The 576,716-nt window shown below is 33.8% G+C and overlaps 24 protein-coding genes and 6 long non-coding RNA genes across 54 annotated transcripts; 19 read left to right on the top strand and 11 right to left on the bottom strand.

The window, feature by feature from the left end:
* The first annotated feature begins 7,637 nt into the window (after positions 1-7,637).
* On the top strand, positions 7,638-11,162 carry LOC125054939 (proline-rich protein 4-like). The gene is made up of 3 exons (XM_047657090.1): positions 7,638-7,733; positions 8,836-9,081; positions 10,534-11,162. Exons 1-3 carry the CDS (start codon positions 7,722-7,724, stop codon positions 10,714-10,716), a joined length of 441 nt encoding a protein of 146 aa, XP_047513046.1. The 5' UTR covers positions 7,638-7,721; the 3' UTR covers positions 10,717-11,162.
* A 15,479-nt stretch (positions 11,163-26,641) lies between these two features.
* Positions 26,642-30,639, top strand: LOC125054796 (phosphatidylglycerophosphatase and protein-tyrosine phosphatase 1). Its single transcript, XM_047656900.1, has 6 exons — positions 26,642-26,754; positions 26,836-26,982; positions 27,578-27,658; positions 28,247-28,350; positions 28,761-28,893; positions 29,797-30,639. Exons 1-6 carry the CDS (start codon positions 26,752-26,754, stop codon positions 29,917-29,919), a joined length of 591 nt encoding a protein of 196 aa, XP_047512856.1. The 5' UTR covers positions 26,642-26,751; the 3' UTR covers positions 29,920-30,639.
* A 585-nt stretch (positions 30,640-31,224) lies between these two features.
* LOC125054403 (succinate dehydrogenase [ubiquinone] cytochrome b small subunit, mitochondrial) lies at positions 31,225-34,418 on the bottom strand. 2 transcript variants are annotated; one of them, XM_047656274.1, is made up of 4 exons: positions 34,237-34,410; positions 33,857-34,005; positions 33,465-33,649; positions 31,225-31,740 (listed from the first exon to the last, which is right to left on the bottom strand). In XM_047656274.1, exons 1-4 carry the CDS (start codon positions 34,265-34,267, stop codon positions 31,545-31,547), a joined length of 561 nt encoding a protein of 186 aa, XP_047512230.1. In that variant the 5' UTR covers positions 34,268-34,410; the 3' UTR covers positions 31,225-31,544. The 2 variants fall into 2 exon arrangements, with proteins under 2 accessions (XP_047512230.1, XP_047512229.1); XM_047656273.1 differs by lacking the exon at positions 31,225-31,740 and adding an exon at positions 32,373-32,634 and having other exon boundaries at positions 34,237-34,418.
* Positions 34,419-34,633: 215 nt separating this feature from the next.
* On the top strand, positions 34,634-36,786 carry LOC125054402 (26S proteasome regulatory subunit 6A-B). The gene is made up of 5 exons (XM_047656272.1): positions 34,634-35,302; positions 35,373-35,568; positions 35,811-36,007; positions 36,224-36,354; positions 36,538-36,786. The coding sequence occupies exons 1-5, from the start codon at positions 34,748-34,750 to the stop codon at positions 36,743-36,745; spliced, it is 1,287 nt and encodes a 428-aa protein (XP_047512228.1). The 5' UTR covers positions 34,634-34,747; the 3' UTR covers positions 36,746-36,786.
* Positions 36,787-37,269: 483 nt separating this feature from the next.
* On the top strand, positions 37,270-66,756 carry LOC125054554 (tubulin polyglutamylase TTLL5). Of its 6 annotated transcripts, none has more exons than XM_047656520.1 (17): positions 37,270-37,532; positions 37,843-37,943; positions 50,610-51,190; positions 51,824-51,957; positions 52,373-52,590; positions 53,268-53,481; positions 55,002-55,258; positions 56,267-56,466; positions 57,112-57,184; positions 58,136-58,280; positions 59,202-59,400; positions 59,854-60,007; positions 60,662-60,808; positions 62,150-62,306; positions 64,774-64,940; positions 65,447-65,632; positions 66,226-66,756. In XM_047656520.1, the coding sequence occupies exons 2-17, from the start codon at positions 37,849-37,851 to the stop codon at positions 66,386-66,388; spliced, it is 3,090 nt and encodes a 1,029-aa protein (XP_047512476.1). In that variant the 5' UTR covers positions 37,270-37,532; positions 37,843-37,848; the 3' UTR covers positions 66,389-66,756. The 6 variants fall into 6 exon arrangements, with proteins under 6 accessions (XP_047512476.1, XP_047512478.1, XP_047512479.1 ...); XM_047656522.1 differs by having other exon boundaries at positions 64,789-64,940; XM_047656523.1 differs by having other exon boundaries at positions 62,150-62,300; positions 64,789-64,940.
* Positions 66,757-70,338: 3,582 nt separating this feature from the next.
* LOC125054399 (RNA-binding protein 4.1) lies at positions 70,339-73,748 on the top strand. Of its 3 annotated transcripts, none has more exons than XM_047656265.1 (4): positions 70,339-70,520; positions 70,601-71,400; positions 71,540-71,608; positions 72,571-73,078. In XM_047656265.1, exons 1-4 carry the CDS (start codon positions 70,512-70,514, stop codon positions 72,644-72,646), a joined length of 954 nt encoding a protein of 317 aa, XP_047512221.1. In that variant the 5' UTR covers positions 70,339-70,511; the 3' UTR covers positions 72,647-73,078. The 3 variants fall into 3 exon arrangements, with proteins under 3 accessions (XP_047512221.1, XP_047512224.1, XP_047512222.1); XM_047656268.1 differs by lacking the exon at positions 72,571-73,078 and adding an exon at positions 73,636-73,748 and having other exon boundaries at positions 70,340-70,520; XM_047656266.1 differs by having other exon boundaries at positions 70,340-70,520; positions 72,487-72,622.
* Positions 73,749-75,022: 1,274 nt separating this feature from the next.
* On the bottom strand, positions 75,023-112,404 carry LOC125054343 (transcription termination factor 2). Of its 3 annotated transcripts, none has more exons than XM_047656163.1 (19): positions 112,109-112,404; positions 111,689-111,742; positions 111,548-111,613; positions 110,482-111,188; positions 103,785-104,090; positions 102,641-102,817; positions 102,181-102,307; positions 101,690-101,803; positions 101,359-101,559; positions 99,950-100,054; positions 99,093-99,292; positions 97,888-98,097; positions 97,297-97,488; positions 96,690-96,831; positions 88,795-88,988; positions 87,643-87,814; positions 85,235-85,398; positions 83,776-83,933; positions 75,023-76,027 (listed from the first exon to the last, which is right to left on the bottom strand). In XM_047656163.1, exons 1-19 carry the CDS (start codon positions 112,266-112,268, stop codon positions 75,856-75,858), a joined length of 3,621 nt encoding a protein of 1,206 aa, XP_047512119.1. In that variant the 5' UTR covers positions 112,269-112,404; the 3' UTR covers positions 75,023-75,855. The 3 variants fall into 3 exon arrangements, with proteins under 3 accessions (XP_047512119.1, XP_047512118.1, XP_047512117.1); XM_047656162.1 differs by having other exon boundaries at positions 87,643-87,817; positions 111,689-111,739; positions 112,109-112,403; XM_047656161.1 differs by having other exon boundaries at positions 87,643-87,817; positions 112,109-112,403.
* Positions 112,405-112,517: 113 nt separating this feature from the next.
* LOC125054344 (protein CLP1 homolog) lies at positions 112,518-116,298 on the top strand. The gene is made up of 9 exons (XM_047656164.1): positions 112,518-112,789; positions 112,868-113,029; positions 113,261-113,480; positions 113,617-113,787; positions 113,977-114,065; positions 114,352-114,453; positions 114,767-114,898; positions 115,186-115,367; positions 116,163-116,298. The coding sequence occupies exons 1-9, from the start codon at positions 112,694-112,696 to the stop codon at positions 116,272-116,274; spliced, it is 1,266 nt and encodes a 421-aa protein (XP_047512120.1). The 5' UTR covers positions 112,518-112,693; the 3' UTR covers positions 116,275-116,298.
* A 968-nt stretch (positions 116,299-117,266) lies between these two features.
* Positions 117,267-126,974, bottom strand: LOC125054371 (alanine--tRNA ligase, mitochondrial). Its single transcript, XM_047656222.1, has 14 exons — positions 126,611-126,974; positions 126,261-126,434; positions 125,923-126,068; positions 125,601-125,756; positions 124,051-124,195; positions 123,726-123,859; positions 123,282-123,585; positions 121,935-122,731; positions 121,135-121,284; positions 120,580-120,706; positions 119,997-120,205; positions 119,107-119,473; positions 118,152-118,280; positions 117,267-117,656 (listed from the first exon to the last, which is right to left on the bottom strand). The coding sequence occupies exons 1-14, from the start codon at positions 126,812-126,814 to the stop codon at positions 117,531-117,533; spliced, it is 3,168 nt and encodes a 1,055-aa protein (XP_047512178.1). The 5' UTR covers positions 126,815-126,974; the 3' UTR covers positions 117,267-117,530.
* On the top strand, positions 124,809-125,294 carry LOC125054372. Its single transcript, XR_007117704.1, has 2 exons — positions 124,809-124,914; positions 125,090-125,294. It is a non-coding gene; the product is annotated as an uncharacterized LOC125054372 (long non-coding RNA).
* A 714-nt stretch (positions 126,975-127,688) lies between the features above and the next one.
* LOC125054373 (protein sel-1 homolog 1) lies at positions 127,689-140,038 on the top strand. 2 transcript variants are annotated; one of them, XM_047656223.1, is made up of 14 exons: positions 127,689-128,174; positions 128,275-128,411; positions 128,550-128,640; positions 129,440-129,663; positions 129,939-130,134; positions 131,708-131,859; positions 132,453-132,578; positions 132,926-133,048; positions 134,268-134,373; positions 135,064-135,212; positions 136,201-136,366; positions 137,319-137,484; positions 138,175-138,379; positions 139,129-140,038. In XM_047656223.1, exons 1-14 carry the CDS (start codon positions 127,931-127,933, stop codon positions 139,270-139,272), a joined length of 2,229 nt encoding a protein of 742 aa, XP_047512179.1. In that variant the 5' UTR covers positions 127,689-127,930; the 3' UTR covers positions 139,273-140,038. The 2 variants fall into 2 exon arrangements, with proteins under 2 accessions (XP_047512179.1, XP_047512180.1); XM_047656224.1 differs by having other exon boundaries at positions 127,690-128,174; positions 139,141-140,038.
* Positions 140,039-140,562: 524 nt separating this feature from the next.
* LOC125054486 (molybdopterin synthase catalytic subunit) lies at positions 140,563-145,202 on the bottom strand. The gene is made up of 6 exons (XM_047656411.1): positions 145,067-145,202; positions 144,808-144,923; positions 144,163-144,338; positions 143,028-143,249; positions 141,208-141,431; positions 140,563-140,743 (listed from the first exon to the last, which is right to left on the bottom strand). Exons 1-6 carry the CDS (start codon positions 145,193-145,195, stop codon positions 140,633-140,635), a joined length of 978 nt encoding a protein of 325 aa, XP_047512367.1. The 5' UTR covers positions 145,196-145,202; the 3' UTR covers positions 140,563-140,632.
* LOC125054487 (molybdopterin synthase sulfur carrier subunit) lies at positions 145,198-146,706 on the bottom strand. Of its 4 annotated transcripts, none has more exons than XM_047656412.1 (3): positions 146,511-146,575; positions 145,905-145,972; positions 145,198-145,472 (listed from the first exon to the last, which is right to left on the bottom strand). In XM_047656412.1, the coding sequence occupies exon 3, from the start codon at positions 145,462-145,464 to the stop codon at positions 145,198-145,200; it is 267 nt and encodes an 88-aa protein (XP_047512368.1). In that variant the 5' UTR covers positions 145,465-145,472; positions 145,905-145,972; positions 146,511-146,575. The 4 variants fall into 4 exon arrangements, with proteins under 4 accessions (XP_047512368.1, XP_047512369.1, XP_047512371.1 ...); XM_047656413.1 differs by having other exon boundaries at positions 145,905-145,961; positions 146,511-146,548; XM_047656415.1 differs by lacking the exons at positions 145,905-145,972; positions 146,511-146,575 and adding an exon at positions 146,669-146,706.
* Positions 146,707-147,435: 729 nt separating this feature from the next.
* On the top strand, positions 147,436-153,897 carry LOC125054378. Its single transcript, XM_047656233.1, has one exon. It carries the CDS (start codon positions 147,758-147,760, stop codon positions 153,023-153,025), a length of 5,268 nt encoding a protein of 1,755 aa, XP_047512189.1. The 5' UTR covers positions 147,436-147,757; the 3' UTR covers positions 153,026-153,897.
* An 840-nt stretch (positions 153,898-154,737) lies between these two features.
* Positions 154,738-166,385, top strand: LOC125054866 (intraflagellar transport protein 46 homolog). The gene is made up of 7 exons (XM_047657000.1): positions 154,738-155,245; positions 155,917-156,022; positions 157,185-157,356; positions 160,472-160,638; positions 164,462-164,565; positions 165,160-165,272; positions 166,008-166,385. Exons 1-7 carry the CDS (start codon positions 155,012-155,014, stop codon positions 166,267-166,269), a joined length of 1,158 nt encoding a protein of 385 aa, XP_047512956.1. The 5' UTR covers positions 154,738-155,011; the 3' UTR covers positions 166,270-166,385.
* Positions 166,386-169,102: 2,717 nt separating this feature from the next.
* On the bottom strand, positions 169,103-203,273 carry LOC125054742 (cell growth regulator with RING finger domain protein 1-like). The gene is made up of 7 exons (XM_047656786.1): positions 202,851-203,273; positions 194,929-195,071; positions 189,550-189,685; positions 173,549-173,693; positions 171,738-171,845; positions 170,796-170,940; positions 169,103-169,388 (listed from the first exon to the last, which is right to left on the bottom strand). Exons 1-7 carry the CDS (start codon positions 202,946-202,948, stop codon positions 169,252-169,254), a joined length of 912 nt encoding a protein of 303 aa, XP_047512742.1. The 5' UTR covers positions 202,949-203,273; the 3' UTR covers positions 169,103-169,251.
* Positions 203,274-204,254: 981 nt separating this feature from the next.
* LOC125054341 (cyclin-dependent kinase-like 4) lies at positions 204,255-227,160 on the top strand. 9 transcript variants are annotated; one of them, XM_047656154.1, is made up of 11 exons: positions 204,261-204,538; positions 208,562-208,751; positions 210,958-211,077; positions 216,392-216,557; positions 217,423-217,494; positions 223,258-223,371; positions 224,506-224,648; positions 225,350-225,445; positions 226,152-226,283; positions 226,572-226,688; positions 227,005-227,160. In XM_047656154.1, exons 1-10 carry the CDS (start codon positions 204,471-204,473, stop codon positions 226,662-226,664), a joined length of 1,194 nt encoding a protein of 397 aa, XP_047512110.1. In that variant the 5' UTR covers positions 204,261-204,470; the 3' UTR covers positions 226,665-226,688; positions 227,005-227,160. The 9 variants fall into 9 exon arrangements, with proteins under 9 accessions (XP_047512115.1, XP_047512107.1, XP_047512109.1 ...); XM_047656151.1 differs by lacking the exon at positions 226,572-226,688 and having other exon boundaries at positions 204,260-204,538; XM_047656153.1 differs by lacking the exon at positions 226,572-226,688 and having other exon boundaries at positions 204,260-204,538; positions 223,264-223,371.
* A 1,101-nt stretch (positions 227,161-228,261) lies between these two features.
* Positions 228,262-239,879, top strand: LOC125054342 (3'-5' ssDNA/RNA exonuclease TatD). The gene is made up of 6 exons (XM_047656160.1): positions 228,262-228,377; positions 228,448-228,627; positions 229,654-229,752; positions 230,451-230,614; positions 236,349-236,695; positions 238,237-239,879. The coding sequence occupies exons 2-6, from the start codon at positions 228,486-228,488 to the stop codon at positions 238,397-238,399; spliced, it is 915 nt and encodes a 304-aa protein (XP_047512116.1). The 5' UTR covers positions 228,262-228,377; positions 228,448-228,485; the 3' UTR covers positions 238,400-239,879.
* On the bottom strand, positions 239,875-249,736 carry LOC125054340 (polyribonucleotide nucleotidyltransferase 1, mitochondrial). Its single transcript, XM_047656150.1, has 14 exons — positions 249,417-249,736; positions 248,874-249,079; positions 248,184-248,394; positions 247,573-247,739; positions 246,719-246,875; positions 246,016-246,229; positions 245,148-245,275; positions 244,361-244,551; positions 243,466-243,623; positions 242,740-242,927; positions 242,090-242,213; positions 241,500-241,640; positions 240,960-241,052; positions 239,875-240,224 (listed from the first exon to the last, which is right to left on the bottom strand). Exons 1-14 carry the CDS (start codon positions 249,536-249,538, stop codon positions 240,072-240,074), a joined length of 2,253 nt encoding a protein of 750 aa, XP_047512106.1. The 5' UTR covers positions 249,539-249,736; the 3' UTR covers positions 239,875-240,071.
* Positions 249,737-250,059: 323 nt separating this feature from the next.
* Positions 250,060-250,873, top strand: LOC125054473 (ribonuclease P protein subunit rpr2). Its single transcript, XM_047656398.1, has 3 exons — positions 250,060-250,216; positions 250,293-250,384; positions 250,633-250,873. Exons 1-3 carry the CDS (start codon positions 250,163-250,165, stop codon positions 250,850-250,852), a joined length of 366 nt encoding a protein of 121 aa, XP_047512354.1. The 5' UTR covers positions 250,060-250,162; the 3' UTR covers positions 250,853-250,873.
* A 1,256-nt stretch (positions 250,874-252,129) lies between these two features.
* LOC125054722 lies at positions 252,130-253,569 on the top strand. The gene is made up of 2 exons (XM_047656752.1): positions 252,130-252,681; positions 252,806-253,569. Exons 1-2 carry the CDS (start codon positions 252,213-252,215, stop codon positions 253,543-253,545), a joined length of 1,209 nt encoding a protein of 402 aa, XP_047512708.1. The 5' UTR covers positions 252,130-252,212; the 3' UTR covers positions 253,546-253,569.
* A 33,700-nt stretch (positions 253,570-287,269) lies between these two features.
* On the top strand, positions 287,270-364,822 carry LOC125054850 (sodium/calcium exchanger 3). 2 transcript variants are annotated; one of them, XM_047656978.1, is made up of 8 exons: positions 287,270-288,988; positions 343,890-343,981; positions 356,081-356,229; positions 358,104-358,203; positions 358,799-358,891; positions 360,212-360,370; positions 362,331-362,502; positions 363,963-364,822. In XM_047656978.1, the coding sequence occupies exons 1-8, from the start codon at positions 287,334-287,336 to the stop codon at positions 364,165-364,167; spliced, it is 2,625 nt and encodes an 874-aa protein (XP_047512934.1). In that variant the 5' UTR covers positions 287,270-287,333; the 3' UTR covers positions 364,168-364,822. The 2 variants fall into 2 exon arrangements, with proteins under 2 accessions (XP_047512934.1, XP_047512935.1); XM_047656979.1 differs by having other exon boundaries at positions 356,114-356,229.
* Positions 364,823-372,225: 7,403 nt separating this feature from the next.
* LOC125054867 lies at positions 372,226-373,149 on the top strand. Its single transcript, XR_007117784.1, has 2 exons — positions 372,226-372,654; positions 372,741-373,149. It is a non-coding gene; the product is annotated as an uncharacterized LOC125054867 (long non-coding RNA).
* A 6,178-nt stretch (positions 373,150-379,327) lies between these two features.
* Positions 379,328-379,959, top strand: LOC125054535. The gene is made up of 3 exons (XR_007117723.1): positions 379,328-379,369; positions 379,473-379,725; positions 379,916-379,959. It is a non-coding gene; the product is annotated as an uncharacterized LOC125054535 (long non-coding RNA).
* Positions 379,960-380,754: 795 nt separating this feature from the next.
* On the bottom strand, positions 380,755-382,118 carry LOC125054518. The gene is made up of 2 exons (XR_007117720.1): positions 381,889-382,118; positions 380,755-380,784 (listed from the first exon to the last, which is right to left on the bottom strand). It is a non-coding gene; the product is annotated as an uncharacterized LOC125054518 (long non-coding RNA).
* Positions 382,119-382,450: 332 nt separating this feature from the next.
* On the top strand, positions 382,451-384,052 carry LOC125054482. Of its 2 annotated transcripts, none has more exons than XR_007117714.1 (3): positions 382,451-382,587; positions 382,739-382,921; positions 384,023-384,052. It is a non-coding gene; the product is annotated as an uncharacterized LOC125054482 (long non-coding RNA). The 2 variants fall into 2 exon arrangements; XR_007117715.1 differs by having other exon boundaries at positions 382,739-382,912.
* A 21,390-nt stretch (positions 384,053-405,442) lies between these two features.
* LOC125054503 lies at positions 405,443-407,663 on the top strand. The gene is made up of 2 exons (XR_007117718.1): positions 405,443-405,788; positions 407,420-407,663. It is a non-coding gene; the product is annotated as an uncharacterized LOC125054503 (long non-coding RNA).
* Positions 407,664-417,320: 9,657 nt separating this feature from the next.
* On the bottom strand, positions 417,321-450,830 carry LOC125054706 (eIF-2-alpha kinase GCN2). Its single transcript, XM_047656734.1, has 28 exons — positions 450,573-450,830; positions 450,014-450,174; positions 449,766-449,901; positions 449,233-449,349; positions 448,729-448,862; positions 447,808-447,947; positions 446,263-446,761; positions 444,355-444,474; positions 443,499-443,622; positions 442,859-442,981; positions 441,375-441,635; positions 441,124-441,236; positions 439,284-439,510; positions 438,309-438,446; positions 435,188-435,234; positions 433,972-434,204; positions 432,570-432,834; positions 431,790-431,941; positions 431,046-431,185; positions 429,733-429,912; positions 428,621-428,838; positions 427,215-427,348; positions 425,875-426,043; positions 425,249-425,454; positions 423,881-423,972; positions 423,510-423,628; positions 418,382-418,560; positions 417,321-417,510 (listed from the first exon to the last, which is right to left on the bottom strand). The coding sequence occupies exons 1-28, from the start codon at positions 450,624-450,626 to the stop codon at positions 417,363-417,365; spliced, it is 4,629 nt and encodes a 1,542-aa protein (XP_047512690.1). The 5' UTR covers positions 450,627-450,830; the 3' UTR covers positions 417,321-417,362.
* Positions 450,831-468,816: 17,986 nt separating this feature from the next.
* Positions 468,817-472,510, bottom strand: LOC125054888 (esterase E4-like). The gene is made up of 3 exons (XM_047657032.1): positions 472,327-472,510; positions 470,301-471,577; positions 468,817-470,092 (listed from the first exon to the last, which is right to left on the bottom strand). Exons 1-3 carry the CDS (start codon positions 472,492-472,494, stop codon positions 469,009-469,011), a joined length of 2,529 nt encoding a protein of 842 aa, XP_047512988.1. The 5' UTR covers positions 472,495-472,510; the 3' UTR covers positions 468,817-469,008.
* A 12,452-nt stretch (positions 472,511-484,962) lies between these two features.
* Positions 484,963-493,105, bottom strand: LOC125054935 (dynein regulatory complex protein 11). The gene is made up of 11 exons (XM_047657086.1): positions 492,664-493,105; positions 491,815-492,038; positions 490,962-491,175; positions 490,340-490,565; positions 490,012-490,210; positions 489,298-489,511; positions 488,872-489,175; positions 487,640-487,915; positions 486,558-486,782; positions 485,678-485,805; positions 484,963-485,223 (listed from the first exon to the last, which is right to left on the bottom strand). Exons 1-11 carry the CDS (start codon positions 492,973-492,975, stop codon positions 485,104-485,106), a joined length of 2,442 nt encoding a protein of 813 aa, XP_047513042.1. The 5' UTR covers positions 492,976-493,105; the 3' UTR covers positions 484,963-485,103.
* Between the last annotated feature and the right edge of the window lie 83,611 nt (positions 493,106-576,716).

Consider the following 576,716-nt stretch of genomic DNA (forward strand, 5'->3'; position numbering starts at 1 on the left):
CAAACGGGCAGGAGGCTCATCTGAATCTATCTCACCTCTCAATGCCAAAGGGCTCGCGAGGTTTCGTGAGGGGAGCAACTATGGATATCCAGACTTAGCTCGTTTATCAGAATGCTCTGGACATCGGTGAGCTTTAACCTAAACGGTACAAATGGAATGATGAGATGCCTGGGGTATCTAGAGGGTACACGAAAGTCAAATTTTGATAAATGATAGGGGCAATCAACCTCATAAACTAACTTTGTAATTAAATAAATGTTTTTATTAATTAAAATAGTTATAAACAGAGATTTTCAGACCTCCGACGGCAACCGAAATTATACTCCAAATTGTTGTTACATTTTCGTGCCTATGTTTTTATTTTTTTATTACATATAAAAATAATATCTGTAAAACTATTGTAAATATTTTTCCTTGGAATATTCTGGCCCGAGAGACTCACCATCAGCTATCTGAGCTATGCAATGAGGTGCCAGGTCTATAAAACGCCGAAAGTGGAAATGGGTGGGCCATATGTCCTCGACTGGAATCCTCAAGGTAAAAGGAAACGCTGACCAAAACAGACCTGGCAACGAATCATTGCAGAGGTGAAGGAAGCTGGAATGACGTAGACGATCAGGCTGCTTTTCTACGCTGGATGCCCGCTTCTGCACCTGGGGGACTTAGGATTTAAAGTCATATATTTTTTAGGTCTCGTATTTGTGATCTGTGTCATGTATATTGTTAAATAAATAACAGAAGACTAAAGGGCTAGAGTTACGTTAAATTCTATGTTAATTCATATAACTTTGACACTACCACGAATTATTAGTTAATCCACATACTCTGTTTATAGGTACAAACATTTAATAAAATTTAATTACGTTATATTGAATGTTTTTTACATAACAATGGTTTGAGGAAACACAAAATAAATAAGCATTGTATTAACTCACACACGTCACACATACACCATCACAGTTCACACACAGCGAAATTAGGTACCACTTAGTTAAATGTATTGAGTAATTTTTCTTGTTTATTCCCTTAAGTAAATGTTTGTATCTTTTTGTGAATATGTATTCCATCTTTGGCTAAATTTTCGTTTGTTTTTGAAGTGAAACTTCTTTATCGGGGTTGGAAAAAAATTTTGTGTAACATTTTTTCGTTACGCGTCACATTTTTCGGTTACGCGTCACATGTTTCGGTTACGCGTCACATTTGACCGTTACGCGCGTCTTTTTCTAGTCCCTACCAGGGTTGATTCAAAGAGATTCTAAACCATTAATAACTAAAATGTATAATAACGATAACAACGATACTAAAAATTCTATTACAATTTATGAAATTCTGTAATAATCTTAGTGGTAATAAGGTAAAATGAAATAATTGTATTATTTGTATTCATGTCTATGATAATAAAAGCCTTTTGTTAAACTTTATCTAATTTAACTTTATTTAACCAATTTCTGTAAAGTTGCATATAGATAATTTTTCGAAAAATAAGGTCATAAAGAAGTTTCACTTCTAACGTGTGTACACTAGTACACGCACATTTTTTATATATAGTTTTTGTTAGCTGTAGGATTACGAAATAAATAGATAAACTCGTACCTATATGAAAACTTATGGCATGACACAAACTAAGTAGAAGCTATGATTTTGGTTTGTTTAACCCTTTATAAGACTAGGTATTATCTTTTAATTAAATATCATAGCCCTTAAACCTAATTATATAAAGAAACTAGCTGTTCCCTGCCACGCTTCACTGTGGCACATTGTGATAGAATGATTGAGAAATGAGAAACAAAACAAAGAAAACATTTCATATAAATTTAATTTTGCAATACTTGTGGAAAAAATTAAAAAACAAAAAATAGATAAAAACAATCCTTTTCAAAAAATTTCAGCTCGATCGTCGCAGAACTTTTTGAGTTTTTGAAGCGTACACAAACCAACATAATATTTTTATATATATGGATGTAAGTTTATCTACATTTAACACAAGGCCGTGGTAAAGTCTGTGTTGTGGCCACTTCTGTGTCTGTGTCTGACTATAGCCTATGTAAAACAATTAATATTTTGCTGGGAAAAGGAAGTTTTACCTCATATGTAATATACATAACATTTAACCGCATTTTGAAGATTACATACATTTATATATACATATATACATAATTTGACATGGATTGTCATTGAAACAATTAATAGGTTTAAACATACGAGACCACAGGCTTAAGAACTCTCAGCCCAAACTACTAAGTATAATACGATGAAATAATAAAAAAAACTAATTAATTCATCACGTATTCAATGAAATGCATGTATAACTAATTTTAACACGTCTCATTTATTCACACTAGACATCCACAAATTATACTGTCAAACAATTAACACCAAAGAGAATTAATTAATTAAAACAAAAACAAACTATTGTCTGTGACCATTGTGACTGGCTATTAATAAAAAAACAAAATGTCGGCCCACGGTAGCAGATGGCGGTAATTTGCATTTAAACTGCCCTTTGGATTTCTGTTATCCGTATTGATAAAAAAGTTGATAAATAAGTTGAAACCTATATTAATTTACAATTCTGAGACGTACAGAAATAAGTCGTGTATATTATCCCAAGTTTATTTTTATTAAATAGTTCCAAATTTTATTAAATAAAAGATCGGTAAGTAATTTTTAAAATTACAGAGACAATTAAGATTAAAAATTAATATCATAATTTTCATCAGCTTCTTCTTATTAGAATAGTAGGTACTATTTTAATTATACCTGTCGGTATAATACTATTATTATATTTATATTTATTATTGGAATAATACTATTTATAGTAATATATATATATATATATACAGGATATTGAATCGTACTATTCAAAATTAACTGTAATTATGAGGTAGGTATATTGTAATTAACGCAATTTCTTTGTACTTCTTCTTTCGACTAAATGAACATGACTTTGAACATTCAAAAAATATCATATTCTAATTATAATTGTTATTTAACTTGCCCAAATACTTCTTTTACAAAAATTCAGAAGGAATACATATCTATAATAATCGAACTTCGTTAATTAGTTTACTCCGTATCTGTCAATCTATATATTGATTAACGTAATCTTTAAATGTAACTTTATTTTTCATGTATTTTTCCTGCCCAAGATTTTAATACTTTTTAATCCAGATGTTAGTACTAAATACTCATGCAACACAAACCAAAAAAGAAAATATTTCTTGTTAAAAACTTCAATATTCAAATTCGCTTTCAACGCAAAAAGCCCAGCTTGCTTTTAAAACGCCTGACATGAAATCAACGCAAATTCGTTGCCAATTGCCATTTTTTAAACTAGAAGCCCCCGATAATTCGTTTTTCCTTTATAAAAACTAGTTTTTTTCTCTGTAAAAACTCAGAATTCAAGGAATAATTTTTTTTTTAAATACTCGTATTGGTTCAGCCGTCTTCTAGCAATATATTTTTTTTATTAATTTTTATTTATATAGAGTACGTATACTCTACGAAACTATTCTAAATTATTTTATTACTTACCTTATTTTAAACTTAAAAGTCTTAAGTAACAATTAAATATGTTGTCCTTATCACTCTTGTGACACATTGAAAATAATAAACGTGACAAAATATTTAAATTAAGATGACATTTCTAGATTTTTCTTAGTTTATTCTGCTCACATTAAATACAGTATTTTTAGAATTAAGTAAAAAATTACTTAAAATTAAACTCCATCGCTTAGCTTAGTATCTTAAGCAATTACCTCACGTCCTCGTTTTGAATTGTAAGGAATTAAAAAATACGTTATCTATATACTAATTTTGTAGTCTGTGCCCTTTGGGGTTACGGGTCTTGTTTTTTGTTGGCATATCTAATAATTTGTCGAACACAATTCTATAAAAAAGGATTCTAAAACATTAACGGTTCAATAGCGGTGTTAGCCCACAGAAAATCCTAAAGGTTTTGTATTTTCTTATTCACATTGTACACTTATGAAAGTCTAAACGATGCTTCTAAATATACATTAACTGACAGTTCAGTTCAGTGACAGTCCGTCACCATTTTATATCACCAAGTTTTTTACAAAATGTTTGTACGCACCTGCAACCATTACATCATGCTCCTCATCACATGTAATAATAATAATAAATTATTTCAGATGCTTTTACATTTAAACACATTAATATGTTGACGACTCATTGGTCTAGTGGTTAGTACCCCTGACTGCGAATCCCCGGCTGAGACGAACATCGATGTGATGAGCATTTGGTGTTGTGCTTAGGTCTTGGGTGTTTAAATATGTATTTATATGTCTATCTATCTATAATATGTATGTATATCCGTTGCCTAGTACCCATAACACAAGCTTCACCAGCTTAGCATGGGACTCGGTCAATTGGTGTGAATTGTCTTTAAAAAAAAAAATCTCATTCTTATTAGGTATCTGTACGCCCTTCTTTGGCAAAGTCTTCCTCTAAATCCCGCCATTCCTGTCTACACTGTGCCACTCTCTGCCGTGTAGCATATGCCTCATGTAGACATAATTATTGTGATTATATAATAAATAAGAAAACTTTACGTTTCAACTCAAGGCGCGGAGTAATAGAACCTTTACTGTTGTAATTTGGTGAATTAAAGTCCGACAAGTAGCACCCGTTCACGAGCACCACGCATGGACAGCTATCGGACCCATGTCATATTGTAGGTAGACAACCTGACGGCATCGGGTACCCATGGACATCGTGAGGAAACTTGCATAGACCCAAAAATCTATGTATGTCTGTTACAGAATTCTCAGATTGTATGAGAAGTGCGACTGGCTGTTTGTATCGCTTTCTTATAAAGGTTCCTTTTTAGGTCTGGGCCTCAGATTTCTGTATCTGTTTCACTATAATTTGTCAATCTAATGGGCAAGGTCAATCAATCAGCCTCCTGTGCCTGACACACGCCGTCGACTTTTTGGGTCTAAGACATGTCGGTTTCCTCACGATGTTTTCATTCACCGTTCGAGCTAATGTTAAATACGTACACAGAAAGAAAGTCCATTGGTGCACAGCCGGGGATCGAACCTACGACCTGCGAGTCGCACGCTGAAAGCACTAGGCCAACACTGCTCTAGATTCAACTTTCTAGCGCCTAATTTCAACTGCGCAAAACGCTTAGCAATTTCAGCATAAATGTAATGACGAACTTCCAGAATTAAACTTTGACTATGTGGAACATCTACTAGATTACATATCTCTGCCTTTTAATAATTTAAGAAATTTATTAAAGAATAGCTGTGTAAAAAGGCTTACTATAAAGTTAACTATCTAAATAGTTATCCATATAATACTAGCTGGCCTGGCGAACATCGTACCGCCTAACAGTCGTGTCTTTATTTTTTTTTAAATACTTATTCTGCTATTCGGGACACCGGTCTAGCTAGTAAGATAAAAAAAAGAAAGTTGATAAGACATCAAATACATTACTTATGTCAAAAAATAAAAATTTACCTTCCCGGAACCCCTCCACTAACACTTGAACTTTATGATATGGTATTAAAATTTAAATTGACTTTTAAGTATTATTACGAATATTTTGTATGGGAATATAGAAAAGTGTTGTTTTTAGGCTTTTTCACACAATTTTTTTTAATTATTCTCTCCGTAAGAACCATCCTCGTACTTCAAGGAATATTATAAAAAAAGAATTGGCTAAATTGGTCCAGGCGTTGTTGAGTTATGCGCTTACCAACACATTTTGCGATTCATTTTTATATTATAGATTATATTGATAAAAGAGAATGGGACTAGTGCTAGACTACTTCTAATTAACTTGCGATATTTGTTTGAAAATAAGTGTTGTTGCCAAAGTCATTTTGTATGATGATTTGCTATTTTAAAGTACCGAGAGTTTTTTACGCCGGCTTTTTCTCTCGGCTTAAAACCTCTGTCTTCTTTGCCGATGAGTATTTTTAATTTAAGGACGTGGAATAAGTGGTACCTGTATCTTACATTCCACAATAAACATATTTTATTTTTATAATTCCATAGAATAAGTAAAATAAAATGTATCATAAATTATTTTTTTAATTTTTTTAAATAGTTGTAATGATTTTTTCTTCTGCGGGTATTTGCAATCTGAGGCTATGAGCGAATCTATTCTGTGGTGCTGTCAAGTGGAGTAGCTTCCCATTGAAAGCATCTCCTGCCTAAGCTACTGCGGGTCTTCTAGTTCTAAGAAATAATTTTAATTAACTATCGATAATGCTACACAAACTGGGAAGTCACAGGCTACTGAAATACATCAGGAGTCTGGGATATACGTGTTTGTTCTGTAACCGTTAATAGCAATAAATAATATACATTATTGAAGTTATACTTCTTTAGGCGCGTTATGAAAAATTGATGAGAGTGAAATTTTACGACGCGCGCACCGTGACACAAAATTAACAGAATGAAGTTGCCCACGGAAGATGCTGCGGCATTGGACATCATTTATAAACAACATACGAATAATAATAGAATTTATGTTACACTTAAAGTAAGAGAATAATAATAAATATTTATTTATTTAATTTTTCAAATGTAAACTGAACTTTATTGACTATAATGACTCCTTTTCCAGTCTTTGATTATTTAATTGTAATTAATTATTTGCATGCAATCAAAAACTATTTTTAATAATGCCAAAGAAGTATAACTTCTTACGCGCGTACATAAGTATATGCACCTTTTTATTATTAATTGTGTCAGTAGCTTTGATGCACCACTAAAAATACGAGTGAAGCTGGGACGCACCACCAACTAGTCATAGAGCTGGATCAATCACTTCCGGTTTAACGTATAACTTCCGCATCCGCGTAATAGATGCATTTTTCATTACTACTTAATACTTTAAAAAGAAATTTGTAAACCTAGGTAAATTATTAGATTTGTATTAATAAATAAATTTTGAAATTAATTAAAGAAAAAACATTGATATAAAATAATTAACTTAGTCAAAGATTTTGTCAAGAATTTGTTTTCAATATAATAATGTCTACAGAGTGATTTAACCGACAACAAAAAAAGTAGGTCATCGGTATGACCTACATGGAGTTCAATAAAATTTGTATTTTACATAGAATAAATGAATGTTTGTGTTATTATTAAGTTATAATTAATTTATATTATTGACAGGTATCTGAAGGCAGTGATTTTTTTTTAAATTACTTATTACCTATATAAATAAAGCAGTCACCCGCCGTTTGTACGCTTAGACCTTTTATTCTTGGACTATATATAGGTAAGAGTTTTCTTTGAAAACTTCAAGAAACCACTTTCTTATATTAAGATTATATCAATTAAATAAACGAGTATTTTACCTTCACCATGTACAGTTAATAAAACATACAATCTTGTGAAGTCTAAAAGAGCTAAGATTTGAAAGTTCAGTCTATTAAAAACACACATAACCAAAAAAAACGAAGTCCCTATTATTGTGGCTGTACCATACATACAATACGTTAACCGCAATAATTAATACAACATACACTGCGTACCAAATACGCTAATTATATGCCACTGACAAACGAAACAAGTAATGTATGACTATATTTATTAAGTATCGCTTAGTGCTACCGCAGTAGCCGATAGTGAGAGTACCCTATCACTAGAAAGGAATACATTTCACCAACTATAAATGTTCGCGGGGAGAGTAAACAGCATCAGTCATTACTGTGAATTCAACCAAGTGCATCAACATGATCGCTTACGTAAGTGGAGTAACTTTTTATCTGTGTTATGTCACTTCCGAATTCCGACATACTTATGACATAATTAGAACGCTTTTAGTCATAAAGAACCATTAAAAAAACGTCTTAATTAATATTATGTAGTTTTAAATTGTGTAATAAATAAATCACAGTATCATTTTATATAAAACCTTTTCTGTTTCACAAAAGAGGTAATGAAACGAAAAAGTTTTAATGACATCATAAAATGACACGTGTCAAAATTAAAAAGTCAAAACACGGCCTATTCCGTAATAACGAATTCTAATTTGGAATTCATGACTAATGAGGTGGAATAAATTATAAAAATATAATGTTGCCAATAAAAATTCTACGACTGATTTACATTTTTAATTAGAGTTTTAAATGTGCTCTATGATATTAACGTAACAAAGATTTTTATGCATAGTAAATTGATTCCAATGTTCCCGATTTTTAAAACATAGAGTCCCAGGGACAGATATTTCTGCCTTTTTACTGATAAATTTTCTAAATTACATATTTACAGATTTACGTAAAATTCACGAGAAATCGATAATTATTATAAAAATCTTGTCTTGCCGTGTGGCTGGGTTCGATTCTAGGTAACATATTAATTGAATTGCTTAGGATGTTAGGCGGATCACCTACATGCCAACGCGATAAAAGAGTACCCAGAGTTTGCAATTTGATGTAATTTAATCTACAATTAAAATTCTGTAATATGAGTGAAAGGATTCCTGTTAATCATCACTTCCGTACTGAGTAATCGTGATGTAATCTCAGGCATTTCCTCTTATTTATCTTAATGCTTCTTGTCGGAAAGTTTGAAATATTTGTTCGGGAAGTGTGTTTTATGAATGTCCGAAGCTTATCATGACATCCTTGTTAAGACTGTTTACTTTTCGAGAAATGTTTGCTTACGTACAGGAACCACGAATCAGGAACCAGATTCTTGGCGCCAAAAAGCTTCATGAACGCCAGGTGTACCAAGCGAATCCCTATACAGAATGAATTTATCAAAAATCGTAAAAGAAATCAATTCGAATGTATCATCTAGTTGCTTTTCTGGTTAATCCCTCATCATGACAATCATTTATTACAGAAAATAACAGCCATTTTCCTACTGGCGTCGGTCGCTGCAGCTCGACCCTCAGAAGGCTGGGAACCTGAAGGCCACTCGCACACAGAACACACGAAACCCTACCACGTAACTGTTGTTAAGAAGATAGGAGTACCTATTCCTCATCCAGTGGCAATATCAGTTCCCCAGTATGTGAAGATCCCGATACCGCAACCCTACCCTGTTCACGTGACTGTTGAACAACCGATTCATGTACCGGTTTACAAGGTTAGTTAGCATACAAGACGAGAGACACCATCAAGAGGAAGTCATTATTAAATTATAGAATCTTGTGTGTCAAGTACTAGGCCACTCTGATGTCTAGAGCCTGGTAACCCGACAAAAAGATCAATAAATAGCATATCAAAGTCTTATCAAAATACATACATTTATTCTTTGGTGAAGTCTATTTGACTCTTCGTACTGTTACGCGGAAATATTTCGGGATCTTTTAAAAAAAGTTAAAATTAATTAAATTAATATCGGTATGTTAACTTAGATTATAATTCACAAAGAAAATATAACAAAATAAGAGCACGTCTGCTCGGATAAGAGTTAGGAGATCGACTGCCTTGAAGGGAATGAAGGTTGTTGATGCATGGGAAGAAATGATAACGAGGATATAGCACAAAATGTGTCAGCAATATAAGATGCATTGAGGAGTTGTAACAGTACGTATTTTCATTTACAAACCTATGCTACGTTTTGTGATGACAATAAAAATCTTTCTCATTATTTAAAAGTGAAACTTATCCACAATACGACATCCGATTATATCACTCCATTGTTCATTTTTTGTCGGATCCAGCGCCAATTATTGTGACAACGTGCATTGTTGGCATTGCGCACAATATCAAAATCGCAGACCTATTTACGCTTAACTTTTCCATTTCGATTTGCACTATTATCACGATATAACCTCCCCAAGTCTCCTAAATTTTAAATTTAAATGTTATTTATAATAAGACCATATGGTTATTATTGTGCTAGTAACAATTTTGTCCTAAATATTGTATTAGTAGGTTAGCTTAGACTATATTAAATCATAAAATTAAAAAGGGCACATTCAATCCATTACAATAACCCATGTAAGAGCAATCCAGCATACGAAGAGCGATTCGTCCAGTCACTTTCCGTGCGGCTTGATCCTTTGGCGTTGCATAGAGTTGTGGAGTCTCTCTGCATCTTCTACCGCATTTACCATGGAGAGTGTTCAGAGGAGTTGTTCAGTCTATCTGCAGCTAAGTTTCGTCATCGGACGTCAAGGCAGAGTAGTATTTCTGAACCAATTCGATTTAGGGTCCTTCAAGAAAAGAACGTACTTATTCTTGAAAGGCCGGCAACGCACTTGCAAGCCTTCTGGCAATGTGAGTGTCCATGTATCACTTAACATCAGATGAGCCTCCTGCCCGTTTGTCTCCTATTACATAAAAAAAGCTTCCCCGCTATTACAGTCAGCATACTGTTTGGGTTATCCCCACACGTGGCCACCTGAGATACAAGAGAAGAGAACAGTCCACACCTGCACAACCGACCATTGTTGCTAGCTTAGAGCTCAAAGTTGTCTCAGTTCACATTTTACCTAGTAATTAGTTGACTGCAAGAGTTATACCCTCAAATAGATCACAATTGTTTAATTATCTCGTGTCACTTTAAATAAAGCGTGAAAATATTTTTCAGGTTGTCCCTCAGATAGTGGAAAAACCAGTTCCATACACCGTGGAGAAACCAGTCCCCTATGAAGTGGAGAAACCCTACCCCGTGGAAGTGGAGAAGAAGGTTGAGGTACCCATCCCAAAACCTTACCCAGTCCACGTGCCTGTGTACAAACATATCTACCATCATAAGGGAGGAAAGCATTAACTCTTCTGTGAACAGCCGGTTATCAGAGTCAATTAAACTATAATGATAAAGTAATAATTATATATCTGTGAGGAAATAGCTTTTATTATGTTCCGATTCAAACAATGGTCAAATTAGACTATCAACGACTCTGATTTGTTGAAACTCCTACTAAAACTTTCATATTATCCAATACAGGAATTTTCAGAGCTTTTTTATTGTTTGAGGAAATATTGTTATCCAATTTCCTTAAAAAAACTTAGATTACGGAGTCCAAAGCAGTATTAGGTTGGTCCAGACCGGTTAGTACCGGATAAACCGGTTTTTACCGGATTTGTAAATAAAGCGGTATCTCGCCTGTATACAAATGTGATATTTATTTTGTGTGTCGATCTGTTTGTTGTTGTTTTTTTATTGTTGATTATTGTGTAATTAAGTTTTTATATTAAACGTTTGTTATAAATTAATATTTTTTATTTATTTAAACCATCCTTCCTAAGGAGTTATGCACTTATTTAGATGGATTTTACCTTTATCTTCGGGAATTCAAGTATTTTGTTCACTTAAAGGTTCTATTTGGATGGTTTCCATAAAAAAACCTTGTGGCAGCCGTCAGAGCAGAACCATCCGAAACAATAATTATTACAATTCACAAATACAAACGCAAACTCCATTTTAAAATTCAATTATAGCGAATATAAACAAAAGGCGAGAAGAGCTTAAAGAAATTTGTGAAAAAGACTGGGAGAAAAACGCTCAACGTTGAGAGAGATGGAGGCCTATACTCTGTAAGCTCCTTGAAAAAAAATGTATGTATGTAATGTAAAAAAAATGTATAAAGTGTATGTATGTTTGTAAAGAGCAGTGTTGGCCTAGTGTCTTCAGCGTACGACTCTCATCCCAGGGGTCGTAAGTTCGATCCCTGGCTATGCACCAATGGACTTTCTTTCTATGTGCGAATTATAACATTCGCTCGAACTTTGAAGGAAAACATCGTGAGGAAACCGGTTTGCCTTAGACTCAAAATGTTGACGGCGTGCGTCAGGCACATGAGGCTGATCACATACTTGCCTATTAGATTGACAAATGATCAAGAAACAGATACAGAGATCTGAGGCACAGACCTAGAAAGCTATACGAACAGCCAGTCGCACTTCTCATTCAATCTAAGAATTCTGTAACAGACATACATAGATTTTTGAGTCTATGCAAGTTTCCTCACAATGTCCATGGATCCCCCATGCCGTCCGGTTGTCTACCTACAATATGGGATGGGGCTATGGCTGTCCATGCGTGGTACTCGTGAAAGAGTGCTACTTGTGGTCACTGGTCGTACTTGATGTATAGTTATATATAAAAAAAATTCTGAGATCTAAGGCCAGACCTAAAAAAGGTTGTAGAGCCACACATTATTTTTATCTTTGTTAAGATGGATGAATGATTCAAGGAATAAATTAAGAGTAATTATTATTTTAGTTAAACAGAGTAAAGAAAAGTGTTCATGTCCGTGTTAGACCTAAAAGTACACCTATCTCCGCACTTTCTCTTGCGGTTAACGACTTCGTATCTTGTGACCTAGCTTGCCTCGATGCGCTTGCGCAACTGCTATTAATTTCATGTCGTTTTGTTTTATTCTTAGAGAGCATGTCATTTTTTAGATATATAAAGTGGAGCGATGTGTGTTACGTACGATACGTGTCTTTGACCACTTTCTTTTCTCTTTGCGTGCTATAAGCTAATCGCTTTGAACGGGCAAAAGGGGCAGAAGGCTCACCTGACACTCAATGCCAGAGAGCTCGCAAGTGCGTTGCCGGCCTTTTAAGAATTGTTACGCTCTTTTCTTGATGGACCGAAAAAGAATTGGTTCGGAAATACGTCAGTGGGCAGCTGGTTCCACATAGTGGTGGTGCGCGGCAAAAACTGCGTCAAAAAACGCTCAGTTGTGAAAAAGATACAGTTAGACATATAACAATTATTTTGTAGTTTCCGATTCAGTATAAAACAATTAATTATAAAAATTATAAATAAAGCCTCATAATCTCGCTTATAAATACTCAAAAATTCGTGTCGAAGACTATCTTCTAATAAAAATACTGAGATAATTCGGCCAACCACACAGTACGTATCAAACTTTTATTTTATTTAGCGGCAACACCGTATATTGTTATGGCAATACCACCTGTCAACCCCCCGCGGAGACGGGGACGCTTTGTGCCTCGGATTAATGTTCCACTTTACCAAAGTTCACGCGAGGTTATTTTTTTAATGATTATGAATCATGCAAAGGGTTATAGAATATCTAGACTTAATTAGCTTTGAGATATTATATTTCCTTATTGTGTGTATACATATCTACCTACTTATACCAAATATAATATGGAATATTAAAAGATGCATTGATCATTATAATATATTTAATATATATAAAAGAGGAATAACAAAGCCATCATATCTATAAATGATACCCGAGTTTTTATACTGTTAAGCAGTTTTTGTTACATTAAATATATCTATTTGTTGGTAATTTGTGTTCACTGGTTCCACTGAATTTCTCATATTAGTATATTGCTTCTTATATATATTTGATAAAACCATTTTTAAATTACTATAACAAAAAACAATAACTTACCTTAAAATATAATAACTAAAATATATTATTAAAAGGAGTCCCTTTAGGCAAGGTTCTGAAGATACTGGCAGCGTTCCCCCTTTGAATAGCTAGACTAAATCTTTGTCCGAGGTAGCTGCCAGCTCTTCGGTCTCCTGTGATATCGACTAACCTTTTTACTATTTCCATTATTATTTGTGTTATACACATGACTGAGTAACGTAAATAGTTTGTATTAGACCGAGGAATTTTAAATAGTTGGGTTTGCCTTGTTTTCTATGAAGAAGGGGTGTGGAATAGTAAAAGCGACAATAAGTCTGGGCAGTCAATTAAAATAGCAAATAGCGTGTAAAAACATCCGGTCGTTCTGTGTACGTTATATTACTTATATTTGTTTTATAAATTTTCGACTCCTGCAAAAACTGTCAAAAACTATATACCTAATATAAATAACAGGAACAATTTAATTTTATTGACTACCTCACTAGTAATGTAATTAAACTGAAAACAACTAAGTATTTATTTCGTCCAGAACGGTGTTGTGTTCTATGCCATGTATGCGATGCGGTCTATGTTCTATGTAATGATCAAAGAAGCGACACTTCAAAGAGATTTAAACCAAAATTGAAGATTACATCATACAGAATACAAGATGAAACCCAAGATTAAATAACTTAAAACCACAAACAACTGTAAAATGAAGATACACAAGCAAACCACAGACAATCAACTAAACATATTTCAGATGAAATAAACATATTAAATTAGGAAAGCGCGAAATCTGGATAATTTCGCGCGCAAAAACAAACATGGCTGCCGCTAAATGTATTGAAATATCAAAATAACTTGTGTTATTACATCATTTAAATTATAATGCCCTACATTATTTGATTATTATTACAGGATTAAGTATGACCTAAGCTTCTCGAAGTCTTCTGAATATAAACTGACGGCTTTGTATTTATAGCAACGTATGTATATTATGTAATAAGGGTATGCTTTAGATTTAGAAGCCATACTGTAACTTTGAAAAGATATTGAACGAAATATTACGCCCAAAGGCAGGATTTTTCGAACAAATATTTTACAAGCCGCGTAAATCAGATTTTGAAATAGTAGGTATATACTCTTTGGACAATTTTGAAATTGGAATTAAGACATGAAAGTCAAATTTGTCACCGGTATAAAAAACATTGCATGTCAATCGCGATTGAAATTCGCGGCTAATTACAAAGTGGGCGTCGTAATTTGTGCACGAGTCGAACCCGTGACAGATGGGGGCACGACCGTACCAAATTAGATCGATACTTATTGACCATTGGATACATTTTATAATTAAGGGCAGGCTATATCAAAAACATATCATATTTTCTCTTTCCACATGTTTATTTATTTGCTCAACAGTATTCCTACAGCTACTTACTAAACAATATCCAAACAATTTCATTGTACACAAAAGCCAAAAACGGAATACACATTCAAACATAAACAAAGCACAGTTTTACCTATTTATACAACAAATAAATTCTAAATTGTAAGTTCTAAGATTCATTGATTATTATGATATATATTTAATATAAAGAAAGAATAATAAAGCCGTTATTAATTTGTTATCGTAATTAGAATTAGTAATTTAAATAAAGAATCTATAAATCAATTGTTATTAAAATCGTTAGTAGCACGTCGTAGAATTTAAAAGTATGTCTCCTTGAACAAATTATGCTTTTGTATTTTTTTTTTTACTAGTATTCTTGAAAGCTTGCCCATAAAGTCCATATATCCAGTGTCAAATCCAGGCTTTAGGTATCACTAATACGGGTAAAGGACGAGTACCTCGTGGTGATGCTGCTAGAAGCTACACGCTGAAATATTTAACCCCAAGATTTGTTAATTAGCTGGTGGATTTGGCATTCTGGTAAACAATAAACTACAAGCTCCCCCCGTAAAATGACCGCTTCACGACTGATTTGAGCGCGACCGCCGTTGCGAAAACCGCTGTGAGAGTTCGAAAAGTAAGTTACAGAAACGCAAGGCTGTACTACTTACGACGCGACTTCTGTGGCTCACTGCTTTTTATGTATTTTATTATTTTTTGATTACTACATTATGTAATATTACGATCTAACCTAACTTAACTAATAAGTAGTTTAAAACTACTAAAAATTATATTTAATTTAAGAAAGTGTCCAATAACACTACTTACAGATCTTATAAATGGAAGACACTCTGTCCTTGTGTACTATTTTTTTCACTTACCACTGTTTAGCACTTTACTAACGAGCACTAACACTAGTTCAAATTTGTCCTTTTCAGTCTTCTTACTACGCTCATGGTGTCAAGGAGTTGAATAGCCTCAACATTCACGTGATATGAAATAAATATAAAGTACTTCAGCCCATCAAGAGGCTGAAATCCTGGAGTGAATAGAATGTAAAATTTTATCTAAACAGGAGATAGTTAATACATTTTGAATTAGAGGTTAGATTAATCAAAATTAACGCAGAAGCGTATTATTGGCCTTTATTGTACATCCAGTATCATATAAAATTCTCGTGTCAAAGTGCTCGTTCCCATACTCCTCCGAAACGGCTTGACCGATTCTTATGAATTTTTTTATGCATATTCAGTAAGTCTGAGAATCGGCTACTATATCTTTCAAACCCCTAAGAGATAAGGAGTGTCCACCCCAAACCATTTTTTAAGTAAATTTTTTTGATTTTATTTTTTTACGATTCAACATACAACCCTTAATTTTCATCTACCCTCTACGATCAACCCTTATTTTTTATTTGTTAGTTAAGAACTTATAAGTTGAATTCTGAGGTTTATATAGAGAATAATTCACAGAAAAACCTTTCATTCCAGAAAACCGAACAGTCTCTGGGGTAGCATAGCAAAATGTTCCATGTTGGTATGTATTGAACAGGTAGGCTAAGTAAAATCACATAAAGGAGAAACGAAGTTCGCGCGGGCAGCTAATAACATATATAAACATATTTTGTTTTAGTTACATAACCTAACTTAATCTAATCAGATAAGCCGGTTTTGGTGATCTGCGTATGACACATAGACCTCTTCTAGCACCTTCCGTTCTTTTGCGATGCCTCACTGTTACACCCACCATGCTTCTTTCCATTCCTCTTTGGCATGTTCATATCATTACACATTTAACATTCTCAACTTAAGACTGGCAGCCGTATGTGACACGTGTTAAGATACATAAGTTGAACACCTTTTCCTTAGCTAACATTTGAAAGCAGGACCGTACTACATAGTATTAGGCGGGTAAGTTTAATTTAACTATTGATCTGTTCGCCTCAAGTGTGGTATTGGCAAGGAGAGGTTTGACATCTGAGTTCCTCTGTGGAATAAATAGTGTGTCATAAGTTTTTTAAGTGTATAAGTTATACTACCCTAAGTGTTGTTTAACTTATTTCAGTTAGTTCCTTTCTTTGATAGATATAGATAGTTGGATTAAAATTATTGTATTGTTACCAATCCATTTAATTATTAAGTACTTAATTATAAAGATTTGTTTAATGGCGTACAAAGAACTTTATATTTAGTAAGTTAGTTAGAAGCTGTAAATCTGTCGCAACAAATAAAATAAATAGGGAAATACAAATCTGGTTTGAACGCTGTAAACTTTTTTTCATAAATACTCATGCAAACACAATATTCAGGTATAGAAGTTCAATTTACATTGGTAGAGACTCTTGAACCGTGGGGTTCAAGTGCACAGTCGCTTATTAAAGATTTAAGTTTGCGCCTGGTAGATGGTACCGGTAACCCCAGAGCTGGTATCAACGAATAAGTATCGCAATACAGCGAGGAAATTCTGCCAGCGTTCAAAGGTACACTGCCACAGGGACCAAACTTTTTAAATTTATCTTAATTTTCTATGTGGGTTAAGAAAATTGTACATACTGTGTCTTGTTTTCAAATATATATTTACATTTGATAACCGCGTATCTCAAAAACTATTTTAACATTGGTACGAACTAGTACTTCGGACCTGATCGACACAGATTAAAAAACGAATTCCTTTTTTGTTATCTATGCTTCAAAACAAACAGCGGTTGACATTCCAACCTCCTTCGAATATTTCCAGGCATTCGATAACAGATCTCGCTTCTAATCGAACGTACCGATCGAACTTCTAGAACAAATTCAAATTTCCATATAAAATTAATTATAAACCTTATTATATTGTAGTACGAGTTAAAATTACGAAATGAACAGTAAATATTATTGGTTCTAATCGAATGTAGCGATCGAACGAATACAAAACAAATTTAAATTTTCACCCTGCGACACATTTTAAAGCTATTTTGAACCTTATGCCATTGTGATAAGGTTTAATTATCAGATTTGTGTGAAACAATCTTTGTAAACAAAAGACACTCGGCATTCCACTGTCGAATCGAGATGACTCAATTTGAACGCATTTATAACTCAAAATAATTATTTTTACATTATGTTTTAGCTGTGAGGTAATTGACACGTGATTTGTTGAATAAAATCTGAGAATAAATTATCTGCGAAGCTATAAATAATAAAATTACCTAGCTATCAATCATAATAATAATTTAATCAATTACAATTTACAAGTAATAACTTTAATTCTTCAGAAAAATCAGTACATTGATGTGTTAGTCAAAACATTTAATTTTTTTATGTTACATGAGGCATCCTGTAACAACTGTGATACCGCCCATGGACACTCGCACTGCCAGAAGGCTCGCAAGCGCGTTGCCGGCCTTTTAAGAAATTGTACGCTCTTTTCTTGAAGGACCCTAAGTCGAATTGGTTCGGAAATAGTGTAGCGGCAGAAATTGCCTTAAGAAACGCTCAGTTGTGGAACGACAGACGTCAAGGTAATACGGATGGTATTTTCTATTCTTTTGAAGTACAAGAAATAATGTAGTACCGGTAAATATGGATTACGCAAGAACTAATTTGGGAATAATTTATCTGGCGGCTTCAGTCAGTCAGGTCAGGGAAGTCAGTGGAAACTGTTGGAGGATACTGAGATGGCTGTAACTCAATATCAACGGGCTAATCAACATCATCAATTTTTTTTTTATGTAACCGGAGGCAAACGGGCAGGAAACTCACCTGATGTTAAGTGATAGCCCATGGACACTCAGATTGCCAGGAGGCTCGCAAGTGCGTTGCCGGCCTTTTAAGAAATGGTTCGCATTTTCGAGTCCACCAAGTCGAAATGTGGAAGGTCGTAAATTCCAAAAACAAGTTATTTTTCAAAATGTTCTTTGTTTTACGGGCCTCTGTTGAAGCTCAAAATCAGCTTGACGGAATGCTTATTTTCTCTTTACCAAGGAAATTTTCTAATCCAGAATTATTATATTTACAGACTCTTAACTCAAACAACAATTAAAAAATATTATTTGGTTAATTCTGATTTATAAGACCTTTCTATCGTTAGACGTATTTCCGAACTAATTTGAATTAAAGGCCGGCAACGCACTTGCGAGCCATCTGGCAATGTGAGATGAGCCTTGTGCCCGTTTGCCTCCTGTTACGTAAAACAAGAAAAAATAACCCTTGGTTAACCGGGCGACGCCGTTTTCGGATAACTTATATTATTATTAACAGTACGTCAACCTCTACTACATACTAGAAATTCTAAAAAATAACTATTGTAAGACTGCACTCTCGAAAAAACCAATTAATATGTCTTTTTGAGTGAAAACTTTAAAAATGTTGTCTCGAATCAATCAACAAAATCATTAATATTCTGTTGACATCCCCATAAACTTGTGCTATTTTAAACGCGCGCATCACTGGCATTAGTCAACCTGTCAAACCCGGAACTCTCAATGTCAATTCGGCTTCTTGTCTTAGACTTTTTATAGCCTATCGGTGCTAACTTTTCCGCGAATGATTTGTGTTTATCCCGTAGCGTCCGTGGATATTTGACTCATAATTTTTGGTCTTCTGTCCTTCTAGTCTATTAAATGACGCCAAAAATAGAAACCTCACTCAGTCCACTTATAGTTCAATTACACCAATTTTATAGTAAAGCACCTTATTCCTGATGTAACACGATGTAATGAAACAAATTTCGTGCAATTTATCACTTGGATCTAGTATAGGGTTCACAAATTTTATGCGAACAGATGATAAGTTTCAAAAAACCTATAAATGGTTTTATTAAATATAGTAAAATACCAATTAATGTTCTTCCGTTTATTTATTTAGTTCAGTAGGTACCTAGTTAAATAGGTAATAAACTATTAATTTTGATATTTATAGTTGAAAAACAAGGAGCTATCATTTGCAGTGCAGTGTTGGCTTCAGTGGGCGACTTTCATCTCTGAGGTCGTAGGTTCGATGCTGTGCATTCGCTCGAACGGTGAAGGAAAATATCGTGAGGAAACCGGCTTGCCTTAGACCTAAAACGTCAATGACGTGTGTCAGGCTACATGATGCTACCACCGACCACATGCCTATCAGATGGACAAATTATCATGAAACAGACACAGAAATCTGAGGCCCAGACCTAAAAAGGTTGTAGCGCCACTGTTTTTTTTTATCATTTACTGAGTGTAATAAGTTTTACAAGTAGTTCCTTCTAACTTAAATCGAATATAAGCCCTCTGGCATCGAACCCAAAACCCAAAACTCCATGCCATGCCATGTATTAAAGCGATGGCGACAGAAACTGGATTTCAATAAATCTATTTTAGTTCACGTCTCCAAAAACCAGATGCCCCACTGTCGATTCATCACTAAAGTTAAAAAATAGAAATCTCTCAGACAACAATAGCGACGTCTTGCATTTTATAACGTCTAAAGAATGAGAGTCTTCGGCGATTGTAATTGACATGCTAATTCTGATTGGTGACGTGATCTTGAAGGATTGCTTTATTATAGTATATATAATATATATGGAAACTAGCTGCCCCCGCGAACTTCGTTTCTCCTTAATGCCTAGCCTACCTTTTTAGTACATACCAACATGGAACATTTTGCTACCCCAGAGACTGTTCGTTTTTCCGGAATGAAAACTTTTTAGGTGTTTCTGTGATTTTTCTCTAAATAAAGCTCAAAGTTCAAGTTATAAGTTTTTTGTGGTGGACACTGCTTATCACTTAGGTATTTGAAAGATAGACAGTAGCCGATTCTCAGACTTACTGAATATGCATAAAAAATTTCATAAGAATCGGTCGAGCTGTTTCGAGGAGTATGGGAACGAAAATTGTTACACGAGAATTTTATATATTAGATTATTTCTCAGAGCTGGTGCTTTTATTAAACTAATTTTAAATTATGACATCAAAAACAAACATTCAAATTATAATTGGCAATGCATCACAGACAATTTAAAAAAATATATAAAAATTGGCGGATTAACGCTGCCCGCAGGTGCGCAAGGTGCTTACGAAATGTAAATTGTCATTCGGTAGTTCGAGATAACATTTACAGATAATAATTACAATGTGCAAGACATTATTATTTTTGCATAAGCTATGCTACTGATAGACGCCATTTTTTTTGTAGCTTTTATTCAAAGCTATCGTCTTTAATTTAAAGTTTTAAAGTAAAGTTTATGCATATATATCATTTATTTATTTATAAATCCTAAAACAACATGTACCTATGGTTAAAATATACAAGAAAATATGACATCACAAATTTTGTGTATGTGCACATCAATTATATTAGAACATAAAAATTTCAAACTAGAATTAAGTTCGGTGGAGGTTGTTGTATGGATATGTTCAGATATATATTAAATGAAACACTTTGTTTGAAGCTGCGTAACAACTGGCTTTTATTGTTTAAAACACGAGATTATAACTAAGATAACATGTGGCAGTGAGAGAGGCAGTGGCGTTGAGACACTGGACTGCGTTTGTAATCAAGTGGTAAGAGTTGAGAGAGAGAGAGAGCCTATTCACTGGACCATCAAAAGAAGCAGATTAGCGAGTAGGTACGTATAGAAGTCAGAAGACTTTTAGTTTTAGTAACTCGTAGGATTCCAAAAAAAGACGAAAATGTTGCAGAATGAGTATTAAGTATATTATATATAATTAAACTAATTTACCTACTCAAAGAAATACCTACAAAATGTTACCTCACCTTTTTTTCTATTTAACTTATCACAAGAGAATACAAATATGTTGGTAAGTTATTTTACGTAAATCAACATTGCTGTTTATTTATTTAACTTCTTGTAGTGCCTCTCCATTACTGGAGGTTGGCCCTCAGTCTTTTGGAGCCTGTCATGTACTGTGCCAGATGCAGCAACTCTTCCGCAGATATACTATTTAAAATATAGCCCAAACGGATGACGATATACGAAGAACATTATGTACTTACCAAGACAATTTACTAATAATTTATTGGTTAATTGATTTACCACATTATTAAGTGAAACCGCCGCCCATGGATACTCCGATTGGCTGAAGGCTCGCAAGTGCGTCCCCGGCCTTTTTGGTATTAGTACGCTCTTTTCTGGAAGGAAGCTAAAGCGCAGAATTGAGAGAATACGGAGGGCAGCTTTCCACCACCGGGTGCTGGGCATCCCGTTGGAGGACGCCCGGAGGCGAGCGCGTGTGGTACACCCCTGGGGTAGTTTCTGTTTCTTCTGCACCTTCAAAGTAGGTGCAGTTACGACTCGTGGATATAAAAAGAAGGCGTTGGTCTTAATTGGACTTTGGGCTTCAAAATAACTACATCATTGATATTGCATTATCACTATTTGATCTAAAAAAATCTAAATGTCAGATAGTAGAAAAAACGTAAATGTTATATGTCAAATTGTCGGCCATATTTGTTCGCGTAGGGTGCGCAGCCGTAATTTGTCAACATAGGGCGTTCCGCGTTTGTAATTGGTGGTTAAGGGGTGATAAAAAACGCTCTTTCATAACTTATTGCACACGCCCCGTATTAACTGATAATCTAGCCACGTTTAGCACCTTGCCAAGTTAAAGGTATTTTAACTTAGATTAGCTATAACTTAAACTGTTTAATTTGCGATGACTTGGACTAACTCTAAGAGATTGTCATAGCATAGGTCGGCATAGGTAGGGGCCGTTCAAGTATTACGTAAGCAGATTTACTGCAATTTATCCTCTCCCCCCTTCCCCCTTTCCTCTTGTCAGAACAAGTAACCAAAGCTCTCAAAAATAATAGTACATAAACGTATTAATTTTTGAAGGAATCCTCAAAAATACTTTCGCCTTGCCTTCGTTTTCAAGGATAGACAATGTGTGGGTAAAGAAAGTAAAAAATACAGTTGACACCAAATAAGAAAATCAAAAGATAACCAAAAAAAAATCTAAGTACTACGCATATTTTGCAAGTTGGTACTAGCGTTATCGATTATTCGATATCCTAGGAAAAATAAAATAGCAACAGATGCATAACAGATGATATTTGGGTTACAAGACTTGTAAACTTTGAGGTGTCTTCCTGTCGAACGATTAATTCTTTTGCTTGATTTTGAACCTAAATATAGACCATAGAGTTCCATAAAGATGTTTTATATACATTTACGAGAATAAAGTTAACTAGCACAAGCCCGTTTCGATGCCATAAACAAAATTCACGAAGCTATAAGAGTTAAAAAATTAAACTGTTTTAAATTAGGCTGGTACTTGATATCTTACGACGACATCTAAGCCAAGGGATCAGCAGTAAATTACATGAAAACTGGAGCGTTGCATCGCATTGTATGCAGATCAACCTTACAAAGCGTCTCCGCCACGATTTGCATCAACTTTCGGACTCGGAAAGCAAATAAGCTCCACCTAATTATACACGTAACGAATCAAGTATATAGTGCATAGATTTCTTCAATAACAATCGCAATGCGATCTTTTTGGAAACAGATGTCATAATTCAAATATTATCTGTGCAATAATTTTGAAAATAGAACACAATGGCGAATCGGAAGCGGGCATTGTTCAAACCACAATGGCGCGTCTCATTACTCAACAGCTCGTTAACGTCCCGACCGCCGCAAAACACTATCTTTATCAGCCCCTCACGTCAAATATCTACAGATCTCGAACTATATCTTGGGACACAATGTGAAAATAAAAAGCCGCAACAGAAAGTTCCCCAGAAGCCAGATGCGTATCGGTGCGCCAAAACGTAAAATTCGACGGTGATATGACGTTTGCGCGTTCCTTTTTCGAAATGCTCGCGAATTGTCAACTGTGGCATAGACAAAGGACACATTTGAATACGTTCTAAATTTGAATATAAAGGTCGGCTATCGCGTGTCGCCGCCATACATCAAGCACGAAGGCTTTAAGTCTTTCGAGCGCTTTTCGGACACAAATAAGCGTCTGAAGTTCGACGGAGCGCATAATTCGATTTATACCTGATTTCAAGTTTAGTCATTCAAAAGATCTAGTATCCGTAGCATTATGATGTGTTTTTATAGCGGTTAAGCGTGCCATTCACGACCCTGAGGTCCTTAGATAATGGTTCATTTATTATTTTGTGTTGTAACAATTCAATGAACGATAAATAAGATAAGAAATTATACCTATGTAATAATTTGGTTTAAATAAAACGGAATTACATACATATATACAAATAATAAAAGTACTAAATTATTTGTAATATTTTTTCTATTCCATGGAACCTTTTTTTATTAAAACGTTTTAAATTATATATATATTTGCTATGTAAGTTGTAAAAGTGGATGAAATACAAAGAACTGCGCAATCAGATATGTCATAATATAATTCAATACAATTATTTGACATATTATGTATCAGTACCTATGTCAAAACTTGTAACCTAAGATCTCTTCTGTGTTATAAAAGCATTGTGCGGTGTTCCTTAATAGGCCACAAACAAGCATTAAGCTATAAGTGGTAAAAATTTTAACCTTTTCAACATTATACGCATATATACCAAATTATATCCGGGTTCAAAGAACGAAAATTCATACGAAGTTTTAAGTCAGACGTAAAATAAATGTAATTTAATAAATAGGTCGCTAGCCCGTCGCACGCACCTTTTTCGCACGGAATTAAATATAACCTATTTAACTCATGGAGTTTATTCTTTACTAACATTCAGAAATAGACAAAATAGTATGTCAGACAAGGTGGTAAAGTCTATAATAAGCTATAAGCCTGGCCTTGGCAAATAACAATAACTCTATTGGGAATTATTTATTTATTTTAATTGAATAATTTATATATTTATAAATTTTAAGTAACTTTTGTTTTCTGTTTCATATATCTTGTTTATCATGTTAGCTGTAAGATTACTAATAAATGAATGACATAAACTGCAGAGTTAGTATAGACAGTAGAGGTTGAATATTAGTTACGTAAAACGGAATACTTAGTTGCTTTAAATTTATTCTTATAATTCTAAGATTCATTAAAATCGTATTGTCACCGTCAGTCGAGTATTAAGTTAGAGCAGCAGGAGTAATTTAAGATATTTATAGCGTGTAAATGTCGATATCAAAGCGGTCTCACCCACGACACAGTCCGATTCGGCTATATTTCACCTCTCCACAATTACAACCATTAAACAGGCAATCTTTGACTTTTTTATTTTCAGGCAAACTTATTAGGATTCTGTGGCGTTAATGATGACAGATGAGAGCGGCTTAATATAAAACCTCTTTTGAGAAATCGTTTCGAAAATTATTATTGGAAAACTTTTAATTAAGTAATGGTGAGTTTCATTGTATACCGTAAATATACATTTTAAGTGTTTGCCTAAATACAGAAATACTGAATTTGGTTTGTTTTAGGTAAAATAATATAGATAAATATCTAAATAGATCCTTCTTATATAATATACATGCAATATAGTTTGTTTTGAATTTATTTTATTAAGTAAGCAAAGTATTCATTTATATAAACCAGAAGTATCCGTAACTAAAAAGCCACCGTGCCATTGTAACATGATTTTAACTAATTATGTTTATCTATTAGCAAGATAGAAGTCATAGACAAATGAACGAAGATCGAATCAAACAAAATTTGAATAGAACGGAAACAGTTTTTACCGCGCTTTAATTTAATTTTGGAACGGACCCCGTCGGGTTACAAATGGCGTCGATACATCATGGCGATGATATCTCTTTCAACTTACGCCCGACATGGGCAGCGAATTAATTGTATACTTAGAAATAAAAGAAACGAGTTATTAGCTATTCATTTTGAATCAGACTTAAATAATTTTTGAAAATACGTTTATTCTTTTTCATTTAATAGCTTACTTATCTACTACTAGCATCCTGTCCCTGCTTTGCACGGGTGGACTTAAAAAAAATGTAAATATGTTAACTAATGTATATGAATGTTTAATACAGACAAGACTTACCACGAATTATTTGACTTCTTGATCCCATGACTTCCTTATGTGAAAAATGAAAATCCATTATATAACATATCATATTAGGTAGCATATTTAGCGCTAAATGTAAGATTCAGAAACAGGGCTTAAGTACATAGAGCTTAAGACTTAAATCCTTTTTCTTTCTTACCTCAAGTCGCGTCTCTGAATATCACCGTCTGTCAAATATCAACACAAGTGCCTTATTTAGTTCTTATTCAAGCAACTTGGTTTAAGTAAATAATCTTCTGAAAATATTGAATGAAGAGAGATAGACGTAAAATGACAAGGTAGAAAGCTCACATTCGTCTACACTCTACAGCGCTATATGTGCCCCAGTAATACGTTTTCTTTACAAGTATTTAATTAGGTAGGTAATCAAGTAAGCAGTAAATTTTTCCAATACCAGACCCAGACTTTAGCAACTTTAAACATAACGTAGATGATGTCACATTTTCTACTATATTTACTTCAAGTGTATAAAACATGATTATTAAATTCCACGATAAATAGATTTCTAAAACACAAACTGTGTAAAAATGGAGACGGTCGAAGGTTATTAAACAATGTACAAAATGCACCATACTGTGGTCGGCTGTTTCTACTCAAATTTTATTAGAGATATACTATTTAGTGAAGTAAATATTTCATTAAACCACTTGGGTCAGATAAAAGCGTAGCATTTTCTTTTCTCTTCAAAACAGTTTAACGCCTTAAATATATTTGATGTTAAGTGTACAGGCAAATAAAATTGCCTTGTAAAATGATCAGGCACTAAATTTTACTAAAATATGGCATATCGGTTTGGATAATAAAATAAATATTTTTTAATTTATCTTGTAATATGAAGACTTGAAATAAAATAAATATGTATACTCATATTAAAATAAAATAAATATGTATACTCATATTAAAATAAAATATTCTGTAACTATCAATTGTCAAATTTGATATTTCTAATGACATGACAACGACAATGGACGATGTCATAAATGTCATAACATTCCCGAGAGACGAGAATGGCATGTTGTATTTGTTATTAAATCAAAGTAGTGTCTTGAATAAATAATTACCGATCCCCACCACGGAATCCAGCTTTCACCATGGTACTGATGGTTTACTTTACTTATAAACGGTATGTTTTCTGCGCGAGGCTTACGTGTCTAACATAACTGTATTATTCACAGGGTACGGCGATGTTCGCGCGTGTTACGTTCTATCCCTCGTTACTTTATAATGTTTTAATGGAAAAGGTGACTAGTAGACGATGGTACGATAGAATGGATGATCATGTTATCCTTGGAGCCCTTCCTTTCCAGGGAATGACAAAGCAGGTACTACTATTTAGATGAAAAAGTGTTCCTTCTGTGTAAAGAATTGTATCATCTTCTCTTCGTTAAGTAGCTGTAGGTCAAGTTTATAATAAAGTCAATATGATTCTATTGTGTTGATTTAAATTTGATTCTCACGGAAATCTGAAGAAATTTGCCGGTCCCTTTAAAATACTTGATCAATTGAATAAAATCAATGTTAATTGGTCCCCTTATTATTTTGAAGTTGAAGTATCTTGCTCGCAACTCAACTTGCTCAATAATTTGAAGGGTTTAGCATGCACAGACCTGTAGTTTTTCATTTCAATTGTATACATGAATGAGATATGGGTAAGTTCGCATCCCAGTCTTCTTTTAAACCTTATTAAATTATTCAGAGGTGACTGTATAAAAAAATAAAAGTAAGGTAAAGCTTTCTTAATATATCTATTTATATTTCCTTTAGAAGTTTCGATTAATTATGTAGTAACATTACATATTTTTTATTGATAAATATCTCTATAATGCAATGCAATATAATGAAAAAAAATATTTTAATTAAATTCTGAGTTAATAACCCGAATGTCTTCAAGTATTTACAAAAGTTTATTAATTCCAGTTAATTGAAGAGGAAAACATCAAAGGTGTTGTTTCAATGAATGAGACATATGAATTGAAGATTTTTTCAAATGATGCTGGGGTATGCAATATTTTGTATTTTTATATGTAGCTCAATAAAGACATTGATAAGCATAACAGCCTAACTAACAAAACTCTAGAACTAAAATATTCAATACTGAATGTCTGTGTAACAAGGAGAATAGCCAAACAAAAAAATAGATAACATTTATTTAAATTGGTTATTGAAATATTTCATTGTGATTTATTATATTGTTATGTAAATTTATGATTTGAACGAGATTATTTTAACACGGGCACAAAGTTCCTCTAGCGTATTTTGATGTTGAAAATGGAAAATTCCATTGCATTAATTTAAGAATATATTTTCTATCTGATGTGTAATATCTAGTTGTATTTGAAGATGTAAGATCTTGATTTTGCTTAGAACAGGCAACCTCAGTCATATTAGAAGAAGCATCTTCAGGACAAGGGTGATAATCATAAAATAATATTTAAGCAATGCCGTATGCTTGCTAGACTTAAGCCTCTCCGGAAGTTAAATTAATAGTAATTTGGATATTGCAGAACTTACAATTTCACGTATTAAATATTCCAATGATTAGTGATGGCAATAAATGAGAAATATTATTTATATTTTCATTTTCAGAGATGGCGTGAACATGGTGTACAATTTCTCCAATTAGCCACAACAGATATCTTTGAAGCACCAGATCAGGATAAATTATATGAAGGAGTCAGATTTATTAATAGGTTTGTTAATATCTAATGTTGTTCATATATAGATGCTAAGTTACCAGTTCACAAATCTTTAGTTGCCTCAACTTTTATAAAACATGACCTAGTTTGATAATAAACTAACAAAGGCACAAAAGTAATTTTTTGTTAGATTGTACAATTTATGGTAATAAAAAATTACTGCTTTATTTACTTTTAATAATGACAAGATTAAATGATAAAGACAATTTTATTTTTGCTATTTTATTATATTTCTACCTGTACTTGAGAATTGAGGTGCAATATTTTTTTTATTTCCATTGTGTATTTTTTTTTTTTTACTTTTAATGATTTTCATGATATGATTCTTCTATAATTAAGGTATAAAAGTTTAAAAGGCTTTTACTACTTTTAAGTTGGATTATTTAAGGCATATTATTTTTCAGATTTCTTCCAAGTAGTAATAAGCTGTCTGGATTACCCCTAGATGACAAACAAACAAACAGCGGTACTGTATATGTACATTGTAAAGCAGGAAGAACTCGAAGTGCTACGCTAGTTGGCTGTTATCTTATGATGGTAAGATTTTATCCTAACAAATATTATATTTTAAACATGTATTACACAGGGCGAAGTTGAGATTCAGTTGGCAATTAAAAGTTTATGAGGAATAATATTCAATAAATTACGTTTATGAATATTTATTTAATAAAAGATCAATTTATATAAAATAAGAATTAATTAAAGTGATTGTGTTTTTTTTATTTTTTATTGTGTAAAGCAACATTGATCAATAAATTAAAAAAATCTCTATTTATACTAAGTATTGTTCGGAAACAATAGACAATAAGAATTTATTAAACTCTTCGTGATAGCAATTGGCGTGTTATTGTCTATTAATTTTTTTATTTCGTACAATAGCTACAATGATTGTTGATTGGTGAGATGTGAGATGTGAGATTGAGCCAATTAATTAAAGTTCTCCTCGCACGCGTTCTCCTCGAACTGGAAGTTACTATAAATTTAAGTCATTTCATTATTTTTGACGTTCATAATGGGCTATTTGACAGTGCGATAAATATCATTGATCAAAATACTGATTTTATACGTCAGTCACGTGACACAAGACGGTCACAGATTAGTCGGATCGGCTTCGCCCGTCGTTCGATTTGTTTTTTTTTATTTTTTTAAATTAATTAATATTAGGTTAGTGACTACTAATAAATAATCTGAAAGGATTTATTTTTCAATCTTGTCAAATAGCCCATTGTACAATGTACAATTGGTGTTTGATTCATAATAAATACTTTGACATAATCAAATCACGCTGGGCAAGTAAGGGGCACGAAATTAGTGAGTGGCTTATGTCAATTATCTTAGGTTTCACATTAGTTAAGTGTTAATTACGTCAAAATTGAACTCGCTACCTCTAGATTAACACTGATTACTAAAAATAAGAAGCTATATATAATATTTTTACAGAAAAATGGTTGGACCCCAAACGAGGCAGTTGAATATATGCGGTCCCGAAGACCCCACATACTTCTTCATACGAAGCAGTGGCAAGCTCTAGATATATTCCATCAGAGACATATTAAATCGTGATAAATTTTATTGTTGATAGTCAAATAGAACATTTAATAATACAAAAAAGACAAAATAAGTATAAAGAAATACGACTTTTTTTAACAAATAGGTCAGCCCCGCTACTATATAACTTCAATGCGACTATATTATTAAAAATTTCACTAACAAATAACCCTAATGACGTCATCTACCGACGATATTCCTTGAATGCTTGTCAAACTGAAATGTACGAAGATTATTCATTGAAGTTATGTGGTAAGCTTGCTGGTGGTTTTAAATAGAAAGTAATATAATTATTGTATGCAATATTAATTTATTTATATCGTAATTGTTTATTGGTTCAAATAGTTCCGTCACTTTGTCTTATGTAAATATATATTTTATTTAGTATTAAATAATTTGCCATTTATTTTATTGGTGGCGGTCTATAAAAAGGACTAGGATTTTAAATGCAAAACAATGATAATATATAAATAATATAATAACAGCTTTTTTTTCTAAGTCCTGTAATGTTAATGGGCCAAGTACCAACTAGAAAGTTAATTCGTTATAATGGCTATCGACTGCGTGATGTCGAATACTAGAACTGATTTTATAGCACAATCTTATTAATGATATTTTATGAGATATCGTTAAAACTGATATTGGTCATTCAATAAATATTCAAACCCTCATAAAATGCACAGAATTATTACCATTATAGATTATTTTAAACAATAAAGAAATATACTTTCAAAATTGGTTTCATTTTTCAATTTTTGAAATGACGGCAAAGCACTCGCGAGTCCATAGGCAGAGGTATCACTTAAAAAGTTCTATAAAAAAGATATGAGTTTTCAGATGTGATAAATAGTGATAGTCTGATTTGGTGCAGTTTTGGACGCTAACAAATAATAAAAATATGTTTTTGAAGTGAAAGTTATCGAAGAAATAAATAAAAATATTAAATTTTCGACATTTATATTTTAATGACAATCAATTCCTAACATACCTTCCTTTTTCCCTTTCTCTAAAAGTCTCGGAAATTTAAAGTTTTAGATTTGTATAAATATGAACAAAAGTTAAAAATTAGTTTGCCAAAGTTTCACTTCTGACATGTGTAGTTTCTACGCACGCACTTTTTTTTCTTCTGTAGACTAACTTAACCTTGGTTTATTGTATAGTTTAAAGCAATAATAATATAACAAAGGATATACATATAAATTTATAAACTTCCGGTGACATATATATATATATATATGTATGTCTAAAAAAAGCTAAAGCTTAACATGTTTCCATTCAGATAATCATGTTTATTTTTTTAATGTGGTAATAAAAAACAAATTATTAATAATACATTTTATTTCTACTAAAATAAATTAAAACAAGTCTCGATACAATACAAGTCAACTGTAAAATTTGTTTAGTCTGCATAAAAAACCAAAATAAAATATTCAAATGATAAAAATATTTTTAAAATTTTATTAAGTACAGACCAAATACCAATTATGTCACTAATTTGCAACCAAAATGGTGTTTAATACATTTCAACATAATTAAAAATCGTAGCGAACTTGCTGGATATTTGTACTAATGCAATTGGTATTTCAAAGCACATCGCTGTGGTTTTCTTGCATGAGAGGACCATTTAAGTTGCTACAATTTTACGCATTTTGTTTAGATTTCACACCCCATAGTTGTCGAATGGCGTTGGATAGTCCCACATCGTTGGATATGAGGTAAAACAAACCTCCCAATGTTGCTATAGAAATAAGGTAGACAAGTGCAATGGCAATTTTGGGAATAATAGGGCCGAAGATGGACGCACGGACATAATCTACTGCTATTGCTTCCAAGCCCCTGAAAAATAAAGATTAAAGTGAAATTCAGTAATATGTGGAGCTGATAACTCTGTATGAGGTTATAAAAGAGTTGGAATCTTTTTTTTTGAAACTATTTGGATTTTTGTTTCCCCGGAAATCAAACTGCCTATATATTTAATTACCAATTGCAGGCCAAAAGCTATACATGGTACAACTATAATTCAGTTTATTATGTTGTTTAATGATAAGTACAAATACTTATAAAATAATATTGGCTGTTAGGAAAGAATCTTATTCTATAATATAAATATAAAATATTCAATCATGATTCAATTATGAAACAACTGGAATTATTTATTGGTATAATATAAAAATATATTATTCCTACATTATTCAATACAAAAACAATATACAAACAATCAATAGTTAATTAGTAATTGCTATTAATCTACATTAATTATCAGAAATTATTATTAATTTTGCAATAAATATGTTTTGTTTTACTATACATATAGCTTTTGTAAGAGCTATCTATTTCTATTAAATTATACCTATTAATCAAAATACTAATAAAGAGATTTACTTTTTTTACAGCCCTTTATAGTAATAACAGTCATGTTATTTTTTTAATATCAATTAAATCAAATAACTAATCCTCAAAACAAAAAAATAACTAAATGAGACTAAGACAGCGACAATTTAAATTACAGTTATAATGCAGAAATTTTACTAGTGTTGGTCCTTAGGTTTTCTCATGTTACGCCAAATTCTCCAGAAACCTCTGCAGAGGCCAATGTCATTGAAGATCAAGAAAAATAAGCCACCCAACATCAATACTGTTAAAAAGTATACAACACCCATTGCAATTTTTGGTATGGTAACCCCGACAAGAAGTACTCTCACATACTCCACTACTATTGCTTCAAGGCCCCTGCATTCAGAAAAATGTCTTAGGATGGTCTTGAGCAGTGTTTCCCAACGTGGGGCCTAGGTCCACGGGGCAATTTGATTGTTATTATTGTTGTTTAAGGCAGGCTATCCAAAACTTACTTAAAATTATTTGGAGTTTGAATTTCAGTCTTTCATTATATATATGTTTTGAATAATTACTTACTGTGTCCTATAAACCTATCATTTAACAAGAGAGTGAGTAAAAGTTTAAGTGAACAATGCAATTTTTTATATTAAAAATTATGTCTGATACATATGGGGGGGAATAAGAATAGAAAGGCTAAGATGGGTCATGGCACAAAAAAGGTTGGGAAACACTAGTCTAGAGACTATAGAAGATAACACTACTATTATGTTTATAAAATGAGATAACATAAAACAAAGTAAGATTAGTACGAATGTAGTCTCAAAATTGAAGAGTTGTCAATAAAGCAAACAGTCTGCCAGAGACAGTTTAAAACATTTTACATTTGTTTATAAAAGTAATATTTTGACTGAACTAAAAACAATATCTCAGAAAGTATCAAATTGAAAGATTAAAGAAGGCAAATTACAATGTTTTTTAATGATGTATGCTGTTTCACAACATTATAACAAAAAAAATATGCAGACACATTTCTGTACTGGTTTCAACCCTCAAATTTTATGCAGTGATAAGCTCTGTGCCTACAAAACCAAAAAAATTGTTTCTCAAGAAACAAAAATATAAGTTTAATGTGTGCCTTAGTAAGGCACAGATAGTAAACGAGCATGTATGTTGGTACACATTGCTAATATCTATTTAAAATAAAATAAGTGAACTGAACTTACCAAAAACTATGAGCTGTTATTAAAATTGCCAAAACAGAGTCAAATATTCTATTTGGAATCATGAGGCATATTGGGATCAACGGGACTAGTGCAGCTGATGTAAGCTTCTCAATTACCCACAGTTTGGAGTGGTCATGAGCTTTTTCTTCATGTAGTAAAGCTGGCGATGTACGGAATGACCTTACCTGAAGAAACAACAGTAACTATATTGTTATAAATAGAATATGATGTATTTACAATCATGTCCAGTTTAAAAATTTTAAACTGTTTGAAAAACATGTTTTGAAAAATTATTATTATGTTTTGAAAAAAAGATACATGCTATGAATACTTTCTTTGTGAAGATTGTAGACAGACGACAACATTCTAGAAATAAATTTATATGTACTTACTGCATTTAAAATAGGTGTTGTATCAGACTTGAGAAAAGAAGTTTGCAAAGGCATGATACTTGAAAGCATCCTTTGTGCCTCAACTGGTTTAGTTGCTTGTTGAGTTGCTAGCCTCATTATTTGTTGGGAGAACACTCGACTTGTGCAGGCTGGAATACAATTTGATAAATAAAGATAGATTAACTATAACTCCTTTCTACAAAAATCTATGTGGCTAATAAAGTTGTTATTAAATTAGACACAATTAAACTTCTGCCATATAAAATCGACACTATGCTACAAAATTTGCATTTTACATTAATATTTAGTTGCAGGTTTTTCGATTAGATTGTTGTGTTGCTTGATATTATGTAATAAAATAACATTAAAATATGTCTAACCTGGTGCACGTAAGAACATCGAAAAGGCCATTATTATATAATTGACCTAATTTAAAAATTAAATTAAATTGTGCTTAATTAAGGTTTTATCGCAAAACCATAGAAATACTTTTCGAAAAAATTATTTTTGCTTTTAGAAGTAATAGCTGTCAAAAGCTTGAACCTATTTTCTATTTCTATCTTATGCCATTGTTAAACACAGATAATCAATGCATATAAGAATTAGGAAATCTGTAAAAAAAAAAGATATCTTAAATAACGTATTCAATTTGTATTTAGATTTTATAATTTAGTTTTATTTAAACTAGTTTGTTATTAAGACAATATTGCATATGGTAATTGGTAAATATGAATTACGAAATGATATTTGGGATCTGTCAAACCTTAAATCATAAATGCTGAAAGTGGCAGCACCAGCGATGACAATTCATTTTGTGATTCTCCAAAACTGTGCTTGATTACCAAATATATTAAACAAAATTGAAACAATTTCGAAAGACCGTTAATAAAAATGGCAACAACTTTAGAAGATAAATCAATCTGGGAGGATGGTGAAGAAGCGCTTAGTGAAGAAGTGCTGCGAATGCCAACAGATGAAATCGTCAGCCGTACCCGATTGTTAGACAATGAAATTAAGATCATGAAAAGCGAAGTAATGAGAATATCTCATGAATTACAATCACAAAATGATAAAATTAAAGAAAATACAGAAAAAATAAAAGTTAATAAAACACTGCCATACCTTGTATCAAATGTTATTGAGCTGTTAGATGTGGATCCACAAGAAGAGGAAGAAGATGGTGCAGTAGTGGACTTGGACTCTCAAAGAACGGGTAAATGCGCAGTAATCAAGACCTCTACCCGTCAAACATACTTTTTACCTGTAATAGGTCTAGTTGATGCAGACAAACTTAAGCCAGGAGACTTGGTAGGTGTCAACAAAGACTCTTATTTGATCTTGGAGACTTTGCCGGCAGAATATGATGCAAGAGTGAAGGCTATGGAGGTAGATGAAAGACCAACAGAACAGTATTCAGATATTGGTGGATTAGATAAACAAATTCAGGTATTGTTTTTATTGTCTATGTATTTTGAACTCATATTCACACTCTAATTTAATGATGAAATATTTTCAGGAACTTATTGAAGCTGTAGTTCTCCCAATGACACATAAAGAGAAATTTGTTAACCTGGGAATTCACCCACCAAAGGGAGTACTGCTGTATGGACCTCCCGGAACAGGGAAGACACTTCTGGCAAGAGCTTGCGCTGCTCAGACTAAGTCCACATTCTTAAAATTGGCTGGGCCTCAACTAGTGCAGATGTTTATTGGTAAATATGTTTTTGACCAATGATTTAAAATGAAAAAAAAGGAATAAATATTCTTTGAATTTGTATGGTAAATTCAGCATTACTTTTGTTTTATAATATTAGCTACCTGATTGCTATCTTAAGGTTAGTAATAAGTGAATTATATGGGTGTTTTTATTTGATAAAATAAGACCTATTTATAGGGACAGTCATTGTGTAAGCATAACCCTTTACTCTTGATTGACTAAGTTTTACAATTTAAGGTGATGGAGCTAAATTGGTGCGAGATGCATTTGCTCTAGCTAAAGAAAAGGCTCCAGCTATTATCTTCATTGATGAATTAGATGCTATTGGTACCAAGAGATTTGATTCAGAAAAGGCTGGTGATCGTGAAGTCCAAAGAACTATGTTGGAGTTGCTTAACCAGCTTGACGGTTTTAGCTCAACAGCAGATATTAAGGTATTAAATATGATTGATACTACAAATAAGAGGAACTGAATAATCTTATCTTAACTTTTGCAGTTTAAATAAAAATAAAGTAAAGTTTTTAGTACATATATATCATGGTTAAAAACTACTGAAATAGTGAGTTTGAAATTAAAAAAAAAAAAAATTTTAAATTTTGAGTTGAAGGTAGATCTTAAAAATAATACCTAATTATGACTTAACTTTCAGGTTATTGCGGCAACAAACAGAGTGGACATATTGGATCCCGCATTGCTGAGATCTGGTCGTCTTGACAGAAAGATTGAGTTCCCACACCCTAATGAGGAAGCCAGGGCGAGGATCATGCAAATCCATTCACGGTTTGACTATTTTTTAGTTTTATTTAGTTTTTGTCAAAAAAAATTCTATTAGGTATAATAGCAACTAGAGAGAAGTTAGGTTCTCTCTAGTAGTTCTCTGGAATTCTGAACTTAGAATCCGAAAAAATTATCTAGTGTGTAAAATGTATTTCAGATATTTTAAAATATATTTGCAATTTTCAGTAAAATGAATGTATCTCCTGATGTTAACTTTGAAGAATTGTCCCGGTCTACTGATGACTTCAATGGCGCTCAGTGCAAGGCTGTTTGTGTTGAAGCTGGTATGATTGCACTGCGTCGGTCTGCCACCTCTGTTACTCACGAGGACTTCATGGACGCCATATTGGAAGTGCAGGCCAAGAAAAAAGCCAATCTCAGCTATTATGCTTAGTCTACCTATCCTATGTACTAAATAAAATGTATTGGAAATTATTAGCAGTTGTTATTCTTCAAGCTTAACTTACTTGCTTGCGACGTGTAGAATATAAGTCATATATTTTGTCAGTGCATTTGCGTTTTAACGAAGATATAATAGATTTTAGTAATAATTGCATTACTTCCTACTTCCGAACTTCCGGACTCCGAAATCCGAATACCTACAGAAATTTACCTACAACAATTCTGTATGTTTATGAACTATACTCTGAAGTCTGAGGTTTATTCAAACTCAAAATATCTTTATTCAAGTGGGTAACCAAGTACACTTTTGAATTGTCAAGTTAAATTAATTGTAAATTTACATTTACTACCAGTTCGCAAGTCAAGGGCGTAGAGCGGGTAAGAAGAACTGGCACGAAAGTAGAAACATTCCGCCACTCTTTTTAATCGCTAAGTATTGTCATACAAATTGTTTGAACTGGAGCAAATCAATCCCAAGGATTAGGATCATTTAAGTATTCCTCAAATTTATAAAACGCTTTATTGATTAATTGCCGTTTAACGAGGGCTTTGAATTTATTTAGTGATAATTCAACCTGTGGAAAAAAAAATATGGCAGCACTGGTTGGAACTTGGAACGTCAATTGTCATTTTACTATAAAAAAATTTAAATTATGGAGCTATAAAAATTCTATGTGAATATTTTTAAGTAAAACTTATATTATTAATACAAAAAGAAATGTGAAATTAACAGTAAAAGTTTCCTGCACATCGTGGGCCGTTTAATTTACGTAGCAAGCGTAAGTCTATCCAATTTAATAGCTTAAGTAGTATCAGAGTTTATTATTGTTTAAAAACAGATGGTAAGTGTACCGCATGAAAGTTATTGATTTTTTTCAAGTACATATTTCAAATAACTGCATTACTGATATATACTGCAGCATAGTGAACAAAATAATAAATTGTAATAAGCAGGTATTTTGTAATAACAATAATTATTTAAAAGTACCTCTAATTTCCGTCTGCAGTATTAAATTATTACGACTTATACTTAAATCATATTATATCCTTTTATAATATTTATGTAATTATTTATTTATCTCCTTAAAGTCCACCATGGATCCAGAAGACGAAATCAAGCTACAAAAAAAGGTACCCGATGATTTACCTAAAATACATACAAAATGCAACAGCAACCGTCCACACACCAGGTTAATTATAAGAGAAATAATTTATGTATTTATTTTTCATACGCTTGAGTTCCAAAGTTATCATAGAAATATTTTATTTCGATTACTCTAAAGAAGAGCATGGGTGGACTAAAATTCCTTAATACTTTAAATAATTTAAAGGAGTTTTGCCAGCCAGATAGAATACAAAAGGAATTACAAGGTCTGACTGGGACTGAAACTAAACAACACCAATTCATATTGCATCGAATGGCACATGCTTTTCACACTATCAAAGCACTCAATCAGACCTTAAAAGAATAATGACTTCTGAATTTGGCATTTTATATTTTATTACTGCAATTCATGTGTTATGTTGATATTGTATCAAACAAACTATTTAATGTTTTGCTCCGTAGACACTACCAAGAATTGAGGCTTGCATTTCAAATAAATTATATGATAGATCGTAGAAGATACTGATAATTAACTAATAGGAACAAACTTTGGAATTCAACTACATATCATAAATACCCACTATATTTCATTAGCTTGTCAACATATACATAAATACACTTAAAATAATTCACATACATAACTGATAATGCAACTTAGAATATTCATTATTGTTTTAGGTTTTTGAATAATGAAACCGAAATCACTTAACATTTAAAGTAATAATGTTTTTAAAATTACCTAATATTTTATTTTGACAACTCAAGTCTCTAGGCTGAATTTTCTAGTGGTAATTAAGGCGAAAGATGAATAACCCAAAGCCTCAGTGTGCCATTGCCGAAGAAACCCATTGTTACGGTTTGGTAGGCACATCAGATCTAATAACTTGAATCAGTAAAACTCAATGCGGGATTTCAAACAAAAAGCAAATGCTGTTAAAAGCTATGGTGATTAGCTAAGTGTCGGGCAATATTAGCGGGTAGCCAGCTGTTTCGTACTTCGCACTTCGCAGTTTGTAACACAGTCATTATGAGTGTTCACTCGTGCGCGGTCGTGCGTATCGTGGCATACACAAATCGTGATATTATTCGCAAGTGACTTAATAATGGGAAAATTGTTGTGAGTAATTTTTAAATATTTTACGTATATATTTGTCATTATTGATCCTATAAATGTCCGATGCGTAATTTACGTCGTAAACAAATTAACTTTTTGATGGTTATTTTTGCGTTTATACAGAAAATCTAAACAAGTAAAATAATATCAAACATTGTTTTCGTGTTAAACATACGCTATTCATATTATTAAAATACTGTGATTATAACAATTGTTCCTAATTCATTTTTAGAATACTTATATATTCTTGTCAGACGAAACCCCTCAACGGGGTAGACACAGACAGATAAAAATATCTACGAATATAATTGATTAATGATATAAAGTCATTTGGGGCCGAAAAAAATTGATTAAAGCACGGCTGGGACTTCGAATGTGCGACCTCAGACTTGGAAAAGTTACGCGTAACCAATAGGCTACCTCTGTGATTTATCCTAATTAGTAATTTTTTTGTGGTGAGATAATCATTTTACAAATTATAAATTAAAGTACAATTGCATAGCTAAAAAACATACATGTCAATTGTAAGTCACCTTCGGTTTTTTGTAGACGGCTAACAAGTTAAATTACAATATATAGGAAGGAACCCAACGAAGTTAAAGGTGTAGGTTATTTTACCTTTATTTAAATTGTCTGAAATACAATAATTATTGTCTAAAGGGTTGCAAAAACCCTTGCCAATACGAAAATACCAAATGCTTTTCGAGATATCCCTTGTAATCTACTTATGGTCCAAATATACTTCTGAAAAAAATCTTCAACACTTGTATCCAAATATCTGCACGCGATTATCAACTGAAGTTACAATGATACGCGAAGCGATAAGGTATATATTAGCTTAATGTGATTACAAATTAATAATTGATTTACTTTTATAAAGCGTTATTTTCTCTGCATTACTTGTATAATAAATATTTATTTGTATAACACATGAGTGGGCACTTAAAGTGAAGATGAAACTCAATTCACATTCATAAATATATAATATATATCGTGTTACGTATTCTAGGATAATAATATGTGATACAATAGTATTATATTGATATAAAGTTTATATTATATACGGAACGTTTCGAATGGGCTGCGAGAGAAACGCAGAGTAATAAAATCGAAAAGTTTAAGGAATTTAAATATATTTATTTCGTGTATATGTTTCCCTAGTACATTTCCCCTGTATATATTGTGTATCAGTAAATTAGGATATTATAGAGTACTAGCTGACCGGCAAACGTTTGTTTTGCCATGTATATTATTTCTAGGAAACATTTTTTTAGTTCAATAACTACCTATCTACAATAATAAAAAATAGGAGTTGATCGTAGACGGGTGAAAATTAGGGGTTGTATGTATTTTTGTATGGTGTATCATAAAAAATGAGCAGTGTTGGCCTAGTGGCTTCAAAGTGCGACTCTCATACCTGAGGTTGTAGGTTCGATCCCCGGCTGTGCACCAATAGACTTTCTTTCTATGTGCGCATTTAACATTTGCTCGAACGGTGAAGGAAAACATCGTGAGGAAACATGTCTTAGACCCAAAAAGTCGACGGCGTGAGTCAGGCACTGGAGGCTGATCACCTACTTGCCTATTAGATTTAAAAATGATCATGAAATAGTTTCAGAAATCTGAGGCCAAGACCTAAAGAGATTGTAGCGCCACTGATATATTTATTTATTTTGTATCATAAAAAATAAAAATTATTCTAAAAAATAAAAATAAAAATTATCACTTAGGGGTTTGAAAGATAGATAGTAGCAGATTCTCAGACTTACTGAGTATACTTAAAAAAATTCATAAGAATCGGTCGTTTCAGAGGAGTATGGGAACGAACATTGTGACACGAGAATTTTATATATGTATTAGATGAATATTTTATTTTTTATTTTATTTAGTTATTAAGTTTACGACATCATACATAGTACTAAATCTACTGATTATTTTACAAAATCTTCCATCTAAAATGACAATTAAAGGTAATACAGGTACTTTATAACAGGACAAAGGTCCTTTAAAACGCGAAACTCCACTTTTGCTTCACATTGCATATAGCACGTCACGCCCTTGCATGACGTGCTATCACAAATTGAGGGTTCACAATCCCCTTGTAATATCGATGAGTTGACACACGTTGTCCGGGAAACACCGTCTTTCTCATGTAATAATAAAAGTTCATGTTCTTTCATAATCAAAGTATTATACTGCTGTTTGGTATACGTTTCTCGAATTATAGGTATATAGTATACAGTTGTGAACGGAGTACATATAAGCACTTAACTGTGGTTTTGTTTTTGCGTACGTAACACCTAAAGATGATCATGATTTCTAATAGAGAGAATTGCATGAAAATCCATTTCGAAAATGCAGTTTTGGAGTTTATCGCGAACATATGGAAGGGCAGCAATATATTGTAGTGATGGAGGTATTTCACTCGATAACAAATATACATTGACATAACACTTATTACTAACACACACACAAATATACAAAAGAACAATATTAAAAAAATGAAAGATAATAGTATTTTTTTAAGAACAAGGTACGTTTTAAGTGCGTGTGTTGTGGTTTTAATTGGCCCTGGCTCAGCATTATGCTGAGGAGCAGACTGTTTCACACCGCTAGTCATTCTGCCAGAGACCACAGTAGCTAATTTGCGCCTCAGTCGCAACAAAAGAAAAATAATTTAATAATAATAATACTTTGTAAAAAAATAATATTAGTAAAAGTTACCTTTCGACATTTAAAATAAAAGTTGTCAACCAATATTTTGTCACATAAACATTGAAACTCTATCACGATTTTTAAATTAAAATTTAAAATCTTGGGCAATTTAAAGCGATATTTAAATTCAAGTTTTACAGCTATCCGCCGTCTTAAATTGTACTTTCACCTTATGGTCTGATTTACAGTAAAATTGGATTTTAAGTGCGTAAAGTTGCGATGTTAAGATCGTAATGTACCCGGAACTATACGATATAATCAATCTACATTATTGGGCAATTTAATGGGTACACAATTCTACTTAATATATATTAGTTTTTTTTTATGTAATAGGAGACAAATGGGTAGGCTCATCTGATGTTAAATGATACCCGCTGCCCATGGATACTCACGCAAGTGCGTTGCTGGCCTTTTAAGAATCGGTACACTCTTTTCTTGAAGGACCCTAAGTGGAATTGGTTCTGAAATACTTCAGTTGGCAGCTGTTTCCACATAGTGGTGGCATACATTACTAGAACACTTTACAAAAAAACATTAATAAAGGTCAATCTATGTGATATTATTTTAATTGTATATTTAGATTTGTATTTATTTATCGGAAATTTGATAATGCTTAAATACGGTTCAGAAATGTTTGTGATGTAGGCTTGTAATTGAAGTCGATTTAATTTTGTTAAATCACCTTTTATAATATATACAAGCGATTCTTGCAAAATTTTATTAGCGCGCACTTTAGCTCACATCGACTATATTATTTGAGTTTGCGATATAATTTAGCCGAGGTGGCGACGGTATTGGTAACTAATAAATTAATTCCGCATAAAGTACGTATTATATTAATTTAAAACTTAATCTTGCAACATAGAATGAAGAAAACATAAATATTTCTCCAAGAACTGGTCTATTTACACAAAATAATAATTTAAAAGATCAAAAACTTACATATAAACTAAAAAAAATAAACATGTTTATTATGGTACATAAGATACAGGTATCACTTATTCCACGTCATTAAATTTGAATTTGTAGGCATCTCTACTCATCGGCAAGACAGAGGGTGTAGGCCGAGAGAAAAGGCCGGAGTAACTCTCGGTACTCTTTTAAAATAGCAAATCATCAAACAACACTTATTTTAAAACAAATATCGCAAATTAATTAGAAGTAGCCTGTCTAGCACTAGTCCCAGGCCCTTTTATCAACTAGATAATCGTTAACTTTATAGTAAGCCTTTTTACACAGCTTTTCTTTAATACATTTCTTAAATTTATTAACAGGCAGAGATAAAAGAGCCTCTGGGATTTTATTAAAGAAGAGTATCCCTTTTCCCAAAAAAGAATTACTAACTTTAGATAGTCTAGTAGTATTAAAATACATAAGCTTACTCGTTAGCTAGATTATAGGGCTATTAATATAAACTATCGTTTGAGTAAAGTACTTTTACAAAGTTATTCGAAGTTAATTTATCATTCCAAGTAGTTATAGTTAAAAGTTTCTAAGTGTAAGTTCTCGTGTCGTGACTGCGGTGAGTAATACACGAAAATATAGATAGCCACGCGCCAAAATCGGGTTGATGATTCGACGAAAGATGCCTGTACACTTACGTAATAATAATTTTGATAGTAAAAGTTTATATAGTAGCTGCCCCCGCGAACTTTGTTTCTCTTTAATGCCTAGCCTACCTTTTTATTTCATGCCAACATGGAAATTTTGCTGTTCTACCCCAGAGACTGTTCGGTTTTCCGGAATGAATACTTTTTAGGTTTTTCTGTGATTTTTCTCTATATAAACCTCGGTGTTCAAGTTCTTAACTAACAATTAAAAAATAGGGGTTGATCGTAGAGGGTAGATGTAAATTAAAGGTTGTATGTATTTTTGTATGCTGTATCATAAAAAAAATATAACAAAAAATTTTGTCTAAAAAATAAAAAAATTTTTTTTGGAGTGGACACTGGACACCCCTTATCTCTTTGGGGTTTGAAAGATAGATAGTAGCCGATTCTCAGACGTACTGAATATGCATAAAAAAATCATAAGAATCGGTCGAGCCGTTTCGGAGGAGTAGGTATAGCAACGAACAATGTGACACGAGAATTTTATATATTAGATTTTTATTTTTATATATTTATATATATGTCAACAATCCATTTATTAAAAATAATCGCACAGACATTAATATGTATTTTGTTTATAAATTTAACAAATAATTTCAACTAGGTCCAGTGGATTTTAAAATCAAAAAATCAGTAGCGCAACCTTTTCTGTATCTGCTTATGATCATTTGTCAATCTAATAGGCAAGTATCAGCCTGCCACGTCGACTTTTTGGGTCTAAGACAAGCCGGTTTCCTTACGATATTTTCTTTTAACATGAGGGCGAATGTTAAATGAGCATAGAAAGAAAATCCATTGGGACACAGCCGGGGACGAGAGTCGCTCACTGAAGCGAAGCCAACGCTGTTTTTTAATTTAACAAAAACTGGTACCGACTAATATTTTTAACTACATAAGTACAGCACAGTGTACAATCATTCTTACCCATACAATTCTAGGAACTATCGCCGAATGAATGTATGCTCACGACATCCTCTCACTCGACCAAATTTAGATTTACGGTTGTCGAATACGTAATCGAAATTGCTTAAAACAATAATAATACTTATGGAGTAATTCTTCCGGTGTAGTATGTTTTGTAGTGAACACTCCTTAGGTAGCCATTCTGCTCTTGGCTATGCAACAAAATTCATACATGTAGTTTGAGAGTTAGTACCACAAAGCTAGGACCAGATAAGCAGTGCGTGCTCCTATTTCACCATGCCTCCTGCTGATAGAGGACAAATCTTTGTTTTTAATTTATTTTATTATTATTAATTACTTAAGATGTCATGTGGAACATGGTGTAATGGTTGCAGCTCCTTACAAACGTTGTGTAAAACAAAAAACTTAAAAAGAGGGGCGGAGAGTTTATTGCCAGTTCTTCTCTTCCGTTCAACGCCCTTGATATGAGAACTGGCAGTAAAATTAGAAGCATTTCATATATATTTTTTTTGACGTTCATAAGTGTACATTGTACACCTATATGAATAAATGATTTTGAATTTTGATACATTTACACTCAAGTACTGTGCCTTTTAATCCAAAACTATTGCTGTCCTGCCAGCAAAGCAAATTTAGATTATCACGCAAGCAGGGACGTGGGAATTGACGGCTCATTGGTCTAGTGGTTAGTACCCCTGACTGCGAATCCATGGGTCCCGGGTTCGATCCCCGGCTGAGACAAACATCGATGTGATGAGCATTTGGTGTTGTGCTTAGGTCTTGGGTGTTTAAATATGTATTTATATGTGTTTCTATCCATAATATGTATGTATATCCGTTGACTAGTACCCATAACACAAGCTTCACTAGCTTAGCATGGGACTAGGTCAATCGGTGTGAATTGTCCAATCAAAAAAAAAAAAATATAAAAAATATAAAAAAAATCCTCAGAGAGCATAAAGCTGATTGGGCATGGTAATTCAGCGATAACTCGACGCGTGCTAAATGCAGTGTGTATTTAGATTTATTTTGAACCGACCAGACGTTTCCTTTATCATGGTAACCCATTTCTATTTAAGACTTACTCGCCTCCGTTCAGATTACGCATTGGTTTGTACAGTGCGAATGGATTCCGAAATATGTGAATCACAAGCACGTTTGCCCCATGTGATTATTCTATATTTAGCATAATTTATGCCCTTAAATTGTAAATGTATATATACAGGGTGATCAAAAAGTCGTGGATGAAACGCAACTAGGGGATAGATGAGGTCATCAGCTGCAAAAATTGTTCTACGGGAGGTCCCTAAACTCAAAGGTATTACTCATGGCCATGTGTTATACCTTTTCAGAATCCCTATTTAATTTGCCAAAACTTGTTATACAGGGTCACTTTTCGGTAGAGTATTTTTTTTTTCACAGTGGGGTCCGAAGTAAACAAAAAGTTATGATTTGAGAAATTTTTATATCGTATAACTTAATATTATCTTCAATACACTCAGAGACTGATTAAGAGTTCTGACCGCCCTAGGCTATTTTATCAGGATGCGCCCCCGCCGGGTGACAGGTGTATTATGGCCGGTCTAAAAAGTAGTACTTATATTAGTTTTGACTTTGTTTACTATGTACTTGTGTGAAAATTTTAGCATGGTTCATACTATCTATAAAAATTTACAGATCTGCAAGCAAAACAAATGCTGTCCTATCATTTGCACGACTTGTAAACATTTTTAGCTGACCGTACATAAAGGCCTCACAAATTATACGACCAAAATCATGACAGGCTTCCAAGTTGGAAACCAAATCAATGTCGTATTTGGCCACATTACTCCTATTGGCTTAGTTTCTATGGACATCTTAGTTGTTGTGGCTATTAACCATAGACGTCTAGGTTGGTGGTCATCTAGTGTGTGATGTTGCTTCGACTTTAAGTTATTTTTAAAATATTTACACTTCTGTTGTTGTCTTTAAAAAAGACGAGAGGTATCAAATAAGTGAAACATTTTGTCAACTGTTAAAAAAATTAAGTACTAAATTATTATTTGCTTATACAAAAGGCATTTTTCTCGCTTTCGCGTTATCAAAATTTTCCACAATTTTTCCAAATTTAATAGCTTGTAAAAAGTCACTTTTCCGACGGCGGAGTGTGGAGCGCAAGTAACTTTTTACTCTTTTAAGTGCTGAAAAAGACCTTTCGCCGCTGCAGTTGGTCACTCATTGTCAAAAAAATCTTAATATTTATCCACATCGGGAGCATATCTGAAATATTACGGTACGGAATAAGTTTAAGGAATATAGTCAATATATTCTTGAAGCCTTGTTGTATGTCCAAAAAAAATATAAACGATTTTAAAACAAATGGTGGCTTTCACCAGTATAATACGCGAAATAGAACTAATTTGAGTGTACGACCAACCAGGCTCCAAAAGATAAACCACTCCTTATATGGACATTGTATTCGTTTTTACAACAAACTCCCAAGCGAAATTAGAGTATTATCACTAAATAAATTCAAAGCCCTCGTTAAACGGAAACTAATCAACAAAGCTTTTTATAAATTTGAGGACTACTTAAATGATCCTAATCCTTGGGATTGAATTGCTCCAGTTCAAACAATTTGTATGACAATACCTGGCGATTAAAAAGAGTGGCGGAAAGTTTCTTGCCAGTTCTTCTTACCCGCTCTACGCCCTTGACTTGCGAACTGGTAGTAAATGTAAATTTACGATTAATTTAACTTGACGATTCAAAAGTGTACTTGGTTACCCACTTGAATAAAGATATTTTGAGTTTGAGTTTATTAAAACTTTTTATTAACTGCAACAGACCCTTTGGGGTTCTGGCAGAAGTATAGGCCTTGGTGTCAGATTTTAAAAACTGTGCCAAATGGACGCATTCTTCTGCAAATGTTTCTCCTAAATCATTTAGTTAGTTGTTTAAAGTCCTTTGCTTTACTTCTAATAAATCCTCTGTTGTCTACTTCATACAGTTACCATAAGAAACCAAACGTTGTGTATACTTTATTATGATTTTTGTATGTGGTCACTTCGCATCTCTTGATTGCCTCTGATTCAAAATTTTTAAACTCTTATCGTCACGCAACGTATTAAGATAAGCAATGTCTCATAAAGTGTAACAACGTCTGATAAATCATCAGAACTTGCTTGTAGCTGTGTACTAACGATTTGAAACTTTACGAGCACAGAGTTCCAAAGGCACAACATATTTTGATCTCTTTACTTTGATTTTTTTTCGAGTTTATGACAAATTTTTAGTACCATCGATACAAAAATTTGCCATCTGCTTGTAGATCCAGTTCACAGTTTATTTAGTGTTTTGTCTCGGTCTAGTTGAAATATGCAGGAGATGATGCTAGCGAAGACACGATTTCAGTGCGCCCGCGCCCCCCTAGATCGTCGCGCCCTAGGCTGCAGCCTAATTAGCCTAAGGGTTAATCAGGCCCTGATTATACACTCAATAAACAACTACAAATAGTATGTCTAACGCAAGGACTCATCAGTACCAATCTAGTGGATATTATGAAAAAGATACAGGATGTAGATATTTTCGAATTTTAATAAGAATTAGTAAAGAAAGTTAATTTTCTTATAAAAACGTAAAATAAATTATAACTCTGCAGGGGTTGAGCTCAGAGACCTCCCGTAGAATTTTTTTTGCAGCTGATGCAGCTATCCCCTATTTGCGTTTAATCCACGACTTTTTGGCCACCGTGTATATACAGTCAAAATCTGTTATAACGATATAATATCGAAGGGACTGCTCATATTTGGTCGTAAAAAGCGATAGTCGTAACTGCCAATGACGTCTTTATTAAGAACCTAATACAATAGAATTCAGCCGGGACATTCGCTAGTTAGTCCATTGAAATGTTACTGAACATTTGTTAGAGGACGCAATTTTATTTATGGTACATGTAGGGGGGGGGGGGTGTCAATACAAGCTTAAACCCAAGTTTGAGTTCATATGCCTTTCGTAAAATGTTTTACAAATAGTAAATTTGGCCGTTGTGAATGTCTCAGTTTTTCTTTGGTAACAAATTTTTCCAAATCCACGTTTTGAACCGGAATAAACCCCGAAGAGTTTATTTTTATTTATCCCATGCAGTGTTTCTTCTTATAGCGTCACAGTTAAATATAACCATTGAAGCTGGTAATAATCTATAATGTCATAGTCTCATTCATTCAGTCATTCAGTCATTTAAATCATTTATCATTGTCATTTGAAACTTATAAAAAAAAATCTTTTAACTTTTTTTTTGTACGGGGCAAACGGGCAGGAGGCTCACCTGATGTTAAATGAAACCGCCGCCCATGGATACATACCGCTAGAGGGCTCGTCTTGCCGGCTTTTAAGATTTTTTATTTTTATAGAACGGGGGGCAAACGGGCAGGAGGCTCACCTGATGTTAAGTGATACCACCGCCCATGGACATTCTCAATGCCAGAGGGCTCGCGAGTGCGTTGCCGGCCTTTTAAGAAGTGGTACGCCCTTTTCTTGAAGGACCCTTAGTCGAATTGGTTCGGAAATACTTCAGTGGGCTAGCAACCTAATTCAGTTTATTAACTTATACTTATATGGGTCCTGGACCTCTGATTGCAACTGTTTCTGTTATTATAATTTTCTTTAAAAATAAGTGTTTCATCAGCCTTCTGTTTTTGTCTTTTTGGTCTAAGACATGCCGCTTTCTTTACGATATTTACTGTCAATCTACAAGTAAGTGTTAATTTTCATAGAAAAGTCTATTCAGCAGGTATTTTCGCAGAGTCGGGTCACCTATAAACACAGCTAAACATAATAAAAAAGGTTCACTTAACTTTAGGTGAGCTTCCTGCCCATTTGCCTCCTGTTCTATAAAAAAATTTGAAGTTTCTTTTTATATTTTTCTCCACATTTTGGCCACTTTGAATTCATTCAACGGAGTGCGGTCATACAGAATGTGTCATTGTAACTGCATGTGGTGACCATGGCCATATATAAACACAATTGATCTGTTGTACATATATGGATTATTCCGACATGCTTCGGTGCCTTAGATTCTCAGTTAATGGGAACAAAAGCTTTAAAAACTTGTCTATGACATCGAATAGTCTGGAAGGATATTCGTGTGTCGTAATCCGAATTTCGGGATTCTTAATAAGAAAAATATGTCTCCAATGAACAGCTGGTGTCGCTTTAAAACGACTTCGGCTAGCGAGTGGATTACTGCAATCTATTTCGGTAAAAATTGGATATTATAGAATTGTCTTTCTACTGGCCGGGCTGTTTTTAATAGAACAGGAGCAATGGGCCGGAGGCTAACCTGATGGTAAGAGATACGGCCGCCAGTAAACACTGCCGGTAAACGATATATACGACCAATGAACCAAACTAAAAAAACTTGCAAGCCAGGCAGTGTGAGTAGCACTTAACAACAGTCTTTTGCCCGTTGACCCTGTTCTATAAAAAATAATAAAACTAAATATTACACGTAATTATTAGTAAAATCCTAGATTTTTAAGTCAATGGGTATGGACCAATGTTGAAGTAGACATGGGGAGAAATTGACTAAGTCAAAAATCATTCTGGAATTCAGAAAAACTGCTTTTCATCAACGTTTATAATTTACCAAAAACATTTAAAGATCTTCCTACTAGTGTTTTTAAATAACGACTTAATGTACTACTTTTGGAAATGTATTATTCTATTAATAATTATTTGCGTAAAACAGTATAATTAATATTAATGTGATAACGTAATAATATATTTTAATAATGTGATGATGTAGTGATAAAATAATATAAGAATTGACTATAATGATATGACTCATAATGTGATTGTAGAATTCTACCTTTTAAGGTAAATTTGCACGCCATTATATTTGGCAGAATATGCGAACTTTAGATTGTACCACCATAACATAAATTATTAGAATTATGATTACGGCATACACGTGTAACTTGAATATTTGATGTAACAGCTGGTGGCACGGTTTCAATATATTTCCTTCGACAAATGTCGATCAATGCGGTCAAGGTAGCGGACAGATACATAAACACGCTGCAATTGCTTTTAATCACAGCTAATTGACCAATTTCAATTCTTAATCCTTTTCACGTACCATTACTCTTTAAACAATACAATAGTGGCTTTTACCGAGCTTTTTACCTTCTCTTTCACCATCATTTTATTTCAGTCAGGGATTTTATGGTTAGCCAATGCTGACACTATTGCTGTAACATTTGTTTATACAAATACTGCGCAAAAACAAACCAAGTCATGCATGGGACTGTTATGAACCATTAGCGCTTCAAACAACCAACATTTTACTTACAGTAATTGTAATATCAATAATTTTACAATATCTAATCAAATATATCAATAATTCCAGTCCACATGTATCACCAGAAATCTCAAGTCCGTCTACTTCAAAAGAAAATCCAGACATGAGAAACAATGACGACGATTCATCTAATGGCAAAGATACAGAAAAAGAAGGATCCCTATCCGACTGGGTGTCGGGCGGTCCCGTGGGATCCAAAGCGGCCGTACTGGTCTTCCGATCATGTGTCCTCGCCTCCAGAACACCCTCCATGGAATCCACAACAAAAACAGTCGGAAACAATACAGGCACAACGATACTCCTCAACAAAGCGAAGAATATGGCGAAAAGACTCGTAGCCGAGCCGCATTCATTCAGCGTCCGACCAAAAACAATAATGCACGATGTGATGGAGACATTTGGTAATACCACAAAGTATACGGGTCAGGCGTATGTGGTCAAACATATTAGTGAAGCGGAAATGCCAATAACAGAGTCTATAGAGGAGCAAGGGCATGAAGCAGTCGAACATAAGAGAGATATAGATGATGTACTTAATGATCTCAGTAAGATAACTCTAAAAAAACATTTAAATATAGAAAATACGACAGCTAATATTAAACCGCCAGAACCTCCGCCAGTAACAAAAGGTGAGTTTAATTCTTGACTTAATTTCCTATAACCCTTAGATAGAACAGAGGGCGAACAGAGGTATTGAGTAAGATGGTTGATATTAGAAAAACATCGATATTGACATCGATGTCATAATCGAAAGCCCAACATCGATGTTCGATGTTTATTGAAAACCGAACATCGATGTTGGATAACAGTTCATTACTAATTGACAAAGAAATAAAATACAGTGAAATGGTTCAAAATTTATTAAACAGGACAAATTATTACATTTTTTATCAACTGACTGAAGAAAAAGTAATTTTGATAAATAGGAACCTTTTAATATATTTCTTTGTTGATAATGAGTAGAGAGTGAGAAAGAAAGAGCAAGTGAGACTACGAAGAATGATCGAAGGGACGACCGGTGCGCACTGAATGAAGACGCGTGCAGAATTTTAATAACTTGATTTGTGGATGCGTTCATAGAAGACATAATTTGTTTCGTAAGTTGAGTGAGCCGTGAGTTACGAGTCACATCGATGTTACGGTATTTTTCGTATAGCAACATCGATTATCATGAAGCATCCCTAATTGAGCCTCGTATTTCATCTTGCTCAAAGTCTTTCCGAGACTATTTGCCTCAACTGCAACTGTTTAAATAATTTCAGATGCCAAAGATGAAAAGAAGGGAAAGAAAAACAAAGGCAAAGGAAAAAAGAAAAATATACAAAGGACTGTATCACCGAGTATTGATAGTGACGACTCGGAACAAATGCTAGTCAAAGAAGTAGATAGTATTAAGGTATGTTAGTCGTAATTTTTTTAAATTAATATAATTTTTTTACAAAAAAAAAATCGGAGTAAATACAAAGACTTGTGTATAAAATGCGCCCACAAATGTTTAAGGTGTGTATGTATTATCTTATAAGCTTCATTTATTTATTTCGTAATCCTACACCTATTATAAATTATATATAAAAAAAAATATAGCCAAAGATGAAATATGTATATAATATATATACAAAAAGGTTCAAACATTTACGAAGGAAAAAAATCAATAAAAATGATGAAATACGTAACACCTATGCATACAAAATCTCATAAGAATCGGTCGAGCCGATTCGGAGGAGTATGGGAACGAACCTTGTGACACGAGAATTTTATATATATAGAGAAGTAAAATGATAAACTCTAATATTATCATAATCCCATTTCAGGTATTAGAAAGTAGTCATATGCCGGCCAGAATTCTTAAGATCACCTACAAATTAGTTAATACTGAGACCAAACTGCTGCACCGGTTACTCCAAGCTCATGGTCTTCAAGAAGCCTGTCCTGACGCCAAAGAGTTTAACCTGCTTTGGGCAGGACTGCATCCTAAACCTGATGTGCTGAGGTCACTATCTGCGTATCAGAGGGTCAATCATTTTCCTAGGTAAGATTTAATTTGTTTTTAGTTAATAAACGTTAAAGTAGACCCTAAATCTTATAGATTATTATGGTTCATGAATAGCCTAAAAAAATATTTTTGAAATTTGAAAGAAGAAATGAAGTAATAACGTTTATTTAATTAAAGCACACACACACACACATATATAATATAAAAGAAAAACAAACACAATCACTTAAATTAAAAATGGGCCTTACTTAAAGTGATTTTCGATGGACCCATACTATCTTGGAGTGACAAAGTTGCAAAAAATTGTGGAGTTAACAAATGAAATAAAAATAAAATGATTTAAAAACAGAATTTATTTGTATGAATATATTAAAGGAGAAAATGAACAATATAGATTTTTAAATTTGTTTGATGGATATATGAAAATTAATTCATTAAACTTATATTAAATAATGGTTGCCTAACACCCCAATTATCTTTTAATAAAAGTACTTTTTGTCTCTTTCTATCAAATTGTGTTTATGCTGTGACGAAAAGAGACAGCTTAGCAAAAGATTATTAGGAAAAGTTAAATTAATATAGATATATACGAATGACAACATGGGTATAATTGTCTGAAAAAATTGAATGTTATTTATTTTCTATAATTGTTTTTATTTTTATAAGATGTCTACCCACAAAAATCCGATACTAATGTATGTATTTACCCTTAGGTCGTACGAACTAACACGCAAAGACAAATTGTTCAAAAACATAGAGAAAATGCAATACTTCCGAGGCCTAAAACACTTTGATTTCATCCCCACAACATTCCTGATGCCGGCCGAGTATAAAGAACTGTGTACCACGCATTATAGGACCAAGGGTCCGTGGATTGTCAAACCTGCAGCCTCTAGTAGAGGGAGAGGAATTTATATAGTTAATACGGTAAGATCTTTGAACTTTAATTTAATACATTTTAATATACGTGCGTGTTGTTCCCACGAGAATGTAAGTGCGTGCTCCTATTTCACCATGCCTCCTGCTGATAGGGGACAAGTCTTTGTTTTTAATTTATTTTGTTATTATTAATTAAGATGTCGTGTGGAACATGGTGAATGTTTGCAGCTCCTTACAAACGTTGTGTAAAACAAAAAACTTGGCGATTAAAGGGTGGCGGAGAGTTTATTGCCAGTTCTTCTGTTCCGTTCTACGTATCCTTTGAGATAGACAGATTTGAGAACTGGCAGTAAATGTAAAATTAGAAGCATTGAATGTATATTTCTTTTTTGAAGTTCATAAGTGTACATTGTGTTACCTACATGAATAAATGGTTTTTGACTTTTATATTTTAATCTGCCTTAATTTTAAAAAAGTTTTAGAAATTAGATTTAAGGTAAAATTCACTAGACTTACCGCATGTCAAAATTTGTATTACATATATAATATTTTGCACAGCGTCGAGAGTTATCACTATCAAAAAATATTGAATTTGACAAACAAAAGTCATACTTAGCGCTAATCCACTACACTAAATCTTACCCATATACCTATTGGAATACTACTACTGTACCCGCTAAGCATTGGAACATCACATCTTCTTTTGTATGTCTTGTCAAAAAAAGAGTAGATATATTTCTAGCCATTATTGTCATTGGAGTCTATACTTGGGTCATCGGGGTGCTTCAAATAATAGATTTTATTTTTACCGTATATATCCAGTCGCGTACAACAATAGAATATAAGGGAAATAAAATTGAAGAGAGTGCCTACGTCTGGCTATACTCTCGGGGCGTAACTCCGAGGGTTTAGGAACTCCACGCTAATAAAACTTAGAAAGCCTGAGTGAGCAAAATGTATTGACATAGACATAACATTTATTACAAACGAAAACACACACACATAAACACACAAAATAAAAATACTTAAAGAAAAAATGTTACACTAAATTTTTTTCCAACCCCGATAAAGAAGTTTCACTTCAAAAATAAAATAAGACATATCAAAAACAATAAAAATAAAAATTAAAAATTCCCTTTTGCCATTCGATTCGCTTCTAGTGTGCAATGTGTGTGTACTGTGGTTGTAATTGGCCCTGGCTCAGCATTATGCTGAGGAGCAGAAAGTTCCACAGCGCTGGTCATTCTGCCAGAGACCACAGCAGCTAGATTGCGCCTCAGTAACAAAGAAAAAAAAAATAATACTAAGTAGAAAATAATAATAGTATAGCCTTGGCTCGTACAGATTCTGTGTGGAAAGAACCTTCAGGCCGATTAAAGTCGCTGCAGTTTAAATTTTTTGTTATGTAATTATAGTTACAATCTTGATACTTATAAAGGTTAAATTTTTACAAATGAAATGGCGCGTAACAAATAACAGTTATATTTGTTGGCATTTCCCCATTCCCTTTCTGCACAGACTGTAAAAACGCTAACATTCGGGTTGTAATATAATTTTTCCATCTTTAGCCAGAACAAATACCAAAAGGCGAGAACGTGGTAGTAGCAAAGTACGTGGACAAACCGCTTCTGATTGGTGGACACAAATGTGACCTACGTCTGTATGTGTGCGTAACGTCCATAGACCCATTGTTAATATATCTGTATGAAGAGGGCTTGGTGCGATTCGCTACTGTGAAATACGATAAGACGAATAAGAATCTGTGGAATCCATGCATGCATTTGTGCAATTATAGTATCAATAAATATCATACGGATTATATCAAGTAAGTCTGTTTTAGTTTAATATCTTTATATATAATTCTACTGTACGTGTGTATGTTACTGAACTCCTCTAACAGCTGGATTTGTATGCGTTTAGGTGGCGCCCTGGATGGTTTAGATTGACAAATCAGCCCGCCAGATGGCGCTGCAATATATATATATATTAGATAGATTTAGATTTACAGTGTAAACTCTTTATAGCGTGTTTAGTTGTAACGAAACACTCTCGATAACGTAAAATATGTAACATGTAAAATATTTTGTTGGTATAACACAAAACATAAACAATAATTCATTCTTTATAACGAAATAGCAATTCTTTATTACGAAGAAATATTTTCATATTTAGACATCAACAACATACTTAAGTGTAATTGTTTTTATAATCAGATTACAAAAGTAACCCTTTGAGGTACCGAAATTTCTAAGAAAGACATCTGAGGTCATAAACAGCTATCTCGCCTCTGTTATTTTTAATTGCATTAACACGTGTTCCATTATACTTAGATTATTTGCCTGTAGGAAATTTTGGTCTCAGTTACTAAACGCACCACTGTCACCTATCTATTATATACAGGGTGGTCAAAAACTATAAATAGTATGTCTAACGCAAGAACTCATCAGTACCAATCTAGTGGATATTATGAAAAAGATACAGGATGTAGATATTTTCTAAATTTAATAAGAATTAGTAAAAAAAAGTATTTTTTCTTATAAAACGAAAAATAAATTATAACTCTGCAGGGGTTGAGCTTAGAGACCTCCCTTAGAACAATTTTTTGCAGCTGATGACCTCATCTATCCCCTATTTGCGTTTGATCCACGACTTTTTGGCCAACCTATATATATATATATATATATATATATATAAACTATTATAATTGGTTAAATTGGTGTGTTGTCTCTTCTATCCCTATAGCGAAAACTCTCTATAACGAACAAAAATGTTCGGTCCCTTGAAATTCGTTATAAAGAGATTGCACTGTATATATAAAACAATGTTATTTCAGATGTGACGATCCAAATGCAGGTAACATTGGCCACAAATGGACGCTTTCTGCCCTTTTGCGCCATTTACGTAAGCAAGGACGTAACACAGCTGCGTTAATGGCCGCTATAGAAGATCTGGTCGTCAAATCCATTCTGTCTTCAGCCCAGACCATTACTGCCGCCGCTAGAGTTTTTGTGCCTAATCTTTTTAATTGTTTTGGTAAGTCACTCATGTATGTTATCTGGGGCCCGTGGCAAATTCTTTTGATGGGGCCCTATCAGTAAAAATCGTCCCTACTCAGTTTAATTTTAATTAACTTCAAGATTTTCAGCGTACTCAATTACACGTTTATATGTCCCACTAATGGCCATAGGCCTCCTCTCTTGGGCGAGAGGGAATGGTCTGTTGCCCCACGCTAGCCCAATGCGTATTGGAGACTTCACATTCATCCATAGAGCGTAATATCTCTCGGGCAGGGGCCCTCTTGGGTCGGGGGCCCGTGGCATTTTGCCAGCCCTGCCACCCTATTGTTACTAATCTAGTTGTTAAAGTTGGTTAGATTTCCAGATGGGGCCGGAAAGTTAGTGAAAACTAAGAAAAATATGCTACGAGTTTAATAATGATTTTCCACTTATTTAAAAATAGCGATTGATATTTTTTCCTTAGACTAGAAGAGACTTAATTTAAATTTCCCATAAAAATTGTTAAGTACTTCGACAACTGATATTCTACCTCTTTGTGGAACCAGTTGCCAGAGTTATTTGCGATTGAGGGAAAAGAAAAGAGCGTACCATTTCTGTCAAATGTTGGCGATAGATCCAGAATTGTGAAAAAATGTTATTATTAATTAATAATTTATTTCAGAACTATTTGGCTACGATATTTTAATAGATGACATGCTTAAACCATGGCTGTTAGAAATTAATTTATCACCGAGGTAAGATTTGTTTTTCCTTTTGAATCTACGAAAGTAAATAGAATAGAATTATGCATATTAAAAAATCAATATTTAATATAGAATATACACTTTGTTGAAATTATACTTCTTTTGGCGCGTTAGGGAAAAATGATGAGAGTAAATTATTACGATGCGCGCACACCGTCACAAAAAACCGACACCCTGAAGATAGCTATAGTCAACTTTTTTCTACAAACGTAGAATAAAATTTTTGAAAAGATTTTTATCTTGTTACGCCAAAGAAGTATAACTTTTATCGCGTGTACATAAGTACACACACCTTTTTTTTTTTGTTAAACGATCCAATGTTGCCTAATTATCATAATCATGACCGCACGAGCTGAAATAATTCCAGGTTTCATCTTAAATCACTGGAAATCTTCCACAGTTCGCCATACTAGATACTTTTGCAAACCTTGCGTGTGTGGAATCGGCTCCAAGTCTCCCTAAGAGACTACCTCCAAGTATTAAAAAAAAAAGGTGCGTGTACTTATGTACGCGCGTAAGAAGTTATACTTCTTTGGCATTATTAAAAATAGATTTTGATTGCATGCAAATAATTAATTACAATTAAATAATCAAAGACTGGAAAATAAGTCATTATAGTCAATAAAGTTCAGTTTACATTTGAAAAATTAAATAAATATTTAATATTATTCTCTTACATTAAGTGTAACATAAATTCTATTATTATTCGAATGTTGGTTTTAAATTATGTCCAATGCCGTAGCATCTTCCGTGGGCAACTTCATTCTGTTAATTTTATGTCACGGTGCGCGCATCGTAAAATTTCACTCTCATCAGTTTTTCATGACGCGCCTAAAGAAGTATAACTTCAAAAACGTACTTCCTCCTCAAAAATCTTTCAACGAGTATAGAAACCATGACTTCGTATACGCCATGCATTACAGTCCATTAATGTTTTTTCAGCTTGGCCTGCGAAAGTCCCTTGGATGCCAGAGTGAAATCTGCCCTATTGGCAGATACACTGACTCTAGTAGGATTACCAGCAGTGCCTATGAGCAGGCATGAGCAATCGCCGCAGAACAACTCCCTCAAGATGAGGATCGGAGCGGTGTGTAGCTTTTATATAATACCGATATTTAAATGTGATATATTTATTTTACTATGAAAAATGTCTGTAATCCGTTGTTAGTATGATGAATTTATTGCCAAAATTCATAAATGTTTGAAGCATTCAATTATTTCATAGCTTCTTCAAGACGTCACTATTAAAATATAATATTTTCTCATTACATGTAGTATCTTATTTGCGAATAGTGAGGGTTTTTTTAATAATTTTTGTTTAAATAAATATGTAATGGTAGATTATAATAGCTTTTGAAATTCACCCACAAATTCAGAGAAATAGTATTAAAAAATCTATTCAAACATACAATCGTATTTTAAAAATATTTTAAAGTATGATATATTTGCGATATTTTGAATATTTATTTTCGTTAAAAAAACGTAGTAGAAATTATTTTTATAATAAAGGGTGGCACTTACGGAAATCCATTAAAGCCTGGTCACCCATTTTTGTTTCAGTAAGATCTCTTTTTATTAAACGTCTTACTTCTTATAGTAAACATTTTGCAGCGTGAAAAGTTATTTTCGAGGATCCTAGGCTTTTTTTTATATAGAACAGGGGGCAAACGTGCTGAAGGCTCACCGAATGTTAAGTGTTACGTTACAATGCTAATGGGCTCGCGAGCGCGTTGCCGGCCTATAAATTTAAATTCAATAAAGTGTGATATGATATGTACGATACAAATTATATTAGAATTGACCAAATCATATGACTAATAATGTAAAATACCTTTAAAGACAAATTTGCGCGCCATTGTGTGTGGCAGAATATGCGAACTTACGATTGTACCTTACACATTTTTGTACAATATTCTTGCAATAAATAAATTATTATTATTATAAAACATTTATCGTAATATTATAGTCAATTGCCATATACCAGGAATGTAAGGTCGTTTATTTACAGTGCCGCCGTGTCCACTCAGCAGAAAACGTGTTCGTACGTGGAAAACCTCAAACCCAGGCGGAGAAAGGAATTGCTAACCTCTTAACGGGCGAAGAATTGCGCATAGTACGAGCTGTTCGAGCCCAATACGCCCGGCGTGGGGGATTCGTCAGAATATTCCCTAGTCAGAACTCTTGGCAGAAGTATTCGCAGTATTTGGGTAAGGTTTTATTTGTGGTTTAAATAACCCACCACAATTTTTCAATGTGAAGCAATGATTCCTAAAATTACATTCACATTTCTCAGTACTCATCTCTCTTTTCTTCATAGTGACAAAGAAAGAGAGGAAATGGTTCTTTAATTTTTATGTTTAGAAAAACAAAATTTTTATACTATGTATATATCAATTATAAGATTTCTTTTTATCCATTATTTTAAACAAACAAAGGTACACTCAAAATACTATATCTCACAATCTATTGATACAATAGTTTTCAAATTTATATTTCTTCTTTTGCAGGTTAGGTCAAACTTAAAATCATATTTTATACTATTAGCGCCATCTATGTGTCAGTCTTCGAACTTTTTAGCCATATTATAAAACATAGTCTAAAGATTGTATCGTGTTCGTTGCTATGGTTACCATTTTTGATAAATACATTGGTCGTTCCAGATCCTGTAACCGGTATCCCGATTTGTTCTACGTCCCTAAATAATAACATCCCCTATACAGTGGTTCACAATTACAACTTGTTGGTACATTCCCACGTGTTACCGCATTTCCAGCACGCGCAAGCTGCGACTAGCCTTACGGACACACCGCAGAGGTAGATATTTTTACAATTATATGTTGTCTATGGTTTTTATTGGTCTCGTACAAAAGTTACCGAAATGTATAATTTTACTTTATAAATCCATACTCTATGGTTGAGATTAAAAAATGAGACTGTCAAAACTCAGTGTGTCGCACTTGTCCACCTCGTAGAACTACTCGGAGAATTGTAAGAATATATTTTACTATTGTTATGTGTTGAATAGAAAATAATTCGTTTAATTTAATGATCAATAGAACATTGAACATTAAACCTTATGTATATGTCACCATAAAATTGTAATCACCGTTAGATTGTAATCTATCTCGCGAGATTGTAAACTGTCGAAAGATTGTGAACCTTAACGAACTGCTTACAATTTAACGTATTATTATTGGGTAGATTGTATGATTATCACTTCAATAGATTACAATCTACCGAATAATAATGATGCTGAGGTTCACAATCGAGATAGATTACAATCTAACGGTGATTACAATATTACGTTAACATATACATAATTCGTGCATGCAAATTTAAGCTGTAAGTACAAACATAGGTTCATAATTATACTACACTGCTGTAATACGATTTTGCAATGGAATAAAATTGTTATAACCTAATTTTTTTATAGTAAAACCTTTGTAAACCAAAACTAATATTTTTTAGATTAAAACGTTACGAGGCTGTATGCATCGCGGGTGCGGCGCCGGCAGTTCAAATAAACTCCCCTGGTGAGGCAACCGCGCCTCCAAGGGACGCCAAAAGAGCCAAAGAACTCATCAAGACCCAACTCACTGACGGGATGAAGTTGACGTGAGTATTTTTCATAGTTTTATAAAATAAATACAGTGCACTACTTTTTTTTAATTCAATTAAAAGTGTCATACAGTTCGCACGTCTATTTATTCAGATCAAGAACTTTAAACAATTCTTAACTATAACTCCTTAACATATGATTTTTCCGGCAACGCAATCGTGAGGCCTCTAGCATTGAAAGTGTCCAGGCAGCGGTATCACATAATTAGATATGCATCCTGCCTTGCTATAAAAAAATGATCCTTCGAGCCGGATAACGCTATTATCCTATAGTTGGCGAACAGTGAGAACAATAGACGCTTGCATAAGCGATAAGGAATTGTTGGAAGGATTAGGGTTTAAGCTATAAAACCTAAATAAAGTACACTATATATATGTCACAGCCAGCTAGCTTAATTAGCCGTTCAATCAACAGCCTAGCCTCTTAACTAAACAGTTTAACAAGCGGCCTGAAAGATATTGCCGTAGCGCTCGTAACATTTAATAAACTGACAGGCCATTCGTTCGATAGAGTGATCATGTGACAGAAATAATAACAAGAAACGTTAGAAGTTATACTTTGGCGTAACAAGATAAGAATCTTTTCAAAAATGTTTAGTCTACGTTTGTAGAAAAAATGACACTAACAATAGAAAAAACTAAAATGTTGACTATAGCTAACTTGTCGGTTTTTTGTGACGGTGCGCGCGCATCGTTAAAATTTACTCTCATCATTTTTCCCTAACGCGCCAAAAGAAGTATAAGAGCTGATTTACACAGGGTCAGTAACTGACTACAAATTCGAGGCAAGTCAGTGCTGACCCGAAAAAAACCCTGTGTAAACTGATTTGAAGTCAGTACAGTGGCTTGAAGTCAGCGCTGACTTGAATATTCGGACACGAATATTTTAAAGTCAGTTGCCCCCCCCCCCGCCACCCGCGCACCCCCGCGCCAGCCAAATAAACCCCGAGGTTTCAAGAACTGGACGGCTTTATAAAAAATGCTATTGTAAATAAATAAATAAATTTTTCAACAAATAATTAAATCGTCGTTTCAGTTGTTTTCGCGAATTCATTTTTCCCACTGACTTCACAAACGTGTGCTCATCGTGAGAAACGCACCACTACTACTTACTTGTAAACAGTTAAAGTCAGTCGCGGCGCCGACATTGGCGCTGCGACTGACTTGTCTACTTACCCTGTGTAAATCAGCCATAACTTCAAAAACTGACCTGACGTGTGTCAGGCACAGAAGGTCAGCCATCTACTGTTTAGGTCTAAAGCGGTTTATCACGATATTTTCTACTACGTTGATTGAACACTATGTTCTTCATATTTCACGTGATATTGTATGTTTCAGTATGGGCGAAGGCCGCCGCGCTTTCGGCCTATACCTGACCCACGTGCTCAAGCGCATATCGTCTCCGAGCAACGAAATGGCGGTGCAACACGCAGCCCTGGTGCTCCGATTCCTCAGAAGAGCTTCGGCCTCTCTGCGAATGCCTTATAATGTAAAGGTGACGATATATACGCATGCCGCTTTACTAACCACGCCCTGGTTCTAAATGTGACACCCCGAAGCAGGACTAAACTATGACTATGTCATACAATTTTGAAGAACGTACATCAGCCTTAAGCTTAGGTTTCCTAGAAAAGCGGCGCCGTTAACTAACGGCCGTCATTTTACGGTTGTTAATAACAGCCGTCTTTACTTTTTAACATACGATTTCGATCGTCCAAGTCACGCTACACGCGAAAAACGTTTATCACCGCAATGACGGCCGCTATTTGACGTTACGGTGACACTCAACGTTCTCTAGGAAACCTACTCTGATGTTATTTATAGACAATGTATGGGTAAGTGTCACGAGTGTGACAATTGTCATTTCTCAATTTATGTCTCAATACCAATCGTTTTTTCTACGAATAATTAAGAAGAAAAATCCTATTATTATTATACTATTATTTATTTATTTAAAGAAAAAAATATGTGCTCCTTCAAAAATTTTGGTTTCGAGAGGAATGTAATTTTAATTTAACTAAATTAACTTTTAAATTTAAATTAAAAAGTAACAAATTACGATTGGTATTCTTCATATAGAACCCGGGAGATATACGCTGCTTGACTTTACTATTGTTCCTCTATTCAGAAATTGACCTAATTGCAGCGTTTGAAATAGTCATCTCTCTTTTCATCACGTGTAAACAATACTTGACAGACAGAGACGAAAAATTACTTGAAGTCTGCAATTAGATTGATTTCGTTTTTAAGAATAAATACGAATGCTTTTCTAACCTAGTGCACTGCAAATCTATAATAATTTATATTTTATTAATATGGTAGATCAGTTCTTAGAAATTTTACATATTTTTTAGTATTTAATTTGGTTGCACAAAAACATGCATGATTTTAATTTTACTCTGATTTTTAATTTTAATTCCAAAGAAATCTGACAGCTATCATTTTTTATATGTCAGAAATGATAAACCTTTTGGCCGGGCACATTTTTCAATTTCAATACGAGTCTGAACATCTGAGTCTATACATACATTTTATTTGTTAGTGAATGTATCCATTTTATTAAGTGCGGTAGTCCACATTAAAAGTGGTTTTACGGCGAGTGATAATTACGTCCTTTTCATCACAAACAGTAAAAAACGCACAAGTAAAGATAAGTTTTTTTAAAGGTTTACTAAACCTGGAATTAGTAGGCAGTGATACCAGCTAAAGAATAAATTAAAGTTAATACGATATATTGTTATTGTGATATTGAAATATTTGTTATTTTTGTATTAGGTCACTTAAGTAAGTTAATATTAAAAATACGTAGCATTTTTTTTACTGCCCTCAAATATTTCGGTGGAGAACTAGTAGCAACACTTATGGAATGTCAGAATTGTACGGAATGAAAAATCAGAGTATAGAAATTTTACATATTTTTATAGTGTTAGGTTTCACGAAAAATGCATGATTTTAATTTGATATTGGTTTAAAACTTTTTTCTAGCTTAGATTTTGTATTATTAGTTCCCAGTAGCGGTAGAACCGTTATCTTACCTCCTCATTAATATCCGTTTACACGAATGTTTTTCTTTTTAGATAAGTGAGTTCCTAGTATTTCTCCTTGTGGTAGACAGATACTTTCATCAGACAGAGATTTCATTGTTCATTTTTATCTCAATGACAAATTGGTGATCAGTATTGATTGAATCATAATTTTGTCGCGTTTGCTGTTGACCTTAAGGGCATTTACAGTTCAGCTCGGGCTATAATTATTATTTAATAAAATTCACAAATGTACGTATAAGGAACGTATTATGCAAGCGCGTTTTATTTAACATATCGCGCCATCTATTGTTTAAGAAAATGAACTAAATAATAATTATGAAGATATTTTTTTGGTTGAATACACCTCAGGCAGTGGCGGTTTTAGTAGGTAGTAGAACTGATATGTATGGCTTGATAGAGGGAAGAGGGAAATAAATTTTCTGCAATACTATACTTAATATTTTTTTGACGACTCATTGGTCTAGTGGTTAGTAGCCCTGACTGCGAATCCATGGGTCCCGGGTTCGATCCCCGGCTGAGACGAACATCGATGTGATGAGCATTTGGTGTTGTGCTTAGGTCTTGGGTGTTTAAATATGTATTTATATGTCTATCTATCTATAATATGTATGTATATCCGTTGCCAAGTACCCATAACACAAGCTTCACCAGCGTAGCATGGGACTAGGTCAATTGGTGTGAATTGTCTTTTAATAAAAAAAAATAATAATAAAAATATTTTGCCACCAATTGGTTGCAGACTTCTGCGAAAGTAGCGAAAAAAATTATTTTCCCAAATTTGCCGCCTCAAAAATCTTCCAGCTTTAGACAGCTACTTAGCCTGTTGGCAAATTCGCCACTGATCTCAGGATACGTATCCCACATATAGTATTAAGTAAGATAGTTTAATAAATAGTAATCCATGACGATGGTCAGGGTCCCCCTGCGAAGATGTGCGACAAGGACAGATGTGCGATCATCGCGAAGCAGCTCAACGATTTCCTGTACATGTACTATCGGGAGACGGATTTATATACAGACAGCAACGACAGAGATGGATGCGTGTCGAATATACACTTCGCACACTTCTTGTATGCCGCTAGGTATGATTCTCAAATAGTTCATGGTTATTCAATGTGCCATACATAAATTTACCAATTTTTTTTAAATTCCATAACACCTTTTCTGTGCCTCACATAAGCCGTGTATATGTCGCATCCAACTAGCTTAATTAGCCGTTCAATTAACAGCCTAGCCTAGAACATCTTTCAGGCCACTAGTTAAACGGCGCCGTTTAGTTGAGTTATGCATGGCAATTTCCTCTCGATGTCTTCCTTCACTGTACTAGTGAGTGTTAGTGTCATAGAAAAGTACATCGGTGGGGGCTGGGGTTCGAACCTACGACCTCAGGGATGAGAGACACACTCTCCACTCTCCATTTATAGATACGATAAAAAAAAGTATCGCGTGAATACTTAAATACTCTTTTTTAGTAATTGGTAAACAAACACTACTAAATTTTTAACAACATCACGCCCACAAAATTAACAAGTTTTAAAAAATTCCGATTTTTCATACAGTTTTTCTAAGTTTTCTGTATTTTTTCTAGTGAGGCCGATTTAGAGGACGTATTACTTTTGGTCCTTCGATCGGATAATTGGGTGGCGACGTTCTTGGGTGATACTAGAAGTGCATTGTGCGTTGACGCGCCACCCGCGAGATTGGCGCATACAAGCAAACATACATTGTTGAAGCATTTGGCTGCGGTCGCGCCTATCAATTGTAGAAAATACAGGTATTGTTATGTTATTTATTTCTTTGGAAAATCTTAGGAAAACTTTTAACTTGTTCAAACCCGGAACAGGTTAATTATTTAAAGTTTAAAGTTATTAAACTAACACTGAGAAATCAATCCGTAAAACTTTCTGTTGCTACCTTTTCTGATATTTTGATACTGATTCATTACTCTATATTTTATAATATAACAATATTATAAACAATTAACTGTACTTTTGACATTTTATAAAGTTGAAATATATTGTTTTGTAACCGTATAATTTAATGCATGTATAAAGAAAAAAAAGAAATCAACAAAACTAACAATTATCATACACCGAATAAATAAAATAAATATGTTTTTTATCGAATATAAGATACAGGTATCACTTATTGCACCTCATTAAAAATCTTAATCCCTACTCATCGGCAAAGAAGACAGAGAAACAGTAAAAAACTCTCGGTACTCTTTTAAAATAGCAAATCATCAAACAGCACCGAGGCATAAAAAACTTATAAAATCAAATTCATAAGTTGTTTCAACGCCATCTAGCGACAGTATCACACAATCAAACTTTTGACACAAAATCAATAAAATAAATTACTTCTCAGACCTACCATGGACTCGATGAGTCGTTCGGAGTCGTCCAGCGTCGCTCAAGAGTCGGACTCGTCCCCCCCTCCGCCCCCATACACCACTTCGGACATCGTACTTAAAGAGTCGCTCAAGGAAGAGAAGCCGCTCAAAGTGGCACTTAAGTACGCGAGATCATAGCAATATTATTTAATACAATATTTAATAAGACCGAAGTTTCAGTAGATTTTTTTTTATTTAAATTGAACGAAATAAAATGTTTAACTAGTTACCAAATACCAAAAAGTACTTACTAATACATCGAAATAGATACTGCACTAATGTTACCATAGATTAAAAATACGGAATAGATAAATGAGGGTATTCCAATTTATTATATTTTCGTTTTAAATTAACTCCAATAATTTCACATCGTTTACTTGCGTCACGCTTGCGGTGCCTACAAATTTATCTATTCCTAGAACATATTTGTAGTTAGTTCAATGTGAGGGTACACCGATTACAACTAGGTTTAGGTAATAATAAAATATATTTTTCCATTAATGCGCTTTTTGTAAAAAAAATATAGAAAACTAGTAGAAAATTGCACTATGCTTCGAAAATCATATTTTTACACTAAAATCTAGGTTAAGAAATTTATCTTTCCTTTGTTAAGTAATTTCTGTCAACAATAGACAATTCGATTATAGAAGAAATAGATCTAAATCACCGCGAATGATTTCGACAACATTACGAACCTACTGTAATTACAGTAGAGGTTTTATTATGTTTCGTAAAAAAAACCAGTAAATTCGCCTTTCGAGATTTTCATGATTTGACTTAAAAATACTCAAAAATATTGACCTCTTAGGTTGACATTTAGAACTTCAAATTACCGACCTACTGTAATTACAGTAGTATTGTTATTGTCATGTTTCGTAAAACATCGGTAAATTCTCCTTCCGAGAATTTGATTACTAGACTAATATTAATAAAACCAAACAATAGTTAAATGTTCGATTCATTCAAATTTGTTGAAAAAAACTCACTAATAGATTTATATATAAATAAAAAGAAAACCCTATTTCGTTCGTTTATCCTTTTCCACATATATTATATCATTGACAGTAATTGCATTAAAACTGTAGAACAGTAAAATTGAAATACGTTTACTAAAAATCTACTGATTTATTTAACTTGAGAATATTGCTTTGGAAATTTTAGATATATCGTATTACCTACGCAACCAGCTTTTACGCTTTTAAAGTTGCCATTAATTAGTACAATTTAATATTAAATTAAGTACCTGGCAAATAGGTGCTATATAACAAGAACCATTCGTATTGTCTACGAGTGGTTTTTTCAGCCGGGCGTTAGCTGTGGAAGTTGATAAATTGTCGTTTAGTAGACTGAGCTAAGTGTTTTGCTCTTATGAACACGTTTTACATGATAGAGTGAGATGGCTATGTGTTCCAGATCATATGTTAGAGTGAGATGGCTATGTGTTCCAACTTTTACGTCAAAGGGTAAACCAGTTTGACATATTATACTTTATTACATTATATAATTTAAATTAAACCCCAAATGTCAAGACCAAAACAATAGTTAAATGTTCGATTCATTCAAATTTGTTGAAAAAAAATTCGTCGTAATTATTATTAGTAAAGATGCTAGTCGTGTTCGCGTTTGGATAAATATCAAATATTATTTATTAAATTTCATATTTTATTGCATAAATCTAATTGTATGAAACTTACATACTGCGGAATAAAGTTTTTGTTGCCATGATTACTAACAGGCGAAACCAGAGTCATGGGAGGTCATTAACCCAACGCCCCTCCCCGCGCCCCAACTGAATCCAAGACGTATAAAACAGATGATTAATAAAATCATTCTATTATTATCCATAACGATAGTAACCATGGCAACAAATATCGTACTTTAAGTTAAAGTAACACAAATAAGTAACAACATTTCAAATATATTGCTTTTATATAGAATAAACAGAATTCAAATTCGATTCTAAAATTTGTAATCTTTGTCAGCCATAGATTAAACTGTCATAAATTTTAATTTACACAGACTTATAAAAACTAAGCTGCAGTACTCTTTCGTCTCTTTCTCTCAAATTGTGTTGACGATATGATGAAAAGAGACATTAGTACTTCGGTGCAATTATTGATGTATTATTGAATAAGATTTTTTATTGTTTGACACAATGTATTTTGAAGTTAAAATTAATTTTATAAGAATTTTTAGTTTCCTGTCACTTAAATATTTATTAAATCAGTTTAATTACACGGCCTTAAGTGCATTTATCTCTTTCTGTCAAATTGTATTTACGGTGTAATGAAAAGGGACAGATGAGTTAAAACGGTGTAATGAGACTGAGTTTTACGTGCTTCTACGAATATGGTTAGATTCAAAATCTTTTATTGCTTTGCTTCAAAACCATTTGTGATTAATATCAGTTAATAAATGTAATAATTTTAATCTCTGCAATACGTTATTAAAAGTTTTAAGTGATATTTTGGTTTTATTTTTAATTATTCTTATTCATCATAAAATATTTAATGACAATTTTTATTGATTTAATTATGACATAATGTCTTAAAATGCCTAAACAACTATTGGTGCGCTTTTTAGGTCTGGGCCTCAGATTTCTGTTTCTGTTTCATGATCATTTGTCAATCTAATAGGCAAGTAGGTGATCAGCCTCCTGTACTTTTCACACGCCGTCGATTTTTCAAGCAAGCCGGTTTCACTTAATGTTAAATGCGCACATAGAAAGTCCATTGGTGCACAGCCGGGGATCGAACCTACGACCTCAGGGATGAGAGTCGCACGCTGAAGCCAACATTAAGTGTTATCATCAATTGAAGCTTCCAAGCATGTGTGCTAACGTGTTTTAATATTTGTCCACAAAAATAGGAAAAAAAAATCTACATTATTATTCTGTAAGCGGACACAATAATTGCCTGAAAATTGTCAGTTAATTTTACCCATTTTTAAGAACCTTTTCCGACAATACGCAAAATGAAGTCTATTATTAAAACACAAAGAAGAATTTATTGCGTTTATTATTATTATATCTAATATCCGGGCTATGCCTATTGTTGTTTTTTCCGAGAACCTTGACGGAGATCGGTAATCTGTGTAACGAAAGTCACTTCGAGGCTCGATTAAGCGGTGTTGCCAGTCGACGCATCATTGTTAACCTTTTGACGTGATAACGTCTTTAAAATCGTTTTAGTCGGGTGACATGTTCAGAAACTTGTGTCACACCAAAACCTCACGAGCGCGATCGCAGGTATAACGAGAGAGAGACGGACCGATCTCCCGTCTCATCTCGAGCGCTGCCAGTCATTCCGTGAATGTATGAAGAAAAATGTATATCATAGTCGAATAAGTAAACTTGTCATTTTACACCCGAAATTTATCATCAAAAGTGTGAATAAAACGATAGATGTAATTTAAAATTTGAAAAAATTGTTATCTTCATTAATTCCTTACTTCCCAAAAACTTATATCACCAATAAGACGTTATCACGTAAACATCTCGATCGTAAACCTACTTTACAAACAACCAATATTTTTTTTTTAACAAAAGGACTTGAAGTGGGATGATTTTACTGTGCAGTATAGTAGAAGGGTTAGAGATTAGAGGAATCCAGGAAGAAAAATAAAGAAATAATCTATAACAACGCAAAAAATATTTCGTAAAAGAGATATTCTGTATTTTTTCTAGTGAGGCCGATTTAGAGGATACATTACTTTGTAATGTAATGACGTAAAAGTTTGACTTTAATTTATTTTCGACAGAGATAGTTTCTATTCTCGGAATGTTGTTTCTATGCTCCTATCGAACTCATATAGAAGTAATTTAATTTGTTTAAAAATAATGTCTAAATATCCTAGAACGTAAATAATTAACCTCTTACGTAGGAATAATAACTCTAACAACGCTGGTCGAAAGTCAAAACTCCAAGAAGCTTTAATAATCATTATTTTATGGTAAAAATTCCGCTTGTCTATCTCAAGGTTATTGATAGCCAATAGAATCACCTAATCGAGCGTCATTGACCATAGTGAAATAAAACAACCAATAGCTACACGAAATAGCGTGACAACTGACATTTGTCTTGTGACGTTTGTATCTTTCAGCCGGCTTTCGTTTTGTCGGGCGCCGGCAATTCGCAAATCGGACCACGCGCCCGCCATTTTGTAATACAAGCGTTTGTGGATAGGTGTTGGACGTGCTCTTGCTTTGTGTGAACTTAAGAAATTATTAAACTAATAGATCGTAACGCAACAAATCATCAAAATGGTAGCGGTAAGTAGATTTTAATAAATTACTGCATGAGTCGTTACGTAAACAGTGTTCTAAATTCTAATCGAATGCGTATATTTTAGCAAACCAAAGTGTTTGTGGGGAGCTTGCCCCAAGGCTCAAAACCGGAGGACTTGAGGAAGCTTTTCGAAAGGTTTGGAGCCGTGACCGAATGCGACATAATGAACAGATGCGGATTTGTTCACATGCAAACCGAAGACCAAGCGTCAGCAGCCATTCGCGCCTTACACAATACCACTTTCAATGGTGGCGTCATCGCCGTGGAGCGAGGAAGGATCAAGGAGCGTGGCCAGCGAGGCGGCGGGGGCGGCGGCCGAGGTGGAATGCGAGGGGGCATGAGGGACCGACGCGGAGGAGGGCCCATGCGCGGAGGACCTCCGAGGGATGCGCCTTACCCTATGAGGGACTCGCGGCCGATGGGGCCCATGCGCGGCGGAGACATGAGAGGCCCGCCCATGGGTGGCATGGGTATGAGAAACGGCATGGGTGGCGGAGCGCCCTACGACCGGGGAATGGATCGGGCACCGATGCCCGGCTACGATGACAGATACAATGGCTACGGTGAAGACAGACGCGGTTTCGCACTGATGGACGGCCGCGGAGCGAGAGACCAGTATGGAGCGCCTCCTCCCATGTACCCGGACGACAGGCGAGGCTACGGAGCCGTGGATGAAATGGCGCCGATGTATCCCGATGATAGACGTGCGCCGCCCATGTACCCCGACGAAAGAGACATGATGGACAGGCGGGGAGGTATGCGAGGTGGACCCATGCCCATGGCTGCAGGATATGATAGAGCACCACCAAGGCCCGCACCAATGGGCAACGGAGATATGTATAGTCGAAGAACTCCTCCACCAATGTAAGTTCTAATACATTTTTACTTGTTTATCATCACAGTCAATATGCTTTATACTGCATAAAGAATATTTCTAGTACATGATATTTACTTTATTTGTTTATCTAACCATAAATAACTATTATGAATTTGTCATTTCCAGGCGTGGTGGGGGGGCAGCCGGAGGATATGACCGGGATCCTTATGCTCAACAATATGCGCCCATGGGCCGGTAAGCATTTTACTTTATTCATCTACTATGGCCTCTAGTGTGTAGCCAACAGCTTATTGTTTTGTTAAATAATTTGGTTCAACACAATTATAATATAATTCTTTTTACCTTTTAATGGAATATTATACAACTTTTACTTATGGGTTGACATTTCATTATTAACATTACTGATACCCTTTCATAGACTACAGTTAATGGTTATGGGTAAATATCGTTGGTTAAATGGATTGTTGATAAAGGGTCTTGTTTTTAAATGTTTTACGTTTATTGCTGAGATTACCAGAATTTTGATGTTTTTCAAGGAATTGACTTGAGTGCTTCTAAATTGAAATACACATACATAAATTTACATTTAAATTTCATTTTTTTTTAACAATAACTGTTGGTTACCGCTGGTTGCGTTGTAGTTTTGTTTTCAACACTTAGCACAGCTCATTACACACTTTTGAATATAAATACTTTCCATTTTCTTTAATAATATAAGTTCTTTAAAAGAATCATCTTTTCTATGCTTTTAGAATATTTTTATTTGATAATGATGATTAATTATTTACACTAAAGCTAGATTAAAATGATGGAATAGTATTTATAGTGTGATATAGAATCATAAGGTTGGTCACCTCATACCGTAATAAAATCAAATATAAACTATTTATATTCTTAATTTGCTATAAAAATCTTACGTGAGCGAGGGTTCAAAAGTAACTTCATTACTTTCGCTCATGAACTAGTAACAAAAGCCTACTCAATCGAATACGAGCCGTGGAACTAGTATGTCTGGCCGCGCCACAATTGGCCAAATGTGCTTCGTAACGTCGCCCCGGCGTCCGGGGTGAGGTCCGAGGCTAGCCGGGCGCTGACACTAGTTTCGTTTGCAGCTACGCACAAACGCAACGTTATCCGTAAGAGTAGGCGATGCGGTGCGGCGCGCGCGTTAAAGCTAAGCGGCTGTTTGTGTTTAGCGCGTGTGCGGGCGGCGGCGGCGCAGGCGCAGGGCGCGGGCCGCGCACCAACAAAAACTGTATAGCGCTCGTCTAGCGCCTTCAGCGACACTAGCGCCGCTTCCTTCCACGAGTCGCACTCACTCGCAATCGCTCCACGGCACCCTCGGATTCCGTACCGAATCATGTAAATCTCGATCATCGACGAGCCAGTAGATGGCGCTACTACGCTGCTGCAAGTCGTATTACCAAGTAACTACATAGAACGATAACGGACTTTTGTAACGCCCTAACATATGTATTTCAATTCTTGTATATTAGACTGCGCCACTCCCATATTTTGTGAACAGACTGACAGAATAAGTGAATTACGCCATCTAGTGATTTTTATTATTATTTGTGGTATTAAATCTATTTAAATCGGCAATCAAATCTGTACGTGACGCGAGACGCCTCGCGCTCTGAGCGATAATCTTGAATTGTATAAGGTATTAAGATATAAGATTTAGATTAAACAATTTGTTTTAAATATTGTTTGAGTTTACGATGCCACCTACACCCACCTCACCCGAACGATCCCTCCCATCCTCGATTCCGGAGTGATATAATACAATTGAGTTGCAGGACGACGTTTCGCTTTACCGAGATGGGGACTTAGGTTAAGCCTAGTTAGGTTCATCGTTGTCGTTAACGTTGCGAGCTTTCTATGGAAAGTGCGAGAATTTCAGACGTATACGGCGTAACGGGCGGCTGAGGCATAGCCGATGCTATGACCTTCGAGTTACGGCAAACGTTTGCGGCGGCAGAAGACGTCAGTATCAATCGTAAGTACGGGAGCCGTTTGCGTATACCAATGGACTTTGCGATTTCTGAGCACGCGTGGATCACACGTTTGCGCACATACAACCCGTTTGTCTACACAAGTAGTTCAGATTTTAATAATTGATTCTCAAAATGGAGCATAACGAAATTAAACGTACCTGAGCTTTGTATAGCCAGTGGCAATCGACGCATATTAACGACAGTAATAACGGCGCACGCTCATACTTTTTTAAAATTTATGTACTAACGATTCATATTTTGCAGGTATGACACGCCGGGATGAAGAATGTAGCTTGAGTGTTCAATTTAATACTTGAATTGTATCTATGGTTTACTATGCAGCTACGTGTTGGGAGAAATAAACGATATACGAAACATATATTTATTTTATTATATCACAAACTACATAAACAATACAATTTCCTTTAAACAAGCTCAGCTTGTGCTGCGTAAAATTAGGATCTTATATACAAAATAGTATTAACCAATAAAATAAAGCAATAAACTTCCATAGTATTTACATATAAAACAGCACTTTACGACGAAAGTATTCAGAACTATGTGTCACCTCAACGAGTCGAGATATAGAGAGGCGTTGTATATTGACCTAATTAATTTATTTACTTCGTAATTTATTGAGGTTTTTATGAAGTCTGCTACGTTGTCATTGGCTACAGAGCCACAGTCGTTCGGGTCGCAATGGAATATATCCAAAATTTTCACGGTCATTTTCCCCGGATCGTTGTGATGGACAGCTTTTGGCGAGATCCGTTTTGCTTTTCTGAACAACTTGTCGGCAGCTATTGTCAAATTGCTTGAAATTATGTCGTTACCCCGTCTCACTTCGTTACGTGCCATTCGACCGAATAAATAACCTGAAAGAGATATATATTAACGAGACATTTTACATTATGTACCTAAATAAGTTTTATTTAGTCTCATTATTAAACGACAATATCCAGCTTTGTAGCTTTTTCTCTAATGAATCATTTAGCGTAAATCGAAATGTCGTCCGACTACTTATTTTACAAACTAATATTTTGGTATAGGAGTTATTTTAGAAAATAATTTAATATAGATATAAAACTTGTTAAAAAGTTTACATGCACTTGGGCAAGATACACAATGCCTACTCCAACAATAACTGTCTACGCTACATACCAATATTTTTCCCCTAAAGTCTAGCCAAACACATACCTGCGCAAATACACAGGATCCCAATAAGACACATTAGAGTTGCACAAAGTCTTCTAGTGACATGTGGATCCGAGCCCGTACACGATTTCGAAGTCATTTTACAAAATTCCACAAAATATTCGGCCGTGCAACGCTATTTGGTCTCGCGCACTGACTATTTTTAGTTCGGTGATGTTTTGTCTGTATGGATCAGGAATCTTTGCTTTAGATGACAAATTTTCGGCGTTTTTTACTAATTCGTGGACTTACTAATAGTATCCTATTCTTCTAGGTCTATGTTTTCTAAATTATGAATATCAGGGTATATTATAAAATGCAAAATTTACGAATCAACTCAATAATTTTAAATAAAATATAGATTTTTCATATTTTTCTTATGGTCATTGAAACATTTTTAAATGTTTAATAATAGTTATTTGTCGTAATTCAAGACAGTCTGAGTAAAACTACAATATCATTTACAATCATTTATTAACTTTTCTATAAATTATATACACCGTTTTGGTCATAGGGCATCTTAAAATTAGATTATTTATATACTGTTAGATCTATTATATATACTAAATATTAAGACAAATCCAAATAAGCTAGGTAATTTCAAATTCTTTACATAAATGAAACAAAAGGGTGATAAAACGACCCTGTTAATACGTAGGCTAAAATTAATAGTTCTCGATTATCCTAGAACTAAGAGGTGAGACATTTTTAGATCAAATTCCTTACCAAAAGAGATAAACTTATATTAGAAAATCAAAATGCAAAATTATTTCCTGGATTTCAGAAGCATTTTTCAGGTCAAGTAATAAATAGAATAGTGACACAGGTGTATTATTATTGTGTTAAATACGCGGTAATTTATGCGATACGTGTTTTGTGTAATTATTTTGGCGTTCAGATTCCTCTTGTTTGAGTACAAACTCTTGGTGACAGTACTCCACAATTAACCACTATACATTAAGAAAATAACAAAACAAATAATCATAATTAAAAGCTAATAATATTTACAAAAAATAAGATCATTTATTTAACATATTATCACAAATTTCTGGTGACTATTTGACAGTTCGCAGTTATCTGTGGAACTGGGAAGACTCAAAAATAATGTATTCTGTGAAATGCCCGCATTTTTACATATCTTAATTCATGATCTTTAATCTGGTTTCATTATGAATTGGAATAACTGGCATTACACCAACATCCTCTCATCTTAGCTCCGTATTCTAGCATCATCGTCAGTCATTCCACAATTTTTAACAGCGCTTAAGACTAGACCTGATGAACTGCGAACTATTCCGAATCTTCACGATGTTTCGGATTCATATTAAACAGTTCTTTGAGGTCCTCGATCGTCAGTTTAGAGGCATTGTGACGAGCTCCAGTCAATACATTTTCCGCTAACTTGAGTTTGGCCTCCTGCAGTTTGCGGATTGACTGTTCAACTGTCTCTACACACATAAATCTGAAACCAAAATTTTTAACAATGTATTTTATCCTAACTAACATTATTAAGAAGACGTTTGTAAGGGTAAGCTCAGAATGTACTGAACCAATTACAATAATACTTTTACTATTAGAATGCTACTTTATCCCAGAGTAACGTGGAGTGTTTTTTCCAGTAAAATCATGCCGTGCAAAACACGCTGCTAGTTAAGAAAAATATAACGGGTTTTACAGATAAAACTAAAAAAGTAACACTAGTAAAAAAGTTCTTTCATGTTACAAAAAAAGCTTTGCCACGGATGATAGAATTTTATCAAAAAATCTTAATTCTTAAACGCAGACACCAACATAAATAGAACACTAATTTGTTCAAGTTCAAAGTTGCCACACCTGATTTTCAGAGTAGGTACTAATGGATTCGGATGATCCAATTACACATTAAAAGCCGCTCCCGCAGCAATTCAAAATCAGATTAGGGTAAATAAACGCCTACACCGGAAAGGTGTAATCTTTTACTACGTACTTCGCTCACTCCAGTGAGCATCCGTCTTACCCTTCAAGCGATTGACCACCCCGCGGCGGCCCAAGCCGACGTCCGAGTCTCTAGGAGCCGCCCTTGCGCTAGTCGCGTGAAAATGCCTATTCCAGCCGAGCTATGCTCGCTGAAACATCCCGAGCTGAGTTGGAAAAGCCCTTAAGGCCAACAACGAGATTCCATTAAATTAAAATAGATTTACAGATCGAAGTCTTAAACGACTCATGTTGCATATGCGACGTCAATATACCGGATATACAGTGGCGTAGCTAGGTGACCAAGGGCCCTGGGGCAAATTAAAAAATGGGGGCCCACTGCTATGTAAACTTATTAGGTTTAATCAAATAAAAATATGAAATATACAAATACCTTAAAAATGCTAAGCTACTTAAGGTCTTTTTTGTGTGCAGGGCAGGTTATAAATTTTTTAAACAGTAACAACATGAATAACAATTACATAGGCTGCACTAAAAGTATGGAATGGAATAATACCACTGTTCCTGTCATATTTAAATATTTTTAATTGAAATCTCCTTTTTTTTTAATCGAATACCATTTATTTTTTTTAAAAAAGATTCTCGCTATTTTCACAAAGTTTTGTCAAACTTGTTTAGTCGTTGAGAAAATGGAATTGACTCGAGAAAATTCAAGAGCGATGATTTATTATGACTTTCGAAGTGGTTTATCACAAAAACAGTGTGTTGACCGGATGATTTCTGCATTTGGTGATGAAGCCCCATCCAAAACCACAATTTATCGCTGGTTTGCTGAATTTCAACGTGGACGTGTCACGCTCAGTGATGATCCCCGTCAAGGTCGACCAAAAACTGCAGTCACCCAAGAAAACGTTGATGCTGTGCGTAAGCTGATTGAGGAAGATCGACATGTGACATACCGCGAAATTCAGGAAACTTTAGACATTGGCATGAGTCAAATACAAATAATCTTGCATGAACAATTAGGTGTAAAAAAGTTGTTTTCCTGATGGATACCGCATTCGCTCTGTGAAGAGCAAAAAGTGGCTCGCGTTACTTATTGTGTCAGAACTCTCGAAAGATTCTACGCAGGATCTTCAAATGCTGTATACAACATCGTATAAGGTGACGAATCCTGGATACACGCTTACGAACCCGAAACAAAAAACCAGTCACGAGTTTGGGTGTTCAAAAATGAGTTAAAGCCAACGAAAATTGTTCGTTCGGGGAGTGTTGCAAAAAAAAATGGTGGCCACGTTTGTTTCCAAAACCGGCCATGTTGCGACTATTCCTCTCGAGGGACAAAGAACGGTTAATGCAGAATGGTATGCTAGCATTTGTTTGCCACAGGTCGTTTCTGAACTCCGTAAAGAGAACTGCAACCGCTGCATCATCCTCCATCACGACAATGCGAGTTCTCACACCGCGCACAGAACAAAAGAGTTTTTAGAGCAAGAAAACATAGAATTATTAGACCATCCGCCGTACAGCCCCGACCTAAGCCCTAATGATTTCTAAACTTTCCCTAAAATAAAGAATAAATTGCGTGGTCAGAGATTTTCAGTCTAGGTCAATTTTTTCCTAGCTTAAGTTTTCGCAAAAGTATCAATGACTTCGTTTAAATCCAGGCTTGATGCGGATTTGTTTTCAATTGCTATTTAATTCGCGTTATACAATGAGCTGTAGCCGAAATCTTTAGATTAGACACTATTTATTGACTTTAACGGACATCAATATGAGTGGTAAAATCAAATAAAATTGAACCACAATATTGACCAGTACAAAAAAGTTTATTGACATTAGGTTACTTACTCCTGATACAGCATGATTTTTTAACATTTTTTAACCGAACGAGATTTCTGGTGAGGATTCGAGGGCCCCCTGAGCTTGAGGGCCCCGGGGCACTGCCCCGCCTAGCCCCTTGGTAGCTACGCCACTGCGGATATATGTAAGAAAACACATTCCATGAAAATCCGGCCAAATCAGAGTCAATTAATAAGTTTGGTTCAGCACAAATCTTGGAACGATAAAAAATCGCGCAAGTATTATTTTCCTTTTTATTTATGAAAAAATTACTTTTCAGATCATAAACCGTTTAATTTACTAAAAATGAAATCTCGTGAAACGTGAAAACGTGACAAAACTTAATTAAGTATCTGTGGTTTATAGAACGTTTACTACTAGCGGTAAGACAACAACATACACTTTTCATTTTTAACCACCAAATTTTCTCTAAAGATTCAAAACTATATATTCACTTACAATCTGTCCTATACTGAAACGGACAATAGGTATTCTTATTGTGCAACAGTAGTTTAAGTATAACATTCTGAATATTATGTAGAAATTATTACTTCAAGTACAGTTAACATGTCCAAAAGGAAGAGACTAACAGCTAACTGGGAACACAGGGAATTCTAGTGTGGGCTAGGGCACATTATCTTTTAAGAAAACATCCTTTTTTATTATGAGTAATAAAGTTTTTTCTTTCTTTTCTTCTTTAAAAATAAAGATAAATCTCCATAATGTCATTTAATTTGATGCACAGGTTTAGTTTGCTATTTTTTAATTAATATACTGTATTTACTATGTATTTTTTATGCGTATAGCTTTTTGTAGTAACTATAGTTGATTATACGTTACGAATTTTTAAATCTAGTTTTATTAAATAATTTTTCGATGCGTAGGGAATCCTAAGAAAACATGAATGGATAATTATAAAAACACAACTCATTAGAGCTTTATGACGCACATGTAGGCGAGGCGTGTGCGATGAATGACTGACAAAATATTATTGTTTAGAAAAATTGGCACATGCCATGATGAGAATATTCTGCATGTTAAATAGACAGGAATGCGAGATTTGGTAATGTATTACAGTAAAAAAATTGTATGTAAAAGAGAAAAGCTAAATTAATAAACTTAGAAATTGACAATTTTTTTCGTCTACTACTTGAAATTAAACACTATATTTATAAATTTTTAAACAATAGATTAACACTATTTGAACAATAATAATTATAAGATGTCTATCGATGGTACGAGCGACGAAGAAGTCTCTCAGTTGGCCTTTAGAGCTCAGCACTGCGATTCTGTAACTCACTTTTTGAACTCACATAGCGGTTTTCGCATCGGCGGTCGCTCTCAAATCAGTCGTGAAGCAGTCATTTTATGATTTGGCATTCTGATAAACAATAAACTACAAGCTCACACATTTTCAGAATGCCAAATCAGATTTGAGAGCGACCGCCGATGCGAAAACCGCTGTGTGAGTTCGAAAAGTGAGTTATAGAATCGCAGGGCAGGTTCGGGCTGTTTAGGCGAGCGTAGCTCAGCCGGAATTGGCTTGTTCACTAGCTCAAGGGCTACTGCCGCGAGAATCTGAGCAGGACGGAAGCTCTCTGGCGTGAGCGAAGTGCAAAGCACAGGTCCAGTCTTTCCCCGGTGAAGGCGCTTTTTATCCTAATCTGATTTTGACATTCTTTGTCGCGCTAGTGGCTTTTTATTAGTGATAAGCTATCGTGATTGGATCAGACGTGTCGAGGCCTCCTACGGGCTTTTTTCTCGGGTACTTAAACGAGAGCCCGACAGCGCGCGCCCTGCTTTTATAGCTGAAAACCAGTTATTACTCCTATCATTACTTGAGAGTTTTCAGCTTACATCTTGTATATAAATAAAACAATTCTTCGCCAGTAACACTATTACTGCAACTGTTTTAATATCTTAAATAAACTATCATAGTTCAGCAAATCGCAAATTCGAAAATAATAGCACAATTCCGAAAATATAATTTCAAGAAATTCATGAATGATAATGACTAATTTTTCCGTAAAACATATTGAGAATTTGCCAAAACTATACATTACGATATTCCGGAGAAACTAATTTATGATTTTTAGAGGTTGTTAACAGATGTCAAACTATTGAAAATAATGACACGATCATAATTTACTTGTGTCTCGAACCCCAGACGGGGGCGGACACATTCCTGTATGTTGAATATTTTGTACGAATTTACATTTAAAAATCATAAAAGTTATACTAGCATAATACGGCTCTTCCAGGCAAATACAGTAAAGAAAAATAATGAAACAAATTTTGATGAATATCAATCAATATAGTTAATTCCAATTATTAATATAAAAAAATCTAGTTCCGCACGCAAATACCTCAGTTTCGGATACATCAGATTTCATACCATATATCGACCAATATTCAAGCCTTGACTTGTTTAAGCTATCGGAATTCATAGCGCCGCAAACTTGCATCATTCATATCCCACATACATACCCTCACACAACACACTCGAATTAGGTATTACTTTAGATGTATTTAATATATTTTAATTGATTTTTTTCCTAAGTTTCTTAAATATTTGAAACTGTTTACATACATATGTATTCCATCTTTGGAGAGATCAGAGTCGAGACTACGTTGTAAGTATAGCTAAGTCAAAAGCGAGTGGGGGAAGTATGACGTACACTTCCTCCGACTAAGTTACGCATCCCCTGGATCGAAATCGGAGCGTACTGTTACGACTCCCCAATGCATCCTATATTGCTGACATACCCTAAGCCCTATCCTCGTCATCATTTCTTCCCATGCTCAAACAACCTCTCATTTTCCCATCCAGTCAGTCGATCTCCTAGCTCCTGTCCGAACAGACGTGCTAATTTTTAATACTATTTCCTTTGTATTTCTAAATCAATATATTTGTAATTGAATTCATTAAATCTTTTTTTTTTAAAAAGATCTTATTATAGTTCTGTGTAACAGTACGGTGCGAATAGAGCGACGTAATTTACGAAATGCCCATGGGGTGCGTCAACTGCATTATAGAGGATAGTGACGAGATTATTGTAATTAGCCGTATTTTATCAAAAGAGAAAGAGAGACACATGAGGAAACGAAAGATATGGGTTCATAATATAAACTCAAAAAGATTTCGGAGAATTTCATACATTATATTCTGATTTATTAGAAGATGTAAATAGATTTTTTGGGTACATTCATATGACTCTAAGAAAGTTTTTTGAACTTTACTATATTCACTTCTTACATCGGGAATAAGTATTTATGTATATGTCGCTAACACGTCAGAACTTGAAACGTTCGGAATCTGAATGACGCATTCACTGCGGATGACGTCATCGACTCAGGCGCAGAACTGCCGATACAGTGCATGCTGTACCATAGAAATCAATACAATGCAACAAATCCTTCCTCTTCGTACGCTCGTATTCTGTGCCAGTCTGTGGTCAGACGGAGGATGGCCCAAATGGCTAAAGTCAAGAATCTGTAGGACGTCAACGTTGCAAGCTCAGTAGGTGTCGCTACAAACGAATTGTGATATTCAGAGTCCTATTTAGCGGAGATCTTTTAAAGTGTACCGTCTTGGAAAAGTGGCGGCATTACTCATAAAACTACTAACTTCTATTGTTTTTGGTTTGACTCTGTGTTGCCACATGAAAATTTAATAAACATTGAAAAACATACTTAACAAGAACCACCAGAGAGTTTACAAAGTCAGAAGAAAATAATTTTAAGTTTAAATACACTCGGCGTCAAAAAAATCGCACCTTTCCTAAAATTCGTGTCAAGCAATTATAACTCCGAAGATCCTTCCTGTACCCTATCATTATTAGTATCATTTGAAAGCTAATGAAATCCCTTATCTGAAAGCTGTAGGAAATTGGCCACCACCCCCATAAAAAAAGAAAATTCTGGGAAAATGTGAAACAATGTGTATTCTGATCAAAATTACAAAGAAAAGGAACAATACAAAAATTAAAAATAAACAATGACAATCCTTAAAAATAAGTCTTAAAACCTAGTGTTACCTCCTCTAGCCCTCCGACCAGCTTCCAAGCGGTCAGTCATGGACCTGATGAGCGTCACGACTTGTTCCTGGGGAATGTTTTCCCACTCCTCGATGACGGCATCTCGAAGCTCATCGAGAGTGGCAGGAGCTGGATTACGGGCCCGAACTCGCCGTTTCAGCTCGTCCCAGAGGTGCTCGATAGGATTGAGGTTGGGGCTTCTTGCTGGCCAGTCCATAACCTTGATGCCAACTCGACGTAGGTAGTCCTTGACAATCAAGGCTGTGTGGCGCCGGGCGTAGTCGTGCATGAACTCGAAGTTGGCGCCGACAAAACCTACACATGGGACCACGTGCTCCTCCAAAATCTCGGTGATATACCGGTGGGCAGTCGGAGACCCCTGGCCGCGACCATCTCCAGCTCTGGAGACGCACACGAGGTCTGTCTTGCCGTCGATAGAAATGCCGCCCTAGAACATGCAGGATCCTCCTCCATACCCGACGGTTTCCTCGGTGCAGGCTGGTGTGAAACGCTCCCCTGCTCGCCTGTAGACTCTCTTACGCATGTTGTTGGTGTACAGGCACACTCGGGTTTCGTCGGAGAAAAGGACATTCCTCCACTGGTCGAATGTCCACGGCATGTGCGTTTCGAAAAATCGCTTCCTTTTCGTCCGGTGGATGGCAGTCAATTGGGGGCCTGTAGCAGCTCTGCGGGGCAGCAAATTCTTCTCTCACAGCCTTCTTCTGATAGTGGAGACGCTGTCAGCTGTCCTTCGAGAAGCTCAAAGCCGCTGCTGCAGCTCCACAGCGTTGGAGCAGCGGTTCCGCAAAGACGTCGACACAATGGAGCGATCACCTCTGACGGTAGTGCAGCGAGGTCTCCCGGATGCATGTCTCCTGATGTAACCTCCAGTCTCTTGGAACCGTTGGTATACCCGTTGCACTCGAAATCGGCTGATTTTCAGTTGCCGAGCAACTTCAACCTGCCGTAGTCCGATTTGCAGTAGGGCCACCACTTGAGCTGCTTCATTGCCATGGTATCCATTTTCACTGGGTTTTTTCTTGTCGAAGCTCTTCAGGTGTGACCTCTGTGACGTCTGGATAGCGAATAACCCATAATTGACTTTTACCCCCTCATTTTATACGCGTCCAGGGTGGTACAATTAGTGAGCCTCCAAACGCGTACATGGCCACTTTTTAATCAAAGTGCTGGCGATTTGTGGTTTTTGATTTTCCGTAAACAAATGATTATTTTTTTGAAAGCTTATTAATTGAGCTTTTAAATGATACTAATAATGATAAGGTACAGGAAAGATCTTAGAAGTTATAATCGCTTGACCCGAATTTTAAGAAAGGTGCGATTTTTTTGACGCCGAGAGTATAATCAGTAGATTTTTTATAATACAGTGATAGAAGAGAAGTTAGCTGTGTTATTTTACCTGTATATATGGACGTCCTTCTTCTGTCCCACTCGGTATATCCTATCCTGGGCTTGTTCCTCGAGTTGTGGGTTCCAATGTGGGTCCAGCAATAGCAAATGGTTGGCACCACAAAGATTCAATCCGACGCCGCCCGCGCATAGAGAAAGCAGCATTACCTAGACGATAATAAGAATGAGCGGTACTCAAGAGTCTATTATTGCCAATGACATTGATAATTAGTAATTAGGAGCAATATTTATATATCAATAACTCTGACGGATACCTTACACTCGGTTTCAATATCTTATATATGACTTGTAATTGCTACGAGAAAAATATATCAAACACTTTCTATAATACAATCTGCGACTCGTAACGAAACGACTCGTATTTGTATATAGAGACATGGCTTTAAGAAGTAGCTTTTAAATGAAGACTTTTGTTATTAATGATAAATGCTTCAATTGAGAGTCATCGTAATAGAATATTTTTTCTTAGGGAATAATAAAAATACTTTCATAATTATACAGTAATTTTTAGTTTTGTATGGTTATGTTAATTTTATTCAGAAATTATGTTTAAAAAGCTGTGTTTTTATGACCATGAGCTGAAAAACTAAATAAAAACTTAAACCTCATTAAAAGCGTCATACACGGTACGGTAAGTAGAAAGATTGTTGTGAAAAATATCATTTTCATTAATGTTAGCAATTAATTTGTAAGAGCGAGAGATTCACAGGAGAATTACAAGTAGCAGATAAGCGAGCCCTAAGTACGTAACGTCTAAATCGAGAGCAAACAACGTGTATGGCGAGAGAACGTTGAAGTTTTTGCTACCGCGGCTTATAAAATATGTCTACCCAGTCAGTTATTAGACGGCCTATAGTTAAGCAACATAAAAAAGTGCGTGCGTACAAAGTACACATGTCAGAAGTGAAACTTCTATGGCAAACTAATTTTTAAGTCTTCTTCATATTTATACAAATCTAAAACTTTAGATTTCCGAGACTTAGAGGGAGGGAAAAAGGAATTTATTTTTTTTAAAACTCGTGGCATTTTAATTAACAATTCGTCATTTGAGATTTCAATAAATTATTTTGCATAAAATATAAAATACTTAATATTCCATAAATTCTCTGTACGAAATTTTTCACTCTCTCTCAATCGGTCTCAATCGCTCTCTCCCTTTTCTTCGACAAAAACGCTGCATGTCTTAGTGACGTTTTTTAAAAAATTTACCCTCATACCCCTAAAGAAGTTTCACTTCAAAAAGTAACTTAAAAACTACTTTTATATGCATTTGTCGCGCTCGTAACAAGACTGTTATGGTTAATACAAACCACAATGGTTTTCAAATGCAACTTATTATCATGATTTAGATTATATTATTCTGCAAAATAAATAAGAACTAACACAAAAAATATTGTTATTTTCTTATATACATTACATACTTACAAAAAAGTATAAACTCAACTCACCCGCACGTTGCTTTGGGGATCATTAAGAGCGTCAATCAGTGGTGGTCTCTTCGGGACTGAAACCTTCCCACTCAGGGTCACGTTCTGAACTTTCATAGCTTTGAGTTCTTGCTCGACCAGACTAAGCACGGACGTCCATTGCGACACCACCACTGCCTTTTCACCTAAAATTATTGGTTTCACGTATTACGTAAGCACTATGGGGGGGGGGGGTCTTTGATTTTATTATTTGGTGATTACGTCAACACTAATTATTCACTTTTTTACACATATTAGCCACACATTCTTGAAAACGAAATGCACTTTCGAGGATTCCTACAAAAATTAGTAAGTTTATGTATGTACTATAATTTTTTGAGAGCTTTGCTTACTTTTGCTGACAAGAGGAGGGGGGAGGGGGGGAATAAATTGCAGTAAATCTGCTTACGGCCCCTTACTAGCTATTGCTAAATTAAATTTTTCGTTGGTTGTCCGAAGGTGGTGGTGTTTAAATACCATGAGCACGTAAAGCTTTAGGACCACACACGAAATACCTCTTGAAAATTCTCGTGTCGCTGTGTTTGTGTTTAAACTCCTCCGAAACGGCTCGACCGATTCTCATGAAATTTTGTGTGCATGTAGGTATGTCTGAGAATCGGACAACATCTATTTTTCATCCCCCTAAATATATATTTTTTCTATTTTTATTTTTTTATGATACAGCATTAAAAATACATACAACTCCTAACTTTCACGCCTCTACGATCAACCCGTATTTTTTTTATTATAAATGACATATGTACATGGCAAAACGACGTTTGCCCGGTCAGCTAGTAAAATATACAATTTATTAAAATACAAACATGAATTTAGAAGAACAAGTATTGCGTTTGACGTATTGAGATGGATTGACTTGGGACACAAGGGAATTCAACAGGATTTGGAATAACAAATCCTGTTATGCTGATGTAAGCACGTAATAGCCGGCAAATATCCCTTACAGTGTGTTAGAAGTTTGATTGTGATTCGTCAAACGGACCTAAAACCCCATGTCACGTGTCAACGTATTGATCTAGTTGACCAATCACAATCTAGCCCAGAGTTCCCCAAACTTTTGTGTCGTAGACCCCTTGCTATGTTTTTTCCGTGTTGGGTAGACCCCCTACTTACTGATATTGATTTCCTGTAAATTTCAAAATGTATTGCGACCACAAAGCGAATACCAACATCCTACAACTTACACAATTTTATAAAACATATATAATATTTTTTTACTTCATAGGTACTTTTATAAATAATGTATATGTTTTGATATTATAAGATAGTATGATGTAAGTAAATAGGTACTATCAGTGTATGTGTTGAGATCCACTATCGTGGACCTTTTCATTTCATGGACCCCCAAATTTTTAATCGCTGACGTAGACCCCTTGCAGGTTGTCATAGACCCCTAGGGGTCGATATAGACCACTTTGGGAATCACTGATCTAGCCGAACGTACAATCGTTACGTCTTTCATTTTACGCATCCCCCTGATCCCCTAGTGAATAGTGAATGCAGTTGTGTACTAAATATGTCCTACAAGTATCAGGTTAGCCTAGGATAAAACAGAAACGCACGTACTCCACTGTGACCTTAGCACAGAATTGGGCAACGCAGAAGTTGTGCTCACGTGCAGACGCTTATGACGGAGGCACGGATTAAGGAAAACTGTTACCGCGCCTACCGTCCATAGTAACCAGATGGGGCTGTTGGGTTTTAGTGGGTAGTATCCATTGCACCATACGGACTGACTCCCACACTCCCTGCGTCACTTTTAAATCGGTGCCCCGGCGCGGGGTCAATAAATTGACTTCCCAACAATAAAAAAAATAAAAAAAGTTTTTTTTAACACTTATTTATTACATTGTTTGTAAATAACGATCAGAGAATAACGGCTTTCATTTATTATTTATACATAGTTACCTATAAACTTTATTATGACTGGCCATGTAACCTCAATAAAGTCGATTATCTTACATGGCCGAGATTTTGATCTATTGACCCGTTAGTACCGTTAGGTCAAACCCAATATCAGAACGAGAAATCAAATTGACTTTTTAAAAAACCTAAAATTTTTATATTAACTTGCGAGCCGTCTCACTTAAACAGTAATTTTAAAAATAGTCTCTATTTCGGCACTATTGCGGAATTAAGTTTTTTTTGTAATACATATATTGTACTAATTCTACTAACGTGGCTTTTAATATAATATTATTAAGAATCACTTATATCACAGAATTTTAATAAACCAACATAATTAAATACTGCATGCGACTTTGAGATCGTGCGTTCAAATCACGGGTTTCCATTAATAGACTTTACACTGTATATTATACACTCAATATACAACACAGACAAGTGTTAGGCACAGAAGAATACAATCATACCTGGTTTGCTCAAGACGTTTTTCTGAAGGCACTCCATAACTGCCTTTATCTTAGAGGACTGCCGGTCCAATTTGAACACGGGATTGTTGGATGACATCACTGAACGAATAGCCTCGGCCACAGTCGTACTCTCCTTCGTCTCTTCTTCGTGATCGGAGTCATCTTTGTCTAACTTCTGTGAAAGTGTTATTCGGTCAAACTAAATTTCTCGTCTTATTAAAAGTTTAAAGCATTTTTACTTTGTTTTATCTTTGTATTCCCTGAATCAAAAATGCGTGTAGGTACTTATGTACGCGCGTAAGAAGTTATACTTCTTTGGCATTATTAACAATAGTTTTTGATTGCATGCAAATAATTAATTACAATTAAATAATCAAAGACTGGAAAAGGAGTCATTATAGTCAATAAAGTTCAGTTTAAATTTAAAAAATTAAATAAATATTTATTATTATTCTCTTACATTAAGTGTGATATAAATTCTATTATTATTCGAATGTTGTTTTTAAATTATGTCCAATGCCGTAGCATCTTCCGTGGGCAACTTCATTCTGTTAATTTTGTGTCACGGTGCGCGCGCATCGTAAAATTTCACTCTCATCAATTTTTCATAACGCGCCTAAAGAAGTATAACTTCAAAAATTATGTACTAAAGTTTTGGATAAAGTAGTCTCCTGTGTCTTTCTGTCATATTGTGTATATAAAGCTGTGATGGCAAGAAACTATGTAATATTATGTTACATAAGAATTTATCTGTAACTACAATCCGAATCCTATTATTAATCGAATAAATACACTAATATTACACTTTATGTAATACAATGTAATAAAACGGTAACCAAAGCAACAATATCTGTATTATTTCAAAATGTTTCATGATCATTTGTCAATCTAATAGGCAAGTAGGTGATCAGCCTCCTGTGCCTGACACGCCGTCGACTTTTTCGTAGGGCTAAGGCAAGCCGGTCTCCTCACGATGTTTTCCTTCACCGTTTGAGCGAATGTTAAATGCGCACATACAAGTCCATTGATGCACAGCCGGGGATCGAACCTACGACCTCAGGGATGAGAGTCGCACGCTGGAGCAACTAGGCTTATTACAAGTAACATTTATACAAGAAAATTACATTTAATCAGATATTAAGCCAGACTCACATTGCGGCCCGTCTTGGAGTCTTCAAGACTCAACTTATTAAGCTCAGCCAACAGATCCTGTCCTCCAAGGTCCTCCTGAAGGTTTTCTATGTCATTGCTATCCAGCATTACCGCTATCAGTCCACAATGGCAGCAGACTTGCCTCAACCGCAGAAGGAGTACCAGGATCTCGTGGGATTTGACAGGAGCCGCACCTGTACGGCCAAATAAATTTCAAACTAAATTTCTCCTTATAAGATGTTAGTTTGTAATAAAAGTTTATTAAAAAATAACGTGTGTAAAATACTTATGTACACGAGTAAGAAGTTATATTTCTTTGGCGTAACAAGATAAAAATCTTTTCAAAAATTATATTCGTTTGTAGAAAAAAAGGCACTAACAATAGAAAAAACAAAAATGTTGACTATAGCTAACTTCAGGGTGTCGGTTTTTTGTGACGGTGTGCGTATGCGTAAATTTACTCTCATCATTTCCCTAACGCGCCAAAAGAAGTATAACTTCACAAAATATTAAGTGGTTAAGCGTCCGATATTCATGTATCCGGTGATGCGTTTAAACTTCTAGATTGGCGTAGAGTTTTCTGTGTTCGCAATTAATTAACTAGTTAACTGTCACAGATTTAAACATCGACGACGTAATAGTCCAGTCAAAATAGGCATTTGACTTAGCCAAAATTCGCATAGAGCTGAAAATTTGCAGAGACGTTAAATACATCATTATAAATGAAATGTCAAAAATCCCCTTCGATCCTACTTCTGCAAAAAAATTTATTTAAGGTCAAAAGTATAAAATTAAGGTTTTTTCCATTTTTCTCGAAAACAGTTAGTATGATCGTGAAAATAGATCAGACAAAAGTTGTAGATCATACAATTCTCTACAAAAATGGTTCAGTCATTTTTTCTCTTACGACTCACCATTCATGAGATATAGAGCGGTTTTAATCATTAGAAAATTCATATTCTACATAATATGCACACATTTCCGCACCACCTATGAGGTAATGTACTTGGCGCATTTTTAAGTAAAGATGTTGTTGTATTATTTTTATAATCAAAATCCTGCACAACTATTTTGCTATATCCTACCACACTATCTGTATATAGGCTCTTCTGCTATAACTGAACTTTTTGGAGTAATAATTTTAATGATCCCCATGATGTGAAGCGTATTATGACCGTCTAAGATATGTACATTTATATCAGCATTGTCTGCAACATACTGAATAAATGTGCCAGTTTTTGGTGGCAAAATATGCGGTAGACGATGCAGAACTGCTGCTGCCTCATACATTATAGTATCATTATATGATGCACACAATCCGAAAGACGAAAAAATCTGTATAAGACGTTTTAATCCAAATCGTCGATGAAAAAAAAACTGATAAACCCAATTGCAATCTTGATTTGAAAGACCTAGGCCGAACAGCAGTCATTATACAGTGGCTGATAGTTGTACATATTAATTTCAAATGATCTACTTAAAATCGTCGATTTTTTAAAATTACTTGCTCCAAAAAATAAGTCAAGGACTCCGGAATATCGCTGTTAATATTTTCAAACATTTGACTCGGCGGAGGATAATTATCATTATCAATCACTACAGATTGAATATCCTCTCGAATAATTGCTGCAGCAGCTTTCAATATTCTGAATCGTTCTTCGTTTGTATTTTGTTTTTTATTTTCATACCAAGCTTTATTAAGAATATCGTGCTGATTATCAATAAAACAGATAATTGTTAAGCTTCCTTTCTTCTCAGTTATAATAATTTTATCACCATACTTTAACTTTAATCTTCTTTTAATTGTTTTATTATCTATAGTTGGATTTTTGCCGATATCTTTCAATTCTTCTAATGAAAATTGGCAATCATCATTATTTTCAATGTACTGAAATATTTCCTCCATCGCCAAGTTTACTGAATCATCTTCGGGACGACCGACTTTATATCCCGTGGTAGGTCTCAGAAAGATATTATATCAGTTATTGTGGTACTTAGCTTCAGCAGCAACTAAGTCAAATTCATACCCAATGCGGGCAATAACAGCTTTTGCTACGTCATCAGAACGAGTCCGAGCTACCTTTAAAATGGAATCTTTAAATTCAAGTGTAGATACGTTATAAATTTTACGACGAACATTCTGCGCTTTCTTCTTTTCAGCTTCATCATTTGCTTCATCGCCGCAAAATAAACAACATTTTTTAAATTTGAAATCTGGCTCACTTACTCGTGCTCTAGTATGAGGTGGACTTATCGTGGATGTACTACCTTCTTCTGTCTCGCGCTGTCTTTTAGCTGCAACAATACTACTCTTTCGAGTAAACATTTTACGACACTGCACGTGGACTGTCACAGATTGCTTGTCTTTTAAGTATTCAAAAAAAATATCATTTCTTTCAACACTTGCATCAATCAAAGTCTTCATTCCACGATCAACAATAACGACTTCTGACATTTTGTTTAAATTATTTAACAGCACAAATTAAAATTGAAAATATCACCAATAAGCAGGTCTGCTAACTGCACAGGATTTTTCAAAACTAACAGTATATACTGAGTCATTTCATTTACTTCCTTCAAAAATAGGCAGGTATGCGGCCCTCCACACTCAAACAATGACGTAGCTAGCAGATGTTACTTAAGGTTACCGACGAAGGGAATTAGGGACTGACAGTATAGTCTTATATTTTAAAATCCTCATTTAATTTATACAAGTTTTATTGTGTAAGTAACACAAACGAATAGTTTCTTATTTTCATTTATATTGAACGTCCGGTGACGTATACAGACTGCATTTTAGTGCATATTATGTAAAATATGAATTTTTTAATGATTAAAACCGCGATATCTCATGAATGGTGAGTCGTAAGAGAAAAAGTGACTGAACCATTTTTGTAGAAAATTGTATGATCTACAACTTTTGTTTGATCTATTTTCACGATAATACTAACTGTTTTCGAGAAAAATGGAAAAACCCTTAATTTTATGCTTTTCACCTTGAATAAAAATTTTTGCAGAAGTAGGATCGAAGGGGATTTTTGACATTTCATTTATAATGATGTATTTAACGTCTCTGCCAATTTTCAGCTCTATGCGAATTTTGGCTAAGTTATGACTTATTTTTGTCTATTTTGATTGGACTAAAGATATAAAATAATCTTGTTAACAGTCAACTTGTCCGAATAGACTACTTAAAAATTAAAATGGAGATGGACAGGTCACATGTTGAGATGTGACTCACAAACTTAATAAACGGCGTACACGAGTAACTCTGTGGTATCCAAGAAATGGGATAAGAAGACAGGGGGTTCTAATAACACGAGGGCGAGAAGACATCAGAGTGACCTTAGGGCCATACTGGATCAGAGCTGCCAATGATAAAACCCATCGGAGAGAGCTGGGCAGAAGCAAAAAAAAAAAGCAGCAGCAAAAGGCAGACCAAATCGCGAGACATTTTATAAACGGATTTGCTAAAAAGTTTGAGATAGCTCAAACTTAACTTGAAATTCGAAAATAACGGCTTTTATTAATAATAAATAAATCGTTTATTTGCAAAGAAAGTCATATAAAATAGTCAAGCAAATGTCATATTAATAATCATAATGTCATAATAAGACCAGTTAAGTGATCTAAAACTGTTGTGAAAACTTATGGTCTAAATATTCTCCCTTTAAAGGCACCTTCCCCTTGAAAGCATTACACGGCAGTGATCTATAGCTTCTGGGAAGGTGATTAAATAGTTTGATAGTCATGGCGTAACAATTTTTAGTAAGTATAGTGTTTGAAATCCCAACATATACATGACGGCGCCTGTACCGCCGTACGCGCCTATAGCAAACAACACCTGCATCGAGCACGTCACAGCCGGTTCTTCAAGTCTCCCCACTCTCCCCACTACTGAGTCTATCGTTATAAATGGCGGAGCGAGCCTTACGCAGGCAGTCTCGGCTCTGGCGTGGCTTGGTGCACTAGTTGTATCTTGCGAGCTTATCCCTGACTCAAATTACTCTGTGTAAATTAGGAGTGATTAAAATAGAATTGTTATTTGAAAATTAAGTGGCATTTTATTTATTAAAATGTCATACCCAAATCCTACATCAGAAGTGGGATATAACCACACGACCCACATGGCGGTGACAGCAACTAAAAATGGCAGCGATTGTTGGAAGCTCAGAACCTGAATTTCATGACGTTATTGGAAACAATGAAAACCCCTCAACTTAACGAAGCGATGCATTTACTCGATTTTAATCCGCACATGAATTACCACACCGAGCATGTGCATGGAGGAGTGAAAAATTGCAGGGTGCTTCTCTTGTTATTGCCCTGAGCAAGGCTCTGAAAGGTCAAGCATCGGAGTGGCTTTCACAAGTGGCTTTTCCTGGAATGACGTGGACCAAATTTAAGGCGTTTTTTATCTGATGGTACGACTATCAGAATACCGCCGCCCCATTTCTATTAAATTTAAATAAACACCAAACCTAAAAATGGCGAATCTGGCATCGTACGCGGCCACAATGTTGACATCAATAATGGCAAGATGAAAAAATATGACTACCGAGGAAATAGCCGGGTCGAGTGTTCTGGCACATCTTTCACAATGTGAACGCGTGTTCAACTTTTGGCGTTTACAACTGAAATTGTGTCACGGGGCAATATGATAAAGGAGCTGCAGGCGATGTCGTTTTTGAAAGAGAAAACCTAACGCTGCTGAAGAACCTGACACGAAACAATTTAAGAGCTCCACGGCTGGCACTTCAACTGCCATTCAGTGCTTCAACTGTGGCAAGATGGGACACAAGTCTATGCAATGCTAGTTGAAACGCATTCCTAGTACATCAGGGGATGTGCGACATCCAGCAACCTCATCCATCCATACCATGCCCATGCTTCAACTGCAGAGATGTTGGACACTATGCGAAGAATTGTCCAAAGCTGAGCAACGCGGCTTCGAGCGCCGGCCACGCTGGTGCACCTGCTGTGAGGGTGGATCTGTGCGAAGTTGCAGCACCCCTAGGAAGGTTGAGTCACTCGGGTGAGCAGTTTTCATTCTGTTACGATTAGGGTTCAGAATAAAAGAAACGATTTCTTGGAAATTTAGAGGCAGGCGGTCACACAAGACCATGACTTTGACTGGTATAGGATAACCTAGAGTAAATAGTACTGTGCAGATTCTCGTGTTGACTCGACCAAGGTTAGGGTGTCTTAGATGGTGATTGCTATCTTATTAAAGCTCTAGACTCTAAACGGACGTTCAAGTACGCTCATGATCATTTGCGAGAAATGTCTGAAGGTCAAGTTGTGATAGATGATTGTGATGTAACGAAGTAGATGTTGAGGCTGTTGGGCCTAGTGGTAGTCAACACAATGCTTAATTGTGCTCGATGGAGGCACCGGTGTAATGCTTGATGGAGGCATTCTTGTGGGGATGCTCGATTGGTTAGATCGCCGTTCTGATTACAGCCACGTGAACTTGATTGAAGAGCTACGAGTATGTCCTGAAGGTTACAATTATTTAAGGATGCCTCCAGAGCTATATGAAGAATTACAATAAACTCTACCAGACTGACGCTCGTTTCGCGCCACTCGCAGTCACGTGCATACGTTCGAGTCAAGATTGATGGCTCGCTTCGAGTAGGTTCGAAGGAAATTACTTTCATTTAAGTCTATCGAGCCGGCTCGGTGCGAGCCTTCGAGCTGTGAGCTGTGAGCTGCTTTTGCGGTCCACACGTTGATTTTTACTCGACTTCGAGTAAAACTATCGAGTGGTACCGTGTATAAGTACTGACGTTTAGTGATTGATGATTTGTGTGATTAACATTTCTAATGATTCGTTTTATTTGGTCAGAATGACCGAGTCTGAGAATTGATGACCTGTGGATTTTCTTTTCGGGAGCACACGAGGACGTGTGAGGCGGCAGGGTGGCCGTGTCGGCGAGGTTACGTTTAAGCAATCATAGATGTCGTTATTAGCTGTTAAAAAGCGTCAAATGCTGTCTCTTTAAGAGATGGCGTTTGAGTCAGGTCTGCGTGCGGTTCAAGAGTGGGTGGAGAGGTGGTGGCCGACCACCGCAAACTGTCTCTTTTCTCTACTGGCATGGAAGACATTTTTAAGAAAATTGCAGATAGTTTAAATTCTCAACCTGTGGATTCGTCAATACCTATCAAGTTGGTGCCATTTGACCTGGATGTTACCGATTCAGACAAACCAATTGGTGCACTTTAAATGACATAATTATTGAGAAGAAAAATTTAGAAGGCGTTGATTTGATTATTGCTCTTATTCACTGTCTTAAAGGTCGCGCCGCGACATGCCTCACAATTATACAGCCTAATCAAATGACCTGGCAGAGTATTCGGGAAATATTAATTTCGAACTTTGCAAAACCAATGATAATGCAAGAAACTCCAGCTGAAGCAGGTATGCGTCTATGGCAGCTAATAGGAAAAAAAAAATTCCGAACACAAATTTGCCCGAAAATGTTGCAACTTGATTTGCAATATCTGTTTTATCTCAATGCAACAACAAAAATACGTCGCGAACTGAGTTCAGCTATTATAAACAGCAAACATCAACTGTTTCGGATTTTACGAAGCTTTACACTTAAAATAACACATGAAGGTTCTTCTATGACTGAAGTAGAACGGAAAAAGTTCCGTCCTTTTAGAGGCGCTTGTTATGTTTGTGGAAAACTTGGACATCGGGGCAGTGAATGCAGACAGCGCTGTGATAAAAATGGTTCTGTTTTAGTTAAATTGGAATTTAAAAAAAAAAAAAAACCAAAAAGCTACTGCTACATCTGCCAAGACTCCAACCATATTGCCAGTCCAGCATTGTTGAAGGGCTTAAGGCCGGTCCAATAATGTTGCAGGGCACATGTTAAAAAAAAAAAGGAGGTTGCTAGTCCAACATTGTTGAAGGGCTTAAGGCCGGTCCAATAATGTTGCAGGGCACATGTTAAAAAAAAAAAGGAGGTTGCTAGTCCAACATTGTTGAAGGGCTTAAGGCCGGTCCAATAATGTTGCAGGGTACATGTTAAAAAAAAAAGAGAAGTGTTTCCAGTCCAACATTATTGAAGGGCTAATGCCAGTCCAATAATGTTGCAGGGCACATGTTAAAAAAAAAGAGAAGGGTTTCCAGTCCAACATTATTGAAGGGCTAATGCCAGTCCAATAATGTTGCAGGGCACATGTTAAAAAAAAAGAGAAGGGTTTCCAGTCCAACATTATTGAAGGGCTAATGCCAGTCCAATAATGTTGCAGGGCACATGTTAAAAAAAAAATTCTGATTGTTTTATTTTTGCAGGGCTTTGAGCTAGACCAAAATTATGCAATGGCTATGGCTACAGGGAATGTAAATTCCGGACTAGCAGAAATTACGGATTGTTTTATTTTTGCAGGGCTTTGAGCCAGACCAAAATTATGCGCCTTAGTTTATGTAACTGATGTAACAGAGATATGGGGTGAGGCACGTGCGAGGACGCACGCATGTCAGTATGGCCGTGACGGCGCCTGTACCGCCGTACGCGCCTATAGCAAACAACACCTGCATCGAGCACGTCACAGCCGGTTCTTCAAGTCTCCCCACTCTCCCCACTACTGAGTCTATCGTTATAAATGGCGGAGCGAGCCTTACGCAGGCAGTCTCGGCTCTGGCGTGGCTTGGTGCACTAGTTGTATCTTGCGAGCTTATCCCTGACTCAAATTACTCAAATTACTCTGTGTAAATTAGGATTGATTAAAATAGAATTGTTATTTGAAAATTAAGTGGCATTTTATTTATTAAAATGTCCTACCCAAATCCTACATACAAATATTCTATCATACAAAAGAAACAACAAAATAACAAACATATAATGAGCAATACAAAAAAAAAATTATAAGAAGTTCCATACCTTGCAAAGCCACCATTTTCTTATGCATCTTATGGTAAGCCGAGTCCTTTTGGGAAGGAACATAACCTCCTCTAACATCCTCTTGCTTTTCTGCACGCTGGTGGAGGTATTGGGCAAAGAGCGTCTTTGAGAAGACCAACACCTGGAAATATAAAATATGTTAACGCTTTTACCCAATCTAGTACATATTAAAATTTGCAGTTTTAGAAAAAGTAAGAAAATACCGATCCATACCCATTCACTATCACTTACTTTTGCAGTTTCTAGTTTCAGTTGACAGAATCAACAAACGTTTGAATACTTTATCGTGAATTTGTGGGGCTGTTGGCTGTTACGGGGATGTCCCCCGAAATATGCGGAAAAATGCACCGACCGAAAACAAGCGACGGGGAATTCCCCGTTCCGATCTCAGGGATTCCAACAAAGGATTTTTTTTAAATTTTAGATATTTTGTTTAATTCAAAATATCGCATTTTGTTTTCAGTGGGGACTGGAGGCCCTTTGTACCCACGAGGCTCTGAGCTGCAGCCCAAAAAGCCCTTAAGTAGATCCACCCCTGGAATCGATTAAACGGATTATAAAAGTAACATTGACTAATTCTGAGTACCTTCTGATAGACGTTCATCTCGTCCTTAGTGAGAGTGACCTCAACGGAGTGTGCTTCTCGCTTTGGCAGACACTTGAGCTGCCCCTTCTCTTGGAGTTGCACCTTCGTGCGCCGGAGCATCACGCCGCGCATTATTGTGGTTAGGCGCTCTTGTCCGCCCATACTTTTGTTGTCGATCCACTTCTTCCACATCTGCGAAATGTTCAGATGTTTAGAGCAACTCCATTCAAACTAACATTTTTCATGAGAATTTATTAACTGACGTCATCCCAACTTCTTTCTCCGTCTCTTTTTATCACAGCGTAAACACTATTGCACAGAAAAAGACGATAATACTATTGTTAAAGGAGTGCAATAAGACTGATGTTATGAATAAAGAGAATTTAACACCCTCCAAATAGATAGAAAGTGTTACTTGAATAACTTTGTTAAAAAGACCAATCTATCTATACACTCCTTTTTCGAAGATCTCCACTTGCTATGATTCTGACCTACCTTTCTCGCGTCATTCTCTTTCCTGACATACAAAATGGATGCGTCGTTTTATCGTGATGAGACAGAGAAGAGACTGGCAGGGTGTTCTATACTCACATGCAATTCATCAAAGGGCGAACAACGCAGGAACTTGATAAGTGCGAATAGATCCAAGTCCTTGTTATGCAAAGGTGTTCCTGTCAACGCCCAACGACGTTTGCCCTTCAGCGCGGACACCGCAACTGATGTTAGCGACTTGTAATTGCGGACTGCGTGTGCTTCGTCCAAGATCAGCCGGCGCCATAGTATGCGCGTGAGTACGCCATTCTAACAAGTTTTAATAATATACGAATAAGAATTACAAAGATTAAAAAGATATACGGATGAAAAAAAACAATTCAAAAAGTATTTTGACAGTGTGAATGTTATAAAAAGTAATCCGTAGCTACATTAAAAAGCGATTTGATTAAATTAAACTTTAAAATCCATAATTAAAAATGTTGATTGTAAGTCACGTGACTTAAAATGGACACAGATTAGTTGACGATGATCGTACCATGCCAGTAAATAATGTCTGCCTAATCCAAAGTTGGAATAAATATTGTTTTTCAAATTTTATAAATCAATCAGTTGTTATGGTGTTTTTTGTTATTTTATATTTTATTTCTAGACGAGATGTTTTCAAATTCATATTAAATGTTTATTTTACTAAGACGATACCTTACACTTAACTATTTTCAATACGTTTTGAAAAATGTTAAAGTTAGTTTAATATGTATGGATTAGGTTTGTTTTCAAAAACCATAACCTATTTTTGACTTAAGAACACCCCAAGAGTATTTTTTTTACAGATTTTGTTGATGAAATAGATGTTTTCTATGGATAATTTTATCTGGTACCAAAAACGACCTATTATATTGAGTAAAAACTAATTAAAACAAATAATAATAAATATTATGTCTTTATCTCTCTTATGGCACTTTTCAATAAAATAAAAGAAACGATTTTTTTTTAATTATTCAAGGATTTGAATACATTTTAAAACAAAAGTCTCTTAGCCGGGACTATCTATCTATATATATCACCCAACGGATTTTAGTTTACCAATAGATGGACAGATTCCAGAGAATTAAGGCTTGTGGTAATAATTTCTTATGGTTTTATGTAAATTGATTAAAATATTACGATTAATTTTTAGCGGTGGTAGAAAATCTTAAAACACGAAATTCACTCAGTGTGAAATTCACCTAAGGGTGGATGTTAGTTAGATATAAAACGTATTTTATATGATATTTGAATATATGTTTAATTAATATGCTTACCTTCTCACTTTCCCGTTGCAATATATTATATGTGGTCAAAACGAGATCGTATTGGGCAAGTCTTGGGGCCTGTGTCGCTCGTTTAGCACCGTGATGCATACAGACCGACAAAGCATTACTGGTGCAGTGCTTTTGGACTTCGCCAGCCCACTGCTGCATCAATGATGCAGGGCATACGACCAATGTGCCACCGTGGACCACTGAAAAGAATATTATATCCTGATATATATATATATATATATATATATTGCGGTGCAGAGAAGTAATATTGTTGTATGTTGCTTTCTGGTGAAGAATTACGAAATTCGAAATCTAGGATTGTTTATTTCCTCGGGAATCGAACTCCAGTCTATTCAACTAATTTATTTTTATGTAACAGAGGGCAAACTGGCAGGAGGCTCATCTGATGTTAAGTGATAGCCCATAGACACAGTGTGACTCTTAGCGATTTAAAAGAGTGGCGGAGAGTTTCTTGCCAGTTCTTCTTGCCTGCTCTACGCCCTTGCGAACTGGTAGTAAATGTAAATTTAAAATCAATTTAACATCTTTTCTGTTGACGTTCATAAGTGTACTTGTTCACCTATATGAATAAAGTTAGTTTGAGTGCCAGAGGGCTCGCAAGTGCGTTACCGGCCTTTAGGAATTGGTACGCTCTTATCTTGTAGGACCCTAAGTGGAATTGATTCAGAAATACTTCAGTGTTGGTACCACATAGTGGTGATACGCGGCAAAAACTGCCTTAAGAAACGCTCAGTTGTGGAACGACGGACGTCGAAGGTGATAAGGGTGGAATTTCGTATTCTGCCTCGACGTCCGGTGATGAAAATATAACTGTGTTAGGAAAACGGAAGACTTACACCTGGAGCGCCCTTCTTCATCATCATCGTTGTCTATGTTCGTCTCCTTGTCGGTGGCCATTAGGGATATCATCGAGATAGTTTTACCCAAACCCATGTCATCGGCTGAATGGGAACAGAAATCAATTATACGTGTGCTATGACATGAGAGAATATATATATAACGTCGCTGTAGAATGATAACCTCGTATGACCAGAGAATCAAACATTACAGGAAACGATTTTTTTTTTTAAATTTCGTCAATGTTCGTTGAAATATTATTGTGTTTTTTTGTCCATAGTTTTGGATGGTTAGAAGACTTATTTATTAATAACGTAAATAAGTCTTGACTTCATGATTATATAGTTAAATGACAATGGTTTTTGGACATACGAGGTTATATTTCTACAGTGACGATAATGTCCTGAAAAATCTCGAGTGATGCGTAAGAATGAGGGTTAGATAAATTACTAAAAGATGTCATGTGGAACATGGTTCAATGATTGCAGCTCCTTACAAACATTTTGTAAAATAAAAAAACTTGGCGATTAAAAAGAGTGGCGGAGAGTTAATTTCTACGCCCTTGATTTGTGAACTGGCAGTAGGTATATGTAAAATTAGAAGTATTTAATATGTATTTCTTTATAAAACTTCATAAAACTTAGGTACTTCTTCGTCACTCGCACCAGTCATAGAGGTTACTTATAGTTAATCCTATTGTACGAATAATAGTTATCTTTTGTTTTAAAACTAAACTAACTTTATTTGTTAATAGCTAGCTATATATTTATTTACTAATAAGCTTGTTAACGAAGTATTTAAATGTGTCTGTGTGGAAAGGGAACCTTTAAGATTTTTCACGTTACATTTTTTCATATACGTTATATACGTAAATATAAGTTTCAAGATACTGTCGAACTTTAATAACGTAATAGTGTCATCATCATGTTAAACGCAATTTAGCACTGCAGTGACATGAAATCCCAGGAAATTCTTTCACTGTTTAGTGCTCGTGTCATTTGATGTAATATGAACTCTCACGATAGGATATAAAGCGAGAATGATAATAACTTAATTAATAATAATTAGTTCAATAACTCCAAATTTTACGTATTAAAACATTTTTTCAGTGTAGATTTATCTAATTTTTACCAAAAAGCCCTTGAAAATGTATAGTTATTTACATCGTTTTATCTTTTAGATACACACACTACTGCAAATATTCACAGCTCAGACTAAGAATTATATAAATGCCAGGCTTGTATATAGATTTCTAAAATAGATTTCTATAAAGTTCCACAGATTCGAAAATAAACGCTAATTCAATGAATACACCACACAATAAGTGTAATAATAAATAAATATGCTGAACAAAGTATTTATCGAAAATACATTGATGCAATGGTGAAGAGAATGGTGTCCAACTCACCTAATATCCCCCCACAAGGCCGCTGCTTCTCTCTCCACAAGAGCCAGGCCAGAGCATGCAGCTGATGCGGCATCAGCTCAGTTGCCACCAAGCGGGGTTGTGGGGCATGTTTGTCTTCCGAAGGGCAAGAGGCCAGCGACTCGTATAAGTCTCGAAGACTCTCCAAAATCGAGGTACGTTCGGCCATGTGAGTTGACATAGCTAAAATTTATTTATTTATATCATAATCATACAGCTAACATAAATTATATATAATTATATAGCCAAAGATGGAATACATAAAATTCTCATTCACAATGTCCTGATAAAGTAAGTTTTTGTATCCACTTACCCTGCTTTCCAAACATCCTCGGCTGTACTGCATTACCAGCATTCTGCAAGTCATCCCATGTCAGAACTTTCTCTTCTTTCGGCTCTTGCTTCGTACCACTTACCGATGGCTCTTCTGCAACAATGATGAGGGGTAGGTGCTTACATTTTGTAAAAAACGCTGGCCATTAAAGAGTGACGGAGCCTTTATTGCCAGTTCTTCTAGTGCGTTTTACGATGCGATTGGAGAACTGGTATTATTATTTTTTTTAATCGATAACTCTTATAATAGTTTGAACACCATAACGAAGCAAGGGGTATCTGCCCCTAATTCGTTGATCTTTTGTAAGTAGTTTATCGGTCAGTTTTTAACTTGAAATAATGATTGTGTCGTTAGAAATCGAACTCAGAAAAACCTTCGCGCCATCTGTTAACCACTAAACCACGTAGGCTGTCATATACAAAACAAACACAAAATAGACTACAACGCAAAATTACGCTTATTACGATTACCTTCGACAACCATTCTAGCAACTTTTTCCCCCTGGCGACGAACTTCGTCCTCCAGTATAGAGAGCCGTTCAATTAGTTTGCTTCCGCCATCCGGCAATGTCTCCAAGTCCATAGTCTCTAGAAGGTACTGAAATTTAAAAAAAAAATATAATAAAAATATACTAAGATGTTAGTAAAGATGTTATTTTGTTTTAAGTCTGAACACATTTCTGTGTATTCCCCTTTTTCCTTGTTTCTGTTATTGGTAACCAGAAACATAATTGTTTCTGTCTAAAAGACTGTTTATTCTAAATAATCAATGTTTTATTCCTTAAAAATTATTTATTAATCCATTTCTAAATTACCCTAATGTTTTTTCCTACATATATAATAACAAATGCTCAACATAGTTTAGAAAAAAATAAGTGCCAGAGCCTTTATAAAAAGTACTGGATTAAAAATTTCCAGTCTTTCAGTTCACCTTAACATTTTGCAAATCTTCCCGGAGCCCGTTGAGTTTGCTCGTCTCGTTCTCTTTGACATGGCGCTTCACATACACAACTTGATTGGGATAACTCGATGGCATAATATATTGCTTCATATCTTGCTGTACATGAGTCCCCTCTTTGGGCGCTTTAGGCGATTTCTTGGGTTGAACCTGTAACATTAATTTGATACATATATTTATACATATATGTGTGCTCTAGGCGAATGTGAATTGCCAAAATTCATCAGAACTAGTTTTTTTTACAAAACCTTGCAAACAATATATACTGAAAAAGCTTAACATATAGTTGAAATCTAAGAAAAGCTATAATTTGCCTTTTATCGTAGAAATACCATTTAACATAAAAAATTATAACATTTAATTACATAATATAGTGGTTTAGAATAACTATTCATTTCGTTACGAGTTAATAAAAGTTGTGAAATGTTATCGGCATTTTGACAGTGAGGTTTGTTTAATATTACTTTACATTGAGCATTTTTACTAAAACACTAATTAATTTAACCTTGTATACAAGTTATCCAAAAAAAAGTGCAAATACATACTAACCGTTTTCAGCATTTTGACGACGTCTCTGTTGTATATTTAGATGATTTTTAATTTAACTATTAACACGTCATAAAACCGGTTAACTTATTATTAATTAATACTAATACACTTTAAAGAAATAAAAATACAAATAAATTAAATGCAAAGGACCAGCTCGCTTCCGTTGTAAAATAGACACCGCGCCATTACTACGACACAAAGTTTTAAAGTACCCTCGTTTTATATGTTTGAATTAAATATCAGAAATAAATTTATTTGACGTAGTATGTAATCAATCATGATACAGAAAAATAAAATGATATTGATGTTTGTGTGCAAAGCAAATAAATAAAAAAAATCTAATAAATCTAGAAAAAAAACTTTTAAGAGAAGATATATTTAATCATTATCATTATTCTAACAAGATATTCCTACTTTAAAAAAATATGTTATAGATAAATTATTTATTTATATTATGAGAAATTGAAAATTCACCCAAAAACTATTCTTAAACTACCATAAAAATATTCTTATAGCTAATATGTTTGATCGGTGATGAGTTATAAGATTTTATAAACGGTGTACTTACATCATCATCGTCATCACTGCTCAAAGCTATCACCTCAGGCTTTGTATCTATAATTGTCACTTCATCATCTATTACATTTTCTCTGAAATTTCCTTTTAATTTCCCTTGGATCCTGCTCTTTAAATCATCAGGATCCTCTAAATGTGTCAAATCCACTACTTCATTACTTTTTGGTGATTTGTCATGCATAGGACTCGAGAATGGTGAACAAGAAATCCTTGAGTCATTCCTTGGTTTGGACATTTGGCTGACATTAATACTGGAATCTGGTAATTCGTTACTTGCAGATGAATGGGAGTGTGTTGACTAAAAAAAACATTTTATAGTACATATTTTAATATAAAATCTATTAGATGGTGGAACATAATCTTATCTTCTTCTATCTATATATATAAAAAGAAAATGGTGTTCGTTTGAGGCTCTTTCACGCTTAAACCACTGATCGTATCGACATGAAACTACCACAATTTTTCCTAGATGGTTTATGGCTATTTATTTCCAACGTTCCTTCATTTTTTTATTTCTGTTTTACTTTTATGAAAATGTATCCATACGGACTTCATTGCGGAAACATTCGGGGAGGCTTCCTAGAACCTCTAAACGTCAACATCTGTTAAAAACTCGATTTTCGAAATATTTCAATTTTCTTAGCGGGAAGTTAAAAAGAAGAATAATAAAAATATGAAAAAAAATAAAATAATGAAACATAAAATTTATTTTAATTCGTCCAGCAAAACGCGCGAAACGGCTAGTCTCTATATATAAAATTTTCGTGTCGCAATGTTTGTTCCCATACTACTCCGAAACGGCTAGACCGATTCTTATGATTTTTTTAATGCATATTTTTGATTGAGGATCGGGTACTTTTTGTTATTATTTTATTATTATTATTTGTTATTATTTTTTTATGATACGGCATACAAAAATACAGACAACCCTTAATTTTCAACCCCTATTTTTTATTGAAGTAGATAGTTATTTTTATTGATATAAAAAAATGTTGTTCTAGAAATAATATACATGGCAAAACAATGTTTGCCAGGTGAGCTAGTTTGATTATAAAATTTTGTTCACTGTCAATAATTGATGAGTCAAGTTCAACCCAAGAAATATATGTATTTTACAGGTGTGTTTGTGTGTATTGTGATTTACAGGCAATTAAAGCTAATAATTTATGTGTCAGCTTAAATACAAATAAATATGAATGTTGGTCGGCTCGCGTTAGCTTTGGTTGACGCACGTGTTAGTGAGATTTCCGTGTTTTTCTCGGAGTTTCTGTGATTTTCCTAAGCTGAAATAGTTGTTATTGTGCTATTTAGATAAAACTAACCCTATTGGTGCTGGTAAAGTATAAAATTTAAATTAATATAGTTGCTGCAGTTTTAGTAATATGGATCTAGATCCTGACCCCGAGCCTCCTGACCCGGGAACCTCTTCTACGTCTCGCAAACGACAAGGAGAGGAGAGAAATGAACCATCCTTTAAAAAAACTATTACGGATCCCGCTCAGGCGAACCCGTCTATACAACACCTTTATGTCCACCCCTCCTTCTCCGATGGACCTAGGTCTTACTCTAATGAAGATAAAGGTCCGTTCATTGTCCAAGTCTCCCGTGAAGTAGAAGACCCATCTTCCGGAGCCTCTTTACGTGCTATAACATTCGGCCAGTTTATGCATAAGCACAAAATTAATTCTATCATACACGATGGTGTAAAAAATATAGGCCGTAATAAAATCACCGTTGAGTTCTCTTCTGCTGAAGCTGCCAACAACTTTCTGGTCAACCCGGTTCTTAGTATGTGCAAGTTTAAAGCTATTATCCCCACTTACAACATTACCAGAATGGGGTTGGTCAGAGGTGTACCGGTGGACTGGTCAATGGACGAACTCGTGATTTCATTAGAGCTTCCTCCTGGATGTGGTGAAGTATTAAAATCAAGGCGACTGAACCGAAAAACAGTCACTGAGGGTGTCACCACCTGGGTGCCTACCCAATCTGTCGTCCTTACCTTCAGGGGGCAAATGCTCCCTGCCAAGGTTTACTCCTACCACACTTCCCTCCCTGTCGAAACCTACCAACTCCCAACCATACAGTGCCTGAACTGCTGCCGTTTTGGACATATCAAATCGATTTGCCGATCTAAGCCAAGATGTTACAGGTGTGCTCAGCCCCATACAGGTGATACGTGTGAAGTCACTTTAGAAAAATCCACATGTTTACATTGCTCAGGCAAACATTTTGCTTCTGACAAGGGCTGTCCAGAATTTACTCGACAGCAATCCATAAAAATGGTGATGTCCCAGGACAACATCTCATACGTTGAAGCAGCAATTAAGTTTCCTCCTGTCCGACGTTCATATGCTGAGATGACAAAAGAAATGTTTACCCCTCCTGCCTATTCTCTAAAATCTACTCAAAAAGCCCAAACTCCTACCAATGCCTCCTATCGCCAAACAATTTATCGCTCCCCTCGTCCCCAAGCTCCTCTAGCAAAGGGGTACGATAGAACAGCTCATCAGACTATTATTGGTGAGTGCTCCTCATCCCTCCCAAATGGTTGTGCTCTCAACAATAATGTTGACACCCTTCCCTCTCAGGGAAAAATGTTAGAATTTATTTCTGAATTTCTTCTAAGTATTGTCGCTCCATGTAGCGAAATCCCCCTACCGCCCAACGTTGCCAAAAACCTATCCCAACTTTTTAAATTACTACAAAACGGACCCAATAACCCTAATTCAATGGAATAGTAAAAGCTTACGTTCAAAAAAACATGAATTAATTTCCCTCATAAACCTCCATAAACCCACGATTGTTGCCATCTCGGAGACATGGCTGAGACCTGGTTCCCGATTTCGGGTGCCTGGCTTTTCCTGTCTGCGGGATGACAGGAATGATGGGTATGCGGGCAGTGCTGTCTTTGTACGGCATTCCCTCCCATTCTCCCAAATTCCTCTCCCTACCCACAGCGATCAGATTAATGCTGTTGCTGTTCGTACCTTAGACATTTCTTTTGTATCTTTGTATATTCCTCACCCTTCTCCTTCTCTTCTTCCTGAGATACAATCAATTTTATCATCCCTTCCCAGCCCTATCATAGCCATGGGTGACTTTAACACCCATCACACTATGTGGGGGTGCCATGCTAGTGATAGGTTTGCTCCACTGCTGATTGACTTACTCGACGATGTCAATCTCTGCATCCTCAATGATGGCTCTCCAACTCGCAGGGTATACCCTAATCAGAATCCCAAATCTGCAGTGGATCTCACCCTCTGTTCCCCTAACCTAGCCTCGCAACTAACTTGGAACGCCCTTGAGTTCACCTATGGCAGTGATCATTTTCCTGTAATTATTTCATTAAATAACAAATCCTTACCCCCCTCTTACCACAACCCCCTTTTAAAATATAAACTCAAAAAAGCAAACTGGAAAGATTATGCCCAATCCGTTGATTGCATGGTAGACACTCTGCCTGATTTGGAATGCGAAGAAAATGTCTTGTCGTGCTATGATCTTTTTTTAAATTCTCTCATATCTTCGGCCGATTCCCAGATCCCCAAAAAGCACTCTCCTAAAAATCAGCTGCTTTCCTCTCCCTGGTGGGATGATGAATGCAGCGATTTGTTTGGTAAGAGAATGGCTGCAGAGAAATCCTACTCAGCCAGTATGTCACAGGAGAACTTTATTAATTACCAGAAGCTTGATGCTAAAATTAAAAGGTTGGTATCCAGGAAGAAAAGATGTAGTTGGATACAATTTTGCGAATCCCTTAGCCCTCGTTCTCCATCCTCTATTGTGTGGTCTAATGTGAGGAGATTCCGTCGTTCCCTGAACCATGTTAATCCTTCTTCAAATAACCCTTCTGACTGGCTTAACAACTTTGCGGATAAACTGGCTCCACCTTTCGCTCCCTATGTGGACTCATTTCTAAGTTCTACGCCAGCTCCGGCTAACAATGAAATGGATGCTCCCTTTTCTTTCTCTGAGCTTCAAATCGCTCTTAATGGTCTCAAAGATTCAACTCCAGGGGAAGATGGCGTTCCATATTCCTTCCTGACTAGACTAAATGACAAAGCTAAACTTTACTATCTAAAAATAATCAACAAAATTTTTGAAACTGGTATTATACCGACATCTTGGACATCTCAAATAGTCATTCCCATTCTCAAACCTGGAAAAAACCCTTCAGATTCAAATTCTTATCGTCCCATAGCTTTGTCATCTACTTTAGCTAAAGTAACGGAACACCTTCTTAAAAACCGACTGGAATGGTTAATGGAAAGTAGAAATATTCTCCCCTCATCCCAATTTGGGTTCCGGAAGGGTATGAGTACCACAGACAGCCTCAGTATACTGACAACAGACATTCGCCTAGCCTTTACAAAAGGAGAGTACCTTGTGGGTGTGTTTCTTGATATTGCTTCTGCATATGACAGTGTCCTACTTCCAACGCTCAGGCAGAAACTGCTTAAGCTGAGTGTTTCTTCGAGGATGGTACATCTCATATGTAATCTGCTATTTACCAGATCTATTTTGATAAAGCATCAGAATACCTCTCTTCCCCCCAGACTAGTCTGGAAAGGTCTCCCTCAAGGCTCAGTTCTCAGCCCTTTGCTCTATAGCATTTATACCCATGACCTCGAACTGTCTGTTACCAGTTTTTGCAATATTTTACAATATGCTGATGATATTGTCCTCTATCACAGCTCAAGCAGTATAGGGGAAGTATCCTGTCGTATCAATTCTGCTTTGTATTATCTAGGCCAGTGGTTGTCTGACCACGGCTTGTCCCTGTCAGTGGGCAAATCTCAGGCAGTGGTGTTTACAAGGAAGAGATACATTCCCACTCTACTCATTTCATTTGAAAATCAAGCAATCAACCTGACAGATAAAGCAAAATTTTTAGGTATTTATTTAGACAACCGGCTGAACGGAATTGCCCATTCTGAACACATTATCAAAAAATGCGAAAAAGGTATTAACGTACTAAGAGCAGTAGCGGGAGTTTGGTGGGGCGCTCACCCCTATTCTTTAAAGTTATTGTATAATGCCTTAGTACGTAGTCATATGGATTACTGTATGTTTGTTCTGGATCCCTTTAACAAATCAGCTGCTGAGAAACTAAACAAAATTCAATATAGGTGCCTTAGAATCATTCTAGGTGCAATGAAATCCTCCCCCACTAATGCTTTGCAGGTTGAGTGTGTTGATCCTCCTCTACACATCCGCCGGCAGTATTTATGTGACCGCTTTGTTAGCAAGATGTTACAGCTATCATCCCACCCTCTTTGGCATCGATTATCCCAACTATCACATTCTCCTTGTACCCGCAACTCCTCTTCCTATCTGCTAGATAGTTATCTAAAGTTCACCAGCCTCCCTAACCCCCTGATATCTTTTCCAATAAATCCCCTGTATTCTACTTCTTATAAAGCCCTGGTATACAAACCTCCCATCATCACAGACCTTGGTCTGATCAAAGGAGCCCCAGATACCAACATCAAATTACAAAGCTATATTAATCAAAATTGGCCAAATCATCTTCTTATTTACACTGACGCATCAAAGCTGTCTCCAGACGGCTGTGTTGGTGCTGCCTGTTGGGTTCCTCGGTATAGAATTATCCTGAAATTTAAATGTCCTCCCGAATCTTCAGTGTTCACAGGAGAGGCTACTGCTCTATTGGAGGCAATCCTGTTTGCACACTCCCATAACATACAACAGACAGCTATTTTGACAGACTCTTTTAGTTGTTTAATGTCCATTAAAGAAAACCCATTTCGCAGCAAATCACGTTTTCCCATTATTCTAAAAATCAGGGAGACTCTGCTCTCTTGTAATCAAAAAGGATTGTCTATCATACTAGTTTGGATTCCTAGCCACTCAGGTATCCCTGGAAACGAGACTGCTGATTCATGTGCCAAATCAGCTGTTGAGTCAGGTTCTCTAGATCATTTTGAAAATTCAGCACAGGATCTTTGTACTCTTGCAAAGACATATCTGGACAGAACCTGGAAGACATTTTGGAATGACTCCAAATCGGTTAAGGGTAAGTTTTATGCTTCCATCCAACCAAACATACCAAGACAACCCTGGTTTTGTCATTATCGGAATGCAAATCGCTGGATTACATCCACAATCTCACGTCTTCGTCTTGGTCATGCTTGCACCCCTGTTCATCTAGCCAAGCTCCGGATAAGGGATCACTCTATCTGTGAGTGTGGCTTGGATGAAGGCACTGTATCTCACATTCTATTTAATTGTCCCAAACTAACCTATCCTCTCTATGACGTTCTTCCCCGTAAAGTCCCCCGTCCTTTAAGTGTTAAATGTTTGTTAATGTTTGTGTTTAGTCCATATTGTAGATTTTTATGTAAATATATAGAAAGCAATAAAATTAAAGTGTAATATATATATAAAAATTATTATAAAGAGGAAACAGTATTTAATAATGGTATTATTACTCACTCATATTTGTGTTGTCTGTGCAGTCTTAAAACTAACAATCGAATTGCAACTATTTTGTTTTTGTTTAGGTGCATATTCAAAATTAACTTAATTATTATTTTCACCGATCAATCTCCATCGTGCCTTCTCCATCTACACGACACTGGCGAAGTACCTTGTGCCCAGTTGGCACATATAAAAGCCATTAAAAAAAAAAAAAAATAAAAAAATAAATATGAATAACTTACATTGCCAGACTCAATATAATCAGAATCATCACTTTCATTGTCCTTTGGTACAAAACCTATTATACTCATTCTCGTCGCCCGCGACATAAATAGTTCGTCGTCATTATGGTCATCATCATTATCATTAGTTTTATCACCCTCACTATAATTATTTTTGTTTATCTCAGAGGTTTCGATTTCATATTCTTCAGTATCTGAATCATTGTTATGTGTTATGTTGTTAGTCGGATTTCTATCATTACTTAAAGACACTTCTTTATCTGCAGTGTTAATGCTTTTATAATCTCTAATATTTTGTGTATCCTCATATACAATACTGGCTTCATATGACTTTTCATCATAATCGTCTTTTACAGTACTTAAAGTACTCTGTCTATTTGCATTATAAGGTGCATTTTCCTTATCACTTTTATCATCATCATCAGTTTGGTCAAGTTTAGACTGATCATCATCATCACATTCCACATCACTTTGAATGCTATCATAACTCATATTCATTTTATGAAGTACCTTTCCAATAATTTTTGCTGGTGTATGTTTCAAGCAGGCAATTTTTTTACTTTTATTATGTTCAATAATAATTGAGTTATCAGTGTCTGAATCTAGTTGCAATATTCTTTTTTTCTTTTTATGCCCAATGAATGATTGATCAGACGATCTTGATGATCTAACAGATGCCTTTGAGACATCTACATCTGGTAATGATTCTATATGTAAAAGATAATGTATAATTATTATGTAAGAAAGAAAAATCTTTATTATACACATACAGCCTCCACACTAGGATTCCCCTAGAGTAGTCCCCTAGTGGGAGGCTGTTGTAGGCAGCCAGTCTCTTCCTTTTGACATGTTAACTGTACTTTACTTTATAATTTCTAAATAACACAAATTTATAATTAAACTATTTTTCTATGTGAATCACAATAATTTATAACTACACTTATTTTAGTAAAATATTTTTATAGGTACATATATAAAACTACATACAACTAATATTAAAAGAGGAAATGACAAAGCTTGATTAAACTTGATAAAAGATCATCTTAAAATTGAAAAAATTACTCACCGTCATCAGAAGAGCTTAGAATAAGTTTCTTTGGAGTTACAAATGCATTTAATTTCAGTGGCGCATCTAAAATTTTATTAATTATTGATTTCATGTAGAACAATAATCATATTTATTATCTTAAGTAATATTAATACTTACCTTCATCACTACTATTAACAATACTTTTATCTCTTTGTTCATCATCGGATTCTTCTAAAACAAAAGTTAAGTTATACAATAATAATTGGGTTTTTAATAAGTGTTAGCTTAAGTTAGTTGAGATTTATATATAGTTACTGCACCACAAATACATATTACAAATTAATGGTTTTGTTTTAATATCTTCAATGATCACATAAGAAACAAAAGTAATTAACAGAGCCATAACAGTGTGATAAAATTGATTCTTTGAAATAAGTAATATTAAGTATTCTATTGTTTTTTTAATTACCTATCTAACTAAATGCATAATTTTGTATAATCGTGTTAAAAATAAAATGTTTTTAAACAACAAATGCATACATAGCTAATTTCAGAGAGATGAATATTTACAAAGAATAATAACTATAATAAACCTACCAGACGTTTCGTCTGATTCAGGAATAAAGATTGTGTGGTTCTTTTTTGCTGGAGTCTTTTTAGGCGCATAGGATTCATCTAATAAGCTATTTTCAATTTCACCATCTGATACTTCAGCAACACCGGTTTTATCACGATATTCAAAGAATGAGTTTTCCATATTCCTGGAGCAAACACTAAATAGATGTTTATAGAAAAACTATAGTATGTTGTTATTATTACTAATGAGATAAAAAGAAAAGTTTTAACCAAATTAAAATCTCAACGATATCAATTCAAAAATTCAAAACAAACAGAAGAATTGCTTCACAGATTATTAGAAACTGCCAAGTTTGACTTAAATGTCAATTTGGTATTAAATCAAATAATGAAAGATGAAGGCGAAATGCAACAGCTGGAGCGTTCAAATTAAAATTGACGTTGTAACTTGAAAACCAAAACATTTCAATTTAGAGACTTCGAAGTTCGAATTCATTTATTGCATAGGAAATCCACACTGTTTAAATTGTTCAATTTTTTTAGTTAGTGTACAAGCTACAAGAAAATATCTTCAACTTACTAACTTTCAATAATCAATTTCGCTTTATGATGACAGAAGTTCAGTTACAAGAGTTCAAACTTGAACCAGATTCTGAACTTCGCTTTGAAGTAGAATCGAAAAACGAGAAAGTCGTTTTAGAGGTTCGTTAATATTTACAAGTGTAACATTATGGTTTAGAGTTTATACTAATCACTGGCGCACTACTGCCCCGGTTTTAGGTTAAGAGCGGGTATGCAGAGCTATTTGGGACAGAACTTGTTAAAAACAAGCCATATGAGTTTCATACTGGAGCTAAAGTAGCTGTTTTTACGTGGCATGGTTGTACGGTGGAGCTCCGGGGTCGGACCGAAGTCAGTTATATTGCTAAGGAAACACCAATGGTAAGAAAACTTATGCTTGGAATTGTTTATTATTTTGAAGTATTTTAAACAGGACAGTGTTAAAGAATTATGAACCGCAATTATGGTTAGTAATAATATCCCTAAGTAATAAGACCCTAGGAAGTAGGAAACAACTTCCCAATTAAAACTATACAATTTCACTGATTTGTATACAAATAACTAGGATAGAAATACTGATGGTGATGGTACATCCACTTTGGTCCTCCACAGGTTGTTTACTTAAATGTTCATGCTGCATTAGAGCAGCAGCGTGTAGCTGCAGAACAAGAAAGCACAAGGGGTCCAGTTACAATGGTAGTTGGTCCTGGGGATGTTGGTAAATCTACCTTAACAAGGATATTGCTTAATTACGCTGTAAGGATGGCACGGAGACCAATATATGTTGATCTTGATGTTGGTCAGGGTCAAATTAGTGTGCCAGGAACTATTGGTAATAACATACAACACACTCAATAGTTATTTATTAATTATTTTGCTTTATTTTTTCACTCACTAGCTGTGCCCTGTGGTTTCTCAATCATATATTTATTACTCTTCACATATATAAGTATGTCTTGTCATTCTAGGGGCCTTACTGGTTGAAAGGCCAGCATCTATTGAAGAAGGTTTTAGCCAACAGGCACCTCTAGTATATCACTTTGGTCATAAAAGTCCAGATGAGAATTTAGAGTTGTATAACACTATTGTCTCTCGGCTTGCTGAAGTTATAGCTGAAAGGTGTGAACATAATAAAAAAGGTTAGTAATACCTATGTTTAAGGTATATCAAAGACTGGTGTGATTGCTTTGAAAAAAATTGTCATAAAGCAACTACAGGATTAACTAAAACAGATGCACAAATATGACAGCAACTATGTCCAATTGGGTATTCTAGAAACTATAGATTATACTCAAAAAATACATGAACTTATCTTTTTTTTTTATTAGCATCAACTTCAGGAGTAATAATAAACACATGTGGCTGGGTGAAGGGTGCTGGCTACAAAGTACTGACTCATGCTGCCCAAGCATTTGAGGTAATATTACTCTATGTTAACCAGCTTACTCGAAGAATAAATTTATCATAATATTTCTTACAGTTGTGACTTATTTGTTTATAAATTAAATTTTTTATATTTTTCTGTGGCCTTAGTATAGTTTTATTGTCATAAAATGTTACATTGATTCAAAGTTATATTACAAATAAAATAATTTATGTACTAGGCATATTCTTTCAGACATTTCAATTTATAGAATCTTTCTTTAATTTAAAATAAGTAAAGAGCAAGAAAATTGTATGTAATTGTATTTTTTATTTTCCAGGTGGATGTAATACTAGTATTAGATAATGAAAGATTATACAATGAATTAAAGCGGGATATGCCGAAGTTTGTCAAAGTTGTGTATTTACCAAAGAGCGGTGGGGTAAGTTTTCTTTTTCAAATACACAACAAGATTAATACAAAATACCATCTGTATCACTTTGACGTCTGTCGTTCCACTACTGAGCGTTTCTTAAGGCACATTTTGCCGCAAACCAGCAATATGTGGAACAAGCTGCCCACTGAAGTATTCCACATACGGAACCAATTCGACTTAAGGCCATTCAAGAAAAGAGCTTACCAATTTTTAAAAGGCCGGCAACGCACTTGCGAGCCTTCTAGCAATGTTATTATCTATGAGCGGCGGTATCACTTAACATCACATTCTTCCAATCTTATTTATAACTTAATTTCAGGTAGTGGAAAGATCAACATCTCAACGCGCGGAAATAAGGGATAGTCGAATTCGGGAGTATTTCTATGGGAAACGAACCCCGTACTATCCACATTCATTTGACGTAAAGTTTTCAGATCTTAAAATTTACAAGGTGAATATCGGCTCACATAAATATCGCAGAAGTATATTTGTGTTTTTATTTGACTTATAATTTTAAAACCGCAACTACGGTGGTAAATATAAAAAAAAATCCGACGGTGTCCTAAAAGACATAACGCGTTTTAATCCAGTGAAAGCGTATTATACCTGGGCATAAAATGTAGCATATTATAACTGTTAAATTGTAAGATTGTATTAAAATAATTTTATATTGTAAATTGCCTTAAAAAATTCACAATTTGAATAAAAAAATATTCATAATAATTACCTTAACTATAGGTTGGAGCGCCGTCTCTTCCCGACTCATGCATGCCATTAGGAATGCGCGCAGAAGAAGCCCTAACTAAGTTAGTGCCTGTTTGGGCTTCACCTGCGCTTGCGCATCGCTTACTCGCAGTGTCTTTCTCACCAGCAGCCGATGAACTGGCATTGCATTCGAACCTCGCGGGATTTGTGTGTGTGTAAGTAATTTTAATATATTGTCTATGGTTTATTAATAATATCAGCAAGCCGTAAGTATACCACATCGTATATATTAGGATAAATTTTTTTGTCCCATTGGCACTTCAAACCTTCAATAATGAATGTGGTTCAAGTACCATAACAATTCATACAGTTTTGGTTAGACTGCTACTCTTCTTGCATAGAATGGAAAACCATTAGTAGGCATGAAATGTAATTACCTACCTAATGGGTGGCAATAGAATATGAGGGTCTGTAAGATATATTTAAGAAAAATCGTGTAAAAACTCCTATTTGCGTTTATATTTACCCGGTTCTTAGAGTAGCAGCGCCCCTGGAGTGAGTCAAATCGTACATACCCATGTCTCTTTTGATGAGAGCAAATAACCTTCATTAACAACAAAAAGTGGGAAAACTAAGTATCTTAGATGTAGTGTTTTTCTTATACTCAGTTTCTAAAATGTCTGTCATTTTTCTGATTTGATATTACCCAACCAAACATTAAAAAATAATGTTGGGCTTTACTTATCGTTTAAACTTTAAACCATTGAAACATTCAAATACAATTGTCTAGTTGTACGAACTCAAAAAAGCGTCTAATACAGATAACCAACATGTTCCCCAAATTTACACTTTATTAGTATGAACTAATGATCTTTGTTTATCTAAATTATGGTAGACGCACAGAACCAGCTGTAAATTTCAATTATTATCTAAACCACTTATAAATGAATTGGTTTAGAGTTCTGTGAGTTCATTAGCCAATTAATATAAAAGACAAATTTACTCCACAGTACTGCAGTGGATTCGGAGAGACAAACAATGACAATTCTGTCACCACAGCCGAGACCACTTCCCAATACGATACTATTACTTTCGGAACTACAATATATGGATAATCATTAATAACTAATTGTATTTTATAAATGTAAATATAATTAAGTTAAATAAAACAATTTCTATAAAATAAAGTATTTTATTTCATAGTCTGACTAGAAAATAACAATTTTTAATTTCGTAAGCGTCATATTTAATATCTAAAATTAAAATGAATACAGAAATGGTTTTAATCTCAAAAAAATTAAATTAACAATTCACACAAAAACAAATTGGATTTTTTTTTGTAATTCTGAGAAAACATGCTTTGCAGGAAGTCAAATAAAGACATGATAAATCTTTTACTCAACATAAAGAGGTAGATATCTTCATAGGAAAGGACTTCTTAATATGATAAATGAATTTCATTTTTATAACATTAAGGAATTTCATTGGACATTGGACGAACAGGAATATTGTGGTGCTTTATAATTCTATTTAATTGGTGTATTACAATAGTCAACCATTTTAAACCAAAATGAGGAAATATTTAAATTCTAGTTTATTTTTAATTAAGATAGTTTAAATTTTTATTCTACTAGTAATATAATACAGCACCATACATTAATTATATTATAATTTTTTGTAAAATTCTTGCAATACCATTTGTCAAAAAGTTAAAGTTTTTATCCCGTTTTAAACGACCTAATTACTTTTTACTCGTTAAATAATTGTGAATATTATAAAAAGTCCAAAGTCAACAAAGATACATTATATAACAAATATTCCGTCAATACGTAACCATAATAATGGAAATATGATATATACTTTGGATAAAATTCAGACTTAGCACAAAGTATGACTCCCGTATGTCAAAATCCAATAAGATTAAGTCATACTTAAGCTAAGTATCGACTTGGAATTTTACCCTTAGATCTAATAACCTGTATAACATTAACCTGGGATATCGTTACACACTGTACATTGTGCGATAAAAATATTGTGAAAAAAAACCACTCTCAATGGAATTAAACAATTGTGTTTAAATTTATACATTAAACCAGAATTAATAAGAAAATTAATAATTAATAGAAAAATATTAAAAGGTAAAAGGAAGAATAATGAGATCATTGACCTCTCGGAAGTGACCTTAGAGAGGTCAATGATCTCTGAACATATGCTCTTGTGTATGTTCGTAATAAAACAACTGATAAATTTTTTTTTCATATCTACTTATACACAAAAAAAAACTACTTTTTTTCAGTAGCTATCTTTAGTAATCTCGCTGTAAACATATACAGGTCAAATTTATAAGCTCTTGTTTTGATGTTTGCTAATATTAAGTCTTAACTGTGTTGCCTATCCTCTGTGGGCCCATCTCCAACAACTTTTTCCGTAACGTGTGATTGAGCAAACTTAATTGCCACTCGCATCGCATCTTGCACCATTTGCTCGCAGGTTATAAGGCTCACCTGAAACAGTTCAGTAAGAAGACAATTTTAATACCGGATAAACTAGTTCGTCGATATTATTATTTTTTTTTTTTTTAGTTTTCCTTGTCCATTAAAACTAACGTTTTTCTAACAAGTATAACGCCAGAAAATGCACTTCATTTCTTGAATTCTTATTTAAACATGCTGATAAAAAAATGAAAAAAAATGCTCTTGGCGAACGCGTTTATCAAATTTTTATTAATTTTAAAATGCAGCGTACGGTTAAATTATGGATTTTCTGAGTTCTTATTTTATTATATATAATATATAAATAAACTATAGGTTATACAACTAAGCACCAAAAAACCACTAAGGGATGAGCACAGAACACATTGTATTCCTTAATTCTTAGAAAAATATTACATTAAAAAAAATTTAATACCAACCATAAATAATGTTACCTTAATATATCTTTAGCAATAAGTTAGAAATGAATCATAAAAAGTTTATTTTCAATAATTTAATATTACTCACTTTGGTAGCGTTCATTTGTGCGTGTGTCAGCGGAGAGGTACCGTCCCGATTGGGCAATTTTTCTGCTTGGAATATCGGCAGAATACAATTCAACCACTTTTCAGCTGTAAATCGTTCGCTCACCAATTCCTGTTGATTAAAATGGCGGTTAGATATTACAAAAAGTAATAATAATTAATAATAGTTATATCCTACGGTATTCTACTGTGGGGTGCTGCTGCAGAGGTTCAATCCATATTTGTGCTGCAGAAGCGGGAAGTATTTGTTGTGTTTCCCCAAGGGAGTCGGTACGGAATAAGTTTAAGGAATTAAATATTATGACACTATCTGGTCAATATATTCTTGCAGCTTTGTATGTACAAAAAAAAATAGTAAAATAAATGGTGACTTTCAGTATAATACTCGAAACAGAACAAATCTAAGCGTACGACTAACCAGGCTCCAGAAGAAAAACACTCCTTATATAGAAATTGTATTCGTTTTTACAACAAACTCCCAAGCGAAATTAGAGAATTATCACTGAATAAATTCAGAACTTTCGTTAAACGTAAATTAATCAATAAAGTTTTTTTATAAATTTGACGAATATTTAAATGATCCTAATCCTTGGGATTGATTTGCTCCAGTTCAAACAATTTGTACTTAGCGATTTAAAAGAGTGGCGGAGAGTTTTAGAATTTACGCCCTTGACTTGCGAACTGGTAGTAAATCTTAATTAAGAATAAATTTAACATTAATCATTAACAACAGCATAATATCTACTAGTGCCTTCACACACTTCACTTTTTTTAAATCGATATTTATAGTCGGTTATTATATTACAGATTTTCGATCCTTGAGACAAAGTTTTTGGTGGCAAATTATTTTAACACCCTATTACTTTTTCATTATAAAGCAAGTGTTAACTAAGACAAATAAAGTGATATAACAAAAGGTAATGTACACAAGACCTTACCTGTGGTACTCGAGCCACAGCGACAATAACGCCACCCGCGCATCCCATTAAAATAGCTGGAAGTTCGCCTTTAGCAACATCATTCTGTGTCACATTGTCTATGGATTGTTTCACTATATTTATTGAATCTATCGTTTTCTCAATGTTCATGTTGTCTATGGATTTGTCGATGTTCGGATGTAAATGTCTGCTACCTATTTCAAATGAATCTGTGGTTGTCTGTGGGCAAGTGCGTGTATTGGCTAAAGCTAATGCGGCGGCTGGGGGTTGCATAAGGTAAGAACAACGCAAGAAATGTACAACAAAGCGACGGCCCTCGCGGATCGCTTCGTGACACGCTTCGTATATTTCCGTTTCTGCTATTGATCTGTGGAGGCAAATATTCTTGGGTTATTTCGTTGTTAGCACAAGATTACAGCTTGTTTACCATGACCGTATATGTTAGGGTACCAACTGATCAGCAACTGCCGTTTCAATGTATTAGGGAACATTCAAGTATTACGTAACGAATCTTGGGAGGGGGGGTGTCTATTTGTAAAACGTTAGGATGCGGGGCGGGGATTGAATTACGCGTTATTGTTAATATTATTTTCGACTTTCCAGTAGTTTACACCACATAATGGTAACTTTTAGGTATTTAAAGAGTCACTGGGTGGTCACGAAACGTTTTACTATTGGGTACAGAAAAACGTTACGGAGCGTGTCAATAATATCCAAAAATTGCGTGACGTAATACTTGAACGCTCCCTTAAATAAACTAATCTTTTTTATCTAAAAAGTCAGCAATTAAATGATTTTATATTACATTTATACAGCATCGCAAGATAATAAATATTTTGAAAGCTTTACACATTCAGATAAGATAAAAGAGTTATAAAAACAAATCTTACCGTAAAGCAACGTCATTCCGATTAGCAGCTTTCTTGAGGAGACTGTCAAGTAACTTTTGACAGGCCAAGTGTTCCCCACAAGGAACACCAGGTCCACACAGAGTAGCCAACTGCTGACGAATGTTTTCCACTTCATTTTGGATTCTTTCAGGATCTGCGAGATCTGTAACTTGCGATAGCTTTTCAGCACGGCAGAAAAGCTCACGTGCCTGAAAAAATAACGACGCGTCAAGCTCAATAACCCTTTTGATTACGTACGATTACGATCTATGAGAGAGAGTCGGGCATAGTAGCTCATAGTGGGGTTATTAATTTAGTGTGATTAGAATGTACTTGGAAAAAATGATAAACGAATCGTATCAATTACATGTAATCCAAAACATCTTTTGGACTTGACCAATCACACATCTGCTTTTCAAGTTAAATCTAACCCTTCTTGGCTATTGAGATCCGATTTGCGATAGCGCGATCAACTATGATAATTGTAATTTATTTTATTAGACCAAGATTTATAACGAATATAAATAACAGATAACTACCGCTAGAAATTTGTAAATTTTTGGTCCTTCGAGACGGAACTAACCTCGATAGCGAAATCACCAGTCAGCGCATATAATGTAGGGTTTTGACTATTAGCTGCTTTGACGGAAGTTATGCAGAAATCACCAATGACCTTCGTTGACGGAACGTGGGTACCGCAACATAGTTCCCTAGAAGAAAGTTAATGAAGGAGATGTCAACAATCATTCAGTTAAAGATGCTAGCAATTATTTAAAATAATCTGACCTCAAGTGCACATTACAATTGAAGTCTACTTTTACAACTATTTATTAAATATTAAATAACATACAGTTTAATTCTTCTGTATTTAATATTCTATTTGAATAGGTTTATTGTAACAAAACTCAGATCTATTCTATGAATAGTATTAACTTCTTTTACTACGCATAATATACTTAAAGCATTTTTATATATTCATACATATTGATATCAAACAAATATCACCATTTCGGCAATGATTTTAACATTAATATCTTTAAAGCATTTAAACTGGCTTTAATAATTGCCTACATGAGTCAATTGTGGATGATAATTAAGGTTTTTGTATCACAATTCATAAATTTTACAAAACACATACCTTGAGACCAAAGGAGGTGAATAAGTAACCACACGAAGTCCCGTCTCAGGATAGGTCTCACCAGGAACAGTCATTATGTCATCTTCAGATGATAATTGAGTACTATCTATTACATTTGTTTCCACACTTGAATTGCATTTTATGGATTCCCTTTAAATAAAGAACACAAGCTCAAAGCTATGTTGACTCAAATGGTTGAAAATTAGTTTATTTTGTTGATGAAAATAAATGTACAGTATTAAATTGTCTTTAGTTTACACGAGCAGTACACATTAAAATAATACTTTAATGTCTTTAAGGGTTCTTATCTCAAACCAGAATCAAACCGGCAATAATAATTTTTAATAGTCTGAATTGTCAGCTTAAACTTTTAACGGATGAAAAGCAAAAATAACACTATTAGCGTCACGAAGTTTTTGTTTAAGAAATGGGAGAGAGCGATTGAGACCGATTGAGAGAGAGTGAGAAGGGCGAATTAAACCTTATAGAGAATTTATGAAATATTAGTATTTTATCGAAATCTTAATTTACAATTAAAATACCACGTGTTTTTATTATCGAAGAAATAAATTTAAAAAAAATAAAATTTATAATTTGTATTAATATTAAACACTTTTAATATTTTAATGACAATTAACTTTATTAAATTCCTAACATATCATCCTTTTTCCCTTCCTCTAAGTCTCGGAAATCTAAAGTTTCAGATTTGTAAATATGAACTAGAGTTAAAAATTAGTTTGCCAAAGAAGTTTCACTTCTGACATGTGTACTTTGTACGCACGTACTTTTTTGATACATACCTTATCAACTCCTGAGCAGCCAATATCACCTTCTGTGACAATTTCTCTCCATACACCACCAAACTCAAACTAAGTCCTACATCACTAACACTTGAACCAATTTGACAAACAATACTATTCGGCAACACTTTACGTATACCTGCATTCAATAAATGCACACCACTATGGTTCCTCATTAAATTTAGTCTCCTTTCATTGTCTATGATCACTGTCACATCACTATAATTATTAACATAACGACTGTCACTATGAAGTTTGAAAAACCCTTTATGTATCACAAAGTTGCGGATTTTAAAAACACTATCTACGATTAGTTTCACATGTTCACTGAACTTTATAATACCAGTGTCTGCCTTTTGACCACCAGCTTCCGTATAGAAATTTGTGCTTTCAGTTACTATGTAATACGGTCTATTTTCGCACGGATCTAAAAAGTCTACCCATTCGGCGTTCTCATTCAATATGGCTAAGACTTTTGTTTTCAAAGGCGGGAATGTCAGTTTGTTGTCTATTGTGTATTTGTATTTTGGACTGTCATCGGTACCATTCACTCCATTTTTGACTATGGTTTGTAACGCTTGATCAAAAAGCGCGCCTTTTGTGGGCGTTTGTTCTTTAAACGATGTCTTATGTCTAGCTTTATGCTGTGAAAGTAGTTTCCAGAAGCCTTTCTTGTCGATCTCCAAATTGTTGAGTGTGGCAATTCGTTCTATGATATCTTCTTGGAAACCGTGCGTGTCGTATAATTTGAATACCAGCTCTCCAGGTATTGTGTTGGAGTTGTGTGTTTTCATGCTCTGTAATATATTATATAATTACTAGATGACCCGGCAAACGTCGATTGCCATGTATATTATTTCTAGGAAACATTTTTTTAGTTCAATAAAAATAACTATCTACTATAATTAAAAGTAGGGGTTGATCGTAGAGGGGTGAATCTTAAGAGTTGTATGTATTTTTGTATGATGTATCATAAAAAATAAACATTTTTGTATAATAAATAAAAAAAAATTTTTGGTCTGGATACCCCTTATCACTTAGGGGTTTGAAAGATAGATAGTAGCCGATTCTCAGACTTACTGAATATGCATAAAAAAATTCATAAGAATCGGTCGAGCCGTTTCGGATGAGTATTTTGTATTTTTGTATTCGGATTTCTTACTGTAACTATTCTTTTGATAATATCAGGATGTTTTTCTTTATAACTACCCACCCAATATGCGTAGAGTAATAATATATATTTAAATACTACCAATTCTTCAAATAATCCAAAAGTTATTTAACTCTTAAATGGCTTAAGTAACTGTTAATTCTTAATGAACGGCAAGTAACCTATAAAATAAATACCTGTTTTAACTCTTTATATCCAAGAGCAAAACCCGCCAACTCCACATCATTAAACGCCTCAACCTCTGGGTACTGTTTCAATAAATCCTTCCATTTCTTCCTCAAATTTGAACGTAGTTTACTATAGCTGTCTCTCTCGTGCTCTAAGATAAGCATGGCGTCCCTTTCTCGCTTTACGAGCTCGGGGTACGTGTCACCCAAACTTTCTGCCACGTATTTGTATAGCGTATTAAGTAAATTCGGGTTATGGAAGACGTCCGAGCAAATTTTATATGACTTTTTCATTATTTGTTTAAGGTTTACACTGAAATAAATATAATATATGATTAATATTAAATATATTTTTATAAATTGTTCATTTGTTAGTACTTCTTGTTTGCTTTCATATACACCTCCTTTTTTTAAATTTAAATGTAAAAATCTATTCAATAAATAAATTCTTACCTTGTAGATGGGAACACGCCATCAGCTAAACAGATACTAATCATTCTTGCATGGTCTGCTAAACGTCTGTAATACTGGTCCAACGTTGCATCCTTACTATAACTTCCAGAATATGGAGATACGTCCTTGCTGTTCTGAAAACGACCATATAATTTGTGTTTACGTAAGTATATATGTGGGTAGTTCAGCCTGATTGCTACCCGCGTTGCAATATGTCTAAGTAATTAGAGAATTAAAATCATTGCAATTGATAAGTTTAGTGAATACTATTTTTTTTCTAAATAGTTTTTAAGTAAGCTCCTGTGTTTTTAAAAGATTAAAATACCTTTTCAATAGCCGTAATAATAGGTCTAAATAAATCTGTATCATAGTTTGATGGTACACCCTGTAGCAGTGCACACATCCTCTCCAATCCCATTCCTGTATCAACATGATGTCGCCGAAGACTAGTTACTTTGCCATCTGTCTCTCTGAAAAAGGGATTTATTATTATGATAATAAATAAAAAAAGGGTGCGTGTACTTATGTACTCGCGTAAGAAGTTATACACCTTTGGCATTATTAAAAATAGTATTTGATTGCATGCATATAATTAAGTACAATTAAATAATCAAAGACTGGAAAAAGAGACATTATAGTCAATAAAGTTCAGTTTACATTTGAAAAATTAAATAAATAAATATTATACATTAAGTGTAACATGAATTCTATTATTATTCGAATGTTGTTTTTAAATTATATCCAATGCCGTAGCATCTTCCGTGGGCAACTTCATTCTGTTAATTTTGTGTCACGGTGCGCGCGCATCGTAAAATTTCACTCTCATCAATTTTTCATAACGCGCCTAAAGAAGTATAACTTCAAAAATGAACATTAATTGATAATAATTATTATAGTACTACTCTACATTTGAAAAAACTTTTATTATATGTTTTAATATATTTTGTTATCAATGAACAATTCTAACACACATCTTTATTAGCATATTGTTACTTTGTTATAGTAAAATTTAAAAAACCTATTTCACATTTTTGTTAGAATACCTATGAATTCCAAACATTAGTATGATACAATGTTATGTATGTAAAATAAATATGGCATAATATTTACTGCTTTCTATTACAAACAATGCCAGTTAATAAACACTTGTATTATATTTTTATAACAATACTATTTATTTCAATAACTGGTAAGTCATAATATATATTTTTCTTCTTAATTGACAAAATACTTTACATTGTTTATCTTATATTTAGGCTTAATTATTTAAGACTTTGAGCTTGAAATTATCTCGATAAGCAATATTAATACCAAATTCACTTAATTTCAATATTTCATCTAAATGATTATTTTTAATATTGCAGAATGTTCTAAATATCACCACGAAAGGGCTGAAGCAGAATTGATACGACCCAATGAAGGGAAGATAAGTAATTGGTTTTGTGAACAACTATGTTATAATTATGGTTGGAATGAGGGACAATGCCTAGATCCCAAGTGGTGTTTATGCTATGACTAAGGAAGAATAATTTATATAACTTTTTTGCCATTAAAAGACTTCAAGCTTTGCAATTGAATTTAATCTTAAGTGTATGATGTGATTTTTTTATTTAATTTTAGTTAGTGGAAAAGTCATTAATTCCTAAATTACTTTAGAATTAATATTAGAAGTCATCCTTCTTCATTCAGTGGTCAATTAACATATCATATTACTTAGGTTTAATGCTCTGTGAAGTAATAATTACTTCAGATTCATAGGCACAGAAAGTTGATCTGAACAGAAAACATTCAAACCTCACTTTACAAACACTCTTTGAATCATTGCAGGAGCTTTGGTCAGTATAAGCATGCCAACAAATCTATTCATTAACTTACCTATTACACTGAATAAATACAATATTCCATATCTCAGTAAGACTTCCATCAGGATGTATGTAATGAATCTCTGTACATGGTCCACATGGACCACTCACACCCATCTCCCAGAAATTGTCCTTTGCACCACAGTCTTTGATATGACTTGCCTTGACCCTGAAGTGTAAAAGCACTTTAAAAGACTAGTGACAAGGTACATAAACAAATTCATCACTATGACTGTACTACTCTCAGAACTTTACAAAGCTTAAATTAAACAAAAACAAATATTAAAAAGTAGAGACAAATAATGAATAACATTCATTAATATTTTTGTACTTACCCAATTTCTTTCCATATATCTCTGCATTCCCTATCCTCTGTGAGTCCAATAACAACATCACCGCCAAAGTATGTGACAAGCAGGTTCTCAGGTTTTAATCTATATGGTCCCAGTAACAAATCCCAGGCCATTTTACAGGCGTCTTTCTATAAGGAGTAAAGCTTCATTTAACATTAAATCTATATCAACTAAAAGTATCTAATGGTAATTGCACTATATGTTTTATTGTATTAAAGTAACAGATTTGATAGTTTGGTATTTATTACTCTTTCCTAAATGACTAAAAAACAAACATTTAATTATTCTGCATACTAAGCAAATAAAAAAATTATTTGTACCTTATAATAATCACCAAATGACCAATTGCCAAGCATCTCAAAAAAAGTATGGTGAGTGCCATCCAGTCCAACTAAGTCCAAATCATTGTGTTTTCCACCAATTCTCACACATTTTTGTGAATTTACTGCTCGAGAACAAGGTGGCTCAACCATGCCCAGAAATACTCCTTTAAACTGAAATGTTGTAAATATTCATTAAAGTTTACCTGATTCCCTATTCTAAAGGATGGGAAATTATTGGGAAAATATGACAAAATTTTTAACTGTAAATGTGAACAAATTACAACTTACTATAAAACGTTGCAGACTTTTGTATATGATATTTTAAAAATAATAGTTTTTGTGAGTACCTGATTCATGCCAGCATTTACAAACGGTACCGTAGGATCACAAAGTGGTATAACCGAACTTGATTTAACATGTTTATGTCCGTGATTTTCAATAAAATAATCTATAAATGTTTTCCTTAAGGAAGCACTAGACGATTTTGTTCGTAAAAAATAAGGCTTTCGCGAAATATCACTTCGAAATCGTCTGACCGGTGTCCGCAGCATTCTTGCTTAATACAATGAAATTCTATGTAGAGCTAGTGAAAAATTGTTATTTGAAGTTTAATTTATATTAAGACTTTTTCGTAATGAAAATTCTATTCGGGAAATGTATTATGTACGGAAATGTTTTTCAATTTTTGCAACGTTTGGCAAAATTTAAGGCTCGCGAGCGCGACCTGACGACACAGACTAGGACTATAATTTTTAGATTTTATTCTAAGTTGTCAAAGTCACATACCGGGACTTTCTCTAGAAATGATTGATGAATGATTTTTAATTATATTTAACGAAAGTTATAAACCATATAGTCCAGGAAAATTAGAGGTTTCACCTCGGAATGAAAAATAGTCGGCTATAAACCTGCATTATGGTATTCTAAAACTTGTCCCAAAACTGACTTTAATCGTAGGATGTTTGCGACTACAGATATTCCAAGGTTGAAGGTCAAAAAATCTATTTTTACACATTTATTGCAAATATCTCGTAAATTTATGATATATATGGTATAGGATTAAATTCTCTATAACTTTTGTGTCGTTATTTTTTAAATATCTTGAACCAATTCGAGATAGAAGGCAGAGCGCGCGCAGTGTTGAACTATTTACAGTATCATTCGTGATTTGAAGTCAATCTGTCTGTTCCCAAAGTTGAAGTTGAAGTTCCCAAATATGTACCTGCATTGCCGCACTTGTTCCAACGTCTTTCCAGCTACAAATGGATTAGGCCTTAAGCGTCGTTTCGAGAAATGAGCATCACCGCATTAATAGTCAAACGGTCTATTTCACTAGTTTCATGAACTATTCTCTAATAGAATATTCTCCTATTACAGATTACTTTAACATAGTTTTATGGAATGATTTGTTTTTGACATTGACGTTGATTAGAATAAAATACACAAAAATTATAAATACGAAGTCGGTCTTTGCTACAATAAATTTTAATAAAAATTGTATTTCAGAATAATGTAATTCTTATACGAGTTAACACACGTGTATAATAACAAGTGGCTATAAATGACTCTTAATTGCTTACCTCGATTTATTGCTATAGTATATTCATTTTATCACTTTAGTGTTGTGTTTTGATAAGGACACGTCAACCCATTAAAATTTTAGAAATATGGAAATTTTAAGATTGTTTTTTTTATTCTTTTGCATAATAATAGCTAGTGCAGAGTTAGTGGGTCCTGAGGCCGGTAAAAAAGTGAAAAATGACGAAGAAACTACAGAACCACCGGACACTGACGAACCTGAGGACTATAGTGAAATAACTTCAGCTATGAGAAAAGAGATCAAAATGCTTCAAGAATACGCTGATGCTATGAGAAAATCCAAAGAATTACTGAAAGACGAAGATCCGAAAGGTAATTCATGGTATTTAGCTTTAACTCTTAAGATGAGAGAAATAAGATTCTAATAAGATTTACTATGGCATTCATTTTGTGGTTATCTATATTTTTTTAGAACCAAATGAAAAGGATAACATGGAGCAAATGGAATATACATTTAAGCTGATTAAGAACAGTCTTCTGCGACAGACTGAACCAAGCTGGGTGGAAGCAGCCAAAGGAATGATTGACTCCTTAGACACTGAAGTTGGGGTACTTATATTTCTTTAATAAAATGTTGGAAATAATACCAATGTTATTATAAGACTTAATAACTGTATTAATAATGATAGATTAATATATTTAAATCATTATTCTAATTACATTTAAAATATTTGTATATATTTGCAGAGACCAGAAGAAAATCCTCAGGATTATCTTGATAGCCTACCCCCACTACCAAAAGAAGAAGAAGTTGAACTTTCACCTGAAATGCAAGAAGGTAAATTGTTTGCCTAAAGAAAATCTCTTTAGGTATTATTATTGATACTGAGTGACTTTAACTGATGACATGTCTATCCTAAGAGACATTGATGGCTGTCTTCAATTTATAAGAGACACTATGGGTATGTTCCGATATACACTGCGACCACTGTACAGAGTACCGTCAATTTAGTATACTGTGAAACCGTTTCTCTATAGCCAGCTATACTGGTTACAATTTAAAACGAAACGCAGTCCAGTATACTAGTCAGCTTCGTTTTTCGACACAGTTTTCAAATGAGTGCATCAAAGTTTTTCAATTCAACAAGAAAAACTATTATTGAAGTATTATCGCATTAAAAAAATCTATATTAAAATTAACTGTCAATTGAATTAATACTACAAAAAAAGTAAGTTAGAATTTTAAATGTTTGTTATTAAACTGTAAGTTATATCAGCCGTTAGGCATTCAAGTGGTTTTGATTGATCACGTGATCTAAGCACTGCGAGTACCTTACCTCGAAAACGCCAGTGCTCGCAGTAGAAGTATAGCGGGGATTTGTGACGTCATATATTTCCCTAGGACGCTGCGGCTGTATACTGGCAGTCCATAGCGGAACGAATTTTTGAACAGTGGGAGCACTATACAGTACTCGCAGTGTATATCGGAACATACCCTATGTTATTCTAAAGAACATTCAAGTTTTTTGTGGGACACTTTTAATATATAATAGTCTTAATAGAGAAAAGTAGAAAATGAATAATTATTAATTTCCTTAATATTTTAATATTCGTTTAATTTAAAATAAATATTACAGCAAAAGAGCTTTTCGACACAGCAGTGAAAAAGATAGATAAAAGATCACCAGATCTACGTGGGGCTATCTTGCAAGTGAAACAAGCGGCTGACAGAGGATATGCACCTGCCAAAATAAAGTTGGCCTGGTCATACATTTTTGGTGAAGGCATGGAACTTGACGTTGAGAAGGCAAAGAATATATTCTCAGAACTTGCTGAAGAGGGCAATGCCGATGCACATGCTGTAAGTTTTTATCCAAACTATTAAAAAAAAAAAAACTGCCAACGTATTTTTGTTAATCATGCTTTATCATTTTCACCAATAATGGATTTTTTGTTGTGAGATTTCATGGTAGTTTTTAAAAATTATAAGAATTTTAAAAAAGTATACAAGAAATTTTATTTATTATTTATTATTATTTATTTATTTATTAACAGCTCAATGGCCAAACTTAGACTAATAACAATAAATTATTTATATTGTGATTGTAAGCATTAATGTCATACAAATATATATAGGGTCTTGGGTTCCTACATGCAACTGGTGTGGGAGTACCAGTGTCTCAAGCGAAGGCCTTAGTCCACTATACTATAGGCGCTATAGGAGAAAGTGATTATGCACAGATGGCCCTTGCATACAGACATTGGGTAGGCGTAACAGTGCCAAGTTCTTGTCCAAAAGCTATGGAGCTATATATGAAAGTTGCAAGTAAAGGTGTGTTAAATTAATTATCTCATACTCTTACCATTAGTCTCAAATCACTATTGAATGGTTATTCTTCTTCAATTAATAATAGTTGGTGAAACATTAGCATTATTCTTTAACAAATTTAATCTTTAGTACATTTTTCCATTTTACATCAATTATTTTATGAATGAAATTGTAATAGCCTACAAACAGATTAATAAAATCTGTAAAAGATTTAACTTTAAAGTTAAAGATAACTTCTCCGTTTTGTATATAGATATCGAGCAGCATGCCAGATTATGTGTTCTATGTGCACAACAAATACTTGTACACACACACACACATTACAACAAAAACATTTATTCATATAGGTAACACAATGTACTTATGAACATTAAAAAAGAAATTACCCTACTATATATTAGACCTATAAATCAACAATATATATTAAGCACATAAACAGAACAATACACATCAATAATAGATATATTTCTCTCGGGGAATCCTTTTATTTAAAGAAAATTTTATATTAATCTTTTGTATTGTATTTTAATAATTTTACTGTTTGTCGTAAATTTTGTTTCTACATATTTAGAAACAAAAGTAAACTATAAAATATCAATTTTTTTTCCTTTATGGCTCTGGCGCAGTTTGTGCATTAGCCAGCGTCAAGTATAAGATTTTTATAATTCGTTAGAAATTCGACTGTGACCTCCCTGTACGGTTTAAGCACTCGCCCGGTACCGCACAACCCTCCCAAAGGCCGAGAACATATTTAAATTATATATGCCACTTAATAAGACCGCTAGGCTATGAGGCCCCTAATTTGTTGTTTGTTTAATGTTTTATTTCAGTTTTCTTTTTTAATCCATAAGTACATTTATGTTTTCAGTTTCATATATTTTGTTTATCAATCAATGTAATCTATTTTGGTTTTGTGTATTGTAAGCCCTCGTTAAACGTAAATTAATCAGTAAAGCTTTTTATAAATTTGACGAATATTTAAATAGTCCTAATCCTTGGGATTGATTTGCTAAAGTTCAAACAATTTGTATGGCTCAAAACTTAGCAATTAAAAAGAGAGGCGGAAAGTTTCTTGCCAGTTCTTGTTGCCCGCTGTACGCCCTTGACTTGCGAACTGGTAGTAAATGTAAATTTACAATTAATTTAACTTCTTTTTTGACCTTCATAAGGGTACTTGTTTACCTATATGAATTTATATTATTTTGAGTTTGTGTTTTCTTTATAAGGATATTATCAGCTGTAAGAACACTTATAAAAAAAATATAGATAAGGGTTTTTTTTGGATTTTACTGGGTTGTAGTACCAATGGAATTTAATTCTTATAAATTCAATAGATTATATATCTTTATATATATAATTCTTCTGTGAGTGTGTATGTCACTGAACTTCTCTCAAACGACTGGACCGATTTTGATGAAATTTTTTGTGTGTGTTCAAGGGGATCTGGGAATGGTTTAGATTCACAAATCAGCCCGGCAGGTGGCGCTGCAGTCGGTACTTTCATACTTTAATATATGCAGGACAACGTCTGTGGGGTCCACTAGTATATTATATAATAGAAAATTATGTCTAATAGTGGCCAGCCAAGTGACATTTAGCGGTGGTCCCGCGATTCAAAGAACCCGTTTGATTGACGAAGCTGAGGGAACTGGACCAACTGCTGCCCTTGATACAGATCTTATTGAATACTACCAGTTGTTGGCTGAGAAAGGAGATGTTCAAGCCCAGGTAAGTGTATCATTTAAATGTTTCTTTTTGGAAACCAAGTGACTAAAAATATCCCTTTAAGATGCCTCAATATTTGTCATGGCATGCTTTTAAACTAAAAAATATTTTCTATAACGTTAGGAATCTTCGAGTAATTGAAGAAGAATGATTTTATGGCACTTCATTCTTTTTTGCAGAATTAAAATTCAAAATCATTTATTCAGTTAGGTAACACAATGTACTTATGAAGTTAATAAAGAAATACATATGAAATGCTTCTAATTTTATATTTAAATAATTAAATATTAGTATTTTATATTTTATGCAAAATAATTTATTCAAATCTTAAATAATGAACTGTAAATTAAAATGCCACGTGTTTTTACTATTGACGAAATAAGTTTAATATTTGTAATTAAAATGTTTATTATTTGTATTAATTTTCGACACTTTTAATATTTTAATGACAAATAAATTCCTAACATATCTTCCTTTTTCCCTCCCTCTAAGTCTCCGAAATCTAAATTTTTAGATTTGTTTCACTTCTGACATGTACTTTGTATGCAAGAACTTTTTTTACGAATATAAATCATCAAATTGTAATCTTTTGTCAGGTCGGTCTAGGTCAATTACATTTCCAAGGCGGTCGCGGTGTGACCCTGGACATACAAAAAGCTTTACACTATTTCAAACAAGCCGCTAAAACTGGGAACGCTATGGCCAATGCGTATCTTGGAAAGGTATTCTATTTATTATTTTTTTTATATAACAGGGCAAACGGAAACCTGTTGTTAAATGATGCCGCCGCCTATAGACACTCTGATTGCCAGAGTGCTCGCAAGTGCGTTGCCGACCCTTTATTAATTGGTGCACTCTTTTCTTGAAGTACTTTCAGAATAGCTCAGTTGGTATCCGTCATTGTGATGGTGCAAAAATTGCCTTAAAAAACGTTCAGTTGTGGATTGTGGTACCCGTTAACTAACATATTTCTGTGTCTGTTTTATTCTTTATAGGTAGAGGATCAGCCTACTGTGTCTGTTTTATTAAAGAATTTTTATTATATTATTCAGTGTTCAAAATATTTCAGATTTATTTAGAAGGAGGCGACGGAATTAAGCCAAACAACGAAACGGCGCTGCATTATTTCAGAAAAGCAGCTGAATTGAACAATCCAATTGGTCAGAGTGGTCTGGGATTGATGTATTTACAGGTATATATTCTATTAATAAGTTTCTAAAACTTCCTTTTCTTTAGTACAGGCTTAGTCAACTAAGTTTATAATATGTACAACTAATTTAAATGCAATTAAAATAACTGTAAAATAATTGTAAGGTTGAGGCCTGTGTATGGCTCTGGAATATCAAAACGTATTAAATTCGATATAACAATATCCTTTACTTCCAAAACCTATAAGAACATCGATGTTTCATTTATAGACCCTGCATTTAAGGTTCACAGTCGTCTTAAATGTGGCTTCAGAATGTCAAAACGTATTAAATTTGACATAACAATAGCCTTTATTTCCAAAACCTAATTATGCATATTGAAGTTTCATTTATGAATTCATGAATCCTAAAAAAATATTTTTAACAGTAGGTAAAATACAATGTAACTGTACGAGCCAAGGCTGTACATTTTGCTCACTCAGGGTTTCTTAGTTTTATAAGCGTGGAGTTCCTAAATCGTGGGAGTTACGCCCCGAGAGTATAGCCAGGTGAAGGCACTCTCTCTACATTGCATTCATTCGTTACATAGCAATTAACCGTTCATTATTTCGCTTATATTCTGATATCGTACGCGAGGGGTTAATATAGAGTAAAACTAAAATCCTCTACTATTTAAAGCACCACGATGACCCAGGTTGTCAGCCTCCGCCATCCGGAGTGATACACAAATGGCGAATCAAATTCAAAATTTATTTATAAAATGCTTCTAAATTTACATAAACTGGAAAACTTTTTGCCATAATTCGCGCTCAGTCTTTGACCCTACGTATAAATTAATCTATAATATAGATGACACAGTCAAAATCTGTTATAACGACATCGAAGCGACTACTCAGATAGCACCTTGATTTCGAAACCGTTATTAAACCAAAGAACTAAATTTTACAGGAAAAAGGGCAATTATATTTTTTTCAATTATGATTCTATTATTTAAAGTTTGTTTAAAAACAATGTTATATTGAAAATCTAATTCTAGCTATTGTAAGGACTATTTTATAGGTATTTTATTGTTTGGTCGTAAAAACCGATAGTCGTAACAGCCGATGATGTTGTTATTAAGTACCTAATACGATAGTCGTAATAGAGAATCGTAATAGAATTCAGACCGGGACATTTGATTTTGGTCAATATAACCGGTATGTTGTTCTAAACTATGTCGTCGTAAACGGTTTTGACTGTTTTTATATTATGAATATTTTTCAGGGTCGCGGCGTGCCAAAAGACGCCAATATAGCGTACAAATACTTCACAATGTCCGCGAATCAGGGATGGATGGAAGGACAGTTGCACCTTGGTTTCCTGTATTTAAGTAAGTTGAAGGTTTCTATTTCAGAGAATGATAATTAAAAAATTGTTATAAGTTAGGTAAGAAATTGATACATTCTGGATCAGTGAATTGTGAGTCTGAAATATGTACGTCTTATCTTATACAAATTACATTACAATACATAAACAAAAGGGTTCACCAATTTCGGTCTTTATCCCTTTCCAAGCGGCTTGATCCCTTAGCGTTGCGTAGAGATGTGGCGCCTCTCTGCATCTTCTACCGCATTTACCATGGAGTGTTCATAGGAGTTTGTTCGGATTAATGCAGCTGAGTTTCATCATCGGACGTCGAGGCAGAATACAAAATTACCGTAAAAAAACAAAACAAACCGTATTACCTCGACGTCCGTCGTTCCACAACTGAGCTTTTATAAGGCGGCACTGTGGAACCAGCTGTCCACTGAAGTATTTTCGAACCAATTTGACTTAGGGACCTTCAAGAAAAGAGCGTACCAATTATTAAAAGGCGTTGCCGCACTCGCGAGCCCTCTGGAATTGAGTGTCCATGGGCGGCGGTACCACGTAACATCAGATAAAAGATAGAGAAAATGTAGACCAAAAATAGCAGCATGTTGTTGCCATGGTTACCATTTTTAAAAGAAACATCGTAAATTTTTTATGGAGATTGAGAGATTTTATTATTGCAATTTGTACAATTTATATTTATTTTTAGGTGGAACAGGTGTCCGTCGTGACTTCAAACAGGCGAACAAATACTTCTCTCTTGCGTCGCAGTCGGGTCATGTGCTGGCCTTGTACCATTTGGCACAATTGCATGCGCAAGGGTTGGGTGTGATGCGTTCCTGTACTACCGCTACAGAGGTGAGAAGGATAGATGTATTTAAAGAATGTATGAGCGAATATATTCACAGATCTTGTCTTTGTCTTGAAGCTGTCAAAAGACAATTTGATAGAGACTAAATTCGCAATTTGTCTCTGAATTTATAAAAGACGCATATAAATTTAAATAAATGGCTCATTCGCTTGACCGTTTTGTTAGAGTGTTTATAACTAATTTTCACTTTGAGATCGTGTAAGTTTCTAGACAATAAAAGTAGGGAAAGGCCGTTCGGTCTGGCCGAAAGGTGAATAATATAATAAGGGTCCGCAACGCGCTTGTTAACTTTTGCAGTAATGACTCTTTCTTTCTAAAAACCTTATATAGTATGTTTGAATAAAACCAATCTCTGACCACGATAGCTCTCGAATTATGGAATCAATAGTTTATAGTAGTTTTTTTTTATGTTTTGCCATCCAACGGCCGCATTCTATACTCAATCCCAATCCAAATCCAATTTTTAACTACTAGAGATTGATATTTGAATCCATTTCTCATAAAACACTTTTCAATAATCGATCGATGGATCGACAGATCGAATTTGGATTGGAAATAATTTTTCATTATAGATCGACTATAGAATATAATATATTAGCAGTCTTAGTTTCGGGTAGGTACAAATATTTATTTATTTTTAATCTAGGGGTATATTAATGTATTTTCTAGGTTAATATTCAGAAACGATATTTAAACTGACTGACTGGCTAAATCTAACTCCTGTACGTCACAAAACTTTTTGACATGTGCCCACAGTGGCGTAACTATACCATCTAGGCCTCCATAGGCCTCCTCTCTTAGGCGATCTGTAATCCCCACGCTACCCCAATGCGTTTTGGATACTTCACATTCATCCATAGAACATAATATTTCTTGGGCCCTCTTGGGTATTTTGTCACTCTATTGTTACGCCACTGCATATGGGACTTATAGTTCGCGCTGAGTCTCTGAATTACAATGTATGATAATTTTCAGTTATTTAAAAACGTATGCGAACGTGGTCCGTGGTCGTCCCGATTAATGTTAGGACACGCGGCTTGGCGAGCGAGGGACACGGATTCAGCGTTGTTGCAGTACTTGGCTCTTGCTGAACGTGGTTTTGAGATCGCCCAGAGTAATGCTGCTTATTTGTTGGATGATGGTAAGAGGTTTTGGGAAACCAGTGTTTCCATTTTAAATTATGTGTTTCATTCGCACCGTTAGTTTTGTAAGAATCAAAGTTGCTTAGTATTTGAAAAACGTATTGCTTTTATACTGCAATTTTTAATTCCGTAGAATTCTGACAGCTTATGATTTTTTGACATGTCAGAGATTGCAAACCTCCATGTATCCATTTTATGAAGTGCGTTGCTCCACATTATAAGTGGTTTAACGGCTAGTGATAATTACGTCCCTTTTCATCGCAAACAGTAAAGAACGCACAAGTTAAGATAACATTTTATTTTATTAAAAAGGTTTACTAAACCTGGAATTAGTAGGCAGTGATGCCAGCTAAAGAATAAAATAAAGTTATTAAAGTTATTTCGATTATTGATTATTGTTCGTGATACTGAAATATTTGTTATTTTTGTATCAGGTCACTTTAGTAAGTAAAGATTTAGATTTACTCTTTGTAGGTAAAACATAAAAATACGTATCATTTTATTATTTATTGCCCTCAAATGGGTCAAATTCGTCCCTTTTTCGGCGGGGAACTTTATTAGTAGCAACATTTATAAAACGTCAGAATTCTACTGAATGAAAAATCGGACTATATACTATTTAATTTCAATTTATCGTCTTCAAATCGTCATTTTTTTTGAGATCGAGGAAAGAGTCGTAAAACCTCAAGGCAAGAAGCCCGATCTCACTGCCTATAGAAGAGTGTTTTTATAAATTATTAATAAATAAATGACGTCGGCCCCATATCACAATCTATGCAATTGTGATAACAATAGTGTTCTGTGGTTTTGTCACGTGACTTAACATGTGTTTGACATGTGTCACTGATAATATAATACTGATGATAATCATAATAAATTTCCCATTTTTTTTAAATGCTGCGTTTTTTACTGAATTTAAATATAGTTTTAAACATTTTCTATAATTTCCAGGTGAAGTCCAACTATTCCCAGAAGAAGAAAGATGGCGTCGGGCTTTACAGCTTTGGTCCCGTGGAGCATCCCAAGGCTGTGCCTCCGCACGTGTCAAGCTGGGAGATTACCACTATTATGGGCTGGGAACCAACGTGGACTTAGAGGCAGCTGCTTATCATTACAGGTATCATCTTGTGGGATCATATTTTCACAATTTATTTCCCCTTGTTGTTTTTGCGATATCACTCCTCAAACTCAGGATTTTATTATGAATTTTCTATACCGGATATTTCCAGTTTCTCTTGTTAACAATAAATAACAACAATTTACTTCCAGTTTTTAAAGATAGTCAACGTAAAAATATACTAATCAAAGCTCTGATTAAGTGTTATCGCTGAAAGCCTTTATCCCCAGTTTGATTAACACGTCAGAAGTATTTAGCTAATTATTAGTGAATGAATTTTAATTAAACAATAATATTGACATAAATAATAGAGAAACTACTTATTTGTCAGATTGAAGTGAAATTTAAATAGAAAATAATTAATGAAATTTCGAAACAAAATATGTGTTAAACGTAATCTGTTTTCATTATTGATAGTGTTTTGCAATCTCATAATTGCATATCAAATCATTTATTTTATTTATAAGAAGAATTTGCGTAAAACAATCTGTTCAAACACCTTTAAAGCGTGTACTTAAAGATAAAGAAAGACTAAGTTTAACGATAAAATTTTGTAATTGATAATTCAACTGCCTAAATTAATATAGTAAGCAATAATTTTAGTAGAAGATCAACAATGATACTGTTTTAATACAACTCATGAGATAAAAAAGTGATTTCGGCTCGAAGGACCAAATTCCCTCATTGCAGGATAGCTTCAGAACAGCTCCACAACCCTCAAGCGACCTTCAACCTAGGCTACATGCACGAGCGAGGCTTAGGCTTAGCTCGCGACATCCACCTGGCCAAGAGGTGCTACGACCTGGCGGCTGATGCTGCTCCGGAGGCAAGACTGCCGGCTGCCTTGGCACTGGCTCGGCTTACAGCTGTTACGACGCTGTCCTCGTTGATGGATGTGAGTATATATTTATTTATTTAAAAAACTAATATGATCTATTTAAGAAAATAATGATCCTTTAAGGTCTTTGACTTCTATATCAGTTTCGTGATCATTTCTTTTCTTAAAGGCAAGTAGGTGATCAATCTTATGTGCCAGACAGAACAATGCTATTAATTCAATTTGAGAGGTTAAATTAAATTTGTGTCCCAATTTCGATGAAAGTATCATATATATTGTTATTAACTTATTGATATAATTTGCTTGAACATTTGAAAAAAAAGCAATTTTAAAATAGACAAATTAATTTAAACAAAAAATTGCGCTGTTTATTTTCACTTTTGGCTGGCAATAAACTGCAAGTTTTGGGTTCGATTACCGGTAAACAATTATGTCAAAAGGGTTAAAGTCTTAAAATGTTTTTTTCCCAAGCTCCATTAGTGTGTTAGGGAGCGTTCAAGTATTACGTAACGCAATTTTTGGAGATTATTAACCCCCCCCTCCCCCATGTAACTCGCCGTAACGTTTTTCAGTACCCAAGTACAGTACTGTACCCTAGTATAGTAAAATGTTTCGTGTCCACCTAGTGACTCTTCAGTTACTATTATGTGGTGTAAGTCGAAAATAATATTACAATAACGTGTAATTCAATCACCGCCCCGCATCGTAACGTTTTACAAAATGACCCCCCCCCTCCCAATATTCGTTACGTAATACTTGAACGCTCCCTTACTTGAACAGTTCAATTTAAATATATGATAATTTAGTCCATATTGCAGAGTCCGCTAGCGATGATATTCCTCTCTGGTGAATCTACTCTTCTTTCGAATTGGGACGTCTACCTCATTGCGATATTAGCGGCTGCCCTTGGCTTAGTGCTTTACCTCAGGAGACCGCAACCGACTAACTGATTACGACCCGTTGTTATTGGAACGTACATTCTTGTCACTAAGTGACTGGTAATAGTAAAATCATATTTGTTTTCTTTTTAAAAAAGAGTTTTTCATTGTGATAAAGTTAACTAGAAACATTTAAATAAATTCAATTTTAAATGAAATAGAGATATCCCTTTATAAAACTAAATTAGCCAATTTCTGTTTAAAAAACCGTCTCTTTCTTCCCGTAAACAAGAGAGACAGAAAGAGTTCAATGCATACTTGTAATAAGACTGAATTTAGTTTTATAAATGGTACTGAAAATAAGATGTCATTTTAATTAAATAAATATCACAATTGAGTTAAATATCTCCTGGTTCAAGTTATTCATAGACAAAACAAAAACTCATATAGAGTGAGTCTATGGATGCTCCGATAAAAGAACCAAATGAAACTTGTTAAAATTTAATGTCATTTGACAGTCCTAGGAAGTGATTGTGAACTGAGATTCGTTCGGAATATCTTTTTAGAAGGGTACCCGCACTAAAATGGAGGGTAGTTTCAAATGTGTGAATCTACATGTAATAAAACTGTTAAATATAAGAAAGTGCTGTGAAATCATATTAATTCATGAAACCATTATGCTTGTTTCCTTTTCATTAACAATAATTGTATTTTCATGTTTTGTTGAGTGAGCACTAACTTATATATATATTTCTAAATTATTGATACTTAAACTAAAGTACTGTTGTCTCTTTCCGTCAAATTGTATTTAAGCTGTACTGAAAGGAGACAGAATACTTTTGTTTTGTCTCTTTATCAGCAAAGTTCAAAATGCATATTTTTTTCAAATGTATCTATAATTGTTCAGTCAAATAGTAGGACACGGAAATGTGTCATTAAAGTTTGTCAGACAGCGGTGTTTTGTGTGAATTGTAAAAATGATTGTAAATAAAATTATTTATTAAGAGACGGGTTTTATTCTATATTTTCCTATTAAATATTATTGGTACATCTATCTAGATCTGGAAGAAACTGCATTTAGTCGTAAGACCGGCCATCAATATACTTTTCTTAATTTTTTTTTTAAATTTTTATATACGCATTTTGAGGCGTTAGAGAGGGGGTCATAAAACCCCTGCTGTCGGCCTGTATATATACGTAATATAATCAACAAATTAAGCATGGTTGACGTTATGTTGAATTAAACGTAGCTATATTAAAATTATTATATTTTAATCTGATCCAATAATAGGAGTTAAATTATTGAACACAAATTCATTATTTATACTGTGTATGAATAAAGGGAAATGTACACAGAGGAATAAAATCAAGGAGAGTTTAATATTGAAGGAATAAAAATAATTTGCGTTAAAGATGACCAAGATTGTATGAACTACATAAGATTCTGTTGTAGTTCCAATAATTCAATCTTTTTATCAATGTCTTCTGCGCTAACCACGTACTCGGGCATTTGTTCTTGCTTTATAGTTGACTTATTGTTTTTCTGAAAACATGATTAATAATAGAAATTAATATGTCTTATTGAACCCTTAAATTCTGGATATGTTGGGTTAGTTAATTTACGTCGATAAAACTGACAATAAAATAATTTAAAAATATCCTTTTAAAATAAGAATATCGAATATAATGGCTAACAATAGAGATAGAGAGCTTGTAGTAATAGCACTATTGGCCTCATGGCATCAGCGTGTCTCTCATCGCTGAGGTCATAGGTTCAAACCCCGGTTATGCACCAATGGACTTTTTATCTACCCGCAAATATCACTCGTACGGTAAAGGAAAACAGAGAGGAAACCCCAAGAAGTCGACAGGGTGTGTCAGGCACAGAAGGCCGATCGCCTACTTGCCTCTTAAAACAACAAATTATCATGAAACAGATATCTAAGACCAGAGAAACTGAATCTGAAACGTCAACAATCTAATGTCAAGTTATTTTTTTTATCTTACCCAAAACTGTGCGTATTCCGGTGAAATGGATTGAAGATATGCGATTTTATCTTCCATTTCCTTGAGTCGTTTATAAATATCAGGTGATACGGGTGTCGTGTTCAGATACGATTCGATAGCTGTGACCCGCTCAGCTATCGAATGGGGCAAAGTCGAGTCTACTTTTTGGACCGTTTGGGGCTCGGTCACCGTTTGTGGTCCCCATTCATTTTCGACACGACAAACTGAAATTTTATTTGCGAAAGCAAAATACATTTTTTGACCGCTTTAAAAATCAAACATTATAAGTCTTAAGTAATTAGCTCTTTCTTTAATGTTCCATAAAGACTACTTTAAATTGCTATATTTGCATTTTCGTGCTTCTAATGTTTTATTTTTAGTGGTGTTAGTCAAACTTTTATAAAAAAATCTTATCAGTGTAACAATTTCAGGACTTTTCTATAATTATTATAACTTGTATATATTATTTTACATATCTTTCCTTATTGATAGATAAATTATGCTAACTATTTCTCGCATAACTCGAAAATCCCTATATTCACCTGTTCCTAAACAAATCAGTCTATTTGCACTCTTTTAACACGTTCACTGCGTAACAGGCCGATATCAGCCTGCCGCGGTATTTCCGCTGGTGCGGACGAAGAAATCTATGTCCCTCTCGCTGGTGCGTAACGATTATCTCAGGTGTTTGTAAAAATTCGACAGGGACAAATATATATTTCATCTTGCGGTCAAAATTGTAGGTTTTCCCCATCAAAACATAACGGCAGGCTTTTATCGACCTACCACGCACTGACGCTTTGCATCCGCTGAGTGCGGCAGTGGGCCTATTTCAGCCCGCCCACCCAACAGGCAGCTGGCGACCCGATACCGCACAGAGCGCGCGCCCGACCTGTTAGTGTTGTGCTATCTAACTGATCTAACATAGCGTTCGATATTATCAACGATGGCAAGCAATACAAGAAAAATACAAATTTAGGAAAATAGAGTAATTCGCCTTGCAGTTATTGACAGTGATAGTGACAGCAGTGAAGAAATATTTTCCACTAAGAAAAATAAAAAGTATTTCTGTTTCCAAGACAGGCATACATAAGTAAATAAATAATTTTTTAAGTTCCTTTAGTAGTAAATGTAAATGTACGATTAATTTAACTTGACGATTCAAAAGTGTACTTGGTTACCCACTTGAATAAAGATATTTTGAGTTTGAGTTTGAGTTAAGTTTACGATAATTCTGTTTTATTTTCGATATTTCTCTGTCCCATCACTACTAAAAATATATTCTAGTGCGGTTCAGGTCGATATCGGCCTGTCGCTTTTCCTGCTTTATTTCTCATTTCCTGTTTGCCAGATCCCGGGGCGAATCAAACCTAAGGAAGTTGGGTTCAAGGTCATTCTAACAATATAAAAAAAAAATGTATACATTATGTTTCCACAAAGTTATAGCAATTTAATCTATCCTAGTGCTGTTGGGTCTAGAAAGACCTGCCACGCACCGGCGGAAATATCATTGGGGGCGCATTTTGGCCCGCCGCCGCACCTGATGAAACATTATTATTTTACTTGCCGCAGTGAACGTGTTAACAATATACCATGTCTTTCCTGTCAAATTTTGTACACGCTGTGATCGTGATGAAAAGAGACAGATGAGACCTTTAGTGAAATTTGACCAAGGTACAGTAACAGATACATATTTAGAACTCTTTTACGATTTGAATTAAATCAGTATTAATCCTTGATGTGACTTAGTTAATTTACCATACATTAATTTAGATAAATATATTTAATTTTGGACGTGCATTTGGCTTTAGGATACTCACCCTTCAAATGCCCTTTAGAATCGTTGCGTTTCACAAACTGCGTTCTCACTCTCGCACACGTCTCCATATCTTCCGTCTCATTCTCGCGTCGCGGAATAAAATCCTGGATATTACTCAAATTCACTTGCGCCCTCTTTCGTTCAATAAAATGGTGAATCCGCTTTTGAATCTCCTCGTTAGACACATTTATTTGAACTAAATTTTTATCAGCCATCCGTTTACCTGAAACGGAGATAAATAAAAAACCTTTTAAAACGTATATATTTATTGAAACTTAAAACAACCCATTACCAAAATAACAACATGTTATCAACAGTTATTGTGCTTTTAGATCTTATTATTGTAAGCTTTGCTCATCTATAGTTTGGATAAACATTGCCGCAAAATTAGTGCACAACATTTAATGAATGACGTGAGACATAATTATAAGTTTACGTCACAATAATCTATGCACATTTATTTCCAATGCTCATCCATCGTTTATTTTTTTTGTTTTCATAACTTTGACATTTTATTAAATATATATTCTCTATAAGTAATATATAAAAATAAACTTATAAAATAAATTAACATCTTACACATGTAATAAATTATTGTAAACAGTATAATTGATTGAGGTAAAAAATGGATAGCAAAACTATATTATATAACACCATTCATGCAACCAAGGATCATATTATAGAGGACACTTTGTGTCTGCATTTTTAATAGTAAAAAAGTACTTTTACAACAAGTTGTAAATTTTCTTATGGATTCAAAAAAAATAACTTTTAAGTATCAATAATTCATAAATTTATATCAAAAAAAAGTAATGCTTTAAAAACTTAACAAGCCAACCTCATAGTAAGCAATTTTGTATACTTAAATTGTAAAAAAAAAATGATATGCATATTGATTGAAAATACAAAAAATCATTCTACCATATTCCAAAATGATATCAAACTTCTTTAACAGTATTTCTGTTTTGTAATTATCAATCGGTAGTTATGCAGCCTGTAAGGCACCATAGTAATAGTAATAAAATTTTGATTAGCCACCAGTTTAAACGGGTAACAGTGTTATCTATTGATTTTAAGAAATTCTGGAATATGGGCCTTGTCAAACTACACTTTCTGAGCTTGTTTGGACCACGCACATTCAATGTTCTCTTTCCATACAGGCTCGCTGTCAGCATACACCTCTTTTTTCCAAATTGGGACGCTAGCTTTAAGTGTATCTATGCAATAGCTCACAGCCTCTAAGGAATCTCGCCTGTGTGGGCTGCTAACTGCTATCACCACAGAGGCTTCACAGCATGGTACAGCACCAAGCCTAAAATAGAATGTCTTGTAATACCTCTCTTAAAGATACCTATCTATACATATAAAGCATCTTTGTAGAATATATACCCTGTTACGTCTGAACCAATTACAAATATCCGTACATTTCAAGTCTTTCCTCATTAAAATAATCCTTGATAATGTTTTCTTGGTAATGCACAGCTGTGTAAATAGCAATTTGTGTGTTTCATCGTTTGTATCAAATTATTTAATTTGCATATATAACAAGTATACAGCAAGGTCACATAGATAAAGATAACACACATAAATAACTTTATTATTAAGCAATGATGATGTAATTTTCATCATAATTATTGATAATTACAATCACAATTATAAATCAGACATTTTTTTACTAAGTAGGTGGGGTCCCTAATTAATAAAGCTTTAATCTAATAATATTAAAGAAACAAACAATTTTAAATACCCTTATTAATTGAATTTATAAATTATGTATTTACCTGTGATAAATTGCTATCCCATGTACAGCTGGCCACTTGCTCCTAGCTTCATCACAGATACTTTTCATTGCCTTTAAGGCCATTGGTTCATAAGCTTCGTATTCAAGGCGTAGCACCTGGAAATTCATTTGAATTGAGGTCAAAATTTTAATAATGTTTCTAATAATATTGTACTATGTTATAGTTCCATAAATCATTACTACATTGCCTCAGTGTGGGGTTATCAAGGGCCAGTATTAAAACTTAGGAACATACTAACCTTTTTTCCTTCAAAGTTATCTCTGGTTGTTCCAACAAATAAAGAAACAGCGCCACAACTATCATTCACAACTAATTCACTAATATCATCTATACTCAATTTGTCAGCAGTTAGTTTTAAATGATCCATGTTTAGCCTCCACTTAATGGTGGTATTACAGCAATATTATCAAATTCTCGTATAACTAACTCTCGGTTATCAGAACAAACTTCCTCATTCTTTGCTAATAGTATATGATCCTTAATTGTTTCTAAATTATAATTCTTCGCAATAATATTAAGCAGTTGCTGGTATGTTATTTTTTCAGGTATTGTGATTCTTGCTTCTCGAGTACCAGCTAGTTCTTTAGACTTAGCAAAGAACAAAATTTTTACTGTCACTCCATGCTCAATTTCCATAGTTCATCCTATAAAATATGATAGACTTAATTTAAATGAACATTTATTAATATATGTATAAACTAATAAATAAATACTTCAACATACAATACATACAGCTTTCTGTCTCAATGTAAACTAGAAAAAAATTAAATACATCTAAGACAACTTTCATAAGTGTCCAATATTACTTATTAAAGCGATATTAAGTTATTATGATTGATGTATATTAATACAAAAATATCAGTCAACCGTAAAAATAGCTACTTATGCATAACTTTCTAATAGACCAATTAGTAGACCGTAATACATGGCACATAACTTGCATTAAGTAATTTATAACATGGTTTGAAAGGGCAATTAAGTAGTTGAGGAAAACTTATGATTAACTAAAGTTAGTATCAACAATTCGTATGGGACTACGTGGTTTCTTAATTTTTAAAAATTAAATATTACGTTACCTTAAGAAATACGAATATAATATAATTCAATAATTATGATGAACTCAATAGTAGCAACTAGCATTCAACTAAGGGTATGTTCCGATATACACTGCGACCACTGTACAGAGTACCGTCAATTTAGTATACTGTGAAACCGTTTCTCTATAGCCAGCTATACTGGTTACAATTTATAACGGAACGCAGTCCAGTATACTAGTCAGCTTCGTTTTTCGACACAGTTTTCAAATGAGTGCATCAAAGTTTTTCAATTCAACAAGAAAAACTATTATTGGAGTATTATCGCATTAAAAAAATCTATATTAATATTAACTCTCAATTGAATGAATACTACAAAGAAAGTAACTTAGAATTTTAAATGTTTGTTATTAAACTGTAAGTTATGTCAGCCGTTAGACATTCAAGTGGTTTTGATTGATCACGTGATCAAAGCACTGCGAGTACCTTACCTCGAAAACGCCAGTGCTCGCAGTAGAAGTATAGCGGGGATTTGTGACGTCATATATTTCCTAGGACGCTGCGGCTGTATACTGCAGTCCATAGCGGAACAAATTTTTGAACAGTGGGAGCACTATACAGTACTCGCAGTGTATATCGGAACATACCCTAAATGTGAATTGTGAAGGTCGAAGTATGAACTATGAAGTGAAGTTTATAAAAATACTAGAGATTTTTTTTTTTGGAGTTTATGGCCTGGTAAAAATACTAGAGATGTCAACCATATACATAGATATAATATGATTCTGTGATTACAATTTACTTACGTCTTACGGGCTGCAGTTGCACTTCTAACTTCACTACAGGGCTGCCACTTGCCAGATGAAAAAATCGCATGATTGTACACCAACTACAAAACATCGTATACCAAGGATATTTTGAAATGAAAAGGGTCATCATTTAAGTAAGAGATCTAGGCATACGTTGGTTGTTAATACCCCGAAAATAATTCTTGCCTGTGGAGTATATTCGTTTCATTACGAAATGTTGCGTACAGAAATATCGTACATTTTCTGTACGATCTTGGTCTAGCGATCGTAAATGACTAAAAATGACAAAAAATCTGGTACATCTGGCAGCCCTGCTTCACTACAAAATTGATTGTGCCTATGGACTTTGTATCCGGCTAATAAATAAATTTAAAAAAAAAACAAAATTGATTGAAAATTAACATTTTTCTCGAAAAGTCATTAAAAAGCACACTTCACATTTTTTTTTGTATTTACCACAGACTATCTTTATAATAATACTTTTTAGTTTTCTACTTATTTATATTTTGTTAACATTACTATGCTGACCATTTATTTAGAGCAGCAGCAGAGTCCAAGTAATTTTGGGGTCTAAAGATAATTAATGTTAAATAGTTAAAAATGTTAATAAATATTATTAAAAAATATATATTAACATCTTAGATTTACATAAGTTAATAATAAAATAGAAATAGATCCAGCCCTTAGCTTAATAATGTAATCTGTTATAAACATTCGTAATATCTGTGAGATCAGAGATAGGTATTGACATTGACAACGATTAATCACCGATTGCCCGTTGCTGTTTGAAAAATATAAAACGGCGTTTATAATTTGTTGTTATCCTCCTTTGAGTGAGATCGTAACGGCTACGCGTTTTGGCAAAATTCCCTCGAGCGCTTATGTTATATAAAATGATCATCGAGTGACTTCGTGTATAAAAGAGCTAAAAATAGATTATTCAGAGTGAATTGCGTGTTCGTGTATTTTTGTTTTCATTTTTGACAAACTTCGTACATGTCTTCGTTTTAACAAGATATAACTTAATGTGACTGTAAAAAGTGCATAGACTATTTAATTAAAAAAGATAAATTGAGTTAATGAACAATGGCTCACGTAGAGCCTATGGACTTGGACGGTATTGAAAGTGACTTTGATAACAAGGAGAATACATTCCATATTAATAATGCTTTGCCAAGGGCGCCGTGTTTTGAAAAGGTGCATGAGAGTTTGGACGTCTCAGAGGTGAAACATATATGCTCTATTACTCAAGGAACTTCATCAATGTCAAAAAGTTTTACTGCTAACATTGATGATAAGAATATTTCGGTTGTTGAAGACCATCACATTGTAAATAGTAACTCCAACCTTACACGATCATTGAATTCTACATTAGCCAATTGCAATGGTTTATTAAAATCACCAAAGTCTTTGCCATTACAATCAATAACAACAAGTCAGTGTATAGACTTAAATATAAACACCATTGACAAAGGGTCATTTGATGCTAAAAATAACATAAATCTGAATATTGATGGAGCCGATATGGAAAGCTTATCATTACCAAGTACATCTTCATCTTTGGGTCATACCCCAGAAGCCACAACTCCAACAAAAGAGATTCCAAAAGATGGCGGCTCACCTATCATGAGAGGGTTAAAGAGTGTCCTCAGCATGTTTAGATCATCACAAAGCCCAATTCCACCTGTACAAGATAGGGATGATGAAAAAAAAGACTCTCTGGAAGCTGTTTTGAATTTACAAACTGTTGATTCCAACCCTCAAACTGGAACTGTCTTAGCTTCAACACCTATGAAAAATTCAAAAAGAAATTCTACTTTGAAAGAAAGTGTTACATTTAATGATGATTTAGATAGAGAATTACAGTGGAAAGAAGATTCTGCTGTATTTTTCAAAGAAGAAAAAGTGCCTTTACATATTTTATTTCCTACTCATATAAGTTCTAATGTTAAGCCTGCTATTAGTAATATAGTTCAAGATGATAGGAATATTTCTCTTGAGTACATGGATATTTCTTTAAATGAGACTATAACAGCTAATAACATTGAAGAAATTGAAAAAAGGCGTGTCAGTACTGTTATAAATAATTATGAATCTGATTCAGAGTTTAAGGATTGTGAAACTACATTAAACAGTTCTGAAGGAGATCATAATAGTGGAAATGTACCACTTGCTGCTAAACTCTTAAATAAAGATCCTAACATTGATATGTCAGGTCTGGAATTTGAAAATATGGAGGTTGTCTCTAGCGTTACCAAATCAAAAGTACAGGAAGAATCTGATATTACACTTAACAGTGCAGTTGTTATCAAAATGGATATTAGTGAAGTTGCTGATTCAAATAAAGAAGACACCATTAGCCTTGACTCGAAACTCAATTCTTATGCCATTAAAGAAACTATTAACATGGATGACATAGTAGGAAAAAGGCTGCAAAGTACTGAATTGGAGAATATTGCCATAAAACTAAATGAATCTGTTGATAATAGTTTAGATACTGAAATGATAGAGAATGTAAATTATACAATAAATAATCAACCAATTGTAGAAAGTGTAGGTCTAAATATTGATTTTGATAATAAACCTCTGAAATTGAATAAAACTTTAGACCTTGGCTCTCCAGACACGAAGGATATATTAGAAAGTGAAACCTCACACAAATTTTGTACACAACCTCACAGTATTCAGGAAACTCTAGAACCAAAACAGCCACAAACAAGTATTGAAATGGAGGAAGAAATATCAAATAGAACAGTTGATATTGTAACTCACACACTCGCACACACTGAGGACCTTTTATCTTCTGAAACAATACAGATGGAAGAGGAAGTTGGTAAAATAGATAATAAAGATTTAAATGAAACCCTATCATATAATGATGATATTTTAGACAGAAATACTAAAATTAACATTGGCTCTGATGTTAGTAACAGTCATGCAATAACTACTGGAATAGAGGCAAATAATGATAATAATCAAGTATACATTACAGAGGCTTCTGTAGATAAAGAAACTTGTACTGAGTTTAAAAATGAATTTCCTAGCAATAGAAAAGATGAAACCAAATATTCCGAAAATTTTGATTTCAATACTGAAATTGATGATATCAGTAAAAAAATTATTAATAAATCTGACCTCCCAGATGTGGTACAATCAAATGAAAACCCCGAATTTTTGTTTAAGGGAGATGAAATTTATAAACATGATATTGAAATGGTTAACAAAAGTGATGTTGATTGTAGTGACCAAAGTGAATTGGAAGATAAAATTAGTATTCAGGTTAGCACAGCTGCTATTGAGTCAGGTATGTTGCATGATAATTGTACAATATTTCAAGAACAAATTATTGAAGATTTACATACTGATAGTGATGAAAAGGATAATATTATTAACAAAAATGACCTTAAAAACATAGACATTCTTCAGTTAATTCAGGCTACTGACAGCACTGAAATTTGTAATAATACGTATGACAGCCAAAATATAGAGAAAGATGTAAGCAAAGACAATATAATAGAACCTTTAATTGTATCTGTCGAAAATAATAAATCCCTGACCAATATTAAAAATAGTGATTTAAAATATCAAGCTCACAACTCTTTCCAAAAACATCCTGTTTCTATATCAGAGCCATTCTATGAGACTAAAAATATAATTTCTGAATATAATATTTTTAATGATGAAAGAGTTTGTCTGCAACCTGATATACTAAATGAAAACCAAATATTGGCTTTTGAAGGCTCTTCAAAGATAGTTAGTAGCACTCACATTATGAATGATGATACACCCCAAGAAGATTTTGTTGATAATTCTAGTCATACGCAAGTTGAACAGGCTGTTTTATCAAAAAAGGAATATGAATCTTCTGCACATATTGAAAAATGTGATACGCAAGTCGAAAATAAAACTTTTAACAGTACTGTAAATTTAGCTAACGATGAAAACACAATGCTCAATAAACTAAGCTTACTAAATTTAACAGTTACAGGAGATAATAACCTCACAGAAGAAAATTTGATAACGGATTTGAAAAATGACTTTAATGTAGAAATAAATGCTATGAAAGCTTTAGATTCCAATTCAACTATTACAAATGAATGTGAAATAATAAATAAAGAAGTCTTTGAAATAAATTGTATAGAAACACAAGAACCTCTTTTCAAAACTCAGAAATTAGATCAAGATGATTTAGAAGTAGAAAATATTAACAACAGCCAAAGTACATGTACTGTAGTTCTCGACAATCCTTTTGAAACAAAATCTAAACTACTCACCGAATCACCACCTACAACTCCTAAAATGGAATCAAAGGGGTACAATTTCAATTTTGACGAAATTAATGACCCGTTCGCCACCAAAACTAAGATGAGATCTTCACCTCCACAAACGAATTCAGCTACCGATACTTTTACGCCAATTGAAACCATGAATAAACCAAATAGTAGACAAAAGTTATTGCAGAACAAGAGAAAATCGCAACCCTTACCAAAAAAGCTAAATGTAGTCTGTGAAAAGATAACGAACTCCACTTTAAATGAAGCAGTCTCATGTGTAAAAGAAAATAATAACATGAAATTAAATGAAACCAAACCAATTGAAACTCTTCAAAGTAGAGACAAAATTGAAATTCAAAATGATGCAAACGGAAACAATATTGACGGTGTAATTGCACAAGATTCAGAAACAGATAATATTGTTATTAATGATCATAAAAGGCGTGATTTGAACGTTTCTTACGATGTTAGTGAAAGAAACGTATTTAATTTACCTGAAATCGACGATAGAAATTTTAACCCGTTCACTACTAGAACTAAAGTATGTTTAACACCACCATTAGTCAATGATACCTTTAACGCAGATAACATCGAGCTCTTAGAGTCAAATAAAAATAATGCTACGGTGATTGTTAATAACGATGATACTAAAGAAACTCTGGAAGATAGAAATTATATTGAACAATCTAGTCATGAAGACGAGACCTTAAAAGAAGCAAACACGGAAGATGAAGATACTATTGAAGGACCATTCTTAGAAGAAGACAATTTAAGCGAGATCGAAAAAGGTGACAATCTTCTTAGTGACGAAAAGCATGATTATAATATGGCATTTGATGACCTTCCTAAACAACAAACTGATGATGCTGAAAATGAAATGTTTATTGATGCTGAAGCGTTTGAATTTTTATTAAATCAAAATCAGGACAATATAGTAGCTGACAGTGGTAAAGAGAGTTTATTCCTCAAGTTTGATCCTTTATTTGCAAAAAGAGTATCAAGTGATGGAATATTAGCAGCTTTAAGCAATTTTCAAAAGAAACAAAGCACGCCTAAAAAGGAAAAACAACCGGAAGAAAGTTATTTATACGCCGAAACCACTAATGCATTTCCATCATGTAGTAAAAATGTTCCCACTTTTGATCATATTGATGAATCAATTGTTAATAATATATGTAAACCTACTATGGTAGTGAATCCAGCTGTTGCATCCCCTAGAAAAAATGCAACTCCCCCTAAAAGAAATAGGCAATCTTTAACATTCACGTCTCCTGCTATGGCAGTTATAGATAAGCTTCTTTCCCTTAGTGGAAATACTAGTACATCATTATGCCACGATACGAGTATACCTCAAGATGCAGAACAGCAGCACACCGATGTAGCCCTCACGCAGTTAAGAGAGATGTTAGCTGAGAAAGAAATGCACGTACAGGTGTTAAGAAATGATCGTAAAGAACTAACTAACAGGCTCGGCGCGTTGGAATCTCAAGTGAAAACTTTAGAATACGAAAGTGAAGACAGGCTAAGAAAAATAAAAGATTTAAGCAATGAACTGTCAGAAAAAAATAAACAAAACAAAAATATGGCGACTGTTGTTGAAAAATATGAAAGGACAATTGCAACTTTAGTTGCTGAACTCGAACAGTCTAAGAAGCAGCATGCTGAAGAACGAATGCAACTTATTAAAGACCGTAACGAACAAACTGCACATTTGTCAACTTTGGAAGTATCATTTAACGACTTGCACAGCAAATATGAAAAGAGTAAACAAATTATCTTTAGTTTAAAAGCGAATGAAGACTGTTTGAAAAAATCACTTCAAGAGTTTGAAGATAATCAAGTGAAGATTCAGAACAACTATGAGCTGTTGAAACAACACGCAACCGGAAAGCTAAACCATGCAAATCAAGAACTTGAAAAGTTGAAAAAAGGTCACGAAGCCGAGGTTTTGAAGCTACAGGCAATGATGAAAAGGAAGGAATTACACATATCATCCCTCGAGGAAACGCTTGCGCAGAAAACTAAAGCGAACAAAGAGTTGACCGCTATTTGCGACGAGCTAATAAATAAAGTCGGTTGAACTATAATTAGACACAGTCTAAACAGCTATAACTCTTTGTGATCTAGAATTCATGGCTTGTGTACTTATCATATGATAAGTTGCATTAAGAATGATGTCGCGTAATTGATGAACTGGCTCATGAGACAAACTATGCGCGAACTTTTGTAGTGTTTTATGAAATATGACGATCTAAAATTAGGACTATTATATACGGCGACTAACTGATTTGATCCGAATCTGAATGCCACACAAAACAAGTGTCGCCGAAGTTCATAAGATTATGGTAATGTGTTTTATTTCAAATCTTGTTTTTAAACGACAAGTAGTTATGCTGGCCATAATTAAGTGTGTCTAATTTTTATTTACTTTATTTAACGTTAAAAAAATAATAATTTTTGTTTGTTAAATTAAAATTAGTATATTTGACCTCTGTAGATTAATTTTTGTAAAAGTATTGTTCTATAAATTCCTATTTTTCCGTGAATGTTATGCTATAATTGAAATTTCTCAGGTAGAAGTATTTAAGATTTTTTTTAATGTGCGATTATGGACTGTAGTTACTTTATTATAGAGAAATTCTATTAACTACTTCCCTATTTCTTATGTTAAATTCTAAGCGTTATATAAATTAACATTAATTGGATAATAAATATAACTCGATGCCAAGTCGGTATGTAAAGGCTGATAAATATTTTTTTGGTCTTTTAAAAATAAATATTTTTGTACGTTTTTAAAATACTAATAATTTTGTATGTGCTAATAATGTAAAGTTCCAAAATTAATTCGCCTATACTAAAATATTGTACACGGGTTGTTAGAAGCGAACTATTTTTGTAAAATATTTTGGTTTAATTAGATATTTTAGATATTAAAGTCATTGACCTCGGTAACGGTTCGTTTTATTTTTACCCATCTCGTAAAAGTAGGAAACGCTCGTTTGTTTATGACTAACAATTTTGAAATGCTATCGAACAAAGAAAGCATTCTATAGCATATTTAGACATTTGTCTAAAAAAGTTTAATGCAATAAAAAATAAATCATTTTAGGTCAGGGCCTCAGGTGTCTGAATCTGTTTCATGATCATTTGTCTTATAGGTAAGTAGGTGATCAGCCTCCTGTGCCTGACGTACGCCGTCGACTTTTTGTGTCTTGTTTTCCTTCACCGTTCGAGCGAATGTTAAATGCGCATATAGAAAGAAAGTCCATTGGTGCACAGCAGGGAATCGAACCTACAACTTTAGGGACGACGTCGAACGTGCACGCTGAAGCCGCTATACCAACACTGCACAATGCTGTACATACATATTATATAGAAATAATTTAGTTGTGCTATTAAGTGCTAACTGCAATCACAGGCTCATGCTTAAGATTTAGTTCACTGGAGTATTTTTCTTAACCTACTTTTCTTTTACACGCATCATTAATTAATAATTATATGTATTAATTACATTCACCGCGGTCCTAGACAGTTATTCAAGCATGAATTGTTCATATGACCAAGAAATTTTTGCAATAAGAAAGTATAAAGATTGATGAGTTGCATATATTTTTAAGTTTCGTGTCACTAGATATTTTCACACACTTTCTAAAACACTCAAAAATAATCAATTAACTCTTAGCCATCTTTCCTGTGTTACAATGACTTGTAGCTTTGAATTTAAATAAAATAAATAAGTACAAGAAATATTTATAAAAACTTATCAATTAAATATTCTTAACTTGATAACAATCTCTCAAATAAAATTTTCGTAATTTCTTGACCAACTTTATTAACAATTGTAAGCGTTAAATCTTTTCACGACTTAAATTATTAGATTTTTGAATGAGATATTTTTTAACTTTGAGTAAGCATAACACATGTGAATTATGGTTCCATTATTCCCATTAATCACATATGAACCAGCAAATTTGGTACCAACGTGTACCAGACAATTATTAGTACCGGGAGCCATTCATACTTCCGCTACCTCCAAAGTAACCCGCTCTTGTGCCAACCGGTTGCCATGGAAACCAGTAACAAACACTGCCAGACATTGTCATTAACAGAAGTTCGTTCCGATGATTTTCCAATGTATGACGAGACTGTAGAAGTGGATGCCAAGGAAATTGATAGCCCTTCTGAAGACGAGATGTCCAAGTTCAACCCTCCAGTCCGGCATACGGCGAGACATGACTTTGATTCTGACTCCGCCAGTGACGACACGCCGGAGAAGTTTGACTCATCAGAGGAGGATCAGGTATGTAGTGTATTTTGGCAATGATTTCTTTATTGCTAAAAAGCATTACGCTGTTCAATCGACTTTGTAAGAAAGGATTTAATATTTTCAACATTCATGGTCTATATTATGCTTAAGTAACATATATTATTTAGACTGAGTTTCATTATCGGACGTAAAGGCAAAATACAAAATACCATCCGTATTACCTTGACGTCCGTTGTTCCACAACTAAGCGTTTTCTAAAGCAGTTTTTGACGCGCACCACCACTATGTGGAACCAGCTGCCCACTGAAGTATTTCCGAACCAATTCGACTTGGAGTCCTTCAAGAAAAGAGCGTACCAATTCTTGAGGCAACGCACTTGCGATCCTTCTGGCAATGTGAGTGTCCATGGGCGGCGGTATCACTTAACATCAGATGAGCCTCCTGCCCGTATGCCTTCTTTTATAAAAAAAAGATTACAGTAGGCCAACTAGTGTTCAATATTACTTAATTTGTGTAATTCCAATGAACCATATTCACTATAAGCAAGAATCTCATAATTAACTATGTATTACAATGTCTTCATTATTTAAGATTATTTTGATACAGACTTCGCTAGTTTCGACTTGAATTTTATTCTAAACGCGTTTCAAATCGTTCCAAAACAAGTGTTCCTGTTTATTTTAAGATCAATGATAATGTTTCAGTCGCCGGATCGACAGTCGAAGCATTCGGATAAGGATAACAATACAAAAGCTAAAAATAACGACCTCTCCCGGCAGTCCAGTCGTCGGCACGATTCTTCTAATTCCGGTAAGCAGGAACATTATATGGAGCATTGGAAAGTATCGCTTAAAACAACGTTCTTAAGTAACAATCTTGTTAATTTTATTAGTATCTCCTAAATATGTTCAAGTTGTAGCCTGCTTAGTCACGAAGGGTAAAAGTTCGAGACTTCGCGCTGAATTAAACGCATACGTAAGAAACTTAGGTATTTAATTTGGATACGGGAGTCATAATTTTTGCTAAGTTTCGAGTTAAATCTTACCCAAAGTGCCACAAGTCGACAGAGACAAAAACAGTAAGACAGTCCGCAAATTAACACTGTCTACATAAAGCTTAATTTTTTTTGGAAAATAGGAAACAATATAAAATAAAATAATTGCCGGATCATGTCACGTCTGTAGAGGCTGTTGACCAATCACAATCAAGCGAAACGCGCCGTTTGTCTTTTGTTTTACATTGTTACGCTGATTTACTTTTTTTTTATAAATTTGTTACTGTGACAATTTAACATTTCGATCTAGCCTAACTTAAGACTACTACACTACTACTAAAAATTTTATTTAACATAAGAAAGTTTCCAATAACACAAATTACCAGCAAATACTTAATGTAACATAATGCTTTAACAAATAACAATAATAAAAAAAAAACTATCCTAAAGTTATACCTTTGTTATTCCTTTTATATTAAAATTATAATTATCAATACATCTTACAATTTATTATAATATGTATATGTATGTATATTGTATATTTATAAATATTTTTTGTATAAATAGGTAATAATAATATTTTTTTTTTACTGTGTTTTATGTTTATTTTTGTATGTGTATTCCGTTTCTGGCTTTTGTGTACAACGTAATTGTTTAGATATTGTATAATAAGTAGCTATAGGAATACTGATCAACAAACACTTCTAACAGTCTCTTTTAAAGGGAAGATGCTTGTGTTTGTGTACTATTTTTGATCCACTTACCACGTGCACTCACACTAATTCACTAATTCCAATTGAATGGTTTACCTAAAGGATTTTTTCTTATTAATAATATTTCAGTTTGAAGTTTAAAATCAGCTGAATTTTTTTTTATAGATCAAATGAAACTTGGTATTCGGAGAAATAGTTGTGTTCTTTCAGATTTAGTTGGTACAAAACCTTTTTAATAAAGCCTCAGTCGTATTTTAAATTTCAGAATCGGATAGTGCGGATTTAGAGGCAGTGTTAAATCGGCCCGACCCAGTGCTGCCAACTAGCGGCAAAAAACGAGGAGTCGTTATACCAGCTGAAGGGGCCTATGATCCCAAACAGTTTGCTGATCTGAAAGTGCCAGCTGAAATGGAGAACATCTTTCAATATATCATGAAGTAAGTACAGTTTTATTGTATTAGAACGCATTTTGCTACGCACACTTTTACTTGGGTTGAGTTTAGGTAGCAGTCACATATAAACGCTATTTGACGGTATGAAATATAAAGAGTTATTAGTTACTAGAAATCTGTATAAATATGGCTTTAATTTTTTAATTTTTTATATTTCTTTTTATTGGACAATTCACACCAATTGACCTAGTCCCATGCTAAGCTGGTGAAGCTTGTGTTATGGGTACTAGGCAACGGATATAGATACATATTATAGATAGATAGACATATAAATACATATTTAAACACCCAAGACCTAAGCACAACACCAAATGCTCATCGTATCGATTTTTGTCTCAGTCGGGGATCGAACCCGGGACCCATGGATTCGCAGTCAGGGGTACTAACCACTAGACCAATGAGACCTATGGGTTATAGAGTAAAATAACTAGTTGATAATTAAAAATATTGATTTAAAACGTCTGTCACGTGACACAAAATGGTCACAGATTAGTTGAATCGACGATGACGTATCATGCTAGTAAACAATATCCTGTCTAAGCCTAATACTATTCTTGAGTATTATTTTGTCGGAGACCATTATTGATCGAAATATATGTGTTTGTGTAATTTAAGAATCATAGTTAAAGCCGGGGCCTCCACAAAAGTGGGACCTACAATAGACATCGGAAAAGAAATGTTTTAAATTCCGACTAGTAAACACTTTTATTTTGATATATTTTTATGTTTGATAAATACTTAAAGAATCTATTTTGTTTCACAATTATTGATTGATTGAAAAATTCGACTGAAAAATTGTTCATTTTATTTTGAAAATAATTTGGGGCCAGGGGGCCTCCACTCATTTGTTGCCCCGGGGCCACTAGATCTCTAAATCCGGCCCTGAAGGTACTAAAAAAACTAAACGTTTGTTTAGGTGTTCAGGTGTTCAAAAGCATGAACGTCGTAGGTGCCATCGTGCTTAGAGAGTTTGGAAATTAAGAATCTTATATTAAAAATTTTAAAGAATTAAAAATTATGATTTGTGTCACTAATAAAAAGTAATCAGAAATGATTTTTTAAATCGTGTCAAATAACAAATTTTTAGGCCTATTATAGGCAATTGGTCTAATTGATTGATTTTAGTGTGAGACATTTACCACTAACAAAATTATGATCAAAAAGATTCACTTATTATTTAGCTAATGATCTACGTGAACTTCTGGTTCCAAAAAAAAATCGAGAAAAGGCTACATAACTTAACGTTACAAGCAAATTAACTGTGAAACCGGGAGGCACAGCTAGTATATATGTGTATATATATATATATGTATGTATGTGATACGGTCTTATGTTAATAACTCTTTTAGAGGGCACATCGTTGTTTTTAATTTATTTTATTACTATTCATTACTTAAGATGTCACGAACATGGTCATTGCAGCTCCTTACAAACATTGTGTAAAACAAAAAACTTGGCGATTAAAAAGAGAGGCGGAGAGTTTATTGCCAGTTCTTCTCTTCCGTTCTACGCCCTTGATTTGAGAACTGGCAGGAAATGTAAAATTAGAAGTATTTAATTCAATTTCTTTTTTGACGTTCATAATTAGTGTACCTACATTGTGTTACCTATATGAATAAATGATTTTGACTTTTAACAAGACCAGTTGAAAAAAGATTTTATGTTATACTTGTAAACGCATTTTGAAGTTTATTCTTCATAAAGATTAAATCCTCAAGTATTCATCCGACTCGAGTATTCATGACGAATCACAAGTGTAGGTACATTGTGTTACCTACGTGAATAAATGATTTTTGAATTTTGAATTTTTTTTGAATTTTGACTCTTTTTATCACAACGTAAATACAATTTGACAGAAAGAGATAAAAGAGTACTTTAGCAAAAGACTGCAATTACACTGGAAATAAGGCCAGCCGTACACGGACTGCTTCAAGCAGTTATGACCGACTGCTTGAAGCCGCGACCGCGCGGTGAACTATAGCCATTCATTCGCTGCCGTACACACGACTGCTCGAGCAGTCGCGACCGCTTCAAGCCGTCAACTACATGATGAAATTCCATCGTGCTGTCGACCGCTCGCGAGCAGTGGCGAGGCATACACTGACTGCTCGAGCCGTCGGCGGCTCTAGAGCAGTCGACAGCTCTACGACCTCCCCCTCCCTTCTCTTCTGGCCTCGCGGCGTCTAGTGTCTCTCTGTCTGAATCCATGACTAGACTGCGGTAGAAATTCAACTGCTCGAGCGGTTGGTAGAGACTGCTCGAGCAGTCAACAACCGACTGCTCAAGCAGTCAACGCCGACCGCTCGAGCGGTCCGTGTACGTCGGTCAGCCGCTAACTGCTCGAGCAGTCCGTGTACGCCCGCTCTAAGGTACCTATATATATATATATATATAACAAATGAAAACTAAACCTCGATCTTGTAATATTTGGTAAGATAATACGATTGTCTTCACAATGTGGTCATTGTGGGTTTAGTCACATGATATACAATGAAAGTACACATTGAAGTGAAAGTGAGATGTAACTTTATCTTTATTTGGGAAACAGTTTTTATTTTAATTAGAGTCACAGACTTTCGAGATTTCTATACACTGTTATCAATTCATTGGTTGGTCTAATTTATTTTGACTTCCGCCTTATGTAATAGGAGGCAAACGGGCAGTAGGCTCTCCTGATGTTAAGTAATACCGCCGCCCATGGACACTTACATTGCCAGAAGGCTCGCAAGCGCGTTGCCGGCCTTTCAAGAATTGGTACGCCCTTTTCTGGAAGGACCCTAGGTCGAATTGGTTCAGAAGTAATTCAGTGGGCAGCTGGTTCCATATAGTGGTGGTGCGCGGCAAAAACTGCCTTGAAAAACGCTCTGTTGTGGAACGACGGACGTCGAAGTCGACGAATTGTTATATTTTTGTCACTTTATATAAAACCGTCATGGTTATAATATTTATACATTCAATCCTTGATCAGGCATCACACTATCTAATAGTATATGTAAAATAAATCAGTGGCGCTACAACCTTTTAAGGTCTGGGCCTCAGATTTCTGTTTTTATATATTGGTTGAAAGGCTCACCGACTGATAATAATTTTAAAATTACAGATACACGCCCCAGAAGATAGATATAGACTTCAAGCTCCAGCCCTTCATACCGGAATATGTCCCAGGTGTTGGCGACACGGATGCGTTCATAAAAGTCTCCGCGCCCGTATGCGGTCTAAGAGCTGAGCCCCTTGCTGAACGCGCCCTTAACATGATTGATAATTTAGGTATGTTTCGTAGTTCAAAATCATGGCTTCGTTTTCGGCTATCAAACTCCAAATTATACTCGAATGAGGAGGTTTACGATCCCTTGTGTTACTTTGTGTACTCCGTCCTGTCACCTCCGTCCGTGGTTGTCCGTCCTCCTTCGGTTGGTTGGTTAGGTTGTGTACCAAATATATTATTGTTTATTTCATGAAATTTTTTACTTTATCTTTTGTGTGTAGATTTTCTCTAAATTCTATTATGTGGAATCCAGACTACATTTCAAGTAAAATGTATTTTTGCTGGATTAAAAGGTATTGTACAGCTTGCTAGTTAGTGGACTGTGAAAAGTGTGTTTAAAATTTTATATGTAATTAATGTCAGGAGTATCTGAATAGTATATGTAATTATGTATGAGCAAGCTGCATTAGATGACTAAATATATGAGAGGGTGAGACGTAAGAACCTAACAACCCTACGGATCCCTAAGCCGTACAGACGTACCCTAACATAAATAGTGAATTTATAAATAAGTACGGGATGTCTGCACCAAGAGACCTAAGGTAACAGACGGAGCCCTACGGGTAGGATCAAAGGTTCGAGGTGGTGGGATTATCTCAAAGCTACCGGGCAGGCTCACCACGATAATTAAGGGCTTGAAGTAGTCTTCGCCACTTTGAGAGGAAGCGAGAAATGAACAAGACAGAGCAAAATTCAAATCAAATCTAATGGTAGGGGAGCCCAAGAGGGGATTTCGGGATTTACTAAAGCGCGGCAGATTAATATATAGGGGGATACCTTGTACCCGGTTAAGTACCTCCACAAAATATGAGGCCCATATATAAGGCCGCACGTGAAGGAGACAGGATCAGTTTAGTAAAAAAAAATTGACCATCAGAAATTCCCGAGCGCGTCAGATTAAGGTAGGGTGAGTTAATTACATCCTAAAAAGTGTATATTCCACTAATCTGACAATTTAAGAGTGACGGAAAAAAAGGGGAGGGCAACAAAGTTGTAAAAAAAAAACGTCATCTCGACATTCTCGAGCGTAGCTAATTTTTTTTTATTTTGAAGGAAATAATTGAAGAATAATGAAAAATATATAATCTGACGATTTCCGCAAGCCGAAATAACAAAAATTCGTCGATAAAGTTAAATGCGTGCAGCTGCGTGATGCCTACATTTCCTTAAACCGATCGGAATCTACTAAACGGCATTCTAAATATTTCCCTCAAAATTACATTTCCTGTGAATTTGAACCGATTCGGACCGATAGATTTTGAGAAATTTTGAAAAATCTTAAAAAAATAAGAATTTTTTTTTTTTAAAGTGGTTTCTTTATCGATCAATTTCAAAAACTAATCCGCCTTTGAGCTTGGAAAACCACGTCGATCGCCACCAAGCTGGTCAAAAGCGGTTGATTCGTTCGAGAGATATCGTACACGAAAGAAACCCGAAAAAGTGTTTTTTCGGGATTACTCCGAAATTTGTGGTTCGATCAATTAAAATTGCAAAATTATTTATGAGGATGATAAAACTGCGTCGAATGCCGCCAACCGCGTGAAAATTGCTTGATTCATTCAAAAGTTATTGCGGTTTGAAAATTCCAAAAATAGTGTTCTATGAAACTTATATCAGACTTTCGAGCTGGGAGAGCTCAAATGCATAGAAATGTTATTTCTTTGAACTCAGCGAGCTCAAAATATCAATTTTAAGCGCCCAGGAATGGAATTAGCGGGAAGTTGCAGGGATGGCCCTTTAGGTGAACCGTTTTTCTATTTTTTTTTTGTCAGATCAGGCGAATCCCTCTAGATAATCGTCAGATTATGAGACAGTACGTTTAGAACATAAAGATGAACCACATATATCTTAATCTGACGCGCTTGAGTATTTCAAAATTGCGATTTTTTTTTGCAAATTAAGAAAATGGCTGTGGGTTTGCGTCCCATCGAAATCGTCAGATTAGTGAATGAGAGCTTTTTTTTGGTTCACTTAACACTCCCTTAGAAAATCTGACGCGCTCGATAAATTTTTTTTTTTTAAATTTTCAACCCTTAAATACAACCACCCGCATCATGCAAACGATCAGATTAACATACGTACATTATTAAAAATACGTAGGGCATAGATGCTATCAATATCTGACGCGCTCGAGGATGTCGATGCAACAGTTTTTTTTACATATTTAACTATCTATAGCCGCTTCCCCCACCGATGAAAAGGAATTTATCATATAACATTTTTTTCTTCTTTTTATCTAAGCTTTGCATCCCAATAGGTCTCTACGACGCTCGAGTAAATCCCCATTTAGCATCGTGGGCTCCCCTACCATAACCCAATTTAATAATAACATGTCGTACAGCTTATAACAATATTTTACCAAAATATTTTTTTATACTAAAAAGCGTAAATAAATCTCAAGTTTAATATCAATAATTCCGACAAAAATCTAATGTCAAAATGCAAATTATAAATCTAATGACGCTCGTGAATTGCGACTCTGACCCACATACAGATATATCCGACGCAGATCGTTGGCAATCTTATCGCGTTAAAATTAGTGCATAAATATTTAACATTGTATAGAGCAATGACTTCAGCGTGTTTATCCCGTGGCTCAGTTCGATTTCCGGCGAAATAATAATTGTTTTTTAGTTGGTCAGGAAGGCTCCCAGTAAGACAAAAAAAAAAAAAATATTTTTTATTAGTAATCTTACAGCTAACATACGTATTGTAAAACAAAACACGTAGACAATATACAAAGCCAAAACAGATTTGATAAACAAAATACATGAAACAGAAAATATTAGTAAGTAAATTAATAGACAAAAATGTAAAAAATAATGAAAGAAAACTAAAATTTAGGAATAAACAAAATTTAAAACAACAATTTCAGATACTTTACATATTTTTTTTATAATACTACTAGCTGACCGGGCAAACGTCGTTTTGCCATGTATATAATTTATAATAAAAAATAGGGGTTGATCGTAGAGGGGTGAAAATTAGGGGTTGATCGTAGGGGTGGACAACTCTTAACATTTAGGGGGCTGAAAAATAGATGTTGTCCGATTCTCAGACATACCCAATATGTACACAAAATTTTATGAGAATCGGTCGAGCCGTTTCGGAGGAGTTTAACTACAAACACCGCGACACGAGAATTTAACATATTAGATATATATATATTTTTGATTATAAATTATAACTATGGTGAATGTTGCTACTATGTGGAATATTACATATAGAAATGTTCACCACTTTATTCTCGAGTATACTTTTTTTATCGGATAGGATTTATGGATGAATTGCCGGTCATTATAATTTTCAGTAATGATGACTTAAGATTGAACTTTTAAGACCTATTACATAAATACGTATAATATCTTTATACGCAGTATGTCTGCCTATCTACGTATAAAAATATATATAACTAGCGAATCCTACAGACGTTGAATCTCATAATGTAAATCATTCTCAACTCGGCTTGAACACACAAAAATATTTCATCAAAATCTGCCTAAAAATTACGATGACATGCACAGAAGATTTATATATGTATATACCGTCTGCAGCGCCATGCTGGACTGATTTGTGAATCTAAACCATCCAGTCGGTCCAGCCGTCTAAAAGCCGTTCAGTGACATACACACACAGTAGAATTATATATTTATAAATATATAATACATGGTACATATTTGTCGTGAATTTTTTTCTAATTTTATGTCCCCATGAATATTTGGTATTTTATTTTTTGGTACTCATAAAATGATACGCTCCTTATGTGCTAAATTATTTTTATTACATAAAAGCATCTATCTATCTATTTATTTTTTGATGTTTAAGGTTTAACAATATTGGACGAACCAGCGGCTGAACAAAGTGACACGGCGTTGTTGCATCTCCAACTTAGAGCCATTTCTAAGACTAGCAGTGCGAAATCCAATCTTGTGAGTTAATTATATCTATCTATATAAATAAAAATAAATAGCTAAGCGCAAAATTTGAAGACGGCTGGACCAATTCGACAATTTTTTTATTTACCTTGAACTTTGAGGAAGGTTTTCATGACGAGAATTTTTTTTTGTTTTATTTAGTACTTACATTTTATTCCGGAAAAGCGAACAGTGTCTACGGGTAGCATAGTAAAATTAAAAATATACCACATGTTGGTATGTAGCTACTAAAATGTGGGCTAAGAAAAAAAATCTATCTAATCTAAATCTGTTTCGAAAATAATTATTTATTGTTTTATTTTTATAAAACGTGGGCAAACGGCCAGTAACTGATAGTAAGTGATATTACCCGCTCAGTGCAAGAATGCTAGCAAGTGAGTTGCCGGTTTTTTAAGAATTGGTACGCTCTTTTCTTGAAGGACCCAAAGTGGAATTGGTTCTAACGAATTTAACGTCGCTTCGTGTCACATATGACTATTGAATACTACGCTTTTGAAACTGTATGTTTATTTCAGTCTGTTAGATTAAGATTTAGGGTATTATATTATTTGCCCTAAAAATAATATACACATGTTTTAATTTTTTTAGTTAACGAAGAAAATCGAGAATGCCGAAAGCAATCCCAAGGCGATAGAGAGATGGATAAAAGATGTCAGCGAGTTACATATATCGAAACCGGCCCCCACCGTCAGTTATACTACGTAAGCCAATAACTTCGCTATAAAGTCAAAACTATTGCCATAATATTTAAAAAAATAAATAAAAAAAAATAACTTCGCATTTTAAACAAAAGAAACATTTGTTTTGTAGATAGACAACTAGATGGCGTTTTCCTACGATTAATCAAATGGCATCTAGCGCTATTTTTTATAGTTAAAATATAGTTCAGAAATGTCTTTAGGTTGGTGTGGACTCGCAGCCCTAATATCGTGCCTTCCAACCCGGTTGTGGACTAATTAATTTTCTATCTAGGAACGCAATAATGTAGGAATATATCGCAAAAAACAGGGTCAGTCCTAAAAGACAGCATGATGACACATGCTCATGTATCATGTCAAGGCTCACTGATCGCCTTCTTTACAGAGAAATAATTAAAAAAATATTATGAAGATTTTATTCTTTCCATATTTTTTATTTTTATTTTTTGATTATTATTATTATGTGTGTGTTTAGTTAGTAATAAAAGTTATATCTAATTATGAACGAAACTTAATTCCCGACAGCAAAACACCTCTTTTATCTTTTGTCGTAGTAAGTTACATCTCCTCATCTTAGCTGATAACTAAATATTTTAAACACCGCATAATAAGTGACTCTATTGGGACAATGAAATAAAATAATAAGCGATATTCTATATATGTATTTTAATTAACTTAAATTATTAATAAAAATATACATTGTCGTTTTAATAAAAAATTGTGAAACCTATTTTTCAGAAAAATGCCGGATATAGACAGCCTAATGGAAGAGTGGCCCGACGCTATGGAGGAAACATTGAACGAAGTTGGTTTCCCGCCGGCGAGTCTTGACTGCTCACTGTCACAATACGTTGATATAGTCTGTGCAATATTTGACATTCCAATAGCGGGAGACACGCTCAATGACAGATTACAGGCGCTACATTTGTTGTTTAGTCTGTATTCAGCTGTCAAAAACTCGCAGTTGTACGCCGATAGGATAAAAGAGGAAAAGGGATAAGCGGGGACGTACTGGAAATTTAGGGGAGAGGCCTATATCCAACAGCGGACGTCAACAGGTTGAAACGAAGGTTACGTTCTTTTACGTTTCTAGTAATAAAGGTCTTTTGATTTAAACCAAAATGTATTTTCTTTTAATACAATAATCTTTTGTACTATTTATTTAGGATATTATTACTATTATAATTTATATTAATACTATTATAATATACAAACCATACATGATCTTTATGACAATTAATATGTTCATATCAATATACAGGATATGTTTTTTATCTAATTGACTTTATATTACATGCCTTATTTTAAAATTATTTTTAGAGTCACACATGAACATACTTTGGTTGTAGCACGGATATTTTAATAATAAAAAAAACTGTACTGCAACCTTTTTTAGATTCTCAGATTTATATATCTGTTTCATAATTCCTCCTCCGACACACGCCGTCGACTGTTTGGGTCTAAGCCAAGTTGCTTTCCTCATAATGTTTTCCTTCACCATTCGAGCGAATGTTAAATGTGCAGATAGTCACTAGGCTGAAGCCATTAGGCCAACACTGCTCTAATAATAATCAAATAGGATTTCTACAAAAATGCCACTCAAGATATCAAAATTAATCCTTATTTATTGTACTTACTGGTCACACAGAATGCATAGGATCGTCTATGGTTTATATAGGTAATAAAAACAACAATAACTTTGGCAATCTTATTTATTTACACATTTTGAAAATATACCATCTACATTTGTTGACTTATTAGCCTCTGCCAGGCTTTATATACTAATTGATGAATTTTGCAATGTATGAGTTGGGACACTTTGTTTTACAATTTGGTGTATTTCGGGATTATTGCTGATTCGTGAGACTTAGTGATTTTGTTTATTGGAAGACTTCATTTACATTTTATTACAATCAAGAAGTCACGGAAATGACAATTTCTTACGAGGTACCCTCTTTTTAAAAACTATTACACAGTTAACTAAAGTATATTTGTCTTCTGTCTATATTGTAAAGACAGATCAGAGCTAGATAAATTAGGTTATTAAGAGGGTAGTGTTAAAAAAAAGTAGATGAGATAAAGTGAAACTATTAGCTGTTTTTAACACACCAGAAGCGCCTTAAGTTTCTGACATATATAGCACTTGTTATAATAAATAAATTACTAGCTAACGCCTGTGACTTCGTTCAGGTGTTCCCATAAATAAATTTATTTATTTATTTCATTCATTTCAAACAGTTTGTAAGATTATTGTAATGTCAACGAACAAAAACTTAAATTAAATAATTTGTAGATTAAAATGTCGAATAAAATGTCAGTTTAAAGGCGCCAGTGGTGGACAGCACACGTCTAAGCGAGTCTAAAGTTATATGAGCAGTGGTCTATATTATATTAGTAAGCGACTTATGGTAATAATTTATGTTATATGTACACATACAAAGCAAATTCACAAAGCATTAATTTTATCACAGTTTCATTCTTTGCACCCACTCTTATTTTAGGAGAAAATAGGAAATTAACTTTATGTCTTAATACACAAAATAGTTAATAAATTAATTTTCGAAATTGCTATCTTTTGACAGCACGTAAACAAATATTTTTTGTGTGTTGAGACATTTTGAACACAAAGTATCGCCAAACATAAAAGTGAAAATTTACCGTATTCAATGGGATATACCAAAATTGTACCATTTACGGGTGGAGGATTAGAGGTCCGTTGACACAAAATATCTGACCCATGCCCCATAAGGGGTTTGTTTACTGGACAATAGTCCAAAAAGAACTTAAAACAGCTTCACAGTGACCTCGAAGTTTGGAGCTACCAAAAAGAATTAAGAATTAAAATCTAATAAATAAACATTTGTACAAATAAATTCACGCAAAATATCACAAGCAAACATTGTCTTTTGAATATCTATACTACATCACATTAAATTTAGATAATTATAGGATAAAGGAAAGCAAAGGTAAAAAATAATCACGGTAGATGGCGCTGTAATTAATTTTACACAGTATTAAAAAAAATATATTCTGTCTACACAATGTGGCTGACGTTAAACTCACTCGTAAAATACGGATTTTTCACTCACAGTTAAACTAACGAGTCGTTTTCGAGACCTTAACATTTAATCTTGTATGGAGATAATATTAGGCTTTATACACATTTTACAAATTTTAAGAGATGGATAAAAAGCGAAAGTTCATGCGCTAACTCACCCAAAAGCACAGCCCATTAATGGCGCATGGTCTGTCATTTGCTTCGAGTAAACTCATCGAATTACGTTTAAGTAAATGCTTGGCGACAAATCAAGTAAAACGCACTTAAAAAGAATAAAATGAACAATCAAATGTCACTTTGACAGATGACAATTGACACTTTCTGAATGTTAGTTTATGAGACTTAATATTAGTTGATTTACTTACACGTCTCGATGAGAATATTACTAGAGTAAATTTCCAAAACAAATGACGCATATAGTCAGCCATTTAATTTTGGAAAGTGATTAGCGCATGGTAGTGTTACCATCTCTAGCTCTTTTGACACATGACATTTTCGATAAATTTCTTTTTTATCGCAAACCTTTAGAGTAATCAGAATGTATACATTAAAAAAATACAATAATCAAATTGGTGGATCCACCACATACGTCAATTAGGGGTGGTTCAAGTATTACGTAAGCAGATTTACTGCAATTTATCCCCCCCCCCTCTCCTCTTGTCAGCAAAAAAATAGTACATAAACGTATGTATTTTTGTAGGAATCCTCGGAAATGCATTTCGTTTTCAAGCCTAGACAATGTGTGGGTAATATGTGTAAAAAAGTAAATAATTACTGTTAACGTATTCACCAAATAAGAAAATCAAATACCCCCCTCCCCCCTATAGTGTTTACGTAATACTTGAACGGCCCCTTAGGTCGAATTCTGTTTCGAGCCAAGACCCTTATTTATGTCTATTATCTATGCTCAAATATTGTATAGGGCTAGTGATAATGAAATAGATTTAGAAGTCGCCTATTAATGGGATACTGTTGTTTGTCTGATCGCGGTTCCTCCTCGTTTCTGATGCAAAAGTAACTCGTAATCATGCTGCGACAGATTGGACATTTGTCTAGCTTCGCTGTAAAAAAAAACTGTTTTAAATATTTTTAATAATCTGAATCAGCGTCATAGACATTATATATATCTTCTGTTGTACTTTAGAAGAGTCGCTTGTCTATTCAAACCACTTTGTCTATGAAGTTTGACACATTTGACAATGCCCAAAACTTGAGGTAAATTATAATGCATTGTTATAATTTACTTTTCGTATCCCCAATGTTTATACGTCTAGAGGCCTCGGTGCAACAAAGAATTGCCTCCTCAAATTATTTATCAAATAAAATGTATTTTTTTTTTCAAAATCATTTTTTTATTAAATTTATTTTCGCTACGTACATTTTACATATAGTTCTGAAAAGCGCTTTCTCCATTACCAAACAATAAATAAAAACATTTTTTATTTTATTTCTGTTTCTATGGATTTAAGCAGACAAGATAAGATTCAAGCAAGACAGAGCAATACGCATACCTTGTTACGAGGCTATACATGTTTACTCAGGTGTAAAGAACTCTACTGACCGAGAGCTGGCAACCATTTTTTTCCTTTCATTTAAGACGTAAAATTTTTTTGAAAAATATGGTTGCAATTAATATCAGAAAATGAAAAGTAAAAAAAAGTCTCCAAGTTCTCGTCGCCTCTGCGCATAGTACGGCCGAAATATGATATAATTCGTTGTTCGCGTATGATAGATAGGTGCATTGGTGCGCTTTGCAGTCCATAGTAAGTATTATATTTTTTATAGCTTATCATTATTCTCTCAACATTCATTTAAAAAAATCTTTTGAAAAGACTACGCCATATTTGGCATAACCTCAAGGAAAGCATTGACAATAAATCTTCATCCTTTTTCAATGCACATTCGTGATTAGAATAAAATCAATGTCATTGCTTGAAGCTAACGACCACCGAGTGTCCTAGTGTAATACTTACATTGGTCCATAAATTGGTAACTTAAAATAATTTTATTGAATTGCCTTTGCTAGTGAGGGTAGCGCAAAAAGTTTAGTGAGGGTATTTAGAAAATAATTTTATTAAGTGAAAGGCATATTTTATAATGAAAATTCCGAGGCAATAATAAGCTGACGTAACCTCATGACCGCAACCTTGCACAGACATCCAACACTCGCCGCATACAAACCACTACAGACCACTATACTATAACTCCTATTGATTTACGGATTGAATACTAATGATGCGCGTGAGTTGAATAAATGCGATCTGGGATCATAGCCTTATAAGATCAGAGGACATTATTAGAAGGTAAGATATAGTTAATGATTATTAATTATTATTTGTTTCGTTATCAGTTATTTTTTTTAAATGACTAAATTAAAAATATTTTGTAAAGAAAACTAACTAAGACGATACCTGGGGGGGGGGGGCTGGGTTCTATTCCTGGCTAAATTGTATATTATAAAAACTTACGTAAACATCCCGCACATAAGCAGGCATGTCGGCATGGCAACAGTGCGCGCGATAAAGGGGCGGCTGCGCACACGCAGCACAAGGCTTCGCCCTTGGCCCGATAGCCCTCGTCTACGTCTGCCATCTCACCGGACACATACAATTGCTGGAATTTTATAAATATATACATAGTTAAAAATATATGATAAAAGAGTTTCGCGCTGAAGCCACTTGGCCAACACTGCTCTCTACTCAGGGTAGTTGTAACTAAGTATATCCCGAACAAAACCTCATTATTAAAATCAGGATCACTTTTGGAAGTTAAAGAGTAAGGTCCCAGGTTTAAAATTAAAACATCTTTTCAATAATTAAACGATAGATATGTCGCAGCCAACTAGCTTAATTAGCCGTTCAATTAACAGCCTAGTCTTTTAACTAAACGGCGCCGTTTAACTAGCGGCCTGAAAGATGTTCAGCCAGTTGATCAAACTGCTAGGCAAATCGATGCTAGATCGATGACATTTCATTGCCTAGCTTATTGACTGTTAAGTTAAATTTAATTCCTCTTTTTGCCACTCTCAAAATAGAAACGAAACTCTTCAAACTATCAACATGGCGTCGGCAAATCACAACTTTGATGGTGTTTTCCAAACTTTCATGAACAACAACAAGTACAATGGAAGAGTGTAGTGGTAATAATGATATGAATTTGACTCAAGCAATTAAATTTTAAAAGAAATATTTTTTTTTGTATTGTTCAACTTTTTTATTTCTGCCAAATAATGACTCTATCGTACGAATGGCCTAAGCATTAGCCAACCAGTTTATTAACAAACGCTACGGCTGAATATCTTTCAGGCCGCTAATTAAACGGCGCCGTTTAGTTAAAAGGCTAGGCTGTTAATTGAACGGCTAATTAAGCTAGTTGGTGGCGACATATATAACATAGAAAACCGAAGCTACCTTTAAGCACGATAAGTGTCCGTTGGCCTGTTTCAAATATTGCGCGATGACTCCACTCGGAAGTGGGCACTGCTCGTCTTTAATGTGAACTATACTCACAAGGGCCACCTGAAACATTCAAATAAATTATTAGCCACAGACTAGGGACACTCCAAAATGTCAACACTCAACAGGACACGGGTCTTTTGTTCTTTTTTGTTGAATGGTAAGACTTAACCAATTAGTAAAATCATCCACCCGACGTCCACCGTTCCACAACTGAGCGTTTTTGCCGCGCACCACCACTTTGTAGAACCAGCTGCCCACTGAAGTATTTCCGAACCACTTCGACTTAAGAAAAGAGGTCCTTTAAGAAAAGAACGTACCAATTCTTAAAAGGCCAGCAACACACTCGCGAGCCCTCTGGCATTGTGAGTGTCCATGGACGGCGGTATTACTTAACATCAGCCCTGCGATTCTGTATCGCTGTGTGAGTTACAGAATCGCAGGGCAGGTGAGCCTCCTGCCCGTTTGCCCCCTGTTCTATATAAAATTCATTGAATTGATCCAAATTGTGGGCGATAGACCATTTTTTTCTATACTTAAATGAAAATCTCCTAACGGGTTCCCACAGTATCTTTTTGATTAAGCTTAGCTTCGTTCTAAGAAAGAAATATCTTAAAACATCCAATGGCATTTATGATCATGACCATCAGCTTTGTGGCTTTCCATAGAAAAGGTTACGTTCTAGTAATCCATTTAATATTCAAGAGATATAAATAACTAGAAAATGTGAACACAGTTTAAGGAAGCCATAAAAAAATATATGGATTGAAAATTATATCGAAACCTTATTTGCATACGATATTACCATCCATAACCCAAAAGAAAAACAACTTTGCGTCAGTTTCAATTAATTACATAATTAATTGTATCAATTTTTTTAAAAAAGGGTTCATTAACAGTCATTACAATAAACGCTTACATCTATAAAAATAACAATTAAAACTAATTTTACGCCCTTTAACAGGCAAACAAACGTTAATACCTACTTAATAACTATCGCTAACTCACCAAATACTTACTAATTATATATTATGTGCTTTATAAATGATATAAATGCTAAGTATGTCCAAATTTTTGGAAAAGAATCCCTTTTTTTAAACAACTTATTATTGTATAGTAACAGGATTTTGTAAAATAGCGTCCTAGGAAGTCATTCTTAATAGAATAGGAGGCAAGCGGGCTCAGCTGATGTTTATTTATTTATTCCACATCATTATTCTATCTTTACAGTTATTACTAATGCAATAGAACAACACATTAATTATCCCCACACCAATTAACCTACATAAAAAAATTACAAAAATATATTTATATACCTAAATCTTATAACTAATAATATAGGAAGCAACTCTTGTGAACTCAGCCAGTGTACAAACAAATAGGTCTACCTCAACAGAAATTATATTTATTATATGTAGTGCTTCGCTAACCAAGCTGCTAGCAATGTTAAGCGATATCCCCGCCCATGGACACTCAATGCCAGAGGGCTCGCGTTGCCGGCCTTTTAAGAATTTGTACGATCTTTTCTTGAACGTAAGTCGAATTAGTTCGGAAATACTTTAGTACACAAAAAGTGCCTTAAATAATTATGACAATAATTTGTTTATTCTTTCGTACATACAGAAGCGTCTATATGGCTTAGAGGTTTGTGGCTTATTAGGTCCTGGGTAACGTAGCGAAACAACAATAAAAAAACTACTACTTTACAAAATCTACATTAATACCATGATAGCTTGATCGCCAAATATTTTTTTTTTTTGACTCACCGTATCATCAGGCCTCAGCTCCGCCGTGTCTCTCTGATCTCGTGCCAGAATAACCACGAGAGGGTAGCAGCTTCTAGGCGGCGGGCCTAGCTGAAGTGCGTCATCAGATGACAGCTTAAGAACCCTCTCGTCGTGGGGGTTACTTCTGAAAATTGGAAAATATTCGTGATTAATCTGCAGGACCACAAAATAATAATATCTGATACAAACGTGAACACGGTCAGAATTATGAAAACATAAATGTTACGACATAACATATTATTTATTACAGAAATACATACATTATCCTTACAGACTATGCCACTTCGATAATGTCGAGAAACATTTAATAAAATATAATATAGGACATATATAATATTAAACACATACATACACAATATCGCTACTGTGAATTCACTCTGCGAACCTATAAACATGTCGATAGTGTCGGAGACAGCATTCAGTAGGCACAACGTCTTTGATAACGGGAATCTGTATAACAGACTGGTTCTTGCCCTTGGTATCGCAAATAGCATAGGCCTCCGCCGTCGCACATATCCCATAGGTACTAATGAACTAAAGTTAACATGAATTCACATCTATATGTTACGCTCCTCTAATAGATGTATTTTGGGAATCCCGTCTCACAGCTCATCCTTTTTAGGCAAGTCGTTTAGAAACTCCGCCAAAGTTGTGGAATACGCTCCTACAACTCCATACAATTGGCTACCTCCCCTACCTCTTTCTTTCTTCTTAAACCTTGTCAACCATGTCTTCTACACCATATCCTATCCAGCTCAATCCTGACTTGCAATTCATGTATTTTCTTATTCTTTGGTATTGCATTGTGAATTGTAATTCATTAACCTTATTTTATTTTTTATTTAAGATTAAGTTTGGCAATTGTTTAATTGTTTAGTTTTACTTGTAATTTTATTAATTTGGATGTACACTTCTTGCACTTTACCCGTAGTATTTCTTTTTTTAGTTCTTATTTTCTTACTAGGGTTGTCTGGAAGAGATCGCTTGTTAGCTGCTACGGCATGCATGCATAAGCCTACTAATAATTTATGGTATTTGTTTTTATTTGCAATATCGCTGTCGATAGATGAGCTCAGCTATTGCTTCATCATACATAATGGCAATGATGAATGATGTTTACAACTTTATAAAATCGAAAGTTATTTAATATTGGTATGTATACTTAATAACGTCAATATAAAAAGGAAGATTCTCATTTCAATCTACTACCATTTCTTAAATCAATGACGTACACCGAGAAGAACTGGCAAGAAACTTTGCTAGTATTTTTAATCGCCAAGTTTTTGGTTAACAAGAATATTGTAATGCTTCACTTGACATATTGAAACAAAATGTTAAGAAACAGAAGAACGCACACAGCAAGCAAGCGCCCTGTATGTTTTGAATACTATGCAAATACCAACTTTCGCAGTAATGGCCAAATTTCAATAGGTTCTAACCACAATATCAAATAGTCATGTTAACTTTTTCAGTCGACACATTATGCAAATATGCACATAAGCAAGTTTTGAAGTAAACTAAACTTTAAAATTAATTTATCTTGTCATTAAACTGTTATCTTTAAATTAGGTACTTGCAAAATGATTTCCACTTCATTTCAATTACACAAGTTTGACTAATGTCGATAACATAATATTTTTTTCATATAGAAGTCACACGTCGAAATGATAATATCTACGTATTTGTTTGTTATAAATTTGACACAGAACAATTTAATTATAATGTACATAGATTAGATAATGCAATTAACAATAACAAAGGCGAGATGACCTCAGGTGTCTTTCTTAGAAATTTTGACATAGGTTAGTTTTGTAAGCTGATTATAAAAACAATTATACTTAAGTTTGTTGTTGATGTCTAATTCTGTTACACTAGTCTCGATTCTAAAGGGTAAGTAAGCCTTAGCACCGACGTTAATCTTAACAGATTTAACTATAAAACGTGTGCTATAATTGCGATGTTTTGAAAAAAAGATGTGGTAGTACTCATCGTAGATTTTTGAAAAAATAACGCTTTTATTAAACTCTGGGATAAACAGCATAGACAATGGCAAAAGCTGGGAGGGGTTCCAACCAAACACTAAACATTATATTTAATTTTTACTGAACTATACATAGGTCATATTCTTAAGGTGGGAACTGACCAAAGTTACGAGGTGTAATGTAACACGTTACACAGCGAGCATTCGTGCAGTCAGTACGTCGTGTTACGGGGAAACCAGCGAGCAACGAGCCGCTCGTGCTCGCTTTGAGTGCTCCACCCGGCTGTCGGTTTTTTGGCGAATCCTTTGACTGTTACGCGCAGTACGCTTCGCACGTCGCGAGTGATCATGATTACGATTTTCTATAAATTGTATCTTTTTTAAGTACTTTTGGTCCAATTAAATTCAACAGTTCTTCAAAATCGAGACATGCGTACAAAGTTTTTATACTGTCCATTAATTCATGATAATTTGTCAATTTAATAGCTAAGTCCTGACTGTTTCCTCACGATGTTTTCCTACTGTTCGAGCGAATATTAAATGCGCACATTGAAAGTCCATTGGCGCACAGCCGGAGATTGAACCTACGAACTCAGGCAGCACATTAACAATCTATAGGATAACAAAAATGCACAGTAGGTATACTTCCGCCCACTCGTTGGAGCGAGACGGTGCATCTAAGAGCGTTTCACAACTGATTACGAAACAATGCCCGACTCGATTCACTGCCAGCGATAACTGCAAGGCTTAGTAAATAAAATATCAATTCCGATTGCAAAAGTTATGATTTCTATACATGTAATATAAAAATAAAAAAACATAAATCAATGGCGCTACAACCTCTATAGGTCTTGGCCTCAGATTTCTAAATCATGTTTAATGATCATTTTTAAATCTAATAGGCAAGTAGGTGATCAGTTTCCAGTGCCACACACACGCCGTCGACTTTTTGGGTCTAAGACATGTCGGTTTCCTCACGATGTTTTCCTTCACCGTTAGAGCAAATGTTAAATGCGCACATAGAAAGAAAGTCCATTGGTGCACAGCCGGGGATCGAACCTACGACCACAGGTATGAGAGTCGCACGCTGAAGCCACTAGGCCAACACTGCTCTGTAATATAATACCTCATAAATATTTCTTTGTAAACTTAGAGCGGCAGATATTTTTTAGGATGTATTTCATACATTACTAAATTAAATATTTTTATTTTTGTGTTGCAGTTATCGAGTTATCGTTAAGGCCATAGGACATATAAGGTCATTACTGTAAAACATATAAAACTGCGGAGTATTCACAATCCTACAGATAACGCAGCATTATTTATCTCTTTCCGACATTTTGTATTCACACTATGAGGAAAAGAGAGGGCCTTGGTCTGTTTTTGTTTTACAAAACGTTAAAGTGACGATTCTCACTATTCAAATCGCGAACAAACTCCCGTGAATAACACGAGAACTTATGACGGTGTACTTAATATTTTACCGATTCTGTTCTAAAAATCCATATAGTTAATATATTAACTATGGTTAAAGTTTGGTGGACTCTGTTTCCGCATTTAGACTCTCGCTAGGTCCGTAGTGCAAAGACCTGGCTAACTAAGCCAGCCAGCTCCACTTTCAGAACCACATACGTCTCCTGGCCACTTATAACTACATATATATATTTTTTTTAAAGACAATTCACACCAATTGACCGAGTTAGCATGGGGCTAAGCTGGTGAAGCTTGTGTTATGGGTACTAGGCAACGGATATACACAGATAGACATATAAATATATATTTAAACACCCAAGACCTAAGCACAACACCAAATGCTCATCACATCGATGTTCGTCTCAGCCGGGGATCGAACCCGGGACCCAGGGATTCGCAGTCAGGGTTTACTAACCACTAGACCAACGTCGTCTAAATATATACAAACACTCTACATTATTCTTTCGTCGTCTAGTAACAATCCGTGGTATAGTTATTATATAAATTAAATAATTGATTATTTATTTACTGTAAAAACGATTAAAATGTTTCATGCAAATTAAGATAACACACAAAAAACGTTACAAAGCTAATTAAGCTTCTGTAACCATTTCTTGATAATATTTTCTTAAGAATCAGCTTTCTGTGACACACGCCTTTTATTTTTGTGTCAAAGCTATGCCGGTGTCATCACTATGTTTTCCTTCACGTGCGAGTGTTAAATGTCAAGATCAAAATATAATTAGTAAATTGTTAATTTAATTAACATCATTAATACTTCAACAAACCTTGTTAGGACTTTCTATAAATCAAATACATAAAAATTGTATTGGATTCCTTAAAACCAATTATAATTGTAAATGAATTATATTATATACCAGTTTGAAGGATGTGATTCATAATTTCATATAAATAATTGAGTTCTTCACAGCCTTATAGGGGCTGAGGTCGCGTAATTACATTTCCAAGTGACCAATGGAAAGGATTTAATTTATATTTAATAGTTATATGATCTTCTTATATATATAACGGGGTAAAGGGGCAGGAGGCTCATCTGATGTTAAGTGACAGACACTTACATTATCAGAGACATCGCAAGTGCGTTGCCGGCCTTTAATTAATGATTCTTAAGAACTTCTAACTCAATCAATCAATCAAAAATCATTTATTCATGTAGGTAACACAATGTACACTTCACAGTCAAAAAACAGAAATATACATTAAATGCTTATAATTTTACATTTACTGGACGTTTGTAAGGAGCTGCAACCATTACCACATGACATCTTAAGTAATAAATAATAATAAAATAAAAACAAAGATTTGTCCTCTATCAGGTGGCATGGTGAAATAGGAGCACGCACTTACATTCACGTGGGAAGTTCATATATATAAAATCACAGAGTTTCGGAATAGGCTATATTATTATTATTATAAAAATAAGAAACTAAATTTTGTTTTTAATTCCAGTAAGGCCAAGCCCCTGGCATTGATTGTGTGCATGGGCGGCGGACACTCTCAAACCCATTTGCCCTTTGTTCTACAAAAATATTATATAGCTTTTATTATGTATGTAAACGGGCAGGAGGCTCTGACCTGATGTTAAGTGATACCGCCCATGGACACTCACATTGCCGGAAGGCTCGCAAGTGCGTTGCCTGCCTTTTAAGAATTGGTACGCTCTTTTCTTGAATGACCCTAAGTCGAATTGGTTCGGAAATACATCTGTGGGCAGCTGGTTCCATATAGTGGTGGTGCTCGGCAAAAACTGCCTTAGAAAACGCTCAGTTGTGGAACGGCGGACGTCGAGGAGATACGGGTGGAATTTCGTATTCTGCCTCGACGTCCGATGATGAAACTCAGCTGCAGGTATTACACCGAACAACTCCTCTGAACACTCTCCATGGTAAATGCGGTAGAAGATGGAGAGTGACTCCACATCTCTATGCAACGCCACGGGATCAAGCCGCTCGAACCTCTCTTCGTTGAATACGGTCAAGTGGAAGGAGCTGGTACTGGGGAGCCCCCGCCCAGAGGTGAGAACAGTACTCCATGTAGTACTGAGTAAATAAGAAACTATTTTTTTTTTAATTCCAGTAAGACCGAGCTCCTAGCATTGAGTGTGTCCATGGGCGGCATGTGCGGCGGCCACTCTCAAACCCCATTTTCTATAAAAATTACATAGCTTCTCGCTTTTACGTGAAACGTAACTATAAAAGTACCATTAGTCACTTTCCTCACTCGACGTTAAGACAATGAAGTTCGCGCAAGGTCAAACAGTCCTGGGCTCAATCTTTATTTAAATTTACAAACATGTCTCAAACAAGTCACGAATGTACAGAACAATTGCGTGTATATGAAAATTGATTGAACATTTATTAATTAGCGATTATTCAAAGTTAAGACGAAAGATAAAGAAAAATTTGACACACATAGATAAAATATAATTTATTTGAAAACGATTCGAAATTCAAAAGAAAGTTCTGTTCGGTTAACTTGAATTCGTCAATTCGTCGACATTCATTTATTTTATTTAAAAAAAAAAGAAGTTTACAATAGTGTTATTATAAACTACCGGTCTTACTAATAAAGATTTATGCACATTGTATAAGCCTGTTATAAGAAAAATGTTACTAATAATTCCTGAATTGACAAGGTTGATGTATACTGCTGTTATAACAAGTGTCTGGTTTGTATGAAGACTTGTACAATGCTTATACAACGCAGAGGCCTAGTTTAACGGGTGTATAAGACAAAAATTGCGTAATTTTATCTGATTTCGCGATTGACAGCATTTTTTGACTGTTTAGTTCAAGGGAAGATTTAAGTTAGTAGGTATTTGTGTTTGTTGAAAATAGATTTTATAGATCAAATGGAAGATTTAGATAATATTGATATGCAGCTAATACATACGATTTGCCGCCTCCAAGGAAAGTCTAAACATACCAAACTCGGTGCAATCCGTTATTACTTTCGCATGGCGATTTCAAAACAAAATACCGCTTTTCAAAGAAGTATGTTATGAAGATCTGTGACATAGTGCGAGTTGATGTCGAAAAGAGTAATAGAGGTGGAGGGTTTTCGATTTAGGTGTCTTCTTCATAGCTTCTCAGTGTCATTAAAAAATGCCAAATTATATATAGTAGCACTGGCAACCTCCACAATATTGCTATTGATATCAAAGAAGACCTGGATGTTACGAATGATGACACTGAGAATGCTCCAGAAGAACCAAGGCCAACCTAGACGGCCCCAAGCAATCTGGCTGGACAAGCTGCTAGAGCTGCTTTTATTGAAACTTATTTTTAAGGCTGTTTTATTTACATAGGTGTGGATAGTTAAGGACTTGAAATAAATAAAAAGTTATATTTCATTTAAAACAGGGTTTTTTTTTATAAGTATATAATTATTCATTTAATTGCTGCTGTAACAATTTGAGCCTTAGAAGATGCTCCTGTCTAGCCCTTTCGTGAGCTTCGGCAAGTTGCTTCTGTTTGAGCTCATGTGTTTCAGCCATCTGCCTTTGTTTTGTTTCGTGTTCTTCCTGCAAACACTGGAACACTACCGTGTTGCGGAGTTTGGCACTTTCCACTATTTGAGATGCCTAAAAAATTTAAGTATGATCGTTGAGGGGTTTTGAATGAAATAGTCCTTTCTCTATCACATTGATACTATCCTCTTCTAACTTTTGTACTGCAGAACGCGGCTTTTTATGTCTAATTCTAGTCCTCTTTGTCTGAGGTTTTGGAGTTTCTATTAGCTGCAAATAATAAAATGTTATTAATATATTAAGTAAATGTGTATATAATTGCTTTGGTTGCTAAAATAAATACAACTTACATTAGAATTATGAGTTGTATCAGAATTATTAAATCAAACGTCAATCAAACACGGCGGGTTGCCAGGGTAACAATAAATAAGGGTCGTTTTGTTATTCAACCAATACACATCGATTATTGGTCAAAGAGGTGTTTATGCCCTGTACAAGCTCTATTCACTGAATTACTGTCACCTTGTTATAACGCATGTATAGTGATTTTTTATTAGTAAGACCGTACATATATAGTTAGTAGTATACATAGTCCACTGTCCACCGGAACGTTTAAAACTTATACTATACTTAGTGCATGATTCATGAAGGTATATTAGCTTATTAAATTGCGCGTATTAAGACACAAACTTATTCACAATATTGGATTACAAATCTAGAATTTATAAGCTACTATCGGACCCGGCAGACGTCCTGCACTATATTTTAAGCGATTAGGATATTAAACAAAGTATGAAAGTACTGCAGCGTTAACTGCCGGGCTGATTTGTGAATCTAAACTATCCAGGGCGCCACCCAAACGCATACAAAACCAGTCGTTTAAGGGGATTTCAGTGACATAGACACGTACAGTAGAATTATATATATAAAGATAAGAATACCTGACGCGGCGGGACTTTAACCTAAAGCCACAACATAATGGATTTGTATTGGGACGATCTAAGTTATTTGAAGAAGCTGAGCAGTGTTGGCCTAGTGGCTTCAGCATGCGACTCTCATCCCTGAGGTCGCAGGTTCTATCCCCGGCTGTGCACCAACGGACTTTCTTTCTTTAACGAACGATGAAGGAAAACATCGTGAGGAAACCGGCTTACTTGAGACCCAAAAAGTCGACGGCGTGTGTTAGGCACGGGAAGATGATCACATACTTGCCTATTAGTTTGACAAATCATGGAACAGAAACAGCAATCTGAGGCCCAGACCTAAAAAGGTTGTAGGGCCACTGATTTTTATTATTTATTTTAAAAAAAACAACGAATTGTATCGATGTTTTTCAAATAAACAAAAACATTTGCATAACACACACAATACAATTAATTAACATTTGAAGCATTCCGTTATTTATTAAAAATAACATTTGTACAACAAAGAAAACAGTGTTGAAACAGCTACGTAGAACAAACAGTAGTTTATAAATAACGCCGACATTCACCTAGGTCAAGTTGCCGTTTTGAAATTCTGATAAGATTATTCGTCATACTGATCTGAACAACTCTGAATCTGAATAAAATATCTACCTATACAAATATTAGAGATATAAGATTTGTATAAAATTCTCGTGTCACAGTTTTCGTTGCCATACTCCTCCGAAACGACTCGACCGATTCTCATGAAATTTTGTGTGCTTATTGGGTATGTCTGAGAATCGGACAACATCTATTTTTCATCCCCATTTTTTTTTTATTTTAGATTTTTTTTTCTGTTTTTTTTTTTTTATGATACAGCATTTAAAAATACATACAACCCCTAACTTTCATCCCTCTACGATCAACCCCTATTTTTTTGTTATACATGATATACATGGCAAAACGACGTTTGCCCGGTCAGCTAGTAAGATTTGTATTTCTGTATGTAATAAAACCACTACAGAACTGAGTATAAACATTCTTTCAGTGCTTCATATAATCAACATAGGGGATAGATTTTTATATGAAGAAATATACATCAAAACTATTCTTTTTATTTCAGGGAGCAAATCTGCTATTAAGTGACACCGCCGCCCATACACTCACATTGGCAGAGGTCTTGCACGTTGCCGGCCCTTTACTAAACAGATTTCAATAATGTACACCATTATAATGCTAACTTATTTCGAAAATATAAAAAAAATATCCCAAAGCCAGTTAACAAACTCAACTCAAACTCAAAATAACTTTATTCATATAGGTAACCAAGTATACTTATGAACGTCAACAGAAAAAATATAAAATTGATTCAAAATTTACAATATGTACTACCAGTTCGCAAGTCAAGGGCGTAGAGCGGTCAAAACAGGAAACAGGTAACATATAGGTAATAACTAACTAATGCGTCAAAAGACATCTTTATTCCGTCAATGCAAAGCGTCATCTTAGGGTAAATTAAATTAGAGTAATTTGTAACATAGTTAAAATCGATATCATCCTTCGGGTCCATAAATTGGAAGATATAAGTCACAGGTAATATAATGAAATTATAACCACGCACCTTGCATCAAATGATATGACATGACCGAAATATTATTATTTTATTTAAAATGTTGTGTATTTACTATTGTGCATACCAGAAACTTACTCTTATGTATAAATTTATTCAGCTTCTGAAAACACCTTCATGTATAAATTTTCTATCTTATTGTTTTCTTATAACTACGTATAGACTTTCTTACTTTTCCTGTTTCTTTCTGATCTTTCTACAAAATCACTCACAGTAAGGGAAATCATAGTTATTACTACGAGGGTTTTATTTATTTATATATTATATTGTATATTTTTATATAAATCTATCTTAAACATGAACAAGCAAAGCAAAAATATGTATTTATATATTTCTTATAGTAGTTTTAGTAACAATTACTCTTATTTTTTATTTACTATTACGTACACTGTTTATTTTTACTATTACATTATTTTTCCTTTTTTGCGTCTGTGGCGCAAACTAACTGTTGTGGTCTCTGGTAGAATGACCAGCGCTGTGGAACACGTCTGCTCCTCAGCCTAATGCTCATCAAATGTCACACATAAAATGTTCCTTATTCCTTTTCTTTTTTGATTAGTATTATTTTTATTTTGTGTGTTTCGATAGTAATAAATTCTATGTCTAAAAAGGAAGTAATAAGTGTTTTATCGTTTTAGCGATCTCTTCCAGGCATTAATCAATCGGAAAACTCAGTATGGAGGCAGACCAATTTCTCATTTAGCACGTCTTGCGCCTGCGCATAGAACGATCAAACGTGAAAAATTGTCCATGACCATGTTAATTTACGCAACATTATTTATGATTACGTCTAGTTTCCCCAAGTGAGTAATCGTGCTAAATTTGTGAATGAATTGTACGTCATGAGTGGAAAACACTGGTAGACATTATACAATTTTCCCGTTCTTATAGTACACACGAAAGTTATTATAATAATAATTTTATTCATTGCCATAAAAACATAGAAGCGTGCGATTTTTCAGTTGCATGCAATATCGAGAGTTATAATAATCAAAATAATAATAAGCTTATATAATATATCCACATCTTATTGACATACATTTAACAAAAATAGATATAAATAAAATTATAGTACCCTAAGATGCGGCCCCTATCCGGCAGAAGACCTCTTCCAATTTTTTCCACACTATTTTATTTTAAAATATATGTAAATAATAAAACAAAGGGGCGTCCTTTTAAGAATAAGATCTGTTCTAAAGAAAAAAAAAAAGTAAACGTTGCTTTTCTTATCATTATTTTCAAAGGCGTTTAAATTGCTTGTATCTTGTCTGGACTTGATGATTGCAACACTGGTAGCCGTGGCACATTTAATTTCAATGTGTTTAAATTAGGGTAATTCAGTTTAAAATAAGAATTGGTGATTGAAAAGAATGGCGGAGAGTTTCGTGCCAGCTCTTCTTGCCCACTACGCCCTTGACTTGCGAACTGGTAGTAAATGTAAATTTAGAATCAATTGTGTTGACGTTCATAAGTGTACTTGGTTACCTATATGAATAAAGTTATTTTGAGTTTGTATATACGTATTCGTTGGAACCGGGATGAAGATCGATTTATAAATAATGATGTTTATTATATATATATATATATAACATATATATTATTATCACTTGGAAGTAGTGCATACGGCAGTGCGCTTCGTGACTTGCCCGTATGCATCACTCTCTTATCATCTTAAACATGAATTGGATTAAGTAATAATTTTTTATAAATCGTGTTTATTTTTTAATAATTAAGTAAAGTCCGGAAATACAGCCAATCAAAAGAATCATTAAATGCATATACATATGTGCATAATTTGTCAATTAAGACAAAATCCAAAGCTAAATTTAGTTGATCCTTGACATTTGTTAGGTATACAATTTTTGTTTCACAAATACATATATCAGCTATTGACATATTTCGCATTCACGACTTAATGGGTACCACATATGACGTATAACACTTATATATGAGTGGGGTTCTGGGTTTCATTCGCAGCGAAAAAATCACTAATAGGCTGGATTATAACTGGTAAAATATTATATATATAAAAAATAACGTGAATATAACAGTCAAACTCCGGTTAAAACCAAATTATATACGAAAATATATTTCACCAGAACGAGAACGAACTGCGTAATCCAGCCATAGGGGTTTGTCGGCACAGATTACCTTTAAAAATAATCAATAAATCAGACGCAGTCAGGACTTGGTTTGGAAGTACTCTAGAGGAAACTTCTCTTCTAGAAAGTGTGAATTCCACATATCCATCTACGGGAAAAGCGGATATATTTCCAGCTTAGTCATATAAAAGGGGATAGATGAGTGAGTAATATTTATATTAATTCCAAATACGGAAGACCCGTATCGATACCTCATTAATAACTAATTATTCACTCAAATAACGGTTATAATTTACTCATAAGTAAGCGGGTATTAAGACGCCATTGCGGACGTTTGCCAAAAGTACATTGATCTCGTGACTATATCACCTGATTCCATTGTATGCTAAGCTATACGATATGTAAATAATAATCAAATTTTTATATATGTATTTTATAGAACAGGCTGGCTCACAAACGAGGCTTAGGACGAACTATGTCAAAATGTCATACGTTTGTGGCATACGGAAGTCACACTTAATGACCTATACGGTCGCCAAGTATTGTTTCTTTCAATTTTTCGTCATCGTTCCTTGAAGTATGGAGAATGGATCAAAATATATGGTGGAGTTGAGTAGTTTATGTAGCCATTTTGAAGGATCGATACACGATTTAAATGACTACGCTTAATAAAAAAAAATCCAAACATAGCCAATTTTTGACACTTTGAATTCATTTTATGACGAAAATGCATATGAAACATGATTTTGAAATTTACACAATGTATGTAAATCCATTTCAAAAAAAAATTGATAAAATTACATTAATTTAATGTTTTACATAACTAATTGTTTTTACGGGCCGGCGCGCCTCAGTGCTCCAGCTCTGTTGTCAAAAACTCTCAGTTGTCAAATCGACGCCGTCATACGAGATAAATTGTTTTAATTTACTTTAAACCTTTATTTTAACTATTGATATTTTTGTCTGACTTGATCATTAGTACTATGCTGTGTACTATACACATATATACTTCATCTCTGTCTTCAAACGGTAACTCGTGTCTAAGCGTCACGATCAGCAAGGAAACATTATTCTTTACTTTGAAATAACAATTCTTCTAAAAACAAATCGTTATAATCAATAATGTTTGTTTAATTTTATCTTAATTCGTGTTGATAAACAATATTTTTAGTCACTTTTTATTTATTATTTGATTTGTGAATCTAAACCAACCACTCAAATACATCAGAACAATTCATTCAAATAGGTTCAGTCCTTTAAGAGGAGTTCAGTGATATAAAAGTACAGTAGAATTATATATATAAAGATATTGTTTCATAAGTGAGAAGGGCGCAGCTGTCTAGACACTTTTTTTTAACACGTGTCAATATATCGCATATAATCAAGTGTACAATTGCTTTATTTTTACAGACGACGAGTAATAAATAGAATTGCAATCCTACGCTCTTTAATCTATTTATTGTCTGGCCATTATTAAATAATAACAACCATATTACGACTAGGGTGAAGTCCCGACACTTAATATTATACAAATGTGCTGCCTGTCCTTGTGGCGATACAGCTGAAGAGACAGTGTTGCATTGCAAAGAAGAAAAACGAGGAAATCGAGGACCTGATAGGCATACCCAACGCTGGTCATCATGAATGGAAAAATATAGGATTGTAAAAAAAGCGTATCTCGGCCGGCCGTCGGCAGAGTCAAGGTGAGCTGGAAAGTCGTGAAGGACCGATGCGGTGTTGTGCTCTAGTTTCGAAGACCAAGGTTCAGTTTGGGTCGCTGCGCCAGCGCAGTAAGACTGAATAAATACCAAATAACACAAAATTTACGAACATAAAATCCTAAGTAATGAGCAAAAGAAAACAAGTGTATCTTCGCAGTCTACATTCCCAAGGTCGGTCGTCTCGAAAATGTAAATACAATTTGTACGACAAATACCGCAAATGCCAGAGATGGGTGTATGCTCAAAAACAAATATGTGCGAAATCGCTTTGCATTTTTCAATTCGCTTTAAAAATAGATAATCTGGTGATTTTGTTTGTGTCACGAGAACCAAACATCACGGGACTGAGCAAACGTAATAATAAAATAATGCATTAGCAATCTAGGTACAAATTAATCATTTAACATCAAGATCGCTAAACTCAGTATGTGACGGCCGACGGCCAGACCTTCGTCATTATAGTTTTTTCTCTAACTATTTGGTAATATAATAAAGATACAGTGCAATCGAGATAACAAATCGGAAGGGAACAAGGGAAAAGTTTGGGGCCATATTATTTCTAAAATATTTTAACATATAAATGTCCCACAGCGGAGCCAGTAGTATATATAGTAATGATTAATAAACCTATTTTATCCCCATCATCAGTGCATATGTTTCACAGAATCGTTAATTTTAAACTGAATATTTATTATATGCTTGAAACTTCAAAAAATAACTTAAGTAAATTGTGTGTTCACGTTTACCTGTCAAAAAGTTTGTAAATATGTAACCACTAAAAATGGCCGGTGATAATTAAAAAACGTCACCCGGCGGATGTCAACATATTAAACATCATGTTAAAAAAACGTTATTAAAATACAATTAATCGCTTAGTATTGCGTTTATTGTTTATGTAAAGTCTGCTAATAGATTAGATTCAGAGACAAGTTTTAGATACATTTGCCAAAAACAGACAAATTTTCAAATTAGTCTACAAACAGATAAAACATGTTCCTTTTTTTGTACCTCAAATAATTGTAACAATTTAAAAAAAAACAACATAATTTATGTATAGATATCTAGAAGATAAGAGCGAACATTAGGTGAATTTCCTACTCGTTTCCAAACTATAAAACAAAAGAAATTGCGGCCTTGTCAGATGTCAACTTTGTCATTGGGCTATGAAATAGAAGAGACTGCAAGCGCACAAACTAGAGCAAAAGTTAAGTGCCCATGGACTAACATTGCCAGGCGAGTGGTTTATTTATTAACCGTGTCCCCAAATATTATATTTAAATTAAAGTTTGGACGAAGATCTTTTCTTTATTTAAACTTTTTCACGTAACATCCTTGTCCACGATCTTGGACACCACAGATCATAACACACAACTATTAAGGAGTTTAATCTAAATGTTGCTATACACGATCCACCCCGCAACTGTAAAATTGTGTACCATTACATTTATGGCATTGGGTCATGGGCCAACCATATTAAAGATGACAATAATAAAAATTAATACAGTTACATACAAATTATTCTGAACGAATCATTCCGAAGACTATAGTTTATTTTATTGTTCTTATTTTAGAACTGGCAGTAAATGTTAAATTAGAAGCATTTAATGTATATTTCTTTTTTGACGTTCATAAGTGTACATTGTGTTACCTACATGAATAAATGATTTTTGACTTTGACCACTGTGTCCCACGGTTTCCCCTAAAGCTGTTTTAGTTCCACGATAAATGGACACCACACACATAGTTTGACAATATCTTGAAATAAACTCTTCAACCTTATAATATAAATATATGTTTTCATATAGTAATACTTTGGGTGCTAGTCTACCAGACAGCTGCACAATTTCGCAAATTGGGACACCCATAATAATCGCACGCCACCGAACTAATAAACCGCTTGCTGCAAATATTGTGTTTAATTAAAACGCCTTATTAATTTTAATTACATTATTATTGCGGGCAACTTTTATTTTGTTATTTTAGTGAATTTACACTGTACATCATTATCAACATAGTGTTATACAGACTACTATTCATAGTTGGGGCTCCACGATTAATTTTGAATCACATATGCCCAGTAGCGATCCACTCCGAGGGACTTTTTACTAGAACTAATAGCCAGAAAAAAATCATTCAAAATTCATTTCTCAAATCAAGGGCGTAGAACGGAAGAGAAGAACTGGCAATAAACTCTGCGCCACTCTTTATAATCGCAATGTTTTTTTTTACACAACGTTTGTAAGGAGCTGCAACCATTACGCCATGTTCCACATGACATCTTAAGTAATTAATAATAATAACATAAATTAAAAACAAAGACTTGCCCTCTATCAGCAGGAGGCATGGTGAAATAGGAGCACGCACTTACATTCTCGTGGGAACAACACGCAAACACATAGTCGAAATAACCAACATCGCCGCATACACGAATTCAAGTACGACCAGTCACCACAAGTAGCACCCGTTCACGAGTATGAAGCATGGCCATCCATCGGCTCCCTCGCCATATTTTAGGGAGAGAGACAACCCGACGCATGGACTTGGAATTGCTATACAGTCGGGGTTCGAACGCAATCCGGATTTGTTGATGCTCTTGACAGACTAGGAGTTACAACACTTGTGGAGTTAGGAATCCAGAGCTTCGATGTTTTTTTTCTACTAAATATACATTAACATACCTTGTAAAATTCAAGTGATTTGAAGCGAGTATCTCCGGCAGGGTCCCCCAAAGGGTCTGGTGAAGGTCGCGGACGGGTGCGCCCCACCAACACGCGTGCCAATAACGGACTGTTGACGACACACAGCAGTTTACACCTGAAATGATATCATATTACAGACAATATTCGTGTGTCTCTTATACTCTAGATTAGATGTACTTTTTAAAAGGCTTTTTTTTTAAATTATATTTCAGTAAATTGTTTTTTATTTAAACTGTCCCCGCGTATTCGTTTCGCCTTAATATGATTTTTTACTTAGCTTACCTTATTAGTAGCTACATAGAAACATTTGGAACATTTTGCTATGATACCCCAAAGAGACTGTTCGCTTTTTCGAAATAAAAACCTAAGTATTAAATAAATCTAATTTTTTCAAATTTTTAAAAATATTTTTCTCTTCATTACTTCATCAAAACATTACTCAAATTGGTCTAGCCGTTGCGAATAAAAGCTCACTATAATATATGATCTATTATTAACATGCACATAGAACGATTTCCAGCATAATATTCCATATCATATTCTTTTGCCATTCGGTTCGCTTCAAGTGTGCAATGTCTGTGTACTGTGGTTGTAATTGGCCCTGGCTCAGCATTATGCTGAGGAGCAGAAAGTTCCACAGCGCATCATGGATGCAGTTTTATGATAAGCTCCCGTATAATCATTCTTATTACATTTTTTTATAGAACAGGGGGCAAACGGGCAGGAGGCTCACCTGATGTTATGTGATACCGCCGCTCATGGACACTATCAATGCCAGAGGGCTCGCGAATGCGTTGACGGTCTTTTAAGAATTGATACGCTCTTTTATTGAAGGACCCTAAGTCGAATTGGTCCGGAAATTCAAATTTTTACGATTGAAACAATTTTTGTAAGCAAAATATTACTCATTATGTATTACGATATGTTCCGAGTCTACGAGCCCAGTACGTTATGATAATTGGGCCAATATACATAATCAAGCTAGCGGAAATAGGGGGAAGACACGAATTTATAAACTGTGCTTTGTCATATATTATTTTATCCAATATTCAACGTCAATTTCATATTTATAATATATAGACCAGTGCCGATAATTTTTGAAACCTAAAAAAATTACAGTAGGATGAAACCCATTAGAAAAGCTGGGGAATATGATCAAAATGAAAGGAAAAATAAATTACGGTCGATCTGAGGTCGGGAAGGGGTAGGGGGGGAGTTTTAAGGGTAAAAAACGGTTTATCTCGATTTCCGGCAAAACTACAAGTCCTATCCAAGAAAGTTAAATGGCAAAGTTGGAGGTAATAAAAAGATCTAAAACTTTTGTATTCACACATTTTTCACATAACCTCAAAATTTATGTGAAAATTTCAAAAAACCAAGTTTTTGGTTTTTTATTTTTATCTTTAACAAAAATTATTTTTTTTTAACGAAATTTGGTGAAAACTTACCTTTCTATGTCCCAAATACACTGTAATTTATTTGATTAAAAATATTTATTTGTTCACCTTATTTTGAATTAATATCGAAAAAACACCCTAATTTTCAATCGAAAATTCTGACGTCAAAATTTCAGCTTTTTTCAAAAAGTTGGTGTGCTTTCAGTTCGTTGAAATCTCTACTTTCCTATGGTAAAAATATATATATATATTACCATAGAAAATCTTCTCAGAAAACGCAAAAAATCGTATACAGTAACGCCCAGACCTGTCATCCCCTTCCTTACTTCTCTATGAAATACGAAAATTTTAGCCCATCTAAAGGCTAAATTTTTTTTTAAGTCACTCAGGTATATATAAATTATCTTAAAATAGTAATAAATAGGCATCTGATTATAATTTAAAGAAGATTCATAGAGAAGTAGGGAAGGGGATGACAGGTCTGGGCGTTACTGCATACGATTTTTTGCGTTTTCTGAGAAGATTTACTATGGTAATATATATATATTTTTTTACCATAGGAAAGTAGAGATTTCAACGAACTGAAAGCACACCAACTTTTTGAAAAAAGCTGAAATTTTGACGTCAGAATTTTCGATTGAAAATTAGGGTGTTTTTTCGATATTAATTCAAAATAAGGTGAACAAATATATATTTTTAATCAAATAAATTACAGTGTATTTGGGACATAGAAAGGTAAGTTTTCACCAAATTTCGTTAAAAAAAAATAATTTTTGTTAAAGATAAAAATAAAAAACCAAAAACTTGGTTTTTTGAAATTTTCACATAAATTTTGAGGTTATGTGAAAAATGTGTGAATACAAAAGTTTTAGATCTTTTTATTACCTCCAACTTTGCCATTTAACTTTCTTGGATAGGACTTGTAGTTTTGCCGGAAATCGAGATAAACCGTTTTTTACCCTTAAAACTCCCCCCCTACCCCTTCCCGACCTCAGATCGACCGTAATTTATTTTTCCTTTCATTTTGATCATATTCCCCAGCTTTTCTAATGGGTTTCATCCTACTGTAATTTTTTTCACTTTTTATTTATTTTAAAGGCTATCTGCACTGGTCTAATACATATAACCTTGTATTTGTTATTACCTTATGTTATAAACACTTTTTGCGGGTATCACGAGGTTCGAGAACGCATTTAAGAATTACACGTACAACCTTTAGTCTGGTACCGGGTTCGATTTCCGTTTCGAGGACAAGTTTTAATTTAATTTAAATTTGTTCTCGGCCTTTGGAAGGGTTGTGCGGTACCGGACGAGTGCCTTAACCGTGCATGGAGGACACGGGCGATTTTCTAAGGCAAGCACGAATTATAAAATCTTAGGTTTCTGCAGTTAGGCTATGGAATTCACTTGCCGTCCCTATTCGCTTAGCTCCTTCTCTATCTTTCTTTAAATTTATTCTGTACAAATATTACCTGTCCACATCGTATCCCTAACTACTAACTGACATGAGACTGATCTTAAATTATCGTGATTCATGTGAACTTTTTATTTGTCATGTATCCTTTATTTGTTTAGTTTGTTTTTGTTTCCGTTTAGTTTTTTCTTAATAACTATATGTAATATGTATTTTTGCACTTGTTGCCTACCTTATCTGATTTAATTTTTTTCCCTTACAGTGGTTGCCTGGAGCTGCGCTCCTTTCATTTAATTATGTTAAATTTTTATGTTATAAGTGTTAATATATAAATAAATAGACATAACGCCATTGTTTATATTTTTTAATTTATGAGAGCTCAGTGTCCTTAAGCGGGCCATAGACGGACCGCATGTTGCAGTCAAGACCGACTGCAATATGCGGTCGCCGCACGGCGATCTGCAGTTTCCATACTAAATTCATATTCGCAATACACAGACCGCTCGAGCAGTTCCTGAGCAAACCGCATATTGCAGTCGGTCTTGACTGCAACATGCGGTCCGTCTATGATGGCCCGCTTAAGTCCTATCATAACGAAATCATTGATTACCTAGTACAGTAAGTTTAGACAAAAACCATTGATCTGATTTACATTTAAAATATTTCCACGCTAAATCAATAAAACTACATTACAATCTTCACGTAAACATTGGATTACTGCAGAACAATAGCGAATCGAAAATTGTTTTTACAAGTCTAAGACAAGTCGCACGATTGTGCTAAATACAAATTTTGAAACAAGTTTCATACTAAAAATGTCGAAACACACTTCTATCGCTTCCCCTTATTAGAGAGTGTTTTATTGCGAAAAAGCAGATGCTCGAGTGTTTGTTTACGGTTACCGTGCACAGAGATGTTTACGGATAGTGAAGAGGTAAGTAGAAGTCAAAGTCAAAATCATTCATTTAGGTAACACGATGTACACTTATGAACGTCAAAATTAAAAATATATATATGGAATGCTCCTAATTTTACATTTACTGCCAGTTCTCAAAGCAAGGGCGTAGAACTGGCAATAAACTCTCCGGCACTCTTTTTATTCTCCAAGTTTTTGAAGTTATACTTCTTTAGGCGCGTTATGAAAAATTGATGAGAGTGAAATTTTACGATGCGCGCGCACGGTGACACAAAATTAACAGAATGAAGTTGCCCACGGAAGATGCTACGGCATTGGACATAATTTAAAAACAACATTCGAATAATAATAGAAGTTATGTTACATTTAATGTAAGAGAATAATAATAAATATTTATTTATTTAATTTTTCAAATGTAAACTGAACTTTATTGACTATAATGACTCCTTTTCTAGTCTTTGATTATTTAATTGTAATTAATTATTTGCATGCAATCAAAAACTACTTTTAACAATGCCAAAGAAGTATAAATTCTTACGCGCGTACATAAGTACACGCACCCTTGTTTTTTGTTTACCCAAAGCATGGTGTCATACAATTTTTCTTAACCAAAAATAAAAAGAGTGGCGGAGTTTATTGTCCGCTCTTCTCGCTCCCTCTATGCCCATTATTTACGAATTTAAATGAAGATCTTCCTTTTTTAAATATTTATGTTCATAAGTGTACATATTTATCAATATTATATAAATTTGATTTATACGTGCGTTGCCTTCTTTATAAATCTATCTTCATTTGTTCCGTGGTGATAGTTGGTGGTGTGAGTTAATCACACCTTTCACAAGATTGCAATTATCATCTTTTGTTTAACACAATGTACAAATATCCATATGTATGTCGGAGAATGTTCGGGTTATCAGGAAATGAATTATCGAATCAATCGACTACTAATAATTCCCAATCGAATTGGGAAATATTATTAATCCTAATATTCTGCAAAGAACTCAGTTTATTTGTACCGAACGGCTATTTGAGACGGCGGAAATGAAGGTTATTTGCAGTTATGGGCAGAACGAATTTGTGGCATAAGGCCCCCTTAACAAAGGCGTTGGCTTACTACTATATCGTATGGCATAATAATATATACTAATAATAAAAATATCGATCGTTTCGAAAACAGTTTATATGTTATCAGTTACGATAATTAAGTTACACCACTATTGCATTGTCTACAAGCTGTTAGGTAAGTTATATATGTAGTTATGTATTTATAAATAAATCAACTCAAAGCAGCAGTGCAGGCCTAGTGACTTCAGCGTGCGACTCTCATTATTGAGGTCGTAGGTTCGATGCCGGCTGTGCACCAATGGACTTTCTGTATCCATTTAACATTCGCTCGAACGGTGAAGGAAAACATCGTGAGGAAACCGGCTTGCCTTAGACCCGAAAAAGTCGACGGCGTGTGTCAAGTACGCTAATAGATTGAGAAATGGCCATGAAACACATACATAAATCTGAGGCCTAGACCTAAAAAGTTTGTAACGCCACTGGTTTCTTTTGTTTTGTTCGTGTAGAACGATCGTCTTTTGTTTGTTTTGTTGAACTTTCTTATCAAACTTCTACAAAGGTCTTACCACCGTATCCAATAGGCTCGTTCTCCATGACCTTGAATGTGAAAGGTATGTGGACCCTCTGCATGAGAAGTCGTGGTGGCTGCATCGAGCGAGGCCACGTCTCCTCCCGCCCTTCGCCAACAATACCTATCACCTCCATGTTCCTGGAACAAATGATTATTCATGAGTGATGTACACAACTGTTATTCAAACTGGTTATTATAATCACTTGAATAAATTAATCGGCAGTTTGGTTTTGTTAGGTTAGGTTAGTTTTTACTTCTGAACTCGTTAATTAAACGCATATTTTAATGTTTAACTAAACAATTTATAATAGTTTTTTATCAAAGTCAAATAATTTATTACAATTAGGCCTATCAAAAAGACACACTTGGAAGTTAAAATTACAAATATTAAAAAAAAAATACTTTAGTTGCTCGCCCCTTCCAAAGGGTGATTTTATAATATCAACTAGCTGACCGGGCAATCGTCGTTTTGCCATGTGTATCATTTATAATAAAAAAAATAGGGGTTGATCGTAGAGGGGTGAAAGTTAGGGGTTGTATGTATTTTTGTATGTTGTATCATAAAAAAATAGAAATTAAAAATTTTGTCTAAAAAATAAAATTTAGGGGTGGACTACCCCTAACATTTAGGGGGATGAAAAATAGATGTTGGCCGATTCTCATAGATACCGGATAAGCACAAAAAATTTCATCAAAATCGGTCAAGCCGTTTCGGAGGAGTATGGCAACGAAAACTGTGACACGAGAATTTTATATATTAGATTGATATTATTTTGATCGATATCTTTTGTAATTATTAAGTTATATATGTATAAAAATAATCTGAGGTCACCTTTTAGTTTATACGGTAATTTCGCAGCTACTAATAAAATTCCCACAGTTATATATTTTTTTGATTCAAAGTCGCGTTTATGTTTTGGATGAGTTTCAAAGCTAAACAATGTTACACAGTAGGATAAAGACGCAAGGAAGAAGTGGCTATTTGATACCTACTTCCTTGCATCCTTGTAGCTTGTTACATGAACAAAAGTTATTAATTATAAATTGTTGTTAAATATTACAATACAAGTTTTTTAATTGTTATAAATTTTATAAAGCAAGTGATAACATTAATTCACCCACAGCAGCCCTGCGATTCTGTAACTCACTTTTCGAACTCACTCAGCGGTTTTCGCATCGGCGGTCGCTCGATGGAATCGCAGGATTTGGCATTCTGATAAACAATAAACTACAAGCACCCACCTTTTCAGAATGCCAAATCCTAAAATGACTGCTTCACGACTGATTTGAGAGCGACCGCCGATGCGAAAACCGCTGAGTGAGTTCGAAAAGTGAGTTACAGAATCGCAGGGCTGCATTCGTTGCACGTGTCTCTCAAGACAGTTCGATTTCCGGTCATTATCACAAATAAGACGAACGCGAAACCAGCGTTGTGGGTGGGTCATGTCTACCAGCTTAATAAAGCTCGATATAGTCCTAAATTATCCTAATAACAACATCCGGGTGGCATCATATTTCAAATTAGTTTCTCCAGTGGGAATGTTATTACTAATGTCTCAAATTTCACTTGTTTCTTCAAGTGAACAATTTTGTCGGCAGCTGTTTTTGCATGCATATTTTACTATTAATTTAATTTGTCAACTAAACGATCAACGTCAATAAAAAAAATATTATAGGAATTTAATTACTGTCATTAAAATATTAAAAGTGTCGAAAATTTGTATGTAATTTAATTTTGTAAATTTATTTCTTCGATAATAACAACACGTGGCATTTTAATTTACAAGTCGTCAATTGAGATTTCAATAAATTATTTTGCATAAAATATAAAATACTGTTAATATTTCATAAATTCTCTTTACGAAATTTTATTTTTAAAAATAGAATTTCTATAAGGTAATTCGCCCTTCTCACTCTCTCTCAATCGCTCTCTCCCCTTTCGACAAAAACACTGCACATCTTCGTGACGCTAATAATATTATTATCGCGTTTCACCCGTAAAAAAAATTACCCTCATGCGCCTAAAGAAGTTTCACTTAAAAAATAAAGAGAAAAGACTCTTAGTTAAATAAAACAACAAAAACATAACTTGTAAAAAAACCAAGTCTCGCAAGGCAGTTCTACTATTGTAAAAAGTTGTGAGATCCACGTAATACCAAGTCGGTTAATTTATTCTGTCCCTACTTAAGGGACGGTCTGACATAAGTTTTACGTAATTAGGCGCGTCCACATAGAGCGAGCAGCCTCGCGAGGCATTTGCCGCGCCAAGCAGCTCGGTTAGTGTGGACGTGCCTCGGCCGAGCGCCCGAGCCATCGAGTGTCGGCTTTTTGATTTGCTCAAAGGCGCCTCATTCGTTTGTCGCGCGCACTCTGGAGGTTCGGACTTACCGCGCGCGGCCGCCTCGCGATAGGTTTCCTCGCGCGGCAAATGCCTCGCGAGGCTGCTCGCTCTGTGTGGACCCGCCTATTAGCTAACCTGACAATATCTTATAGTGACCATATATTACTTATCTTATGTTTTAAATGAGATATCAAATTGCGATGTTACACATAAATATGAAATTAAGAAATTATCCTTTCTTTGTCAGAGTTACTTCAACTAATATTCTTCTATACCTACTACATTATCTGTTACTTTTAATGGTCTAGTAATATCTCGCTTACAACTTGATTAGTAAAATCGATGAAAATATTGATATATTTTACAACAATCTTCCAACTTACCTACCGTAACTTTGTTTATCAATTTATCATGCTCTTAATGAGGTTTAAGTTTCTATTTAGTTTTAGTTATTATTTGGTTTTTTTTGTGGTTGCTTGTATACTTTTCCTTATGCTAGATTGCTTGTTCTTATATAATTGATCAGTAAAATTTGTGATGTCATATTTTCTTGTATGTTATGCATACACGTTAGAACTTATAAATATACATATTATTGTTTAAGACAAAACAATCGATTACTACCAAGCCTCATTGAGGATACGATATAAGTACTACGCACTGTCTTATCATCGTACAAAATAAAGAGACGATAAAGTATATATAATAGTTTATATAACAACAACTATTCGAGTCATAATCATACATGCATTTGAAGATGTTTATATCGTTAATCACCGCACGAGGTAATGATGGATTACATTATGTAATCTTTACTTTATTCTATATACTAGTTTTAGAGCGTGGTTTAGCTTACATTAAGATATTGAACAGGAGCACATCAAAGTAGACCAACTTTTAATAAAGCTTTTTAAACGGATAGTGAGAGTCTTACCACAAAATAACATAAAATATGTTTATTATGGAATTTGGTAGACATGCCTACTCATCGGCAAAGAAGACAGGTGTAGGCCGAGAGAAAAAAACCGGCGTAAAAAACTCTCGGTAGGTACTCTTTTGAAATAGCAATCTATCAAACAACACTTATTTTAAAACAAATATCGCAAATTAATTAGAAGTAGCCTGTCTAGCACTAGTCCCAGGTCCATTAACAACTAGATAATCGTTAACTTTATAGTAAGCTTTTCTTTAATACATTTCTGAAATTCATTAAAAGGCAGAGATAAAAGAGCCTCTAGGATTTTATTAAAGAAAAGTACCCCTTTTCCGAAAAAAGAATTACTAACTTTAGATAATCTAGTACGGGGAAATTGCAGCCTGCGTTTGTTCCGAATATTAACATTGTGCGTATGTTCTATTCTAGTAAACTTATCACTATTTTTGTATAATATTTTCATAAATATATTGCGAGTAAAAGGTATATTAATTTCCTTGAATTTCTCAGAGATTCCTTACATTATAAATTATAGATTGCACGAATAGCCCTCTTCAATTGCAGAATATTCATGTAAATATATTTATAAAATTCTCACATTCACAGTGTCTGTAACCAAACTCCAAAACGATCTAAGCGACTTTTATGATTTTTATTTGGTAGGTGACCCGGGGTTTTTTATTATTTGGCATTTAAAATACATAATTAAGTTTCACCTTTCTGCTAACCCCCATTTTAAAATAAAATATTAGTAATCAGCTAGTTATGTTATAAATTATATTATTATGAAGGTCGCCAAAACTAATGACCATACTAGCTTTCACCATACATTAAACCCAAAAAAACACAATTTATCGAATAAATATATATATATACTGATGTATTGATTTTTACATCGCCTAACTCGAATACCACGTACTTCTTTCATGGTCATCTCCCGTTCCTTTCCGATAGAAGGAACGGTTCCGAAGAATATCAAAAACCTTAGTTAATACTGACATCATAAAATTCGTCAACTGATAACAAAACTGGTTTTGATATTGGTAAATCACGGAGCTAAATTGCATACATAGTTTCGATGTTGGGTGATAATTATTTACTTCACAATAATGAGTATTTTAAATGACCCAATAACGTTATATAGGCAAATGAACTCTTGCCCCTTATCATTCATAAATTGTATGGTACAAATGATATACATTTTTATATCAGAATTGTTACTAAGCACGCGAAACGTCAAGAGTTTTCTCATAATTCCAAAACGAATCTGGTTCGACTATATCTATAACATAAAAATGAATCGCAAAATGTGTTGGTAAGCGCATAACTCAACAACGCCTGGTCCAATTTGGCCAATTATTTTTTTATAATATTCCTTGAAGTACGAGGATGGTTCTTACGGAGAGAAAAATTAAAAAAAAAACGAGTGAAAAAGACTAAAAACAACACTTTTCTATATTCCCATACAAAAGATTCGTAATAATACTTAAAAGTCAATTTGAACTTTAATATTAATACCATACCATAAAGTTTAAGTGTTAGTGGAGGGGTTCCGGGAAGGTAAATTTTTATTTTTTGACATAATGTATTTATTGTCTTATCAACTTTTTTTTATCTTACTAGCTAGACCGGTGTCCCGAATAGCAGAATAAGTATTAAAAAAAATAAAGAATCGACTGTTAGGCGGTACGATGTTCGCCAGGCCAGCTAGTTGTAAATAAAGAAATACGTATCTATAAAAAGAAAGTTTCGTTTGGCGAATGCGATTTCCGTTGCAGAATGTTTATATGTTATAAATAAACTTTTTAACACAAACAAGCCTTGATATTACGAAGCTAATGTGCTTTTGAGACTAAAACCTAAAAATACGTGACATTTAACGTGAGTGTTTTATTTGAATTGATAATTTTTATTCATTTTATGCATAGGTAATTTATAAGTTTCAATTAACAGAAAGGTTAGATTTGTAAGCTTTTATGTTTTTATAATAAATTAATTTACATATTATCTACTTTATGGCTTGAAATATTGAAGACATAACAATTCCAATAAACAATTGATTTGAAAAATCATGGTTAACACGTTATTATACACCAATAAAATCATTGATCGAAAACAATAAAAAAAAAAACTGGTCGTTACAAGAACTTCTTGAGTGTAAAATTTACTATATAGCTTATCAATTGCATAATTAGATTGTATTTATTGCATTCTCTAATAAAACCCCAACACAAGCAAGATGTAAAAGCATGTACTAGCGTGTGAGCTGCAATGCGAACCGCAGTACACACATTTTCCTGTCCATATAAACTCCAATTTCAACGTGTATAAAAAATGTAAGCCTTTGGTCAAAGGTTTTTACACAGCTTTCATAAAGTAGGTGAGAGCGTGTCACTGGAAGGCGTAGCAAACAAGTGAAACACTGCAACTTTGACGTCGACACTCGTGAAATTAATGAGAAAAATCCGGGAAAAGCATTGCTGTAGGTGCATACTTAAGCCACTTTAGTTTTCATTTTGTTCGAATGTTTTATTTATAGTTTATATTTGTAGAATGTTTAATTCTAAGTATATAGTGAAAATGTTTTCATTGCTATAGTAAATGCTTAAATAAAAGCTTTATTATATTTTTTGTATTAACAACTGATATTTCATCAATAGTGTTTATATCATGCACAAGATTCAGATTCAGATTTAACAATAACATATATTCTACATTGTTTAAAAAGTTCTCTTTGAAATTGTATAAATATATATATACTAGGCATTCCTAAAAAAACAATGGAATCAAACTAGATAGATTTGAAAATTCAAAAGACTCTTTTCCATAATTGATTGGGAGATAGATGTTAAAATTTAATTTACAAATTGATTCAGAAGACTAGATGATACTCGTGTATGTTTTTTAGAAATATTTAATAATAAATAATTTAAAAAATAAAATAATTATATTATAAAATAATTAACATTCACCCCACAATTATTTTTTATAAAAATCACTTTAAAAAGCAAGCACTTTAAAAATATAAATTAACTATAAAAATTAAAATTAAACACTTTTTGTGGATAGCACTTATGTGAACAGGTTTTTAAACAAAGTCTATTTTTTTATATTAATAGACAAACACATCAGGAAACATTTTTTTCTAATACATTTGTTTAATTTGAATTTATATGGTGATTGGTATCATTATTTATCAAAATTCTATACATAGCAAATAAAACTGTGAAAAGAAACAGCCAGAAATCATTCAAGTTCATCGAGTGAAGGTATGCAATAGGATGTCAAGGATACCAGCTCAAAATTGCTCATTAACTGTATTTTGCAATCAATTGCGCTATACTGCCATCAGAACATATCATATATGTTTTGATTCTGAGCTCTGTATATTCTTATTAGATTCTCCACGGTAAGCACAGCTTGGTACAGTCACATGACGGATCAGTAATGTGACTGATAATAAATTTAATTTTTTCACCTAAGCCTGACTATATTATAAAATACATATTTGATTATATTTAAACAGTTTAATATCAGATATCTACAAAACTATAAAGGTAAACCTAGATTTAAGGCCTGATACCACAGACCACCAAGCTTTAGCCATAGGGTTGGAACTAAAGGGTTTTAAAATAAAGTTTTAGTTGTGCACTGAAGGTATGTTTTATTCAATCACATGATTATTATGCCTTTTTTTGTTAATAACAAGTATTATAGTAATTAAACACAGCTGTTTAATTACTATTACTTAATATCAAAGCTGGCATTATTAGTGTAATAGCAACAACTGTAGATTGTAGTCATAAGTTACAAGTGCTTTTTATATTTTAAATATATGAATAATTCTAGCTCTTTCATTGTTTTCTATAGATTTTTTTTGCATTCAAGTACAATTACAGTTTTAGATGATTAAAAAAAACAATGAAAAACTAATTCCATATTATAATAGTATCAAAATGAGCACCCATTTTGTTAAATCCTTATTTAAATCTTTAAACATTTAAATAAGGAAATATCTTTTTAACAATAATTAATATGAATACATTATAATTTACTGATATTGTTCTATATTTATAGTAGTTTAAGTAGGTTTTGTCTATTGTTCCTATCCATTGTTAAGGTTTATTTTATTAAAGTATTATAATTAAATTTTTGAATATTTTATGTATTTGGGTATTGGGACCTGTACGAAACATAAACATGAAAGTATAACAGCAATAAAAACATTAATGTCATTCAAAACACATCTATATTATTATATCCAGGTTTCAGAAATAGCTGTAACAAATTTACTTTCTAAATAACCTTAAATATGCAAAAGTGAGTTTGATTGTCCTAATTCTACAGAAAGTTGTTGTTTTCATACTTATTATTTTAAATCAAAATACTACTTAATATGCATTTACTTCTGTATGTTATAAATGAATAATAAATATAATACACTATGCTAAAATAATAATAATAACTTTTTACAATAAATATCTGAAACCCAGGTTATGTTAACTATTACTTTCTAATTATTGTTTACAAGTACAAGTAATATATATGACTTCTAAACTGGTAGAATTTAGAAACAAGAATGTTTAATGTAGTTTTCAAATGATTATATCTACTGATATAAAGATAATGAATTATCACTTACCTAAGCAGTATGACTAGCATTACGAATAGCGAAATGAGAGCGCCTATCATAATAAAAATATTGGGCAAATCAGCCAGCGTTAGTCCCGTCGAACCCATCTTGTCTTATCACAAACAAAACACAAAATAGTACGAAAAAGTACGGCGCATTCAGCTTATTGTACAAACACAACACTGAAATATTAACACAAGGAACATCGCCGAAACTCAAAGGAAAATAATCAGTTTATTTCAACATTACACTGTAGTTAGCTAAGTAGCCAACGTCTTTACTCCGTTGCATCAATATTATATCTATTAACCTTGCCGATAACGATGTTTTGATTGCGTCCGATCAACAATAACATTATTGCCCGTCAATAATTAACATTGATCGAAATAAAAAGGCGAGAGCTTCGCGCATACCGCAGTCCGCACCTTACTATTAATTTGACAGAAAGAAAAATGAAAATAGAACGAAGGATGGAAACTCGCCGTTCACAGTTCATCAGTCAAGAACGAAAGTATTCATGTCAACGTTAATGACATTGTCAAACCTGTTTTAGTGTTGCCATTTAATTCTGTTTTTCACAGATACACAGCGGAAACTTATATAATTTAAAAAATTTGGGAAGTTACATTCTTGTATTTATGTATACATTAAATGTTAAAAACATTGGTAATGATTTTAATTCAATTTATTCCCTGTTCAATCAAATTTTAGGAAATATTACTTAGCTTATACGTGGATTTTATTCCAAACACAATACCCGCGGAAATATTAATGTTACCAATTATTATTGATATTCTCAATATACTAGCAACATATAAGAACGAATATTACTGAATGTAAAAAACCAGCTGACTATGATGAGACGACCGACCCGACAAAGAAGCAAATATATTCATCTCCGTTTGATCTGTGAAATTATATTATGTATTACAATAGAATAGTGATAACGACGATAAACAATTTCATTTTTTTTAAACACAGAGTGACTGAATTCTAGCAGTATTCTCATACAGACATACTTTTTCTTTGAATAATAAGGGAATATTCAACCCTCTTGATTTCTGTATAACATTTTAACCTTTTCATTGCTTCTTTTATTAGGGCGGCTAAAAGAAGCAATACAAAAATATTATAGGCCGTCGCCGTATCAACCCGCCTACCCTTTTTTAGCACCTTTAAAGTTACGGGATTTTTTTATTTCTAATTAAATTAGTATCTAAGCACTTTTAATGGTATGATAGCATAATTATTTTCATATGTACCTTAACTTTTACCTAGAATATGATATTTAGGTGCTTGTATGTCCTTGATACTTAAATATTAAATCCTGCTTTATAATTAGTTTTTCAGCGGTCTTTTAGAAGTATACCTAGTATAGTACATAAAAGTGACCCGCGGTTGTCATGTAAACAACAGAAACTGTAAACAAACCAACGGACCTCGATCGATATATTTCCATAATTCTAGTAAAACCTTCGTGGCTTTCGTACCAGCAACTGGCTTGGCCTAATTAAAAAATAAATCTCAAGTCTCAAAAAGCCGCGAAATAATTAAATGTCAAAGTGATCTTCGAATTAAAGTGTTGTTATTCATCAAGTCTTCAAAGTGTGGAACAACGTGGCTTCCTGTATGGAGAAATGGTTCGGTGATAAGCGGTTATGGTTATTTGGTAATAACCTGCCACTGCTGCCGAGGAGGTGCGCTTGAACTTTCTTTTTCAACTTTCGCAAGAAAACACAAATATTGAACAACGTCAAATATGTACTATTGCCTACCTTATAATATTGTGACTTTCTACTAGTAAACATGATTTAAAAAATGATTGAATAGTTCGAACAAACCTCTTTATAAGTGTTGTTGGTTAAGGTAAATATTTTCATATTATTAGGAAGAGTATCATGTTGTTAATTAATGGTTAAATATTGAAATAAGTTAAGTACAGGTAGAATCAATAAGCACATTTGGATAATTTGTCAGCTTGATCGTATAATCATTTCATGATCTGGCAAATATTATTATTATTATTATTTTTTTTAACTCTTCATCTATCTGCAATCAGCCTCTTGGCTTTTATCAGATTTTTAGGGGAAAAGTTGGCAATTAGGGAACGCAAATCCAATAATTTTTACTCCCTCCGTAATTTTTAAACTGTCAGATTGCGGCAAGTTTCGCCCTTTTTAGCCGATAGACACTGTCCGGCAAATATTATAGAAATATTTCCCTATTCATTTGTTGAAAAGCATTAAAATTTCCTCAAGTACTTTTAGTAATATTATGGACACGCAACTTCAGTTACATTGTAACGAACGCCTGTACAACCCTTTAGTGTACCAAAATAAAGAAAATTTTAATCATATCGTAAATATATATTATAGATTACATACATATGCATTTCTACATTCCATACTTTTTGAAATTAATTAACTATGTACTTTCATACTATATCATAATTTAACCTATGTTTTGGGTAAATATTTTTAATCAAATTAAAGATCATTTATTGGTATAGGTTATATAATGTACCTACATTAAAAACGTTAGGAAAAATATGAATTATTATAAAATATATACATTTACCACCATTGCGTAATGGTGTAGAAGTTGTAGAACGGAAGAGATGAGCTGGCCAGAAACTCCGCTATTCTCTCTACCTCTTTTTAATTTATTTTACAAGATCATGCTCCACGCAACATCTTTCATAAATAATACATTTGTACACGTTGTATTCGAATAATAATTCTCTTGTTACAAAATTAATTACCTTATACTGTAATGAAATAAAAGCGTATCAAGAAATTCCACAACGGAAAATCGATGTAATCAGTTTATACAATTTTATCGGTCATTGTTTTGAGCGTAATATGAAAATGTAATTGAAACCAACGTTGAAGCATAAAGTTTATTACCCTAGTATAATATTAATCTTACTCAGAACAAAAAATAATACAAAAATGGTATTATTCACAAAGGAACTTTTTAAAGAATGTACAAATAATAGTACTCCGATGCTATTACTAAGAATAATAACAAAACCACAGTTAATCAAAACATATTCGAATATGTATAATGTTAAAAACAAATTTAATGTCTAAATCTACACAATTTTAAAGTTTTGTGATTTTTTGTGTTTATTTTCAAAAGTAATATATTATTTACGGTTGTAAAATCTCTATACTTTGTTGTCATAAATATATAAGTATCGTATTTTAGTACGGGCTGATACATTTAACTAATCATTACCATTACCGTTAACCAGTACCGTTACCCATAACTAAAGATTTTTAGTTTAAATACAGCAATTTAACAGGACTTAATAAATTACAGCTTAGTTAAGCTTAATAAAAATTGTAGCCAATTTATAAGACTTACCTAGATTATTACGTAAACTTAATCGATACTGTTATCTTAGTCGATTAGTAATAAATGATATAATTACTTATTTCAAATTATTATGATAACATTGTTATGAAATCAAAACCTGTTCAGATAAGTTATTGTGATATAAAAATTTGATGTTTGGTTTTTTGCATCATCTCAGATAGGCCCAGTGAACTATACCAGAGAAAGCTCTCGAAATGTGTCTTTATAACAAAACTTCGCGTTTACGATTTTAAATTATTGTACTTCACTATGAGTAAGATTAAAAAAAACAATGAAATAAATCAAACTTTTTACATAAATATTTATGCCTGGGCCTCAGATTTCTGTATCTGTTTCGTGATAATTCTTGTTTGACACTTGGCGTCCATTTGTTGGGTCTATGCCCTAAGGCATTGTGGTTTCCTCAGCATGTTTTCCTTCACCGTAATAATAATAATAAATAATAAAAGCCTTTAATCAGATAGAAAATTTTACATAATTTTAAACTTAAACTATTAACACTAGTGAGTCGGTGACACCGACAACCCATCTGTTTGCCCAACTTTGGCAAAGGCCTCCTCCATTTCTTTCCACTCGGCTCTGTTCTGAGCTTTCCTGGTCCAAATTTTCCCAGTTACGGATTTTATTTCGTCTTCCCACCTTCGAAACTGTCTACCTCGTTTTCTTTTATTATTTCTTTGGTACCAATATATGATCTTTTTGTTCCACGTTTCTATACCTCTTATTGCGTGACCAGCCCATTTCCATTTCAATCTTCGTATCCTTGTTGTGACGTCTTCAATCTTCGTGTGGTTTCGTATGATTTTATTATTGATTCTATCGGACTTCCTGATATTTAGCATGCTTCTTTCCATCGCCTTTCCTTCACCGTACGTAGTGTTAAATGCGCACATAAACAGAAAGTCCATTGCACAGCCGGGGAATCTTATGAGAGTCGCACGCTGCAATAAAACAACACTGTTATTTTATTAAATAAGCTGTATAAATAATAACAGTTTAAAAATATGTATACTACTAAAAAGAAAAAAAAAGACTAAAGAAACACTTTTTTTAAGATTCCAAAAACTCCTTAAAACCTACGTTGGCGCATCTTTCAAAATTCTCTTAAAAATACTACGCAACTGATTTCTGCCACACCCGAAGTGACAGAACAAAATTGAGCTCAAATGAATGTTTCATATAGTAATATTTGGTTTTAAAAGTATTTTTTAGATATCTTAAGTTTACTAAACGATGCTTATGAAGGATAAAACTTGACACTGTATATCTATATGACTAAATTACAGTAAATAATATGAAAGGAGAAATTAATTTGAGTATTGTTGCTCCCGATGTTGTCTGTGCAAGGTATATGTTTGGGTGCGTCTTTATATTCTAAAACGATTGTTTAGGGGGTATAGTTAAGATTAATAGTAGTGTATGTAGAAAGTCGAAAACTAAATTTGTATGAAAATTTGTCGACTGTTATTTTCATACAAATTGAGACCGATGGGGCCACTGGGATGGTTGGTCAATTGTAGTACAAATGGACTTAGAGATGGTAACTGTCATCTATGTGGGACATCGAGAGAGAAAGAGAGAGAATTAACTAGATACAAAGTATATTATATATCTATGGAAGTGGAACCACAATTCTAGTCGTCATGATCGTAGAACTATAAAAATATCTATCTGTCGTCGGATTTGAAAAAAATCCATAATATCCACTTTTTATCATATTTGGATACTACATTGACAAAATATTACGGTTACATTTAAAAAAATCCATGTATTTTAAATTTCAAATTAATCAGTCGGTAAAGTAAAGGATTTGATAGGTACGCTCATGGAAGCATGTGATTTTTCTAGAAAACTTTGTTATTTAATGTTATTGTTTTTAATTAGTTTCAAAACAAACCCTTTTTGTTTGCTTGTATGCCAATTTTCATAATTACAGAATATGAATTAAAAAAGTTACGACAAAAAAACTAACATGATTATATTATTTTGAAATGGCTGCCCTGTAAAGTTTACTATTTGTCAGATCCGTCACTATTCTACGACTGTGATGATGTGGTCTTATAAATATTTTATGAGTGTTTGTTATAGAAATAATGTATCACTGAGGCTTTGTTTCCGGCAAAACAATAGTATATTTGTGTCTGGAAGGCACAGTTCCGAAGGTTTTTAAAGTGTCATATAAAAGTGTCAGCTATTATATTCAGCAACTCTCAACGATGAAACTGAAATAATTTAAAATATTAAACCCTAGGACTATAAACTAGTACCTTTTTAATTTATTGATAGATATTATTAACTCTTAATACTTAATGGAAATTGTAGAGACTGTATCCTTCCAGGTCCCGCGCCTCAAGCCGAGCGATGGAACGCTACGAAAAGCTGGCTAAGCTTGGTGAAGGTTCATATGGCCTCGTATACAAGTGTCGAAATCGAGAGACCGGGGAGATAGTCGCCATCAAGAAGTTCGTGGAGAATGAAGACGATCCCCTCATACGGAAAATTGCGCTTAGAGAAATTCGGATGCTGAAGGTTGGTTAAATCAATTGTAAGCAGTGCGTTGAGGTTCACAATCTTTCGACAGTTCACAATCTCGCGAGATAGATTACAATCTAACGGTGTTTACAATTTTACGGTGACATAACTAATACAGACTATTATTTATTTATTCACAAAAATACATACACTATCCTTACAGGCAATACGATAATATCGAAATTAAAAATAAAAGATATTAAATGCAAATATACAATATACTGTGACTGCAAACATATAAAGATGTCGATACTGTCGGAGGCAGGATACAGTAAGCGCAACGTCTTTGTCATCAGGGATCTGTACAAAAGACTGGTTCTGGCCCTTTATCGCAAACAACCTTGGCCGTCGCCGTCGCACATATCGGTACAAAGGTACAAAGAAACCGAGTTCTCGAAGAACACTTGGATTGCTCACCACCCGCAACACTTTAAGTAGGTCAACTGTAAATCCTGTCTCTAATTATGTACCATTTGCTGACAAGAGAAGGGGGGGGGGGATAAATTGAAGTAAATCTGCTTACGTAATACTTGAACAACCCGACTCTTTAGGTAAGGGAGCGTTCAAATATTACATATATTTTTGGAGATTATTGACCCCCCCCCCCCCCCCATGAACTCGCCGTAACGTTTTTCAGTACCCAAGTACAGTACTGTATCCAAGTCTAGTAAAACGATCGTGACCACCTAGTGACTCTTTAGTTACTATTATGTGGTGTAAGTGGAAAATAATATTAACAATAACGCGTAATTCAATCCCCGCCCCGCATCGTAACGTTTTACAAAAGGACCTCCCTAAGGACCAACAGAAAAGCTTTCAATTCGAACCAGTATTTCCTGAGATTAGCGCATACTACCAAATAAATAATCTCTAAGTCGATATCGGCTTAAAACCTACCTTTTGTAGAGTTATTAAATATGTTTGCATATATGGCTTGTGTCACGAGGCGGAAGAAAACATTTAACTTTTTCACACAATGACGTAAATCTCTCAACGCCATTAATTTGTGAAATGACTTGTATTTTCCGGAAGGGTCTTTTCGTGTTCATGTAGCCATATAAATCAACAGCAAAAACATTTTGGTTCAAAATGAACATTTAAATTATTTATTTTCGCGTATAGTATAACAAAAAAATTATTTCTTAAATCCAAGGTCGTATGTAAATTCAAATTATCACGTCTAATTATTATAGTACAGGTAAGATTTCGAGGTTTATTGTACGAATTATTCCGAATTAAAAGTAAGGATATGATTATACAGTCTGCATGGTCAAAGGTTGATGTTGATTATAATTAAATGATGTCTGAACAGGACCGGATTTAGGGAAGGGCAACAATAGACTTCAGAAAAAAAATGTTTTAAATTCCGACTAGTAAACACTATTCAACCACTTTTCTTTTGATATATTTTTATAGTCAAAGTCAAAAATCATTTATTAATGTAGGTAACACAATGTACACTTTTGAACGTCAAAAAAGAAATATACATTGAATGCTTCAAATTTTACATTTACTGCCAGTTCTTAAATCAAGGGCGTAGAACATAAGAGAAGAACTGGTAATACACTCTCCGCCACTCTTTAAAATCGCCAAGTTTTTTTGTTTACGTTTGTAAGGAGCTGCAACCATTACGTATATGTTTGATGAATACTAAAATAATCTACTTAGTTTCACAACAAATTTATTGAAATTGAAAAATTAATTGATTGAAAAACTCGACTGGAAAGAATTGCTCATTTTATTCGGAAAATAATTTGGGGGCAGGGGGCCTCCAGACCTCTAAACCTGTGTCTGTAGTTATATACTTTGGTAGTAATCAAAATCTGCGATCTAAAGACTTCAAAAGCGATTATCGCGCATAAAGTTTACACCTAAAAATAAATTAAAATGCGTTTTGATATTTTAACCTGCAGGTTAACCCTTGCAGGTTAAAATATCAAGTCTGTTTTACTATTGATGAATTGACACTTAGGCCCGTATTCTAGAATGTCATACAAACATTAATCAATGTTTCAATTTTGACACATTTGACAACGCTCAAGAAGAGATGACTTAAGATAGAGTAAGAACATTATTTATTATAAAAACTAAATTAATCTGACAGTATGTTCTCTAAACTATTAATCTCTTATTATAGACGATTTATTTCTCATAATTATAGGGAATTTGTCTTCATATTATAAAGAAAAAAAAATTTTTTTAGAACCTGAAACACCCAAACCTCGTGAACCTGATCGAAGTGTTCCGCCGCAAACGCAAGCTGCATCTAGTCTTTGAGTACTGCGACCACACCGTGCTTCATGAAATGGAGAAATACCCAGCTGTAAGTAAGCAAATGCCTAGTTGACCTAAGCGATGTACGTAGGTACGTAGTTTCAGAATGAACGAAGTAACAGAGGTTGTTGCTGTACTCCTTTGGAAGAGTTTAAGTGACTTTTCAACTAAAATGGCTGCAGTTTTTGCGATTGAAGCACGGTAACATAATACCGGTATAGCAATTAGCGAAAATGGTAATTCGTTTGAACTAAAACGAGTATATTTCGTAATGCCCGGTCACGTGTAACCTTTAATCGAATGGTTCAGTATTTAAATAGTGAATAGTGTTTATTCAAACAATGTGTTTTAGGGTAAGATTCGACTCGATTTTTTTGTCCAGTACAATTTTGAAGTTCAGGAGTCGGATTTAGCGCTAAATCTCATTTCTTAGAACTGGGCTCACGTATGTCAAAATCCAATACAATTTTGAAGTTCAGGACTCAGACTTAGCGCTAAATCTCATTTCTTAGAACTTGACTCACGTATGTCAAAATCAAATACAATTTTGAAGTTCAGGACTCAGACTTAGCGCTAAATCTCATTTCTTAGAACTGGGCTCACGTATGTCAAAATCCAATACGTATTGTTTTATTTTAATTTATTTTGTGCCAACGCGTAAAGCTTACCTTTATTTTGCGCCTAAATCAATTATACATTACTCCATAAGTACAATACAAATTGTATATACATATAGTTTCGCATAAATGATTACTAAACCAGACCAACATTGCCCCAATGCCTTAAAAGAACATGTCGACACTCACGTGCGGTTCATACACGTGTTCCTTACGTAGGAGATGGGTAATTATAACATTCTTTGTTAATAACTGCAGAGCCAGGGCCACGGTATGTACCACAAACAATTGTGTTAACATGTTAGAATTTTTTACGTATTATGTAATTTAATATGCAAAAACCAATGTGAATTAAAATTTTAAATCTAAAGGGAGCTTTGAAATAGCTTTACAATATGTTTATTGATTTATTTCTTAAAACAACATGTATGCTTAAATACAAGAATATGACGTCACAAATTTTACACACATCGATTATATTAGACTACTAGTAGACTCGGCCAAGCGTTGCTGTGGCTAAGATTTTTGTTATATCTATTACATAGTAGTAAACTATTCAAGAGAAACGGCACGAGAACACCAATCCACCATGCTTTTTTGGTCGTTATGCCATTAAATTGTAGCTTATGGAAACGTTGGTTATTATTTTGATAAGGATCAATACCTAGGTACGAATACAGAGCCTTTTCTAGCGGTGGTATTTTAATAAAAAAAAATTAATAAAAGGACGCTTATTGTGACGTACTATAAAAGATAGAGACATGCGACATATTTTTATAGATAGTGATGTGTCCAGAAAAATTGTAATACATCATTTTGTTCTATCATTAATAGTTTTCGCAGCGCACACGATTGAAGGACGTTTTTTGTTTACTTTTATACACCTTGGGTTAGATTATTCAAGTTTTAGTAAACATCCCTATTTATTTTGAAAATAAAACATAGCCTATGTCACTCGGGAATAGTGTAGCTTGCCAACGGTGAAAGAATTTTTGAAATCGGTCCAGTAGTTTCGGAGCCTATTCATTTCAAACAAACAAAAAATCAAACCTTTCCTCTTTATAATATTATATTATATATAGTATAGATAAAAGTTTCAAACTAGAGTTAAGTTCGGTGGCGGTTGGTGGAGGGATGTTCAATGAAATAAACTCTTTGAAGCTACCTATGTGTCAACTGTATTTAATCGTTTAAAGCTTGAGGTTATAAATATTAAATTAGGGGTAATGGGGTGGCGACGAGATACTAACAAAAAACTAACATGACTTATTAAAGGGTTCTTAAATCTAAGTGACACTTATATTACCTATAAAGAATAGAAGTTTCGACCTATTGGTCATTGTCGGAAACGAGAATGTTATGTGTAACATAATTTACATAAATATTACATAAACATTTATGAGTGTGGGAAAAACTAAAGGGCACATTTATTGTATTGTCTTTTTTTGACATAACCTTTACACATTTAAAGAAAACACTTTTTTACCGGATTGAAGTTATGTATTATTATAAATGAATAAGTTGTACATTCAGATTGATTAATTATAAAAAAAAGGGTGCGTGTACTCGTACTTATGTACGCGCGTAAGAAGTTATACTTCTTTGGCATTATCTATATATATAAAAGAAAGTCGGGTTTGTTACAACACTTATAACTCGAGAACGGCTGGACCGATTACCATGGTTTTTGATTTGTTGGATTTGTTTCCGTCCTGAATAGCAGAATAAGCAATAAAATATCGGATAAGTTATCGAATAACAATATTTAAATTAATTAATTTTACGAATGCAAAAACCATATGGTGCCATCTGTTGACAAAACTACGCATCATTTTACGTCGAATTCGTGTCAGTTCAAGAAATTCCGATCTTGAGGTGAATGAGGAGATGCATAACCATGCTTTGATCCTGATCAAAAGATGTTGGATATCAGAAAGTGCTTAACATGCAGTATCGCCATATTGACGCTAGAGAGAAGATGCCTAATGTGTAAAACGGCCATTCTTCTTTCGCAATGGCAAGCAATAAAACATTTCTGTATTTGCAAAAAAGTTGTATTAATGTAATACTTAACATTAATGAAATCCTAAAATAAGTTAAATTAAAGTAACAACGATATTATAAGGTTGTAGGGCGGAACGAAGTTAGCCAGGTCAGCTAGTTAAAAATAGTTTTTGATTGCATGCAAATAATTAATTACAATTAAATAATCAAAGACTGGAAAAGGAGTCATTATAGTCAATAAAGTTCAGTTTACATTTGAAAAATTAAATAAATTAATATTTATTATTATTCTCTTACATTAAGTGTAATATAAATTCTATTATTATTCGAATGTTGTTTTTAAATTATGTCCAATGCCGTAGCATCTTTCGTGGGCAACTTCATTCTGTTAATTTTGTGTCACGGTGCGCGCGCATCGTAAAATTTCACTCTCATCAATTTATTCATAACGCGCCTAAAGAAGTATAACTTCAATAAATAAATAATAATAAATCGTTTATTTGCAAAGAAGTTGTACATTCAAATTGATTAATTATAAAAAAAGATGGTAGCTCGGTGACAAACAAGACTTTCTTTTTACGTTTTATTCAAGGATTTTACGACTTACAAATGTATAGGTATTAGAATACACACACAAAATACCTTAATCAAAAGCGATCAACAAATACGTAATCTTGTATGATGTTATTGCTATATTCAAAAAGGTTTCGTTGCAACATCCAGCTAGCGATTGGAAGGTCGAATTACGCAGTTGACATGGCAGTTGTAGTCGTTTCCTAATTTATATGATAGCTGTGTGTGATACAATTAACGGGTTTAATTGATTTTACAAAATTGTATTTATTTCAAAAAATCATGGGCAGAAACGAATAGGTATATATGTATATTCATAATTATAAACAATATCTACGAATAATTTTAAAAATTAATGTGTCTGTAGAGTGTAGATCAATTAACTATTAACAAGATTAATGATCACGAGTTAGATAAAAAACGATAAAAACAATACGGCACAAAACCAAGCGCCTTAGCTTTCCAAACTGTCAATATGGCGTCACTCGTGATTTCCAAAAAACAGTCAGATGTTCAATATTTTTGAAGTGAAACTTCTTTATCGAGGTTGGAAAAAATTTAGTGTAACATTTTTTCGTTACGCCGTACGCGTCACGTTTTTTGGTTACGCGCCATGATCCTTTTTGAAGTCAAACTTCTTTATCGGCGTTGGAAAATTTTTTACCGTCACATTATTTATTATTTATTGAAGTGAAACTTCTTTATCGGGGTTGGAAAAAAATTTAGTGTAACATTTTTTCGTTACGCGTCACATTTTTCGGTTACACGTCACATGTTTCGGTTACGCGTCACATTTGACCGTTACGCGCGTCTTTTTCTTGTCCCTACCACGGTTTATTCAAAGAGATTCTTAACCATTAATAACAAAAATGTATAATAACGATAACAATGATACCTACTAAAAATTCTATTACAATTTATGAAATTCTGTAATAATCTTAGTGGTAATAAGGTAAAATGAAATAATTGTAGTATTTGTATTCAAGTCTGTGATATTAAAAGCCTTTTGTTAAACTTTATCTAATTTAACTTTATTTAACCAATTTCTGTAAAGTTGCATATAGATAATTTTTCGAAAAATAAGGTCATAAAGAAGTTTCACATCTAACGTGTGTGCACTAGTACACGCACATTTTTTTTTATTTCTGACACATGCTCACCGTGTCTTACGAATGGGCTAACGATTTGCCAGCCAGTATATTAAATGTTGTAACAAATGATTACATACATATACATATCTTCATATTACTACAATTAACTTAATGAATTCTGTCCATTTTCATTCAATGGTAAACTTTTGTTCGTTAATATGAAATGTCGAAAAAATCGTTATGAGTGTTGGCCTAATGGCTTCAGCGTGCGACACTCATCCCTGAGGCCGTAGGTTCGATCCCCCGGCTGTCCACCAATGGAAATCTTTTTATGTGCGCATTTAACTTTCGCTCGAACGGTGAAGGAAAACATCGTGAGGAAACCGTCTTGCCTTAGATCCAAAAAGTCGACTTCACAGAAGGCTGATCATGAAACAGATCTAAAAAGGTTATAGCGCCATTGATTTAATGTGAAATGTATTAAATATATTATTATCGGTGTTGTAAATTAGAATTGAGAAACATTGCCACTAGCTTTGAGTTTCAATGTTATATTTTAATGGAAATATCTGGCAACATTTAAAGCTTGTTGAATGATATCTATTAATTTTTATAGAACAGGGGGCAAACGGACAGAAGGCCTGATGTTCAGTGATGCCTTCGCACATGGACACTTAATGCTATAGGGCTCGCGAGTTGCCGGCCTTTTAAGAATTGGTACGTTCTTTTCTTGAAGGAAATCGAATTGGTTCGGAAATACTTCAGTGGGCAGCTGATTCCACATAGTGCGTGGTAAAATGTGCCTTGAAAAACGCTTAGTTGTGGAACGACGGACGTCGAGGTAATACGGTCGGAATTTCGTATTCTCCCTCGGCGTCCGATGATGAAACTCAGCTAAAGCTACCAATCTGTACTACTCTGGACATTTAGGATATAACATTAATAAATAATAATTTGGAAACTTTTACTTTTCCCGCTCTTGATAAAAAGAAATTGCACACATTTAAAGTATGTACTCTTTCTGCCATATTGTCTCTGGGATGAAAAGAGACTGATTTATAGTTGGTTTCTCTTTTAGGGCTGTCCCGAGCTCCTCTCAAAGCAGATAATATGGCAGACGCTTCAAGGCGTGGCGTATTGTCACAGACACAACTGCATACATCGAGATGTGAAACCGGAAAACATTCTGCTGACCGGCGATGGTGTGGTCAAGTTATGCGATTTTGGCTTCGCGAGGATGATCAGTGCGTATTCCATTCAACTAACTTTATTCATATAGGTAACCAAGTACACTTATGAACGTAAAAATATGTTAAATTGATTCTAAATTTACTACCAGTTCGCAAGTCAAGGGCGTAAAGCCGGCAAGAAAATCTCCGCCACTCTTTTTGATCGCCAAGTTTTGAGTCATACAAATTGTTTGAACTGGAGCAAATCAATCCCAAGGATTAGGATCATTTAAATAATCGTCAAATCGTCAAGCTTTATTGATTAATTTACGTTTAACGATAGTTTTAATTTATTCAGTGATTATTCTCTAATTTCGCTTGGGAGTTTGTCGTAAAAACGAATACAATTTCCATATATAGCAGTGGTTTATCTTCTGGATCCTGGTTGGTCGTACGCTTAGATTAGTTTTGTTTCGAGTATTATACTGGTGAAAGTCACCATTTGTTTATATTTATTGTACATACAACAAGGCTTCAAGAATATATTGACCAGATAGTAGTATTTAATTCCTTAAACTTAAAACATCATCCATACCAGATTTGTTTTTAAAAAAAAAGCTGGCGCATCATTCTTGAAATAAGCGTGATATTATAATAACATATTCCTTTTATCAACAGATTATGGACCAGCCTTGCGATTTTGTAACTCACTTTTCCAACTCTCACAGCGGCGGTTGCGCTAATATCTGTAGTAAAGCAGCTTGTAGTTTATTGTTTTAATGAGTTACAGAATCGCAAGGCAGTAGATATTTTGCTACATAACTATTTATTATGTTGTAAGCAAAGTAGTTTAGTATTAACGTTATAACTCCCACTAATACTTGCTAATATAAACCCTATTTCAGTTTCCTTTTTCCTTACCCTTGATACCTTCCTCCAGGTGGCACATGTTCGTCAGAATACTCAGTCCACACCATGATCCCATTTGGAGTTGACGTCAGAAGGAGAGCCAGTACCTATTTATTTCTTTTATTGTACAGTAGTCAATATCATCGCAGTTAATATTTTTAGTCATAGTTAGCTTGGTTAAAGATAGACTATAACTTGGTTTGAATTTAAATATTTTAACATTAGTACTGGCTAATATAAAAAAAAATTGATTCTTCATTCATTAATATAACAATGGGAGGATCACCTGATGTTAAGTGATACCGCACATGGACACACACATTGCCAGAAGGCTCGCAATTGCGATGCCGGCTTTTTAAGAATTTGAGTTTTCTTGAAGGACTCTAAATCGAATTGGTTCGAAATACTTCAGTGGGCAGCTGGTTCCACATGGATGCGCGGCAAAAACTAAAAAACGCTCAGTTGTGGAAAAGTAGACATGCAATACGTAATATTTCGTATATTTTTAGTTCCAAAATATACTCTGAGCAACTGTTTAATAAATTATTATGCCCCATTTTCCCGCCCTCGCGGCTATTATGTCTACTCATGTAAGACCTAGGCAAGCATTTAGATGTAGCGTTAAGATAACCCGGTTACTTATCGATGATCGGCCTTCTAAATAGGTTAAAGGCCAGATATACTATTTTTAGTTCTCGTAATTACTGTAGAAAAATAAAGACTATAGTAAGAAATTCTTATTTAAACTGATCACTGACATCATTTAGGCCAGTAGTTAAACAGCGCTGTTTAGTTAAGAGGCTAGGCTGTTGACTAAACGGCTTATTAAGCTAGTTGGCTAAGACATTTATTTATAAAAATACTCCTGCCCTAACAAATAAAAAATTATAAGCCACGGTCATATTTTGTTTTCCATGCCTAGCTGACATCGTGGTGATACGAAAAATATCATCGTTCTACATAATAATCAGATAATTCTTCATTCCTTCATTCATCAAATAAGAGATCATTCCAATTATTTCTATCTGTTAAATGTTTCTCTTTAGGTTCTATATAAAAATTTTCTTTTTTACTTAGTATTTTCGGCAAGTAGATAACAATTACGAATAATTTTTCGATGTAACATGTTTTGTGTGGTTCTAGTATATAAATGTTTATTGGTTACAAGTAGTAATGAGTTAAATTGTAAGATTTACATATATATAATACACAATTTACATATATAAAATACATCTTTTAACAATAACTACCGAATAATTAAAGTCACATTTTTTTATCTATACTTATACAGTATAGACAAACACTCCACATAACAGATTAGGTAAATCTAACGCCCGTGACCCGGGAATGCAATCTATGGGAAAATGTCAAATAATATATAAGTTGTGCAACACTGGCAACTTCGCAAGAAAAAACAAATTTATTCCAAAACATAAAGGTAAACAAGATACCCCGCCGCCTTTTGACGATTAAAACGGATTTTCGTATAAGAAACGTATTATGTAGTTCTATTATCTATTTATACGTACGTAATAAGAATAATAATCATCTTTATTTTCTTCTCACAAACTTACATAGTTCACAAAATACAGCAACAGTTAAGCAATAATAAGGAAATGCTTGTTTGTGTGAGACTGATGAGGTTTAAAGGAGTACCTGTGTTACAGGTCATCAGGCCCCAACCACTTCGGATCGCCAGAAGGTCTTAAAACGTAGATAATAAAACTATCTACCTGACTCTCGGCAGATGAACTCGGGCAGACGCAGTTTATCTCAAAAGACCTGTTTAGCAACTGTGTGTTCAGACACATAAATTATATTCATACAGTGGCGCTAAAGGTCTTGTTCTGTGTGTGTGTATTATAGGCACGTAGGTGATAAATCTACCGTACGACACACAGATCTAAGATTTAAGTAAGAAAGTAAACTAATAGTGCATACGGAGCGTTCAAGTATTACGTAACGCAATTTAAGGGGGGAGGGGGGAGTCTTTTGAAACGTTACAGTGCGTTACAGGGGCGGGAGGGGGGTTATTTAAACAACGCGTTACGTAACATTTTTCATTTTAATAAAAAATCAAAAATGTTATGGAGCGTTACATGGGGGGGAGGGAGCTTCTAAAATCTTCAAAAATTGCGTTACGTAATACTTGAAGGCTCCCTAGCCGGCCAGCTCATAGTCAAGTTTTGCACGATTAAGACTAAAATATATGTTCTAAATGCGATTAATGAAATGCATTAAGGACACACCAATTAAGCCAAGTTTAAAAGTAAATATCGTAATGTCTAATCGAGTAGATGACCTCCCACGGTGGTATGTGATGTCAGTGTTACCCGCTTATGATATTCTTATCTACCTTATGCATGAGGTATTTTTATTTATTTATTTAGCAGCTGTATTGCAACTGTTTGACGTAAACAAAAGAACCTTACATTAAAGCGCTTTATTAACGGATAATTATAATTTAGTTCCAAGTACGGTTTTAACAATCCGATAGAAATAGTTTAATACCCAATCGCACATCTGAATTATCAAAATAATGTTTTATTAATTGTTTATAACATTAATAATGTTATTTTGTTTATACCCACATTATACATGTTAAAACGAGGACAATCAAACACTAATGAAATGAGGTGACGTGTGGAAAAAATATGAGAATTTAGCCCCGGATTTGTGGATGAAAAATTATTTATTGGAAACCTCGACTTATAAATGGAACATATCTAAATATATAAAACAAAGTAGTGTTAGTTACACCACTTATAACTCAAGATCGGCTGGACCGAAGTTACTCTCCGAATAGCAGAATAAGTAATAAAATATCGTATAAGTTATCGAATAACAATAAATAAGTAAATTAATTTTACGAATCTCTTGACAAAACTACGCATCATTTTACGTCGAATTCGTGTCAGTTCAAGAAATTCCGATCTTGAGGTGAATGAGGAGATGCATAATCAGGCTTTGATCTTGATCGAAGACATGTGTTACCTCATCAAAAAATGTTTTATATCAGAAATGCTTTATTATGGGATTGTAAGAACTTACGAATCAGGCATCACTTTGTGGAGACCTGTGGTCAAAAGTTGATATTTGAGAGGTTAAATATATGTAAAAATTTGTGTTATCTACGAACTTAAGGAAATCGCTGAATATTTATATTCCGTAGAATTTATCATAAATGCAGTAATTTATTAAGCATCGCAATCGTACGATAAAAAATGAAATATGTATGACCTAAATGCTATATTGATGACACCACAATGTTCGATATTCATAGCATTGCGTTAACACTTTCGTGTTTAAATTATTACAATAAGGCTTAGAAAAACGTCACGGTCCAAAGTCATGCTTTAAATTCTGGCTGTGCACCATTAGATGTTTCTTTTTATGTGCGTGGACAAAAAAAGAAAAAAACATAAACATAACGTAAACATCTTGAGGAAACCGATGCGGTGTTTCAAGAACAAGGATGGTGACTCATTATGACATATTTTTAATTCACATTGTCACAAAATAACTCTTTTTAGTTGATATTTACAGATTCTCAATAAAAACTATCCAAATCGATCACTATCGAATGAATACTTAATTTATTTAATTATATTATGTACACTTGTGAACGTCAATATTAAAAAAAAAGTCTACGACGTATTTTGTCTAGAAATTAATTTTATGACGGACAGAATACCTCCTTGTGATTCGCCTGTTCGATTTTAGCAGGAACAAATTTTAACGATTTAGAACGCCCTATTATAATTAACAACATTGATGTTATGTTGGAGGGACTACAAGCGAGTAACACTTACTTGGTGTTATTTATTTTCTGAAGAGATTTATACTAATTGAACAATTAAATTTTAGATATAATAATAAATGTCAGAATAGGACTATTGAAATTTAAAAAGTGCAACGTAATAACAGTATTCGCGTACTGAGATAAGCTTGCCTTAAAGTAAAACCTACCCGATCAGATTTTTCGTTACGCGTAGGCCGGACCAGCTACACTGAGGCTCAAGAAAAAGATGAAACGTTCGTTAGACGCCCATATACTATACGTATAAATTCTGTATTTGCCAGCCATTATTTCCTCTTTTGCTTTGATATCTACTCCAAAACACGGATTAAATAAATAATTTTCTAATGGCCAATATGAGAATTAGGTTCGTTCACTCGTATGTATATCGCACTCACCATATCATTTATATATATTATATAATTCATTAACTATGTATTACCTTAGTCAAGCTTACGGCATTACTTGTGGTTCGCTTGCGGTGCATACATGATATTCTCACATTAATATTCGTAGGTAAACTAATACCTTTTTAGTTTAAAAGGAATAATATACTTATGTCTTTTCAACGCCTTATGTATATTCACAAACTATAAAAGTTGAATAATATATTCCTCCCTAGATGTCGTAAAACGAAATTTGGCTAACAAACAAAGGATATGTTAAATAAGTAAGAAAATGGAATTTGTAATTAAGTATAAAGTATTTCCGGGGGGACAGGAAATCCATAGATTAAAGTCTTGATAATATGGTTTTCATACTCAAGGCCACGCGACCTTCACCTTATCGCTAAACATAGCGGTACCAAGGCCGTTACTTGCGGTTTTTTGTTCGATCAATTAATCATGCAAGATATTTTTGGCACAAAGAAAGTTTAATAGTAGAATAAGCCAAACAAATTCGCTTCATATTTTCCACGACTTCTCAATATAAATATTGTTTATGGTACTAATGACACATCACAGATAATCTCCAAGCTAAAGGACCAAGCCTTTATTCAAGTAAAACAAAGGACGTTTCTTGTTTTTATTTTGTAGCAAGAATCAAGACGTTCAAGGGTATTTGTGTGACATTTAGATATTGACCTGACAGGTCGAGTGTTTATCCGTACAGTCATATGTGTGCCATCAACGATACTAGTAAATAAACAATATTTTTACAATAATGTTTATAGTACTCGTATATAGTTGATACATTCTGATGAGCTATACGGCCGCCTAACAGTTAAATTTAAAACTATGTTTTTATGATAAAGAAGTAATTTAATGAAATTAATAATTATGAATGCCTTTTTAGTAGTAATAATTAGGTCATAAAAATTATTCTGTAAAACCTTGTCTTATATTATGTCTGGCTATTATAATTAATTAAATTAATTGTACCCATTGGCAAGTGTCAATGTGTAGGTATTTATATGATTGCAAAATAGTTAATTAAATCGTGAATTTAAAGTAAATCAATCATTTTAAGTCCAATCGTAATTTTGAATTTTCAACACAATCAATTCAATATGTAAAACATATTTAATGATGGTGAAAGAATTTTATATGAAACTAGTGGACCCGACAGACGTTGTCCTGCATGATATTTCAAGCAATTAGTAAAGCAAAGTATGAAAGTACCGACTGCAGCGCCACCTGCCGGGCTGATTTGTGAATCTAAACCATTCCCAGATCCCCTTGAACACACACAAAAAATTTCATCAAAATCGGTCCAGTCGTTTGAGAGAAGTTCAGTGACATACACACTCACAGAAGAATTATATATATATAAAGATTAAACGCTTTCCGCATAACTTCAATAGCATTTTCATTAATTAACTCAAGGACATTGGATGACATTTGCACTACCTAATAAAACGTCAACACATCTTACAAATTATAATAAATTGTTGTCAAATTAATAAACACATTTTTATTTTTATTATTAAATTTCGATGTTGGGTTTCAAAGTCGCTTGCAATTTCATACAAACCTTAATATTGAAATCGGAATTGCAATGGAAGTTGCCTAATGCGTAGTAAGTTGATTATTTGACTTATTAACTAATAAGAAATTCCGTCAACATGCCCAGGTCCGGGTGAGAGCTACACGGATTATGTGGCGACTCGATGGTATCGTGCACCCGAGTTGCTAGTAGGAGATACTATGTATAGCATGCCGGTTGACGTATGGGCTATTGGTGAGTATGTTATCTTGTTTTAGTCTTCGTGTTTAAGGGTCTGTTTCACAATGTATGGATAAAGTACCAAATAGCTATGCAACACATAAATTATTTGGAAGATAAATTGTGCTATTTGACATTCATCGGATTAATAACTTATGATGGACTTTATGTGACGTATAGCGCTATCTGACAGTCGTGAAACGCAACAATAGTGTTTATCCTACCAATAAGTAATAAATAGTTAATTTGGAACTCAAGACTTGGCCTAAAGGTCTAGATACCAGGCCATAAACTCCAAAAAAAAAAAAAAAATAGTTAATTTGGAACTTATGCAGAACTTATCAGTACATTGTGAAACAGACCCTAAATCTGCCAAAGTAGTATTACAAACTGTACACTCGAGTATAGTGTCCGAAAATAGGACCAGTAGATTTGGAATATAAAGCAAACAATAGTGTAACTGAAAAAACACTCTAAGCAGACAAGGAGACAACGTATCTGCTGGAATTTCTATAAAGGATAAGATGCTGTAAGCCGAAACGATAACATCTGCGGCCTTTTGAAAACTGGAGGAACCAGATTACTAATTAAATACTAGCTATATATACAAAAAAACAATTTAATAAAGATTCACCAAACCAGAAAAATTTAAATTCTATATGGTGATCAATTTTTATACTTGTTAAATGATTTTATTTTAATATAGATGGAAAGAGATATAATATGTGGGTAGTCTCTCTACCTAGACGTCGATTTATTCTAAGCATTTTATAGAGGCAAAAAAAGTCAAATAATTTATTTCAATTAGACCACCTAAAATGGCACTTTTGAACGTCAAATACGCCCCTTCCAAAAGGAAGTTTCGTGTGAGAAGAATAGGCAAGAAACTCCACACTTACTCTTTAAAAAAAAGGTTTAACAATATTTTGTATACATTAGTTAAATAATTATATGTGAAGACAATGTACTCCTAGAATAAAAATACCATACTAAAATAGGCACAAAGTATTCTTACAAATTAAGCAATGCAGCGGGTAGGTCAATTATTGTATTGTTAGTATACATGTTCCTCACATATTTACAAATATCGAAACCTCGCCAAGCTTGCCAAGGATTATTAGCTTACAGAAGCATTTTTTTTTATTTCAGGCTGTGTGTTTGCGGAGTTACTCTCAAGTGAAGCCCTTTGGCCGGGAAAGAGTGACTTGGACCAGCTGTATTTAATCAGAAAGACACTTGGAGATCTCTTACCGAGACACATGACTATTTTCTCACAGAATTCATTTTTTCAAGTAAAGATTTAATTAGATAACATCTACTGAAATATTTTAAATATTTTCTAGTTAACTTTATGCTAAATAGAATTTTTTAGAATACATGATTAATAAATATTTTTTTCATAACTATTTCGATAAATATTGAAACATTTATCACAAACTGTGTGTTTTGTTGTTAAGATTATCGTAGGCGCTAAGAAATTTATATAGAAAATAACTAATTTCGTAGTATTCGTATTGCAGTAGTAGTGTAAGATAGGTTGTTAGGTAGAAAAACAGAAAATAGGTCTCAACTATAAATACAAAATATATAATTTTCTACTAATATATGATAAAACAAACAAATTTTTACTAATACTATAAAGAGGAAAGATTTGTAAGTAGGTATGTTTGTAACGAATTGTCTCAAAAAGTACTGGACCGATTTGAATTCTTTCGCCATTTGAATGTTACATTATCACTGAATAATATAGGCTATTTTACTTGCAAGAAAAAATAAGGATCCCTACTAACGCTAAAATAATGTAACCCAAGGTGTAAAAAATGCTTATAAAATATCTTTTATCGCATGCGCTTCGAAAACTATTGATAGAACAAATAACTGTTCCACAATAATAAAGAACTTTATTTAAATTAAATTTTATTGATGATAAATTCTATTAGTAGAGCTAATATCCGAGGGTTTAGTTGGAAATTATTATTCGTATATATTTCAGGGCTTAGCGTTACCAGAACCGACAACAGTTGAGACGCTGGAGAAGAAAATCCCATCAAGATACGCGAATAATGAATTAATTGTCGACTTTTTGACAGTAAGCACTGGATTTTATAATAAAATATTGTAATAAGTATTATAAATATATAATAGTTTTTATTTTTATTTATGGCTCTGGCACGATTTGTGCATTAGCCAGCGTCAAGTAATATGATTTTTTATAATTCATGCTTGTCTTTAGAAATTCGACCGAAATTCGTTCGTCCTTCATGTACGGTTTAGGCACTCGCCCGGTACCGCACAACCCTCCCAAAGGCCGAGAACAAATTTAAATTAAATTAAAACTTGCCCTCGAACCGGGAATCGAACCCGGTACCCCTCACCTAGCTGCCACTTAATAAGACCGCTAGGCTATGAGGCCCCCAGCAATAAGTTTTCCAGCTTTCTTTTTTCAAAAATGTTTGTCTTGTGACGCACCTTAATGTATAAATTTTTGTTAAACAAGTCTAGTCGAGTATTTGTAAAATCACGGAGTAATAAACTGTTAAGCTGGGATGCCTTCAATGAAAGGCAACGCATCATCAAAAATAAAAACTTACAAGTTATTCCGTTCTTATAGTCCTTAGTCAAATATAAAAGACGCAGTGGTATGAAAATTTAAATGGAGGTTTTATAAAGGTATATCCACGCCATCGATTTTTATATTCTACCTACATTTCCGTACCGGGAATCGTACGCACGGCCTCAGGGTTGAGAATTGTAACGACCATTGCTTTGTTTTTAATTAGTGGGTGATATTTTAGAGATGCTTGGACAAAGACCCAATGATGCGTTGGAGTTGCGAGCAGTTGTTACGTCATCCGATATTCGAGAATTTCCTCTTCACTGTTCCTGCCTCAGATCATGATGAATACGAGAGGGTTAGACGTCAGCAGGTAAATATAAATATTTAATTAGCTTTATTTATTTAAATTTATGCTACTTTGTCTATGTGGCATTAGATTCAAATAGTTTTTTGTCATCAAAGTACAGAGAGACTAAACCCCCCCCCCAAATATATAGTCTCTAGTCGAGACTTGGTGCGACTCGGGAGTCATCCCATGAGAGTTTTAATAAATATGCAGGAAGACTAACGAACCAGACTAAAATATCTTTTTATTTTTATTTAGTATAATAGTAAATTCATGAAAGCAGATAATTCAGTAGATTATGTTTAAAAACAGCAAGAATTCAATGCAAAATCTCGAGCAATGAACGAAGAAATGTCTACACTAACGACTGACGTTACTGTTTCAAAGAAAAATAAAGAAAAATGAGCATAAAACAATTTCCATAATGAGGTACCTAACTAAAACATATGCAAACATCCCTTATAGAAAGCAAAAGGATTTAAATAGAGTGTTCATCTTTAGTCTTAATTTCTGTAAGTTGTTGTATTTAGTTTAGGAAATACATAAAAATATTTATATGCAGTGTGTATATAACAAAAGTATCTATTTAGATTAGTTCTATTCCAAATTAAGACCATTTATTGTATATTATGACAAAAAAATTACCTTATCCTTGTAAGCAGACTTTAACTAAGTTTACTGTATGTTTGACTCGTAGAAGATTGAGACTTTCGAAAGCACGCAATATACAATATTGTTTTTACAGGTACAGTCATCCCCATTGCTGCCCCAGCTCATAGTGAATGAGAGAAGCCAGCCAAAAGGCAAAAAGACAGACCTGAATTCAAGAGGACACCTACCGACCATTTGACTAGCACCATGGCATCGTATTTAATTAAAATTAAATGTTTATTCTATTCTACTCAACTTTTTTTTACAAAAATCCTGACTCCAATCAATCAAGTGTAAATCACTAGGCACACTATTATATTTGAGATGTGTAGAGGTTAATTGACACCAATTGTAAATTTACAATAATTCAAAATAGAAATTCTTATTATATATTTATATTACCTTTGACACATGTTAAATAAAAAAAGTTGAAATTTAAACAAATTTACTTAAAATTGCTACAGCAAGAAATAATGAATGCATTAAGTCGTATTTACACTAATTTTTTAGATTCATCTTCATTGATTTGCCTTAAAGATCTGAAAAGACAGAAAAGTTCACAAAAATGTAAATTGCAAGTATAAAAAAATAAGATCAGCAGCTTCAACTATATATAAGGTTATAAATAAACAAAATATTGCAGTGCTACCATTATATTATTTTTATTTATATCAATGGTTCCAAAATATACAAATATTTAGCATCAATGACAAAAATTGCTTGATTTTACTCAACTACTACTACTACTATACCACAAAAACTCTAGTATATTTGTGTTACATTCAGAATAACTATTATATTTTTTTCTTGAAAGACTCTGAGTTTTTGCTGGTTAGGTTATCAATTTCGCCAAGTGACTCAATTGGTAATGCACCTAACAGCTTAGTATTGTATATTTACTTGAAAACCTTGATTTATTGTATACACATACCGTCGGTAGATTCTTTCGTTCCTCTTCTTTGACAAGAGCATCAACGTTTTGCAATCGCATCCACCCATAATGACTTCCAAATATAAGCGGTACCATAATGATCAACACAAGATTTTTGTTGAAAAATTCTCGAACATTCGGCATTTTGGAAGCAATTCCTTAAACTCAAACGCCAAATTAAATCGATCTTTCTCTTGTATTCTTATTAGCTTATGCTTACCACTTTTAACTGTAGAAGTAACAGCTGAAAAATATTGTACACTATTTTTATTTTTATTATGGCATCAGCTGATTTGAAATTTGTCAACATTTTTCTCAGTACAGACTAATTACAAAACTGTAGTTTTTTCATCTGTGCTCTTTAAAATGACAATTGACTGATTTCAAAATCTTCACTTTCCTCTTTCCCTTTCATTCATTCATATTTCATTGTCATTTCTCAAAAACATGGTGGCATTTCAGTGAAAAGGGTGTACATTTCGACTAGTCATTAAAATTTAAGAAAGCTTATTTAGCAAGAGTGTTTGATACAAATTGTAAGTTAATTTCGAAAGATGTTGTATGTAAGAAGTTATAAAATATGTTAACATTATGGATATATTTTAGGTAAACACCGAATCAATAAGCTCCATACAAAATTAAGGATGACGTCTGAAGAGTCCCAGATTTCTGAAGAACTGAAGGGATGTTACGAGAATCTTATTGTTATCGATATTGGTGCAAACTTGACGAACAAGAAATACGGCCGTGATCTGGATTCTGTTATTCAAAGGGCAAAAGACGCAGGTATTTATTTCATCTTTTCACTGCCAAAAATCTTGCGTGCAAACATGTAAGGATATTATAATAATGCATTAATTTACAATTGCAATATGAATGTGCGCCTATTAATCTCGAGTGTACATTCCAAAGGAGTAATAGTTGAGAAAGTAGAAATGTATGTTACAACAGCATCCTAAAGGAAATTCCATTATTATTGTTTACATTTAATATTAGGACAAACATTTGGCTAGAAAAGTGAGCCTGCCTTAAATTAGAATGAAGTGCCTTGGCGCTGTGTTTAGCAGATTATAGATAAAACTATCTTGGACTATCTTTTAGTTCATTGATTAAAAGGATATGGTTCTTTATCTTGCCGTAGTGGTAGTAAAAAAGATAACCATGAAATCTTAAAAAAAATGAATTATGGTATTCCAGTTGTAGTATTAGTAGGCTAATGATCTTTTCTCCTGTTTTGTTTCTAAATCACCTATTAGTATGAAATGGTTGCATTATCATCCAATATACTATCTTATCATTTTCAATATAATAAAACATTCTTAGAAATGTAATACCATAATTGTTTCATAAGGTTACAAGTCAATTGCTTTGGCTTCTGTTTATGAAGATATGTAATTACTGTAACAACTATGAAATAAAGTTTTATGTATATTAAGCAGTTGTTAAGCTGATTTGTTGTTAGTATGCTATTAAAGGTTGCCTTCTTATTAACTTATTCTAATAAGTATACCTTGTAGTTCTCTCTCTACTCTATTTATCTGTATAAATAGTAAATCTATTCTCTACTCTAACTATAATTTTAAAAGTTAACAAAAATGTTTAGGAAGTATATAAGTAAATAAAACAGACATGGTCTATTTAATATTACAATCTCAGAATTCAATTTCATGTATCTAACAAATAAGCTGTGGAGATGCAATTGACTAACCAACATCTATCTATTCTATCACATTTTATTAATAAATAACATATGATTTGATTTGTTGATTAATGTAGTTGTCAGACGAGATATTAACAATTTTACAATTGTAGGAGTCCAAAAGATAATGGTCACGGGAACATCGGTTAGGAGCAGTAAAGAAGCACTCAGGCTCACCCGACTCTACCCAAGCACTATATATTCTACAGCAGGTGAGTTTAACAAAACCCTTCTTCATCAATGCTTAAAATTTGGGGATTTGAAGCAAGGCATTCCCAAAAGATAGTTGTTATGTAAAATTAATCTAATTTAACCTATTCAACAATACTTTGTAAGGATTTTTCCATTAAAATTTTCAAGATTATATTACATATACATTTATCTATGTCATAAGTTATTTGGGTCTTCAAGATTAGGATATTGGTTTAATGTTTTTGGATTTATGATATCAAATATATCTGCTTATTATTAATAAGTTTAATATTTTATTATTTAATATAAAAAATTATAAAAGACAACTATTAAGTAACTGATATGAAAAGTTACACTTAGATATTATGGCTAATTTATTTAAGTTCTATTAGGTAAACCATTTATAACGATATTGTATTTTATTGATATAACTTTTAGACAGAAAAACACTTTTTTAACGGATTTTTGTAAAAATATATTTGTAAATTTATAATAAAACATAACTTCAAATCCGTTAAAAAAGTGTTTTTCGATTTATAACAAATAGAAATGATTAGTGAGACAATTCTGCTTCTACCTCAAAGATTCTTGTTAATGCAATGAGCCTCCTCAATCCTCTGACCATTTTATTATTTTGCTGGAAAACAAACCCAGTAATTGTTAATCATATGGGTCTACTTAGTATAGAATAGGTGTTAATTAATACTTGTTATATCAGGTGTACACCCACACGATGCAAAATCAATGGTAGAGGAGGAATTGTGGGCCGAGTTACAGGCCACGGCTTCTGCGCCTGAGTGTGTAGCGATAGGAGAGTGCGGACTGAACTACAGTAAGGACTTTTCCGAACCGAAGGTGCAGAGGGAAGTTTTTAAACGGCAGGTCAGTTCCCATGAAAATGTATCTATATGACAAATAAAAAAAAAACCTAAATAAGTCTAATTGAACTGTGTACTTTTTTTACGTTTTTAAGTATGCTACTAGCACTGGTACTGCTACTTCATATGATGGTCATTAGTCAGCGACGTAAAAGAAATTGTGTAATTGAAAACGATGACCCGATATTATGATATCAGATTAGACTAATAACGCAAAGTGGAAAGGATAATAATTAAAGACTGACGACATGTCTACAAAAACTTAAATTTGGACTTTATTCGAACGAATCCTCGAACTATAATACGCACTGACATTTATTAAATAGAAATTAAGAATTAAATTGTTTCTATCGTGACGAAAATGAATAATTGCAAATGTTTTCGATATATAAAAATATATTTTATTTATTTTTTAGTGTAACTCTTTAAACAGTAGATAAATCAAAGATAAAATGTAGATAAGTTTACGTCGAAGCGATACTTGAGATAAATTTAGATTGACACGATCCTGTGAACTCATCGGATGTGCGTCTTGAATACTTTCATATGCTACAATTTCCTGTTTGAGTATTCGGTTCTACAATAGCTTAAATAGCAATAGCTAAAATAGAAATTCAAACCATACTGTGATATTTTTATTTACAATATGATTATAGGATATAGAATAGGTTAATAAGACTACAATATTTTCTTTAAACTAAGGCAATAGGCATGTTTGATTTAACCATGAAGTCTTGGGTCCCAAGGATTAGGAAAGAAAATTCTTTCGTGTTGCACGCTGTGCCTTTCTTTTTTATTTTGAAAGAAATATTATCAGTGAAACTTAATATGTTCAAAGGCGACTCAATCTGTTATGGCATTGCATTTGTTATTCGATTATTTATAACAAAATAGGTTTATGTGTTTGACACACGTTTTATTTTGGTCTAAAAAACAACGATTTTTTTGGATTTCATGGGAGTTCACGCTACGTTTCTGAATCTCACCGACGGTATAAGATAGCACGGTTGCTGATGAAATTAGAAAAATTGAACCCTAGTTTACAAACTCATATTATAAGTACATCTCTAGTTTATGCTGGCAACTCAGACACATCACTGCTTGTAACAGTCTTCTCTTTTTTTTTTTTTAAGACAATTCACACCAATTGACCTAGTCCCATGCTAAGCTGGTGAAGCTTGTGTTATGGGTACTAGGCAACGGATATACATACATATCATAGATAGATAGACATATAAATACATATTTAAACACCCAAGACCTAAGCACAACACCAAATGCTCATCATATCGATGTTCGTCTCAGCCGGGGATCGAACCCGGGACCCATGGATTCGCAGTCAGGGGTACTAACCACTAGACCAATGAGTCGTCTATTGATAAAGATTATCTCAAAATAAAACTATGTTGTCTTAAACCAAAATCGTTAATTTTTATTTAAATCATCAGTTGCATTACAATATTTTCCTTCCCCATAAAAGCAACTGTACCAAAATCCATTGCTAACGGGGATCAAACTTTTCTTTGTCGGTTTTGAGCACTTTTAAGACTGCATTATTATACATCTAAGTTTTTATATAAAATTGTTATTGTATGATGTTATTTTTGGTACAAAGCATCTTAATACATATTATATGCAGATAGAATGAGATCGGAGATTACCATAAACACTTCCGCTGATGTAAACTTTCCTTCGTTCAAAATAGATGTTAATTGGATGGACATTGACACACGGATACTAAACAGATCACTCCCACATGTCTGGCCATCTCAATTGGAGACTGCTTTATCACGTAATTGATGCTCGGCTTAGAGACGTTCAAATGTGTTTTTGTTTATAACAAAATACAGCGGCACGGTACGGCTGGATATATGTATAAAAATATTTTGAAAGGAAGTATGTATAGTCTTTGCTTCTTAGCGATAATTTAGCATTTGTGGTTAAATAAATTTGCAATCAGTCCGCTACTTCCGAAGATTATTCGATGTCAAAAATAAATAAATAATTAAATAAAATTATTTCCTTTTTCGAAAGATATTCGAAGGTTATATAACATAGGTATCATATAACAAACTATTTAGTGTACAGAAACATACAATAACAATCAATATTTTTGGGATAACGCACATTATCGTAATAAAACTAGTAAAAGTAATATTTTTGACGTGATAACGTCTTTAAAATCGTTTAAGTCGGGTGACATGTTCAGAAACTTGTGTGACACCAAAACCACACGAGCGCGATCGCAGGTATAACGAGAGAGAGACGGACCGATCTCCCGTCTCATCTCGAGCGCTGCCAGTCATTCCGTGAATGTATGAAGAAAAATGTATATCATAGTCGAATAAGTAAACTTGTCATTTTACACCCGAAATTTATCATCAAAAGTGTGAATAAAACGATAGATGTAATTTAAAATTTGAAAAAATTGTTATCTTCATTAATTCCTTACTTCCCAAAAACTTATATCACCAATAAGACGTTATCACGTAAACATCTCGATCGTAAACCTACTTTACAAACAACCAATATTTTTTTTCTGTTAAATGGCTCTTAAATATCTACACCTGATGTAGAGATGCTATTTTTACGACAAGCATAGGTATTGTAAAAGAAAATATCGTATTTATGGACTTGTTGGGCGATAATTTTATGCGCATCAATAATATTTTCATTCATTTATATTATCGCGTATATATAATTGTTTACAAACATCATTTATTCATTATTGTTCTATTTTTTTCCAATTTTGTTAATTATTTATCAGAAATCTTCTAGTAATGTCTGTCGAGAGTAGAGTGGTATCATGTCGTCTTGCTACAAATATTTACTTAGAAAATAAAATGCTATTACATGGAAAGGCCTAGAAGATACAAGGATAATTTTTGATTGTATGTTTAAAGAACTTTATTTCTCATTACAAAATGTATTTTACTTACAAGTTAATATGTATATACGAACGAGATACACGTCGCCATTAGTCGTTCCAATTTTAGTCTACTAGGCTCATTCTGATATGTATGTTTAATGCCCTTTTGAATTGGTTAAACGCGCTAATATTACGAAGTAATTGATTAAATAATTGCACACCCTCATACTTAATAGACTTCTACAAATAATTTGTACGCGGCTTCGACAAGATAAGCAAACTAATATGAAAATAAATAATAATAATAAATCGTTTATTTGCAAAGAAGTTGTACATTCCGATTGATTAATTATAAAAAAAGATGGTAGCTAGATATACTTAAGTTTAATAATTACAGTTTATTTCTTTTCACGTTTTATTCAAGGATTTTACGACCTAAAAATTTATAGGTATTAGAATACACACACAAAATACCTTAATCAAAAGCGATCGACAAATACGTAATCTTTAATGCCCTTTTGAATTGGTTAAACGCTCTAATATTACGAACTTTAGACGGTAATTGATTGTCCTTGATCTCATGTGTGTAATGATCAAAAAGTTACTGGAATGACGCCTGCAAATTCTCAAACTATGCCTCATGGCTCATTGAGACAGTATCTATTTCGCGAGGCATCACAAGGTTACAAGAAACGTGCAGTTAAACCGCGACACGTAACTCCTATGTATAGCTGAAGTCGGCTATCGAATTACGTTTTTGCATATCGACATGCAACTATTAAAATTAAAATTGATAAATCAGTTCAAAGTCAAAGTCAAAATAACAATTCATATAGGTAAACAAATACACTTATGAACGTCAGGAAAGAAATTAAATTAATTTCAAATTTACATTTACTACCAGTTCGCAAGTCAAGGGCGTAGAGCGGGCAAGAAGAGCTGGCAAGGGACCCTCCGCCACTCTTTTTAATCGCTAAGTTTTGAGTTATAAGTTTTATTTGCGATACATATGACCATTTGTCAATCTATTAGGGAAGTAGGTGATCAGCCTACTGTGTCTGACACACGCCGTCGACTTTTAGGGTGTAAAACAAGTCGGTGTCCTCACGATGTTTTTCTTCACAGTTCTAGCGAAAGCGCACATTGAAAAAAAGTCCATTGGTGCACAGCCGGGGTTCGAAGCTACGACCTCAGGGATGAGAGTCGAACTCTGAGGCCACTAGGCCAACACTGCTCTTTATTAATTAAAATATGTGCGTTGTGTTAGGATTCTTGTTGCCACCCATACTTTGTAATAAAGTATTGTACGTTATTTCAGGTAATTAAAGACTTTATGAGATCAATAAAGTACACGAAAATACTTTATTTCGCTTGATGTGATTTCTTTAGTCGTAAATATTTTTTGGTTAAATGGAATGTATCGATTGGCGCTAACTCGATGTTTAAATATAGATTGTAAAGATGTGCAATTGTTCAGTTGTATAATAATTTAATACAAATTGCAAAAAGCAATAAAAAATATATTTTGAAAATAATAAAGAGAAATAAATTGTACTTTACTTTGATACTATGCACGTTTATTCTTGTGTATTATAACAAATGCACTTTAATTGCAAAAAGGTGGCAACCCACTGAAGTATTTCCGAACCAATTCGTCATAGAAAAGAGCGTACCAATTCTTGAAAGGCCGGCAACGCACTTGCGAGCCTTCTGGCAATGTTATCCGGCGGTAACACTTAACATTAGGTGAGCCTCCTGCCCGTTTGCCTCCTATTACATTAAAAATACCCCTTAGGATTGTCCCAGTAATTAAGTTTTAACAAAAAAGTATGTTCAGGTTACAACTGAACTTAAATTAGCAATGAAGATTTATAAATTATTTGAAACTAACTAATGTACTACTTCATGTCTTACAATTACGCTAACGGAAATCCGCGATATTTTATTAGACCAAGAGGAAAGCGAAAGCGTTAGCTACGGCCGTAAAGAGAGAATTCGAAAAAAAAAATGTTTTAAATTCCGACTAGTAAACAACTTTTCTTTTGATATATTTTGATTTGTTTGATCAATACTAAAAGAATCTACTTAGTTCACAATAAATTATTGATTGATAACTGAAAAAAATTGTTTATTTTATTTGGAAATTAATTTCCTCCTCCCATTAGCTCCCAGGGCTCCGACCCTGCTTAGAGATTAGGTGTGCGACCTCAACCCTGAGTCGTGGGTTTCGAAGCCTCGGATGTGCATCAATATATTCATTATCACATGCTCGTACGGTGAAGGAACTGAGAAAATATACAACCAGAAATCCACGTTGTGTGTACAGGCTAAATAGATGTGTATGTGCCAACCCCCATTGATTTTTATGTCACTATACACATTTAAGAAACAAAAACATCGTACCAATAAACCTTTCTTATTTTATGTATTTTATATTGAGTAGTTTTAGGTTCGGTATTGTATTTTTTTATATTTATATTATTCATTCGGGCGGTTATATATTTTGTTTTCACTTATTTAGTCTTAGTTTTCTCCTGTTTTGCGTTACTGTGATGTTAATATTATTACTATACTGACTTTTACGTTAAGTACTTACTTCAGTTTAAAGTATTACTGTCTACAATATACCTTCTTCGAAACTTTATAAGTATACGTTAAATAAATAAAATAATTTGCCTGTATTCACGTACTATATGATTAGGATTACATTAAGTCCATGTTTGATATTAGTAAACGACCTCAAATTCTTCCACTTCTCTGTCATCGTTTTTCCAATCCCATCGCTATCCCTTTTATATCATTTTTCCAGGTTTCTGGTGGGCGTCCCCCCTTTTTTTCTAATATACTTAAATACGATTCCTAATTTCAGGTTGAAATCGCGTGCGAATTACAAAAACCGCTATTCGTACACGAGAAAGAGGCACAAGATGATCTCACAACGATTTTAGACGAATTCGGGAACAAATTACCGCCCGTTGTCATACACTCGTTCACGGGAAGTGTGGAACAAGGAATCAAATATATAGAAAAAGGTTTCTATATTGGTATAACAGGGTATATTTGCAAGGATAAGTCTGATGGTGGTATTAGAAGACTTCTGTCGGAGAGAATTCTACCTCTGGACAAGTTGCTGGTGGAGACCGATTCGCCCTTTATGTATCCCAACATGCGGGCGTCGAAACTGCCGTTGCACGTCAAGGATTCGCTTACGGAGAGGTAAAGATGTTATATATTTTGAATTGAAAACTTCTTTAGCGGCGTTGTACACTTTTTTTTGGAATGGGTAAAAAATGTTAAACTCGCGTCAGGACACGTGACCTGATCGAAAATTCGTAAGACGGATGGAGAGTAGACAGCTGGCGCGGCGTATTTAATGTAATATAAATTGTCATGTTTGTGTACGATAGCGATAGAATAAATAAATATTGTATTCTACCACATAGATGATAGTACTTTTATACTGATAATTAAAGCAATTCGCGCAAAATTATTCCCTAACCATTCCAAAATATCAAAAATGCACAACGTTAATATTCAAGTTTTCACTTCTGCCGGCACTCCCGGAGTGCAACCCGTCGTTTTTTTTTGTATACGAACCCTGAGCTTAATAATATCTATATATATATAATGAAAATGGTCTTCGTTTGAGGCTCAATCACGCCTAAACCACTGATCGTATCGAATGAAACTACCACCATTCGATGCGAAATTTTTCCTAGATGGTTTATGGCTATTTATTTATTAAATTCCAACGTTCCTTCATTTTTTGATTGCTGTTTTACTTTTATGAAAATTTATCCATACGGACTTCACCGCGGAAACATTCGGGGAGGCTTCCTAGAACCTCTAAACGTCAACATCTGTTAAAAACTCGATTTTCGAAATATTTCAATTTTCTTAGCGGGAAGTTAAAAAGAAGAATAATAAAAATATGAAAAAAAATAAAATAATGAAACATAAAATTTATTTTAATTCGTCCAGCAAAGCGGGCGCGAAACGGCTAGTTATTTATAAGAATCAAGTATTGTTGTTTAGTTATGTGTATTAATTGTATTAAACGCCGGTGTTTCGCACATCGCGTAAACTCGAAGTTCGATTTAGCAAAACAAATATATAAGCCGGCTCGAGACTCTCGCGCTGAGGGGGGGCCTATATCGGCGAATTGAGCGCCGAGGCTGCACAAGTAGTGATCCACTATCGGTTTGTTTAGTTGCTAGCTACATCTACAAGATGACGAGATTGGAGTGACTGTGTTAGCTACTTTATGTGCCTACCAATATTTTAATATGTTGCGTTTACATCACAAATATAAATAAAAGTATCATATAATTTAATTTAAAAAAAAAAAATCTTGGGCTATTGAAATCGGCATTAATTATGTTTTAACTTTTGTATAAGTATATACATGTAATATTTAATACTTTTCTTATTCGAATTTTGTATCCAAATTCATAAAATTCTAAAAGTCATAAGCAACTCATTACTCCACTGCGTCATGATAGGAAAACGCGCGCGTCCTCACGGTGCAGTGAGGCAAGCGCGAGAGTGGTATGCTCTCGCCTGAGCCCGTCGCGTCCTATGACTTGCGCCCCAAAAAGCGGAGAGGCGGCAAGGCGACCAGCGCACCGTCCACACACACGTTCGCGTCTCCTAGTAAAGAGTGTGGATGGGGTTTAAAACATATGAAATACAGCTAGGAATCTAGACTGCCTCCATGTTCCCTTGGTCTAATTATCAATTCCATTGTTTCATTTCAGATCCCAGAACTTTGTGAATCGTTATTGCACCTTCCAACGTAACGAACCGTGTGCCTTACCCGCTATAGTCGAACTCGTAGCTGGCTTCAGAGCTGAGAAGCCGGAAGACGTAGCGCTTGCAACTGCATTCAATGCGCTCAAGATCTTCGGGCTTAGCCAGTAAGTGATTTGAGGGTAGTTTTAAAAATTCATTCATAAATTGACTTTTGAGGGTAGATTGATATATATTGAATGCAAAACTTTTACCTTGGGTATAAACTATTACAATTTACTTAACGTAGATACATTTTACAAACCAAAAGTTAAATATAAACAAAAAATATTTTCATATACTAAGTTTTGTTGTGCGTGAGGTCCCTAAATCCATTCTATTTCAACGAAATAAAATGCTGTTTTAGTATGAAATGGAAGTTTGTCTCTGAAAATCTATTTATGAATGAATTCTTCCTTGAAATTGAAATGTCTCGATTGTCGACTTTATTATATTAATGAGTATAAATAAAATATACAAATGAAAATATTTATACTATATACATGTTATTTAAGAAATTGATATTACTGATTTTACAATTGCTTATGACTATCGCCGTTTTGATATTTAAAAAATGTTACCTATGTGTAAATAATGATTTATTTTGAAAAGAGTAAGATAATTTTATGACAATAATTGCAATGAGGGAAACTCTTTTCAAAGATGTGATCGCTATTTGAAATGGCAGCTAATTTTCCCCATTTGATATGGCAATAAGAGGCTATTACTAACAGTTAAATAATCTTGCCAGAAAATAAAGACTAGACAAGAGAATGCCTCTCTATACTCTATGTTCATAATGATAGGTTAAGATTTACTGACAAATTGTTTTGCTTAAATACGTTTAGGTATACCTGAACGCTTTAAATGCCATGAACTGCATAATATTAGGCAGAATTTTTGTTTATAGCGATAAGCTTTTTATGTTTTGTATTGTCTATGGTGCACTTGCTTGTATTTACGAATATAGTGGCAACAATAAGCACAGTGATCTCATTTTAACCAATGTAAAGTGTCATCATAGTTTTAGCAGACTTGTAAATGATTTATTTAAGCAATTTAATCTGTGGTGACATTTGACATGTTTTGACAGATAAAGCTAGATATTGTGTGACTTTACGCTATGATAATAATAGCTAATAATTATTGTCATAGCGTCTTTTTTGGGATATCTGTGCGAATGCTATTTATCCCATTTATTCTAAATATTTAAACAGATATGCCAAAAATACTGCCACTTATTCGCACGGTGTTATTTCGCTCTGGCCAGAGTATTCCTATTCGAATTTTATTTTTGTTTATCGAATATTGTAAATAGATTAATGTTGTTTAATGCTGGTAGTCACAACGAAATCAAAGACTGCGGGTATTATGTGGATTTTAGTTTTGTTGGACTACGGAGGGTAGTCGAGTATTGTTGATTCCTTATCTTTTGATCACTAAGTCTAAGGGGTTATTTATTGTACTGAATTGTAATTGTATACATAATATTGTAGTTTAAGATCCCTCGGACAAATGTAATGTAGTGCCTTCGACATGACGTCCTTTTGTGATACAATATTTTTTCATAGATTGTACAGATTATTTCTTGCAATAAAAGTTTAAAAAATAATATTATGTTTTTATTTTAATAACTATGTACATTATATTAACGGAAATAACATAACCAAGATTCAAAAAATATTTTGTGGCAGTAGAAAAGTTTTGGAAATCCAAAAGGTATAAAGAATAACAATTTATAATAAGATATTGAATTATGTCTAAATGTATTGAAACTTTATGAGGGTAGATGTCTACCCACAAATTAACTTTTGTCAAGTTTTCTCACAATCCCGGGTGGCGGTGAGGTTAGAACTTTGCGGGATAGTCTTAAATGCCCTGAAACCGGATCCCGTCCAAAGTATTTCACTTGAATTTCTGAACCTACGTCTAAACCTAGTACTGATGGATGCATTATCTGAAAATGATAAAATATATTTAATCGTGCTAATCTTAAAGTCACATTAATATCACTATATTCCAAAGATACTTAATAAAATATTGTGGTGTGACAAACTATAAAAATTATGACATGTGACAGATACATGATAAGTTTTTGACAAACAGTACAGGCATAGTTGAAAGAATAAAATAATAATAATAGGTGTAAATGAAATGACCACCATGTTGGAATTAATTAATTGATTCAATGATTTAACTATTTAAAAAAAATCATAAAAAGTTAAGCATATGGTGGATGCACATTGCACAATAAGTCTCAAAGCGCACTGGCGCACGCACTACTCCTAGATTACTGCGTGCACGCATACGGGTGAAACAAGCAAGACCAGTTATTGTAGCGCGTGCGGGTGTCGATAAAGTTTGATTAAAAATAAATTGAAATGTAAATATGAGGATTAAGATTATAAATATTATGTGGAATTGTGAAATAATATGCTACACATTATTTGGGTGTTTTTTAAGTTAGTACAACAAAGAGCAGATGTGTTGTCATAACAGTGAATATGAGAATTGACTATAATGATACGACGACGTATATATGTAACTTATATCTAAAATTCCTTTTAAGGCAAATTCGCACGCCATTATGTGTGACAGAATCTGCGAACTTTAATTGTACCACCAAAATATTTTTGTACCATATTCTTGCAAAAAAATAAATGTTACTTTAATAAAATAATTAAAATATTACCTTTCTATGGTCTAGCTGACTGTTGTGAACTAATGCTGGCGACATTGAACTATAAAGAGTCACTAGTACGCCGATTTCACGTACTTCTACCACCTGAAAAAAAAAACATTTTGTCTTACACGTCAAAAACGTCGCGGTAAAATTAAAATATAGATAATAGATATAGATTCTCATAATCCTCGAATTGAAATATCAATGTTTGTATGTCTCATAACAGTGCAAGTCATTCCCCTTTATGAAATACAATTCCAAGATTTAAAACAAAATGGTTGTCTGTAGTCAGTTTACGGACAATATTTTAACGCGACGACATAACAATACATTGATTTCATAAAATTGAATAATTTTAATTGAATATCTGTTTTGTATATAAAGGAGTGAATACTCGGACGCATGGCCAATTGAGTGGAAGAGAGATAGATGCGGCGCACGCGTACAATGTGCGTAACGGGACAATCATGACGGATTGTCCCGTTACGCTCACTGTACAAATACACTATTTTATCTAGAAGTTAAAGTGTTTTATGGTTTTTGCGGTACCTTAGCTGTATAAATAGCCCCAAACTCAAGTTCCGGGGTCCTCTCAGCGCTGACCCAGTTGTTGATGCGAACTCTCGCTTCGTCCATGGCCGCTTGAGAGGGCGCGAACACGCTGTATTTGCACTCGTCTATTGGGCTAATCTGGAATTAAACCATGCAATATAAATAACTAGTGGAGTAACAATAGGGTGGTAGGGCTGGCAAAATGCCACGGGCCCCCGACCCAAAACCATCTTAGACCCCTGCCCAAGAGATATTATGTTCTATGTATGAATGTCAAGTCTCCAATACGCATTGGGCTAGCGTGGGGACTATAGGCCATTCCCTCTCGCCTAAGAGAGGAGGCCTAAGGCCATTAGTGGGAAATATACAACGTGTAATTGAGTACGCTGAAAATCTTGAAGTTAATTAAAATTATTAACTGAGTAGGGACGATTTTCACTGATAGCCCCATCAACAGAATTGCCACGTGCCCCAGATGGTATAGTTACGCCATAAATTATTATTATTATATAGCCAACATTTATAAAAAATTTTTTATAAAAAGTTACGTACATTTCAATGTTCGTAATTAATTAATTAGTACTAACCTGTACACCAGTCTCCACATATAATTTCTTGAGATTAATACCTCCTATACCAAGTAATTTCGATCGCTTGTGCGCCTCTACTTCCAATTCTTCCATAACTGGCATATTCTCTTTGTTTTTTTGACTGAAATAATTTATATTAGGAATATTTTTTTTAATTTTAGATTTTTTTCTACATTTCTAGACATACAGTGTGTGTCAGACACAGAAGGTTGATCACCTGCTTGCCCTTAGAAATGATCAAAGAACACATACAAAAATCTGAGGCTCACACCTAAAAGGTCATAGCGCCATAAAGTACTACAGTAGAAAAGGTTCTACACGAAATGGATTTTTTTATAGAACATGGGGCAAACGGGCAGGAAGCTCAACTGATGTTAAGTAATACCGCCCACCCGTGGACTCTCTGAATGCCAGAGAGCTCGCGAGTGCGTTGCCGGCCTTTTAAAAATTAAGTATTAAGTTTGTCATGGGAGAGCTGGGACAGGAAGTTTTAAGTTATATCTTACACATTGTAATGCATATCTACTTATAATGAAAAACACTTTTTTACAATAAAATAAATACTATTTACATTTACTACTAATAAAATAATATACTAATACTACGTTTATTTACTATAATATTATTTATTAATTAAACATTCTTACCTCGGCTTATCAATGCACTTATTCATAATATCGATAATTCTGCTTTTGGCATCGCAAGCCTTTTGTATTGACTCCATGACTACCTTAAGGGGAAGTCCCGCTATCTTGATATCCGCTTGCACAGCAGTAATACCCTTTTTAGTTCCTGCCACTTTGAAATCCATATCACCCATATAATCTTCTATACCCTGGCAATTTTAAAAAGTAGTGTTAGTTAGCCTGAGGTATATAGGTTCGAACCCCGGTTGTGTAAGGGCCGTTCAAGTATTACGTAAGCAGATTTACTGCAATTTATCCCCCCCCCCCCCCGTCAGAAAAAGAAAGCAAAGCTTTCAAAAATAGTAGAACATAAACGTATTAATTTTTTGTAGGAATCCTCGAAAATGCATTTCGTATTCAAGCATAGACAATGTGTGGGTAATATGTGTAAAAAAGGAAAAAAAAAATGAAAGGGGACCCCCTTTAATTTTCCCTCTGTAGTCTCACGTAATACTTGAACGGCCCCGTATGAATGGATTATGTCTATGTACGCTTTTAACACTCGTTCGTACAGTGAAATAAAATATAATGAGAAAACCGACAAAAGACCTATTAGAAAAAACGATGACGAGTGATGAAAATCAGTTTAATTACACTGGTTTAACTGAAGAATGGCAGAATGATACGAAAGCATACATTAAAATTTATGAATAGTTTTTTATAACTAATAAAAAAAAATAGACTCACTAACAAATCAGTGAGTATTCTGTAGTCCCCGATGTTTCCTTTTTCGTCGGGCTTTGAAACGAGGCCTATAGCAACACCTGCGGCTGGTGAGAGTAACTCTACACCTGCATCTAGAAGAGCGAGTGAACCAGCACATACTGACGCCATTGAGGACGAACCTAAAAAGAAAAGTAATGATATTTCATTAAAAACGTGTGTTCTTTCTATCGAGAAGAACAAACATTGAATGGAAACCTCGGCAGAGCAAAAGACCGCGCCGTTGGCTACCGATTGAATACAGAGAGGCCAAGAGGAGGCCTACGTCCAGAAACGGACCAAATGAAGAGGCTGATGATTATGATGATGAAGAAAAAATAAAAATCGCCCACTTTAGGCAGCTGGTGTCACAAAGTGGTGGTGCGCGGCTAAAACTGTCTTAAAAAACGCTTACTTGTGGAATGATAGACGCCAAGGCAAAATACGAATTACCTCGACGTCCAATGATGACAACAAAGTAACAGTATGCATAATACAAAATTTATTTGATTTACATAAAAAATACAAAAAATAAAACGTGTTGCACCCGGCAAAGCATTTTTTAACAATTTATTCAATTATAATTATTTATTTATTTTTTAATTATGCAGTATTTTTTTTTCTTAGATATTAATTCAATATACCACTCTACCAGACTCAGGCTAACACGCTTATATAGTCTGTCTTACTCTAACGCGTAGCGGCTATGCCGGCCGCGCTTACGCTACGTCACCGATCTCAGAGAGATGTGAGTACGCAGTGTGCGTTCTGTCCCACTCTAACGCGTATCGTTACGGAACTTCTTGATTCGGTCGCCGCGCTCAAAGCCCGCAATAAAATCTATGCTCTCTAGCTAATTAGCTTAATTAATTTTTTTTACCATTTGATTCAAGTACTTCAGCCGTAAGCCTCACGGTACAAGGATGCTGGGGAACAACGGGTAATAGGCCCCTCTCTGCGAGTGCCCCATGCCCCATTTCTCGTCTTCCCGCTGGGCCGGTACGCCCAACCTCTCCCGTCGCATATGAAGGAAACTCGTAGTGGAGGAAAAAACTCTTTTCTTTTATACCGCTGTAAGATATTTGTAGTTATTTTTTTACATATATACACTTCAAATAATTAAAACTTATATAGTGTGAGGGTTGGTCTTAACTAAGCGATCTCCTCCAGGCAACCCTATAAGAACAAAAAAACGTGTGGCACTCGGGGACTGACGCGGTAAAGCTATTGCATAGCATTTTTTATCAACTTATGCAATATAATTATTTATTTATATTAGCAGTATTTTTTTTCTTTGATATTAATTCAATCTACCACTCTACTAGACTCTGACTAACACGCCTATCCGATCACGCTAAACCGATGTGAGAGGCAGTATGCGTTCTGTCTCGCTCTAACGCGTATTGGCCGCTCCTATATTACGTCATCGAGTGTAAGGTTTATTTCGTTACGGAATTTCTTGATTCGGTCGCCGCACTCAAAGCCCGCGATAAAATCTATGCAATAGCTTACCCAAAAAATATCGTTTCAATATAGGTTAGGTATATATTTTAGATACTTTACCCAGACCAGTCTCAATGTAAGATGCTGTGAGGCTTGGACGCTAACCGTGAAAGAGGAGCAGAATATGCAGATAAAGGCATTAAACAAAATTAAAACTCTCTCACCTAGTAATCATTGTGAGTGGGTCCATTTTTAAAGCACTTTCTGGAGAATCAAATGCAACAGTACACAACACTTGCGTTTGACCACGTTGGAATAACGCACTACCGTGCAGAGGCTCGTACAGTGATACCTTAAAGATTCAAAATTTACGTATAACTGATCAATTATGGAGAATCACTTCAAGTTTGGTATTAGGAATAAACCGCCTTATTTATGAAAACTTTTTTAACTTTTGTCTCTTTCTGTCAAATTATGTTTATGTTGTGACGGAGAGAGACAGATGAGTATTGAATATGTATCTATCTATATTTTTCCTTTTTTTTTATAGAACGGGGCAGGAGGCTTATCTAATGTTAAGTGATGCCACCGCTCATAGACACTCTTAATGCGCGAGTGCGCTGCCGGCCGTTTAAGAATTGGTAAGCTCTTTTCTTGAAGGACCTTCTAAGTCGGCTCAAGATAATTTTCACAATTTTTATTTAGTGTTGTTTTTTCTGGGATATGTTAGGATAAAAGTTAGGAGAGCAGTGTTGGCCTATGGCTTCAGCGTGCGACTCTCATACCTGAGGTCGTAGGTTCGATCCCCAGCTGTGCACCAATGGACTTTCTTTCTATGTGCGTATTTAACATTTGCTCGAACGATGAAGGAAAACAACGTGAGTAAACCGACATGTCTTAGACACAAAAGTCGACGGCGTGAGTCAGGCACTGGAGGCTGATCACCTTCTTGCCTATTAGATTTAAAAATGATTCAGAAATCTGAGGCCAAGACCTAAAAATGTTGTAGCGCCACTGATTTATTTTATTTGTTAGGAAAGAATAATAAAAAAATGGAAATTAAATGATTCTTTATATTAGTACATAACTGACCTCACAAGAAATATTCCTCAATTCATCCAACGCCCTTCCGTCACACCGTACTTCGGTCTCAAAAATAAGATCCCTAAATATCTGCTTCAAATTGCTATTAAAACATTCTTGGAGTTTGCCAACATCCACCTCAGTGTCCCGTAGTTGGTTCAAAACGGTTTGTCGTAGATCGGATACTGCGTTATCGCGGGATATTTTATCGTGGCTAAAATCACTGTAAAATACTTTTTCGTTAAATTGTTAATAGGTTAATACTGGATTGGAATAATTTTCATTTATATTCAATTTTGATGTTTTCTGAAGGTAATTCGTTAAATTTAATCTTTCTAATAGGGGAGGGGATTTAAATTTGATTTTTTTAAAGGCAAGGTGCCTTTAATGGGAGAGTATTTAGACCATATTTGACAACAATTATAGATAACTTAGCTGTTTTTATGACATCATTTTCAATTCAATTTAAAAAAAAAAAACAATTTTTATTTGGCTAATAGTGTGTTATTTTATAACTTATAAATCTGAATGTAACACTTTCTTTGCAAATAACCAATTTATTAATATTATTTATAATTAATAAAGTCTTAATAACGCGTTTAATTTTTACAATATTTTAAATTTTTTTAAATTAGAAATCCGTCACATGCGAGTTTTATGTCAAAAACCATTTTTGACAAATTATTACAAAACTAAAAATGGTTCTATTTACCTTAATATTTCCCTAATTTTCATATTTGAAAGAGTCTTTATCGAGTCTATTACACTCTGGTCGATTGGATCTGGAATTTCAAATTCACGTTTCGTCTTTCCATGGTCCTTCTGTAATTTTTCTATACCTCGTACTATATGTTGAGCTTCCTTTGTACCTAAAATGATTTAATGTTGATATCCTCCAACCCAGTACACTAGAATTAGATCTAGTCGCTACTAGAATCGAGAAGTTTTATTTAGAAAAAGATTCCATAGTAAATTAAACCGTAACAATATCAATGAAGGAATCTCCCCTGTATTTAAAAAAAAAATCTGTTTATTCATTTTAAGTACCTTTGCATTACAATATGTAAGATTTGACCCTTTTAAGTAAGAAATACCTGTGTCAGGGTTCCCAGCTCTTCCATAACAAATTTAACTATAAATTCCTTAAAATATATGTATGTATATATAATTTGATTATATCTTTTATTTTATTTAACTGTTATCAACATGCCTGAGTGAATGAGTGAGTGTGTTGGTGCAAATGTGTGAGTGAGTCAGTCAGTGTGTGAATGAATAGTGTGTAACTACATACTCGGTCCCAAAAGCATCTCTAACACTGCGTAAGGTATGCTCATAAGCTAGTCCTTTAGTTGTATCTTTCGATTGTAAACGGTGAGCGGGTAGATGTCATGGTGCTTAGTGGACTAATATTTCATGGAACTTGAGCAATTATTTATTTTTATAATAATTAACACTATTCGCATCAGAAATAAAAAAATAGTGTAAGATGTGTTGATTGCATTTAAAATACATAAAAAAAAGGTTTTGGTTAGTCCAATAATACAAAATTCAGACTTACATTCATACCTAATTTGATGGCTTTGAGAAGGTCCTGCTGTAGAATATCCTTAGCGTTGCCTTCCAACATCACAACCAGATTGGTGGCGGCTGCTGTCACCACCAGATTCAAAGTGGACTGTTCTAATTCCCGTCTAGTTGGATTAACAATTATTTCATGGTCTATTTGTCCTAGCCTGTAAGATACGTATATTGTTACTATCAATAGAAGTATCAGTAATAAACATTAATTACAAGAAAGTATTCTTAAAATATAACATTATATCATTTCACTTAATTCTATTGAATTCCAATTGGTCCGTGTAAACTCCAAGTTACTTAATATAATGTCAAACGTTTAAAATTACTCCAAAGGGTTAAGTTTCTTTTTATTTAAAAATAACTATAATATCACCAAAAATTGTAGTCCCTTCAACTAAATACTCTAAATTACACCATTTATAGTACCATAGTATTTCCATCCTATTAAAGAACAACATAATATTTGATTTAAAGTTACCTAACAGCTAACTAACAAATTGGAGGAGGCCTTTGCCGAAAGGCACACTGTAATTAGGGATATTTTATAATTTTAAAACTTACAGTAATAAAGGCTATTTTTTTTTATTTTTTTTTATTACCTAACAGCACCCACTGGTCCGTTCCAAGGTACATCTGACAATGCTAGAGCAGCACTTGCTGCATTGATTGCTGTTGTTTCTGGCAAATTTGTTCCATCCACTGCTAACATATTACATACTATTTGTGTATCAAAGTAGTAATTTTGAGGAAAAAGTGGTCTCAGAGACCTGTCTATCAATCGGGAGGTCAAAATTTCGCGTTCTGTTGGACCTGAAAAAAAGAGTAAATTTTCTTTAGTAATTCAGCAAAGATTTGATTAATATTACTATCGCAAGATATATTATAGCAAGTGCTAAAAGATTCCTTATCACCATTGATCAACCTTTTGTGGCAAAACTAGTTTTGCTGGGAATTAATGCCAGAATCTCTCTTTTATATGTTACGTATTTAAATAGTAAGACAGTCAAAAATTATGATGATGATGATGAAATATGTGATACTCATATATTTTTTTATTACTTAAATTCATTAAATCCTTGATTATTATTATTATTTTTTTAATATTAATCACACAATCAGTCTTTGCGACTATAAGTAGATACGTTGAGTGCTTCTTGATGTGTTAGACGCTAGTCCAGGACAGCTAACTATACCAGTAGTTTCTGGTATAGTTAGCTGTCCTGCTAGCTGATTGGGGTCTTAGTTTGTAGTAAATCCTTGATTATGATTTAAAAAATAGATCCACTTACCTAATTCTTTTCTCAAAAAGTTAGTTGGTATACGGCCAGCTGCTGCAGCCTTCTGTCTATAGTCAACTACAAGGGGCAGAAAAGATGCAGAGCTTTGCTTAGCCTTTGATACAACTGTAGAAAGAACACTAGTTTTCCCCAGGGTTGCAACACATGCTCCATCTGCAAATCTTGCATAACGACCCGATGAAAGTTTCAGCTGTGTTCTGAAAAATTTAAGTAACATTTAAGAAATTAAGAAAGCAATATATACTCAAAACTAAAGTATTGTGTAATTTGACTGTAAACAGCATTATTATGTTCCATGAAATAAGAAATATTACTAGTAATTTTAAAAATGATGGTCTTAAATCTAAATCATAACAAAGTAATGGGAAACTATAGGAAGTAATTTAGTGTTTTGGCCGTTAATTCTAATCTGTTATATACAGTTACGCATACTTGACTTGATTAGAATAAATACTTAACAAGTTTTTAATACATGTAACCTATCAATTGAAGGAAACAAATAAATTCGATGAAGCTCTTTTAAAAGATTCTTACCCATTAGAAAACGGTACTTCAATTTCAGCCACATTCGTTTGGGTCGAAAATTGTTTTCTGTATTTGTTATTAACCCGAATTTTTGATAAAAGTATGCGATGTTTAAGCAACATTATAATCATGTATGCCGCTGGTAATTTTTTAACATTGATTTCTACAAAATAGGACAGGCACCACTGAATTGTCAAATTATGTAATAATTCGGATTGTATTTGGCAATTGAAAGTTTTAGTATTGATTTTATTATTGAAATAAAATTCTAAAACTATATATAAAATAGCTTAAGAAAAATTGTTAAACCAAAAACCAATATTTGAAATTCGAGGTTATTTGTTATTGACAATTGACATTGATAATCGCCAATTTGGAATTTTAAAATTGATATTGACTTTGATGAATGCGAACCTCTGACGGAGGAATTTATATTATCAATTATTATGGCCCAACTCAGGTATAATGTTATAGAAATATTGACCGTTCTCTATCATATCATTGATTATAATAAGACTCGTTGCAGTTGTGTGAATGTGAAATCAACTAATCATAAATATAACAGTAATTATTTTTCAATTCCTTGATGGCTCTATGTAATTATGTAATCTGTGGATGTCAAAACAACTTCACTTATGATTTGTCAAAACCATATGGCATATGTTTTATTGTTGTTTTTGTATGTATTACACAATCAAATATTCGCAAAAACAAAGCGATTGCTTAATGCTATTTCTAGAATTATGTATTAAAGAATGAAGAAGGTTCAAGGAAATGATTCTTTCCAACGAATAAACTATTTATATCAAGTACAGTATATATTAATTCATATTGTGGCAGTTACTAAAGGTTAAACTTAATTTAACACTCTTTTTCTATTTTTAGATAAGTAAACAAATATCGGGTATTAATCCAGCACTGTCATCATACTATGGAAGCCTTGCTATTAATGTTGCAAAGAAAAGTGTTCTTAAAATGTAAGTAAATCATACGCTTTCGAAATAGAAAGTATAACCATTATAATTATAAACTTATTATTGAATATTATACAAAAATGGTCAAACCGTTTAGATTGCAGTATTTGTATCAGGTCTTTTAAGACAGGACCTAAGGAAATGTTATGGAGGTTTCTAAATAGAAATAACCAATAATGATAATATATGATGAAAAAATTAATTCATAAAATTCTTGCAATTTCTCTCAATGACTCTAACAATATTTTCAGTCACCCAGATATAAAAAGGCAAATATGCAAAAAGTGCAAATGTCTACTCACCAACCAGACAAGTGATGTGAAAATAAAGAATCTCAATAAATCAAAATATGTTCAGCGTATTTGTAAAATTTGTAAAACAAAGAAAATATTTCCGGCAGATAAAAATAAAGAACATAAAATCTGGTTAGAGAAAGCAGAGGCAGTAGTGGAAGTTATCACCCAAGATTAATAAATAATTATTTAATGACTTGCATTTGGAAATTTTAAATGGCTTTTATATTCCATTACCATAACAATTGAACAGCACAGAAGGCTGAGGCTTTGTCTCATAAATTATACCTACTTACCTAATTCAGGTATATAAATGACACCCTTATTATTAAAGTGTTGTTTAATAATTTAAAATATCTTATGTCGTTATTAATACTAGCTGTTTATAATATTGTATTTTATTTTTAACCCAAATACAATATGTATGCAGTTCTGAAAATCTATCCTGAGTTAATATACAATGTCATAATAATAATTATGTAACTTCAAAATAAATGGTCAAAGTAGTAACACATGGTACCAAGAACCTAGGTTCGATGCCCGGCCAAAAAATAATAATTTGGCTTGGTTGATGACACTGGATCATTTATTTCTCTTGAAAACTGAATGAAGTAGAAATTTGTTTGCCCCATTTGTTATGCACAAACAGGAACATTGTAACCACTTTGTTCTTTTACGTCCTGGCATCAGTTACTTTATATTTAAAAGGGAAATGCAATATCGTTGACGGTTCAAAAATTCTACGAATAAAACTTCGTAGTCACGGACCTGCGGTGGAGATTCGCAATACCGGCTAGATAAAAATGTTATGAATTATGCATGAGTACAGCGCGCTATAAATCAAATTCAAGTGTTATCCTTGTTTTAAAATAAAACGAATTTTGTATTTTCGGGGAACTGATAAAGCGTTTACTACGTGGGTCGAATTCTAAAGGACTGGTAGTAGGTATATTATAAATAGTAAAAAAATACCTGTGCCCTTTACATTGTCTATATTTGTTTTAAGTTTTTTCTTTTAAATTTATGTTATTTTTAGTTTTGCATTTTTTGCGTTTTCCTATTTCATTTGGTATTGTAACTATATAAAGTACATTATATATATTACTCATGGTTTACTTAAAATCATATGCACAAAAGCAGTGTTGGCCTAGTGGATTCAGCGTGCGACTCTCATACCTGAGTTCGTAGGTTCGAGCCCCGGCTGTGCACCAATGGACTTTCTTTCTATGTGCGCATTTAACATTTGCTTGAACGGTGAAGGAAAACATCGTGAGGTGACCTAAATTGACAAATGATCATGAAACAGATTCAGAAATCTGAGGCCCAGACCTAAAGAGGTTGTAGCGCCACTGATTTTTTTTTGTTACTTAAAATAAGTATGTCGCGTTATGATACATATAAGAATTTAATAAAATAACTATAAAATATTTTATTACTGACTTCGATTGAAAATGCAGTTTATTTCGAAACTTTATACTTTATAGCTTCATAAGTGAAGTATACTATTCAGTCGTTTTCTATAGAAATGTAGTTTTGAAATGAAGAATTTTGTTTTCTGCGTTTTAATTTTAACGTATTTAGCTGTAATTAAGTCTTCAATATATTCCCATTTAAAAGAAAATGTTCTTCCATATATAGCTAAAGACCGCGCATATAAAGATAACTTCCTACAAAAATATAATAATAAAGATGTGAAAGTAGACAGAGGGAAACCTGAAGTTTATAAAATTCAGAAAAATAGAAATGACCAACGTATTATTAAGCCGGTAAATATTAAAGACTTGAATACAGATAAGCAAGTTTATCGAATCGATCCAGTACTGAACATCATTAAAAGTAATCTAGACGGAAGAAGAAAGTTTATAGATGACACCAGTAGTCTCTCTAGTTCTAGTGTTGAGGGAAAGAATTGGAAAGAAGAATGGAAGGAGCATTGGCTGTTGAAAAAGCTTGAAGCCGTTAATTCTTCAATACCAAAAGGGGATATGGTTAATATGGTGGCAGCGCGTAAGCACTTACACTTACTAATAGGAATAATTAAGGTGTTGCCATAAGTAAAGCTGTATAAACCTTACTTTAGAATTTATTAGTGATGTCAAGTGTCATTTTAATATATTTTATTATTTGTCAGGGCCTTGGGGAGTTCCTTGTGGTGATCCTAACCAACACGACTTCCCATGGGGATCATGTATGCTGCCAATGGAATGCGAGTCTGAATACAGAATTTACCGCGGTGACTACTTTTGCGGTCGGAGTAATTTCGTTTGCTGCGCTTTGCAAATGACCACATATGATCTTTACACCGGCTTTGATGTATCCTTCGAAGACTCTGACTTGGCAACGGATACAGATGAAAAACGCAACAGGAATAGAGGTTCAAAGGAGAAACGACGCAGAAAGAAGAGAAGAGAACAGAAACGCAGACGACGAGAAAGGTTAAAACGAAAGCGTAAGATAAAGAGAGATATAAGGAAAATAATACGCGAAATAACGAAGATATTGAATAGATCGTTCAGAAACGGAACTACGGAACGAAAGAGGAAGACAAAGCAACTGAAGAAGTTTATAAAAGAAATGAAGAAGAAGTATAAGAAAGATAGAAGAGCGGTAAAGGATATACATGAAATGGAGATGATAAAAGTTGATGCGGCGCTGCAAAAGCGCTTGAATGAGATAAGGGGAATGAATGAGGAGTATGTAAAGAACTCGACGTTTAGAGACATTATTATAAATGGCACGATCAGTAAGAAAAATGTCAGGTTATTAATGAATGCATATCCAGAATTACAACAACTCTTGCATACAAGGAGAAGTGGAAGACCTCCTGATTACTTGGAGTATGATATCGAATATGGTTTACTGTATTACTAGACAAATATATTTTTAATATATATTAATAGCTACAAATTTTTGTCGGTATGTTTAAAAAGCCCCTATGGCTTTTAAGTTTATAAAACAGTCACGGTTGATTACTTTCAAAGAAATCAAAACAAAAATGCTCTTATCGTAATGTTATTAAAACTACCGCAAAGATTCTAAGGCGAACTTCCTTTATATTCTGTCTTAATGAGATATCCTATATTACCGAACATCCGCTATTCACGATTGCGTCAAAGTGGGTTGTATTAAATGAACTTATGGGATGTTCTATCTTATAATAAATCATAACCCATATTTAACTTTGTTCATTGGTTTATTCTTCACAAAACAGTCATTAATTTATATTCTTATAGAAAAACCCATGGAAAAAAATATACATCTCTCACTCCTCTGAAGTCTGTCCTGAGTGACATTCGTTTTCTTCTTTTTATTAACCGCCGGTATTTGTGTTGCCACATACATCAAAATATGAAAGAAAGTACTACACAATCGCTACACCACCCCCCTACGGAGACAGAAAAACTAAGGCGAAAAATTATAGTACAGGGTGTCCCGTGGCAGATTTAGGATTTCTTAATTAAATTAAAGAATGTTATTATTTTAGAGTATACATATATTTGTCATAAAAAGAAAGACGAGACATGCGGATTTTATTTTTTGAAGATCACTCCGTCCAAATGTTTTCCATCGCGACGTACACACTCGCGGAATCTTTCGAGAGTATTCTGAGTGACGTGCTGCAAAACTGACCGAGGAATAGCATTCACTTCTCGCACGATATTTTCTTTTAAATCCGATAGATCTGTCGGGTTACTGTCGTACACTTTTCCCTTTAAGTAACTCCATAAAAAAAAATCTAATGGGGTGAGATCTGGCGATCTGGGTGGCCATGCGATGTCCCCAAATCAGCTTATCAATTTTCCGGGGAATTCTTCGCGAAGGAGGCTCATGGTGGCTCTTGATGTGTAAAGCGTTGCGCCATCTTGTTGAAACCACGTATGAGAGCTGTTCGATGGATGTTCTCTATGTTTCGGTATAAAATACTCATTAAGCATGCGGCGATAGACATCACCATCAACAGTTACGGTTGCTCCACGAGAATTTTCAAAGAAAATCGATCCAATTATTGCATTGACAGAAAGAGCTGCCCAAACAGTTACTTTTAGGCTATACAATGCTTTTTGGTGTTTCAATCGCGGGTTTTGTCCTCTTGGCGCCCAATAGCGACAGTTTTGTTTATTGACAAAGCCATTCAAATGGAAATGAGCTTCATCACTAAACCAAATGGTGTTAACAGCTCGGAATCGGCTTAACATGTTATCACAGAACTCTTTGCGTTCTCTGAAGTCATTTGGTTTAAGTGCCTGTACCAATTGGATCTTGAACAGATGGAATTTAATGTCCAAGCTTAAAATACGGTGAACCGTGGTGTTTGGAAGGCGCAAACTTGACGCTCTCTAACGCACTCACTGGCGGGGATTTTCTTGCACACTGTTTGCAACGCGTTCAATGTTTTGTGCAGTCCTTGACGTACGGCTAGGGCCTGGGCTTGGCTCGTTAACTGTTGAACCTGTTGCACGGAACTTCTGGATCCACGTCCTAATCAAACTTTCACTCGGTGCTTCACTTAAGCGACGAATATTGTAGTGAGAACAAAATCTTCGGCGACCAACAGTGCACGATTTATTAGCTTCAAAATACGCTTCAACTGCGAAAGCGCGGTGCGCGCCAGTCCACTGCGACATCGTTATTTAACAATCCGCACAATTGCAGCGCCAAACTGTAACCCCTCCCTGGTGCCCCGCGCAACCGTTAGAAAAATATTCGAATTTCAAATCCTAAATCTGCCACGGGACACCCTGTATATAACAATAAAATAAAAAAAACTTAAAATATTTGACATTACAAAGAAAAACTTAATATTTACAAATCTAACCTAGTCTTAAATCTAACCGTTCTGCCTGACCTGGTAACAACAGGATTAGGGGCAGAAACTGGAGGAATATTTTCCATAGTAGGCGAGAGTAATGACGGCAACGCAGGACCAGCGGGTACAAAGCTAGGTGTGCGAGCTGAAGGAAAAACAAACTGCTCGACGAACGCTGGTTTAACGCGATCCACACTTACAGTTACGTCCTTCCCCTTTAAATCGATGTTCAGGGTTTTACCATCAATGGCGTGCTTTAAAACTTTATATGGACCCGTGTATGGTGGCTGCAGAGGACGTCTGACGGTATCGTCACGCAAAAATATGTGCGTCGCCCCAGGTAGCTCTTTAAATACGAAGGGCCGTTTGGTGCCATGTCGCGATGCCGGTGTCGGTTGTACTTCAGCCATTTTCCGTCGAAGTCGTACAACGAAATCAGCTGGGTTTTCCATTGCTGGAGTTGGCTTGTCATCTAGTACGAGGAGTTGTCCTGGTAGACGTAATGGCTCTCCATATGTCATTTCTGCAACTGAGCAGTTCAGGTCTTCCTTTAGGGCCGACCGCATACCCAGCAATACCAATGGCAACGCTCTAGTCCACGTATCATCGTGGCATGTTAGGGCGGCTTTAAGTTGCCGGTGAACTCGTTCAATCATGCCGTTTGCGCAAGGATGGTAAGCTGTGGTTCTTTTACGCCTTGTGGCAAACCTAAGCATCAGACGATGGAAAAGATCCGACTCGAACTGCGTGCCCTGGTCGGTTGTCAGAACAGCTGGGACACCAAAGCGTGGAATCCATTCACGGGTGAACGTTTCAGCTACTTCCTCAGCGGTGATAGATTGCATAGGCCAAGCTTCAGGCCACCTGGTCACTCTATCTATAGCTGTGAGGAGGTAACGGTACCCGTTACTGAATGGGAGAGGGCCAACGATGTCAATATGAACATGTAAAAATCGTCCCGATGGCAACTTAAACTCTCCTGTCGGCGCCGATACGTGTCGCGTAATTTTACTGCGCTGACAAGCCAGACATGAACGAGTCCACTCTCTGCAGTCCTTTCTAACTGATGGCCATACGTAACGATCGGTAACAAGCCTAGTCGTTGCTCTAACGCCGGCATGACTCAAATGGTGAAACTTGTCAAAAACCGCACGGCGAAAAGGAGGTGTTAAATAGGGACGCGTTTTTCCAGTTGAGACGTCACAAATAATAGAAATAGCTGTTCCAGGAATATTAATTTTAGATAGTTGAAGACCTGAGTCAGTTGAACCTAAGATGGTAGAGAGCTCTGGATCAGACTCTTGGGACTTTAAAAGAGCTTCAAAATCTTGTTCCATTGATATTGCCTCTATGCGCGACATAGCGTCAGCTACCACATTTTCTTTACCAATTACGTGTCTAATATCGGTCGTAAATTGCGAAATAAATGAAAGCTGGTTGAGCTGTGCGGGAGCTAATTTCTCTCTACGCTGTACGAAAGCGTACAGCAATGGTTTGTGGTCTGTAAAAATGGTTGCATGTTGCACCTCGAGAATGTGACGGAAATGCTGTACACTTTCGTACACCGCCAGAAGTTCGCGATGGTAGGCAGGCCACTGCGACTGATTGGGAGTCAGTTTCTTGCTGAAAAATGACAGAGGGCACCATTGTCCATTGATCAACTGCTGTAAATAGGCGCCGATGTGCATGCTAGAAGCATCTGTAAAAAGACCCAAAGGTGCATCATTTACTGGATGTGTAAGTAGCGTGGCGTCTGATAAACTTTTCTTGCAGTCTTCGAAAACTCTCAACAGCTCGGGCGTCCATGGATACGGTTTGGAGCCTTTGCCATTGATCTCGACTAAAGCGTCTACTAACTGCGCTTGAAACTTGGCGGCATGAGGGATGAAACGGCGATAAAAATTAATCATACCGAGAAAACGCCTCACGCCTTGCACGGTGTCAGGAGGGGGAAAATCTAATAGCTTTTGAACGCGGTCCAGAGGAGGCCGCGTACCATTAGCGTTAATGAGATATCCGAGAAATACAACCTCGCTGGCACCAAGAATGCACTTAGATGGATTGATCACCACCCCGTAATCTTGTAGGCGCTTAAAAAGGACGCGCAGATGCTCTCTGTGGCTGCTCTCGTCCACTGAAAAAACAAGCACGTCATCGATATAAGGAAAGCAGAAATCGAGACCCCGCGTGACCTCGTCGATAAAACGCTGGAAGGTTTGGCCAGCATTGCGCAGCCCAAAGGTCATGAAAGGAAACTCGAAGAGGCCAAACGGGGTAACGATGGCGGTCTTCGCGATATCTTCTTCAAAAACGGGAATTTGATGGTACGCTTTCACTAAGTCAATAGTGCTGAAAATAGTAGCTCCAGCGAGGCTGCAGGCGAAATCATTGATATGACGAACGGGGTATCTATCTGGTATGGTCCTAGCGTTTAATGCGCGATAATCGCCACAAGGACGCCATGTGTTGTCTTTTTTGGGTGTCATGTGCAATGGTGACGACCAAGCGCTTTTAGAGGGTCTTGCTGTGCCGCATTGAACCATGTCTTCAAATTCTTTTTTGGCAGCAGTAAGTTTTTGAGGTGCCAGGCGACGGGGACGACACGACACGGGAGGACCATCAATAGTTTTAATATAATGCACGGTGCTGTGCTTGATGATTCTAGGTAGACCAGGTGGACGCGGGACATCAGGAAACTCAGTAAGTATGTGTGTTAAACTAGAGTTATTAGAAATAACGGTTTTGACACTGGATTGACTGGAGGATGCAATGGAAGTGGGGATAGATAACCCAGTGCTACCATCTAAGAGACATTTGCTTCGGCAGTCCGGTAATAAATTATAATGACTTAAAAAATCGGAGCCGATAATCGGTGTGTCAACATCCGCAATAACAAAATTCCAGTGGAAATCCCTGCGTAAACCTAGGTTAAGATGCAAAGATATGTTGCCATAGGTTTTAATAGAACTCCCATTCGCAGCGCTTAGATCAAAATCTGCAGAAGCACGACGGTTTTTTGCAAGACGCTTAGGAAAACAACAGAGATCCGAGCCAGTATCCACTAGATACTGGAGTTTCGAATGTTTATCTGTAACAAAAATACGACGGCTTTGATGAGAACAATCAGTCGCCGCGTCTACTGACTGTGTTTCCTGTTTTCCGACGGCGAGGTGTCGGGTTGCCAGTTGCAGGGTTTGGTACATTTGGTTGCCCTGCTATTGAACCTTCTATGGTACCAACACATATCTGGATTTCTAGGTGAGGCACCGCGAGAACGCTGTCTAGATATTGATTTGCTGCGTGAGCGACCGCGAGGATGCGAGTTGGTAAGAGATGCAACTTGCTTGCTTAAATCTTCCACTGTCTTTACTAAAGAATCCAGTACCGATGGTACAGGCGCTGGCATCGCACAGGAGTACACCTGGTGGCTGGGTCCTGATATCTCTGTGATCTTGTCTGCTAGGTCTGCTATTTTGTCCAGACTCAGTTCAGTTTGCGAAGCTAAAATAGCCTGAATATTTTGAGGAAGACGGCGCATCCAAAGCTGGCGCAAAATATTTTCATCTGTAAGGGTGTTACCCGCTAACGAACGCAGATGACGCAGAAACTGCGATGGTCGCCTGTCTCCAAGCTCCTCTACACTAATAAGCTGGCGTACCCGCTGTTCCTCTGACATTGAAAGACGCCGTACTAACTCATCTTAAGTCTGTCCTGAGTGACATTCGTTTTCTTCTTTTTATTAACCGCCGGTATTTGTGTTGCCACATACATCAAAATATGAAAGAAAGTACTACACAATCGCTACACCCTTTTTTATATTAACTTTACTATAAAATGTTCATTATAGGAGTAGAACATAGTGGTTGAAGTTCCAGCTCCAGTCTGACCAGCTTCGTGAGGCATTTTAGGGTAAATTCAGAAACGAGCCTTACCGCGAACTATGTGTATTGTGTATTTTATCCAATACATTTTCGACATACGGGAGTCTCACTGTTAAGTCTCTCGTTACTGAATATCACCCACCTTAATGATCGAAATCGACGCGGAGCCGAAGGTCACTTGTCTCACATGTCGAATTGTAAAATTCAGGTTTTTATTTATTTATTTCGTAATCCTACAGCTAACATAAATTATATACAATATATATGTAGCCAAAGATGGAATACATAATATTTACAAAAAGGTTTTTTTTACGAAAGGTAAAAATCAATAAAAATATTAAATACGTAATATTTACTCGGCAGTGCTGTGTGATGGTGTGAAAGCGAGGGTGTGTATGTGGGTTGTGTTCATGATGCGGTGATTTAGCGCTTAATTGGATATTCTTAATACAAGGGTATATTCCGCGGTACAAGTCAAGGTTTAAATAGTGGTCGATGTATGTCACGGATACGCGATACTAAATGATTACGAGTCTAGTAGGCAGGAACATGGAAGTGTAATTTAAAGTCGGTTCAAAATAATGTAGTAGTATGTACTACAATTTGAGATTAGATATATAGCACCCGACTTGAATGAGTAGCGGCAATAATTTTTGACCCAATACCTAATCTGCCGCTGTCTGGAGTGTTGCCAGTGCAACTTCGACCCTAAATAATGCGACTTATTTTTGGCAGAACCGCTGCGGTATTCAATTTGTCAGGGCAATGAACTACGTACGCAGTTAAATATATAGTATTTTAATGTAGTTTTAAATGAAAAAAGGTACACATTCCTACCAAAAACAGCTTAGTAATAGAAGCCAACGTTAGGTTATCTTTTGATCAACATGTTTCCACATTACATTTGTATAATAAAGAAAATTATGGAAATAAGAATTCCGTGTCATACTAGACGACTACACCAATATCAAGCAAACACACATAAATCTATCCCATACAGTTTGTAATATAGTTCAATATAAAAAAAAAACAACAAATCTAAAGCAATGTCCGGGTTTTTAATGTTTAGTCGAAAACCGATAGCAAATAGATAAAAATTTAGTTTTTGGTATCAACTGTACTGTAAAGAAATAAAATAATCAATGGCGCTATAACCTTTTTAGGTCTGGGCCTCAGATTTCTATATCTGTTATATTTGTCAATATAATAGACAAGCTTTCCTGATACACGCAGTCGACTTTTTGGGTCTGAGGCAAGCCGGTTTCCTCACGATGTTTTCCTTTACGGTTCGAACGAATGTTAAATGTGCACATAGAAAGAAACCCATGGGGCACAGCCGGGGATCGAACCTTGGGATGAAATTCGCACGCTTAATCCACTAGTATAGTATATTCATGCAATTTTATTATTATTATTATTATTTTCTTATGTAGCCAAGTCCACATTTCAAGGATCGTCATGCTTGCTTAAATGTCATTGCTTGTGGCGGCGACCATGCGTCGGGTTGTCTCTCTCCCTAAAATATGGCGAGGGGGCCGACGGCTGGCCATGCGTCATACTCGTGAACGGGTGCTACTTGTGGAGACTGGTCGTACTTGAATTCGTGTATGCGGTGATGTTAATTATTTCGACTATGTGTTTGCGTGTTGTTCCCACGAGAATGTAAGTGCGTGCTCCTATTTCACCATGCCTCCTGCTGATAGGGGACAAGTCTTTGTTTTTATTTATGTTATTATTATTAATTACTTAAAATTTCATGTGGAACATGGTGTAATGGTTGCAGCTCCTTACAAACGTTGTGTAAAAAAAAAAACAACATGGCGATTAAAAAGAGTGGCGGAGAGTTTATTGCCAGTTGCGCCGCCCTTGATTTGAGAACTGGCAGTAAATGTAAAATTAGAAGCATTAATATTTTTTTTTTAATGACGAATCACAAGTGTACAATGTGTTTAACCTACGTGAATAAATGATTTTTGAATTTCTGAGCACAAAATAAGTGCAAGAAATCTGAAGCGACTCCGCCGATGGGGTCGTAAGTGTACTTACGTTTTACGGCTTTGCGGTTTTGATAGGATAGTAAAATATTATTATATAACCATTCATTGCACACTGACAACGAGTATGGAAGAATCTAAGGTTTTGCAGTATAATAATGAGCCATCTTATAAAATTCTCGTGTCACGGTGTTTGTAATTAAACTCCTCCGAAATGGCTCGACCAGTTTTGGTGATATTTTGCGTGTATATAGTTTAGGTTTGAGAATCGGACAACATCTATTTTTCATCACCCTAAATGTTAAGGGTGGTCCCCTAAATTTTGTTTTTATTATTTATGATACAGCATACAAAACTTCATACAACCCTTAATTTTCACTCCTCTACGATCAACCCTTATTTTTAATTACATTCCTGTCGACCAGGATGGTCAGACATGAGCTACCTACTGAAGAGTTATGTTATGTTAACCATCAATTCATATCTATATATATCTTTTTACCTAATTGAGTTTGCAAGCGTTTAATTAATTTAATTAAAAATTAATAAAAAAAAACTACTTCAATCGTCAACTGATAAGGAATATTATAAACGATATAAGGTTTTACCTTTACTTATATTATAAATGCTCTCTCAAGAAATGCGTTGATATCCGAAACTAATGAACTGATTTTAAGAAGGGGTTAAAAAAATGCAGTACCTACTTTAACGTGTACCTATATTATGATTTATATAAAAAAGGGTATCAACATGATTTTCGTGTTCTAGAACATACATACTACAAACACTTAGTATTTGCCTATTAATATAATCTCTAGGTAATCAAATGGGCTTATGTATATACCAAGCGGGAGGAGAGACATTCGATTGCCGGTCCTATTTCTATATATATAAGTATTTATTTTAAAATGAATATTAAGTAATTAATTTTCTTTTAATATATGGTTAAAATAGACGCAGAAATATGTCAGCTGATGTGAAATATGCATGTGTACCGAACGGCGGTTTACGGCATTTCATACATATAAGCGTCGATATTTTGACAATTAATGGCAACACTAAATCAATATCATAAAGTTTATACCAACAAAAGCCAATATAAAGGGTTAATATCATGCAAAAACGCCCGTTAAAATGAAAATGAGCTCATTATAAACCTTCAAACAGAATACATAAATTAATATAAGTTGTCTGGGTCTTATTATGACAAGTAACCTCAAAGTTTTTTTCAGTTCCAGTGAATTATCTCAATAATGTAATAAGCGCGATGTAAATTAATTCAACATACTTTTTTGTACTATTGTGTTGTCAAAGTATGTAAAGTACAATGCCCAGATTAGACGGAGGATCACGTCACGTGTTCGCCTGTGTCAGACACTTAATTACCAAACATATTAGAAATAAGAAATAATCAGGGAACAGATACAGAAATCTGAGGAATAGACCTAAAAGGTTCCCGCGCCTTTGCTTTTTTAGATACAATAAGATAGCTTGTTGCTGAATGCCAGAAGGCTTGCGGTGCCGGCTTTTTAAGAATTGGTACGTTCTTTTCTTGAAGGACCTTAAATCGAATTGGTTAGGAGATACTTCAGTGGGCAGCTGGTTCCACATAGTGGTGGTGTGCGGCAAAAACTCTCTTAAGAACCGCTCAGTTGTGGGACGACGGACGTCGAGGTGATACGCTTGGTATTTTGTATTCTGCCTTGACGTCCGGTAGTGAAACTTAGCCGCAGGTATTGCGAACAAGTAATATCAAACAGGACCTGTCAAATGAAAATGTTAAAAAAACCTTTCTCGCGTTATAATATGTATACTACGCTAATATGCTACATTTTTGTATCTTTTTATTAAGAATAGCACAGTGACAAAGTTCATACAATCTGCTATAGTCAGTGTCTCAGGATGTCATGCCTTGATGTAGGACCTGCAAGACGGATGATTATACCCTGGTCGTGCGTTCATACGTTTTACACTACGAAATCGGCATGTATAGTCCACAACGTGTGTTATTATAGCTAATGGCGCAAAAGCTCTTATTTTTTATGGACTATCGGAAAATACTAGAATTTTTGTGGAACAAATCGTTTGACTTTCGTAATTAATCTGACGAGTTCGACTAACTCCCACGCGACTGGGCCGCCGGTACCAGCGCTATGACCATCTTTTTTTGACCCCCTGAAGAACCGCCATACTGGTACAAATGACCCACTATTTTGTGTCACTGTCTCCCGGCTTTTTAAACCCATAAGACTAATCACTTACTTGTATATAAATAAATGGGTTAATAAAACCTATTGTCGGGGACAATCTAAGAGGACTTCCGTACTACGTTTGTATATTATTCAGCTACGGAAAATGCACTAATTACACTAATTAAAGTATAATAATGTAAAAATACATAAGTATAATCGGTTAACGTTCAACATTATGATGTAAGTAGTTAATTCAATTACATCGATTGCATGAAGCCCTCCAAAGTTGATACACACTGTCGCATCTCCGCATAATATCGTCACGTGGACCTACTTTGGGGCCTTGTAGAGGCTCAGTAGTAACTGGTGAAATGCCGTGGATTCGTGGAAATAATAGTTTTATTTGTACTGAAAGTAAGTCAGAGTAATCCATAAAGTTATCGCTAATTGAAGTTTATTAATTATTTAATCATTAATTTATCTAAACAACAACAAAACAAAACAATTAAATTCAGCTGATTAAAGGTAGCGAAATACCTTTTTAGCTTTTGACAAAAAGTTCGAGTAAATACGCCCCTATCTACTAACTTTCAAATGTATAACTGAATTTCCTGGCGTTTGTTTGATTTATCGACTACACGGCTTATCGGATTTAATAAATCAACGTAACAATGTATTAGTAAGTGTTGCACGTATCTCTCTATTAATTTTTCGGACCTGAAGTTGAGTTTCATCATCGGACGTCAAGGCAGAATACAAAATACCTTCCCTCAAAGTCCGTCGTTCCACAACTGAGCGTTGCTGAAGGCAATTATTTTTACCGCGCAGCACCACTATGTGGAACCAGCTGCCCACTGAAGTATTTCTTAACTAAAACGAAAATAATTCAAGAAAAATGCGTACCAAAGGCCAGCAGCGCGCTCGGGTAGGACCGTTTGCCTCCAGTAACATTTAAAAAAAAAATTAAAATATTTGCCTGTTCGCAAACCTACATAATGAATCATACTAGGCGAGCTCAGAAGCTAGGCCTGTTATCTTTATAACAAAAAAATTAGAACCATTTTCTTACTGAAGATAAGCTGTATATATTCCCATTGCAATTTAGTTTTAGATTGTCTCCTGAGACGCGGTCGATACGTTTACGGCGTTTGGAATTGTGCCAGGGCAATGTATGAACTTAGGTTGAGTACACACTGCATTATAATTTGACAGCTGACGATACAAGCCACGTTTACAAGTGTCAAGATAAAGCTGTATTAAAAGGATAGCTTTATGTTTCAGTAACTTCAACGTGATAAATACATTCTTTATTAAATTCAGATCAGATCTTTTTATCGAATACCCAAATTTATTATTAGGTCCGCAAATATGAAGCATCTTTTAAAACCTTACCTATCTTACAACCAACAAAAATACACAAAAACATTTAAAAAAGACGCTAGTTTAAACAAAGGGCAGCCTTTTCGACAACTCTATTAGCCCAATGTCCTATCACGAGCTCAGGTAATGGAGCGCCATCTCTACGTGCTAATCCAAGGCAGGAGTATGTCTAAACACATTATGATACACGCAAAGTCCTGAAACTAAACCAGTGGTTGTTTTTTTAAATTTTACCTCACCTAATGTTAAGTTAGATGTGGCCTTTTGGAGGGCAACCTTGTCCAGGAGATGCTTGTACCTGTACCTGTACTGTAACCGCCGCTTGAATGAACCCATATCATACTGTCTAGGGAAGATGGGAAGGGGCAAGGAGTTCCACTTCATACATTCTTTTGCTGTTTTTATACGAAACGACGAACCAATCTGGGGATGATGACAATGAAGGGGTGAAACTCCAGCAGCTTCTAGATGAGCGTTGATTGAAAGGAGATGATGAAATTAGATTATTATTACAGTAGATATATGATTAAAACTGCCGAGTTGTTAGCAACCTTACAGTATTAATTATTTGCTATTATAATTATTTTCTTTTGCCTTGTTACCTAATGTATATTTATGTATTTACATTGTATATTCGCGGATGCAAAGCGGACCCATTCTTCGATACAAAAGTCCCCTCGGGAGTCGTGTGCTTGCTATTGTGAGAAAGTTGCATGGATCTACTTAGCACTGCGGCTTTTTAAGTTCTCATAACACACGTGTATATCCTTTTTCTAACATATTTTTATATGTGTTTAATTATCCTCGTTTTAACATGTGAGAGCATAAATAAAATAAAATTAAAACGGGATTTTTCTCGTCAAATAATTGAAGTAATATTCTAGAACACTTTTCCACTATTAGCGCTAAAATTTGTATGGACGAGCCTCAGCTGAAGAGTCAAACACGTGAGCCGTTTTGCCGACCACTGTACTGCAATAAACCAGTGTAGACAAAGCCTAATGATTGCTGTAAACGTTTACGATAAACAGTGGCGCTGCACTGATTTCCAATATATAAACGAACCGCCAAAACAATTACATTACCATATATTATGTTGGATTTAATATGTAACAACGTTTATCGTTATGGTTGCAGCTATCACTTAATCGAACACTTAATTCAAGGTAAACGAATAATTTAACTAATTTTATAAATTCGCGATTCAATGTATGAAATAAGTAGTATTAATTTCTGTCAATGAGTAAAGTAGTATTAATGTCTCTTGTTTATATATATAATAATACTAGCTGACCCGGCTGACTTCGTTCCGCCTAACAGTCTAATAATATCGTGTTAACTTTAGTTCAACTTATTTTAGAAGGTTATTAAGGTAATAACATCAATACAACTTTTTTTGCAAATACAGAAATGTTTTATTGCTTGCCATTGCGAAAGAAGCATGGCGGTTTTACACATTAGGCCTCTTATCTCTAGCGCCAATATTGCGATACTGCATGTTATGCTTTAACAACTTTCTGATATACAACTTTTTTTGATGAGGTAACACATGTCTTCGATCAAGATCAAAGCCTGGTTAGGCTTCTCCTCATTCACCCCAAGATCGGAATTTCTTAAACTGACAATTCAATATAAAATGATGTGTAATTTTGTCAACAGATGCTGTTTGCATTCGTAAAATTAATTTATTGTTATTCGATAACTTATTACTTATTCTGCTATTCGAAGCGGAGAAGAGTTACCAAAAAAGAGATAATTAACATCGGTCCAGCCGATCTTGAGTTATAAGTGGTGTAACTAACACGACTTTGTTTTATATATTTAGATTCGTAGCAAGCGTAATAATTCCATTAAAATATTAGTATGGGAAAAAGTTTGTATAATTCCTATTCCGAAACCTATATACAATAACTAATAAACAATACAATGAAATGACATTTTAAACAAACGTAATTTAATTTTAAGCGATATTCGTCAGGCCAGTAATGGCTTGGCACATAATAATAATTAGCTAATAATAACGCGGTGGTATTAATTATATTACAAAGTTGCTCGGTGAATTTTGATTCGCAATTCGTGTTTTGATTATTAAATTTACGATACATTCTTCTCTCAATTCACTCACTCACTCTTCAATTTATTTTTCCACATATTGAAAATGTATACTTATAATAATGTAATTCGTAAGATATTCCTCTCAGTACCGTTATTAAACCAATAAAAACGACGACAAAAATCCATTAATTGAGCTTTGAATTGCTTCATCAAACACAATATTCTCCAGATTTGGCCCCCAGCTACTTTTTCCTGTTTCGCAGTCCCAAGAGAATGCTCGCTGGACAGAAATTTTGCGCTGATGAAGAGGTAATCGCTGAAACTGAAGCCTATTTTGAGTCTCAAGATAAGCTAGGATTCAAGACCTCCGACGGAGTGTACCTCCTCCGAATTCTTCAATTTGTCTCTCATCTTCGCTACTCCAATTTTTCCCCGCTATCTCTTTTATATCATCTTGCCAGGTTTCTGGACGTCCTCTCTTTTCTTCAAACTGGCTCCTTCTAAATAAGGGTATTTTTAATCTATCTGTCATAACAAACGCGATGGCAAATTTTTTGAGTATAAACTATTCCTAAAAACTAGTATAAAGTACCTATAATTTATATACAATAAATTAGATTTAAATATTAATCTGTCGTATTCATTACTTGTTTCCTTCTAAAGTGGCGAAGTTTTTTTTAAGTTTTAAGATAATTAAGGACCTAAAGGCAAGCTATTAATAATCGTGGTGAGTCCGAAAGATTTGAGAACATTCTTGAACACATGATCCAACCCGTAAGGTTCCGTCTATTACCTTAAGTTTCTTGGTGCAGACATCCCGAACTTATTTATATACTACTCATATAAAAGCAGTGTTGTCCTAGTGGCTTCAGCGTGTGACTCTCACCCCTGAGGTCGTAGGTTCAATTCCCGGCAGTGCACTAACGGAGTTATAGGTATGTGTACGCATTTAACATTCGCTCGAATTGTGCCTCAGGCACAGGAAGCTGATCACCTACTTGCCTATGAAATATAAATGATCATTAAACAGATACAGAAATCTGAGGCCCAGACCTAAAAAGGTGGTAATGCCACTGATTTTTATATGTTAGGGTACCACTACAGGGTTTAGGAATCCGTTGGTTTTTAGTTGTCACCCTATATTTAGTTATCAAGTGCATTTAGTAGCACATACTACATTTACTATACAGATACTTCTGAGTCCAGCCTTGCGATTCTGTAACTCACTTTTCGAACTCGCAAACTCCTTATAAGGAGGGAGCTTGTAGTTTATTGTTTATCAGAATGCCAAATCATAAAATGGCTGCTTCACGACTGATTTGAGCGCGACCGCCGCTGCGAAAACCGCTGTGCGAGTTCGAAAAGTGAGTTACAGAATCGGAAGGCTGACACTTACTTATTACATACACTGGCTAGCAAGCTGTACAGGTGAGATTCATCTAACCACGAGAACAATTTAAAATATCAAAATTGTGAACATTTAACAGCTTAGAATCGTGTTATTTGATTTGTTTAATGGTTACCTTAAACATTGTCGGTGCAATCGCGATAAAAAATGAGCGATTTGGCACAATTTTCTCGGTACTTGGGTACGATGTTATTACTACGACTGCTATAAAGATTGCAGTAATATCGTGGGGTTATAAAGTAAGCATGCAAATGTGATGTTGAAAAATTGAATATTTTAAAAAGGGTTTTGAAATATTGCAGTTGTTACCTAAGCTTTCAGTTGCCATGTCTATATTAAAATACTTTTTATGTATTGCTTTGAAGAGATTGTTTTTAATTAAGAACGTAGTATAGCCTAGGTATACTAAATATTACTGTGCTTTCTAAATATGTTACAAGATATGAAGGGACATTAAATTTATTAAATTTACATACGTGCCTACTATTATTCGTTCAAGTGATGTAACTTAATCTTTATATATATAATTCTACTGTACGTGTCTATGTATGTCACAGAACTCTCAAACGGCTGGACCGATTTGAATGAATTTTTCTGTATGCGTTTGGGTGGCGCCCTGGATTGTATAGATTACAAATCAGCCCTGCAGATGGCGCTGCTGTCGGTATCTAGGTTATTTATCTAAACAGCAAATAAAACTTGTAATTTAACTCCTTTGGACAGATTCTGATGAAATTTGTTCTGTGTTCAAGTGGAGTCGAGAATCATTTACATTAATAGATTTTTTTTGAGAATTGAACCTGTATTAAATCTGTAATATTTTAATATTTCGGCACAAAAGCTTTAAGAATTGAAAACAGAGATTCTTGTGTACGTTTTAATGAGGTTGAGAATTTTCTGCAAGCATCGAATTGCTCATTTCTGGAGCGAAGGAAGCTGAAACGACGTGAAGTGAAATTAAAACACCTGCTTAAACCGATCCGGCTTGTGTTCTATGCTCTCTACACTTGGGGGATATATGGCCTTAAGTAAGTAAGTAATAGAATCGCCCGAGTCAGACAGACTAAATGGTCCTGCTTTCTATAGCCTCTTATCAGCTTTCTAAACATTTCAAACCTGAATATTATTTCGCCAGTAATTGCGCCCAGCACTTTCACAGTATTATGTCCAGAAGACTGCAGATATGCAGAAGCGGGCTGTTCGAGGTATTTATTATTTCCCCAAGGGAGTCGTTACGAAATAAGTTTAAGGAATTTAATATTATGACACTATCTAGTCAATATATTTTTGAAGCCTTGTTGTATGTATAAAAAAATATAAACGATTGTAAAACAAATGGTGACTTTCAGCAGTAAATTATATAAATTAATTAATAAAGCTTTTTATAAATTGTGTTATTTATTTACTATATTATATAATCCTTGGGATTGATTTGCTCCAGTTCAAACAATTTGTATGACTTAAAAAGAGTGGCAGAGAGTTTCTTGCCTGTTATTCTTGCTCGCACTACGCCATTGACTTGCGAACTGGTAATAAATGTTAATTTACCATCAATTTAACACCTTTTCTGTTGACGGTCATAAGTGTACTTGGTTACCTATATGAATAAAGTTATTTTGAGTTTTTATTTGAGTAACTTGGTCATTGAGCTAGATAATGTTTTGTCAATTGTTTGTGTATTTTAAATAATCAAATAAATAACATCACCTTATTACTGCGTACAACGAATAAGAACGTATACAAGGAATATACGTTAAACATATATTATGTATTATATAGATATTTAGTAAAAAAAACTTTAGAGGTGTCAAGGGACACCCGAATGGAACGAAATTCCTTTCGATTAATTTATATGTTAATTGGTATCATAACAGTATGATAGATCTTCTCGACACCAATCTTACGACGAAAAAAAAAAACAGGAGGAGGTGTTCTCAGGCGGTCACCCATCCAAGTACTGACCTCGCCCGACGTTGCTTAACTTCGGTGATCGGACGAGAACCGGTGTATTACAATAGCAAATAGCAAAAAAGTGTCGTGACAACTTTTCGTAAGAATTTATTCCGTCTAGCCCCCTTTCACAACGCGCGATAAGGAACTTCGTTCCAAAACTAATATTTGCCATGCGAATTTAGTTTCTAAGATACTGGGTGACTTTGTACACGAGATAAATAATAGCAACACGTAAACTTAGGCACTAAATTCGTGTCGTTGGCAAAACGCCAGCATGCGGTTCCAAGATGCGATGTGTTGTAATCGAACTTTACGAAGATGTTAATGATATATTATTTAAATTTAATTAGAGTTAGTATATAGCATATATTTAAGCAGAAAGGCTGGTATAGATAAGACAAAGGAATTACATACAGAAATCAGGCCCAAGGACTAAAGTGCTACAGATGACAATATTAATTGTAATGTACGTTTTTGACTTGTAGTAATTGTAAAATAGTAAGTAATAAATGAATGTTAGCCCAATAAAAGCTTCTATAGGCATGATTATTACACACAAATACTACACACACACTGATTAATACAAACAAATAAATGAATCAATGGCGCTACAACCTTTTTCGACATGGGCCTCAGATTTCTGTATCTGTTTCACGATCATTTGGTAATCTAAGCGGCAAGTAGCTGATCAGCCTTCTGTGCCTGACGCACGACGTTGACTTTTTGGGTCTAAGGCAAGCCGGGTTCCTCAAGATGTTTTCCTTCACCGTTCGAGCGAATATTAAATGCGCACATAGAAAGGAAGTCCGTGGGACTAATTAAGTGAGGGCCAGCGGTGAATTAAAAATAAAACGAAAATTATTTAAATTACTTTAATTAATTAGTAGTACAATAATTGAGACATAACATAACATAAGATGCACGATCAATAATCTATATTATAGACTTATTACTAGTTGAGAATTGACCGGTCCGATGTGAGGTAATCGATCAAAAGCTATTGGTATCTGATGTCCATTTCCTTTTATAATGGTGTTGCGTCAGAGGGGTACAGGTATTGGTTATGCGGAAAGGGAGTGCAATGGATATGTAACAGACTTCAAATCAAAACTTGTGTACGAAGCTCACAAATTAGTATTTTATTTTGATTGAAACATTCACAGTGATATATCCTAGGTTAAATCTTGAATATTTAAACCCAATGAATTGGGATTCAAAAGTAATTGACAGCGTATAAACTGAACGTGTCAATAAACGTTCATGAATATTCATCAATTAATTAATGCTATCATAGTTTGTTAATCCACTATTTGACAGTATTTATCTTGTGACAACTGTCCAAATTTCATATACTATTTTCATTTATTTATCTGTTAAATTTTTAAGGGACACAATCATTAAGAGAAAAGGTAGAAGAAACAATTAAAAATACAAAATTTGTTGGAGAATTATTCTTATATTTCCAGTTGCTTCTGTCTATTGTACACACTGTATATAGTCTTTATCAAAGAACAAACAGTTTTTGGCGTTAAGAGAAATATGATAAGCCTATTTCTATTCTCTATGACCTATTCTAATCTAGACATTACATAATATGAAAGTGGAAGTGTTTAATGAGATCCATAATTATTGGGCGTAATATAGCGTGCTTTATGACTTATAATAAGTTATGGATTTGTGTGTTATTTGTTATATTATTTCATTTTTTTTTCAGTAGGCTCATCTGATGTTAAGCCCATGAACACTCACATTGCCATAAGGCACGCAAGCGCTCTGCTTGTATGTAACTTCACTCTCATAAATTTTTCATAACGCGCCTAAAGAAGTATAACTTCAAAAACATTTGATAAAACAATAGCAAATTTATACTTGAAAAAAGTTTAAAAAGTTTAGTAGGTGCGTTGCCAGCCTTTGAGAGAGGAGTATGCTCTTTTTTTAATATCGTATCTCCCAGGGTATCCACTTGGAATCGATTCCACAATTCGCTAGTTCGCAGAAAAATATCTTGTCAAGCGGATCGTGGACGACTTCCAGCCATCAAGGTGATCAATGAGCGAACAACAGGTGATTCTCTATCCCCTAAAATGTTATCAATATTACTTAGACAAAATAGAATTTAGAATGTTACTGAACCTCGTGGAGGGTTTATCATAAAACCTTTAAGGGTTGTAAATGTGTTTCGTGTACCGGTGCGTTATTAGAAAATAGGAATTTAGGGATCCCAAAGGGAAGATTAATCGTTTAGGTGAAACGTTCTTCTTTGGTGACTGTTTATTTTGTTAACTTTCTATATATATAATATTTACTGGTTTTATAAAATGCATACCTTAATACAATAGTATTAAACTAAACCTATTTTTTTCCGCTGTATTGCGATGCTGATACTTTGTGAGGAAAGCATGCATCCGTTTTCCGATGCCAATTTTCTGATTTAACCAGGCATCTGGTACTGATTTGGAATATATATAGTTAGAAAGGGCCCTTTTAATATAAAAGGATATAGGAGGCTGATCTCCTACTTGCCCATGAAATTGCTTATGAGATACAGAAATCTAAAAATTTTGTAGTACCACTGACCACTGATTTCTTTTTTATTATAATACGTGTCACCCATAGACCCGATTCTCAACACTAAGGTTGTAGATAATAGACAATTTTCCAACCTGTATGAACGTTCAGTGCGGTAAAGGAAGATAGAGTTCGGGAACCGATGTTTTAGACCATAAATCTATTCCGTGTATCTATAGAACTCTTACTTTCATACCTAATACAGCTTCTTAATACGCTTCTTGTCATACGGAATCAAAACCCCAAATAAAAACTCCGCCCACAAGGCGTGGGCAAAAATGGCTGGCTTTATTACCCGTTTTAGTGGGTACATTTATCGTCTACGCTACCTGAATTCCACTACAAAAATGTCACTATTACATCGCTATCCTTGTTGAGATGATTTAGGAAGGTCGTCTTATATAATCACTAACATTTGTTGTACATACGAAGAGTGGATTTTCCCATAGATTATATAATAAATCCTCTTTTTTTAATGTCTATGACTTGTTTTTTAGACATAGAAACCAAGGAGGTTTTGAATCCCTTATAAGGGCTGGACTAAGTCTCGCTCATTTTTCTGTGATACAGAGAACAGTGTTGGCCTAGTGGCTTCAGCGTGCGACTCTCATACCTGAGGCCGTAGGTTCGATCCCCGGCTGTGCACCAATGGACTTTATTTCTATGTGCGCATTTAACATTTGCTGGAACGGTGAAGGAAAACATCGTGAGGAAACCGACATGTCTTAGACCCAAAAAGTCGACGGCAAGTGTCAGGCACTGGAGGCTGATCACCTACTTGCCTATTACATTTAAAAATGATCATGAAACAGATTCAGAAATCTGAGGCCAAGACCTATAGAGGTTGTTGAGCCTCTGATTTATTTTTATATTTATACAGAATACACAAAAGAGAATTATAAAAACTATATCAATTCAAACAAAAATGAGTCCAAATTAGCTTAAAGTTGCCATCACTAGCAACACCTTACAGTGGACCCATTATATTCACAGATTCTGTATGAAATCATTCCAAATCGTAATAAATACTACGCACACCGCACGCTAAGTAGATACACGTACGTGTTATATTCTAGATGCGGTCTAATAGAAACATATTCCTGGTGATGGCAGCTTAAAGTTGAATTTATTTTGTTTTCTTAATTCTAAATCTGTTCCTTCATCCTCTAAATATCCTTATCAGGCCCTAGAAGCCCCCTCTTGGTTTTTATGTCTTAAAACGAATTGTAGGAGTAAACACTAGATCCGCCTTGGAACCGACCCTAAGTAAATATTAATCGATAATAAAGTGTTAATAGTTCCAATTTATAATTCTATCGCCTAATCACAGCTAATGTCGTTATTGCGTGGGTAGAGGCAACCATCAGGTGACGTCAGGGCACTGTGTGGTTTCATCGTGCGTGAAAAATGTTAATGTAATATGACATCATCCAATTTAGCGCTTGAAAAGGTGTATTTTGTATAGTCTTCACCTTGATACAATATGATTTGCTGGAGGGCGTGGAATTAATGAAATTTCTACTGCTTAGACAGATTACAGTATAGAGCAGGTCAATTATTTATTAACTGACTCTTTTATTCTATAAAAAACTAAGTCTAATTGCAATCTTATAACTAAAGTACTCTTTGATTATATTAAAATGTGTTTACGATGAAAATAAATAGGTGCGATTGGACTCTATGATTTTTTTATATAACAGGGGCAAACGGGCAGGGCTGACCCGATGTTAAGTTATACTGACATCGACACTCACATTGCCTGAAGGCTCGCAAGTGCGTTGTCGGCCTTTTGAGAATTGGTGCGGTATTGAAGGACTCTAAGAAGCGGTTCTTCTTGCCCGCTCTACGCCCTTGACTTGCGAACTGGTAGTAATAGTAAATTTACAATTATTTTAACTTTTTTTTTGACGTTCATAAGTGTACTTGTTTACCTATATGAAAAAAGATATTTTGATTTAGACACTCACATTGCCTGAAGGCTTACAAGTGCGTTGTCGGCCTTTTAAGAATTGGGCCAGTATTGAAGGACCCTAAGTCGAATTGGTTCGGAAATACTTCAGTGGATTGCTGGTTCCAAATAGTGGTGGTGCGCGGCAAAAACTGCCTCAAGAGATAATAAGACAATGGCGATGCATCATGTATCTATAGACACGTTTATACATTAATTTATTTCCTGGAGAACCGAACCCAATATCGTCATGGACAAGGTTTGTCTATATGATACTTAGGAAAGACTCAAGAAAACTAGTTTGACTTTTATAAAATAGAATGCTGAAGCATTTTGTCCGTTTCACTCGATTTTATTACTTTCTTGTTGGAATTGAACTTTTTTGTAACTACGATTTATTGAGAAGTGAGAACTTCTTTTATTCGGAATTGATTGAAAATCAAATACTAAAGATTGTATTCATTAAGTTCTTTAGACATTTTCGTGAAGACAGATTTAAAGACGCTAGTGAGTGGACTTTAAATTAAAAAATAAACTAGTATTTTATGCTAGACTTTTACTGTTTATTAGCTTATATTGGCGTATTCTTGAATATGCATCTTAATTGGTGCTCTAATCTATATCTATACTAATATTATACAGAAGAAAGATTTGTATTATTTATTTATTTATTTTATTTATTATTTATTAACACTTCGTTGCATATACATTAATATAGTACAATTGACATAATTAAATTAAAAGGAGAGCAACTGGCGGCCTTATCGCTTTCGAGCGATCTCTTCCAGGCAACCACTGTGAGAAAAAGAAAAGTATTAAATTACATAAGAAAGGCAAGAAGTGCAAAAATACATGTATTACATTTAGTTGTTTAGAAAAAGAAACTTATCAGGAACAAAAAAAAAACAAACTAAACTAATAAAGAATACATGAAAAAAAAAAAATAATAATAATAAAAAGTGCACATGAATCATTTTCAATCTCCTAAATCAAGATCAGTCTCACGACAGTACCTACCAGGTAGGTACCTATTATTAAAGTTAGGGATACGATGTGGACAGGTAATGTTTGTAAAGAAGAGATTTAAAGGAAGATAAAGAAGGAGCTAAGCGAATAGGGACTGGAAGTGAGTTCCATAGCTTAACTGCAGAGACCTTAAAGGATTCGCCAAGAAAGGAGGAGTTATGACACGGGATTTCAAGGATATAGTTTTCGGAAGAGCGTAAGCTATAGTTATGGGATCCCAAAAATTTGAAATCATTTTTGAGATAGGAAGGAGTTTTAGGGTTGAACAGAATGGAATATAGGAGTTGGAGAACATGAGCATCGCGTCGCTGACGAATGGGTAACCAGCCTAGCCGTTTACGGAACGCAGAGATATGGTCGTACTTTCTTAGACCGAATATAAATCGGATACAGAAATTTTGGAGACGATCCAGTTTATTTAGCAATTCCTCGTTTAGATCGGAAGAGCAAGAATCGGCGTAGTCCAGTAATGGCAGGAGGAGAGATTTAGCCAGTGAGGTTTTAGTGCTAAAGGGAAGAAAATTACTAAGACGTCGAAGGATACTGGAGGCACCATACAATTTGCGGCTAACTTCTTTAACATGCTGCTCCCAGGATAAATTTTGATCAATTAAAACCCCCAAATTTTTTACTGTACGGCTGATATTTAAAGTCACACCGTCGATATGTACAGGAGGTACTCTGGCCCAGTCAATTCTCGTCGTGAAATAAGGGCTGCCAATAATTATTACTTTACTCTTGTTGGGATTGATTAGTAGACCAAAGTTATTACTCCAGTCAACTATCTTTGCCAGCTCATAGTTAGTAGATTGCATGGCTTGTGGGAGATCATCGAGACTTGATTGAACGTAGATTTGAAGATCATCGGCGTATAAATGAAAATTGGTTGAAAGACGGAAAGTTAAGGAGTTAATATAAATAGCAAAAAGAAGAGGAGAAAGTACGCCACCTTGCGGAACGCCAGATTTAATCAAACTCCACTGAGACATGCAATCGCTTGTCTTAATGCACTGGCGGCGCCCATTAAGATAGTTAGAGAACCAGTTAACTGCATGAGGAGAAATATTAATCGACCTAAGCAACCCCATTAGAATTTCGAAATTAATAGTATTAAAAGCATTGCTGAAATCTAGCAACGTGAGAATTGTGAGTTGTTTGCGGTCCATGCCTTCCCGAATATCATCGGCAACTCTGACCAGAGCAGTAGTCGTGCTATGTCCGGGTCTAAACCCAGACTGAAGTGGGTTAAGTATGCAATTTCTGTTAATGAAATCATTTAATTGCTCATGTATAAGGCGTTCAAGTACCTTGGATAGAAAAGGTAGAATCGAGATGGGTCGAAAATCAGAATAAGTGCTAGGATTAGCCTTTTTTGGGATAGGGATGATAAGTCCATCCTTCCAGCAAGAAGGAAATTCACCTGATGAAATCGAAAAATTAAAAATATGTGTGATCACAGGAAGTACAAGAGAGACAATAGGTATGATCATAGCACGACCAATCAGGTCAGAACCAACAGCATTGGAATGAATAGAGTAAATACTCGATTCAACCTTCTGGCTAGAGAATTCAGTGAAAGAGAAAGATGGAAAACTAGGACGAGGGAGAGATGATATATACTCAAGTGTTAAGGCCAGATCGGTATTACTTGACGTAGAATGAGAGGTAAAATGGGCGTTTAGGCTGTTTACGTCGATATCGGGAGGCATGGAAGGACATGGTGGCTTACCGACACCCAGAGATTTCAAAAATTTCCATATTTTCGAGGGATCCCCATTTGACACTGAGTCGTGAATGTGTCGTCTCTGCGCATCCCGACAACGCGTGTTGCAACGGTTTCGCAAGGTTTTGTAAAGTACACGTTCCTTGTCCGTTTTGGCTGTTCTCAATTTGGCTTTAGCTCGGTTTTTTTGATTAATCAAAGTTTTAATTTCATCGTTGAGCCAAGGAGCAGGTAAATGCTTCAGTTTAACGGGCCTCAAGGGGGCATGTATATCAAAAAGATTGATAATGGAGGCATTTAGTAAATCAACTTTACCATTGATAGTGGGACACTCGTAAATCGAGCTAAAGTCGATTTTGGCCGCGTCTATAAGCAGACGCTTGGTGTCAATCGCAGCTAAATTGCGTCTAAGGACTACGGTGGGTTTTAGTTTAGGAGGTTTAAGATTGAGAGACAAATAAAGGAGGTCGTGATGAGAAAAAGCGACGGCTGGAAGTTGGCCATGGTTAGTAACTAGATCAGGAGTAGAGGTAAATATAAGATCCAATAGGGAAGGAGTGGAGCCTGGGACTTTATGCGTGGCGCGAAGTGGCAGGTTATGAAGATTATAAGAGTCGGTGATGGAGAGCAACTTTTTCGATCGGCAGTCGTCTTTTAGTAAGCAGGTATTGAAATCACCCATAATTACTATGTTTTTATAGAGAGGCACAAACCTTTCAAGAGTATTATCAAAACCAGCGAAGTAGTCGACTAAAAGAGAAGGAGAGTAGAACACTCCAAGGAGAATTTTAGTTTTACTGAGCATGACCTCGATCAGCAGATGCTCGCATGCATTAGGTGGTGGTGGTTGAGGAGACATATTGATAATAGTGTAAGGGATGTGCGATCGTAGGTAAATAGCGACGCCACCTCCACGCTTTCCAACTCGATCATTTCTTATTAGGTTAAAACCGGGGATAGAATAGCTAAGAGAGGAGAGGGTTGGACACAGCCAAGTCTCTGATATCAGGATAGCGTGAATTTCATTGGATACAAATGTTGTCAACAAGTCTAAATGGTGAGCAGGAACGCTTTGAGCATTAATATGGATGACATTTAAGTGTCTCGATTGGTCTTTGAATAAAGCTGTGAGGATATTATGCAAGGGAGGGGGAGATATTTCAGTGCTATGGAATGATTCGAAATCCGACGAGGAGACCGATACAAATTCAAGAGATTCATCGTGATTCATGTGTTAACCGTTAATAATATTTATCTATATGTGTACAAAGTCTATAAATTTTTATCTTTTGTTTAAAAACGATCCCATATTTACACTCAATCGCTAATAAAATGAACAGATAATATAACACACATTACGGAAAAAAAAAAGAAAATAACAAACTTAACTTAACTTAAAGGGGTTAAATAAACTAATTTTAACTATTTCTAAAAACTATTCAACAAGCGAATTAATATATCTTTTATAGTGGAAAGTTATTGTAAAAGCTAATTATACGAGAACAATTTTATGAACTGTGGAAATACATATAATCGATTCTTAATTGACATTTGACAACAACAACCTTTGACAGCGTCACATCACGATTGATAGTTAGTAGTTATAATCTGTCAATGGGCTTTAATAACAAATAACAATTAGAAATTAATATCATCATAATAACAATTACAGTAGAACCTCGATAACGTAAACCTCGGTAACATAAAAACCTCTGTTACTTCAAAAAATACTATGTTCCCTTCCCATCAGAGCCCAAAACCTCTATAACTTAAAATACGCAACCTCTATAACTTAAATAAATAATCTCTGTATAGGGCCTCAGTAACTAAAAGAAATGTTTCCACAACCTCTATAACATAAAATTTGTGAATGCGTCATTTTGTAAGAGTGTCAAAACAAATGGTTTCGGTATTTATTGCTTGCACGTGTTTACTAATGTATTGTTAACGTAAACAATACATTACCTATTGTTTGCTTTATCTAAATTCTTCAAAGCTTTGCGGCGGTTAGATTTGTGACAACGACTTACTTGCATCATAAGTTAATGTGTTAATGTATTCTCCTCTCTATTTGTCATTGAAAATCAAATCGATTTAGAAACAGTGAATTTTTTAAAACAAAAGAAAATCACAGATTTTTTTAAGTAGACTAAACCTTTAGTTGTTGTTTTATTTTATGTAATGTAAGTAATGTGAATAAATATGATAACATATTTAATTTTCCATCCTTCTGATGCATTCAAGTAAAAATGGCAAGGGTACATAGAAACATGTACATACCTCTATATTAACCTTTACCTAACATAGAACCTTGATAACTTAAAACCTCTATAACATAAAATATTTTGTGTTTCCCTTGGACTTTATCTTATCGAGGTTTTACTGTAGTAAACAAGAAGAAGGTTATAAGATATACCAAATAAGTAATTTAAAAAAAAAAAAAGAACTGTTTAACACTTGAAACTCATGACAACAAACCAAGAAAAAGTTGATTATAACCCCAACACACATTTGTATGTATGTTTGTAACGAATTACTCAAAAAGTACTGGACCGATTTTAAAAATTCTTTCACCATTTCAATGCCACACCATGTTCTACATGAATTACTTGATATGTCATGTGGAACATGCTGTAATGGCTGCAGCTCCTTACAAACGTTGTGTAAAAAAAATAAAAAATAAAATGGCGATTAAAAAGAGAGGCGGAGAGTTTATTGCCAGTTCTTCTCTTCCGTTCTACGCCCTTGATTTGAGAACTGGCGGTAATTGTAAAATGAGAAGCATTAATATGTATTTCTTTACTGACGAGTCATAAGTGTATATTATGTTACCCATATGATTAAATGATTTTTTTACTTTTACTTTACTTTTGTACCATATTATTACGGTAAACATCGCCGAAATGCCATGACAAACACCCAAAAACTAATATATGTTACGATCAGATGCAGTTACCTACTTACCTATAATTAAATTAAGTAGACATACAAATACCTATGTCTCGTACTCTATTGGAGTTACGGGACGTGATATATATTAATATTTTCATAATTGATTTTCTATAAAGGACTTCCAAAGGTTAGCATGCAGAACCTAGTAAAGTAAATATCGCTTTTACCAAATGCAACCGAAAGAGAAAACATTTTCAGCATCGCAATTTTCCGAATAAACTTTCGAAAACGTTCCCATTCAAATACGATATTCGTTCGATGGTATAATTTAAGTGTTTCACATATTACGCTTTTATATACGCTTGTATATAAGAACATGAACTATGGCAGATGGATGGGTTACAAAGTGGAAAATGCCGGAAAAAGATAGAGAGGTCGCCCTCTTGCACGGTGGGCTGACGAGCTTAAGGAAGTTGGTGGAGAAGATTAGGGGAAAAATGCTCAAGACAGAGAGAGATGGAGCCAATTGGAGGTGGCCTATACTCAATAAGAGGTCCTTAAAAATGTATAATTTATTTATTTTAAGTGTGTGTATATTTTGTAAACGTTTCAAGGAATAAATTAGGCTTATTATTATTATTTATTATTATAAGAACTATCTCTGAATATGCGCATTATTTACCTTTCCTACGGTGTTAAAATATATCTAATTTATAAAATTCTCGTATCACTATATTCGTTCCCATACTCCTCCGAAACGGCTCGACCGATCCTTATGAAATGGGGTGTCCCCAACAACTTATTTTTTTATTTTTTGGTTAAATTTTCTTTTTATTATATGGCATTAAAAAATACATACAACACTAAATTTTCACGACTCTACGATAAACCTCTATTTTTCATTTGTTAATTATAAACTTATGACTTGAACTCTGAGGTTTATGTAGAGAAAAATTCACAGAAAACTTAAAAAGTTTTCATTCCGGAAAACCGAATAGTCTCTGGGGTAGCATAGCGAAATGTTCCATGTTGGTATGTACTAAAAAGGTAGGCTAAGTAAAATCACTTAAAGGAGAAACGAAGCTCGCAAGCAAGTAAAGGAAGGAAATTCCGCTTGTTTCCTTTTCCTTCCTTCTTAACCTAAAGAAAACATCTTTGACCAGTCTAGGCATTGACTGGTCTCATGGATCCATTGGCTGATGTCGAGCTCTTGTATATGCCCTCAGCACTAAGCAACTTTAGTCCGGCAACGCACTCGCGAGCCTTATTGAGTGTCCATGGGCGGTATCACTTAACAGTTGAGCTTCATTGCCTATTTCAGTTGTGACTTGGTTGAGTCACGCTCATGCAGGGTTTAATCAATTGTATTTCTCGCAAAATATAACCAAAGTATATATTTGGAAAATGGGAAAACGTTTATGGGAAAATCGGACAACTTGTGTGACAAATGTGCGCACTTTACGAGCGCTCCGTGTAATATCGACATTTTGAAGCACCCTCTATAGTCAGTACACGCCCTATATCACTCGTTCAGATGGTATACGCGCTGTGCTTAAAATCTGTTGGGTTATACTATGTCCATATAAAGTAACGCGGCAGAACTCGATAAATTGAACTTAATTTGTATTTGTAACCGAATTAAAAAACGGTTATTTTTAGTGGTTTACCGTATCTTTAAAAAAATACTAGTATTGTTTTATTGTAAACATAATAAATCATTTTCTTATTGTCCCTTTCATTTTTGACATATATTTTTAATTGATTTGCTTTGTTCCATAAGGTTTTTTATGTCTTACGTAGGTAGCACTTCTTGTCACAAGTCTGATTTAATTATTATTTTTCTATCAATGTGGTTTTCTGGAAGAGAACGCTCGAAAGCGATAAGGCCGCCAGTTTTTATTTAATTATGTCAATTGTATTAAATTTCTGCAACAAAGTGATAATAAATAAATAAATATGTGTGTTTAATTTTACATTTTACATTATGTAAATAAATTCTCGTTTCTATCCGTAAAATAATGTTGTTTATATATACATATAGTAGTAGCAATTGTATGAAAATAAGTATTAAGAGCGAATTTCTTCAGTCGCATTCAGTTCAAACTGTCGCATTTGACTTGACGTCGAAAAATGACTTATAAGATGGATTACAACTAGAAATGTAAAACTTTATTTTTTAAACCTCAGGGAGCAATTTAGTAAATTGCAAGTAAAACGTTTGCCTAAACGATTTTAGAATCGATACTCGTCCGGGGACGGACGGAGTGCATTTTGTTGTATTATGCATTTTGTGGCTTAGTGGGGCAATGGTTTAATCAATACGATTCTTTGGTCGCGGGTTTGGTGATGATTTGAAATATGTGTGGTTAATTTTTGTTGACATTTATGTCTCTGATTGTTAATCGTGGCTTAAAGGTACGTAACGTATAGATTGTTTGTCCTGGGTTCGATTCTAAGCAATGTATTTCTAAGTTTCGAGAGATAGGCTTAGAAAAATGTCAATGAAATTCCCAGGAACTCGTGTAGGCTATTAAATGAAATAGGGCATGTAAATAATAAGCAAATGCTCAAACTCTTTCATTTCAATTGCTAAACTTCTAATAAATAAAATAATAGTTGCTTATAAATCGAACTTTATTTAATTTTAAAATGAGAAAAAACCTACTTAGAACCTTCTATCGGGTGAGTTTTGATATCAAAAATCAATATGATTACATAACGTCTTCTATCATAAACGTTTTAACATAATATAATCTGGTTTAATGAACACAAAGGTTGTCGAATGAAATCTTTGAATATATACTCCAGTATTTTAATCAGCATCCCCAAAAAAATTACTAATAGAATTTTTTTACGTTTAAAATAATTTTATTTGCGTTTAATACATTTGATATAACCAGACCAATAAATAAAAACAAAAAATATTGTTATTTAATATATAAATAAAAGGATCAACTTTATGGCTGGAAGTCTTCCGCAGTCCGCTACACATGAGATTTTCCTTTGCGAACCAGTGAACTATGGAATCGACTCCCGGTTAGGATTTTCCTCTACGAGATACCTCCAATTGTTTAAAGAAAGAGTTTACTCCTCCCTTAAAGACCGGCAACGTACCCACTAAAATGAGTGTCCATAGAAAGGAGCCATTAGAAGCAAAACTATGAATCTAATAAGGTAGAAATTAAAAAACGTATATAGGTTAAAATCGCACTAACGTATTACCCTATCCAATTAGAGAGTTATTCCTCTGGCGAGTTGAATGCGAAATGCAAGCCATAGCACAATTTTCTAACGGGTGAGCCACCAGCAAAAAATTTAAAACTGCAAATCCTCTAAAAGTCTATGGATTTGAATTGCGGCTTTAAAGTATTTTTAAGTTCAAATAAAGCAAAATTAATTCGCGTGCTTTTACTAGCAGGATGATGGAGATTGAGATATTTTCGATAAAGTTTAGACCTCTTTGTTTTGACAATTCATTTGTTTATTACAAAAACTTATATAAGCGTGGCGTAGAAAAGAACTAACATTATAGTATTGTCTTTTATTAACATACCTTTTACACATTTAAAGAAAACACTTTTTTAACGGATTGAAGCTATGTGTTATTATAAACTTATTTTGGATATTTTTGGATCCCAGGTGTTTGATAGTTTTAGTTTAGAATTTTTGTCTTCAGTCACCGTGACCACGCACGCTGTAAAGCACGCGAAACGTCGGGAAAAAAAATTATATAAAATAATTATAAGTTAATGATAATATATAGCTTCAATCCGTTAAAAAAAGTGTTTTCTTTAAAATGACATTATAACATTAATCACATAAATAATTTTTGGGTAACATTTGAAATCTTTTCAAAATTTTTATCTTTCGCCTTATTCTACGTTTGTAGCAAAAACGACACTAACAATAGAAAAAATTTACTCCCATAATTTTTCCCTACAGCACCAAAAGAAGTATAACTTGAATAGTTCTAAGTTCAAGTTGTTATAAATAGCCTAGACAGTGTCGGTGATATTCATGAGATGAGCACTTACATCAGATGTTTGCCCAGCCATTAGACAAGCACAGCTGACGGCATTACGTTTCGAAATTAAGCGGAAATTCTACGCTTATATTTTACAATTACTTAGTAGAAATGTTGGTCTATGATTTTTGAGAGACTATCCAAGATGAAGTTTTGGAAGAGGTTTTATTTAAATTTATAATCTGTGCAATTGTAGCTTCTATTTCGAAGATGTAGCTATTAGGTGGACTGAAAAGTAAGTGGGCAAACATAAAAAATACTTTTATTTATAGAATTCTATTTAATTATTCAATAGCGAGAGCGATACAACGATTATAGCGGTCATACATTTTTTCCATACAACTTTTATCGTACGATTACTTTAGCTTAAAATAGGCTTCAGTTTCGGCGATTACCTCTGCGCATCATTATTATTATCACCACCAATATGAGCTGGTCATTTTAAGCACTTTTAACGCAAACAATAACACACAAAAAATAATGTGATATAAAATTTATATTTTATATTACATTTAATGGCAGTCACTGCTAAAAGCCTTTACAAAACCGACAAGGTTGTTACAATGTTACTCGACTCTTCAAAGAATACACTGTCTTCGAGTTCTGCACGGCAGAGCATTCCACATCCCAATAGCAATATATTGTATCAATCAATCAAAATACGTTTATTCAATTTAGATGCGTCTTAGGGCATGCTTATGAATGTCAAAAACGTTTACAAAATTCGCGAAAGAGCAAGACTACGCCATCATATAATAATATATATATCTCAGTAAAGGCAATCTCATTTCATTTTCGAAAATTAATTGTAACCCTTTTATAACCATGTTTTTTAAGAAATACACAAAATAGAATCTATAGAAATTAGGCTTGAGCAAGAATTTTCCAAATTCCGTCTGCAAAAAATCTCTGGTATCCTTTTTTAGGTACAATGGCTTTGTTCTTCCTCTTTTATATTAAATATGTTATAATGATTAATGCATCTTACAATATATTATATATTATTTTATTTTTTGAATAAGTAGGTTTTATGACTGTCTATGGGCTGCGATGACTGCCCTTTTTGGTCGTCCCGCAAGCTCGTTTGCCCCCCTATTAAATAATAATAAAAAAATAAGTAGGTAATAATTGTTAACTGTGTTTTATGTTTATGTTTGAATATGTATTCCGTTTTTGGCTTGTGTGTATAATGTAATTGTTGAGATATTGTATAATCAGTAGCTGTAGGAATAATGATAAATAAATAAATAAAAATCAACCAAGTCCAGACACCTCTTACTCGAATTTTTCGCGATTAAAACGGTATTATAATTAATTATTAATTAAACAGTAATTATCCGGAGCTGGATATTTTCGGTAGTGGGATGGTTAATTTAAAAAAAAAAGAGTGGCGGAGAGTTTATTGCCAGTTCTTCTCTTCCGATCTACGCCCTTGATTTGAGAACTGGCAGTAAATGTTAAATTAGAAGCATTAATATGTATTTCCTTATTGACGAGTCATAAGTGTACATTATGTTACCTATTTGATTAATGATTTTTTTACTTTAAAGAAAGCATTGTTAAGTGCCTATCTCATACCTAAACCGCTGTTTTGCTGGATTTTTTTACTTAACAATAAGCAAAAAATGCTTTTCAATGCTTTTTTTTAATATTTTATTTTATATATGTTTTAATTGTATTTTTAATTTTATGAAACCTTCATGTTTACTAAAATTGTCATATATTTTAGATAAGATTGTAACATATACTGTAGATATAGCATTATGTATGATGTGGTAAACTTGAATAAATAAATAAGTAAGCAACTTTTCTTTTACGATTATAAAACGTTTTCTGTAGGTTTAATAAGAGTAAATTAATGATCAGTCTGTGTCCGAGTTATTTCACCGGGAACAGAGGATCTTAAACAGGCGTTAATTTATGACTGTCAAACAGGAAAATTTATATGTAGCATTGGTATATGTAACGCTAAGACATATCGGTTTAGTATAAACATCAAATGTGGTAGTATCTAGTAAATACTCACTAAGTAAAATTTAGTTCTTTGGCATTTAAACCTGAATTTCAAGTAAATTTTGATAGAAAATCGGGTTATTAATTTCTAATATAATAATTGTAGTCCAGGTTTTTAATATAATGAAAAGTATTAGAAGAGCAACGAGAAATTGTTTATTATCGTCGACGTTGAAACGCTAACAAGTCACCGCTGCGAGCGTTATTTAGCTTCCTGTTTCACGTCTTAATAGGTCACTTTATTCACGGCCAGAAGTAAATTAATTCGTACAGTGTTTTAGAGGGGATATTAAAAGCGTTTTCGTGAGGTTCATTGACGTATAATCGATATATTAAAAAATATCGATTTTGAATCGAAACATTAAATTTAACACTTGAGTTTTGTATTGTTTTAGACAATACGTTATAATCCTAACTTACGTTTTTGCGTGTTTACGTCTCTAGAATTTTACGAAGGGCTACAACGTATCTGTCAGTACAATGTCCTTGAACAGAAAAACTTATTATTTTCACAAACTTCACGCACGTAGTTACCGCTACAAACACCGAGCGCCCATAACGCTCGCATTAACCCAACTAGAAACTAACTTATAATAAGTGGGCGAGATATCTTCGTCGCTAATAAGTTTTTTCCTCTCCCCACAGCGGTAATAAAACTTCATCAGTGCTACGTGAGGACGAACTCACAGTGGCTTTCGAAGCCTTCAGTGAGAGGCAGCGAATTGGCGCGAGCCTCAGTCAGGCGCCGGCCTCAGGCAGCGCCGGTCGTGTGATGGATTGCGCAAGGTAAAGGGCATGCGGGCCGCGCTCGCCGCGCTGGCGGCTTGCTGCGTGGTAGCGAGCGCCGAGGTACCCTCCGCGCGCCTCGCCCCGCGCAACACCACCGCCCATCACGTCCTTCAGTGCAGTGATGGGCTTGTGCTACCTGCCTGGCTACCTCTTGAAGATGTCCCGAACGTCGAAATCGCTATCCGCGGGTCCGTCTACTTCCTGTCACTACTCTATCTATTTATCGGCGTATCTATCGTCTCTGACCGATTTATGGCCGCTATTGAAGTCATTACCTCCAGAGAGAAAGAGGTGCGCGTACGGCGAAATGGAAGTGATCAAATTATTGTCGTGCGCGTGTGGAATGAAACTGTGGCCAATTTAACTTTAATGGCACTCGGTTCGAGTGCGCCGGAAATCTTATTATCAGTCATCGAAATTGCTGGGAAAAATTTCGAAGCTGGTGATTTAGGCCCTGGCACAATTGTGGGATCAGCTGCGTATAATTTATTTGTTATCATCGCCATTTGCGTTTTTGTGATTCCGGACGGCGAAGTGAGAAAAATAAAACATCTGAGAGTGTTCTTGGTCACAGCGTCATGGTCAGTTTTTGCATATGTTTGGTTGTATTTAATATTAGCGGTGATTTCACCAAGTGAAGTGGAAGTATGGGAAGGCTTAGTCACATTCCTTTTTTTCCCAGCCACAGTCTTAACAGCCTATATAGCTGACCGAAGGCTATTAGTTTACAAGTATTTGAAAAAGGGTTACCGTGTAAACGAACGTGGCGTGATCGTAGAAGTGGAAGGTGATGGCTCAGTTGAAATGGCCTTAAAACCCTGTGATTTTGGTGACGACGAAGAAGGCCGGGAACTTGAAAAATCTAGAAAAGAATACGTACAAGTGCTGCGTGATTTAAGAAAACAACACCCTGAAGAGGATTTAGAAACGGTTGAGCGCATGGCCCTAGAAACATTAATGGCAAAAGGCCCAAAATCTCGTGCATTTTACAGGGTGGCAGCTACGCGAAAAATGACTGGTGGTGGTGACTTTTCCAGAAAAATATCTGAAAGAGCACAGAGTGATTTGAGCGAAGTAAAAGCTGAGCTGCAACGTCGTGAGTCAAGTTCAGTGACTGCGGAGCCCAGAGGACCACATGTTCGCTTTGATCCCGACCACTATACGGTGCTGGAAAATTGTGGTTCGTTTGAAGTACGTGTGGTTCGCGGCGGCGATCTAAGCGGTGAAGTCACCGTTCAGTATACCACAGAGGATGGAACGGCGGAGGCTGGTTCAGATTATGTAGCAGCACAAGGATCACTCACATTCGGACATGGAGAAACTGAAAAGAAATTTTCTGTCCAAGTTATAGACGACGAAGTCTTTGAGGAAGATGAGCATTTTTTCGTTCGACTCAGCACTCCAAAGGGGGCTTGCTTGGCCTCGCCTTCGATGGCGACTGTGGTGATCTTGGACGATGATCATTCGGGTGTGTTTTCGTTTTCGCAAAGAGACTATGAGCTGACAGAGTCGGTTGGGACGTATGAGTTAAAAGTGGTAAGGACTGCTGGCGCCAGAGGTCGTGTACGGGTCCCATATAACACAGAAGATGGTACAGCAAAGGTTGGTGCACAGTTCGAGGCATCAGAAGGACACCTTCTCTTTGAGAACAATGAAACTGAGTAAGTACACATTAAGCAGCTTATGATATGAAACAATTAATTAGTAATGTACGCGGAGTGCGTGATAACAACTCTGGGCAATGTAATGTGACAATGCTTTTGACATAATTGTAAAATGTATTCCACTAATTTAATTGTGCGTGGTGCACATTGTTAAATCTTGTAGCCTAATTGACATAAATTTTAGCCTGACAAGCTTTTAGAAAATAATTATACATGCAGTAGTGAAAAGTATGTTTTAGTTTCCACTTCAAAATGAGCGTAGTAGTTTTAAAAAATAACAACGCTAGTCTGACTTTATTTTTTTAATTATAGTTTTTTTTCTAAATTAATGTTACACTTATAGTACTATTTGTTTCTTGTCCTTCCTCCAGTAAAAAAACGTATAAAACCTAAGTCAAATCAAGAATTGGTAATTATTAAAGGCAAATAACTTTGGGTGTTTTTATAGTGATTCCTTAGTCCAGCATTATCCTACTTATGAACCGTTATAATAATTAAATGTTACTATTAGCTTGTAACCAAATATACCAGTAAAATGCGTTTACAATTCCCGAATGATTTGAAGCTACGTTTAATTTAAAATTACGATTTTCTGAGAAAGAATTAAAGCTATATTTCATATCTCGGCAATCACCGCTAAAGCCGTGGTATTCGGGAAAATTCGTTGAGTCATACTTCCTTGGAACTTAATTAAAGTACTCCAGTGTAAGTCTCATCTATCACTGCCCAAGTTACGGCGGCCTTCAATCGACTGATATATGATTTACACATATATTAGAATCACACATATGATGAATGATATCAGAAGGGTAAGCGTAAGTTTCTCTAGAGAATTTTTATGTAGATAAATCTAATTTTTGTCTATTAATAAAAAAAAAACTTCTTGATGCTGATGAATGCATTTTTTTTTAATTTAAATTCACTGCCAGTTCTCAAATCAAGGGCGTAGAGTGGACACGAAAAACTGGCAATATAGTCTCCGCCACTTATCAATCGCCAAGATTTTTGTTCTACATAAATTTTTGTTAAGAGCTCAAAATGCTTCACATGACATTTTGAAGTAATTAATTACAATAAGAAATGTTGTCGAAACCACTGTATGAGGCACATATATTTTGCATTTGTATTTTATAACTGATTTTGTTGGTTCCCTTAACTATTGAGTCATGAAACACTGATTTATGAAAAACAATTTACACTGAAATGGTCACAAAATCGCTTATCACACGTCCAAGGACATCCCTTTTAGAACATTCTAATTACGCATGGTTGGGTAAAACTACTGTTTTTTATGTCTAGTTTCAGTTTGATTTATTGTAATATTTCCCTAAATACTCGTACTAGTAGTATATAGAGAAGTTCATGAAAATTACTTTTTTATTATATTATTATTTGTACATGTTATTGACATCAAATAAGCTTGATAAATTACTTATGAAGTTAATTAATCTAAGTTCTGCAATATAACAGTATTTTACAAATATTAATCAATTTTCTTCGACTGTCTCCATTTGTTACATTAGATTTCCTTACTAAAACGTCTGAAGTAAAAACAAACAAATTTATATTTGATTAAAAATCTTTGGGACAATACTTTCTAAAGACAAAAATTTCGGTTTATAGAATTATGATTTGTGGTGCCAAAAGTTAAAACCTAGGAATAGCAGAATAAGTATGGAAAGAGATGCAAGAATATTTAATAATATGCATTGTATTTAAATTTATATTATTTATTAATTTTAAATATGCGTAAAATCAAATGATACAGTGGCGATATTGGCTAGTAATAATAATTCAGGGGCGCTAAAGCCCTACATGTCTTTAAAATATGTCTATGGGGCTTCAGATTGTATCCGGTTCTTTGATCATTTTTTTTCATAGACAAGTCTGATATATCATCGAGTTTTGGATATAATACAAGCCGGTTTCCTCACGATGTTTTCCTTCACCGAACGAACGAGTGTTAAAATAAAAAGTTCATTGGTTTAAGGGAGCGTTCAAGTATTACGTAACGCAAGTTTTGAAGATTATTGACCTCCCCCCATGTAACGCGCCGTAACGTTTTTCTGTACCCAATAGTAAAGCCCAGTGACTCTTTATACCTAAATGTTACCATTATGTGGTGTAAAGTACTGGAAAGTCGAAAATAATATTAACAATAACTCGGAATTCAATCCCCGCCCCGCATCGTAACGTTTTACAAAAGGACAATAAAATTTGTTATGTAATACTTGACGCTCCCTAAGGCCGAGGATCGAACCTTCGACTTCAGGGATGAGAGTCGCCTGCTAAAGCCGTTAGACCAAAACAAGACACTGATTATAATACAAAATAATGTTAGGCTCTTCCACTTATAATCTTTTAATAGGATTTTGAAAGATTATGTAAATTGATCACTTATTCCAAAGTGTCGATAATTTGATCTTCGTCAAAATATGGATAATCCGCTGACATGTTACGTGTGACCTCCATATGGCTTCCAAGAAACCGTACCTATTTTTGGCATCTATTATAAGTGTAATTATAGTTCAGGCGACACATCGACGCTATTGTGCGAAGGTTAGAAAGGTGACAGTTTCTTAATTAAGCTTTTCGACGTAAATTCTTGGCAAGCTATTACTTTTATAGTATGCACTTTTAAAGGTATTAACCATGCACAAACGTGGGAATTTATAAAGTATTTTATATATGAAGTATATTATTTACATTCGACTGTAAAATAATGCCAAAGTTTTACAACCCACACTAATGTAACATATTATGATTGAATTATATTATTTTTTTAAACAAAGAAATTTAAAAAAATGTTCAAAATATCATCAAATTCAACTCAATCAAAAATTCTAACAATTATTATTTTTTTCAAATTAATTCAATTCAAATTCTACACATCATGACACTACAAAATATGTCAAAAAATCTTTCTATTTATACCTATATAGAGATACACATACACAATTAAGTCAAATTTTAAATAGTCGAACAAAATCCGGCAACGCACTTGCAAGCGCCCGGGCCCTGTCCATCAGCATATAATTCTAAGGGCGATCCGTATATCAACTAAATTTTTTGCACAAGTACTAAATGTACAATTGCATCAAATTTTAAATAACCGTACAAAGGTCGGCAACTCACAAGCGCCACGGCCCTGTCCACGGTCGGCGGTTAGCATATAATTCTAAGTGCGATCCATATGCCAACTACATTTTTGTGTAGTAACATTTACCGCTAAGATTAAGAAGAACTATCTGTTCATTTGTCCTTGTCCCATAAAACATTTAGACATAGACATTAGACATAACATTTATTACAAACGAAAACACACACAAAATAACAATACTTAAAGAAAAAAATAAAATAAGACATCAAAAACAATAAAAATTAAAATTAAAAATTACCTTTTGCCATTCGGTTCGCTTCCAGTGTGCAATGTGTGTGTACTGTGGTTGTAATTGGCCCTGGCTCAGCATTATGCTGAGGAGGAAAAAGTTCCACAGCGCTGGTCATTCTGCCAGAGACCACAGCTGCTAGTTTGCGCCTCTAATAAAATAAAATAAATAATAATAATACCAAGTAGAAAATAATAATAATAATAATATTTAAGTTAGAAGTGTGAGTAATGAAAATCGTGTGTAACGGTGTATAATAAATTAAATTAAATTAAAAGTTAAAAATAAGAATAATTGTAAATAAGTACCTAGAAATTTTTTGTTTTTTGGTTTTTGGGTGGATAAAAACTAATTTGAACACAAAATAATACAGTACAAGTAATAAATAAGTCGTCTGCTCGCCTAATCCAATATAATAATGCCACAGATATCACAATTACTCTCACAGTTAGAGCAAATTGAATTTATCGAGTTCATTACAATACTGAGCTCTTGTACAAACTATTGGAATACTTCAATTTGAAATTAAAGGTATTGAATGGGTATTCATGAAGTCCTAGATTTTCTACGGAAATAAAGGAAAAGTGCTGAGTTTTTCAAATAGACTTTTGAGGCGAGTATATTTATGCCTGTGTTGATGTGCGAAGATTCTACTGATTTGATTGTAAGATTTGATTTTGACTTGCGGGAATTATTTCAGAATTTGTTTTAGTGTTAATCTGATTTGTGATTCATTTTCAGTCGTTTTAATTAATTTTGAAACTTTAATTATATTTTTTATAAAAGAAAATTGTAATATCTAATATATAAAATTCTCGTGTCGCGGTGTCTGTAGTTAAATTCCTCCGAAACGGCTTGACCGATTCTCATGAAATTTTGTGTGCATATTGGGTATGTCTGAGAATCGGACAACATCTATTTTTCATTCCCCTAAATGTTAAAGGTAGTCCACCCCTAAATTATTTTTTTTGAATTTTGAGATTAAATTTATTTTTATTTTTTTATGATACAGCATTAAAAAATACATATAACCCCTGATTTTCACCCCTCTACGATCAATCCCTATTTTTTATTATAAATGATGGCATGACATTGACATGGCAAAACGACGTTTGCCGGATCAGCTAGTAATCTAAATAAATTTTCCTTTTAGCATAGCCACTTTAACTTTAATCTAGATAAATAAAACTCATTTGGTTTTTAAGCTACATGTAATGTAATATGATTCATAAACAATGTCTAAATTAATTCGGCGAATCAATTCAAGTCCTGGAAAATAAGAGGTGGGTTCCTTACTCTTTACAGATATTTAAACTGAAAAAGACGCTTTAGCATTTTACAATCATACTACTGTAGGTAGAACTCGTTTTATTGATTTTCCATTAATATACGGAAGTTGGTGATCAGACATCGTCAATTTTTAGGTTTATTCTGACTTGAGCACATAGTACGACTCCAATATATATCGAAAGCAATATGTTTTGAACATACAGAGATCACACTTGGTTCATATCAGTGGTTTCTAACATTGCTTCCCTTTGCCGTATGAGCGAGTGTAATTTGCGTACATTTATATACAGTCAAACCTGGGTAAGTGAGAACTGGATAAGTGAGAAAACTTTATAAGTGAGAGTAATATCCGGGACTCGGGAAGCTCCCAAAACCTCTATTAGCGAGAAACAGAAACCTCTGTAAGAGAGAGGCGTTTTTCCCTCATGGACCTCCGTAAGTGAGGCTGCTACTTATATCTATACCTCTATAAGCGAAAGTCGAGCTTTATATATTTATATTATTCAGGAGGAACTATACCTAAAATAAAAATACATACATACATAAAAGATACACACATACAGTAACAAATGACAAATTTAACATCTGCTATTTTATGACTCATTTTAACTTTCGTGGAACTTCCTACCATCGTTTATGAGTTAGAGAAAAACATTCAAAATTCAAAAACAGAAACCCAATCGAAAATTACGGATTTTTTAAAGTGTAAATAAGTTCTAAATACTGTGACTATGTGACTTAGTTATTGCTGCGTACCTCATAAGAGAGAAACGCTGCCCATGTACCTACATTAGCGAGAAACTCGGGTTAGTGAGAAACCTCTATAAGAGAGAATGAGATTGTGCTCCCTTGAACTTTCGCTTATCCAGGTTTAACTGTATATATATATATATATATATATATATATATATATATATATATATATATTATATATAAAGACCAATAATGTCTGTGCAATGACGCTTGTATTAGCTGCCTTTGTCATTGTCCGGACCTCGTAAATTAACGTCAAAGTCAAATCTGTTTAAAGCCGTAAATACTCGTGGTTTTTTTCGATTTGCTAATTCTATTATTAAAGACTATTTGATAGTCTATAGTTATAGTATTTTGAAAGTCGTTATTATTGATGTCGGAGCAATGGCGTTAGTGTCAGCTGCCATTGTCATTATAATTTAATAACAGCATCAAAGTCAAATAAGTTCAAAACCGTTAATACCAGTCATTTATTTGAATTGTCAAAAATGCTATAAACTAACGACTATTAAATGGTCGATAATAATAGTGACTCCATAGTCATTATAGTTACTATTAAAATTAATTTCGCATAATTTAAAACGAAAATGTTTTATCACAAATTCAGGTTGTTACTAATGCAGGCACTAGTCGGTGCGATCCTCAGTTCAATGGAGCGGTCGATCTATGCAAAAACCTTTAAAAAGTAGAATGTCGAAATTAAACGGCTCACAACAAACTAATTTTTATCGTCTGCAATGCTGGCGTTATTATTTTCAATAATTTATCTGCAGGCTCTGTTTTTGTTAAAATTCAGATCGTGCTTTCTAGCTTCTCGTTTGTTACTTTGTAAACATTTGGACCCTGTCTTTGCGTTCCTGTCGTTAGACGACAATCTTATTATATATAAATTACGCGTCACGTTGTTTGTCCGATTTCAATCAAATTTGCACACCTCACATAAATACATATATATAATTCTACTATACGTGTGTATGTCACTGAACTCCTCTTAAACGGCTCTTAACGGGTGGAGCCCTGGATGGTTTAGATTCACAAATCAGCCCGGCAGATGGCGCTGCAGTCGGTATTTTCATACTTTGTTTAATATCCTAATCACTTCAAATATCATGCAGGACAACGTCTGTGGGGTCCGTTAGTATACGTAATTTATTGTCAGTTCCTGCCTTCCTTTCTCCAATTATAGTCCTCAAACTTCCTTCACCATGTTAGTGCTGTCCTTGTTCTTCGTTCCTTTGACTCCTCTCCTCTTACCTTACCCTACCCTAACAATGGTACATCTCTTTACACGAGAAATTTTATTTAAATACAGATTGTCTAAATGTCTTATACAATAATGGGAGTTAAACCAGAGTGGAGATTCCTTCGCTTAACCACTCACTAACTTCGGATTCACCTTAGGGTGCACTTAAATTTTAAAGTTCGTGTATTGCGGGAGCTATTTGAAATAACCTCGGTAAATACCTACTTTACATAGTTAGCGAAATCCAAGCGGTTTTGTGGATAAACTTTCTCATATTTTGTCATACTTTAGTTTTTACTTGCATTTTATGTAAATTCTTACGAAACATTTTGGTACACGAAAATATTTTCGTGTTACAGCTATTATTAAGTACTTTACTAAATGTCGAGAACGTTGCAGTGATTTGCCTTTTTTATATATTACCTTTTGTTCTTACAAAAACTAACTCTATAAATCAAATCAAAATCAATTATTAATTTAGGTAAAACTATCGTCAAAACGTCAAAAAGAAATACATATTAGATGCTTCTAATTTTACTTTTACTGCCAGTTTTCAAATCAAGGGCGTAGTACGGATTCCTGGCAATAAACTCTCCGCCACTCTTTTTAATCGCCACTTTTTTTTACACAATGTTTGTAAGGAGCTGTATATTTACAGTACTGGAATAAAGTGTGTTGTATCTTATTAAAAAAGCCGTTGATAACCCAACATACACACCTTCACTTTTACACCATAGCACAACAGAAATTAAATGTATCGAATAATTTTTATTGTTTGTACCCTTATGTATTCCATCTCTGGCTTTATTTTTAGTGTAATTATTTATTATATTATATATAATTTTTGTAAGCTGTAGGGTAACGAAATAAATAAATAAGTAACTAAAATGTATTATTATTACTTAGAAGGTACCGCTTTGTTGTACTTCAAGACTGTAATAGGAGGCAAACGGGCAGGAGGCTAGATGTTAAGTAATACTGCCCATGGACACTCACAATCTGTCAATATTGCCGTCAATTTATTACTTGTATCTTCAGTTTGCAATTTAGTAGTTCTTATGTAGTAAATACAGCTGTGTTACTATTAAATAACTAACTTACTAACAGCTGTGTTACTAACACTACAAAATGAATTAATAAAGGCACTATTTAGATACAATTTTTTAACACAGACTAATTAAATCTACCAAAAACCAAAATTTTAGCGATTAAACAACTATATGTTTATAGCACCCGTGTCTTAATAAAAACAAAATTAAATAACTCTCTCCATAGTAGCTTATCATTTAAAACAATCAAACACACCACTACGCGCAATACTCGTCGAGCGAGTTCGCTTATCTTGCCGAAGCCGTACAAATTATTTGAAGAAGTCCATTAAGTATGAGGGTGTGCAATTATTTAATCAATTATCGGCTAAAATTCGTAATATTAGCGCGTTTAACCAATTCAAAAGGGCATGAAAGATATTAGAATGAGCCTAGTAGACTAATATTGGGATGGCTAATGGCGACGTGTATCTCGCTCGTATTTACATATTAAGTTTCTCGTGTAAATAAACTACCTTTTTTTGTAATGAGAAATAAAGTTCTTTAAACATTAATCGAATTTCAAACAAAGAACCCTACCTTTAAACAGCCAAGAACTTTTCGAGAAACGCGTAGCGAATAACTTAGTTCGTACGTTCGTAACGTACTTCGTTTGCAATTGGTCCTATTTCTTTTTAGACTATAAAAAATGAAAGAGACGGCGATGGTTCGGAAAATGTGAGAAAACAGGAATGTCTTAGGGTAAGATTATGAGACGAAACTAAGTGTTAAGTATACTCGAACACGTTTTTCACAAAGGGAGCAAAACTTAGAACTTGCTTTAGTTTTCGACTTAAGGTCTTTTCAAATAAATCAACCTTTGTCAGGTTTAGATGCTGATCATGAGAAAAAAATAACAATAACTAAAACTACAGTCAATATCTGTTATAACGACATCGAAGGGACTATTCATATTTGGTCGTATATAACCGATAGTCGTAACAGCCGATGACGTTGTCATTAAGTACCTAATACAATAGAATTCAGCCGGGACCTTTGATTTTGGTCAATATAACCGGTATGTTCTTCTAAACGATGTCGTCGGAAACGGTTTTAACTGTAAGAAACTTACACCTCATTAAACCCATGCTGTTCTGGAATATAAATTCTAATGTATACAAAGCGTTCAAATACTTTAGCAAAAGTGTTTAGAATAAAAGTACGCCAATATCTGCATACATAAGATTTGATTTAATTTGTCAATAATTAAGTTATATCATAACAGTGATTGATAGTGAAATAGAAATTTAATTACTGTAGGTGGAACAAACAACCCATTTGCAAAGCATCCATTAATAGTACCTCTTAGTAGTTAATAGTGTTTATGGGTACAAAAAATCATAGGCTTAATCGGAAATTAAAAAAGGCTCTTAACTTTCATTATTTGACTTTGTTTATTTATTTATAAGTAATCTTACAGCCAACATACATATTATAAAATAAAACACGTAGACAATATACAAAGCTAAAACAGATTAAATTTTTCTTTGAAGTATTAAGTATTAATTGTAGTTTATTTAAGATTAAATTTCAGTTTTCTTTTATATTATTTTTCTTTCTGTCTATGTATCTACTTACTTATTACTTAGTTCAGGGGCTCCAATATCTGCTAAAATAATGTCTCTTTTAATTGAATAAATAATTTTTTTGAAGATTCTATGAAAAAGGACGTAAGTACTTTGTATTTGTGTTTAAACTAAAGTACGCCTTATTGGACATATGGTATTTTAAATTAATAAAACAAACCACATTAATTATATCCAGAATGCAGCAACCGACTCATAAGTTGCCGAAGACGTAACCGGGACGCGAATTCTTAACGAGTTTGACCTACTTCCGGTAACGTATTAGGGACAAACGAATCCTTATATTATGTAACTAGATAGTTGGCAAAAAATTCTAGGTGAATTGGCGGCTTGGATTTGTGTCATGTATGGCTAATTAAATTTAGAGCGTTTAGGAAAACTGGAATACCTAATGTAATGTAATAAAAGAGTAGAGAAAATGTTGTCTATTTATTAATAAAAGTTTGTCACACCCGGCGCACTGATGGCACCAGAAAAATAAAATGCAATATTTAATGTTATAGGCAGTTATAGGCAAACATAACTAACACGAAGACAAAAAAAAATAAACTAAACTAAAGGAAAATAGGTAACACACATAAAGGTAAACTTTTTATTTAATTCTAGAGTTATCTCTATGGTTTTACTTTATATACGTAAATATCTGCACGTAATTTTTACCTCAAGTTCAAGTCAAAACATTCAAACGGACGAAAGGAACTGGCAAGAAACTTTCCACCGCTCTTAAATTGCCAACTATTTTATAAAATCCGTTGAATTATTTATATATAGAGCAGTGTTGGTCTAGTGGCTTCAGCGTGCGACTCTCATCCCTGAGATCGTAGGTTCGAATCCCGGCTGTGCACCAATGGACTTTCTTTCTATGTGCACATTCGCTCGTACGGTGAAGGAAAACATCGTGAGAAAACCGACATGTCTTAGACCCCAAAAGTCGATGGCGTGTGTCAGGCACACTATTAGATTGAAAAATGATCATGAAATAGATTCAGAAATCTGAGGCCCAGACCTAAAGAGGTTGTAGTGCCACTGATTTATTTAATTTTTATTTATATATAGGCGTAAGTATATGACAATATAGCGTCAGATTACTTTTGCTTAAGTAAACGACATGACGCGAACAAGCCAAGATCACACCTAGACGTTTCTCTGAATAACAAAATATATTTCATTTTCTCCGAATTTCTCTTGATATCCGTTGAAGCTCGCAAAATTTGAGCAAATTCTACATTCATAACCTTTGAGCCGTTTCATTACGCATCCGAAACATGTCTTATTTCGGAAATTCGCCATATCAATCCAATCTACACCGAAAATAGACCTTTTTGGTATAAAATACGAGGACACTTCATACAATGGTTTTGAAATATATTGGAGGGTAGTTTTTATCGGATTGAAAAGGGATATGGAATTGGTAAATGGAAAAATAATTATCACGTTTCACGTGCTTAACAGAGCTATCGGTTGTTTAGGTAATAAATGGTCTAAGGATGGGTAAATTAAAAATGTATTCGCAGCTCAATGAATACGCTAAAACTCAAGAATTTCATAAATTTATTCCGTCAAAATATTAATAGTATATTGTGAGATAAAACTATTAACAAAATTTACGGTGGATTAACTAAGAGTAGTACAACTGAGTTAATGAAATGCCCGATTAACGAATATAAAAAGCGTAGGGCAGCAATTAAAATAATTCTGTGGAGGCGATTTCGGGTTGGGCCTGAAATTGCATCTGTTTTTTAGTATCTTTTAAATAAATATTTCTATTCAGCCCTCTGTGACACATGTTGTCAAGTTTAAATTGTAGAAGCGCGCTGATAGAAATGATGCTAATTAATGCTGCTTCTTTTAGTATTCAATCTCTTCTTTAAGGATACTTAGTTGTGCAAGATATTATTAGGTCAGGAAACTTGAAGAAAACGTTAGCCTAAACTAAGAAGAAAACGTTTGTGCATCATTTATAATATTCCGGTAGAAAAATCCAACTTTCGGACTGCACTAAGGCATGCTGGTTTCCTCACGATATTTTCCCTCCTTCCATAGAAGACAGGAAGTCCATTGTACACAGCAGGCGTTCGAACCAACGACCTTAGTGATAAGAGTCGCACGCTGAAGCCACTAGGTCAACACTGCTGCTACATGTAACCGGATGGAAAATATTGACAAGTAATAATGTCAATGCCAAAGCAGCCTCACAAATGAGGTTCTATTAAAGCGACGAAGTTAATCCGTTTAGAAGATTGTCGTTGATCCAGTTACAGGGTCGCCTTGATCGTGTTAGTTATAACCTGATTATTGTAACATGCTATATAATGGGTGGTCTATAAAGAAACACTCTGTGTACGCCCACGTTCATGCAGCTGGTTATTTTTTTTTTTAAGTGAATTTTTCTGGGCACTTCGTCGGCTTCACGTAGCGACCTCACTGCTCCGAGGATGTATGTTCGTTGGGAAGTCACATCCACGCATTCCAGGACTACGTGAGAAGCTTATAAAAACAATTGATAATGATGGGCAAAGATCTATAAAGCCGTAAATCAATATTTTTCGGTAACATTACCGCAACATTATTCTATGCAAATCGTGTAGTTTCTCAATCGTAGCCCTGATATCACATTGGGTTTGCAGTATAAAAACTCAATACTGAAGTCGGGATCGCTATCGCTATTGGCAGTTGCTGTACTGTGCTGTTAGACATAGATGACGTTTATAAGAGTTCTATGTACAGAGACTAAGGAATAAAACATTTTTTAAAGAACGGGGTCAAACGGGCAAGTGGCTCACCTGAAGAGATACCGCCGCCCATGGACACTCTCAATACCAGAGAGCTCACGAGTGCGTTGCCTACTGTTTGACCCTAAATCCCTAAGGTTCCCCATAGTGATGGTTCATGGCAGAAACTGCCTTTAAACGCTGAGTTGTAGAACGACGGGCACAACAATTTACTTTGAAAGAGTCTAAGAGTTACGCCACATAGACGATTACTACCTACAGAAAAAACAAATTCAAATGATTGAAATCATAAGTATAATTAAAGCGCAAAGGAAAACGTACCCTGTAAACTTCGTTAAAGAGATCCCTTTCTTATCAAAATGTATCCGAGACTTGCAAGTTATAATGAAGAGACTGTGTAAGGAGGACAACTTCTAACTTAATTATGATAGAGGATCAAAGTTTCAGTTCCTCAATTCGGTCGTTTAAGGCTAATTATACGGTTTGGATGAATATATATTTTGATGTAAAAGAAGACTTGACATCCAGGAAGGATTTTTTTTATTTCACTGAATAAAATCATAATACATTAGAAAACCCCTGTGATTTTTATAAATGTAACCATGGCAGTCTTGTTTAAGAACGCGACAAATGCATATAGTATAAGATCCCGCTATACAACGACCTTCACCGAGATGCTTATTTAATGAAACTTATTTTATATTTAATTTAATATGTCAATAAATATAATCCATATGGGTTGCCTAGCAAATTTCAGTCCAGAGTATGTTTAATTAATATTTAAAAAAAAATTTTTTTTATAATTTGCATGTAGTAAATTTTTTGAACTTTTTTCAATCAATATTTTTAATCAGGGTAGTATTATATATGTATCACTATAACCTTCTTTTATACTAAAGATGTATATATACTTTAGTGTCACATAAAAAATATACACATAAATAATTAATTGATTAAAAACAACCTAACTTTTGCATATTCTATGGGCTTCATACTTTCGATTGGTATAGAATTTATCTAATAATCATACCGGTGAAATGTTAAAAAAAATATTTTTTTTTAATTAATTAAAAATACTCTGGACTGAAATTTGCTAGGCAACCCATATGGATTATATTTATTGACATATTAAATTATATATAAAATAAGTTTCATTAAATAAGCATCTCGGTGAAGGTCGTTGTATAGCGGGATCTTAGACCAATATAAAAGTACTTTCAACTTACTGTTTTTGTTGGTTAAAGTAAGGCTGTCAAATAACTTACTGGGTAGTTTATTAGTCGCGGTAGCAAATACCTCAACGTTCTCTCGCCATACACGTTGTTTGCCCTCGATGTACAGAGCCGAACTTGCGTTACCGGTCGGGTCTGTACGTAATGGTATAACCATATGTAGGTAATACATATAATAATAGTGATAATTAAATGTCTTATTCTGTAAATACGATTGCGTTATGTTATTTCTATGTTATAGGAACTAATTTGCTTGTTTTTAATTTTTGCCTGTGTTGTATATAAAATATCAGTAGTAGTTTCTGAGAATTTTATACTTTTCTTTAAAACAGTAACGGCACATACAATATAACAAACGTCTAGTATGCAAACTACGACTGGTTAAGTATAGAACCCCGGTGTTAAGGGCTACATGAATGTGTTGATCGCAAGGAGCACGCCTATTTTAAGACAGTGGTATGCTGTCCATTCCCGACCATAGTGCTTTTGATTTTGAGTTGTTAACTAACTAGTGCTTAACCTAGTCATTAAGACCTAATTGTTACTAACTCTAATCTAAATTTGTATTGTGATCTGAAATGTCATTTTAAATGACTATATACACATTAACATTACTTTCACTAAAATATATAAAATTCAGAACGACGCCCTCATAATCAAAGTCTACCTAAGTATGGAACCAATTACGGTAAAAAAATTGTCCGTGGTGGAAGTGCTGCGGTATAATAAACTTCCGCAAAATATAAAAAGTGCAGACAGCCTGGCAATATTTAAATTAAGACTAAAAGACCATCTCTTGAGTGATCCCAATTCTCTGTTCTCGTAAATGAAATTCCGTAAGTGTCCACCCAAGTTCTACTTCACTAATTCATCCTTGAAGCTCTTCAATGACCCACGACGTGATAAATTGTATCTTTAGTATATAAGTTCTCATGTAAGTGACTATACTCTGATTTTAAATTCCGTAGAATTCTGACAGCTATAATTTTATGACATGTCAGAGATTACAAACCTTTTTGGCCAGGCACATTTTTCAATTTCAATACGAGTCTGAACATCTGAGTCTATACATAAATTTTATTTGTTAGTGAATGTATCCATTTTATTAAGTGCGGTGCTCCACATTAAAAATTTACGGAAAGTGATAATTATGTCCCTTTTCATCACACACAAGTAAAGATAACATTTTTTTTATTAGTAGTTCGATATATTGTTCGTGATATTAAAATATTTATTATTTTTGTATTAGATCGCTTGAGAAAGTAAATATTAAGATTTACCTTTTTGCAGGTAAAACATAAAAAATACATAGCATTTTATTTTTATTGCCCTCAAATGGGTCAAATTTGTCCCTTCGTCGGTGGATAACTCTTTTAGCAGCAACACTTATAAAATGTCAGAATTCTACGGAATGAAAAATCTAAGTTTATTGTCTGTTATGAGAATAAATGTCTTTAAATATTATTAAAGACATTATAATAGTCTATAAATATTATTAAGTTGCTTTCAACTACATCTTAGCCAAAGGTGAAATTCAACTATTAAGACTTCTTGTTTATACCAAAAAAAGTTCTGGGAAATAAATGATATTATCTTTGATGTGTCTGAGATCGCATAATAAACTAATGTTTGCGATATTAATGTTACATACTTATGCTACATAATTATGATTGTATTAATAGCGTAGGTCGAATCGACACATCTCCGAGTCACAATATTTGCTTTGGCAATATTACAGTTCACGCGCGAAACTATTCATATAAATATTGTATGTATATTTTACTCTTGTTCTTATATATAAACACCACATAACTCTGTCTCTTTCTAATAATTAGTTTTTATACTACGCAAAAAGAGACAACTGGGTGACTATTAAATTATCTCAAGTGCATCTTAACAGTGCAATGTAGTAACTAGGACTCAAAGTTTTGAGTTGTACATTTATCGCCACTAAACTGTTTGGTTCAAGTTTTGTAGTGGAGAAAAATTGTCAGACTGAATTTTAACAATTAAAAGAATTTATTCTACAGGGCAAACGGTTTTCATAAATATAGCTGTCTTTTCAATAAGGGTGATACGCTCATCTAATGCTCCAATTTCACTAAGTGGTTTTATGTATCATTCAATATGATATTAAAATATGCCAAAAAACTAAGTAATAACAAAATGTAAAAAAACGTTATCTATTCAAACCCACAAAACCGATTTCGCTAATTCTTTTTTTGTTGTATTTGTTGCGCGGAAAATTAGAAATTTAAGAATACTTCACCAACATACAATTCAATTTTTTTTGATGTAACCTTATAGCGTTTGACATAACATTGACAGAATGCGTGCTGCAAATATCATCAAAGAGGATGTAGTAAAAATGAATCGATCGGAGTTATTATATTGATAAAATAAATATAAAATAATAATCAATTAATTTATTTAAAAAAAGGTAAAGTATGTAATAGTCTATACTTATAACTAGATCAGCACACTATTTAAAAAACTTTTAAAATGGAAGAGAAGAAGAAACTGTATGAGCTAATATGTAGGTTTATAATATCTTTATATATACAATTCTGCTAAACGTGTGTATGTCACTGAACTCCTCTTAAACGGCTAATTTCAATGGTTTTTTTGTATGCGTTTGGGTGACGCTGGATGGCTTAGATTCACAAATCAGCCCAGCAGATGGCGCTGCAGTCAGTACTATCCTACTTTGTTTAATATACTAATCGGTTGAAATATCACGCAGGGCAACGTCTGTTGGGCCCGCTAGTAATTAATAAATACTGTTCCTATTAATCATTTCGATTTTATGTATCCAAGCTGTTTTCTTTGATAGGTAAATAATGTATTATTTATCAAAGAAAACAACTTGGCATGCTCAGATGATTAATAGTCTTACGTCAAATTTATTTTTTAGCTATCAAAGATAAGATCTTTGGTAAGAATATTTTTTACGAATGGTTGATGTCTAAAAAATATTGGTGGTAAATATGTACAGTAGTTCATAGCCAGGATTCGAATGGACATACAATCGAAGAAATCAAGGAGCAGATACGGTCAAGGCAATAATTTGAACTCTGCGAGTGTTTTTCTATTATATTATTTAATTCATTCAAATATTGCAACATGTGGTTACATATAAGTTCAGGCTGACTTAGTGCAGCCGCATAGTTTGCTAAACACATCCAAGTATTATCGATTAAACATTTTTTTATATATTGGATAGTTTTCACGCACGTGTCCTAAATTTCGTTTGTATGTTTGTCCACAAATATATCGGAAAATACGTCATATGAAGATGATCTTTCACGTGATTTAAATCACCCCCGAATTAGTTCAGTAGTTTGTCAGTTACGGGTATCCACATATTGACGTAGTTAGTTAATTTCTTGTATTTTTTTTATTATGTAATTTTGATTTTTCTAATGAATTTCGTATGTTTGTTTTTTTCGTCTGTAAATTTTATTCACTTGCACTCTTGTTTATTTAGAGTTACCTGATAGGGCAGGATTGTTGTTATAAATAAATAAATAATATTTTTGAAGAGGACATCTATAATCTAGGTGTATAGGTAAATATTATATATGTGCTTCACTTAAAATAATACAATTTTATTGAAATTATTACATACTATGTGGAAATATATATTTTTTTCTGACCATAGTTTAAAACTAAATACGCCTTTATTAAAAGTTTTGAACTACTCTGAGCCGCAATTCAAGTACAACTTCTCTACAATGCTATTTTACAACGAGAGCTACGAGGCTCTACGAAAGTGCTACAATTAAGTTCAATGAAGCTGTATGTTCGTAGCAAGTGTGTTTTTATTTACTTGTGTAGAACTACTACAGTAAAAAGTTTTTATATACTGCTATTTTTTTATAAAATACCGTCTAATTAATTTATCGTTATAAGTAAAAATATAAGGATTGTGTTGTTTTATGAAACCACGGCAAAAGTGAAACTTTTTTTCAAATTATAGACATTTAACTAAAAAAATTTGGAATAATATATAGAATATTAAGGGTATAAAAATCGCTTTATCAATCTTAATTTTATACTTGGAAAATTGGAATGATAATGGGAAATAGTAAAAGTAGACTAACCCTCCAACTAATATTTTTATTGAACTCTGTGTCTTAGGGAGTACGACATACATTATATTTAACAAATATTTATATTATATACACATACTAGCCGTTTCGCGCCCGCTTTGCTGGACGAATTAAAATAAATTTTATGTTTCATTATTTTATTTTTTTTTCATATTTTTATTATTCTTCTTTTTAACTTCCCGCTAAGAAAATTGAAATATTTCGAAAATCGAGTTTTTAACAGATGTTGACGTTTAGAGGTTCTAGGAAGCCTCCCCGAATGTTTCCGCGGTGAAGTCCGTATGGATAAATTTTCATAAAAGTAAAACAGCAATAAAAAAATGAAGGAACGTTGGAATTTAATAAATAAATAGCCATAAACCATCTAGGAAAAATTTCGCATCGAATGGTGGTAGTTTCATGTACGATATGATCAGTGGTTTAAGCGTGAAAGAGCCTCAAACGAACACCATTTTCTTTTTATATATATAAGATTAAATAATAGTCTATACACTGTCAGCTGCTGCGAACTATAGGCGCCGCCGCCGCCATATTGGCCTTGGCTGCTATGACGAGCGCCTTTCACTTTATCCCTACTCTGCGGCCGACCGTCACGCGACATGCAACACACAGACGAAAAAGTTTGAGACGATGTAATAAAAGTTTCACTTTAAAAATGTAGTTGCCGCTTCTGTAGTTAACTACCGCTTGGTTTAATAATAAATAAACATTGCATTGCCCTTCCCATAGTCATACACTAAATTGATCAAGTAAGATTTAAATAAAAACACATTTCAACGGTTTAAATGCGTTTATTTACTCTACAATGCATCTGATTTCAATCCTGCTTTAAAAGGAATTAAGAAAGGGGTTCTTAAACGATCGTATTTCAGTAAAAAGTTTCTATTGAGAATCCGTACTATAAAAGAAATAAAGGCGGTTTCCATTTGTTTAACAATGGCATTAGAGAATTTTCTAGAGCTTTTGTTATTCTATTGTAAGTCGGTTCAATTAAAGATCTAAGTCAACCTATTAACCTAATAATACGACTGATTTCGTAAAGTTTTAAGACCCCTTTTGCTGCACCGAGCTGAAGAAACTGTCTGTCGAAGTATAAGTAATAACATAATTTTTAATTCTTGTGTATTGGAAATAAATAACTATTGTTAATAGAAAAAAGTATGACATGATAACGTCATAAAAATCGACCTAAGTGGACCCTAAGATGAGCGATCACCGTCATTTGTTTCTGGTTGCCGCAGCGTTGTCTAAACTATTGCCGAAATCTCTTCTTTACAAGGAGCTCATATTTTTTGGTGTAAAGTAAGACGTGTCCGAAATACTAAAGTTTCCCTCTTCTTTATTATTCTACTTTCTGTCTTTCTGTGTTGTATTTCAAATATTCATTCTTTAAACGCTCGCAACACATTCGCGAACTTCCCGCGAGTAGAATCTAAACGTCAATATTTAAAAAAAAGAAAATAGGAAAACAATTGAAAAAAAACTTGGCAAAGTTTTTGTATTTCGTACCAATGACACTGTTCAAAATACATAATTTGAGTATAATAAAATTTAATAAGGGTGATCCAAAACACTTTTACTCGGCCGATCTTCACATTTTTTGTTAATCATTGCTTAGTTTTACTCGGGTTATGTTAGACGCGTTTTTATTTTGATTTTTAAGTTATTTGTTAATAGATACGTCCTCAATTTAAAATTGTATAGTGAGAGTTTTGGGAACTATTTTGAGGTGTGCCTTTATTCTTAGTAAGTACTGAGGACTTATTATTTTAGTATAAACTATAAATTATCTATCGACGGCCATCGAACCGTTCTTTGAGATACAGACACTATATTTAATATTAATCATAATACAGTGAGAATAGCAAAAATTTTATAAACTACCTTCATATCACAGCCTTAATAACACTGTATTATTAAAAAGGTAATCATGCGTTAAGGAACGCCATTGAAACCACAGTTTATTGATAATGAATAAAGCAAAATTTTATGATGAAAGCATCCGGCTATTTTGTAAGCCACAACACTAAAATAATTTACGGTAATTTGATTTTTATTATCCTGGTTTAAACAGCGCTTTTCTTTGTAACTTTATAGTTTTATGGATTATTAGGTCTCGGGTTTATGAAAATATGAGTTTTCCAACCACCATACATGCTACTTTATATACATTTATAATTATGTATTTGAAATATTTCTCAAAATCGATAGCTGAAATCATTCATTCATTGCAGTGGTGTAACTATACCATTTATGTCCCACTAATGGCCCTAGGCCTCCTCTCTTAGGCGAGAGGGAATGGTCTGTAGTCCCCACGCTAGCCCAATGCATATTGGGGACTTCACATTCATCCATAGAACATAATATCTCTTGGTCAGGGGCCTCTTCTTGGGTTCTATTGTTATGCCACTGTTTCATTGATGCATTTTCTGCAGATGTCGTCATCACAATATACATTCTCAAGCGTTAAATCTTGTCAGAGATTCCGAGAGTAGACAGATGAATAAGGTTCGATTAATAAATATGATAGTGTAATATCTTTCTAAAATTCTAGATTAAAATTGTTAAAATGAGTATTTACATCAAAGTTAATTTCGTTAATAACACAGATATTGTACATAATTTCTCCCAAGACCAATATCTCGCGAACGTTCCGTGCAAGATCGCAATTTGATAGCAACCCCAACGCTAATGTACATCGCAATACCACTAATAAATAACACGCGATGTCAATTATTATGACAGCTCAAAATTTTCTTTAAGATAAAGAATATGTTAACTACTTATTGCTTATGTATTTGTCACCCCTTTTTTTTATATTTGAGGTGGAAATACATGTGTGCATCCCCAGAAAGTTGCAGGGGTTTATGGGACTCGACCCACACAAGAATCTCTGCTATTCAGAGACTGGGTGAGGTATACCCACTAAACCACCTCGAGTAGCTCTTACAAAGCCGCATTACAGAGACTCTGGGGTAGCTCTCGCTTTCTACCGGGACCTCAACGGCATGTTACGCTCAAAAACCTCCGGTGCTGTACACACTACATAAGAGGTAGAATGTGGGCATATCTTCCTATTTACTTGGCGACTTCTAATACAGGACTCGTCCTAAAGCGCTCCCTTTCTCGTTCTGGTTCTGCTGTAGCATTACTTGCTCACAGAGGTATACCACTGCATTCCATACCTCGTCACTTCTATAGCTTTCCATAACTATGATACGAATTAATAATCAAACCAAACAGGCTTTCATTATTTAATTCGTTTAACTTCTTCATTGAAATCCGATAGAAAAACCTATAGTCAAAACGGATTATACATTAATTCCAAGAAATATTTTTTTCATCATACTTCCTGCTACATAGTTGAATATTATTATTTGTCTATAGATGAAATATTGTAGATTTGAACTAATTATTTATTAACGGAATTCGATTGATTCAGAATTAAACTAGACGTTGTGGTGTAGTGGTGGCTACACCACAACGTGCCTTTTATGCCCATATTACCAAAAATACAAACGAGGTTCTTATTCATAAAAATATATTTTAGAGTGAAGCTCAAACTACGGCAGTTAAAAATTTTGTAGTTCAGTCGTTATATTTGATACCTACTGAAGTTCGGTAATTAGTCATACATGTTTTCGATATGAATGGCATAATACAACTTTTCTCTTATTTTGCACATTTTTAGAGCAAGAAAGTGTTAAGTTACCTTTGGCAATATACCTAAGACACTTTTTGCCGGGGAGCCCAAATCCCGAAGAGAGAACAGAAACTTGAAGAAGAGAGCAAGAAATAGGCTATATAACTGTTATAATAAATTTTAAATATATGTGTCCTTAATTTTCGTATCGTTAAAAGTTCATTTGAATAAGGATAGTAATGCAAATATACTCTATCAATCAATATAGAGCGGGTACAAAAGTTTTGTGTTCTCAGAATCATAAACGTATAAGGCACTGTCTACTCCTGTGGGAAAAGATCTTTAATTTTCCGGGGTCGGGATGTGACCTTCGCCCATCGAAATAACCAGTGACAGAGATTATTTCACCAGTGCTGATTGCAACCTCCTTTATAGAGGTAATGCCTATTGCTTTCGGGTTTCAGCCAAAGGCAGGCACGACTAGGGCAGTACCTATGTCTCACAACCGACGCGAAGTTATGCAATAGTTGCATCTAATTGTACTCCCGTACCCGGCAATAAATAGCCAATGCAAAAAGAAAAGTCCGGGAACATTTTATATATCTTAGATAAAATCTTTTATAAATAATAATAATATGCTAAATGCTACAAATTCTTACATTCAGATTTCTCAGCTCTTTATAATAAAGCATATCTGTGGGCGTTTTTAATTCAAAGAGAGTATTCATAGCATATAAACGTTTAATGTAATCTCATACATGTTGTAATAAACTCACGGGCACGGAATTCAGGTCAGTCGTAAAAAAATTAATATCTCCTACGTTTTGAGATAAAAATCAACGATAGAATTTAGGTAACTAGTGCTAGTAATAAATATATAACACTTTTAATGGTTTATCTTTGAAATATGATAAATATATCTTTTTAATTGATTTTTATAGAAAATTTGATTCTGTTGGTTTAATTATGAGTGTGATATTCAGGTACAATGAGACAATTTTTATGTTTGTAAGATAAAACACTACGTTGGGGCTTTCGTATATAAGGCATGTAACATGTTTATGCATAATAAGCATATACTTTCAAATAAATGTAAATAATATAATAATTCAAAATAATGGAAGTAATACAATAGTTTGTTATTATCATATAATAGGTTTAAATCCTTAAATGCTGAAGGGTAGGTCGCCTGTGGTATAGTTATAATTCCATCACTGAGGTCTTAATGACTTAGCAAATACTAAAGTCAATTACTTTTAAGACAGTTCAGATGTCTCACAATGTTCCTTCCCCGTACGTAAAAATGTCAATAGCGCATGAAGAAATAAAACAAACAAACAGATTCAATCACACGCTTAACCACTTAACTAACACTGAAATAACTAAAACAGCGAGTACACAAACCATAAGTATATTAAATATGTTACAGTTTCAACAATATTCCGCCCGTTTCATAGTCATTGTACGAGAGTGTATTTTAATAGTAAGGATTGTGCAAACAGAACGAATGACTCGTATTTCGCCCGCGCAAACAATGAGGCAATCCGTTTTATGTATTTTCTGCTTGCCAAATTAAATGGGTATTTAAATATAACTTGGGTGTATAATATAGAAGTGAGTGGTGACCCTGAAGCTGAACTTCTCTTTCCTTGCCTGTATCAGCTCGTACGGTGAAAAACATGGTGACAGCTCTTGCGTCTTTAGTTGTTTATATTACGTTCTGTGTACATGCCTTAAAAATACAAGAAAATATGACATCACAAATTTAACACATCTATCAAATTAAAACAAAACAAACACAAAAAAAATATTAAAACTAAAAAATTAAAATTAATAATAACTAAAACTAAAAAGAAAAAAATAAACTAATTGCAAACTTAAACCTCATTAAGAGCGTGATAAACAAGGTTACGGTAACTAGGCAGACTTAGTCCAACAAGTCCGTTTTTATAAAAGTCAAAAATCAATTCATGTAGGTAACACAATGTACACTTATGAACGTCAAAAAAGAAATATACATTAAATGCTTCTAATTTTACATTTACTGCCAGTTCTCAAATCAAAGGCGCAGAACGGAAGAGAAGAACTGGCAATGAACTCACCGCTACTCTTTCTTTAATGTACGTAGTTTGTGTTATTGGTGGTTGTATGCACTAGAAACCCGACGGGAGTTACAGCTTGCGACGTTGTTGAAGTTTTTCGGGGAATTAGTAATCCTTTTGTTCTGCAAGAACTCCGTTTATTTGTACCAAACGGCTATTTGAGACGGCTGAAACAGGGTTGCCGCCCCTAGAGGCAGAACGAATTCGTGGCACGAGGCCCCATTAACAAAAACGTTGCGAGTGCTTAATACTGTCTGATAAGATCGACATTTAATATATTCTCAGAGCGAATTCGCAAAAACGACGCTTAATATCCTAGGTTACGGTAATTACACAACTAGTGCATTGGCTATTAGTAAGAGTAGTTGTATAGTTATCTTAATATATATAAATTACGCGTCACGTTGTTTGTCCACTACGGACTCCTAAACTACTAAACCGATTTCCATTAAATTTGCACACCGTGTGCAGTTTGATCTAACTTATAAGATAGGATAGCTTACATCTCAATTTATACCCGCAATTTATTGCAAATTATTTGTTTATTATTTAATAGTCACAATTCTAACAGATGGCGCTGTGTTGAAAGTACCAACGTTCCACATAAGCTACAATTTAATATCATAACCACCAAAAAGCATGGTGGTCCCCATGACTGGTGTTCTCCTACCGTTTCTCTTGAATAGTTTACTACTATGTAATATAACAAAAACCTTAGCCCCAGCAACGCTTGGCCGAGTCTGCTAGTAGATATATAAATATTAATGAAACTATTGAAGTTATTTGTAAAGTTCGAGTCACTAAAGCTTGCTGCTGAGACATCTAGGGAGCTAAATATAATAATAATACATTTTATTTGCCTCTTTGCATTTAGTGGGTCTACACGCTGTAGGTATTGCCATACATATACAAACTGTGTGAGAGACCTATAATAGGACTATTAAAGTCCAGTGTTAACAGGTCACTACCCTTCTATCGCGGACAGAAAATATACAAAAACAGGACTACATATGACTAATCTTGGATAGCTTTAATATACACTTAACACAGCGAATAAAACCAAGACTACCAAGTTTATATCGTGTGTATATTTCACATTTAAATACAAACATTTGTATTACAATAATCAGAACAATCTCGCGTACATTCGCTTAGATGAGCGCATTCTAACTTATTATGTTCGCTTGAAGATAAATTGTATTGTGTTTCCGTTTTACTTAGTGTATAGTGAAAATAATAGATCTTCAGACATTGAACAATAGTGTATATAATGCGATGTGTTTTTACTACGATAAATTGGAATTTATACTTTCATTTTCAAGTTGAAATCGTTTCGAGAAATTTCACATTTACGTTAAATAAATGTTGACTTTTAAACCATTTTTAGCGTTTCTTTACTAAACTTTTCTTCCCCTAAACGAAATCTTTTGCATAAAACCAGAAACTGAAGAAATTTCCGTTCAAAGTTCGATTTCAGTTAAATAAATGAAATATATTTGTCTGACGTAGTCTGTATACATATAATCGTGTAAATGAATACGCGTGAAGTGAATTCTGGATTTTTTATGAACTCTTGAAAATCGATGTACACGGCCAAACAATAAGAGGTGGCAATAAAGACAAGAAGATTTTTTTACTTTTTTTAATTAAATAAAGTTACAAATGTAAAAACCTATTAACCAATGTGAGCTCCAAAATCAAAATCAAAAATCACATGAATCCTTCTGGGCATAATTTCCACGATGTTTATGAGTAATACGTTGGTAACGCAATTTTTTAAATAATTTTTGATGAATTACCATTCCGATGAAAACCAAACAGTTGACCAACTAAAGCGGTTTCATTTGATTCTACAATAAGGTGTGTGACCGACATATTTTTCTGTCAGTTTAAGGTCTCATTTCCACGAGACGGTTTTAACACGGCCCGATTTTTTGCCGGCGCCGGGTTGTCCGATCTTGCACACAAGACGGTTTCTACACGACCCGGTTTCACACTGCCATACTCCACTGCGCACCGGGCGTAGACGCTGTGAGCCGGGGCTAGCGCCGGCGTCGTGTGGTTGTCGTCATAGTGTCCCATACAAGACTGACGACCGGACGTACTTAGCTCCGGTGAAAAACCGTCTCGTGGGAATGAGCCCTAACTGATGTTTTTAAGGCAGGTAGCAGATTGGACGTAGGTAACACCCCTAACAATGATTAATTCACGAAGGCGTTATTTTAGTCAAATAGCCTTGCAAGGAGCGATAAATCATAATATTTCCTAGCGATTAATTATAATAATCTAGTGGCGCTACAACCCTATATTTGCCTCAGATTGCATTCGTTTATTTGATATTTTTAATTCATAGGTCAGCCTTCTGACTGATAGACAAATTTAACTTTGTTTTTAATTTATTTTATTATTATTAATTACTTAAGATGTCACGTGGAACATGGTGTAATGGTTGCAGCTCCGCTTGGCAATTAAAAAGAGTGGCGGAGACTTTATTGCCAGTTCTTCTCTTCCATTCTACGCCCTTGATTTGAGATCTGGCAGTAAATGTAAAATTAGAAGCATTTCATATATATTTATTTTTTGACGTTTATAAGTGTACATTTGGTTAGGTACCTATATGAATTAATGATTTTTTAATTTAAATTTGTACACATAAGATATAGATATGGTGGTGGGCTTTTTTGTAGGACTTTTTAACATATACATTTCCATCATACATTGCATATGTGTAACTCTAGCGGTTTTGTCAGCGCACGCCAGAATAGCTCGCAGATGGTAGATTTTTTTCTACTTACTTGATATTTTGGACAATTCACACAATATCTTTATAAATTGTAGCTTAAGTCTTATTCTGATGTATAAGCTATATTATTATTCAATAAAATCCATTCAGTAGTTTTTAAGTGAAAGAGTAACCAACATCCACCCATACTTTAAAACTTTCGCGTTTATAATATTAGTGGGATATGCCGGTTTCCACACGATGTTTTCCTTCACCTCCTACGATGGGGACAGAGTTGCACGCTGAAGCCATTAGATCAATTATATTTATTATTATTCATTACGTAAAGTGATATTTATAAAAACCAAAAGGAGCCCAGTCAGCAATAACACTTGGAGTAATTCACTCAGAATTTGATGAAAATTGAAATTCATCACGGCTGAAACAGCAAGAGCTCTTCAATTTCTTCCGTTTTAATTGAGGTGGTATTATAAGTGATTGCTTTTTCCTTACGAATTTCCCTCCATCTTGAATCCGTAAATTTCTCTTTAAAGATTAAACTACTCAAATATAAAGACTTTACATATAAGTGCGAAACGTCGGATAAATTTAAAATTATGTTAAATAATTGTAAATTTATAATTTATTTATTTTATAATACATAACTTTAATCCGGTTAAAAGGTTTTTTCTTTAAATGTGTAAAAGTTATGTCAATCAAAGACAATACTATACTCAAAAATAAATTGATTATGGGATTATTTTGACTGTGAATATATTGTACTTTGATACCTTATACTTAATATATCGTATATAGTATAATAGTATAGTGAAGTCTATACATAATTTCCTTCAACTGTTTTGCAATTGGCGGATTTTTATTATGTCCTGTGAACCTAGGACCACGGATTTATGAGCCTGCCAACACCACTATCAATCGTCTGTATGTTTTACTTGCTGTTCAGCTATGGGTTGTCTACAAGGGTGGATCCTGGGGCCATGAGGTTATGATCTCGTTGTATAAGATATTTTTATTTCATTGAAATTATTAGTAGTTATTATTAGTGTCTTGTTTTTGACTGTGTGACTTGTTTATTAAGAATTCTAGTTCCAGTCTGGTTAGCTCTTTCTACGTAATTTATCAAACAGCAAATAAAAATTGTAAAAACTAGTAAGACATAAGACATAATATTTATTTCTAACAAAACACACAAAATAACAATAATTAAAGATAAAAATAAAAAATTATGAGAGATAACGATTTTTTTCTTTAAAAGAAGAAGGTATGTTTCGAGTGTTGCGTGTGTGCTGTGGTTGTAATTGGCCCTAATTTTGTTATCTTCATGCTATGGTTGGTGGGCTCAGTTTCCGCACTCAGATTCATACTCGGTCCGTTGTGCGTTGTTTTTTTTATTATGTTCATTTAACCAACGCCATTTTACAAGCATTACTTAAAGTTCCAGACGAAAACACGAAGCGTTTAGTAGCTGCAGTTAATTATCTAATAATAGGTGATCTCAATATGCGTGTGCTCAAGACTGATCTACAAATAGACAATTTCCTACTTACCGCAAATAGCCACCTACAAAGTATTTAACTGGCGACAAATTATTTTACGCTTACTCACAGTTTGTTTCTATTTATTTAGAACAACACCTAAATATTCCAAAATCTAGGCTTGTATCAAGAAGTTTCTATTATCTATGCTATTTGATATGTGTTTCAATATTTCAATTACAGTCAAAATCTGTTGTAACGACATCGAAGGGACTATGTGGTCGTAAAAACGGATAGGCGTAACAGCCGATGACGTTGTTATTAACTACCTAATACGATAGAATTCAGCCGGGACTTTTGATTTTAGTCAATATAACCGGTATTTTGTTTTAAACGATGTTGTCGCAAATAGTTTTGACTGTATAATCTCACTTTATTTTATTTTTGTTCTCAAACATCACACATGTTACAAGGAGGACAATCAGATACTTATAAAAATATGTTGTAGACAGTATATACGTGTGAAAAATAAGATTAAGACTCGCAGCGCTATAAAAAGGGTGGCGGAAACTTCATTGACAGTTCTTCTCTATCGTTCTACGCTCTTGATTTCAGAAATGTCAGTAACTTTAAAATTAGAAGCATTTAATTTATATTTTGACGTTCATAAGTGTACATTGTGTTACCTATATGACTAAATGATTTATGACTTGACTTGAAACAGATCCATGCAACTTCCTCACAATCGAGTAGCCCGCAATATCGCAGCACACAACTCACGAGGGGACTCTTTGTATTTCTTTAGAGTCATACTAGGTTCAATATCAGTTTATTAGATTTTTTTATAGAACAGGGGGCAAACGGGCAGGATACTCATCTGATCTGAGTGATACATGGACACTCTCAATGCCAGAGGGCTCGCGAGTTCGTTGCCTGCCTTTTAAGAATTGGTACGCTTTCTTGAAGGATCCTAAGTCTAATTATTTCGCGAGACTTGAGTTGGCAGCAGGAGTCTATAAACTTAGGTGATACTCATGATACTGTTTAGGTAGGATTTTAATTACTAATTTAATAACTCAAATTGAATAGTTTTATAAACACTTGTTCAAAAACACTTTAAACACTTTGTTCAAATTAACTTTAGCCTAAATGACCCCTTTGAAGTTGGTTAGAAAAGAGCATTTCAGCAAATTAAACAAAACAATAGTTTAAAACAAACAACCAATTTGATAAACAAACAGCCGATGTGAACTTTCCGATCGGAACATTGTTTGCGCGTCTACTCGTAATTAGTTTGCGAAGTTTTTGCGTTTTGTTAAGTAACTTTTAAGATAATATTTTTGAATTTAAAACGCATTATAAATTGTGCGTAATATAAGAAAAAAAACTGTATGAACACACAATTAAAAAGAACGTGTATTTAAAAGATACACTAGGATTTGTGTCGTGGGCAGCTTGTCTCTTCCATTTGACATATTAATTAGGTACCTGACGTAACAAATTCTACATAACACAATAATTTTATAAGCTACTGTTGCACAAGAAAGATACTTTCTGAAGAATGTATATATTAAAGGACTTTAAATAAATAATATAAATAAAAATTACTTTATTTGACTCAAAAACATTACATTACATATTTAAATTAAATCTTGAACAATATTACGGACTAAAGTTAGAAATTTTAAATAGCCTAATTTTATTATTTCAACCAAGTTTTCTATTTCATCATATTTTTTTGGCCATTCTACTAGTTTTATTTTACATTCATAGATATTACATTATTTTAAACTTTCAATTCAATAACTTCGTAAATATAAATTCATTTCTCATAAGATTCTGAATTGATAGAGCTAATTCTGACAAATGACCAATATTCAAACAGGGGCTTGTGCGTTAAAACCCCAGTAGAATAGAAATACCGTGTAAAAATACCCAAAAAATACCGTTCACATCTAAAATCAGAGAATTGATGGACAAATGGCACAAAAGGATTGGGTATAAAGAAAATCAAAAACAAATATAATCTGTCAAAAACAAGTACTGTACGAAACTTTCCAATCAATGAATCTTATCTAATTAATAAAACGAGTGTGAATCTTTTTATTTATTTTAATTGGTAAAATAAAATCTTCATAACAAGTTAAATCATTGTATCTCATCAAAACATTTGTATGTAAATTTATGATTACATTAGTCATATACAGGAAGCTTCGTAACGAAAGCGGAACGGCGTCAGTACCCCGTAACTTCCAATAGCGATTATGGCACGTATATGAAATCCTGTAGTAATTTTTGAAAACCTAACTTGTTTTTTTATAAACAGGGACAATCCCCTACATCATAGTAGGCACGCAATCAGGCAGGTGTGACCGAGTAGCTAAGCAGCAGGGGAGTGTCGAAATCTCCCCTTTCTTAAAAAGGGACTTTATGAACTTAAAGGGTTGGCGTCTCCCGCCGGGCCCGGGCGAAATCCTCCCGGAAATATGGCTGAGAGTCTTCTACGGTCCTCTTCACAAGACATCTTGCGAACTAGAGAACTGTGTTATCAACTCCCGGCGGGTTCTTCTCTGGGAGATTTGAACTCCAATTGTTTAAAGAAAGAACATACTCCTCCCCGCAGAGGCCAGCAACGCACCCACTAAAATGGGTGTCTATGGGCTGCGACGACTGCCGTTTTAGAGCGTCCCATAGGCTCTTTTGCCCCTTATAAAAAACTTAGTATCAGCGCTTTTTTATATTATAAAGCAAGGATTAAAATTATATGAATATTTTTCTATAATTTCCCTTGTATAAAGCACTATAATATACAAAAAGCATGAAAACTATCTCGCCTTATATCTCGGTAGTAATGTAGACATTTTCCTAGATCGTTTACTTTCCTTTAAAAAGATGAAAGCTTTCTTTGATATAAGCGTCAAGGCATAAGGATATTCTGGGTCGTCTAGCCGCAAGCCCGTACTTTTCAGCTTTGACGCAACACTTTGCGTTAAATATTTTTAAACGACTTCAAAAAAGGAGGTTTGACCTGTATTGTTATTGGAATTGGATAATATTAGTGTGGTGGTAATCTATTTAGTCTTTAATTGTTAGTATGTTTATCTTTAATTTTTTGACGTGATAACGTCTTTAAAATCGTTTTAGTCGGGTGACATGTTCAGAAACTTGTGTCACACCAAAACCTCACGAGCGCGATCGCAGGTATAACGAGAGAGAGACGGACCGATCTCCCGTCTCATCTCGAGCGCTGCCAGTCATTCCGTGAATGTATGAAGAAAAATGTATATCATAGTCGAATAAGTAAACTTGTCATTTTACACCCGAAATTTATCATCAAAAGTGTGAATAAAACGATAGATGTAATTTAAAATTTGATAAAATTGTTATCTTCATTAATTCCTTACTTCCCAAAAACTTATATCACCAATAAGACGTTATCACGTAAACATCTCGATCTTAAACCTACTTTACAAACAACCAATATTTTTTTTAAATTAAACTAACAGAACAGTCCAAGTTTCGTCAAAATAAGTGTAGTAGTTAATGATATATAGGTATCCACGCATTTTGAAGGCAACATATTTAAAATACGTACGAAATAATATTAACAGATTTTGAAATTATTTTAATTTGTCTAATATAATTTACAGCGTAAATTGAGATGTCCAGATATTCTGTCTGACTGCATCTGGTCAGAAAACTCAAAGAAAACTTTCCTAAAATGAAGTTCACAAAAGAGAATGCGACTTTACATAAATTAAAATCTAATACAATGGTTATGCCTAATAAGTATTAAAATGTTGACTTAAGTTTCTACAATACTAGTGAATAGCTTACACTAAGGTAATGTTAATTAAAAGTCTTAGTGTTTTATAATGTTTTGACACTATGTTCGTATGTCCGAGTTACACTTGCACATATATTCACTAATTTTATTTAATATTTTCAATATAAATGAATGTAATTATTGGAAAGCAAGCCATTGCAGATATGCAGTACTTTTAACTGTCTTATTAAAACAATAGCCACGTAGATTATAGCTAATTATCAGTAGCTTGAGATTAATTATGTTTGATTAGAACCTTACCCTAATTAACCATTGACCAGCATTATATCTTTGCCGTTCATGAACAGTTTGAAGGCAGAAGTCTTCAGTGTCAATCGAAATAATTGTTGTATGTGAAAAAGAACATATGTTTTCCTAGTTTTGTAGTGCCTTTGATCACCCTGATATTAAAAATTTACTGTAACTTTATGATGTTGAAAATTTTGTTAACTGTCTTATATTAGGAGTTTTGTTCGATTTAAAAAATATATATATTTCCCAAGATACCTACCGTAATTTTGTTTATCATGCTTTTAATGAGGTTTAGTTTATCTTTAGTTTTAGTTATTTTTTTGTTTGTTTTTTATTTTGTGGTTGCTTGTTTAATTTTTCCCTGTGCTAGCTTGCTTGTGGTCATATATAATTGATTTGTCTGTGTATGTGTGTAAAATTTGTAATATCATATTTTCTTGTATAATTTTATATTGTTGCTTTAGAACTAAGAATAAATTGACGAATATCAATTTGAGGCATATAAATAATTCTAAATTTACCCTTAGACTTGGCCATTAAGAATAAGTATAAAACATTTATCCAACATACATTACTATAGTAAACGAAATTTTGTATTAACACATAGCATGTTTCGTCTTTTGTAAAACCCAGTGAAACATTCTGCACTCCTTTGAAAATGACATGAAAACGTGCAATCGATCAACCTACACAACTGTGCATCCATTAGGACACGTTCTATAAAGTGGCTGCTTCGAATATTGCAAAACCTTATTTTATTTCTGTATTCATTACAGAAGAGTAAAGTTGAAGAGAAGTGTTGGCCTAGTGGCTTAAGAAACCCTGAGGTGTTGCGTTTGAATCACGGCTGTTCACATAATTATATTTTTATACGCTTTATATTAGTTTCACCTGTATGTATGTAACCGACTCCTTCGGACTCGATTTTGACCCACTTTAAACGGTCAGATTTTATTCAAATTTTGCGCACCTGTCAAAGATCGATGACAGTGCAATAATCCGAAAAAAAAAACTAAAAAATAAATAATAGTTTAAAAAGGCGCTCTGTGCCTTTCGTCTATAGAGCAACCCACGCTTTTTCACAATAATACCAGTATTTTTTGTTCATTACCATTTTCAGCCTAAATTAGGAATTATTTTTCCCTTTTTAGTTTAATGTGCTTTAGAAGCGTGTTTTTTTAAACTATTATATATTCATTCTATATACACCATTATCAATTGCTCGGTGAAGGCATAACTTCTGAGGAAATACGCATATATTAAGCTCCAAAATCGAAATCGATGCAATCGGAGACTAAGACGTTGCGTAGGGGTTAGCGCCACCGGAGTATTATCATTATTCATACAGGAACCAGTAGTTATTACGTAATGAGGTCTGAACCTATTCGTGATGCACACGGTTTGCGTTTATCTGATGTCGAGTCAGAATACGAAATTCCACCCATATCACCTCGACGTCCATCGTTTCGCCTTTTTATGTTCAAGAAAAGAGCGTACCAATTTCTAATGCTAATAATTATATTAGCATTAGAAATTGGTACGCTCTTTAGGTTGGCTAACCATTAGGTTGCAGCTACTTACAAACGTTGTGTAAAACGAAAAACTTGTGGATTAAAAAGAGTGGCGGAGAGTTTATTGCCAGTTCATCTCTTCCGTTATACGCCCTTGATTTGAGAACTGGCAGTAAATGTAAAATTAGAAGCATTTAATGTATATTCCTTTTTTGACGTTCAGAAGTGTACATTGTGTTACCTATATGAATAAATGATACTTGACTTGACTTGACTAAAAGGTCGGCAACGCACTTGCGAGTGCTCTGCGATTGAAGTTTCTATATCACTTAACATCAGGTCTTCCTGCTCGTTTACCCCTGTTCTATACAAAATATTACTCCGATTACAGGTATTGTAATAAAACTATTACATACCTATAACATAGTATATATACAGCCAACAGAAACAAAAAAATACGGAACATTTCGACATTTATAGGCGATTCCAATTTTATTAAACCAGCGACGTATAACGTGTTTTTGCTTAATGAATGTAATTCTGAACAATTATTATTTGTTCAACTCGCTATTTTATTATTCCCCTCGATTTGTGTCTTTATTCGGCCAAATACTTAGGTAAACGTTATTACTATTTGTATCAACCTTTTTCATATTGTCAAGTGCTTTGTCATGCACTTCTGAGATTAGTTTTTTGGATAATCTCGTTGTTTTGAGTTCCTTTATTTTAATTCTTGTTTAATATATGATTTAATAAGTTAGACAGTAGCTCGTTTTCGCGTCGCTGATTATAGTTCAAACTAGTTCTTTCATTTATTTACACTTTATTGCACGTAATATAATATTTAAAGTAAACAAATGTTATTTTGTGTAAGCTGCCTTAATGCTATCAAGGCGTAGAGTGAAATAATTTTTAAGAACAAAAATAAATAAATAAATACTTCTTTGTTTATATTAATTCCAAAATAAATACATAAAACATTGTAAAAACAGAACGTGGAATTTCCCGGAATTAAAGAGACTCTAACAGAATAACGGCTTATTTTGAATGAGTATTGTCTTTCTTAAAGCGAAACCTTGTTTTCGAAACCTTTTGACTCGAGACAATTATCTGACTTTCTCTATTAAGACAGGCATTTAGCTCTCTTAGGTAATCTTACAAATTTTAGTATTTCTTAACTTTAACATAAACATATTATATAAGGTCGTGTGGGTAAGGTTACTGATACTGATATAAAGGGTTTTTCAACAAGAACTTTGTTTTCTAAAACAAAATAAAACAAAGAATTTAGAGGAAAATGAATAAAATTTTTATTGTATTACAAAGAGAAAAGTTTGGCAATTATGAATGAAAAATGATATCTGGCAAATGTCCACCACGACCACGCTGACAGATGTTGATTCTTTCATCAAAATTTTTAATCACTTTTTGGCAAAATGGAGGGTCTATTTCGTTAATGACATCACGGATTTTGAGTTTTAAGGCTGCAATCGATTCGATTGGCTCCGTATAGACTCTGTCTTTAACATAGCCCCACAAAAAATAATCCAGTGGTGTTAAATCACACGATCTGGCTGGCCACTTAACAGCTGAATTTCGCGAAATTATGCGCTCGGGAAATTTGGTTTGCAATAAATTGATCGTTTCATTGGCTGTGTGACATGTGGCACCGTCCTGTTGAAACCACATTTCAGTGATATCCATGTCATCAATAATAGGCCAAAATTTAGTGGTTAACATCTCGCGATACCGTGATCCATTGACTGTTACCGCATTTCCAGCCTCATCTTCGAAAAAAAACGGCCCAATCACGCCTCCAGACCACATAGTGCACCACACAGTAACACGTTGAGTATGCAAAGCCTTCTCAATAATTGCTTTAGGATTTTCAGAAGCCCAAATGCGACAATTTTGCTTGTTGACGTACCCTGACAAATGAAAATGGGCTTCGTCTGAAAAAATGATTTTTTCAGAAAAACCAGCAGGTTGTTCCTGAATGAACTGAGCGAATCTGCGGCGATTTGAATGGTCGATCAGCTTTAATTCCTGCACCAGTTGAATCTTGTAAGGCTTCAAAGCCAAATCCTTTCGCAAAATTCGCCATGTTGTGCTTTTGGATAACCCCAATTGTTGAGAACGTCGTGAAATTGACAAATTTTGATCTTCTTCAACACTGTGGCTCACGGCGGCGATGTTTTCTGTTGAACGACCCGGTCGAACACGTGTTGGTGTTGGCACATTTTGTACCGAGCCTGTCGACTCAAATTTCGCGACCAAATTCTTAACAGCGGTCTCAGAAGGACGATTATGCTGGCCGAAAATATCACGAATTTTACGAAATGTAACTTTAACAGAACCACCATTTTTATAGTGGATTTGAATTATTTTAATGCGATTTTCGAGCGAAATTGAATTCATTGTAATAATTGCCAAAGCACCTGCTACGAATACCGCCAAAAACTAAATGTCAAAACTATCACGTTCTCGGTGTTGCCACAATTGAAAAACAAACTTCTTGTTGAAATACCCTATATAACTGACCAATATATTTATATATACTAGCTCGGCAAACGTTGTTTTGCCATGTATATTATTTCTAGGAAATAATATACATTTCAATAAAAATAACTATCTACTATAATAAAGAATAGGGATTGATCGTAGAGGGGTTAAAATTAAGGGTTATATGTATTTTTGTATGCTGTATCATAAAATTTTTGTCTAAAAAATAAAGGGGTATGAAAAATAGATGTTGTCCGATTAGCAGACCTAACCCATATGCAAATTATAAACACCGTGACACGAGAATTTTATATTTTAGATGCTATGTAAATTAACCATCAACATGACAGAGAACACAATATAACAGGTAGGCATGGCACATCAAGGCCACTTTTATGTTGGGGTCTACAAAATTGCCAGTTCAAAAAACTAATTACATTGTTGACTTTTATATGACGCTGGTTTCCACAGAACATTCCTGTTTGTCAGTCGTTAGACGTTTGCGACTTTTCGCGTGTGTGCGTTAACAGTCGTATCAAAATGGCTCCCAACTCCGTCAATTGCCACAGCTCAAACCACAAGTTATAATGATATCATAGAGTACAGAAAGAGATAGTACACAGGTTGTTATGTATCAATTGTGTATGTGCCATTGTTCTAGGTTCAATTAGGTTTAAATTAATGTTTACTATGAAATCATCATAAAAATGTAACAATAAAACAAGGACAAAATACGAAAGTTAATTTAAATTTAAATTCTGTTCTGCAAAATTTTTAATTAATGGTGCTTATTTAGGCGAGTCAAAAAATCTAAAATATATAAACTCCGTTGTATGAACTAAATGAACGAGTTTTCCAGTAATTTTATTTTCAACGACAGTGTTAGGCTTTCGCTTTTAAAAAGTCTCGACTAAGTATTATGCAATCGATTTATTTATAAGAAATCTAACATATTATAAAAATAAAACACTTATACAATATACAAAGCCAAAACAGATTACACTGATAAACAAAGTATACGACACAGAAAACATAAGTTAATTAAGTACATTAAAAAAATTAAACATTACACTAATTACAACATAATATTTTAAAGAAAAAAGAAATTGTTACTTCTGATAAACAAAGTCAAGGTTTTCCCGGTTTCTAAAATATTTCCTCACACCCTCTTTGGCAACGTGGAAAGTGTCATATTCAATCATAAATTGTATTTTACTTAGTTAACACCCGAAACATTGACAAATTACATTAGATAAACAGCAGGTGTGTAAACGCAAACAAGGTAGGGTAAAAAGTATTCTTAAACACAATTTAAGATGTTTATTTATAGAACAAATAAGTTATCCAATTATAATTGTAATATTTGTAATATTTTAGTATGCTTGCTACTTCCAAATCAAAATCTCTTTCTTACGCTATTCGCCTGCACGTTGTCTCCAACAACACACATACGGGCTTTGGAATTACGTGCGTAGAATCAGCAAAATAAATTAACTTTATAAAACAAATATAGAATTTGCTTTAAAAGGGTTTTTTGTAATCTCAGTTGATTTGAGTTCGACCCTTAGACTCTTTAGAACGATTCAATTTTATACTACTAATAATTACCAGATATAAATAATTAAAATCACAATTGAAGTTACTTAACCCTTTTAGAACCTTAAGAAATAATATAAAATTATTTTATTATCTACTAAGGCAAGGAAAGCAGTAATGAAAAAGTGTCACTTTTTACGCTTTTAACAAATCTTACGATCCGACCCTTCTAGTCGATTTGCGTTTGCTGACAACACAGAATTCATTGAATCATGAAATGATAAACCATGGTTAGCGGTGTAAGGAAATATTGATTTCTAACAACTTCAATGTTGTGCATTCTACAGAAAACTAGAACTACGACCTTTTCCTCTGAATCATTTAATGTTCATATATTACGGTTCCTCCGGTCATAGCTTTCGTTACACATATGTGCCTTTGTTAGTACAGATTTTTGACACATATTAATAGCAGTGTTGATCTAGTGGCTTCAGCATGCAACCCTGAGGTCGTGGATTCATGTTGGTTTCAAGGCCCTCAGCAGACACAGCCTAGCCTTATAATTAAATATGGAAGAGCTGGTAACCCTGACACAGGTCTTACTCAAAAGGGTTCCCAAATCTTTCACATTACAATGAATTGGTGTTAAAATAATAAACACATTTTTTTTATTTTTATTAGGCGACTGCTATGCTTTGGGTATCGGGTTGGACTCAGGACATAAGTTTGTAGGAAGATTTAAATTTGTTCTCTGCCGCTAGGGCTGTAGCTATGGAGTCCGTAGCATGGGCACGGTCGAATTTTTAAGTGAGTAACTACCATGCTACCTTGCTACCTTGAAAAATTGATGTGGCCGAAGATGGCCGGGGGTGGAAGCTGCAAGTGGTAAAGCAATTCAACATCCTTTTTTGCTTTCATATTAATTAATTTATTTTTATGTTTTCAATTCCTTCCTTGTATAGTGAAAGTAACTTAGGCGGTACATAGGGTTGTATCGGCACTGGATTATGATTATAAGATATGAGTGTAGCGTGACAGATAAACGACGACAAAAATAAGGAAAAGGCCAATATACGATTCGTTAAAAACTTAAATGGACTTGGATTGTGCATATCATGACGTCATAGAATGATATCATAGCGATGGAAGAAGGAAAAGAGGCTGTCAAATAAAGAGATAGAAAGACGATCTGCCGCAAGGATGAAGAAGATCAGCTAGTGAAAAGACAAAAAGGAGGAGGCCTATGTTAGAGTGTAGCGGCTGTCGGGGTTTTTATATTATTTTGTCTGATATTGATAATTCTGTAGTACTTGGCTTGTAACCCGATAGCAATAATTCAATTTAGATGTTAAACGATGAATCACACTTGTCACCAAACAGATTTGAATTTCAAATTTACTGAATGTATGCAAACGTTTATCCACTACTATTATCTATTGTTTTCAAATTGAAGTTGAGGTTTTTTGCTATAAAGCCTAGAATTATTGCTATATTTTGTAAAAGAAACGCAGATTTTTCCACAACTGAGCGTTTCTTAGAGCAAATTTTTTCCTCGCCGAACCAATTCAACTTATAGTCCTTCAAGAAAAAAGCGTACAAATTCTTATTAATTTCCTTATTTCACCGTTCGAGAGAATGTTAAATGTGCGCAGCCAGGGATCGAACCTACGACCTCTGGGATGTCAGTCACACGCTAAAGCCACTACACCAACACTACATTGATGGAAAATAACAGCTCTTAACTCTCGCCTATTACAAGCTTTTCATAAAATCTAATAATTCTTGTCAGATAAATTAAATTCCACCCTATGACGTGTTTAATATTAATATTTGGTTAACAATAAACTAATGAACATGAACAATGACAGATTAAAACCATAAATCATCTTAATATAACAATGAATATGAATAATAGTATAATTTGATAGCTTATTCAGTAATCCATTATGTTTTTGATACCGGAGTATAGTCTCCGCTAAGAGTAAGATTCAGAATCGAACGTTTGACTTCCGTAGGCCAAAAACGTGTTAGAGAGGTTAACAGAAGGAAACAGCTGTTTATGTAGTTTTAAGTAAATATATATTCTTAAATATTTGGCAGTATATTTTGCGTTTAATTGTAAAATATTTCATTAGTGTTATGTTTCCATAAATTATGTATAATAGTAAAATTGGCAAGTTCCGTGTCAGGTAGGTAAAATTCGACAAAATTATTTTATTTCCCTTTAATACAATTCGATAAATAACTTTTGTGAAATAGTGTTTTAACCACTATGGCCAATTGTTTTAATACCAAATAATTAAATGTAGAGATCCCAAAAAAATCGTTCCAGGATCTTTATTATGTATATGATGAAAACAAGATGACTGTGAATAATTTAAGACACATCTTTTCAAATAGATATAGGCAAGATTGTAGAATCGCTAAGTTTTAAAATAAAACACAGTTCTAATAAGTTAAATATAAATGGAGCTTGTGGGCATAAATGGTAAAGAATTAGTTCCAACCAGTGGCGTAGCTAGGTGACCAAGGGCCCTGGGGCAAATTAAAATGGGGGCCCACTGCTATGTAAACTTATTAGGTTTAATCAAATAAAAATATGAAATATACAAATACTTTAAAAATGCTAAGCTACTTAAGCTCTTTTTTGTGTGCAGGGCAGGTATTAAAAATATTAAACAGTAACAACATAAATAACAATTACATAGGCTGCACTAAAAGTATCGGGAATGGAATAATACCACTGTTCCTGTCATATTTAAATCTTTTTAATTGAAAACTCCTTTTTTTTAAATCGTTTTTAAATCCATTTTTTTTTTAAAAGATTCTCGGTCTTTTCACAAAGTTTTGTCAAACTTGTTTAGTCGTTGAGAAAATGGAATTGACTCGAGAAAATTCAAGAGCGATGATTTGTGAATTTATGACGTTCGAAGTGGTTTATCACAAAAACAGTGTGTTGACCGGATGATTTCTGCATTTGGTGATCAAGCCCCATCCAAAACCACAATTTATCGCTGGTTTGCTGAATGTCAACGTACACGTGTCAAGCTCAGTGATGATCCCCGTCATGGTCGTCCAAAAACTGCAGTCACCCAAGAAAACGTTGATGCTGTGCGTAAGCTGATTGAGGAAGATCGACATGTGACATACCGCGAAATTCAGGAAACTTTAGACATTGGCATGAGTCAAATAAAAATAATCTTGCATGAACAATTAGGTGTAAAAAAGTTGTTTTCCCGATGGATACCGCATTCGCTCTGTGAAGAGCAAAAAGCGGCTCGCGTTACTTGGTGCGTCAGAACTTTCGAAAGATTCCACGCAGGATCTTCAAATGCTGTATACAACATCGTATAAGGTGACGAATCCTAAATATACGCGTATGAACCCGAAACAAAAAATCTGTCACGAGTTTGGGTGTTCAAAAATGAGTTCACGTTCACGGAGTGTTGCAAAAAAAATGGTAGCCACGTTTGTCTCTAAAACCGGCCATGTTGCGACTATTCCTCTCGAGGGACAAAGAACGGTTAATGCAGAATGGTAATATGCTAGCATTTGTTTGCCATAGGTCGTTTCTGAACTCCGTAAAGAGAACTGCAACCGCCGCATCATCTTCCATCACGACAATGCGAGTTCTCACACCGCGCACAGAACAAAAGAGTTTTTAGAGCAAGAAAACATAGAATTATTAGACCATCCGCCGTACAGCCCCGACCTAAGCCCTAATGATTTCTATACTTTCCCTAAAATAAAGAATAAATTGCGTGGTCAGAGATTTTCATCACCTGAAGAAGCTGTGGACGCCTACAAAACGGTCATTTTGGAGACCCCAACTTCCGAATGGAATGGTTGCTTCAATGATTGGTTCCATCGTATAAAAAAATGTGTCAAATTTCGCGGAGAATACTTCGAAAAGCAATAAATACATTTATAAATAGTAATGTTGTGTCACTTCCTTGATTCCCGAAATTTTCAGTGCCGCCCTCGTAATACTTGATGTAGATTTGGCGAATAAAATGAAATACAGAAGATTCAAAGGTTTATTATATATAAAGGTTGTGCCTACCAACTGACTAAATAACAATTATATTTACAATTTTTTCCTAGCTTAAGTTTTCGCAAAAGTATCAATGACTTCGTTTAAATCCAGGCTTGATGCGGTTTTGTTTTCAATTGCTATTTAATTCGCGTTATACAATGAGCTGTAGCCGAAATCTTTAGATTTGACACGATTTATTGACTTTAACGGACATCAATATGAGTGGTAAAATCAAATAAAATTGAACCACTATATTGACCAGTACAAAAAAGTTTATTGACATTAGCTTACTTACTCCTGATACAGCATGAATTTTTTAACCGTTCTCAAAAAAATAATCTTAACTCGAATTCACAATAAAACGCACATCGATGAATAATAAAATGCACATATCACTATCCGTCAAATTGACAACACTGCCAACCTACAAAAAGAATTTAGGGGAATTCCCTAGGCATAACTTTTGAATTTCTCTCAAATTAATGTCTTGATTAAAGTGGGGTTGCACCTGTCATATTTATTTTGAAAATGGGAGAAATTTCCAAAAGTTCAGAAGGAACGAGATTTCTGGTGAGGATTCGAGGGCCCCCTGAGCTTGAGGGCCCCGGGGCACTGCCCCGCCTTGCCCCTTGGTAGCTACGCCACTGGTTCCAACTTTGAAGTAGCCTCTGCCCTTGGTGAGTTTTTTACAGGTTGATATTAGTTTAGAGTTAATATGTCACCACGTGCACGGCAAGTGATTTGATTTCTGTACATAATACACGATGGTTCTGAGTGAAAGGTTGTTTGTAATGATTTTCTTAACTGAATAACTTGGTAAACACTGCTTGCCAGTTCTTCTCTTCCGTTCTACGCCCTTGATTTGAGAACTGGCAGTAAATGTAAAATTAGAAGCATTTAATGTATATGTGTATTTTCTTTTTTGACGTTCATAAGTGTCATTGTGTTACCTATATGAATAAATGAGTTTTGACTTTTGACACGCGGTCTTCAGCCTTCGGTGTTGCCAGTAACGATGAAGGACTCTAGGTTCTCGTCGCACCTACGCATTGTGTGACCAAAGTATGAAATGATGCATTCCAATGTTCGTTTCTTACTGTTATAATCCGTAGCACAAAGGCGAAAGATAAATAGAAACCTATTTCCCACCAAGTTTGTGTATTTAAAATCTATAACAGAATAAAAGCAGTTCTGAAATGTCATCATTAGCCATCTTCTATTTTTCTTTTTACGCTATCGATGTCATTAGTATTGCAAACATTTCTCTCAGTTGACGTTGCCACATGAATACAAAACACAATACTTCATAGAAATTACATTCCAATTTTTTATGTGATACGAATATTTTAACCAAGATTAAGTTAAAAAGTAAATAAGAGCAGTGTTGGCCTAGTGGCTTCAGCGTGCGACTCTCATACCTGAAGTTGTAGGTTCGATCCCCGGCTGTCAACCAATGGACTTTCGTTATAATCTTCATATGTGCACATGCAAATGCTCGAACGGTGAAGGAAAACATAGTGAGGAAACCGACATGTCTTAGACCCAAAAAGTAGACGGCCTGTGTCAGGCACTGGAGGCTGCTCACCTTCATGCCTATTAGTTTTAAATGATCATTAAACAGATTCAGAAATCTGAGGCCAAGACCTAAAGAGGTTGTAGCACCACTGATTTATTTATTTAAGTTTATAATATTTCTTTAATAGATTTAATGACTATTACATTATTTTCATAACTCAATTTTGCAAGTTCGTTTAAGCATCGTGGTCACAAGTTGACAGGTTGACAGGATTGATATTATTATTTTGTTTTGTCATTACTTATTCAATTATACCTTTTCTTTTATAAATGTATGTCTTTTAATATTCTGTTTACTTTTACGTAATTTTTTTTGCGATGAATGATGGTTAACGGTATAATAATATAGATAGTCATTTTAATTTAAATACAATGTTTTTTTTTTTAAGACAATTCACACCAATTGACCTAGTCCCATGCTAAGCTGGTGAAGCTTGTGTTATGGGTACTAGGCAACGGATATACATACATATTATAGATAGATAGACATCTTAATACATATTTAAACACCCAAGACCTAAGCACAACACCAAATGCTCATCACATCGATGTTCGTCTCAGCCGGGGATCGAACCCAGGACCCATGGATTCGTAGTCAGGGGTACTAACCACTAGACCAATGTTTAAAGCGCTGAATAGCAATTTTTCATAGTACCTATTTTTAATCAACAATATTTGATATTAAATATATACTAAAGCGTGGGAGTGCCGACGTAGGAAAATCTATTTCCTTAAGTTTCGTGTTACTATTAAGTAATCTATTAAAGTAAATTGGTAGATTGAACCAGGTCACGCAACTTGCGGTGTCAAGGTGATTTACTTGTGTTGGAAGTGCGTAACCTTGATTTTCCCTAAGTTTACGCATATGTGTAGTTCACTTTACATTTGTGGTTATTAAAACCACATTACATACAGTAATACTTAGCTGAGTTTCATTATCGTACGTTGAGGCGGAATATGAAATTCCACCCCTTTGACCTCGATGTCCGTAGTGTCAGAAGTCTCTTGAAGAAGTCTCAGAAGTCTCGTGTCAGAAGCTGAGTTGGGTTGGAAGCAAACCTAAATGCCTAAGAAATCTGAAACAGAATGCCCGACAGATTGTTCGTTTTACGTTTTGAAAGCAAATTTCCTTAATAAAAGTAAACTAAAAAATGAAAACTTTTTTTATTCGGACCTCAATATAAGAACAAACAGTTTGACGTACGTACAAAATATGAAAAGTGGTGCCGTCCCTACAACATGTGAATACGACCTTCGAAATCAAGTACAAAAATTGTAAAAAGAACAAATATTCTACGCTAGATTCTTCTGCAAAAAATTGCCATCCCACGAAATAAAATAAAATTATAAAATAAAATTATGAATTATTTTGTGCCTCGATCATTTCTTACAATTTAAAATTTTAATCTTACACTGTTGTTATGAAATGTTCAATGAAAGAGATCAATCAATGAAATTTAGAGATGTTTCTTCTTCTTCTTGTAGTGCCTCTCCACTACTGGAGGTTGGCGGTCAGCTCGTCATACTCCTTCTTATTCTTTGCCAAGCGCATCAGCTGTTCGCTGGCCACTCTCGTCCATTCTCTGATATTGCGGAGCCACGACTTCCTCCTTCTGCCAGGGCTATTTTCCCTTCGAACTTGCCCATCATGATGACTTGATGAAGTCGGTACCGTTCGTGTTAAAGCACATGTCCCAAGTAACTTATCTTCTTCTTTTCTAGAGATGTTTAAGTTCGGTTATTTCATGAATTTTATTCTAGTAAATATAAAAATAGAACTAGCAACTACGCCTTAGGTAGAAATATAATGTCGGAAACGAGTGCTTAAGGGATTTAGCTCAATCGTACAGTCTTTGAGCCGTAAGTTCTCACGTTTCCTTGTACTTTATATTTCGAATTGTGCAAATGTGAAATCATAAAATGTTCTTGGAAATTCCTCATACATTTCTTTCTTTAAATGTTATAATATTCGAATTTTAATATAATGTAAAGGTTTGATAATATCATTTTTAATAAACTAATATATCATATATAATAAAACAGACATTACGTGACGATAATAAAGATAAAAAGATAAACGATTAAAACTATAGAATTGTATTACCTTTAAACCTAAACTTTTAAAATATGTAACAATGAAAAAATATAGAAGAGATACTACAGAAGAATTACTTGTGGCTTATGTGTGCGACTTCAGACTTTGAGGTCGTATTTCAACTACGGCTAATTAATAATGGAAAATATTGGTAGGGAACCGCCATAACCTTGAAACGTCGACGGTGTGTCAGGCTTAAAAGGGTCACCTATTTGCCTATAAAGAAATAAAAAAAGGGTGCGTGTACGTATGTACGCGCGTAAGAAGCTATAATTCTTTGGCATCATTAAAAATATTTTTTGATTGCTTGCAAATAATTAATTACAATTAAATAATCAAAGACTGGAAAAGGAGTCATTATAGTCAATAAAGTTCTGTTTACATTTGAAAAATTAAATAAATAAATATTTATTATTATTCTCTTACATTAAGTGTAACATAAATTCTATTATTATTCAAATGTTGTTTTTAAATTATGTCCAATGCTGTAGCATCTTCCGTGGGCAACTTCATTCTGTTAATTTTGTGTCACGGTGCGCGAGCATCGTAAAATTTCACTCCCATCAATTTTTCATAACGCGCCTAAAGAAGTATAACTTGAAAAATATCATAAAACAGATACAGAAATTTGCCAAGACAGAGTTGTTTTTTTAAATAAAAAAATGATTGTAATATATTAAAAATATATAATATAAAATCTTTCTCTCTGTAAAATCCCTCTCATTTAAATATCATTTGATTGCGGCGAGTTGAACAATAGAAATGATGATTAAAAGAAATAATTCAAAAGAATATAAATTAAAACTCTTTGACCGAAACCTTCGTATTTTTATTAAAACTCGGCCGTGTGTAATATTTATATTACTAGCTTAAAAAAGAAAAAAACGTTGTGTACGTTTTCTAACTTCATTTGTTTATATTATTTGAAACTCATTTGTTTTTTAGTGCTTTAGGTGCGAATTTTCTATAATTGTTTAATAAACATATGGAGATATTTTATTATACTTTCGAATATTTCTAACAACTGTGACATCAAATTGTTTTTACCGATGTAACAGACACAGATATTTCCAAACGATAAAGGCTAATGCCTTCGAGTGACAAGTGTATCCCGTAATACGCCTTCAAATTTTCCTTGTGTCGTCCCCGGGCGGCGGTTAGAACTTTATTCTCGCTGCGTCACTCGTTTGCGATACAAAAAATGTACACATCTTCGATATAATATGTCAGTGTCACCACGTCACCACGTTTACACAAATTTATAATGCTTTAAGAAAGATCACAACTGAGCGTTTTTCAAGGCAGTTTTTGCCGCGCACTATGTGGAACTAGCTGCCTACTGAAGTATTTCCGAACCAATTCGACTTAGGGTCCTTCAAGAATAGAGCGTACCAATTGTTAAAAGGCCGGAAACGCACTCGCGAGCCCTCTGGCATTGAGAGTGTCCATGGGCGGCGGTATCACTTAACATCAGGTGAGCCTCCGGCCCGTTTGCCCCCCGTTCTATATATAAAAAAAAGATCAGTGTTGGCCTAGTGGCTTCAGCGTGTGACTCTCATACCTGAGGTCGTAGGTTCGAACTCCAGCTGTGCACCAATGGTCTTTCTGTATGTGCGCATTTAACATTTGCTCGAACGGTGAAGGAAAACATCGTGAGGAAACCGACATATCTTAGACCCAAAATGTCGACAGCGTGTGTCAGGCCCTGGAGGCTGTTTGTTCACCTACTTGCCTATTAGATTTAAAAATGATCATGAAACAGATTCAGAAGTCTGAGGCCAAGACTTAAGAGGTTGTAGCGCCACTGATTTTTTTTAAGATCAATCTATTTATTATCCATCACTGAATTTCTTGTAAAGATTTTAAACGCCGAAGATTATATTAAGAAGATTACGTTTGAGGGATTAATTTGAGCCGCACTTGACTTGCAAATTAATCTAAGTTCAATCTTGAAGCCTCAAGCACTGATTTAAGATGGGCTCGATATTAAGAAGCAGTAAGTGACTCTTGAGAGAGAATAATTCAATGTCATATTATTCTATATTAGATTTGCAACTTACATTATTAATTTTCATGTGTCCTTTTATTTTATTATCCTTTTCACTATATTTCATATGTAAACATATGTTTAATTGCTTTCCTTTATTCCATGAGTTTGTCTAAATAACTATAAGTCTTATGTATTTTTGCACTTCCTGCGCTCATCATATCCATTTTTTTTCTCACAGAAGCGATGACGCCGCCAGTTGCCCTTTATTATTTTAACTGTAGTACAATTAAATAGTATACGCAATAAAAAATTATATACTTGCAACGAAGTGTTAATAAATAAATAATTAATTAAATTCGATTGGAGGACAACTTTGAATTTATATTAAGTACTTTTCCATTTATTTAGTTATTAAGCTTACGACATCACACACAGTACTTAATCTAATAATTATTTTACAAAATCTTACATCTAAAATGTGTGACAATAAACGTAAACATAAGTTTCACAAAAAAATAAAAAAATAATCTACTATATAAAAATAAGTCGGGTTTTCCTTCCTGACGCTATAACTCCAGAACGCACGAACCGATTTCCACGGTTTTACATTCGTTGGAAAGGTCTCGGGCTCCGTGAGGTTTATAGCAAAAAGAAAAAGAGAAGACAATTCAGGAAAAATTTCAACAGAAAAGCGGGATCACCAAACGAAATGTTTCACCAAACGAAATGTTACATAAAACGAAGCCATCTGGTGGCGAAACGGAGTTCGCCGGGTTTGCTAGTACAAGTATAAAAAATAATTATTTATTTTGCCCTTTTTGACCAAAAAGTATTAATTGCAGCTGTTTTTCCAGATGTCTTGGAAACTGAAATTCTGTAATTAAAAGCATAATTCCAAAGATACCTTCGTTGGTGGTGAAACCTATTCCCAGTGATTAATGGTTTTGTAATAAGAAGACATGTCTAGTAGATTTATAACCTGATACTGAGTTCCATTTGTCAATTCCTTTTGGGTCACTCGTTAAGTTATAACAAATGGTTACACGTCAACAATGGTTATGGGAACCCGATCCGTGTCGTGATGAATAGAAGGATTGTCTCCCTATTGATCAATGATTGATAGCTCTTTCTTAATACTTTAGATTTGTCAGTGTTCAAATGTGTTTCTCGTATGCGCTACGTTCGAGGTTCTACTCGCACTAAACTTTAAAATGGAAATTAATTCTATGGGCTATTCTACTATATCAGCAGTAGGCATGGTGAAATAGGAGCACGCACTTACATTCTCGTGGGAACTATATGTATGAATATGTCTGTCGTAACGACGAGTGAAATAAAAAAATACTACAACAATTGGTTAAAATTATGAAAGTTAATAAGTATTTTATTAAAATTACAATTAAAGTAAGTATGTACTGTATTAGTTTTAATAAAATTCGCAATTAAACACCGCAACTATCACATAACATGAATAATAAATCCGTGATTCAATAATAGGATTGCTGAACTTCTAGGAAGTTTCGCTTGCAGTGTATAATGACGTAGCAAACTTTAAGCTCACAAAACAGGCTTTCGGCTGTCTAATAGTTTTAGTGGAATATACGAAATCTAGATATTAAAACATACAGGGTATTGTTGTATTGCTGGGTATTTGGTTATGGTTAGGCCAGGTTTAACTTTTTTGATCGTTTAACTTTGATTTGTACTTTTGGCTAATAAAAAATAATGTTTTGGTTATGTTGTATGTAATATGTGGTTTGTTAAATATGCACTTTTTGTTTTTTGCCAAAAGTAGGTATTTCTATTTTATATTTTCCGTACAAGGGGTTGCCTGGAAGAAATCCCTTGCTTGCTATAAGGCCGCCCGTTTTTTAATAACTTAGACAGCCTAATAACTTATGTAGCCTGTTTTTTTTAAGGTAACGAAGGGTAAATAAATAAATTATTATGGAATAGTATGGGTGTGGTACATCTTATATAGACTTGAAAAATATTTTTTTTTTCTTTTGTTTTGTTCAGATCGCCCTTTTTAGCGACAATTAAAACATTAATTACTACAAATGCGATTTAATAAACAGTTTTATTTACGCATTCGCTCAAAGTTATTTACTTCATTATTGCAATTTCAATATTTGCGAATCGTTCAGGATTTCGGATTCGATTAACAAAGAGTTAACGCTATATTAAAATTGGTTTTTTATTTCATTTAAACGTTGACGTAAAACACACCAGTGGGGCTGTGTGTGGGCAAAATATTACGTAGCGTTTTGACGACTCTTTGGTCTAGTGGTTAGTACCCCTGACTGCGAATCCATGGGTCCCGGGTTTGATCCCCGGCTGAGACGAACATCGATGTGATGAGCATTTGGCGTTGTGCTTAGGTCTTGCTTAAATCGTCGTTCGGTCGTGTTTAAATATGTATTTATATGTCTATCTATAATATGTATGTATATCCGTTGCCCATAACACAAGCTTCACCAGCTTAGCATGGGACTAGGTCAATTGGAGTGAATTGTCTTAAAAAAAAAAACTAACAGTCCATTCGTGTCCAGATAGGGCTCGAACTTACGATCTTAGACCTCAGATTCTCAAGCCAGTTCTTACTGTTATATCATTACAAAATAAATAAAAACGGTGTCACATTCTTCATGGAAATGGAAATTCTAATCATTTATTAACATCTGATTATAATAACACATGATTAATTTCGATTCAGTTTTTGAATATAAGAACTGGCCACCCATGGTGTTTCATAATAAATTATGGTTATTGATTCGTACTAATAATAGAAATGTATTGGACGCTTACATTGACGTCACTTACTTTTAATACTGGTGCAAACGTAATGAATTTACAGTGATTTGGTATTTCTTTTCTAAATCAGAAACTAAGAATGAATATCTCTTAAGAAATGAACTGTTCACTTTTTTATTCAGAATAATTTCTGGTCTGCGTTATATTCCTTATTTCAGGATTAATATATATATAAGGCTGTGAGAGTCTATGGCCGAATTATTTGTTTTCTTTTCTTATATTTTTTCACTAAAAGAAATCTTATCAAAATCCTTTAAAATATCTTTAGTAAAAGTATGTATATCAAATAAGCCAACTTGTCCTTATTAGTAATTAGAAAAACCTTACAGTACCTTCCAGAAGGAGCTAATTAGCCAAAAACAAATGTGTTTTTTGCTAATTAGTGCGGAAACTGATTTCACACTACAAACATACATACCCAATAGTGTACTTATAATATAGTACTTATAAATACTACAAAAAATGCTACTAATAATTTGATAATACTATCAAACATGGAATTTCTCTTTAATAACCTACCTTGCTGGTGTTTGCAACGTGAGTCGAGAAAGTCAGTTTTACTTGTGACTTGTTGGTCAAAAATCTATCAGCTATAAGGCAAAGTGTTTTAATATTCCGATATGTAAATAGTTGCTCCGAGCTATGCTAGTGGTTTTAACGTGTAAGCCTCATCCCTGAGGTCGTATCTTCGATCCTCGTACCTGTACAATAATGGACATTTTATGTATGGACGCATAACACTCGCTCGTACGGTGAAGTAAAGCATCATGTGGCTATTAAGAAAAATAAATTATCACGAAACATATACGCCAAGGTTGTAGCGCCATGGTTTTATTTAATTTATTAATGTGAAATTTTTTACAATACCATACCCATTCCTCAATAATATACAAATAAAGACGCGATTCTTATAAACTTGAATACGTAGATAAAAATTCAATTTAATTAATATAAACCATTTATTATGTAATACGTAATAAAATTTACCATTGTAATACAAAATAAGCCATTAATTCCAACGAAGCCTCTTGATAAATGGCGGTTATTAACTGAGCTGTCATTTTCACTTGTTCTTAACGATACTCTTCATGGCGGGAATAAAATATAATGATGTTATTAAGGAAGATGTCTTGTTAATAAGATTGGAGGGTAGGTTTTATCATTAACTAGTGAATCATTACGGTCAAGCGTGTTTTTTTGCAATTTACATGTGTCAAATTGTTATTTACGGAACAGATGCAGAAATATGTCTGCCCCCATAAGGGAAGGAATAGCGCATCTATCATCTATTGCGTGTTGTTCCAACGAGAATAAAGTAAAACAAAAAACATGGCGATTAAAAAGAGTGCCGGAGAGTTTACTGCCAGTTCTTCTCGTCCGTTCTACACCTTTGATTTGAGAACTGGCAATAAATGTAAAATTAGAAGCATTTAGCATTTAATATGTATTTCTGTATTGACGTTCATAAGTGTACATTGTGTTACCTAATGAATAAATGATTTTGTTGCTTAAGTTTTGATAAGTACAGGAATTGTATTTCTTTGTTTTATGGAGTATGGTAGGGTTATGAATGCAGTCCAAGTGTGCCACAAAATGACGCAAGTTGCTTGATTAAAGAATCATAGTACATCGATTTTACATTTGTTAAAGCAATGAAACTGGATCTAGTAGAAAATCTTATCGTATATAACGTATCATAATTATAATAAATGTTTGATCTATTACACTCTTTGGAATGGATTGGAGGAGGCAAAATATAGTAATTATTCTTAAAAAAAATAATAGTTGTATGAATTCCTGGGCTGGTTCTTCTCAGACCAGAGCGATTAATTGTATGTCTTATCTTATTATCATGTGTCATTAAGAAATTATAAATTATCATTGAAATTATTTTCTCGAAATTATAATTTTAACCTTTTTAGCTGAATACAGCCAACAATATTTACCATCATAACAATAAAGATATTCCATAACTTACAAGGATTATTCGATCCGTTAGTAATATAATGAAACTCACGCCAAAGCATCAGTAATGTTCTCCCGATAAATCCTTTAAGCTGCCAATATTACCCGATATTACGAAAACGTCATAGGCAAGGTTATTGGCAAGCTTATTACTTCGTGGCCAGTTAATTACGTATACTTTGTGAACTACGTAATCAAAAACAGAGAGGTTAGTCTCTTTATATAATGATGCACCAACCAACGTTCATTTCGTATAATATATAAGGCTGTTAATCAGAAAACGTGGCGTGGAATCATTACAATAAGTCCCAACACTTCACTTCTTGTGTGTGTAAAAATTGTGTGGTTCATTAAATGTTAAATAAAAATAATAATAACATACTATATTTTTAATTAATGGCTTGATTTAAGGAATCATAGCACAAAAGGGGTTCTTTTTTACTTTTATATCTTACAATAGAAGCCTTCTTACTCATGTTTTTCTTAGTTCAACATACAAGCCAATACTTGAGACCAGCCAACTCGCCCACATATCACATTGCATATTAATATGTATATTATAATCCTGAGTGAATATTAATTAATAAACCTTAATTAAAATACTTATGTATATATAATATATCTTAATTTAGCGGCTTAAGTAATATTTAACTCTTAATAGACGATTTGTATCGCTGATGTTAGAAACAAGCCATTCCAGAGTAACGGACGTATTAACCTAATTACCTGAAAACAAGGTCGACATTTGAATTGAGGAATTTAGAAAATATTCGCTGTAAGTTAGCTACGATTTACGTAGCATTTTGCTACGCCGTAGGCTATTACAGAACTAATTACATTAATAACGACAAGGCTAAACTTACGGTCCTTATTAAGGAATCGTTTTTATTAAGAAAAATTAGAACATATTTATGTTCCATTGCTTAAATTACCAATTGGAGTTAGTGGTTAAGGTTACGATTTATTATTAAGGTCATGCATTCGATTACTGCTCAATGAATGATTTTTCGTTCTAAATAATAAAAAGAAAACTTGAATTAAAATATCATTAAACCTTGTTGAGAACCAGGTAAAACTTGCTGAGTTTCTTGCCCGTTCTTCTCAGAACCAGGCCTCCTGGTAGTTTTGCGAACGGATGGCGTAGTCTTGCTCTTTCGTGAATTTTGTAAACGTTTTTGACATTCATAAGCATGCCCTAACACGCATCTAAATTGAATAAACGTATTTTGATTTTGATCAGGAAATTGTAATCTTTTATAAGTAACTCATATTGTTGGTATATAAGTATTAGTTATCATATAAGTTGAGTTTACAACTTCAGTTACCGTTTATATAAGTATTAGTAAAGATTATTTACCAAACTTTTATATAATTAATAGATTTATAAATCTATTTTGAAGAGGGTCACAATTTTTCTTAGTTCTTTCTTAGTTTTATAAGCGTGGTGATTCCCTATGTTCGGCCAAGGCTCGTACACGTTATCTACAGGAACTTGTTTAATTTTTAATTCCGCCCAACATTGTAATCGAATTAAGTGTAATGAAGGAAAACAGGTCTAACGTTACGAAATTTGAGGGAGGTTTTATTAAATTAATGATAACGTTTCTCTCTGTAATTAGCTTTTTATGCTTAATTGACCTATATTATGTATACCAGTACATGGTCGAGTATCTATTTAGCGCCATAATTTGTTAATGGTCTCGGTGTGACTAAGTCCATGGGCTTATAGAAAGTTTTCACTAAAGAAAAAAATTATATCAGGCTGTGCAAGTCTTATATTTTGGACGCAGCTTCGCCCGTGGATCTCGTCTCTTTTAGCCAGGCAATACCTCATTATTGTTCTATTCTTTTGTATTGCATCGCAATTCATGAATCCGTGACATTTGCTTTTCAGATTTTAGTTTATTTTATTTTTAAAAAAATTATAGATATAATTTTAGATTAAGGTTGATGCTTCTATAATTTTTTATAAGATTTGGTTATGCACTTCTTGCATTTTACCCATCATATTTCTCTTTTTAGTTTCTTTTCTTACTAGGGTTGCCTTGAAGAGATCGCTTGTTAGTCATAAGGCCGGCGGTATCATTCCTTGTAATGTTTTTTTTTGTTTTCTATAAATGTAAGGAAGTGTAAATAAATAAAATTAAAATAATTATTGCGTTAATAAGGCCGTGGCCGGGATTCTTTGTACAATATACGAAAAATATTTAAAATATATTTGTTTGGACTATGTGTTTATTGTTGGAACTGATAGAACAATAAAACAATGGTTTTCATACATTTAGTATAAGTAATATTCAAACAAAGCGTGTTATGTTAAGCTATCTTAAAGTTAGTCATTGACCTATATTAGACAATTGAGACGCGTCTAAAAATACAAAAGCTCCAATCATTAGCATACATTTATTATTACTCTGGAATACTACGAAAGCAATTGATGTATGATCGATATCATAAGTCATGAGTCATGTTCACGATCTATCACGACTTGTGAATTAAGTTTTAAATATCACCTAGTTACAACTACTGTTTACAATTTAACTAATGCACTGTGACAATTACAGCGTAAATACGATCGTCTTTACGAAATATAAACAAAAGAAAATACTAATTAGTTGCCATAGTTACCATTTTTTCCGATGCGTTTTTGTTTACAATAATTTCATATTTGTCAACATTTTACTGTGGAACTCAAACCTGGCTAAATTGTAATTAAAAGTCTGTATTTAGGTTTAAAGACTCAAGAAGTCTGTATTGAGATTTGTTCTCATATTAGACAATAGTTACTTACATGAGAACTTATATACTAAAGATACGTTTATCACGTTGTGGGTCATTGAAGAGCTTGAAGGATGAATTAGAGAGTAGAACTTGGGTGGACTTTCATTTACGTAGAGAACGGGGATCACTCAAGATATGGTCTTTTAGTCTTAATTTAAATATTACCAGGCTGTCTGCACTTTTTTACCGTAATTGGTTCTAAACTTAGGTAGAATTAGATTGTGAGGGCGTCGTGAACTGCGCTTCTGAATTTGATTTATTTTAGTGAAAGTAATTTGAATAACTAAGTGAAAATAGTCGTATAAGCCAAGTTTCAAAGTCAAATCCTTTTTTTTCAATTAGACCATCTAAAATGGCACTTTTGAACGTCAAAAAAAAATATGAAGATGATTCTAGTTGCCCCTTCCAAAAGGTAGTTTCGTGTGGAGAAGAATGGGCAAGAAACTCCACACTTACTCTTTTAAAATAGGTTTACAATATTTTGTTACATTTGTTAAATAATTATATGTGAAGACAATGTACTCTTAGAATAAACTACTATACTAAAAAAGTTAGTATACATCAATGATAGTTATATTTGAATGTTAATAAAATGTGAATTTATTTCATCCATTTTAATTGTTACAGAAAAGTAATCCCGCTGCACATAATCGAAGAGGACAGCTATGAGAAGGACGTACTTTTCTACGTCAACATCGGTGACCCAGAATTGCTTGATGGTATGTATATGATGGTTTCTTTATTAAATTTTTCCATAATAATATAAAAAATAGTATTATTTCAAATTAAAGCACATTAGCACTTTATAAGGTCCTTCTTCAAACTTGTATTCAACGGATTTAGTTGTATGGCAAATTGGTTTCATATAAACATTTAAAGGCGATTTTGAGCCGTAATTTTTTTGTTACAGCTGGCTTGAATAGTACTGAAAAGAGCTAGCTCGAAACTCTTTAGTTCGTTTAAAAATATGTATCATCATATATTCTATATATTTAACATAAAATTTATTGAAAGAAATTGAATTGTGGTTTTTGGCTTAAATAATAAACAAATTTTAAATCCTCAATGGTGAAGTTGAATGAAATTTTAATTATTTTTGCCTTTTAATTATGGACAACAAATTTGAAAAAGGACTTAATAATTGGAATCACTTTACAACTGAATTAATCAGTCATTAATTTAATTATCCGTTAATTAATAATTACTGAAGGTTGTAGATTGATGAAGCATGATATTTATCAGTATATTTAATAGATTCTTTCTTTAGGGTATTATAGTTTTTTTTTAATTTTAATTATTTATATATGTAACTTAATAATAAAAATTACTTTCTCTCCTTGGTTATGTTCTTAATTTCTCTTTAAAATAAGCATACAATGTGACAATATGTTATGTTATTTCGGAGCTTTCTGTACGACACCTGAGCTACGGTAGTGGTTGTGTTAATATAACAACGAAATATTATACGATTCGACCCATTATATAATATAATATATACATGTATTGAATATATAACGCCAACACGAAAACCGATACGTTATTGTGTAACCTAGTGGCAAGTTTCCGTAAACCGGATGTGGCTAGATAAAGAATAAAAGTAGGTAATATTGTTCCATAAATAAATAATTGTTTATTTTCGGTTTATCTATAAAGTATCGATCGATGTATATTATATTAAGTAATTTATTTAATTTTTTAATGTTTCTATCTTTACGTCTGGGTTATCTGGAAGAAATTGCTTTTAGCAGTAAGGCTGCCCAATTACATTCCTTGTCCTACTTTTTTCTTATATATTCTGTTATTGTATAGAGGATTCAGCGTGCGACTCTCATCGCTGAGGTCGTAGGTTCAAACCCCAACTGTGCACCAATTGACTTTTATACGTGCGCATTTAATACTCCCTCGTACGGTGATTGAAGACATCGTGAGGAAACCGACAAGCCTTAGGAAAAAACAAATAATCGCAAAACACCAAATCACCGAAGAATGTTATGCCACTGGTTTTTTAAGTATTATACACCAAAATTGCATATTATACCAGTTTGGACTTTTATTTCGAGTATAATGTTTAATATAAAGATCTTAAAAGGAATATTAGCGCAACCCAAAACGTTGTAAATTGTAGGAACATTGTTATTAAAACTGGGTTGCTTCGAAGTCATCGCGTCGCTATACGTTTCAGTCTAGGTATAATATTGTCAATTATTAAAAATACAATTTAAATAGCCCTCCTATACTCCTTGTTGTGAGATTTGAACGCTTCTATAACGATAAAATAAATAATATAAATCATTTTTGAGTTTTACTTTTAAATGGGAAATTGTGTACAAATACAGTAAGCAAACAAGTTTCCTCTACAATGGGACAATAACGTACTCACCAAAACAAACGACTTCGTAACAGATTTTCCGAAATGGAAATCTTTTTTGACATCGCCGAAGGGTAAATAATAAAATGGCGTCCTATCTAAATTGACAAAGGACATGTTGTGTTTTGATTCGACAGTTTCCCGTAACCTGCAGGATATTGGATTGACTTTTTATTAACAATTGTAAACATAGTTTCGCTATCAGAAAAAGATATGATTTTCGCGAGAGTAGTTCAGGTTTTCTATTTATGTTATATCTATTACGTATTGAAATGAAACTCAAATCTAATCCCAACTGTTTGACATACAATTATTTTGCATATGCACTGGCTATGCTTGCGATCATCCGTCATAAAACGGTAGGTGGCGCTGTTGGGGTTCAGTGGCAACCGCTGCAGATAGCAAGCAACCTAGGTTTTGTTAGGAATTCAACCTGCAAGTACAGTTTTAGTTAGGGCAGAAATACACTTATATCTGAAAGAGACAAAATAATTTATTTCACCCAAAAATGTTAGCGGATATACTGTGTTGCCAAAATTAGAAATTTTGCAATAAATTTATAAATCATTTTACTTTATTCGTACAAAATTCCAATAAAATTATTGAGGCGAAACTGGTAGAGTATGGCTTTCAAATCATTTACAAGGATAATGTAATAAAAAGTGCCTTACACATTTTTGTGGTTTCTGGTATATTTTTGTGAGAAAATTTTTGGATTCTTAATAAAGCTTTCAATTCCTTGTATTTGTATGTTATTTAATTATCAAGTAAAGTCATTATATATTATTAGTAAAAGCACAAATTTCAAATTTAAAAAAATCCATAATTCCATTGAGCTTTAGTCAGATTTAAGCTACCTTTGGCCCAAATTATTTATCCCAAATTAAGTGCACAGATTCTAAGGCAGTATTATGTGAAGCTTTAGTCAGTTTGAAGTCACCATCAGTTTTCCAAAGAATGTTATTAAAAGTGCAAGTGGAACTATAAATATGTGTGGTATTCAATACATACTGCGTTGAACACACAGATACCATAAAAATATATAATATAACAAATAAATCAATTGCGCTACAACATTTTTAGGTCTGGGCCTCAGATTTCTGTATGAGTTTCATGATCATTTGTCAATCTAATTATTCAAGTAGGTGATTAGCCTCCTGAGCCTGACACACGCTGTCGACTTTTTAGGTCTAAGGCAAGCCGGTTCCCTCGCGATGTATTCCATCACCGTTCGAGTGAATGATAAATGCGCACATAGAAAAAAGTCCATTGGTCCAGCCGGGAATCGAACCTACGTCAAGGCCAACACTGCTCACAATATAAAATAATATATAAGTTTTGAAGTTCTGCTTGAAAAAGCGGTAAATCACAGGTAGTTTCTACCTGTTCTATAGGTTTAAAGGCGATATACAACATTTATCGTTTTTTATCGGTGTATCTGAATTATTTATAATACAGGCCCGAAAATGTCTGTAGTGAGGGATTACGGTATGTTTGATTTATCGCGGGTGTGCGTTTTTCTTCCAACGTAAAAACTGGAGATACGATCGGGGTTCATACCTTTAAACGAGCAACACATTACAGGTAATATTTTCCAAATAAAACTTCTTTAACGGATTTACTTACATCCAGTAATGTAAATAGTAATATTTTTAAGTTGCCGCCTGGTAGAAAGTACCGGTGACCCCAGAGCTGGTTCTTTTCTCGACGAATAAGTATTGCAATACAGCGAGGAAATGCTGCCAGCGTTACACTGCGACAGGGACCAAACCTTTTAAATTTCTTTTAATTTTTAATTATTATAACGATTACAATAAAGGTTTAGAATATTGTAAATAATGTATCTTTTTGTGTTGGGAAGTCCATTTTACGAGAAAGGCTATAAAATATATATATTTTTTAATTCAGTTACTTTCACATTTACAAACACTTTTCTATTTAATCTTTTAATCTTTACGTAACTATGAACCCTTTTTTGGCAAAGGCCTACTTCAAATCCCGCCATTCCTCTCTGCCATTTGCTGCCATGTACCACCTGCTGTTTCTTCACATCCACCTTCTAAGTTGTTTTCCTATTTTTCGTTTGCTGTACCTTGGGCACCAGTTTAGTACTCTTTGCTCCACTTTTCTGTTCCTCTTGCCATGATAGACACATAATATTAATAAGAGCACACCTAATACAAAGTAAACTATATAACCACTCAGTCAGGTAATCAAGCTAAGATCTTAATGGATGGTGGAGCGTGTTTTTTCAGTATGCAAATATAACGGATCGTTAAAACTGAAGGTGCAAAACCGACAAAGGTAGATATTTGTTATTCAAACCCTTGAATTATTTAGAAGGTCATTTTGTTTCGCAAAAGAAAAACATTACTCGCGGTAATATGATTGCTTTCGTATTCCATACTGAACGTTTCAGTATGTTATGTCTATTTATAAAGAACTTCGTATAAAACTCACCTCAAAAATAATCACATTTGTATATAAATTGAAGTGTAGCACACAAACTCAAACTCAAACATCGGTAAACTTATGAACGTCAGAAAAGAAGTTAAATTAATTGTAAATTTACATTTACTACCAGTTCGCAAGTCAAGAGCGTAGAGTGGCCATTTATAGAGTAGATACTTTATAAATTTGTAGAAGGTCCCAGAGCTACTTACAGAAATATTTTCGAAACAATTCAATTCAGGGTCCTTCACTTCAAGCGTTCTCAAAGGGCATCTACAGAGAGCGTCTATCGCCTTCAGTCTCGAACTGTGGATGACCTCTGCCTCATTCAGGGTCAAGTCAAGTAAGTCAAAAGGCTAGCGACGTACTTGCATGCGAGCAAGTTAGCGTCCTGCCCGTTTTCCCCCCGCTCTATAAAAATAAGGAACTTCGTTCCAAAAAGGATCCCCGAAGCGCTGATGGTTGATGGTTACTCTGCCAACAAGACAACAGTTTTGACGGCAATTGAACCTACAATTTTTGGGTTATATACTATTTACGTTTAAGTATATATATATGTGGTATGTTGGCATTTAATAAGTCATTCCACAATGCGGAATGTCTTATAATGTTTCATAATCAGTGGTGGCTTCAGCGTGCAGCTCTCATCCCTGAGATCGTAGGTTTGACCCCAGCTGTGCACCAATGGACTTTCTTTCTATGTGCGCATTTGACATTGACGCTGATCGTTTGAACGGTGAAAGAAAACATCTTGAGGAAACCGGCTTGCCTTAGACCTAAAAAAGTCGACGGCGTGTGTCAGACTCAGGAGGTTGATCACCTACTTCCCCATTAGATTGACAAATGATCAAAAAACAGATTTAGAAATCTGAGGCCCAGACCTAAAGAAGCTTTTAGCGCTGCTGATTTTTTTATGTTTCATAAGCGTTAATAACAATCCATACCCCGTTCCCTTAATCAGTTGTTAACCTACTGGGAATTAGAATTAATATCTTATTTTTTTTTCTATTTGTGTATGTATGTTTTACCCAACATACACATGTTTCATTATTATTGTGCATTACATAACTTGGCATTTAGTTTGTATGTCGATTGAGAATAAAAATACATGATCGATTTTTCTTTCCGTGAATGCGATTACTGTATCGTAACCTATAATTTAGTCACAACCATGTTTAACCAACCACGTAAGGGTCCAAATTATGTTTGTTTACTTTGAACTTTCAACCCTTAAAATAGCTCAGGTGTTGGGTGTAGTCTTGACTTCGCGGTTTTCGCATCACGTGTTTAATAAGAGAAACTTTTAGGCCTCTTAATATGTAAAAGTATAAAAAGTTTAAATTATTAACCGTCTATTGCAGACGGTTAATAATTATTAAGAAATAAAAAAAACATAATTGTCATTTAAGAAAAAATATTTTTTTTTATGGATGGATGGATGGATTTCAGAGCTGGGAAATAGGTATTTTTCACATAAAACGGTTCCCAAATCTAAAAAATAATTCATTGTTGTATTAAATAAATACATTTTTTTTTTAATTAAAATATATTCTAATCTTATTAAGTAGTTTTCTATCCACTGACGTGTGGTTACTGAACCTGTTAGTTAATATTTTCAAATCAATCAGTGTGAATATTATATAAACATTTTTCGTTAATTTATGTAAATTTATATTGCAAATACACCACCGATATACAGGATGTCGTATTTGATTAACCTGGTTTATACAGGGCTACAATTTACGGCTGGGAGGGAAATAAGGTTAATTTGATTGTGTTGATTCGCACGATGCCAGCGTTTATAAGGTGAATTGGCACATTTGTGTAAGTAGCAATTCGTAAGATGACTTTATACATAAAATGTTACCTATCGCGCCTGAATAAATCATCAGCTTTTTATATTGGCAGCGTTTTTAGGTTCCAAAATTTTGTACATACAATTTTCGCTTGCCAATGTGACAAGAAATATATTAAACATCGAGTCATATTCTCCGTAAACGGCCATTAGATTTCTCCACCCCTAATATAAATATTTATCAGTACTTTAGTTCTAAGGAAAACTAGATTTAACTGATGAGATAGTCTATAATTCAAAGTATTTCTTGTTTTTTTAGTTACTGGGGTCGCCTGGAAGAGATTGCTTTTTAGCGATAAGGCAACCCGTTGCCGCCTTAATTTATGTTATCTGAATGTATATCTATTAAATATGTAACTAAGTGGTTATACATAAAAAATATAAATAAATCTTTGTAAATTGGAGTGTACAAGCGATAATTGCGTAACAACCGGATATTATATTATTATAAAACTAAACTAACCATGTACAAATAATCGAATACACATACATATGCACGACGGGGTTCTAATATATCCTTACGTACGCTTTGGCGTTCCAAGGACAACCGACCCAATGTTTCGTTTTCGCACTTTACCCCGGTCTATTATTCCGTCTAATTGCAATATCATATTTTTGATAAAGGATTAAGAGTTATCGTTATAGTTAAGCAAAATCAATTTTAATAGCTCATTTGGAAAATTAAATCTTATATAATAAGGAAATATTTTATTAAAAAAACAATACTCCTTATTTTTTTGTATTTATACTTAAATTTATTGCTTACTTATGTTCAAGGCGATTTTTCATCAGAATTAATTTTTTAATATCGTAATGTTAGAACAGATTATAAACAAATTTTCCAGTTTATTTGTTTATCAGCCATCCTTGTCTTGTAAACCAAATAATCTTGTTTCTAAGCAAGTTCTGGAAATGTAATTTAGAATGATTTTTGAAAAATGGCCTTATTATTTTTATGCATGATTATATCAGTATATTTATCTAATGTATCTTTCTCTTCGCACCTTCTGCACTCTTCACTGGTGGACCGTCTATGTGTTAAGTAAGATTTTGTTTTTTTTTATTTCTCGAGATATGTATGAGTGTTTTTATTTTATACATATCTCGCGGTAGTGTTGTTAGTTTGTTTTTAGAAATAGTGTAGTGTTGTAGTGTAGTATTAGTGAAAATGTAATATAAAATACGGTTATAAATCAATAAGTGCTTTAAAAATTACGATTTGCATCAGGTAGTTGGCTGAAAAAGAAAACACAATATACAAAAGTGGGAAACAAGAAATACAAAATTTTTGTATTGCCTGTAAATTTGTTAGGAACAAAAAGACAATAAATTGCATCAGCTAGTCTTGGCTGAAAAAGGAAACACAATAGACAAAAGTGGGAAACAAGAAATACAAAATTTTTGTATTGCCTGTTAATTTGTTAGCAACAAGATGACTGTAACATAAAAGAAGTCATTCAAAAGTATACAATAGATATTTCAACTTATAAACATGAGGAAATTGGAATATAAATATATATTTATATCACGATACGTTTTTATCATTCTACCATAGCACGTTTACATTTTCACTAAGTATTGATACCTTGCCACTTCTCTCCCCTCGTCCATTACCATGATATATTTTTACGAGGAAATGGCTTGATAAGGTCTTATTTACAGTAGCTATATATCTATTAGTGTACCGCTATTTATTTTATATTAGTAACAGTTTGTAGTCTTAGGAAATATTTTATGCTATACGTGTTAGTAATATATAATGTTTAAAATAATTCAGATTATATATGAACACTCAACAGGATATGTAGCTGACAAATAATAATAAAATTAGTTTTAATATTAAATTAATTTTGTGTTATATTTTCGTATATTTCGAATATTATTCACCCGTCATGCCTTATATGCACACATTTCTGTCTTTTAATAGTTTTTTTGATTTAAGGTGTTTATCAGTATTTTTCTAGATTAGAACCCAGGACCGCTAATTACTTAAACCATATTTTATCAATTTTATAAATTTGTTTTTTTAATCACCATTTATAATTTAATACTAAGCGTGTCTCATCCTAATTAAATTGCTTAATAAAATTGCACCACAAGAACGACGAAATTAAGTGTTGTTATAACATCGCAGTTAGCAACTGTTTACTGTTACCGCAATTAGTTTTATGTTGAGTACTAAGTATTCTTTATCACAAGATTAACTCAAAACTTAGAATCCAGTTAGAATTGTACACAATTCTTTATAACAAGGTAAATAAGTTTATGTACAGTTAATTTAGTACAAAAGTTTCAATGCTACGAGGCTACGGGCCTCTACGATCTACGTGCTACGAATAAAAGTTTTAATTCACAAAGAAAAAGTTGAATGCAACTATAACCATTAAGTTTTCAATTTGCAAGGTCAGAGTTAAAGTGAGAAAATGTATAAAGTTTTACTAATATTAACTATCTTTTAAATTTTATCATACTCTGAGTTCGTGAATGCGATTCGATTCGTATCTATATCTACACTCTACACACAAATTGATTATTTATTTTAAAATACTTAATAAAAGAATTAAGATTTAAATGGTAATGGAATTTATAATTCACAATTAAAACATGATACAAGTACGTTAATTTATCTGTTATCAAAATACACACACTTGTTCCATTCACTTACTTAGTGGTGATAGCACATATTTATTAACATTTCTTTAATTGAAAATTTATAAAAACTTCTCAAGAATAGTCTTCTTTAAATAATTAAAGATCATTAAATAATCAGTCTATGCTATCAAAAAAGTAAATATTGCAGAAGCTCTCATAGCTTCTCTGATTAAAATAAAAGAAAAGTAAATGTAAGTAAGAAATAGTACGCTTCCTGCTAACGCTTCTATTTCTTCTATCTATCTACATTATATATCTATCTATCTTTTATCTACCTTTTCTTTGGGCAACCTCGTCTCCTTCTTTCCCTTGATCGTTTGCATCTTACTAACTATAAACAAACATTATTCTATAGAAAACAAAAATATTCATATTAATACTTTTTTACTAACAATCTAACAAACGCGTCATCCTTCGTGGCTCACACCCCATTTAACTGACTGTCATATCAAGATTGATAAAACATTTAATGTACTGCAATATATACTTTATCACAAACCAATAAAGATAATACAAGACACTTATTTATAAACATTTCTCAAGACTATTCAAAGAACGTTAAATGATCAGTTTATGTTATCAAAAACCTAAATATTGCAGAAACACACATAGCACATCTCTGAATAAAACAAATGAATAAAAAATGTAAATTTATTGCTGAAAAGAAATAGGTATATAAATTGCCCGTATAAACTTTTGCGAGGCTCACACTTACATACACTTATTCACAAAGGTAATATTCTGTTACACCTATTTATTAATACATAACGGGGATATGATATGGGAATAAATAGCTAGTCGAGGATGTTTTGCAGATTTTTATTATGTAGGCATGTTTGTGAATTTAGAGGCCAAAAATAAATTATTTTAGAGAGGGCGTACTAATTACGCTGCCTACTATGGTAGAATCCTATTGTAGTCACTACTAAGTTTGGTAGTAAGTTCTTGAGGGAATCGGTTCTTAAGATTTGTTATTTAAATTTACATATCGATCAGATATCAAAAATGTGTTTTGAGCTTGTATATGTCATATTGACACAGAGTTTTATAAAGTACATAAATAATTTAAAATGTATATAAGAGCTTGAGAGCTCTGTCAATGAAGTTGTTAGGTATTCAAATTCATACTTACCTCTTAGTACGACTTCCTTATATCAAATCCAAAAAGTTTATGAACCTACATAAACTACATGGTTCCTATAAACCATAAATAACTTTCCTTCTTTATCTTTTAACATTCACTGACACCAGAGTGTGTGAGTGTGAAATAATTCCTTAAAGCTTTAATCTTTATAAAACCGCCGAATAATTATCGAAGATTCGAAATCTATTCAATTCCTAAACGGCAGTTATCACGAACAAAAGACGTCTGGGAATCATTAATTAATTTTTGTTCAATCGAAAGTGAAATTGAGCTTTATGTCTATGAAATAGAGTTTATTATTCCATTTGTTTTGGAACAATGTCGCGGTTTCAAAGCAATTAGACTGATGGTTACGCTTTTATTATTCTCATTTTTTCATTCGTTTGCGAATAGAGATGTAGATTAGTTTTATATTCGATATACATATTAGATATGGTATTATTTACCAAATTAAAAAATAAATAAACTTAAATAATATTATTCTCCTCCTTCACGTAAATTCGTTACTAATAATTATCACTATTCAAACATTATATTTAAGGGGCCTATAATTGAACGTCACAAGTTTCAAGAGCCGTTAGACCATTTTTTCTATTTGTAGTTACAAATATTTCCCAATTCTATCTGTGTGCCCTTTTTTGGCCAAGCCCTCCTCCAAATCCCGCCATTCCTCTCTGCACTGTGCCACTCTCCGCCATGTACCACCTGCTGTATACTTAATTCGGTCTAACCACCATCTAAATTGTCTTTCTGTTTGTCGTTTGCCTTGGGCACCAGTTAAGTACTTTTTTGCTCCACTTTTCTGTTCCTCTCGCTCTGTGCCCCACCTATTACCACTTTGTTTTTATTGTAAAATCTGTTACCTTAGTTGTTGTCAAAAATACACGCTAATAAAGACTGTTGAATCCGGAATTCGGATAGTCGAGTAGTCTTGAAGCAGTTTTAGTATCATTTGTATCGTAGTATCGAACAACTGTCATCCAAATTCGATCTAGTTTAATTGGGATTCATTGTTGTGTTGTGCATTTAATGTTTTTCAATTTAATTTTCAAAATGCAGACATAAGTAAATGAATTTATACCCTTTTTAAATCACCAATAAGCCTAATATGTACGATGTAAAAAATAGACTTAATAATTATAGGAATAACCTGACAAATAAAATGAATAGACAGTTCAGAATGTAAAATAGTTGTTACACTTATCAACGTCAATGTATAAAAAAATCAAATCTAAATTAACATTTACTTTCCTAAATCAAAAAGTAAAGAACTGGTAAGAAACGTAATGCCATTCTTTACGCTTGTCAATTTTTTTTATAAGTAATTGAAAAAATTGTTCAAAAATTTTTTTATCTGTTTACTTGTACATTGTTCCTTGAACAACCTCAAAAAATAGTTAAGTTTAGTACAATTGTGCTTAAAGCTTAAAAAACATCTTTTATATTATTATGATATTTAAAAGTTGTCATATACTTAGCTATACACCAGAGACTTTATTTTATAAACATAATTATACAAAGTACTACAAGTATAAAATACATCAAAAAGCTGATGTACAAAGTAAGAGTACTATCAAAGTCATTCATCCAAAAAAAACTTAAATCAAATAATGTTTTAAAATATATGATAACGTTAAACTGTTAACCAGCATAAGGTTTTAATATAAACAATATTAGTCTTGTTGACGCGAAGTTTTTTAGATTACATACATGGATTTAGCTGTAATGCTGTTTCTAAGTTAATTCAATAATTACTAATACACGAATACTTTCTAACATCCTTGTATAACACTGATATGATATGATAAAAGTAACAGAGACGAATTTAAAGGAAATAATGTTCAACATTAGGTTAAGGAAATTTGGAATTTGCTGTAAAGGTCATACAAAAAGTGGTTTAAAGAAATAGGTGTTAATCTGGGTTACCAACACCATTTATGTAAGTTATTTAATACCTCTGACGGCTACATAGTCAGGGGAATTATCTAGAAATTACATAAAAAAATGTCATTGTATGATATAAAATCACTTTTATAGTTCTTGGTTCTATGCATATAGCAACTTTGAAAGAATTCACTCTATAATTGGCATCCTAACAATTGTAATAACGTCATCCATCATACCCTATGTCATTGTAGCGCTGTTTTCACAAACGTGGATAAAATGATATGAAACCTAACATTTAAATCGCTATTCAAACGAATAAACAAGACAATACTAACAACATTTTCGATTAATATCAGTTAGCTAACGTAACAGCTTAGTTTTGAACCAAAAAACCTGAAGGTGGCTTCGGCGTGTAAATCTTTAAAATAATAATTGCCCTAACGTTATATTTTATCTTCTAGACCGCAACAAACCTGTACCATCTAACCGTAAAGTGAACAAGTTGACAACGTTGGCGGAGGACGAATGTGTCGTCGCCATGATGGGGCTACCACGAGCCGGCGAGATAACCAGAGCTCAGCTTAGAATTAAAGAAAGCAAGGAGTTCAAGGTATGTAGTATAATCTGCTGAAACTTCTGGTTGGATATCAAAACTTTTGGGTGGAATAGCACAATTATCGATGACGTTACATCATGCTAGGTTAACGCACGTGTACCGAAGGGTACAGATTCTTTGCACAGAATTTATATGATATTATGATATTGTATGATATTATGTTATCGTACTAGTACAATTGATATAATGTGCCAAGCGTGGAAAAGCTCAAGCTGAGACTGTACGGAGCTTTCGGTTGAAGTGCGAATGATGATGCAATGCTTTAAGATAAGCTTAGTAAGACTGTGTGAGGTCTGTAAAGAGATTCTATTTTAGAGCATAACATAGTTAGGTAAGAAGATGAAATATTTTGTATAGTTGTTTGGAAATTAATAAATAAATTTTAATTAAAATAGAAGCTACACACGTACGTTAAATAATAATGTACAATGTTGTCAATGCCCATTTAATTCTATACGGGACGGGATATTACGGGAATGATGCGGGAATGAATCAGATTGTATACTTAATTTCTTTAGATGTTCAGTCACTGGATGGATTTCAGATCCTGGCTTACAATAGTTTTGGGCTGGTTAGAAAATTAAAACTATCAATTCGCCTCACTTTAAAATGTCTAAGTACCTTTTAAAAAGTACTCATCTGTTTTTTGTCATCACAGCGTAAACACAGAAAGAGATGAAAGTGTAGTTTCTGTTAAAGCAGTGAAATATTCACAAATATGCTTAGGGTCTGTTTCAATAATGTATTGATAAAGTACCAAATAGCTATGCAACACATAAATTATTTGGAAGATAAATTGTGCTATTTGACATTTCATCAGACTCATACTTATGATGGAATTTATGTGACGAATAGCGCTATCTGACAGTCGTGAAACGCAAAAATAGTGTTTATCCTACCAATAAGTAATAAATAGCTACTTTGAAACTTATGTAGAACTTATCCGTACATTGTGAAACAGACACTTAGTAACGTAAAAGTAATCAAATTAAATATCTGAATACAATCATAAAAGAGTTCTGTTATATATGGTTGCATAAAACAATAACCCTGTCATTCTCCAAGGTCCCATCTATCTCCTGGAGCGTAATAACCAAAACCATTTATAATATCACTTTCGGGATAATACTCATTCAGTATTTTCAAAATATTTCTTTTTATTACTCGTGTTCAATTTTATTAAGGTAAGTCGAACGCTTAATATAAATTAGTTGCGCTACAACCTTTTAGGTCTAGGCCTCAGATTTCTGTACCTATTTCATGATTATTTTTTAATCTAATAGGCAAGTAGATGATCAGCCTCCAGTGCCTGACACGCCGTCGACCTATTGGGTCTAAGACAAGTTGGTTTCCTCAAGATGTTTTAATTCACCGTTCGAATGTGAAATGCGCAGATAGGAAAGTCCATTGGTGCACAGCCGGGGACGGAACCTACGACCTCAGCGATGGGAGTCGCACGCTAAAGCCTATAGGCTCTCACTGCTCACTTAATATACATGAGCCAAAACTTATACATATATAAAAAAGAAATCAATCGACCATAAGTTGTGGTTGTCATCTTTAATTAATTTTAGTGTGCAATGACCGCAAAGTTGTGTTGTCTTGGCAAGTTATTTTGACAGCTAACTTTTCAGTTTTGTTTAGCAAAGATAATTGGTCTTGTGAGGAAACGAGAAGTGAAATTATCTGTTTATTTTATGGCCTCTTGGTTGCCATAGTGTTACAATTGTGCTTCATTTATCTGCTCCTCTTATGGTATAGCCCATTTCCATTTTAGTTGTTTTGTTTTATATGTAACGTGAGCAAACCCTTTTGTATCTCTTAAATTCTTGTTACAGTGGTTAATGAATAATAAATCTTTTTCACAGAATACAGTGGACAAACTTGTTCAAAGGGCAAATGCCTCAATCATTATAGGGACTTCTTCCTGGAAGGAACAGTTCACAGAAGCCTTGACGGCCAGCTCAGGTAATCTTAAGGCAGAAATTTGATACTAAAATTCTATATATTGTGGCATATTATAGAATTCATAATAACATAGTTCCATTCCATTATATGGCTTGAATTTTTCAACATGTAATATGCTTGTTCAACATATCATATGAATTTGTGTTTTTAAAAATAATATACGTTGTTCCTATTGTCGAAAAGGACCTATTTTAATTACGATATTTTCCTTTTATAAAACCTCGTTACTTATTTAATTTAATGTTATATGAGAAAATGTAAATTCGCCAAATATTTATTTTTTATAATTCACATCAGAACCCAACGATTTTTAATTAATATTAAATATATTAGTTACTCTAACCTTGGACTTAGCCACAATCTGTGTCTGTTTCTCCATCATGTTCGTTATTAGGCAAGAAGATGATCAGCCTTTCATCTTCAGAGTGACCCATGCCATCGATTTTTGTGTTTCAGCTATGGCGATTTCCTCACGATGCTTTCCTTCACGAGCAAGTTTTAAATGCGCCAGAAACATACTACAATTTTAATCTATATATTAATAACAATAATACATTTGTTAAAACAAATATTAAAATATTTCAACGTTTTTCAGATAATCCAGATGAGCCGCCGTCATGTTTAGACTATGTAATGCACATATTAACGATATTCTGGAAGATTATATTCGCGTTCGTACCACCCACTGGTAATTATAATTCTTAGCTATACAACTGAGTTCTTTCTTTATAAAAAATCTATCTGTTTCCTAAAATAGTTGTCGTCTAGTACGCAATTAAATAAAACGTCTTGCGGCAAACATGAATAATGAATATTTTATTGGAATAATACAGCGTTTCTATTTAAATTCATGTATAGGACAAATTAAGGTGCGTAAATACGTAGCAAAAATTATTAATTCATAAAAATAATTAAAGAAATTTACGAAAGTCTATATGGGCCCTATAAATCGCGTGTTATAAATAGAATCACGATAAAATATATTTTGAGCTTTATCAAATATTTCAAAGCGCAGAATTATTTGACGGGTGCTAAGGGCCTTCATTTGGTGTCAAGATGTAGTCCGGAGTATAGCGCAGGCTATATGACGTACGTGTTATTGTAAAATATCGCAATTTTGCCATAATTCAATGCAACAATTTAAAGCAATTATTGGAGTTTTATTACTAGCTAACCCAGCAAGCGCTCTGCCATATAAATAATTATTTCTACAGAATATTTTTGTAGGACTAATATCGCTGAACCATGGGGTAGGAGGGTGAAATTTATGAATTATCTACGTAATTTTGAATACCAAATCATAAAAAAAATATTCATATGGCCCACTCTTAACGTTATTTACGTTTTAAGTATAAAATTCGAAATCGAATATATAAATAAAATTACTTCATTTGACTCAAAAACGTTGAGATTTATATTTTTTATTAAACTAAATTGAGGAAGAATCTATATTTAAAGTTGTTGCAATTTGACCGTAGTAAGTGTAAATTTCGATTTTGAAGATTTTTAAGTCTTGTGGATGAGAAACTAGGATACGAGATATGAATTTAGTAAATTTAATATTTATGGATAAGATTTTATATTTAAATTAAATTTTGAACAATATTACGGACTGAAGTTAGAATTTTTAAATATTTTATTATTTTATATTACCAAACAAGTTGTCTATTTCATTATATTTTTGAGTTTTTAGCCATTCTTCTAGTTTATTTTACATTCATAGACATTAAGGGGATAAATATTCAGGATTTTATTCAGCTTATTGTACAACATGGGGCCTGTGTAACATTTGAATTTGGTTACACACAGGAGACCCATTACATTATCATATAATAATAAACTTATAACCAGAAAAAAGTTGGTGAGTACTGGTACAGGGCTATTCTGTAAAATTATACCCAATGTCAAGGGCGAAATTGAAATTTTATTTTACGCGCTCTATCGCGCTCGAAATCGTATTTAAGTTACAGGGTAAGCCTACAGTGCCTAATACTCTAATTGTTTACAGATATCGGTGGTGGCTACGTCTGTTTTGTCGTGTCCATAGTGTGTATTGGCCTGGTAACTGCTGTAATTGGCGATGTGGCTTCACACTTTGGCTGCACACTGGGCATCAAAGACTCCGTTACTGCGATAATATTTGTTGCTCTCGGGACTAGTATACCTGGTTAGTAATATTTATTTATTTATACTTTATTACCTTATTCAAAAACATACACATAGCAAAAATAAAAAAGCAGGTTACAAAAGTTATAAGGCAACGGGCGGCCTTATCGCTAACAAGCGATTTCTTCCAGGGAACCTTCCAGGCAAAAGTTGCTCCAATCGGAAAATCAGAAAATATTTATATATAATAACAAACATGTATACTTAAAATATAGCCAAAGATGGAATTCATAATATTTAGAAAAAGGTTCAAACATTTATAAAAGGGGAAAAAACTATAAAAAATATTTAATAGTTTTAACAATGTAATATCGAATTTGGCTGTGTTGTGTGATGGAAAAGTTCATACCCTGTACGTTAAGGTGTGTATGTGGGGTATACTCATGATGGAGGTGATTTTGCGCTATGGATTTTCTTAATACTCGTTTTATTCATATTCCGCGATAGCTTAAACATGTCAAGGCTTAAATAAAACTGATATTTTTGCATAGTTGTTGATGTAAGGAACATGAAACAAAGCATGACTACGAGTCTGGTAGACAGGAAAGATCAATTTTTCTAGAAGTGAGCAGCAATTAATTTTATTTGATAATAGCATGTAGTAGCAATAATAGTAATATTCTAATGGTTAGTTAAATTTGTAATCTGTAAATATATCTAGGGCTTCTAAACTGATTCGGGACTCCTCGCACTAATCGTCTAATGGTCTTGCCTATGGAAAGGTAAATCAAATAAAAAACATTTATGTATAATTACTGAACGTAAATATTAAAAAAAAAGGTTCTTAATTAATTATAGTTATATGAACATAGTTGATGAACATTATGATAATTTATTAATATATGTTATTATAACCTACCCAGCAAGCGTTCTGCCATATACATAATTATATCTACAGAATATTTTTGTAGTACATACTAATATCACTATTGAACATTGCCAGAAGGTAGAAAATTATGAGATATCTAATATATAATTATAATATAGCAAAAATAACTATCCGTAAGCCGTAAAATTCGATTAAATATTCAATACTCCTTGTAAACTGGCAATACCTTATCGAAAAATTTGACCTGACGTTTACGGTTATGAGACCCCATTTATATTTCGACTAATGTGGGAAGGCTTTTAGGCCGGCTACCAAAAGGCTGCAATAGCCCTTTAGACGCACTTTTGAGGGGAATGTGAGACCCAAACAGCAGTAGAATATAATTTATTGATGTTTTTTTTATGTCAATTTATGATATTTTTGGCTTGAATAAGTTAGTTTAATTTTTAATTAAAATGAGTTATTTTATTAGTAATCATAACAATCAAATATACAGTATTTACAATTTTCTTAACCTACATAGTAATAATAAAAATTTATAAAACAAATTTAAAAAGTTTGGTCCCTTTAACGCTGGCAGCATTTCTTCGGCGTCACTGGTACTTTCTACCAGGCGCCCACTTAAATCTTTAATCAGCGCCTGTTCACTTGAACCCCACGGCCCAAAGGGAACAAAATCAAAGATGGAGGAAAGACTCTTATATTTGAGACTTAAATTATTTGCCGCCCTAGCATATTAATATTATTATAATTAAATTGATTATATTAAAAGTACTACGCTACCTCTGCATGAGAAATGGTGACCCATACTTGAAAGACTTACTTTCACACCATCATAGAACACAGCCGAATTAAGTATTACTTAGTTAAATGTATTTAATAATTTTCATTTATTTTTCCTTTCGTACACGTTTGAACCGTTTTGTATATATTATGTTATTCTATGTTTGCCTATATGTTGAGTATAATTATTTTTTGGTTGTATATATTTTAGTAGCTGTAGGATTACGAAATAATTCAATAAAAACAACATTTACACCTAACATAAAAGTAAAATCTGTAACTATTTGAAAATAAATATTAATTATATTTTAAGATATATTATATATTTACAGTTTATTATATATTTTAGATACATTCGCAAGTAAAGTGGCGGCTATACAGGATAAGCACGCAGATGCTTCAGTGGGAAATGTGACTGGTTCAAATGCAGTGAACGTCTTCCTTGGCATCGGCGTAGCATGGACCCTCGCCGCCGTGGTGCATTGGACACGGAACGAGAAATTCCACGTGGATCCGGGAAAGTAAGAGATTATAATAAAAATACAGCAAGAATAATGACAACCTGCAAGACATTAGCTCATAAAAATAAAAAAAAGTGCGTGCGTACAAAGTACACCTACACATGTCAGAAGTGAAACTTCTTTGGCAAAGTAATTTTTAACTCTTGTTCATATTTACAAATCTGAAACTTTAGATTTCCGAGACACAGAAGGAGGGAAAAAGGAAGATATCGCACCCACAGATCAACACTGCACTAAGTCAAAACAGGACTTATTTGAGTATCAACTAAAAACTGTTCTCTCAAGTTAGATTAAAAGTTATTCCTAGGTGTTTTAGATATTGTGTGATGAATCTAATCTATCAGTATGGCATTAGTTAATTAGTACTGTAAAAAGTTCACATAAAGTGTTAAAAATCCTTACTTTTCAAGTTAATTCACTGTTGTAAAACTATTGAACCAATAAAATAAAAAAATATTATGTTAGGCATTTAATGAATTTAATTGTCATTAAAATTGTCGAAAATTAATACAAATTACAAATTTAATTTTTTTAAATTTAATTCTTTAATAATAAAAACTCGTGGCATTTTAATTTACAATTCGTCATTTGAGATTTAAATAAATTATTCTGCATAAAATACTAATATTTTATGATACGAAATTTTAATTTTCAAAATAGGAATATATTTATTTCTATAAGGTAATTCGCCCTTCTCACTCTCTCTCTCAATCGGTCTCAATCGCTGTCTCCCTTTCCTTCGACAAAAACGCTGCAATCTTCGTGACGCATATTATTGCGATTCATCTGTAAAAAAATTACCCTCATGTGCCTATAGAAGTTTCACTTCAAAAATAAACCTGTGCGTAGGCCCGTGTGCAAGAGTACACCAGGATTATGAACCAAGAGTCTGATCTAAAGTAGTATTTCTGAGCTATGAAGGATGTAAATTGGTATTAGTACTAAAAGTAGTTTCTTCCAGCCAACCAAGACGTAAATTATCAAAAAATTCAATAATAAAATACAATACAAAACTTAAATCTACATTTAATATTACTTAATTCGTAAATATATTCAATTATAAAAACGACGGCTGATACGTATATGTTTAAAGTCTATCATAATATAGTGACGAACGCATGCCTAATAGTTCAGGTGTATTACTTAAGATGTCATGTGGAACATGGTGTAATGGTTGCAGCTCCTTACAAACGTTGTGTAAAACAAAAAATTAAAAAGAGTGGCAGAGAGTTTATTGCCAGTTCTTCTCTTCCGTTCTACGCCCTTGATTTGAGAATAATTGGCGGTAAATGTAAAATTTAAAGCATTTAATGTACATTGTATATTGCTTTTTTGACGTTTATAAGTGTACATTGTGCACATATTATGAATAAATGAGTTTTGACTTTGATACAAGAGGTCAATATTTTAAATCATTATAATCAAGTGTGTAAGATTTCTTAGACATAATTTTTTTTCAGCCTTGCCTTCAGCGTGACGATGTTCTGTTCTGAAGCGGCACTGGTGGTGATAGTTCTCATGCTGCGCAGGCGAAAGTCAGTGGGTGGTGAGCTGGGCGGGCCGCGCGGTGTCAAAATAATCACATCTATGTTCTTCTTTTCTTTATGGTTAACTTACCTCACTTTATCTAGCTTAGAGGCATATGGCGTTATTAAGGGATTCTAAAATACGACCATCATAAATACGTCAAAATCACTGACGAGTCATATTCTGGCCAATCAGATTGCGTATCGCGTGCGACATGCAAATTGGCCAATCACGAGACGCCAAATTAATAAGTATTAAAATGTATTGGATTGAACTTGATTATAAACTATTAGTTAAAAGTCTATTAAATTTGTTTAGCAAGTTTTATGCTGGACCGATAAAAACTATTTGGTAAGACAATAGTTCGTTTTGTTTAAGAACATTTATTATTACTGAAGCGATACACTGGTTACCATAGCAACGTTATTTACAAGTATGCGCGCGTAATTAATAATTTTATTAATATTTTGTATAATTATTTAGAATTTTTACAATTAATTTCAATCCAATAATTAGAAAGTTTAAAGTGGTGGTTGTCCAGTCATTAGGTAGTAATTTATAAAAATAATTTATTTAGATTAAACGCTTTAATATGCATATTTATTTCGTAGTTAGGAGTATAAAATTTATAATTTTGTTACTAATATTTATTGTTTTTTATAGAAAAATTTTATACAGATATTACTATATGTTACGAATAACGAATTGATTTGACATCCAATCAAAATCTTTAAATAAACATCCTAAATATTTACTTGTGGCCTCCAATGTTGGCAGCATAATAACAGTTTCGGTTGATCATTGATGGATCTATGAGTTAGATGAAGTATTTACTAACTGGGTCAAATATTTGTAAAAAATACTTGTTGCGCGCAACGGGAATGCTTCAATTAGGAAGGTATATCTGTTTCTGAATAATGTTTTTGTGGTCACGCGTGATATCTGATATCTTGTATATAAAATTCTCGTGTCACAACGTTCGTTTCTATACTCCTCCGAAACGGCTCGACCGATTCTTATGAAATTTTTTCTGCATATTCAGTAAGTCATAGAATCTGCTACTATCTTTCAAATCCCTAAATGATAAGGGTTGTCCACATCAACATCTTATTTTTTATTTTTTAGACAATTTTTTTGTTTTTATTTTTTTATGATATAGCATACAAAAATACATACAACCCTTAATTTTCATCTACCCGCTACGATCAACCCCTATTTTTTATTTGTTAGTTAATAACTTATAACTTGAACTCTGAGGTTTAATTACAGAAAAATAACAAAAAAACCTAAAAAGTTTTCATTCCGGAAAACCGAAAGTCTCTGTATACCATACAAAATGGTCCATGTTGGTATGTACTAAAAATAGACTAGGCATTACGGTGAAACGAAGTTCGCGGGGGCAGCTAGTATCTTATAAATATTTGACTCCAGTTTTAGTATACAGTTCATAGTATTTAAAATAATTTGTTATTCATAAATATATAAACAGAGTAGTTAGTTCCTTTTTCGTTAACTGGACGGGTGTGAATTTTAAACATAAGACACACTAGTTGAATATGTAGTTCTTTGCATATTGAGGTATGTGCTCAAAATATGTACAGGTAGCGTGTCCCTTCTTCCTTAGAATGTGCTTTTCTCTATAATGGCACTTTTATGTATTGGAATGGCAACACATAGCTGATTTTAATGCATCTTAAAAATCTAATATTTATTACAAATTATCCAAAAATAGTCGTTTCAGACTCAACATGCGAGTCTAAGGTCATGTGATTGATGTTCAAATGTGAACCATTTAGTTTTTATGTGTGCAATACACAAGCTCCTACAACTTTTAGACATCGGCAAGTTACTACGTAAATGAAATATGGATGAGACGGGTGTAGAAATTTGGATATAGCAGTACTTATTTATTTATTTATTTACAACGGTATTACTACAGCTACTTATTAAACAATATTCAAAAAATTACACTGTACACAAAGGCCAAAAACGGAATACACGTTTAAACATACACAAAGCACAGTTTTAACTATACAACATCAAAAAATACAAAAATATACTTTTAGCAAAAATATGCGATTGGGATTACGACATTATCAAAACCAAAGAATAATAATATTGTTGCATAATTTGAGTAATGGTATACGTAAACATATTTTCACCTGGTTAATTTCATAGAACCACAAAATCCTTAAAAGAATATACGTATATAACATCCGTAAAGTCCTTTTAAAAGGCCGTACCCAAATCTGCTTCGTACTCAGGGCCTTATATTAGATAGGCCTCTTGCACCTTTGCTCATAAAAATGCAATAAATAGCTATGTGAATTCGTCATTCCAATCAGCGTGGCATGCTTAAAAGCCTTGAGGGCTGTGGTTAAAGGTCTAATTAGATAATAAATAGAGAAAATATCTGTATAGAGATTTGTGTCGTAGTAATTGTGCGATTACATAGAATATTAAATAAGTCACTCTCTTGAGGCGAGAGGATTTCAGATCTAGTCGTAGCCATTACGTGTAGTTTTATTTAATATGGGCCTCTGATTTTAATGTATATCTATTAAAACGTGTGTTCAGTGCCATAGTGAGCTGCGAATTTGTGGTTTCTATATTTAACTTAAAGCTGCACTTTTAAATTGCGCAAGAGTTTTGTGTGGTACTAGTCCCATAGCAATTTTGAGTCAAATAATTCTTCATAATAGCGGTAATGTCTTTTACTTCGTATGTAAAAATCATTTAATATGTCCCGCATTTACCAATCAATTTTATAAATTTGATGATTTCAGCTATATAGGCTTTTTGATAAGGTAGTAAAGTGTACCCAGATTGTTCCCCTGTGTACACTTTTAAACAACGTTGCTAACCGTGATGTTGTCATTTCAAAAGTGCATTCACGCCTCCGGGGGTATGGTAACGACAAACAATGGTTTATTTTGTTTGATTTTGATTGGTCTACTGCATCTAGTGTAACATCGCTCTTGTATAACTGAAATATGGTTTCGTTTTTTGTTTATACTTACACGTACAAAGCAGCAGTTTTGGCCTAGTGGTTTCAGCGTGCGACTCTCATCCCTGTCGGCTGTACACCAATGGAGTTTCATCATATGTGCGCTATTAACATTCGCTCGGACGGTGAAGGAAAACATCGTGAAGAAACCGGCTTGCCTTAGACCCAAAAAGTAGATGGGGTGTGTCAAGCACAGGAGTCTGATCACCTTCTTGCCTATTAGATTGACAATTGATTATGAAACAGATACAGAAATCTGAGGTGCAGACCTAAAAAGTTTGTAGCGCCATTGATGTTTTTTTACAAGTACAAACTCTTCAATATACTATAGTAAAACTAGACTCTTCAATCATAAATTTCAATTATATACTTAGTTATTTTAACATAAAGAGACCACAAAATCGCTAAGCTCCTTAATTAACAAAGTCTAATTTACGAGAGCGCCGTCATTTTATAAAGCATTAAGACACTTCTCTGTAATGTAGATATCACCGCTAGATATTTTTATTATATATACACGAATAATATGTTAATAATTTTATTTGGCCACGATGAATAGCGAAAACGTATATTTTTTATCTTTTCGTTTCGTGTAGTATTTATTAAATCAATACATCACATTAGGTTCTGACTCTCTTAAATATTCTTAGATTTATCCCAATTGTTATAAAATGCGGTCTAAGATAGAGTTTGTTGCCATGGTTAACGATTCTTATATGAAAAAGAACGATATTCTATCTATAGTCCATGTTTTATAATAGGGTACGTAAAACACAATTCTAAATAATATTATATAACCCTGAATAGTAAGTATATTCCACTCTTTTTAAAAATATTATTACAACTTGATGTACGTTTATAATTAAAAATGTATTAGTTTTCGATTTATTGAACTTTATATTACAATATTTATTTGTATTACATTTACAACGAACAATTTTAACAACTTTTTGGGAGGTATTAGCTTTTCTAACTTTGTCATTTACGAGTTTGGACCAAGTTCGTTTCGAATTTATTTAACTTAGAAACTTTTTACATTTAGTCTTTGAAATTGTAATTTACATTTCATTTTTGTTATGTATGCTATCGCCAAACAAGCTATAGATATTAAAAAAAACATCACTTTAGGGAAACACATAATTAAATGAATATAAAACTACTTGCTAAGCTTCACGGTCTTTAATGGAAGGAATGAAAGTGGTCGTTCAAGCCAAAATTGACAAATATTCGTTAAAGGTTCCCACGCCATTGAAAGCTGTCATGCAATATACAATATAGGTTTTTACCTAACGGCGATTAATCGAGGTATTGCTCGGCTTAAAATATAGTGTGTTAGAACTTATACAAAATTATAAAAGTAAAAAAGATGCGGAAATGAACCAGCCCGTTAGGGAGGAAAGTATAAAAATGGCTTCTTTTGTCTTTTTCTTCACAGAATATGTAATGTCAAGTTTGTGTGTAAGTATACCGGATACATAAGTTTTTATGATTATAAGATACAATTAAAGTGATTTGGATTGTATTTTATAGGTTTAATCAGTAAGAATCTTATAACAAAAACAATACGTATACGTATCAATACCATTAAAACATTTGTGATATAGATGAGCCCCATTAGGGCCCTTCATATAAATTACTACACTTCAAAGTGCTAACTTGAATGTTTTATAGTCTGTGAAGTATTTACGACGAGCCAGCCATTAAAATGAAAACTTCGAGGAAATACTACCTGAAAATGAGTCTCACGTTTGCGAGCTGTGCATTTCCCCATTTTATTGGATAATTGGCTTACGGCATCGACTTTCAATTTGAACTGAAAACCTCCCTGGTATTTCTGGACCGAGGCAAAGACAGAAGCTTGAATGAGTTAATCAATCGTAAATCTTGCGTTTAACGTAATTGTAAACTTATTCCACGTCATTAAATTTGAATCGGTAGACATCCCTACTCATCGGCACAGAAGACACAGGGTGTAGGCCGAGAGAAAAAGCCGACGTTAAAAACTCTCGGTACTCTTTTAAAATAGCAAATCATCAAACAACACTTAAAACAAGTATCGCAAATTAATTAGAAGTAGCCGGTCTAGCACTAGTCCCAGGCCCTTTTATCAACTAGATAATCGTTAACTTTACAGTAAGCCTTTTACACAGCTTTTCTTTAATACATTTCTTAAATTTATTAAAAGGCAGAGATAAAAGAGCCTCTGGGATTTTATAAAATAAATGTATCCCTATAATAATATAATAACTGTACTTTAACAATTTATCGTCTGAATACTTTCTTATTATACTTAGTTAAACGTAAATATGATGTTAAAGTTAGCGTATTTTCGAGTTGGTCAAATAGAATTGTGTTCGTCGGTAAAATGTTTTTTCTCAAAGGAATCTCTAAATATAGTCAGTTTAATGCCAGAAATGAACGTCCATTAATTTTAAAATATTTTATTTCACTAGCAGAATATATTTTTAGATAACATCAAATTACAACGAAATTCATAGCACTATAAAAAATATTATAAAGAATTAAATGAAACTTCAAATGTTGAAGTATTTTTAACTAGAGCGTGAACTATAGATAAATTATTTATGCATCGTTTTGTTTATGTTTAAAATTCAGATGTATTTAAAGATTATTTTAATATATTAAGTATAAGATTTTCCATAGATTACCCAAGGTTTTCCATAGAATGTCCAATATCCAATTGGAGTTTGTTGTCAAAATCTTTTGATTTTTATAAACAGGAATTTAACCTTACTTTGTTAACGATTTTATAGATAGTTTAATAGAGATAAATTGCCCTGTACGTTCTATATCCTTGGGGAATCTGTATCTAAATTTAACGATTCTTCGAAATGCTTTATTTACAATCTAATGTATGAAAATTGCAATTTATCTAGATAACTAGTTATCCTAAATCTTATCCTAAAATTTCCTATTGTAACTTTTCTCTCTCTAGAAAATTTACTAAATCTTAAATCCTACTTCGTTCACTATTAAATAGATTTATTAAAAATGTGTAACAGACTTTCTATGTTCAAAACAAGCATACAAATGACATGTATCACTTGTGTTTAAGTTAATTTTAACGAATGAATTGAACATTAAAACTCCTACGCAATCCCTAAACACTACATAGTTTTTCAAGGAGTCAAAACTTTTCGTATTCAGCAGCACAGTTTTTGACGAAAAAGTCAAAATAGAGTTCATATATAAACAGTAGAAAGTGTATAATAATGGCATGTTTACTTATATAATAATTTGTGAAAAAAAAATCATAAGGGTGCGTCCACATCTGGCGAATGTGCCGCGCGTCCAGTCACGGCAATGGTTCGGTGCGCCTCTTTAGCGCAACTCACGCAAGGCTCATATAAGGCGTGCGCGCACTCAATTCTCGCCCTTACAGTTCCGGTTACTGGCATGGGCGGAAGGAAGACGCTAGCCGCTAGAGCGCCTCCCGCGCACTGATCGCGTACGGCGCTTAGGTTGCGAGCGAGCGAGCTGCATATTCGCCAGATGTGGACGCACCCTAATGTGCAAAGGCATATGAAATATACCTTACTGTAGGACTTTCAAGTCTCTCTTGTTAGAGAAAAAGTTGTTTTATTTTCGTTTGGTGTCTTTCAATTAATTAAACCTTTTCTTGAGACATTGTAAGTAAATAATTTTACTTCGTGTGACGTGGAGATTATCCATATTATACCAGTTTGCACAGAGTGTTAACTATTAATTTAATCAATAAGATCATCATTTAAGATACTATATTTTTTATACATTTCGTGTGAAATGTCACCCACAAGAGTTTTATAGTGTAGACTAGCAACGCATCGATCACTATCAGAAGTACTTACTTCCGGGAAATAGGCTTTAGTAGACACTATCTGTATAACTATATATATAATGATATAGTATAAATAAATAAATAATACTTTTTTAATAAAAGTAGTGTTCGTTTCTTTCTGTCAAATTATGTCTACGCTATAGTGTAAAGCGACACATGAGTAGTGTTAAATGGCGGAATGAAATCGATTTTTTTGATGGATATGAGAAAATTTGTTTTATTTAAATTTTCTCTGAGCTTTGCACCTAGGGTTACTGGAAAGTAGAAGAATTAAAGAAAGTCTGTTACATATTCGTATTGTATGGCAAAATAGCTTGCTTGTACTTGATGTTGTATGTATGGTAAAAGATAGTGACGGCACGATAATGTTGTAGTTATTTTGATAACTATTATTGTTATATAATTAAAGTGTTTGTTAAGTACAAATTGTTGCGTTTTATTTATCCCCTGTCCCAAAGAGTCGTTAATAAATAATTTTAATAGGTAATCTTACCATGTGCTGATATTATTGTAACTTTTATATAGTATTAAAATGAGAGAGCAGTAATTGTCTAGTGGCTTCAGCGAATCTCATGAGGTCGTAGGTTTGTGCCTACATGTTTATTATAAATGCATCAATGTTTTAATATAGATCAGTATTGTACCAACACTCATATTAAATAGTCGTGTCCTGTAGAGCCTCGTTTCATTACAATACTCAGTACAGTAAGGTACATATTGGTGACCCTGACGACTTGAAAAAAAAAAATGTACCTTATTTGGTATTCGTAAGTCTTTATAAGGTACTGATGCATTTATATAAATCACGTAGGCACAGGTTCGAGCCCCGGCTGTGCACCAATGGACTTAAGAATACGTTAGAATTATCAGAAGGCAATTAAATTTTTGTGTCCAGGCAAGACAAAAAATGCTTTTCTTTATAGGCTAATTATTTTAATTTTAAGTTCGAAATAACGATTGTTTGATCAAGAATTGAATCCAGTAGAGATATTAATTTAACGATGAGATTTATTGAGTTTAATTTTTTCCTGGTGATAGTAAATAGTATTTACTTTTAAAGTATCCGCTGTTACACGAAATTTAGTATAAAACAATTAAATGCCACAAAGCTTTAATAAAAACTAACATTGTAAAGTTTTTCCGCCGCAAAGCCGCAGGGACAATTAAATATGCATTTTGACGCACGCAACTCGTCCGTCAAACTTTATCCACGAATTGATTTTAAAGTTTTTGATATAAAAGTTTATTTAAAAATGCTTTTTTATAACTTATTTAAAGTCCAAGTTACTGAAATAATGATCAGTAAAGTAAGTTAACTAATACTTAATAATAATTAATAACTATAGTTAATAACTATTAAGGGCCAGTTTTTTGATCCGTAGTAAAAAATGGTTTTACCATTTGTTACATTAACTATAGTTAAATGAATAACCATTGGTAAAATCGTAAATGCGTTTTTCAATGCCTTTTTTAACTATAGTTAATCTTAACAATTTGTCAATTTGTTGCCAGTGCAATGAGCAATGACATCCCAAAAAATGTGGTTATTTTTTGTGGGGAACATTTATTTTGTATGACAACACTAGACATATTGAGTGAATGAAATCCATTTTTGCCATCTTCATTCGTTATTTGCGCTTTGAAGAGTTTGAAGTGTCAAATTAATCTAAATAACACGATATAAATAAAGTTGTTTTTCTGTGTTTTAATACGGTTTACACTTTTTACGATACTTAAATATATAAATAACGATGTCCGCAAACAGCCAACGGTCAAATAAGTAAGTACAAACATATTTTCGTGTTATTTATTCCGGTTTATCTTGTGTTTCGTAATAGAAAATAATACATTTATGTTTTGTTAAAGGGACCATACTGCTAACTTCGCCAAAAAAGAAACTGCCAAACTGGTGATGCTTCTCAAGGATTACACAGTCGTAACCTGCAAACAACTGATCACTGCAGCAATCTACAAAAAGATGCAGCTTGGAAATCTCTGTGACGTTTTCAACTCAGATGGGTCTAGACACCGAAGTGTTAAATTTAATATACATTTAATGAAGGTGTAGGCACATTTTATATTTATTCTTGTATAGCTGTGTCCTACAACAAAAAGAAAAAATCTTTTAATCCTTTGGAAACAAGGAAGCGGATTATGATCCACACGGATAAAAAAAATTGAGTTTTTGAAACAAAGACAAATAAGAGAGGATGATTTGTTCAATTATGCTAAGGAAGAGCATCAAAAACATTTGCTGCACCAATGAGAGGCCCACCAAAAATCCATACTGCATAAAGAGGAGGTGCACCAAAAAGTGATGCAGCAGATGGAAGAAAGGCACAATAAATATATGTAGCAGCAAAGAGAGTTGCATCAAATTGAGGTGAAATGCAAGAAGAAACAATTAGAAAATATTTAATTGCTCCTTTAGGGTTTCATGTAAATTTTGTAATGTTTTTTTAATAAAAATGGTTTGTATTTAAGTTATAATTAAACAGTTTATTAATCAAGTCAAATGTTTTATTTATAAATTCTTGTAATAAAGTAGGTAGATGCTAACTCACAAATGTAATAAAAGCCCTAAAGAATATCATAGGTCCCTAACTAATGTGTAGCTGTAGTTTTTAGTATAAGTACATACTTGTATGTACTTATAATAATTATAAGTTAATATTATTAGTAATATATAAATAATATTAACTCTAATTCATTATGTATTCTATTGCCTATAATATTAACTTATAATAATTATAAGTTAATATTATAGGCTATAAAACACATAATGAATTAGTAATATACTTAATTATGTACTGCTGCGGTTCTGTAGCTAGTAATGAAGCAAAATAGGTTTGTATGAGCTGCTGTCTATATATACTCTTGTTCTTGTATTTTATTTAATTATAATAATTATAAGTTAATATTATAGGCAATAAAACACATAATGAATTAGTAATATACTTAATTATATACTGCTGCGGTTCTGTAGCTAGTAATGAAGCAAAATAGGTTTGTATGAGCTGCTGTCTATATATACTCTTGTTCTTGTATTTTATTTAATTTTAATAATTATAAGTTAATATTATAGGCAATAAAACACATAATGAATTAGTAATATACTTAATTATATACTGCTGCGGTTCTGTAGCTAGTAATGAAGCAAAATAGGTTTGTATGAGCTGCTGTCTATATATACTCTTGTTCTTGTATTTTATTTAATTATAATAATTATAAGTTAATATTATAGGCAATAAAACACATAATGAATTAGTAATATACTTAATTATATTTTGCTGCGGTTCTGTAGCTAGTAATGAAGCAAAATAGGTTGGTATGAGCTGCTGTCTATATATACTCTTGTTCATTGGCAGTTTAAGATCATTCCCAATTTCAGTAACAATCCAGAGCACTGTTCCCTTCGATAGGGGGTAACAGTGACAAAAATCTACATCATCCCAGGTTTCTAATGGCGGATGACATTGCCTAAATATTTTTGGTCACTCATTAACACATTCTCATATAATATTATCGTCTTCTTCATCGTCTCATTAATTAAAGTATCTCAATATGTTTAAATTCATCATTAGATAGTAATAAACGTATTTATCATAGTTTGATTTCTGTGACAAACAGCTGTTACTATATAAATTACCAGCGGCCATCTTTTTAACCCTCCGATACTGAGTAGTTAACTTTTTTGCCTAATGGTTAGATATTTTACCATTGGATGCTCTTACCACGGATCAAAAAACGCATTTTGCTGATATTTAACTAATAGTAAGGATTTTTTACCAATAGTTGAGTTAACTACGGATCAAAAAACCGGCCCTAAGGAATGTAAACTAACCAATTGTTGTATGGATTAATAAAGCTTTAATAATAATAATAATAAAAAGTAAGTTGATTTTTTATAATATTTCAGACTACGGTCTACTTATATATAAAATAGGTACTATTGTATCGAAATTTTGAATTCAATATAATTTATTTCCAACACACATATAGACAGTGTTTACCATATTCTTAAAGTCCATAGGAAAAAAGCAAGCACAATACTGTCGCGGCCGCATTGCAGACGGAAAATAAAAACGGTTCAAATATAAGTCTTTCCTCCAACTTCAATTTTGTTCCCTTTGGAGTAGAGACGGGCCGTGGGGTTCAAGTGCACAGTCACTAATGAAAGATTTGAGTTGGTACCTGGTAGCTAGTACCGGTGACCCCAGAGCTGGTGCTATCCTCGCTCAACGGAGAAGTATAAAGGTACACTGCCACAGGGACCAAACTTTTTAAATTTATTTTCATTTTCTATTTATAAATTTTTAATTATTATTGTTATGACTATGTTAAGAATATAGTAAGTACTGTATATTTGAGTATTGAAATTAAATTTCAAAACTTAAGCAAAATAATTTCCCAAATTCTTTATAGTTAATTTAACAAGATACAACATCAAATTATTAATAAAGGCAATATCTTTTCGTAACGCGGGTACGACCCTAATAAGTTTTGAACGCAAACCAAAATATGCGGAATGTTTTCGGAGATTTTGAAATACTTTGTAATATGAATTTATCATAGAATTAATTATATAAATATAATTAGCGGTAAAAGTTGTTAAAGCGTGCGACTCTCCTCGAACCGGGGGTCGTGTGTTCAAGTTCCATTTGAATAATTGAGCTTTCTAACTAAATTAACTTGGCTCGCACGGTGAAGTAACATCATGTAAGTGAATGTATATAAGTTTGTTTAATGAATTTATTGATAGATATGTTGATACCAAGAGACCTAAGCTAACATAGTCGGTGTAGGTAGTTTGCGGAAAGTGTTATTTACACAGGCTTGAAATAATTTTGTCCGTGGTTTATAAAAACATCGGAGATTCATGAGCACCTCAAAATTAGGACTGTCAAAGAGGAGATCAAGACCTGGAGTATGAAATACAGAAAAAGGCTAGAAATGCATCCTAATAAGCTTGCCACGCAACTAACCATACCGGTTCTAATAAATAGGCTTAAAAGGCGACAAATCCTAAGTCATGATAGACAAGGTTGAAAGAGAGGAGCAGTCTCGATGGAGATTTTGCTCTGAACGCCTAACAGCTCGAAATGGCTTGAAATGGATTACTTAAGATGATGCGATTAATGGGAAGCACAAACAAACACAAGAAAATTATGTATTCCTGTTTAATGGTTTGAAATTCTTCCATCTCCGATCGCGTGCGTTCAAGTATTACGTAACGAATTTAAGGGGGGGGGTCCTTTTGTAAAACGTTACGATGCGGGGCGCGGATTGAATTACGCGTTATTTTTAATATTATTTTCGACTTTCCAGTACTTTACACCACATAATGGTCACGAAACGTTTTACTATACTTGGGTACAGAAAAACGTTAGGGCGCGTTACATGGGGAGGGGGGGGACAATAATCTCCAAAAATTGCGTGACGTAATACTTGAACGCTCCAGTAAGGGAGTTGTGATGTTCTGACAGATTACAATACGTTGCTTCTGCCTCTGATCTGCATCTTGGTGGAAGTCTCTACTTAATTGATACTGAATCAGGCTGACTTCCCCTCGGTCTCTTTCTTTCCATTTTTCTATAATAGATTTGTAATTAATAGATTTTCTTTTACTTTATTCTATTATCTTTTAGTGTGAAAGTTCTAGTGACTTGTCACCTTCGAGAAAACATAGTTACATATAGTCTAACTAGCTACGGTAGAACTTACCCAACGTCTCTCAACCAAATATATCTCCTCCAAAGGCGAATCCTCAAATACGTCTCGAGAAATGTGCTCAACTCATATAAAAATGAAAAAAGAGGAATTTTAAAACACTTTAAAGTACTGTCCATAACAGAAAAAGTAAATAAATGTCTTCTAGTGGAGCACATTTTTCGATATGACATTAAAAAATCGTTGAGCAAAACATACAGACCCGAGTGGTAACGCAAGTTTGGCTCTGTACATCCAGAGCAAACGTATATGGCTAGAGAACGTTGAGGTATTTGCTACCGCGACTAATAAATGGACTACCCAATCAGTTATTAGACAGCATAACGTTAACCAACATAAAAAGTAAATTGAAAAACTAGTTTTATATGCAAACCCCAGCGGTTCTCTAATGTAACATATTGTGATTTTATTATATTATTCTGTAAAATTAATAAATTAAAAAATATATATGTGTTATAGTAGATATAGCACAAATATCATATAGAGCAGATATGATACACTGTTTCTAATACAACGTTTGCTAGATTAGTATAGTGTCTTATAACTTTTGTAACATGTTTTTTTTTTGTTTTTATGTTATGTGTATATTTGTGAATAAGGTAATAAAGCATAAATAAATAAATAATCTACTAATGTAGCTTTTACGATATTGTTAAACAAATGAATGGACTGTATCGCCTAACAAGAAATGTAATTTTCTCCGTTGTCAAGAAGAAATATTAAAATGTAGTATCAAGAAATTCGTAAATCTAGTTCTTTTCTTTAAATGTACAGAACGTATTACTCTAAAGCGTATTCTAAATTGTCTGAAATCGCGAGGGAAAACACATTCCATATAAACTTTTATTTCTTTGTATTCAGACTTTAAATTAGATTTGGTTTACAAGCAAGCTTCACGTTTATAAATTTTAAAATTAAATAAATATTACCAAACTTATAGAGTACTTCTATGTACTATTTTAAATAATGAAGTCAAAGTCAAAAAAGTCAGATCGTTTATTCCAATTTGGCCATTATATTAAAATTCAAAATTATAAGTTAAAAATATTTAAAAAATGATTTTAGTATTTCCTAATTGTAGTTTCATATGGAGATGAATGGGCAAGAAAATCCATATTTACTCTTTTAAAATAGTTTTTTCAATATTTTGTATACATTGATTTTATTATATGTGAAGACCATGTACCTAGAATAAAAACACACTAGTACTAAAACAAATTAGGCGTATGGTTTTTAAAAAAACAATGGTGCAACTATAGATTTTATATTATTCTTTATAAAAAAAATAACATACAGTCAATTAGTGTGTGAGCTACGTGATTTCTTTAAAAAAAACAATTTAAGCAAATATAAACCTATATAACAAGATTAGGTTTGATTTTATCTAGTTAGATTGTCCGACGGAGCAAGATTTATTAGTATCAACACAACAAATGTATCGATAACCTCGATGTGTATGGTGTTTAAAAGATGAGTTTGTAACAATTTTAATTAATTATTTTTAGTTATCACCAAACATTCTATATCTTCATCGATTTCGTACAATGGGTTAGAGGTAATAAAACAAGCATATTAACTGACATATAGCTTTAGAATAGAAGATGATTCATACAGATTACGCTCACTCATTCACTCACATGCACCAACACACTCATGCACCCACGCATGTTACCCGTCGCGTACGCTATTAAAAAGCAGAAGAATTTGTTATAAACAGTTTAAAAATCTAATATGTAATAAAATATAAATCAAGGTTTAATTAACTTTTTTATGGAAGATTTGGAAACCCTGGCACTGGTATTTTTTCTTAAATGGGTTACCACACATTATTAGCATGTCTTAAAATTAATAAACAGATTTTTTAGGAGGAAAGCCCTATGTGTGATTTCATTTGTAGCCTAGATTGTATAACCAGTTAACATATTTGTACTTCACTGATACATTTATTTTAGTATGTGATTTGCGCTTTTATTCTAAACAATAATTGTTATCACTGGGAATCAAACCCGATGTTAACCTACAGACCGCAGAGACCACAAACCCTCCACTTTTTATATATTTTGCCTCATTGTTTTACATACAAAATGATTTATTTGCACTCTAATTGAGAAATGTCCTATCAGTGATAATATTTATAGCCAAGATCTTATAACCAATTGACACAGTTCACTAATAAATTAGAAAACTTTAGTTTGTGATCAGAACTTGCGAATATTTTTAAAACAATTATTATTATCGCCGGACATCAAACCCGAAGTCATCCAGAGACCACTAACCCTCCATTTTGCCTAAATTCACACACACATTGATAGTATATAAGTTGGTTTATATATTAAAATTACTGTTTGATTTTCGGAAAATAACTGACTCTATACCAGCCCTGCGATTCTGTAACTCACTTCACACACCCTCAGCGCTGATTTTTGCTGTCAAATCGTTCGTTTCGGTGTCATGTTACAATTTGGTATTCTGTTAAACAATAACCGCGACAAAAGCGCCGCTCAAATGAGATTGTTAACATTTGGAACTAAAATTTGGCACTGCTACACTTACGCTCCAAAATTGTTGGTATTTGGTATTCTGATACATACCATTTGACATCTCATCTCACTTAAATGTACATTTTGTACGACAATTGACAAATTAAAAGTTGCTCTTCCCTCGCTGAAATCGTCATTTACCAGTGAGTTAGCCATTTTTAGCGAAGTTAAAACTTGTTTTATGTGAAAATATTCTAACATAGGACAATCTATATGTATCTTGGGGTAAGTTTATAAAATAATATTTATCAATACAGCATTATTTTACGAAAAAAATTATATATATAAACATTAAGCTTCGTGAAATTGAACTTTGTTATTGTTACAGAAGGCCCGTTTCCACTTTTAAAGTTTAAACCTCTATTTCAAGAAATAAATGATGTAATCCATTAAAAAATACTTAATATAATATCTATAGATGGCGAAGAAAATGTAGGCACGAAACGACCAATTGGTTTCTCGGCGTTGGTTATTATCGCTTTCTTCCAATACTCAAGAAATTATATGGTATTGACGAAACCTAGAACATATGCTGCTGAGATGAACGAAGAGTCTAGTAAATACTAAATAGATGATCTAAGGTAAACATTTTGATTACTTTAGCATTAAAAATATAATTTTTATCCAAGAACCAATTTTTCGATGCAGTCTTGATCATGTCTTGTCTCCAGCAGAGATAAGTCGAACAAAAAACGATAAATAAGATAGGTAAATATTGTAATATATTTGTATTTTTCTACTATACTAAAATTATAAATCTAATAATTTCAGAGATCCCCAAATGTTCAAAATTCCTGATAGAAAAATACATTCTGCCTTTGAAGAAGAAGAATATTACATGTGTATCATACAACAAGGCCCCTGGATATAAAAAGACACAATAGTGCAGACATTTTCAAATTATTGAATTTCGACTATCCTTCAATTTATAATAAATGATAACACAGTACAATTTCGGTTCCTATATTTTTATAAAATATATTGATATAACATTAAGGTTTTGGATAAAAACATTATTCTGCTTTACACAAGTATGAAATACCATCATTACATACATGATGGTTTAAGTACTTATTAAGCTTTTTTAAATTTATCGTTCATAACTATTACTTTTTACAAACTAATTAGAAAATATATTAAAATAAATATATTTATCTACAAAATAAAGTAGATGTTATTGATTAGCTCTATGTGAGGCTGTGTTTTAATTAGTTTTTATTATACTTAAGTTTGTTTTACTGAAAGTTATTTTGTAGTGTGTTAAAAGTTTACTATAATCATTAAATTAAATGTTTAAAGTTATTATATTGTTCTTTTATTCACCTATAAAGTAACATGGCTTATATATTTTTCATTTCGGCTTAGCTATGTATTTAACTCGGTTACTACGTTTTCTATAGGCAGTCATTAAATAAGTGGTAGATTTAATTAATCATTTTATTAATATAATATTATTAGATACAAAAAAAATATTACGAAGTACACAATTATCTTAAACACGGTAATACAATTTTTCATATAAAAATCATAGTTGTCCAAACTGCATTCAAAATAGATTAGTGGTCTCGGTTTAATATCTCTTCTTAACATTTCAATAATTGGTCATTTTCTTCCTCATTCTTGACAACTACCACTGATGGCTGTAATACAATGATTATCTGTTAAAATTGTAAATAGGGAAATGTGGAAATAGGTCACTGTACTGACACAATAATATTGCATAGCAATTTAATTATTGTAAAGTTAAGGTAAATAATAAAAAAACTTGCATAAAACACACAAAAACTTATATATGGGATATCTTTGTATTTCTAAGTAAAGTATCTTAAAAACATGTTTGATAATATTATAACTAAGCCAAATATTATTAAAAGTTTTATGGTAACAAGGCTTAGTAATTTCGCACAGTATTTGATTCAGTACTATGAATAAAAAAAATCTTGAGCAAACCTATATTTAGACTCAAAAATCCAAATCCAAGTATGTACTTTAAAAACAATTATTTATTAATGAAACAAATCCAAGACCCATAAAGGGTATGTTTAGTTTTAAAGTGTAGTCAGCAGCAATAACTATCTTTTGATTGCTTCATTAAATAAGTTATGGCAATGTTGTTTCCAACATTTAAAATTAACGTTGATCACTTGAAATGGTATGAATTTGAGCAATTGAAAGCTTATATATTTGATCCAACATACCTAACATGATTATTTATACTTGTATTCTGAAATCTGAACAATTAAATTAAATTCAACTTGATCAGTTAAAATTAATACTTCTTATATTTCATGAATGGAATTTGAAGTTAGGAAACCTAAAAATATTTTTTTATTTGACATTTTTAACCAACAATTTCATTATTCTTTACAATGTCGCTTCGATTTAACCTATTACATTTGACTTCAAATTTGCCATCAAACAAACAAACTTTGTTAACTGTTTTACTAGTCACTACTTATTCCTATTTATTTACTATGATAGTTATTATATTTCTAAAATAGTTTTAATAGAATTCAGTTTTTATGAGTGTTAGTAAAAACATAGGTAATATTGTTGTTGTGTGTTTGACCTCTGAATCACTTAAAAAGGTTGCAATAGTAGTTTCATGGCATCTAAAAAGTACCAACACTTGCACTTACACAAATGAATAAATATATAAACACTAATTTTTCTTCTTTATAGATAGGTACCCTTTTATTTTATAATTACTCAACAAAATATTATATGAAAACATTGGTATTAACCTTGGTTACCTTTAGTAACATTTTGAAAATTTAAAACACCTATCCATCCTGTTTACTTTGAATCCGTAGCCCATTTGCTGAGAGAATCACTTTTAGCGTGACATCATCTTTTATCTTTTTGTTAAGATAATATTCTTAAATTTTTTACAATATATCCAGATGTTAGGTATCCCTTGTTTCGTGCTGAAACATAATTAATATTTTTAAGTTTCTGTCGGTTTATCTTTTTTTTTAATTCAAACGTCGACCATTTTGTTTTATTAAAAATATTTTGTTTATGTATGATGAAAATTTTGACAATTAACTCTTTTTATAAAATAATAGTTATTCCGTGAGTCCACTACGCAGTAACAGCGCTCCCTTCGTCACTGACGTAATTTTTGGAATCTCATGGTATTCTGTTAATAAATTTTACATTACGTCTTAATAAGTGGAGGGAGGTAACCTAGTGAGTTGTTGTCTATTAATATCGTGACAATTGACTCATTTTATTTTATAAAAAGAGTTAATTGTCAAAATTTTCATCATACATAAACAAAATATTTTTAATAAAACAAAAAGGTCGACGTTTGAATTAAACAAAAATATTAAAAAAAAAGATAAACCGTGAAAATATCTCAAAAATGATTTATCTGATGGAAAATAATAGAATAGCGAGGAAAATTATTAAAACCCATCTGGCAATGGGGCCGCTTAAAGGTAAGTAGTGAGTTTATTTATTAGTCAATCGTAAGTTACGTATTTTGTTTATAACTTCCAATTAAGAGTTTATATTTCGTATTTACCCGACAACTGACCAGCCGTGGTGTATCTGAGCGACAGAAACTTAAAAATATTAATTATGTTTCAGCACGAAACAAGGGATACCTAACATCTGGATATATTGTAAAAAAATTAAGAATATTATCTTAACAAAAAGATAAAAGATGATGTCACGCTAAAAGTGATTCTCTCAGCAAATGGGCTACGGATTCAAAGTAAACAGGATGGATAGGTGTTTTAAATTTTCAAAATGTTACTAAAGGTAACCAAGGTTAATACCAATGTTTTCATATAATATTTTGTTGAGTAATTATAAAATAAAAGGGTACCTATCTATAAAGAAGAAAAATTAGTGTTTATATATTTATTCATTTGTGTAAGTGCAAGTGTTGGTACTTTTTAGATGCCATGAAACTACTATTGCAACCTTTTTAAGTGATTCAGAGGTCAAACACACAACAACAATATTACCTATGTTTTTACTAACACTCATAAAAACTGAATTCTATTAAAACTATTTTAGAAATATAATAACTATCATAGTAAATAAATAGGAATAAGTAGTGACTAGTAAAACAGTTAACAAAGTTTGTTTGTTTGATGGCAAATTTGAAGTCAAATGTAATAGGTTAAATCGAAGCGACATTGTAAAGAATAATGAAATTGTTGGTTAAAAATGTCAAATAAAAAAATATTTTTAGGTTTCCTAACTTCAAATTCCATTCATGAAATATAAGAAGTATTAATTTTAACTGATCAAGTTGAATTTAATTTAATTGTTCAGATTTCAGAATACAAGTATAAATAATCATGTTAGGTATGTTGGATCAAATATATAAGCTTTCAATTGCTCAAATTCATACCATTTCAAGTGATCAACGTTAATTTTAAATGTTGGAAACAACATTGCCATAACTTATTTAATGAAGCAATCAAAAGATAGTTATTGCTGCTGACTACACTTTAAAACTAAACATACCCTTTATGGGTCTTGGATTTGTTTCATTAATAAATAATTGTTTTTAAAGTACATACTTGGATTTGGATTTTTGAGTCTAAATATAGGTTTGCTCAAGATTTTTTTTATTCATAGTACTGAATCAAATACTGTGCGAAATTACTAAGCCTTGTTACCATAAAACTTTTAATAATATTTGGCTTAGTTATAATATTATCAAACATGTTTTTAAGATACTTTACTTAGAAATACAAAGATATCCCATATATAAGTTTTTGTGTGTTTTATGCAAGTTTTTTTATTATTTACCTTAACTTTACAATAATTAAATTGCTATGCAATATTATTGTGTCAGTACAGTGACCTACCACATTTCCCTATTTACAATTTTAACAGATAATCATTGTATTACAGCCATCAGTGGTAGTTGTCAAGAATGAGGAAGAAAATGACCAATTATTGAAATGTTAAGAAGAGATATTAAACCGAGACCACTAATCTATTTTGAATGCAGTTTGGACAACTATGATTTTTATATGAAAAATTGTATTACCGTGTTTAAGATAATTGTGTACTTCATAATAATTTTTTTGTATCTAATAATATTATATTAATAAAATGATTAATTAAATCTACCACTTATTTAATGACTGCCTATAGAAAACGTAGTAACCGAGTTAAATACATAGCTAAGCCGAAATGAAAAATATATAAGCCATGTTACTTTATAGGTGAATAAAAGAACAATATAATAACTTTAAACATTTAATTTAATGATTATAGTAAACTTTTAACACACTACAAAATAACTTTCAGTAAAACAAACTTAAGTATAATAAAAACTAATTAAAACACAGCCTCACATAGAGCTAATCAATAACATCTACTTTATTTTGTAGATAAATATATTTATTTTAATATATTTTCTAATTAGTTTGTAAAAAGTAATAGTTATGAACGATAAATTTAAAAAAGCTTAATAAGTACTTAAACCATCATGTATGTAATGATGGTATTTCATACTTGTGTAAAGCAGAATAATGTTTTTATCCAAAACCTTAATGTTATATCAATATATTTTATAAAAATATAGGAACCGAAATTGTACTGTGTTATCATTTATTATAAATTGAAGGATAGTCGAAATTCAATAATTTGAAAATGTCTGCACTATTGTGTCTTTTTATATCCAGGGGCCTTGTTGTATGATACACATGTAATATTCTTCTTCTTCAAAGGCAGAATGTATTTTTCTATCAGGAATTTTGAACATTTGGGGATCTCTGAAATTATTAGATTTATAATTTTAGTATAGTAGAAAAATACAAATATATTACAATATTTACCTATCTTATTTATCGTTTTTTGTTCGACTTATCTCTGCTGGAGACAAGACATGATCAAGACTGCATCGAAAAATTGGTTCTTGGATAAAAATTATATTTTTAATGCTAAAGTAATCAAAATGTTTACCTTAGATCATCTATTTAGTATTTACTAGACTCTTCGTTCATCTCAGCAGCATATGTTCTAGGTTTCGTCAATACCATATAATTTCTTGAGTATTGGAAAAAAGCGATAATAACCAACGCCGAGAAACCAATTGGTCGTTTCGTGCCTACATTTTCTTCGCCATCTATAGATATTATATTAAGTATTTTTTAATGGATTACATCATTTATTTCTTGAAATAGAGGTTTAAACTTTAAAAGTGGAAACGGGCCTTCTGTAACAATAACAAAGTTCAATTTCACGAAGCTTAATGTTTATATATATAATTTTTTTCGTAAAATAATGCTGTATTGATAAATATTATTTTATAAACTTACCCCAAGATACATATAGATTGTCCTATGTTAGAATATTTTCACATAAAAACAAGTTTTAACTTCGCTAAAAATGGCTAACTCACTGGTAAATGACGATTTCAGCGAGGGAAGAGCAACTTTTAATTTGACGTACAAAATGTACATTTAAATGAGATGAGATGTCAAATGGTATGTATCAGAATACCAAATACCAACAATTTTGGAGCGTAAGTGTAGCAGTGCCAAATTTTAGTTCCAAATGTGAACAATCTAATTTGAGCGGCGCTTTTGTCGCGGTTATTGTTTAACAGAATACCAAATTGTAACATGACACCGAAACGAACGATTTGACAGCAAAACTCAGCGCTGAGAGTGTGTGAAGCGAGTTACAGAATCGCAGGGCAGTTTATCTTTTTTTTAATATTATTAATTTTATTTCAAACGTCGACCATTTTGTTCTCTATTTTGTTTTATTAAAAATATTTTGTTTATGTATGATGAAAATTTTGACAATTTACTCTTTTTATAAAATAAAATGAGTCAATTGTCACGATATTAATAGACAACAACTTACTAGGTTATCTGCCTCCACTTATCAAGACGTAATGTAAAATTTCTTAACAGAATACCATGAGATTCCAAAAATTACGTCAGTGACGAAGGGAGCGCTGTTACTGCGTAGTGGACTCACGGATTAACAGTGAGTTACAGAATCGCAGGGCAGACAAGATAAATGAATTAAACAAAAAAGGAAAATGAAAAATGTCTATCGCTAGAAGCAATATGTTTGTTTTAGAAGTTTCCCGAACAAACGACGACTTTGATGTATGACGCCCAACGTTTGTTTTTATTTTAACTGAGAGTTCAATATTGCACAATAGTTTTAAATCAATTTAGACTAATAAATGATATATGAGTAATGTTGGCTTAGTGACATTTTACATACAACGACCACTATTTAAGCCTTGACTTGTTTCAGCTATCGCGAAATAGGAAGGAATATTAATAATATCCAAAGCGCTAAATCACCTGCATCATGAGCACCAACATGCACTCCCTCACGTACATACCCTCACTTTCACACCATCCCACTTACGTGTTTAATATTAATTTTTATTGATTTTTTCCTTTAGTAAAATGTATTTAAACTATAAGGAGGGAGCTTGTAGTTTATTGTTTATCAGAATGCCAAATGGTAAAATGACTGCTTCACGACTGATTTGAGCGCGACCGCCGCTGTGAAAACCGCTGTGAGAGTTCGAAAAGTGAGTTACAGAATCGCAAGGCAGCAGTTATATGCTTATTTATTTATTTCGTAAACCTACAGCTAACTTAAAGTATACACAACAACAATTGCAAGGCTGGACTCTTCTCTCCTAAATTTCCAGTACGACCGGTTCTCCGCGCACAGCATCGCCTTTCCTCCACAATCCAGATCCATCCAGACCAGGTCATCTGTCTATTGGGAGACCGACCTAACTTGAGTTGATGCATATGACTCATGGTTATGCACCTTATTATTTTCATTTCTGTTTAACGATGGCTCCTGAGGTAATCTAACCCAAACGTTTACAGTATACCTCTAAATTTCTAAATATACTAATAAAAAACGGGATTTTTATGAAAAAAAATGTTTATCATGGAACAAAAGATACAGGTATCACTTATTCCAGGTCATTAAATTTGAATAGGTAGACATCCCTACTCATCGGCAAAGAAGACAAAGGGTGTAGGCGGAGAGAAAAAGCCGGCGTAAAAAACTCTCGGTAGGTACTCTTTTAAAATAGCAAATCATCAAACACTAGGATTAAACACACTAGCATTTAAACAGATACAATTAAACTCGCTTAGAAATAAGTCTTATTAATGGCATAAGACCATATAAAACATTCAGAGTTTAGTTAATGAACTACTTTGATTCCAAAAAATCCAATTTCTATTAAAATAAGTGAACCGCAAAAAAGAAGTGAGATTTATAAAAGATGACACTTTAATACGAATGAGTGTTCAACGCTGGGGCAACAATGTGTTCGTGATGTTTTGTTAATTTTATGTGTATGTGCAAAAAATATAGTAGTCGAAACAAAACCTTTGCATAGATTCAGATTGTTGTGTAAAACTGTACTAATTACCTACACACAAATTACTAGAAGTGTCAAGAGCGTTGTCAGCCGAAATTAATATTTCACTTTTTGAATCCTTTCACTACTTAACCATTGTTTAATTTAAATACAAAGTTGGCAAGGAAAACTTTAGACATCTAATATATATGTATAATTTATATGTATATAAAAATGAATCCCTATTTCACTTGAACAAGGCATCACGTGGACCGATGCCGCTAATTCTTTTTTTGTTGTGTTTCTTATTGTCAGGAGAAGGTTCTTATGAAAGAAAAAATTCAGAAAATTGCGCGGGAAATCAGAAAATTTAAGAATACTTAACCACCATATCAAGTAATCCTGACTTTTGTTAAGATACGGTATTCCCGTGTCGGAATACCAACAAAACTATTTATATACGCGCCTGAAAAACAAATAAAGCATGTTCTATATCATAAAGGATTATGATAATAAACACTTTGTTTCTGAAATATCTTTTAATTAATTAGGGTCCGCTAGTTAGGTAATGAATGTCAAACAAATTTAATATTATTACTAAATTATTGAGCCAACTGACTAATGGTCTACTTCATGTCAGTTCCTATACTGAAAGAAATAGTCTTTTTGTAAAATTTTAATCCATTACTATTATGGCTGTGTTGTTTTTTTCTATATGTATGTATTGTTTTCTATGTAATAAAAATGTAAATATCTAAATGTTAATGTCTTATATAATGAAATGGTTTTACAAGGGACATGTTTTAGAAAAGTTAAAATATTCGAAAAAAAATATATTTGAAAGCACTCACAATTTCTTCAATTTCATTAGTCTGGCTAAGTTTTTACGCGTAATAAAAGAAAAATGGTCACCCTACCTGAGGTTGACTAAAAAGCTAATCTTTATGTTCTCGCAAACTTTTTGTAGCTTTGATATATTTCTCTTTAATATAATGTTTAGTTAATAAAGTAATTTAAAATATGGGCGGTAATCGAGTACATGTAGGTTCAATGCAAGTTGGGATGGGAAGTTTTAAGGGTAAAAAACGGTTTATCTCGATTTCCGGCAAAACTAAAAGTCCTATCGAAGAAAGTTAAATGGTAAAGTTGTAGGTAATAAAAAGATCTAAAACTTTTGTATTCACACATTTTTCACATAACCTCAAAATTTATGTGAAAAATTCCAAAAACCAACTTTTTGGTTTTTTATTTCTATCTTTTACAAAAATTTATTTTTTTGCACGAAATTTGGTCAAAACTTACCTTATTATGTCCCAAATATACTGTAATTTATTTGATTAAAAATATTTATTTTTTCACCTTATTTTGAATTAATATCGAAAAAACACCCTAACTTTCAATCGAAAATTCTGACGTCAAAATTTCAGGTTTTTTCAAAAAGTTGGTGTGCTTTCAGTTCGTTGAAATCTCTACTTTCCTATGGTAAGAAAATATATATATGTATATATATATATTACCATAGTAAATCTTCTCAGAAAATGCAAAAAATCGTATGCAGTAACGCCCAGACCCGTCATCCCCTTCCCTACTTCTCTATGAATCTTCTTTAAATTATAATTAGATACCTATTTATTACTATTTTAAGATAACTTATGACCTGAGACCTAACCTAACCTAATCTGAGTGACCTTAAAAAAATTTTTTAGTCTTTAGATGGGCTAAAATTTTCGTATTTCATACGCCCCCCTACCCCTTCCCGACCTCAGATCGACCGTAAATTATTTTTCCTTTAATTTTTATAATATTATCCACCCTTTCCAATAGGTTTTATCCTACTATTATTTTTTCACTTTTTATTTTTTTTAAAGGCTATCTGCACTGGTCTAATCATCCAAATTGTTAATTAATTTTTCCTTTCATTTTGCGCATATTCCCCTGCTTTTCTAATGGGTTTCATCCTACTGTAATTTTTTTTGGTTTCAAAAATTATCGACCCTGGGCTAGATGGCGAATTTTAGATTTTTAAAATTTAGAACATTTTTAGTAATCAAAATGGATTGACATAGACTCAAACATTTTACGTTGTTCCTTTCATACAAAATACTATGTTACGTAAGAATAATTATTATTTTTGTCCATTCTCTTGATTCGCATAAAAAATAAGGAGTGGCTTTTTTTTAATTGGTTCGATTCCCAGACGAGACAAGCAATTTTTAGAAAATCATGGAATCCAGTAATACTTAGTTTTTAAAATAAAATAAAGTCTTCTTTCATCAAAATATCCTGTCTACGATATTCAAGGTACTTTCCCGCCGTTTTGAGACAGCCTGTATATTGGCTGTCATTACTATCTTTTTAAAGTAGTGAATATAATATTTATTTTGTATTTATTCCGCCGGGTCAGCTAGTATATTAATATACCTAATTCTTTTCTGACAGTATATTTAAAAAAACATTTTTAGCTGATTTGTTACGTTGAAGATTTCGGGTGACTTCAATAATTATTAAAAAAAAACCCTTAATTCAATAAAAATAAATAACTTTAATTGTACCGTTTTAACAAAATTACTATCATGTCTCTCTTCATTACACCGTAAACACAATATGACAGAAAGAAACGAAAGACTAGTTAAGTTTAAAGACTGCAATTAGACTTGGCAGTTGACTTTGCTGAAACAATAACCAAGGCAAGTCACGTTCTGCCGTGTCTCGTAATAAAAAATCTAAACGTTTGCACGAACCATTAAAATTAAATGAAATAAAATTCGTTTGTCCACGTTGATATTTCTGATTATTTTTCCGACCCAAATATCGGCCAATAGAATTGCACCATTCGACGTCACGTGGTACAACCTACATGGTATTATACTGATAATTTTTTGTGAAAATTTTCTCTGGTCGTTGCTTCAAGAAAAGTATTAAGTAGTTGTTTTATTCATTATGAAATTCTTATTTGTTAACTGTACATTTCGTCTCATGGTGCAATTCTATTGGCCGACATTTGGGTCGGAAAAATAATCCCCCGAATACCACACGAGCTTCAAAATTATCGGGTATTTCCCGATAGGTTCGTTGCAAACAAATATAGTCGTCATGACGACTATAGTCGTATTATAACTGAATATTTCATGGTATCTGTGTCAAGATCGTTTTAATGCGCTTTGCGGTTGCAGTTCGCGGCGTGAAATTTCAATTTACCTAAAGAAATATTTTAGGTATCATAATTTTACTTGGCAGTTAAGATACTGAGGTCGAGTATTCCAGCTAAGCGGCGGAATTTTCTTTCCATATGTGCACAAAGTACTTGGCCGCAATGTAGTATTTTTTCGTAAAACTAAATATTATTAAATTTTTATAAATTCAAAATCATTTATTCAACACTTACGAGCATCAATAAAGAAATACATATTAAATGCTTAATGCTTATAATTTTAAAATCACTACCAGTTCTCAAACAAGGGCGTAGACCGGACGAGAAGAACTGGCAATAAACTCTCCGCCACTCTTTTTAATCGCCAAGTTTTTATGTTTTACACAATGTTTGTAAGGAGCTGCAACCATTACAACATGTTCCTAGGCATAGTGAAATAGGAGCACGCACTTACATTCTCGTGGGAACAATACGCTTAGTGCAACATAGAACAGGACCTTACCTAATGTTAAGTGATGGACACTCAACAATGCTAGAAGCTCGCGAGTGCGTTGTTGGCCCTTTAAGAATTGGTACGCTCTTTACTTGAAGAACAAATAGTTCGGATACACTTCAGTGTGTAGCTGAACCAGCACACACGTTGAAGTGCCATAACGCTCTGTTGTAAAACAATTGAAGTCGAACAATTGAATTAATTTACAAATTGTAACAGCTTCCAGCATAACATATGTAGTGTTTTACAGGTTGACTTGTTTATCGTAGATGTACTTAGGTATTTAGTTGTATAATGAGTGAAGCTGTCATTCCAAGATTGTACGAGTAAACTGGAAATCAGTTTTACTGGTGAAGGCAACTTAAAGTGTGTTTTTGATTTTTTCGTATGTGTTCTTACTAATTATAAAAGCAAGCAAACGCTCCATACAATGTTAAGTGAGTCTGAACATTATTTAAAATTGATTTATTACATATTATATTTCCTACAGAAGTTGTGGGCATTATGAAGTTTTGAGGGCAAACAATTATTTAGTTGGACTTTGTAAAGATTTTTCATCTCTTCATAAATAACCACACCAAAGTTTCCCGAGAAGCTGTGAAGATTAAAAAACTTTTTCTTAGCACTCAGTTGGATATTTTGAAAGTTTTATTATATACAAGCTTTTGTTTGTGACACCTTCTATTCTACAGGCATTAGTTTCAATCGCTAACATTTCTCCAATCACTCTGTTAAAACTAAAATAAAAAGTCCGCGGTTACAAAATGAGATAGGTTTAAAAAAAATGTAATAATGTCACAGGATCGTCGAAGGCGTTTAATTTTTATTTAAAACAATTATGAATTAATAATTAATAAGGCTATTAATCTAATTAAGTGTTACTTAAAATTCTTACATTATCAAGTGTTAATAAAGCTTTCAATGAATAATAATAAACAGTAACTTTAGTATATCTATTCGCTTCATAAATCATGTCCTTCTTTAGTAAGTAGATAATTAATCTCTTGCACTTGACATAATATGACAGTGTTTGTATCTACGATGTTATACGTACGAAATTTAAATGTGGTTGGTACAAGTTGCGTAAATAATTCAATCATTTAAAAACGTATAACAATTAATTCAATCCATGTTACGTGTTTAATGTAATAAATGATAAAGATAATGACATCAAGGTTTAATTCAGATGAAACACAAACTGAGAGTAAAGAGCTTTTGCCTGTACAAAAAAAAATGAATTAGACAAAAGAAAAATATTTTTCCATGAAAACGGTCGAACGCTCTAGGAAAACGTCGCGTAGTAAGGAATCCGGCTTGCCTTAGACCCAAAAAGTCGACGCCGCGTGTAAAACACCTACTTGCCTATCAGATTAACAAATTATCATTAAACAGATACAGAAACTTGAGGCCTAGAGCTTAAAAGGTGACACAACTGATTTATTTAACAAACTTGAACTTTATCTGGTAGGAAATTTTGTAATAATGTCACAAATCTCGATATTATACTGGAAAATGCTTGGTATTCAGGAGCTTTCGCTTCGAATATGGCCAGCCTCCGTTATGAGATTCCAATATCGCGAAGAATTTTGGCTATAATGTAAATAGAAGTCATTCCTATTTAGGTTAACATTAGAATAATTATTTCAAACATTTTTGTACATTACGAATACGAAAAAATATGTTTTTTGTATAGTTAATTACGTTGAAACAGTTCTGTAATAACAAATTATTTTATTGGAACTTCTTTGAATTTAGATTTAAATCTCTGTGCCATATTTTTCGTCTATCGAGCAACCCACGCTTTTTCACAATAATACCAGTAATTTTTGTTCATTACCATTTTCAGCCTAAATTAGGAATTATTTACATTATTCTTAATTAGTATTTATTAAAATTTATTTTCTGTTTTTTAGTTTAGTTTTCTATATAAAGCGTGTGTTCTAGTTTTTTTAAACTATTATTTATTTATTTTTCGGATTATTGCATTGTCATCGATATTTGACAGGAGCGCAAAGTTTGAATTAAATCTGTCCGTTAAAAGTGGGTCAAAATCGAGTCCGAAGGAGTCGGTTACATACTTACATACATACATACATACAGGTGAAGCTAATATAAAGCGTGTAATAAACAAGACAGGTAACTTAATCAGGAGAACAACCAGGTACCTTATCATTTCCGTTTTGCCAATAAAAATACTATGGGAAAGTGTAAGTGCGTGCGTCAGTTAACAAAAACAAAATTGCAAATAATTATTATTACTTACGTAAAACATCTAGACCTTTTACACCATTACACAATTCAGCTGAATTAGGTATTACTTAGTTAAATGTTATGAATATTTTCTTCCATTTCTAAATGTAGAACCTTCTTGTAAATATAATATATTCTATATTTGGCTATATCTTAAGTATAATTGTTGGTATATATTATTTATATTCGCTGTAGGGTTACGAAATGTATTAATAAATAATAGTAATAAGAATACATATTAGACGAATGTTTTAATGAGGGATTTTTCTGACAGCTATTTAAAAAAAAGATAGTTCTAAAAGCTACGATGAGATGGCGCTTGATCGCAAGGGTTTACCTTTTTTCTTATTGCTTGCCACAGATAAAAACTTGGTGGTTACGCGAATGTTCTGTTCTCCTATGTTTTGTTACTATTACGACGACCCTGGCTTTTTCTTTGGACTGTTCTGGCTTCTTAACTCGACTGACCTTCGCGTGCACCCTGGACGTTTGCTTGCCGTTCAATCACAATAAAATGCAAGAGCCAAAAGAAAAGAGGAAAGACCACAGAATAAACTGGCAAGTCCCGTTAAAAAAACAAAAACCCTTACTTTAAAATGCCATCATTGACTAATTTGAAACTACTTTTCTTAGCTGTCAGAAAAATCCCTCATTCGTAGTCTTACCAAGTATATGCCATACAGCGTAAGCCCTCTAATAATTGTCATAGAAATTTATATAACATGGCGTTTACAATGTAAACTCCATGAAATTCCTTGATTTCATTTTAAAATTGACCAACTGCTGACTGACGCGGCTCACGTGGCTATTCTATACTTTAATAGCTGAAGATGCGATACACCAAAAGCTCACAAGAATAATGTTGTGTCTGAATGTGTAAGTAGTATTTAAGATATTGTTTTATTACAATAAATCAGATTTGAATATTGCTCTGTCTTATTCATTTCTCGCTTCCTCTCAAAGTGGCGAAGATTACTTCAAGCCCTTAATTGTCGTGGTGAGCCTGCCCGATAGCTTTGAGATAATTTCATCACCTAGAACCTTTGATCTTACCCGTAGGGCTCCGTCTGTTACCGTAGGGCTTAGGGATCCGTAGGGTTTTTAGGTTCTTACATCTCACCCTCTCATATATTTAGTTATCTAGTGCAGCTTGCATACACTACATATGTTATACAGATACTTCTGACATTTAATACATAAGTTTAAACACACATTTCACAGTCCACTGGCTGGCTGTACAGTTGGTTTACCTTATTGTTTATATAATGTAACGTTTCTCTCTAACAACAAAACTAAAAAGCTGTGCAGAGCTTTCATTGTATTTGTATTAAGCGCTTTAAAACCGTAGCAGCGTAGCCTGGCACGCTTGGTATTCATTTACTACAGCGTAAACTCGTAGACATATGATAAAAAGTAACATTCAGCGGTAAATATATAATATACCTTATAACTAATATATCTTATATATCATCTATCTCTATCTACTTCCAATTTTAATTCTAATTAATATAAAGTAAATCAGTGGCAATACAACGCTTTTTACGTCTCGGCATATATACGTATATCAGTTTTATGATCTTTCGTTAATCTAATAGGCAAGTAGCCCTCCCGTGCCTGACACACGACCCTTCTGGTTTTCTCACGATGTTTTACTTCACCGTTTGAGCGAATGTTAAATGCGCACATGGAAAGAAAAGTCCATTGTTGCTTAGCCGGGGATCGAACCTTAGACCTCAGGGATGAGAAACGCACGCTGGAGTTACTAGGCCAACACTGCTCTTTATTATATTAGTAATTAGCTTGTTAAATTGGCTGTGTGTATGTTAACCATTAAAATAAAGTTAAATTTTGAATATTATCGGCTACCATGCTAACAAAATATCGTTAATTCACTATTATAAGTGCTTATATAATATTATTTAAATATTTTGTCAATTTACTACTCATTAGATACGAAATATAAGTTAATCAATAGATCTCAGTACCCATAAAGATCTCAAGTATTTGTTAACGGAACATGTAAATTTGTGATAAGGCTGTTCAGACTAACTTTCAATTTATTTTATTATTATTTATCACTTAAGATTTCATGTGAAACATGGTGTAATGGTTGCAGCTCCTTAGGGGGCGTCCATAAATTACGTGAGGTGTTTTTTTAAATTTTCTGTACCTCCCTCCCCCCTGGTGAGATGTCGTGAGATTTTATTCAACCCCCTCCCCCAACTCCCAATCTCACGTGAGATTTTTCAAAATGTGGGTTTCTTACGTAAACGCGTTGGATTGTTAGTGTAAAAAGAAAAAAAATTGCTTCGTCCTTTTATTTACGACTAAAACAAAATAAGTGAAATGTTGAGCGTTTAGGTATGGAGTTAGCGGGAAGTTGCAGATATGGCCTTTAGGGTCAACCGTTTTCCTAAGTTTATTTTTTCAATCAGAAAAAAAATTGCGTGATATTTGCCGAGACCCCCCCTCTCTCCAACGTAAGGTTAAATGAGATTTGACTCGACCCCCTCCCCCCCTTAAACACCTCACGTAATTTATGGACGCCCCCTTACAAACGTTGTGTAAAACAAAAAACTTGGCGATTAAAAAGAGTGGCAGAGAGTTTATTGCCAGTTCTTCTCTTCCGTTCTACGCCCTTGATTTGAGAACTGGCAGTAAATGTAAAATTAGGAGCATTTAATGTATATTTCTTTGTTGACGTTCATAAATGTACATTGTGTTACCTATATGAATAAAAGATTTTTGACTTTTGAAGTAGACCATGATATAAAAACCTAGTCGTTAGGTATATTATGTGTGAATCTGCTCTGTTCCGGAGCGAACAGATGGGCAGTGGCGCGTCGGGCGTCATTTCCGTTCTTCTATTGAAATGCGACACGGTATGTAACATATTCAGTGAGCGAGTTTAATATTGGTATTAGATGGTTAAGCAAAATAGACTTTGATAATGGACATTAAAGTCTCAATTTGGTTAACAAAACTTTTAATCAGATATCTAATGAATATCATTGATGAGTAAAAAATTATTTAACTGAGCTACTATGAAGTTTGGACTGTTATGGCTTTTGTAACAGGAAACTGATCAATGGATCAAGCTTTTTACTCTTTCAATCTAATTGAGTTCACGCTGTGATATAAAGAGACAGATAGGTAACAGTACAGTAGATGTTTAAGTAAAATATCATAACATACTTATAAATTCATTCATTTTTTGCTATGTAGGTCAGTCGGGTTGTCTCTCTCCCTAAAAAATGGCGAGTGGGCCGATGTCTGGCCATGCGTCATACTCGTAAACGGGTGCTACTTGTGATGACTGGTCGTACTTGAATTCGTGTATGCGGTGTATGTTAGTTGTTTCGACTATGTATTTGCGTGTTGTTCCCACGAGAATGTAAGTGCGTGCTCCTATTTCACCATGCCTCCTGCTGATAGAGGACAAATCTTTGTTTTTAATTTATTTTATTATTATTTATTACTAACGATGTCATGTGGAACATGGTGTAATGGTTGCAGCTCCTTACAAACGTTGTGTAAAATAAAAAACTTGGCGATTAAAAAGAGTGGCGGAGAGTTTATTGCCAGTTCTTCTCTTCCGTTCTACGCCCTTGATTTGAGAACTGGCAGTAAATGTAAACTAGAAGCATTTAATGTATATTTATTTTTTGAAGTGTACATTGTGTTACCTACATGAATAAATGATTTTTGACTTTTGACTAAATAATAAGATAAGTTAAGACAGCTTCATACCAAGACGCGACCACCTCCATTCCATAGATGTCAGTGATTTACGAGCGATGTGGTGAAATCCCCGCATTAGGTCACTTTGTACATTGTTCACACTGTAATAGACAGATTACGATTGTAATCTTCAAATTAAGTTTCCTTGTGAACGTTAAAGAATATTTTGTGTTGTAAACTTTTTTGAATATAGAGATAGTTGCTGCGTTTTGGCTCACATTCATCAGCGAAATTGTATGTATAATTTAAATTAATCATATTAATTCATGTGTTCCGGAGTAAGATTAATATTGTTTGACACATATTAATCTTAACTCTGAATATATAAAAAAAAATTCCAACACACAAATATACAACAGTTTTAACAATATTCTTTACCCACAAAGTAATAATAAAAATTCAATTTATAAATAGAAAACTTAACAAATTTAAGTTTGGTCCCTGTAGCAGTGTATCTTTAACGCTGGCAATATTTCTAGCTGTATTGCGATACTTATTCGTTGAGAGAGGAAAGCACCAGCTCTGGGGTCACCAGATCTATCTATCTATTAGTTAAACCCCACGGCCCAAGAGTTATACTCTGAATTATACAATACAACTTTAGGGCCTGAGCATCTTTAGCACATATTATCTTGATGTCCGTACTACACAACTGAGGACTTTTTACCATTGAAATATACCATCCATCAACAAAAGAGCTTCCGTATTTTTCAAAAGCTGACAATGCATCCGCATGCCTTCTGATATTGTGAGTCCTATATAGTATGTTAAGTGTTGAAATCCAAATAACTAAAGAATTTAAACCTTTAGATTCTCTCGAAAACTGCAAGTATAGCAATAAAGTAAGTAATGCTGCGCATATGACATCTCCGGTGAAATTTTCTAAAAGGATCGTAAAACAGACTTCAGTGCATATAAAACAGAGAAATGCACTTTGACATCGTACTGCATAAAAGAATATTGATGTTAAAATATATTTGAACTTCTAGATATTAGATCCATAGGGATCAGAAACCGTCAATTGTTTAAAGAGTTAAAAGCTTGGTTCAGACTTATGGGAATACAGGAGCTTGTAAATTTGAATTTGACAGTAGTTTCAAAAAATAAAATCTTTCGATACTTTTATTATACCTATAAGATTCTACGTTAATCTCTTTTTATGTAGAAAGTGAGTTAGTGTATGAATCGTATCTTCCACAAATTTTTAATCTGAGTAAAAAGTTTGCGTCTATTTTATTGATATTTTTTATACATAAGCTAGTAGGTAATCATTTGATTGGAACAATCTCTCTGCCATTAGCTGCTTCTCTAGCATAGGCTAATTCTTGCTCAACAATTTTTGTATCCGTTTCATATTCGGTCTAAGAAAGTACGACGACATCTCTGTGTTCCGTAAGAGGCTAAGCTTACCCATTATCACGTTCTTCTTCTTTTATTTACCATCCTCTTCAATCCTCCTTCTTACCTGAAGAACGATTTTAAGTTTTTATTAATTATATTAGAACATAAACAAGCTATCCAGGGAAAAAATTAAAGAAGCAACCAAAAATTTAAAAAAAATTAATAATAATAACTAAAACTAAACAGATAAAATAATAATAATAATCACCAAAACTAAATGAAAACTTATAATTGTCTGTACTGTAATTGTATATTTTATGTAGTTTTGCACCTCTTGCGCTCACCTTGGTGGACCACCTTCAGTGGTCGCCAGAAGAGATCTCTCGAAACTGAAGCTGCCCGTTGCCCTCCCTATTATTTAATTATATATTTTTCTTAATAAATAAATAATTAATCAATCTAATATGCCTTACTTACGTAGGATAAACGGCTTTTAGTAGTAGCAATATAAAAGGCTTTGATCAAACAATGGCTGTTAACCCCCAATAAACTGGAACAAGTGGCAAACTTTGTCTTTGGCTGTAATTGAAAACTCGATTCGTATAAGTACTACTAGTTCGTGGGAATTTCGTTCGTAATTATAAAACTTTTCACATTGTTCGCGCGGCAATTGTGGTTAGACTGTTGTAACTTTGATTTATTTATTTGCTTAGATCGCATATTGAAATTGTTTGTATGGCGTTAATGACAGGGATTAAATATATAATGGTTTATAAACGATGTGGTTGAACATTATTCACTTAGTAGTCATGAAATACGTAGGTAGTAAATATCCTTAATCAAAATATCATTTATTCGTGCATCTTTTGTTTTTAATTCAAAATTTCTTAATCTCTTCAACGCTTATGGTGCGGGACCTTATTTTATCAGCATATTTTTTAAAGAAAATTCGCGAAAGGATTAGCGTACAATAAATACATTAACAATAAAGTAAAATTCTTTATAAATATCTATTCCTATCTATAGGCGAGTGCGAATAGCGCTTTGAGTGATGTACTTTACAATTCTATTGCAGAAATCTTCCAGTTGCGATCTAAAGCTTCTTATTCATGTACCTTATGTATTGATAAGAAAACAAATTTCAAAATTATTTTTTTCTAAATTTAAATTTACTACCAGTTCCCAAATTAAGGGAATGGAAGAACGGACGAGAGTTGTTGCCAGTTCTATAAACTCTCCGCCACTCTTTCTAAGCAAAGAGAGCTTGTGAGTTTGACTGGTACATTTCCTCACTGTTCCACTGTCCAGTGGACACTGGGTAAAAAGGATGTGGTGTAAAAGAATCAGTAGACAAATTAGAACATCCAGTTTTTATCCTTCATGTGATTAATCGTAAGCCATCAAAACCACATCTGAGATAGCGATAATTAGCTGTTTTTGCTACACGTGTAGGATGTGTAACGTAATAACAAAAAATAGACAAAGAAAAAAAAAGTTATTTTTCTTAATGTGATAGTAGGGATTGCCTTACTCTAGTTTTGTTATAGTTCTCTCAATAAGGAATGCTATTACTATTAAAAGTGACGGAACCTTCCTGATCTGATGTCTATAAGTGAAGATATGATTTCTCCAAATACTTTTATTTTTTGGCATGTCATGCACTAATTTCAATAAAAGCTAAAGGTTCTGATGTTTTTTTTTTGTTTCTAGGCCATAGTTCAGCCTCATTTTTTTACAGGCAGTTCAACACAATAAAGCGACTACCTTACTTATACTTAAAAATTAAATCAAGCTCTGTAAAGTATTTATGATTACAAAGTTCGTGACAAAGGAATTTTAGGATCCCTTTCTGAAGAAAGAACGAGTTTTTTAGAGAGTGTGCGTCTCGCGTAAAATTTTACCCAAATATAACAATGCCATATTAGGCCTTATTCAAAATAGCGAAATTCGGCGGCAAAATTAACAAACCGTAACTCTACAAAGGAAAAGTAATGGGAACACATCAACGACACCATTTACACAAATGGGCGACGTTTGCAAAAATTAACAATTTATTGTGTGAGCTTTTAGGCTTATCATATAACTTTTGTTAGGTTTTTTATACAGACGAAAATGTACGCAATTAATTATAATTTTTATGCAAAATAATTTATATTTTTTTATAAAATGTAACTGGCTAATGTAACTGGCATATAATAATCTTTAATAATCGTCTATATAGCAATTAAGTAACTTATATTGACTTCTTTATAGCTTCACAGGGAAATTTAAATGTATTAAAATTTAAGCACATTAAGTATGAATGCGCTAAAACACAAAAAGCACGATTAAAAACCTCTAAAACCCCTCCGCCACGCTTTTTAAGTCGGTAGGTTTAATTAACATTTGTAACATCGTGGAGGTAGAATACGAAATTCCACCCGTATCACCTCTGCGTCCGTTTCACAACTGAGCGTTATTAAAGCCAGTTTTTTCTGCACACCACCATTATGTGAAACCCACTGAAGTATTTCAATTCGACTTAGGGTCCGTCAAGAAATCAATTCTTAAAAGGCCGGCAACGCACTCGCGAGCCTCCTGCCATTGAGTGTGTCCATGGGCGGTGTCACTTAACATCAGGTAAGCTATGTCTTTGAAAAATGAATTTTACTCCATTAATATAAAGCTAAGATAACAAATAAACTGTTTATTTCCGTTATCCGTATTGAGTTTCTAAGTTTCAGGTTTCATTTCGATGAGGCTTAGCTGATATTTCCTGGTAATATAAGACTCACCACTTCGGCCAAAAATATTACATGTACTTAATATTATTTATGAATTATATATTACTAGCGGAACTGATAAATATTTTTACATTTAAGACTGTGTGCTATGAGACATAACATAAGCATATTAAAATATTCAATATTATAAATATATATATATATATATATATATATATAGATTCTAGAGCTAGAAGACCGGCAGTAGCTCTAGACAGAAGATTAGTAGATGCTTCCAAGTCACTCCACATGACAGCACCACAGAAAAAATTTGCTCATAGCCTTAGGGCTGATTGCAAATAACCGCAGAAAAAAAAATAGATGTTCATGTGATTTGCATTCGCTATTCAACTTTATGGCAAATCTTAGTAGTAAATACATTAGTTGCTGATTATAGACACTCTTTAGTATATTAGTATTTTTTTTCTTTGATGTCCTTATTTTACCAAATTGCACTTATTAAATTTTAATACTAGACTACTTATTGCGACTGACTATATACTACCAATTATATGGTTATAGTTATTGAATCTTTATTTCAGCTTCAATTTAAAAAAAAATACACATAATCATTTACATACCTATAAGTAACCGACTAATAACAGTTAGTTACACAACACAAAGAAAGAAATCAAATTTTATTCTCTATTCCGGGAATCTGCAATAATCACGTATCATCTCGGCTATCAGTTAATTGTGCCGGACAATCAAGACGGAAAATCAAAATTAAATTATTTTTATGTTCTGTACGAATTATGAACGAGCAAAAGCTATTAAATCTTACATTATCGTAACATGAATATAATTTTCGCAGGTCAAAGCACATTCGTAGGAAAACATTTTTGGTTCAGTTGTAATTTTATTTCACCCTACGAAGGGCGGAATCGTATCATCTAGGTAAATGGTTCGGAAGCTCGTTTTGGGTCAAGTTTAGAGTTAGGAATCCCTTGGGCATAGTGTGAAAATTTGAGTATAATAAGGGATTGTTGTTGTGAAGCGATATAAAGTTCTATTCACATTGATTAATTTTATACGACAATCAATAATGTTATGAAGACGGGTCGAAACATTTTTTCTTCTGTTACTTGAAACGTTTTAGGCTTACTAACGTAATAGAACAAACATTAAAAAAAATGGCGGTTTTAAAGAGCGACAGAAAGTTTATTGCTAGTTTACGTTGTACGCCCTTAAATTGAGAACTTACTGCCAGTTCTCAATTTAAGGACGTACTATTTAACTGTAAATTTAGAACCATAAGTGTGTATTAAGTTACATACATGAAAAATTTATATTTTTATGTTGAGTTAAAAATCTTATACTACATAATATCCACTCCATTTAAAGACAAGTTACAAGAAAAGATTTAAAGAGTCAGTTTAAGGCGTTAGAGTGTTATTAAAACGCAAAAAGATTTGGGGTACTACGGTTTACATATACCCTTATTAATATAAAATAAATCACCCTAATTGCACCGTTTTAACTAAAGTGCTGATCAGCAAAAGCCTAATATGAAAAACAGAAAGAAAACGATAGTTCAAAGATTGCAATTAAACTGAGCTTTTATAAATAAAGGGCTTAAGGGTTCAAGACTAAAGCGCTAAAACTCTGGACAGCCATTTTTGCGAACAGAATACTTTTATTGGAAACACGAGAAACTATACCATTCTGTAAAAAAGGATATAATTTCATTATAAGTAAAAACACATAAACTTATAGAATATCGACCCTTTCCCTTAGTATATTATCTTGGAAACATTTTCGTGTATCATTAATTAATCTAGCTGAATTGTACATTAATTAATTAACGAATAAATTTCATAAATAATGCCACAGGTTGTTAAAACAAAACTAACTCGAGCTTACGAACTCATTTCACCGCAGGCTTTTGATAATAGGCTAAGAGTTAGAATATATTACTTAATCAACAATTCAAATTTAAGGTCGTACTTTCGAATCCTTGCCAGGGTTAATATTTTCTTTCAATAATTTTTGCAATATCGAATCGGTGAGCTTAAATTGATTAAAGCTGTACTTAAATGCTTTAGGAAAAAATATTAATAAAATATAATTAATATTAAAAAATGGTTACTACGTGGCTGAAGACGTTGAGTTATGATGAAACAGAAGATTTAATAACTGTTACTCTGTAACACACCCACTCGCCCACACACACACACACACACACAGAGACACACAAACGCGCGCACGCGCACACACACACTCACACAAACACACACCAAATTTATTTTTACGACTCTATACGTTTGCAATGTTTTCTTTTAGCACTTACTTATTTTCTTCTACAGTATCTTATGACAATGACCTGATTGTACGTTTTCCGGTCCGGTGGTGGAGAGGCTGCCTATCTGTCACTCAGGTCTCCTGTTACAGAGACCAGTCTCTCACATACACTTCCTAATGTTAGTTTAATCATAATAACCTTGTATGTAAATGTGAGCGAACAAATAAAGATTATTATTATTATATGTTTCTCATTTGTTGGCCTGTCCTAAAAACGTCTAAACGCATAAAAACATAATACTGATACGTTCACTTACATACTTTTTTCTCTAGCCACCACCCACTGATTTTCAGACGCTGTCTGTCAGCCCCTACACTCAAACCCCTATTATATTTATTTATTAGAAAAGTTCGGCCAGGGCACAAAGTTATAATGATTTGTGGAAAGAGCGAGATTTATTTTTAAAGTGAACCTTAGACATTGTATGGAAAATGGAGGCAACTACTGTGTTAATAAATAACATAATGTATTGCTACACCAGAAGAACTTTGATGAAATAAGCTAAATCCAATTAAGTGTTCACGTTTGTTCATTACTTCATCGGGTACTGGAGGGTGGCTGTTAGTCTCGTGAAACGTGTCTTGTCCCGTGCCAGATGAAGCAACTCTTTCGCCCGCAATACCCGTCCATTCCCTAACGTTACGAATCCCGTTCATCCTGGATTTTAACCATTAATTGTTAGTGTCATGGCGCAATATATGGCCCGGGTAAGCTTCATTTGATTTGTCTTTTGTTTCTTAAATAATTACTATCAGTTTAAATTCTTGAGCTCCTAGTACTGAGCTCGTTGACCCGAGCAACGAAGCCGATACACAGCGTTCCTATGAAAACTTTTCATCGCTCTCACCGTGAAAGCCTTTTCAGAGAATCCCTTACCTCGCTTGTTAGTCTCACATTAATTTCTAATTACGTTTAATGTGCAATTAAAAGTAGTTTTGCTTCGAATTTTATTGCAAAATTCGAGTTTAAGGCACTCATAACGAGACTTTTTAACGTTTGGTTTGAAATTCATTTTTAGAATTTAATGCTATCTTAAGTTATATTTCACAATATATTTGAATTTCGTAAAAATATTTAACGCCTGGGGAATTTCACATATCAATTAAAATAAACAACATCTTCTGTTTCTAAATTAACTTTAAAACCTGCTACGTTTTATTCTCCGAATCAATAAATTGATGAATATTTATCAAGTCAATTGAATGGGTATTAATAAAGCCTTGGGACAAAGATTTTTAAACGGCTTAATAATTCTGGTATATGGAGTAAAATAATATAACCAGGGCGGCGTAATATTTTTTGTAAGATATGAGTAGTTAATTACCTAAAAAAATCAGTGGCGCTACAACCTCTTTAGGGCTGGGTCTCAGATTTCAGAATTTGTTTTATTATCATTTTTAAATCTAATAGGCAAGTAGGTGATCAGCCTCCAGTACCAGACACACGCCGTCGACTATTTGGGTCTAAGACATGTCGGTTTCCTCACGATGTTTTCCTTCACCGTTCGAACGAATGTTAAATGCGCACATAGAAAGAAAGTCCACTCGTGTACACCTGGGGATCTAACCTACGACCTCGGGGATGAGAGTCGCACACTGAACCTTTGTTAAATACGTTTTTTAGTATATATACAGTACGTAATTCTTTAATACTCTATATAACTAAGCAAACTAATTTAAATTCGCCCGATTACACAAATCACCCAGTACCTGTATTACTCCTCCTACCTTTAAGTTGGCAATGGAAAACTTCTCAAGTTCCTTAATCACATCGTTAGTTTCTTTAGGAATTTAATTCAAGCAGACATCCATCTCACGTTTACACCCAACATTTGTGGTTAACGTGAAGGTTCCAGGGAGATAAATATATCTTGGGCTAAAGTAAATAAAATATATAAAAAAACAGACACAGAAATCCATCCGACCCATGTCCAATCGGACTGGACCTCGAAACACATACCTACTCAAGACATCAAAAGACTTTGAATGTACTAGCTGATCAAAGATACAATTCCTTCTGTCCAAAGTAAAATTCGTAAGACATCAATGATTAAGCTATATTCCATAATTAGAATCTAGACAACAAAGGTCAGTAATAAATATGAACGACATTCGATATATAACATTGTATCGATGCGTTGTTTCCAAGTTATCTAAGGTCGGAGTCAGTCACCTTACGCGCCAAGACGACACTGCACTTTATTTTATAATTTTCCATAAACAATAATGGACCCGGAAAGACAGCCATTGCTGCAGCAGGCAAGGAGAGTGAGGTAAGTTTAATATAATAAAAAAAAGGGTGTACTTATGTACGCGCGTAAGAAGTTATACTTCTTTGGCATAATTAAAAATAGTTTTGATTGCATTCAAATAATTAATAACAATTAAATAATCAAAGACTGTAAAAGGAGTCATTATAGTCAATAAAGTTCAGTTTACATTTGAAAAATTAAATAAATAAATATTTATTATTATTCTCTTACATTAAGTGTAACATAAATTCTCTTATTATTCGAATGTTGTTTTTAAATTATGTCCAATGCCGTAGCATCTTCCGTGGGCAACTTTATTCTGTTAATTTTGTGTCACGGTGCGCGCGCATCGTAAAATTTCACTCTCATCAATTTTTCATAACGCGTCTAAAGAAGTATAACGTCAAAAATCTACTTCTCTTTATTATTCATGTTATAAATGATATTTGGTTGTATTAGTAAGCAGGCCATTATTATTAGTAGTCTTTGATTTCAAAGTTTAAATAAATCATTATTAATAATACATAACACATATGGAGCAGTGTTGGTCTAGTGGCGTGCGACTCTCTGCAGGTCTCTGAGGTCGTAGGTTCGATACCCGGCTGTGCACCAATGGACTTTCTTTCTATATGCGCATTTAACATTTGCTCGAACGGTGAAGGAAAACATCGTGAGGAAACCGACAAGTCTTAGACCCAAACAGTCGACGGCGTGTGTCGGGCACTGGAGGCTGATTCCCTACTTGCCTATTAGATTAAAAAAAAAATTTTTATATAAATAATACATAATTTATTGTTCGATTAATGATAATATATATTATATTAAACATTTCTTAGTTTATATAAAATGGTCCCATGGTTAATTAAGTGCCAATAATTATTCTGAAGCTGATGCATTTGGTATTTCAATTATTGGGCACACATCCAGACGACAGATTTATGATCGAACGTACGAAAAAAGTAGGTACATGTTGAAATGTAAACTAACAACTTTTTTGAAGTCGGTTAAAAAAAAACCTGTCTGCAGTTTTAAGTGGGTAAGTAGAACTGATTTTGACATTGCAACTTGCATTCAAAACCGGTCGTGATTTAAAAAAATTGGCGGTTTTAAATAATAATCTTTGACGTCAATTCAAAACAAGATTTTAATTTCTTTTGGTCAATTGACTAGTATCTAATTCATGGTAAATGTCATGATTGGTTTCTCGGTTAACTTGTGTAGATTTAAATGCTTAAAAAAATGGTTTCTTCAATAAAGCATCCAACACGTCGAGTTATTAAATATATTAGTTAAAGAAAAAAACTAATTTTCCTAAAAATTCCACACGACCGGACAGCCTGGTTTGGCGGAAAATTCTTGTTCCGAGGGCGAGCAAAAATATAGTGACTATATTATGTGTACATTATACGTGTATAGCGATTAAAGCGCAAAAAACTGGTTTTTTGATTAAATTATTATTTGTTATAAAATAAATATTTTGCAAGGAAAGCCGTGGAATTCTTCTGATCCATGGGCGTAAACTCAGGATGGGTCAAATTATCTTCTGCGTGTAAATACTTTTTTTACCAGCATAACCAGCGTTTCAAAACCTAAATTATATAGTAATCAGCCTCAGACATCATGATATATTATATAAACCTTTATCTTTCCAGACCACTGAGCTACGAAGAAGTACTACGTACGAGTACCCAGCTACCCTGGCGAAGTGCCAGGTTCCTCATCATCCTCTTATTCTGGGCAACGATGGCTATGTTCCTGTCCATGATTGTTTGCATACTCCTCACCAGTGCCTGCTCTATTTCCGGGAATGGACCTACAGTACCACCCGTACATTTGACCTTTGCACCTCTTATATCGAGAACTATGCACTAGATAGTTTAAATATATTTGTTGTAGGGATTTTAAAATAAAACCTGTTTTTGCGCAGAAATGAAAGACTAGTGCGATATCAAAAAGGCTTTATATAGATAACTTTATTCATATAGGTAAACAAGTACACTTATGAACGTCAAAAAAGAAGTAAAATTAATTCTAAATTTACATTTACTACCAGTTCGCAAGTCAAGGACGTAGAGCGGGCAAGAAGAATTGGCAAGAAACTTTATGCCACTCTTTTTAATCGCTAAGTTTTGAGTCATAGAAATTGTTTGAAATGGAGCAAATCCAATCCCAAGGATTAGGATCATTTAAGTATTCGTCAAATTTATAAAAAGCTTTATTGATTCATTTACGCTTTGAATTTATTTAGTGATAATTCTCTAATTTCGTACATGGCGGATTACTCAAGTTTGATTCCCGGAAATACAATATTTGTTTCTTGATGGTAGAAGAGGGATCACCTCACCTTTAAATTATTTCATTCCATAGATAGATAAAAATCTGTCTTGTATGAAATCGAAAAAAACTAAATAGTAGATAATTTAGTTCTTAAGTCTTAAATTAAGTAATGAATTGAGTTGATTTCAATTGATCTATAAATTAAGATAATAGGAACAATTTGCGTAGTAAATAAAAAAAACTTTTTTATAAGATTTATTGTTTCAAATATAAAATTATTAAGAATAACAATTTATTTTAATATAAGAGCGCACTTGTACAGGAAAACTTACTAAATAATAATTATGTTCAACAATTTTTTTTATTGATAAGTCAATATTTTTAAAGTTATTCTATTCAAAAGATTCTGTATAAAATTCACATTTTCTTAACTATATCAGTGTAATACTGGCACTATCTGTATTAGGTAATAATTACGTCATAGATAAAGAATGGGATAGCTTGATTAGACAACCATACTTTTTATGTTTATAATAGGCTATTTGATTTTTAAGTGTAATCTGTATAAATGGATTTAAGAGACCCCCCACACTAGAGTCTTCCGAGCGTCGTCGTCGTGACGCTAGCGCTGGCCGTGTGCCGGGCTGACGCTGACGGTGGTAGTTGTATGTACTCGATAGTAGTTGTTCGTAAAAAACGTTGCGCTGCCGCCGCGGCCAGCGCTAGCGTCACGTCGACGCTGTGCGGACGCTGACACGACGACGACGCTTAGAAGACGCTAGTGTGGGGGTCACTATAATGCGCTATGGAGTAAAATAACTTGTAGATAAATAAAAATATTACTTTTTAAACGTCTGTCACGTGACACAGAATGGTCACAGATTATTCGAATCGACAAAGACGTACCATGCCAGTACTCGTAATGTCTTTATCTGTATTTTGAATATTCTTAGAGTTTTATCGGAGATTGTTTTATTAAGAATTTTAATTAACACAAATACATGTTTGTTTACGTGTTTAGAAGCATGATACGTCTTGCGTAGGCGTAGGATGGCATTTTGGGAGGTTCTTGAAATTATCAATGTTTGATATGAATTTTTCAAGCCGTTAACAGAATTATAAATAATAATCAAGTCTATTGTCACTGAGACACTCTAAATTTCGTCAAATAGCCTATTTTATCGTGAGAAAAGGCACTTGATAAATGATAAATAAATGATAAATGATTTATTTCTGTAAGTAGGTTTTTACAAACACTTTTACACGTCAAACATTTTTTTTTTTTTTTAAACTAGATGAGATCGACGTTTCCTATCTGACTACTCTGAGAAGAAACGCCGAAACAAACTCAGAGGTCACAGTCTCTTTTAAAGTCCAGACATAACTAACAAGATTATGTGAAGACCATGTAGATTGTTGTCTGAAATGGTCTTTTGAGGAAAGAACCACACAGATTGAGTGGACCTGTCAAGTCCAAAGACAAGACATTTGGGTAGGCCGCAAAAATTACTCAAACTGTCAGACTATGACTAAAACTGAGAAAAGGATTCAATAAATAAAAAACAATGATCCACGTAGTCTTCACATTCACAATAATACAAAATTGTATAAATAATACTTTACAAAGTAAATATTCATTTAATTGTACATAGAGTATGTAAAAAGGTATTTAAATCAACATTAATTGTGCAAATTTATTGGAGCAGCTCAATCCCAAGCCTTTTTGTCCTCAATATAGTCTTTGACAGTATAAAAGGCTTTCTGACAAAGTTTCCGCTTTATACTATTTTTGAATTTATTAAGGCTTAGTTCTTGAATGTGGCTAGGTAGTTTATTATAAATACGTATACATTGGCATCTAAACGAACCACTTATTTTTTTAAGCCTGGTTGTAGGGACAACAAATTTGTGTTTGTTTCTAGAATTCACGTTATGGACGTCACTGAATTTTTTAAACAAATTGATATTTTTATGAACATACAAAAGATTTTCATAGATATACTGAGAAGGCACAGTCATTATATTAATTTCTTTAAATTTATCTCTGAGGGAGTGTCTGGGACTTAATTTGTAAATTGAACGAATAGCCCTTTTTTGTAAAACAAAAATTGTCTGAATATCGGCGGCATTTCCCCACAACAGAATACCGTACGACATCACACTATGAAAATAACTAAAGTAAACTAAACGGGCTGTCTCTAAACAAGTTAAATCACGAATTTTCCTAACGGCGTATGCTGCAGCGCTAAGCTTTTTCGACAATTTATCTATATGGGGGCCCCATTGAAGTTTGGCATCCAAAGTTATGCCCAAGAACACTGTGGTATCTTCAGGAATCAACTCTTCGCCCTTTATGAGAACACTAGTTTTTACTTGTCTAACATGAGGTATAGTAAACTTAATACACTTAGTTTTTTTCTCGTTAAGAAGTAGGTTATTAACATTAAACCAGTTAACTACTTTTGCGAGGGCGCTATTTATATTGTCAGTAACCAGCTGCTGACGTTTGAGTTTAAATAAAAGTGAAGTGTCATCTGCAAACAACACTATATCAAGATTATCCTTTATGAGGTAAGGCAAGTCATTAATATAAATAAGAAACAAAAACGGGCCCAGAATAGAGCCCTGGCGGACACCCATTGTTACTATGGATCCGGGTGATCTTTTCCCGTTAACATCAACTCTTTGAATCCTATCACTTAAGTAAGAAGTGAGGAGATCCAGAGAGGCGTTCCGGATTCCGTAGTGATGCAGTTTCCTGATTAATGTTTCATGAAGAACGCAGTCGAATGCCTTGGACAAATCACAAAAGATGTCCAAAACATCGCATTTATCCTCCCATGCATTATAAACATGGCCTAAAAGTTCAACACCGGCATCAGTGGTCGAACGACCCCTTGTAAAACCAAACTGTTTGTTATGTAATAATTTATGTTTATTAAAAAATCTTTGCAGTTGATCTAAAATAACCCTTTCAAAAATTTTACTAAAGGTAGGTAGCACTGAAATAGGTCTATAATTAGTAGGGTCAGATGCACTACCCGATTTAAATAACGGTATTATTCTACTATATTTCATAAGATCAGGAAACTCACCACGGTCAATACAGTTGTTAAAAATAACAGCTAGAGTAGGTGCTACAATGTTTATAATTGATTTAGCAACGTCCACAGAATTACCCCACAGATCAGCAGTCTTTTTAATATTTAACGTGTGAACGGTTTTAATTATGTCTCTACAAGTAACATATTGGAAATTAAACTCAGACTCACAAACTGGAACGTTTTCTTTAAGTAAAGACTCTGCAGCAGTGGGTGATGACCTTAGAGATTTAGTAGTTGACGCGGGAATCTCTGCGAAGAACTTTTCAAAGGCCGCGGCGACTTGGGAATCTGATTTAATTATATCGTCATCAATAGCAAGGCTGTAGTCACTACTTCGGTTGCTCGACCTTCCTGTTTCGCTATTAATGATATTCCATGTCATTTTAATTACATTACTACTATTCTTAATTTTTGTACTCAAGTAACGTGACTTGGCCATACAACAAACTTTTTTAAATAATTTAGAATAATTCTTAACATATAAATTAAATTCAGCAGTGTTAATACACGTCCGTTCATCATACAACTCATAAAGTCGTTTTCTACTTTTATGTATACCAAAGGTGGCCCAGTCACTGAAGCAGGTGTTATTATTAACCGAGAATGCCTTTGGAATGAAAGTGTTATCAAATTGTGTGCAATACATATTAAAAAAATCATTATATTGTTCATTAGGGTCATCATTAGTTGACAAAAGTGGTAATTTACTTAACAGTTTAGTTTTAAATGATTCCAAACGATTAGCTGTTTTTGGATTAACAGTGATATCTTTTTTAGTATTTTTTTTGATTAGATTTGGAATAGTAATCAATTGTCCGCAATGATCTGAGTCTATTAAATTAATAATTTCTTTGTGGGTTGGTATAATATTTGTATAAATGTTATCTAGGCATGTGGCACTAGTTGGAGTTATTCTAGTGGGCTCCAAAAATTGGTTGGCAAGGTTGTATGACTGAAACAAACTTATAATTTTTGTGCTTGACCCAGAATTTTCTAACAAATTAACATTAAAATCACCACAAGTGATGATAGACTTGTAAGAATTACAGATTTTGTGCAATACTTCATCCATAACCTTTTCAAAACAATCATACAATCCTGAAGGAGGCCTGTACACGCTTAATATAATGAACTGCTCCAATTCTATACAGGCTAATTCAATTGTCCGCTCAACAGATAGGCTCACAATATCCTTACGATCTTTAAATTTAAGTTGTTTATTTACTAAAATTAATGAGCCACCGTGTATAGCATTTACTCTGCTGAACGAACTACCAACCTGGTGATTGCTAAAATTGAACATGAACTGGTGGCTTTTAAGCCAATGTTCTGTCAAACAAAGAATGTCTATATCGTTACAATTTAGGAATAATTCTACTTCTAAATCTTTGTTCAAAAAACCTTGAATATTTTGATGCACCAGGTTGATACTATTTAAATTTTTTGCACTTTTAGTTGATTTTACCTTCCTTACATTTTGGCAAGAGGTTGCCTCTTTTGTCCCATTTTCTAATTTAAATGAAAATCAATGTCATTAATAATTGTCGCCAAATTATTGGCAGAATTGTTTAAAATATCATTGCGTTGCATTTCTTTAAAATTATATGCTAATAATTTAGCAATTTCTTTTTTTATTTTATATGAGAGATACAATGTATCTTTGGTCAGAGTAAATTTAGTAACAAACTTGTTACAATCAAAATATAAAAATACGTCACTATGACGACATGTCAAATGGTGCATAAATTGATTTAAAATATAAATCTGTTGATTAAATTTATAATCCATATTGCTAGCATAAGGAAAAGAACAAAGTGTTATTTTACATTTCTTTTCTTTACCAAACTCCAAAAGTTTAGTTATTGTTTTAGTAATGTGGGTTTTTTTTATCCCCATACTGTCACCACAAAATAATATTAATTTAGAGCTACTGTCTACACAATGATAATTTAATATTTTATCTACAATCCCTTGGTATGATATTCCAGGTAAACAAATATTAAGAACATTTTGAGATAACTCATCTCCCAGTAACTGGCCCAGCCCTTGCCCCAACCTATCTGAAAAGATGTAGGTATTAGTTCTTTGAGTGTTTGCATTGCTTGTAAGAGGAAACTCTGGCATGGGGGACTTTGGTGATGAATTATCTTCATTTAGCTGTGAAGGAACTTGGTCATGATAAATCAACCTATTACTTTGCTCAGTAGCACATGCACAATGCTTACTAGTGAGAGATGCATACCTCTCAGTACTATAATTACACAGATCAATCATGTCATGCCTCGCAGATACTTGGTATTCCATAATTTTTTTAAACATGTCATGATGATTATTACACATATCATTTATGCACTGCTCCAGTTGACTAATTTTACTATTTAATTGTGTGTTTGTGCTATCATATGAACATTGACTTTTAAATACATTTTCTTTACAAGATTTCCATTTCTTTTTTAAAAGTTCATGTTGTTGGCTAAGTAATAAGTGATATTTAAAATGATTTTTCCTTCTAATTAATTTGTTAGTTTTTTTAATGAATTTATTAAGCCGGACATATTTTTTAATTCTTTTGCTACTCATAAATAGGGAACCAGTTGGGTTTGACTTAATGCATCCAATATCAATATTATCACATTGATCATTTACCATACCTGGATCACTGCTGTTCAACTCACTGAACAGGCTCTGAGAGGCATCAGCTTCTATGGCAACCTTATTTTCAAGTATTTGCATAGTTTTATGTGCCTCTGACAAACTTAATTCCAAGTCACTGATGCGATTCAAAGCCTGCTCATGAGTATCATAGCACTGTTTATAAGAGTCAACAATATCCTGTAAATGCACACACTGATCCACAATATCTGAATATTTAATATGTATTTCAGAAAGTTCACATTTAAGTTCAGTGTTTTTCTTAACAATATTCTGAATTTCCAGTTCACTGTCCTCACGTTCTCGCAGTAAACTATTATTGAGATCCTGCAATTTCTTCTGCTCCAGCAAAGCCTGCTTCAGTCTCATTTCAATATCTTTAGTTGTAGCTTTACGAGTCATCATTTTGTGGTGTTATTGTTATCTTTTTATGCACTAATTCTATTTTTAATTTAAATAAATATACAGAGCTAATGTTAAATGTTCCGCGAAAACAATTTTTAGTTGAAGTTCCTTGGCTGGTAATCCGTAACTACCAATAGCGATATCCATTCCAATTTCAATAGTACCGCGCGATTATTATCAGCGCTACGGATATCCAAAAAAAACTATATTGAATTTGGGAACAAAAACTCGATATTGAAATCGGAATCGCTATACAGAGTACCAGCGCTGTTTCTAGAACAGTAATTGAACAAACCTTCCCTTTATATTTATTCCGTAAGGATAACAGTAAACAAATTTTATTGATAAAATAAACAATTTCGCAATTATTTAATATAAAATATAGTTGAGAAAATAATGAAAAAATATTTTTCTCTTCCCTACGCATTCATCCCACGATTGAGAATGCAACTGTGATTAAGTGCAGTACTGGTTCGATTCCCGCGTGTAAGAGGGTTTAAAAATTATAGCCGACTATTATGGCATATTGGGTCAATTGTATGAAGGCAACATATTTATTCCAATAAACATTGGTACATATAAAATCTTTCCTTATGTCTATTAAACAAAAAATTCATTTAATAAAATCATTGAACCTTTAAAAAACAGTCTCGTGAGTCAAATTTGTCAATAATAGGGAAAAAATAACATTAACAGCCTGGCCACGGGACATTCGCCGACGCGAATATTCGCGCGGAGCGAACCGCGATGCGTCTAGCGACTGAAATAAACTCATAGCAATGTACTAATCAAGCCACGCGCAACGGCGACCAGCGATGCGACCGGCGAAATGTACCGAGCGAATCGCGCGGGCGATTGACGTCGCGACGGGCGAGCGAAACAAATGCATGAATCAGTACGGTGCAAGCCACGGAGTCGAGCGGCAGTCGCGGCGAATAGAGAAGGGAATAAATAAGTTTAGTCGTGGTCGCGGCGAAAAATGAATACAGAGTTTTATGTTACTGAAATACTGGCTAGACCAGCTATTTGGAAGTCTGGCCATCCACAACATTAATTTAATATACCTTAATCTCAAAAACAATTTTTCAGCGGCACTTATAATTCTATTGGCATTAACTTTTTTCTCCAATTCTGGTTGAATATTCATAAGAATATAATTGAAGGTTTCAATACTCATTCTGGTGTACTCAAATTCTGGATATATTCTGAATTTCTCATACTTCTTGTGGAATTCTCCACAATTTCTCCAAATATTAGGTCTTGCACCAAAAGCTATTACTTTCCAAGCAATATCGAGATGATTTCGATAAAGACATTTCGCTGTCGAACTTCCTTACTGGTCGCGGCGGCAAACGTGACTGGTCCGTGGCCTGCAAACGGCCCCGCGCGAATGGTCGCCTCGCCTCCCGCATCGCCGTTCGCACCGCCGATCCCCGTGGCCAGGCCGTAATAAATATAACATTATATATATCTTGCAACATCGCAGACTCTAACGCTGGCCATAGACGGACCGCATGTTGCAGTCGAGACCGACTGCTCTAGAGCGGTCGCGTTGAAGTCGTACACGACTGGAACACGACCGCATAATGCAGTCGGCTACGACTGCTTGGAGCAGTTGTGTTCGACCGCAAAATAAAACTGATGCGAGTTCATTTATAAGATGGATTTCGATGAAGAAACACTGTTTCTTGTACTACTATTACGCAACCGTACTCGTAGAAGACACTAAAAAGTTTTTCAACTACTTTAGAATGTCCGTGGTTTCATTTGATGAGTTAGTTAGTATTTTATTTTATTTGAGGGAGAGGCGCGCGGTCGGCAGCAACCGCTTGTAGCTGTCCGTGTATGGTGGGTCCGGCAGCTCTAAGCAGTCGACCGCACGGCGAAACTCGACCGCAGAGCGACTGCTCCGACCGCTCAGAAACTGGTCGTGCGGTCCGTGTATGGCGGATATGAATTTAGTATGGAAACTGCAGTTCGCCGTGCGGCGACCGCTTAGAGCAGTCGGTATCGACTGCAACATGCGGTCCGTCTATGGCCAGCGTAAGAGTGATATTCAGAAACTTAACACGAAACATATCTTCCATATGTCAAAATCCAATATATTTTTGACATAAGGAGGCAGACTTAGATTAAGTTTCGTTTCTGAATCTCCTCCTTAAATATAGATTCAAATAGGTATATGATTTATCCTTTTCCAGGTATGAAATTACAATACTATTAGACATAATGTGTGTTAGCGAAGCTAGTTTACGTATTGTGTAATATTATTAAGTATACGTGGTCTGTGTTAAATAATTATGGCACTATACATGCTGTTAATAAAATCATCCCCCGCGAACTAAATGCTTCAAACTAAAATTTCTTAGTTTTCGTCATTAATTTTTAAAAGTTGATATTTGAACACTTTCTTCAAGTATTATTACGGTGTACTAAAATTAATTATTTCTTACATAAAATAACTATTTATTATGCCTCATTTCATATAATTTATATTTGGCCATCACAATTGGGTCAAAATGGTGTTTCAAAACATATTATAAATTTAAATTCCAAAAAAAAAAATATATATATTAAGATATGTACACCATCTAGTGAAGGAATGGCACATTTGTGGGCTTTTAATTATTGAATTTTGATAATGCGTAATTAAAATTTACGTAAATTAATGCTGTTTCAATAAATTTATTTCCTTAACGGTCATGCTACCCTAGTACTAGTGACGTCAACAAAATTCTCTACAAATTCTATAATCTATGCTGCAATAAACCTGGCCAGTTTTTCTTACTATAGTAACAAAATGTTTCGTTAGTTAAGGACGATAACACAGAGCTGGTATCAAATTGTCTAAAAAGTGTCTAGTAAGAAAGTGTCAAACATTACAGAAAACGAAAAATGTTTCATTTTGTCAATGTTTGTCAAAATATAATTGTGTTTTTGTCAAAAGGTTTGGATGGTTAAAAGGACCTCTGTATTAATAACATAAATAAGTCCTTACTTCATGATTATACTAGTTAAATGACATAAGAGTCTAAGAATAAAAAATAAATGGTTTTTTGACATACGTGGTTATCACTCTACAGCGAGACATATGAAATACATGGGGGGGGGGGGGTTAAAATTACAACTTAATATTAACTAAACAATACCTAAAATATCAAGTAATTATCCTGCATAGTGAATCCGGGATGGAATAAAGAGCGTAAAGTTGTATTTCGTCCATCGCCCGGCCCTGGTTTCCTTGTTTCACTAGATTCGTCAACTCGTGTAAGGCCTCTTCGAGGACATCTTGTCTCTTGGGAAATCTGGAAAAACCGCGAACACTTAAAACTAGCTTTATTCAATTTATTTACAACAAGAATGGAGTTAGAGGTTATATATATCAGAAGTGGCCGGAATATCTCAAAAACAACTGAGGGAGCGTTCAAGTATTACGTCATGCAATTTTTGGAGATTATTGGGGAACCCCCCCCCCCCCCCCCATGTAACGCGCCGTAACGTTTTTCTGTACGTGTTTTTTGTAATGTAATAAATTAATAATGTAATAAATTTGTGTTTAGTAAAATGTTTTTTGACCACCTAGTGACTCTTTATAGTTAAAAGTTACCATTATGTGGTGTAAAGTACTGGAAAGTTGAAAATAATATTAACAATAACGCGTAATTCAATCCCCGCCCCGCATAGTAACGTTTTATAAAAGGACCCCCCTCCCCCCGAAATTCGTTACGTAATACTTGAACGCTCCCTGAACTCATTTTGAAAAAACTTTTCATTAAGTTGAAACCTGATTTTAATGGAAAGGAAGATATCTTCATACACTCGCGAAATAGATTATACTAGTTTCAACAATATCAATTCTCGTTTAATTATACAATACAATATAAAAATTTAATATAAACATTTAAATAAAATACAATATAAACATTTAAATTATACAATACAATATATTGGAAGTTTAATTTTATCAGTTACCTTGTCTTAGGTCTTATTATGTAAAGCGACATCTTTTGATTAATATTAATCAATTTGTTCTATTTAAAACTCAAACTCAAATCTTTATTGCATTCTTTATGTTCATAGTTTACACGTGACACGTTATAATTTATTACAATAAGGACCTTGGCTAGGCACAGCAAAGTCAATGTCTCCTCTTGAAGTCGATTAAAAAGTACATACCTATCAGTGACAGGTCGAAACGCATGCGGCAAGTAATGCACGTGCAAGGGCGCGGACAGGTGCGCGCAAAGCAAGCGAACGCACGCGGACTCACAACTGAGCGCTAGAACACTCACGCGCACGCGACCCGCGCTCTGGACCCCCAGGTGCTGGAGGATGGTGGTTACTTGGTTGTTTATCTGTAGTCAAATGATCTGGTCAATTAATGTTGTTGCGGGAATGTGACCGAACATAAGTTAAGTTACATATATCTGTGGTCATAAATCAGATAATGATAAGTACATTCATATTGAGTGTTTTATATTTCAATAGAGCCTTCAAGATTTCTTAATAATTTAATTGATTGTTCTGTAAAATAATGAAATTGCATTTATCATATTGGTCCGAGAGCTGGCACCAATTTTTGGGCAGGTATTTGAGGCAAGCTGAAAACTTGTCACATACCTCTCCTATTATATTCCAACACGGAATTGCAGACCTGGCTGGTGAGTAGCGGGGCTAAATCAACCCCTAAATTTTTGAAAATATTAATTTTTTTTCCCAAAAATATATTTGAGGCAATACGCAATTTATATATGTTGCAGTGTAATACTTAATAAATACGAAAAAAAATAAGCCAGACAATTTAATCGGGGCTTTAACATTACCAGACGCGTGCAAATATTTTTAAAAAAAATTATAAAAAATGTTTTTGAGGCAGCTTGAAATTTTAATGGAGTGTTATTTATAACTATAAAATAAAATTCCCAAAAAGACAGATCATTTCGGTAGGGCTTTCTACCTGCCAGGCGATCAAACAAATAATGGATGGGTACGGGCCTGTACTACTATAGACAAGCTGTAGTGTGAGAGAGAGCGCATATCGACAGCTGTCTTCGTTCTGGCTTGCCGTGTTACTATTGGCTCTAGTGAGGCCACGTGACTTACAATAACCCATGAGGTTTCTAGTTAGAATTTCGGAGTAAAAAAATATAAAATTTTCTGAATTTGTACTAAATACATTTTGCATAAAAGTGATTGTATTGATTTATGGACGTTAAAGGGAGATATTTTTGTGATTTCTTTTTTATCTTAAAAAATTAGCCATTTTGCCAATTTTAATGCGAATTTAAACGTAATGAATTGTTAAATATTTGATATTTCCGTAAAAATATTTATTTTTTGAAGAGAATTAAAAAAAAAAAATTCAGTACAGAATTCATACTGTTGCCCCTACATTCAAAACTAAAAATTGTTTCTCTGACATTATTGCAAGTCAAAATTTATACGGAAATTTAAAACCTTTTTCATCTTAAAATTAATAAGGGTTACGTATAAAAAAAACCAATGATTAACATACAAAATCGCAAAACTAGATTTATAAAAATATAATATTTCTTCAGTGTTTCAATTATTTAAGTATAAAAAAATTTGAAATAAATTAAATTCGTTTCACGTCAGATAAATTATCATTTTTCGTCTGTGGATCAGAATCTTCATCAGAACTACTTGAATCTTCGGATTCATCTGTATCAGATTCGGCAACCTCTTCATCATCTGCGAAAAGAAATAGATATTTATTTTTTTAATTAATCACAGAAATTTGAATGCAGCAGTTACTAAAAATAAACCATTTATTCTCACCTGTAGTATGATTTTCATCATCGTTATTTTTATTTTCCTCGTGAACAACAGCGTCGAATACTAATTGCGGCATACACTCTCCGTCAAACCAGTGAAAATCTAGCGTATCCTCATTAAGTGTCCATCCGTTTCTATTAGGTGTCAAAGAACTGGGGAATCGTAAATATGCATTTCTCCAAATGCTTGTTATATATTGCGTTCTTAAAAGATGTTGTTTTAATTCAGAATAAAGAAGAGCTGTAAATGCTTAATTTTATTTATCAGTATGTAATGCTTGAAAAATAATTAAATTAATACAATACCTTTTGTAAGAGTATAAATATTGGATTCAATCACAGTATTTTCACTTCATTTTTTCATCATCTGAAAGGTTAGGAATCACTGGCAAAACAATATGATTATATTTTAACCTATGATGTTTACAGATATTTAACACCTCCTGACTTTTTTTTAGAGTTTTCTCCACAAAAGCAATCACTTTAGCATCATTTTTTCAAACTAACTTTTCACTAGACATTTTCTAATTATTTGAGTTTTAAATAGTGTAATAATACCATTAGTAGAATAATACGACTGAAAGTAACGACTCCGAAATTCTAACTAAAAACCTCATGGGTTATTGTAAGTCACGTGGCCTCACTAGAGCCAATAGTAACGCGGCAAGCCAGATCGAAGACAGCTGTCGATATGCGCTCTCTCTCACACTACAGCTTGTCTATAGTAGTACAGGCCCGTACCCATCCATTATGGTAGGGGAGCCCAAGAGGGGATTTCGGGATTTACTAAAGCGCGGCAGATTAATATATAGGGGGATACCTTGTGCCCGGTTAAGTACCTCCACAAAATATGAGGCCCATATATAAAGCCGCACGTGAAGGAGATAGGATCAGTTTAGTAAAAAAAAATTGACCATCAGAAATTCCCGAGCGCGTCAGATTAAGGTAGGGTGAGTTAATTACATCCTAAAAAGTGTATATTCCACTAATCTGACAATTTGAGAGTGACGGAAAAAAGGGGAGGGCAACAAAGTTGTAAAAAAAAAACGTCATCTCGACATTCTCGAGCGTAGCTAATTTTTTTTTTATTTTGAAGGAAATAATTCAAGAATAATGAAAAATATATAATCTGACGATTTCCGCAAGCCGAAATAACAAAAATTCGTCGATAAAGTTAAATGCGTGCAGCTGCGTGATGCCTACATTTCCTTAAACCGATCGGAATCTACTAAACGGCGTTCTAAATATTTCCCTCAAAATTACATTTCCTGTGAATTTGAACCGATTCGGACCGATAGATTTTGAGAAATTTTGAAAAATCTTAAAAAAATAAGAAATATTTTTTTTTAAAGTGGTTTCTTTATCGATCAACTTCAAAAACTAATCCGCCTTTGAGCTTGAAAAACCACGTCGATCGCCACCAAGCTGGTCAAAAGCGGTTGATTCGTTCGAGAGATATCGTACACGAAAGAAACCCGAAATTTGTGGTTCGATCAATTAAAATTGCAAAATTATTTATGAGGATGATAAAACTGCGTCGAATGCCGCCAACCGCGTGAAAATTGCTTGATCCATTCAAAAGTTATTGCGGTTTGAAAATTCCAAAAATAGTGTTCTATGAAACTTCTATCAGACTTTCGAGCTGGGAGAGCTCAAATGCATAGAAATGTTATTTCTTTGAACTCAGCGAGCTTAAAATATCAATTTTAAGCGCCCAGGAATGGAATTAGCGGGAAGTTGCAGGGATGGCCCTTTAGGTGAACCGTTTTTCTATTTTTTTTTTGGCAGATCAGGCGAATCCCTCTAGATAATCGTCAGATTATGAGACAGTACGTTTAGAACATAAAGATGAACCACATATATCTTAATCTGACGCGCTTGAGTATTTCAAAATTGCGATTTTTTTTTGCAAATTAAGAAAATGGCTGTGGGTTTGCGTCCCATCGAAATCGTCAGATTAGTGAATGAGAGCTTTTTTTTGGTGCACTTAACACTCCCTTAGAAAATCTGACGCGCTCGATAAATTTTTTTTTTTTTTAATTTTTAACCCTTAAATACAACCACCCGCATCATGCAAACGATCAGATTAACATACGTACATTATTAAAAATACGTAGGGCATAGATGCTATCAATATCTGACGCGCTCGAGGATGTCCATGCAACAGTTTTTTTTTACATATTTAACTATCTATAGCCGCTTCCCCCACCGATGAAAAGGAATTTATCATATAACATTTTTTTCTTCTTTTTATCTAAGCTTTGCATCCCAATAGGTCTCTACGACGCTCGAGTAAATCCCCATTTAGCATCGTGGGCTCCCCTACCATTATTTGTTTGATCGCCTGGCAGGTAGAAAGCCCTACCGAAATGATCTGTCTTTTTGGGAATTTTATGTTATAGTTATAAATAACACTCCATTAAAATTTCAAGCTGCCTCAAAAACATTTTTTATATTTTTTTTTTTAAATATTTGCACGCGTCTGGTAATGTTAAAGCCCCGATTAAATTGTCTGGCTTATTTTTTTTCGTATTTATTAAGTATTACACTGCAACATATATAAATTGCGTATTGCCTCAAATATATTTTTGGGAAAAAAAAATTAATATTTTCAAAAATGTAGGGGTTGATTTAGCCCCGCTACTCACCAGCCAGGTCTGCAATTCCGTGTTGGAATATAATAGGAGAGGTATGTGACAAGTTTTCAGCTTGCCTCAAATACCTGCCCAAAAATTGGTGCCACCTTTCCTACTATATCCTATGGCCACACACACTAAAATATACATTATATACTTTAGTTAATAATCAAGAGCATAAACAAAATATAAACAATTATCGCACACTTGAAGCCAAAATAAGTCCTTTAGTTTTTACCACAAACATAAATTGTAATTTAAAATTCTTGTTTCCTATAATGTCCAATAACATAAATGTCACTTAGATTTACGAATTCTTCAATAAGTCAAGTTCGTTTTTTGTAAATCCAACGCAACCCCACTACCCCTAATCTTATCTTAGTTATATGCGATTAAAGTGAGTCACCCAGCTTCAAACAAAGTATTTCATTTAACATATTTATCTGAACATATGTACAACAACCGCCACCGAACTTAACTCAGGTAAAATAAATTTTAACGACCAAAGAAACGAACTGTTCGTCAACATAAGGAATCGATTTTACGTGAGCAATATAAATAATGTTCCACCAACCACCACGATGTATTTAAAAAAATGTTACGCCCTGCCGTGTAATGCTTTCAAGGGGAAGGTGATTTTTAAAGGCAAGGTGTCACTAAAGGGAGAGTATTTAGACCATAAGTTTTCACAACAGTTATAAATCACTTAACTTTTTGTTATTATGACACTATGATTATTAATATGACATTTATATGCCTGACTTTCTTTGCAAATAAACGATTTATAATTATTATAAATAATATTGATAAATGAATCAATGGAAATTTTAAATTAATAGAATTACAAATGAATATCTTAAGTAAAATGAATACCTGCACTTCACAATGTCGTTTACAATTTTTGGTTATTTTCTCGGAGGCTTTTACGAATGTGACAGAAATACAGGGTCCGCTCGTTCTGTCACTCTCACTCCAACTTACTGATCGACTACCTATAAACCAATAATATAAGTATGAAAATAATATTTTAAAAATTCAGGATTTGTAATATCATGTCTTTGAGAAGAAAAGAGCGTACTAATTCTTAAAAGGCACGCACTCTCTGGCATTGAGTGTCTATGGGCGGCGGTATCACTCATAGAAACCAACTCAAAACTCGCCTTTAACTGTCTTTGATTTACATTGAAAATATTTTAATTTTAATAATTTCACGAATTTGTATGTATAATAATTAAAAAACTCACCATACTCAGGATTCCGTATGGATGTTTCGGGGCTAAGTTTTTGTTTCACGAAATCTATGACATCCGTAAATTGGACTTTATATTCACGTACTCTGAAAATAATAAATAAATATTATATTTCTCATATAAACGTAGCGCATCCGACAGACGTGTGTACATTTTTTTTTTTAAAACAATTCACACCAATTGACCTAGTCCCATGCTAAGCTGGTGAAGCTTGTGTTATGGGTACTAGGCAACGGATATACATACATATTATAGATAGATATACATATAAATACATATTTAAACACCCAAGACCTAAGAACAACACCAAATGCTCATCACATCGATGTTCGCCTCAGCCGGGGATCGAACCCGGGACCCATGGATTCGCAGTCAGGGGTACTAACCACTAGACCAATGAGTCGACATTATTTATGTAATAGGAGGCAAACGGGCAGGAGGCTCAACTGATGTTAAGTGATACCGCCGCCTATGGACACTCACGCTGCCAGAAGGCTCGCAAGTGCGTTGCCGGCCTTTCAAGAATTGGTACGCTCTTTCCTTGAAGGACCCAAAGTCGAATTGGTTCGGAAATACTTAAGTGGGCAGCTGGTTCCACATGGTGGTGCGCGGCAAAAACTGCCTTAGAAAACGCTCAGTTGTGGAACGACGGACGTCGAGGTGATACATTTGGAATGTATGTTATACGCTAAAGTATATAAGGTATATATGTGTCACCGTAAAATTGTAAACACCGTTAGATTGTAATCTATCTCGCGAGATTATAAACTGTCGAAAGATTGTGAACCTCAACGAACTGCTTACAATTTAACGTATTATTATTCGGTAGTGTACGTACACGTATTGCAATGTAAATGACACCATGCAATATGATTTGCTTGTGTGTTCATTTCCATTATATCTTATTATATTCACTAAAGTTAGTCGGCATTCAGACCTCGTACCGGGCGCGACTCTTAATCTCATCTCACCCCACTAGTTTAGTCTATTGCTCATAAAATAAATAATTAACCCTTTAAATATCTTAATAATTTATGCCAACCCCGAACAGGTAGTTATATGAAATTGTTGGAAAGTAAAATTAATCTGTAATTGACCAAAGAAGTTTGAATGATAACTAAATTAGTGTAGTACAATCTACCGAATAATAATACGTTAAATTGTAAGCAGTAAGCTGAGGTTCACAATCTTTCGACAGTTTATAATCTCGCGAGATAGATTACAATCTAACGGTGTTTACAATTTTACGTTAACATATGCCCCAATTCTCTAGAAACAAAAATAATAGTAAGTGGCTTCTATTTTATTGACCAGTTTAAAGGCATTGCAGATACATCAAGACGATAAATATCCCATACATACCTAGTTCCTTCCCAATACGACACAAAGACATAATTCCCGTCCTGCACCAGCACTATAGAGGCTTTCGTCAGATCATGCGACTCTCTCGCACTGCAGGGCCAAACGACCGCCATATAGCCTTGCGCCCACAACTCACGTGCGAGCTGACCCCGACTTGTTGTTACGTTCTCGTACGCGCCCGTTACGCATACGCATATTAGTTCGTGCTGAAAATTATGGATTTAATATAAACTCATTGTCAGTACAATTATCAGTGTTGAATTTAATTGATAAGGTTTTTATCCGAATCCCAATAATAAACAATAGTTTAGAATATACTAGAATAGCTGCGTTAAGGATAATATATACTACTAGCTAACCCGGCAAACGTTGTTTTACCATGTATATTTTTTTTTTAGTTGAATAGCAATAACTATCTACTATAATAAAAAATAGGGGTTGATGGTTAACCCTTAACATTTAGGGGGTTGAAAGAAAGATAGTAGCCGATTCTCAGAATTACTGAATATGCATTAAAAAATTCATAAGAATCGGTCGAGCCGTTTCGGAGGAGTATTCGAACATTGTGACACGAGAATTTTATATATTAGATAACATTACAACACATTATGTACAAGAACTTATACCTCAGGCGTTTTCACAACGGGAGGCACTTCTACCTCTAAACATTTCAAAATGGCCGCCATCCTTTCTAACGCCATCGAAAATCCGACTGAACTGCAATTCAATTGGGCACCATCGTGGTCTTTTTCTGCTCGGGCGATCTTCCGAAACTCCTCTACCAAGTTATCATAGCTGAAATGTTTAATCAAAATTTACGGGCTCATCATAAACATTAGATCTCGAATAGTACGTATACGGCTTTGTTCGTTCGTACGTTCAAATTACGTATATTTTTATTTAATCTTATTTGTAATATAAAAATGTATTCTAAAAAGCAGTTATGTTATTCATTCCTAATAACAAAAGGAATTTTTCTTTCTAATGAACCGCGTTGCAACCCTTGCAGTTATAATTTATTTTGCGTTTTATAAGAAAATTGACTTTTTTTACTAATTCTTATTAAAATTTACATCCTGTATCTTTTTCATAATATCCACTAGATTGGTACTGATGAGTCCTTGCGTTAGACATACTATTTATAGTTGTTTATTGAGTGTATTGAAGATAATATTAAGTTATACGATATAATTTTTTTTTAAATTTTAACTTTTTCTTTACTTCGGACCTCACTGTGAAAAAAAAAAATTACTCTACTGAAAAGTGACCCTGTGTTACAAGTTTTGGCGCATTTAATAGGGATTCTGAAAAGGTATTACACATGGCCATGAGCCGGTCTAATATCTTTCTAGGACGAAAAAACAACAACAACGATTCGAAATTATGATAGATTCATCAGTGCCAATGTAGTGGATATTAAAGTCAAAGTAAAAGTCAATTTTCGCAAAATGCAAAACGCAAAATAAATTATAACTCGGCAGGGTTGAGCTTAGAGACCTCCCGTAGAACAAATTTTTTGCAGCTGATGACCTCATCTATCCCTTATTTGCGTTTGATCCACGACTTTTTGACCATCCTGCCCTGCGATTCTGTAACTCACTTTTCGAACTCACACAGCGGTTTTCGCATCGGCGGTCGCTCTCAAATCAGTCGTGAAGCAGTCATTTTATGATTTGGCATTCTGAAAAGGTGGGAGCTTGTAGTTTATTGTTTATGAAAACCGCTGTGTGAGTTCGAAAAGTGACTTACAGAATCGCAGGGCTGTATAGTATTTTGGTAACGATTGTTTAGTGACAATTTCATTAAACAACTGGAGTACCCTGATGTAGAGGTCTCCCTAGACTTAGTAAAGGGGCTCCAATATCTGCTAATACAATGTAAATTGTTATTGATTTTAGAAATTTTTGATTTCGATTTTTTTTAATAAAACATATACTCTCCCAATTATATGGTAATCAATGCTTACCGTCCGCCGGCAGCTATAAGATCTTTAGAACGATGTTTAGCCACCTTTGGTTGTCTCAATACTGACATCTGCCAAAAGACGCCGCGATGCTGCGTCGCATTGTACGCGAGGAATGGAGCTACTGTTATTGGACACTGAAATTTTATTAAAAATTGTTTTCTGAAAGAGTAAAAAATCCAGATCGATTAAACAACGGCGAATCTATTAAGACACAACAAAACAGCGATGAAAAAACTAGAGTCTATCGACTATTACGGTAATTTTTTATTGAGATTGGTTAATAAAGCAAGAGACTCGCTCAGTAGTGTGCGCATACGCAACTATTCTTACTCTCTATTCGTAGCCCGATAAGATGTGTGACACGTACTGTACTGTTGAAACATCGGAAATTATTAATAAAAATAAATTAAAAACAATTCTTAGAAATTAGTATTTATATTTCGAGTCGAGTTTTATATTTTTGGTTTATTAGACCCGAGATCTCATTGTCTAAATTAAATACGCTAAACATTACTATCTTGGAATTAAAGATTGAGCATTCTGATAAATAAACATTAAGAGAAACAATAAAAAATTAAAAACAAATGCGTTTTAAGGAACTAACTCATAACATTCAATTATAAATTAAATTAAAAAAATGTGTGCGTCTCGAGACGCCCGAAAGAAGTGATAACTTAAACTATTTTAAGTTGAACTCTCTTATTCTGTAATGTTTCGAGTAACATCTTCTGCTTCGTTCATCATAATATTTTTAAAATCACTTTCAAGAACGGTGATAGTTTGAGGTTATATGCTCACCGTCAACAGTAATTTTTTTTTTTTTTTTTAATATTATGGCAACAGCTTCAACTTTATGCCAGTTTCAAACAGTATGTTTAACGCACACTAAACACTGAGTAGGAAGTCAAAGTCAAATCATTTATTTAAATTAGGCCTATTAAAAGGGCACTTTTGAAAGTCAAAAACACAAGTTAAAAATATTTAAAAAATATGACTCTAGTTGCCCCTCTTTAGAGAGATGGGAAAGCGTCTGTCTGAAACACGGCTAGCTCTGCGGGTTAGAGTGAGAAAGAAGATCCCTACCGCTTCCGTATGCATAAGAGAAAAAGAAGCTAGACAGACTGGCGCCGTAACGCGTTACGTAACGAAGCGATACCCTCCCATAAGAAGTTATCTCTTCAAAAGTGTTTTTACAACACACATTTAACATTATTTGTATTTATATTGATATCGCTAGAGTGACAAAAAGTGTACTGCCAGTTCTTCTCTTCCGTTCTACGCTTGATTTGAAAACTGCCAGTTTATATAAACTAAGAAGTATTTCGTCATTAAGGTTCCTATATTATTAAATGGTATTTTGATTAATTTATAGTCTCAGTTAAATATTGTGCTAAATAAAATCATACCTCACACCCCAAAACAGCAGCATAACTACAAACAGTCTCCAACTCTCTCACAGCCCTCTCCAAAGTCTCACTTCGATCTCTCCTCACTTGGGCCACCAGCTCACTCACTTGCTTGACATCTACATCAGCCTCCATGAGACGTAAGAGGTTGGTGATGTCCCGATTTGTCACACAGAGCGTGGCTAAATGGGTCTGGAGTTGGAGGTTTGTTATGCGACCTTGATCGAAAGATATTCATAGTTTTATGTAATTAAATATTAAAAAAAAACAATAAGTAAATGAGACAAACATTCAGTGCTTGACCTGTATAAATTCCTAAGGATGAAACTTATTATTGGTAACACACGACGCTGATGTGTCAAGTTAGCTAATACTAAACATAGATGGCACCAGTTGCACACCAAGTTACGTTCATTAGGCATGACGTCATTAAAGTTTGTAGTTGTTTTTTTACTTGAAAGAACATTAAAATTCTATATCCATTGGTTTGTCAAAAGCGTGACCAGATGCACTATGACACAAATTTTAAAAACGTCATTATACAGTAAAAATTAAATAAAATCAGTGGCGCTACAACCTTTTAAGGTGATCATTTTTCAATCTAATAGGTGATCAGTCTTTAGTGGCTGACACGCGCCGTCGAATTTTTGGGTCTAAGACATGTCGGTTTCCTCACGATGTTTTCCTTCACCGTTCGAGCGAATGTTAAATGCGCACAAAAGAAAGTCCATTGGTGCACAGCCGGGGTTCGAACTTACGACCTCAGGTATGAGAGTCGCACGCTGAAGCCACTAGGCTAACACTGCTCTCATAGCAAAAATTACAAAGCCCATATTTACCAGATCTATACGAATTATTAAAATAATTTTCACATATGTTCTCAGGCTATACCCACACACACCCTCCTAACACTCACTCACTCACACACACGTACATACCCTCTCCCTCTATCACACACACACACAGTGTGAGAAATTATTATTATATTTGAGATTTTTTTTCTACCAAAATGATAATCAAACACAAATCTTTCAAGCTTCTCTATAATCTAGGTTTTTATCCAAATTTATATCCTTATATACTTGTAAAGTACAAAATATAAAATGACATACCCAAACTGACATCAACGAGCACAGGATAAAGCAAAGCGTGCTTGTCCAACGGCACACCACACGATAACAATAATGTTTTTAACAACTCTGTATGATTCAATTGTAGGGTGACCTTAAGGGAGGAACCCGTAGCCGCTCGACACGCCACAACTAAAAGTTCTGCGTCAGGCCATAGCGTGTCTAAAAATTAATTATCAAAATTAAAAAAAAAAAAAAACTTTTCAAAACAAAAAAAAACAAAATGTGTGCGTGTACTAGGTGTACACACGTAAGAAGTGAAACTTTTTTATGACCTTAATTTTCGAAAAATGATCTACTATATGCAACTTTACAGAAATTGGTTAAATAAAGTTAAATTAGATAAAGTTTAACAAAAGGCTTATATAGACATGAATACAAATACAATTATTTCATTTTAACTTATTACTGTACTACTATGTAGTACTAAGATTATTACAGAATTTCATTAATTGTAATAGAATTATTAGTATTACTATCATTGTTATCGTTATTATATATTTTTGTTACTAATGGCTTCGAATCTCTTCGGATCAACCGTGGTAGGGACAAGAAAAAGATGGCGCGTAACCGAAAAATGTGACAAATGTGTGTAAATTTTTTTCCAACGCCGATAAAGAAGTTTGACTTCAAAAAGCAAGATGGCGCGTAACCGAAAAACGTGACGATTTGCTACTAAATTTCTCCCATACGTCGATAAAGAAGTTTCACTTCAAAAGATGGCGCGTAACGAAAAAATGTTTCACTAAATTTTTTCCCAACCCCGATAAAGAAGTTTCACTTCAAAAAGGACTTTGTGACAAGCGCCTAAATTTACAGCTTAGAACTCGTATTGCGCGATGTTACGTCTTCTCTGTGCTGCTCTACGGCGTAGAATCTTGGACGCTGACAGAGACCATGTCCAAAAAACTGGAAGCGTTTGAGATCTGGGTTTATCGGCGTATGCTTAAAATCTTGGACAGACCGCATACGAAATACAACCGTGCTGGACAGAATGCAGAAGAACAAAGAAGTGCTTATGACGGTTAAGAAAAGGAAACTTGAGTATTTCGGACACGTTTTACGTAACTCCAAAAAATATGAGCTCATTCAACTAATCATACAAGGCAAAATGGCAGGTATAAGGAGACCTGGAGGTTGAAAAACCTAAGACAATGGTTTGGTCAAAGCACCAAGTCATTGTTTAGAAGCGCGGCATCAAAAATCAAACTAGCCATGATGATCGCCACCCTTCGCAAGGAGATGGCACTATAAGAAGAAGAATGAGCTAATTAACATTTTATAAAGCAACATACCATTACTCGGTGTGACCATATCAAACGCGCATTCTATAATTTCTCTCGGATGAAATCCCTTCACTGTCCTCTCAGTTTCTCTATAAACGCGGTCCACTACATACCGACGCATGTATTTTGATCCCGAATATGCTATATGCCTGGAATAATAATAAATCGGGAATGAGCATCACTTCTGATGGATTATACCAAATTTTCATAGTTATATCCCTAATAAAAAAATAAATGTTCGTACGTATTATGCAATAAATATTTATTTATTTATTCATTAATTCACTTTGTTCATTTGTACAAAAAAAAATAACATACATAAAAATGCAACGGGCGGCCTTATCCCTAACAAGCGATCTCTTTCAGACAACCCAATAATAAAAATAAATAATAAAACTTTTTTAGTGTTAGAAATATTTAGTTAGACCAAAGAAATCAGTTTTCAATAGGAAAATTGATTTCTTTGGTCTGTTATTTTTAGTACTTTTATTCAATATTTTTTTTACGTTTCCCACCGTTTAAACCTTCCTTGAAATTCCACAAATATTTCAAGATCCAAATCAGTACAGCCATTTTCGAGTTTTAGCGAGATAAACGAAAAGCAATTAATTTTTCTTTGCAAATAAATAATTTTCAGGAAGAAATATGTCCTTTTTTGTATTAATTTTTGTAATTAAAATATTAAATAATATGTATGTGATTCTTGCCAATTCTCTTACTACTTACGTTACTTTAATGAAAAATTTCTCTTACCTGGCAAAAGGCAGTCTCAAATCGTGCGGCAGATGACAAACAGAACCAGACAGGGTCATAACTTTCACAGAATTGGGACATTGGTCCCATCTATTAGCTCGCGGGATCAGGAGCGGGGGTGAAAATTCTATCGCTCCGTGACTTCTGAACACCTGCAAATGACAGGTAGTAAATTTGATTACCAGACAAGTGAAGGCAAAAAAGATTGGCCAGAGTCAACTCATGCGCAGCTGTTTTCCTACATGCACGACTTTGTCCTATCACACAAAATCTTACCAACTTACGTGCCAAGATATTTGTCTCTAAAGATGGCAAGATATATTTAAAAAATTAAGAAAAATGATTTAGTACAACGTATCTATTGCCAAAAAGCAATTCTCTAGCAACCGATTTGTGAAACGAGACAACAAAAAAGAAGTAGGTATTCAATATTAAAAGGCAGTAAACTTAATCGCGATCTGTTACCGTCTGGAGTGCGAATTCTTGTATGCAGAAGGTATAAAAAAACAGTTAAGGTTTTGACTTAAGATTTCTATAGGAAATAGGTGAGCAGCCTTTCGTGCCTGACACGCGGCCTCAACTTTTAGGTTTTAAGGCATTCCAGTTTAGGACTTAATGCTAGGATATTCGAAAAATCTTTTTTTTTTTAAATGTAACAGGAGGCATACGGGCAGGAGGCTCATCTGATGTTATGTGATACCGCCGCCCATGAACACATTGCCAGTAGGCTCGCGAGTGCGTTGCCGGCCTTTTAAGTAAAAAAACTTAGAGAAGCAATACCTTAGTAATAACATCTTTAATAGCACCGATGACTTCCATAGGTTTCGTTTTCATCGCACTGTGGTATGTAAAGTCTTCAGCCGGCGACGGCTTTTGCTCCAAACAGGCTGTGACAAGTCTTTGGTATCCCCTGGAGCCCCTGTCTGACAGGGTATGGGACAAAAGACCGGACAGCGCTCCTTCGGGGACTGCTCTGGGAACGTGTTCGCTGGCCAATAATTCTGCGCTGGTCGGTCTTAAACCCGCATCGTGGTCTAACAGCCATCTGAAATATAGATAAAATAGAATTTTTCGTGCAATGTATCTAAAATCAGGACACAAATTTATCAAAGCTATTAACAGTCGATTAAAAAAGTTTTTGAAGTTATACTTCTTTAGGCGCGTTATGAAAAATTGATGAGAGTGAAATTTTACGATGCGCGCACACCGTGACACAATTAATAGAATGAAGTTGCCCACGGAAGATGCTACGGCATTGGACATAATTTAAAAACAACATTCGAATAATAATAGAATTTTTGTTACACTTAATGTAAGAGAATAATAATAAATATTTATTTATTTAATTTTTCAAATGTAAACTGAACTTTATTGACTATAATGACTCCTTTTCCAGTCTTTAATTATTTAATTGTAATTAATTATTTGCATGCAATCAAAAACTATTTATTCGAACTATAATAACGTAACAGTGTTGTCAACATAACAAGAAACATAATTTAGCACTGCGGCAACCTCCAACCCTGGAGACTCTATTTGGAACATCATATCATCACTGCATAGTCAGTCAGGTACCGTGACAAGTCGGGAGAGACACCCAACTCAAGCTAGCTTACTTCTCTTGCTAATCTTCTTGCTATGTTCTAATACTAAATCTATACGAAATTATAAAACGGAAGAGTTTTTCTGAATGAACGCGATATAAGAACCACTTGTGTAAAAAAAAACTTGGCGATTAAAAAGAGTGGCGGAGAGTTTATTAGATAGATCTTCTCTTCTGTTCTACGCCCTTGATTTGAGAACTGGTAGTAAATGTAAAATTAGAAGAGTTTAATGTAAATTTCTTTTTTGACGTTTATATCGTGTTACGATATGAATAAATGAGTTTGAGTTTTCTGGGGTGTTCTCAAATTCCGAGCTAAAACCCGAGCAGTGTTGGACTCTCATCCCTGAAGTCGTAGGTTCGATCCCCGGCTGTGCACCAATGGACTTTCTTATGTGCGCATTTAACATTCGCTCGAACGGTGAAGGAAAACATAGTGAGGACATAGGTTAGACCCAAAAAGTCGACGGCGTGTGTCAGGCACTGGAGGCTGATCACCTTTTTGGTAACTAGTAGCTATTCAGCTATTTTTTTTACAGCTAAAACCCAAACACGTAAGAGATATTCAACTAGACGTACCTTATAACATGAATCTGCTTAGCATTCTCCTCTTTAACAAAGTCCGGGGGCAGGATAACATCATTTTTCCTCAAATTTGTTAATACTGTGAACCTTTCGGTGCCAGTTTCAAATGGCGCGTGGAACATTTCGAATAGAATAATTCCGAGGGAGTAAATATCTACTTTTTGATTATATATAACTTTGGTTGCGGACTGTTGTAGCTCGGGTGCCACGTACAGTGTTGTTCCTACCTAAAAAAATAAACCCTTCAGATGACTCCAATCGAATTTATTCTAGGTTGCCTGGAAGAGATAGCTTGTTAGCGATAAGGCCGCCCGTTGCATCCCTTATAATTTTTATGTATTGTTATATTTGTGTTTTTTTAATGCAAAGAAGTGTGAATAAATAAATAAATAATTTATGATCTTTAAGGACAAGTAAAGAGAATAATGTTGGCCTAGTGGCTTCATCCGTGAGGTCATAGGTTCGATCCCCGGATGGACTTACTGAAAGTGCGCACTTAACTCGCTCGTACTGTGAAGGAAAACATAGTGAGGAAACCGGTGTGCCTTAGACCCAAAATATTGACGGTTTCACAGAATGCTGATCACCTACTTGCCTATTAGAAATGATCACAGAACAGATACAGAATTCTAAGGACCTAAAAATATTGCAGCACCGTTAAAAGACAAAGCACACTTTACACAACGTACGTTAGATTGGAATTGTTCGATCTAAAGCATCCCATATATCTGAACTTAGCAGACACTTAGCTCTAAATCTCATTTTCAAGTGAGAGATTCAGTTACGAGACTTAAAATAAGCTATCTTGCCTATGTCAAAATCAGTCAGCCAGTAAGTCCAGTTTCTAAATCTCGCTAAATAAAAAGAGCAAGATTGGTGCAGAACCGGGGTATTTATTTATTATTTTATATAACAAGGGGCAAACGGGCTCGTCTGATGTTAAGTGATACCGCCGTTGATCGGCACTCAATGCCAGAGGGTTCGCGATTGCGTTGCCTTTTAGGAATTGGTACATTCTTATATTAAAGAATCCTAAGTCGAATTGGTTCGAAAATATTTCAGTGGGCAGCTGGTTTCAGATAGATAAAACTTACAGAATTACAGGCCAATTAGCCATTGGTTAACTTTGGCTTTTACGTAGAATAAAATCCACCTATAATTTATTTTTAATAATAAAATTAATAAAATTATAGAGAAATTTATGAATTACCTTTCCCGTGAGAAGTCCATCAGTGTCTTTGCTATCTTGCGTTTTATCTGTAACGTTAAATTATCTATCTTTACTATTTCTTCAGCTATGTCAGCGAGTTAGACACATTCCTGCATCCGTTTTACAATTATTTTTTCATTTAATCATGTTAGAGTCTGGCTAATGAAAAAGCGCGGCAAATTCAAAAAAAATTACTATGGTATCCCTAAAAGTTTGATATATTTTGTGGATTAAACTTACTTGATACTTAATTTTATTTTATTACTTTTTACATTGTTAGTAACTGTATTTCTATGAAATTAAATACTATACGTATTTAGTCTTTTACTATTGATAATTAAAATGACCAGCATTGCATGGAAAACTAAAACTGTATTTATTATAAAACACAACTTTATTTGGAATAATCAAATCCTGCGAAAGAAACGAAATATTGTATCAAATAAAGCAAAGTTTAGGCTATTTTCGGAAAAAAATATATAATAGGAATAAAAATGAAGTATCAATACAATAAATCATACTAACTTAAGAAATTCAATGACATTCTGTGTTGCTATCCGAATGTTTTCAAATAATTCAATTATCTTCTTTCATTAGCCAGACTCTATATCATAAGTTGTTGCACAATTTTATCTTAAAATAATAATCACTGAGTACATCGCCTCGATATATAGTCTAGTCGACAAGTTGAAAATGGAACAAAATAGAGATACTACTCTTAAAATTATGTGCGATAGCTCATTGGATCCGGAATGACGTACAGAAAAATGTGCTAAAAGCGTGTATTAGCACATAAAAAATTGCAAAAGTTATAGACAATTAAAGATGAAAAAAAAATGGCATTTAGTTTTTTGCCAATATTTAATAAACTATTAATATTTAAGAAATTTCAAATAAAGATTCTGAAAGAGGAGGAAATTTCCAATAAAAAACTCCCGGAACTCTATCTCCATTATTTATAATTTTAATTTAACGCTGAAAATAGGTCTGCGGGTGACATTTTTAGGATTCGCGCGTGGCGTCAAAAGCGACTACGGCACATTAATTAATTTATTTAAGGCATTGAATATTTTTTTTTTAATTTGAAAAAATTATAGTGTGTTCTGAACACTATAATTAATTTATTCCCGTTGAAAATTTTACTTAAAGTTAATTTTCAACAAGTTAAATAATTGTTAACTTACGAAATTTTCTCGAACAACCGTCTTAATTTTAAGTGAAAAAAAATGTTTAAATAATGGTCGTAAAAATATTTCGCTTCGTAGAGCCTTTCTTACATACATACTTAACAAGATCGTGCGATAAAAGTTAAAAAAATATTTATACTTTGTTTATAACATTTTTTTTACTTAAACAAAAACTTAAAAATCCATGTAATGTTGTTAAAAAAATTTTTTTTTTCTAAATCATCATATAATCGTTTTTTAATTAATACAAGGTATTTATTGATTTGCAAAAAAAAAAAATCCCGCCATTTGTTGATAATTTTTTTTAAACAAATTGATTAGGTAAATCAATATTTTAAAAAAAAAATTTAACAAAACTATTACATTAAAAATGTTATGATTTAAAAAAAAAATTTTTTCCTTAATAACAATTTTTAATTGTTTATAATCGTTTTTTTTATTTTCTATTGTTTAAATAATTAGTTAAGAAATTTTTTTTTTTCTAAAAATCATAATTGACAGTCCTCTATAAAGTAACAGAATTTTTTTTTTTAATCAACAATTCTATTGTTTATTAACTTACCAATTTGTTATAAAACAAATATTCAACTTTTTTTTATTTTTTTTCTAAAATTTCTAAAATTAACAAAAACAACCATATATAACAAAGTATAGAAAAAAATTTTTTGTAAATTTTTTGATTATCGTGAATATTACTTTTATTTAAAATTACAAAAAAACGATTATAAACAATTAAAAATTGTTATTAAGGAAAAAAATTTTTTTTAAAAATCATACAATTTTTAATGTAATAAAGTTGTGTTAAATTTTTTTTTTTTAATTTGATTTAATCAATTTGTTTCAAAAAAAAATTATCAACAAATGGCGGGATTTTTTTTTTGCAAATCAATAAATACCTTGTATTAATAAAAAAAACGATTATATTATGATGATTTAGAAAAAAAAAATTTTTTTAACAACATTACATGGATTTTTAAGTTTTTGTTTAAGTAAAAAAAATGTTATAAACAAAGTATAAATATTTTTTTAACTTTTATGGCACGATCTTGTTAAGTATGTATGTAAGAAAGGCTCTACGAAGCGAAATATTTTTACGACCATTATTTAAACATTTTTTTTCACTTACAATTAAGACGGTCGTTCGAGAAAATTTCGTGAGTTAACAATTATTTAACTTGTTGAAAAATTAACTTTAAGTAAAATTTTCAACGGGAATAAATTAATTATAGTGTTCAGAACACACTATAATTTTTTCAAATTAAAAAAAAAATATTCAATGCCTTAAATAAATTAATTAATGTGCCGTAGTCGCTTTTGACGCCACGCGCGAATCCTAAAAATGTCACCCGCAGACCTATTTTCAGCGTTAAATTAAAATTATAAATAATGGAGATAGAGTTCCGGGAGTTTTTTATTGGAAATTTCCTCCTCTTTCAGAATCTTTATTTGAAATTTCTTAAATATTAATAGTTTATTAAATATTGGCAAAACACTAAATGCCATTTTTTTTCATCTTGAATTGTCTATAACTTTTGCAATTTTTTATGTGCTAATACACGCTTTTAGCACATTTTTCTGGACGTCATTCCGGATCCAATGAGCTATCGCACATAATTTTAAGAGTAGTATCTCTATTTTGTTCCATTTTCAACTTGTCGACTAGACTAATATCCTTAACATGAAGAAAGGCACACAATTGTCAGTCGTAAGGATAAAAATAAATTAGTATGGAATCAATGAAAGAGGTGAGATTGATAATATAATAACTTTGCCTTTAAATAGATCACAATTTTAGCGTAACTTATAAAATTGGCAAAAACTTAATCAAATTCAAGTGTGTCTAACCCAATTCATGTTCAATTTTTATTATGTTTATGTAACGAAGTGTTAATAAATAATAAATAAATAAGTATATACATAATAAATAATCTGACCATTAACAGGTAATCCAGTGAAGACCTTAGTAGCGAGACCGAAGTCTCCAATTTTGACGTGATCGTTGGAGTCCAAGAATATGTTGACAGGCTTCAAGTCCCTGTGTATCATGCCTTTTTGGTGGACGTGAGCCAAACCTATAAATTGAAGATTCATAGTTATCTGACGGAAATTTTGAAGTGAGGCAGACACATTTCTCTATACGTTTCTTGTCATCAGCCTTTCGTGCCTGACTAACTTGGCTTTAGTATGGGCAAAGGAGCCTACGCAGAAATCATAAAAAGCAGCTACCGTAACACAAAGACATCCATGTTAGTAAGTGCGTTGCCGGGCTAAAGCTCTCTTAAAAGAGAGTGTCCTTTTTTGGGGCTAAGGGTAAGAATCGATATAGCGCTACGTTTGACTTCCATATGATTACAAGGCCCACAGGGGGGCAGATTGGTTGTAAGGTTTAATTTGTTTTTATTATTATTATTTCTATTTTTTTTTTTGTTAAATTGTTTGATTATTTCTTGATTCGAAAATGTATTAAAATCATTTGGAATATGAATTTCAGTTATGATTTGAAAATTAACTTGCTGTTTTTCGGTAACTGTTTCCTAGTAAATTCTTCCTTCGACCTACCATTTAAGTTTCGTGAACAATAAATTTTAAAAAAATTACTTAATAACTTTTGAACCTAGGGTTCGAACGTACGACCCTAGATGAGAGTCACATGTTTAACTTCTTGGCAAAAAATCCTTAATCTATAATATAATAAGTATAGATGGCGTTTATCTAAAAATATATTACTCGTTGTACACTATGAAGACAGATGGCGCTGATATAAATAAATTGTATTTTGTTTTAGTACTGATTTAAGATATTGCTGGAGTACTATGTTAGACATTACATATTAGTATATTATGAGATATTTTAGTACAGAAATAATCAAATTAAATTTTCTTAAATAATATTAATTTTTATCAAAATACCTTCTAAAATTTCTCGAAACAGCCTCCATGCGCGAAAATGCTCTCTATGTAACGAATTGTCTATAGCCTGTCGTAGAGTGTTTTTCTCGCAGAACTCCATTTGTATGTACAGCACCTGTTGTAGGCGTGGCTCAACTGATATCGTCGTGTCTTCAGAGGGCGCTGTTAACGACTTGTTTTGAGAATCCACTTCAAACTCTATGACACTGCTCGAGTCTTCATCGTGGCTAATAGAAAATATTTAAAATATTAATAACTAGCAATGCCCCGGTTTCACTCGCGTAGATACCGATCTCGTGGAAGTCTACTATGTCGGACTATATATATATTTTTGTTATCATAAAACTTTAATTTTGCTTAGTTTTTAATTACTTTCTTTCATATTATTAGATACAATGTGTACAATCTAATCAATATACAGATTTTACTTTACTACGAATATATACTTTGATTTGTAATTCCGTAGAATACTGACATTTCATAAGTGTTGCGACTAAAAAACTTTTCTACCGAAAAAGGGACAAATTTGACTTTTATTTTTAAGGGCAATAAAAAAATTCTTCGTTTTTTTCATGTTTTACCTATAAAAAAGTAAATCAAAATATTTACATACTCAAGTGAACTAATACAAAAATCAAATACATATAGTATTGTCTTTGATTAACATAACTCTTATTACACATTTAAAGAAAAACGCTTTTTACCGGATTAAAGTTATGTATTATTATAAATTTACAACTATTTGACATAATTTTAAATTTATCCGACGTTTCGCGTGCTTTACAGCGTGCGTGGTCACGGTGACTGAAGACAAAAGATGTTGAATGTCAAAAAGTATCACAGCTGCAGAGAAAGTTGCATTATCTGTATTTATTTCCCCGGAGTTGGTATCGACTAAAAGATGGAGGGTTTTGGCAAAAATGGCTCACGGTGTCCTCTATTTCCCCGGATTGTTTTTCTTTTTGAGATTTTAATTTGGATATTATTGGATCCCAGGTGTTTGACAATTTTAGGCCGTCTTCTCTATTGAAATTGGGGTGTTTTTTGATTTCAATGGCTTCGCGTACCAATCTTGGGAAGAATCTTTTCTCTTTCGCAAGTACTTTCGGTTGGTCAAAGCGTATGTAGTGATTAGGCCTATCTAGTATGTGTTCACAGACTGCTGATTTTGTGTGTCGTCTATGTCTTATGTCTGCAATGTGTTCTTTGAGTCTGCTGGACATATTGCGTTTAGTTTGCCCTATGTAAGACAGGCCACAGTCGCAATCCAGTTTGTATATACCTGCATCTTGCAATGGGGTGTTACTTTTGATTGGTCTTAGGAATTGCTGAATCTTCTTGTGCGGCTTGAAAATTGTATGAATAGAAGCTCGTTTTAGGATCCGGCTAATTCTATCTGTAACTCCCTTTACATATGGCAAGTAGGCTGGCTGGCGGGGAACTGTGTGTGTCTTGTTTTTGTTTTTGTGTTTGAAATTATGTCAAATAGTTGTAAATTTATAATAATACATAACTTTAATCCGGTAAAAAGCGTTTTTCTTTAAATCAAATACATATTTCAATATCACAAAATATATATCGAATTAACTTTAGTTACTTTATTTTATTATTTAGCTGGCAGAACATAAACTTTCTTAAATAATTAAAATGTTATCTTTACTTGTGCGTTTTTACCTGTTTGTGATGAAAAGGACGTAATTATCACTCGCCGTTAAAAATGTGCCCGGTAAAAAAAAAAGGTTTGCCATCTCTGACATGTCAAAAAATGATAGCTGTCAGAATTCTACGGAATTAAAAATCAGAGTATAATACATTTTTAAATGCGAGAAATAACACTCACTTCATGATATTAAACCAGAGATCCGGTTCATCATCGTCATCATCAGAATCTTCTTCACTCGATGATTCACTGTCTCGAGTTTGGACTGGACCATCTGACATCGACCAATTTACCTGTAATAAGAATAGAAAAAAAATTACTTTACTTCTTTTAATGAGGCAAAAAATTCTTTGTTAACGAATATTATATTTATAGAAAAACGAAAACCGAAAAAAAAAAATATTATTAAAAATGAGTTTATTCACACTTACTTTGACCTGTCCAAGTTTAGCTACAACATCCAGCAAACTATCCCCTTTCCTTTTAACCGGCGTGGTTTCAACGCTCGTGTCTTCTATCTCCGTGTCAATAATAGTCTCAATCCAGGCATTATAATATCTGACGACATTTTCATGATTTAGCCGCGACAATAACTTCACTTCGCGGGTTATTTTTTTATTCAATTCAACACTTTTGGGATTTAGTTTCACGTGTTTTATTGCGTAGAAGCCGCCGTCTAGTTTGTTTTTGACCTGAAATTCGATTTTTACTTTATACAAAAATTATGTTTCTAAATCTACTGCCTATACTTAAAACAAGTGCGTAGAAAAGAGAACTGTATTTGACCATATATTAGTTTTAACTAAAACATCAGATAATCCTACTGCCTGTTCTTAAAACAAGTGAACAAGGACGAGAAGAAACAAATTTTCAAAGAGAGAATAAGACAAAAGAGTAAACATCAGTTTAATAACACTCTTAACCAAAGAACTCTTTTGTCTCTTTCTGTAGTTTACTATAGTGTCTGTGTCAAATGTAACACTATCCTCAGATTTTTCATTCCGTAGAATTCTGTCATTTCATAAGTGTTGCTACTAAAAAAGTTCTCCACAGAAAAAGGGACAAATTTGACTTATTTGGATGCAATAAAAATAATGCTACGTATTTTTTATGTTTCAACTACAGAAAAGTAAATCTAAATATTTATTTAAGTACCTACTCAAATACCTAATACACAAAAATAACAAAAATTCCAATATCACGATCAATATATCGAATTAACTTTAATTACTTTATTTTGTTCTTTAGCTGGCATCACTGCATACTAATTCCAGGCTTAGTAAACCTTTAAAAAAAATAATGTTATCTTTACTTGTGCGTTTTTTACTGTTTGTGATGAAAAGGAACGTAATTACCACTCGCCGTTAAACCACTTTTAATGTGGAGCACCGCACTTAATAAAATATATTAGACATTAACTAACAACAAAATATATGTATAGACTCAGATGTTCAGACTCGTATTAAATTGAAAAATGTGCCCAGCCAAGAGTGTGTCATCTCTGACATGTCAAAAAATGATAGCTGTCAGAAATCTACGGAATTAAAAATCAGAGTATAAGTGTAGGACATTTGACACACACACCATCAAACTTCCTCTTTCTTCATTCTATTCCTTACTGTGTTATATCATAAATAACTTTTTATTATTTATTTTAATTAGATCACGCACAATCCACTTGACACTACATTTTGACAGATGATGGCAATTTATAGTGACATCTTTTATAATGTTGCTATTTGAAGAAATTCTCTTTAAGATTTTTCCTCAAATGGTTTTGTAAATTATTGATGCCTTTATATTAAAAAAAAAAAAACAGTTTTGTATGCCAAATCAATCGTTCTCCTAGGAATCCAAGACCTTCTAAAGTACGGAAGAGTTTACCTTTAGTAAAATAATATTAGTTAAAAATCACCTTCAATACATCCCCAAAAGCACCCTTACCGAGCCACGTGAGAACTTCAAACTCGGCGTTCAACCGCGAATGTCCGTTCACTTGTGTGTTTATACTGTTTATTTTTGTATTGCCACCTTCGTCCTTAAAAAAAAAATATTACTTAAAATCACCTGGCAACATTTTCCTTATTTATAAAGGTACCTTGTAATATTTTTTTTTTAACTCAATCCCCTTAGTTTAATTTTGTTTAGCTAGTTTCTTAGTAGAACTTAAAGCGAAAAGGTACATATTATTTTACATCTATTGTCTATTTTAATTTTTCTCCTATTGTGATTTAAATAGTGTTATTATTATATATTTTATACATAGCTATTTAATGAGTATTTCCTGACGTTATTCTACCTCATTATGTATTATAATAATGACAAATGGGACATTTCACGTCAAGCAAACGGCGAAAAAAATTAAGTTTAAAAAAAAAAACGTGTATGTACACGCGTTAGAAGTTATACTTTTTTGTCGTAACAAGATAAAAATCTTTTCAAAAATATTATGCTACGTAATAGGAAAAACTAAAATGTTGACTATAGCTAACTTCAGGGTGTCGGTTTTTTGTGACGGAGCACGCGCATCGTAAAGTAGATTACATTTTACGAACCTCAGACTCATTTTCTCCGTTATTTTCCTTACTATTAGGTAACTTCACTGGTGCGTCAACTAAAAACCCATGTTGTACCAATTTCTCAGCCGGCCATTGTGAATGCTCATCCTCTGTCAAACATCTACAATTACTTCAATGGGGTGAGGGGTATGGGGACTTTAAACGTACATTTTATTATTTATTTAAATAAATCAGTGGCGCTACAACCTCTTTAGGTCTTGGCCTCAGATTTCTGAATCTGTTTCATGATCATTTTTAAATCTATTAGGCAAGTAGGTGATCAGCCTCCAGTGCCTGACACACGCCGTCGACTTTTTGGGTCTAAGAAATGTCGGTTTCCTCACGATGTTTTCCTTTACCGTTCGAGCAAAATGTTAAATGCGCACATAGAAAGAAAGTCCATTGATGCACAGCCGGGAACGAACCTACGACCTCAGGTATGAGAGTCGCACGCTGAAGCCACTAGGCCAACACTCTTATTATTTATTAGCACACTCAATAAGTTACAGCAAACCAAAAATAAAATTAAAAATGTATTTATACAGGGGGGCCAAAAAGTCATGGATCAAACGCAAATAGGGGATAGATGAGGTCATCAGCTGCAAAAAATTGTTCTACGGGAGGTCTCTAAGCTCAACCCCTGCAGAGTTATAATTTATTTTGCATTTTTTTAAGAAAATTGACTTTTTTTACTAATTCTTATTATAATTCGAAAATAAGACTTTTTGACCATCCTGTATGTATAACTGTTAAATAATGTTTAAAAATCATAATTAGAATTTATGGATACAAGATATCAAAAGAAAAATATCATATTTTAAAAATTGTAAATTTAGGAACGAATTTATTTTACCTCGAGAAGAAGTCTTTGGCTGAACCAGGGAAATCGGACGGTATTTCATGTATTGCCTCGGGACATACTATTGACAGCAATAATTGCGCTGCGGCGTAGATGTCCTGAGCTTTTGTTTGCCTGGAAATCATAAAAAAATATATATTTTTGTAATTTTGAAGTGAAACTTCTTTAGGCGCATGAGGGTAATTTTTTACGGATGAAACGCAATAATAATATTAGGGTCACGAAGATATGCAGCGTTTTTGTCGAAAAAAAGAGAGCGATTGAGACGGATTGAGAGAGAGTGGGAAGGGCGAATAACTTTATAAAAAATTCTGTTTTTAAAATTAAATTTCGTAAAGAGAATTTATGACATTTTAGTATTTTATCTTCTATGGAACATCATTTATTGAAATCTCAAATTACGAATTGTAAATTAAAATGCCACGTGTTATTATCATCGAATAAATCTTAATATATATATAAATTACTTGTCACGTTGTTTGTCCGCTATGGACTCCTACACTACCGAACCGATATCTATCAAATTTGCACACCGTGTGTTTGTTTGATCCAACTTAAAAGATAGGATAGCTTAGCTTACATCTCAATTTATACCCGCAATATTATTTTATTGCAAATTATTTGATTATAATTTGATAGTTACAATTCTAACAGATGGCGCAGTGTATGAAAGTACCAACGTTTCACATAAGCTACAATTTAATGACATAACCACCAAACAAGCATGGTGGTCTCCATGACTGGCGTTCTTCTAGCGTTTACCATGAATAGTTTACTACTATGTAATATAACAAAAAACATAGACACAGCAACGCTTGGCCGAGTCTGCTAGTAAATATATTTTTTTTAATTTGTATTTATTTTCGACACTCTTAATATTTTAGTGCCAATTAAATTTATTTAATTCCGAACTTATCTTCCTTCATCTCTTCCTCTAAGTCTTTTCTTTTTCATTATTCCACATTAGGGTTGCCTGGAAGAAATCGCTTGTTAGCGATAAGGCCGCCCGTTGCCTTACAACTTTTTGTAACATGTTTTTTGTACTTTTGTGATGTGTATGTTTGTGAATAAGGTAATAAAGCATAAATAAATAAATAAATAAGTCTCGGAAATTTAAAGTTTAAGATTTGTATAAATATTTAAAACAAGACTTAAAAATTAGTTTGCCAAAGAAGTTTCACTTCCGACATGTGTACTTTGTACGCACCCCCTTTTGTATATTTTAAACTCTGAACGTGTAAAAAGAAACTTTAAATTGAATGGAAAAATTGCACGGGAATACCTAAAAACCAGTTTCATAAAGGAAATCAAATTAAGACGAAACGAAGTTCACGGGGGCAGATAGTATTAAATAAAATAAAAACTAAATGAGAAATGTATATAGTACATGTAAGACCCCCACTTACCCCCCGTCTTCGGAAACAATTTTAGCCAAACCCAAAAGCCAAATGAATATTAATATATTTTATTAATTAGGTACTTAATATTATTATTATCAGTGGCGCTACAACCTCTTTAGGTCTGGGCCTCAAATTTCTGTTTCATGTTAATTTTTCAATCTAATAGCCATGTAGGTGATCAGCCTCCTGTGCCTGACACACGCCGTAGACTTTTTGGGTCTAAGACAGGAAACCGAAGTTTCCTCACGATGTTTTCCTTCATCGTTCGAGCAAATGTTAAATATAAAAAAAGTCCATTGGTGAACAGCCGGGGATCGAACCTACGACCACAGTGATAAGAGTTGCACGCTGAAGCTACTTGGCCAACACTCCCACAAATTTTACCTACTCAATTTTATTATTAAGTAGGTACAATTTGTTAACCGTATGTCATACATCACTTTAAATAAAACTTTTAAAAATATTGTTCTAAGCAGTTTAGACTATTTAATAAATAACTCACCGGTCACAATAACTCTCCCCTTCATACACCTCCATCAATCGAATATCCAAACTTGACCCGACCAACTTGACCGTCCCAGAGTCTTCCAAGAAGACATTTTCACACCTCACATCTCTATGCAACACATTAACACTATGCAACTCATTTAACGCACTGAACACCCCCAACGCAACATGTCTCACTAGTTTCAACACTTCAAACATATCACCGAAGGAACTTTTATTCTTGAGGTATTTGAGCGAACTGCCCAAAACGAAATCACGGAAGATGTAGACGAATTGACGAGCTGACTTCTTAGATTCGGTTTCCATAGCAACGTATGGGATGAGGGAGCGGTGTTTCAACCTGCACATGGCTTTTAGATCTTGCTGGACTGAGTTTAGTTGTCTGTTCCGAGTCTGGAAATCCGAGGCAGGGGAGAGACACCATTTTTTGGCGATCACTTGCTGACCGTCGTCGTCGATTGCGAGGTACGTTGTAGAGCCGTTTGATGAATGACCTGAATGTGTTAATAATAATTAATAATTATAAAGCATGAATAAAATTTTAATTTTTTTTCTTAATAACTATATGTAATATGTATTTTTGCACTTTTCGCCTACCTTATCTAATTTAATACATTTTGTTTACTTTTCTCACAGTGGTTGAGTGGAAGAGATCGCTCGAAAGCGATAAGGCCGCCAGTTGCCCTCCTTTATATTTAATCATGTTACATTTTTTATATTGTAATGCAGCGAAGGGTAAATAAATAAATAAATAATAAATAAAAAAATAAGTTTTAGTAAAAATTCTAAGAGTTTATTACGGTATATTGTTATTAATAAATACTAGTATTGAGTTAAGTTATGGGATTTTGTACGGGAAAATTAAGTTGAGATACTTAAATCAATTTATATTGTTTTCATCTGATTTTATGATAAATCTTAGCATAACGATGCTGGCAACCTTTGGACTAATAGGGGCTAAGTTAATAAGGTGGTTGCATTCTATATTTCTAATATGTTTGTAGTATAAATCTAATCGACTATGTATTTGCGTGTTGTTCTCACGAGAATGTAAGTGCGTGCTACTATTGCACCATGCCTACTGCTGATTTGCTTTTTTTTTATTGTTTATTATTAATTAACTATTTACTCAAAGATGTCATGTGGAACATGGTGTAATGGTTGCAGCTCCTTACAAACAATTTGTAAAACAAAAACTTGGCTATTAAAAAGAGTGGCGGAGAGTTTAGCCAGTTCTCTTCCGTTCTACGCCCTTGATTTGAGAAGTGGTAGTAAATGTAAAATTAGAAGCATTTAATATGTATTTCTTTATTGACGTTCGTAAGTGTACATTGTGTTACCTTATGAATTAAGTTATCATATGATATCTATCCTTACATCATTAAGCGTTTGATTGAATGCTCTAACCTATGGCGCTACAGGTTCAAATTAAAAACATATATTTGTAGTGAAACTTCAGAGCAAAGCTATTATTTTGTTAATATAAATAAGTTTTATTTAAAAGGCAATGTAAATCAAAGACAATATTATAGATACTAACCCAAACAATTGCCAATATAAACCTTCTTGTTATTTCGTTGCGTATACCTCAGGACGTACGCACCACGAGAATTGCACGTACATGGTACGTTCGTACCGCGTATCACTTTCTTAGCGGGCGACATTTTTTCGTCTGCGTAACTGTAATAGAGAAAATGATTCAATATTGATGTATTAAATCGGTTTTGGTCCAGCTAAGCTGTAATCTGTTAAGAATTGTTTGTAAGGTAAAGGATTACATTGTGATGAAAAGGCCGAAAATCAGATGACGATGAAACACAGATGGTTCTCGAACTTGTCTAAGAAAATTATAAAAACAGATGATCTGAGGCCCAAGGCCTATATAATGTTACACGCAGTCACACAGTTGTAATTGTGAGATTAGATTTTTTAATTTATTTATATTACAGAATCTAATATATAAAATTCTCGTGTCACAATGTTCGTTCCCATACTCCTCCAAAACGGCTCAACCGATTCCTATGAATATTTTTATGCATATTCAGTAAGTCTGAGAATCGGCTACTATCTATTTTTCAAACCCTTAAGTGATATGGGGAGAGCACACAAAAAATATTTTTTTTGTTTTTATTTTTTTTATAACACAACATACAAAAATACATACAACCCATCATTTTCACCTCTCTACGATCAACCCCTATTTTTTATTATTGTAGATTAATATTTTTATTGAACTAAAAAAAAGTTTGCTACAAATAATATACATATACATGTACATGGCAAAACAACGTTTGTTGGGTTAGCTAGCTATCAATACAATAAAATTATAATTCTGCATTAGATTACAAAACTGCTGTAGTTTGTATACTGTACTGTTTTGTCTCTATCTGTCAAATTGTGTTTACACTGTGATAAAAAGAATCAGATGGTTTTATAGGGGGTAAAATGTGCTAAAACTTACTATAAGAGTTTAGGAGCATCACCCTGCCCTTCTGTAACTGGCTGTTCTTGGCTGAGACTGGACCTGTGTACTCTTCTAGCAGAATTCTTTAATGTTTCCTGTCGTCTTTGTATTTCATCCTTCATTTTTTTCCGCTAAAATTAGAAATTTTTTGATCACCAAAAGTGTATTTTTGACAGAAATAAGCAAAGTGGATGAAAATTAAAAACCCATACAGACACACACACCCCCACTCACTTTAACAACCACATGATTAGTGGTTAGTCATTGTCATGTCTAGGCTATATTTTTTAAATTTCTTAAAATAATACATATTGTCTTACATAAAAAATTGTGGATTGCTAATAAACACTTACATACATCTTTTTAAAATATTTATTTATTATATATATAATTTGAAGTTCATCTGGGCTATATAAGGATTTTTGACATGACTGAGAATAATGACTGAGTATTTACTTTAGATTCAGATCATTACATCTATATTAAAAATTATAAAAGTACCTCTTCATTTTCCTTTAATTCTATGTCTTGTTGTTTCAATTTCTCCATCTCAGTCTTCTGTTTCAACATTTCATCATAAAATGAAAGTGTAGGTTTGTTGTGATCATGCAAAAATTGCTAAAATAGTAAAAATAAGGATTAATAAGCGGCTACTAAAACTGTATCAATAGGTAACTTAGTCAAACTAAAATGATTAATGAATGGGTACTAAAGTATACCAATGTCTTCTGTATGGTATCAATCACAGTATTATTATTACATCTAAAATCCAAAATTGTATAAAATTATTTCTTTACAACTTGTAAGTTGATCAAGCTCATTTGTTTTTGGGCTTCATTAAAAAAGTCAGAACTGATATCCTATAACCTGTTGACATTCCCATTTATGATTATGATTTAATCAGCTATACAATGTTTCAGCCTCATGCTTATGATTGTACTGTTACCGATATTACGAACCGTAGCGATCAGTATAACATGTTAAAGTAATGGTAAAATAATATTAATGATTTTTAAAAATTTAGTTGTAATTACCTGTGTATGTTGTGCTAGTTGAAAAATCATGACTTCCCCGCATAAATCAACAGCCATTTTCTTTAGATCTGAGATAAGTTTTGCTGCATTTTCATCAGATAGACCAAACATTTTATTAATTGCAATTGTGGGTGGTCTAAAAAATTATATAATAACTTCAGTATTTAACATATGATTTTTGGGCATCTGATTCCAATCAGAAAACAGTTTTTTACGGCTTAGTGTTTTCAAAAATATAAATTGCTTACCTATCTGGATAATTATGACAACATTTCAACTGAAGAGTGACTGAACAGTGAACTCCTTCTGAGTTGTGCAGGGGCAATAATGTTAATAGTATGTCCAAAGGACGCCACTCACTCCAAACAGCTTTTTTACGAATGTCAACCACTGCATCTCCATATATTGCCTGTTATATTTAAGATTATTTTCAGAAAGAAATATCATTGGAGATTTCTTTAAAGATACTTTACATGGCATTGACAATAATTAATAGTAAAACTAAAATTATAATTATGCTGATAAACAGATGAAAAAAACCAAAATATAGATCTGTATTAAGATTCTGAGATATTCAAAATGTCACTTAGTGCTTTATAATGTTAAATGTTGTTGAACTTTTTGTATAATATTTAAGTGTATTTAAGTAGAAGGATCTAAAATAAAAGTAATGATAAAATTTTAAGGCACAAAATCAGAATTAAAATTCAATAATATCTAAAAAGAGATTCGTGGTTTTCGGAAGCATATAAGTTAAATTTATTATATACATAATATTGTTTGTTTTGAAATTGAAAATCTTATAACCTGTAATGCGACCATTTCGTTATTTTGTCTCTCTTCACAGCTTTCTTCACTCATTTTTAGCCAAGTTTCACCGTATGAGTATAGTCATACAATAAAGAATCCTTAACAAGATTCCTAAATTCCTAATTAGAAAAAAAACTAAACTTTTCAGAAATTGTTGGCACAAATAAACCGACAATAAAATAGAAATACATAATACAAATGAAAAATGGTATTTATTTGATCCGTAAATAAGATTCAAATTAGAAAAATTGTTAAACTGTCTCCAATAGTTCGCCTGACAGTTTACATTATATTATTTGACCGTCAATCGTCATGAACTTGACACATGCCACAGAGCATGTAATGATTTTTCCGTCGATATTCGACAATTTTGTTACTATACAACAATGTGAAACATATTTAGACGCATTTAATCCAAGTTAAATATACCGTTATCCTTAAGCAAATTAAATTTCTTTGAAAAATGTACTTTCAAGATGTATTTGACCAATAGAGGTTATTGACGTTCCTATTCTTATCTAAACCACTTTGTAACTCATTGTACTAAGAATAATCATTGATGTTTGAAATTTTTTAATAGTTGTTCTAACTCTAAGGCACATAAGTAAGAGGATAATATTGTTAATTAAATAGTTTGGTGTTGTTTCTATTTTCACTATTGAGTAAAATATTAAAAACAGTTATCGAAGCCGTAACACTTAAACAGTCTGTAATAATTTTATCCTATTAAGATTTTGGTTTATTCAGCTGTATAAAACGAATTAACCTGTCACTGGTTGTCAGTTCAATTTTAGGCGGGAAGGACGCCTGTCAAAATGTGTCAATTCGCTTGGACCACTGAAAATACTTGTTGGAGGCTTAACATTTTTGCAGTGTGTGGTGTGGTGTAGAGTAAAGATTTAAGCGTATAATTAAAAATAAACGCAAATTACTCTAGTGGTTTTTGTCTGCGGTGCGCCTGAATGTCCACTGCAGAATATTTTATTTAGACCGTTTTAATGTCTGTCACAGTAGCGATATTGTTATGTATTTAATATTTTATAATGTTACATTTTTTTCGAACTTTTCGTATTAGTTTAGGAAAATGTATGTATTTTTGTGAATAAATAAAATATTATTACTAAATATTCGATTGAGCGTATTATTGTAATTGGTACCGCATTAAGTATCTCATCAAAAATATGGAAAACATATTATCTAGTAAGTAATAAAAATAAATTTAATGCTTCAATTTCCCATGATTAATGACATTTTCGTCTTTTCCAAAGCTTAAGAGGTTATCAAATTATCTTCTAATCATTTGATTTATTTATCTTTTGCAAAAGATGGGAAATCTTATAAATTTCACCAACCCTAAAACACCTGAGCTCAGAATACTAATGAAGTTTTTGCGTCAACCCTTTCAAATCTAAAAGGGTCGAAGTTGTCAGTTCGGTTTACTTATCCACGATGCTCAGGGCTGCTACGTGGCGGAATTGAGGGTAGTTGCAAAAAAAGTTAGTTTTATCATATCCACGTATCTTTAAGGCCTTAGGTACAGATGCGCACCTACCTTTATTTTTAAAAATACATCTAATTGAACAGCTTTAACTAAAGTACCCATCCGTCTAAATCACAGCGTAAAGACGATTTGACAGTAACGAAAAAAGTACTTTGGTAAAAATTATGTAATTAGAATGATTTCATTTTTATGAGTATCAAAATCTAAATATACCACATATATTATGACAATAAACTCTCCGTCTACATAAGTAAACACCCACTTGTATATCCTTTCAACAAAATTTCATTAGTATCTGATTGTCCTTCTTGTAAAATGTGTGATGTTTGCGAGCAAAAGTAAAATAAAATAAAAAAGTAACTATTAAGAATCATATATTTTTAATCTAACAAAGCATAACAGTACATACTGTCGCCGCTGCAGAAAAAAATTTATGGTGGTACAATCTAAACTTCGCCACACATAATGGCGTGCAAATTTGTCTTAAAAGGAATTTTACATAGAAGTTAAATGCATAATGTGTTAAATCATTAGAGTCAATTCTTATATTATTTGTAGTGATAAAATATCACTTTATTAAAATATATTATTACGTTATAAAATAAATATTAGTTATAATGTTTCACGCAAATAATCATTAATAGAATAATGCATTTCCAAAAGTAGTACATTAAGTCGACTTTTAAAAACTCTTATATATTATAATAATTTACAAATATTTTAAAGTTTGTAAATTATTATAATGCTCGATTGCCATACAAATGTTTATTCCTATACAATTACAGATTAATTTTTGGCACAGCCAATTTCTCTCCATACCTACTTCGACAGATGTCTATTCCCGTTGACTTAAAAATATTAATGTTTTTGTGAATCAATAAGGACATTTCTTAAATATCTTCTATTTCTAATATAATCATTGGTCTAGTCACTAGTGGTTAGTTCCCCTGACTGCGAATCCATGGGTCCCGGGTTCGATCCCCGGCTGAGACGAACATCGATGTGATGAGCATTTGGTGTTGTGCTTAGGTCTTGGGTGTTTAAAAATATGTATTTATATGTCTATCTATCTATAATATGTATGTATATCCGTTGCCTAGTACCCATAACACAAGCTTCACCAGCTTAGCATGGGACTAGGTCAATTGGTGTGAATTGTCATTAAAAAAAATAATAATATGTATATACCCTACAAGAGCAGTGTTGGCCTAGTGGCTTCAGCGTGCGACTCTCATCCCTGAGGTCATACGCTCGATCCCGGCTCCAATGGACTATCTTTCATGTGCGCATTTAACATTCGCTCGAACGGTGAAGTAAAACATCGTGAGGAAACCGGCTTACCTTAGACCCAAAAAGTCGATGGCGTGCGGTTGGCACAGAAGGCTGATCACCTACTTCCCTATTAGATTAACAAATGATCATGAAAGATACAGGAATCTGAGGCCCAGACCTAAAAATGTTGTAGTGTTATTTTTTATATACCCTACAAAATCGCATTGATACAAACAGAATCTCACAATACCTAATCTATATAGTACCTACAGAGGTTAGATCTACCCAAAGTAGAATATTAAAAGGTAACGTAAAATTCAAACGAGTGTAGTAACCGCTAAACGGGACGGAATTCGGCAACCCTTTCAGTGACGTGTTTACTGTTTTACGACGGTTCTGAAAGCATAAACTTTACAATTGTAAATGAAATGAATGAAGACGTTTTATCATGATTAAAAGGGTTTAAGGGATGAGGGATGGTTTTTGTAGATCTTGTTTTTGATTGAATTCAGTACGCGTGTAAGTGTAGGCATATAGCCATAGACATCTATGTGTCTATTTCATTGATTTGAGCATTAACTGAACCATCGAGAATAGAAGGTTAAAACAGATTACAGGTTACATTATATATGCATATTACAGCTCCATAGCTAAGTAACTACTATTAGTATAAGATCCCGATATACAACGACCTTCACCGAGATGCTTATTTAATGAAACTTATTTTATATTTAATTTAATATGTAAATAAATATAATCCATATGGGTTGCCTAGCAAATTTCAGTCCAGAGTATGTTTAATTAATATTTAAAAAATTTTTTTTTTATAATTTGCATGTAGTACATTTTTTTTAATTTTTTCAATCAATTTTTTTAATCAGGGTAGTATTATATATGTACCACTATAACTTTCTTTTTTACTAAAGATGTATATATACTTTAGTGTCACATAAAAAATATACACATAAATAATTAATTGATTAAAAACAACTTAACGTTTGCATATTCTATGGGCTTCATACTTTCGATTGGTTTGGAATTTATCTAATTAATAATTTATCTAAAAAAATTTTTTTTTTTATATTAATTAAAATACTCTGGACTGAAATTTGCTAGGAAACCCATATGGATTATATTTATTGACATATTAAATTAAATATAAAATACGTTTCATTAAATAAGCATCTCGGTGAAGATCGTTGTATTTTGGGATCTTAGACCATATTATATCTTAAAGTAGATAAAAGCAGCGATTAACATTTATGAATAGAGTAAACGAAATGCCGTAATTCGTAATACAACACTAACAATAATATTACAATATTATTTATTCTACGCGGGGTCAAAATATATTAAAATACAAATGCAAATATCTTGGAACAACTCTGACAATAGTTCTATTCTCTGGAGGTTCCGACTGTTTCAGTTGAGTTAAAATAGCCGTAGAATATAGTTTTAGTGTCATGTTAAATTAGTGTGAGTCTATTGTTGTTTAATGTTTTAGTCTGTGGAAAAATATAAGGGATAATCTGCGCACTGCGCAGTTTTATGACAGTTAACCACTTTTATACATAGTTCGTAATAAATCAGTTTAAGGCTACATAGAAAAAGAGCTCTAGGCTTTATATATTTAAAAAAATATAAATTCAAATATTATCACTATGGCAACATTTCCATAGACATAGATAATCTTTGATTTACTGAATTGATAAAAAAACATTCATAATTTGAAACTGATAATATATGATGAATTCGGAAGTTGTTGCCTATGTCACTTATCAGAACTGCTAAAAGCACTCTGTAGTGGTGTAATTATTGTTTATATAGAAATTTCGTAATTGTATTTGTAATATTGTCTACGCATCATTATTTCGTACTTCTTTCTACGCATCATTATTTTTTCTTCTTTCGTACTTTCGGACTGACTGATCCACTTGCACGTGGATCAGTCAGTCGCCCTATAACCGCCATGTAAGTCAGAGGACAATAAAGCTAGTGAATTCTGTTATGGTTTTCATTTGGTGTACCTCAAACACTAAACTGGTGACCCCGACGTGATTCGCGGGCGGCCCGACGTGATTCAATGGGAACTAAAAGGAAAATCTAAATAGGGCGGGGCGGCTCACAAAAATATGTAAAAATTTGTCGTGCAAGTATACAAAGAAAGCGCACAACAACGGCGAAATCGCAGCCATGGCCGGAGCATCATCAGCAGCACCACAGATGCCTGCTGTAGCAGACACAATTACGGGGCTCATGCAGCAAATAAACAAGCTCATGCTAGAAGTTGCGGCACTCCGCAGCGAGGAACAAGATCAAGGACGTCCCAGGAGTCGCGGCCACCAAAGCTACAGGAGCAGGTCCGCGTCGCACAAAAGAAGGACTCCAGGGGATCCAGAGTGGCTCTGCAGGTTTCATTTCCGGTGGAGGAAGAACGCGAGGAGGTGCGAGGAACCTTGTGCCTGGCGTAAAGACAGACAGCGGCGCAGGAAACTAGAACCAGTATATCCGCAGGCGGTGGACGGATGTACTGAGGGACAGGTATCTAGTAATCACCGTTTGTTAGTTAGGGATAGTTTATCTAAGTTTACTTTCCTGATAGACACAGGAGCTAATATTTCGGTAATCCCGAAATGGTGTGTTAAACAACGCACACTAATTCATTGCGATTTTAAATTATACGCGGCTAATGATAGCGAGATAAAAACATATGGCATATGTTATTTAACAATAACTTTTGGTCTTAGGAGAGATTTAAAATGGCCGTTCATAGTGTGCGATGTTAAGCAACCAATAATCGGGGCAGATTTTTTAAGAAATTTTAGATTATCAGTTGATTTATATAATAATAGATTAGTTGACCTAGTTACTAATTTGTACGTTTGTGGAACAAAGAGTGTAAACTCGATAGGAGCGGTGAAGTCTATTAGTAGTAGCCAGCCGTACGCGGAATTACTTGAGCAATTCAAGGAAATCACGCGTCCACCTATTTTTAAGGAAGTGCCAGAGCATTCTGTCTATCACCATATTGAGACAGCAGGCCCGCCAGTGTATACGCGCGCAAGGAAGCTGCCACCTCACAGGTATGATTTAGTTAAAAAAGAATTCCAGCTGATGCAGGAGTTAGGGATATGCAGACCATCGAGTAGTCCGTGGGCCAGCCCACTACATGTAGTGCCTAAAAAGAACGGTGAAATTCGACCTTGCGGGGACTATAGAATGCTTAATGCGATTACAAAACCGGACCGTTACCCGATACCTAGAGTTCAGGACTTTACCTATGGTTTACATAACAAAAAAGTTTTTTCAAAAATTGATATTTGTCGAGCGTATCATGTTATAAATAATAAAATTAGGCCGGAAGATATTGAAAAGACAGCGATTATTACCCCATTCGGACTTTTTGAGTTCCCAAGGATGACGTTTGGACTGCGTAACGCGGCACAAACATTCCAAAGGTTTATAAATAGTACGATATTAGCAGGCATAGAACATTTGAATAGTTTAGATGATAAGAATATAACCGGAGAATCATATGTATTCGGTTACCTTGATGACGTCATCATTGGATCAGATAACGAGCTAATACACCAAAAACATTTGCGACTGTTGTTCGAGCGTTTCAGTAAATATAGTATGTCAATTAACTTAGGAAAATGCGTTTTTGGTCAAACAAAAATAGATTTTTTAGGATACGAGGTCTCAGAAAAAGGTATTAGTCCATTACACGACAAAGTTCAGGCTATCGAAATGTACCCGAAGCCAGAAACTATTGTGGACCTTCGCAGGTTTCTCGGCATGTTAAACTTCTATAGAAATCACATACCAAACGCCGCGAAAGTACAAGGAACGTTAGATAGGTATTTACATGGAGCAAAAAAGAACGATAAGCGTAAGATACAGTGGACAGACGAGGCTAGTAGGGCATTTGATTTGTGTAAGGAGAATTTAAAGAACGCCGCCACTTTATCGCATCCGATTGCAAACGCAGAATTAGCTTTAATGACCGACGCATCCGATTTCAGTATCGGCTCGGTGTTACAACAAAAGGAAAACAATACTTGGAGACCCCTAGGATACTTTTCAAAAAGGCTTACGGAATCCCAAAAGAAGTACTGCACATATGACAAGGAACTTTTGGCGATTTACTCAGGCATCGTTTATTTTAGAGACTTAATAGGTAGGAATTTTACGGTGTATACAGACCATAAACCGTTAACATTCGCATTTAGTAAGTTAGGCTCAAACAAAGAATTACCTAGAAGGGCGCGACAGCTGTTATTTATTAGCGAATTTACAAATAACATTCAACACGTAATAGGTAGTGAGAACGCAGTTGCGGACGCATTGTCGAGGATAGAAGAGATAACATGTCCGAACCCGATACAATACGTAGACATCGCCCATGCGCAAGCCGATGACGCTGAGTTAGCAAATTTATTGAGTACAAGTACCACTAGTAGCATACAATTGAAACAAATGAACTTTAATAATTCCGATGATTTGATTTATTGCGAAACGTCTACTAAAAATATTAGGCCATACATTCCGAAAGAGTTTAGAAAGTCTATATTTGATTATTTCCATGGGTTAGCGCATCCAGGGGTAAAGGGTTCGCGAACACTTATATGTAAAAAAGCATTTTGGCCAAATATGAACAAGGATATAGGGATTTGGGCAAAGACATGTATTCAATGTCAAAAAAGTAAAATAGTGCGACACACGGTGTCTAAGTTAGGTACTTTCGAGGAAGGCGACCGTTTTGCACATTTGCATATCGATTTAATAGGACCACTACCCGTGACGGAACATGGCTATAGGTATTGCGTGACGATGATAGATCGGCGTACACGATGGCCGGAGATTTGTCCAGTTACAGATATGACGGCTGAGACTGTTGCAAAGGCAGTTTATGATAACTGGATCTGTAGGTACGGTTGTCCAATTTTCCTGACGTCAGACCAAGGCCGGCAGTTTGAGAGCGATTTATTCATAGATTTAATGAAAATATTAGGCATTCGTAAAACACGTACTAGCCCTTATCATCCGCAGGCAAATGGTAAAATAGAAAGATGGCATAGGTCTTTAAAAGCGGCATTGATGGCGAGGTTAAACAATAACGCAGCTTGGTTCGCAGAATTACCTACGGTGATGCTAGGACTGCGAGCAGCGTGTCAGGCGGACAGCGGTTACATAAGCGCAGCGGAATTCGCTCTAGGTCATTGTTTACGTTTACCTGGTGAATTTTGTAGCGATAGTATTACCAAAATAGAGAATCCGCAAGCGTACATAATTAGATTAAGAGATATTTTAAATAGTATTAAACCTAGATCTAGAGATTTTAATAATAAAAATATGTTTGTACATGCTGATTTAAGTTCCTGTTCACATGTTTTCTTGAGAATGGACGCAGTACGGAAACCTTTAGTACCACCTTATTGCGGACCCTACAAGGTATTGGAAAGGAATAAAAAGAATTTTAAGATCGCAATAAATGATAAAATTTCTTATGTTTCAATAGACCGTGTAAAGCCAGCGTACATACTAGATGAGTTTAATAGCAACCAGGTTAGCGGAAACTTAGATCAGCATAAGCAGGTTAATGAACCTTTAAAAACGCGTAGTGGTAGAAGTATTAAGCAACCCGTTAGGTTTATGTTTTGATTTGTAAGCAACATACTTAGTATTGCAAATTCAGCGATTGTTCAGCTAATTGCAAAACTAATTTGTATTTAGATTTAAAATAAAAATATAGAATTCATTTATACTACGTATATAGTTATAACATTTACACTTTGTCATAGTTTTATTTAAAAGTTTCAGTAGTAATTTTTTTTTTTTTGTGTTTATATGTATCTACCTACTCATTTTTTTTTTTTTAAGAAGGGGGTGTATGTAGTGGTGTAATTATTGTTTATATAGAAATTTCGTAATTGTATTTGTAATATTGTCTACGCATCATTATTTCGTAATTCCACTTGCACGTGGATCAGTCAGTCGCCCTATAACCGCCATGTAAGTCAGAGGACAATAAAGCTAGTGAATTCTGTTATGGTTTTCATTTAGTGTACCTCAAACACTAAAACTCGAAACGAATTATACGTTAAACGTTAAACCTTATTTATAAGTTTTAAAAAGTTTTTAGTTAGACTAAACTAACTAACAAATTGAACTAAACTAATTAACTATAGTTTAATTTGTAATACACAAACACAGCTCGTGTTACAACTAAATATAGATTTTTTTTTCATGATTTTTATAGTATAGTTTTGATAGTATGTGTACTACGGCCTACCCAATACGTGTAGTTCTAAAGGATGTATTAATTCTTAAGGAAAGGCGGCAGCGGCTGCTGAATAATGCTGCTTTCTGTTTTCTATAAAATTGTGTTTTCTATAAGAAAAACAACGAACGTCATTAAAGAACGTTTTAACTTTCGTAATTAAACTATTACGACACATCCCACCAGATCAAACGCCACCCCAAATAATTGAAAATGAAATGAAACAGGAGCCACGATTCTTTTGTTTTAATCTACACCACAATCCGATTGAAACGACATTCGCAGATGATTCAAAATCGGAAATACAAATGAAATGCAGGAAATTGGTTTTTACTAAAGATCATACAATGTATTTTTGTGGTAAAGGGTTCGTTGTTGAGTTGTTTGAGCACTTTTTTTGGATAAATAACATTTATTGTTTGACAGAAAGCATAGCGCCCCTTATATAGCGCGTTATTATATAGCGATTTAAATAATTCAATCAAGAACCATATTATCCTTATTTACAGATTTACAACTTCCGTGTTGTTCTTATAATATCAGAAGCACAATAGAACAAACATATTATATTATTAGTATGCGGTACGAAAAGATTATATTGAAATCAGAATGGCTTTTGAAGTTACGAGCTAAGCCGGGTGGTAAGGCATACAAGGTAACAAAAATTAAAAAAGGGTGCGTGTACTTATGTATGCGCGTAAGAAGTTATACTTCTTTGGCATTATTAAAAATAGTTTTTGATTGCATGCAAATAATTAATTACAATTAAATAATCAAAGACTGGAAAAGGAGTCATTAAAGTCAATAAAGTTCAGTTTACATTTGAAAAATTAATTAAATAAATATTTATTATTATTCTCTTACATTAAACAAATAAAACACTATTTATCTTTAAAACATTTTTATTTCATTATACTATTTATTTTTAAGTGACTGTCTTCATCAGAATTTCGGTTTGTAATTTTAAATTAATCATTACTTGGTTGTGCATCTACGAGGCTTCTCCAAAACTAAAACTACTACTTGCTTTCTGCAACAAATAAGAGAATATTAATTTAAGCTCTGTCCATGCAAAACTTAATTTTTTTTATAATTCATATTATAAATTTTTTAACACATTTATATTAATATAATTATATAAATGTGTTAATAATATAATTTGTAGCACATGCTACAGACCTGGATAGCAACTTTCTTTTATTCTATTTAGAGATAGAGATAATTTAAATATAATACCGGTGTCTTCCTTGTAGGTTTCTTTGGAGTTGTTTGGGGATTCTTGTTCTTGATGATTTTCTTTAACCTTTCTTTAATCCTACAAAATAATGAAATTGTTAAGTTATGTTGTCACTGTTGTGCACACCTTTGTTTGGCTTTTTTAGTATTCAAGTTATGTCAAAACTGATTTATTACCTTGTCATTGTTGGCTTTTGGGATATCAATTGTTTCCAAAATGATTTTATTTGTAATATCCTGAAATATATAAATAACATCTATTAATTTAAGTATCATGGTGAGTGGTTCGCACTCAGGTATTAAGGTGTATTATACCCACTGTCCATTATAAGTGGGAATGGGCTCACTTCTGGCTGGACAGAGTTTCGGTACTACAAGTGCAACATGGATGTTTTGAGGTATTACAATATCTCTAACTACCTGTATTCCCCATAAAGTACTGTTGTGAGCATATGCCTATGCTTGAAAGGTTGAACCTTGAACATTACCATACATCATATTTATAATTAACATTCCTACCTCGACACCATCACAATCAAATTCATTGAAATCTACTTCAAACCGTTGCGGTATCATCTCTGCCATATCCATTGTGTCTCGAGAAGGTGATGGTGGCTTTGTTCCACCTCCAGTTTTAGATGTTTCACGGCGATAAGATGACAACTCTTTTTTTGTATTCAATTTAGTGCACTTCCACTGATTCATCAATTGTTTTTTGTCTCTTGTCCTTATATTTGCTAGATTAAATCTGAAAAATTACATGTTTTGATTAAATAATGTGGTCATTTTTTTGAGATGCAGGTACTTATTAAAATGTTTACTTCTCTGTTATATCGCTCCAAGCCTTCATTTTCTCCTTATTAGTATTCGTGCTTAAATCTTTGTTCTCAATTATTGATATATAGAATATTTCTAAAACGTTGCTGTAACAAACGCAATAAACATAAGCAATGAATAATGGTTCATGTTTCAGTTTTAATCAACAATAATACTCGATAATACCTACGGATAGTTAACCTCAATTGTATTGAAGCACTCAGGAAGGTTGGCACAGTTTTTTCACAAATATTTTATCATATTAATTAGTTTTGATTTAGATATTAAATTTAAATCACTTCTGATTATAATTCAGACGCACATATAAAATTCGCACTTGTATAATGAAAATAACTAGATACATAGATAATCTTTTATTTTAAACAATAATTCAAACTCCTATATTTGTTTAAAAGGTAAATGTCAATGTCAGATGTCAATTGTCATGGATATTCAAAATTCTTGTTAAGCTGCTAAGCTAAGAAATAGAATATGCGTGAAGTTAGCTTATATTCTATTTCTTTTGTAGATTGCGCACGCTATAATCACACTCCGAATTTTGTGTCATAGGTGCGCGCGCATCGTAAAATTTCACTCTCATCAAATTTTCATAACGCGCCTAAAGAAGTATAACTTCAAAAATGTTACACAGATTTTAAGTAAGCGTCTAAATCTTGTCAAAAACTACTTATCACATTTGAAAAAAAAATTATATGAACAATGTAACATGGCTGATTCCGTATCACAAAATGTTACGTACTTCAATGTATTGTGGCGTCATTCGAAAGGAGGTAAAAAGTGTTGTGTCACAAATAACGCATAGAATATTGTTTGTGTCTGTTTCATCATAAGCGGTTGATAGGACACTATGATTTAGTTCACAATAATTATATTCTTTACAATAAAACTATAAAAATTAATAATCTTGATAGCTTATATCATATAATCTATCAAGATTATAAGATATAAGCTATCTAGCTATTTTAGCTTATGTTATTAATCTTGATAGTTAATAGACACATAGTGACATAGACATTAACTTGAAGATATCTAGAAAAGTTGAATTAAAAACAACACAATCTTTAAAGGAATACAGTTTCTATATTCCCCCTATTATCAAGCAACTATAAAAGCTTTCATCGCTTTTCATATAAATTCTATATCTCACAAATTTTTAAAATTCATCAAAAATTTCATTAGCAATTCGCATCTTTGTCGACAAAGTCGTTTACATAAATGTGTATATTTATGCCATCTATTTATATTAAAACACAAATCACCCTTTTTAATAAGTATAAGGCCTACAGATTTCGATTAGCCCTGCTGAATAAACCTGGTTTTATGCTTGTACTTGTTTCCTGAGCGTCACCGCAGTCTAGACGATTGCTTTTGATATCGCTTAGAAAACTAATTTCCGATTTAATTACTTTATGGGTATTTGACGTGGACAATATATTGGTTCTACTGTTGTTTACCAAAACATTATTATATAACTAGGATGACAATGATTTAAAAATTGTAGGCAATATTGCATAGTTTGAAATTTGATCGACTACGTGTTTGTTCTCACTATATTGCAAGTGCGTGCTTCTATTTTCCCCACTGATGCTGCATTTGTCACTTTATTATTGTTTCAGTATGTCAAGTGCAGCCGGCGTTCGTCATAAAATACATTAAAACATGAACTTAATGTAATCCTCGATTATAAGCTTTTTTTGTAAAGAAATGAAACCATTATACCATGCTTATAATGGTTTCATTCACACCAAAACTTAGAGATTAAAAAGATTAAAGAGTTTCTTTATTTTTATTTAATAGGAGGCAAATGGGTAGAACACTCCCGTGGTGTTAAGTCATACCTCCGCCCATAGACACTCACATTGTCAGAAGGATCGCAAGTCCGTTGCCGGCCTTTTAAGAATTGGTACGTTGGTTGAAGTTTATTTTCTTGCTTTATGTTATGGATTTGGGAACAGGGAGCAAATTAAAATAAAGATCTTTTTTTAAATATTAATATTATACATTTAAAATTGTGTTATATACTTTTAAATAACAAATTAAGTATGAAATTTTTGTGATACTATATTTCTAGTTTTAATTGCTACAGTTAACTCCGCTAATATTCAGAGCCAAGGTGTAATTCAAGTTGTGAAATAAAATTCTAGGATTAAAGCCGAGCTTTTGAAATATGCGGTTATTTTAATATTCCTGAGTGCTAGGTTGTGGTTTGCGGAGGAAGTACAGCCTATAGCTATAATTAAGTAAATTAATTCTTGAGTTTTTTTACTTTTGAATAGTAATATTAATTAGTAAGTCTCTTTATTAAATTAAATTAATACAGCTACTAGTTTAATCGTGTAGCAAAAAATTCTATTTTTATCATCAAATTTTATTAACCATTATGTTTTATTCAAAACTTATTCAGAATTATAAATCCACAAAAATAAACATTGGCCGTTGTTCCTTTCCAATAGTTCTCTTTAAAGAATGTTAGGTCTTTTTAGGTCTAGGCCTCAGATTTCTGTATCTGTTTCATCAATCTAATAGGCAAGTAGGCAGTCTCCTGTGCTGGACTTGACTATTTTGAGTCTAAGGCTAGCCGGTTTCCTTACGAGGTTTTCCTTCTCAATTCGGTCGATTGTTAAATGCGCACATAGAAAGTCAATTGGTGCACAGTCGGAGATCGAACCTACGAACTCGGGGATGAGAGTCGCACGCATCTTTTTTCCCTAACGCGCCAAAAGAAGTATAACTTGAAATAAACTAAAATGTTGACTAAAGCTAACTTCAGGGTGTCGGCGTTTTGTGACGGTGTGCGGGTGTCGGTTTTTTGTGACGGTGTGCGCGTGCATTGTAAAAATTTACTCTCATAATTTTTCTCTAACGCGCCAAAAGAAGTATTTCTTCAAAAAAAATCATATAGGTACAATATTGTCGATACAAATTATTACGAGCCCCTACGTATAAAGAAGCAATCACGCAGTCCCATTGTAAATGACAAGTGGGAAATTGAAAGGTTTTCGAGTACTATTTAACGCCCCATTGTGAGTTTATTTAATTTACGACCAATCGTTCTGTATTGTCAATTTAGAAAAACGTAGGCAGAATTTAAATTTGTCCTGTCATTTTTGTACGAATCCATTTTGGGTTTTGGATTAGATTTGGGGTAGATGCGGGATATGTACGAGGTATACATTTTAAGTGGTACCTTCTGTAATAGACCAAGGCTACCATTCAACTTCCAACAACGATTCCAATTCTAATATTAAGTTGTCGTACTATTAAATGTTATTAAAGCTTAGCGTAGCTTTTACAATAAAATTAATATTGGATCGCAGCTTTTGCCTTAAGGCTCTATCCCAGCACGAATTGCAGAGTCGGGTGAGTGTGTCGGGGTGGACTGCGAGGCGCAGTGGAGACCTGTAGCACTGAGGCTCGCCGGCCCGTAATAACAATTAGTTATGTAAAACATTAAATTAATGTATTTTATTTAAAAAAAAATCTGAAATGGATTACTTGGCTTGCGATAAAATATATCGTGTAAATTTCAAAATCATGTTCTATATTCATTTTCATCATAAAATGAATTCAAAGTGTCAAAAATTGGCTATGTTTGGATTTTTTTTCTATACAGCGACGTTATTTTAATCGTGTATCGATCTTTCAAAATGGATACATAAACTATGCAACTCCACCATATATTTTTTCCATTCACCCTACTTCAAGAAACGATGACGAAAAATGGAAAGAAACAATGTACTTTTTTGGAGTTTGGCGACCAGATAGGTCCTTAATAGAAAATATTTTATGTACCAATATACGCTTCATATACATTCTCTTTGGAACTGCATCTGCATTCTATCTTATATATAAATTATAAATAATAATAGGCATAGGAGAAATAGACTTCCGCAGAGAGTATAGTGACGTTATTCATGGCGCGAGAATCTCGGTTTGGTTTGCTTAACATCGGTGTTTCCGGAATGCTCCGACTGTTATACAGGTTGTTCACTTAATATTTTTTTAGGAGCTATATTTGGTCAGTGATTGCAAGTGACTCCTAATTCCTAACGTCTAAGTGTTGTGTGCTCAATTTCCTGCTATGGATATTGGTGTAAGAAATTTATATATATGTCGAAGATTCAACGCGATTAATAATTACAAAGTTGGTATCACTACCGTCGTCCGACATTACTACTAAATATTTAAACACAGTCAGTGCGCACGTCCGGCCGCGGCGCAGGCGCCGATCGGAAAGCAACTCTAGCACTTCTCAGTTCACGACCGATTCTACGCACTACTGACAAACTGACTTTCACAATAATTGACACATTGACACTTTACAACCTGTAAGATGTCTATGATATTGCGTGGTTTTGCCATTGCGTGGTGTTGCCATTGTAATCAAACAAATTACACCGTGTTCTATTATAACCTAATCTCTGACGTATATATATATCTTATTATTTAATAGGGGGCAAACGGGTAGGACACTCTCAATGCCAGAGAGCTGGCCTTTACAGAATTGGTCCGGTCTTTGAAGAACCCTAAGTAAGTTTGAGGTTATTAGTCAGTATTCGTTTTTCATTCTTTTGCACTTACGTTCAGTCAAAGTAATAAAATACACCAAATATTTTAAGGAACCCAGCATGTCTATACGCAGTATGAATGTTTAATCATAATATTTTATTAAAAACTTTAACTAAATTTATTTTTATTTAATAGAATTCTTGTACTAAAGATGTAGAAATTACTTTACTGTCAACTACAATTGTCAATATCGTCACAGAGCTCATAAATTAACAAAATCAAAGTGAAATCAGTTTAATACCGCTAATTCTTGTTTATTTGATATGCCTATATTACAAATTCATGACTATTTGACACTGAATGGTAATAGTGATTCCTGTCTGAGTCGTTATTATTATTAAAAGCAATTTATAATGTCGAAGCAATGGCGTTACTGTCGGCTGCCATTGTCATTATGTCACAGATCTCAACGTCAAATTCAAATTCAAAACAGACACAATCCACATCCACTTTGTCTATCTTCCCGTCAATTGTCTTTGGTTTTCCCTAATATCTTATTCTTAGCAGTCCGTCTAATAATTAAATAAAACTACGCGAAAACGAATCAAAACTATTCTTTAACGAAACAACCTGTATAAGAGCCATGTCAATATTGAATGCCAGGAAATGTTCCGATGACACGAGCAGCGTGCCTAGCATAGCCCGCTGTGGCCTGGGAGAGGTAGAGAGGTAATTAGGTAGCGGATTACCAACTTTCATTAAGCTATTTAAGGTATCAATTTCGAGTATGCAGGAAAATTGGCTCGAGAATTAGCGGCTTTATTAATCTGAAATATGATCATCCACAATGTGAATTTCATTCTATTTTAGGAAGTTTGATGACCCGTAATCTAATCTAATAATGTTTAATTGGGTCTGCGTAATTTTGCGGTTTCATTGCAGAATTAGGGTTTTTGCGGTAAATTAACTGGACCTTCAAGTGGAAGGCAACATCTTTTATGACATGATTAACCGAATGGCAAGTATTTTTTTAACTCGGCCTCGCGAGTCGTTGACGGCCTTTTAAGAATTAGTTCGCTCTTTACTTGAAGGATCCTAAGTCGAATTAAGTCGGAATTACTTCAGTGGGCAGCTTGTTCCACATAGTGGTGGTGGACGGAAAAAACTGCCTTAATGAACGCTCAGTTGTGGAACGACGGCCGTCGAGGTGATACGGGTGGGATTTCGTATTCTCCCTTGACGTCCGATGATGAAACTCAGTTGCAGGTATTAATCCGAACAACTCCTCTGAACACTCTCCATGGTGAATGCGGTAGAAGATGCAGAGTGATCCACACTCTACGCAACGCCAAGGGATCAAGCCGCTAGGAAAGGATTAGTAGTCGACGATTCGAACCGCTCTTCGATGAAGTAGTGAATGATAAAGCGAATAATCAATACCATTCTTATTATTCATATTTATTCAATCATATCCCGATATTGAGTATTTCATCACAAAACTAAAATCAAATTTCAGATGTTTACGTATTATTTAAAATGCTGTTTAAAATTAAATATAACGTATTATTATATATTATGATTTATCGTTTAAGTCATGGTTTTCAATTGTCTTAGACAAAAAAGTTTTTGAATATTCTATAAATGTATCTTTTTAAATATTTTAACAATAAATAAAAAAGGTATTTTACACACATTTGTACTGTACTTGTATTGTACATTAGTATTATACACATTATTTATATGTTCAGTGCCACATCCTTTTTTTAGCCGGCGGCTGAAATTGGTACTACCGTTGCAATTTTGAAATGTCAGACTAACATTGTTTATTTTCTGTCATTTCTTGTAAGTACAATAAATAATTTTACTGTCTACCAACATCTAATAATAATCCAACTAAAGTGTATTTATTTTTATTCCTTGCATTATTAATTACAATGGAAAAGTTTTAATTAACGAACGGTGCTGATTTAAAAGATACTATTATATTAATAGTACAGGTAACGAAAAATACTAAATACCATCCGTATCACCTCGACGTCCGTCGTTCCACAACAGAGCGTTTTCTAAGGCAGTTTTTGCCGCGCACCACCACTATGTGGAACCAGCTGCCCACAGAAGTATTTCCGAGCCAATTCGACTTAGGGTCCTTCAAGAAAAGAGCGTACCAATTCTTGAAAGGCCGGCAATGCACTTGCGAGCCTTCTGGCATTGTGAGTATCCATGGACGGCGGTATCACTTAACATCAGGTGAGCCTCCTGCCCGTATTATATTAAAAAAAAAAAATCATATCAGTTGTTCCTAAGTTTGTGTGACATTTATTGAGGCCTAGAACTGTATTTTTAGATAGTATTGTACATTGTTTTATTAAGACATTTCAAAAAATATTTAGTTAGCCTGCATCAATTCAAATTATTGCCCTTATAATGGTTAATTTTTATTTAATGGCAATACTAATATGACAGCGTGCGTAGCACTGTTAAACCGTCGAAATTGTCAGCAATGATCATTTGCAATGTTTGTACAACATATAAAATGCTTTTATGTAGCTATCTAAAGTATAATAAAACATTTTAACCAGAAGATTCGAAGTCAAACGATCGAAATAGTAATATTAATATATTATAGTATGTTTATTATTTTGGTCGTATAAATAAACTTAATAGGAAGTTTTAGTACACAATATTTAAACCTATCTTGATGTTTTACATCATACATTGTTTTTTGTTTGCCGTTCACTTTTCCCTTTGTTTTAGTTTTTATCTTCTTGATTTTCTTTTAAATTTTCCTCAATTTGTTATTTCTCATTTTGTGGACTTTGTTTAATATCTTTCGAATCCTTAGTTTCAGTTTGAACTTTTTTACCATTTTGATAAGTCTCAGTTATAACTTTTTTAACAAGTTTGCCGTCTTTTCCTCTTTTAGTTTTAGTTGTAGTTTTTTTCAGTGTTGACTGATTTTCAATTTTGTTTTCACTTGAAGTATTTTCATCCGAATTTAATTTCTCATTTTGTGGGTTTTCTTTCGTATCTTTATTTTCAGATTCAACTTTTTCAGTGTTTTCATGAGTCTCAGTTATAACTTCTTTAACAAGTTTACCGTCTTTTCCTCTTTTGGTTTTAGTTGTAGTGCGTTTCAGTGTTGACTGATTTTCAATTTTGTTTTCACGTGAAGTATTTTCGTCTGAATTAAATTTCTCATGTTGTGGATTTTCTTTCGTATCTTTATTTTCAGTTACAACTTTTTCTGTGTTTTCATTAGTCTCAGTTATAACTTCTTTTACAAGTTTACCGTCTTTTCCTCTTTTGGTTATAGTTGTAGTACGTTTCAGTGTTGGCTGTTTTTCGATGTTGTCTTCACGCGAAATACTGTCTTCAGGTTTTAATTTATCATTTTGTGGATTTTCTTTAATATCTTTAGTTTCAGCTTCAACTTTTTCAGTGGTTTGAGTAGTCTCAGTTATAACTTCTTTAACAAGTTTGCCGTCTTTTCCTCTTTTGGTTTTAGTTGTAGTACTTTTCAGTGTCGATTGTTTATCCATTATGTTTTCACGCGAGGTATTTTCATTCTCTTCTGTATTGTTAGATTGTCCCTTGCTTGAATTATCTGTTGTGTTTTCAATGTTATCAGAAATCACTTGTTTTTCTTTCTTATCCGCTGTTTTATAATCATTGTTACTCTCTTTCTTTATTATTTCTGGATTTACTGGTTGAGGATCCCAATGATATTTACTATAAATTTGGTCCCAAAACTTAAATCCATTAGTAAAATGTCCTTTTTTCACTTGCAAATTTTTGTTGATCTCTAAATACATTGGTGATTTTTTCGTGTAAGACGGCCACTTCACAGTAAGTAGTGCGCTTTCATATTCAGTAGGATTCCTGGAAATAAATTTTATATTTACTGAAAATATACATAAAGGTAAAAGGTTACAAACTTAACACAGGTATAGGCCTCCCTCAAGGTATACCATTTTACAGGAGCAACCTAGAGCCAGTGTGCGTTAAGGCAAGCAATTACTAATGAATATTATTATTATTCGTTAAGTCACATTTCAGTATTTTTATAGGATATTAAAATAACCCTTACCCATACTGAGCGAAGTCGGTCCACATTGTTGTCATTCTATCTCTTGTTGTTAAGTCTTTGTAATTATTTGTAAAACCGTAAAAATCTAAGATATACGCAGTTTGATCTCTATGACTCGCACCTTTTATTCGATCCATATAATTATGTTGAATATTTAGTTTTCCAACATATGAAAATTCATATAAATATACAGGGTTATTAGATATAGAAGAGTGTAGTTGAGCTGACTTCATTATAGAATACTTGAACATAATATCTGAAAAGTAATCTATATAGTTCTGAAGACTTTCGCGATTAATTATCTTGTCATGAAAGTAATACTTCTTAATTTCTTTTATGACTTCATTTTTTTCATCCTCAGTCTTAAATTTTAAATCAGCTGGTAAGAAATCAGCAAAATTTTCATTCATTTCTTCTCTCCATGTTCCAAACTTAATTGATCGACTCAAACCTTCCATATTAGAGAAACCAGTTAAAACTGGTATTTTCTTGAAGTCTCCTTTTATTAAAGTATCTAGTGGTGATTCAGTTACAATCCTTTCAAGCCCTTGGTCTCTTTCAATGCACGGCGCAAAACCAAATGTGCTATTTGGTAGGAAATAGTTTAAACTTTTAAGTGCTAAATCTTTTATATTAGCATTAAGATAAAATTCAGTTAATTCGTCTATATTCGCAGGACCATTGTAACCCATTGCCTGTGCGATATTCCATGCAGTACTTACTGGATCTCGGTTTATTGTAAAAGGGGCAAGCGCACTACCACTTTCCAATATTAATCGATTTATTAATCCATCTGTAGCCTTTGAGAGCGCAAGAAGTTCAGCCATAGATGCACCCACACTGAATCCTGCTAAAGTTATGTTATCGGGATCTCCTCCAAACTTATGTATGTTCGCTTTTATCCAACGCAAAGCTGCCACTTGATCTTTTAATCCAGCATTTCCAGGTATATCTTCATTACCTAAACAGGCGAAACCTATAGCTCCCACTCTGTAATTGAAGCTTACAACAATGACGTCGTGCCTTGCTAAGTAAGTGAACTTGGCCATATTTCCAGTACCACCGGCGAATGCCCCACTGTGAATGTAAACTAGAACAGGTACCGGATTCGTTTCACTAGCTATTGTTGGAGTGATAACGTTTATAACGAGGCAGTCCTCGTCTCCATCAAGTACAACGTCTTCGTCAGAAGCATCAGTGTAATAGCACTGCTTACAGCGCTTATTAGTGTCACTGGCACTAAGTACATCTTCCCAAGGTGTTACAGGCAAGGGAGCCTGAAATTGATTATTATTCATTAATATGTTATATCTGTGAGCAGTGTTGGCCTAGTGGCTTCAGCGTGCGACTATCATACCTGAGGTCGTAGGTTCGATCCCCGACTGTGCACCAATGGACTTTCTTTCTATGTGCGCATTTAACATTTGCTTGAACGTTGAAGGACAACATCGTGAGGAAATCGACATGTCTTAGACCCAAAAAGTCGATGGCGTGTTTCAGGCACTGGAGGCTGATCACTTACTTGCCTATTAGATTTAAAAATTATCATGAAACAGATTCAGAAATCTGAGGCCAAGACCTAAAAGAGGTTGTAGCGCCACTGATTCAATATGTTATATGTATTTCAAAAAGATTAAAGTCTCAACTGTCATCGTATATGTCGTCTCTATCTTACAAGCAACAACGTGCTTGTCAATGCGTGATTGCTAAAACTTCCAAACCGTCAAATGTTTTGATTCCCGGGAATCAAGAAATTTGACGGTTTGGAAGTTCAAATCAAAATTTCTTGATTCCCGGGAATCAAAACATCTTTGCCATTAATGCACTAAAAATTGTGTGTTTCCAGTATAAGGTTTGTACATTAAAATTATCTTTTACTAATTTTATAATTGAGATTAGATGTTACTCTTTAGTGTCGAATGTGACAAAAAATATCTTAGGATAAAAGTGTGTAATTATTAGTAGCCTTAGTAACTTTTAATTAATATTAATCTTAAATATAATAGTTTTATTCATAAATATTTACCTTAAACCGATCTCTACCAGTTGGCGCAGTTGCGTATGGGATTCCATAGAATTCATAATAATCACCATTCCAGTACTTATTTCCCACCACCCATCCTGAATCCAACTTAACAGTCTTAGAATCCTCTGCTGACACAGAAAAAATAAATAAGAAAATTAACGACCACATACTAGCATAATCGAAACTGAAATGAACAAAATGATAAGGAGAATGATAAGTATTGATAGTAAACAAATTTGATTACGTGGATTAATCAAAAATTACTAGATAAAAATGTTGTACGTGTAATTATTTTATTGATGTTCTATAGAGGATTTATATTTTTGGAAAATCACATTTAGATAAGTACATATATCCAAATCGGCCACGGCAGCTTATCTCTATTGATTTCGATAGTTAGTTTGCAAGTGTGTGTGCCGATATAAGTGCACTCTCTATTTTCATATCTCTCGATGGGACGCATACGAGACAACTAAGGCCGCCACCATTCAGAGCCCGAACTCCCTTATATCAAATTTAATATGTTTTTGACATATGGCAGTCATACTTACCGCTGAGTCTCTTCTCAAAATCTCACCCTAATTTAGGGAAATAGGCGCATAATTGGTCAATACATGCTTATCGGAGACACGATAGCGTTAATGTACTATCAAAGGATTGATTAAAAAAAATTTTTTTTTTAGAACAGGGGGCAAACTGGCAGGCAGTGATACCGCCGCCCATGGACACTCAATGCCAGAGGGCTCGCGAGTGCGTTGATGGCCTTTAAAGAATTGGTACGCTCTTTTCTTGAAGGACCCTAAGTCGAATTGGTTCGGAAATACTTTAAAATATTTTTTTTATTAACATCGCACTGGCTTTATATTTATTGCCTCTTTAAGAAGTCTTGATATGCTAACACTACACAAATAATCCAAAAAGTGCAAATTGTAATGTCCCATGATTTTAATATATATGTATAACGAATTTTTCTTTTTTTTTAACAGGTCATAGGCACGCGATCATGCAGATCGAAAAGCTACGCAGCACGGGAGCGTCAAATGTACTCTTTATCACATAATCTATTTTAGAAACAACTAAAGTTCATAAACCATATTGTAAACTTCATTAATATCATTCAATAAACCTCAAAGACTTACAACGAAGATGTTAGGGCGAGCAAACTGAGAACAATATCCCAAGTTTAAACTTTATTGTGAACAAGACATCAAATGTTACGGTCTCCTTAATATGCCTGGTCAGTTTCCTCTATTACACCGTGTACCTACTAAAGGCAAATCTTTCCTCTTTGAATTATTGTAAAGATTTATAAAACAACAAAAACTGTGATATTTCTCTCTCAATGTATTATCCTTAAATACTCTCCAAAGATTTATATTCCTAAAAACGAATCTATCGATACAGCTTATTTTAGTTATAGCAAAAACCCCGTATTAGCTATGTGTTTTGTTTAAGAAATGTTAAAATTGACAATTATTCAAGATCTAGATGGCTTAGCGTGAACTTTAAGATAGTTTAATTGGTTAAATTAACTCTTAAATTAAATCATTTTCGCACTGCCAACGTTAGATTTTCCACATAAATGCATACCTACAATTACCTCTTAATGTATTGATTCTATTATATTTTTCTATTTGTTGTCACATTAACTGTAAGTAATAATAAGATGTGTTTGTGTTAGTATTATTTATGAAATTAACGTTTAAGTGTTGCAAAAAGCTTGTGAAGTGCAAGAGTTAAGAAAAGATGTATGTTAGGCATACGGCTTTGTGATTTAAATCAAATAATAAGACCATTATATTACTTTTATTGTACTATATTATTTACGTTTTACTGACATTGCAGTTCGGTGTAAGTGCGTCCAAATTTGTTTATGCAGCATTGTCCTCTTTCATTAGGCTAGTTGGGATTACTAAAGATATGAATAATACATAGCAAGGGTTAAAACCAATTATTAATGGCTTGTTTACGACGAGAGAGGGTTATATCTTAGACTTAACTGGCTTCAACAGATTGCTTTAATAACATAAATTGTCAATTGGCATGTTGCTTATCAAAACTTTTGTATATCTGTAAAGGTTAGTACTGATTTTTCTATTTTCTTCAGTCATTTTATACGGGAATACTGTCAGAAAGCTGTGTCTAACTACGTGGAAACTATTACTGGTGGTTTCAGGCGGTCAATATAAATAATTGCGGTCAATGTTTATATAGAAAATTAAGTTTTGATGATTTTGTCAGATTTATGATTTAAATGAATCTATATAAAATTTTGTCAATCATCTACGCTTACAATCAGTGTGATGGCGTCATACCCTAAAGAAGTTGTATATAAGTGTGTATACGAGAAGTTGTTTATATATACAACTTCTCCTGAGCCACTGGGACTTTCAGGCCAATTAGTGGTTAGACTTCTCGAGAATCGTTCCTACCGGAGGAACCTCCCACTATAATACTACTTACAACATACAAATTTTATCAAAATTATACCAGATTTCGAAATGGTATTGGAGCCACACGTTGACTGAAATATATATATATACTAGCAGACTCGGCCAAGCGTTGCAGTGGCTAAGTTTTTTGTTATATTACATAGTAGGAAATTATTGAAGGGTAATGGTAGGAGAACACCAGTCATGGGGACCACCATGCTTTTTTGGTGGTTATGCCATTAAATTATAGCTTATGTGAAATGATGGTATTATCAACACAGCGCCATCTATTAGAATTGTGTCAAATAATAAACAAATAATATTGCGGCTATAAATTAAGATATAAGCTATCCTATCTTTGTGTATCTGTGTGCAAATTTAATTTAAAATCGGTTAAGTAGTTTAGGAGTCCATCGCGGACAAACAACGTGACACATGATTTATATATATTAAGATATATATATATATATATATATATTTCAGTCTTTCTATAACCTTAACAAATGTTAAGAAATATGGCAAAGTTTTTCTCGAGACCAATTTTATAATTGGTATAACTTTAATTAGATCAAAATAACCACTAATTGAAACCAATTTATATCAATCCCCTAAAGGCAGATGAAGCAAAAACATTAATTCGTCGACAAAGCAAAATGGAAACAGAATTTAATTTCGCTAATCGCAGTTTATTTTGATCTAAGGAGTTCGTTTAAGTGATTAAATCCTTTGGACGCGGCAATAAATTGTACCGCTTTTGGAATAATTTTCAGGTCTATTTAATTTTAAGTACCTCGACGAGCGTGCATCAAATGAATAGAGGCAGTGCGTAGTGGTTCAAACGCACGACTTTATAGTTAAGATACGTTTTGGACACTAACACTGCCAGAAGGCTCTCAAGTGCGTTGCCGGTCTTTTAGGAATGGGTACGATCTTATCTCGAAGGAGACTTTAGTCGAATTAGTTCGGAAATACTTCAGTGGGCAGCTGGTTCCACATAGTAGGAGTGCGCGGCAAAAGCTGCCTTCAAAAGCGCTCAGATACGGCTACCTTACTGACGGTACGCAAAGCTAAACGGGTTTATTTAGTTAAGTATTATCCAAGAAACGGAATCAGATACGATCTTGAACACAAAGCCAAACTGTCTTTGACGACGACAATTTTCACCTCAATGTAAGTAATTAAGGAAACCTAAGACATTTTCGACAAGTCTAAAAATGCAGCGTACGTAAGGGTACATAAAAAACGGTAGCCGATAAATAGTTCCCGCCAATATAAATACGCTTACTACTGTGGTGGAAGCATGGTGTATTGTTCCTCCAAACTACTCGTATAAGTAGTGCCGGACACAGGCCGTCGACTTTTGGGTCTGAGACATGTCGGTTACCTCACGATGTTTTCCTTCACTATTCGAGCAAATGTTAAATGCATACATAGAAAGAAAGTCCATTGGTGCACAGCCGAGGATCGAACCTACGACCACTGGTATGAGAGTGATGTCTGAGACATGTCGGTTTCCTCACGATGTTTTCCTGCACCGTTCGAGCAAATGTTAAATGCACACATAGAAAGAAAGTCCATTGGTGCACAGCCGGGGTTCGAACCTACGACCACAGGTATGAGAGTCGCACGCTGAAGCCACTAGGCCAAAACTGCTCTAAAAGTTGTTTATATCCTTTGTGAATTAACGTTAGCGCGTTTCAGGGCATGACGTCATTGCAGTGATTTGTGAGCGTTGATTTTGTCTATCTATACCATAAACAATAGATTTTCTTAATAATATTACTGTGGCATAGGTGTTACTTATTCCATGTTGCAGTCCAAATCGATAGCTTATGGAAGTTGCGCTAGACACTTGCCGTTAACTCGTCCTGGCTATATCCGATATAAACCTATCAACCTAATACATTCGTGTGCTCTATGGTGCAATTTATAGGCTTATTTCATATGAATAGTGAACCTCAACGATTCGTTACCTATTATACACAACCTTTAGAATGTAAGTACAAAGTTTTTGCGTCAAATAAAATGATTTTTATTATTATTATTAAATACATATAAAATAAAACTCTAAATAAATATGGGATTATTGGTTTTTCTCTGATACGACCAGTGCTCACTTATGATGCTGAAAACCTGGGCCCTTACTCCTTAGCAAGAAAGACGAGCTTGCTCTCCTTATTTTGTAGACGAAAAATCTTCGAAGAATGATAGGCCCCGTTTTCGACGACGGTGTTTGGCGTATTTGCACCAATGAAGAACTTTATAACATCCTTGACGACGCTAAAATCGTCCAATTCATAAAATTTAACAGGCTCAAGTAGTTGGGACATGTGCACCGAATGGCGGAAGACAGAACCCCGCGGAGTGAAAACCCGGTAGACCGACGCTGCCTTGGTGAGATGGACTTGTCAAGGACCTCGAAACAATAGGGGTTCGAAGTGCATGCTTGAAATTGTAACTCGCTGATTATATAACTAAAATTATTTACATGCAATACAGCACAACTGTAAAGTAATTATTATTACCTACCTTATATATAAATCAATGCAAAATATATATCATTAGTTATTAATCTATTATTGTATTTTCCTTTTTGTCTCTGCTTAAATTTCCAATAACAGCTCTTCTAAGTTATTTCTTTTTTTATATATCAGGCGTTTAACTTTACGTTAAATAGCTTCAAACACTATCATTCTTAATAAATATGATAGTAAATAAATAAAGAGGTATTAAACACCAAGCTAAATTGTGTAACGGACAGCCCTATTTGTAAACGATAAAAAAGAACTATGAAATTTTGTTTTAAAACATTTAAAAGTACCTAAATAATTATTAATAAACTTCCCAAAAGATAGAGAAAAAATACAAAAGTAACTGTTATACGTGGGTTTTTATAGAATAGGGAGCAAACAGTCAGGAGGCTCACCTGATGTTAAGTGATACACATTCTTATTGCCAGAAGGCTCGCGAGTGCGTCGCCCGCCTTTTAAAAATTGGTATGCTCTTCTGTTTACTCTAAACAGCACATAATTCCAGTTTAGATATCAAAAACTAAAAGGATACTGGCATAAAACTTGTACCATACCACAAGACGCTCGACGCAACTTGATTGGTGGAAGATCTAACCCGCACTAATCCCAGATAAGTCGAAACGTCGAGACACCCTAGCTAGCACCTGTCCTCTCATATTGTTTGGTGGTCACAATATATGTCCATATAACAAACATATCCTTGATATTCAACCAAACTATTGATAATCAATTCAATAATTATATAGGCAAGTAATTCTTAATTAATTTTTAATAAGTCTAGCTATTCAAAGGGGGAACGCTGCCAGTGTCTTCGGAACCTTGCCTAAAGGGACTACTTTTAATTATATATTTTAGTTATTTAAAGATTATTTGTTGTTTTTATTGTTTTTTTTTTTGTATTTATAAGCTAGGTTAAATTATTAAATAGATTCTTAATTTGTTTCGAAACTTCGTAAAGGTAAACACCACACAACAAGCATGTCTTGGACCTAAAATGACAGCGAACAGGAACTAAAAATCTAATTATAAAAGAGGAAAATGCTTTCAGATACTCAGACTTTAGGGGCTTAAGGGTTTGTTTGAGGCCTGGGAGTTTAGAAAATAAACAATTCCGTAATTTCACTGACGCTTCGCGAGTCATGTGAACAAACCGAAATCAAGTTTAATAAATGTATTGGATGATATTGGAAAAAAGCAATCATTTTAAGATTCATTTTTCTATTGACAATTATAATAACACTACATGACCCGGCAAACGTTTGTTTTGCCATGTATATTATCACTAGGAAAAAAAATTTAGTTCAATAATACTTCTACACTATCTGCAATAATAAAAATAGGGGTTGATCGTAGAGGGGTGAAAGTTAGGGGTTGTATGTATTTTTGTATTTCGTATCATAAAAAAATGAAAACATTTTTTTGGCCACGCCTTATGACCTAGGGGTTTGAAAGATAGATAGTAGCCGATTCTTACTTACTAAATATGCATAAAAAGTTTTATAAGAATCAGAGAGAAAAGCCGTCTCTCTGACCCACCTTTAAATCTGATCCTCAATAAGTATCAAGCTGAAAACTAACTCAATATTTTCTATATACGAAGTTTAGTTTATAATTCTTTATACCATAGTTGCGATATAACAGAGAACATAAAAACAAGTAGGATATCATAAAATGGGAAGACCAGCTGGCTTATGAGAGGGGATCAAGGAATATACGAGTGACCGTAACGAAGATTATGTAGCTTGTTTTGGAAAACTTCTGTTTTATGACTAAAATAACATTTTATACGCATTTTACTTGCACACTGGGTCTAGCATTTTTTTATTAATCGCTTCCTATCAAAAGAGTGATAGTGAGTGGCTTGAGCGTCTGACTCTCAACCTTGATGTCGTAGGTTCGATCCCCGGCACCAATGGATTTTCTATGTGCGCATTTAACATTCGCTCGAACGGTGAAGGAAAACATTATGAGGAAACCGGCTTACCTTAGACTCAAAAAGACGACGGCGTGTGTCAGGCACAGAAGGTTGATCGCCTACTTGCCTATTAGATTGACAAATGATCACGAAACAGATACAGAAATCTGAGGCTGAGGTTGTAGTGCCACTGATTGTGTGTGTGTGCATTTGCCAGATGGGATGCAAAACCAAATCAACCGAACCAACTTTACGAGTTTATCCAAGAAAAGTCTGTCATCACATCATTAAATAAAATTCTCGAAAAAATCGCAATGGCGGTTTAATACTTCAGTCCTTAAGATTGATTAAAGATATTACAAAGACTATGCTATCTAATTCTCTTCATCCTCTCATCTCTATTACTGGAGGTTGACTATCAGCCTTGCGATTCTGTAACTCACTTTTCGAACTCACACAGCGGTTTGTGCAGCGGCGGTCGCACTCAAATCAGTCGTGAAGGAGTCATTTTACGATTTGGCATTCTGATAAACAATAAACTACAAGCTCCTTATCTATGTGAGTTCCAGAATCGCAAGGCAGTCTCGTGAAGCGTGTCTTATCCTGTGACAGATGCAGCAACTGTTTTCGTTACGAAGCCATATTTTTTTCCTATTACAATTAATTGAAGGAGGTTGTAGCGGCCAAGGCGCAACACGTGGCACACACAACTTTCCGTTTTTAATATTCCTTAATTATTATTATTAAAGCTTTATTAATCAATAAAACAATTGGTTAGTTTAAATTCTTTAGTGTTAGTTGTGTTAGTATGAGTTTTAAAAATTTTACGTTACATTTTTTTTAGTGGTCTAGTTTTTGTATGGTCCCTTTTATGTTAGTAATAGCCTCCTCCAAACTTTACCATTTCTCTTTGTCTTAAGCAACGTTCATCCAGTTTTTCCCCGCTAGTTCTATAGTCATCTGTCCATCTTTTCTTTTGTCGTCCTATAGATCTCTTTCCAGTAGGTCCAGTCCATTTTCTAGTGTCCATCTTTTATACCGCGCTCTAGCAATATGAACTGCCTATTTCCTTTTAAGCCTTAGAGCGTCTACAAGTCTTGTGATCTTTCTTAATTACTGACCTTTAGTATAAAAGTTTAATCACCCACACAGCCTTACAGTTGAACTCCATTACCGAGCGTCCGTTGCAATCTCGAACGAAAAACTTCCCAATAATTCCCCAATCACTTAACCAATTGCTCGCTTGTCCTAGTTATGTTGCCCTGAGGCCCTCATAGCAAAATCACTGACGCTTCTGTTTGCCAAATGAATATTCCATGCGGCCACAGTTTAACCTGCCTTGTTTATATGAGCGGTAGACATGGCCTAAACGTTTTCAAGTCGCACTTACGTTGAGGATATTGTACTTAGTGCTAAGCGACCGAAATTTTATTATTTAGTTGTTCCCTGTTTACTCGCATTAATTTAAGACTGTAGGTCTTGCTTGATCGTTATTTTGTTGCTTAGTTATATTCAGACATATAACATTGTTTGTTGCGTAGGTATAGGTATGTTATCTAAAGCTGGCGGCTTCAACACATTTACACTTTGTGCTTGTGTAGTGTCTGTGAATAAGCGCGAGACGTGATGTCAAACTGAAATACAATCACAAATACATCACGAAAAGACTGTCCGTCTCTCTCGCGCCGACCTATATTTTATAACTTCTAAGATATACCTATACTATTTCATTATTGCTTATAGCTTATGCAATATTTTTTTATGATTTGATATTATTGAAATACAATATGGCTGTAAGAACAATGTGTTTTTGTACATATTTTATTCAACACATTAGTGTTGTAAGATTACATACTAACTTCATATTGCTTGTAGAAACTAACCGGGGTTTTTTTGAACAGATGGCAAACAGGCAGGAGGCTCACTTTTTATGTGAAGTCCGCGCCCATGGACACTCTCAATGCCATGTTTGTTTTTGTTTAATTGTCACCAAATGTGAATAAATAAATAAATAAAAATAACTCAATGTATAGTAATAAATTTTATTAAAAAAAACAATTACATTCAAGAAATAGTTACATAAAGTATTACTATCCCATTCGGTGTCGAGACCCTTGGTTCTTGGGGTCCTAGCGCTATAAGGCATTTTAAGGAAATAGCTAAAAGGTTAGTCGACATCACAGGAGAATAAAGAGCTGGCAGCTACCTCAGACAAAGAATTAGTCTAGGTATTCAAAGGGGGAAAGCTGCCAGTATCTTCAGAACCTTGCCTAAAGGGACTCCTTTTAATAATATATCTTAGTTATTATATCTTTAAGGTTTTAGGTTTAGTTTCAAAGAATGTTATTTTACGTTGCCTAATAATAAGTATTACTTACTTGGCGAATGACCAGAACAAGAGGTAAAACAAGCAACATACATTGACTCCAATACAACAACCATAGTCAGAGTATGCCAAGGTTATATTCGAATTTGGCGAATTGGCTGGCGTTTCCCGTTCAGCTACACATGAATTTTAGATGCGAGACCCCCGGCCACTGTTTGATTTGCTTACATTTCTAACCGAATCTGAATAATTAATAATTGGCTCAAAATGCAAATTGCTACACATGAATTAAAGTTCTACTTTCCTATGCGGGAAAAGCTCAAGCTTCGTTAACACCAAAGCTTTCTATTAACATCAATTAGATTTATCTAAATATGATGTATTTACATTAATCTATGTAAATCCCTATATAACAAAAAAAAATTAAATCAATATTTTTTTTAAGAAATATAGAATTCTCCACAGAGTCCTTTAGTAGCATTAACACTCCGTTATAACATTGGCTAATTGAAAAAATCATTTTTGTAATAAATAAAAATTGGCGCGTTCTACTTTGTCTGTATTGTGTAGTCTGTGGTTCTTTTGCGAACTACACTACTATTAGTTTATACTCTATACTCAGTTACTTTTTTTTATTTTTTATTTTGATAAACTGGCTGTACCAATTGTAATCTCTGCTATATTGACAATAAAACTTATTCAACAATTGTCTTTTACTAACATAACTTTTACACATTTAAGAAAACACTTTTTACCGGATTGAAGTTATGTAATAATGTAAATATAAACAATCCGCGAAAATAGTTGACACCTTGAGTCATTTCTGCCAAAACCCTCCATCTTTTGGTATATAGCAACTCCGGGAAAATAAATACAGATCATACAACTTTTTCTACAGCTGTGATACTTTTTGACATTCAACACCTTTTGTTGAAACATCGGATTTTTTTTAAATTATGTAAAATAATTATAAGTTTATATTAATGCATAACTTCAATCCGATAAAAAAGTTTTTTCTTTATTCAACAATTAAATGATAAACAACCACACTAGTAGATAGATTCATATTTTAATCAATTATTGTTAAATCGGGAGTAAAACCCTTAACCTTTAGGGACTATGCAATGAGTGTTAACTAAGTAACAACAAATAAAAATCCAAATCAATATAGAATTCTAAGAAATATATTTCGACACAGTCCTTAAGTACTTACTAACATTCATAACATCGGCTAATTGAACAGTTGAAGAACGTAACTTAAAATTCTTAGAAAATAAGAATCTACAGACGTTTAAGACCTTATAAGTCTACGCGGAATTCACAAAGAGTGCTAACAACTAACAAACTGAGATTCTTTCCTTGTTACAGGTTGTTAACGTTTCCTTTGAGGCCTTTGTGCAGAGTTCGAGCGAAAAAACGGCGTTTTTCATCAGAAGTTACTCGATGTTTTTATAGGGTAAAATCCTTGAAAGATTTAAGATGCACAAAGAGAATAAAATCTCTTATAAAACGATCAAGTTTGATATCACAAAACTATATTTAGACAATGTATATCAAAATTGTATTTGAATTTTGGAAAATGGTGGTTTAAGCTACGGACTGATTTTTGATATTGTACGGCTTGCCAGCCAGTGGACTGTGAAATGTGTATTTAAATTTATAAGTTATAAAAGTCAGGAATGTCTATATAGTGTATGTAGTAGCAAGCTGCACTAGATACCTTAATATTAGGGTGAGAACTAAGAATTATTAGGTTTCCTTCGCATCCCTAAGCCTTACAGATGTAACCTAAGAAATAAATAGTATATATGTATATAAATAAGTACTGGCAGACCTAAATAGGTTGTAGCGCCATTGATTTATTTTTATTTCATTTATTGAGTGTGTCTTTTATAAAAAAATACTATGCTAGTACCCAAGTGAGGTGTTTTTATTAAGTGAAAATAGATTATTACCATAATTATTTTAAAACAAAGTGTGTGTATTCAGTCCATTGAAAGCTTCCAAAATTAAATGCAAATCTAGAAAAAGGTAGCCAAATCTTATTACAAAAATTCACGTAACCAAAATCCTTATTTCCGTGTGAAAAGTAGCAGGTGTGAACCTAGCTTTCACAAGAACCTTTTTCCCGATAGTAATGCAAGTTTCATGAGACACCTTGTGCTACCTGATAGGGTGATAATGTACTTGAAAATCTTATGAGCTATACGAGTCGAAAACGTTTTGGTTGGAATATGCCCACTTAGTTTAATATAACTAAAATAATCGTGATTCATGTGTCCTTTTTTATGTCCCCTTTCTTAAAGATAAAATCTATGTAATAGTAAGCTATTGCATAGATTTTATCTTTGGCTTTGAGCGCGGCGACCGAATCAAGAAATTCCGTAACGAAAAACACGTTACGCGTTAGAGTGGGATAGAACGCATACTGCGCAATCCCATCTCTCTGACGCGATCGGTGACGTAGCGTGAGCGGGGCCGGTGCAGCCGGTACGCGTTAGAGTGAGACAGACTATATAGGCGTTTAGTCTGAATCTGGTAGAGTGGTAGATTGAAATAATATCAAAGAAAAAACTTGAATTAATATCAAAGAAAAAACTTGAATTAATATCAAAGAAAAATAAATACTGCATAAATAAATAATTATAACTGCATAAGTTGATAAAAAATGCTATGCAATAGCTTTACCGCGGCAGTCCCCGAGTGCCACACGTTTTTATTTATTCTTGCTTTTGCTTAATGTCCTATACCCCTCGATGGGGCAGAGTCCACTGTGAGTCTCCATCGCGTTCGATCTTGAGCCTCGTATTTCACCTCGATCCAGGTCTTTCCGAAGACTCTTTGCCTCATCTGCCAGTACGACGCCAGGTTTGCCTGATACCGGCACGGTTCCGCTTTCCTTGCGGGTTCCAATCAAGCGTCTGCTTGGGGATATGATTGGAATCTCTTTGGAGTGTATGGCCTATCCATTTCCCTTTGCGTCGTTTGATCTTCTGGCTTATCGGGGTTTCTCGGCAGCGCTCCCAAAGTTGCTCGCTAGAGATTTTCTCGGGCCAGTAGTATCCCCAGAATACGACGAAGACTTGGAGTCGGTGAAGATGTTTCGTCGGTTTTGTTATTTCTTATTAAATAAATGTTAAAGTCAACATCATAGATACAAAATATAGGAAATAGTAAATTTTATTTAAAATTAATTAGTATAAAACACTTTCTAAAAGGTTAGCTACCAATTTTAATGTTATACCTTAAAAATATTACTTAATCAATGCTATAAAAATACTGAATATACTCATGGTAATTATTAATAATAACCACATTACTTAGGTTTAAAGACTTTATTTTCTCAAAAAAGACAAATATGTAACTAACATAAGAATAATACTTTAGATTAACATAACATTGTAGTCGTTCTTAAAATAATCACAATAAACATATAGCCGTACTTGCAATAAACTTAAAAGTAACCAAAGAAATTTGAATTAAAAGTAATTATAAGAAATTAATTTAAAAGTAATTTTGTCTAACATAATCAAAACTTTACTTTGAAATAAACCAAACATTTATAATTATAACTTATTTCATAGCTGCAGCCTTCTCTTCGTTCTCTTGCTCCAGCTCTTGCAGTTTTTGTAGCATTTTTAATCTTCTTCTTTCCATTGGAGTTTTTAACCACCACGCTTCTGCTGCACTCTCCTGTGTATACAGGTAGTAATACAGTGACCCGGATTGAAAGGCGTTTAAAATCCATATCGGTACAATTTATTTGATAATTAAAATTGACTATTTGCCATAAATTCAGTCTTCTAAATGCCGTCTGTAAAAACAACCTAGGAGTTCTTCTTTGGAGAAGAGAATTCTTCGTGAATACAACAGATCAAACGCTACTTATTCAGAGATTATTTTTTTCGGCAGTAGACTGATCAATTAAAAAAAATGCCTATCGGGTACCTACCAAATCGGTATTCTTAAGCGGATAAGTATTTAATTAATTACTTAATATGGGAAAATACTAGTAAAAACTAAAATTTGAAGTTAAAATAGTAATATTTTCATTATTTTTTGTAAAAATTATGATCACCGTAATTCTCATGTACTTTATAATATACTACAAAACATAAATAGCCTTTTATTTTCCTTAAATACTTACATTCTCAGCATAAACAGGTTCTTTTGTACTAAGCTGGACCGCCACTTCTTGAGCCGTCAACGCTCTTACTCGTAGCTGAAGCCTTCGTTTCGTCGTTAGTACTCCATCGAGGGCTGACAGCAATGTACCTTAAAACGATATTGTCTAACGTTAGTATCAAATATTTAAACAATTATAATTGTTATAGTAAATCAAATCAAAAATCATTCATATAGGTAACACAATGTACACTTATGAAATATACATTAAATGCTTCTAATTATTAAATGTAATTTACTGCCAGTTCTCAAATCAAGGACGTAGAATGGAAGAGAAGAACTTGCAATAAACTCTCCGCCACTCTTTTTAATCGCCATGTTTTTTTGTACACAATGTTTGTAAGGAGCTGCAACTATTACACCATGTTCCACGTGACTTCTTAAGTAATAAATAGTTAATTAATAATAATAAAATAAATTAAAAACAAATATTTGTCCTCTATCAGCAGGAGGCATGGTGATATAGGAGCATGCACTTACATTCTCGTGGGAACAACACGCAAATACATAGTCGAAACAACTAACATCACCGCATACACGAATTCAAGTACGACCAGTAATATATAACATTTTTTTTAAAGACAATTCACAGCAATTGACCTAGTCCCATGCTAAGCTGAAGAAGCTTGTGTTATGGGTACAAGGCAAATAAATAGACATATAAATACATATTTAAACACCCAAGACCTAAACACACCACCAAATGCTCATCACATCGATGTTCGTCTCGGGGATCGAACCCGAGACCCATGGATTCGCAGTCACTAACCTAACCTAACCTAACCTAACCTAACCTAACCACTAGACCAATGAGTCGTCATAACATATAAGTACAACTTTACCTATTGTATATGAATCGGAGACTCTGGCTAAACAAGACACGTCAAGTCTCGGTGATAAAGCACCTGCTCGGTGCAATTTCGATCGCCACATAAGTGCTATACTTCCATAGTCCGCACGAGGTATTTGCACCACCTTTGAGTAACATTGAAATAATAACTTTTGCTCAGCGTCCCATGGTGTTCGAGATGTTCCCACAAATAACACCCGGTCTTCTGGGTAGATACCTGAAATTTTCAATCAAATTCATAGTAGTAAATAAAATTATAAGTCAGTGTATAAAGTCTTATAAGCCTTGGACACTTAGGCTAGCAATGTGACATTTGATTTTGAAACCAGTGTGGGTATTGCTTAGATTTCATTCGACACTACAATCTCTTTAGGTCTTGGCCTCAGATTTCTGAATCTGTTTCATGATCATTTTTTAAATCTAATAGGCAAGTAGGTGATCAGCCTCCAGTGCCTGACGCCGTCGACTTTTTGGGTCTAAGACATGTCGGTTTCCTCACGATGTCTTCCTTCACCGATCGAGCAAATGTTAAATGCGCACATAGAAAGAAAGTTCATTGGTGCACAGCCGGGGCTTGAACCTACGACCTCAGGTATGAGAGTAGCACGCTGAAGCCACTAGGCCAACACTGCTCTGATATCTGATATACTGTTCTGATACAGATACTCCTGACATTTAATACATATAAATTTAAACACACACACACAACTGGCAAGCTGTACAATCTATGATTCCTAATGGTAAGATAATTCTTAATAAAGATTTCGTAATTGAGATATTTTAAAATTTACGTTTCAAATGTACTTTTGCTAAGCATTCCTGGTCAGGCGAAAATTGTTTCAATTGGTCCGGTGTTATATTTCAAGCGAAATAAATTTTAGTTTGGTAAGGGAGTGCTCATTGCCTACAAATAAATATAATAAATAAAGTATTAACTGCTACTTTACAGTTTATAGTTGTGTGTTGGCTCACCTCTAAAATCACTGTACTTATCAATAACTTTAATTAACTTATCGTTGCCAGATATGAGCATATTACAAAATATAGCAAATATTTAATATTTCAATAATATACCTTTTATAATTTTGACTAAATCCTTTTTTAACCTTTTAGGGTCAGTTTTATCAGTCTTCGGTATTTTCTTAACAAAGGGCTTCTCGGCATCATCCATCCATATAACAGCTGGTTGTAGTAATCTTGATACTTTCATGACTAAATGTATCAACATTATTAGTCCAGTTTTTCCTGGGTATTTTCCGACTATGTTAGCTGGAGTCAAATCGAACAGCATGGCACCCGTTTCACTGCATATTGCGTTGATAAGCATTCTCTTTCCGCTTCCAGGAGGTCCTAGAATATTTTACAATAAAGTTATTTAGTTAACTATAATGAGACAATTGAATATGTACTAAGCTTAAATACCTAAGTTTTTAAGCTTAGTACATATTATCATCAGCTAATTTGCTGTGATGTTACCATGCGTCTTACTTAGTTTATGATCTAAAATCTCACTGTTCGATTCTGTAGCTAGTAGTTTATTTGATGAAATTAATTATAAATTAATGTTTAAATACAGCAATATCGGTCTGCTAGAATAATTCCATAGACGTCTTTTTCAATAAAAAAACTTTTCTCACGCGTAAAAATTTTCATTGAAAGCAGGGCAACCTCTGCTTGCGGCTATTAATTATTCGGCAACCATGGATTATCGTAAACAGGAAATAAACTTTAATTTAAAAAACAAACATATGACTGTTTACACCTGGCAACCCAATCATTGCCGCTGACTAAGACTTTTAATTTTTTTGTCACTACTTCACATCATTTCTTACAGATTACATTATACATAATTCATAATAACGACGACTCATTGGTCTAGTGGTTAGTAGGTACCCCTGACTGCGAATCCATGGGTCCCGGGTTCGATCCCCGGCTGAGACGAACATCGATGTGATGACCATTTGGTGTTGTGCTTAGGTCTTGGGTGTTTAAATATGTATTTATATGTCTATCTATCTATAATATGTATGTATATCCGTTGCCAAGTACCCATAACACAAGCTTCACCAGCTTAGCATGGGACTAGGTCAATTGGTGTGAATTGTCTTAAAAACAAACAAAAAAATATCATCGAATGTCATTTAAAATTAATTTCATAAAAAAAGAATAGTTTTTAGTAGAATTCACGTAGGTACTGATGGCTACAATAGTCATTTATTAGGCAAGTATTAACCCTACTCACTTTGTTTATTATTTTTATTTATTGGTCCGTAACACACCTACATAATATACTTTATTTAAATTACCTGCAATCAGCACAGATCTAACTACTGGGGCATTAGTCCTAACATACTCGGACCCTAAAGGTAGTATGCAATACTCTTTCACCAACTGTCGTATATCACCAAGTGTTGGACTTGGTTCTCGTCCCTCCTTTCTCCATTCACAGCCAACGAAATTCTTCTCACCAATAAAGTCGTCCATACTCACGATTGGATATGGACGAATGATACCATTGGAAACCAATTCTTCGAAAAGCGATTCTGTTGTTCTGTCTGGGGTCAAATCTTTTTCTTTCTTTTTCTTGTTTTTTTTGCCTCCACGTCGTACCTATAATATATGAGATTATTATATTTAGCAAGCCCACGCAGCTGCTAACAAATATATGAATACGGAACAAGAAATCAAAGTCTTGGTAAAGTGTTCATTGTATGAAGTGTAGAGTGTTTAACCTTTTTTTGTGGTTTCTTGGACTTCTTGCCTTTATGAGCCCTGTCTTTATCAAAGGCAGCTTGTAATAATTCCAATTCAGTTCTCATCATTTCATCAACACTATTTCTTATTTCCTGTTCAATTTTGGCAATTTTTTCACGCTCAATCATCTCACTGTCATGGTCTTCATGATGATCATCTTCATCATCTCTATACTTCCAAATATCTTCATATCTACAATTAATTAAAAAAAACGGTGCGTGTACTTATGTACGCGCGTAAGAAGTTATACTTAAGAAGGTTGATGGGCACAGTTTTTTTCACAAATATTTTCTAATATTAATTAGTATTGATTTAAATATTCATTTTAAATTACTTCTGATTATAATTCAGACGCCATATAAAATTCGCAATGGTATAATGAAAACACGTGTTTTAATTAATGTAGAAACTCAAAGCATTTGGATAAATATTATAAATATAAATAGACAGTGAGCAGAGGCGGCGTGCGTGCCAACATGCGCCACTAACTTCATTCTGTTAATTTTGTGTCACGGTGCGCGCTTCGTAAAATTTCACTCTCATAAATTTTTCATAACGCACCTTAAGAAGTATAACTTCAAAAAGTTATAGTAATCAAACGTTTGTGCTTTAATTGATAAGTTAGTGTAGGCGAAACCTATGGAAATAACTTTATTGAACGAAGTCAGTTTGCGAGATAAAATGTAGCTTACTCTTCATTGGTATTTATTATCTCCTTCAAAAACACAGAAGTAGTACACTTAAATGTGTATAGATCCTCAGCATCCTCTTTGTCCTTATTTTTATTTTCTTCGCTTTTGTTACTCTTTTTCTCCTTGCTGTCTTTACTTCTTTTTGAGTCTTTTGATGAGATTGGTGACGACTTACTTAACTGGCTATCAACTCCTGTACCTATTTAAATAAAAGTATTCTATAATTAATAATAATTATTTTGAGATCTTAGTCCTTCTGTCAGTTTGTATAAAGATTAATTAATAAATTATGCATGATTCTAGAATTTAAGAATTTCATGAAAAATACCTTGTCTACTAAACATTGTTCGACTGCCACCAGCATCTTCAGATGGGAAATCTGGCAGTCGTCCAGTACGCTCATAATACTCAGAGATCCAACGTCTCAACTCATCTCCAATGCGTTCATTTATTTTAGAACCATATTTTGCTCTGAGCTGATCTTCAATTTTAACAAGTGCCTCCTGGTATTGGTTCTCTCGCTCTTTTTGTAATTGACGACGACTTTGTTTGACCTAAATTTAATATCAGTTCTTTAATGATATGTTTGCTGGATATAAAATCTCTTACAGTTACTTAATAACGCTAGGATGTTATCATTAGAAAAGAGCATCAAAATGTAATGGCAAAACTCATAAATGACTTGTTACCGAAGTCTTCAATCAAAATCTTAATGCATCATCTTGTAGCAATAGCACATACAGTTTTGCTATGTTTTTGTTAAACTATTCAATGTAAAATATGCCGCGTCCACTCAGTGGATTTATGTTGGTCATCAAGAATTATTTTGACGTTTAATGTTAGAGCTTATGAATGAATATATTATAATATATTCATTCTCATTTTAGAGTTAAGTTGTTTCTTAATCGTCCTGGAAATCTATAGAAATATTTTAGCAAAATCGTATTTACCTCTTCTGCTCTTTGAATCTCCTTAGACTCTATATATGGAGGCATTTCCATGCCGATAAGTAACTGTTCTTGTTGTTTTCTCTTCTTTGTTGTTCGTCTTGCAATGAAACCCCTCCACACTCTCTGTATGGCGGTAGCTGCTGAAGCAGACATCTCTCCTTTCTGATCTCTTCCCTTTTCTTTTAGTAAACGAATTTCCTTCATAAATTGGCCTCTGTAATAATATACATATAACTTCTAGAGTAGTTAAATCCAGTCCTGAATTTGATTACAGATTTAACTGTTGTTAGTTACAAAACGCAACTTTTGGTTTAAAAACAAAATGTGAAAAAGTGCGTTCACGTTTACGATGATTACGTTTTATTTAAATAAAGTAAAGATTGTATAGAATTATGAAGCTTTCTTTATATGAAACTTTTCATATCACTTCACTATACTATTTCTCTCTTCACTAACTATTTAATGGGGACCGAAATAACACTTTAAGTCACTTTTCGCCGGACACCACCTCTCTTTCTCATCATTTTGGAATAAGCTACATCAACCATTAGAGGTTCTTCCAGACTGTTACGACTGAGGGCCCTTTAATAAAAGAGCATACCATTCCCTTGGCAAAACACCTATTCGCAAATCGGGCCGGCCTCCTGCCCTGCGATTCTGTAACTCACTTCACGAACTCACACAGCGGTTTTCGCATCGGCGGTCTCTCTCAAATCAGTCGTGAAGCAGTCATTTTATGATTTGGCATTCTGATAAACAATAAAGTACAAGCTCCCACCTTCTCAGTGTCACCTGTCACAGTCAGAGTTACAGAATCGCAGGGCTGTCCCATAAAAAAAAGAAAGTGATTCACCTCAATCTTCCCTGTCGGGCTCTCTCATGGCTCTGTATTATTACAACCGCCTGTTGTTCAGTTAGAACCAGTGGTTGCGGCTTCACGGGTTCATGACCGAGTTTGCGGAGTACATCTGTGACAAATTGACGACGTTCCGACACTTCTTTTTCTCTTTCTCTTACGAAATACTGCGGCACACATGGTTCTGCTTCAATGGGAGTTACAGCAAGGCGTTTCAAAGCCTGTGAAATTTTTTAGAATAAATTTTATAGAATTGACCCATATTTTTAATAAAAGTATCAAAGATTTTTGATGGATGAACATTTGTAAAATAAATATACAAACAACATCACGGATATTTAATCGGAATTAAAAAAGTTATAATTTTTTAATTTTTTTTTATTAATTTGGCGATTAAGATTTAAACACTGTGTGATTAACTATTTTTAATATTTAGTAATAAAAGAAAAAAAAATACATAACTAAAAATAAAAAATAAAACACTTGACAACTTTAAAATATTAAAAACGAAGAATATAAAACACGTTAAAATATTAAGTTGTCGTTTGTTTAATTTCAGTTTTCTTTTTTTACCTATGAATGTACTTATGTTTTCTGTTTCATATATTTTGTTACCTATGTAATCTGTTTTAGCTTTGTGTATTGTCTAAGTGTTTTCTTTTATTATATGGATATGAGTAGCTGTAAGATTGCTTATAAATAAATATATAAACATTTTTACAAATTTATAAGGGGGAAAATATATGGAACAAATTCGGTTAAAAAAACATATTTTGACAACGCTTTTCAACAGTTTAATTAGATTTATATTAAAATGTCTAATACAAAATAAAACAAGAAACATACCTCATCATCATCATACGTGTAATCGGAAAGGTTAAGCTCAACCAAGTCATGCTTAATCTCTAGAAGTCTCCCCAAACATGCTTCCAGCAGCCTCTTGACAATCAAGCGCTTTTGGGGCTGCACAATCTGATCGTACACTTGGTCTAATCGTCGTATTAAAACCGTATATCTCACTCGTAGTTCTGATAGCAGCGGATAGAATGACGACTTTTCAGCGGCACCCGCTTCAAACACCGCTTCGTCTGCTTGAGTTGCTTCGCCGATTAGCTCAGACGTCTCACAAATAAGTGCGTTGTATGTTTTAGAAGACATTTTATGCCTTCAATTACTGAATATTCAATATACCAATTGATATTTAGATGTCGTAAGTCAATACCACCGTACAAAGCACCGTCGGAATTTGTACTGTAGGTATATTGTAAATCTTAAGACTTAGAACCTTAGATAGTAAAAATTTTTTAGATATTATTTTATATCCTGTTTATCAAGCGGCTTTGCATTGACTGATTAAATGTTTAAAATATGGAAATGGTCTGTTATTATTTCCGATTTTATATTTATACAGAACTTTGCCCTTATTTTAAAGTGCCTGACACAAAAAGAAAGCAATGACAAGTAGATTCTTATACATAGATTTGGGTTTAAGGCACAGGCTCTATCTCTTTTTTCCTTCACCACAAGAGCATCATCCACGAACTGACTATATTTGTTGCTATCTATTTAAAGTAAGATTTGTTTTTTTGTATCAAAAACTACTGCCCTAAGTATATAAAATAATTCAAATTATTTTTAAAACACCAACCAGATACAACACTAAATTCGGTATCAAAACTTAATAGTAAACTTTCTATGTTTTCCTGTTTAACTTGAATATTATTATCACAATGTACACTAACTGTGAGACAGTGTGCGAAACGTAAAAAGTAATGTTACAGTATTGAACAAACAAAGTCGTTGCTATGTAACAGTTGAACGTTTAAGTTAACAATGTTGCTCTGGATTGTCGGTCATTATTTATTGATGCTTCTAGAGATAACTTAAATTATATATAATAAAATTAATTCTAAATTAGAGTTGAAAGAACATTATATATACGAAAAAGCTTACATTTACATTACAAAAACGAAATGCAGCACATAAATCAAGGGGGTAGAACGGAAGAGAAGAACAGGCAATAAACTCTCCGCCACTCTTTTTAATCGCCAAGTTTTTTGTTTTACACAACGTTTGTAAGGAGCTGCAACCATTACACCATGTTCCATATGACATCTTAAGTAATAAATAATAATAAAATAAATTAATAACAAACATTTGTCCTTGTCCAATACATATCTGTGTATATATTTATTTCATTTTTTAATTTCTTGTTGTTGGTAGAAAAAAATGTCTTTCGGTTGTACTTACTAACTGAAATGGATCTGTGTCTGTGTGAATAAATTATTATTATTATATATCTAATCGAATTGTTTATTTTATAATTCCAGGCTCAACCCCTTCCCTTTCTTTTAAGCCAGTCCAAGTAAGAAATATCGAACCGCATCATATAAAAACAAGTTTCTTTTATTAAAATATGTTAATTCGTTTCTTCTTCCGTGGTCGTTAAAAAATAATCAATACGCAGTATCAAGAGGTGCAATTTAAAACAACTACGATATTTTATAACCTCATATTTTGAGTCGTGCAACTTTGTCGAAATATAAGGTTGTTTATACACTATATTAAGTATAATTACTACAACCCTGCGTATTATGGTACTAAAATTGGATTGGAAAAGTTACCTAAGAACGTTTATTTATCATAAATCACTGAAAATGGTGCAATTATCTTAAAATGATCACGAGTAAAACATATTGCTCTGATTAAGGGCATTGAACCACCAGAAATGGGGCTCTAAACAATATATTTTATGACGAACCCGGCTATCAGTAATAGCCAATAGGATTTGTTTGAAGATGATCACGTGACCAATCGTGAACAAACTAATACAGTTTCATACTCTGTTCATTATATATTTATAACCAAATAAATGTAGATAATTAATGGCAATATTTGGAATATATTATGAATCTGTGTTATATATATTCCTACAATTACTCTTAATATTAGCTTACCCAATCGATTACTGATTAATTTTAAAATAAAAAAGTGCGTGCGTATAAAGTACACATGTCAGAAGTGAAACTTCTTTGGCAAACTAATTTTTAAGTCTTGTTCATATTTATATAAAACTCAATATTTCAGAGACTTGGAGGGAAAAAGGAAGATACGTTAGGAATTTAATGAAATTAATTGTCATTAAAATATTAAAAGTGTCATAAAGTTTGATCCCTGTGGCAGTCTACCTTTAACGCTGGCACCATTTCCACTTCAATTAACCAATAACAAAATCATGTATTAGTTTTTTTTATTTTCCATACTAGAGTTGCCTGGAAGAACTCGCTTGTTATAAGCTGCCTAATAACTTATGTAACCTGTGTTTATAAGTATAAAACGAAGTGTAAATAAATACATTAAGTCGTTCTCATCACAAAACTAATTGTCTAGACTCTAGAGTCTAGGTCGATTAAGTTTATAAACACCCTTAATTGTGGCCACTCTTGTAATAAAGTCATTATGTTGGTAAATGCTAACGACTGCAATATCTACAATGACTTTATTTACAAGACCACACTGATCATTAAGGTTAACCGTTATTACCAACATGGAACTAAAGCTACTGGACAAGTTAAATCCAAATTACCTTAACTAAAAACTGTATTTGAAAGCGACCTGATAAGGGATAGTTACTGGAACAAGCCATTCCATTGAGGCGAGTGAATGTATACAAAAATTCAAAATGATAGTTTTGACAATTACAATACATATAAAGACAAACGGCAAGAACGAGGTGTCAATAAACGAAAAATTTACTTGCAACTATATTATTTAATCAAATATAAATATATATATATTTAGATTATATGGCTCAGTAAAGTTACTAGCTTAAGCAGAAAGGAAGTAAAGCATTAGTAGGATACAAGGAATTTCCCACTTCAAGTCTATCTAAACGAAGATTTTAAATATTATTGACAAATGCCATATTTTGAAGTCCGTCTCAAAGTCAATAGCAGAAATGTCAAAACCGAGCCATAACAACTTCCTCCACTCTCTCAGGTGTTCCTCCACTCTGTCGATCTAGCGGGACCTAAGCCAATTTGCTGGTATCTGACCATAATGCCGGCACAGCTAATCTTCCTTCACTTCCTGATCTTGTCCCATGCACTCAAGGTGCCCCAGCTAACGTGGCCGATGCGCCTTGATTCGCCTATAATGTTGCACTGAGCTACCAAGTCTTCTATTCCGGCACTCCTTTTGGACTTCGGACCCGTCCTCCCTCTTTGTTGTCCCCAGGGTTTTACCCAAAGTGGCACGGGAAGTGCTGGAAGTTTCTCGCTTCGGATGCCAAGACACTTGGGTCGCAGTGCCAGCGGAAAAAGTGAGCGAACAACTTTGCTAAAAACAGATTAAAAATATTATATATATATTAATTATTTCTTTAGAAGTTAACACACCGTTACTCGAGTGCCGAAAAGAATACAGACAAAAAACTACAACAATTATTTATTTAACAACTACTTAAAACAACATGTACTTTGTTTAAGCACGAAATATTAATTGTAAAATTTTCAATTCTTCCTAGTTCGCTTAAGTGGAAAGGAATTATTTTATTTATTGCAATACTAGTTCTAGTAACTTTAAATCTGTTAAAGTTTTATTATCATCTAGGTTTGCATACAATGTACTCGAAGAGGCGGTTCCAAGTATCGAACAGTTTTTTGCATACAAACCTGTGTTTTAACTTGTTTTACCGATTCTACTTTCAAAGTTTAAACTGTGTAAAATATAAATGTTTTGTTTGCAATAATGAGATATACAATTCGCTTTTAACGAAATTTTATCTTCACTGATACAATTAAAAGTTCTATAGAAGAAATAGCTTGGCATTGCGTAAAGATCTCTCTGGATCTTCTACCGCATTTACGAGCTGGACTTTCTTCGGCGGATGTTGAGGCACTTTGTGGAATTTTTCATTTTTCATTCATGACAAGAAAAGCGCGTACTAATTCTTAAAAAGTCGGTAACGCACTTGCTAGCCCTCTGGAAGTGTGATTGTCATTCCACATCAGAGCTTCTTGTCCGTATACTTATTTATTAAATAAACAAAATAAGTCTTCATTGTGTACGTGTAAACTTGTTTATATGATTGTTTTCGTCAACTAAACATAGTTTACTGTATAATTCAGAAATACGGTGTACTATTATATAAATCACACAAATATTGTTGTTGTTTCGATCTGATATAGGCGACATCTTTATATGTTTGGGAAACGAGTTTACCGTAGCGACCTATATATCCTGAGAATACGAATGCATGTATGAATTATATTATAAAAAAAATTAAATTTAAATGATCACTCCCTCTTACTCTTACTCTAATACATCATGAGTAAAAATATAAAAATCGACGGCGTGTATAGCACAGAAAGCTGATCACCTTTTTGGCTATTAAGAAAAGAAATCACAACGAAACAGGACAAAAATCTTGTCAGACTTAGAAGGTTCTAAGCGCCTCTTTTTTGTCTTTTTTCATAGTTATTTGATCCAAAATTCTTAATGTGTAGTATCAAAACCCTCTGCATATCGAAACAGATAGAGAAAACTGAGGGTTGTAGCTTCACTGTTTTTATAAAGACTTTTAAATTAAATTTGAATGATTATCTTAATCTACGCTAATTTAAGTACGTATTCGCTTGATAAATCGTTTGACGTATCAACACGAACATTAGGAAAATATTTACACACGAAAGTCGTGAGAAAAGCTTTATATTTAATGAATCAAAACCACATTTCTATGGCGTAATATTATCACGTACATTATGTCGCAATCTTGTTGAGATTTTGATGGCAATTTTCACGTAAAAAATTGTAAAGAGGAGATTTTATTATGAGATAATTGTGATTACATCTTAAGAATTGCATATATTCTCTGTGGGAAATGAACGATCCAATTTTTCCAACACAACAAATTGTAGCAGTGACAAAAGTAATAACAAAAATTATCTATAGTCCGACTTAGTAGATTTTCCACTACCAAGAGTCAGTATCTACCCGAGTGAAAGCGCGGCTTGCACATTGCTTGTATAATTAATATAATTGTAACTAAACTGAATATCCTAACGAATATGTATTACCAATTCAAAAAATAACCGAATGTTTTTCGGCTGAACGGATTTCCGGAGAACTGCAGTGATTAAATTTAAAATACGTCCAACAGATATCTACCGCAAGTCAATTACTCCGAAACGAAAAACAATTACATGACTGTCCGCATAGCTTTTAAATAAAAGAATTGTGTGGCATATCGACGGATTTTGTTACAAAACGGGGCGTCACATTGTTTATTGAATGATTATTAGACTAAAATATTAATTGCACTTTTTAGTATATAAATAAATCTAGTGATTTATATAAATGACAATACGTTTATTCAGTTTAGATGCGTTTACCACATGCTTATGAATGTCAAAAGCGTTTACGAAATTCGTGAAAGAGCAAGACTACGCCATCCGTTCGCAAAACTACCAGGAGGCCTTGTTCTGAGAAGAACGGGCAAGAATCTCAGCAAGTTTTACCCTCCCTCTACATAACAATCATTCAAAGGAAAATGTCATTAAAGTTACATAATTTAAAATAATTAGATAAGAAAACAAATTATATCAATATAGCAAGAACTATTACCACGCGTTTTTGTCTTCTAGGTAGTCATTAACTGTGTAGTATACTTTACACATGAATGGTTTTTTTATTAATTAATATAGTAATTGATTAAGTTTGAACCTTAAAATTCAAGGTTTATTTTACCAATGGCGCTACAATATTTTAGGTCTGGGCCTCGGATTTCTGATTCTGTTCCGTGATCATTCCTAATAAGTAGAAGATGAAACTTCCGTGCCTGACACATGCCATCGACTCAACGAGTAGTATATATACCACTTCCCCGTGCGACTATCATCCCTGATGTCGTAGGCTATAGATTTCCGGCTATTCATTAATGGACTTTCTTTCTATGTGCATTTAACATTAACTCGAATGGTGAAGGAAAACATCGTGAGGAAACCGGTTTGCCTTAGACTCAAATGACGGCGTGTGTCAGGCAGAGGAGGCTGATCACCTACTTGCCTATTAGATTTACAAATGATCATGAAACAGATATAGATAGATCTGACTTAAAACGGTTGTAGTGCTACTGATTAATTTTTATTTTATACTTGTTTAAAGTACAATTAGAAATAATTTAATTAACGACTCTGTTGTTGCGACACATAAACTATAAGAAACGCCGTATAGAAACCATTTAAGCGTTCATCAACTCTTAACAAGTCATTAGCGAGTTTGAAATGCGTAAAAAGATCGCAAAGTCAAAGTCATTTGTCTGAAGTTTCGAAGGCTTTAAATTTCATTAATGGAAGCCACTCAAACGATCAAACTCCGCAGAGTAAATACCCAGTGTCGTGTTGGGTTGACTTTTGCCCATAAAGTTGCGTTTTACGCATTTTTAAGCATATTATGTAAGAAGGATTTTATATTTTATTTTATGGAATGGGCTTACTTGTTGTTAGGGAGCATTCAAGTATTACGTCACGCCAATTTTTAGAGATTATTGTCCCCCCCCCACGTAACGCGGCGTAACGTTTTTCTGTACCCAAGTACAGTACTGTACTCAAGTATAGTAAAACGTTTCGTGACTTAGACCAGTGCAGATAGCCTTCAAAATAAATAAAAAGTGAAAAAAATTACAGTAGGATGAAACCCATTAGAAAGGCAGGGAAATATGATCAAAATGAAAGGAAAAATAAATTACGGTCGATCTGAGGTCGGGAAGGGGTAGGGGGGGGAGTTTTAACGGTAAAAAACGGTTTATCTCGATTTCCGGCAAAACTACAAGTCCTATCGAAGAAAACTAAATGGCAAAGTTGTAGGTCATAAAAAGATCTACAACTTTTGTATTCACACATTTTTCACATAACCTCAAAATTTATGTGAAAAATTCAAAAAACCAAGTTTTTGGTTTTTTATTTTTATCTTTAACAAAAATATTTTTTTTTTAACAAAATTTGGTGAAAACTTACCTTTTTATGTCCCAAATACACTGTAATTTATTTGATTAAAAATATTTATTTGTTTGCCTTATTTTGAATTAATATCGAAAAAACACCCTAATTTTCAATCGAAAATTCTGACGTCAAAATTTCAGCTTTTTTCAAAGGGTTGGTGTGCTTTCAGTTCGTTGAAATCTCTACTTTCCTATGGTAAAAAAATATATATATATTACCATAGTAAATCTTCTCAGAAAACGCAAAAAATCGTATGCAGTAACGCCCAGACCTGTCATCCCCTTCCTTACTTCTCTATGAAATACGAAAATTTTAGCCCATCTAAAGGCTATACTTTTTGTTTAGGTCACTCAGGTATATATAAGTTATCTTAAAATAGTAATAAATAGGCATTTGATTATAATTTAAAGAAGATTCATAGAGAAGTAGGGAAGGGTATGACGGGTCTGGGCGTTACTGCATACGATGTTTTGCATTTTCTGAGAAGATTTTCTATGGTAATATATATATATTTTTTTACCATAGGAAAGTAGAGATTTCAACGAACTGAAAACACACCAACTTTTTGAAAAAAGCTGAAATTTTGACGTCAGAATTTTCGATTGAAAATTAGGGTGTTTTTTCGATATTAATTCAAAATAAGGCAAACAAATAAATATTTTCAATCAAATAAATTACAGTGTATTTGGGACATAAAAAGGTAAGTTTTCACCAAATTTCGTTAAAAAAAAAATATTTTTGTTTAAGATAAAAATAAAAAACCAAAAACTTGGTTTTTCGAATTTTTCACATAAATTTTGAGCTTATGTGAAAAATGTGTAAATACAAAAGTTTTAGATCTTTTTATTACCTCCAACTTTGCCATTTAACTTTCTTCGATAGGACTTGTAGTTTTGCCGGAAATCGAGATAAACCGTTTTTTACCCTTAAAACTCCCCCCCCTACCCCTTCCCGACCTCAGATCGACCGTAATTTATTTTTCCTTTCATTTTGATCATATTCCGCTGCTTTTCTAATGGGTTTCATCCTACTGTAATTTTTTTTGGTTTCAAAAATTATCGGCACTGGTCTAACTACCTAGTGACTCTTTATACCTAAAAGTTACCATTATGTGGTGTAAAGTACTGGAAAGCCGAAAATAATATTAACAATAACGCGTCATTTAAACCCCGCCAAAGTTCGTTACGTAATACTTGAACACTCCCTTAACTGGTAGCCACAGATACACACAATGTCTTTTTTCTTTATGTAATAGAAGGCAAACGGGCAGGAGGCTCATCTGATACCGCCGCCCATGGACACATTGCCAGACGGGTCGCAAGTGCGATGCCGGCCTTTTAAGACTTTGTGCGCTCTTTTCTTGAAAGACTCTAAGTCGAATTGGTTCGGAAATGCTAGAGTGGAAATACATATGTCATAATTTTTTCCTTAATAAACATGAGACCAATGTTGCCTTGAGCATACGCCTTCAACCCTAAGGTAGTGCGTTCGAATCAAACCTGTGCACCAATGGATTTTTAATACTAGGTACGCATTTAATACTGCCCAATAGGAAAACATACAGAGGAAACTGACATGCCTTAACCCTAAAATCTAATGAGTGTAGTACAGAAGGCTGATCGCCTATTAAGAAAACACCTACAAAATCTGAGGCCCAGGACTCAAATGTTGTAGCTCCAGTTATGTAACCTAATGTGTGTTAAGTTGATATATATTTTTGTAACTAATTAGAAGCCTAAACAAAATGTAAACAATCATCTCACTTGAAGCCAAAATGAGCCATTTAGTTTTTACCACACTTATAACTTGTATTTTAACATTCTTTCCGACAATGTCCAATAACATAAAGGTCATTTATGAACATTTATGAAAGTTTGTTTTTATTAGCGTCGCAACCCCTCTACCCCTAATTTTGTGTTAGTTATAAGCATATATTTTAAACCATTTTAAGTCAGTTGATACCCAGCTTCAAACAAAGAGTTTTATTTAAACATCTCCATACAACTGCCACCGAACTTAATTCGCCACTAGTTATCCAATGCTGGGTTTATATCACGTTTCTTTAAAGGTTCTTAACATATAGAAATATGAAAGTCGAATCAAATTACGCAGCTGGAATATCATAATTTCGTTATTACTTTTTGTGAGAATTCAATATTAATTTCCCGAGGTGCGAATGTTATCTTTTGACGACAGTAAATCTGGATCATTGAACATTATGAAGTGAGAGTATCCCCTTTTATGGAACGTTGATAACTAAATTTGGATATGACGTAATTATTAATAAATAAATGTCGTAATTTTCGGGATGTTTAGGCATAGACATATCATTTATTACAAACAAAAACACACACACATAAACACACAAAATAACAATAATGAAAGGAAAAAATTTAATAAAAAATATAATGCGAGAAAAATTAAAAAAAAAAAGAGTTTTTTCCCTTTTCACACTCGGTTTGTTTCAAGTGTGTAATACGTGTGTGCTGTGGCTGTAATTGGCCCTGGCTCTGCATTATGCTGAGGAGCAGAATGTTCCACAGCGCTGGTCATTCTTCCAGAGACCACAACAGTTTGCGCCTCAGTCGCAAAAAATAAAGAAAAGGTATGTAATAATACTGTTACGAGCTAGGGGATCGGATAGAAACGCCGTAGATTTCTTCAAGGGTTTATTTTCTAATTAAATCTACGAGGAATTTGTTAACACTAAAATGGAATTTACGCACAAAAATTTACTAAATACACACACACAAAATACTGTCACTAATTACTTTAATACACGCACTTCACACAGTACTTGTATTCACTTGTCTTCACAATATTCGCACTTTGTCACTCCGGTGTTTATCGCTTGGTATCGCATTTAAAACTGAACTAACTCGTCGCGTTTCGGCTCGCTTATATATCCCTGGGAGCGATGTTCGAGAACTCTCTAGGCGGCAGCGCAACTGAGTAGCGATCGCACAATTCTAGAACGTGCGTACTAGCTATCTCTTTCGCACATTGCTCCGTCCTTGTCGTACGGCGTTCTAGAGTGCTCGGTCTAGCTTCGAGAAGGTTCCGATCTTCCCTCTCTCTCGCGCATCATTCCGTCCTTGTCTCACACCTAGAAAATTCGTTCTAGAACATTCCTTCATCAAAGGGGTATAACCAGGCCTGAAAACGCCTGAAAACGGCTTTCCTGAAAAGTTTACCAATCGACTACACGTGTTCTGAAACGGCCTGAAAAAATGTTTCAGCCTCCTGAAAACTAGGGTAACATTATGTAAATCACGATTTTCTAATATGTGATTGACCCTCTCCTGAAACGGTCAGAAATCACATTTCAGCCTGCTGAAAAGTTCTCTAAGTAGTGGAAAAATCAAGAAACATTGCAGTCGACCCGTCTTCGTAACACTACCCCCTCCTTAGACATGCTCGTCCCGAGCATCATTACTTCCTTTATAGGGAGCCAATCGATTTATGTGAACGACTTTCGGTTTGCTTCTTAAACTACTCATTTTCTTTATCCGGTAAGTAACGTCATTAATCTTCGTGACTATCGTGTATGGACCGTCCCAGTCAGCTTGAAGCTTTGGTGATTTGCCTTTGCGTTTTGTTGGGTTATGGAGCCATACTTGCGAGCCTTCTTTAAATTCTATGTGATTCGTCTTTCTGTCATACCTAATCTTCGTAGTCTCACTTATTTTGCTTTGTGATGCTCGTACGTGTTCATGGATTTCATGCAGTTTATTACGCAAATCCGCAGCATATTCTGTAACACTCTCCGGGGTGTCAGGTGGTCGTCCCGTTACAATGTCTGCTGGTAATCTAAGTTGTCTCCCAAACATGGCTAAAGCAGGTGTAACATTCGTGGTTTCATGAACCGCAGACCGGTATGACATTAAAAATAATGGAATATACTTGTCCCAGTCTTTTTGATGGCTGTCCACCAATTTTGCCAAGTGCCTTTCCAAGGTTTGATTAAAGCGTTCCACCATTCCATCTGACTGTGGGTGATATGGAGTAGTCCGCGTCTTATGAATTCCCATTAGTCGGCATACTTCTTGAAACAATAAAGACTCAAAATTTCTTCCCTGATCACTGTGAATCTCCAAGGGTACTCCGAATCTAGAGAATACGTCATTTACAAGTATCTCAGCTACTGTAACTGCCTCTTGATTGGGAATAGCGAACACTTCGGGCCACTTCGTAAAGTAATCCATAACAACCATGATGTACTTATTTCCTTTTTCTGTTAACGGAAATGGTCCAGCTATGTCAACGGCTATCCTCTCCCATGGAGCTCCGACATTGTATTGCTTCATACCAGCTCTAGTTCTCGTCTGTGGGCCTTTGACTGCTGCACAAGCTTTACATTTCCGAATCCAGTCTTCCACATCTTCACGGCAATGTATCCAATAAAATCTCTCTTTAATTTTCAGAAGAGTCCTTTTTACTCCTAAGTGTCCGCCCGATGAGCCATCATGAAACATTTCCAAGATGTTGCGAACCTTGGATCTTGGCACAACTAACTGTAGATGAGATGCATCCCCTCGAGTGTTTTCCCATTTGCGACATAATACTCCATTATGAAGAACTAAGCTATCCCATTGAGCCCAGTAACTCTTGGTCGTGGTGCTAGTAGATGCAACATCATTCCACCGCGGCTTGATAGCTGAAGATTTCATCCAGTCCAGAATTGGTTTAATGTCAGAATCTTGTTGTTGCTCTTCCTGAATTAATTTCCCACACCAATCTGGACTAATGGTGTCTGTCCTTAGTATCCTCACATGGGCTACCTCTCTACCTTCGTGTCTTGTACAATGTTTGCAATCCTCCTCACATGGCCTTCGAGACAATGCATCTGCGTTCCCGTGGGCTCTGCCCTTGCGATGCTCAGTAGCAAAGTCATACTCTTGCAGTTGTTCGATCCATCGAGCCACTTGTCCTTCCGGATTCTTGAACTGAAGTAGCCATTTTAATGCAGCATGATCTGTCCTAAGACGGAACTTGCGACCTAGCAAGTATTTACTGAAGTGCTGCAGCGTCTTCACAACAGCCAGTAGTTCCCTCCGAGTTACACAGTAGTTCCGTTCTGGTTTCGACAATGACTTGCTGAAGTAGGCTATTACTTGCTCGTGCTCACCTTTTACTTGTGATAGTACACCTCCAATGCCAATTCCACTGGCATCTGTATCTACCACATATTCACCATCTTGATCCGGGTAGCCTAGTATTGGAGTCTCACACAGTCGGTTCTTGAGCTCATTAAACGCATTTTCACACTCTCCATCCCATGTGAATTTCCTCTTCTGTTCGGTGAGTCTGTGTAGTGGTTTTGCAATATCCGCGAAATTTTTCACAAATCTTCGGTAGTAAGAACATAAGCCTAAGAAAGCGCGGACTTCAGTTTTATCTTTAGGTACTGGCCAATCCTTCACCGCAACTATCTTCTCAGGGTCTGTTCGAACTCCGTCCTCTGATATAATGTGCCCCAAGTAGCTCACTGCTCTCTTGAAAAATAAACATTTCTTTGCACTTAGTTTCAGGTTGGCTTTATGCAGTCTGGAGAGCACCCGTTGCAGATTTCGTATGTGATCATCAAAATCTTTCCCAATGATGACTACATCATCCAAGTACACTAAGCAGGCTTCTCCTATCAGTCCTGACAGTACTTTTTCCATTAGTCTTTCAAAGGTGGCAGGTGCATTGCAAAGCCCAAACGGCATAACTTTAAACTGCCATAGTCCTTTACCAGTTGAGAACGCTGTTTTCTCTTTATGACTTGGGTCTATTTCCACTTGCCAGTACCCACTTTTCAAGTCTAAAGTTGTAAACCATTTTGCCCCACTTAAGGTATCCAAGGTGTCATCTATTCTAGGTAACGGATAACTGTCCTTCTTCGTGATATCGTTAAGACGACGGTAGTCGACGCAGAACCTTAAACTGTTATCCTTTTTCTTGACTAAAACTACTGGAGAGCACCAAGGGCTGGAAGATGCTTCAATAACATTATGGTTTGACATTTCTGCAATCATCTTGTCTATATTCTTTTCATATGCGACAGGTACTCGTCGCGGTCTTAAACGTATAGGTGCGTCGGTTCCAGTCTCAATTCGATGTTTAACTACACCTGTCCTTCCTAGATCTCCATCGTGTGTAGCAAACATGTCAGAAAATGTCTTTAATAGTCCCTTTGCTTTCGACATTTCTTCTCTCGTCAAGGTGACCTTACAGTCCTCCAGTACTGCTTGAACTATATCTCGTTGTTTACTAACTGAACCATCTTCAGTGATAGCTCTATACACATCGTACCCGTTCTTCAATGTGTTATCTTTTAGGGAAACTACTTCATCTCGACACTTGAATGTGCCGTTCTTCAGGTCAATCTTACAGTTGTAATGCTTCATGAAGTCTAAACCGATAATACAGTCATCCACGATGTCAGCAATAACCACCTTATGTCTGTATGTTCTTCCACCAATCTTGAAGGTAGCGATACCTTCTCCTCGAACGGTTATGTGCTGACCAGTAGCTGTAAGGAGCTGTACATTCCCACCAGAAAGGCTCTTGTAAAATGACTTCAGAAGCTGGTATCTGATAACTGTCCGGGAAGCTCCAGTATCAAGGGTTAACTCACACCTAGTGCCGTTAACTTCTCCGTCGATGACAATGGTATTCCCATCCTGAGTTTGAGAGATCATAACTTTTGGGGCCTTCCTTACAGAACCGGCCAGCACCCGCCCCGTGGTCCTGGCTTCTATTCGTTTCCCTGCCGCTGTTCAGCGGCAGTCACATCCACGTCATCGGGCACCCCACGTCTTGTCTTCATTTCGCCTCGCTCTCTTAGGGCACGAAAACCTCATATGCCCTACTTCCCCGCAGAGGTAACAGGTGGGTCCACGTTGGGAACTACGTTTTTCCGAGACAGCCCTAATGCGGTTAGGTCGAGAATCCTTGCAAAATGCTTCCACTTCCAACGCATGAGCAAGAGCATTCTGGAGGTCCTTATGGTGACCTAGGTTCACAGCCATTCGAATTTCACGGTCTCGAATACCGTCGACGAAGGCTTGAACCAACATCTTGTCTGCAACGTCTGGTGAGGATGCGTAGGCTTTCCTAACCAGCTTCTCTATTTCAAATCCCCATTTTTGCAAACTTTCATTTGTCTGCTGAATTCTATCCTTTAATTGAGCCCTATAGACGTGCTCATAATGTGCGTCTCCGTACCGTGATTCCAGGGCATCCAGCAGTTGCTTCAACGTCACTTTACCTGTCTTGGTTTCTAATATGCTGAGGGCTTCATCTCGCAGTCCCATAATAAGGGCGGTGACAGCCTGATCGTCATTCCACCCGTTTGACTCTGCCATAGTCTCAAACTGTATTTTGTACGCACCCCAGGAAGATGTACCGTCAAAGGGAGGTACTTTAAGATTTCCAGATGGTGCTACAGTCGTTACGACACCTTTGGTCTTCAGGCACTGCATCTCTTGTTCTAATCCAAGAATACGTTTGTCCTGTTTCGAAAATTTGCAGTCCATATCAGATTCCAAGATTTCTATTTTTTTATCTACTTGTATTTTCAGGTCACCAAGTTTTTCTCCAATACGGCGGGCCTGTTCCTCCATCATCTGATGAGCCTGCTCCTCTTGACGCCGTGCCTGTTCCTCCATCATACGACGTGTCTGAGCCTGTTCTTCCATCATTAGGCGTACCTGTTCTTCTTGACGGCGTGCCTGTGCTTCTTGCCGGCGTGCCTGTTCCTCCATCATTTGTCGTGCCTGTTCCTCTTGACGTCGTGCCTGTTCTTCCATCATTTGGCGCAGAGCAAAAAGCATGTTGACATCGTTGCTTTCACCCATCCCGCGATTTGCATCGAAACTTTGTCGTCGGGCAGCGTCGCGTGCTGATTGCGCCCTTGTCTGGACTCCCTCCGCAGCTGGAGACTCTGCTACAAACTCCTCTTGATTCTCCCTTGGAGTAATTGGCATTTTTCTATCCCACTTCTGACACCAAAATGTTACGAGCTAGGGGATCGGATAGAAACGCCGTAGATTTCTTCAAGGGTTTATTTTCTAATTAAATCTACGAGGAATTTGTTAACACTAAAATGGAATTTACGCACAAAAATTTACTAAATACACACACACAAAATACTGTCACTAATTACTTTAATACACGCACTTCACACAGTACTTGTATTCACTTGTCTTCACAATATTCGCACTTTGTCACTCCGGTGTTTATCGCTTGGTATCGCATTTAAAACTGAACTAACTCGTCGCGTTTCGGCTCGCTTATATATCCCTGGGAGCGATGTTCGAGAACTCTCTAGGCGGCAGCGCAACTGAGTAGCGATCGCACAATTCTAGAACGTGCGTACTAGCTATCTCTTTCGCACATTGCTCCGTCCTTGTCGTACGGCGTTCTAGAGTGCTCGGTCTAGCTTCGAGAAGGTTCCGATCTTCCCTCTCTCTCGCGCATCATTCCGTCCTTGTCTCACACCTAGAAAATTCGTTCTAGAACATTCCTTCATCAAAGGGGTATAACCAGGCCTGAAAACGCCTGAAAACGGCTTTCCTGAAAAGTTTACCAATCGACTACACGTGTTCTGAAACGGCCTGAAAAAATGTTTCAGCCTCCTGAAAACTAGGGTAACATTATGTAAATCACGATTTTCTAATATGTGATTGACCCTCTCCTGAAACGGTCAGAAATCACATTTCAGCCTGCTGAAAAGTTCTCTAAGTAGTGGAAAAATCAAGAAACATTGCAGTCGACCCGTCTTCGTAACAATACTTATAGTAGAAAAAAATAATAGTAAATGTTAGCAGTGTAAGTATTGAAGTCTTGTGTAAAGGTGTAGAATAAATAAAATAAAATTAAAGAGGTGAAGTCTCTAAAATCTCTCTCTTTAATCGGCAGCTCATATCGGAGCGTCGTGGTCAGCAAGGAAGCATCTGGAGCGGTCTACCTGTTTCCGTCCAGGACCTCTCTTATAACAGTGTACAGTGTTGAGGACGATGAGTCTTTCTCTTGATCGGTCCATCGGTTTGGTGAACAAGTCAAAGTCTTTAATAATATTGGTAATTTGTTTACGTCAATATTCTAGGTTCGATTTCCATTTCCAAGACGGAGAAGCTACGGAGTGTCGTGCATAATGTATTAAAAAAAACTTGTTAAAAAAGAAGTTGTTCTTAGAAAAACCCGAAAATTATTTATTTTTTCGGAACAGCCAGAATTTTAATTATTAAAATCCAAATCTAAACATCATTTATTAATTTAATCAGGCAACACACGAGTTAGTAAAAAGACTGCTTCTAAATTTAAATTTGCTAACACTTCTCAAAACTATATTTTTGTTTTTTAAAATATTTAATAGTTGCAACCATCTCATCATGCTCCCGGAAGTCATTAATAACATGCAATAGATTGTCCAAAATTTCTGAATCTAAGCCCCTTTTGGCGAGTCACGGTGATCGCCCCCAAGTAAAATCATCCCATTATATAGGGGGAGCATTTTGTAATTTACACCCCTCTGATATGAGATTACTTTTGTAGGTGTACACTTGTCAAATGACATCACGTTAAGGAAACCCTGTTTATATATATGATATGTAATTTGTCTCTGTAGCTCAGTGGTCATGTCTTTTTTTAAGAACACGGGGCAAATGGGCAGCTTGCCTGATGTTAAGTGATACCGCCGGGCATATACAATTAATAAATATTCTCTCAGTAAATTACGTTCTTAAAAATACAATTTTTTTATCACGAAATCAATATTATACAATATCGGTCTTACTAATAAAAAATCACTATACATGCGTTATAACAAGGTGATAGTAATTCAGTGAATAGAGCTTGTACAGGGCATAAACACCTCTTTGATCAATAATCGATGTGTATTGGTTGAATAACGAAACCACCCTTATTTATTGTTACCCTGGCAACCCGACGTGTTTTATTGACGTTTGATTTAATAATTCTGTTACAACTCATAATTCTAATCTAATAGAAACTCCTAAACCTCAGACAAAGAGGACTAGAATTTTACATAAAAAGCCGCGTTCTGCAGTACAAAAGTTAGAAGAGGCATCTCAAATAGTGGAAAGTAATAACGGATTGCACCGAGTTTGGTATGTTTAGACTTTCCTTGGAGGCGGTAAATCTTCAATCGTATGTATTAGCTGCATATCAATATTATCTAAATCTTCCATTTGATCTATAAAATCTATTTTCAACAAAGACAAATACCTACTTCTTAACTTAAATCTTTCCTTGAACTAAACTGTCAATAAAATGCTGTCAAACGCGAAATCAGATAAAATTACGCAATTTTTGTCTTATACACCCGTTAAACTAGGCCTCTGCGTTGTATAAGCATTGTACAAGTCTTCATACAAACCAGATACTTGTTATAACAGCAGTATACATCAACCTTGTCAATTCAGGAATTATTAGTAACATTATTCTTATAACAGGCTTATACAATGTGCATAAATCTTTATTAGTAAGACCGTATAAGTATAAGAAGTTTAGGATCCAAATTTTCTTTAAGGATTCATGAAAGCGCTGCGCTGTAATAAAATCATTTAAAAAAAGGTTTACTTGTAGGCTCTTTTCCGTAGGCTTCGCCAAGAACTTCTTCCTCTGATATATCTGTATTTTAGAATTACTCTCTTCGCTTCCGGGCGTCACAGAATATTAGGTACATAAATTAAAACTAAACGCTCAAATACAAAGCATTTTCCAAAATACAGTTATTCTGATCACGCAATTGTTTCATTAAGACTAATGAGGAACCCCATACATGGGGTAGAAGGGGTTCAACCCTTTCTAAATTACCTTGCCAAAACTTCAAAACACCTGTATATTATATATATAGACTTGTTTTTTCAATGAACATATATAACGTTGACAATTTATATATACAATAACATTCTGCTATAAAGTAGTATGGAAGTAAATAAGAATTTAAAAAGAATTTTATTTAATAAAACCAAATTCGAAACTATACTTTTTTTATTTTCAATATATTGTTTGGTTTGACAAGTTACCAACAAGAATTAAAATTAAAATGTTTAGTCACAAAATAAATAAAAAAATAAACCAGTGGCGCTACAACATCTTTAGGTCTTGGCCTCAGATTTCTGAATCTGTTTCATGATCATTTTTTAAATCTAATAGGCAAGTAGGTAATCAGCCTACAGTGCCTAACACACGCCGTCGACTTTTTGGGTCTAAGTCATGTCGGTTTCCTCACGATGTTTTCCTTCACCGTTCGAGCAAATGTTAAATGCGCACATGGAAAGAAAGTCCATTGGTGCACAGCCGGGGATCGAACCTACGACCTCAGGTATGAGAGTCGCACGCTGTAGCCACTAGGCCAACACTGCTCTTCCACTCACGAAATAAACAAAGAAAAAAATAGATTAGCAAAACAAGCTTAACATAAACGCAATGAAAAGGAAACTAATAATTTTTATAGACTATACTATGAAGTAGAACTTTTGTCAGTGCACTAAAAGCCTCCGTTAACTGTGTTATTAGATGTATTACGTTAGTCAACGATTTAAGTATACTAACGTAATTCATGAAATAAACTGCCACAATGATTGTAATAATAATTATAAATCGTTTACTTGCAAAGAAAGTAGTACATTCAGATTGAATTATTATAAAAAAACGCGGAACGAGGCATCTAAAATAGGCATGCAAATTTAATATTATTTACCTATGGTCTCGTAATACCCATTATAAAACCTAATCCAAATCCATATAATGCTTTGGATTATTTATTAACCATAAAATCCTTGCAATTAAACAGAATATATCATTAAACTAACATTAAATTACAGAAAATCGATTAAGGAAATTTCGCCCTAAATTCTCAAAGCTCAATCATTAAGAGTCGTAATACTTATTCAAATCAAGGATTCCCTTTTGATCCAACCCTTTAGGTATCGGGTTACAAAATATTGTCCCCTTCTAAATATTGGGGAACCCTCTATTGAGATCCCTAAATTATTCTGGGTCTATATTGACCGGTAGAATACATAATGTAATGTTAACCAATCTATGTTGACACTCGTAAACTGCAGCTTTGGAAACCGGTATTAATTAGACGTAATTTCTATAATAATTTGTACGAAGGTTCAGATTGTTCGGGCGATACCAATGTATTTGTGGCTACGGGAACACACTAATTTTGAAACTGAAAGATTCGGTATGTCAGATTCCAATACATGTGTGTAATACGGGAGTCAAACTTAGTGCTAAATCTAATTTCTGAATCTCACCATAAGTCTCCTATTCTAGAACATCACTCACACTTACGCCCGAACCCAATAATTAATCCACAATCTCAGATTGTTTTCTATCAAACCGTGACAGTCGATCGATCTCCTATCTGCATCCTAATAACCAAACCCTACGAAGACAATCCATTTTTGGCGACGGAAGAAATGCTCTTTGTCGTTCTATTTTACCAAGTTCTCACTCATATTTGGTAATCAATATAAACCAAATAAAGTAAATAAAACCGTACAAATGACTTTAAAATATACATTTGTAAGTTAAAATCTGTTAAAATAAGTGACTGTTGAAATCGAGCTTTCGTCAACTATCATTTTCATACAAAGGTCTATCCACAGACACCGATACGACCTCCCATAGATAGCTCGTATCGACAGATGGCTATTACAATCCGTCGATTGGTTATTGGCACACTTGTTACAACATTTGGATTATGATTACTATCTCAGATGGGGGATTATGGATTGTTGTTAAACAAAATAAGCTACCATTACAGATTACACCAATGCGGCAACTGTTTACATTTATATCACATACAAAAACACATTACAGATTAAAATATTTACAGATAATAATTACTATTTCTTACAGTATAAGAACAGACGTGACGCAGACTTTATTGTAGTACTCAAGAGCTGTCAAAACTATTTGAAGCTTGATATATTTGATAATACTGAAATAGACATTGACTCAACTGTTGAAATATGGTCTAAGTAGTAATAGTTACGTCATCTAAATCCATGTTAAAATCTTAAAATTGCGAGACATTAATTTCAAATATCGAAATCGGTATAGAATGCTGCGTAGTATCTGTAGTATCTACAGACCAGGAATAGACGAAAGTTCAAGTTTAAATGGTTGGTGATTGACAACTAATGTGGGTTGTTGACGGACAGAGCTTTAACGTTACTTACTTTTAGAATGCTTAGACAAAGCTCTGAAGTATCAAGCGAGACAGATACCTACATCTATCAGGCATAAGAATACCTTTTTTGTGACGAAATGATGATTTGTCATATGTAAAAAATACCTAAATAAATTTAGAGCTTATACATACTAACTAAATATGAAGTTCTTTTTACGCCATTAAACAAACCTTTTCGTATATTTAAATACTTTATAATTAACTGGTGGAATACAATCATTTTAATCCATCTATCTATCATCAAAGAAAGGAATAATCTAAAATTAGTTGAAGAACGCTTAGGGTAGTATAACTTATCTTTATAAACAAAAATGAATAGCAACATATGTTGCTAAGCGCAAATCTCGAAGACATCTGAACCAATTCGAGTATTTTTTTATTCGAGTATACCTTGAACTCCGAGGGAGGATTTTGTAGAGAAAAATATTGGAAAAGTTGCACGGAAAACCCTATGCATAGTACAATGTTCTATAAAAATCATATTAAGGCGAAACGAAATTGGCGAGGGCAGCTAGTACACTAATAAAAACTTATGATACACTATTAATTCCACTGAGGAACTCTGATGTCAGAGCTCTCCTTGCCACTACACTTGAAGCTGTATTCTCAAACTCAAAATATCTTTATTCATATAGGTAAACAAGTACACTTATGAACGTCAAAAAAAAGTTAAATTAATTGTAAATTTACATTTACTACCGTAACTGTACCCTTAACTGTAGTTCACAAGTCAAGGGCGTAGAGCGGGCAAGAAGAGCTGGCAAGAAACTTTCCGCAACTCTTTTTAATCACTAAGTTTTGAGTCATAAAAATTGTTTGAACTGGAGGAAATCAATCCCAAGGATTAGGATCATTTAAGTATTCGTCAAATTTATAAAAAACTTTATTGATAATTTACGTTTTACGAGGGCCTTGAACTTATTTATTTTAAGAACTTATAGAATATCTATTTGTCTTAAAAAAATGAATTTCAAACAACACATTTGAGGTTTTTGTTATGAATGTCTGGCAGATATAATTTTTACATGTGACAACAAACTCAGCACTCTACCTTATATAAATGCTTCATTGGTTTAGTGAAACGTGCTGCGATAATGTACGGTAATTGAGTTGTGCTTACATCGCTTCGTTGTCAATAGAGACTGATTGAGCAGACTAACTATATTATAGTTACGAAGGGGTTAAATTCAATGACATATATCTTATGTAGATTATTTATTTAGAAAAACCTGACCTTACTTAATAGTCTACATAAGACAAAATATAGTATAGTTTTAAAATCAAAACGCCAATTGGAATACAGTATTAAAAGTAATAAGAGAGAAAGAATGTGTGTTGAGTGTGTATTTGAGTGTGTGTAACTGAAGCCATTGTGTTACAATCGGCTTTATGTAGTGACAGAAATGTATGATAGTGTTTTAAGGATATCTTTTTTGAAACATAAGTTAACTAAGTGATATATGTTGTTATACAATGCAGTAATATCCTTATTAACGGACTTTTTCAATGGACTAAAGAACAAGGAGAAGGTTTATGTACACTTATGAGTATTTTGTTACAATATAGCTCCTCTGTTCGTGGACCAACCAAAATAATTATGGTATCAAATTAATAGGTTTTTTAATATGGTCCAGTTCATAACTCATAAAAAGGGACTCGCGAATACTTTTTAGTGTATTTTTGGCGGATGTTTTAAAGAAATTTATTAAGTTCTATTAACAATAGTTAGCACAATACTAGTGTTGGTCCTGCTCTGGAGGTTGCAACTTTCAGGTAACAGGTTCAAAGATTGGCTGTGTATTGGTAATTTGCAAGTAATATCAATGATTTTTGTTCGTTATTTTAAAGATGAAAGGTTTTTACTACATTATACTTTCAAGTAATGGCTATTAACTGGATAACTTAGTTGCTGTTCACAGTAAAATACATTCCCCAATTAAATAAAAAAAAAAAGTTTTCATAGTTGTGAGCAGTGTTGGCCTAGTGTTTTAGCGTGAGTAGTCGTAGGTTCGATTCCCGGCTGGGCGCTAAGACGCCAAAATCGGCGGTGTGTGGTAGGCATAGAAGACTGATCACCTACTTGTCTAATAAGAAAAATAAACAATCACGAAACACGGCAAGGTGGTGGCGCCACTGATGTTTCTTTAATGTTATGAATGTGAGCCCATTTTTTAATAAAATAGACTCAAAAAGGGTCAAAAGGCATGACGGCGTGGGGCACCTACTTCCCTATTAAAAAAAGACAAATGATCATGAAACAGAACATAAAGCTAAGTCCTAAAACCTATTAGACCCAAAATTCTTATTATGGTTTATCAATACCCTGTTTTGGTGAATCATATAAAAAAATATTTATTAGGTAGAAGATAGAAAAACTTATCGAAAAATGAAGAGCGAAGTTATTACCACGTAGTTAGAGAGCACTTATTTAGATCGCTTGCATCGTACAACATGTTCCGAAGTTATAATCATGTGCAATAACAATCCTACCGCTTCTTAAAACTTGTGTAAGCTGCGGGCTTATTTGCGTAATCATTTCATCCGATTTCAAAGTGGTTTAAAAATTTAACTATTTCAGTTATAGCATTGTCAAATGAAATATAAACACTCGCTCCAAGGACCGCAAAGTATATAATTTTAAATTCATTATTAATAATAGTTATTATAAGAAGTTTTTGACTAAAGATACTGTCACTATTTAAAGAAATAGTGAAATATTGTTATTAATGTACTTTTATGAAGCAAGCAATCTATTAAATTAAAAAAATACATTCATTACAAACATTTTAAGTCTATCAGTATCCATTCAACGGCAGTAGGTAAAGTAATATAAATTTTACCGTACCCGCCATGTAAGTATCGGCTTGAAGCGACATCTACAATCTGCATTTACAAATCACTGCGAGACGTAATACTCTGAAACGCGCTAACAAAGTTATTCCAGTCGCTAAGGATATATAGGTTCCACAAAGGTAAAAAGAACAATTTAAAATTTACTCATGATACGGCGTTTATTCCGAAATCAATTTCCAAAATCTACGCTACATAATGAATTCACAACCGGGAAGAGAAAACCCGGTAGACTTAGAGAAATGGAGTTGTCAAGGACCTCGAAACAATAGGGGTTCGAAGTTGGACACGGGAAGCACTGGATAGATTGCGATGGCGAAGTGTACTTAAGGAGGCTCAGGCCTATAATTTATAGCCATTGGTGATGATGATGATACTATCAAGAGTAATATTTTTCAACTAAAGTTTACACATATACACAGACACACACCCACACACATACACACATACCCCATGTGGTTTCCTTATATATTGTATTGTACCACCATTTCCTCTATATATTGTTTTGTATTGTATTGTATTATATTATATTATATTATATTATATTATATTATATTATATTATATTATATTATATTATATTATATTATATTATATTATATTATATTATATTATATTATATTATATTATATTATATTATATTATATTATATTATATTATATTATATTATATTATATTATATTATATTATATTATATTATATTATATTATATTATATTATATTATATTATATTATATTATATTATATTATATTATATTATATTGTATTGTATAAGATCTTCTGTCGATCCGAAGTGGTGGAGGCCTGATGACCTGTAACACAGGTACTCTTACCTATAGCAGGCATCAGTCTCACACAGACTAGCTTTTTCCATAAACAGAAGTAAGAATATATCTGTCACTTGCTTATGTCCTAAGTTTAAGTTTTTGTGAGAAAATAAATGAATAAATTTCGTTTAGGACGATACGGACTCCATTTACGTGAATAGCTCGCGCGTCTCAGTCTAACTTTATCCATGTAAGTTGACAGGATAAACGCTGGGATTTTAGTTTTATGTAAACGCTAATCTGACGAAGGATTCGCTTAGAAGTGGAACTGTTAAGTCATCCAACTTTTCACGGAATAGATAAATAAGTTTGGAAGAGCTTTGAACTTTATTTCTTCACTTTAAATATACGAAAATAATAACAATTAAGTAGAAAATTTAAAAAGTTTAGACCCTGTGGCAGTGTACCTTTAATGCTGGCAGCATTTCCTTGTTGTGTTCGATACTTTTTCCTTGAGCGAGGAAAGCACCAGCTCTGGGGTCACTGGTACTATCTATCGTCAACTTATATCAATCATTAGCGCCTGTGCACTTGAACCCACGGCTCAAGAGTCGACTCCAAAGAGAACAAAAATATAAATAATAATACAGTGAATATTATGAATACTGTATATTTTTGTGTTAGAAATAAATGTTAGAATATATGAAAAAAAAAACTTTGTATATGTTAAATTCTACCTTTAATAAATACTACCTTAAGTTGCCTTGTTAACAGCTCCATAAATCTCGAAGGAGAAGATCCGACGTTTATTTTGTCTATAGTACAATAAAAGTAAAAAAGATACTGACATGTCATAGATCTCAAAAACCTGCATAGCTACTTTATTGGTCTATGATGAATGACAGATAAAGAAATACTAATCCCGTAAAGCCTCCACTGGATGTATGTTTATATGATGACAATATACTTACATACATAAAGTTTTATGCGTTTTATTTTTCGGCTCCTAAAACGGGTTTGTTGTATCTGTAGTTGACAGTCCAGTCAAAAAAGATTATAGAAAAAAAATTCTAGAATTGAAATCCAAAATAGATTTATGTCAAACATTTTATACTGATCTTTAATACCTTTGATCGCTTGACGTCACTTGAGGCGCATTCTAGAAAGAATTTAAACAAAGCAATAAACGATAAAACCACAGACAATCTTTCAGCGGTGTTCGTGAATTTATTAACGTCCCTAAATTTAATCAGACGTTAATCCGAACGTATTGGAACAGTAAAAATAAACGTTGAATAACTCAAACCGACAGTCTCGTTAAAAACTCATTCGCCGTACAATATCTTAGTGCAGAGGGTATTGGGGTTACAATTAATTTCGCCGGCTTGCGGTCGCCTCCAGACGTGCTTCCGAAGGTGCTTCCACTTGGCACTAGGATAGATAAATGACGGATGTTCAGTTGACGGATGTTTTGATTTTAAAAAATTTTACTCTATATGTCATTAAATTGTGATCAGATAATTTATTAATGAATTACAGTTATTATGTTATAGATTTTAAATGCTTTTAGAACCTAATCATAACAATAAAATATACAGTATTTACAATTTTCTTAACCTACATAGTAATAATAAAAATAATTAAAAATTAATAAAAAATAACAAATTTAAAACCCTGTGGCAGTGTAACATTTAACGCTCCCAGCATTTCCTCGCTGTATTTCGATACTAATTCGTTGAGCGAGGAAAGCATCAGCTCTGCGGTCACCGGTGCTACTATGAGTTTATAATTAATTTACACATTCTATATACTTAATGTTGTTGATATATAATTTATAAAATGGCCTAAATATAGATTTGTGTAAACTGTTAGCTAAATTCTAAGCGCACAATATAGACCTTAATTCAAAATATTCACTTATATCTATATATGTAGTATACTATATAAAGCTTTAAAATTATTTCTCAGTATCTTATATAGGTACTAAAACTAAGTTAATTTTTTACAACTTATACTAACACAACTAATACTCATATTAAGAAATATTAACTAACCAATTTTTGTATGGATTCAATAAAAAGCTCTAATAATAATAATGCAAAAGTCCAACAATATCTATGTGTTAGAAATACAACATTAACTAAGTACTTTTATTAAACTACGATTAGTCATATAGCATCTATGTTTATACATCTAAAATCTAAAAATAGATACACCACATCAACCAAGTGGAAGGCACCTTAGGGGCAGAGACACAAATGTGTAGGTCCAATACAAATGGTGAATCGACCGCACCGATCAATTTTAAAACGGAATTGCTTCGGATGATACAACCGCTCCCTTATCTCGGGATTTATGTATGATCATAGTCAAATAGCTCAGGAAATATTGGATATTTGAGAATTAATATAAATGTATTACTTTACTCACTCTGCAACTATGACTGAAACTGAATATGTTGTTTAACTGTCTATTGACACTGTCTAAGATTTTTATGAGGGTAAAATCCAGGGTTTGCAACGCAAAGGAAAAAATCATGGCTTCATAACGGGAGTGGACGGGTATTTCTACTGCGGAAGTAATGGATAGGCACCAGAAGAAGAAGTTAAAATATATATGATAATGGGTACCTACACCACATCAAATATTATTATTTCATTTACCATTAATCCAACTTACAAAGCAAAGCATAATGCAGTCATTATTAGGAATTAAATATCGTTTCTGGGTTTAGAAATAATCTTATTCATACCTTGTTTATAATTTAATTTATTATTGTTTAATACAAAATATATAATTATTTTTGATATAATAATATAAGAATTGAGTATGATTATATGACTCATAATGTAATTGTAACTTCTATTCTACCATAATGTGTGCAGATTATGCGAACTTTTGATTGTACCACCATAACATTTTTGTACCATGTTCTTGCAAATAAATTATTATTATTATTGTTATAAAGGAATTTATTAAACGATAATAACCACTTTACATGATCTATACTATAGATCTTGTTAGTTTTTTATGTATCAAAAGGCTCATCTGATGTTAAGTGATACCGCCGCCCTTGGACACTCACTTTGCCAGGAGGCTCGCAAATGCGTTGCCGGCCTTTTAAGAAATAGTACTCTTTTATTGAAGGACCCTAAGATGAATTCCTTCGGAAATACTTCAGTGGGCAGTTTCCACAGTGTGGTAGTGCGCGGCAAAAATTGCCTTAAGAAACGCTCTAGTCTATCTAGATAGACTATTTAAGCCACATATTTTATAGTATAGTACAGTATACAGTCTAGGTAGTACTTACGTTCATACACCTTCGTTTAAAATGTAAATTAATTTGTTAAGCACCGCGGGAGGATGGTTATTGGTTGCAGTGCGCTGCAAATTATTCACTTAATTATAACTAAGAAGATCACGTAAACTTTCCCACAACATCTCAGTGAATTTAAGTACTTAAATATTTTCTAGAAAGTTCGCGAAATGGAATGATGGAAAATTTACGAAGTGTTCAAGTTTTTTATTACTGTTTTCTTATTTGAATTTTAAATATTGTAAAGCTTTTTACTAAGAACAAATTTCCAAATTTTTAGAATCCTCATTTATTTTAGTGTTACATACCTGTATTGTATATTAGAGTAATTAAGATTACGATAATGGGGGTAAATGCGATGGGACGACGGCCTATCTATAATTGTCTGATACTGGCTTCATATACCTACGTATGTATACCCATATATAAACTAAAACTAATATATAAATATATTTTTTTCACCATATAAACATTTCCAACACACAAATATACATTATGTACAATATCCTTACTCCTTAGCCTACATAGTATAATAATCATCATACATAATAACTTATGATTAAAAATTAATTAATAGAAAATTAAAACAAATTTAAAAAGTATGGTCCCTCTGGCAGTGTACCTTTAACGCTGGCAGCATGAAAAAGTAGCGCGATAGCGATACTTATTCGTTGAGCGAGGAAGGCACAAGCTACTAGATAAATATATAATATCTATATATTTATATTTACCATATTTTTAGTAATTTGGGGTTCATTATTATCTATTTTGATTTTTTATTTGATTTGATTATTTAACTTAACATGTTACGGTTTTGGCCAAAATATTGGAATAAAATAAAAAGTCGCACAATAAGTTTAAGTTTAATAGTAAGTCTCAAAATGCACTGAATATTAATAAAACTATTAGGTAAAGAATATACGGAAATGGTTAAAAGCTCCAAAACTTGTAGCAAAAAATGAATTTCCATTACTAAGAACTTTAAAATATTTTAAAAAGTGATCGTGCAAGAGTGTCCTCGAAGATCCAACATTTCCAGGTAAGGAGCTTAAAGTCTATTATTTAAGGATTTCTCTTGAAATGGTCAGGTTAGTTCGAACTCTTTGTCCCCGGGAAATAGGGAATTCTTTTTCTGCATTCACAGATACGAAGATTGAACATTTTCCGCATACAATATTCTTAGGTACTTATATTTTAGAATTGTAAGTTACATTTAACAAAAGTACCTGCCACATGAGTGATGAGATATTATTTTTACAGTGACATAATTGAATTTTCATTTGTTTTTATAAAATTGATACAGATATGCGTGTTGTTCCTACAGTAATGCAAGTGCAAGCTATTTTTGAAGTGAAACTTCTTTATCGGGGTTGGAAAAAAAATTAGTGTAACATTTTTTCGTTACGCGTCACATTTTTCCGTACGCACCATGTTGCTTTGTGAAGTCAAACTTCTTTATCGGCGTTAGCATGAATTTTTTATCGACGTATGGGAGAAATTTTGTAGCAAAATAACGATAACAATGTTAGTAATAATTCTATTACAATAAATGAAATTCTGTAATAATCTTAGTACCTAGTAATAAGGTAAAATGAAATAATTGTATTTGTATTCATGTCTATGATAATAAAAGCCTTTTGTTAAACTTTATTTAACCAATTAACTTAAGTTGCATATAGTAGATTATTTTTCGAAAAATAAGGTCATAAAGAAGTTTCACTTCTTACTTGTGTAGTACACGCACACATTTTTTATTCTATAGAACAGAGAGCAGACGGTGAGGAATTTTACCTTATGTTAAACGATATTGCCCATTGACATTCTCAAAGCCTGAGGGCTTGCGAGTGCGTTGCCGGCCTTTTAAGAATTGGTACTCACTCGAAGGACCCTATATCGTCTTGGTAATAATATTATTATTACTAACCAATACTAATATTTCACCGCACGTTAGAACGCATTAAAATGGTTGTGTTTTTTATATTTATTAAAGGACCTTAGACCTTTACATTTTTTTAAAACGAATCTCACTGTTGGCCTGAAGGATGGGAGGGTTTTTACTACCACAAGGACGTCTGAAAACTGACGGGAAAGGGGATACTTGATGGGTGCCGGGTGAGTACTATCCACCAAAACCTCCTTGGCAAGCTGCAAACGTTCGGGTTGCAGCGATATCAGAGCATTCTAACGAATAAAATAATAAAGTCGTAATAATATTAAGTTATATGTCACCAAACATGGCAACAGTTACTGTGAACTATAATCCACTATAGATTCACATAATTTCGCCATTTCTATTCTGGCTTAGCGTACGATGACGTGTGAATAAAACCTGCATCCTTTATGTGGCTCTGACAGCGAAACAAAACTAAGCGATTCATTTGTTTTCTTTGACTAGAGTACCTACAATTTGGGTCATTTCAATATCTGATACCTAGTGTAACCCACTTGCACTACAACCCATATTTTTATACACCGCCGCTAAAGGACTGACCTCAGTACTATTTGTAATTATAATAATATTTTATTGTACTGTGTAATATGTATTGTTATAAGTACATAAGTATAACAAACAATAAATCAAAATCTTATATATTTATTGCAAATTAAGGCGAAATCTACATCTCCTGTTAAAATTACTTTAATGAGAAATTGTCAAGAATCAAGAACAGCGAAGGAGAGGCGTCAAAAGTATCATTTTGAGTGTCATCCACACCGATTTTCCTGCGGTGCATTTAAATATGAAGCTACTGTAAGTTTGAATATCATTTAAAAGTTAAATGAAAAGCTATTCTCATCTCTAGGCTGGAGCTCCCCAGTCCCTGACCTTTCCACTTGACTAGATTCAAGAAAGAGCGGTTCGAATCGTTGACGACCGTCGTCGACGGTCGTCGGGCTTTTCCCTTGGTTTTTTTATGGTGAGTGTTCAGAGAAGTTGTTTGGATTAATTCCTCAAGCCAAGTTTCATCGGACATCGAGGCAGAATATAAAATTCTACTTATATAACCCGTTACATAGCTAACCTTTTTCTTAAAAAGTTTTTGCCGCGCACCAAACTACGTGGAGCCAGCTATCACTTCACATCAGGTGAGCCTCATCTCGCTTTGCCTCATTCATAAATAATGATCTTCTTAAAAAAAAAATTCTTCGAATATCTCGTAATTGATTAACCAACCTATCTTTTTTAATACAAAAAATATTGTTTCTGGATATGACAAATCGTTAAATTCGTAAACAGCCTGTTTAATGTTAAAATATCTTGAGACGGAATAATGAATGTCTTTACTGCTAGGTTGTGTAAAATAAAATAAAAATAGTCTATATTCGAGTACTATAATAAAGATTATATTACTCTTCTTCGCTACTATATTCCAATATTTCGCCGTTATCTCTCGAATTTTCGATCATGTCACGTGTCTTGACGCGAGTTTAACAATTTCAAAAAAAGTGTACAACGCCGCTAAAGAAGTTTTCACTTCAAAAATGAAACACACTACACGCAATACTGGTCGAGCGAGTTTCCTTATCTTGCCGAAGCCGCGTACAAATTATTTGAAGAAGTCCATTAAGCATAAGGGTGTGCAATTATTTAATCAATTACCGTCTAAAATTTGTAGTTTAACCAATTCAAAAGGGCATTAAAGATACATATCAGAATGAGAGTAGACTAAAATTGGGACGGCTAATGGCGACGTGTATCTCGTTCGTATATTAAGTTTCTCATGTAGATAAAAAAACATTTTTTGTAATGAGAAATAAAGTTCTTTAAACATCACCTAGTAATAAAAGTTCATAAAAATTATTTATCAACCGTTCCAAGTTCACATTATAAGTAGTACCCGCTAAGAAACGCTTACAAAAGAGACCCGCCGATTGATTCGGTTCGCAAATGTTCACCAAATCGTCTGCAGTGCTCGTTAAAAAGGGTGCGATTTTATTTTTTTTAGATTGCATTTCTAAAGATTTGTATGAGTTTCTATTACTTTGGGGTTGTTATCTAGTGCAAATATGGACGTATTGTAAGCATAAGCAGCTTATGAAAGTAATGAGCTTCGTAACTCCTAACTACTCGTAGTTTTTTTTCGGTTTTCACCAATGGACAATTTCATTACTTAGGTTTAAGTGTATATAGGTATTATTCATTATGGTTTTAGCCCAATTTACTGAGATGCAATGATTATGGTTAAAGAGTTAGCAACAGTGAAAACTCCGAGAGAGCGTAAATATGCTGGTACTAAAAAACTTTTAAAATTGAGAAATTTAAGTCTCGTTATAAATGTAATCTTATGTATAATTGAAATCGTAAAATAAATAATATTTTGGGCCGTAATTTGTCAGTAAAAATAAAACCGTATTTCCTTGTTCTAGAATTTTAGTGTCTGAATTGGAATAATTTTAATTTTTTACTAATATTTTAATTCTTGTGCTATTTTCGTTCATTGCTTAGGTACTGCAATGAACGAAAATAATACTCCCTGGAATACCAGCTTTGTTTAGAAAGAGAAATAGCCCGGCTGTGTCATTGCATAGTAAAAACATAAACCGAAGCTTTTGCAAGATATTTCACGTTATTGTTGCTTTTTTAGCAAATCTCCAATTACTTTTAAGTATCATAATTGATTTGATTTGTTTTGTTATAGTTTAGAATAATGACTTACTGAATATTAATACCAATCAGAGCAGAGCAAATGCCTCCAGTGCGGTCGAGGCGCCATTTAGACTTTTGACAGTGCGTACAGGGAATGTGGACTTTTGACAGTTTCAATTGGGTATTGAATGGAGCATTGTGGTGATTAGACGTTGGACTGAGTTGGATCTAGTAAATATTGATTATAATGTTTATAAAAGTGAGGTGCCTGGAACCGGCTGCTCGATATAATTTAAGCTAAAGTGTTATTTGTAGTGTTAAGAGGAAATATTGATTATCTATTTTAAATATTCCACGATAATTACTCGTGTCTTTTGTGCTTGTACTTTACTCACATGATTTAGCACACAATTCTAATACATACATATTTCGCTTAAAGAAAAATCATTTATTTTTACCGAAGAATCGTAATGTAAGGTGCCATATACAAACAAAATACACTGCCTTAGTCAAATGACTGCCGTTATTTTAAGAAGAAAATTTTACAAAATAATATAAAACCGTGTAGTAAGTTTATATGAAATATGAATGTATTATGTATTTAAGTATTGTGTAAAAATTTAAAGGCCAAATGCCGAAGTAACTTAAGTTACATCCTTTAAGTTTACTATACCTAGTATGGCACCCGTAGCGTTCATAGCGACCTCTATAAAGCGTGCAATACAACACTTTCGGGTAATGTCTGCTTGTTAGCACTACACCAAGTTAAGTTGCTAGTAAAACATCATTGCTCTACCCCTACTTATGTCTGTATTTTGTATGGCGTTCAACGTTTACGTATACGTTGTGAGGCTTTAAATAATCTTTCATCCGTTCCGTTTCCGTTACGCTTCAATTTATTAAGTTTATTGTTTTGTAATTTTAACAAGCAAATGTTGAAAATATGTATTAATTACGATAAAAGCAATAATGAATATGTTTGTGGAGGAAAGGTTTGCTCTTCCAAACTAAAGAGAGTGTACTGCCAGTTCTTCTCTTCCGTTCTACGCTCTTGATTTGAGAACTGGCAGTAAATGTAAAATTAGAAGCATTTCATATATACAATTTTTTTGACGTATATAAGTGAACATTGTGTTACCTATATGAATAAATGATTTTGAATTTTAAAGGGGGTTCCTCCACTAGCCATTTACTAGCCTGTAGGCTCTTACGGGCGAAAGTTCGATATATCCTTCGAAGTATAATATCGTGGCAGTGATTAGTATTACGACATTGTGTCGATGTTCTTGATGAAAATTAATATGACATTTGCATGCCTATTGAAGTTATAATTTGGCGCGTTAGGGAAAAATCATGAGAGTAAATTTTTACGATGAGCGCGCACTCCGTCTCAAAAAACCGACACCCTGAATATCTGTTCAAACGTCGGTAAAACAGTCTGGGCTGCTAGTTGGCGCTTGCTCTGTTTTATCGACAAGTTGCATTGTTGCGTGTTTATTTAAAACAAAATAATGATTTCTATACGAGAAAACCCGTTCCAATGTGATAAAAAACATATTGTTTATTGTTAAATATCATAATTAGTACATATAATATCGTTTCAATAAAAATGCGATTCGAAGAGGGAAACGTCTTTTAAAGCGCTCGAAGAAAATTATTACGCCAAAGAAGTATAACTTTTAACGCGTGTACACAGACGTTTTTTTGTTTTTATATGGCTGATAGTTCGGACTTTTATAATTGATCGATCTAAATGTACTACATAATCGTATATTATAGGTGCTTTAGTGGGTATGCTATCCAGGTCTCTCAGTAGCAGAGTCTGAAGTACGTATGTCTCACAAAGTATTCTGGAGATGCTCAACGCTGCTTTTGAAAAAGGGAATTCATTGGTCCACATTGTTCATAATTTTTACACAAACGAACAACAGATGTCGCTAGCCGGAAAACTGTTTTTGCCTGTCATGTTTCCTTTCAATTTTCTTGCGCTATTCAGTGGAACATCTACAAATTTTCACAGACAAGTTTTAAGACTTTAAAATACGTACAGCGCGTAAAAGTTTTGCAGAATTAAAACTTTCAAGAAAATAATAATTTCGATGTGGCTGCACAGTAATGGTTTCTTTGAAATAAATGTGGATTTTTAAAATGAACAACTATTTATGAAATATGTTTTATCACGAGGGGTAATTGCGCTTTCGTCCATACTTTTATAGATAGAGGATTGGACCGTTTTTTTATACGAAGATGTTGGAATACAGTTACCTTCAATACATAATTAACGGCCAAGGTGGGCCCAGCTGGTGGCCTCGATTAGCGATTATCAGTACGGATTCTGTCATGGTCATTCGCCTGGTGAAGATCTCTTTTACCAATTCTTAAAAGGCCGGCAACGCACTCGCGAGCCTACTGGCATTGAGAGTGTCCATGGGCGGCGGTATCACTTAACATGAGGTGAGCCTCCTGCCTGTTTGCCTTCTGTTCTATAAAAAATAACCTTACACATAAATGGGCAGAAACAATTGACACCAAGTAAGTTTAGACACAGGGAAAGCCTTTGATATTAAATTCACCTGCTATGCGGACGACAGCACTGGCTGTCTATGGGTGGCTGTACCTCTTAACATAAGATGGGCCTCCTACCCATTTGCCCCCTGTAGTAATAAAAAAAATGCAGATGTACAATCGGTAATAAGTTCAAATGATCACCCATCTGTTCTTTCCTTTTTCTGTCTTTATGGTAACACTATACATTTTTTGCGGTTTTCGTGATAGACAACTTCATTTTCGTTAATCCGCTAATAATTATATCTACCTATTAGCACCAAAGTATAGGAAATGATTAATAAAAAGATTTCCTTTATTTTATTGTAGTCTACCTGAACTCCAATTTAGGTTAGACGAAATACGTTTTGTACGTGAACCATTTAAAGTTATATTGCAGTTAGAGTGAAAGCTTTTTTCTATGCTTCACGTGAAAAATATAAAATATTAATTTAAAAGGTTTTTAAAAAAACCTTTATGAATTAAAAAAAAACATAACTACGACTTACACTGGCGTTGCGTAGAGATGTGGGGTCTCTCTGCATCTTCTTTACAATGGAGAGTGTTCAGAGGAGTTGTTCGGTCTAGAATCTGCAGCTGAGTTTCATTATCGGACGTCAAGGCAGAATACAAAATACCTCGACATCCGTCGTTCGACAACTGAGCGTTTCTTAAGGCAGTTTTTGCCGCGCACCACCACTATGTTTAACCAGCTGACCACAGCTGAAGTATTTCTGAACCTATTCGACTTAGGGTCCTTCAAGAAAAGAGCGTACCAATTCTTAAAAGGCTGGCAACGCACTTGCGAGCCTTGCTGCAATGTGAGTGTCAATGGGCGGCGGTATCACTTAACATCAGATGAGCCTCCTATAAAATAATAATAAAAAAATTAGAAACAAGTATCGGTTGAGGTGTGCAATATGTTAAAAGATTTCTTTTTCTTGTCATAAAGTCGTATAAGAAACTTAACACAACTGCCTTAAAAGCGAGTTATAAGTTTAATATTGTATTCGGTCCGGTTCTGTTGTTTTGTAGCTTCAGCATTCCCTTCCATCTGTGCCTTTCCAGCCATTGAGACAATGAATATTCGTATAGGTAACCAGCCTTGCTATATATCTCACAATATACGATTACGATTAATTTAACTTGACGATTCAAAAGTGTACTTGGTTACCCACTTGAATAAAGATATTTTGAGTTTGAGTTTATATTTATTTATTAAAGTTTACCACATTATACATAGTACTAAATCTACGGTATACATTACAAACTCTTTTATCTTAAATATATGACAATTAAGGTAAACATAAATTGTACAAAAGAAATTAAAATATAATAAATTGGTTTATTGGTAATAATAAAAATACCAGGATTTTTGTTAAGTACAAATATAAAAAATACCAGCTAAACAGCGGATTTGGTTCGAAAATGGCACTTAACGATGCTTTCTTTAAAACCGATCAGCCCACTACCGAATATAGCTCCAAAAATCGTGAAGAATTCGAAAGAGCCTGAAATTAAAATCAAATGTCAACTGTCATACCAACAAACCAAAAACACTGTTATTGTCTACAGTTCGTAACTACTTATACTTGCCATAAAATCCACAAACATTTCCCTTAAAGAGTTAAGCTTGAAATGTAAAACAGCAAAGTTTGCCGAGTGATGTCGTGTAAATTAGCCGAACAATGCTCAAAGTACAAAGTTTGAAAATGTAAAGTACGCTTCGCAAAATTGTATACAATAAACTTTTTCATTGTTATGAAGATAATGTACTTGGTTTATGGCACTTTAAATCATTTACTTGAAGTACTTCCGATCACTTGAAACAAAGACGTCTGCCAAAGCGATTTCAGTGGGACTCTTATAATTCAGGGAGTTTGAATAGACGCCTAGTGTTTCAAGACAGAACGTGTTTAAAGCACTCTTTGCAAATCACCAATTTCGGTTCAAAGATACTTTATTTCTCAAAGAATTACATTCACTTAGCGAGAAAATTTAGAGCAAGTTAGTTATGTACATCGTGTTATGAAATTATTTGAAAATAAACTATATAAAATAAAAATATTAGTTTCTAACAATATGTACCATATTTGTTACAAAAGTGCAGGTAGGTCGCATCGATGTTACAACAGGCATTATGTGACAATGAATAGTAATAATTTCTAAGGCGCTCGTTCGCAGACATAAGTAAATGCTAGAATAGCCTTTTTGATGTTTTGTAAATACATTAATTATTTACCGAACCAATTGTGACGTAATTACCTATAATCCCTAGATGGGGCAGAGTCCACGGCCAGTCTCCGTCGTGTTCGGTCTTGAGCCTCGAAGTTCACCTCGCTCCAAGTCTTTATGGTTCTCTTTGCCTCATCTGCATTTGTACGTCGCTAAGTTTACTTGGTAGAGTCACGCTTCCCCTTTCCTTGCGGGATCCAATCAAGTGCCTGCTTGGGCAAATGGAACCAACTGTCAGTAGAAGTTTATACCAACTTACATTCGCTGTAAGTATAAGAATATCCAATGGCGCTTTAGCCCAAGTTTTGGCTACTGATTTCTCCAACTGTTTCTTTCATTTTGAGTTTTTATTGATACTGGTTAAAAATAAATGTGACTTGTTCTAAATAATATGCTTTTAAATTGAAATCAACTAGAAAAAAAAGAAAAAACTTTAAAATAAAATAAAAATAAAGTGCACTAGCCCTCACACTAAGAATCCCTGTGTCGTGGGCAGCTAGGCTCTTCCATTTAACATGTTAACGCTACATATTATTAGCCTTTATTGCTGTAAAATACTTATCATAAAAATGTAAAGTAATTATAAAATTTTCTTTTGTCAAAGCGAATTTGTTTGTCTTTGTCATATTAATTTTATAATGTCATATAATAACAACATTAACATAATGTATTATAAAATAAACACTTAAAATCTAACAAAACTTTTCTAACTACATTCATACATCGCAGGCATGAGTTGGTATTTCTTTTGTACTTGCAAAGCTTCAGCTATAAAGGCTTTATATAAAGAAAATTTTAAATAATCTATTTAAATGCAAAATGCAGGTACTCAAATTAGCAAGGTGAAGCGATTCTCAGTCGGCGACTAACAGGCAATTTGCGATCGCTTAAAGTAAGCTTTGAAGTAAACGATTGGTATATTAATTTGTATTTTATAGAAAATGTATTAAAATTGATATTTTCTTTGTAGTATTAAAAGTTATTGATGTCGAAAGAAAGTTTATTGATTGGAAATAACTTTAATATTAGTACAAATCTAAATATCATTTTAACATGAGTAAAATATTAGTTAAACTAACCTATTAATTAGTTGTAATACAATTTAATTTGAGCAGTGTTGGCCTAGTGGCTTCAGCGTGCGACTCTCATACCTGAGGTCGTAGGTTCGATCCCCGGCTGTGAACCAATGGACTTTCTTTCTATGCGCATTTAATATTCGCTCGAACGGTGAATAAAAACATCGTGAGGAAACTGACATGTGTTAGACCCAAAAAGTCGACGGCGTGTGTCAGGCACTGGAGGCTGATCACCTACTTGCCTATTAGATTTAAAAATGATCATGAAACAGATTCAGAAATCTGAGGCCTATACTTAAAGGTTGTAGCGCCACTGATTTATTTATTTTAATACAATTTAAAGGCCGGCAACGCACTTTCGTGTCTTCTGGAAATGTTAGAGTCCATGGGCAATATCACTTATTCAGGTGAGCCTACTGCCGGCTTGACCCCGTTATATAAAAAAAGTTTGCGTTATTTTTCACTAAAGTACTGATTTTTCCCACCAGAGTATAAACACAACTTGACAGGAATACATAAATTACTAATTAGTAACCCGACTTAAGTTCTGTGGCGGTGGTTGTATGGATGTTCAGATATATATTAAATTAAACACTTTGTTTGAAGTTGGGTAACAACTGGCTTTCATTGCTTAAAACATGAGATTATAACTAAGATAACATTAGGGGTAGTGGGGTTGCGACGCTGGATTAACATAAAAATAACTCACCTTATTGAAGAGTTCTTAAATCTCAGAGACACGTCTTATGTTATTGGACATTATCGGAAACGAGAATGTTAAATTTTATGAGTGTGTTAAAAACTAATGGGCTCATATTGGCTTCAAGTGTGCTATGATTGCTTACATTTTGTTTATGCTTCTACTTATTTACATAACTCCCGTAATGACATTTAGTGTACATGTCAATGTCAATAATAAAGTATTAATAAATGACGTAATAATAAATGAAGTTTGAATTTGTATTAGTATATTCGTAGCCACGTAGCAACATAATGTTTTCATGTAGCACGTAGCATAAGTGCTACACGAAAACATTACCAATGCGCATGGCATCACTACGATGTCTACATCAGTTTATTCTTACCTATTTTGTGATATACCCCACCTTACCCTTACTAAAATTCTTGGGCCAACCCCCATTCAAAATACATAACTTTTAATTAAAATTACAATATCGCTAAATTAAAGAAACATAAATGATTCGTATCATATTTTCCTTTTCAGGAAGAAATTACTAGGAAACTGTTAACGATACACAGTAAGTAAAGCGTATAGCGAAAAACTTTTATTGTAATTGCAAATAATTTTAATAAATTTTCGAAAAGCCCCCTTAACTCAAATTGCCCTCTTGTGGGGAGTGGGTGGGTGTGAAACACTAGTCTACTTTATACGTCTTTTATTAATATTCTCTTAAAATATAAACTAGAAAGTAATGTAAACGCTAATTAATTGCATTATTTATATAAGTCATAGTTAGTTTTGTTAATCAATTAATTAATAAAATTGTCAATAATTCCATAAATCACAACTTATAACGACTGGACAGATTTTGATGATCTATAATTTGTTACAGTCTCGAGTATAAAGAATATATAATTCAAACTTAAATTGAAATATGAACTAAAGTCGGTAAAAATAACAAATGACAAACGATAAACAAAAATTAAGTCTCAACTATCTTATTAAAATAAACTGAATCTAATCTAAAAATACGAACGAAGCTCCATACCTATTATTAGCAGATATTGGTTCAATGGAACATTACCATAAATCGTGGTGAAGCTCATTCTGGTCCGGACGTAATGGTTGAGGAAATTAGTGTAAAAAACTCTCGCGTCATCTGCAAGAACCGTTCGGATGTTATAATGATAATATCATTGTTATTACAAGCATTTATTTACTAGACCATATGATAAACAATTTTCTATCAACACATTAATTTTTTTGTATAGAACAGTGGGTAGGAGGCTCATCTGGTGTTAGGTGACAGCCGCCCATGGTTCTCTAAATTCGAGTGGTCGCGAGTGCGTTGCCGGCCTATCAAGAATTGGTAAGCCCTTTTCTTGTCTAAGTAGAATTGGTTCGAAAAATTCATACTTAAGTATACATATTATGATTTATCAATTTCAAAATAAATATTTGGAAACCTGTTATTACTAAGCATTTATGAATTGATGTACCTACTCCTATCAATATATATGTGAAACTAAATGTGAAATTAATAATGTAATTCCCTATTAACTGTATGTAAAAAAAAGATAACAAAATACACCTTTGCAGATTACTCCGATGCGGAAATTATTTATTTTTATCGAAAAAGCAACACAAAATTAAACAGTTACTGATTAAAATTTTTACCAAAGAACTATTTGTTAACTGACGTAAAACAGACCTTTGTCAGTACACTCAACGGACAATTAAAAACGTCTGTATATCTATGCAATTCATTAATTATTACCATATATTGTGTACCATTTTCAAGGTTAGTTTTCGCTGAGGGTACGAGTAGTATTCGCGATCGATCGCCGTGTTTGATTATCCTCCAACAATAATCCTTGTGCGCCAGTCTATGTAAATCAGAAATCTAGAAGACCGTTCTCTGTTGGCCGTATGCCCAAACGAATAATTGTTTTGAGTACTTTAATTGCTTAGATATTGGCTCTGGATCTGATTTACGCGGTCCATTCAGGACACGTGATCAGGCTTTAATACAAACGAGAGAAGCAATAAATATGCAAATCGCTCACGCTCGAACCTACGATTTGGATCTCTATTCCAAAGCGGTAATTGTCAATTTGGTTTCTCTATTGTTATTCCTAGAACGGGTTTTATCCTTCAATATAATTTTTGGATTATACCCACTCTAAAGTGTCGTTAACAGAGTAATGGAAATAAATGCTTTTGTCGAAAAGAAAATTGTGAGTTTAAAAAAACATTATTAACAGCTGTGTCAAGCTGTAAGCAGAAATATTGTTTCTTCATGGTGTTTGCGTCGATTTTATAAGGAATTACGCACATACATAACGTATTTTATAGTAATTTTCTAGTAAAAAAACAATTCTTAGTCTCCTGAAAGGTGCAATCATTAATCAAAGTTATTTTCATCTCTACAATAGGATATTTTAATGAAACATTGATTTTCATACGCCATACATATATACTATAATCGACGATGAAGTAGCACGCTACGAAATAATAATGAGTATAAAGAATATCCATAGCGCAAAATCACCTGCATCATGAGCATAACCCACATACACTTCACGTATATACCATCTGACATCACGTACACAGCCAAATTAGGTAATACTTAGTTAAATGTATTGAATAGTTTTTATTGTTTTTTCCCTTTTGTAAATTTTTCCCTTTTTATAAATACTATGTTTTCCATCTTTGGCTATAATTTTGGTGTAATTATTTGTTTTTTTTATATATATTTTTTCTTAGCTGTAGGATTACGAAATAATAAAATAATGTCTTGCAGTTGAATTTCATCAGACTGATTTCGATCGAAATATAATTAAAGAACGATTATTAACACGTAAAAAGTTACGTTGATGTTTCTTATCGTATTTACAGGCATGGTAGGTGATAGGGACTGGTGCGACGCCATCTTGTTTAGACAAGCGTTTTGGCGGGTTTTTGAAATTATGTTTTATTTAGATTTTTAAAACAAAGAGTCACGAATTAATTATTTGACAATTTTAAATCTTGCCAAATAAACCATTAAGCGTTTTAACTAAGACAAAGGAGAATTAGAACACAATAAACATTATTTTGGCGAAGCTTCAGATTGCGTAAGTTACGTACACTATTATTGTGAGTGCCTATTAAAAGCGTTGCTGTGTAAGCTGATTAATAATTAAGTGCTACACTGTAAAGCAATCGCTCCCCTTTCCATTCGATTATCACCCTTATTACGCTTTATCTCTGACTTTTGAATTTATTTAAGTGTAAACATCAGACGTCGGTTATGACGTTTTGAAATAATAGTTTTCTCTCGCTGTTTATTTTGTTGACGTGTTTTAATTATACTTTTGGTATTGCATTCTAATTAAATTTTCTAGATTCCAATATTCATTGTGTTGTTTCTGTTTTATTTGTAACAAATATTTGTAGTTACAAAATGAGGTAAAACTTATTCTTTGTTGATCATTTGTCAGTATTATTTCTTTGCCTTGCAAACATCATGGATTCATCATCATTGCGTTCAAGATGTACCAAGTCGGCAAATCACGATAGATACTGTATTCGCTTGAGCAAGTACTAATAGTACATATTAAAAAGACATTGTCTACAGCCACCTTAGTGTAAGCGTTCGTTCGAGTACACTAAGGCGATCGTTCGGGAAAACGCATAACAGTCAGTTGTGGCTGATGAGAGAATACTAAAAAATACATAAAAAGAGAATCTCAGTTGTTGAATATTATAGACTAATAAATATCAATATTATATACTAAATATAACCCCTGAAATATTACAGGCCCCTAAAAATCAAAATGAATTGCATAATAGTGTTCCACCCTCAACAATTGATCGTTAAGACCTAAGAATGAAATGAGGTTCATTGTGGCACCCTCTCCCTAGGGAACCTACCCTTTATTCAAACTAGAAAGGGCTTGCACAGAATAGTTGGCATTTTATAGACCAATTTGATTTTCATTTTGCATTAGTGCTATGATAAGATTGCATTGAATCGAAATTCTATCATCAGACTGGATTTTAATCTAAGGTGTATAAAAACATACATAATTAGGGGTTTATGTTTTTTTTATAGAATAGAATAGAAAGATGGTTATTTCCCTAGTTCTTATGTTACATTATGTCCACAGGTCGATGGTGTATTCGCCTGTGGGTGTGTCAGCTACTTACAGACTACCTATGTTTGTCTCAGAGAGATCTATAAGTGTCGTGCAGTGTGTGCTGTGAGCTTGTTAAATTTTTTATAGAAGTGATAAATTATAAGGTAAGTAAGCCCATGGAAACTCTCAATGCCAGATGGCTCGCGAGTGCGTTGCCGGCCTTTTAAGAATTGGTACGCTCTTTTATAGAAGGACTTTTAAGTCGAATTGGTTCGGAAATACTTCAGTGGGCAGCTGGTTTCACATAGCGGTGGTGCACGGCAAAACAAACTGTGTCTGGATATCCATGATTGCTCCCCTCACACTTGAAAATCGATTTTCGTTTAGTTTTTATATAAAACTAGCTGGCCTGGCGAACGTCGTACCGCCTAACAGTAGATTCTTTATTTGTTTAAAATACTTATTCTGCTATTCGGGACACCGGTCTAGCTAGTAAGATAAGAAAATTGATAAGACAACAAATACATTATGTCAAAAAATTAAAATTTACCTTCCCGGAACCCCTCCACTAACACTTGAACTTTATGCTATGGTATTAAAGTTCAAATTGACTTTTAAGTATTATTACGAATATTTTGTATGGGAATATAGAAAAGTGTTGTTCTTAGACTTTTTCACTGATTTTTGTTTAATTTTTCTCCGTAAGAACCATCCTCGTACTTCAAGGTATATTATTAAAAAAATCAGACAAATCGGTCAAGCCGTTTTCATGTTATGTCGCGACAACGGAAAACGGGTTTCATTTTTATATATATAGATATATAATTGTTTTGTTTAAATTCTTTTAATTATCTCTTGTATGCTATGTTTGCCTTTAAGTGCTTGTCACATTAAAATTGTTTTTTATATTCATTGTACCGATGTATCAGTGTACCGAGCGTTGGCAAGCTTTTATAAATATCTATGAGTCGCGGCGTAGTCCAAAGTCTACTACAATGGGATGCAACCCAGCCAATAATAAAATAATCGAATACTCTAAGTTTATGGTGGCTCTAGTGGCTTCAACGTGCGACTCTCATTCCTGAGATCAGGCTCGATCCCCGGCTGTGCAACAATGTACTTTCTTTTGTGCGCATTTAACATTTGCTCGAAACGGTGAAGGAAAACATCGTGAGAAAACCGACATGTCTTAGACCCAAAAAGTCGACGACGTGTATCAGGCACAGGAGGCTGATCACCTACTTGCCTATTAGATTGAAAAATGATCATGAAATCGATTCAGATATCCAGGCCCACACTTAAAGAGGTTGTAGCTTCAATGATTTTTTTTAACATACATTATGAGTCATATCATTATAGTCAATTCTTATATAATTTGTGGTGATAAAATATCACATCATTAAATTTCTTCCATTCCTAACTAAACTTCCTATAATTCATATTTTTAGTTATTTATTTATTTGCTTAACGGTATTCCTACAGCTACTTACGAGTATAATACAATATTTAAAAAATTACACTATACACAAGCCAAAAACGGAATACACATTTAAACACACACAAAGTACAGTTACACCTATACAAATACAAAAAAAATATATAAAGAATATATGTTTTTATAATAAATTCTAAATTCTAAGATTGATAGTTCATGAGGCAACAAAGCAATTCTATCTAATAAAGGATACTAGAGATTTTATATAATTTCTTAAGCATTTTTTAGATACATTAAATATATCTATTTACTGGTAATTTCTGTTATAATCTGAAGGTATACGATACATGACTGAGTTACGTAAATAGTTTGTATTAGACCGTAATAAATCGGCATTTTTCGTAGACATTTGATCCTAAATACTTAACCACTGAATTAATGCGACAATATTGCGCAACACTAAAACCAAATGTACGAAAAAAAATGTTAAGGTAAAACATGCTTAACGAACGTATAACAAGTGGTTACCCAAGCAGGTAGAAAGTTATGTAATTAAATTTATCGGAACAGTTTATCCAATACGGAATTTACTCCTTTGTTGCGGAACTTTTATTAGCTTTCGAGTTTTAACCTAAAGCTTCACAAATTATTTGGATCGTGTTTTGTTTTAAACTCATAGATATTTAATTGTACGTGGGTGAGGATTTCATTACAATACCTCTAATAAAGTATTTGCTTGAGTTGAGATTTATTAAAAATTGCGATAAACGAAAAAGAACATGTTTTGTGTGATTATAAACTACTATACTGCATTGTTTCTTGCCTAATATTTCTTGTTTTTTTATAATACTTTTGTGTTCTGTTTCCGTTAGGCAAGAGTGAGGCCTATTTGGGAGTAAGATTCAAAAACGAGATTTAGCACTAAGTCTGACTTTCGATACAGGATTTAAGAGAGTCGAGATTTAAGAGAGAGAGAGAGAGAGATCTTAACATTTTATTCTTTCATCAAGTTTTCAAGTTACATAACCTAACATTAGTTAAGTTACATATAATCTATATTTTAGTAGATAATAAGAAGCGTAAAAAAAATAAACAATCATCGCCATGTAACAGTCACACTTGAAGCCAATATGAGCCCTTCAGTTTTTACCACACTCATAAATTGTAATTTAACATTCTTGTTCCGATGATGTCCAATAACATAAGTGTCACTGAGATTTAAGAACTCTTCAATAAGGTGAGTTATTTTTATGTTAATCCAGCGTCGCAGCCCCACTACCCCTAATGTTATCTTAGTTATAAGCTCATATTTTAAACAATTAAAGCCAATTGTTCAAACAAACTTAATTATCGTATGAATTTTTTTGGGCACAAATAAAGAAAAACCATTAGTGCACCGCAGTCTGTATATAAATACACGATATTAAGAATGAGAATCGTCTGCACATTTTTTAGAATAAATATACATGCTTAAATACTAAGTATCTACCGTAAATGTTACCTGTATTTCTTTTACTTCTCTTGACTCGATTCCCTTGATACATTGCTTCGTAGAATCTATGTAACAATTACACTCACAATAAGAGTACTGCAACGGAAACTCGTAAAGGGTAGAATTATATGAAACAAACTTAAACCCCTCTTAGACTTTACTTCAAACATAATTACAAATAACTCATCCCCTTAATTATAGGCTAAGAGCCAAATTTTAAAACATTTGTACATTATGTTGTAATATAATCATTAATCAGTGTTGGCCTTGCTTAAGCGTCCCGCTCTAGAGGTTCGATCCCCGGCTACGCACCAAGGAGTTTCTATATATGTGCACATTTAACACTGGTACGATGAAGGAAAACATTGTTAGGAAACCGGCATGTTTCGGCCCAAAAAGACGGCGTGTCGGGCACAAAAGCCTGATCACCTATTAGATAAAAACAAATCTGGAGCCAGACTTTAAATGGTTGGCGCCACAGTTCTTTTTATTGTGTTGTTATTTAATCTGTTTTGTGCATTTATTATTCCTACACTATATAACCTAAACTTTGGGACAGTATTATGAAATTAATATCACGTAAATAAACGTTTTTTATAACAGACACTTCACTTGAAACATTATTTGTCTAATAAAAAGTAGTTCCTTTATTAATTTTGACATATGTATGTCAAATGCTTTCAAATTCCTAATTGGACACATAGTAATAATCAATTGCACAAGCAACACGCTAATCATTTTCATTGTGGGTTTTTATACAAATTATTATAATTGTTCTCACTATCTAATAATAAATATTAGCACGAGTCTAAAGAGATCAAGTTCGTAGCGTTATAGCTCTTAGACTTTCCCATTATTTAGAGACAAATACTGAAATTAGAGTAAGTAATCCGAGAGCCATCTGTGTGCACACGATAATTCGCAACTCCGCGAAACTTCGGCCCCCAAGCCTTTGTTATGTGCCGATAATTTTAAGTGAGGTGACGGAAGTTTCACATCAACAGAGCGTGGGGTATGGGACAAATTAAAAGCTTTTGTCTAGCTATTGTGAGTAATGAAACAGAGTAAAGCTTGCCGATTATATTTTTAAGTCTTAGCTCAGTTTGTCTGGAAGGGATTTTATAAGCTTCTAACCTAAGCTTTAGATTGCTACCTAAGTTTTAGAAAGCTTTAGTTTTATGATTTGTGTGTGTAAGGAATAGATGTCTTAGATATAAAAGGAACAGAAAAGGAATGTTAATTATAATGGAAAAGCTTAGAAGAAATGTATGAGCTGACTATGATTAGAAAAGCTAGAGACGGATCTTCGTGGAGAATTCTTAGTCTAAGCTGGAAAGCAAGACATTCCGAATTTGTCTGGGAACATACTTATAAGTTTGTTTTATTGTATATAGATTGAATTGTAAATAAAGGCAACTTTTTATGTTAATTGTTTTTTGTAAACTATATGTAAATTACATGTAATAATTAATAATAATATGACACTTTCATGCCTATTTTTATATCGCTGGAAGCCACAATTTACCAATTCGAATTTCTCAATGAAGTCATTAAAGCTACCATACAGACGCAGAAATATGCTGGTTCCATTATGCTAGTTTGGCAATATTATGGAAAGCTTGCACGTGTACCTACTAGTAGGAAAATGTTTAACGTATCGAATCTACCTACTAACTATTTGTTCGGGCATGTATGTCTGAATTTTTATAACAATGCTATGAATTTTAATCATGATGAAGTCGGTATTTATATTTATTTAATTTGCCAGTTTCGATATTATCATTTTAAATTCGATACTTGTACCACAATCTCAACACGTTCTATGTATGTCTAAGTAAGTTTAAGCTATAATTTAATGAAACTTTTAAATCATGTTGAGCAGTGTTAGCCTAGTGGCTTCAGCGTGCGACTCTCCTCCCTGAGGTCGTAGGTTCGATCCCTGACTGTGCACCTTTGTTTCTATGTGCGCATTTAACATTCGCTCGAACGGTGAAGGAAAACACCGATATGTCTTAGACCCAAGAAGTGTACGGTGTGTGTCAGGCACAGGAGGCTGATCACCTATTAGATTAAAAATGATTATGAAAAAGATACAGAAATCTGAGGCCCAGCCCTAAAGAGGTTCTAGCGCCACTGATTTATTAGATTTCCCAAATTGTTAGATTCCCCAAAATCCATTTATATCATACCTCAAGAAGCAGTAAATATAGCAACCCATAAAAATAATTGTGTTCACTTGGCTTAGTTGCAACAGTGTACCAGAATCATGAATCGATCGTGAGCTAAAGTAAACAGCTACCAAACATAATAATAATAAAGTTCATTGATCTCGTCAGAATATTACACTTTACAGGTTTACATGCTGCAGGTATTGACTATCTTTGTGAGAGGCTGGTGCCTATAATAGGAGAATTCCTGTAGTAACAGATCACCAGCCTTCCATCATGGATAGAAAATACACAAAGAGATGACTACATACTAAGACTAAACAAAAGTAACAAACAAAATGAAACTAAAAGCATGGGTGATTATCGGTCTGTGAATATGTGTGTGTGTATAAATACGTGTAAGGGTGGGTGAATTTAATTTAAAGTCTACCTCAAATGTCAATGGATAGCAAATTTTCTGTTGCATCGTAATCAAGGGTTTTTTTAGAAATTTAGAAACAGCTATTTTATTTTATTTTTCTGGTTGTACCTAAATGCTTAAGGACGATTAAAGTAATTAAGTATTAATTATTTTTTATTTGACAAAACAACTCAGTTTAATATAACAACTATTATTATAAAGTTTTACGCAAGAAATACTAAATTATATATTCTATTATACACAAAATGGCTGACAAAAACATTATTTTATACAATGACAACTATTCGATGAGATTTTCCGCCATTTCCGTCATAGATTCGGATTATCCGATTTCGGTTCAATTTTCTGGAAAATTGTATTGCTTACGGAATTTATTAAACACACGCATTTAATTATCTGCAAGTAATTGAATAAATACAGTTTATAATATCTTTCCAGCTATTACTTATGAGCAACTTTTAAATAAACATGTGTTTTAAAAAACGGTTTTTTCTAGTAAGTCTACCGCTTTCAACTTTTGGCTTTTAATTTGCCTGAAAATTTCTAAAAAACATTGTAATGGCGTATTTTTATTTTTTCGTTCTACTCGGGATTTAATCTGTCAAATGTAAGTATAAATTCAGTCGAACGTAACAACCATTAGACCTTAGGTCGGAAAACATAACACAAATAATATACACACTATCACTTTATAATGCACAGATGAGAACTTGGAGAAACTGATCGTGGTTGGTAAGCAAGAGGCACGAGATCACACGTGGCTGTTCACCAACCACATGGACCGATCAAATGAACTCATCGTCCTCAAAACTGTACTCATAAGAGAGGCGCTGGACAGATACCAGTGGAAGCAGTTAGTCCACTCCAGATACTTCCTTACTGACCGCGACGATCAGACATGAGCTACAGATTGAAGTGAGAGACTATCACTACTCCGTATTGTGAATGTTTCTTTATCACTGTTTCGTATGGAATTCCTTCCATAGAAAACATCCACCTTTGATTGAAACGTGAATCTTCATTAACATTCTTTCTCTCACCACATCCGTGTAACACCCTAAAATACTATATTCAAAACCGGAACCACATAAAACGAAAAAATTATCCTAAATCGTATGAAGCCATATTTCAGGGAACTGCAATGAATAAGCGAACCACAGACGTCCCAAGTCCCAGAATCAATCCCGGCTTGATTTATGGCTTTTCCTTTTTGCCCGGGATAGTTTTTGTCATCCGGTAGAAATGTATTTTATACGGAATTGGAATTTTCTATTCAGATTTACATTTTACAATTTTAATTTGACTAGCTACTATTCTCACTGGAGTCAAAAGATTAAAGTTAACTGACACAAATGGACGCGCGTCATATTACTATGGAAGTGAGATTTTCGGTAGCAATTGTCGTATCATATTATATACTATATTTTATATGAGTGTTGGCCTAGTGGGTTGAGTCAACTGAGGTCGTAGGTTCTATTAACCGCAGTACGTCATAACTAACAAAAACACACACACATAATAACAATAATCAAAGAAAAAAACGTATAGCGAGATATATATAAAAAAATGATTTCCCTTTTCCTTTTAGGTTCGTTTCAAGTGTATAATGCGTGTGTGCTGTGCCTGGCTCAGCATTATGCTGAGGAGCAGAATGTTCCACAGCGCTGGTCATTCTGCCAGAGAGTGCCTTAGTCGAAAAAAATTAAAGAAAAGGAATATATTCATTAGTAGAAAAAAAAACTTTGTTAAAGTTAGCAGTGTAAGTAATGAAGACAAGTAAGGGTGTATAGTAAATAAAATAAAATTAAAAGTTAAAAATAAGAATAATGGTTAAGAGGTTGATAAATTTTTCTTTAGGTGGAACTATGAATTTGAAAATTTTGAAAACGGAATATCTTAGACCCAAAAAACGGAGGCGTATGGTGAGTATTAAAAAACAGATATAGAAAGCAGACCTCGACATATTTAAATTGCAACTACATTAATCCATCTCCAGACATTCAGCTTCGTGAACGAATTGCTCAATTGCATCCGCTTCTGTCACTGAATATTATCTGTGATTCTGTCAAGTTAAATATCGAATTGCCTTGGATATTGTGCCTCTAGGGGCTGTACTTCAAAGATCGGACATTTGAAATCCTAATCTGAGTATATTCGTACAATAAAATCCCAGTGGAGGGAAATAATCCGTGCAAACTAAAATGGGAAGTAGTAACTTTTGATTTCTTTAGGACAGACAAGAGGCATTTCAAGAATTTGTTGCTTCTTTACTTGAATAACCTTCTTATTGTCCTGTCGATGAAGCAAAGATGAAAAAGTTTTGCATTGAGGTCGTTTAATTAATCAGTGTCTTTTCGGCTAGCACTGATTAGCCCACTGTGAACAAGGATTAACTAGGCAAATTATTTGATAATACTATTTAAGATCCAAAAAATAATAATCCAAATAAACCGTCCAAAAACACCCCACTATTCAGCCAAGACATGGAACGACTAGCATTCATTGTCGTTAAATTATGTCACATCCGAAATTAAAAAAATAATTAAAATTTAATTTATGTAGTACTTTTCTTAACGATACAGCTAAATAGAGCATAATAGTATTGCAACGTCTTAAATACGCTGTTAGTGTGTGCAGATGACTCGCGGTTTTACTGATGTTATTTTTTTAATTGTATGTGTCTTCAAGGGTACTGACGGGGTTTCAAACAGTACTACAATGCTCGTATATAATTTTTGCTGCATATACTTAATTTTCAAAGATAATATTTAATGCGCATAACTGTGCTGTTCAAAGGAAACCGCACTCAGGCTAAATGTATTCAAAATAGGCTTAAATATCAGAGTGCAGCAGTTGCAAGTATACATTATTTATGTCCGCAATAATCTTGAGAGCCTTCTTAGCTGGTTTCATAATATACGAGCTGTTCTAGTATTTGAATTCTATTTTATAAAATGTATTTGCTCTTGGCTTAGGCTTATATAATATTAATATACGTTTATGTAGATATAATACAGCTAGTATTAGTATAGCAATTGCTAACGCGAGAATCTGGTGTTTGCATATATGTGTATGTATTTTTTTTGTATAACAAGGAAGGTAGCTCATCTGATGTCAAAATACCGCCTCAATGGACACTCAAATCCTTAAAAATAATGTAGGCAATTAAAACCAATAGTAGTAGAGATTGGCGCTTTTTTTATTCTCTTATAAAATTGACGAATTGTACACTTTTTATTACATTTATGAAACGCTAATAAATACTTTTTTATGGAACAGATGGCTCAACTGATGACACCACTGCCTTTTGACACTCACACTGCCAGACGCCTCGCAAGTGCGTTGCAGTTTTAAGAATTTGTACGCTCTATTTTTGAAGGAACATACGTCGATTTGGTTTTCACAAGATGGGACTATTTGACAAACAAAATTTACACCTCAATTGTTAAAATCGAACCACAGATGGCGTATAACTTAACCATCCAACTGTACGTACTTGTGCGTTTCGGAGAATTATCACCGTTGCCGGAAACAAGATTTTTGATGTGTATTCGAGTCGTCCAGTCAACAAGCTCCCATTACATTTGTGAGGCATATGGGTGTAATATACCTACTGTATTACAAAACGTATTTAGTAAAGATGTATAGCAAAAGGTTTTCTGGTAATTTATAACAATCACTTAAATGTATAATAGTTTTAGCATATTTTCAGTTAAAATTTGGCCACGCTGTACATAAAGTAATTGGCGCTTCGATTTAGTTGTAAAGCTCTCGTAATTATAATTACTTTTAGGTTCTTTATAAGATTAATATAAAATGCATTAATTAACCATTCACAGCCAGCTACCGACGCGATATGAATTTAATTAAAATTATGGTAGAAAAATCTGTTCGAGACACATTTAATTTCTTGAGTAATTAGTGAGTCTTCGTTTTGCCAACTGGAAATGGCTTTACTCTAACCTGGGTTCAATAACAGATACTCAATTTAAATATTAGCATCGAATACCATTAGACCTCATAGCTTTACGCACTTTCGTTTAATATGTGTTTGTGTTAAAATTGCCTTTGCGTCTAAAGGTCAGCCCTGCGATTCTGTAACTCACTTCACGAACTCACACAGCGGTTTTCGCATCGGCAGTCGCTCTCAAATCAGTCGTGAAGCAGTCATTTTATGATTTGGCATTCTGAAAAGGTGGGAGCTTGTAGTTTATTGTTTATCAGAATGCCAAATCATAAAATGACTGCTTCACGATTGATTTGAGAGAGACCGCCGATGCGAAAACCGCTGTGTGAGTTCGTGAAGTGAGTTACAGAATCGCAGGGCTGTACTTCAAGTAGGTTCGAAGGAAATTACTTTCATTTAATTCCATCGAGCCGGTTCGGTGCGAGCCTTCGAGCTGTGAGTTTTGCGATCCACACGTTGATTTTTACTCGACTTCGAGTAAAACTATCGAGTAATACCGTATGTGAGTACTGACCTTTAAAGTGAAGATATTCTTGAAATCTATATATGAAAAGTCAAATTCGTTTATTCATATAGGTAACACAATGTAGACTTATGAACGTCAAAAAAGAAATATACATTAAATGCTTCTAATTTTACATTTACTGCCAGTTCTCAAATCAAGGGCGTAGAACGGAAGAGAAGAATTGGCAATAAACTCTCCGCCACTCTTTTTGACCGCCAAGTTTTTTGTTTCACACAACATTTGTAGGGAGCTGCAACCATTACACCATGTTCCACATGACATCTTAAGAAATAAATAATAATAAAATTAATTAAAAACAAAGATTTGTCCTCTATCAGCAGGAGGCATGGTGAAATAGGAGCATGCTCTTACATTCTGGTGGTATATTTAACTGATACTCTTTTGTCTCTTTCGGTTCGTATCGTAAAGGAATTCTGTAGTATATACAAAAATACCGACGTCCAGCTTTTGAATTAAAAAAAGCCTCAAACTCTAGTATTTAAGTTCCAAAAGTTCTAGCCCTGACAATCGACAATCAATAACATTTTATAGCGAATCAATCATTGTTGAAGCTGCGTTGCTAACGATCTTTACGAATTGTGTAATTTCAACTCTTTTCCTTTGTAATACAGTCGCTATTTCTATGTACCAAAAAGAAACAAGTGAGGAAGCCATGTGTCACACAAAGTAATTGAATTTGCAGTTTTGATTTGTGACTAAACTGTGATTGGGTGATTAGTGTCTTGGAGATGTCTTTTCACTTCATAATCCTAATTCAACCTCAAATCCTGTCAAAAAAACTTTACAATTTATTATTTAGAGATTATATATATAGATTTAGATTGCGTCGTAGAGACCTATTGGGATGCAAAGCTTAGATAATAAGAAGAAAAAAATGTTATATGATATATACCTTTTCATCGGTGGGGGAAGCGGCTATAGATTGTTAAATATGTAAAAAAAAACTGTTGCATGGACATCCTCGAGCGCGTCAGATATTGATAGCATCAATGCCCTACGTATTTTTAATAATTTATGTATGTTAATCTGATCGTTTGCATGATGCGGGTGGTTGTATTTAAGGGTTGAAAATGAAAAAAAAAAAAAAATTATCGAGCGCGTCAGATTTTCTAAGGGAGTGTTAAGTGCACCAAAAAAAAGCTCTCATTAACTAATCTGACGATTTCGATGGGACGCAAACCCACGGCCATTTTCATAATTTGCAAAAAAAAAATCGCAATTTTGAAATACTCAAGCGCGTCAGATTAAGATATATGTGGTTCATCTTTATGTTCTAAACGTACTGTCTCATAATCTGACGATTATCTAGAGGGATTCACCTGATCTGACAAAAAAAATTTAGAAAAACGGTTCACCTAACGGGCCATCCCTGCAACTTCCCGCTAATTCCATTCCTGGGCGCTTAAATTTGATATTTTGAGCTCGCTGAGTTCAAAGAAATAACTTTTCTATGCATTTGAGCTCTCCCAGCTCGAAAGTCTGATAGAAGTTTCATAGAACACTATTTTTGGAATTTTCAAACCGCAATAACTTTTGAATGGATCAAGCAATTTTCACGCAGTTGGCGGCATTCGACGCAGTTTTATCATCCTCATAAGTAATTTTGCAATTTTAATTGATCGAACCAGAAATTTCGGAGTAATCCCGAAAAAACACTTTTTCGGGTTTCTTTCGTTCACGATATCTCTCGAACTAATCAACCGCTTTTGACCAGCTTGGTGGCGATCGACGTGATTTTTCAAGCTCAAAGGCGGATTAGATTTTGAAGTTGAGTAACTTTATCGACTTGCGGAAATCGTCAGATTATATATTTTTCATTATTCTTGAATTATTTCCTTCAAAATAAAAAAAAATTAGCTACGCTCGAGAATGTCGAGATGACGTTTTTTTTTTACAACTTTGTTGCCCTCCCCTTTTTTCCGTCACTCTCAAATTGTCAGATTAGTGGAATATACACTTTTTAGGATGTAATTAACTCACCCTACCTTAATCTGACGCGCTCGGGAATTTCTGATGGTTGACCATCAGATTAGTAAAAAAAAATTGATTTTTTTTTACTAATCTGATCCTGTCTTCTTCACGGGCGGTCTTAGATATGGGCCTCATATTTTGTGGAGGTACTTAACCGGGTACAAGGTATCCCCCTATATATTAATCTGCCGCGCTTTAGTAAATCCCGAAATCCCCTCTTGGGCTCCCCTACCATATTATATACATGTGTATAGAAATTCATGGATACCGAAGTTTCTATAATACAATTATATATTAAAACAACATATTTTTGTGCATATTTTTGAAAAATCTAATATATAATATTCTCGTGTCACAATGTTCGTTCCCATACTCCTCCGAAACGGCTCGAGTACTTCTTATGAAATTTTTTATGCATATTCAGTAAGTCTGAGAGTCGGCTACTATCTATCTTTCATCCCCTTAAATGTTAAGGGTGGTCCCAAAATTTTAATTTTGGGACCACAAAAAGTTTTGTCTAAAACAAAACTTTTTGATTTTATTTTTATGATACAGCATTTCACCCCTCTACGATCAACCCCTATTTTTTATTATAATAGATTATATTATATATATATATTATAGTTATTTTGATTGAACTAAAAAAATGTTTCCTGGAAATAATATACATGGTATATACATATTTTTCAAAATCATTAAAAACACACACTTGACATAAAAATCTCATCACACACCAACAAAACGTTTTTTTACAATGTAGGAATTCATCTGCCGCCCTCATAGGAGAGTTCCGGGAGACAGTCCAGATATTCCATAAGCACAGTAAACACAATATGCACACAACATTGAGATGGCACAAACCGACTTATGAGAGGATGTCTCTAGGGAAATAAGAGGCGTGAATGTAGACTGTTTGTTTACCTGTGTATAACACATACAAAGAACTGGATAGTAAAAGTGTTTTTTTTAACAAATCAGTATTCGTTATTATGAACTCTTAAAACAAATACGGTGCACCAAAATACCAGCTTCTTTTCAATTCAGCGAAGGGGGTTATCGAATTGTCAATATCCAACGTATCTATCTACGTCTCTTGTCTCTGCTTAATCTACAAAACTTTGTACACATACAATGGAGATTGTTCTGAAGAGTGGTTTGGGTTGATCGTTTCTGCCTCGTTTTATCGTATGAATACGACCATTCAAAATTTCATCACCTTGGTAGCTTGAAGTCTTCCACGGTCAGCTTCATAAGACACTTTCTACTGCAAACTAGCGAGTATACGCCTCCCCACTAACACGGGTATCCATGGTCTGCGACAACTACCCTATTACAGTAAGCACGTTTGTCCAACTATCCAATAATAAATAGGAACCATATAGTATTGACAAGATAATACTGAAATATGTAATTTTCACAGATCAAGAACATATTAGTCTACACTTAATATTATAAATATTATAAAGAGGTCTTATTTAATTGTTTGCATTGAATATGCTGCAAAACCCTACATTAGAACCCTACGCTATAATATATAATCGCCATTTCCGGCACCCATATAACGCGGTATTTGCGCCCTATAACGCGGTAATTTCTCAAGTTAAATTTTTGTAGTAAACAGTCCACACCTGCACAAGCAAACATTGTTGATAACCATTTTACTTTATTACCATTTAATTATATCCAGTAATTTAAATTTAGTCATGGGCATGGTGGGCACAAAAATATTTATTTAAAAAGCTTCGTGTAACGAGTTTTTCAACAAAATGTTTCTAAACGTATCGCTGTTATCATGTATCTAGAAACATTTTCAATTTACATTAAATTTTGATAACAAAAAGGTTTTGGAACCTCATTTTCATCGAGCTAAAATTTTATCGAAGCTTAATAGCGGATCTCGTAATAGGTAACATCAAAATGCGCACATCTAATTGAATATTGTTTGCATAATGGATACCGGATGTTGAATTAATATGCAAAATCTATGGAGCAATGTGAAAATCGTGGACGGTATTATGCAAATCCAGAGTATCGGTGAAAAGAGTTCGATTTTTGTTTTGCATAATGCGATCGCCGAGGCCGTCGTCAATTATTTCAACTTGCCATTTTACGTTGGCACTGTCTTTTGGAAATATTGAAGCGAAAATAAGAATATATATTTGTTTTCCTATCATCAAAAATATATCGGCCGGCGAAGATACAACAAGCTACTTGCTAAAGCATTTTGTCATTTGGACAGGCCTAGTACATTGTGCTATCAATCTTTCAATACCGATTAAGTTTTCTCATATTATATATGTCAAATCACATACTATGTCATATAGGAGTATTTTTAGCGCTGTTGACTCTGAACCTTACTTGATAGTATTAATGGATTCAGTTATAGTAATATTGATACTTAATTTAAATACTAAAAAAACTTATTTGTCAATATTAACCAATTACTGAATAGTTAAATTATAACCCTACAATAGTTTAGATAAGAGCAGTGCAGTCAGCGTGCGACTCTCATCCCTGAGGTCGTAGGTTCGATCCCCGGCTGTGCACCAATGTACTGGACGGATTTAACATTCAAACAGTGAAGAAAAACATCGCGAGGAAACGAGCTTGCCTTAGACCCAAAAGGTCGATGGCGTGTGTCAGAGGAGGCTGATCACCTACTTGCCTATTAGATAGACAAATGATTATGCAACAGTTACAGAAATCTGAGGCCCACACCATGTTGTGCCATCGATTTATTTAATTTTTTTCAATAGCTTAGCAAGCACTACCACGGGTTAATTTACTAAAAGGAGAAATTTACAAGATGATGCATATTCTGCCTAAGCATATCTTGACTGAACAAACTATTTCATTCCCATAGAATAGTTCCACAAGCCTTAATCATGTTTAGCGTTGAATTATTGTCTAACACATTCAGACATCTATTGCATTCAAAACATTTATTTAAAAGTAATCAAAGCAATCCTTTTTTAAGAAATATCACACATCCGCCATTTTGTCTGTCCATTGATAGACAAGCCGCCATTTTGTCTGTCAATAGTTCAAATGTATAATTTAGTAAAACGAAATAAAATAAAACAATACTGTGAAAGTACAATATTCAAAATGTACGTGTAATTCCAAGTAAACATCGGTTAAAGTTAACTAAATGTTAAATATTCATAAAGCGACGCTTTTAATTATAAATAAATGTGTAATAACGTACGAATGTGTTGTCAACCAATTAGCTGTGTTGAGTTAGCATTGCGTGTTCCGTGATTAAAACCGCCTCATTTTTATTAAAATTAACATTTTAATTACGTACGCTGATTAATATTGCAAATATAAAATTATTGCTTTCGTGTTTTACTGGAAATCTGAAATGTGACGATTTTGTATTTCACAATTTGTATACTCACGTTTTCTCTGAATTATTATATAATGTGATTTAAATTACCATAGCAGTGTTTGCTGAGTGGCTTCGGCATGCGACTCTCATCCCTTAGGTCGTAGGTTCGATCCCCGGCTGTGCACCAATGAACTTTCTGTCTATGTGCGCATTTAACATTTGCTCGAACGCTGAAGGAAAACATCGTGAGAAAACATGTGTTAGACCCAAAAAGTCGTGTGTGTGTCAGGCACAGGAGGCTGATCACTTACTTGCCTATTAAATTAGCAAATGGTCATGAAACAGACACATAAATTCAACACATAAGCCCAGACCTTAAAAGGTTGTAGCGCCACTGATTTATTTTATTTTAATTAGATATATCATAACTTATCATTGATACCAAGTTAAGATTTATTACATTTTACTTTAAAAAATTGTTATAGTAGTAAAATGACATTCTTAAAGAAATAGGTACATATTTATGAAAATCTATTATGTGAAAATACGTCAAAAAGATTTGTATATTTGTAACCATATATAAATGTTAGCGCATAAAAGATAAAATGGCATCACTTCAAAACTAAACGAATTTTATCTGCATTTTTATACTGAACGCGTCTGAAGCGAGCAGATGGCGCCATTTTCAAACCCGCCATGATTGATTACATTACGCGGGAGCTGTGATTCGTTGATTCTATTTTTGAATTTCGCGCCACGTATTTTTTGTTTGCAAAGGTTTTATTGAATCTTTATGTTTTTATTAGCTATCTGTGTTATGTTTCTTCATCCACAAAAAATGCTTATGATTTAGTATTTTAGGTCATGACGTCTTGGGTTCAAATCCCAGGTACAAAGGGCAACAACTTACGTATCGGATAACATAGTGTGAGAATTATCTATTGCGAATATACTGTACATGGCCTGTCTCAATAGATAGCAAATTTAATTTAATTTATGGACAAATCTTTACATACTAGATTACTTTATATTTCTGTTTATGAATTTACTTTCAGATATTAAATCATAATAAATACTCTTCTTAAGAAAATAATAAGTCATAACAATATACTATATTCATAATTTTTTCATAAATCCTATCAATCTTAAATCCGATTTTTTTGACATCTAACCCTTCCGTTTTTTGAAGTCGGTTAAGGAGTCAGTTTTGTACCTCGCAGCATAGATTTTCGATTACTCAACGACAATCTTCATTCGTTTAATTGATTGAGTACAAAAGTTTACTTTTACAAGTATTGATGACTTGGATAACAATATTTGTTAGAACACACTACGACTATACCTATTAACTATCGAATATTAAAATTGTCTCATTCCTTAACCAAGGGTGATCCAGGTATGGATCTGATATGTTTAACATATTTAAAATAAAATGAAATGGTGCTGCTAAGTACTAAAACAGTCATTTTTTCTTTCTTTGTGGTGTTTTGTACCTGATGGTAAGACTATGAAGGCGGGATGTAGCATAGTTTTTTTTTTGTAGCGAAATGCGTTACGCATACCCCCCCTCCCGCGGCACGGTTGCTTCGTGGTAAAGAGTGATGTGGTACTGCTGTGAATACCCACCAAAATCCCATGGCACCACCAGCAATCGCTCGAGGCAGGACACGGTAATAGGGTAGCCTTGTATCCCGCAAAGCGATCAGCCGTTGAAATCACGGTCCTCTATGACCACGAATGATGTGGAATGGACCTTGGCACAGCAAGGGCCATTCACATCGGCCAATTTGCCCTGATTTGCAGCTGGGGGAGGTCGGGTACAATGCTTACAGGGATGCGTCTGCATGAACCCCTGTTCCCCCACTGAAGCGTCTGCGTGCGCCATGTCATAGCATAGTTTGACTCAAGTATGTCAAATCTATTATTGTTCGAAATACATACATAGTACTGAGTTTCAACGGAAATACAATGTTTATCTCATTAGATATTTGCAAGGTAGAATTTTTATAACTTCGCTTACTAAGTTTGTTGCATGTGTCATTTAAAGTAACTTTGTTGTTTTGTAGTTGGTTAAAACAAGGGAACCTTATTTTGCAAAATAATAGGTTCTAATTAAATACTTGTTGTAAGTTACGGCGTTAACTACATTTTCTGCAATGTACCACTATTATATTATTCTAATATTCAGCATTAGTTAAATTCAAACTTTAAATATAAATTCTACAGCCCGACAATGACGGGTGAACTTTTTGTATTAAAAATTACCAGCAGAGCTTTTATGAGTCTTAGTTCTTTTTCATATAGAACTTTATGTTTAAGTTGATATTTTAGGATTAGAGAGACATTTATTTATTATTTTTTTTAGCAGCATTTATTCGAGTTTTCTATCTCAAAGTGAAGACTCCACTGAAGACTGTGATAGTTCCGAGACAATCCCAACTATGAACTTTTGATCCTACTCGTTGGGCTTCATCTGTTACCTTAGGTCTCTTGTTGCAGATATTCCGTACCTATTTATATATTCACTACTTATGTGTTTGGGTACATCTGTAGTGGTTAGGGATCCATAGAGCAGTTAGGTTCTTAGGTCCTTTCATATATTTAGTTATGTAGTGCGGCTTGCTAATACTACATATACCATACCTACTCCTGACATTTATTACATATAAATTTAAACACACATTTAACAGTCGACTACCAAGCTGTACAACATTGTGTAATTCTATATTAATACTAAAAATATGTTATTTAATTAAGAATAAAATATATAAAAGTTATAATTCACATATACATTGAAATAAATAACTGACTTTAACATATAATAACTAAAATATATTATTAAAAGGTGTCCCTTTAGGCAAGGTTCCGAAGATACTGGCAGCGTTCCCCCTTTGAATAGCTAGACTAATTCTTTGTCCGAGGTAGCTGCCAGCTCTTCGGTCTCTTGTGATGTCGACTAACCTTTTTGATATTTCTAAATTAATCATAATTAATATTTCTATATTAATTATCTAGTGGCACTACAGTGGTTTTGGTGTCAATTTAGTAATTTCTTTGATTAGGATTTATAAGTATTAGCATTTTTTCTATTAAAAACAGTTTTAAATTTACAGACAGAATTAGTAAGTATAGATCATTTGAAAGATATTTGGGGGATGGAGGATATTATGGTAGAAGGCGGTGGAAGTCTATCAAATAAGACTTGAGCAGCTTCTGTGAACTGAAATAAACAAATATAACCTTCCGCACTGCTCCGCACACTTAACTATAAACACAATTAAGGTTTTATTTTAACTGAATTGCTTGGTTTTCAGTAAGGAACCTGTAAATATAGAGATTAGTAAATAATGTAGTAAATCCCATGTTTATTTCAAACGACAAACACTCAAATTCTTTGTCAACTTTAGATAGGGGAAGAGAAAATACCAATTTTTCTCAACAAAAACATACGGACGTCAAAAACTACAACAAACGCGACGTCTATTAACGAAAGGTTTATTAATTATATTGTTGAGTAAAGAAGGCGTTCTTGAAATGGGACCATAAGGAAGGCATTATGGTCCCTTTTCACATCGAAAGGAGGTTCTGATTCTAACAAATTAAGATAATATTATACTTATAGTTAGCTAATAACAAATAAAATAATGACATGAAATTAACCACACTATATCAATTAATTTTTAAATAAAAGATAACAACACTTCAAACAATAATAATCAAAAGTAATCTGCGTTATCAGTAAGCGAGAGCGGGCAGTTTTTTTGTAGCTATATTTTGCCAGATATTTGAAAACCAGCTATCACTTACTCCTACGCGTGACTTGAGTTTTTTAAATTCATTTTATATATTCATTGTAACTTTGTACTATGATTATAAGCGTTATAATTATTGCATAACGATTGACTTGCACAACGCACTCGCGAGCCCTCTGTTATTGGGAGTGTCCATTGGCGGCGGTATCACTTAGCATCAGGTGAGCCTCCTGCCCGTTTGCCTGTTCTATAAAAAAAAAAATTGGAGAAAGCTTCAGCGTCGTACTGTACCACGTCCCAACGCTGCGTTCTTGTGTAACGTTTCTTCTGGGTTTTTGAAACGTGAACATTCATGATAAAATTCCGTACATAATATTAGTGGTGTTTGATTTGACAAATTGCATCCTTTGTTGGCACCAAACTGTCGATAACCCCACACTATTTGTCGACCTTTTCAAACTAAGCGATTCCATTCACGTCGACTTGACGGAACCGTGTTTTATTAAGTTTTCGCCTAACCCGATAAAGTTTTTAAAAAGTTAAAAATTTCATTCAAACTAACTAATCACGTCTTAGGTTCAACTGTGGTTTGTCATATTTAAAATAACATTGCTTTATTGATTTATTTATAATATTATTTTAGCAGCAGTGTTGGCCTAGTAATATTATTTTGGCTTCAGCGTGCGATTCTCATCCCTCGTAGGTTCGATCCCCGGCTGTGCACCAATGGACTTTTCTTCTATGTCTTTAACATTCGCTTGAACGGTGAAGGACAACATCGTGAGGAAACCGGCTTATCTCAGACCCAAAAAGTCGACGGCGTGTGTCAGGCACCCCACCTACTTGCCTATTAGATTGACAAATGATGATGAAACAGATACAGAAAATAGGCCCAGACCTAAAAAGGTTGTAGCGACAGTGATTTATTTTATTTTTTAATATTATTTTAAAATCCCATACAAAGAAAGGTTATCAAAAACACTCATGTGTTTTTCTATCAGGTAATATACTGCAACAACAACAATTTTGTTTTTTACATACAATTATTATAACAATGAAATACATTGTAGTTTGAAATGTGCGAATATAAATCTTTAAAGTCGTTTCTTAGTGAAATATTTTTCAAGAAATTGCCGATTCATTTAGTTCTCAACTTTGAAATAAACAGTAATATTCCTTTGTGGGCTCTCGAGTCACTTTGTATTGAAATTGCAAGAACAAGAAGTTCTTGTTCAGTAATTGGGATAAACTCAACTGAAACTTATGAGCCCCAGCTTTCCCAGTAATATTACGAGCATTATTGCTGGATCGTTTTATTAAATGAATTTCTTAGTAGATTTATTTATAAACAGTGTAAAGAGTAGTCTTCGCTTATAGTTTAAGAGTGCGACTTTCATCCCTGATATCGATCCCCGGCTGTACAATGTACCTACATGTTCTAACGGTATAAAGCATTCAACACTTCTACGGTGAAGGAAAACATTGTGTGGAAACCGGGATGCTTTAGATCTAAAAAAGTCGACGGCGTGTGTTAGGCACAAAAGGGTGACCACTTAAGAAAAAAAAGTGCGGGCGTACAAGTACACATGTCAGAAGTGAAACTTCTTCGGCAAACTAATTTTAGCTCTTGTTCATATTTATACAAATCTAAAACTTTAGATTTCCGAGACTTAGAGGAAGGGAAGAAGGAAGATATGTTAGGAATTTAATGAATTTAATTGTCATTAAATATTAAAAGTGTCGAAAATTAATAGGCCGGGAGATAGTGACACAAAATATTTGTACCAGTATGGCAGCCATCAAAATTCAACCATTAGTAGCAGGCTAATTTTTGCACACTTAATCATCGTCGTGCAGCCATTTACGAAAATCACCATGCCATACTTTAGGACGGTTCCAAAAGGCCGTTATACCGCCGTATCAGCAATTTTTTTTTTGCCAAACGATTTTTACCAGCCTAAAAGTTTTTTTCAACAGTCCCTGTATGATCATAAATAGAAGTCTGATAATTCCATAACCGTGGGAGGCGGCGAAAAAAAACTCACTTAAAACTAGTTTCAGCGTATAGACTCTTAAAATTAATTCTGGAATAAAGTGGCTACTTGAGTACCAATCTGATTTCAAATAGTCTCAGGTAATCTTTGATCTGAGTGACGTCTTTGAATACGGCCCAAGTACTCTTAAAATTTTCAACGTGAGTATGCAGAAATGCAGGAGAAATACCAAGTAGGTAGTTAGTCTGTATCACAACCATCTCATAAACACATTCTTACATACGCAATATTCTGTTTAAATTATATTTCTATGTGAACTGTTAAGTATTGAAATAAATAAAAACTTTTTGATGTTAAATACTAATTCATTTTTTAAAAACAAAAATGTTCAAATATGCCAATCAAGCTAAAATCCCCTTAAAAACAAGGACAAAATTGAAAACAATGCATTCCCGCCAATTTAGCAAATGAAGCAGATAAAAAATATTCTGAATGACTCAAGATTTAAGCATCAGATTTGAAGGACAAAGGTGGCTTTGACTTTACGAGTGCCCTAAATATAAAGATAAAGCAGAATTCTTTTGTTCCCTGCGTTTTATAAAATTCGCTATCTTTATATAGGAGGGTGTACAAATTGCGTTTTTTGTTGGGGGTGTTTAATGTTTACTGTAATTTCTATGAATGTTATGTAATCTTAAGATTATACGTAGCAAGGACCATAAAATTCGATTACACTAATTTATACTATTCGACAACAACTATAAAAAAAACTGCTCACTGAAGTATTTCCGACACAATTCGAGGGGGGGGGGGAGAGAGATGATTCTTCAAGAAAAGAGCGTACCAATTATTAAAAGGCCGGCAACGCAAATGCGAACCCTCTGGCATTGAGAGTGTTCATGAGCCTGCCCGTTTGAGTTCTGCCCGATTGCCCCCTATTCTATAAAAAAATATCTAAGCAAACATCATGAGTTTCGAGAGGTTTAATTAATGAGTAATTAAATTAATAAATTTGATTTATTCATGAGGAATAATGTTGATATTTAAATGTAAAGCAATTAAAATAGTAAATATGATAGAATGATTTTTATGGACTTTAGTATAAGGAAGTATTCAGTCAAACGACGATTTACTATCGCGGGATATGGGGCTTTACAACACGTCATCACATACCATTTACATCATATGGCATGTATAAATATCATACTAACGCTTATCCACGCTTTATTTCACATAAAAGAATTAATTATAAGCTGAAACATTTTTATAATACACTAGCTGACCCGGCAAACGTTTGTTTTGCCATGTACATATTTCTAGGAAATTATTTTTTAGTTCAATAGAAATGACTATCTACAATAATAAAAAATAGGCGTTGCTCATATAGGGGTGCAAATTAAGGGTTGTTTGTATTTTTGTATGCTGCACCATAAAAAAAAACAAAAAAAAAATTGGGTTTTGGGGTTTGAAAGATAGATAGTAGCCGATTCTCAGACTTACTTAATATTCATAAAATTGTGTATAAGAATCGGTCCAGCCGTTTCGGAGGAGTATGGAAACGAACACGTGACATGAGAATTTTATATATTAGATTTACTCTCCTAGAGTGAACTGCTCTTTATTTTGTTTGACCAATGCAAGGTCACACTTCTACGTCTGTTTTCTTGATGGTAAGTTACAAGCAACATACTAATAATAATAATAATAGTTATAGTAATAATACTATAATAAAATAATTTTCACTGGAACAATGTTACAGTATTATAATGGCAATTTAAACAATTAATTTAAAATCAATTTAAATTTGCAGGCAAAATTTGTTATATAAATTTTCGTTTATAAAACTTAAACCGACTACACATAGTCCGTATTTACCTAAATATTAAGTCTCCTCCAGAAATGCTTGAATGCCTATATCAATACCTACTGAGCTGATTTCGATGAAACTTGCGACTGTTTCCTAAGTTGTATGCCGTTAGATGACTTTTAGCTTTCGAAAAATTTATGGACAAATATTGATTACTAAATGGTTCACGCCTAAAAGATCATAATACTCGAATATTATCAATGTTACATAATTGTTTTTTACGGTTTTTTTTATGACTCTGGCACGGTTTGTGCATTAGCCAGCTTCAAGTATAAGATTTTTATAATTCGTGCTTTTTGCCTTAAAAATTCGACCATGTCCTCCATGTACGGTTTAGGCACTCGCCCGGTACCGCACAACCCTCCCAAAGGCCGAGAACAAATTTAAATTAAATTAAAACTTGCCCTCGAACCGGGAATCGAACCCGGTACCCCTCACCTAGCTGCCACTTAATAAGACCGCTAGGCTATGAGGCCCTTACTTTTTAACGGTTATCATAAGGAAAACTCATTCAAAGAAACTTTACGATTTTGTTGTGGTCGGCATAGTCAGTCATAATTATTATTCTTAACGGGTGACTCCCCTTTTACGTCGCCTGTAGTATATAAGACTGGTTATTCAAAAAGTATCACATTGCTAACGTAATTAATTGATAATGAAGTTGTGTTTGATTTCTTTGTGTTTGGCTGTAGCTACGTGCATTGATGCACAGGGGTTTCCTACAGGTACTGTGTAAATGTCTTAATAAAATTTAGTAATATAACTTATAGACACAAAGTCTCCAAACTTTTTAAATTTATTTTAGTTTCTTATTATGTCATTTTAATTATTTAAACTTTGGTTATATTTTTTTTGTTTGTTGTAATGTTTTCGATTCGTTTTTGTATTGATTGCAAAGGAATTCGTACTATGGTGTACGGACACAAGTTAGTGGTTATTTAATCTTAGTTTACTGTTGTTTAAACTAATATATTATCCTTTTAATAACATATAATTATAAAAGTATTGGCTTGTCCGCATTTTAACATGACGTGATGTTTTAGAGCATAAATGAAATTGGAATAAAACTTTATAAATAATTTTGTGCGATGACACAGAAACCATTTGTCCTAATCGCTCGTACGTGACTTTGAAATTAATGCGAAAATATAGTATATAAATTGTATGAGCAGTTTGAAAGACTTTGTAAGATTTGAATGTAATGTATAACATATTCAGATTTTGATGTTTTTAAAATAAAATAAATCCGTGACGCTACAACCTTTTTAGGTCTAGGCCTCAGGTTTCTGTATCTGTTTCAATGATTATTGGTTAATCTAATAGGCAAGTAGGTGATCAGCCTCCTGTGCCTGACGCACGCCGTTGACTTTTTGGGTTTAAGGAAAGCCGGTTTTCCTTCTACGTTCGAGCGAATGTTAAATGCGCACATAGTAATAAAGTCCATTGGTGCACAGTGATCAAACCTACGACTTCAGGAATGAGAGTCGCATACTAGGCCAACACTGCTCATTATTATGTATTTAGATTTGTATAATATTTTTTGTTGTTGCAGCAAAATGCCCTCCAGGCGAGCATTCCGTCCTGTATTGCCCAGAAAGAGCGGAACCAGATTGTGACAATCCAACAGTCCATGACCTCACGGTACCAGCTGCGTGTGGCCGACCTCAATGCTTCTGCAACACCCCGAATGTCAGAAACCTGAAAACTGGGAAATGCATACCTCTTTCAAAATGCTAAACGATATTCTTTGTCTTATGACACTGTTTAAACATATATCTATATATTTTCGTACAATTTAAATTCTTCGCGATTGTAACGGATTAAACAGTATATAACTGGAGGTGGATATATTTGGTAGTGCCTATCTCATACCTAATTCGCTGTTTTCCTGGAAATTTGCTTAACTATCATCAAAAATTACTAGTGTTTTTATTTTATATATGTTTTTATTGTATTTAAATTATAATTATTTATAACATTTAAGACTTAGGAAAAATGTCATATATTTTAGAAAAGATAGCTAACATATGCTGTAAATACAGTATTATGTACGATGTAATTAACTTCAATAAATAAATATTGACGCTATTTGACAAGAAGATATATGAAAACTGGTTAAATAAATGACTATAGATTTACGAATAAAGGCAAATTTTAAAGCGGTTTTCAAATGTTTCTTGTATTGTATGAAACATTTTATACCCACATTTAATTTAAATAAATTTACTTTTAGAAATATACGTTTATACTTATGAAAACATTTTACACATGAAATTGGACCTGATTCGTAAAAATATTCGGCATATATTTTTTAATAGGGATTCTGGAAAGGTATTATATTAAACATGACCATGAGTTGCTCTTATATCTTTCTAGGAAGAAGAATTCCCTGAAAATAAATAAGATTAGATTAGTTTTTAAAATTACCTTCCCAGCGAACTAAATACGAGCGCGCATACAAACAAAAGGCGATGTTATTATTTTAAAACGTGAATTTATGTTCCTTTTGTATGTTTATTTTCTCAAAGATAAAAAAAAATATGTTTATTATGGAACATAAGATATATGTATCACTTATTCCACGTCATTAAATTTAAATTTGTAGGCATCCCTACTCAACGGCAAAGAAGACAGAGGGTGTAGGCCGGGAGAAAAAGCCGGCGTAAAAAACTCTCGGTACTCTTAAACATACCATCTAAACGTTTTGTCTAATTAAAACACATGAATTAAAGCATGCAATGTAAATCTCAAGAGCCTGAACAAATCAAGAAGAACATTCAGCTAATTGTAATCAGAAGGAGGCCATTACAGAAACGCATTAGCACATTATTCAACTGCTCTGGGAATTATTTTACTGGATAAAATAGATAATGTTTGGTGGAAGTTATGGGCTTGTGCAGAGGTTGCGTTCAACAGTCTTTGATTCTTATTGTTCTGTTTTGTCTGCTGTCATGTTTGTAAAAATATATTATTTTTGTATTTATTTAATTGTCTTCTATTTGATTCTATTAAAGTGGTTTATCTGTTTGTTTTCTGATAAATAAATTTCTCCCATAACAAGTGTAGTTATATCTATTACATTACTAATTCCTTTTAAACTATTTCGTTATTAAGTTGGTGGTTCGTCGCCTATCAAACTAAAACAATTGTTGTTTTACAATCAAAACCTAGCCCATCAGGTTCACTTTGTATTTATTAGTATAATAATATTCATATATTTATTTCTAATGTGTTCGTACGATATACTTCATCTCCTGTAACTTACGGCATTTTTGTCCTACGGGAAATTACAGTTTCGGCCAATTAGAAGCGGCCGGATCCGAATAAATTTCGACAAAACATTTGTATATATTTTAAATTATTTCATTAATTGAAGATCCAGAACAGGTCTAAAGAAATATATACACGAATAATCATTTTAAAAACGAAATGACAATTGCACTCTTATTAAGGAATTTAAGAAGAATATAATCATTGTAGAAAGAATACTATGACAATAAATGTTTTTATACACATACAGCTTTCATACAAAATATACATGCATGCGTTCGGAAATTTCTCAACGGTCTTTGTTCCTCGCTTGCATTTAAAATGAGATTGTTAAGAACGGGTAATCAAAATCACTCATCGTAGATTCGATTTGATCTAAATATGTGACACTTGAATTAAAAACAATAAGTATGTATTGATCCTTCACTATAATTTCAAGGGTTGAGTCTAATTAAAAACGCAATACAATATTAAAATTCCTCGATACCAAAAAACACAAAGTCACCTCGATTTTATTCAATCATGGCGAGTATTATGGAGTCAAAAAATAATTAAATTATAGAAAATTAGTTTGATCGAGAGCTGTTACTAGAGATTTTATTAAATAATGTATATTTTACGAGTTATTAAAATAAAAAGAATTTGGCGTTTACACTGTATCGTCTCATCTCACGCAAATTCAGGCATACGTTTATTTTACTAGGGACTAGAGCGGGCTAAGGGAGACGCGCGGGTGAAATTATGAATTTTGTTAGCCTATTGCGCGCATTTCATAGAGGTTAGGTTGGTGGACTCATTTTCCGTACTTAGACTCATAATTGATCTGTTGTACGTAACATTTAATAAAAGATAACACTTAATCTAGTCTAATTCCCATTGATAAGTTAGCGAGAGCACTAATAACAAGGCCGGTACTGGGAAACACAAAATTAGGAGTTAGACAAAGCTTTGTTGAGATAATTGCATAGGATCTGATTGCGGCATGTGAAACCACTTTTGGTTAGAAATGTACTTTAATTTATAAATTCCCACGATTTGATCTATACGTAATTTTTATTAAATATATCTAAGCATTGTAGGTAATATACTCTATAATAATCTAGTATTAATATCACCGTTATCACAGTAGTTTTATGTGTTTAAGGTTCATACATAAAAAAGGAACAATAAAAATTATTAAATACATTTAACTGAGTGATACCTAAAAGTGATACTTCAATACAAGTGAAGTCGACCTTTTTGGACATTATCGGAAACGAGAATATTAAATTACAATTGATGAGTGTGGAAAAGAACTAAAGGGATTAGCTTCAAGCGGGCGATGATTGTTTACGCTTCTAATTAATAACTAAAATATATATATGTAACTTAACTAATGTTAGGTTAGATAACTCGCCACTGTTTTTGGAACGAAGTTCCTTATCGCGCGTTGTGAAAGGGGGCTAGACGGAAAAAATTCTTACGAAAAGTTGTCACGACACTTTTTTGCTATTTGCTATTGTAATACTGGTTCTCGTCCGATCACCGAAGTTAAGCAACGTCGGGCGAGGTCAGTACTTGGATGGGTGACCGCCTGGGAACACCTCGTGATGTTGGCTTTTTTTTTCGTCGTAAGATTGGTGTCGAGAAAATCTATCATAAAGTTATGATACCAATTAACATATAAATTAATCGAAAGGAATTTCGTTCCATCCGGGTGTGTCCCTTGTCACCTCTAAAGTTTTTTTTTAATAATATAGGTTTTTTATATAAACCATTTTTATAATATCTCTAATTATAAACTGTAATTGTATACAATATTAACTACATACTTACCTAATTGATGTAAAAAATATTTTAGCAATCTCCATTAGCAATTAAGTAGAGTCGTTTGAGCGTAATTTATCAGCTGTTAGAGCAAAATCTTTCTAAATTACCATATCAAGGGGAATTTGAGGTATACATTTTTTGCCCCAAATTGACGTCTTTAGATGTAATTAAGTTGATGAGAAAGATCTTTGTAGTAAGGAGAAAATTTGGAAAGGGAATTTTATTTCTCAGTATTTTCACTTGAGCTTAAAACACTGTCACTATGTTTGATGATAAATGAAATGTGAAAATTGCATGAAAAATAGTATTAATGTAATAATAATAGATATACTACAATGGAATAATAATAACAGAGCCAAATATAAAAAACACATCCAAACATATGCTATAAAAACTCAAATTTACTCAGTTACCTAAGGATAATAATACCTGGTTGCCAAATAAACAAATGCCCCGAAAATGTGAACAGAGTTTTCTTTGAAATTTTTCAACCTACTTCCAAGTTTAAAGTAAAAACAAATAAAGAACACAAGTTTTAAATAAGACCTCGGAGCGGAAAATAAAAATGTAACAATACTTCTGTTACATCATAAAGAGTGTTTTGAACTAAATCTTTCGTTGACAAAAAATTTTCTTAACAATCAAAACTTTTTCCATTTGCAACGATGAAAGAGCTTAAGGGGAGGAAATACGAAGCAATCTTGGTGATGACAAGCTTCCTTCAATTTCATGAGTTCGGAATATTTTGTCACTTATTTCGTAGACTCAATATTTCAAGTAGGGTTTAGACTTTAGAAAGTCAAAGTCAAAAACCATTTATACATGTGGATAACAAAACGTACACTTATGAACGTCAAAACAGAAATAAACATTAAATGATTCTAATTTTACATTTACTGCCAGTTCTCAAATCAAGGGCGTAGAACGGAAGAGAAGAACTAACAATAAACTCTCCGCCACTCTTTTTAATCGCCAAGTTTTTTGTTTTACACAACGTTTGTAAGGAGCTGCAACCATTACACCATCTTCCACATGACATCTTAAGTAATAAATAATAATTAAATAAATTAAAAACAAAGGTTTGTATTTATCACCAGGAGGCATTGTAAAATAGGAGCACGCACTTACATTCTCGTGGGAACAACACGCAAATAAATAGTCAAAACAACTAACATCACCGCATACACGAATTCAAATACGACCAGTCACCATATGTAGCACCCGTTCACGAGTATGACGCATGGCCAGCCATCGGCCCCATACATAGCTCTAAGTATGCTTTCCATATTTCTAATCTATAGTTCAAGGTACATAAAAACAATGTTAGTCTTAGTAAGTACGAGGTCATCTCGCAACCCTCCGTGCGTACGTATCTGTGCAGGCGTGTATATTTATATCTAAAAAAATCAATGGCGCTACAACCTTTTTAGGTCTGGGCCTCAGATTTCGGTATCTGTTTCATGATCATTTGGTAATTTAATATGCAAGTAGGTGATCAGCCTTCTGTGCCTGACGCACGCCGTTGACTTTTTCTTACTCCGTTCGAGCGAATGTTAAATGCGCACAAAGAAAGAGTGTCCATTGGTGCACAGCTGGGGATCGAACCTACGACCTCAGGGATGAGAGTAGCACGCTGAAGCCACTAGGCCAACACTGCTCATGTTTGCCGAGTGGCTTAGTGTTTATATCTAGAAGTGCAATTTATTCGACGAGGGAAAACATTGTGGGAATCCAGTGAGTTGCGTATATAAAATCATTACAGAAAACAGATACAGAAATCTAAGAGTAGCGTCACTTTTTTTTCTGATAACAAGTCGGAATGAAATATTAATTGCGACCTAATAATTCAATAAAAATCTTTAAAACACACGAAACACACTGTCGGTGAAACAATGTCTTACAAAAATCCATTCTGACGTTTTTTAGTTTAGACCGTACTTCATTGCTGACTCCTAACAAATATTTAAACTCAATAATACTAACACTCCATGTTATCATCTTTGCTCAGCATAACTGAGGGGTCCAAATGATCCTCAAGGGTTCAAAATCGTCGGTTTTGAGACCCTTCCCCTATTTCGATTTGAGAAAAAATATGTTGCAAGTAAATTGCTATTTTCGCGAGGTACTGCTGATATTTATAGCTGTTACGTGCTATGGAACGCTTTTAAACATATTTTTATTTTATTGTTGTGTATAGGATTGGATATTTGTATAACATTTTTTTCATAGAACAGTGGGCAAACGGACTGCCAGCTATAATTCGTAAATTAAATATAACATCTGTAAAGTGGTATGTAAAATATAAATTTAAAGAAATAAAAACACAATATTATTAAAATTAGCCGATATCGCGTTTTTTTATAATGAACAGGAAGGCTCGTCTGATTTTAAGTGATGGACATGGACACTCAATGCCAGAGGGTTCGCGAGTGCGTTGCCGGCCTTTAAAGAATTGGTAGGGGAGCGTGGGGCTAGTTGTAACAATTTTAACAAATAATTGAATATCATGAAGTGTATTGGCTAAATTACTACTAAATTAACTTTGATCGACACTCTAACTATTTATCTATAAAGTCTAATCGAAATATTATCAAATCTACAGGCAACTATTTCACAATTATTATTTTTTTGAAAAAAGTGAAGTGTTACAACTTACCCCGTGGTTGGGGCTAGTTGTAACATCTGCTGGGGCAAGTATTAACAACAAAAATGACACCTTCAATTGTTTAATTTTTTCACATCTTGGATCATTTTGCTTTGTATATAACAAAAACTAACTAGGTATTTCTATAATGTGTTTTTTATGAAATAGTTAACTGGAAAAAAAATATAATCAACAAATTAAAGATTTAGTCTTCCAATTCTGAATATGAACTTAGAATCCTTTTTTTCACCCTTTCTATTCCATCTTTATTTTTCGCAGATTTTTTAACTTTTCCTTTCCCCTTTCACTTATCTTTATCATCTTTCCTTCATATTATACTCTCAAAGCTTCTTTTTCAGGCGTATCAGTCAGAACAGTAGACTTCCTTTTGCGTCTGCAATTTATATTTGTTTTTCGTGGTGGCGCCTTTGGTAATGGTCTAATCTGTGATGGGAAAGAATTATTTTGACCAGAGCAACTTGTAGTTGGTTTGTTCGCAGTTACAATGTGGCGTATAATTTCTGTTGTGCTTATATTCACTTCAGGAGCAGAATCTAATAGTTCTGGATGTTTAAGATTCAACGATAAATTCTCACTAAAGTGAGAATTTATCGTTCAGAAAATGTTCTGATTGTTCTGTAGGCTCTGGCAATCAGTAACATAAAAGGACGCAAAGTCACTATCTTGGAAAATATCAACATTCAAAGGCCAAATACCAGAAGCTTTAAATCCACTGATAATATTTTCAAGGTTTAAGGCAAGTGATAATGACTCCCTCACTACACTTGGGATGTCATAAATTGTCATCGTTTTTCCTGGATTATTATACGTCCATGCAGTCTGTGCTCTATTCACGTAGTTTTTAAAAGGGCCGTAGACTCTTACATCCATAGGTTGCAATGGGAGGGAAACTATAACATGATAACATTGTTTTCTTTGGCTTTTTCGACAACTGCAATATTCACATTTGAGCCATGATTATCGAGCAGTAACAGAACTGACTCTTTCTTGGTAGGTTTCGCGTGTTTGATAAAATGATCTACAAAAATCTAAAATTCTTTATCAGTCATCCACCCTGAAGAATTACCAGCTCCAATGCAATCTTGAGGACCACCGCGAATGAACATTTCTGAGTATTTAAGCCGGGGAAAAATGAACATCGGCCGTCAGTAACTTACAGCAATCTGGGGGCAAATTGTAACATGTTACAACAAACCCCGAGGTTTTGTTACAACTAGCCCCTTGATATAGTTCTTAATATTTATCACGATAACTATTAAATCAAATAAGTAATCTTGAAAACTGTTATACAACATCATAAATAGTTATATTTTAGCATAAAATAAAATACATAAAACTTCAAAGCTATGAAAACAGTAAAACTAACCAAAAATTTACGTTAGTAAAATTATAGGTTACCTGTCAACAATAAAGCGTTTGCACACACCCACTCACTGAGCCGCCTGGCGGGACCCTGGCTGTGGTAAAGTGGCGTGGCACGTTATAAGTTTAAGATTAGGTAAAAAAAAAACGTGAATAAAATTCAAATTCCTATTGAAAAAGGTCTGTTACTATTTACCCCTGTTACAACAAGCCCCACGCTCCCCTACGCTCTTTTACGCGGGAACTAAAAGCTTTTTTTGTTACCCAATATTTTTTTATTTATAGGCAATTAATACTGGCTTAAGTCCGAAATAAATTATCTAGAAGAAAGCAATAATACTTCCAATATTCTATATCGGGCAGAGAAGCCACCATTGCCTCAAAAAAGTCCTCAATGTGAAGAATGTCTGTTCCATGCTACATTTAGAAGGGTAGTTTTTGTTTGTAGTCCAAACAAAAACCTAGTAAGTCTAGCAAAAACTAACAATGGACCACTCACGAACGTGTCAAAATTCCCACCTAAGAGATTTCACTATTCAAAATGATTATATTAGGGAAATGTGGGATTTTGTGTCCCCGAAAATTGCAACACCTCGCCCGCCTGAATACTTATTACAGTGTTGCTATTTTCGTTCTCGAATTTAAGCTCAACTACGGCACGTATAAATTGTGTTGCATGTTTTACGCGAAAACAGAGTAGTTTGTTTACTTAATTTTTACCTAGTTCCATTTCGTATTTTAATTACTCTCGCGTGTATTATACTAAAATGTGCGGTTTTAAAAGGAGTTTTGCATTTCGTTGGATTAAGAGTGAACCAAATGCACTTCGAGACTGTATTTCGGGCATTAATTTATTTGCTTTTATGCCAATTTATAAATTTGCTAATCTGTGGCTTTGTTTGCACAGATTATTTAGAGTACATATTATGGGGTTGCAATTGAATGCTTAAGGTGATACATAATATTATAGTTTTGAAGAAGAAGTAAGAAAGTATTCTCTTATTAGATTTAAATGTAAACAGCTTACTTCACTCTATAATAATCAGTCACGTAAACCATATTATTTAATGCTCTTTAATTTGACTTATGTCATAACCCCTAAATGGGGCAGAGGGCGTCTACAGTGACTCTCCATCGCGTTCGGCTTTGAGCCTCGTATTTAACTTCGCTCCAAGTCTTTCCGGCTCTCTTTGCCTCATCTGTACGACGCCAGGTATACCTGAGACGGCCACTCTTCCGCTTTTTTCTTTCCCCAATCAAGCGCCTGCTTGAGGATATAATTGGAATCCCTTGTATGGCATATCCATTTCCATTTGATCTGCTGGCTTACCGGGGGTTTTCGGCAGCGTTCCCAAAGTTCACCGTTTGAGATTTTCTCGGGCCAATAGATGGCCAGAATACGGCGAAGACAGTGGTGAGGAAAAGATAACCTACATACATCCTTATTTATGGGATGAAAGGCACTTGCTAAGCATCACCACTATATGGAACCAGCTGCCCATCGAGGTGTTTCGTACGTAGATGTACTCCTAGACAGTGAAACTATAAAAACCCGCATTGAAAACCTTCCGGCATGTCCAAGATATTATCACTTACGATCAGGTTGGCAAGAGATCACTTGCTTCAAAGCATTACTTTCCGGTCTAACACAAAAGTTTTTATAGTAAAAAAGGCAAACGCGAAATGCAATTCACTTTGGCTAATGCTTATAAAATAACAACAACATGTGCATTTTATTGTCGCTTTTCAATAACGGAGCCTCAATGTTGCCAGTTACAATATAAAATGTAAATTACTTTTCTATACATTGCTTGTTTAGTATGAAATTTTTAGCATGTCTTGTTGCAATTTAATAACATTGTAATAACCTTACAAACTTTAAAACAAGCTTTTAAAGCTTTCTGAGAACTGTTTGCTTTATTTAATAAATGTAGCCCGAACGTCTTGGACATGGGATTTATAACTTTTAATAATAATAAAAACCTTTTATTTGATATACTTTTACACTTAAATACATTTATGTTTCTATCATCTCATTAAACTTTGGGCACCACTTTAATACTTTCTTGCACCACTTTTCTATTCCTCTTGCCATGTGCTCCATTCCACATAAGTTTATTTATTTTTCTGCTACCTTAGTTATTCTTCTTGATATATTCTTTATTTTATCTATTCTTTTCCTCCATATCACGGATTCGTGGGGTGTATAACTTTTAATTATAAACAAAATGTCACTACGGCCTATGTTACCTGGGAAGGGTGTATTTTTACAAATGAGTTCATTAGTTCCAGAGATCAATTAAAATCTCTAACTTTGCCTGGTTATTATTTTAGAAAATTTTGCAGTTTATTTGTACATATATTCATCTATATATATAAAAGAAAGTCGTGTTTGTTACAACACTTATAACTCGAGAACGGCTGGACCGATTGCCATGGTTTTTGATTTGTTGGATTTGTTTCCGTCCCGAATAGCAGAATAAGCAATAAAATATCGGATAAGTTATCGAATAACAATAAATAAATTAATTAATTTTACGAATGCAAAAACCATATGGTGCCATCTGTTGACAAAACTACGCATCATTTTACGTCGAATTCGTGTCAGTTCAAGAAATTCCGATCTTGAGGTGAATGAGGAGATGCATAACCATGCTTTGATCCTGATCAAAAGATGTTGGATATCAGAAAGTGCTTAACATGCAGTATCGCCATATTGACGCTAGAGAGAAGATGCCTAATGTGTAAAACTGCCATTCTTCTTTCGCAATGGCAAGAAATAAAACATTTCTGTATTTGCAAAAATATTGGTTGTTTGTAAAGTAGGTTTACGATCCAGATGTTTACGTGATAACGTCTTATTGGTGATATAAGTTTTTGGGAAGTAAGGAATTAATGAAGATAACAATTTTTTCAAATTTTAAATTACATCTATCGTTTTATTCACACTTTTGATGATAAATTTCGGGTGTAAAATGACAAGTTTACTTATTCGACTATGATATACATTTTTCTTCATACATTCACGGAATGACTGGCAGCGCTCGAGATGAGACGGGAGATCGGTCCGTCTCTCTCTCGTTATACCTGCGATCGCGCTCGTGAGGTTTTGGTGTGACACAAGTTTCTGAACATGTCACCCGACTAAAACGATTTTAAAGACGTTATCACGTCAAAAAGTTGTATTAATGTAATACTTAACATTAATGAAATCCTAAAATAAGTTAAATTAAAGTAACAACGATATTATAAGGTTGTAGGGCGGAACGAAGTTAGCCAGGTCAGCTAGTTTTTAATAAATATTCGATTTTCTCTCTTTACATCATATTCTGTTAAATTATTCATATGCTTATGTATTATATAAAGGAGTGTTACTTTAGTGTAGCCATTATGATTGTCTGGAGAAATCACAATGGTGTTACCAAACAAACAACAATTAACGAAAATAGCGTAGAACATTGCGTGTCACCGCAACTCGCACCGGAAGCGCGCCATTTCCTCCGGAAGTGGCGGCCATATTTTATTTTTCCAGACGAAAACCATTAAGAACAAGTGAAGGTAGGCTCGGTTGCTTTCAAGCCGTAAATAACAGAAGTTGTCGACAAAGATGTAGATTATTTGGAGCGAGTTTCATAAAATATTATTTAATTTACGAGCTGTTACTTTTTTAACCAAATGAACATGGAAAGTTTTCAATATATTTTATGGGATTTAGGTATGAAACATATATTGTTTTATTTACCGGATAAATTATTTAGTGATTCAGCATGATTTTATTCAAACCTCCGTAATTTGTAACAATAGATTTAGTATATATTTATGTATTGCGGGCGTATAATTAAAATATATTATATGTATCATAACTAACAAAATGTTTACAGTCGTTTTTTAGTATTCATCATTATTGTTAATCTTAGTAGCAAATTTAGCCTTTTCTATTCTTATTTTGCTATACTTTAAAATATATCGTCTGTGTACATCAATATATAATGAGGTTTTCGTTTTACTCGTAAAGCTTAGGTAACCTAGAAAAGCGGTGCCGTTATCCAACGGCCGTAATGTAACGTTGGGTGACGTCACCCATACGTTGTCTATAAATAACATCGGAGTAGGTTTTCTAGAGAACGTTGAGTGTCACCGTAACGTCAAATAGTGATGCTGTCATTTGCATGACGGCCGTCATAGCGATGATAAACATTAGTTCAACGTTTTTCGCGTGTAGCGGTGCCCATATTTAATTAATACCATGAGTGGAAACGTGACTTGGACGAGCGAAAATGATGTTTTTTCTTGCATTTTTGTTAAAAAAGTAAATACGGCCGTTATTAACAACCGTAAAATGAAAGCCGTTAGTTAACGGCACCGCTTTTCTAGGAAACCTAAGCTAAGGTACAGCAATATGAAAAATGTTCTATGTCTGTGGTGAATGTTATAAGTACCTACTACTGAATGCATGATGCATTACAAATATTAGTTCACATCTAGAAATATTACATGCACAACAAAATGTATCAAACGAATTCAATTAAAGCGAGCCAAGCAATAAATTTGTCGCAAATTTCGCACATAAATCAGTTATCTGCCGCTTAAACTGTATCTTTGACTTTATTTTGTAAACAGAACTTTCGTTTAATAAACCTATCACTTTATTCTTTAGACTGTTCAATATTTTTGAATTGGCAGCATATAGTATTAGATTTGACTGACAGTCAAACACAAATTGACTGAGTATGGTACTATAAGATTAAACTATAAAAAAACTTGACACCAAAGACAGTAACTTGAAGTGAGGAAATGTAGCCTTTTAGATGTTTGTAGCTGGTAAACAGTTTTAATCTTTCGGAAGTGCCGCAATTACCCCAACATCCTGCCATGAAGTGGCGTTCCGTGTTCTATCCTTTCTTCTTGGGTGTTGATTTTTGAGTTTCCTATATATTTAAATTTTTGAGCAGTGTTGGCCTAGTGGCTTCAGCGTGCGACTCTCATTCCTGAGGTCGTAGGTTCGATCCCCGGCTGTGCACCAATGGACTTTCTATGTGCGCATTTAACATTCGCGCGAACGGTAAAGGAAAACATCGTGAGGAAACCGGCATGTCTTAGACCCTTACTGGAGCTTACTAGAGGCTGATCACCTACTTGCCTATTGATACTATTAGATTGCAAAATGATCATGAAACAGATTCAGAAATCTGAGGCCCAGACCTAAAGAGGTTGCAGCACCACTGATTTTTTATTTTTTTATTTTATATATTTAAATTATAAGTAGTATCGCAAATTATAAAATTCGATTAATTTTTAGTCTAAACCTAATCCATGCTAGTTCCATGGTTTGGTATCTTTTGTTAATATAACCTGAGATCTTGGCGTCAATTTCCAGCACAGCAAAGATAGCTTCGGTTCCTTACAGCTTGGTGAACGTGCTGATTACATATTAGTATCTCTCTCTTGCGGTGCCTCTCCTATTACTGAAAGAGCAGAGGGCGTACTGCAATGTGTATTCTTAATCTCTATTAGAAGTTTTAAATATGATTGTGGCACTTTGTTTGACATTCGTATGGGGGTCGAATACGCGAATTCTTTATAGTTCAAAAACCGTAACCTCTCTCTCTCTTCTGGTGCTTCTTATTTGTGAAAGAGCAGTGGGCGTACTGCAATCTGTATTCTCAATCTCTATTAGAAGTTTTAAAGATGGTTGTGGCACTTTGTTTGACATTCGTATAGGGGCGAAAAACGCGAATTATTTATAGTTCGAAAACCGATGCCTCTCTCTCTCTTCTGATGTTTCTTATTTGTGAAAGAGCAGTGGGCGTACTGCCATCTGTATTCTCAATCTCTATTAGAAGTTTTAAATATGGTTGTGGCACTTTGTTTGACATTCGTATGGGGGTCGAAAAACGCGAATTCTTTGTAGTTCAAAAACCGATGCCTCTCTCTCTCTTCTGATGTTTCTTATTTGTGAAAGAGCAGTGGGCGTACTGCAATCTGTATTCTCAATCTCTATTAGAAGTTTTAAAGATGGTTGTGGCACTTTGTTTGACATTCGTATGGGGGTCGAACGCGAATTCTTTATAGTTCAAAAACCGATACCTGATGGCTATTAGTTTTATCCGTTCTCACTGGCCGCTATACGTCTTCCCCATTACTGTTTGCCGTGCGGACGTTTTAATCGACTTACTAACGACCCCGGTACTACATACATATTTTTCAATGGATGAAGTATAAGATATAGCCAATTATATTAAGGAAACCCGTAACTATTGTACCTACAGTACCGTTTTGATATTATTATTTTACTTAATTATGGATATGTCTACAGAATTCAATATGCGATTCATCATTTCAAGAAATTTTTTAAAAACTAATCACGTTTCACAATTTTTTTATCTATATCTCAAGTTAACATTTTTTAACGTCTACCAGACGCCAACGCTGTTGTGTTTCTCGCTCAACAAATAAGTACATATTCATTATTATTATTTTGTACACCGCATGATAAGTATTCATTCGCTAAATTTATCTTAATAATTTTGAGTAGATTTAAAATTATTAAATCTTATTCTATTATTCGATTACTGACTCCAATTATCTTTAGTAAATTTCTTATGATCTAAATTTAGTTCTAAAGTTCATAATAATTGTTTATTTATTTGTATGAATAATGAATATGGTACAAAAATATAATGGTGGCACCATCTAAACTCCGCATATATACACTATACAGCCACACATAATGGCATACAAATTTGTCTTACATAATTAAAAGGTAGAATTTTATATAGTAGTTACATATTACATTACTTTATAATTATAATGTTTCACTAAAATAATTATTAATAGAAAAATATATAATTAATTAATTATATTATATAATTTAAAAAGTTATAATTTAATTTCCAAAAGTAGCATGTTAAGTCATCTTTTAATGTTTTTGGTAAATTATTATATCCTTGATAGCCATACAAGAAGTGTATTCCTTATACAATACCAGATTAATCTTTGGCATAATTTGGCTAATGGTATACATATCATTACGGACTTTTTCTCATGGTGAGATAAAATAGCTTGTAAGCACAATGAGGACAACATTCAACCATAGATCGGGATTTATAATTATAAATAGTTCTAATACTAGTAATAAGTAATAGTTCTCAGGTGATAACTAAACTGTTCCTTTGAAGACCTGAAGCTTGTAACACTGCATCGCAACTATTCGCTTATAAATTCAAGTTCTTCGTCAAGAAATGAAACGGTTTCAACATTAATTTAAGCATAGGTATAATATTATGTAAGCGTAGAAATTACAGTTTCAGCGATATGGACTATAAAGCAACATTCATGATAAAACATTAAAAAATATTATGTTTTTTTACTAATAAGCCCTAAAACATACATCAATTATATTAGAACATAAAAAATTTCAAACTAGCAAGGAAAAAAATAAATACAAGCAAACAGCAAATTTAAAAACATATTTAAATATACACTTAAACCTCATTAATAGCGTATTACACTAAGTCAAACAATCTTTTTATCGTTGTAAAATATATTTAATTTTATATATAGTTATTAAAATTTGGCAAAAAGGTCAGAATGAGTTTCATCAAGACGTATACAATAAACACAAAATTTTTACCTTAAAAGCTCTAAGCCAATTAGGGCATATTTTTGTGTCTGCTTCTGTGATCTTGCGTGCCTTCCTGATGTGAAAAGTGTTCTGGATAATTATTAATTAGGATTAATTGGTATGATATTTTGTATTAATGATTCATTTGTATAATTAATATATTGTGTATGCACAATGATAGTCAACAGCCAAAGGCATTACTAGTTAAGCCGCCCGTCGTCGGGTAGCGTACTTCAGAACTATCTGGAACCAGGCCAGTTTCATTACACACTAAGTCCGTTCATTTGTAACTACAAACAACTGTTTAATTAAAGAAATTCTAGCTTGCAAAAAATGCTTGCGTATTAAAATCCAACGTGGCATCTGTAATAAAAAAAAAGTAAAAACGCTGAATAATTTCGATTAAGCTATGAGGTGCAGGGTACAACAATTTTTTACCTAACACACTGTCCTAACATTTTAAAACTAAGTCCCTCTACATTTATCGGACTGTATGAACGGAATAGATAAATGGAAGTGTGACTTCCGAGGAAGGGTTTTTGAAGTGATGGGCACCCGCCCATGGGCACTCACATTGCCAGAAGGCTCGCAAGTGCGTTGCGAGCTTTTAAGAATTTGTATGCTCTTTTCTTGAACGCTAAGTCGAATTGGTTAGGAAATACTTCAGTGGGCAACTGGTTACACAATTACACATAGTGGTGGTGCGCAAAAACTTCCTTAAGAAACGCTCAGTTGTGGACTTAACAACAAAAATTACATTCAGTATATATATGGTATACGCCGCTCTCTTGCCTCCGTCAATGTTCCGTCAACCTCCTTCAGACAAGCAAAAAAGCTGGGGCGGCCGCAGAGCAGGCAGAAAAGAATAAACGGTGCAAATATAAGTCTTTCCTCCAACTTCGATTTTGTTCCCTTTGGCGTAGAGACTCTTGGGTCGTGGGGCTTAAACGCACAGGCGTTTATTAAAGATTTAAGTCAGCGCCTGGTAGATAGTACCGGTGACCCCAGAGCTGGTGCTTTCCTAGCTAAACGAATAAGTATCGCAATACAGTGAGAAATGCTGCCAGCGTTAAAGGTTCACTGCCACAGGGACCAAACTTTTGAATTTGTTCTAATTTTCTTTTTAATTTTTATTATACATATGTAGCAACAGTTATCAAATTAGTATTAATTATAATGTTACACGTAATTAATAGAATAGTACGTATAATACCACTTCAAGATCTTTGTAATCACACAGTATTGGCCGAGGGGCATAGAAGTGTAACCCCAATGTCTGAGGGAGTACACCAAAGGGATTTTCTTTCTATGTGTGCGATAAGTACTTGCTCCTTGGTTGAAGGCAAACATCGCGAGGAAACTGGCATGTCAAAGCAAAAGTCGATGACATATGTCAGACACAAGACTACTACTACTTATCTCTAAAATAAAGTAAATTTACGTAAAATAATTAATTTTTAAGTAACCTAGCTTATAAATACACAAAAAAAGAACAGCAAAAAAACTATAAATAAAATATATTATTAAAAGGAGTCCCTTTAGGCAAGGTTCCGAAGATACTGGCAGCATTCCTTCCAGCTAGACTAATTCTGTGGCCGAGGTAGCTGCCAGCTTTTCGGTCTCTTGTGATGTCGACTAACCTACCAAGGGTCTCGACACCGAACACACACGGGACAAAATCATATTCGGAGCCTAGTGTATTTGGAGGCTTTAGCTTTTTTAGCCGCACCAGCTCTGTTGTTGGTTCCATGTAGATGGGAAGGGGCCAGTCTGACCAACGACAAGACTAATAAGTATTTAATTTAATAGTTATTTAACCAAACAAAACATTACTTATAAAATACAGTT

This window comes from Pieris napi, chromosome 12 (genome assembly GCF_905475465.1).
Source record: "Pieris napi chromosome 12, ilPieNapi1.2, whole genome shotgun sequence".
Lineage (NCBI taxonomy): Eukaryota > Metazoa > Arthropoda > Insecta > Lepidoptera > Pieridae > Pieris > Pieris napi.

Excerpts from the sequence above, each read along its gene's own strand:
- LOC125054939 (XM_047657090.1), top strand. Across the intron at positions 9,082-10,533 it reads TTCATGTACCGGTTTACAAG|GTTGTCCCTCAGATAGTGGA; the intron begins GTTAGTTAGCAT and ends AATATTTTTCAG.
- LOC125054796 (XM_047656900.1), top strand. Across the intron at positions 27,659-28,246 it reads TTTTTTCAAATGATGCTGGG|AGATGGCGTGAACATGGTGT; the intron begins GTATGCAATATT and ends TTTCATTTTCAG. Across the intron at positions 28,894-29,796 it reads TTGGCTGTTATCTTATGATG|AAAAATGGTTGGACCCCAAA; the intron begins GTAAGATTTTAT and ends ATATTTTTACAG.
- LOC125054403 (XM_047656273.1), bottom strand. The coding sequence starts at position 34,267 with ATGGCCTTTTCGATGTTCTTACGTGCACCAG. Across the intron at positions 34,006-34,236 it reads GATGTTCTTACGTGCACCAG|CCTGCACAAGTCGAGTGTTC; the intron begins GTTAGACATATT and ends ATTGTATTCCAG. Across the intron at positions 32,635-33,464 it reads ATAACAGCTCATAGTTTTTG|GGGCCTTGAAGCAATAGTAG; the intron begins GTAAGTTCAGTT and ends TTCTGAATGCAG.
- LOC125054402 (XM_047656272.1), top strand. The coding sequence starts at position 34,748 with ATGGCAACAACTTTAGAAGATAAATCAATCTGGGAGGATGGTGAAGAA. Across the intron at positions 35,569-35,810 it reads ACTAGTGCAGATGTTTATTG|GTGATGGAGCTAAATTGGTG; the intron begins GTAAATATGTTT and ends TTACAATTTAAG. Across the intron at positions 36,008-36,223 it reads GCTCAACAGCAGATATTAAG|GTTATTGCGGCAACAAACAG; the intron begins GTATTAAATATG and ends CTTAACTTTCAG.
- LOC125054554 (XM_047656520.1), top strand. The coding sequence starts at position 37,849 with ATGGATCCAGAAGACGAAATCAAGCTACAAAAAAAGGTACCCGATGAT. Across the intron at positions 53,482-55,001 it reads GAATTTATATAGTTAATACG|CCAGAACAAATACCAAAAGG; the intron begins GTAAGATCTTTG and ends TTCCATCTTTAG. Across the intron at positions 64,941-65,446 it reads CACTTCTTGTATGCCGCTAG|TGAGGCCGATTTAGAGGACG; the intron begins GTATGATTCTCA and ends TATTTTTTCTAG.
- LOC125054399 (XM_047656265.1), top strand. Across the intron at positions 71,401-71,539 it reads CGAAGAACTCCTCCACCAAT|GCGTGGTGGGGGGGCAGCCG; the intron begins GTAAGTTCTAAT and ends TGTCATTTCCAG. Across the intron at positions 71,609-72,570 it reads CAATATGCGCCCATGGGCCG|CGCGTGTGCGGGCGGCGGCG; the intron begins GTAAGCATTTTA and ends GTTTGTGTTTAG.
- LOC125054343 (XM_047656161.1), bottom strand. The coding sequence starts at position 112,268 with ATGGAAAACTCATTCTTTGAATATCGTGATAAAACCGGTGTTGCTGAA. Across the intron at positions 104,091-110,481 it reads ATTATATTGAGTCTGGCAAT|TCAACACACTCCCATTCATC; the intron begins GTAAGTTATTCA and ends TGTTTTTTTTAG. Across the intron at positions 98,098-99,092 it reads TGCAACGGGAAAGTGAGAAG|AATGGCGTACTCACGCGCAT; the intron begins GTAAGCATATTA and ends AAAACTTGTTAG.
- LOC125054344 (XM_047656164.1), top strand. The coding sequence starts at position 112,694 with ATGATGACAGAAGTTCAGTTACAAGAGTTCAAACTTGAACCAGATTCT. Across the intron at positions 113,481-113,616 it reads TAGTGTGCCAGGAACTATTG|GGGCCTTACTGGTTGAAAGG; the intron begins GTAATAACATAC and ends TTGTCATTCTAG. Across the intron at positions 114,066-114,351 it reads ATGCTGCCCAAGCATTTGAG|GTGGATGTAATACTAGTATT; the intron begins GTAATATTACTC and ends TTTATTTTCCAG.
- LOC125054371 (XM_047656222.1), bottom strand. The coding sequence starts at position 126,814 with ATGCTGCGGACACCGGTCAGACGATTTCGAAGTGATATTTCGCGAAAG. Across the intron at positions 126,069-126,260 it reads CATTTGGTGATTATTATAAG|AAAGACGCCTGTAAAATGGC; the intron begins GTACAAATAATT and ends TACTCCTTATAG. Across the intron at positions 125,757-125,922 it reads GATATATGGAAAGAAATTGG|GGTCAAGGCAAGTCATATCA; the intron begins GTAAGTACAAAA and ends TTTACACTTCAG.
- LOC125054373 (XM_047656223.1), top strand. The coding sequence starts at position 127,931 with ATGGAAATTTTAAGATTGTTTTTTTTATTCTTTTGCATAATAATAGCT. Across the intron at positions 128,412-128,549 it reads CCTTAGACACTGAAGTTGGG|AGACCAGAAGAAAATCCTCA; the intron begins GTACTTATATTT and ends ATATATTTGCAG. Across the intron at positions 128,641-129,439 it reads TTCACCTGAAATGCAAGAAG|CAAAAGAGCTTTTCGACACA; the intron begins GTAAATTGTTTG and ends TAAATATTACAG.
- LOC125054486 (XM_047656411.1), bottom strand. The coding sequence starts at position 145,195 with ATGGATCATTTAAAACTAACTGCTGACAAATTGAGTATAGATGATATT. Across the intron at positions 144,924-145,066 it reads ATAACTTTGAAGGAAAAAAG|GTGCTACGCCTTGAATACGA; the intron begins GTTAGTATGTTC and ends ATGAATTTCCAG. Across the intron at positions 143,250-144,162 it reads ATGGAAAGAGAACATTGAAT|GTAAACGGATGGCTGATAAA; the intron begins GTGCGTGGTCCA and ends TCTCCGTTTCAG.
- LOC125054487 (XM_047656415.1), bottom strand. The coding sequence starts at position 145,464 with ATGGAAATTGAGCATGGAGTGACAGTAAAAATTTTGTTCTTTGCTAAG.
- LOC125054378 (XM_047656233.1), top strand. The coding sequence starts at position 147,758 with ATGGCTCACGTAGAGCCTATGGACTTGGACGGTATTGAAAGTGACTTT.
- LOC125054866 (XM_047657000.1), top strand. The coding sequence starts at position 155,012 with ATGGAAACCAGTAACAAACACTGCCAGACATTGTCATTAACAGAAGTT. Across the intron at positions 156,023-157,184 it reads GCACGATTCTTCTAATTCCG|AATCGGATAGTGCGGATTTA; the intron begins GTAAGCAGGAAC and ends TTTAAATTTCAG. Across the intron at positions 164,566-165,159 it reads GCAGTGCGAAATCCAATCTT|TTAACGAAGAAAATCGAGAA; the intron begins GTGAGTTAATTA and ends TAATTTTTTTAG.
- LOC125054742 (XM_047656786.1), bottom strand. The coding sequence starts at position 202,948 with ATGGGTTCGACGGGACTAACGCTGGCTGATTTGCCCAATATTTTTATT. Across the intron at positions 189,686-194,928 it reads CGAGCCTATTGGATACGGTG|GTGTAAACTGCTGTGTGTCG; the intron begins GTAAGACCTTTG and ends ATATCATTTCAG. Across the intron at positions 169,389-170,795 it reads CTTATGTGCGGGATGTTTAC|CGAAGCTAGACAAATGTCCA; the intron begins GTAAGTTTTTAT and ends TTTTTTTTACAG.
- LOC125054341 (XM_047656151.1), top strand. The coding sequence starts at position 204,471 with ATGGAGAAATGGTTCGGTGATAAGCGGTTATGGTTATTTGGTAATAAC. Across the intron at positions 223,372-224,505 it reads GGTTGACGTATGGGCTATTG|GCTGTGTGTTTGCGGAGTTA; the intron begins GTGAGTATGTTA and ends TTTTTATTTCAG. Across the intron at positions 225,446-226,151 it reads TAATTGTCGACTTTTTGACA|AGATGCTTGGACAAAGACCC; the intron begins GTAAGCACTGGA and ends GTGATATTTTAG.
- LOC125054342 (XM_047656160.1), top strand. The coding sequence starts at position 228,486 with ATGACGTCTGAAGAGTCCCAGATTTCTGAAGAACTGAAGGGATGTTAC. Across the intron at positions 229,753-230,450 it reads CACTATATATTCTACAGCAG|GTGTACACCCACACGATGCA; the intron begins GTGAGTTTAACA and ends TTGTTATATCAG. Across the intron at positions 236,696-238,236 it reads AAGGATTCGCTTACGGAGAG|ATCCCAGAACTTTGTGAATC; the intron begins GTAAAGATGTTA and ends GTTTCATTTCAG.
- LOC125054340 (XM_047656150.1), bottom strand. The coding sequence starts at position 249,538 with ATGATTATAATGTTGCTTAAACATCGCATACTTTTATCAAAAATTCGG. Across the intron at positions 249,080-249,416 it reads GAAGTACCGTTTTCTAATGG|AACACAGCTGAAACTTTCAT; the intron begins GTAAGAATCTTT and ends TAAATTTTTCAG. Across the intron at positions 244,552-245,147 it reads CCACTCACAATGATTACTAG|CGGTATAAAAGAAAAGAGTT; the intron begins GTGAGAGAGTTT and ends AATATCTTACAG.
- LOC125054473 (XM_047656398.1), top strand. The coding sequence starts at position 250,163 with ATGAAGAAGGTTCAAGGAAATGATTCTTTCCAACGAATAAACTATTTA. Across the intron at positions 250,217-250,292 it reads GAATAAACTATTTATATCAA|ATAAGTAAACAAATATCGGG; the intron begins GTACAGTATATA and ends TTCTATTTTTAG. Across the intron at positions 250,385-250,632 it reads AAGAAAAGTGTTCTTAAAAT|TCACCCAGATATAAAAAGGC; the intron begins GTAAGTAAATCA and ends CAATATTTTCAG.
- LOC125054722 (XM_047656752.1), top strand. The coding sequence starts at position 252,213 with ATGAAGAATTTTGTTTTCTGCGTTTTAATTTTAACGTATTTAGCTGTA. Across the intron at positions 252,682-252,805 it reads GGTTAATATGGTGGCAGCGC|GGCCTTGGGGAGTTCCTTGT; the intron begins GTAAGCACTTAC and ends ATTATTTGTCAG.
- LOC125054850 (XM_047656978.1), top strand. The coding sequence starts at position 287,334 with ATGCGGGCCGCGCTCGCCGCGCTGGCGGCTTGCTGCGTGGTAGCGAGC. Across the intron at positions 343,982-356,080 it reads TGACCCAGAATTGCTTGATG|ACCGCAACAAACCTGTACCA; the intron begins GTATGTATATGA and ends TTTATCTTCTAG. Across the intron at positions 358,204-358,798 it reads AGCCTTGACGGCCAGCTCAG|ATAATCCAGATGAGCCGCCG; the intron begins GTAATCTTAAGG and ends AACGTTTTTCAG.
- LOC125054706 (XM_047656734.1), bottom strand. The coding sequence starts at position 450,626 with ATGAGTGAAGAAAGCTGTGAAGAGAGACAAAATAACGAAATGGTCGCA. Across the intron at positions 429,913-431,045 it reads TATGGTCACACCGAGTAATG|ACACGCTATGGCCTGACGCA; the intron begins GTATGTTGCTTT and ends ATTAATTTTTAG. Across the intron at positions 428,839-429,732 it reads GCTCGTTGATGTCAGTTTGG|GTCGCATAACAAACCTCCAA; the intron begins GTATGTCATTTT and ends CTTTCGATCAAG.
- LOC125054888 (XM_047657032.1), bottom strand. The coding sequence starts at position 472,494 with ATGTGGTCGTTAATTTTCTTATTTATTTTTTCTGTGTCAGCAGAGGAT. Across the intron at positions 471,578-472,326 it reads CTGGTAGAGATCGGTTTAAG|GCTCCCTTGCCTGTAACACC; the intron begins GTAAATATTTAT and ends AATCAATTTCAG. Across the intron at positions 470,093-470,300 it reads ACCGACTTCGCTCAGTATGG|GAATCCTACTGAATATGAAA; the intron begins GTAAGGGTTATT and ends ATTTATTTCCAG.
- LOC125054935 (XM_047657086.1), bottom strand. The coding sequence starts at position 492,975 with ATGTCTTCTAAAACATACAACGCACTTATTTGTGAGACGTCTGAGCTA. Across the intron at positions 485,806-486,557 it reads CTCCGATTCATATACAATAG|GTACATTGCTGTCAGCCCTC; the intron begins GTAAAGTTGTAC and ends TATCGTTTTAAG. Across the intron at positions 485,224-485,677 it reads AACCTGTTTATGCTGAGAAT|GAGAGTGCAGCAGAAGCGTG; the intron begins GTAAGTATTTAA and ends CTGTATACACAG.